The sequence below is a fragment of the Salminus brasiliensis genome, chromosome 20, assembly GCF_030463535.1.
Source record: "Salminus brasiliensis chromosome 20, fSalBra1.hap2, whole genome shotgun sequence".
Classification (NCBI taxonomy): Eukaryota; Metazoa; Chordata; class Actinopteri; order Characiformes; family Bryconidae; genus Salminus; species Salminus brasiliensis.
Window position 1 is genome coordinate 20699786 of NC_132897.1, and position 576716 is coordinate 21276501.

General features: G+C 39.8%; 2 protein-coding genes across 7 annotated transcripts; one reads left to right on the forward strand and one right to left on the reverse strand.

Annotated features, from left to right (window-relative positions):
• Window positions 1-86525: 86525 nt before the first annotated feature.
• On the reverse strand, window positions 86526-329964 carry edil3a (EGF-like repeats and discoidin I-like domains 3a). 6 transcript variants are annotated; one of them, XM_072664771.1, is made up of 12 exons: window positions 329514-329964; window positions 294548-294676; window positions 264771-264794; window positions 237368-237496; window positions 188911-189024; window positions 170049-170230; window positions 153828-153983; window positions 152156-152300; window positions 150437-150621; window positions 114152-114307; window positions 89689-89834; window positions 86526-89495 (listed from the first exon to the last, which is right to left on the reverse strand). In XM_072664771.1, exons 1-12 carry the CDS (start codon window positions 329590-329592, stop codon window positions 89474-89476), a joined length of 1467 nt encoding a protein of 488 aa, XP_072520872.1. In that variant the 5' UTR covers window positions 329593-329964; the 3' UTR covers window positions 86526-89473. The 6 variants fall into 6 exon arrangements, with proteins under 6 accessions (XP_072520872.1, XP_072520870.1, XP_072520871.1 ...); XM_072664769.1 differs by having other exon boundaries at window positions 264756-264794; XM_072664770.1 differs by having other exon boundaries at window positions 264771-264797.
• Window positions 329965-554654: 224690 nt separating this feature from the next.
• Window positions 554655-556914, forward strand: cox7c (cytochrome c oxidase subunit 7C). Its single transcript, XM_072664854.1, has 3 exons — window positions 554655-554805; window positions 556231-556368; window positions 556825-556914. The coding sequence occupies exons 1-2, from the start codon at window positions 554731-554733 to the stop codon at window positions 556345-556347; spliced, it is 192 nt and encodes a 63-aa protein (XP_072520955.1). The 5' UTR covers window positions 554655-554730; the 3' UTR covers window positions 556348-556368; window positions 556825-556914.
• Window positions 556915-576716: the final 19802 nt, after the last annotated feature.

Genomic DNA, 576716 nt, shown 5'->3' on the forward strand with positions numbered 1-576716 from the left:
TTCACAAGCCTGGTCATGCGGATTTGCCTGTTATGTTAGCATCAAGATAACGGTGGAGATGTCTGTGATATCTGGCTGGCAGTTCTGACAGTTAAAGTGTTTGGGTTTGGGTTAAAGAGTTTGCAGGTATGTTTGAGGGTGGGGGATCTCACATTTCCCCATTCTTCAGGTGGTAGAGACTGGCACTGGCCCAAAAAAAGTGCAGGTTTTGTTTGCCTGGGCTCCTTTACAGGGTTACAGAAGCATCTAGAATTCCAGTGTCACTTTCATTTTGCTCTACACTTGGAAAGTAGACAACCAGATGTCCAATACACTATTTTGTCTCTTTATTATCACTGTGGGACTAGTGTGGGTTTTAATATCTGTCAAACATTAACTGCACAGCACTTCAAATCTACAAGGTCAGTAAATTAACAGTTTTTTTTATGTAGCCCATTTTGAGCTATTTAAAGTTTCAGGTTAATTTTATTATATTATAAATTAAACAATGCTTGACAAAATAGAATATTATAATATTATATAATAAAAATGCTTGATCCTGTTCATTTGTTCAGCCTTAATCAGCTTTAAGCAACACTGTAAACTGTTCAAAGAAGAAGATAGCTTTGACAAATGCCCTCATTTGATTCACAGCATTATATAACTCCACAACCACAGAAAGATGTATTGTTTAACGTCTTGGAGCTGGAGTCTATTGTAATCAGTTTCCAGTAACTATCCCCGACCACAGAACACACAGATTAAGAATAGATTCGATTATAAGAAAAGATTACGAACATCACCAGAGCGTAAAAAGCATAATGTCTACAGCCAAGCACAGAATGGCTGAGTGACTGCATCCACATTGTGGAAGCTTCCTGCTCTGGACATCTTAGACCCATTATTCAACTACATGACCAACTGTTTTGGGGGGAGGCTTGCTAAAACAGTGCTTCATTGTTGCTCTGGGAAACATTTGGTATCATTTAACTCTGAGAGGCTGTGTTTTAAGCCTATCTGCATATGCAACAAAAAGAAATCAAATTTTAGGAGATTTAGGACAAAACAATCATCAAAGAACAATTTTAAGCCATTTAGTGGTATAGTACCATAGTAAGACTATGGACACCAATGAAGTTTGTTCTAGAAAACATCCACCCAAACATCCATAAGCCTTCTCTTACGTTTTTTGTATACACCAGAACATCCTAACCCGCTGAGTGCTTGTGAGGCTCTTGGGTTAGCTCTTAGGCTAACACCTTAACTCACACCAGAGAACTGAGTTTCCTCTCTTGGTTTGAGACACTGAAGTGGACGTTTGGGTTTTGAGTTTGAAATTTAGCACCCTAAACCATAGACGTAGGTTCTCTTCTTCTTTGTCAATTATAGCATACCCCTGCTTTCCATTGAAAAACAACTATCTCCACTTTTGTCAGTTTTAAGTTTTCTCCATGGTTTGAACCCTGTAGCTGCTCTGTTCACTGTGTAAATAATTCTGGATGAATAGACCAATAGAAATGCTTTAATATAATGCTTTATATATATATATATATATATATATATATATATATATATATATATATATAATCTATCATCATATACACACACACATAGATTGGCTATGAAATAAATATATTACCAATATTAGAAAATGGCCCATTTAAAATAAGTTGGATTATATGTCACATAAATTTTAATATGTGAAAAAGGGAATTACATTCTCAGATTTCAGTTTAGGCGATGATACGGCAATTTCTTGACCAGAAAACACAACTTACTGCAGTACCATGTCTTTGTGAATATAAATTAGCCAGTACCAGCACAGGAGGTTGTATCAGAATAAGAGTAGTGGGACAAAAAACACCTTTTCTGTTCCAGCTGAGCTGTTTATATACTGAGAGGAATGTGGAGTTGAACTGGGCTTGAGGACATAGTAAATGCCCAATCTAAATCTCCAGCGCGCTCCAGACTTGTAGACACGTGGACTTGACAGGAACATTACCTAGAACACCCACAGGGCCGTAATTCTGCCATCCGTCTATGCTGAAAGAGGGATAATGCAGACATTCTGCAGACTTCCAGAGAGTCTACTTGGGATGCAGACTTCAGCAGCATTTGCTTATGGAAGTGCTTATTTATTTCTTTATTTTTACATAAAACAAAACACAGCAAAATCTGTTCATTTGCTAAACTGATTAAAACCCCTGTAACTGTATGTTGGTGGAGCAGCAGGAGCACCAACCTTCAAGTAAGCCAGGCCTGGATTTGCAGGGATACCGAAGTATTCAATAGTGCAGGTTAATATTATGTGCATTTTTCGATTTCTTATTATATAAACATAACTTTAGTTTCTCACTGTTGGCTGTCTCTGTTTTCTCGTTTTCTCTCATGTCTTGTTTATCAGATGTAACAGATGTGTTATCCTACCTCCTTAGAACCATTCTGCTTGCTTTTATACAGTACATTTTACATGTAAGCGCTGGCCCTCCCATGAGTTGTGTACAATTTCTATCCTCAGATATACCACAGTTATCCATGGTCATCAGTCTTAGAGAGATTAGCCTCTCCCAGTCACTCTCTGGGTGGGCAGGATGGCCCCTCCTCTTCCCCATTACTTGATGATGTGTGGTTAGCTTGGCCGCCTGTTAGCTGGTGTAACAGTACTGGTTCCTATTCCTACAGATTCCTATTCAGATTCATATGGAGGAGGGGAGTCCTAGCTAGTGGGTGTACACAAGTAAAAAAAACAGACCTATCATATTCTTTGCATCTCACTTTGTTCTTTAAATCGTCAGTGATTTTGTTCTGGACCCTTTTGCAAGCTCAGGTAGTCCTCAAGCTCTAGACCTAAGCTCAAGTAGTCCTGGTCTGTTTTGTCAGCTAAAGTGTTGTGGATTAATTAAATGAAACAATAGGCTCTTTCTGTCGATGGGAATGGCCCCCATGTCGACAGTATGTGTGGGAAAATTGACACTATTTAATTAGTTACAGTAAATTTGAACACAGTAGCATCACTTACGCCAACTGCAGTTCGTTAGCGTGCACTGGTATTTATCCTTTGACGTCATCATGTTAACTAATGTTCAGGCGCTTGGATTCCCCCCCCCTTTCCCATTTCACCTCTTTATAGAGTGATGAAAAGCCTGTCAAAAAACAAGCAGAGGTGGGTGTTGCAGCCTAAAAGCATGCTCAAGAAAAAGCATTGCTCTTCCTTTCTTGTTTGTGCTAATGTGTGCAACTCTATCAATTTCCAGTGCAACCTCAGTAATCTTGTTCTGGACCTCTTATCTCTGTTCTGGACCTCTCAACCTCATCATGAGTTCTGGAGATTTTGGACATATCCAGGAAGTGCACTAACATCACGAGAGCATCTGCAACTGTCAAATACAACGCATATCCACACACTGGAGGTTTTAAAGAGCACTTATGTACTTTTGTTGATGTCAGAAATGCATCATGTCAGTGTACAATTAAGCAAATTCACAAATAGCAATTGTGGACTTTGGGACAGGCACATGAGCATTTCAGCATTTCACAAAGACAGAAAGCAGTTTGCAGTGCCAGCATTGTGATACTGCTGTGAAATATAAATAGGGTTGGGTGCTGACTTTTTAGATTAATGGACTTACAGTGTGGTGAGACCATTATATAAGTCCCACTGCATCCAATCTGGTGGAATCATTATTAGCTGTATGTAAAGCAAAGATCCCTTCAGTCACTTTTGTAGCTCTCAGAATCAACTGCTGTACTGCATTGGCCCGGTAAGATACGTTGCATTTACATGCCAGTACACAGAAACTGGCATAAGGAACAATAAATCCTGCTCAAGTAAAGCAGGCAAGGTAGATACACAGCTGGAGTAATGATACAATTGACAAAATTGGCCTTTTATACACAAGCTCTGTTGTAGATCTTTAGCATTTTCACTTAATCGACAGCTGTTTGTTAATGTTAGCCATACTGTAATCTAGCACATTTCTTAAATATTGAAGCCGTTAAATAGACATTACATTTGTTAGGCCATATTCTTCATTCAAACCAACAAAGGAATTGGGAAATTAGGACAAAAATAAAACAATAAATACAGACTCACAAATGTATTTTCATTAAGTTGTAATTTTAAAGAAAAAAGTATAAAACTTTAACTGTAAAAATGTCAACTTGTGTTTTTTTAGTTCACTTAGTTTAGTCAAAATTATTTCCTAACTCACACAAGGACTATCTTATCTTATCTTAAATTGATTAAATATAGACATCACATTCCTGCTGGAACACGCCCCTTTTAGTCAGACTGAGTGGCACAGCATTCTGCAACATACAAACAAACCATGAACGAAACAAAACCCTATCTGCTCAAGTTAAAGGCAGTTGGACACGACGTGATCTGTCCAAATTACTAATGCTCCATAGACATTGATGTGTAGCCAGGAATGTCCAGCTAACCAAAGCTCAAATCACGCACATTCAGAAGATTAAACCTCAGATCTGAGAGCACAGAGTTGAGTGAATGGTCTTAGGCATGTTTTCCACTCTTTTCAGGCACATTTAGTACTTCATCCAGGTTTTACTTGCTTCTCCTTCCAACCAAACTTAGCATGCCGCTAAATTCACAACTACAGTGGGCTTGGTTTTTGTCCACCTGTTTGCAGAGTGTGACCACTCAAGACAAGACCATATTCACCATTAGAGTTGGACACAAATGGATTTTGACCTTCGTCCTTGTGACTGTGAGCACACATGCCCGGAGCGGTGGGCAGCCATTGATGCGGCGCCCGGGGAGCAAAGAGGGTGAAGGGCCTTGTTCAAGATCCCAACAGTGGCAGGTCAGTGAGTTCCTATACATTTCAATGCCTGGATTCCAGTCCAACAGTCTGTAAAAGGATAGCTCTGAAGTCCTGTGGAATCTTTTTTACAGTCAATCGCACAACAGCTCTTTCTTGTTTTTGTGTTTTAGCGGCACTCACACCGAACGGTGCCACTCATTCTGGCTTTTTGCCACTCATTTGGCATCTCCACAGTGCCTCGCACCACCTGTAACATCCTAGCATATCTTCTACTCTTCTATTTAGTATGATTTTTAGTCTGTCTCCACCCCTCAATATGTTCCAGTCTGTCAGTAAGAATTTCCCCTATCACATGACGGCCAGGACTAAAATTAAGCGCATTATCTTTCCAACAGCCAAATAATATTCACAACTGTATAGAACAGCTCTTCATATGACGCATCATAGCAATCCAATAGCGAAACATTACCGACAAATAAAAGCTATTTCAGGCATTCTATCAAACTTCCAGAGAGCCAAGCTCTCTTTCCTAGTGACTCCATCGGCCTGGAGCCATTCTGAGCCATTATGGGACCCCAAGAGGCAAAGCACATGTGTGTTTAAGCAGTCATCCCAATAAGAGAAACAGAACTTAAACAGAAATATTATAGAGTTTAACATTTCAGTATGGGGTTTGTCCGAACATCTGCAGCTGGTTTCCACCAACACCACTAAGTGGATTATAAAAAGCCATGTTAAAGAGAGGTCCTGGAGATGCTCACATGCAATAAAATAAAAAGTACCCCTTGGCAAGTATTCCCATTTTTTTTGAGGCCTTCCCATTACTATAAGGTCTGGCCTCCTTGGATTTACTGAACCTCAGTGGGCCCTCCAGACTACTGCAGTACAGTCATGTGTCACAATGAGGTATGAACGTCCATTACTTGTTGGCTGCACTGCAGGAAGCAAACTTCGGTCAAGCATGTCATGACTGATCAATCTAAGGTCTTTTGATGATCCACCCTTCAATATATGGATCATTAAATAAATAAATAAATAAATAAATAAATAAATAAATAAATAATACAGTGGAACAGCTGGATATTGCATTCGTTTTATCCACCAGGAAGTGTTGCTGGTGCACTGTTCTACTGTGCAGCGACACCTGCACAAATATGACCATTGTTGAAATTAGACGACTGATGGGTTTTGGAAACAGGTCCTGTAGACACAGTGATACAGTGACTAAAATACTGATAAAGCTGATGCCCTGATACCATTGACTGTAGATTAACATTTGACCTCTGCTGACAAAGAGAAGCAGACAGGCATGTCTGATTATCTGTTGCAGTGCGACCGAGGATGTCGATGACTTGAAAGAAAAAAAATGATTTATGGTAGTTTATAGTACGTTTTTTGGATGACGCACAGATCTTACAGGACTGGGAACAATACTGGCAACACGTGCTGAACATCAGCCAAATGAAATAGTGCTTATAAATGTTTCTGTGCAGGAGAAATCATCATCATTATTTTACCAATACGCATGATTAGATTTCCATGTAACTTGTGTGAGGCCTGCATCTGCCTGAACTAAGGATGTCTGTTGGTGATCCAGATCATTATCATTTATTACCACAGAGAACCCACATCCCACATAATATGGGCGAAATCGAATCTTGCATCAGAAGCTACAGTTTTCCCAGCAAGAGTGTAATGAAAAGGAGTAACCAGTTGTGTGATTGCAGTGGATAAAGTGCTTGAGCAGGTTATGATGTGATTTTAATGTGGGGTTTGTGCTTGTCCATATATTGCATTTGTGAAGCCATCCAAACCCCAAATTTGTGATAAATTCTTTAATTTGCTGAAACGATGGGCATGTTCCTATTTATTGTACCGGAGTTTAATTATGTTATTGAGTCTGCGTTCATTTGTTTTGATATCTTTTTAAATTAGTTATAGTTTTAGCCGTTTACTGTTTTCAGTCTCAGTATATTGATTCATTTCAGTCTGTTTTCCGTGTATTATATTAGAATGTAACTAGATAGCTCAGTAAGTAGCTAGTTAACATTTACACTAAGGCAGTGTTTTCATTAACCCCTTAAACAGCATATGGACCGCCGTCAGGCTGAAAGTGTTATTACAAACATCTGTTAACAAAGAACAGCCCCTGTAAAAGTAAAGTAGAAAAAAAGTCCCTGTAGTTACTGCAGAATACACCTTAGTGTGTAATAAGCGTTTCTGTGAAGGGTTAAAGCTACTTTGGATGGAAAAAGTTAATGTAAAAACTGGAACCCTAAAAGTAAGGAATGTTACTTGGACTTGACATATGATACCACTAGCTTGAATACAATATGAAATGATCATTTTTGACACCAGGACTAATTAATTGTGTGCAATTATATTGTTCAAATACTAGAAATAAAAGAATAGTAATAATGTAATAATAAATAATTTTATGGAAAAAGATTTTTGTTAAAAACAATAGTCATCTGTCTTTATAATTGTAATTTATTTAATTGATGAGATCAAAACTGTACACGTCCTCTTAAGAGTCCCAGGCTGCTGCATGGAGAGGAAAGTGTTACCTACTGTGTAATATATCAATCAAAAAAATAGATGCTCCAATTAAAGCAATATGAATAAACAAGGACAGCAGGTATTGTTTTGAGTACTTTCACTTAATTTAAATATGGTAGTTGTTTTCTTTTACCTTGCACCAACATTTCATAGTGATTGGACCAATACTGCTCCAAAATAAAAATATTTTTATATTGACTTCCATTAAAAACGTTTTTTCTCCTGAAACGTTGCCATTTTAAAGATGTAGATTTTGTAAACAATTATTATATTTAGCCTATTTTGGTGGCAGTGAAAGACTATGCCAAACAGAAAATGATGAAGTGTGTCATGGCTTGCTAGGCCAGACACAGAGGGATGAACACTCGCAGAGATGGAATCAAAGCAAGCAGATTTATTAACGTAAGGGGATAAACAAAAGGGGGCAAGTGAGGCCAAAAAAGCAACAAACCATGAACAACAGTGATAAACAAAAACATGAACGTGACAACTGGGGGTTGAGCTGGGGGACCAGCTACTGAGCAGGAATGGCTAGGCCGACCAAACCTGGAACCGCAGCGTGCTGCCGTGAATGTGAGTCGCCTAGCTGAGACGTGGGTTCCAAGTAACTCCTGGCCGTGAGCGAGCGAGCCTCTCTGGTGACCTGCTCCTGAACGTGAACACTGAGCAGAAGCTGGCCTCAACACGCTTCTACAGTACAACCGACAGAGGGGAACCTCTCATGAAACTTTGAGGTCCCAAAAGATACAATTCACGGCACCGAATGGCACCGAAATACCTCCCCAATCCCAGGTCAAACACGTGAACCAAATGAACATGAATCATGAACCAATACCAAATGCATGAACGTAAACAAGGCGGAAGTCCTTATTTGGGCTTGTGGGCGGTGGCTCAGATTCATCCTGGGGTAGGGCACGATACCGCGGGGATGACAAAGTGTCTGAAAGTGTCTAGTATTTTTTTTTTTTAAGATTTTACAGTGTTTGAAGAGGGTTGAACGGGCCTAAGATTTATTTATTAAGAATGGGATGACCTTTAGCTTCTACAGCTTAACCAGTGCATTTTGTTTCCTCCCAGGGGTTACTTTTACTTTCATCTGGACATATATTCCTGATCCTGCTCCAGTCATGTAGGCTGCAATAGTGTAAGTTAAAATCAGGCAGTGCATCGCCACTAATATTCCATTGGCTCATTAATGTGGATAAACAGACAGGAAGAAATAGGCAAAACATGGGTAACAAGATCTACAGTGTCCGAGAAAAACACAAAGGGTTTTGTGGAGAGAATGCACATCGTCTTGTATTCCTCATGTGATATTTTGAATCATTGGGGCCATCAGCTGACTAACATTAATATTACAGTCTGTTGTCAAAGCATGGTTGCCTGGAAGGGAAAGAGTGCTTAATAAGAAGTGTTTATTAAGGACAGTTGCAATATAATTGTTTATTATTTTTTTTTATATGTATAAAAAAGTTCAGTATTTGCATTTGCATTTGCATGTCCCAGACTGTGCCTGTTCCTTGAGTTTTTAAGGTAGCATAAAGATTTCATCGGTTTAGAAATTCAGTAATTTAAGGTCCAGCCATTACTGTGGTGCCAGACAACAGTGGTCCTCCAGAACCATTGTGACACCATTGCTTTTTATGTTGTTATGTCACTGGTCTTTGAAACATAAAGACCCTGCAGCGTCACCCCATCCCCACCCCCCAGCACCTTCACCAGTGACTGATCACTTCTAATCAGCTTAGTAAAAACATGGAAGTTCCCACGTGTTACAACTCACCTTACAACCCCTGGGTCAACTATTTGAAGTGGATAGTCCACTTTCCTTGCCTGGGAGTGAGAAAAGAATGGGAGAGGAGTGAAGTGACAGCACTTATTAGTGTACAACTTGCACTGTTCTCCAGTTCTATCAGTCATTAGTGTCTTTCCTAAAGTGTTACGTGCACAGTGACATAGTCAAGTTAATTATAATTTTTTATTTTACAATTTTTAGTTCTTTATTATTTAACAGAGTTATAATAGAATCATGAATAAAATCTGCATAGAATTATGCGTCTATTTAGATGCTCATTTTCATCCCCAATTTCAGAAGCCAATTACCCAACCCACTCGTTAGTTCTCTCCCCCTAACACATGTAACGCTCCTGACACTGCCATGTAATGTGCCTCCGCCACTGATGCAACCTCACCAGGCAACCAATGCACTCATAGGAAAGCGCTGGGTATCCAGCTCTGATACATTGACCAACATTAGATGTGGGGAGAATCTACCTACCCAGAGAGAGCAAGGCCACTTATGCTCTCAGCATGACCTGGGAGCCAGCGCTCCTTGGTCCTAGTCCTAGTTCGCTGGACCACTCTGAGCCCCTAAAGTGTCAGATTAACTAAATCAATGTATTTATATTGTGCTTTTCACAAAGAAGCTTTACAGAGATCCGGGTCCGGGCCTCTTTTGAGCAAGCTAGTGGCAACAGTGGCAAGGAAAAACTCCCTCGGGTCGAGAAACCTTGAGAGAAACCTAAGGGAAGCCCATTCTCCTCTGGTTGACACCGGATAATTACAATAATAAGCAAACAGGAATAAAAACAGCAAATGAGCCGTTACGCCTTCAACTGTCCAACTACCAATAGAGAAAGCAATAAATATCGATGTACAGTGAGAAATATAAATCTAGGCTTTCTGGAAGGCCAAAATTCTAGTCCCAGGTATACCATTAGCTGTGAAAATGAGTGGTAGTCTAATGAGGTTTTGAATCAGCAGGGCTTTTTCCTGAGATACTGTGAAACTGCAGCATACAAGGTGGCACAATAATGTCTGATAGAAGCTTCACATAAAATGTTACAAGCTTCAAAAGTCTGTGCTTAATCTATAACAGCCAAAAATGTAAATGTACATTACATTTATTACCCAAAGTCTAGCTAGCTCTAATATTCATGGTATCGCCACTGATGGGGAACAGTGCTTTATCCTTGAACAGGAAGTTGCAGGAACGTGGACTGTTGCCACAAGGCAGGTTGTGTCCATGGACTTGTCCATGATGCTGTTGCCACCAAATACTCACTCAATCACCTGTGTGCCTCAGCAGAAATCAAGATCAGACCAGGCTACATTTAATCAGTCTTTAACTGTCCAGGGTTGGTGTGCCAGTATCTACTGCAGCCTCAGCTTTCTTTTCTTAGCTGACAGGTTCTTTACTGTTGTAGCCCTTCTGTCTCAGCGTTTGACATGCATTCTGAAATGCTATTCTGCTCACCACAATTGTACAGAATGGTTATTTGGAGTTACTTTAGCCTTTCTGTCAACTCACAATGCCACATTCTCCACTGACATCTCTCATCAACCAGGCCCGAAAATCCCAGGTCATCAGCAATTCTAGAAATACTTAAACCAGCCTTCTGACACCAACAATCACACCATGCTAAAATCACTGAGATCCCTCCATTCTGATGGTTGATTTGAACATTACCTAAAGCTGCTGGCCCATATCTACAGGATTTTATACTTTACATGGCTGCACCACAATTGGCTGATTAGGTAATCACATAATTATGTAGGTGTACAGGTCCTAATAAATAAATTCCTAATAAATTGCTCAGTGAGTCTAAATGTACTACTTAGGGATCCTGAAGAATGGAATGCAGCTCATGTCACCACACAATCCATTCCTATAATGTTGAACATAAAGGTTCCTAATTGGTTCCTGGCTTGGATATACAGTTCTAGGAAAAGTGTGAAATTGGTAAACTACTGAACCTTATTTAAAAGATTCTTTAGAAGAAACTTTAGAAGCATTCTTAACACTCTTATTTACAAAATTCAGTTGAAAGGCTGGTTCAGCAGTGGCTCTTCTATGGCAGACATATGTTCCCAGTCCTTCATTTACTCAATATTCACTGTACCATTACTCTAATAACAGATAAGCATTAGCAAAATACCTCCAGTCACACAGTTTAAAATGTGCCCATCTTTCCTTTTGCTCTGGCAAGAGTACATACACAACTGTCTGCAATGTGACTAATGTATAGGATTATGCAACTGTGAGAATATTTCCAGAGGAATCTCAAAACCACAGGGTTAGCATCCCAAGAGGCTCCAGCTGTTATGTTCTTAAAACCGAACACACCAGCTGTTTAAATAGGCAAGGTGCACTGTACATTTGAAGTAAGTCAGTGGGTTTGAATAAAATGCTTTTTTAAGCAACTAAGCAATGAGCATCAAGGCTAGAATGTAGTTTTTCACTGCAGACAAATATATCAGAAAACAGTCTGTATGTGATGGATATTACAATCATGCTCTGATGTCATGTCATGCAATCCCAGACAACATTTAAGCATGATATACAGGCATCTTATTCTGTCTTCCAAGCTGTATTCGGAAGTTCCAATCAAATGAAATAGTGAAATAGAGCACATTACAGCTCGGCAGACTCATCTGGAACATAGACAGTGTTTGCTGCCTGTAGCAGAGATAAACGTTTCCAGTAGTTTTAAATGCTCCCTTCTGTATTTTCTGTAATGCAGATTAAATGAAATATAACTGCTGGTCATAAAAGGATTTGACAGTGATACAGTGCTGCTAATAAAAAGCAGATATATCATAATTAACGTCTGACTTTTTGTTTTCCATTCAACGTGCATGCTTGTCATTCTGATTCAGTGGCAGTCTTCCCCATTAGTCAAGCTAATGAAAAAAACATTGAGGATATGACAACATATTTGCAGCTATTTATCACAACTAGCTTTTTCAATGTGGCAATTAATACACTACCAGTTACAGTGTGCTGAGCAATCACGGCCATTTCTTGATTTAGGCAGTATAAGCAGTTGCTTCAGGTTAGTTTAGGTTTGCTTATTTTTGTCATTCATGATATTGACTGAAAAGATACCAGAGATGATTTAAGAGACAAAAATAAAAAAGGAGAAGAGCAGAATACATATGAAGCTACACACTGTAAAGTATTTTATTTTCATTTTTAAGGCAATTTATTGAAGTACTAACCCTTTTCCATTCTTGCATACATAATAATATGACTGGGCTCGGCGAAGGCCCACCCAAGTTGGATGCTTTTATGCCCTGTGTATAATGCAACCACTGTTTACATAAAACAAAACTAAGGAGGTGTTCCTTTATATAACATGAATAAAAAACATACATAAATATAGATAACGGCTCCATTCTATCAGTTTTATTGTGGCCTTCCAGAGAAGAGTAATGATCAAATCATACATAAACCTCGAGTGCTGATGAAGCCAGCCTCTGTATAATTTCTGTCGTCATTTGGAACTCCCATGAGAGCACGTAGGACAGCTGGAATGTGAACCTGAAGACCCACCTCTGCACCAGAAGCAATGCATTAAATGAACAAGCCACAGTGGGGTCATTACCAGACAATTAATGCCTATTCATGAGTCATATAAGCATCAAGAGGATCTACAGCCTTTGGTGTTCTTCAGTTAACAAAGGTGACCAGAGTTTAACGTCAGTATTTGACTTCTGCCTTTCTTTTTCTAGTGGAACCAACATCCAAACATCCTTCAAACCTTTTTCAATTCTTACAGCAGCTAAAGTCACTAGCTGAGCTAAAAATGTTTGCTAACAAACAGAATAGAGGCTGAATTACAGAATTAAAACAGGAGTACAATCCTAAAAATCACGTTCTACAAAGCTTAGAATCACTGTTTAAAAGTTTGTGACCATTTTTCATCAGTTAAAACAAATTTGACTGCAGATAAATGTATACAGTTATTCTAATCATTACTTTTTCAAATAATTAATGCTCTAGGAAGCTGCATAGGAAAGTTAGGGAATGTTAAATATGTTATAATTAACTATGACTATAAAAATTAGATTTTTTAAATGGTTACATACAAAAAAGAAGGACAATAAAATACAGAAAGGGAACAACCAGAAGACAAGGTAAAAAAGAAGGGACAAAGGGGTACAAGGAGAAAAATGGATCTTGTGGGGGTCAAGTTTAGGGGTAGGGGATTAGGTGGAAATGGCATTTACACGCATAACCAATGTAGGATAGCTGGGATTTCAGAGTTAGCTAGCTGACTTTGGTTCAAACTTGGACTTTTCCCCACTACAAGGATGGTTCTCTTTTTAGTTGGGCATATAACCATTTGTTTGCTACTTGGGAACTTTCTCTGCATGACTAATCTGCTTTGTGGCTGTAGCCTTAACAGTTCAGAGGCATCAGGGAATAGAGTGTTTAATGAGGGCTTAAATCACAGCTTGCTTTACTTTACAAACTATACTAATGAATGAACGTCTAACTGGGATGTACTAGTTAGTATGGTAGTAGACGGTCAGGATACGGCCTCTGTTCTATTTCTCCATCACCCATTGAACCCTTTAGAAGCTCTGATAGGATGTCATGCCAAACATGGTTCTGCTATGTCATTCGAAATATCTGTCTGCATGATTAACTTATAATGGATAATTTTAGGTACTTTTAATTTTACTTTTACTACTATTACTATATTATATAATATAATACAGAGTGGTCTGGCCTAGAAGAGGCAGTTTCTTACTTACTGACTGGCTGAATGAGTGACTGTCTCAAGAACCGTCTCACTATCCTAGAAAAGACATTTTTTCGTACTGATGGCCTAAGGACCACATTTTGTCACAAAGCTCAAAGTATATGTGCTGCCAGAAGGAGATATAATCTTAGGTAAGCTGAAGTCATGTCTCCTTGCATGAAATATTACTGCAAAATGGTGCAAAGACCTACTGTGGCACTAATATGTGTGTGTGTGTGTGTGTGTGTCTCAAAGTCTCCGGCCTCCGACCGGGCCCAGCAATGCTACCACAGGAGTTAGTCACAAGCCATGTTGATAATGTCCTGGGTCCTTCACATCTAAAAACTGGTAAATATGTGGTCTACATCTTAATGTTCTAAAAGCAAGTCCTTTACCAGGCAAGGTTACATGAAACCTTTTTCACATAAAAAAAAGTGAAATGTTGAAATGCCATTGACAGTTCTATGCAGCCAATGGAGGGCCGGCAAAACCATGTCTTACAAGGCCCTTTAGTAAATGAGACCCTGGCAACATTAATCTTCCCTTCATGTAAATAAATAAACAAATGAAAGACTTTCTTCTCCTAAAAAGATTCTGTTTGAGAGATCTACTGAATACCACTTCAAAAGAATTTCTGCAACTACAGCTGCATGACTGCAACAGCTAAACAAAGACTTCCCATCCCATGCCTTTAAGCTGTTAAAATGACCAACACTAAAGGTCCCCAGTTAGCACATTAGGTGTTACTCTGTGTCTGACCTCTCTGGCACAGTGCTGGATGAGGGGGAGGTCTGATCTACTTGCTAACAGCACACACAGATGGCTGGGGTCAGAGCTAGCAGGGTCCCAGTAAAATAAACACAGGAAGGCCCTGTGTCTAATCACCCACCCCACACCACCCCCCCAGCCTTACCTGAACGTCTTCACGTTCTGCACGTCACACGTCAACACAGGGCTTCCACTGGAATCCCCCAAGCCATAACTCTCCAAGTAGAAACACTTGGAGAGGCCTGGACTGGACGTTTATATAGCTGCTGAGCAGAAGCTAAGGCACTTAAATCATTTTTTGGACCTTTTTCTCACCCCCAAAAGCACACTTTTTCAAATTAGCACCTTTGTCTTGACACACATTAATCACAAGAACCAGATTTTTAAAAAGAAACTGAGAGCAAGCATGCATAAGAAATGCTGGGAAAAAAATGGGCTCAGTTGTAGGAAGCTAATTTCATTTTTTTTAACATAGTACTGACTTTTAAATGACAGGCAAAAGAGCATGCATATAAACAGATGGGCCTACACATGCTTCTATGAGCTTCAGGCTAGTAGTTTAGGTTAACTCTCGCTATACAAATGCAAAGGTAGATGAAAGAGTGTCACAGACAGGGAGGTACACAAGTTGGAAAAGCTTGAGAAGCCTTCAATTACAGGAAAACCTTGTTTTTTTTCTTCCTTTCCGCTCTTAAAGCAAGTTACTGGTCAGCTTTGTCGCATAATTTAGCTTGAGAAAAGGAGCAGGAGACTAAAGAGCAGGGCATGAATGGAGCCTCTTGTTCATGCTCAGGCAGGTCAGTCTAACACTAGGCTTTTGAAGTAGACTGTAAAATGCAGAGATGAGGACTCAAGACGCATGTTGATCAATTTGTTACTCGACTTGAACTCGTCTGGAACGGATTTGTGACTACATTACACTCCAAGGCCTAATGTCCTGTAACCACAGTAACTAAAAGTAACAAGCCTTTTGTCATTGACAAACCTCCACTCTGAGGGATATAAAGTGCTACCAGCAGTAAATGTAGCTGGTAAGGCTGGTTGACCAGCTTAGCTCTTGACCAGCACAGGGTATGTTTTGGTTTAAGTTTGATGGTTTAGCTGGTCTACAAGTATGAGCAGCCTGTCCAAGCTATGCAGCCAGTGTGACCAAGCTTGTCAAGCAGCATGACCAAGCTGGTTGACCACCATGTCCAGCAAAACTGACCAAGCTGGTTGATCAGCATGACCAAACCAAATGCAACATACACTATGCTGGTCAACACTATGCTACTTTTTAACCAATTTGTCCAGCAAAGACCAGCCTAAACTGTTCAGTTTTTCAGTAGCTAATTATCATTTTCAATTAATCAAGCTAATGTTCTATTTGTTATAGAACATTAGTTATAGATTTTTATTCCTATAGAAATATATGGACTATAATTTCAGATAAGCTGCAATGCTGGCCAGCTAGCTAGACTACTAATAGTGTACACAGGACTGCCAGCTCTCATGCATTGGCTCACGCAGTTGCTTTTACCCCAATGCCACACGTGGGCTAGAGGAGTATGAAGCCCCCTAGCATTGAGCTGTGGAGCAGTAGAACTGTATTCTCTGGAATGATGGTGCTTTATGCAATACATTTGGGATGAGTTAAGAAGTTGGGGATAAGTTGGATGATCACAACCCCAACATCCTGACCTCACTAACTCTTTTCTCCTGTCGTTGAATGCAATCAAATCCTCACAGCAATGTTAGAAAGTCTAGTCAAAAACCTCCCTTGGACAGTAGAGACAGTTACTCCACCAAAAACAGGATACTATTTTTTTTTTTATAACCATGATTTCAGAAGAAGCAATGAGTGAGCAGGTGTCCCAATACTTTTGTCCATGACACAAAATAAGGCAAGTGTAGTAAATCATTGGAAAAAATCCCCTGATTTTAGGGTTCATAAAGGGTGAGAATATGCATTAATATGTATCTATGGATGCCAAAAACAGATTTTTGACAAAGGCTAACTCCATAAGGACATTCAGACAACTGACCGTCATTTTTGACCGTCACGTACAAAATGCTGGCCATCTGCAGAAGCTTCCCAGTGCACACTGATGAGGTCAGAGGTCATATACACACACAGCATTCTTCAACTACAGTCAATATTGGCACTGCATTGAGCTCCTGCATTCTTGCCGGAAAGAAGTGTGATTTCTTGTCTGCCTCTTTGGAGGCAAGAAGGGGGAAAAAAATTAGAAGAGATGCTCTTAGAGGATTTCCCCATAGGAACGAAAGAGGGATTAAAAAGGAAAGGTTTATATCCTAGGGAACGTAAATAGAGCTCTGCCTTTGAGTTACACCAGAGTAAATAAACTTCTAAATCCAGCTGAGCAAACTTTTGCTGGAAAAGAAGACGCTGTGATGTCAAGGATGAGCTGGTAGACATTTATAGGAGACGAGAGCAGTGTGAAAGAGTGTATACATAGTAGAAAGCAGTGTGAATTGTGTGAAGCGCTAGCTGTAAGCCCTGCCTGGTCCAACACAGCCTGAGGCGGCAGCAAGAACGGGCAGAATATCAAAATGGTAACAGGAGGCTACGTCTGAACATGAATGCCAGGCCAGTGTCACAATAACATGTTTATCCAGTTTATTTTCATATGACTGATGGTGATGGTGATGTTCTGGCAAACAGGAAGCTGTACAAGCACTGCCAAGAGACACTCAAATCCATTCAATTCATTTAGTTAAAGCTGTTTTTATATGATAAAAAAAATCAGCATCATGTTAAACCCTCTTTTTTATTTTTAATAAAATTGGAAGATTTTTGCCTTTTTCTACCTATTTGGTACTGACCTATATGCTGTCAGTTTCCTTTAGCTTGTCAACAAATGCCTGTGTACAGCTGTCCATGAGTTGGAGCTCATTTACTACATTTTTAACACTTTAGACTCGATATTTATAATTGAGCTAATAATCTTAATGCAGAAATCATTTATTTGAGTCCCACAGGGTTCTGTTGTAGGGTTTATGAAACTGTTGCTACTTGTAGCATTAATATACTGCAGTTATGAGAGTGACAAACCAGAGTATGCCCCCCCCCCCCCCCACACACACACACACACACACACACACACACACACACACAGGTTTTAAGGGGTTGAATTAGCATGCTACATAAACTGGCATGAACTTTGCTGCTGATGGTAACATGAAATTCTCATGATAATGCATGACAGCAAATGACATCTGCCATGGCCTAATTATGTCGCTGCTAATTAGCAGAGTTCATTAGAAGTGTTGAATAATCTACACATTATAATGGGGTTATTAAAATAAGACCATGCCTGAAGTTTGTTCTCCTTCCAGTCCAACATTCTACACATCTCCATGTCTACCTTTTGAATTCTCCAGTTCCTCAGGCCTTTCTCTCAGTCCTACTCAGTCTGGCCTTCTAGCTCTTCATCAGAAGCGGCCCAAAACTCCAGCCCAGTTTCTCAGAGTTCTCACCCCTCCAAATGTCATATAGTCTCTTCTCATCCCACTACCACACTTTGAAGGCATGACTTGAACTTGCAAAATGTCTGTACTACAATATCCTAATGAGAAATACTAAATATATTATATTCACTGAGTATAAGATGTTTTTTGCAGTGTACCATACTTCGTAATACATAACATTTTCCCAAGCTTTCATTTAAATCCAATAGTAAATCATCCGATTTGCCCATCACTCATGTTTACTAGAGGTATTATTGAGCTATTATTGGCTCCGGCAAGCCCAGCCAGTCATTCATCACCACTGTTTCCACATATCCTTTGAGATGTTACAGGAGTGAGAAATACCCTTACCTGAACATCATACATCAGACGACTAGGATCACTACGGCAAGCGCAGAGATAAGATAGCTGATGGCTGATGTGGTCTGTAAGATTGATTAGAGTGGAACCATCATGCTCCGTTGAAGAAGAAGCGGCATATGTACACATGTAAGTCTGACTGAGGATTGCCATGTTCAGCCCCATTTCCTCCCCCCAAGCCAAACAGATGGAGTCCCCGCTCATCCATCTTCAAGTTTTCTTGGAACAATGCTATAATGGACGCTCCTACAGTGTGCATCATTTGTCTCGCCTTGTTCTTGCTGCTCGCTACAAGCGAGGTTGCTTTGGCTTTGGTTCTCTTACATTCTTGAAAAACAAACAGGATTGGAATCAAATTCTCATTTTTGGTTCCCTGAAGAACCTTTCAGTAGACATACTGGAAGAGTTGATTGGTTTATGGACTGCATGGTCCACCAGATCAGGTAAAATACAGGAAAGATTGTTTCCGTTAAGTATGTGGACGCAGCTGTTTGCTCTAGGAGCCTGTTCTAAGGACTAAGCTCCTAAAAGAAAATTATATTTCTACAGCAACTCACCTGAATTTAAAAATATGAATTCACACAAATGGTTTATTTTTTCAGTTATATTTCAGTTCAGTATTCTGGGTTACTCTACATGATTTTTACCCCTGATTTGAGCCCCACTTGCCAGTCTGGCTGAGTCTGTGAGGGTTTGCCCCTGTCTGCAGAATGTTATGTCCTTCGGAGTCGACCGTTGAAGAGTGAATCGAGTAGTGTGTGAAGGGGCGCAGACGCCGATTCTTGGCCCTTTTAAATGCGTTTTAGACCAGTTGGAGCTTATCCAGCTTTTTTCAACCCGACTGAGCGTTGTCTAGAAGTACTTACATAATGTGAATGTCAACAGTCAATGGAAAGTGCAGTTTTCAGGCTGTTATTAGGCAGTTCCATCTTAAATGATGCAGGATCTACGTTCTGGCACTAGTAAATGTCTGATCCTGCAGCACCATTGAAGGGGGCTTCTTATCAGAAACCAACTCAACTGCTTTATTCGCTGGGTAGCCTCCAGTAAGTGCTGTGGTACTCACCACAAACTCCCTCTGCAGTCTGTACAGACATTGCTGACTCTGTCTTCCCCCTCACATCCTCACCTGAAGGCGTTTTTTGAATGTTTGAATGCAAATGGTGGCATGAATCAGCATCTTCTAGGTTATGCGAGGTACGTATGTTTTGGGGAGTCGGTAAAAGCTAATGGGGAAGCGTGAGATTCCCCGTCGTTGTATAATCTGCTACGATTTACCCAAGGCTTAAAGAATCAGGAAACACTAAACATGAACCACTAAGCAACCTTCATTTTTAAGAGTGTACTGCAAAGGCAGGCCTCTTGCACCTCTTGCTGCTAGTTCAGTGTGTCAGCCAGAGGGAACCGCCTTGCCTCTTCTCCCACGCTTGCAGTGGTAGAATTAATCCGCAGGGAACCGCTGTGTTCTTGATGTAATCGTGTGTTATCTCTCTCCTTGTTTTTACACTCCAGGTGAACACGTGTGACTCGGCACTCCATCTTACTGGCACCTACTTCCTCCTCCTCCCACTGTTCTCAGTTCCTGCAGTTCCTAGATTATCCCTTGGGGAGTCTTTTATTGCTCTTCTTCCATGCAAATGTGCCACTGATCTGCATCCATGGGGAATGTTACCTTTTCCCCCCTCACTTCTCCAATTATGCCATATTTGTTAGAAGAAGGTGAAGGAGACTGCGCCTCAACAAAGAGATGTTTCATCGTGGTTTTATCTACTGTGTTGACGTAGGAAGGCCAGCAGGAGGAGCTCCATCCACAGACCTCAGACCAACATTGAAGTGCACCAATGTGCTCCCACCATCAGATATCCTTGGTTAAAAAAAAAATATATGAGGCAGGGCTGATACACGGTCATTTGCTAAGGCCAGATAGCCTGGGGAGTCCTTTGTCCTTGGACTTGCTATCTCTTTAACCTCAGACTCCTGTACCATATACCTAATCACACCTCCGATATCAAGTGCTTAGTCTCTGCTGCTTTGTAGCAGGAGCCTAGTAAGCCCAACTCTGCCCGGCACTGCAGAGACAACAAAGTCATTAGGGCGGGCTGATCCAAGAGAGGAGGATGGCGCTTGACTTCTTTGCTCTTTCAAAGGTTCCACAGGCAAGACCTTCTGCTTCATGCACTTGACTACCAATCAGCGTTCCATGACTCAGCGTGGATCTCCAAGGAGCTGCTGGATCAAAAGGAGAGGGTTGAGGAGAATCTTTAAAAAGCATGATGGTATTTTAAGTCCAAGCTTGTGGTTTCCAGATTGGTACGAGGTTTGTACTGTAGCTGTAACCTTTTCATTCATACTTAGCCTTTTATTATCATTAGCACTCAAACTAGGGGATGGTATAATCCCTATAAGGACAGAATGAGAGGCACACCTATCTATTTCTAGTTGTTTTGTTGCATTTTCAATAGCCTTCTGAGGTCATAGCTTAACTTAAATGTCACACCTAGCACCCCATCCTCAAGTGGACACTTTCCCCACAGGCTAATCTCAGTGTCGAACAGCAGAGGGTGCTACATACCTCAATTGCAAGCTTGAATCTCCAAGGAGAAGGAAGCACTGCAGCTTGCAAAGATTTGATATGTGTCTTCAGCACTTTGTGCTCAGAGTCTCAAATGCTTCTCCAGCTTAGTGGAGCAGCATGTCACTGGCGAGTGAACTGTACAGCATGCTGTACAACTTCTCAGCACATTCCTCCCCTGCTATTTATTGTACCAGCAGATCCAGAACAGAAACATCTGACTTTACTGGAAATGAAGCAGCATTTTTAAAAGCCTAAAATAAGCATCATGCAAATTTCTGTTGGTCTAGGATGTATTGTGAATTTAATGATGGTCAGAATTACGAGTTGTCAGGGCATCCTAAAAACACTGTAGTATGTGGTGTCCTTTTATCATACACACATACTATATAGGTGCACCTTCCATGTATACGTTGCAATCCTGGCAAGCAATACAAACATAGGGTCAGTTCTGTGACTGCGTAGGACAAACTGTACAGAAAAGAGGAAAACAGGTGTGAATTTTGCACTTTAAATAGGCAGCCATTGCCGGTCCAGAGTCAGTGTAACCAATGGAATCTGGAAGCATTCTCAGTAGTGAAATTTATAGAGAGACTGATTTGAGGGGAACAATGGGTCATTAAAGGTGCATGAGAAATGGGAATTGTGTTGTGAGAGTATCAGAGTGGAGCTGGTGTGTGAGAGGTGGCAGCCCCGTAACAAGGTTTATCTACATGGTACATGATATAAAGACCATGAGTGTAGGTCTAAGGTCGGTAAAATACTCAGACTAAAGCCCATATCACACCAGTGCTTGAGCATTATCACACTGGACACGTTCTGGGCCTAATTTTGACGTGTGCCTCTTGCGGCATTCTCGTTGTTTCTATGCAGAAACAGCACAAAGTGCAGTATTTTCAGGCTTCTATGGGCAGTATTTTTACTAAATATGCAATGTAGACCAATAAACAGCTCAACCAACAGCTACTTTAGAGCCAAAGCTATTTATTCATATTCCACAACAGTAAGCAGTTTATCAACTGATATTTGATATAACAAAAATAAACCCATGTAAGCAATAAAAAATGCGCCATGTCTGGTCTGAAATGTGCTTATTACCTTGAAAATGTATCATTGCACAGCCTTGCAGTCTCTGAACTCTTTGCCAAATAACAAGGGTCAGTCCAGGTGTCAAACAGTAAGAGCAGAAGCAAGTAGGCACAGTCAGTTTCCAGTTTCCAGTTCACCTTGAGCCTCTGTCACCAGGACGGAGTCACCGCAAGGTCTTCACGTCAAACATTCATCACATTGTCACCACAGCCTCTCCATACAATGGCCCTCCCTCCATTGTTACATTGAGGAACTTTGCTGACTACCAATTTCTCAGCATTAGCGGAATGTCTGTTTTGAAAAGTCAGCGTTTTCTCTGTTAAAGGCAGTGAGGCACATTGTAATTAGTCAGCTGTAATTAGGCCAAGCTGACCTCCTGCCACAATGTTCGACTGTTTGCATCCGGATGTGGAAGGAGTACGGTCAGTTCCTTGTGCTAGCACTTCTCAGTATGTCCAAAGGCTTGTAGGCACCTGCTCATCCAGCGTTTCTTCTGAAATCAAGGGTGGCAATAGTGAGTCTGTCCCACGTCTGGCCTTCTGGGAAGGTTTTACAATAGATGCTGGAACAGCATCAGTGAATCGGGTACTGAGGCTAGGCGACAAGTTCTGGGTCACAAATGCAACTCCAACTCATCCCAAAAGCCCTTACTATCACATGGTGGTATGTCACTGAACGGCGCAGGCTTCTTATGGCACGGGTTTAGAGTGCTTAACACAGTCCACTGAAGCAGCTTTAGGGTTCTTTGTGCTTGCACAGCTTATTATGGCTGCTTTGCAAATTACATGTAGCCAACCACAGGTACACTGGTCGTTTGAGGGCACCAAGCTTTGCAATGGCTTAACATAACAGAATCACCATGGTTGATTTTTTTTTTTGCATGATATGACATATCGGTGACAGTAATAAATACCATACTTTAATAAGCATTATGCGGAATACCGCAAAACTATATACAGTATTACTAAACATCTGGTTTATGTCAAAGCAGTCTTTATATGTGTTCACATTTCAAATGCGACCCACAGCGCACCGTATTTGCAGACCGTTGTTATTTGTAGCGCTAAAGAACTTCTAAGGAGTTTGTGGGCTATCCCCTAAGGCCATCTTAACTCTGTGCCATGTTCTGCACCATACTCTGATCTTATTGCCGTGGGCTAGGATCTTATAGCACCACAATCAACCACTTAAGCGTGTTCTGTTATTCTGTTAAAAATTAGCTTGAACAGAATCATAAAGCAGGATCTCATGACAAAAAAAAAAAAAAAAGAATTGTGACAGAGGGTGAACTGGCTGGACAAGCTGGCCAATGACTGGTCTGGAAGGATTCACAATCATGATCTGCTATTTATGTATTTATTTCTCAACTGTAAAGGATGCTCATACAACTGCAATATCCACCAATACCCAACAACAATTATAGAAGCAATACACACATTTCTCTATGTATAAATCGCACTATACCCTAGTGAAAAAAGTGTGCTTATATTTAAAACTTATTAGTATTTGTCTAAGTATGTTTTAAATATAAGCAAATATTTTACGTACTGCAAACTTAAAGTGAATGTATAAAAAAAAACACTGAGGGTATAAGAAATATTAAAGTACTAAAGTATACATTAAACATGTTTTCATTTAGACAATCAATCCATATCATGTACATCTGCAATATCCACCAATAACCAACAACAATCATAGAAGCAATACACACTTTTTTAATATTTATAAATAGCACTAGACCCTAGTGAAAAAAGTGCACTTCTATTTAAAACATAGTATTTGTCTAATTATGTTGTAAATATACTAGCATATTATTTACTCGTTTAAAGTAGGTTAATATTATATACATTAATAGAAATGTTTTTCAAATACTGATTACACTTTTAGAAAATAATTTACTATGCAGTAAACTTTTAGATCAAAATCGGTTCAAAATCTGCTTCTTAAATACTTGTTTTCAAATAGACTTTTGTACATTTTTTATAATGTTTAATAAAAAGACACATGAAAGGTCACGTAAGGATGCTGTAATTCCAAAACTAATTTCTACACAAATACATAAAGTCCGTTGTACATAAAACTGGATATTTTCCATGTATTATTTTACTGTTTTGAGTTAACATTTGTGATCTTTCAACATTCAACAGCTGATTGAGTTTATTTGGTTGGATTGGTAAATAGACAGTAATTGGCCCATACAAGCTTAAAAACAGCAACTGGATTGAGTTTCTTAATGAAAACATGTTTAATGTATACTTTAGTACTTTAGTATTTCTTATACCCTTAGTGTAGAATGCATATTACATTTATTTTACATTCACTTTGAGTTTGCAGTATGTAAAATATTTGCTTGAAAATGCTTGAAAATATTTGCAATGAAAAACATGTATGTATGCATGTATACATTTTTGTCCGTTTGTAGTTTTTCACCTGCTTTTGAACCCTGTTGCTGCTGTACCCTGTGTAAATAATTCTGGATGAATGAACCAATAGAAATTCTCCAAATTGAGTTGGAATACAATCTTTGGACATTGACTTCCACTGAAAGTTAAGATTTAGAGTTTTTTTTTTTCTCATCCTGTAAAGCTGCCGTTTTGGACATACATGTTTTTCTTTGGACAGCAAAGATATGCAATGGTATATGTAAAGCCTATTTATGTATACCTAAAATAGCTCTAAAGTTATGCTTTTGTTCTATTTCTATAGAATATTTCTATTATAATAAGTACAAAAATAGTTGTTCCATTTCAGTACTCTTTAAGTGCACTGATCATTAATGTGGTAACAAGTACACTTTAGTGCACAGTGGCATAATTTAGATTAGCATACTTGAGTTTACTATTTTTTCAATAGAGTATGTCCACAAATGTCCAGGCATCTTTTTAAATGAGTGAATTCAGCTGCTTTACGGTGTACCCATGGCTGATGTGGGCATTATTGTACAACATCTCCATAGAAATGCATTGATAATGCATGCTCCATTACTATGAGGAAGACAGTTCTGCTGCTTCTCAGTTATACCACCCTGTATTACTGGCTTGGTGAGTTTGGGCTCATATGTGACTCCTTCGGGATGTTCCATTCTATTGGTAATGCTTTTCTATGGATATTATACAGTACGAGCTGTGTCACTAATTAGAGAAGGATATTTTTGACATCCAGTGCAGTTTACCAAAAGACAAGTTGCTTCCAGGGTTGTTATTGGGGTATTACGGTATATTGCAGTGATATGTACATCATTTCGAGTGGAGAAATGCATGAATAAGTAACACATAATGTTTGCAATGCTTCTAAGCTCATTTGTAGGCCAGGTCATCCAGTCGACTCACATTTTGCCTCATTATTTTTCATGAGATATTTTGTGAATATAATGGTATTTAATTGTATTTATTGTGGTCCTATAAAGGCCATAGCCCGCAGTAATAAGATCAGAGCACAGTATGGTGCAGTACAGACACACTGAACATGGCACAAAGTTAAGGCCTTCAGGGGATGGCCCACAACCCCCCTCCCCCCTGCACTCCCTTAGAAGTACTCCAGGACTCCACATACAGTATAACAAGCGTGCAGGCTGAACATACTGCAATTTCAACTTTCTGCTTGCTACTTTTTAATTGAAAATGACTGCAAATGCAGTGTCGACATCAGCCAGCTATTTACTAATACATTCAATATGCTACCACTTATGAGACTAGCCTTATAAAGAGCTTATAAATTTTCCAAATGTGTTTATTATGGTTATATTGGTAATAAAACACCATAACAGACCCCAGAAAGCAGATATAACACAAATAAAAATTATAGTGAACCCATATTCATCTTTACACCTTAGTGTAAAAATAAATTATTAAAAAAGGCTAATTTAATAAACATTACAACTGCAAAAACATGCATTAAATAGGTTTTCATTAAAGACAGTCAATCCCACTTCCAGTCCTGGATTTAGTTTTAACTGCAAGTTAAGAAAACCACTTATTGTTATTCCGCCAGCTTGAAGCCACACTCAGCAGCAGAGAAAGTGGAAATCTGCTCTCACAACCAGGCAACTACAACATTACATAGAAAGCAAGTGAAGACATAAGGGAAGGCAGCCTGGGGGGAATTCTGCACACTGATGGTGGGTAAAAGGAAGACAGGCCCAGTATGCAAATAGGTGGTGCCAGAAGCCAATGGGAAAGTTGTAAGTTGAACTTAGATTAACATAGATTGAATTCCACACACAAAACGTATGTATTCAGTTTAGGTATGGAGATATCCTTGCCAATACACAGCCCTACACAGCCCATGCTTCTGTATTTTAACATTGCTGGCCTTTTAATCAACAAGGGCTACGATACCGCTCAGTTTAGCTCAGTATCAACAACTCTCTCCATCCTTTTCTGTGAGGGAGGGGTGGGGGTCTTCTTTGTGCTCACCTAGCAGTGCTGCTCTCTGGCCTTGAAATATTGAGGAGAGAGAGAGAAAGAGAGAGCGAGACGCACACTAAAGGCTAAGTAGGCTAGCGCTGAACTTCCACATGTAAGGTTAACGCAGAACACATCGGCTCATTACAGCCAGGGATGGCTATAGAGTGCATATGAGGCGGGTAGAGGCTGGGGTGATCCTTCTGTATTCTTGTACGGCTACAAAAGTGGGCTAATGGACAGGGAGGCCGCTTCCTTTGTTCCTCAGCTTGATGACAAAATGTAAGATGGACACATCAAAGGAAAACCAACTTACTCTAGCTAACATGTCTATTCAGTGAAGTGCACTGACTAATAGAGGCCAAGGAACCCTATATATTTCTTTTAGAAGTAGCTTCAGAGCTGGATAAAGCCTTTCTTCAACATGTGGAGTTGGCCATGACATGAAGGACAAAGTCTGTTTGATGCGTCATCTAATGGTACAGTTTCATCTTGCCTTTTTTTTTTTTTTTTTAGTCTTAGGTGGCCCGAAGTGCTTGGGTCACCTCAGTCACGCTTGCAGCACAATGACCTAGCTCTTAGTGCACAATGATGTTTCTTAGTGGTCAACCACGCACGTACTGAGATGTATCCAGCCTTCCAGTACAGTAGAATGGTTAATTGGATTCCAGTGTAATGATTTAATGGGCTAAATGTTCATTTTGCAGACTGTCAAGTCTATTGTGGGAATAAAGCTAAATAGCAAAAAAACAGACCAACTAGCACAGTGGTCTTCATACAAGAAAGCAGGTCAGCAGGTCACAAAGACACACAGGGCTCAAGAACAATAGTCTGTGTATCAGGGGGTAAACAGACAGGGTAGAACGTAGATGATTGTCAAATTTGAAAATAGTTATTTTCAATTGTAGCTCAAGCACTTGAAATCGTTTGTATGGCTGGTTTACGTGTGTGTGTGTGTTTAGCTTTTCTGTGCAGACCAGAAGTCTTCAAAAAGATCAACTGGACCCCCCACCAAGTCCACTATTAAAAATAAAGAGTTCTTTAGAGCAATAAAGTACATCACTCGTGTGGTTCTTTTAAAAACTCACTCAAATGAAGGGTCCTTTAAGGTAACAGAAGTGGTTCTGCTATAGTTGGACCCCAGGGCTGTCTCTGTATTCAGTCCACATTTTTATATATTTTTAGATTATTTATTTTGAGCACTAACTGCCTGGGAAGAATCCTCCAGATTGGCCACTCACCAGTCAAGGTTAGCGAGGTCCAAGTAAGGGCCAAGTAAAATTCAGAAGCAAAAGAAGGATTTGATCAGGCACATGCTAAGAAAACCAGAGTCCAGTAGCACCAGGCCTTTGCGTAGAACCACCCTCAAGGAAAGAGAAAAGAGCTTGTCCAAGAAACACCTGGAAACAAGATTCCCAGGCATCCATGAAGATGGACCTTACCTAGAGCCAGCTAAAAGCAAGGTCACAGGATAAAGGTGTTCTGGGATTGGGGGAGGGGGGTGGTTGGATCTAGGAGCAGAGCTCTTGGTTTATTTATTTATTTATTTTAAACAGAAGATAAATAAACAGAGGAATTAGGAAAGTAAACAGGGGACAAGATAGATTTGGTGTGTTTTGCTTAATGTGCTGGAAGACAGGTTTGAACTGGCAACCCACTGAAGTGGCAGTGTGTTAGCAGTGTGTTAGCACAGCACTTCTAGGGAGGTGTGAAAAGAAGTGGAAAGACCACTCCAAGAAGTGGTGAAAAAAAAAGGTGGGAATGCCAAACAAAGGGAGACCAGTTCCAGACCAGACCAGAGTTCAACACAAAACCACCCTCAGTCTTGGGGCTTGTTTATAGAAATAAATAAACTTGAAGGCAGGGAGACGAGCCCCTGGTTCAGCTCACACTTAAAACCTTACTTTTTTTCTTTTCCCTAGTTTTCATTCTTTCTTTTCTCTTATTCTAGTTTTCTCTTTACCAGCATACCATCTGCCCCTCTACAAAGGTGCAGTACTGAGCCACTGTTTGAGAGAGCTTTTATGCAGAGCCCAGCAGGTGTGTCTGATCAGCGGTAATTAGCACTATGGCTTCTGGGAAATGGAGTTTTCAGAGATGTTCCCAGCTGCATTCTTACTACACTGCCCTGTCCCCCTGCTGGTGACCGGCGGTGTGGACTGAACCCTTACTGAAGATCCCTTGTTGTTGGCCTTAAGAGAGGGGATGAGACTTTAAGTCAAAGGCAGCATTTAAAATTCGTAAGAATTCTAAAGAGGAGAACTTGCCTCCTGCAACACCACACCCCTGCATTGCCCTGCATTGCTAGATGCAAATAAAAACAAAAAGACAGAGCTTAGTTAAGTAAAGCTTTGGGTGAACCTCCTTTAGAGAAATATATGTAAGAGTGGCAAGCTGCAGCTAATGATGTTAACAAGCTAACACAGGTAGTGACTAATAAACTCATGGGAGCTCATTACAAAGAACTACCAGACAGGGAATATACTTGACTATTCTTACAGCAGCTAATCGCTTTGGACCGAATTCTAAGTGTTTACAAATGTATAATTTCACTCTCAAGAAGTCATAGTGAGCAGCACAGCATTTAAATCAAGGTGAAAAGCTAAGACCATCACGCCTCCTCAGAAATGGAAGGTCAATGCTCGCTCTCCCTAAACACCACAGCTATATCCAGAAGAATCTGTACTGATATGGGGAGCATGATTAGACTTCAGGCCTCTCCAAAAAAGAGATTTTCGAGGTAGCTTACCATGACAATATCTCCACAAGTAGGCTCTCCACAAGGTAGAAGGCAGCCAGAAAGAGGCTGACATTTGCTGATCAGCATCTAAGATCCACCCAGTCCCCACAGTGTCCTTGAAACTCAGTCAGAGTAACAAGGCAAGTCTGCCACTCAAAGTATCACTTTACACTTATTTCCTTCCTCGCTTACAGCTGTTTAATGAATCTGTTGAAGACTCTTCTTTTTTACAGTTTAGCTTATGTTTGTGACTGTGCTTTTCTGACGAAAGCTGTAAGTTAGATTGGAGACAGTAGCCCTTTTCATCTCTCTGAGGTATAAACACCAACTGAAGACCAGTCGCGAAGGCTGAGAAGGCTGAGCTGAGGGGAACCCTCAGTGCCCAACAAGATCTCATTATAGTCGTACATATACCACTAGAGTGCAACCCCAAGAAATTTGTAGCATCTGCAGAAACATATTTGTACATATTTTGTGATTTACAAGGAGCTCCTGACCACTGGTGGCACAGTTTCGCCAAATACACACAACCCAGCCTGTGATGTACTGGAAAAAGATACGAGAAAACAGCAGCGCCACAGCATTCTGCTTTCCTCCGGCATGGGGCTTCTTAGAAAAGAAATTTATGGACGGAAACTCCTGCAGAAAATGTTTCGAACATTATACTATTGTAAGGTTTGTACGTTGAGTTAGGGTTAGATGTAATAGGTTAAGTTGTAGGTTCGGGTAATAAGTCAGAGTTGTTATAAGTATCAGGACTGGTCAGTTTCTGGTTTTGTGTTGTTAGTGTGATGTATTATTACAATATATCTGCTCATGATAGACATCATTCAGCATTCATATGGACTCTTATTCATCTGTCTGTGCTGGTAAATAGGGGTTGATGCTCTGTTTTTTGCTTGTAGTGCCGCAGAAATTCCCAGGCACCTTCAGCTGGAATGGCAATAAAAAGGAACTGTGTTTGTGTGGGTACTTGTATTTGAGTGGCAGCCTCCCACTCATATACAAGTGAACATGCGCACACACACACATACAGCCTCTAGCTTCTTATCCTTGTCTGGTGTGCACCCACAAAATCTAAATTCTGTATTTGTGCCTGCTTTAAAAACTTGATAGGGCTTTTTCTATCAGCACACATGGACTCCCTCATTAACACGTAGTTAAACGGCAGTTCTTTTATTGGCTTCAGCAATAAAATACATGTCTCAATCAACACACTCTTCAGTGTCTTCTGGTAAAAATATACAAAGGATATGAAGTTTTGTAGCCTTAGTAAAAACAAGCTGCATCCGCATCAAATGTTTGGACATGCCACTTTACAGAATGGCCCGACGTTTATTGTTTATCAGTTGTTTGTCATTAGAATCAGATTTATTGGCCCAGTATGTTGACACACACAAGGAATTTGGGTTCGGCTGTTGGCGTCTGTCTAGTAGTACTTGTACAATGCTCAGAGAATGCAGATACCATTAACAGACAATACACTGTATACAAGCATACACAGACTATACTATACTGCCAGTTCTCAGTTCTGCCGGAATTAAAGTAAACCTGCTGGCAATTATGGAGACCACACACACAAACAAGGGTGTAAAACACTCTATGGTCACACTACACTGATCAAAATTGATTTCTGAGGTAAAACTGCACTTAAACACACTTAACTATAAATAAATAACAGATTCTTGAAATTTTTAATAATATTTTTGTATTAATACAGAGAGAGTCCCAAGAAACTGTTATATTTTATACATTGTGCAAACAATCACGAAGGTCATTAAGGGGGAATTTCAATGTTTTTTTTTTATTTCAAAGAGTTACTGACTCTTTACCATATTGGTGATAGGAACCTCTATTTGAGAAAAAAAAAATTACAAAATACTTACAAGACCTTGCTTTAACTTTTCTGTCATTAATAATTTGCAAATAAGACATTACAGCTTAAAACCTTTTCAAAACCTTCAGAAAACAGTTATTTCAGATGGCAAAGAATGAATTTAAAACCCTTTAAAAGCTCCATAAAGAAAGTTATTAAATCAGAGACATTATACTCTTGGAACATCTGGGTCATATCACCAGTGCTGTACACTGTACTTTACATTTTTCACATTTGCTGACTTGGTAGGTTTCTCTAGAATGGAACAATTCACATAAAACCATAATAAAATCATAGTGGTATAAAATTTCATGCAGACGTTTGGATGTCCTTGGTTGAATGCATATGAAATAAGGTTAAAATAAACTTTTAATGTGCCATTGCATTGTACATGTGTGCCTAGAGCCTATTCTTAGGTGAGGAGCGGAGCCCAGCCCTTGTGTATGGGCTCCCCACTGAGGCCAGCAGCAGGAGACATGACCGGAATGGGTTAATTGCCGTACCAAACTAGGAGAGAAATGCATAAATTTACCAATTGTAGAACTGATTTACAATTAGAAAATCAAAAGCAATTTGACCAGGGGTGCCCAAACGTTTGCATAAGACTGTATGTACGTGATATGCAGAAATCTAAAACAAACAAACACTTTATGTTTAACAATTTATTTAATTGAAAAGAGTTTTTACATACGAAGTGGAAGTAGTGTGACAAAAAAAATAATGTAGTATCATCAGACTAGAAGAATTTGGAAGGAGGAACATGCCTGAACCCCCTAATCTAATATTCTATTAATACCATCTCTACCTTGTTCACATGTCTACAACAAAGTTTTCACAACCCTGCACCATCCCATCACCCCCCTTTTTAACTCTAATTCCTTATCAGAGAGGGGATTGGCTTCCTACCCCAAGCAATAGCTGCCTGACTGCCACCCCAAAGTTCTCAGAGTTCTCCCCCCTCTCTTCTGTCTCTTCCCAAATCATCATATACTGAGGGCATGGCCCAAACTAGCAACTGTATTATCGTTATTCACATAGCATTCCTCTATTCATCTATGCTTATTTCTGCTTAGTTGTGTCGTTATAGACTATCCATTTATAGATCCATTTGTGTGTGTGAAATACGTGAAGATCTGGATGTGTTTTAGTGGCCTGAGAGATGTTTTTGGGCATGTATGTACAGAAATAAGAAGGTGATGCAAACACCCTGCCAGGATTACTGTAAGTGATGATAACTAAGTGTGAAAAATGTAGTTCAAATCATGTTTGGACCTACACATGTGTGTTAGTGGAAGATTCTCTATAAAAGCATTCTTGTAACGTGTGAGAGCAAAGCACCCTATTCCATTTTCTTCCCTTTTTCATCAAACGATTTTGCCTAGAACCACAGAACCACAGAGCCTGCTGAAGTGCTTGCTAAAATGTACTGTTTAGGCTGGAATAAGGAAAACGGTGATAGCAGTGGTGGCTCAGCAGTTAGAGCACCGGGCTTGTGGGTTAGATACCTGGGCTCGACAAGCTGCCACTGTTGGGCCCTTGAGCAAGGCCCTTAACCGTCTCTGCAGAAATGGCTGCCCACCACTCTGGTCATGTGTGCTCAGGTTCACTGTGTGTGTTTGCTTACTAGTGTGTGTATATCACTGCTGTCCAATGAAAACTACGTATCTCCATGCCCCCTATTTCTGAGCTGTTCTATAGAGCATGCGCATTGGCCTTGCTTGAAGGGCCTTGCTCAAGGGCCCAACAGTGGCAGTTTGACTGCTGAGCCACCACTGCCATCACTTTCCTGACACTTTGAGACAATATTACACACAGGAAAAAGGAGAAGAAAGACCAGTTCAAAAGACCAGCTATATTGTTGAAAGTTAAGTCTCACAAATACTTGACACTGAAGTTCCTTGTGTGCCTTATGTGCTTTGGGTTATGTTGTTATGTCCGAACTTGAGCATATTTAATGTTTTTATAGAGCCTCCTTGAACTAAAATGTCCCTTTATATAGTCATTTATACCTGATACTCCGTGATTTCCTTCCTATTAGCCACCCACAACTATTCACACACACATATAAAAGATCACATCATTTCTGTGAATAAATATATGATTTTATCTTCAACCCTGTACTCCCTGGTCTGTTGCATCTTTCTCCAAGCTCTCCTTAGCGTACCTAGCGAGATATCGACACTGGTCCAAACCCCAGAAGAATCCCAAAAGACCTATCCCTCAATAGCAATAATGCTAATTTATTTTTGTCAGTTTTTAGTTGTTAGCATCGAAAACTGTAGCTGTGAATAATTCAAATGCTTCAAAATGACTTGGATTAAAATATGTATACATTGGTATATATTGAAAGTTAAGACTGTTTTTTTCTCCTCCTGTAAAGTTACAAGAGATGCATGTTTTTTCATTGGACAGCAACCATATATGTGTTCTCTGCACAGATGGGTCAAAGGTGGAGGCCACATTCCATCTGTGTCCAACACAAATGGTGAATATGGGTGTCTCTGTCTCACTGTTTGTGTTAGATAAATATGTCTTTAAGATTATGAAAAACACACATTCGGTCTGATGTGTCCAAACGTCCAGACTGTTCAGATCAATCATATTCTGGATGATGGAATGCCAGTGCAAATTCCTGACAGTAAATTGTGTGGACAAATACAGTGCTGCAGTTGTTTAAATAGAATATGTTATTAGCATGGCCAAATCAAAACCACTTATTATATTTCTCCCTTGTTTTTGTTTGTTTTTCCTTCTTAAAACCTTGCACTTATTTAGCACTTATTATATCAGGGTATCTATTTAAAGTTAGCATTCAGAGCACATCTTTCCTATTAGTGTTAGATATGGTTTACATATGGCCAGAGAAATGCGTTGGCCTCATTCAGCCTAATGCAATCCACCCACTCAGCTTTCACATATGGTGTCTCAGCATAAATGAGCAGTATTTGTTTTTTCGAGGCTCAGAGAAGTTTGCTTTGAATTAATGAGGCGCAAATTAACATGAATGTCATTTATTTCATTTTCCAGGGCTTAGCGTCTACAGCAGATATCTAGTGTATTCGTCAGCGGACCACCTGAAGACAGCCCGCTCAACGGGGCCTAGTAAAGCACCATATCCACATTGTGCTGGACGTGGCAGACTATAATGGGCAAAGCCTGTTATATGACCAGTAAATAAAGGCATAACATGAGATCCTGTAAGAACATTAGCTGGGGTCAGGGCATGGTCTGGCATGCACAAAAAAGCAGCACACTGTAAATCCAGTTCTTTATATTTTAACACGCTTTTCTAACACATTTTACACAGATTCTCTCTTGTTATGAACAAACTGCGCTGTCCAAAAAAAAACATTGTGGCGTCCACCACTTCAGTGAAGGGTCCCGGGGACGAAATTATGCAGATCATGGTTGCAGCTAAACAGGGTTTATTGGCTGTTTTGTGTGTTGTGCCCTCACTGTGAGTTTCTTAGTGTGTAAATGGGTTTGTCATGTCCTTAGTTAGCAAGTTACCAATTTTGTCAGATCTGGTGTTGTGTGTTATGAGCTCAGTGTGAATTTTCTTCTGCTTGTCCACTGTTCTAATGAACTAGCTATAAAGAACATCGGTAGATATGATGTTTCCATGAGTCTTCTTCCTTGCCAATGCTACACTGGTGTCAAGAGTGGGATGCGGCTGCTAAGATTTTGAGTGAAACTGAGTGCCACATCAACAAACTCAGCAGTGATCAATGAAGAAGATGGAGCCTGGAGGTAGGCTCAAATTATTGGAGTACAGTTCTAATCCTTTAAAACTGGATTGTTTAGTTGACATTCTGACCAATTATTTTAAAAAAAAAACAACAAAACCAAGACAAATCAACGAATATCTTTACATATATGACTTATTTAAACAGTCTTTCAGTCCCTGTGAGTCTTGGTTCCTCCCAAGGGTTCTTCCTCCAGCTCTGACGGGGGTTAGTTAGGATGTTGTGGCTAGGGGCGTTCAAGTTGGCCTGAGTTGTACATTGATTTTATAAGGCTATTAAGGCTGTTTATTGGTTTTATTTTAAATGAGTAAATGTTCATGTATTAATGTACGTTACCATACTGTAGTTGCATGGTTTGAGAGGTATTTGCACCTTCACACAAAACAAATTTCCATGGTCCTACAACTTAAGCCTATTTACAACTCCCCAGCCATGACATCCTAACTACAATGCATACCTGCATACCTCACAGTGTCCTTATTCCCTCAATATTTATGGGGTTATATATCAAGAACCCAGAGTACTTTTTCCTTACGTTCCAATGATTATCTGCTTAATATTCCCAAAGTTTGCATTGAATTCGGTAGAGCATGCTGAATCTTTTGGAACATTCAGAAATCTTGTAAGGAACCTGGAATCGGTCTCTTATCATTCCTGCTTTTGCTTTGTGTGAAAGTTTTGTTATTCAACCCCACTGATCCAGTTAGATTGTATTTTGTATATTTTACTGTTTGATTAGTGTTATGGTGTAAACGTGAATCGTCTGTTTAAATGTTGAAACTGATGTTTAAGGCTGCTGTCTTGGCCAGGCTTCCCTTAAAGAAGAGATCCTTGTGTCTCAACGGGACCGACCTGGTTAAATAAAGGGTAAATAAAAGAAAAATAATTTTTTTGAAAACAAAATTATGGTCACTCTAGCATTTGGATATCCCCTCTAGCAAGTAAGTCCAAACTTTTGCCTGGTACTGTATGTCATTTTTTTTGGTTTTTATCTTATTCTATATTATTGTTATTATTTACATGTTTTTCAATACATTTCAGACAATTCATTATTTAATTATCACACTGAGTCTCAAAACCTCAAATATGTATTAAATATCTCTCTCTCTCTCTCTCTCTCTCTCTCTCTCTATATATATATATATATATATATATATATATTATTCTTATCTTTCATATTATAAATATTTCATATTCATATTCTTTATCTATCATTAGTTAATGATAAATTCAGACATTGCTTAAGCATTTAGTAAAAGCTTTTATTAATGTACCTACTGTGTTAATGAAAGGGTTATCTATAAATTTCTTCAATTATACTCCTCTCTTCCCTACCAGCTCTTATACAGTGTATTAGGTCTGATTTATAGCTGGGTGATAGACTGAACTTCACACAGGCTTTAAAAATATAAACACTGGAAAGACAATATGAAGGGCCAAGGCAAATATAGCTAGATGCTACTTAAGAGTATTCACACTAGTATTTATAATTAAATTTGAGACCTGGCGAGCCTGGAAATTGAACAGGACATTATTGCAGTAGGAAAAATGAAAATCACTTGACTACAAACCTCTGGAGTTCTTGCAGTGATCAAGAAGATATATTGATTCAAATGTTAAGAGCTCCCATATTGAGGACAGATGTTGACATTCAACAGATTTATTCAGGGAGTCAGGGAATCAGCCTCCCAAACTTTCATCTGTCTCGTAGTTGCCAATAACAAATGAGCCTCGCATGCTTATATTTGGGTCGGGCTGAAAGAATAAACTTTTTTTTTTTTTTATTTGCTTTTTTGATTTAGGAGTTTTCTATCATATCAATAAAGCAGCAGGCTGTTCAACAGATGCATTGTGTGAAAAAACCCATAACACCCAAAAATACATGGCTAATTTCTAGAAGGTTGTTTGTACATTCCCAGAAGTTACTGCACTTACTCACATGTACTCACATGCACATGTAAGTTTAATGTTTATTAGTTACAGTGCCTTATCTGCACATTTATATGTTTATGTTTTAATAATATAATTATGTTTTATTCAGTTGTCTTCTCTTTTTAATTAAATGCTACAGTATACTCTTTTTAAAATGTTCAACCATGACAGCTCCATATATCTAATGGTTACTTGCCTGGTTAAGGATTCTTCCCTATGATGGAAAACATGTTGAATATATATATATATATATATATATATATATATATATATATATATATATATATATATATATATATATATATATATATTTAAAGAAACATATTTAAATATGGTTTTATATAACACCAAAAAGGGTTTATTTTCGGTGCAATGCATTCGCTCCAGTTCTGGAGTGCTTTAAAGTTACCATTTCCATTTTTAATTATAATGATAAAAAAGGCAAATTTGGCTCCTATGCTGATAGGTCTTTAGGAAGGTTTGTTATTTTTTAATTAATACAAGATTTAATTACATTAAATGAATGAATTAAATATATATTTTTTTCTCAGCAAAAATGGTTCATATTATTGTAAAAAGGTTATCAACCTCATAACAAGATCCTAACATAACAAGCATAACAAGCAGATCCTTTTTTGGAAAAGAATATTGCTGCTGCCCAACAGACAACGTATCTCATATCATCTCAACGTATATCATTTTTGTCCGTTTTTAGTTTTGTACATTGTTTGAAGGCTGTAGCTACTCTAATCACTGCTCTGTAAATAAATCTGGGGACTATCCTATAAAACTCCTTCTTAGTAGCTTATTGATCACACAAATTGAACAGTCAAATTAAACATCCTTCAAATTGCTCTGAACGTAGGCTGCATTTCGGAGCTGTATGTGATGGATCTTTCACTTTTTAACAAATTTGAATGACTTGTATGAAGTTTCGGCAGAGAATTGCAGCCTACCTTTGGCTTTGTCTATTAAAATAAGCTTACACACGAGGAGAAAGTAGGAACTGCGAGGCAAATCAACATTTCACACAACAGTGCCCCCATGTCTGCTTTTAATCGTGAAGAAAGGTGTGGTACCAGCATTTGGCAGTAGCAGAATAAGCAAGAGGGTCGTTTAGAGAGAATTTCATTTCTACGACTAGTGACTGGGTATGAAACATGCATGTCAAATTTTTTGATTTTTCATTTTGATTGAGCTCTGGCATGATTGTTTTTTTTTTTTTTTTTTTTTTTTTTTTTAATAATAAAGCAACTTGTCGGCAAGTCAGCCTACATGCTTTGTGTTCCAGCTAAAAAGTAGGACATGCGAGAGTATCAGAATACTGTGAATATCTAATATCTGAGGCAGTGCAGCCCACTGATGGATAAAATGTTGCAAAATGGCTGCAAAATTGCAGAATTCACAAAACAAAAAGTACAACCATGCCATTAACTGTAGATTCAGAGAAGTGAAAGGCTTCAGTGTGTAGTTCCTCTTGCTTATTATTGTGTGTTGTATTCGAGAATTAATTGGTCTTCCCTGGGTCCATGTGGTCTCAGTCACGAAAATTCTTGATAAACTTTACTCTTTAAAAAAGGTGAAGCATGGAAATCAGAGTCTTATAAGTGTTCTGCACCTGTTGCCTGGAATAACCTGTAAAATCTACTTAAGATTGAAGTATAGTACCGTTTACCAGCTTTAAGACTAAGGTGAAGTGGATTGAGTCCAGGTTGTCTTTGTGTAGATGTTTGTATGTAATTGTTTTAATATGATTCTGTGTAAATCATTTCTTGTAGTTACTATGTTGCTGACATTTTTGTCCAGGTCACCCTTTTAAAAGAAATTGGTGATCTTAATGGGATTAACCTGATGAAAACACTGCAAGGCTTTTTACACACTAAGGTGTGTTATTCAGTAACTACAGGGACGTGTGTACAAACTAGTGGGGCTATTCGCTGGTAATGTACGTTTAGGCTGTTTAAGAGGCTTCATTAAAATAAAAATAAAAAAGTAGGACAGTACTGAGTGGCAGCGTTTTTATTTGTTAATAGTTAAAGTCTAGACAAATAATATTGTCTTCATGAATATGCTGTCACTTCTTTTGGAACCTGTGCACACTATACAGGGGCTTAGATTTGGGTCCCACAATAAGACCCTTAGTACTGTCCATACCGCCCCCCCCATAACAGTTTATTCTTAAGAATACAGAATAAAAGTGGTTCTTTATTTGAATGTAAAGTCCTAGGAAAGAATATGACCAACATTTTTACATAGTGTGGAGGTTCTTTAAACTTGTGCATCTCATTTGCAATAAAGTTTCTTTTCAGGACCAGCTGTTCTATGGCATTGCTCTAAATGATGCGATTTTATCACCTGTGTTTTTATTATTTTAAGTGGGTCTTCTTATGGTCGTCATTCTGTATTTGGTGCCATGCGGTTAAGCCTATATTTGAAGCTCTGTCTCTAAAAGGACCTTCGGAATGGGGAAAATAGAATGAGGTTTTGGAAAATCCTATGGTAATAAAAAAATTCTCTGCTGATACACTTTGTCCTATGGACATTTCTATGTCGAATATCACTGGATCCTCTGAATTATGAGGTTGTTAAAAAGATAAAATATGGATGTTGCTATATGTAAGCTAACACTACTTTGCACTGAATTGATGTAATTAGACTGAAGCTAGTATAGTTGAGTGGTATATGCAAGTTCAGACTGATCAACCATCTTGGTCAAGTTGGACATGCTGATGGACCAGTTAAACTTGAATGAAAACCTATGGTCACAATGCAGTGACCAACCCTTCTTAGCTTACTTTGATAAGCTCTACAGGCCCTAAAGATTTTATTCCAAGTCATTTTGAGGCGTTTCTATTGGTCAGTTCATCATGAATTTTTGATACAATGTAAATCAAGTTCTGTCAAAAAGTGAAAACAGCAAAAATGGAAATCCAATGATTTGGCATGACAGCCACACTATTTACATAAAATATGTCTGTTTAGCTCAGCCCCACCCACTCATACTGAAGCAATAAGAAGTGTGCATTGCATTTTAAATGAAGCACACAACCGAGCAGCCAGTCACAACAGAGATCATTTACATATGAGCCTCAGAGACACTTTAATAAACAGCTTGTTTAATTTAAAGCTGTCGAGAGAGGTTGAGAAATCATGTGACTGTGAACTGTGGTAAAAATAGAGTTTTTGTGTGACGGCGACAATATGTGTGTGTACTGTTTTATTATAATAATAATTAGTAGTAGTATTTTTATTATTGTTCTATGTGAATTAGGATTGTTGATGTTAAATATGGACACTATATTTATTATATAATGTACATTTATATTTTACTTTATTAATTTCTTCTGAATTTGTCTTTGTAAATAAAACATTTCTAGTGGTTTTGAGAAAAAGAGCAATGAAACTAGACAAAGAAAAGTTTCATGCCTCCTTTTTTTTCCCTGAGCTGACTTTGGGAATTTCCCAGTCAGAACTATGAGTTCAGCATTGTTTTTAAATTCAGTCCACAGCTGGAAATGAGAGGTTTTTTATTGAATACCAGTGTTTTTTCCACAAGCACTAACTTGAAAACTGAAATAAAAAGGCTGAATTAGTGCGTAAGTGAAAGGTCACATGTGCTTATTATTAGCATCATCATTGTTATTGTTATTATTATTATTTGTTCTGAATATAAATGAACACAACATAATGAAATAAGGCCCTGCCAGGTTCTTTCCCGGATCGTCTCTCAGGAAAGCAACTCACACTTAATTCCCAGAGAAAAGCAGTGGATGTTTAATGAAACCTTATGAACAATGCAAATACATAAATATTATGTTTTATTTAAGTGAAGATGTGGCTATCAAGTAGATACTGCCCTGGTGTTGAATTTTAGATGTTACTGGAGGTAGACCGATTTTTCTGGCTTGACTATAAACACAGTTTCTGGCAAGGGAAAATGATTGGTTAGTTAAGCTCTTGAAGACCACAGTTGGAGCCTGTCGGAATGAGTAAGCATTCAGCTGATGCTAATGGCCTCATGCCAGATACCCCACTGTCCGTAATAATCAATAATCAAATTACAGCCTGATCAACAAACACTGACACACAAGTTCTGACTGCCCTCTAATTCTCTGCTCATGCCCAGCAATTCCCTGTCACCTATTAATCAATATTGGTGGCTTCTTTGCTATAATTAATGCCACAGTATTGCACACATTGTCTTGTTTAGTGATGTGCTTCTGCCAATAGTCAGGAAGCAAGTGTTTTGCTCAGTTTGCTCACTTTTCCTTGAGTTTCTTTTGGGTTTTGGCGATACTCCTGAAAAGCCTAATTTTTTTTTATTGCACTCTTACAGTAGGTGCCAAATGGAACCGAAAAGACATCTTTGGAGCGACACCTTAGAGGAGCTGCTTTTAGTTTCCTGTAGAGCTTTTCAATTGGGTATGTGTGGGACCTTTTTAAACACTGAAGAACCTACACGTTATACAGTGATTTCGTCAATCAGTGAAATGTTTCACACTCAAACAGAGACTCATTTAGGAATCCTTCTTTTCAAAAGTGTAAATGTAAACAGGAAATTGGATTTTTGGCACCTCAATACATTGGTACTGTACATAGGTGTGGGAAGGCTCACAGTGGTTCACAAAGGCCAATGCAATGTACATATAGACTGACCATTTGCTTTATCCGTTAGTTAAATCAGTAAACATTAGCCCTTATTCATGAAAAACATGAGCAAACTGCGAGTAAGTTCCAGGAAACGTCCCACCAGATTTACAAACACTGGTTAAACACCTTGTTTAGCAGTAAAATGTGTGTGTTATTGAATCCCAGTGATTCATAATTTAGGAGCGCGTAGCTGTTTTGTGGTTGGTGTGGCGCAACAGATAACACCACTACCTGTCAGTGAGCTACTACACCATGTGGGAGACTGGGGTTCGATTCCCAGTCTGGGTGACTGTGCTGCACTACACCAATAAGAGTCCTTGGGCAAGACTCCTAACACTACATTGGCCCACCTCTGTAATACGTGTGACCTAGTAAATCACTCTGGATAAGAGCATCAGCTAAATACCTAAATGTTAATGTAATGGTCTTTGCAATTATCATGCCATTACAATAATTCACAGCCATGAATTACAAATGAGCACCATATAAGGAAGCCCTTGGATGGAGGAATCGCAGCAAAATGCATGACCCTGCAGAGGGCATGTAAATCTGCGTAAATTCTAGATTTTTATATTTGGCGCAACCTCCTTCCGTGAGTTTTGAGCCATTTGACTATCTCTGGTTTCTCTCATAGAGGGGTCATACAAATGCCCGTAGAGTTGTACCTGCTCTGTGAGACGCACCACCAAGGGTGACAGGGCAACTCACTGGGCCAACAGCATTTTTGGCGTGCGCACCCTGGCACAATGCGAGGCGTAAAGTACAAACCTTAGTACAAACTGTAAAACTTGTAAGATGATGCTGGGATGGTTAACTGAGAACTGAGACGTTCCTGATCTGGGATCTCTTGGACTTCCTTCTCAAAGCTGTAGTCTGCTAGCCAGCAAGTCATCGCTGTCAGCTAACAAATCTGTACAAACTATGAAGACGCTTAAGTTCTCTCTCTCTGTTATTTATTTATTTATTTATTTATGGTTAATACTGTAGTTAATTCATTTTAATTGACGTGCAGTCATGTCAATTGACACCTTTGGTGTCTTTTGGACGGTACACACACCATACACATGGTCAGGGGCAAGAGTCAATTTTATTTACAACATTTTTAATTACGTTTTACACGCAAATTTGTTCTGCATGCCTTCCATGAATGAGGCCCATTGAATTAATTTTGTTTTAAATAATCATTTAACTGCAATGGACTGCTGTCCTGTCCAGGGGGGATTCCTGCCTTGTTCCAGGTAGGCATCGGATCAGCATCGGATCTGACCAGAAAAAAGCTGGTATAAAGATGGATGGATAATGATTTTTTTAATGGATAGATAATCACTCAGTAAAGCACTCAGTAAAATGAAAAACCTCAGTGTTTCAAGTAGGTTTTACTTCTTACTTTCTAATCTTGACAGTTAAAAAAAAAAGCAGTTTAGATGGTCTGGCCAAATGTCTATTTACTGCTATTGTCCTCCTCCAGAGGCTCCAGCAGTTATTTTGTGGTTGGAACACATTTCATTTCTTCCCAGTAGAGAAACCAATATTCAAACTTTTGGGGTCTTTCTTTCCCCACACTGGATATTTGGATGGCATTCATTATACCAGTGTGTATTATAGATTTGATTTGTTACCTCATGCTAAAATGGTCTAACACGAAATGTCCAAATGTTTGTGGACACCACTTCTAATGAATGCAGTTTGCTCACACAGATGTGCAAATCTACACACACAGCTTGCCTAGTCCCTGTAAAGAAGTACTACCAATAGAATAGGACTCTCTAGAGCAGATAAATGATCCTATAGGCACCATGTCTAATGCCAGGTGTGGGCTAGAGGGGTATAAAGCCCCCCAGCATTGAGCTGTGGAGCAGTGGAACTGTGTTCTCTGGAATGATGGATGGTGCTCCATCCAGTACTTTGGAATGAGTTGGGGATGATAAGGTTAGTAATCATCCAACATCATCAGTAATCATCATCAAATGCTTTCAAATCTAGAAGAAAGCCATCCCTGGATAGTAGAAACAGCTACTCTTACAAAATTGATTTCATAAGAAACATTGAATGAGCAGGTGTCCCAATACTTTCATCCATATAGTGTATGTAAAAGGAGGTACAGGGTTTGTTTTGATGGTTACATTTTTTTTTAAATATATTCATTTGTTGAAGGACTCAGCAGAGATCTGCTGCCCTGTGCTCAGTGTGCGGCTTGTGTAGGGTTATGTGCAGCATCTGCTCTGCTGAAAAGAGACAGGAAGGCATTTTTAAAAAGTAAATGTTAAACTGAAATTGTATTTCACTCAGTAAATATGTGAAAATATGTGAGCATATTTTGTGTCTTGAGGCCAGTGTGGGTATAAATATGGTTTTGTTTTTGAGCTCAGTATGACAATGTTTAGGTCAAGTTGCTGGAGCAAACTGCTGATGGCCAGAGCTGCGTTCCATGTGCATCCATAAGCCTAGTGTAAATTGACTGAGGCATTGGCATACAGCATGGAAAAGCAGGACTCCAGTGAAATATTGCTGTGTCCCACTATAATCACAGAAAAAAAGTCAACACTTAGGCTATAAAGCAGGGCTGTCAAACATATGGCTTGTGGGCCAGAACCAGCCTGATAAAGGTTCTAATCCAGCCTAGCAAATGAATGCAGAGAATCCATATTCTCAACAGAAATGCCCTGCCACTCTTTGATTGAATTTCAGGCAGCTTATGAAAAACAGTCGAACTCAGTGAGGAGATAGATTCAATCAGAATCTCAATTTCAGCTGGGGGCGGGAAAACTGACAGTCAAACCTGGTGGCAGAACCAATCAAAATCTTCATTTAAGCTGGTGGCAGGAGAAGAGACGATCAAGCTCAGTAGCAGAACCAATCAAAATGTCCATTTCAGCTCAGGGGATGAGGCATTTGTCAAACCAGTGAAATTTGTGCTAGCAGGAGAGGGGGGCATTGTTCCAAGTTTAGCAGTGTGCTAAAAGGGACAGCAGGCAAACCTGGATGGACCAGTCAGGACAGTAGAAAACACTGCTAAGACCATTGACTTGCCTTTCTGCTGTCAGGTATGAGGCTTTATCCTCTGAACATGTGATTTGAACCATAGCTAAACATTGTTGTCAGACTGTTTAACGTTTATTGAATGTTTGATTAAAATTGTGCCCAGTGTTCACTTTCTTCATTTTTATTAATTAAAAAAAAAAATAGATTTTAAAGTAGGCAGGATGAGTCTGTACGGAAGCCAAGTGAACATATAATCATCTGCACTACCTTTACCCCCACAACAATACCATATATCGTGGTAATATGTTAGGACAAAAAAGGCAGTAGTTTGCCCAAACTTGCCCTCAGGAAACCCCATACAGTCTTAATTGTTTTCTACCACCCAGCACGGTTACATATGCCCATTTGAGAACCACAGCTTTAGGAACCTAATGTGTTTCTTCTATTGCATCCCACAAAAGAACTGAGATTGAACATGGAGGTCTGGGATAAACACAAAAGCTCCTTTAGCTGTTGTACTGTACAGTATCCATGAATCCAGAGACCTTTGGCTTCCCTCTGCATCTGGCCTCAAAGATCTGTGGAGCAGCAGGTTCCTCCTTTTTAATCCATGCAAGATCCATGCAAAATTCCATATGTTTCACATTAATTTCAGATGATGATTGGGATCCTTGGTCGGCTAATAAGGTGTGTAAAGTCTGTGCAAAGCTTTTTGTCCGACAGCAGGTTATCAGGAAATGTTCCAGTTTGGGGTTTTCTTTCAGATGTGTTTTCCCGGGCTACAGATAACTGAATTGCTCACTGAAACAGGATTGCAGATGAAGGGTACAAGGAAAATACACATCAAAAGGCTTCTGATGCGTATTAGCACCATTCGATTTATAAATTAATCACCTCCTTACAGATTGGGATTTCAAAGCATGAACATTCATCATGAATCAAAGGTTCGTCATAAGGCATTGGAACTGGAAAATCACCGTTTTTCACTGTTTCTGCTCCACCGCAGAATCCCCTAGGCATTAGTGACCAACATGAGCTGGGTCGTGCTCTGGAATTAGGGACAGAGGCCTTAATGGAGATTTGGTGAAAAGAGAGCTTAATAAATAAGAAAGAACACCTCCAAAAAAAAGAAAAGATAATAATGATAAAAAAAGAAATTCCAAAAGTCAGCAAGAGAGCAAGTGACAGGAAAGTAAGGGTGGAAAAAAGCTAAACAATGAGAAGACAATAATGGGACAAAGGCGACAGAAGATGAAAGCGCTTTCCCTGCTTATCTGGGCAGGGTTTTATCCTTGTTCTTTTTTTCAATTAAAGATACGGAATTCGCCTCATCTCTCGAGAATGACACTTCAGCCTCATGCTTCTCCATCTGATTGCAATTTCAGTAATGTCATTTTCATGCAAATGTCCCCCCCCCCCCCTTTTTTTTTTTCCTCTAAACCAAGCCTGAAAGTCTCCAGCGGGTTTCTTCCCTTCGGTTTCACGCTGAGAATCACCTGATACAGCTCAGCTATGTAGGACAGCTTGTCTCTCTCTCTCTCTCTCTCTCTCTCTCTCTGTCTCTCTCTCTCTCATTCTCTCTGCCTAAAAGTGGAGCGGATGAGTTCCGCGCCTTGAAAAGCCTGAGCGTTTTCCGATAAGGATGGAAATGTGAGGGCCGCTTGTTTCGCCTGCTTATCAGGCCGGGAGATGTAAACAAGTCGGCATGGCAGTAATGGAAAAAAGGTCCCCGCAAGAACAGACTATGAAATGTTGTAAAGCGCTTGTTTTCAGCCAGGTTTTGGTGTCGGCTGTGATGCCGGCGCTCCAGGCCAAGGAGAATGAATTATGCAGCCGTGCGATTCGCGACAATTTGGGGAATTTTTATGGCCTGTAAAGCGCCATATCCACATTCTAACACATCAATCAGCATTGGCAATTGATTTCGATCAATAAAAAAAGCAGCCAAGCTGGCTCACTCTGCGCACCAAATGGAAGGCAGAAATACAGTGCAATTGTCGAGAGAAAACAAAAGCGGTGACAGCTAGAAGGCCACAGACATGAGAATTCGCCATTAGACCAAGGTCATTTCAGCTCGGAGTTGAAATCTAGTTGACAGTGACATGTTCAGAATCTAGTTCACCAACTTGCCTTTGTGAAATACTGTATCCTTCCTCCCCGAGTTGTGTCCTTCGAAGGCCCACACTTTTAATTCGAGACTCACGCCATGAATACCGAAACCCCTTTTCGTTAAATGCTTCCCAAAGAACGTTCATAACCTATAAGCGAAAGACCGCCACGTTTCACTGTGACATGCCAATTAAGCAGTTCTGTAATTACAGTACTATTAGGCGGGAGGATGTTATTACAGCTAGCAGACAGGTGTGAATGCGACCAGTGTGTTTAAGCCTGTCGTTCGTCTGCTCCCATTGCAGTCAATATGTCACAGTAATATATGCATGCCGCTACCATCAGCGCCCTGGCAATTATATGCTTACGACTTCTCTTTATTGGCCTCTCGCTTGTAGAAATTGCAGTTTTTTCACAGATACCTTGTTAAAAAAACACAATTACATTTTATGATCGCAGATTTGAGATCATCAGTTAAGCATTTTGTGTATAAAACTGGTCAAAAAAAGGAAAAAAAGAATATATAGTTTTGTGCAATTTCCACTGTCTGAAATGCCATTATCCCTTTGTGCTCTGTGACTTTTATTACACCCTAAGCAGTACTAATCAGTAATTGCATGGGAAGCAATGCAAACCTTTGTTGTTCCTAAGTTCTACCAGTGGGGAAAAAAGCAAGGAACCACCGGTGGATATAAGCATCTATTATGGGGAAACTATATGGCAGCAAAAGAAGATGCTGCTGACACAAGTTGTAATGCGCCATTCTATTGTGCAGCGTTGCTTGCAGAACATGTATATGTCAAAAAAAAGGGAAAAAAAACGCCAACATGTTTTCACAAAAGTCAGTGTCTGAAGTATGTAAGGCAGCATCTAGAAAAACCAGAGGCGGTTTGGAAACAAATACAGCAGGCTGATGAAGTTACAATTGGACTGCCAATCGCTAAAAGCCTTTAATAAAAAGCACTCTTTGCTGACTGACGCATAGTGGTGGATACATTATCTTCTGGAGTTGTGTGGCAGTTAGTGGGACAGGAAACATTGCCCGGGAAGATCGCAGAATGGATTCCAGTAAATATCAGAACATTCTGGAAGCAGTTGTAACACAGTCAGTCAAGAGGCTGGCTTTTATAACAGGACAATGATCCAAAACACACAGCACTTTAAAATCCACCGTCAACTACTTCAAGTAACACAAGCTGAAGATTTTGGAATGGTCCCTCTCAGTCCCCTCACTTGAAGACTGTTGAAAATCTGTGAATGTTAAACATGCTGAGCACGCCAGATGGCCCAAGAATATCGGCAAAGGAAGAGTGGGTGAAAATTCCTAAAACAAGAATAGAAAGAGTCCTAGCTGACTACAAAAATATATAATTTGGCCAGGGATGCTCACACTTTTGTATAAAACCCGAGAAACCTCTATTATGATTATAAAATATTGACCAGACACATTAGGCTGGCAGAATAGGATGTAAAAATCTGCTCAAAATCTGGTGTGAGACCTATTTACCCGTAGGCCTATATATGTACAAACACTGCTCAAATATAGTCATCTAAAAAAAATTGGACATAGCATGATAAGCTTTGTTTTTTTTTTTGTTTTTTTTTTTACATATTTGAACATATAGACATTTGATATATGGAGGTAATATAACTAAACAAATAGAACTGAAGAATAATTAGTAAATGCAATTATTAAAAATGCAGTTTTCTCATGACTAAAAAGTAAAACACCCCCACATTTATTCTTAGTAAAAATATCTAAAGCTATGGTTATGCTGTTCTACTCCGTTAAGGAGGTTAAGTTTATTTTAAGTTAAGGTAGTGTGGCACATCCCTCAGGGAAGGGGCTTGGCCAACATGACTCAGTAAGCTACTAAGCACAGAGACAACACATATGCAGGGTTCCAGTGACCTAAAACTTTATGCATACCAATCCTCTACCCCCCCAACACCCAAAGAACAGAAAGGAACATAATAAAGGCCCAAGTGGGGCTCCACCCTTGTGTAAGGGTTAGGGCGGCCTATTTGTGCGTGGCATCATGGCGGTTTGTGTTAAACCATGAGGGCTGGCCCATGCTACTCACTTCCTATTGCCAACAGTAGGTTAAGTTTAGGTTTAGGGAAAGGTAAAGTTTAGGTCAGGTTCATTTAGGTTCTTTAAGGGTTTAAATTAAGGTGTAGGGTCAGGTCGCTTACATTTTACATTTACGGCATTTAGCTGACGCTCTTATCCAGAGTGACGTACAGATCACTCTTATTACAGAGGCGGGCCAACGTAATGTTAGAAGTCTTGCCCAAGGACTCTTATTGGTGTAGCGCAGTCTCCCACATGATGTGGTAGCCCATTGGCAGGTAGTGGTGTTATCCTTAAAGGTCTTTTAGTCGCATATGTACAAATTCCTTTTGAGACCAGGCTGGCGTAAAGACGTCTTCCATTGGCCATGTTGGTAGCTCATGAAGATCCATATTTTTCAGTGTGTTAGAAAGACTTGCCATGCCCTAATATTTCACATAACTACTACTTCACATGTTGTGCATATGCTAGATCAGAGGCAGCTCTATCACTCACTGAGAGGGTTAAAACTGAACTCTGATTCCAGACCATAAAACTCAATATGCACAGCGGAGAGCACAATTAATAACACAGCAGTAGATTACCGTTCAACTGCCTCTTCACAGCTGTCATAAAGGGACCTGCCAACATGTTCTACCACCAAGACGTGTGCGTAAGCATGTATTTTTGCACATTTTACTAGTTTGAGATTTATTACATCCATCAACGCAGCCCTGAGAAATGAAAAAGGAGAGGAATTGGTTTCGGTAACAGGGTTTGGTGTTGGAATGAACCGGCGAATAGAGCGAGGTGAAGGATGGCTGTTAAACAGGGAAGATCAAACGGCTATGGAGCAGTAGAGTGAGGCGGCCAAGATCGTTTCTTTTTGCCAGAGGTAGCTGAGAGAAGACCCCAGATCGCGCGGACGGAGGATGCAGGCCAGGTGAATAGGAAGGTGGGTTTGCGTGGTGGGAGTTCACCCCCACAGATGAACACAGATTAGGACAGCTGCTGGGCGCAGATGCCACTTTTGGCATTTGGATGATGCTGTAAATGGGCCAGAGAAAAGGGGAGGTCTGCTTTACCATGTGGACTGTGAAAGATGATATGTGCCTCTAAATATTTCCAGACCACCAGTTTGCTCCAGTGGTCCACGCAGTGCACTATACAATGTGCACCTTCAAGCTCTTTTTGCCTCAGTTGTTTTTGTCTTTAATAGCCAATAAATATTTTTATTTTATCACATTCCAAAAGTTAGTAGTGGTGTGCTAAAAGTCATTTCCAGACATTGTTAAGCATGACCGTCGAACATTGTTTTTTTATTAACCTATTTTGTTCAGATTTACTTTGTTTGAAAAAAACAACAACAACAATAAAACATTACAGTGCAAAATAAAATGGTACCATTGTGACTGGCCAATTTTTCACATATTGCTTTTACTTGCACTCACACACACACACACAATTGTTTTACACCAGTGAGGGATAATTCAAATAACTTTAATTCCTAAACAGTTGCATTACAGTTAACCCTTTGAATTAAAGCAGCATTATGTAGCATTTTTCCATAAAGTAACAGCTTCAAAATCATGTTGATGCTGCACTGACTTTAATAGGGAGACACTGTGCTATGCACTATGGAACTTTGGTAAAGCGGGCAGGAAAAGACTTGTTTACCACCATATTTGTCATATTCATGCCATATTAGTCATATTCATCATATTCAAGTCATATTCATGTAAAATCCTGTAACATTACTGTACCGTCAGTCCACATGCTTCTTTCACTTTCAGTGACATTTCTGTCATCTCCCAGCTTGTAAAATGCCTGGGCACAGCATGTCCTTTAGGGTTGGCTCAAAGCATGTATGACACTCCCCAACTGTAGGAGCAAGTAATGCCAATTCTCGCATAATGCTGCTTTAAAACATTTCAATTATATTTTGATTGCTTCATTCATTCAAATATTATGAGGCATTGCACACAAGCAAAATGACAAAAATTGTGTCCCTGTCCAAATAATTATGGACTTGTCTGTTTATCACTACCAACTTCTGGTAAACATAGGGGAGCGTGTTGACTTGTCCGGCAAATTGTCTGATGTGTGTCTGTGTGCACGTATTTGACGTCTGATTTATTCAAATGTAGTTACCAGACAGCCTGTTGATCGTTTCAGTTTAGATTACAGCAGTGTTTGAGGTAGTGAGCGAGGTTTCCCTCACAGCCAGCCTCCTTTTGTCTTTCTTTCTCTCTCTCTCTCTCTATTCACACCCACACAGATGTGAGAATCTCCATGCACAGCACACAAGGACACCGTGTACAGCAGCTACTCCTGGACCTGTCTGGCTTCTTTACGACTTGAGGAGAGAGAGGTCAGCCTTAATGATGTTCCCTCCACACGCTGCAACTTTGTTGACAAATGAATAAATAATGCTCGACTTGTCTCGTCCCATTAATATGCGCCGTTGCGGGGAGCCGGCGGTGATGAATAATTCCGAGTGTTAGGGTTGATGGTATGAGTAAAAAAATGTGGGCTGTAGTATAAACAGACTTGGGCTGTCAAGGACTTTTCAGTGTGTTGCTGTGGCTCAAAGTCAACAGCAAACACTAACAAAACAGTGCTTGACTCCTGAGGAAATGGAAAGTTCTTTGTCCACAGGCCAAGAATCGTACTGTAAACTTAATAAGACAATATTTTGTTCTATTCCTTATCAGATATAATTGCACACTTAAGCGTTTTAAGCAGCAAATGTTAAGGTTTCAAGTCATCTGAAGAATGAAATAAGTGAATGTCACGCTCAGGGCAATCAAACCCCAGAGTACAATATTAAAGCTCTGATTAGTTTTCTAAATAATGTCTTATTCTGCTGTTGAAGAAAAACAGGAAAAAGAAAATATCCTTTCACTTATAAGTCCATGCTGTACGTTATAGCTTATACTGCAAATACCCACCCTTTTACAAGTATGTGGCTGGTAGTGGCTGGTCTCCGGATAGTTTGGTGCCACCACTGGGATTCAAATGTTTACCATAGAATGTCCAGCTTTGTACCTGATGCAACAATCAGCTTTAATTCTACTGGTTCGTCAAAGCTGTCTGCTCATTAGTCCTCCCACAACATACAGTGCATCCCCAAAACACATTGACAACAGCAGTCTGTGTTAATTGGCGTAAATTAGCCATGCAGCTTCCCTCCTTGTGTTTTAAATGAACTGCCTTCAAAATATAGTCCTATAATTTTGTTCCCTTGTTATACTTTCTTGCTATAAATTACCCTTAAATGTTGCGCTTTGCCAGCGGTGTCTCTGCATAATCGCAGTCCGACATTTTTTACATATTTCTGACACAAACATGACTGAATCCACAAGACTGAATTAGATTTTTAAGGCTTTTTAGCTGACATACTTTCAGCCATGAAAGTGTATGTGCATTCCAGTACTGCAGAAGGCGCTATGACCTTTTGTAGGCATTTCCAAGTAAATGTAGCACAAAAAGTCATCTTGACAGTTAATCTTATATAGTCAGAAAGCTGTTAATTTCCTTCCCCACATATGTGGGATGAGCAGCAGAGCTGAGTATATGGGTTGCGCCCATGAAAAATGAGCCAAATCCTCTCTGCCAGTGCCAAAAAGTGCCTCTGCCATTGACTCGTTTGGTGTTTGGTGAACTGGATGATTGAAGTTTGAAGAAACGAGACATATTGACAATTTATTAATTTCACACACTGCTGAAGGATGGCATCCCATTCTTCAACCAGCATTTTAGTCAGGTTGTGTTGGTCACTCTGGCACGAACAGCACGCCCAAGCTGATCCCACAAGTAATGGGGTTGAGGTCAGGACTGCTGGCAGGCCATTCCATCCTCTCCACTCCCAAATTCTGGAGGTGGTCTCTGATAAACCCCTGTGGAGGTATGGGATTGCCACCGGTTGCAGAATTTCATCTCAATATCTTTCTGCATTGAGATTAAGCCTCCAATGATGACAAGCTTTGTTTTTCCAATAAAGGAGATGCCGCCCAACACCGTCACACTGCCTCCACCAAAAGACGTTACTCTATCAGTGCAGCAACCAGCAGCATTGTGTTCTCTACGTCTTCTCCACACTTTGACCCTACGGCCCATCTGGACTCATCCTGCAGTTTGCCTACCAAGAGAAAGTTGGTGGATGCTATGCTGTACTTTCTCTATCGAACTCACTCTCCTCTGTGAGAGTAAAGGGTTGCAGCACTGTGAGAGTCATGTTCCTTGATTTTGCAAGCGCCTTTAACACCATTCAGCTCCTCCAGCTGAAGGACAAGCTGGCAAGGATGCAAGTGGATCTGCATCTGGTCGCCTGGATAACTGACTACCTCACTGGCAGACCTCAGTATGTCAGGCTGAAGGACTGTGCATCAGAGGCTGTAGTCAGCAGCACAGGAGCACCACAGGGGACTGTTCCTTTTGTGGTGGTGGTGGACTTTTGCAGGACTAGGCCACTCACACAGCCTGTCTCTATTGAGGGGGTTGATGTGGAGATGGTTAAGATCTACAGGTATCTCTGACTGCACCTGGATGAAAGGTTGGACTGGTCATCCAACACCGACATCCTTTACAGAAAGGGCCAGAGCCGGCTCTACTTTCTGAGGAGGCTGGGGTCCTTCAACATTTGTAAGAAGCTCCTGCAGATGTTCTACTAGACAGCGGTGTACAGGGGACGAAAAGGAGGGTGATGCGACTCGACAGGCTGGTGTAGAACTGTGGTTAAGGTGGCAGAGAGATGGACACTGCACAAACTGCTCTTCATCATGGACGGTGATGGTCACTCACTACACACCACCATTATGGACCAAAGGAGCACGTTCAGTGGCAGGTTGCTGTCACAGAGCTGCTCTACAGACCTTTGTTCCGAGAGCCATCAGGCTCTTCAACTCTTCCCAGTGGGGCCGGAAGAGGGAGGAGGACGGATCTCTTATTTTAATCATAGGTTTAATCTGCACTATTAACACTTTACTGTACATTCTGTACATTTGCACTCCTGTACACTATTTGATACTTTACTTAAATACCAATATATGCACATATTTGTGACATATCTGACATATCTGTCTGTTGATACCCCCCCCCCCTCCTGCACAGTATTCTTTCCTCATTCTTTATAACTGCACTGCCTTTCATCTCTGGTTGGTTTTACATTATATTCTATTTATTGTTATTATTGTAAATATTGAATCATATTACTGTGCTGTATTGTGCAATTGCTACTGGCTGCTAAATTTCCTTTGGATCAATAAAGTATCTGTCTATCTAACCAGCTATCTATCTATCAGGTTCCAGTGTACGTGTTCCCAAACAGGCCTGATGGTGCCGGAGATTGGCTGCATGCAGTCTCTTCCAGGCTGTCTGGGCAAAATCTATGAAAGACAGCATACGATACCTAAGGCAGACACCTACTGACCACTGTAGCAGGGCTCATGCTCACAGGCACCTGATTGGCAGCACTTGGAGGTAACAGAAGCTCAAAACAAGTGTCAATAGCAACAGCAAAATAAGCTGTTTGGCATTGGCAGAGAAGATTTGGCAAATTTTCCATGGGCGCAACCCACATACTCAGCTACTGCTCATCCCACAAATGCTTGTTCCTTATAAAGTTGGCTCCATTTAAAAGGGGAATTAACAAGCTTTCCAACAGTATAAGATTAATTGCCAAGAAGGATTGTTACAACAAAGAAATAATCTACCTAACACAAATTTCCTTACTTCTTGTGCTAAGTTAATATGAACCTTTTTGTAAGTTAGTTCCGGCTGTCTATGAGGAGTCTGCTCACAGTGAGTTCTCTGTATGTCAAGAGTTGTACGTCATCTGAAGAGCGACGTGGGGAATCAACAGGCAGGAACTTACCAGATCATGAATACTGAGGCACGTTTTTTAAATTATTATTTTATTATATTGTCCATATTTATGAAGTAGTAACAATTCAATTCAGTTTAATTCAATTCAACTTTTGTGTCATTATACTAATACAGGGTTGTACAGTACAACAAAATACTGTTAGCATACATGCACACGGGTGCATAGACATAAAGTACAAATACATTAAAATATGCACATTTTTCATGTTTGTGGACATGTGCAAATGTGTGCATGAGGCCGGGTGATTAAGGTCCAAACTAAGTTACTACGCTAACAGTACAAGGGAATAAATATGTAGAGCAGCGATGTGCAGTGCATGTAAATGAAGAGTAAAACAGGGAGTGCAGGAGTGTACGCGGAGGTAGACCAGTCTGATGTTGTAAACAACATCAAGTATGTAAACAAGTGTACAGTACAGAAATAAGTATTGCAGCTAGTGTTCCTGTAGAGAGAACAGTACACATGCTTATGTACAGAGAAGAGGTAGCCAGCTGCTGCCGTCGCCAGGCACTGCCAGAAGTTCAACTACTGTGTTTACTAGATCTGACTGATATATAAAATGTTTGAAATCATTATTTTAAACATATAAACAATGCAAAGCCGTGCCGTGTTTAGCTTATTTTGCAACATGACGCTAATATTCCAGCTCAAAACAGTGCCAGTTTTCTGTGGTAACACTTTCAGGCCTGCTGGCGGGACATTGGCTTCTTTAAGGGGTTAAATCGATCAAATCGATCAAATGTGATCAGTATGACTGGTAAACATATGGTGGATATGGTGTTGCTGTGTTCCGGCAGTGTTGTGCTGACCTGCTGTGTGCTAGCGGAAGCAGGTTAGATGAACTAGTGGAACTAACCCTGATTCCAATCCCAACGGTAGGACCTGCCAACCAGGGCCGGCCATGAAAAATCCCACTGGTGGGACCCACCAACCTGGACCGGTCATGGCAAATCCCACTTGTGGGACCCACCAACCTGGACCAGTCATGGCAAATCCCACTGGTGGGACTGTATTTGCTAAAAGGTTAAAGTACTGACTGTTTAGCAACAACCAATCAAATGTTTGCTGTATTCTTATGCAGACTTCCCTTAGCAGCTATGAGGACAACACAGCAAATTAAGCCTCCACGTTTTCTCCGCAATGTCATGGCTTTGTTTGCCAGAGCCAGGTAAACATTGTCTCTGCATGGATCATACTGAAGGCTTTACTCACCAGTTTCTTCTTGTTTTTTTCAGGTGCCACTTTAAATGGTGCTGAAGATATCATACACTGTATGGCATACAGCCTGCTGTACATTTACAGCAGACGTCGTGCAGTGATCCGCTGTACAGAATGTGGCATTCTGGGAGAGATACAGGTCAGGCAAGTCAAAATGTCAATAATTATCTGTTATTTGCAGAGCAGAGTGGGAACGTCAGCAGGATTTATGGGGTCTTGAGCAGCCTGTCTCAGAAAATTAGACGTGCCTCAAAGCTCAGAAGGGAAGCTGAAAAGCCTAAGTTTCTCTGTTGTTATTTCTAGTTTTGTAGGACCCTTCAAATATGGGCGAGAAATTCAGCCTTCATTTTTGAGAGACATCGAAAGACTTTTTACAGTAATTTATGTCTGTATGTAAAGTTATAGTAATGTTTTAGTTCTTCTTTAGCTTTCCTGTTGTCCTCAAATGTTTCCATGGTTTTGCTGCATGTCAAATCTTACAGGATGGAATGAATCACTTTCATAATTCCTGAGTCACTGCGTCTGTTTCAAAAGACGTCCGGGGGGCTGTGAATGTTTGACATTAAACTTTGATGTCTGAGATTTGAGGCAGGCAGTAGGAGGTGGAGTGAATGCTCTCTGATGTAAGAAGCAGCTTTCGATTACTGCCTCAGTATAACTTTGTTGTCATCTTTGTCAAATAAAATGTCAGTTAGAGATCATCCTAGGAGACCAGGGTAACATTTTAGAGCAGTTTAAGGCATATATATACATATATACAATTTATCTTTTTTTATCTCCTTCACCACATCAAATACAAGCTGCTTTTATACAGTCAAAAATATGAAAGATGGTCTTCAACTTTCTCTGGATTTTACTATACAGACTGTTCAACCACACACAGTTTTATTTTAGACTTGGACCTGAGGGAATTGCATCTAGGAAGGACAATGAATGTGTGACTCCAGCTAGCTTCATCTACACTCCTAAAAATAAATGTTTCTTGAAGGTTCTTGGCTTGACGTCTCATTTACAAAAGTGATTTACAAGTTGGGCCACACTGTTGAATGTATGCTTGAAGTATGAGAAGAGACTAGGAAAAGAACTCGGCTGGAGTCTCAGGCAGCTTCTACTTTCCCCCAAACCTCCCTTGATAAACAGACATTGACATGATGACCATGGTGGTGTGCCGCTACTGCAGCTGGCCATGGTCAAATATTCCTTGACAGTTCTAAAATATGGAATATTCTTTGGCCATCTACCGTGGTGATATAACGATGCATGAGAATAAAAACAAGCTGTTTTTGTTACTGTGCTGTTATATGTAAATGAGGTCTGTCCTGATTGGATGCTCTGTATCATGCCTGGTTTAAAAAGCAGTCTAGGCTGAACCAGTAACTGCTGTAGAGTGGTGTAGGTGGATATGTGTAAAGGCATATGTCTTCATGAAATCACAAAAAAAAAAAAAAACTTATAATTGAAAACAGGCTGTTTTCAGGTCAGTGTTTGTGTGTGTGTGTGTTTATAACTGCAGTTCAGTTCCCTTGGTCTGAACCAACGCAGAAAATGATAGATTTCACACTGACATATTTGACACTGAACCAAAATTATAGGGCCGAAATTTTATGATGCATATTTGCCAATGTGAAAATGCCCTAAATAAAATGTAATGAGCTTCACAATAAGTCCAAATATCCAAACGTTCCTTCTAATAAATGCATCCAGCTACTTTAAGTTGCACCTATTGCTGACATAGGTGCAACTATGTATGTCAATCACAGCTCATCTAGTTGGCAAATATGCATAATAAAACAGTGACCATATAATTTTTGTACACAGTTTTTGGTTCATTGTCAAATATGTCAGTGTGAATGCTAAGCGCCACATTTCAAATACAGTCTATCATTTTCTGCCTTGGTTCGACCAAGGGAGCAGATGTAAACACACACACGCACACACACACACACACTGACCTGAAAACAGTTAGTTTTCATTTATTGTTTTTTTGTGATGTCATGAAGACCCAGGCATTTACACATATCTCCCTACACCACTCCACAGCAGTTACTGGTTCAGCCTAGACTGCTTTTTAAACAAGGCATGATACAGAGCATCCAATCAGGAGAGACCTAATTTACATATAACAGCACAGTAACAAAAACAGCCTGTTTTTCTTCTCATGCATCATTATATCATGATGGTGGACGGAAAGAGAATATTTCATATTTTAGAACTGTCAAGGAAAATTTGACCATGGCCAGCTCCAGTAGCGGCACACCACCATGGTCATCATGTCAATGTCTGTTTATCAAGGGAGGTTTGGGGGAAGTTCTTCTACCTGAACGTACAACAGTGTGGCCCAACTTGTAAATCACTTTTGGAAGTTCTAAAGTGGCCATCAATAAGTCAATGAGCCAGATCTGAATCTTGTAGAACCCCTGTGGAGAGATCTCGAAAAAGGCTGTTGGGAGAAGACACCCGTCAAATCTGAGTGGGCTGGAGCAGTTGGTGGTCTAAACATTTACATTACATTTACAGCATTTAGCAGACGCTCTTATCCAGAGTGACTTACAAAAGTGCTTCGCTATTTACTCAAGAATAACCTCAGCTAGTTTGAATAGACTAAAAATAGGATGAAGGATACCTCTAAGCTTAGACTCTACTAAACACAAGTCAATATGGAGACCATAGTACTCTGCTATTCACCTAAGTACTTTCGGAAGAGGTGGGTCTTTAGTCAGTCTGCGTTTAAAGACAGCAAGCAGTAGAGAGGTGTAAGAGACTGATTCTTGTTTACAGGATTGATTTGATTGATTGCAGTTATTGATTTCAAAGCTTGTGCTACCAAATATTAAGCTGAGGGTGACAATCATTTTGCCCAACCTATTTCTGGAGCATTGTGTCAGGAGCAATGTTAGGGGAAGAAAGAAGAAAGAAGTGCAAGGGTGCTAATATTTTGGTTCAGTTTTAACTTCTTTTATATGCATTTTTTATTACATATGTTGAGTATAAATAAGCTGCTTCATGTATGGGGCCACCAAAGGTCTGCCATGTATTATCCACTTTTCCAGGTGGTCTCAGTCTGCTTTTATGCACCAGGGTTCAGATGTTCTCAGCTTGTTCTAACAAGCCGCACAAACACAGGAATCACACCAGGGTTCCTTTTAATCGAACCAAACCTGCCAAGTCCGAACACACCCTAAGAGTGCACTATGGGTCATGCTGCTGAGTTTCATTCTGACTCAAAAATTTAAAAAAATAAAAACCACAACAGCTCAGCTCCTTCACTGCGTGCAACCTCAAGCCTTAAGTAATTACCATCATGCCTCGCTGCTTTCAGCTCCCATTAAATCAACTTTTTTATACAGAAATGAATGAAATGCAAGCCATTACAGAGTATTTGCTCCACGTATTTGAAATAAGAGCTTCATTCATCCACTCTTCCAGCAGGACCTCTGCCATAAGAGTGGAGCTTTCAGGAGTGAATCTTGGCCATAAGCGGCTCTCTGGGCACTTTGAGAAGGCTCTCCTCTCCAGCGTCTCATGGCCATGGCTGCCGGCGGAGGAGAAAATAAGCTGGAGTCTTCAGCAGGGGAAATTAGCAATAAAGCCTTTTAATTACATCTGTTCAGAAGCGATTTAGAGTGGAGAATTCCCCTCGCATGTAGAAGCGAATGGGCAATAAGCAGGGTTGGCAGGTTTGCTGGAGATGTTGATGGAGTGGGTATACAAAGCAGGAGTGCAGAGTGAATCCAGTGCTGTTTAGCTGTTTTATTCATGCTACATTAAGGTCAGGGTCTAACAGATGGACTGGTGGCAGTTTAGCAGGTTGATCAACATGGACTACATTCACATTACCAGGTTGAGATTTAATTTTTTTTTTTTTTTTTTGCTGGATTGGATATTTTGAGCTCTGTGGAACAAATCTGATTATCAAACATGCTCAATTATTAGGATTAAGTGTTAAAGAGGCAGTAGCCACTAAAATAAAGTTAACCTATATAATATATGTTTTTGAAACCCACTCCATGTGTGAAAAAGGACTGATTTTGAGCTCACTGTAAACTCTCCTTGCTTATGTGAACTAGGGCATCCATATTTTGGTTTGCAGTCACTTGACCCTGCCCATTCAGTCTGCGATATGGAAGCAAAATGGAGGAGAACTCTTACATAACAGCTTATATAATTGTTCAGTAATCATAAACAAGGTAAAACGTTCAGTCAGTTGCGATATTGATTTGAGGTTATATCGCCCAGCACTATGCTCAAGTACTTAAAAGTCAGGAAGGAGGCATCATGGCATCAAGTACTGAAATAGACCTTGAGCAAAGCCACTGAAACACCAAGCAGATCAGAGGCCATCAGGCTGTTGGTGGCTAACATATAGTCTGTGTCACAAACTGTTGGCCCTAGTTGATCCTAGTCAGCACGGTTTTCACTGATAGATCAGTAGTTGTCAGTGGTCGGTTGCAAATCGACAGTAGTGTAGAGTACCAAAATTTTAGCAATACCTGTGAACATTTTGCTTTTGCTACTCAAATGTATTTTAAGTAGTTTTTTTAAAAGGCAGTGAGTATGTCGGTTGAGCCTTTGATTTTGCCACATAATGAAACATGCTGATTTGTCCCATGAAAAAAAGACTTTTATTTTAGCCTTTATTAGCTGATCTACAGCACCAACAGCTCAAAGAACAGCCCTGTAAAATTCCCTTGTATTACCAGATAGTGGTGCTGTCCTCTCATTGTGTCCTCTCAGTGCAATATGCTGTTAGCAAGCTGAAGAGATTGCAGCCAGCTAGCTTGTAGTCTTGCCCCCTCTCGCTTCCCCAGGTTTGGCCTTCTTGAGTCTCACTGGTCAAAACAAAATGATCAGGTTTTTATTCTGATGTGTGTTAGGGACCCATATTTCCATAACTAGCACAGTCTGAAAGGTGAAGTGCTGCTTTTTAGAGTCAACACCACCATATTCTCCTGAAGTCGCCATTGTGTTTTACCGCTTCACTAGGGCTTTCTCTAGTGGGCTGAGTTTATGTATGACACTGTGTTAGTTACCAAAATCTCATTAATCAACCATGCCACAGAAAATATAGTTTTACATTCTGTGGCACGTCTAAAGAAGCATGATGCGAGAATTTACATTACTTGCTCCTGGGCTCCCCCTGGCCTCAGAAAATGTAACTTGCATTTTGAACCACCGTAACTTGCACGCTTTTCACATGCATTTTACAAGCTGAGAGATACAGAAACGCCATCTGCAGTGAAATAAGCATGCGTACTGAGGTGGTACAGTAAAATTACCTGATTGTACACAAATATGACTAGTTTATGCAGCATTATGCAGTTCTCCCTAGCATTATCCTGCACGCATCCCCAACGTTATATAGTGCAGTTAGCAGTGTGCCAAGCCCCAAGTAGCAACGATAGAGATGCTACTCTCTTCATTACGAGTCAGTGGAGCATCAAAATGATTTTGAATGATTTAAAAATGCTAAATAATGCTAATTATGCTCGTTTAAAACAGAAGCATTAGTAGTGCTACTCTAAATGTAATTTCTTCACTTTGTATACTGTAGTCTGCAGGTGTGTTGGAGTGCAGGTTTTCAGAGTTGGCGAGTTGGCAGAAGACGGTCATCAGTTGGGCTGTAGTTCATTCTCGTCAGCTTGGTACATCTGGGCCCTAAAGGCTTCTGCTCCAGACGCAACGACACCTGCATTTGAATAGTGCATCTGCTTTAGTATGCTGTAAGCTGCCTACTGTACACTCTAATTCTGGAAAAGTGCCTCTTGTGCTATGACGGTCTCCGTAATAGTTTGTGATTGGGACACTGGTGTGCTTCATAAGTTGTTTACATTTGACTTGGGATAAATGCATTATGCAAATTGTGGCATAAATTGCTGGTTTCAGCCTATCTGTGATGCCGTTTTTCATATTTTGTTTGCAATTGTACATCAGTATTCATGGCGGTGCGCCGAGAAATATTAATTCAGCTGTTATCTTTTTGCCACAAACACTGTGAGCTACTTTTTTTTTTTAATTTCTCATATTTCTTCATGGAAGCCATCTACTATTATTCATTATGGCTGCATAATGCACAGACAATTAGCATAGCTAACTGATGGTTGCTAAAAACACGGTGATGATCTGAAAATTGGACGCATATCGTAGCATAGTTGCTTGGAAAAAAAGCAACTGAACGAAAACAATTATAGCGCTGACCCTTATAGCTTTAAAGTCCTCATCTGTAAGTCAAATATCCATTGAAACATCCTGGGGGAGTACGACGAGGTGATACGCGGCCCTTTCATTATGGAGCGATCAAAACAGCCATGTAAATACTGCATCTCGTCGTTCGTGCTGCATTGCGGGGCAGCCCTCGGATGCCACCTTCAGGGTCTTTTGTTTTTATTATGTGATTTTAATTGGGTCCAGAGAGGGAGCTGAACAGCATGCGAATCAGTGACAGAGGCAGAGGGAGAGTGATAGAGAGAGCGAGCCGGGCATACGGGTCATTTAAATGTATTGACAGTGGTTTATTTGCCTACAGCAAAAAGGGGGGGGGGGGGGGATAAAAAGCCTTCATAACCTATTTAAATCTGAAAATCATTAGATGACAAAGTGTTGGATCAATGGCAGTGACCTTAGAAGCACACTCTCGTTCTGTCTTTGTTTCCAGACCATCATCTATCTGAATGGAAGCAATGTGGACTGTGCAAGCAGTGCTTCATAATCTTCTGAGAGAATCTTCAGAACAACTGTGTCCACAGTCTCTGAAATCTGACGCCATGTGCAGAAAATACTGGCGTAAACATCTACACTGGAACCTGAAAGTGTCTAAATCTTACATTTTGGCGTCTTCAGGCAACACATAAGTTTGCTGATCCCTCCCTGTGGAACATGGCCACTAACCTGTCCAGGAATAATCAGAGCAAGTCCCTGCATATTCATGACCTTCTGAAGCAATGCTACTAATAACCAATGACCAGTAACGATGCCCATGTACTTCTGGTCCCCTGGAGGAATTAACACGCTTCTGGCATAAGAATTTCTTATTAGCTTATGCCAAATGAATATGGGTGTGAATGGTAACAATTAGAGCAGTGCTTTCTAACTGTGATGCAGGAGTACCACTGCTCTGCAGCTTCCAAGAGCTCTATAAGAGTGGTTCCCTAAACTGAGGAATGGGCGTTTTATTGCATGGGCTTACTGGAGTTATGAAATAATTGCATTTTTGAGAGGAGAAACATGCCTGAAGCCACTCCTTCCTAATCTAACATCCTAGAAACTCCAGCTAAACTTTGCCCTTGTGTCTATGACAGGTCTGCGCAACCCCTTAACCATCCCGTCACCTGCCCTTTTACCCTGTCATGGGGTACATGGCTTCCTACCACAGAGTAAAAGCCCCACACTTTCTCACAGTCTTCTCCCAAATCATCATAAGCTGAAGGCATGATCTGTTCTAGCAAACCTGGTCTTAAGCCTAGGAGCCCTCAGTACTTTGATGCCTGTGATTGATGCCTTTTAAAAGATTTATTTATTTGCTCTGCACCCACTCACACATATACACTGTGACTGTGGGTTGGTCAGATTTATTAACCCTTTGAAGCAAGTGCAATGAAAACCCATGCCTTACATATTACATAATAAATGTAGAACCGTTTGGTGTAGGGACTTGTTGTTGTTAACTGCATTTGGCTGTAAAGATCCAATGATCTTCCGAAAATGTCCAAAAATTCCAGATGTTGTTGAAGCTGTTTCGTTTTCTTAAACAAACAAACAAAGAAAAACAGTTGGTGACATAGTTGGTTAATGATAGCCATGGAACAGCCACATGTTTTGCAAAATACATGCAAAAAGCAGTTGCTCGGTCATGCTTTAGAGTAATTTTTATTTGATATCCCACTGACCTGTAAAAGGCAAATTATGAGGTTTGTCCTATGAGGGACAAACCTCATAATTGTCCCAAGTGGGACGCCAATCTGCTGCCAGTTAATGCTGATGCCTTGTGTTTGTAAGCTGTATGTCTACAATTGGCTAATTTCTTACCAAAGTAATAGGAGAGAAGCTCTTTAGGCCTTTAGGCCTTTGGGGTAGCAGCACAGCTCAGATGGACCTTGTAGGAGTTTTCCTCGAGGGTGAGTCTGATTTAACTTGCTTGGTTAACTGGATTACATGGTGATGTTGGCGTTGTGTCTCTTGTGTCTCTGCTTGGTTCATTTGAGATAGACTGGTAGACAGTTTCATAATTCAGTGTTTGGCATCATGTGCAAAGGGTTCAGAGTTTCAACCATGATGTTTAGTCACTAGCTTCCCTTGACTGGATATTTGATATCTTGGTAGGTTTGTGAGCAGTGGTGGGATGGATTTTATTATTATCCCGTGTTTTGTGCTTGAATAGCACGTGCAGACTTTGATTTGAACTTGACATACTGTGATTGGATTAGCTTCCTGTGTTTGGCTCACACATTTGGCAGTAGTTGCACTCTAAAGCTGAGTTACACACTGGCCTGGATCTTGGGCAGTGTTTAGCTCCTTGTAAACTAAGTAAATTGTGGGTTGAAGGGGTTGGAGTAAATCTTAGACCTACTTTGTGACCTACGCTGGCTTTATGTGGTCTGGTTCTGAGTTTGATGTAATAGAGATAATGAGTGGTGCAGAGTGGAGGTCTGAAAGACTGTGTTTGATTAGAGCCTGATAGATGCATTCTGCAAAACCCACTGAAATCTTCACAAATATTACCTGTTACTTTACCTAGGCTGAGAATAGCATAGCATACATAGGACAAACCTCATAATTTGCCTTTTACAGGTCAGTGGGATATCAAATAAAAATTACTGTAAAGCTTTTTATAAACTAGATATAAAATAAACTGTTCCAAAAACTGTTTACTTCACCTGAAGGGCTTTGTGAAGTGAAATCAGGATGGGGATGAGAGATTGGGCTTCATACCTAAAATTAAAACCATCCCAAATGAATCAAAATGACTTTACAAAATGTATATTTCAGTAATGGACAAATTAAAAGGTCAAGATTCTGTTTAGCCCCAAGGCACACAAGCAGGTTAAAGCACCTTAATGTGATATTTGTGATAAATCGGAAAAGTTAAATACACGCCTCTTTCTGCAGGCCTGTAGTGGCCATTCTGCTAGCACAATAGAAATGGGCTAGTTGAATGCATCTTTTTTTTTTGCAGTAGGAAATCTGCACCTGGGTATGTTCACGCTGCACACAGTTAAATAGATCAGTGTATATATATATATATATATATATATATATATATATATATATATATATATATATATATATATATATTTTTTTTTTTTTTTTTTTTTTTTTTTTTTTTTTTTTTTCTATTATAATTGCTCTATAAAAGATGTTAACACTTTTTAAAGTAACCGTTAAAGCAGCATTCTGTAGCTTTTTGACATTTGGCATGCTGCTAACTGCACGGTACAATGGGCAGGAAAACAATTTGTGAAGTGTGTAATGCTGCGTAACCCAAGTCATTCATGTAAAATCCTGTAATATGACTCAGTCTATGTGATATTTTATATATTTATTTATTTATTTATTTATTCCCCCCTCCCCCTCTTTCATCCAGTGCTGGTTCTGTACCTTGGCTTAAGGCTTTCTGTCTGTAGGAGGAGCCTAGGAGCGAGAAATACCAATTCTTGCACAATGCTGCTTTAAACGCAGGTGAAATGTATCATATTCCTGTTCACATGATTTCTAGTTTAAGAGTAGAGTTTCTGATGGTAAAAAAATAAATATATTAATTTATTTTTATAGAAATAAGTAGATTAAATGGCAACCACTCAAGATACACTCAAAGCATGGTCAACCTTCAGTTAATATTGTTTATTGACAGTAGAGTCCAGAGTTTATTCATTAGTTTGTCATCTAAAGTTATGGGCATAAAAAGCCAAATCAAGAGGCTTTTACTAACTGGTGGAAGGCCATTGTTTGCTATATGCAAATATGTTTGGATGCTTTTGTTAAAATGTTTTGTTGCTTTTGTTGAAGTGAAAAAGATCCCCTCTATAGGAGCTTAACCAAGCTTAAATAGGGCATTTTTATGCCATATATGCTGTTTTTATGTCTTATGTTAAATGCAGTAAATAAACAGTGTAGTATTTGCAGGCGTGTTTGTTGTTAAGGATTTGTACTTAAATATAAGTTAACAACATAACATGCCATTTTTCATATGACTATATGATCTACATTAGATGTGGCCTTAGGGTTGTTAAGTATTCAGCAGCAGTGATGTTGGATATCTGTGGCACATGTTCGTAAGCAGTTATTTTTTATTCACAGGTTATTTTGCAGCTCTCTTACTGTATTTGTGCGCTCATATTGACTCCCTCACTGGCTAGACTGAGCTGCGTTTCTGATGACGAGGTTCATCCCTCTGCCTCTCTGTGTCATGACCACCACTCCACTCCAAAAGTGTAACTTCCTTGATGAGGGCTTATGCAACAAAGCTGTGTGTTTAGCTGTTCTCTTGAATACAATTTGACACATTATTTGCTGTTGCCATTCAGCAATTAACTGCACTAATTGAAACAAAAAGTAAAAATAACACCTTCCAGAGTTTTTGCTTTTTGCTTTTGCTATGGAAATAACCACTAATTTGCTACTTTTCGAATAACTAGTCGACTGGTGAAAATGACGTCGTGCAGCAATATAGCTTTTATACGCTACCATTGTCAGTCAGTGGAAATAACAGGGGGGCAATCACATCCATTCAGATAGCAATCTACTTAAAACACTGATTTAAAACATCCCCTCTCTAGACCTTTTTTATGTCAAGGTATTGAGTTCTGAGACACCTCCAGGACCTGGGGGTTCAGTGCCATTTGCATAAGAGCCTCTGCTACACTTCCATTGTCAATCAACTGGTAGTTATAGGAGCCTTCACATTCAGCCTGCTAGTCTACTTAATTCCACTGTTAAGATTCCCGGTCACTTGATGCCTTTGCAAAACCACTGCAGGTCTAGGAGCCGTTGCACTAGAGCCCTTGGTACCCTCCATCTCGACTATCTGTGCTGCTACTAGCACAGAAGGGGCCGGAGCCCTCAGTCCCTCACTGCTCATGTGTTATGAACCTGACAGTTCTTTTTGTATTAGAAGCCCTGGGCTGTCCAGTTGGAGTCAGTCCTGAACATTTCCATCTCGACATAAGAGAGAGTCACAGAGGTACAGACTCATGCCCAGCCTCATGCATCTTTAATAGGCTTCCGCTGCCTTTTCTCCCACAATGCTTGTCCAGTCGGAGACTTCTACAGAGCAAGGGCGATAGACATTGCCTCTCCCCTCTCTTCATCTCGCCTCACTCCTCGCTGCTTTCCTCCCTAATCCCGCTCCTCTGAAGCTGTTCAATATCCACCTAATCTCCGAGCCATGAAATGTGGGGATGCCAACTGGCAGAGGAAATTGGGTGGCGGGCATGTAGATTTAACTTAATTTGTCCTTTTGTGCGTTTGACTCCAGCGTGACCAATCGGTTAAGTGTAATCGCCTTCGCTCGATCGCTTGCTCATGCTCACTTTTTTCCACCCGGCAGGTATTTGGTTACTGTTAAAAATAATCAAAAGTAAAATAATAAAGTTATATTTTGTTAAATGATAAAGTTATCTTGACCAGTCATTGCCTTGTTCTTGGCTTACTCTTACAACTAAAGGTACCTCAAATGGTTGTTTGAGTAATGCTGTAGAAGATCCACTTTTGGCTTCAGAACATGTTTGGATTAGAGATGTAATGGGAGTGAGAAGACTTTTTAAATAGGTAAAGAACCTTTACATCAAGATTACAAACATTGTTCTTTCTAAAACCAAAAGTGGTTCTTCTATGGCATCACTTGATCATTTGAAGCAGCTTTTATTTTTAAGAGTGTACTCTGTCTAAAGTCCCAGCTAACATTTTATTTGGTCAGTAGTATGTTTTTTTTTTCTTCTTAATGCTGGGGCTTCTTGTTCTTAGAATGTTCAATCAGTGTTCCTTTTTGCTTCTTCTGGTAAAGGTGCACATATTTGTCACTGTACAGCGAAATGTGTCCTCCGCATTTAACCCATCTGTGGTAGTGAACACACACGCACACAAGTAAACTAGGGGCAGTGAGTACACACACACCCAGAGCGGTGGGCAGCCAACCCCAGCGCCCGGGGAGCAGACAGAGGGTAAAGGGCCTTGCTCAAGGGCCCAACAGTGGCAGCTTGCCGAGCCCAGGAATCGAACCCACAACCTTGTCAATAGCCCGGCTCTCTAACCGCTGAGCCACCACTGGTAACATTTTATTATTTACGCTCACAACAAAATGTTTTTCACATTTGCTAAGCATGTTTCTAATGTAATGGAAGTAATGGAAGTTAATAATGTTAATAACAGTGTATATTCAGAAAATATTCTGTTCTGTCCAATTATGTTTATAGAATATGATGCGTTAATTAAATATTTAGGTATTTTTTAGTTCAAATATGCAATCAGTGATTCACAACAATTTAGCCTTTCCTCAGAGATAGTAAGACCTGCAAGTTGCTGCAGCTTTGGGGGAGTTCACAGGACCCTGCAGTTCTTCATTTGACTGCTAGGGGACTACAGAATTCTCTTACTGCCACAGAACCCTTATTAAATTGAATGTTGAAATCCTGGTTTTCATCAAATCTGCACTCAAACTTGCATACTAACGTGCCTCACAGGATAAGCAGAGTAATAAGTTACTACTTTGATACCCCTTTTGAGAGTACATCACTCAGTCCAGTACAAATAAGCATCAAGCTGCCTTCCATTTTAGTTCTGTAAATTGCATCTACAACTCCCCCACAAGTTAGGTTTCCTTCTTGGGACGCTTAGAAAGCTTCTTCAACCCAGAGTTCAAAATCCTGTACAGGATGGCTGCACTGTACAGCAACAGTAGAAAAAGCAGTACCGTCCAGCATCTATGTATGGCTGTGTTTCCATGGTGTTTGGATGTGCAAAATACTGAATAATGTGTTAGCAACTAGTATCGCTAACGGTGCTAACCTGGGGCGTAGAAAGTTGATTTGCTGTAAAACACCAGTAATATATTGTCAATCCAGCTTATCTTGTCCTGAAATGACTTTTGGATATGATTTTCTGGGGCAGCTTTTTGGATATGTTTTGAAATTATGTACAATTATCAGAATATTTAACTGGAATGCAATCAAGATGTTGGGTGTGGCGCCTGGGCTCCCACAGCGAGTCCTCGGATTTTAACAGCAGTATTATATGTGGCTGATTCCAATAGCTAATTGCACGGTGATATGTTACCAACTTGAACCTTTTTAAAAGAACTGTTGCTGTTCTTTGTTAGCTGGCTGATTTGAATCCTCCAGCATGTTCACATCATCTGCATACCAGGATGCAATTAGTGGAACAGGAGCCCCAGGCATAGAGCGCCGCTCTGCCGGGATAAAATCAGCCCGCGCTACCTGGAGAGGGCCCAAAGCTAAGTGAGGAAGTTGAAATGTAGGTAATGCTCTCTTGCTGCTGCTGCTGCCACCGCCGTCGTCTTCTCTGACAGACGACAAGGTGTCAGTGCAGCAGTACTGTTTGGTAAAGCAAGCTCCGCTTGTCCTGAAATGACTTTCTCGAAATGACAGTCTCTCAACTTGAGGCGAGTTGGTCTTCGAGAAGAGTTCGAGGTAGAGTGGTAGCCATAATGTGGCACCCTGGGCTCGGCCTGACTAACTTTGAAAGGGATCTCATACAGGTCAGTGCTCTCTGATGAAGCATGCATGCTGAAGAATGCTTTATGGCACGCACGCGCCCTTATATTCTTAGACACTGTTAAAAATGCATGAGAAGAAACCTCTGCTTAAGAATGCTTTGTTTTAAGAATTTATTGTGTGCCTCGGAACAGTGAGTCTGAGCACCAATCATAGCATTACGCTAAGAGTGCTTTGTCAACAACATGACAGCACCCACCATTTCTGTTGTTCGCACTTGGTTTCTCTTTTCAGCAGTTTTTTTTTTTTGCTGTGAAAACTGAATCACCAAGAACATCAGTACCAAAATCTTATGGACAAAAGTTCTGGGGAAACCTGCTCAGTTTAAACCCCTCTATCCAATGCTTGTCATTAGGTATGGCGCCAACAGGTTCATGTTTATCTGCTCCACAGAGTCCTATTCTATTGGCAATACTTCTCTTCAGGGAGCTGTGTGTATGCTTTTGGGTCAGCAGTGGGTGCATCCCAAGCCCCAAGGGATTAGTTTTACTTGGGGAGGTGGAGTAGCCTACTGTAAGATTCTGTAAATCTATGAATATCTATTTACCTATCAGGAAATCTTGATGGCAGATGTTGGTCATCAATAATGGTCATAGTTGTAATTAATTTTTTTTTTGAGAAATTAGAAAATTAGCAGCTGCATGTTCATAACACATGTAGGCTATGCTACGCAATGACATGCCTAAAGCTTCCAGTAGCAACGTCCCTCTGATTAGTCCTTTGGCTCATCTTCTGGATTTGACTGAGGTTTGGCAAAGACCTAAGCGACCCAATGTATTCGTGCCATGCACAGTTAAATCCTTTTTAAGACTCGTTTTACAGAAGGAAAAAGGTGCTGAATCTTTATTTACATGGGAGCGTTCTCCTTAAAAATAAAAAATGAAAAAAGCTGTTATCAAACAACTTGTAATATTCCACATGTACAGCATTCAGCAATAACGTTATACTAACTTCTTAATATAGTGTTGCACAGTTGTCCCTTTTCAGTGCTGTCTTCTACATTTTTATACGATGCACATTATCTGCAATTGGTTCAAGTAGGTGGCATATATACTGGATCCTTTCCAGTATTAATGGCTTTCAGTACCAGTTCTGTATCTCTCAACGCCTCATACATTAATGAATGTTCTATATCAAATAACCTGTAGTTTTTTTTAGAGTGGGTCTGGTGTAAAAATGCACATGTTGAATTTGTGGGACTGTCCTGTCCTGTGCCCATATTCACATATTGCACAGTTAACTAAGAAAACGAAGGGCTATTTTAGGCCGTCAATGATTTATTTACATGTAAAGGAAATGGTGAGTGAATTATTCACTACAGCACAGTGCTATCAATAAATCACCTTCAGCTCCCTTTCAGGTCTGCCTAGAGATATGAGATTGGATATGAGTGATGTATTGCTTCAGCAGCAGATGTGGTGATCTTCACTGTTGTATCTAAACACCAAATATCACTGGAAGTCATAAGAGGGTTCTTGACTTGAGATCTTGCGTTTATGGTAATGAGTGTTAGGCTCTACTTTCTTCAGAGGAAGCTGTATTACATGGTAGCCTGTCCTGTTTCAAGCATTTTATTGAAAGTAAGTGGCCTCCTAAAGAATGTTTTAGGTTCTTAAGGTGTGAAGAACTTTTTATTTATTTTCAATAGTTTTTGTTGACTTTTATTATTTTTTTTATTATCTTCTCCCATTTTGGTACTGCTAGTTAGCTTCCCCTAGAGCTAGCAATCCTCGCATCATTGGGAGGGTAAGTATCTACTCTGATACAGGCAAAGCCAGTCGCCCCCTCTTGCGGCATCACAGAAAGCACTGGCTCCCCAGCTTTACTGCATCAGCTAACAGATGCCAGTGACAGCCAAGATTACATTGTGATTAGGAGAGACAGCGCTGTCTGCCCGCCTAGAAAGAGCACGGGTAATTGTGCTCGCTCAGACTCTGGCCACTGATGACAAAGTGGGAAGTTCCACATAATGTAGTTGTTCTATATCAGTGGAACAGTGGAATGCGGTGACATTCCCATAATGGTTTTATCAGAAAATGTGTAGAGCTATTTATCCACAAGGGAAAGCACTCTGTACGACAGCTGTCTTGCCTATATTTACATATTTGAATATGTTTGATTCCTGGTTTAAATAAAGAAATCCCAAACTTATAGCCCATGTTTTTGCATTCAAGACAAAGACCTTTATAGGAACTTTTTGTAAGAGCCTGTTTAGGGTTATTTTAGAGGTCTATACCAGGAGATTTCGGTCTCTGATATTAAATCAAACACTGGTGCTAATGAATTGTGTGAAGGAAAGTGAAATGTACATTGCTTAACTGGTCTCCTTGCCTGTTGACATTGCTGCTTTAGATACTGAGATGGATCAGTTGTGATATTGCCACCATTTGATTCTTATGGGTTCTGCTCCCAGCTGCAATCTTTCCTGACATCACCAGCCACTGAAACATCTCATCAGCCCAGCCCACTCATTTGTATCATTCAGCAGTTCATGGAAGTGTGAAAATGATATTGAGCACATTCGTCTTGCACGGGCGATAAACGTATGCTTATTTATGAACAGTCATGGGACGTGTCAACGAGGACATCAGTGTGACCTTTCCCCTGATTGGTTTGCATAGCAGTTCCTTTTCACGGGAAGGTCACACCAAGATAAAGCAGGATGTTATCCTTCAGCAGAGGGACACCTATAACCCAAGATGGTACTGTAGATAACCTTGTATATCCAACCTTGAGGACCTGTGGCCCCCAGCACAACCAATAATGAGCTTCCATCTCATAAGTAAGGCACATCTAGATGGCTACAGCTTGTTTATTTTTAGACCCAATTCAAGTGAAAGACAAGGGTAAATTCCCCCGTCTCCCTATTTTATGCTTGACCCATTTAAGCGCTTTACAGGTAACTCCATCCGAAATAACATTACATGGTAAACAGTGTTATTAAGGGATTTTGTCACACCGCTGGCCTGATTCTGTCAGCGCCTCCCAATAGACCAGACAAGACGAGCTAATGAGACTCGCATGTGGTTTCCATACCTTCTCATCAGTGAGCGTAAATGGGTGAATCAGACTTCAGTCCTCAAGCACAAGTACTCATGCCTTTGTGTTGAAATGAAGCCGTTAACGGTCTTCGACTCAAATCGTTCTCAGTATAGCTACTGCTGAATGATAAACCCCTAGAAAGTGGACCAGTGTGAAGGTTAAGGGGCTAAGATGTAAATGTAGAAGTAGTGTGTTGAGGTTGTTACAGTTCATTTATCTGTGTTGTGTTTTTGGGTTTGAGTTGCATTGTGTAATCCTTCTGTTATATGACCCATGAACCTGGAAAGAGACATGTTCAGACCAACCCGGCACTCCACACTTCAGCTCTGCTAGCTTGCTAGCTTTGTTATACTTTACTAATCTACTTTACTGAAAAATGTTTATTAAATTAGAAAGAATTACAAATTCGAAACATTTTTACCTGTGTTTTCAGACTCCACAGCTCTACGAAGGTTTTAACTGATTAATGATTACATTGTGTGGAACCTTTTTTCAAGCCATCCCAAGCCATCAGCAGCCGCAGTCAGATAGAGCACAAAGTGAAGCTGGGGACCCAGCACTCTACTCTACATCCAACAGTGCCGGCTGCTGGCTGCGCCACAAACTGTGGAGTTAATGGGCAGTACAAAGCAAAACTTTACAGAGATTACTTGTCTAAATACATGATCCTACATGATACTTTTTTTTTTGCCAATTTAGTAAATTGTTTATTTGTGTAGGTGAATTTGCTTGAATTTTAGGTAATGAGTTTATTCAGTGATGTTAATTTCTTCTGGTTATGTTTGAACAAATGCATAAATATTTCTTAATCTGTATAATGGCTTTTTCTGATATTAGACTGTACTACAGACTGTGGTATACTACGAGGGGAGGTGGGGGGGGGGGGGGGGTATAGAGAGACCGAAATGAGAGCTTTTTCCCTTGAAAGCTAAGCGTAAATGTCAGCATGTTGGTAAATGTCTTTTCCCCTGCATGGGACATGTGGGTGAACTGCTACATTTGCTCCATTAATAATAACTAGAATTCCTGAAAGAACCCTGTCTTCTACCTAGTCCCTAGATCTCCTGGCATATTGTGTAGTTATTAATGTTGAATCACATTAGTCTGCATAGAATATAAGTCTATATTCTTATGATGGGTGTTTTTTATATTACATAATAACTCAAGGTAGCTACCTAATTAATTTCATAGCACATTACATTATGTACATTTACAGTGGCAATGCAAAAGCTTCAGAATTTGTTACTGTGCATAGTTAAATGAGTTGAAGATGAACTGATCTCAGAAAGGCATACAGTTTAAGATGAAGCTTGCTTTTTAAAATTATATGGAGTATTGCTGTGGGGTTTTTTGGATAACTTTAACCAAAGGATCTGATCTTAATTGGTTTCTTAAGTCATTTTTTGCAAAAGGCCAGGTGAGTCCAATTAATCGGCAGGAATATGCTCCTCTATGCAGCTGCCTAGCACATCAGAATCAAAGTAATTGATTACAACAAAGCAGGAGAAGGCTAGATAAACCTTGCAAAGTGTTTTCAGCTAGCTTAGTTTGTGACGTAATTAAGAAATGGCAGTTTAAAGAAAATAAGTCTGCAAAAGATCTTCAGAAAGATACAGCACACTCTAGAGTAGTGGTGTGCTGTTCTACTGTGCAGCAACATCCTCCTCAAGAGGTGCAAGCTACTGGTTTTCCCATGGCCATCACAGTCCCCAAATCTATCAGCCACTGAACATCTGTAGGTACGCCTCAAAGGAGCAGTCCAGCAAGACGGCCCAAGAATCTCACCGTACTAGAATCGTTTTACAAGGAAGAATGGGCAGAAATGCCTTAAATAATAATTTAAACACTTTTTGGCTACAAAGTGTTTAGAGACTGTAAAAAGCAAATACATTAGCCTTGATTAAAATATTTTTTAAATGTCATATTTAGCTTTTTGCCTTTTAGAGATCAGTTCACCTTCTCAAGGGCATAGGTTTGATTTTGACATTGGTGGGGACATAAAAGCGGACCACAGAGGGAAGCTGGAAGCTGAGGCTTTTCTTGCTCATGATTATCTTCTAACCACAATTTCACATTATCCTGAGGCTTTATTTACAGATATGGCAGCCAACACACTCATGAAGTCAGTTGTGATTATGTTAACCAGCAGCAGCAGCAGCAGCAGAGTAAGCTTTCTGTACTTTCTTGATGTACTTCATCTAAACAAGCAAACAATTATAATCATAGTCAGCTGAGAAAATAACATGAAAAGTTATATGGCTTATATGGCTTTTTTTTATATATAAGGCGGGACTTGTAGTAGAGAATGAGGTCTGTTAACCGTTTGCGTACCAAATACATTGACCAGACACTGTATTCCTCTGCATTCAAATTTTTGATCAGAATTATTGCAAGGGACCGTTCCATTAGTTGCTGGATATTGGTAGGGACATATCCTTGTATGTCATCCCTACCCAATTCTACGCCCTTGCATCTTCTACTATTTACCTATTCACAGTACCGTAAATGTTGACCATGGGTGCCCAAACGTTTTCCATTTTGAATTAAATGTGATTGTGAACCAAAAAGGTTGAAATATGCACTTCTGACAAATTGTTTTGATGGTAAAAAGACTAAAACGACCAACAACCATTTTTCTTTCTTTCTTTCTTTCTGCAAAACAAGACTGCATGCATAGTGCAACATCAGATTCAAAACCCTGACCTTGACCTACAAAGCCAAGCATGGACCAGTACTTTATGGCATTGGTCAAAAGCTGATCAATACCAAGAGTACTTTGAGCTTTGAGTATGGCTCGGCCTTGACCCTGGGCGTCTGGACGTCGACTGAAGACCCATCTCTTCCAGGAGCACTTGGGGAAAGTGTAGTGTTGAGCGTTCTGGTCTCCATACTGACTTTTGTAGTTGTGTCTAAGTTTAGAGTTATCTTTTGCATCCTAACAGATACAAAAGTGCTTCACTGCTTACCCTAGGAAGTTTGTAAGTTGCTCTGGACAAGAGCGTCTGCTAAATGCCTTAAATGTAAATGCAACAATCTCCTTTTATAACCACAAATGTAGAATCAATTATTTCAATTCATAGTAGACCTTTCTTATGCATAGAGATTCCTGCAACTCCTAAGGGTTAAAGAACTAACCAGGCTATAGAATGTTATTGTTCTCCATGTTTATACGTTCAACCCCGGCTCTGCTTTCATGTTTTGGCCTTTTGTCCAGTCCATGAGTCTCCCTGCAGTTAGCCATGCTGACCCGGACGCACGGGAACAGCAGGAGTGATTTAACCATTGTGCAGTTTCTGTTATCATAATAAACTGTCTCGCAGCGGACACAGTGGGTCTTCTATGCCAAAGGGGGAAAAGACTGTAATTTTCATACTGTATGTTTGTGACAATGGGATGGTTATGCAGAATTAAATTTCACTCTGGCCAGTACATTCTGATCCCTCAACCTTCCAGTGTGCGCTTGGCCTTTTAAAAATAGCAGGTGTTTCATACTGTCCACTTCCTGACGCTTGTGTAGCGAGTGACTGTGTTCTGGTACAACAGGACTATTCAAGTTAAAGGGAATGACGGATATACTGCTTACTGTTCACCTTTCACTAGGATGTTAGCATTGGGTTGGTCTTGATTTACTCATGAGAACTAATGCGCCAAAAAAATACACACATGCGCCAAAAATAAATATATAATAAATAAAAATAACCAGTCTAAAGTGCTACCACTATGGCCTTAAGTGGAAATCCTGAGCTGTCCACTTTGTCGTTAGCAGCTGGAGTCCAAGAGAGCTCAATAGGTTGTGCTCTCTCTGGGTGGGTAGATGGTGCTGGGGACACCCGATGCTTTTCTCCACACCCTCTTAGTGTCGGAAGAATTGCAAGTGCTAGAGGAGAGCTATGAAAGGATATTAATTGGCAGAGTTAAGTGCTTTCTCACTTCGACTTCTACATACTAATAGTTGAAAAACTGTTATTCCTCAAAAAAGCTTCCTAATAACTTTTATTTTCTTAACTTTTATTTTATGAAAATTCTAAGAACAGTTCATATTCTCACTTTTCTTAACCTTAATGATAGTCTCACACTGTAAGGCACACTGTCTAAAATCGTGTTGCTGTTTCCTTCATTATTTCACTAGGTTCTTCTTTGCAGAAATTTCTGAAAGCTTAGTTTGATTTTGTTTTTCCTCTGCTTTGCTCTGCTGCATAGATTTAACACAATGAAAAATTAGATCTCTCATTTAATATTAAATGCAAATTATAAAATGCTATATTACAATTGGCTACCCAAAAAAACAATAAAGAATGCTTTAGGACAATCATAAGAATCTTGGGGGAATATTTGAAGGCCTTTTAGTGTTTCCTTTTAGATCATTTTTCATTATTATTTATTTATTTTTCTTTCTTAGGAAAGTAAATTTTGTGAGTTTGGCCCCAGAATTTGGCAAAATGAGGTCACATCAACACCATTTTTGTTTTAAAATGTAACATTTAACTAAATGACCATTAAATGGTCAATTAATTGTCTTCAGTGTTTGTGTTCCCCTCAGTACATTTTTAGTTAAATAGTTAAGTGAAAACAAATCACTTACCCTAGATGCAATCAGTCATTAATGCATTGCATTATTGTTTTTGTAGTGAATTCATTGTATTTTATTGGCAGCCATAATCACTGCCACAATTTAGAATGGCTGTTTGGCAAAACTTCTTGTTTTGGTCTGCAGGACAATTCAAATGTAAATGTGATCCATGTACTAAAACTCACCAAAGTTTTAGTAAATTAGAGAACACATGCCTTTTAAAAGGCAGTTACACTAATCTAGGTAGCATACTTGTATATTAAATGTTTTGTTCCATAAAGGATCATGTTAGAGATGTGAGTGTAACGATGTAAAGGTTTTTTTTTTTTTTTTTTTGGGGGGGGGGTTAATCAAAGTAAAGATAAATGGTTTTGCTCAAAGACCCATTTGAAGCACTATTATTTTATCAGTGTATTTATTTTGTCTTTCTTTTAAGCATCACATTTACTGCATGTAGCAATGCCTGCAGCTAGTAATAAGAATAAACAGCCTCTACTAAAAACTCAAGACACTACATGAACTGACGTCTAATAGTCTTTGCCTACAACAGCTTCAACAGTCCTTGAGCTAAACATAAACGTAATTGTTCACAAACAAGATCAATTAGTTACCTTCTGGAAAAAGGAGGAGGAGAGGGAACATCTGAGCTTCTCAGTGATCGATTATCAAAGGTAATCAAAGGTAAAATTCTCCAAAAATCCTATTGTTTTTCTTTTGTCCGTATTTAATTAACTTAAGAGAATAGAGATTATGATGAACCATATTGGTCAAATAGAAAAGAAAGCTCTTTTAAAGAATTTAATTAGTACCTGGGCTGTTCCCCAGAAAAATGTGCCTGCTGATGCCAAAGCAGAATGAGGACATATTCCCTAGTGCTCTGCCAGTGGAATAATAGAACACCTTTCACAGTGGCTGATGCAGTTTGCCTGTTGGTTGCTTGCAGTAAACCTGCCATTAACGTTTAGTGAGAAGTGTTTCCTTTGTGGTGCAGTGGGGGGAACAGATGGCATTGTAATCAACAGGAGGGGATAGGAGCGAATAGACTCATTGGAACAGTACGTTTGTTGGGTTACTGTATTTCTACCTCCTTCCAGGGGTTTCAGGGGTCTGCAGAACTGCTGGTTCTTAACAGTATAGGCTTTTTATATGGTAAGACTTTTATGTACAGTTTAATTTGAAAAGCTCAACTGTTGATTTTGTTCAGCACTGTGATTAATAAACTTTTATGTACCAGTAACACATCAACATATCAGTGAAGCATCCGGGTACACTGAGGTAAATATCCTAAAGATCTGATTTATTACTAACTGTTGATATGGTGCATTAAGTTGACTTAATATTATTAAGCAAAAGATAACCCAGCTTCACCCCAAACCTTAACCCAGGTTCTGATTATAACCCCAACCATTACACTGGCCCTAATCCCAACCTTAACCTCAAACCTAATAGTGGCCCTCATCCTGGCTCTGGCCCTAATCCCAACCTTCACCCACTCAAACAGTCCTCCTGGCCCTTAATCCTAACTCTAACCACCTCACCATAGTCCTCATATGGCCTCAACCCAAAACTTAATCAGAGCCCTTATCCTAACCATCATCCTGGCTCTAATCCTAACCTTAACCTCAACCCAAAACCTAATCTTGGCCCTAACCTCAACCCAAAATCTAATCCTAGCCATAATCCTAACCCTAACCTCAACCCAAAACCTCATCCTAACCCTCACCCGGACCCCTTAACCTCATCCTTGTCCACTTAACATCCAGTTCTAGACTGTGTCAGCAGCAGGTCTATAGCAGCCTAGACCTGTTGGGCGGTCTGTGGTTTCTTAGGTGAACTTCTACAGATCTGAACTTAGACTCTCCAAATAAAGTAGACTTCAGTAGATTTCTTCAATAAGTCGCTTAAACATCTGCTGAATGTTCAGATGCTGCTCCATCACTGAGATGTAATTGATATGTTACTGAAAGTCTGAGTGTTTATTTTGTCTGAAAAAGGACCACTCCAAATAAAATGTTGTGGTAAAAAAGCTGTACGTGAGGCCAGTTGCTCAAGTGTGTCAAATTAAAACGAGGTGCATAGAAACCAGATTATATTTCCAATGAAATTTGATCTTAGCTTCGTTGACTCCACCCAGTATTCAGTTTTTTTTTCCCCACATGAACTTGCCGAAGTAGTCATGCATTTTTAATAGAAGCTTGCAAAACTGTTTGTTTTACAATCAGAGGTGGCTTGTTGCCAAGACTACTCAGCACAGCAGCAAGCAAACACTGGCGCTGTATGCATTCCAAACAGAAATGGAATATTTATATACAGTAGTGTAGGGGAAAAAACACTGTCTCCCACAGGTGAGACAGTGAACACAAGAGAAGCAGAACAATAACTTGGTTACTTCCTTGCAAGAGATATGCAAATAATATCCTGTCAACAAGTGAACTTCTACAGTGGAGAAACAAGCCTTCTAGCCCCTCTCAAATACTACATTAGATGTACACTCAGACATTTTCTTTGAAACACTAACTTGTTGATCAGTAATTGAAATCTCATGGAAAGGTCTGAAGAAGAACCCATACATTGCAATAATGTACATGTGGGAAGGTTCTTCTGTTAAAAAAAAATATATATATATAATAATAAATAAATAAAATAAAAATGATCACCCATACTATTAGTAACACTAGCAGGTGAAATGACCAGATTGTGATGGCTAGACAGCTGGGGAAGAGGTCTTGTGGGGTTTTTCTGGTGTGAAGTGGTTAGTACCTACCAAAGGTGGTCCAAAAAAGGCCAACAAATGAGGTTGAGGGTGGCTGGTGGGGGAAAATCTGTAATTGTACAATTACTGTAAATACTCTGAGGCAGTTGTGCCTCATACAGTTGCCAGAGTTAAAGTACGAGGTGGGAGACTTGACACATTGATAAAGTCTAAGGCTTCAGTCACATTACCAGACTGTAGAGGTGAATCATGGAGATATTGTATGGGGTTTTCTGGTGTGCAGTGGCCAGTACTTACCAAAAAATGTGGTCCAAGAAAGGGCAAACGGTGAACCAACAGCAAGTTCATGGTCAGCTAGGGCTCATTGATGTGATCCATGGAGGGTCCACTTTACAACTTATAGGAATCTGCAGAGGTTCTTGGCCTTCAGAGGTCTTGTAGTGTCCATGCTTTGAATGCTCATATCTGTTGTGGTGGTCTACTTAATGTTGGGCGGGTGGTGCTAATAGGTTGTTATGGCTGGTGGAGCTTTTCAGGTTCCGGTTTGTGTTTATTTTTGGTGAAATGGCACCAGAAAGGATTCCAGCCCATGTTTGTTGAAAAGGGCTAATGGAGATTTCCTCAACGGTGGTTCATCAGGTGACCAAACATGGCTCTCCTATGGAAAAGGCATTTTTATAGGGTGCAGAGTCATGATCAGTACCATGTCCGTCTTACTGCTGAACTCCTGAAACCAGGGGCATTCTAATGGCGGCTCTGTGGTCATACAATAACCAGTGAGGCTCAGGGTGGCTGATGAATGGTGGGGTAAAATCTGTAATTGTCCATTTTGAACCTCTGAGGCAGTTGGACCTTATATAGTGACCAGAGAGGTATGGTACAAGGTGGGTGGCTTGTGTGCATTTTTCTAATACAATACACAAAGTACAAATTGATCAAAGACATTACCAGACTAAAGTGAATTTGCCTTAGTGTGACACAGATCTGCTATGTGGACAAATCACATTAAAGTCACTTTCATAATGTGGTCCTAGATCGGTACGATCTGTCCGATTTGTGGGCATGCGACATGAATGTGAACCGTCCGATCGGATTTCATGCGTCCATGCGTGCCGTTTCAGGGACAGATTCCGCCAACATAGCCGAATCCGTTGTGACCAAAAATCGGAATTGATTAATGAGGCTTGTGATGTGAACGTAGCCCAAGGCATTTCAACAAATCCAATTATAAGTGAGGTGACGAAAGGTTAACATTAGAACTTAGGCTAGCTTTAGCTGTTGTAGCTACGTCCATGCTCATCACCATCAGGTTGTTTAGCACTTGTTTTAATTTCAGCATGTTCTGAGGGTGTCTGCTCTGTCGGAACACGTTACTGTTTGAACGGTGTTTGAGAAGGTGACGCAGAGATTTAGAGAACTGCCACAAAGCCCATGGGGTCAATTCTCCTGCTGTCACTTTTCAGACTGAGTAAAAAGCCAGTAAGTGCAGATTTTTGAACCTTGTTCTCACATTAAGGTTATTTACACTGAGTGGCACATTTGATAAGCACGCACAGCAGGGCTCATTTCTACACTCTGTCTGGTACATGTTGAGCGATTATGCACTTGACAAGACTTGGTTTGCACCCTGGAATTTCTCCATTTTGCTTTCAGATTTGGTGTGGTCGTGGGTGATGCCTGCGCTGTGTCAGGTATTGATACAATTGGAAAATAGATTGCTCAGATGACGGGTAGGAGTTACTGCTGCTGCAGTCTAGTATTTCTGAACGCCACAACCTTTACAACTGTACTTATGAAGGTTTTTCCTCTATTTACAGTGCTGTTCAGAGATCAGGCATGCACAGCAGGCTGGTGTTTCTTTACAGTCTTTTATACTAAGAGCTCCAATGGGTTATGGGTTTCCTCTTTGTACTCTTTACCTTTTGCTGCAGTAACAGCCTCTGCTCTTGTGGGAGGAGCTTGCATCACATTCTAAGCTAAAACGCTTCCATATAGTCCTGGTTTTATATGGACGATCCCAACCCTGGAAGACCCCCTGACCTACACACTAACCTACGTTCAGATCTATTTCGAGGAAGCAACAGATGTATCCTTTCCCACAGTTCTCTGCTTGAAACTGGTGGCAATACAAGTCTTGTGCCGCAAGTGCAAGAAGCGGGACCTTTCTGGTGTCGTTGCCATGCCTCGTTAGCCTGTTCCACTTAGTAGTTTGCTACTAGGAAATCTTCACAGGACAGTCCTGTTGATGACCTGCCCTACCTTGGCTGCAGCCTAGGCTTTTGAATGTTGCTACTTGCCTTCAACTCAGGAAGTGCTTGTTAATTAGGTGACTAGCTGGATCAGGTGTGTTTTGGAAGGGGGCACATCAGCATGTGCAGAGCAGGGGTTCTCTGGCACCAGAGGTGGGAACCGCTACTGTAATGAACTATTTTTGAAGAACCATTAAAACGGTTCTTCACAGTTCTTCAAGAAACATTGCTTTGCCTTTCGAAAAAATTTGTTGTAGTACTTTGGGTATCACTTTACTTGGATGGTCCATTATAAAGTCCTTGTAGGCACTCACCTGACTTTCAACCAACATTCATCTGAATGTATTCAGTATTTAGTGCAACTAAACTAAATGAAGGTTGAATGTAAATTACTACTGTGTATTGAATGTGACTCCACACCCAACCTTAACCCTAACCATTCCCTTACCCTTAACCTAAACCTTAAATCTAACCCTAAACCAAACCTTAAAAGGGTAAGGTTAGGGTTAGGTGTATGGTTGTTTGGTGTATTGCATTTAAGAGATGTTCAGTTGACTGTTAGATGAATGTCAGGTAAGCATTTGCGAGGCATCTACTTTGGATCCTCCAAGTAAAGTGATACTGAACCTTTAAGGGTTGTTGATCTTCCTTATTCATGCTGCTGTAAATGCCTCAAGTGACTGGTTATCCTCGCATGCATGTTATGCAACAGATGGTTATCCCACGCGTTAATGTGGTCACCACCTGGCATTGAGCATGGTGACCTTGGACTTTTATGCAGTAGCAATATAGACACTGGGTGTACGAAAAGACTTCTGGTGTCCTTTCTGGATGTCTGTCTGTGTGTCAGTGTGTATACACACATACTTTGATCAGTGCAGTCCTATGAATATGATCCTCTCAAAGCTACTGCAGATAAGACTCTGTATAGTTGTATATAGAAGTATAAGTTGTGTTCTAGTGAATTATTTGAACTTTGAATCATTTGTCTTCCATTTTCTGATTATTGCTCCCACAGTAGATTTCTTCACACCAAGCTGCTTGCCTATTGCAGATTCAGTCTTCCCAGCCTGGTGCAGGTCTATAATTTTGTTTCTGGTGTCCTTCGACAGCTCTTTGGCCTTCACCATAGTGGAGTTTGGTGTGTGACTGTTTGAGGTTGTGGGCAGGTGTTTTTTATACTGTTAACGAGTTCAAACAGGTGCCATTAATACAGGTAATGAGTGGAGGACAGAGAAGCCTCCTAAAGAAGAAGTTACAGGTCTGTGACAGCCAGAAATCTTGCTTGTTTGTAGGTGACCAAATACTTATTTTCCACCATTATTTGCAAATAAATTCTTTAAAAATCAGACAATGTGATTTTCTGATTTTTTTCCCCCTCTTTTCTCATTTTGTCTCTCATAGTTGAGGTCTACCTATGATGTCAATTACAGGCCTCTCTCATCTTTTTAAGTGGGAGAACTTGCACAATTGGTGACTGACTAAATACTTTTTTTTCCCCACTGTAATACAGGCCTCCTGAAAAGAAGACTGACAGACTCGTAATTTCATTTTATACTAATTCAATAAAATGGGTCCTAATCTACATAGTAAATTAGTCAGAGCTAACATATTGCCTCCATCTCCTCCTCCTTCTCTTTGAGACTTTTGACTCCTATGTAACAAGGAAACCACCCTTGTAGCAACTGTGCCAAGTGTCCTACTACTTGAAAAACTAATGATTTTAAAGACAAACCCAGAACTGCAATGAGGTTTTTAGTTCTTGCATGTTTCACACCAAAAATGTTGTGCATTTGCTGAAATGTCCATGTGATTAATACAATGTAGGTAAAACTACTCGTCCCCTTTAGCAAAGAATTAGTGAGCATAATTGAAATGACCAGGATAAATCGTAGCTTTGTGTCTAATAATGCCTTTATCACTGCTCTTGACGACCAGTGCATAGAGCAGAATATTGTCCACTGAAGGGTGATATTGACGGAAGGTTATGCCAGACAACGTTTTTGGATTCATATTTTGGATAAACTAATGAGTGTATAGATTAGATTATTGGGGCAGTAGTGGCTCCTGGTCTTGGCAAGCTGCCACTGTTGGGCCCTTGAGCAAGGCCCTGGAGTTGGCCGCTCCGGATGTGTGCTCACTGTCCCTAGTTCGTGTGTGTTCACAATCACGGATGGGTCAAATGCAGAGGACACATTTCGCTGTACATAGTACAATGACACATCACACACCATTTATTTATTTTATTTTTATTTATGTATTTATTTCCTTCCTTATGCTTTATGATGGCTGATGCCTGATCTCTACTGTTGCGTATCCTTTTTGGAGTACTTAATGGAAGTACTTATTGTCTGTTAGATGACTCTGTGGACACATGTATTGCAGTAGATCAAGGACTACAGTTCCCATGATGCTAAAAATTCAGCTGACTGATGTATACGTCATGTCTTAAGCATGAACAGTTTTATTCAAACATTACTTATCTATGCCTTGAAAAAGCTCCCTGACCGAAAACTTATATAAAAATAATAAACTTAGATAAAATTTTTTTCATTTTTATATGGGAATTTGAGTGTGAGGATGCTTTCTCACATTTTACCATTCTATTTGCATTAACATCAATCATAAAATGTAAAAACCTAATTTCTTCTATAGTTTTACCCTAGCTGATCAAAAACAGCAATGTTATGTAGGAGTTTTACCTCAAGGAAATGATTTGCAGTTTACTAGATTTATACACAGCTATTCCCTTAAACACAGTTCCAGGATACAGCGACTACCCCACAAGTTCCACATCATCTCGAAGCTAGAGGAGGAGATGCTTATCGGTCATGTACACTGGCAGTGTCGCATCAAAATTGATGGAGGCTAAAGGCCTCATGCTAGTATATCTTATTACAGCATCTAAATTAGGCTTCAACAGCACGTGGTGATTTTGGATTACATGCTTAAATGCATTCAGCGATATCGCTGCGCTGAGATGGAGGTGGCATTTGGGCGAAACCTACATCAAGCAGCTGGGACCGCTGACAGACAGTAATTTTACCCCTATGCGAGCACTACGCCTGCTTGCTTTGCCAGCGAATGACTCCATGACCTCGGAGCTTCTTTTGAATTTCACATTCATATTTGAGCTGAAACCGGGAGAGCTCCAAAAGCTCATAATCGATTTGACAAACTTCAGGTGCCTGCAAGCTGAGAGCACCCGCCGAGGTAATTATAACCTGCAGTTACTTTAGTACTATGTAATTGCGCAGCTCGCTGTGAATTATGTGGGACGTGTGGGAACGTATTTGTGCAAGCTCTGCTCTTTTTCAGTCGCAGTCCTACACGCGCACGCACACCCCCTATCGCTTCATCTCCGGTTCAAATGCCACCGGAAGCGTTTGACTCCATCCTTAAATAGAGCTGCTTGAAGGGGGGGGGGGGGGGGGGGGTTTTGATGTGACTCCTTGTATTTTGCTGATCAGCCGTTGAGTGATGGGACAGGCCAGGCAAACAGATTGTTTTCTAATGAGCTTTAATTGCTGCCTCTCTGCACACTTGAATTATGAAGTAATTACCCTCCCTTCTTGACTCCTTAGTAATTGACTCATTACTGGACATCACACTGGTAAATACAAAAGCGCTTAATTTGAAATGTACTTGAAATTAAAACTTAGTTCATTTCTGTTCAAATGATGTGCAACATCTACAATGTTAGACATTAGTAAAATATATTTATTTAGTTAGTTAGTTAGTTTTTTGTCCCCCCCCCCCATCAGAGGTGCAATAAAAGACACATTTGCCCAAAAAGTAGAGTTGTTCAAGTTGTTCCAAAAAAACATATATCCAAACCAAGAACTAGTGAGGAACCTTGAATTTCTAAGCATAAAGAGTCTTTTGAATGATTTGTTGGAGAACCAGAGTTTTTTTTTTGTCCCCTTTCCTACAGCAGCACTCCATTATTGTCACTTTCAGGTTCAGTTGACTTTCGGGGTTTTTCAGGGTTGACTTTCATTGGGCAGCAAGTGAACAGTACGTTCTTGAAGGTGATTAGTTGAAGCATTCGTTTGAGAATCACTGGTCTAAAGAACCAACTACTGAGTTTTTTATGGTATTACACCTTTTGGCATTTAAGTTCTAAGACTGGAAAGGTATAAAAGTCTTCTAATACCTTTTTCATACATTTGTAGAACGTTTTTACATGTAGGTTCACTCTGATGATTAGCTAGTTGGTAGCCGGCAAGCTTTGTTTGCTCAACCATTTACTAGTGGCTGAAGAAAACACGTCTTGAAGGCATCTAGAACATTCTGGCTGAGATTACAGTAAATGTTTTTTTGAGGTGGGTATCCACATTTGCTTTTTATTGTGCTATCCGGTGTCAACCAGAGGAGAATGGGTTCTCCTTTTGAGTCTTGATTCCTCTCAAGGTTTCTTTGCCGCTGTTGTGACTGGCTTGCTCAAAAGAGGCTCGGATCTCTGTAAAGCAGCTAGTGCAAAAAAAAAACAAAACAAAAAACAAAAACAAACACCAACCCATTGTATTTCACAGACTTCATTTTATTCGTCAAACCAAAGAGCGGTCAACTGGTGGTGATGGCTTTTCTTTCTGTACACTCTTCAGGCTTTGACTAATTGGCAATATAAATGGTACATTTCGCCAGATAGCACTTGCTTGAGATTGTATGGGAATTATGAGGGATGACTAATTTTGGAAAAGCTGTCTTTAAAAAAAACGAACAAAAAAAAAGCAAAGAAAACAAAACAAACAAAAAAGAAAACCAAATTTTGTGTGCCCCAAAGGGTTCCCCTGATTTTTAGCTCTACATATGTTTTTCCAAAAGTCACTATTCACTGCACATAAAATGGAAATACTGGACTCACCAATATATATATTATTTTTAAAAAATGTGCCTGTGGACGTTTTTAGGGAGTGTTTTTTTTTTCTTCTTTTTAATCTTCTTTCATTGTTATCCCCAAAAAAGTCTGTACAAAACTGTTACAATGTGCACACTAAAGTCATTTTGAACAGTTAGAAGAGAACCTTACAGACATAGGGAAACGTCAGACAAGGAATACCATTATCACCTCCATATATATGTTAATAACTCCAAACCAAAATACAGAAACCAAATACAAACATATGATGCCTTGCAACATTTATCTGTTAGAAAATCGATGTTAACTGTACATGATGGTTACGATCCATGTCACCACACTGTGGATAAACATTAATGCTTATGTTGATGTGTGTGGGGTTTTTTTTTGTGTTTTTTATTTACTTTATTTTTATTAGTACACGTCACATTTCAACAGTTGAACAGATGATAAATCCCCAGGATGTCATTACAATACGAATCTCAATGGCCTTTCGTTATGGTTTCTGACAAAGGGATACCCAGTCCTCTTCGGTGTATGTGAAAATGAATGGGTGACTTTAGGGACTGTCAGTGGTTTAACCCTTTTATATTTAACTATTATATTAAAAACTTCAATCGATTTCATGAGAGAAACACAAAAAGCAATGTAAATTCCCAGTGACTTAACAATCCGAATGGTTTTCACTGTACATTTCAAAGAATAGGTAAGAGTACAAATAGCTGTTCGTAATCCTTTTGTTTGTACATTGGATTGATGGTTGGAATTTGTATGGATAAAAAAGCTTTTGTGATAAGATGTTTTAAGTGTTTGCGCAAAGCAAAAAAAGCCATTTCACTTGTGTAGTCTATAAAAGGTATTTTGGATGCTATTACCCCACCTTTCTTATCTTATAAGCACCTGCAAATACATTTATTATGTGTGTAATGACTTTAATTTTAGTGGATGAATTGCTTGCTTAAAAAAAAACACATACTAAAGATCATTAGCAATACAAAAGAGGGTTACTTGTGACTTCTAACCTGAGGTTTTTTACATTTATGGAAAACAAACAAACCAGAAATAAAATACAGTAGTTTAGCTGAGCAATGTAGCAATAAGCAAACAGTCAACAAAAACATAAGAAAATGCTAAGACAAAATGACATTCAATTAGAAGTCTATAGCGAACAAACTCCCACAATAACAGCAATAACTTAAAGAAATAACAGAGATAAATGTTAGCCCTGGATTCTACATGTGTAATTCCCATGGACATTATTTCTCAGATTAAAACATTCGATAGCCTTTTACGTACGGTTCTAGATTGCACGACAAATCTACAGGTGTAGCTTTGTCTTTTGAAGAGCACTTTGCTATTGAAACATCCAATCGGACTGTACACTCTTAATAAGGGTGCTACAAAGGGTGATTCCATAAGATACATTTTTGCTTCCATGAATAACTGTAAAGATGTAAAGATGATTTTGTTAATTAAGCTTAAACAAAAATTGTGTAAAATATAGATTTTAGGTTCAGTTAACTCAGAATCTGAATGCAACAAGTTAACAATGTTTTCTTATGTTAAAGCCTCTATTTTTGTAGAATTTAGAAAGTTGCTTAACTTTTTAAGCTTTTAGAGCATCACTGAACCACAGCACGAGTCATTATCTACAAACTGTGGGGTGGATTATAATTTTTTTTTTCTAGACCAGAATTTTCCTATTTTTTTCTATTTTTTAAGTAATTATGTAAGCTTTACTATTCACTATCTTTCTTTAAACCTTTTAAAATGTCTTCACCTTTTTGTATTTATAAAATTGTTTTTCAGGAAGCAAAACTGTTTCTTTTATGGTATCCCTTAAGGAACCCTTTGTAGCACCTTTTATATTTAAGAGTATACCTGCGAGAATTTGGCAAGAGCTGAGTTAGATGCACTCCTTATGCCACACGTTCAATTTGCATTTATCTCAATTTTTCATTCTAGAAAGTCGCTTGTCTATGCGATACTTGTGTACACTGGATTTTTTTTATATATATTTTTTTTTAGATTTTTCTTGGAAAGGAACTTAAAAATAGATTCAAAATGATCAATTCATGTGATAAATGCTTAATTAGGAGCAAAAATACAATGTTTAGGGAATTAACTGTCTTACACATCTAATATAATTTATGCGCCATGCAGTAATTTTAGTGTTTTACATATAGTACAAGAGCATCATATTTTCCTCTACACAACACATCAGTGTCATATGATCTTACTCTTAATAAAGTGTTAAAAAAACAAAAGGAGGAACATAACTTTACACTGTATTATTAGTAGTGCTTTAAAAGTGTTAACTTTTTGATTCGGTTATGAGCTACAGTTGTTTGGATTATGGTCCATGAAGCATAGCATTTTATCATTGTCTTGGTTTAAAAGTGACACCGTTACAGTGGACATCCCACTGCTTAAACACAGTGAAATAACCCCCAAACCCCTGTCCCATAAGCCCGCCGAAACCAAGTAACAATTATCCACTCTAAACATGGGGCAAAACATTTCAACTTAAACTAAAATTACACAGAATTAAGGACATAGATGATGTGTGTGTGTGTGTGTGTGTGTGTGTGTGTATATGGGAATTTACCCTACAAAGCATCAAACTCCAACCTGAAAAACAAAGAAAAAAGAAAAGAAATAAAATTCAAATACTGAAAATCCCATTTTTTTGAAAAATTCCATTGGAAACTGATTCTTTATACAGATTATGCAAAGTTTATATTGAATCTGGATTTGGTACTGAGGTGTACCGATATAAATAAGGTATGTGTGTATGTGAAGGGGGATGGAGGGGGATATTTACTCTTCCTCCGTGCATCCAAGTAATTCCGCACGCAAAGTGATCCTTCCATACCACGACCACGGGAGGATCCGGATGAAGCGAGCGTAGATGGGAGGATCTATCACATTTTTCCTGTGTGTGTCGTTATCAAAGTTTCCTTGAAAGACCTGCAAAAACAGAAAATGCAGAATAGACAAAAGAATAAAACTCGAACTGTTTTATAACTTTTTTTATGAGTAAGAGTTTTATAGACAACTCTGTTTCAATAGCAAACAGATGCCTATACTGGCACAGACTGCAACAACGCTCACTGGGAACATTTTGAAGACATTCAAGCCTTTAAGTCTCTGTTATCGTGAGATAAATGAAACCTCAACATCACCCAACTTCCACACACTTTCAACACAAGGCCAGCAAATTCTTTGTATCTAGACTGCCATCGGGTATGTTCCATGAGGGCAAATTATGGGGACGTCAATTATGACTTACAAAATCTAATGGATGCTTGCAGATAAGTGAAATTCTAATCCAACATGACTCTATTGTTTCTAGTTAGGCAGTCCTGGCTGAAATCTACAAAAGCATATTAACTTAACTGAATGCCTGCCACTATTGTATGACTTCATGGGCTGAATGGGCAGTTCTGCACCCTTCCTGAACTTCTCTAATATTGCATATTTGTTAAGCTGAAGGCTTTTAGATAGTAAAACAAAATTGAATATTAAAGACTTATTTATTAGTCATTATACATTTTTGAAATTGCTATTTTATTTATTTAAGCAACCAACTTATCCAGCATGCAAGTCACCTTGGGAGTTACTAACGTTTAGCCTGACCTTTGGCAGCAGTAACTGCAACCAACATTTTCTGTAATTTGATGTCAGCCTTTCACGTTGCGGCGTAATTTCAACCCATTCTCCTTAGCAGAGCTGGCTAAATTCAGGCATATTGGCAAGTTGCCAAGCATTTCATGCTCATTTGAAGTCTTACCACAGCATCTCTATTGAGTTTAAGCTGGGGCCCTAATTTAAGCCACTACAAAATCTTTTGGTTTTGGGTAGACGGGTAGACAGATGAACAGTCTGCTTAAGAATTCGCTTATTGAGAACACTACTCCTGGTTCTTTTAATAACATTTTTAATAAGTTTTCCAGGTTCTGTGGTGGCAAATTATTCCCACATTATTCCACTACCACCACCATTTCTTAAGGTTAGTTATGAGCCACAGTTGTTTGAGTAAAGCTGATGTACGTTGGTATCCTTGGTTTGTTTTGAAAGCACTGTTACAATGGACATCCCACTGCTTAAACACTGATAGATGGATAACTTGTTTGGATGTTGGTTTTGTGTAATCTCTATTTATCCCCATCCATCTTTCTCTCTATCCATCTCTCTCCATCCATCCATCGCTCTGTCTGTACATTTATCCATCATTCTCTATCATTATATCCATCCACCACTCTCTCCACCTATTTATCCGTCCATCCATAGCTCTATACATACGTCCATCTGTCCATCCGTCCATCCATTGCTCTCTATGTCCACCTGTCCATCCGTCCATCCATAGTTCTCCATCTATCCATCCGTCCATCTATCCATCCGTCCATCTATCCATCCGTCCATCCATAGCTCTCTATGTCCACCTATTCATCCGTCCATCCATAGCTCTCTGTCCATCCGTCAATCTATCCATCCCTCCATCCACCACTCTCTCTGTCCACCTATCTATCCATCCATCCATAGCTTTCTGTCCATCCGTCCATCCATAGCTCTGTCCACCTATCTATCCATCCATCCATAGCTCTATGTCCACCTATCCATCCGTCCATCCATAGCTCTCTGTCCATCCGTCCATCCATCCACCTATCCATCCGTCCATCCATAGCTCTCTGTCCATCCGTCAATCTATCCATCCCTCCATCCACCACTCTCTCTGTCCACCTATCTATCCGTCCATCCATAGCTCTCTGTCCATCTGTCCATCCATAGCTCTGTCCATCTATCCATCCGTCCATCCATAGCTCTATGTCCACCTATCCATCCGTCCATCCATAGCTCTATCCATCCATCCGTCCATAGCTCTGTCTATCCGTCCATCCATAGCTCTGTCCATCTATCTATCCGTCCATCCACCAATCTCTTTGTCCACCTATCTATCCATCCATCCATAGCTCTATGTCCACCTATCCATCCGTCCATCCATAGCTCTCTGTCCATCCGTCCATCCATCCACCTATTCATCCGTCCATCCATAGCTCTTTCCATCTGTCCATCCATCCAACCATGCATCAACTAAATTAACATTTTATTTCAGGGAGCTTTTTTTTAAATTTAATTAATTTAAATAGATTTTTCTTCTGGGCTTTCCTTTGAAAATGGCTTATTGGGATTTTAAAAGCTTTGTGGCAAAGGAGTTCTTCTATAATCTATGACCAAACAACCCGTTCTAACACTCCTTTATTTGTAAGAGTTCGCGAACAGAAACAGTTTGGACACACTATTTTAACAAAGGCTGCGAATCTGCCTGCCGAATCCTGCTTCCCAAAAATCTTTTCTTCACTGGTCAAAATACGCCATCTTCAGTTGACCCCATCATTATCAAAACTAGCACAAGCACAGAACAGTAGGTGAAAATGATCTTTAAATATTTGTGAAAGTTTGCAGCTCTGGAGAACAGTAAACAGTTTCCAACACTTTGTGAGTAACCTTCCTTGCGCTCAGCGGGTTTGAAGCAAGGGGAAACGGAGCTAGGGTAAAAGTTCAGAGTGGGAAAACAAGCAGAAAAGTAAAGAAAACAACAAATGCACACAAGCTTGCGGAGAACAAAGTTCTCCAGTGAGCTTCAAAGACAGTCGTTTTCCTTGTGCAGCACACGGACAGCCTGATGTATGTCAACAGAGAAAGAACAAAAGACGAGCGTGCTGAGTCCTCGCTGAGTCAGGCTCAGCCGTCTCCCTCCTTAAGACCCTGCGTCACACACATGAAATGCAAAACTCGCTCGTCCTTTTCTCTTTCTCTCTTTCCCACCCAGATGGTTCTTTACCACCATAAGCAGGAATCTCATGTCTGTGGCCCTGATGGTTGGAAACCGAACTGGGGGGAAGGTTAGTTTGGGAGAAAGGATGTCATGAAAAATTGATTAGTGGAGAAGGTATGTGCTGGACTTTCTGGAGGCCTCTAGTCTCGAAAGCCAGACACATGGTGTTTTTAAACAGTGCAACATTAATACACATTTATTTTATACCTTCTAAGCTCATCAGTTCTCCACATTGCCTAAATATTGTTCAGCCCAGAGTGGTCCAGTGGACGAAGGCACGGTCACTATGATCAGAAGATTCATGCTGGTTCAGAGTATGTACGGGTTGAGTAATTGGTCCAAATTGGGAAGAAAATGGGTGAGAAATCAGATACAATTTTTAAAAAAAGTAAATGTTATTAACAAAAATCAACCAAAATCAACAATTTGGAACATCACCTTGTCAACCATGGTTTCTTTGACTTATTTACTGACACAACTCTGGTCTCCAAACAAAAAAAAACAAAAACAACCTACATCGTCCAGTAAGCTGAATGCCTTGTTGTTGAAAAAGGTCAGTGGAGAATGGCCAGACTGGTTAGAGCTGACACAGACCACAGTAACTCAGATAACCACTCTGTACACTTGCGGTGAGCAGAAAAGCATCTCAGAATGCGTAGTTGTTGAACTTTGAGGTGGATAAGCTGCAACAGTGGAAGACCATGACAGTTGAAGACTGGAAAAATGTGGCCTGGTTTGATGATTCTCAATTTCTGCACAAATGGTAGGGTCAGAATTTGTGATTTGTCTATCAGGGACCAGAAGAATGAATCCATGAACCCAACCTTCCTTGGTTTAACAGTCCAGGATGATGCGGGTGGTCCAACGTTATGGGGAATGTTTTCTTGATTGATTGGTCTTAAGAAACCATCATTGAATGTCCAACACTATTGGAGTATTGGTGCTGACCATGTGCATCCCTTCATGGCCTCAACTGACCTATCTTCCACTGGCTACCTCCAGCATGATAATGGACCATGTTACAAATCAAATGCTGTCTCTGGTTTCATGAACATGACTGTGAGTTCAGTGTTCATGTTTGGGATAGAGCAGGGGTCTTGCAGCATGAGAGTGCTCCTGAAAAATCAGGAATTACTTCGATGCAATCACAGATTATTAATGGAGTGTTTCCAACAGTTTGTGGAATCCATCTCACAAAGAACAGGAGTAACTGTTCTTTTACTCCTGAAGAACCTTTTTAAAAGTGTAGAAAGCTTATGAGCATGAACATAGCTGTATTAAGGTATTCTAGGGCTTTGTGCAAAGCCTCTTTGAGCTACCTACCACCATATTTGTTTAGCCCAGCCTTACAACAGTGGTGCACAGTTTTCTGTGCTCTAACACTTCATTATCTTAATAGTTGAAGGATGTGAGTTGAACCAGGTAGCCTTGAGAATCTGGGATTTGGTATGTGCTTTATCTCTAAACCTGTGTTGTCTGGACAGGCCAGTCTGGTTGTAGTGGAGTGCTTATGCTCAAGAAGCTTTACTGTCATTTCAACCGAATACAAGAGCACAGTGAAGTAAAAATAACACACCTCCAGGACTGCGGTGTAGAACATAACACAACAGACTGTTACAGAAAGTGCAGATGTGCAAATACAGAGCATAAAAGTACAATAATTATCATAATTACAGAAGAGTATATCTCCAAATATTGCTTAAGATATTCCACAGTCAACTTATGGCATAAATAAATACAGCAGTTACACTCTTAAAAAATAAATGTGCTAGGGGTTCTTTAAGTGACTCCATTTAAGAACTATAATATAAACTTTTAAATGTTTAACCTTTTGAAGAAATAAAAGAAACTGAAAAAGAAATGAATTATTTGGAAAAAGTTTTGCATATTTTATCCCACAGGGTTCTGTTTTAGGGTCCATTAAACTAATCAATTCTAATCAGAGTAATGTCATTATTGGGGTGAATAACTCCTAAACCCCTATACATACAAAATGTGAAGTTGTCTATATATGGGTTGTTTACCAATGTAAAGGTTCCTTACACTCTCAGCTAATTTACAAAAATGGTTCTTGTATGGCTTTGTTTAAAGAACTCTCTGTAGCACCTTTATTTTGAAAGTGTACTGCAGTAGAAACATACAGTAGAGTGGGGGGAGTCAGTTGAGGTATGTGTAAATGTGTGGAAGGTTCGGTTCAGTCTATGAATTTTGAGGCGTCTCACGGCCTAAGGGAGCAGAAGTTGTTGCAGAGGTGGCAGAGGGAATTAACCTCTTCTAATATAGGCATGATGGAAGGAAATCCTCTGCCCTAATTTCAAAACTGACCTGTCCTCAAAGTCCAACCTGCCTGACAAAATAACAAGATGTCCAGTGTCCCCTTGTATCGAAACCTCTTGACATTTCCTCTCAGACGGGGCCTAAATGTCACCGCTAGATTGTCTCTCAGCATCAGAAATCATACCCGAGTACATAAATAAATGAGACAAGATTCTAGCGTGATGAAGAAAAGAGAAAAATCAGTATTGCACCTAATGTTTTATGGTTAATTAAACAACGTGTATTTAATTGAGTGCGCAATTGACCAGAATAAAGAAAACCTCATTTGAGGAGTAGCATCAAATGAGGTCTACGGTTATTTTAATTAAACCACTCAGATTATGAGAGTTTAAACAGGAGGTAATGGAATCCCCCATCTGAAAGTTGGAAATCACTGGAGCAGGCCTGGAGTGTTACTTAGCATAGCAACGTTGGCGAAAGCAGATAATGACAGAATATGACCTCTAAAAGCCTCGTCGTCTTCCACAGCAATAATTTATTGCGCATTTCTCCTCAACCGTACCTATCCGACACATGCAATGCTGAACACTGATAAAATTCCACCGAACGCTGAAGTACTGGAGCATATGTGATTGCGGCAGGAAGAGCTGCCACACTCGGGCAAGACCTTCTGATTATACCAAGTCACTTTCATTTACACTTGATTATGCAAAAAGGCAGGTACAGGCAAAGCGTATCATTTATAGGCGGGAGGTTTGGCTTCGGCAACACCCTGTACTGCATCCCCTACTGGCCAGGGGTAAAAAAAAAGATTATAAAATTGGAAATGAAGAATATTTATATATTTATAAATAACTGTGTGATTTTTGATTTTCTAAACCTCGCTTGCTTAGCTTGTTTTACTGCAGTAGTAGAAAATATGACTTAAGTGGAAGTAATTTTTGTTGCATGATCAGTAGTAGTTTAAACATAAAAAAAGCAATATGGCATGCCATGAGATACCAATGCAAATCTAATACCATCTTTTTCCCGGTCTTAACTCTTAGATTTCTATGCCAACTTTGCATAATTTTGTAATTTTTTTTGGTAACATTATTCACCAAAATATGCATTCCAAAGTATTTAAGTATTTAAGAGACCATCATACATACTAAATGTTATTTTTCTGGAGAACCTAGGTAACTCTGTTCTAATTTGAGTAAATATTAACCGCTGCTTTTATTATTTTATTTATTAACTCTCTTATTACGCCTTCTGAAGTGGTGTTTCTTATAAACTATTTGGACAAAAGTATTGGGTCATCTCATCTCTGCCACAGGGGTATAAAATCGAACATCTAGCCATGCAGTCTGCCTTCACTAACATTTTGTGAAAGAACGAGTCATTCTGAAGAGCCCCCCCCCCCCCCCCCTCAACTGTAAGCAGCATTATTGAAAAGTGAAAGCATTAGGAACCTCAGCAACTCACCCCTGAAGTGGCAGACTGGGTAAAGTTACAGAGTGGGGGTCACAAAATGCTGAGGAGGATAGTGCAAAAAAGTCTAAAGCTCAATAACTGTAGAGCTCCATACTTGCGGTTAGATCTGCAAAGGATGTAGTATGTGAGCTGATTTGCATATTACGTGACATATAGCGGTTATATTATAATTGATGTTTATTGTAATGACTTGAAGGCACCAGACCTCATTTACAAAAATGCTACTTCACAAAACCAACTACTGAAAGGTTCTTCAATATAACCGCTTTAGCACCTTCAATTTTGAGCTTTACTTGTCCCTTAAAAGATGTTCAGATAAGAGGCTTGAGAAGATGCATGGCTTTCTTGCAATAGCGAGGATGTCTGAGGCTATGCAGTGCAGGAGTGATGCAGATCCGAGAGGCAACGGTACGCAGCAGAAGCAGGGAGATATCCACTGCTAGATCGGCGCTCTTGCTTTGTGGACTTAGTTCCAGCTCTCTGAGATATCAAGTAAATGTTTGTGTAAGTCTGCAGCGCTCAATGAGATGCTTATGATTACGGAGCGGCTGGGTGCTGTGAGAGAGAGGAGATTACCTTAAGTGAGCTGAGGCGGTGTGTAGAAACATGTGGAAGATTAGAGACAAAAAGGCATGAGAGGTAGTTACATATTTTTATTTATTTCCCTCCCTCCTTATTCAAGGGCGAGGCCTTGTTATGGAAACAACATCGCATGAGAGGCTCTAAGTACGTATCACTTCATAGCCTCTTCAGGGCATAAAGACCCGTGCGATTCACGAACACAGCCTTTGAAGTAGGCCCAGCATATGGAGCTAATTCAGACGGCAAATCCCCAGAGCCATGAGCAGGAACAAGGAGGATCTGGGCAGGTCCCTTCGGAGGACTGCGAGGAGCTCTCCTAATCTGCTCCAACAACAAGCCTGGCTTTGAAAAGGCCATCGAAAAAGAAAAAAGATTTAATGAGAGAGTGACATTTGTTATCTGCGAAAGCTAAATAACATTGCGGTGTCTTTGAAGGCTATGACGTGCCATGGTTCAATGATTTACGAGTCATGAATCACGAGTCATGATGCAGTAATATACATTTGTAAATCTTAGGATCAAAGTGAAAATCATTACTCTATATGACAGACTACCGTTTGCAGCTAGACGAACATCAAGAGGATCATCCTCATCTGTCACTGCGTCCCATCCTCTATTTGCATCGCCTATTTAGTTCATGCAGATCTTTCAGATTTAGATAAGGGAAGGGGTAGAAGAGAAAGATACACCCATCAGCCTTAACGTTACCTAAACCTGCCTCAGATTTTCTATATCTTTTATATATAGCTCTAAACCATTGAGGCATGGACTCCGGAAGACCTCTGAAGGTGTCCTGTGGTATCCGGCACCATGGCATTAGCAGCAGATTCTCGGTCTCGTAAGCGGTGAGGTTGGGCCTCAACAGTGAGCCTTGGGTGCCCATTATCATGTGCTGGTCCCCCAGTTGTCCTTCTTTGGAGAACTGATTACCTCAAACCAGGATCACTCCACAAGACCTGCCTGATGTTTTGGAGATGCTCTGACCTAGTCGTCTGGCCTCCACAATCTGGCTCAGATCCTCATAGTTGCCCATTTTTCCTGCTTCCAACTCCTCATCTTCAAGAACTGACTGTTCACTTGCTGCCTAATATGTATATCCCACTTATTGCCACTGTTACAAGATGATTAATATAATTCATTTCACTTGGCACCTGGTTTTAATTTAATGGCTGAAGGGTTTTTTTTTATGTTTTTTGGGGGGGGATTTTTGGTAGATACAGAATGGATTATTCAGAATCTACCGTAGCTTACCATCCAGTATAAATTGATCACTACTGTCTAGTCTTAGTTATTCAGTTTAACCAGCGTTCAGTATGGATTTTCCATTTATATTCTATAAATGTTTGAGTAACAATTAACTTATTAATTGTTACTCAAACTAATTAACACAATTAATTATTCAATACCTACCATACTTTTGTCAGTAGGTCACTATACATTTGTTAGTATCCACAATATATTATTCACCATTACCTAGTCTTGGTTTCAGTTTTGACATTTGTCAGCACCCAGTATGGATTATCTAGTGTATTCTATAGATTTAGTATCCACAATTAATTACTTAGTAGCTACTAAGAATCATTTAATATCCGGTGTGAATTATTCAATACCTACTATACATTTGTCATTTTCCTGTATCTTCCATGCATTATTTACTATTTATAAGTCACCTGTAACCCAATCCAAAGTTTAAAAATGTCTATAGTGCTTTAAGGTTTAAAAGTGGATGTAAAAGATCTTTACCAATGCAAAGGTTCTACACACTGACAATTAAATCTTACTGGAACCAAACTGGTTATACTATGGTATTAATTAACCCTTTGTAGCACCTTCATCTTTAAGAATGTGATGGTCAATGACCGGGTTGTTGGTTTAATACCTGCCTCTAAGCTACCCACCGCTCCGGGCATGTGGTTTCACTGTCCACTGTATGCATGTATGTTCACTACTTGAACAGGTTAAAGGAAGAAGTCAAATTCCATCTGTGTCTAACACTAAATGGTGATGGTGGTTGTCTGTCTGTCAAGACAGGCTCAATATACACTGCAACATCCTTATGAGTACTGTGCAAACATCTTAGGCCATCTGTCAAAATGCTCTACAAAGCTCCATTTAGCTTTCTGGGCAGCAAGTCCTTTTGTTAAACACTACAGTAAATGTGAATATAGAAGTAAACAGTATGCGAGTTACCTTAAATCAGAACCCAGAGGAGCTTCACACATCGCAAATGACTTCTATCATGAAGTCAAAGCTTTAACAAAATGCTCTCATAACTGTCTGTCCATGACAGTTAGCACATATTAATTTGGAAATTCCTGCTTGTTTTGTCTCGGTCTTCCAGCTGGAAGTTGTGTGCATGCTTGCACTTCTGATGAGACCACCCCAGACGGCATAGATTTATGATGGTGTGCTGTAAGTGGGAGGTATCTGCAACCCCTGCTTGACCTAAAAGTTTAGAGTGTGGTGTTGACATAATAGGAGCTACAGTACCAAGAGCTCGCTTTTCTTAATGTCTGACTGTGAATCATGACATGATATTGTCAGTAATGGCTAGGTTTTGAAGAGAGCCTTGAAAGACAGTGTACAACTGTGTCCTACATAAAAGAGCCTTTGTGTACAAGCCATTTAATTCAGAGGAAAATCCCGTTATTCTGACTTAAAGCAATTAAACGACGCTTAGCTGCGGGCCACGGCGTCTTTTTTTAATTGGACTGCATAAAAATGTAACAGTGGCTTTATTCTTTGTGTACAAACACTAGAGAGAACCGGCGAGAGCTGGAACGTAGTCCAAGTGAAACCTTTATCTTGCACCAGGACATCTGGAAAGATCTAATGGTGCTGGAAATGCATGATGAAAAGCTAAAGAGTTAGTGTTAAAGGCGAAATATCACTTTAGCTTTCAAGTAGAGCATAACCAAAAAGGCTTTAGTTCTCTCCTTAGACGAATAATACGCCCACGTTATGCTCTGAGCTTGTGTTATCATCTACTCTGGAATTAACCGTGTTAAATGCCTGCTATTAAAAATGTCAGGACCTTTTTAAAAATGACTCCAGAAATAAGAACCACTGCTGCATTTTAATAACCCGAGCCTCCTATATTTAGGTAAGAAAGCTCAAAACCGTGCAATGCTCGGCTAAACACAAATTCACGCTCTGCTGTGGAGAAGGCGATAATTCCGCCGCGTCCCTTTGTTCAGCTGCTGAGATGATAACCAATCAACAACGGCTAATCTGCTCTGATCTTTGTGTAATAAGCGATTATCCATGTGCACCATGTTTGTGATGTTCTATTGAAGTGGATTCAGAATGGAATACCGTGGACAACTTCCATTTTATGCTATGCAGATTTTTTTTTTTTTTTTTTTTTTTTTCATTGTTCAGACATGAGCAAGCCTCAGCGGACCTGTGTGCGCTTTTCCATGCCATCATGTTATATCTGCTCCTCATGTTCAGAGTGAATTCCCAGTGCTGAACAAACTCTTGGAATGAGAGGCAATGTGAAGCAATACTTGGACTGTGTTTGAGTGTTGGGTGGATTGTTTGATGGTTTTGCTGGTCTACAAGCATGAGCAACTTGACCAAACTAGACAGCTGTTCGGTCAGCAAGACCAAGCTTAAAATGAGATTCACTAGTGAAACTACATCTTAACTAACTATGCTCTCTGCACAGCGGGGAATGCTAACATCTGGAAAGACAGACAACTGTTACAAAACAGTTTTGGGGTTTTGGATTTAGCCTAGTTGATCAGCTCTGTTTTTGGTTATGCCAGATTTTTTTTGGTGAAGGAGGAGGCAATTGAAGGTGTTTGAAGCTCATGGTATGTCTAAACTCTCATTATTCAACTCTGCCAAGGAAAATACAGCACCTTTAAATAGGATAGCAAGAGCAACAACAATAACTAATTAATACATTATTTTATGGGGTAAGAATAGAGGAAAAATATGAAATGCAAAGAAAAAAAAAAAACAATATTCACCAGAGGAACAATAACAACAACAAAAAAAATATCTGGCAGGTGTTTTGGTGCTAGTTGGAATCTCTAGACTAATTTACCATCAGTGAAACATAATGTTAATTAGGACAGACAACCGCTACTCTTGAGGACTGAAATAATCTTTTATAGAAGTATAAGATACATTTTTCTTCCTGCCAGCTGGCATGGCTTGCTTTTCCCACCTTCTTGGCCCAATCCATATGCTCTGCTGTTTAAAGGTTGAATCTGAATGTAGCAATGTGCTCATTCTTGCATTAATAGCTAATGATGGAGGGACGGCATGTACCGTTGCCCCCCACCTGACATTGTATGGACTTTCGACAACTTCTAGACTGCAGAGCATAAATTATCCTGGGGCGCAGCATTCTGTAGTTGATCTATAGAGCGAGAAAAAAGGAACAAAATGAGGATACAATCGCTGCTAATTCTCTACTCTTTCAGTATCTGCCCTCTGAACGATCCTCTTGTTCTTTCACATCTACTGAACACTCTAATTTTAGGCTTTAGATGCTGTGCCAAGATATTCTTTTCCCCTGGAGCAGGATTTGAGTGACTTCACAGCTTTAACATAAGCATACCTTTGGAACACGTTCTTTTGAGTAGACATTATTGGATTTTTAGATCTTCTGATCAGCAAGAAGCTATGCCTACATCTCTGTATGTGTGATAGGTTTAAGTGTACTGCTCCTAGCTGTTATGTGCTTGTGTACACTCGCTGTAGTAAAATGCTGTGCTATTGTGTTTGTTTATTTACTGTGTGCTATTTTATTTATTTATTATTATTATTATTTTTTTTTTATTGCTTTAGGACAAGCAGGGACCATGGCTATGCTACAGTCACCATGGCTCATTTGAAAAATCCTGTGGACCTAACTGTATATTTAGGTCTGTATATTTTATATTATGCATGTTCATACTGTATGTCTGGTCGGGCTAACTAAGCTGATGCCTTTGCTTCAGTGGTCCACTATGTACAGTGGGGAGAACAAGTATTTGATACACTGCTGATTTTTCAAGTTTTCCCACTTGCAAAGCATGTAGAAGACTGTAATTTTTATCATAGGTACTCTTCAACTGTGAGTGATGGAATCTAAAACAAAAATCCAGAAAAATACATTGTATGATTTTTAAATAATTAATTTCCATTTTATTGTGGGAAATAAGTATTTGATACACCAGAAAAAGAAACTTCATATTTGGTACAGAAACCTTTGTTTGCAATTACAGAGATGAGACGTTTCCTGTAGTTCTTGACAAGGTTTGCACACACTGCAGCAGGGATTTTGGCCCACTCCTCCATACAGATCTCCTCCAGAGCCTTCAGGTTTCGTGGCTGTCGCTGGGCCACACGGACTTTAAGCTCCCTCCAAAGATTTTCTATTGGATTCAGGTCTGGAGACTGGCTAGGCCACTCCAGGACCTTAAGATGTTTCCTACGGAGCCACTCTTTAGTTGCCCTGGCTGTGTGTTTTGGGTCGTTATCATGCTGGAAGACCCAGCCACGACCCATCTTCAGTGCTCTTACTGAGGGAAGGAGGTTGTTGGCCAAAATCTCACGATACATGGCCCCATCCATCCTTCCCACAATACGGTGCAGTCGTCCTGTCCCCTTTGCAGAAAAGCATCCCCAAAGAATGATGTTTCCACCGCCATGCTTCACGGTTGGGATGGTGTTCTTGGGGTTGTACTCATCATTCTTCTTCCTCCAAACATGACGAGTGGAGTTTAAACCAAAAAGTTCTATTTTTGTCTCATCAGACCACATGACCTTCTCCCATTCCTCCTCTGGATCATTTAGATGGTCATTTGCAAACTTCAGACGGGCTTTGACATGCGTTGGCTTGAGGAAGGGCACCTTGCGTGCACTGCAGGATTTTAATCCTTGACGGCGTAGAGTGTTACTGATTGTTTTCTTTGAGACTGTGGTCCCAGCTCTATTCAGGTCATTGACCAGGTCCTGCCGTGTAATTCTGGGCTCATTCCTCACCTTCCTCAAGGTCATTGATGCTCCACGAGGTGAGATCTTGCATGGCGCCCCAGACCGAGGGAGATTATCCGTTATTTTGCATTTCTTCCATTTTCTAATAATTGCACCAACAGTTGTTGCATTCTCACCAAGCTGCTTGCCTATTGTCCTGTAGCCCATCCCAGCCTTGTGCAGGTCTACAATTTTATCCCTGATGTCCTTACAAAGCTCTCTGGTCTTGGGCATTGTGGAGATGCTGGAGTCTGACTGATTGAGTGTGTGGACAGGTGTCTTTTATACAGGTAACGAGTTCAAACAGGTGCAGTTAATACAGGTAATGAGTGGAGAACAGGAGGGCTTCTTAAAGAAGAAGTAACATGTCTGTGAGAGCCAAAATTCTTACTGGTTGATAGATGATCAAATACTTATTTCCCACAATAAAATGGAAATTAATTATTTAAAAATCATACAATGTATTTTTCTGGATTTTTGTTTTAGATTCCATCACTCACAGTTGAAGAGTACCTATGACAAAAATTACAGTCTTCTACATGCTTTGCAAGTGGGAAAACCTGAAAAATCAGCAGTGTATCAAATACTTGTTCTCCCCACTGTATGTATGTTTCTTTATGTTCATATGTGAGGCTATAACCAAAACATTATGGGAAACGTAGTGCCTGTAATGAATTTGCATGGCGTGTTCTGTAATTTTGCTCAACGATTCAGGATAATCTTGACTTTTAGCGCTGTGATGGTGGTGGTGCACAGCAACATTTCACTGGGCCTTGTGCCCCAGTAAATTGGGTGTAATGACGCCCCTGATCAGATTTCTTTCTAAATACGTGATCCACACCTCTCTTGCTGCTTAGCAACTCACTAATCTGTCTTGAATTGGTTTGCCTTTAGCATAGGGTCCTCTTCAGTATTTATTAGGAGGTTTATGTGGCTCTTAATTGTACATAATGTGATGTGGTGTTCCCGCATTAGTAACACCGTTTTGCAGGCAACTGTGCTCTATCTGGTTCTGTTGTGGAAGAAATCAGGTTGTGGGTAGAATGTCTTCATTATTGAGGATAAATGCTGGTTGGATTTCTTCAAATCCAATATTCCGGTCTACAAAGCTGGAGAATGCTGTTAAAGGCTGCTTCGATTAAAAGACATAAACATGCACAATATGGGCAAAAGTATTCGGACACCTGCTAATTCATTGTATCTTACTAAATCAAAGTTATTTAAAAAAAGTGTGTATGCTGTATATAGACTTTCTACTAGATATTGAAGCTCTGCTATGAGGATTTGATTGCATTTAGCTTCAAAAGCTTTATAGAGGTCAGGATATTGGCCACTGCACCTGATCCCCAACTCCTCCCAAAAGTACTAGATGAAGCACCAACCATTATTCCAGAGAACACAGTTCCACTGCTCTACAGCTCAAAGTTGGGGGGGCTTGATACCCCTCTAGCCCATGCCAGACATTAGGCATGGTGCCAATAGGTTCATGTTTATCTGCTTTATCAGTATTAGAATGCTGCACCCACACACACACACGGAAATTGATGGAGAGAATAAAATGAAGCAGACAGTTTATTCCAGTCTGGTCCAGGTCTAGTAAAAGCTGATAACGACGAGTATAATGCACTGCACTTTAGCAGGTCACTGTCAGGCCCCTGACCTTAACTGGCCACAGCCAAATAAACACAGCTCACAGCCTGTCAACAAAACAACTCCAACTTCTACAAGTAGAACATTTTCTGAAGTGCAGCAGTATCTAATGGTGTCTCTTAAAAATCATATTGGCTTCAGTTCTTTCTGTTGAATAACGCAGGGTAGAGGAGAATGAAAAAGCTTTCAATTCCCATGAGGTTCAAACACCAGAATGAAAGAGGCAACAAGACTGAAATGGCTGTTGGAAAAGTTGACTAAAACATGACTAAAAAATAAATAAAAAATCTCCGCTGCAGTGCCACGAGAACCTCAGGAGTGTCACCTCGATCTTCCCATGATAAACAGACTGTGTGGAAAGGGAACAATATGGGTCAGGAAGATTGCTTTACACCCGTTTACCTTGTTTCACAACTGACATGCTCTGGGGTAACCGCGAGATGGGCTGCTGGAATGTGTTCAGCTTTTATGAGAGCGTTTCAAGAGCAGTGTCTCCAAAGCACAGTTGCCTGAAGAGGAAGAAACCTTACTAAGTGGGCGCAAAGACAAAGATCAGGTCAAGACCACATGGTAGAACTGGTTAAAGTGATAGTTTGGCTGAAAGGTTCCTGCATATGCCAAATGTAGTTGATCTTGACGTGTTTAGTATTTATTTATTTATTTATTTATTATTATTTTTTTTTCCTCAGCTGGCTTCAGTTCTTCATGGAAATATGGAAATATTCCTTTGAGATTCTGATCCAGGTTGATATGACTGAGACATGTAATTACTGCAGATTTTTCAGGTGTACTTTCATTCTGGGAATCTCCTTGTCTACCACATCCCAAAGATGTTCTATTGTTGTGTTTTTATTTGATTTTTTTTGTTTGTTTGTTTTTTTTATAGATCTGGTGACTAGGAAGGCCATTGAAGAACCCAGAGAAGTGAGCAGGTAGCTGTACTAGGCTAAAAGCTAAAGCTAGCTCACTTGCTAACCGCACAACTCACAGAGAGGACACAAGATCACAGCAACACTACCAGGTAGTATTCAGGGTAAGACCAAGACAAATAAGGTAATGTTCTTGCTGCGCTGCTAAATTTGTAGCTATGCTGTGTAATACTATGCTACGTGCCTTCTGTGACCCATCACAATGATGGAAACCAGCCAGTGTAACATCAGTGTGCTTCACTGTGAGGTGCAATAACAGGGTTGTATAGAAGCTTGAGCATTTTCCACCCCAACAAAAGAAACGTACTTCCATATTTACACTTCACAGAACCATAAAACAGAAATTTCTCATTAAATACTCAAGACATGTATTCTACGGCAACTTTAATATGAAGTGGGGCCAAATATTCTATTTTCACTGTAAAAAAAAAAGGGTCAGGTGTTATATATATATATATATATATATATATATATATATATATATATATATATATATATAATAGTGGGGGAAATATTATATATATATATATATATTTATATATATATAGTGGGGGAAAAAAGTATTTAGTCAGTCACAATTGTGCAAGTTCTCCCACTTAAAAAGATGAGAGAGGCCTGTAATTGACATCATAGGTAGACCTCTATGAACTATGAGAGAGAAAATAATAAGAAAAAATTTATTTGCAAATAATGGTGGAAAATAAGTATTTGGTCAATAACAAAAGTTCATCTCAGTACTTTGTTATATATCCTTTGTTGGCAATGACAGAGGTCAAACGTTTTCTGTAAGTCTTCACAAGGTTGGCACACACCGTTGCTGGTATGTTGGCTCTTTCCTCCATGTAGATCTCCTCTAGAGCAGTGATGTTTTGGGGCTGTCGGCAGGCAACACAGACTTTCAACTCCCTCCAAAGGTTTTCTATAGGGTTGAGATCTGGAGACTGGCTAGGCCACTCCTGGACCTTGAAATGCTTCTTACGAAGCCACTCCTTTGTTGCCCTAGCAGTGTGCTTGGGATCATTGTCTTGCTGAAAGACCCAGCCACATTTCATCTTCAATGCCCTTGCTGATGGAAGGAGGTTTGCACTCAAAATCTCACAATACATGGCCCCATTCATTCTTTCATGTACACGTCCTAGTCCCTTTGCAGAGAAACAGCCCCAAAGCATGATGTTGCCACCCCCATGCTTCACAGTTGGTATGGTGTTCTTTGGATGCAACACAGCATTCACTCTCCTCCGAGTTGTGTTTGTACCAAACAGTTCTACTTTGGTGTTATCTGACCATAAGACATTCTCCCAATACTCTTCCGGAACATCCAAATGCTCTCTAGCAAACTTCAGACACGCCCGGATATGTACTGGCTTAAGCAGGGGAACACGTCTGGCACTGCAAGAACTGGGTCCCTGGCGGCGTACTGTGTTACTGACTGTAGCCTTTGTAACATTGGTCCCAGCTTTCTGCAGGTCATTCACTAGGTCCCCCCGTGTGGTTCTGGGATTTTTGCTCAGCGTTCTTGTGATCATTTTGACCCCACGGGCTGAGATCCTGCATGGAGCCCCTGATCGAGGGAGATTAGCAGTGGTCTTGTAGGTCTTCCATTTTCTGATTATTGCTCCCACATTAGATTTCTTCACTCCAAGCTGCTTGCCTATTGCAGATTCAGTCTTCCCAGCCTGGTGCAGGTCTATAATTTTGTTTCTGGTGTCCTTCGACAGCCATTTGGTCTTCACCATAGTGGAGTTTGGAGTGTGACTGTTTGAGGTTGTGGGCAGGTGTCTTTTATACTGTTAACGAGTTCAAACAGGTGCCATTAATACAGGTAATGAGTGGAGGACAGAGAAGCCTCTTAAAGAAGAAGTTACAGGTCTGTGACAGCCCAAAATCTTGCTTGTTTGTAGGTGACCAAATACTTATTTTCCACCATTATTTGCAAATAAATTCTTTAAAAATAAGACAATGTGATTTTCTGAATTTTTTTTTCTCATTTTGTCTCTCATAGTTGCCTCTTATCTTTTTAAGTGGGAGAACTTGCACAATTGGTGACTGACTAAATACTTTTTTTTCCCCCACTGTGTGTGTTATATATATATATATATATAGCTTAATTCCATCACAATTTAGACTAATTCATATTTTATTCATCTTAGGTTATTAATCTTAAATTAATTAATTTTCAGTTTTCTCCTCCCCATTCAGATTAATCGTGATTTAACTCCTAAAACAGCCTATGGCCTGCAAGTGGGCTGACGGTCTTACTATACACTTCTATGACCCAAAGAATAGCTCCACCAGTTTGTACAGACGTCCCTGTAGTTACTGAATAATACTGAATAATACACCTTGCTGTGTAATAAGCCTTTCTGCATTAAGCGGTTCACAGCACCAAGAGAATCTTTTCACAGCCCTAAATTTGATATTAATTATTCAGCCCTTGTGAAATGAGTGGATCAATTTTGCTGAAAGTGCAGAATCTAAATGTCCACATTTCGGTTTGCAAGTCAAGAGAAGTTAAATCAAATGTATGTATATGTGAATATGGACATAATTATTACGAATGCAATGAAATATTTTATGACCCTAATAACTCTATGTTGTCGACCCCCTGCACTGGAAGTAATTATCAACCCCATCAAAGCTAATCTTGACCACATGAGCTTCATACCTCCCATAAGTGGTCTCAGAAGGAGGGCCTGATGCCCCCTCGGCCACAGAGGGTCGATTCATTGATGGCTAATCTCGGGATGCCGTCTTGTTTACTGCCTTCCGAACATACCGCTGACCTCTCTCATCATGTGGGAATACGTCTTTATGGAGGCTAATTAACTTTTTGTCACTGACCTCCCCGAGCTTTAAACACCAATCAATTATAGCTGCGCATGACTGCACCCGTTATTGTGCACAATCTCAGATAGAAACTCCCAGAGCATGGGAAAGCAGCCATGAGGGAATTCCAAGAGAGGCCTTCATTTCATTTGTCAGCTCTGGGGCTTCATGGATGTACTGTTAAGGACGCAACAGTTGAGTTGACTCTGAGCCAAAGGCAAAAATGAGATTTCTTTCTACCCCCTCTTGGCCTCTCCAGCTTGATAAGGAAAAGCTGTAGAAAAGTGATCTCTTACTCAACTCCACCAGATCCAGACTCTGTTGTGCAAGTAAGTGGAAAAATTCTGATTGTTATTTATAATTATTTTCCAATTTACATTTTTTACAGTCCCAGTCAATGTCATGATCTAAATAAATATGCTCAATATACTGGCTACAGAGAAAGCTGGAGAGATAAGGGAGAGGTAAGCGAAGTTATGAGATTAAATCTATATTTCAGCATGGATAATAGTGTAATCTAATCTCTGAGCTCAACAGTAGCGACGCTGTGTTCACATCCCTGAATAAAACTGCTAATAGGTCACTGGCCTCTGTAAAGAGAGTGACCTACGGGAGGAATTTAGGGCCCAACTGCATAAGATTGATTTGCATTAAAAAAAAAAGGTTAACGAGTTAAAGTCTGCAGATTAATCGTGTGCCTTAATGAGTTATCGTTGACTGCACTAATTTATATTAGTTAAACCTGTTAAACTGTCTGAGGTGTGAAGGCCTTCATACACCAAGCACAATCTATTCAGATGGCATAACATGCATAAAATCAATAAATCTGTATGCTGCACAGCAAGTTTGATGGACGGCCAAAATGCTAAATTAATTTTTGCCAGCTTTGACCGGTAACCTGACTCAATCAACCACACATCACAGTTGTATCTGGCATTGACCTGGCAACAACCTAGGTGATGAATCAGCTCTGTCCCAGAAACAACAGCATTTAACACATGGAGCTCCAAAAGAAGCTCAGAAGTATCCCAGACCAAGACGTTGGTCAGTCAAGCTTTGTTCAATAGTGTTAAACCTAGATAAAGAAGCTAAACATTCTGAATGAGGTGGATGAAAATGGAAAAAAAAGTCCCTCATGGCATCAAACTATTTACATAAAACCTCATATTCTGCTTGCCCCCCATTGCTTTTATCTAATATACATGCCTTGACCTCACTAAATACTGGCAGAGCTGACTAGCATGTGGATCCACATGGTTACCAAATCGGATAAAATCTGGGTTTGGGATGGTCTCCTCCTTTCATCTTCTCTAAAATGGAAAGTAGCCTACCTGATTTGACTGTTGCCTGTATTGTGAGAAGCCAAAAAACTCTATCTGCGAGCATTTTGTTTATCTGTTTGTGTGTTTGTTTTCACAGACAGCTCACTGAAATGTCCTCACTTTGGATAGACGGAGCTAAACTGCTGAACAGCTCTCCAAGACGGTATGAGGATTTTTGAGAAGTCACAAAAATGCGTTAATTTTATTTTTTATTTTTTATCCCCCTCTCTTTCAGCTTACTTTCTTGATGACCTGCATGTTCAGTCTAGGGACTGATTAGTTTCTTCTGAAACTTGAAACTTAACCCCTTGAAACATCCTATGGACTGCCAGCGGGCCAAAAGTGGAATATAAACTATTACCAAAGAACAGCCTCATTAGTTTCTTCAGAAGTCTCTGTAGTTACTGAGTAATACACCTTAGTGTGTAATAAGCCTTTCTGTGTTAAGGGGTTAATGTTTTTATATTTAATTAATTAAAAAGGACAGGACAAAACAGCTCCTGCATCCATACATGCTTACACCTGTTAGGTCAACTGTGTCTTACAGGGCTGAGATGTTACAGGCCGTGAAAACTGCTTTGTTTGTTTTTCTAAAAAAAAAAAAAAGCTGAACTGCAAAGCAAACTGAACCGTTCCACCTCCGCTTCTTTCACATGGTCTTGCACTGACTCACCAGCTAGCCAAAGAGGTACCTTTATGCTTTACGAATTATTCATGTCTTCCTGGTAAATCAAACGACCATCGCAGAAAACAGCTCAGAATAGAGTTGACGGACAATTTCGATTTGACCCCTGCAGTGTGCAGTTTTGCTGCTATTACTGCTGAATGGCTAGAGTTTTTGTTTATTTATTTATTTATTTATTTATTTTTGTGCGCAAAAAAAGGGCCGTAAACCAGACGAGACCAGAACATTAATGCGCATTTCTGAAATCCTCTTCCTGCTGTTTGAAAAGGCTCTCTCTTTGACATTTCATATTTCTCCTCTAAAGATTTGCACTGTGCTGGGCTTGCCAAGACCCTGGCCCGGCTCCAATCATCCAGAACCATCAATACCCTTCATTTCCCTCCACACACTCGCTAGGCTGAGGCCCAAATCCAAAAGATCATCTTTTAAGGCAAAATGAACTTCTACGGCAAAGACAGCAGCCCATCTGACAAATGGCTCTCCAAATAAGCCATTTATTAGAAGTGTCGAATTGGTGACTATCCAGTACAGAGGGCTATGTTTCACAAATGTCTACCATCATACATTATTTCTGTCTTTCAGGGCCAGGATTTCCCGTGGATTCCTAAAGAATAAGCAGCCTTAATCTTAACGTGATCCATGCTGGTCGCTCACCAGCGTCTTCCCACTGCTCGTGAAAAGTTTGTAGACCCCTAGCTTTTTCGGATGTTCTTATTACCAGTGATCATGTTTCCTCTCGTAGTTTGCCAGAGCTAAAGATATTAAAGGCTAACCAGATCAATTTGGAAGAATTGACACCTCTTGATATTTGTGCCAGTGTAATATTCTCTGACAGTACTAGCTTCGGGAATAATGCCAAAGCCCACGCTTGTTGTGATGTTAACACTTCTCAGCACTCAAACACCTTTTTACTAATAACAAAATGAGCTTATGGTCATTTTTTCTTACTTAAATAAAAAAGTAAGAAAATTTTAATCCAAAAGAATGTCCAAACATGCTTGACAGGACTTGTGTGTGAGCTGGAGTCACACTTGTCCTGCATGCTTCCCTCTCAAATTCTGAAAACTTCACCACAGGCTTTGGTCTTGGATTTGAAGGAAACAGTCACTAGCACTCCCTGCAGAACTGGCCACATTGGTGGCCTGCTCCCGCCTACCACTATTTTGGGCACTCTTATCGCAGAGGAGAAGGGAAGGCGTCGCTTGCAGGTTCAAAGACAATAGTGCTGGGGGGGACTGGTGGGAGGTTTTGTTCTGGCCTCTGACGGTTGGCAAACGCCACTGGAATGGAAGCGAAATCGTTCGCTGGAGAGTCATAAACTCTCCGGCAACTTTTCCAGCACGCTGTTGGTCTGAAAAAAGTCTGACTGGGCTCTTATCTGAATACAAGTCAGAGCGCGAGAGTGTGGAAGAATTCCACAAGGCCTGTCCAGGTGCACTGAGGCTTGAGATAAGAGAAGCTGGCATTAGGGGGCAGGAGAGTGGGAACTCTGCAGCCTTTTAGGTAAATAGTATTTGGCAAGGAAGGCTAGTCATTCAGTTCAGGCTTCTTGCTCGACTGTAGATGCCAAACTTAGTTAAGCGTTTCTCAAATGTTTTTCTGAAGAGGGAAAAACTTTTAGCTTTGAAAGCCTAGAGAACGGCCTTTGATTCAAAGACTTGAAGGCAGGTGGCTCTCAAGGAGGAACCTTGGCGTGAAGGTTCAGTCTATGGTCACGTGGTAGCTGCTTTACCAAAGAATGCTGAAGCTCATTCAGTACAATTGGACTCTGGAGCTCTTTAATCCTCTCCATGGCCATTCTGCTTTCTCTAGGGTTTTTTTTTAGGTTAGGTAATTAGTAAATTAACAGCTTTAACTGGGCAGAAATGGTTAATTCTGTATTTTCATTCACTGGTCTTAAATACTGCAAATATACATGTTAATTAAATGTAAATGCAAATGTGTAGATCTGTCATAACGATCATTCTGGGGAGGTAAATAGGAATATACAGTAGATTAAATGGTGCATAAGAAGACATTTCAGACTTCAGTCACCTTTTACTATTAAGACCCAGTCACACTTTGTGACGCAGTGGAATTTGCTGCGCTAAGCCATTTCATGCTGTCTTCCAGAGTGAATAAATTTAGCATACAAAACTTTTCTGAACTTTCACATGCAAATGTTTTGTCCTTGACTAATTGCACTACTGCTGTGGCTGCAGTGATCTGAGTTGGCTGTGAACTCGAACTGGATAGACTTACTTTACAATAGTTAATTTGCTAAAATATCAGTGTAAAACTATTGTTTGACATTACTGCACAACTGTCACAACTGTTGTACTGGATTCCTACAGAACATATATTTAAAAAGTCCATCTTGCATGATGTCATTAAAGCTAATGTCTAACTAAGCCTGGGAAGGCTGAATTGTATACTTGTGTTTATTTGATTTTTAGATTACTTTTTTACTGCAGCAAACGAGAGACGAGAAAACGAGAGCTACCACAACAAACATGACGACCTAGCAGTAGCAGGATTTTGGTTTCTACAACCTATTCTAATGGCACTGGACATTTTTACATTTACTGGCATCTTAGAAATGGTGACTTTACAGGCAAAAATGAATGAATGGAAGTCAATGTTAAATAAGAGTTTATTCTGAGATATTTCTATTGGGCCATTCATCTCCTATTTGCTCAGAGCAGCTGGGGGTTCAAACATGAAGACTGAAAATGGACAAAGTTGTTTTTCATTGGACAGCAGAAATATAGTCATTCCAAGCTCTACCAGGTAAGCATCACCTTTCATCTGGATTTCAATGATTATTACCTAATGCTTGTAAGAAGCTTGTAAAAATACTAGAGCTTGTGATGTAATGATCAGAGTAAGAGGATTTCACTCGGTACCATATAGAGGCCAAGGTGTCTTAACGGTCAATGATACAAAAGGGTAGCCCTTCATATTTAAGCACTGAAGATTCAGTTTACTAACTGCTAAGTAAGCTTTTCAGCAGACATGACAGGTCTGTGGAGTCATTTTCTTTGTACGACTCAAGGTAAAATAGTAAAAATAATACCAGTACTAATACTAGTAGACTTAGTACTGTATTTATGTTCACTTTGTTTTAATTTGTTTTAATGTTGTGGTTGGTGTGGCAGATAAAACCACTAGCTGCCAGTGAGCTATTACACCATGTGTGAGACCAGGGTTCGATTCGTTATTGTCCCAGACTCACATTCTTAAGGTTTAAAATTTACATTAGATAATCTGAAAATTGTCATTTAAACAATATAAACTGAAAGTATTTGGTCTTTTAAAGCAGTGTGATGAAATAAATCAGGCAAAAAGTGTTGACGGGGTCTTTTTCAAAGAGTTTGCTCCATGCATTGTCTGGCTGTAAACTTGGCTTACACTTGGCATATACTCCAGCCCTGAGGAGGTCTGCTAAGTCTGAACTGAACTGGTCGACAGGGGGACACTACAACACTCCACCATATGCTAGATATCCCTGATCAGAATATATCTTACACTTTTTTGATGTATAGCAATTTTTTTTCCCCCTGCTTCTACAGAACAATGAAGGGAATGCTTTCTCATATCGTCAGGGGACCTGACATACTTGCTTCGTCCATGATTCAAAAACAACTTGCAAAGACTGCCCTTACACTGCCCACTTGATCTTTTTGTGTCCACCAAAGTCAGGCCTTCTTGCAAAATGGGGCTTCTGTGCTTTTTCTTTGTTATCTTACCTTGTCTTTCTTTTGTTTTTCATCTTGATATATGTGCCATCTTTCTCCATCGTTGCTGAAAGCGACCTTGTACGAGCCCACAAACTGCACGTGGCCGAAATCCTTCGCCCCCTGGGTAATGACGCCTGTGATTTTGGTCGGCATGAGCATGTCCACCTGAGAAAACGAGAGCGAGAACAACAGAGAGAAAGGATAGAGATGATCATGCTGACAGTTAGAAGTGGGAGTGATTGCTTCATTCTCCTAACCCAGTCAGCACACTTGGCTCTAATTCTCCATCAAGCCTTGTAAAAACACTGTAAATTCATTTACTGGGTGGTTGAGGGTGGAGGGTGCACCCTGCTTCAATTATTCACAGCATATTGAACAACAGGGCTTAGGCGCTTTTTGGGCTCAGCAGAAATGAAACAGCTAGCCACAGCAGCCTCTCAGGCGGAGGCCTAGCGTTTTGGTTAATTTTTAATACACTTTCATTTGCTCTGAATGCTTTATTAGCATGTCGCGGGGTTGTTAACAGGGCATGTTTGAGTGTATTTGGGAACTGCACGTCTGTTCGCAAGGACTGTGGGTGTTATGTAAGTACGGCTTCATGTGGTTTGAAATGTAAGATCCTGGAAGTGGAGATGTGATTTGACAGCAAACTTAAAGCCTCAACCCCTACGTAACATTCTAAAACCAGTTAAAATACATTAAAAAATAAACCTCTTTATTAAAAATAAATTAAGTACATTTACATGTGTTCTATGTAGCAACAAAAAGAAGTTGCATGACTTGTAAAAAAAACTTCTTTTTTTTGTAAACTATAGAACCATTTTAATGATATAAAATTACCATTGGTACAAAACTCTTGTAGAACCATGTGTAATAATTAAATGGTAGGTTAGGAGAGCCATTAAGCCAGTGTTCAAATTACACTTGTAAGGAGGTCTCAACACTTACCCAAATGTGGTCTGTTTTAATGTACACACAGAGTCCATAACACCGTGTTTTAGGTTGTAAAGCTTATTTGAAGTGTAACACAGTTTGCAGAGGGGACGGTCTCAACTTTAGCACTGTGAAGTTTGATTTCTGCAAAACACCCTGAGCTTGTCTAATGGATACATACATTAATACCTATAGATATGCGGCTTCCTTTCGCTATCAGTAAAAAAAAAAAAACCCTGTAAACTCACCCTGGCTCTCCTGTAATCTGAACGCTGGATTACACCCTGCAAGACACGTATAAAGACTATGGAAGCTACTCCAGAATATTTAACACATACCTTAACATAAACTTTTAAATTTTAAATGTTCGTTATGAAAAACTAAAAGCTCAATTTACCCTGATGAACTCAAAAATTCTAGGTTTGACCGTGGGCAACAAGGCTAAGACACTACCCTTTCAGAAAGAATTGGATTTTTGGAGCAATGATCTAAAAGAACCACTTGTGTTTCTCTAAAGCCAGGCGTACACTGCCATTTTAGCCTAAATAGGTCATAGATGACTTGATTTCAGGATCGGCCCAAATTTTCAATTGATTGGCTGTCATTTGACCTGCAGTGTGAGGGGTAAGCTAGTAAGCGTTCAGAGGCCTGGATGGATTTCTGACATTAAAATGTTTGAGCAGTCTCGCGAGGCGATTTCTCGGTCACAACCTTTTTTTCCCAAAGTTGCACATTGTACATTGCGTTGGTATGAAGAAATGCCATTTTTCCATCTTTCCCATTCTCCATTCAGGTCAAGAATCAAACTACAGGCCTAGTTATATACTCCACTGGAAATTTCACTTGCCAGCTGCCAAAATCACAGAGTCACAGAATACCCAGAGCAAGGTGAGCAACGTTTTGGACAACGATACAAGTTGTAGCTTCTTCCCAGCCACCTGCAGGTCCAGGTACGTCTCGTCTGTCTTTTTTTTTTTTTTTTTTTTTACGAAATTTCAGCACACAGCAAGGCACAAGTTATCAAAGCCATGGGCTTCCTCAACATTTTGAGTTGAGCTGAGCGAATGAAGTATGCAACATTCCTTCCCGTTCCTCAAACTAACCCTGTAGCAAACTCCTCTGATTGCTGATGTGGCTTATTTATACATACTCGTACAAATCCTGCCAGATTCGGAACATAAACCTGAGACGCCATGCGGGGAACTCAGAAGAACGTAGGTTTTCCTGGTGACAATAAAGAGCAGACCTAGTTCAAGCGGAATAGCCGAATTAAAGCACGCACAGAATCCCATTCATCCCTTAGAGTCGGGCTCGCAACAGCACAGCTTTCAGTCATGCCGCCGCGGCGAGTGAAAAGGCCATGCGAGCCAAAGAAGACTTTGCGAATATTTACAAAGAAATCAACACAAAGCGCCGTAACCTGTCATGCAGGAAATGTTGAGATTGCGGCGTAGTTTACAGCGCTCGGCGTATATCTTCACACAGATGGAAAAGTAAAGGTCATGCAGCTCATTTGCATGCATGAGGCCTAGGGGCTGAAATGATGAACCTAAACCTTGACTGCGTGAGGTGGAGTTAATCCACTGAAAATAAGATGTGTGGCTCTGAAACAGCAGAACGTAAAGATGAAATGGTCGGTGGAGTGGATTTGTTTTGTTCTACCAATCTATTGGAGACACTCGATCACAGAACCAGAAAAAGGAAAATCTGCCATTTTTACCGTTTCTGCTTTTCTTAGAATAGGAAAAGACAATGCATTTGTACTGAAAAGGGACATATTCTACATGTTTATCATTTTCCCTCTTTTTATACACTTAATTTCACCATGTGTGGGTTGATTTACCAAATATATCATTTAGAGATTCTCCATAATGCAGCACTGCACCTTTTAAGACTGTCCTGTTTAAGCTAAAGTGTTGAACAAATTAAGTTAGGATGGAAATCCTGATGTAACGGGTGTCTCCATCTTGCCCTTGTGGGTTTCCCTTTCTGGTCTCTGTCTTCGTTCTGCCCTGCCATGTGCCCTGTATTTTGTCCTTGCCTCCTCCCTAGTCTCTAGTCTTTGTCCCGCCTTGTCATTCGTCTCCCAGGTGTTCTCTGTTGTAGCCCTGCCCCTTTGTTAAATCCTCTCAGGTGTTCCTCATTTGGTTCAGTGACTGCGTGAGTGTCTCTTTTGAGTTCTTGTTAGGCTGTTTTTATTAAAAAGCATTCCCCCCGCGCCTATGTCCTCCTCATCCCTGCCTGCCTCCCAAACGTGACACCTGAGATGTTTCCAAAAATAGACCTACCTTACTTCTTACTACTTCTTCTTTTGGATATCTGGCAAAACAGCTGTATGTTAAGTGGGTGGTCATGGGTTGTAGCTCCCTGTATCGACCGTGTGGCTTTGGGAGTGAATAGCATTTTTGATAGTTTTGACAGTAACCTTAACAGTATTAGTATTTACATAGGATATAAAACTCTTATTTAAAAAAAGGCTGGGGATGTTTTTCTGTGATATGATCTCTAAAGATCAGCAACCAAAAGCACCACAAGCTGTTCTGAGTTTACTTGCAGATGTCCAAGTCTTTCTCTTTTTCCTGCCCCTATGCTGAATAAGAAACACGTATATAAAACTCCTAGAAAAACATACTAGGCCTCCTCACTTTTTTACCCTTGCCCGTGGCGGGCCAGCTGAAACTGTTCCTAACTGGAGCATTAAACCTATAAAACCTTTCTGACAAGTCAGTGCTTACACTGCAGAGGAAAATGGTCTTCTGTGTTCAGTTTTTAGGGGGGTTATATATTTATTTCACAGACCCAGCCAAACAAAAATAAGAAAAAAACTCAAATGTACTGTGGATTGGAACACTGGCTTACCTCAGTAAACTTTAATAGCATACATGATGAAGCATCAGTCACACTAAAGGGCCATGTCTGGCTTTGATTCATGTGATGCCCTCATATATGCTGATAACCAGTAGCATAAGAAAGGAAAGAAATATAAGAAGGCGGAGGAGAACATGGGGGAAGAAAAAGTGAAAGAAGGAGAATAATAAGAACATGAAGGAGGAGGAGCAGAGGGAGCATATGAAGGAGAACAAGAAGAGGGTGGAGTAGGAGAATGAGATAAAGGGGAAGATGAGGGAGAAGGAGGTGAATAGGGAGGGATATAAAGGAGGAGGAGAGGGATATAAAGGAGAACAAAAGGGAGGAGTAGGGCAATGAAGATGATTAGGAGGTGAGGAAGGTGAAAGAGGAGGAAAGGGATATGAAGGAGAACACGAAGAGGGAGGAGTAGGGCAATGAGAAATGAAAAGAAGGGGAGGCGGGGGGGAGAAGGAGGAGCAGATGAAGGAGAAGGAGAACAAGACTGAGAGGAGTAGGACAATGAGAAGGTAGAAGATGAGGGAGAATGAGAAAAAACAGGAGATGAGAGATACAAAAGGAGGAGGTGCATGACCAGATGGAGAAGATGAGGAAAAAGGGGGGGGGGGCAGGATGAGAAGGAGGAGAGGGATGAGGAGCAGATGGAGCAGATGGAGAAGAAGGAGAACAAGAGGGAGAGGAGTAGGACAATGAGAAAGTAGAAGATGGAGAGAAGGAGAAATAGGAAAAGGACAAGGAGGTGAAAAAGGAGATGGACAAGGAAGGCGATGGGCAAGAAGATAAGGGAGAAAGGAAAAAAAAAACAGAAGAAGGTGAAGGAGGAGAAAAGAGAAGGAAGTGAATGACCAGATGGAGAAGATAAGAAGTAGAAATAGGAGGAGGACAAGATTGTGAAGGAGAAGATAAGCGAGAATGAGAGAAAGGAGGAGGACAAGGAGGTGAGCGACTAGGAAAAAGGAGGAGGAGAAGGAGGTGAAGAAGACTAGGAAGAGGGGGGAAAAGAGAATGAGAAGGTGGACTAGAAGGTGAAGAAGGAGGAAGACAACAAGATGAGTGAGGGAAAAAAAAAACAGGACAAGGAGTTGAAGAAGAAAGAGGAGGAGGACAAAAATAAGAATAATAAGAGACTGCAGTCCAGGTCTACACTATTCCAACAGCTTTGCAAGTAGCGGAGTACTATCATAACCACCTGAACGAATGCTAAAATGCTGCTGTGCTCCAGTTCCACTCAGATGAAGTCCAGCAGAAACACTGGAGACTCTCTGAATGGCCCAGCTCACACTACTGGCTGCTCAGGCTCCGCGGCTACAGTGAAGAAACTGCTCCTTGACCATAGATCAATGTCTCTGCTAAAACGAAACAAAGCGGCGCGAATTCCACACCGGCTCCAGAAATCTGTCAATAGGGATTAGGCGTTACAACACGGCCCCGCTGGACCTTCGGCGCGTGCTGCCCCTGCACACGGCCGTCTGTGACACTTCCAAACTAATTGCGCTAGTTGTGGCAGTAAACAAAGCGGGCTGCTAGTGAATGGGCATGCCAGAGCGGGCCTGCGAACGCTTGATTACACACACAAAGCTAATCTCACTCTGACCAATGAGTTACGGCGGCGGCCAAAAACAACGGCCGGGCCTTGAAGCTGGCCCCGCAATTGCTGTCACAGGTAGCTGTCAAAAAAACAAAACAAAAAAAAAACCTCATGCACCCCACGCTTTAATGGCTGCAACAGATTTAAGGTGAAAATAAGCTTGTTAGTTTGTGAGGTGCCTTCTGAGCCTGAAACTCCATCCTTCTGGGTTTAACCCTGCCCCGTACACACATGCTTTGAGTCTGGGAAGGCTCAGCTTGGGATGCTTGTGGCAGGTCTATATAGATATATTAAATAAAAAGAGCCATAGTAATTAATGAGAAAAAATAAATACATGTAAAAAATGCCTCCTCATGGCCCGGCCAGCTTTGTCCTTTTGTCATTTCTTGATCCATTTCCCTTGTGGGGGCTGGGTATGCCTGGATGAGGGTACCTGGACAGAGTCCTAGTGGCCAAATGGTATAAACCCTGCCAGGTGCTAAAAGCACATTCCTCCACTTTCAAAAATGGTTTAATTTTATGATTTGTTGTTACGCTGGTTCTGTCTGGTGAGTGTTCTCATGGAAGAATTAAAAAGCTTTTGTTAGTTTTTAATCAGGCAGGTGTAGCGATTTTCAGTGATTTATGTGCATTAAGAGCAGGTTTTCCTGGTGTCTAAGGATCATTTTCTTGGCTATGGCAAGGGCAATGAGTATGGGGTGGATGTGGGGGTTCTTAACCCTGGTGTGGTCTCCCAGCAAACAAAGCAAAGGGGATAGTGGAATGCTGTAGCCCAAAGTGAGGGAGTCCCAAAATGATAGTATGGGTGTCTGGACTGTCTGAGTCTGTGTCCATAATCCCCTGGTGTATGCACTTAATGCTGTGTGATATCTGATCTGAGAATGACTTCATATTCCTATTACTATTAGCTGTCTTTGTGAAAGTGGGTTTACAGGGAAGACTTTTAAACACGGTCTCATGCATAAGCACTAGGGATGTAATGCAGTGTTTAGTGCTCCAGGTCAGCCAGTTTAAACCGGAAGTGGGCTTCAGGAGGAGTGGGAGGACAAGGGAGGATTTTCTGATTCCTACATTGCCGAGGCAACTGAGGGATGTGTCCACATTTTAGAAAGTCACTGGCCACCGTTACGTCACAGCGGGGAAAATCCTCTATCCTCTTTATTTCATCATCTATTCAGGGCCGGTTGAGGTTACAGATACAGCAGAACATTCTTAGTTCTCGGCTGTAATAAGGGCAGTTTATTAGCATAAAGTTCATGTTCAACAAAGATAGTGGTGCAAGGAACATGTGTGTGTGAAAATATTTGTAGATAAAATATTATTTTAAAATTATTACAAAATAAAATGAGATTAAAATGTATAATTTGTGTTTACTTGCACTTGAATGGGTCTTTATAGTGAGAAAAGAAAACCATACAATGAATGTTAGTTATTTACACCATATGAACAAAAGTATAAGGACAACTGCTCATTCACTGCTGCTTCCGAAGTTTTTTAATCAAGAGTATTAAAAAAACAAAAAAAGTCTATCCTGCTTGTTTTCGAGTAACTGTCGACTGTCCAGGAAAGACTTTCCACTAGATTTTGAAGCATTCTTGTGAGGATTTGATTTCATTCAGTGATGAGGGCATTAGTGAAGTCAGGATGTTGCATGGTCACCACCCCAATCTCATCCCCAAGGTTATTGGATGCTGCACCATCATTCCAGAGAACACAGTACCACTGCTCCACAGCTCAATGCTGGGGAGTTGTATACCCCTCTGGCTCACACCTGGCATTAGACATGGTGCCAATGCTATCTGCTCCAGAGTGTCCTATTCTGTTGACCGTACTTCTCTACAGGAACTAGAGAAGTTGTGTGTGTCAGCATGGGTGCAACTAAGAGTAGCAAAATGCGTTCATTAGAAGGGGTGTTCACAAACATTTGGGTAGTGTATATTCCTGTGAATTTGCTGGTTGGCTCCACTAGTATATTTTAAGAGGATATTGGCTACAGATTAGGTACAGTAAGGGAAACGGACCAACAAGAAGGTTTCAGTAAACTATTTGTATTTGGATGTAAAGGTCTGGGAGCTTCTGTAAGGAGCATTTCAGTTCACTTGACCAATCAGCAACTTTTACAGCCTGTTGGTTTGCATGGGGACACATGGTGTTAAGTAGACAGTAAGTAAGGGTATGCCAATGAAGCAAAGGTCAAATGAGGTTCTATCTCATGCTACATGTTCCTATTCGTTTTTTGCCTTATGGAAATTCATCAACAATTCATTAACAAGCTTTCCTCAGCCTTTACCTTCAGGGAAGCCAGCAGAAGCTTTGAGAACCTGCATGAGCCTTGTGTGAGGCCTCAGTCTTTGTTTGAATAAGTGGAAAAGAAAAGGCTGCATCTTCTCATTGACATGAGCGCCAATGCACAGCAGCAGCGTGAGAGCTTAAAGCAATACTTAAGAAAGGAACAGAAGGAGCACTTAGCAGACTGGTTTGAAAGGAATCAAATTAAATAGTCTCCATACAGCCGCAGTGCCGGCCAGAGGGGCGGTGGGTGTTCCTGAAGCTAGCACATTTTCATTGGGCACACTGATGGTTCATTTAATTCGAAGCGCCTGCTGTTCTGACCCACTTTCTTGTCTGCAGGTGAACAGGGGCTCGAGGTCCGCATGTGGGTAATGATATGTGCACCTCATATGAATGAATGAGAAGGAATCATCCCAGCCAAACTTGGAACTACAGCAAAAAACAAGCTAAGTGTTTCCTTGCATCTTCTCATCCAGCAGAAGAAAGCCCATATGCTTCAGGAATCCCAGTGGGGCTAGAAAGGCTGGGTTGAGTAATTCTATAACTGCCGATTTCCTGGAATTTATGAGCATACCATTCTATAAAGTTTACTAAGAATGGGGAGGGGGGGGGGGCATCCAGTAGAAGTCAGTTTTGCAGACCAACAGTTCCTCCGCAATTTTAAATGGAAGAACCACAAAGGTCCTCAAAGATCTTATACTTTTAATAGTGTCTATCTCAACTTCTGCTGAGGCACACAGGAGGTAGGGTTAAAACCTACATGAATCCATTGACCCAACCGGTTTTGCTGTAGAACTGGGCAATGACTACTTTTTTTTCGTATTGTGATCAATTTTATCGTGAGGACAATATGCTTTTCTAAGCATATGAAGGATGCCGTTAGTGCCTAATAAACACTGATCAGCTGCAGGTTTCATTAATAACAGTGTAATTACTCCGGGTTAAATAAATGATGGGCAGCAGATGTTGAATAAAAATCACACTATTCAGTACGGGAGAGGATCTGAATAGTAGTTTATGAGAATGTGATGCTACTGGTGTTTGTCTGTGATGGTGACCTATATTGTGATAAATATAGTAAAAAAGGCTTTAAATATTGTGTTTATAGTATTTGCTCTGCTCTATTTGCGAGTCAATGTAATGGTCCATGTTTGAGAGCAAAAGGAGGCCCTGCCCAGTGCAAACCAAGTTCTGAAAGTTAAGGAGTTGTAGTTCCTTGCCTTTTAGCTGGAAATTGAAGCTTTTTGTCTTGCATAGCACTAAAGCAGAACACTGGTCGGATTCACCCCATGAGATGCAAACAGTTTCTGGGTCTTTTTCAGGCAGCCATTTTGAGTGGAGGCAGTAGTACGTCAGCAGGGATTAGGTCTGGGAATATGACCGACTGGACATGTCTGCTGCCCTAAGGCTTGGCTAAGGGCACACTTGCTGTCATAAAGAGAAAGCTTTGTAGAGCACCAGTTTAGAAGACCCAGAGCCCTGTTCTCTGGACACGGAGCTGGATGCTGGCAATGGGAAAGACATGAGCAGAAACTGCACCAGTTAACACACAGAATATGGTAAAATGCCACATTTAATTTTTTTTTTAAGATTTACCATGTTTTGGACTTCAAATGTGGATGTCATTAACTAGAACATCTACAGTGATGGATTGTGCTATGTTTTTTAACCCAACCCTTACAATTTGCAAGCCATTACTTTTGTTTTGCTGTTCTCCTGGACAGTGCACATGACAATAGCGTTATCAAATTCAGTATGATAATATAGTACAGATGTGGGAGCACTTGGTTTAGGTTGGGTTCTGCACTTCTGACAGACTTCCTTTGCTTATTTTTAATCCGCTACAAATAAGATAATTCATATAAAATTACAGCGTTTCCGTTCAGTCAATAACCAGCACTTCTAAAGGTTAAAGAGGAAGAAGAGAAAATGAGGGAACAGATCATCACTGCTGAGAATGGCTGAGGGAATATTTGTCATTAACAAGCAGGCGAGTGAGAATCCCCACCTCCCCTCAAACACACACTTCCAACCATGTTAATCCCTTGTGGTGTGATATTTGCATCCACTGCGCAGCCCCTTCCAGGCAAGACCTGTCTTCATCTGCGTGGATTCACACTTAACATTTCTCTTCATCCCTCTCAGATCAATTAGTTCCACTGTTTAACAAACTGCATACAAAACGAGAGAGAGCGAGAGAGAGAGACAGAGGGAGAAATGGCGAGAAATAAGAGTGAGAAATAGCTGGGAGGAGGTATAGAAAGCAAGATATGGAAAGAGAGAGGTGGATGGATAAAGGGAGGTATAGTAAGAGATTGAGGTAACGAGGGGCATAGTGAGGGGGGAGAAGAGGTAGAGGGGTATAGTAAGAGATGAAGGTAGGAAGGGGCATAGTGAGGGGTTTAAGGGGTATAGTAAGGTTGGAAAGAGGTAGCGAGGGGTATAGTGGGGGGAGAGGTAGCGAGGGGTGTAGTAAGGGGGGATGAAAAGGGGTATAGTGAGGGTGGAAAGAGGTAGCGAGGGGTATAGTGGGGGTGAAAAGGGGTATAGTGAGGGTGGAAAGAGGTAGTGAGGGGTATAATGGGGGGAGGTAGCGAGGGGTGTAGTGTGGGGGGTAGCAAGGAGTCGAGTGAAGGGGAAATAGATTGAGGAATAGAGAAGGGGTCACAGAGAGAGCTGTGGAGGGACAGAAAAGGAGATGGAGAAAGAAAGCTTAAGAGAAATCCCCCCCCCCCCCCCCCCCATACAAAATGAGAGAGAGAGACAGAGGGAGAAATAAGCATGAGCGAGAGCTGGGGGGAGGTATAGAAAGCAAGATATGGAAAGAGAGGTGGAAGGATAAAGGGAGGTATATAAGAGATTGAGGGGTAGAGGTAGAGAGAGATAGAGGGGTATAGTGGGGGGTAAAGGGGCATAGTAAGGTTGGAAAGAGGTAGCGAGGGGTATAGTGGGGAGTAAAGGGGTATAGTGAGGGGGAAAAAAGGTAGCAAGGGGTATAATGGGGGGAGGTAGCGAGGGGTGTAGTGTTGGGGGGAGGTAGCGAGGGGTCGAGTGAAGGGGAGAGCACAGAGAGAGCTGTGGGGGGACAGAAAAGGAGACAGACAAAAAAAGCTTAAGACCCCTTGTTCATAGAGGTAATTTGTGCTGGTTTGATAAGGATTTGGCAACATGCAAATATACCAATAAAGCTGTAGGTGTTTTATAACACACAAAGGGAGAGAGAGAGCGAGATTTGTGTGTGCAAAAGAATTCTCTGGTTTAGAGTCAGCAGCTGAAGTCAAACGAAGTGGACAGCTCCTCAGTGAGATGCGGCTTCTCTCTTCATGTATTATTTACAGGGGTGAGGCCTCGGCTCCGCGCGCTGCAGAAGACTCGAAGCATAAAACGCACCTTTGTGAAAGGATACGTGACGAGCGTGGACATGTTCAATTAACAGCGAGGCTTAAATCAAAGAATCGGTTTTAGTTTAACGTCAGTAAGATACAGCTGCTGCCCATCGACTCGAGCGGACTCGCCCGAGTTATTGCTGCAGCTTAAGATCTTTGGATGGATGTTAGAGAACTTTTCCACTGTAAAATCACTTCTGCCTGTTTTACTGCAATGAATCACTCAGACCCACTGGTCCCAAGAGGAGCTCAATTGCTTCAGCCAACCATGCTTCATATCCATTTACGGGCTGACAGTGGTCCTAATGTGGCGAGTCAGTGAACATGCTAAGGAAATTACTCTCCTTGGGGACCAGATCTGATCTCAGAAGGGTGAGGGAATTGAATAGCTGTGGATTTTTTGGTTTATGGACCTATGAGCTTGGTATAAACAGAGACAAACTGGACACAGATGAGACGTTGCCTCAAGCCTGAAGCGACCAATTGACCACAACATTGTTAATATTGTAATATAAATGTTGAAGCCAGTAGTTATTACATCCATCTGCCCATAATGCTAAACTGCATATGGAATTATATAGTTAACTAGATGAACTTGGTGCATTTTCTAAAGCAATTACAGAATGGTTGCACAGATTAGGTGGTCCCCACTTCCAGGCAGTTGCCAGGCTGTTGCTGTGTGGTTGCCATGGACTTTCTGGTGGTTGCTATGGCATTGCGAGGTAGTTAGTTAGTGGTCACTATGGTGTTGATGGGTGGTTGCTATCCCATATGGTTATGATGAGGTTGCTACAGTGTGGCTAGGTGATTGCTATGGTAACCTGTGGTACAACCACTTAGCACCATCTGGGATGTTTCTATGGTGGTGGTCTCGATGGGGTTTCTATACTGTTGCTAGGTGATTGCTATGGTATCTTAGGTGGCTGTTATGGGTTTGTTAATTGGTTGCTATGGTACCACAAGTGGTCACCATGGTGCTGCTAGGTAGTTGCTAAGTGGTCACTATAGTGTTACTAGGTGGTTGCTGTGGTATCCCATGTGGTTGGTAAGTGGTTTCTTAAATGAGGCTGAATGAGTGTTGCAAGGTGATATTATGTGATGTTATTTTAGGGGACTCTTATGATGTTACTTAGTGGTTGCTAGGGCATTGCTGTTATCTCAGATGGTTGCTATGGTGTCTCGGGTGTTGCCAAGTACTTAATTAACATTTTAGGTATTTTCCAAAAAAGATCAGTCCTATTGCAAAGCTGCCACCATTTCACATTTTTCTGAAAATGGATATTGCATTTAAACCTCAGACTTCAGTGTCCCAGCGTTCCAGTATTTGAATATTCAGGGTGTAAACACTGACCTTGCGAAATGCTTTATTAAAAAGATAAACAAACAGTACAGAAAACAAACATGCTAATTCAGATGCATGTGAAGACGAACCTAACGGGGCAATCCCATGGGGATTTGGCGGTGTCCCCGGCTCGGGTTAATTCCTCTTAAGCTCCTATAGTGAGGATACCTTATTACCTTACTTTAATACCTCGGCTTAGCTGTTCCTGAACTTCCGAGTCAGGAAGCATACATGGTGAAAATATCCATGTACAAACAAAAGAGTGGATCTCGTTGACTTGCATGTTGACATTCACAGAAACCGACTCCATCAAACGACGAGTGCTAGAACAGGTACGAGTGTGTACACAGTGATAAGACTTTCCCCACTATAATGGAAGGAACCAGAGTTCAGAGCCAGAAGGTAATCCTTTTAGAGCCGCCCGTCTTAGGAACGGAAGCCGGTTCACGAGTGCGATTTTGAATAGACACACGCATCTCCGCTCTCCCTGTGGTAAAGTCATTTAGCGGCTAATCAAATTAGTGCTCTTGCTGAGGGAAACCAAACAAAACTGGGTGAAGCAAAAGCATTGTCAAATGAGGAAATGGAAGATTCTGTATTTTATTTATTTATTTATTTAATTAATAATTTTTCCATAAATCCCACCCACTAATTAGAGACGGAGAAGGTGATGCAAAATTTAGGCTTTACATCAGCTGCTACTATTGGTTTTAGGAGAAATGTGCAGTATTAGTATTGGGACACCTGCTCATTCATTGTTTCTTCTGAAATCAAGGGTACTTGCATTTGTTGGCATCTCTACTGTCAAGGGAAAGCTTTCTACTTGATTTTGGAGCATTACTGTGAAGAATTGATTGTATTCAGCAACATGATTGTTAGTGAGGTCAAGATCTTGGATGACTTGGATACCCCTCTAGCCCACATCTGGCATTATTAAGCATAATACCACTAGGCTCATGTTTATCTACTCCTATAGTCCTATATTTATGGCAATATTTGTCTACAGGGACTAGACAAGATAAGTGCGTGCATTTGCACAGCTGTGTAAGCAATAGGTGCAACTTAGCAAGCTTGAATGCAACTCAACAATAGCTGAATGATGGGGCTCCCCCTTTCACATTCGGGCAACCTAGAGCTGTGAGAGTGAAGGCTAGCCTCCTCTGAATCCCATGACACATCTTCGGCTGTCGCCAAGGCCTAAGTCACTGCACAGCTCGATGCGCTTGCAGGAGATCATTAACTGCCAATTTTGTTACATCAGTCGTTGGCTAGCATCATATAGAGTGATGGAAGGCCTATATCATGGATCTTTGTGGTCAGAGCGTAGGAACACCCCCTTTGGCAATTCTTCCTCTAGCAGCTTTACAATTCTTTCAGTTCCTGTTTGGGAGATTTGTGCTCATTCTTTCTTATAAAAGGCTTCTATTTATGTGGGTTGTCTTGGGCTATCTTGCATGCACTGCTCTTTCTGAGATCCATCCGCAGATATCCAACGCTACTTAGGCCTTGTACATATTACTGCTGCTGCTGCTCTAGAATTTAACGAAACATCATGATTACAATTTTGGCAATTACAAAATGACCAATTCAGGAAGTGAAATAAAGACCGGGAAAGGAGAGGAGAGAGGAAGGTGGAGTAAACTAGCTAATGCTAAGTTTGAGAGGTTTTACAGTTAAGAAGAACATTCATGCTGTAGTGTAAAGGCAGTCACACTTCAGATGTGCCACGCTCACCGGTACCGGCACTGCATGTTGCCACACTTTTCAATTCCTTAGCATGCAACAACGCGACACCCAGCAAAACCATATCAAGGCCACAGAAAGCCACAGTGGATCACGTGACTTGGAATTTACACAGAGAAAGGCAGCCAGTCTTGGTAAATAAACGAGTATTAAGGCCAGGTCACCTCAGCTAACCTTACTATCCTAGCCCTGTACAGCTCGTGTCTTTTAGCTTTACAGTGGGTAAAAGATGTAGTATGAATAAATGGATCCAAATAAATACTTATTCATACAACATTTGTTTTGCAGTCCAGTTTCATTGTATTCCATTTATTTATTTATAATATTTTCTCAATTTGGGGGAGGAGGGCTGCCGCCACTGCTGGAAAAAAAAAATCAAGAGGAAACACTGATGTTACAAAAAATGGCCTGCAGCTGGTAGGGGATCCTCAAAAATGGCCCGTACTTGATCAGAGGATGGTGAGTGTAGGTTTAAGGTTGAAGCATGTCCAAGTTTGGAAGCAAAAAAAAACAAAAAACAATGGAGACCAATAGATGTCTCTGGCATTTCATGGATGCTACCTGCCAAGTTTCACCCATAAACAGTCATAACACTGGGGACAGCGTATTAAAACAGCATATTGAAAGTGAATGCCTAGCACCCAGTTGAGAATGAACAGATCCCCAGACCCCAAAACATAAAGACAAATGGCCCTTTATCCGAAGCACAATGGGATAAATGGCTCGGAACATTTGTTAGAACCCTTCCATTTGCCATGGATCTGAGGCGCCAGGATAATTGTATTGGAAAACTGGAGACTGCTTCGCGTGCTGCCTTGCAATTAGTTTAGCAAGACAACATGGCCGCAGGTTATGTTCATATCGATTCCTGTGTGCAGCAGGGTAATAAGACAAATAATGATAAAAAAGCTGTTGCGCCCGGTGGTGAAGGTCGCATCTGAACCCACTTTAATGTGGAATGCTTGTGGATTTCGGCAGCTTTAGGGGGTAAAACTGACAATGAACATCTTTTGACCTAGTGGGCAGAATGACAACAAAAAAAAGCTGCCTTGGGACATGCAACTGTGGATATTAGCAGATCCTTTCACAGGTGCATATAAATGTGACTGCAGCACAGTGCACGTTCAAGCCTGCATGCTAGCTGAGTTTACATACTCTATATGGACAAAAGTATTGGGACATCAGCTTATTCATGGTTTCTTCTGAAATCAAGAGTATTAAAGAGTCTCCACTGTCTGAGGAAGGCTTTTTACTAGATTCTAGAGCTATTGCTGTGAGGATTTGACTGTGTGTTTATTCAGTGACCGGATCATTAGTCAGAGGCCAGGATCCCCAACTCATCCAAAAGTACTGGATGGAGCACTGTCGCTTCAGACCCCACAGTTCTCACGCTCTGCATTAGGCATGGTGCCGAATGGTTCATGTTTATCTGCTCCAGAGAGTTGTATGGTATCTGCGATACGTCTCTACATCTGTGTCTGCGATAGCTGGATGCATTCGTTAGAAAGGGTATCCACAAACATTTGGACATGTAGTGTAATTTGTCTAATGGGCCATGCCAACTGAATTCGCAATTTACAGTGAAATACACTTGACATTTTACAGCAATCATGTGAATACTTGAGCCGAAGTACACACCTAAAAGGTTTCTTTACTGCATGCCTCCCCTGCCTCAGGTCACTACACTTCGCCTGTGAAAGCAAGAATCTGACTCAATGCTCTGGTTCATTAATTACAAGCTTCGATGGACTCTGCTCCTCTCTACCTCTGACCCAGGTCTTGGTTGTTGACTTCTTGGCTTTGGACACGTCCGTCCTTAACATCTAAGCATGCCCATAAGGCTAAGTCAGGGTTGCCCATCAACTCTGCACCATGCAGTTCACTCAGCTCCTTCCGGTGTGGTGTGAAGACTCCGCTTCAGGCGATACCTAGGTTAACACCTTTTTTGCACTTCATTACAATTCCCTTAGAACACCTCTACGTTTTATATTGGCTGTTTCCAGAGCTCAAGGAGCTAAAGGTGCTAGAACCCAAACAGGGGGGGCAGATGGATGTTCTTAAAAAGGTTCCGCGCAAAATCTGCTTCGATTCCACAACAGTAAGCTCGCCTGAGGTTAAACATTCAGCTTATTAAGGCCGTAGTTAATCACCAACACTGCACATAGAGCCTGGATTTCAGCCCTGGAGAACCCACATTATGTATTTTGTGTGATTTGTGTCATTCTCAGGCCTAAGTTTGGAAACCACTGACCATTTTAATTGATTGAAGTGAAGTGTGCTTTACATTAGTAGATGATTAAGATTAAGAGCCCCTATAGGGTTCCACTATTTCAACCTTTAGGGCCAGATGCCTTACCGAAAAAAACAAGTACTAGTTCCCTATATGGTTCATAAGGGAAGCAGAATTCTTCTGTCTATACCTTCGCTCCAAAGGCACCTTCATTGTTAAGAGTGTATAGGTTTTTGTAAAATCCTCAACAGCAAGAACCGCTCTCCTTAAGCTTTAAGAGTGATGTGTTGCGCTTCATTTTTCATGTGTGACATTTAATCAAAAGCTGCTCCTACCTTTTATTTAGCCAGGCATAATCACTGCTTCCAGACACTATTAAAACTCCCCTCGAATACCCTGTTTGAGTCGGCCTACTCAAGCAGCAGCGTCGACACGGAGCACGTAGCGTTAACTTTGAGTCATATGTATATTGCAGAACGGGTGAAGGCCGTGGCGGAAGCGCCCGGCAGGTTACACAGTGAACCGGCTCCTAAACCCGAAGCAATTACAGGAAGCTCTCTGATTAACACAAACACATGTTTCTGTTAGCGCAGTTGCCGGTGTTAATCAAGGCCGTGCAATCTAACAGGAATCAATCTTGCAGGAATCAATCTAATTAATGGCTCAGTCCCGCACTTCTACACTTGGGTAAAGACACAGAGCAATTTGTAAGAGCGCCGACACCTCCTGGGTTTCTGCAGGATAGTTTTGGTCGCGTGCCACACTGACGCACCTGGCTTTTTATGTGTATTAGCAAGGGCAAGCTTATATTATAGGAGGGACTATTGGAATGGTGTAGTCTGCAAACGTAAGGGGACTTCTGGGAAGAAAAGCAGATCTGGATGTGGAGATGCTCAGGTTAACAGCTGAGGCTAATAGAGGAGCTGAAAACTGCACCAGATGTTTGCTACATCAATGCTGAAATGCAAAAGAAGGTGTGATATAGAAAGGTTTGTGAGCAATATGAATAAAATCTATCTGCATTTGTTTTTATACGTTTTGGCATTGATTTTAAGCTCAAGCCAATATTTGTGTCAAACAACAACACTAGAGCTTACAGAACAGGAGTGACTATTGGCACTGTGAAGTCTGTAAACAGAAGGGAGACACGCAAACAAACAAAAACAAACAAACTTTTTTTTTTTTTTTGCCAATTTTATGTGGGTTAATAGAGGAGCTAAAAAATGCATTACCTGAAGTAAATGCTGAATGGTTGTGCAGCTTAAGCGGTTCCCACTTCCAGGAAGTTGCTAGGTTGTAGCTATGCAGTTGCTATGGTATTCCTGGTGGTTGCTAAGGTGTTCCTCTGTGGTTTTTATGGCCATAGTTGCCATAGAAGTATTTCAGGTGGTCGCAATGGTGCTGCTTAGTGGGTGAATATAGAAAAAAACTTTTGCTTTCAAATAAACATTCTTAAAAATGGAAACTTTACCAAAAAAGCTTCTTAACTTTTAATGGAGGTCAATGTAAAAATTTTTATTCCTAGTCCTTTGGGAATGTTTCTACTGGTCCATTCGCCATGAAATCTGGACAAACTCTAAGTAAAAAAAACAAACAAAAATGACAACAAATGAAGATATCCTGAACAGAACCAAAACAAAACACTACATGCAGTGATATGAACCACCTGCATCCATGGTTAGATATGAGTTGAAGTAGCATAGAAAGGCTCTGTTTCAATTGAAAGTGCAGTGTTTACCCATCTTAAACAAGCAACTAATGGGGCACTGTTTTTAACCACTGTCTGCAAGAAGAAACACACCATCAGCAACAACAGAGTAATGAGTAGGAGTTAAAATGTATAGCTATAAAGTTGTATAGTTAAAATATACATCCATTACCACTGGTAAACAAGCTGAGTGGATAAGTGTGAGTGTAAACATACACAATGGTTTGCTTCTCTTGGCTATGGATTATTTCTCACCTTCCCAGGTAGTGCCGTTCGCAAAATGCAGACAAATGGAGGCCTCAAGTGCCAGAGCCGTAGCGTTCAATCAACCGTGCTGCTATATTAACGACAACTGTATAAGTTACGGCAATGAGCGCAATACATCAGAGAGACGGTGCAGTGGTTTGTGACTACAGCTTTGCTGCTTTGCACCATGGGCAGCGTTAACGAGGGCCAATTACGAAAGGCGGCATCTTCAGAAAAGCCATAATACAGTAGGCTGGCCACATCAGAGATGTGTTTGAGGCAGACCTAATTACGGCTTCGGCTACAGACAAGCCGGCACACATATTTATCAGTGTACAGGAGATAATTAGTTGAGAAAACACGGAGCAATCAGATGACAAATGAGCAATGAAAGTGGAAACTCGCAAATAGCTTGTTTATGACCTTTCTCAGTTGCGGAGATGAAAGGGGGGCTGAGAGAAGAGAGGTGAAAAGGCGTGGCCTTGCAATTTGAGCACAAGTGGCTTAACTTGTTTGTGCTTTGTTCAGAGTTATGACATATGAGTGATGTCAACAGTAATGTAAACAGTAGTATGATTCATCATTATCAGAAAAATATTTTATAAACAAAATGTGACTCGGAATACTTGTATGTCCACTTATTATTGACACACATACCTTCTGGTGTCCAAATGGCGATGGGGCCTATCTGTTGATGCACAGTTTGTTTTAGACATGCTTACCTTTTTAGTGCACTTTGCAGGTGTATCTTTGGAGCCTGTAGCTTATTGTTGCATTAGCCATTATCTAGTATTTCACAACTGACCAATTTCTGTCCATAGAGCACTCTTGGTTGGGTATTTTGGGGCTAGCAGAATTTCTTCATGTGAGATTGAGATCAATGTCATGTGATTTTCTTTTTGCCCAGGTGTTCCCTGCTAGATTTTGGTTATGAACTATTTCTAATCACAGAGCACTCTTGGCTGGGTATATTTGGGCTAGCAGAGCTTGGGTTTAAGAAATATACGCTTTTATTTCCTGTTTCTTCAAGATCTGTTAAACGCATATGAACAAGATACAAATCCGATCACTCAAACCACTTTAGGAAGTGAACTGAGACAAATTTGAGCCACTTGTTATAGCCGTGTAAACACATTGGCCTCTGAGACTCATTCAACTACCAAAACCCCTTCCAGTACAACTGAAATACCAGTAATAATTGTTGTATATTCTGTCCCACACAGCAACCGTGTGGGATCCCTTAAATCCCCCAAATCTTATAGGGATATAGTCCAGATGCTAGTTCCATTAAGTGACCAGGTGTAAACAGGGTATTGGCCTGAAAGTCTTGAAAAATGTGCACTAAATTTAAAATAGATTTTTTTTCAGGTGATTCCTGTTGTTCAGGTATGCCCTGCTAGATTTGTAGTCTTGTCTTGAGATTTGGGTTTCACCAGTAAAGACTGCAGTTGTTAAAATAGTATAAACCAACATTAAGACAGATAATTGTATATGGGAGAAAAGCAAGTCTTTTTCCAGCTGAGAAAAGAGGAATTGTGTATGCATTGGGCAGCACCAATATTACAATATAAAATGCCCAGAAATGGAAAGAAACCTCTAGTGGACTCTCAACCAGACATGAGACAGGTTGGCTAAGGAAAGCAACTGTAGCTGATGACAGAAATATCGTTATATCGTAATATGAGCTTTAACAACAACCTCCAGTCCTGAGTGGTCCAGCAGAATAAGACACTGTCACTGACCAGGGGGTCGCTAGTTCCAACCACTGCAATGCTGGCTGCCCCTGGCGTCTGCTGGCCGATGCATCAGCGCTAGGTACGCATGCTTTCCTCCGAGCGCATTGGTTGCCAGATGACGTTGCGTTGGCAGTGGTTTGGATAAGGAGGTGGTGGCTTGCTGAGCAAATGTCCGAGGAGGCTCGTGTTGCTCTTTACCCTCCCAGTGTTGGGTGGTTTGGGTAATTGTCAATTAAACATTGTTGGAGGGATGAAGGTATGACAATCCATCATTCCAGGAAGTCTTTGAAAGCAGAAATATGAAGAATAGCAAACCACTCTTTGGCAAAAAGAATTGAAAGGCCAGACTGAAATTTGATGAAAATTAATTGAGAATTATAAACTAGAAAGGTTCTGCAATTTTCAAAAGGTCCCTTGTTCTGAGTTGCTCTAAATGTGTGATCTAACGTCTAACTTTCAAACTTATGATCTTGAGTGTATAGCAAAAGCAAAACATATGGCCTTGCCATTCCAATGCTTTTAGAGGGGACTGTACCAAAATTGGTGTGCCTGACACCTGCACTCATATCAAATACCAGGCCATTGCCACGTCACTTTGACTGATGGCTTCAGAATGGTTCACTAGCTGCCTGGTCAACAGTAGCCACAGGGTCAGAAACTGGCAATAAGGATTGCTAGTGATAAAGTACTGTTTGTAATTATTCTACAAATCATTTAATATATATGTAAACACGTGTATCTCTAAACAAGGTCTGTTTGTACAAGTACAGAAATAAGTACTGAAAACATTACAAGGGAGTTCAACCTTTTGGCAAATCAGTTGTCATGGTTCACTTGTTTGATTCGCGCCTGTGTAGCAAAACCCAGCAGAACGACATTTCTTCCAAGCCATTTAGAATGGCAGTCTCAGGATGAGAACAGTGCTTAGGAAGTAAATGGTGTTAAAAAGATGATAAATCTGTCTTGATGGAACGATGACACTGTGACTATGCAGCTGGCTGTACTTTAACAGTGTTCCTCTAATTTAAATGCACTTTACCTGCATCATATTTTGCAATGTTTTTTTTTTATGCTCAGGGTTGGTTCAGACTTGGCAGCACCCAGCGCTATTAAAATATACTGGATAGATACACCTAATGGCTGCATACATCAGTTATATTCTACATCAGTTATATTCTACAAGTAGTAGCCCACTCAGAGTCAAAAACTTGGCATCGTGGGAATGCCCCCCCAACAGTATGACTGTTCTTTTGGTTTGTCACATATGTCAATGTAAATGGACACATGAACTTGAACACAAAGTGCAACAATGTATTTTATGCGTTGTTTCTTGGGGGGGGGGGGGCACATTTATTACAGCCCAAAATGTCTAATGCAGATGTGTAGAACCTGGTTCGAGAGGATTTTGAAGGAGGCTGTGTTATTTAAACCTCAGACATTTCGTTTGGTTTGCACTTGATTGTTGAAGTGTGAAAAGTGTGACGAGGCACCATGACTACTGTTGTGGATGCTTACGAGTCTAAAAGGGGATTTAAAAAGAGCTCAAAACAATTAGAAATCCTGGTTTAATGCACTACCACTGTGGCCAGGGGGTCTCGAGTTCAAAACCCGAGCCATACCACATTTGGCATAGCTCTCTCCGGGTGTGTAGATGGCGTTCTCTCTCCCCTCATCACTCATAAGCGATGTTGGCTGGCAGAGGTGTTGGTTAGCTCGGACTGGGGACCTGCTGTTTGCCTCTGAGCGTGTCAGTGCCCACCAATGCCACATCGGTGGCAGTTGGAAAAAGAGGTGGTGGCTGGCTTTGTATGTATCAGAGGAGACACATGTTGGGTCCTTACCCTCCTAGTGGTGGGTTAATTGGTAGTACTAAATTGGGGGGAAAAAATAGGAATAATTGGACAACTAGAAATCAGCCATTCTACCAACTGCCAGCATGGCCAGGTCTGGTCATTCTAGCAAGTTCAGCCCAAAGGAAAACCTCAAGATCCTAAATTACCATCACAGGATCTATAGTTTGCTACACTTGATGTCAAAGTACAGCATCTACCATCAGAAAGAGAAAGTTTAATGGCAGGTGTGCAAGGAGGAAACCATCATAAAGCTGGGAATCGTTTGGCTCAAGGCAGGAATACCCCCCGGGTAGGGTTCCAGGCCATTGCAGGGTACCACACACAGTCAATCCCACTCCCATGTGTTGTGTGTTTTTTTTTGGAAGGAGGTGGGAGGAAACCGCCGTACCCAGAGGAAAACCATTTGACATAAGGAGAACACTTCTCACAGACAGTAACCGGAGTAACCATCAAACCCACAATCCCAGACCCCTGGGGCTGAGTGGCAAATACACCACGTACTGTGCCGTGTGCCTCACACCATCATGTGATTTTATGTAATTTATCTTCACCCACAGCCGCCAGAACATGGCCAGCTGATGGGATTTGCCCCATGTAAGTGTCGAAATGGCCCCACCTTCATCCCAACCATGAAACTTAACCAAGACTTCAGCATTTCAACATTACTACATAATGTCTTTTTAATAGATACGTTTTGCAGCACTTTTACAGTAATGTAAATAAACATCATCATTATGCTCCTAATCTTAGTCTTGGGAAATGAGGCATGGAGAAGCCTTCTGCTCAGGACATTACTAAGAATGATGGCTTGAATCAGTGAAACAAGTGGAAGGGTGCCTACTCTACCGTATACTAGACAAAATACTGATCATATATTAAAGTGCCATGGATATACATTCTTACTCATTTGTCATCTGGTCAGGGAACAGATAGATCATTACTGTGTTTTTTATGTACCTCAGAGTCACTAATGGCTTGAAAATAGTCCACCTGTGGTCAAAAACTGACCACTGAAGAAGGACTAGACGATGGCTAATGATATGCCATCAGTATTGCCCAAAAAAAAGGCAGGTATGGTTAATAAGTGGAGGGCCAGAGACTGTTCATTTATTTTATTTCTAGTCAGAACAATCTAGGGATGTCCCGATGCAATACAATGACTCTGGATCGGGGGCCAATCAAGGGATTTTTAATAGATCAGATATCTGCTATTCCAATCCTAAGGTTTGATGTAGCAGAGCACCATGTTGCGTCCTCTAGGCACCATTAAAAGACTTGGTCCTTAATTGCGCCTCAATTGAACCTCTAATTTTTTGGAAAAAAATATTTGTGACATTATTTCGGTGAGCAAAACAAAACAGAGCTTTATTTGAACCTAAAAAGTGTGTAAATGTTACCAGCTAGCAGCCAAAACAACCTTAAATAGCCTTTCCACCTTAAATAGTGCAGCAATTACATAGAATACTAGTCAGCAGCAGAACGAAACTGCTGTATTATTTAAGGTGGAATGAAAAGTTCGGGGAAGGGGAAAACATTAGCTGAGAGAGAACTTGGAGCCTTGCTGTAAATATTACTCAACAGCAAACAGCTCATAGAGCAGCATACAAAGACTTTTAGTTAATCTGTCAGAAGAGGAGGATTTAAACGCCTCACTCTTCCATAAAATGTTTTTCTATTTTTTGCCATTTTTGTCTGCGCTGCTAAAACCACCCAGGTTGGTTGTGGTTGTGCAACATAAGATATTTTATTGCATTATATCCATTTTGGAAGATCTAGCGTTACTTCTATCATGTCTTTACTTTTGAATTCCACCTGGTTAGAATCCAAATTAATGTAGAAATGCTCTGTTCTACCTGCAAGAGAACCATTCTCCATTCAGAACCGAGGAGGAGGATAACGCACAAACTAAGTGATAAGATTGAGGATTTGTAAAGAAACTGGGAGCTGAATCTGTCAGGTAGGTCAGTCAGATTGGACTGCAAGATATTAAAAATCATAGAGTTTAAACCAGTCATTTAAAAAAAGTTAGAATTGAGTCTGATTATAGAAACTGTTACTTAAAATAGCGATTTTACTGCTGTTTGCTCTTGTGTATTAGCACATCTTACCTAAATTGTGAGGCTGTATCACTTCTAGGAACACAAAGATCGGACCGGATAAGGCAAGGCAAGAGTAGAAAATCCACTCTCATAAAGAAAAGGAAAAGTCCCAGGAACAACAGGAGTTTCCAAAACTGGAGTTTTGAAAATTAAAAAAATTAAAAAAAAAACGAGAAAATTACGCACTTAACGGCGCTGCCAGACCTGGTAGAGCAACAAACTGACCCTAGCAGATAAACAGCGCTTAAATCTTTGACCTTAAAGAGTGAGATCTCATGCTTCAGATCTGAAAATAAATAAATAAAATGCACAACTGTTTCTGTTCAACTTTCCACTCTGAGAAGCAGACTCCACACAGTAGGTCTAAAAGCAGGTGGAGCTAAGCCACATCCACGTTAATGTGTATTTGTGCTGTCTCACTGTTTTGACATTGTCAGTTGCCTTTTTACATTGTCAAATTTGTTGTGATGAATGGACCAGTAGAAATGCTCCAAAATGAATTAAAATATATATATTATATGATTATATATTATTATAAATATATATATATATATATATATATATATATATATATATATATATATATATATATATATATATATTTATTTATTTTTTTTTTTTTTTACATTGTGTTTTTCCTTTTCCTGTAAAGCTGCCTTTTTGTAAATACTAGTCATAACTTTCAATGGAAGTCAAAGTTTTTACGTTGCAGCCATGAGATGTTTTTGCATTTTCCCGAAAAACTAATAACTTATAATTATCCTTTTTGGCTGGAAATGCCTGTGCAGATCGAAATCTAATTATTCAGTTATTTAGCTGATTTTCTTTCTATTGCTAATGATCCAGAATGCACAGTGCATTTTACATCAAAAACCATGACTTCACCCCCTATTTACTTTGTATAAACAAAATTAGAGCAACTATCTAGGCTGTTATAAGTACTAATTGGACTGAATGTGTATACAATCAGTTAAATGCATCCTAAAGAAGTCTTCCAGTATCTACAAGAATGAAATCCTTATTTGCAAACGAAAGCCCAACTTCTACATTTTTTCAAGCAGTGCTCCAGGTAACTTTCAGCCCATATGCTGCACTAATGTTCCAGCAAGATTAGCCAAGAAGTGCCTCTGCCCATGCTAAGGAAAACCCCGCTAACTCGGTGACAGGAGAGTTGTAAAAATGGAAAGAAAGCCAGATCCAGTCTTTGGCAGGAACCTTACTCTGTGTGGTTTTCGTGTTAATGTCCATAATTGACTAATTGGCCTCAGCCAGCTGGAAGTGCAGGCCATTCGGCTTAGGCTTCTAAGCGCTACGTCATCTCCTTTAGAAGCTTCTCGCCGAGAAGGCCTTGTCTCATAATCTCATGGCTAGTTCCAAACAGGCTTTGGAACCAAATCAAAGGGACTCAAACTGTGTCTGTTCACATTCAGAAGCTCGTGGTAATGCGCTGTTAATGAAAATACGGCTATAAATCACCAGACTACTTTGCCTGGCAGGCAAGAGCTTGTTTATGCCACACAAGTAGAGGAACACGGGAGTCAAAGAAGAGTAAAAGTTATCAGAACAGAAGCAGCAGTACCTTGTTTCAGTTTTCATAGCTTAAGGACTGGAGTCTGTGAACTTCCAGCGCATTATGAAAAGTAAAGGCGGTATACTGCTCGGAGTCATGAAGAAAGCACCAAGCTATTTCCATATTTTCTACTGTTGTGTAGAAAAGTGTGGGAGAAACCAGTGTTCTCCCCCCCTCCCCCCTCCTTTCACAACTGTGGGTGTTAAAGTTAACACTAAAGTTACCAAGGCTACTCAACACTACGAATTCCATGTCTGCAGCCAATGCCAAACAATGGCCTACAGCGGCGACGGTAAGTCGGCTGTCAACCTTCCAGAGCAAAAGCTTAGAGCTGACAGCAACATGTAGTCCTTACAGGGGCCATATCCTACATTTCATTATTTCTTCCTGAGCTACAATCATGACACATTTGTGTCGGTTTACATACACTATATGTCCAAATGTTTGTGGACACCCCTTCTAACGAATGCAGCCAGCTACACATCGGACACAGATATGCAAATGCACACACGCAGCTTGTCTAGCCCCCCTATAGGGACGTACTGCCAAGAGAACAGGACTCTCTAGGGCAGAAAAACATCAACCTATTGACACCATGCCTAATGCCAGGTGTAGGCTTGAGGGGTTTAATAAAGCCCTCCAGCATTGAGCTGTGGAGCAGTAGAACTTTGGAATGATGGTTGGTGCTCCATCCAATACTTTTGGGAGGAGTTTGGGATGAGGTGGGGTGGTGATCATCCAACATCACTAATGCTCTCGTCTCTTCATGCAATCAAAGCTCCACAGCTAACTCCAAAACCAGTAGAACGCCTTCCCTCGGCAGTAGAGACTGTGTCCAAATACTTTTGTCTGTATAGTGTTAACTATATATAAGGTGTTAATGCTGGTGATGGTGATGTAATGTACTACAAGTAGTACTACGGGACATCTACGAGAAGAACTCCCAGAACACAGTGAGGTAAGACCATTACTTTTTGCATCAATGTTATTAGTATTTATTTTATTCTATTGGTGTTTTAGTTCCACACTATCCAACAAAACAATATGTGGCCTATAGCAGTGGAACTGTATGCATCCACCCCTGTGCAACTTATTTGGACTGGATTAGACTTTATCTACAATATAATATATATAAATAAAAGATTCTGTAGGTACAATAATAGTTATATGGATGTGGTTTGTTCTAAACTTTAGCAGTGTTTACATTGTTACAGCACTTTCCATGGTCAGTAAAAGCTTCAGAGAAAAAAGGCCAGCAGAACTGAGGCTTATCAACACCAGAAGCTCGTCCTTAACTGCAGCCACTAAACTATAGAAATGTGTTCATTTACTACGCTCTGAGAAGATTGTCTGAATGACCATGGGACTGTTTAGACCGCTCCTGAGTGGCTCTTTAACCAAGATAATAGAGGTCTGGAGCAAGTTCAGGTCAGTGCAGGAGGTGTTTAAAGTTCACAGAAAGCCTGAGGGATGACTCAGACTCTGAATTTGATGATGCCGTAAGATGAGATTCTAAACCTGGCAAGAATGAATGAGCAGGTTTTGGCATTTAAATAGGACTTAGTAAACCACAGAATGCAGCCTGTAATTTGTGCCAACACAGCGCTTTAGGGGTACAATATAATCCCATAACTACTGCTCTATTTGTGATTTGGGAGTCGTTTCATGGAACAGTCAACCTCCCTGAGATTTAAAAGCCAGAATAATTAGACTAACTCTGATATATCTCTGTCACAAATCCTAGGTCCTGCAGACAATATAAAAGACAACACTGACTCATGTCAAATGTGACCCCTGGCTAAATGTGCTGAAACGCTGAGCGCTCTGAAGCTGCTGCCTAAATGGACCACTTTAAAAGACATCTGCTCAGACATTCAGGCAAAGCGGCTTTCCCCTTCTGACAGGAGTCATTTATAAGACCGATTTCTGCAACTCAGTTTCTTTTCATGGACACTTTTGTTTGTTTTTGGGTGGCATGGTGTTGCTAGTAACAAAAACAACTGATACCAAAGCAAAAAAAAGTAAAAGGATCATTTTTAGAACATTTTTAGCAGAATGTGATTAGTGGCAAAAATGCTTATTACACACCACTGTGTGTTATTCAGTAACTACAGGGACTTCTGTACAAACTAGTGGGGCTGTTCTTTGGTAATAGAAGTTTGAATGAATACTTTGGGCCCGCCAGCAGTCTATAGGCTGTTTAAGGGGTTATGGTTCCTTCACAATTACCATCAGTAGAACCTCTGACAAGGTGGAACATAAGTAGATGATACTTACACAAATGATCCTTTATCTCCTATTTAGTGAAATGGCCAAACCTGATTTTAATAACTGAAATATTCCAATGCATACTGTTTTTTGCAGTGTACAAAACAATGAAAAAGCAGAGCCAGAAACCGAGCAGTGTATTTTGTAGATGCTCCACAGTCCACAGAAATCTCCAATCCTTATGAGGCAAAATTCATGCAAATCTAAGTGGTAGCTGATTTTGGTGAAGAAAAGAATCTTCTCTGAATACGTCTGGAAATGGGACCAGCTTTACCATGCTCGAGCTGCTGCTGTGGAGACTTTCAGATCATCCTCATCCAGATAAGCGACATGACTCACGTAAGAGGCATATTTATCATTTTAAACAACAAGGTTTGGAAGAGTTTGCATGTATGCAATTTTACTGGGAGAACATGGCAACATAGTAAAAGCATATCCACCACATGGGACAGAACAGCAACCACACATGAACCACCTGGGATACCACAGCAACTACTTGAGATACTGTAAACAAGCTCTAGTTTGGATTGATCTGTCCACAGAACATTTTTCCAATAGGCTTCTGTCTTATCCGCCTTGAGCTAATGCCAGATGCACAGGTTCTTCCTTGCTATCCTGCCACACTTTTTTTGTTCCCCTTTAAAATGTTTCATATTCTTGCATAATTTTGACCTGAAATTAGATCTTAATTTTATAGCTAAAACTACATAAGAGAAAACATACATACATTGTTTGAAAAATACTGCAAAAACATTATATATGTAACATTCATTCATCGAGGATAATTATCCAATATTAAAAAATATCGATGGTGGAAATATGAAGTATGTTCTAGAGTTTGAGTTCATTTAATGGGGTAATTGAGATCAAGTGATTAAGTCAAGAACATGAGCCTCTCATGTTTTAAGAACTAAACTTGTCAATCTAGTATAGAACATTTCTATTCTTGAAAGATTCTTGAAATATTTCTATATAGGGATTCTTATAAAAAAAAGCATCAGACAATCACACCCAGCTATATCTCACACTCCAGGTTTTGAGATCAGTTCTTCGAGCCTGGTTTGTGGTAGAGGCAGAGGAACCCACTAAACAAAACTATTGTATCCGAAGGAGCAAGATGAAGTGGAAAGGACTGAAAAGGCCATTTTTCAAACTTTAAGAGGATGCCTACTTTAAAAGACTGAGACGAACCCATGCAAGCGAGATAAACTCACAAGCAGCAAAGCGCTTTGTAGTCTGAAGTCACTGCCTTAGTCTCTCCAAGCTTGACTCAGCAAGTTCAGAGGTGGACGCTGAAATGTCCAGAGACTCTCTGAACCCCCAGTGAGTAATTAGACTATGCCTACTGCAGCCATAGTTGTTGGTGGGATTATTAACATTTAAATATGCGAGGTATGATAAATTGAAAAAAATGACTGAAGCCGACTTGTGCAATGTGCATGTTTTCTATAAGTGAACATGGGACCTTTCCAGGGAACCTATAATTACCTACTATATATCTACTGCTAGCTGAGCAGCTGAAATCAACTAGAAATTTCATGGCAGGTTAGGAGAACCTGTATTATGATCTTATGGTGGACCATTTCTATTGGTTAGCTCTCAAGGTAGCCATTTTCAGCTGATTTTACCCATTTTCTCCCAAATTTGGAATGCCAATTACTCATCCCATTCATAGTCTCCCCCAATCACACACTGTGCTCCATGCAGAGCAAAGGCCCCGCCTCTTTTTTTCTGAACTGCTGCAGATACAGTGTCACCAGGCAACCAGTGCGCTCTGAGGAAAGCAGACTATGATGCATTGGCAGGCATTGTACTGGAGGGATGTAGGGATAAAGTGCCACCTACCTACCCTGCAGAGAGCAAGACCAATTGCGCTCTCTCAGGACCCCGTCCGCTGATTGATTTTTTTTTTTTTTTTTATAATAAACCATTTAATGATTTTGATTCACTGTGCATAGCTTTGGAACATTTAAGCAGAGTTAAATAATAAACTAATATAAATAACTAAATATAAATTAATATTAAAAATACAACAAAATGTTAATGATGTGGGCATGTGCATTAACTGTTGGGCCTAGTCCACACGTACAGATATTGAAACACTTGCATGAGAATGCGTGAACAGCAGGGGACGCTTACAACTACAAAGATTGTCTTAGTGTTCAAACAGCAGGTCTCAATAACTCCATCTCACAGATTAAAAACCTGATCTGTACCAGAAAAACAAAGCTTAGCACATTCAAGAACAGAGGGGAAAAAATACAGCGCATCCAACCATAAAAGAAACATGGTGCAACGGTTATACAGTGATTGAAAATACAGCAGTACACAAAGCTCTGACTAAACACTGATTTCAAAACTGAGGTCAGCAACACATTTGTTTTACTAGAGGGTTAAACTAAACTAGACATGGACTAAAGTGCAGTGTCAATGGTATTTCCTTATTATATTGGCATTAGTGAAGTATGTAAGTATGTATGGACTATTTAACGGTTTTAATGTCTACTATTATTATAAGGTAAAGGTGAACGTATTTGTCACTGTACAGTGTGCACTGTACAGTGAAATGTGTCCTCCGCATTTAACCCATCTGGTAGTGAACACACACTCACACACACACACACACCCAGAGCGGTGGGCAGCCAACTCCAGCGCCCGGGGAGCAGAGAGGGTAAAGGGCCTTGCCCAAGGACCCAACAGCAGCAGCTTGCCGAGCCCGGGAATCGAACCCACAACCCTGTTATCGATATCCCGGCGCTCTAACCGCTGAGCCACCACTGCAAATAAATTTTACAAATGTTTAATAGAGTAGGTATGTTGAAAGTATACACTACATCAGTCATTTCTGAAATCCAGCAATCAAGGATATATATATATATATATATATATATATATATATCCTGCAAACACCTACCATTTCCATCTGCATTTGGACCATTTTCTAAGCTCTTGCTTAACTGACAAGCCACTAATAGCCTGTTTGCGCCCTGTTTTTTAATTTAATTCATTTATTTATTTATTTATTTTTATTTTTATTTTATTGTATTTTTTTTTTGACCACCTGTTGTCTTTTTGAAGTGTGCATGTTTGGCCTGGCATTAAAACCTGCCCCTGTTGTGCTCAAGTATCCCGCTTCTGTGAGGGATTCATTACAACATGACCTAACTGGAGGTGAGCTCCAAGAATCCAAGAATCTCCTCACCCTCTTTAAATCAGTGCATCTGACCCAAATCAGAATAATGCCAAAAAGACACACATGGTGTGTGACCCACAGTGCTTCCATCTACTGCTTGGCCAACGAAAAAAAAGCAGTGTTCTGCTTGACTGAGCTTTTCCTGAGAAGCTTGCAGTCTTCTGGGAAGTTTTTTTTTTTTTTTTTTTTCCCCTTCAGCTTCAGCAGCACTGCAGTCGTCTTGATTAATTGAAATACTTAATTTGTCATTAAGCTTGATTAATTCCATTAATCTATCAAGTCTGCAGTCATTCTGTAATGTCACTGATAATCGATTACTCACCATGGCAACTGGTGTAGAAGAGGCGTTTTGAAGATCTAGGTCTGTTCCTCGAACTCTTTCATACACTTATGTGCGGCTGCGAGAGAATTTCCATTTCCACAAACTCTGAATATTAAATATTTCGCCGCATACTTCCAGTAATAGTGATTTGAAATATGCTCTTCCTGTTGGACTGTCCGCAGAAACTACTGAGCGAATCCATTTCCCTTCCAAAACCATGAGTCAGCTCTGAAAGTTGTTTCGGACTAATCGTTAAGTCTCAGCCCGGCCAAATATCGCCCTCGGTTTAGCATAGCGGCAAAAAACAGTTCGATAGCGTTCTCTGCAACACAAATAACACAGTAGTAAGCAACTGTATAAATGCCATGTCAAATTAAGTGTGGATAGAGCAGTCAAATGCAAACTAACACCAATTAGCAGACTTACAGCAAAGAAGAAACGCTCTTCGCTCCAAGCAGTGCCACCATTTGCTAATGCGTGCCTTGATAGGAAGCCATTGATTTTTTATCTCGCCCACAGCCTTACTCTTATCTCAGCACGCTCTTCCCCACACCCTCCCTAAATATGTAATCGATGATCAATTTCACCAGGATTTTGCAGCCTTGGCAGCAGGGAGCCAAGCAAAATGCCCCGTAGCCTGTTGTTCTGTTTAGAGCCTTTTTGTTAGGGGAGAATAAACAAGAGTAAATCCACTTTCAGCCCTGGATGCGGAGGCCACATTTTGATGAGTTGAGGACTGCACTAGCCTTAGCGAAGCTTCCGAGGCGATGTGTGGAGGCAGAGAGAGGTCACACAAAAGGGCTAACAGTGCCCATTCTACTCTAACTAACTACTCAGCTAACTGCTCTGAAGGGGAAAAAAAATCCCAGCTCTTTTCACAGCAGGCCATTCTAGTTGTGGCATTTTCACAAAAGTGTAGCATATGGCAGAATATCGTCACATATAGCACATAGCTTATTTGTAGCTTTGCAAATATCACTGGTTCATGTTAGCAATATAAACTGGCTGTCAGATAAGACCTAGGGCCTAGCAGTGTTCAATAGACTTTCCTCACTTTTTTTGTCAATGCTAACACATGCTTATAGAAAAGTTACAGCAAATAAAGTTAGCAGTGGTTGTCACTTTCTTAGCTTTACCTTATTTGTATTTTTTTTTTAATGGTACAAGATCATTGGTTAACAATATAAAATGGCGGGCAGGTAACCAAATTGACACCGAAGACCTAGCAGTGTTCAACACCTTTACAAGACATTAGGCCCTATTTTAGCAATCTTTTGGCGAGCCGTGCAGCTTGATTAACAATTGGAAAAGTACGCCTTGCACGGCTTAAAACGTCTTTTCATTAATAATGGGTGTGTGCAATAAACCAATCGGCGTGTCACTTGCTGCTACCTTTAAGAGTTGGGCACGCTCCTCTGTTGACAATTCACTGCCAAGATAGCGTTGATGTCTGCCTAAGTTGTTTTCAGTCAGTGGCACTCTTGTGTTCTCCATTGCTAAGATAGCAATACGCCAGAAATTTACCTGAACACACCATTTCGAGACCATCACACCCATCTGCCTAGACCAAAAGATAGCAATGAGCATTGCACAGGGTGCTTACATGTAGCACATAAATTTGCTTTGTGCTAGCATATCACTGGTTAATGTTACAAATATAGACTGGCTGTCAGACACACCAACTGACATAGAAGTCTGAGCAGTGATGGATGACATTTCAGCATCATTCTCCTTTTTCCACGGGTATTTTCTTGTACGTTAGTTCAGTAAAAGTCCAGTTTTTCACTTTTTCTTTGGAAAACTGTCAACAGATGACTTCCTTCCTTTTGTAAACCTACAAAATACACCAACTGCATATGTTCAGGGTTCTTGATTAAAATAGCCAATGCCGGTTTCACGAGGTGTTTCTCATATTTTCTTTCCTGACAATATGTTCCCATTAGTTCCAAAGCACGCCTATGTCCAAGTGTGATTTGAGCACGGGGAAGCTAACTGTACATTCTACAGGCCACCCCGCTCATGTTTGTGCCTATACCTCTTCCATTTGCAAATGCATAATTTCTGTCTAAAAAAAAAAATTAAACACTGCATGATTGCACAAGGGGGGGGGGGTATAAAAAGCATGGCTAGTTAGCACATAATGCATTATGTTTACAATGCGTTAAATGTTCCCCCTTTGCTTTCGTTCACTGCTGGCCGCATTAGCTGGTGGGTTAGGTATTTCTCTAAGAGGCTCGAGGACAATGAACCAAAATATGCTTTATTTTGCGAAGGTTTTGAATGTAAAACCGACAGGGACATTGTTTTCTTATGCACTTTGTGGGAAACATCTGGCCATAATGGGATGACTCCAAACATCTGTGCAGTCAGTTCTAGTTTATTTTATATTTATTTATGTATTTATTTTTTAACAGCACACCAAGCATCAGAGCAACTAGTAGCTGCTTGTAGTCTGTGAGAGATGACACTTGCCTCAGGGCTGCTTGAGAGTTATCAGTTACCTTAATGAACAGTGAGTGAGGAGCCTGACAATGGCACTCAGGCGGTAGGAGACAAGAAAGGGTTTGTCAGGGCTCTGCGGTAAAGAAGTAAACAGCAAAAAAAAAAAAAAAAAAAACCCTTAGTCATGCTTTCCAGACGTGGAACTCTCCTTGTATATCTACTTTAGCACACTCTTATGCCCAGTGTGATCCCTCTTCAGATGTCTGACCAAAAGCACAGCGAAAGTCATAAGGATGCCCGAGGACTGTACTCTGTGCCGCCTTGTTAAGGTTTAAAATCTTGCTGCTGCTGTTCATTCAACTTCAGTTTAAATTGATCCTTGATTGTTTACTCACCATGTTGTTTTTTGTTTTGTTTTGTTTTTTTGCTCACAATCATTCTAGCCTGAATAGCACTTCTCACAATTTCACCACCAGACTGTCCTTATAGTGGTCCTTGTGGCTATTTAGACATGTATTTATATATCAGCATGTATATAAATGTATATAATTGTAATGGTAGTGTATGGTGGCCCTGTCAGGTCTCCAAAAGAAATCTAAAGAGATCTGACCTTATGTCAGCTTTTGGATTAAGTAAGATTATCGAAACTACTAGTTCAGACCATGCCTTCAGCTCATTATGATTTGGGAGAAGACTGTAAGAGATGGGGGGTGAACTCTGAGGCATTTGGGCTGGAGTTCAAGTGGCTTCTGCACAGTAGCTTCTGTCACTTGAAGCCAGCCCACAACCCCCCATCCCTCCCCCCCCCCTTCTGACAAGTGGAGCTAGAAATGAGAGATGACAGGGTTAAAATGGAGAAGATGGGGTGGTGGAAGGTTGCGAAGACTTGGTTGTAGATACGTGAACAATGCAGATATGGAATTTATAGGACATTAGATTGAGAGGAAAGGCTTCAGGCATGTTCCTCCTGCCAAAGGTTAGCTTTATTGAAACAACTGTCTCTAGTGTCCAGGAAAGGCTTCCTACCAGATGTTGAAGCATGGCTGTTGGATTTTTGCATTCCATGACAAGCACATAAGTGAGATCAGGATGTTGGATGATGCCCACCCCACCTCATCCCCAACTCCCTAGCTCATCCCCAACTCCTTGGCTCGTCCCAAAAGTATTGGTTGGAGCATCAACCATAATCCTAGAGAACATGGTTCCACTGCTAGACAAGCTGTGTGAGTGCATTTGCACATCTGTGTCAGCAATGGATGCCTAAATACTACCTCAGTAGGTAGATAGACATATCTGTCTGTAGGTGCAGTATGATGGTATCTAGAAAAATAGGGCGAGGACCCCCCCCACCCCCCCACCCCACTTGGACCCAAGCCACATGTTAAATGTCTTGCATTAAACTTGAGTCTAAAAAAAAAAAGTCTAAGAAAACAAAAAACATTGCTGTGGTCATGTGCAATGCTGGTGAAATATAGAGTAAAGGTTTTGTAGGCATTGCATTGTCAGAAGTAGACTTACTGTGAAGTCCATGGCAACTGCCACAATGTTGTTGTTGTTGTTGGCCCACTTAACTAATGCCAAGTACTTGACCAATATGCCAGTGCACCGATCCCTTGGAAAAGATAAAGTGCCAAAAACATTAGGCTATTACCCCAGAGTAACAGAAAAGTTAAACTCCCTCCAGCCCTGCAGCTAGTTAATAGAAGAGCTCTCCAGAGTCGTCCTAACCACAGTCTGGGGGTGGAAATCAGGAAAAGTAGCACAGCAGTCAGCACTGTAATGTCATTTTCCTGCAGCTTGTAGTGGTTTTCCTATAGAATTGTCTGTCAGAGCATAGCACTACACATAAGCTATGGTGTGCCGTGGTTTTGGTAAGTTACAGATCACATTTATTTAAAACGTACCAAAGCTTCAAATGGACTAACTGCCTATGGAAACTGCAGATTAACAAGGTATGCTAGAGCTAGCCTTATAGTTAATCCAGTGAGTAAGACTTGCACTGAAGAGACTCAAGACTTGATGTGGACTCCCAGAGACTCAACTCACTTGCATGAAGGGACCAGTGAACATTTCAAGACTATATCAAGACAGCACTACATGGTAGGTAACAGACCAATAAGGTGAACTGATTTTAATGGAGATGCCTTCATCATGAGATATTGACAGTCAAAGAATGTCTCTTGGCCATCCTATATTGTGGTAGGAACTGTACTATAACTGTCTATAACTGCAACTTCTAATGGCTAATCCAACCTAAAGGGTAGAGGAAGTCAAACAGGTGTGGAAAAACTGGCTCCTGGTGTGTTCTGTCTTCTTACTCGCAAACCATCCAATGCTACTTGCTGCCCTTCTTCCCTCGAGAGAACTTGCTGACCCACCAAGCACTGTAGTCATACGGTGCATCCAAGGGTACTAATGGGCTGCCAGTCATACAGAGCTGAAGGAATGATGCGTAATAGGAAGCGGTGACGATACCTGTAGCCACTGGGACTGATCACTGTGTCCAGCTGTCCAGGCGTTGACCTTGCCCTGCTTGTCCAGTCGAGCTTTGCCAGGCTCCCAGGTGAACATGTCCATGTTGAGTGTTCGGAAAATGCTGGATGCTGTGATCTGGTAGTCCTGAATGTGGCCGGATTTCATCCCCAGTGGTTCGGAGCATCCTGCAGAGTTAAACAGCTTATAATTAGCTTAGGGTCTCAACTGTATTGTGAGAAGCTGAATGTCAAGCACAGAAATGGACTCACACTTCAGGAGGTGTTGCAGTCATTTTACTACATTCTAAAGGGTAATCATGTGGCTCTGTGCAAGAAGCAAACGGTCACTCTTGGGGTCAAGTGCATGCAGCTTGGTTAATTGGGCATTCAGGTCTAAAACATTTTGCGTTATTAGCCAAGTGATCTAATTCTGCTCTCAAGAATATTACATCCCTCAGCCTCAACCATCAGCTTGGAAAGGTTGTATGATTTTCTACAGTTTGTCTACTTTGTATGTAGCTGTTTGCACTAAACCAGTCAAACAAACTGCCACTTTTAAGGATGACTGTAGTCTTAGAATGATTCAACCTTTCAAACAGAACCCCTCATAAAAAGACACATTTGCAAAGCAAGTGGCAAACTAAGGGCTTGATTAGTTGCGTCAGGTGTGCTTGAGATTGAAACACATCAAATACCTGGACAGGCTAGGGGTTTGTTGATGGTGACACTTGACTGCATGTTCGAAAGAGTTCTCTTAAACCTTTGAGAACTTTACCAGCCTGAAGGTTTGAACATTTTTCTAATAAACCTAATTACCATTGGATATTGTCATTTTTGTCATTTTTGCAGCTGAACGATTCTGGTTCTGGAGGGCTGGACTCCTGCACGGCTTTGTGCTTTTTCTGCTCAAGCCCACCTGATTCAACTCCCCTGTTAATTGCCAGGTTTATTAGGTCTGTTACAGCAGGAGAATCAGCAACCCCATGCTCTAGAGATTGTGTGTAATAGTTTCTAATACTTTTAATCGTTGCTGTATGTAACAAAAGAATAGACCTCTAGTTAGCAGTGTGTGCAGGATAGAGTGGGCTTGGAAAACAGCCCAGACAATATATCATTTCAATAATTTAGCTGGAATTAAACATCCACAGATGTATCATTATGAGCAAAAATACCTCAAATAAAGCCCTGGTATTCAGAAGAGGCATGATTTACCCTCAAATGAAACATTGCTGTAATCTGAATGATTTGATGCAATGTTTAATGATTGACCAGTTGCTTAGGCTGATTGTATAGTAGTAATATAGGCTGAAGTGCTATAGTTAAGGTTAAAGATCATGGTTAAATGGTGAATTATGGTCAAAATAGTAAAAACATTCATGTTTAGCAGGAACTTAACATGGCAAAAATTAATAATACACATTAAAGCTCTGTTTATGTTTATTTGGGTATATTATTGCTGTTACACAAACCATGTAACTCTTTTTGCCATTTTTCACTATATATACATCTGGCAGTTGCCTTTTACATTGTGTCAAAACTTCACAATGAGTGGACCAATAGAAATGACTTGGAATAAAATCTTTGTACACAGACATCCACAGTGTTTTCCTTATTCTGAAAGTTTTCATTTTCGAGGTATGAGGCCCGGGCCAGGCTGGGTCGGGCCATGGAGTAATTTCTGCAGAAACAAGCCGCCGAAAAAATATAAATGCAGCCTAACCTGAGAGTTCACAGCCCAGCAGCTCCATGCGCAGGGTGCAGTGTCTCCGGCAGACCTGTGGGTAGATCCTCACATACTGGGCCTCAATGGGCGGCGTGAATGAGTTGGCCGAGGGAGTGTTGTTATCGACATTTCCCCGGAAGATCTGCATGTGGTCAGCCAGAGAGAGAAAGAGATTTCAATGTTCATTATAAAGATGCCACAATTATTACTGTGGTCACAGATCTAAGGACTGTGCTACAGCGAAAAACAATTTGCCAGTGCAATAAGAACCATCCTGATGGCACCTTTTTAAAAACACCAGGCATCGACACTGTAGATATTGTTGGTTCCTTTGCAGCTCTAACAGCATGTTTGGAGCTCTGCAGTTATTAAGGACTTTTCCACACTATGCTTCTTAGCACTTGGTGACCCCACTCTGAGCTGCTGTGGTTCCTAAACATTTCCACGTTTCAATAATGGCACTCACAGTTGATCATGAAATATCAAGGAATAGAGGTTTTTGGGGCCAATACTGATTGCTGAGTGTCTGCCAGTACAATCGACTGATTGATCTCAGGATGAAATGCACTTTACTACTTGGAATTAACAGCATTTAAAGTGTTCCACAGAACACAGAATTGCACTGTGCAGAATTGCACTGTGGAGCTCAGGGCTGCTAAAAACTCCATCACTTTGGACGAGATTCCTTTAGCTTTCTGACTGTTGCTGCGGTACTTCATCATCATTACACATTCTGGCAATAAGTGAATTTGAGTCACATGTGGTCAAAAAAAACAACAAAAAAAAAACAACAGACTGGCACATGGACTGGAGTACAACATTGGTTTTAATAGGGTTCTGCAGCCGTGCACAAGCTCAGTAGGTCCATCTAGCCTCACGCAGAGCTGCTGTAATTCTTAACTTAACAACAACTTAACTTAACTCCCAGGATCAGCGAAGAAATTTCACAAGCTGACTTGTAGCAGCGCTGGCAACCAATTACAGAATTACATCTCTTTAGAACCACCCATTCTTTCACTAACATCTGTAAAGGCAGACTGCATGGCTTGGTGCTTCACTTAATACACCTGTGGCAATAAAACACCTGAATTTAATGATTAAGAGAGGTGTCCCAATACTTTTTTACTCCCAATACCTTCCACATTTGTTCTGATGTCTTCATTGTTGATATTAACTTTAATATGGAAATTGTTATGCGACAGGAAGGTGTGACCTCATATACTCCCAGTACATATATTTCCCAATACTTTGCTGTCATAGAGAAGAACAACTTCATCCAAGTTCACCCAGTGCCCAGCACACAACGATCGAACAAATAAAACTGACACAGGACAAGAAAAAGGACATCCTAGACAAAAGCAGACAATGATGCAGCAGAGAGTAGCCATCTCCACCCAAAGTCATTAGAGGAGATCATAAAAAAAATAACAACAAAAAAAGCTACGAGTGGGAATTGAGTGCGGGTAATCGAAAACGAAGGGAGGGGTTCTGTCAAAAATGATGGAGCATTGCATGTCCTCAGCGGCCCCCGTGGCTCTCCTTCATCCCCAAACAGTATAAAAAATCCAATCTGAAGAGCTATTAAAACAAGGGTTGGGGGGGGGGGGGGTGGAAGGGTCTGAAGTGGAGTTGGGGACTAGCAGGGACGCTAATTAAAAAGGCATCTCACCATATCCTCGTCCGTGCCCTTGACTTTGTACGTCCTCCAGGTCTTTCCGTCGTCGCTGGAGGCCACTTTGTAGGACTTGACGTACTCTGGGCTGCCGATGCGCTTGGCCCCCTGGGTTATCAGCCCTGTGACCCGCATCCTTCTCTGCAGGTTAATCTGGGCACAGAAAGAGAAAGGGGAGAGAAAGAGAGAGAGAGAGAGAGAGAGAGAGAGAGAGAGAGAGAGAGAGAGGTAATCAGTGGTGACCTTCTCACGTAGGCTCACCAAAGGGCAGAAAAGAAATAGAGAGAGAGACAGCGATTAGTGCAACGAGGTAAATGTGGCCTTAAGTCCCGTACCTGTATATTTGCTGCCTGTCTACAGACTTTTTTTACCTGAAAAATGCTGACTGTTTACTAATAATTTATACAGATTTTAGACATGGTGGCACAACCACAAAACACTAAGCCTTTTACATTATTATTATCTATCCTCAACAAAGTGTTCATTAAAGATAAGGCTACTTTTCATAGAGTTGTGCTCAGTTACTTATACATTAACTAACACCACAATGAGAGTTCAGTACTTGAAACCCTCAAACACTGTTCTGTCCTCCTTCAAATGAAAATTCAAATTTCAAAACCCTGAGTGGGATAAAAGCTAATGCTAGCTAAAGCTAGCTGTCACCATCTCTTCTCTCTATCATCTGCAAACTGGATTACCTCAGCTGAACCAAACTGGAGCAAAATACTTCAGAAAGGAAAACCATCGCCATTTATTTATTTATTTATGCGTGTACTGTAAAAAAAAAAAAAAAAATTTACAGTGGAAAAACGGTCAAACCATGACCGTAAACTTGGGTTCTATAACAGTGAAATACCATAAATACATATATCAGCCAAAATACTCTGACTATTCTGTATATTCTGTATGTTTATAGAACAGCTAATTTTCTTAATCATTTCTTAGTCAGCTGTTCTGATTTCATAATATCCAGTATGTTTTAAATATGCAAAAGTAAAGCTCCTTTCCCATTAACTCCTGACACCGTCTGTTTGATATTGGGCATGTCCCCACCCCCTTCACTAACAATTAGTGTGTAGTCATCCCTCACAGGCTACTTTCTCTTGGGTGTACAATTATACTGAAGGCTATAAGAGCAAATGACTATTTTTCAATCCTGCTTGTCATTACTACATGCTTGCTGGGTATTGCAGTGGCCATTCTTGCATTTTAAATAAATGCATTCTCTGGCACCTTTAATCATTTGCTTGATTTAATAAACGTGTTGTATTTAAGTGCAAGTGATATGATGGTCGTGTATCCGTAGATTAGGAGGTTTAAACTGTCGCGACTGAATCATGATTGACATGAGTAGAAAAAAGGTTTATGCGTCAGAAAATGCAGTTAAATTAGAACCTTCTCGAAAAACTAGCCATTCCCCTGGCTTTTGTTGGGCAGTACATAGTATGTATATGTATATGTATGTGTTGACTTGCTTGAGCACAGAGCTTTGCACATCCTGCTGTATAGCGTGGTCTCAGTCCATCTCATTTCAAACAGAGTCAACACATACATAGTCATCCTCAAGCACACAGCAGAAGCGTAAGTAATGGGGCTTTGATAACAACTCCCATGCCATGTAAACGCCACATCTCGTCCATCTCACTTATGGAAAACGCTTGGAGACCCTGGGACGCTATTGAGGCATTTAGTCTACCTTCAAAGAGTAAGTGAGAGCAGTCAGTCAAAGCTAGCAGGGACACGCCTAGGGTAAAGCTCTCTCTCAGAGCCACCTGCGATTCCGGGGGTGATGGGTTATTTAAGTGGCAGAAAAAGTAATGGAGGGAGAAGTAGAACTAGACGACAATGACAGTGTCTAGCTAGCGGTTTTGATAGAATTAAATGTCTTGATGTTTTTCACCAATTAAAGTATCATAGAATCAGATGAGTTAAGTTTATACTAATGCAACATTAACCAGTACACACTTCCTTTCATATTAGTACTGTACACTAACGCTGTCTAACAGATTTTACTACACCATATAGAACATCATATAGGCTGGTTTCTGATTGTTCTGAGATCTTGTTAAATACTTTCCCAGCATCTACAGCCTTCTTTCTGAAGGCCACAGAGAGCTTTTTGCTTCTTGCCATGATGACACCACTCACTTTAACAGTCGAGCAAACCAAACTAAAGCTACGTTCACACTGCAGGTAAAAGTTGCCCAAATCAGTGTGACCTTATTACGTCTCAGAATTTAGTATCTTCTTACCATTTTTTTTTGCTACTAAGGAACTTATTTAGAAGAAATTAACAAGCTGTTGTTAAAATAAAGGTGCTTTGAATGGTTCTTATAGGTTACGTTTACACAGCAGGTAAAAGTGAGCCAAATTATTGAAATATTGAAATTAGATAGCTATCCAATATGCAGCAATGCGTCTTAGTCTGAACAACTGAACGAATTAATTGATATAACTTTTACGGCAATCCGACTCGACATTTTTCATAAACAGGTTTTCAGTGGTGGGATAGCGAGGTAACAGACCTCATAAATATTTGGGCTGATGTCTTTGTTCAAACTAAATTTGAAGACATATTAAACAACATCCGCTTCATGTTGGACGTGGCACAGGAGGGCGCTGCTTCAGCGTTAAAGGAAACTAAAAGTTGCAGACCGCATCAGTGGTTGTGACTGAATAACTTAAAGCAAGACTATATGGCCAAAAGTATTGGGACACCTGCTCATTTATTGCTTCTTCTGAAATCGGAGAGTTTATCCTTGAGTTTATTCAGCTTTTGTTGGAGTTACTGTCTTTTCTGCCCATGAATGGCGTTCTGCTACATTTTGGAGCATTGCTGTGGCTATTTGAGTGCATTCAGCGAAAAGGGGAGGTTGCAGAGGTCAGGATATTGGATGATCGCCACCCCACCTTATCCCAAAAGTGCAGATGGAGAGCCATCCATCACTCCAGAGAACACTGTTCCACTGCTCCACAGCTTAATGCTGGGAGCTGGGAATTAATTCTGGAAAACTAAGAACCAAGAATTCTAGAGAGAACTGCTTACAGGATTGCTAGAAAAGGCAAATCAGGAAAATTAGTTTGACTGCAAATGACTTTTTGGAGGTTTTATTTTTTTTATATTTAAGATGTATTGAGAGCCTTATATCCCTTATAAATATGTGGTAAGTGGATGTATAATACACACATATATTAACTTGTTGAATGTCATTTGAAATCAACACTGTTACAACAGGTATATTCGCTGCTCATGTCGGCACTGGTAAAAGCTCTGTGTAGTGCTTTTAAACAGACAGCCATGAAACAAGGGCAAAGTAATAGTTATGATCCAGGGTGAAAAGAGATTTGTTACCACTGAGGGGAAAAATACGAGTGTGGCTGTGTGAGAGGAGCAAGTGCAAGTGTGTGTGTGAGTGTGTGTGTGTGTGTGTGTGTGTGAGCTCCACAGTCAGCTGCACTTGATGACAGCTAATTCACAATCTTACGGGGTGTGAGCAATGGCTCTGGGGCTTTGCGCGGCCTGCACAAATCACCGGCTAGGTGTTTCTCTTCAATCCGAGCAATCTCGTCAGAGATGAATCAAAGGCCCGTGACCACACGGCAAACAGATGCTAAACATGCGGGCCTGAGACAAATACGTATCATTACGTCTCCAAACACATTTCCATCTGCTGTGGCAGGGATTATTTAGTCGTTCCGTGGGCCTCCTGGGCCTTCTAAAAATCCAATTAAAGCTTTGGTGTGCAGGCTTGACATGTCTGCTAGTATGTCACATGCTACGAGATCACTGTTAGTCACACTGCCAGTTACATGAACTGCCATGGAATAGAAAAATGTTTAGAGCTAGCAGCAGTGCAAGGACTGATTTTAGACACCTTTACTTCTCAATGCCGCACATCTACTGCAGTGAATGGACATTCATTTCAGGGGAAGTGGTGCTCTTTTGCACTTGTGCGTCAGTTCAGGAGTGTTGGGCCAATTCACCTGCTGTGTGAACGTAGCTTAAGTGATGCAATAGATGAAACCCCTTTTGGTCCATGAAGAAGGAAGCGTTAAATTTGATAAATAACCCTTACATCAAAACGCTTTTTCACACTCCCACCTCTGGATTACAACCATGGTTCTTTATGGAAGCAAAAATGGTTCTTCTCTGCTCAAAGAACCATCTAAATCACCTTAATTGTTTTTTTAATAACAAAAAGTCCTTTTTAGGCTTGTTTTTCCCCCCCTGAAGGCAAAAAGGGTAAGAAGTCTTCCACATACAATAATTTGAGATGATCCAAAAACACTATCCTCCTCAGGAGGATAATAAGCCATTGTGTTTTTCTAATAGTTGTTGATTATGAACCTCATGCAGTAGGTTGTTATTGTACCAGTATGACAGAGATATAATCTGCATTACCGCAATCACAGTTGACACAGTTTGTCCACAGTGTCTGTTGCCAGTGTCTACTTTGCCAAGCTTGCTTCAGCTGCTCACGCAAAAAATAAAAGCCCCCTCGTTTTTACCTCCTGTATGCTTATTAATCTAAATGTCCTTTGGCACTGCCTCCCTAAATCCAAAACAACGGCAGGCCAATTAGATGGGCGTGACTAAAAGGCCATAGCAATGGTAATTGGAGTGATGCATCAAGGCCATAATGGCCACAGATGTTGGAGTCAGTTCACCTAATAGTGATGCATCCACACTTGCAGAAGGCGAGCGATGGGAACATCTGCCGCCACGACATTCGTCAGTTTTGTGGAAATTGTTTGGGCCGCAGATGACTGACACAAAACGGCTGCGGCTCCCAGAAGCCGTCCATCAGCCTGACATGCAGTCACGCGAGAGTCGTTTAGCAATCATCATCTCAATTCTCCAGCCACTGAGGGAGATGGGGAAGAGGCGGCAGAGTGGGCGTGGTGCTGGCAAGGAGGAAAAGTAAGGAACTCTATAAACACACACTCACGCACACACAAACACATATATACAGAGGTGGGCGGAGTGGTCTAAACCACTCTATAGTGGTACTCAATAGTGTCATTTTTCTTGGGTGTTCTACGCAGCGCCCTCTCAGTTTGTTCATGGACAATTCCCACCCATAGATTAGACCTGTCCTCTATCACATGATACTTCCAGACATGGGGAGGGTGCTTCCTTCTATCTTGAATCTGGAGTGCTGTGGTGGTACCAAGACTGAAACGTATGATCTCCCGATGGCTGGGCTACGCTAAAGCTGTGATGTCAAGTATATTTTTGTGTGAAAGAATAATCGAAAGGCTAAATGAGCTTGCGGCAGTGTGTTTACTCTTGGGCTCCCCCTAGAGCTGGGCAGTTTAATTCCCTTTAAATCTACTGCAGTAAATACAGCTCTACCTCATGGACAGCTTTACACATGCATTTCTGGACAAGCTGTGAGATACAGAAATGTCACTCAAAGTGAAAGGAGTATGTGGACTAATGCAGTACAGTAACATTACAGGATATGACTCTGGTTATGCAGCGTTGCATAATTTCACAAGCGGTCCTATGTAGCTCCACCAAGTTACATTCAGTGGAGATGCTATTTTAACATAAAAATGCTACATAATGTTGCTTAGAATAATTGTCTAGAGCAGAGTATATATAGCAATTTTATGTAATAGAGTTTTACAGCTTGTAAGTGGCACAACTGTCTAACTGCTTGATTATAAAGAGACGTGAGGTCAAATTTTTCAATCCTAGTAACACTACAGTGCTCCATGGTCTAGCAACATTATATAATAGTATATAATATTGCAGTGTTTTGGTTAACATTGCTTTGATGATTTGAATGCACTCAGCCACAGGAGAATTTGTAAGGTTGACGCTTGGCAATGGGAATGGTGACCTTAGGCTCACGTGGGTTAAACATCAAGTCCATAATGTGACAAAAGACCAGTGAGTTTTCAACTCTCTGTGTATACCCACGTTTGTCAGTGTGGTACAGAAGCGGTTTAGATGGCATGCTAGCCTACACTGCTGTTCAGAGGGAAATGTGCCCCCCTGGGAGGGTTTCTGGTGCCTCTCCAAAGGTCTGGTTGCTGCTGGTGTCTTTCAGGATCATTTTCAGTCGAGCACGCTGCATAGAACTGCGAGCTGGCAGCCATGAAAGCATACAGTACACGCCTACACAGCACATTAGCATTGGCCTTCTCGCTGGTTAGCATGTGTATGAGTGGGGTTGTGTGTATTTAGCCAGTGGTGGGAACCAAATACCCCAGGATGAGGAACACCTTCAGCTTGTTTGACACTGTGGGGACATTTGGCTGGTCCACATTAGTTTGTGGACTAAGGTTAGCATTGGGTTAGGTGTAGATATAGCATTGTTGGTTGCAGTAATACAGGTTTGAAGTCAATGGAGATGCCCCACAAATGATGTCAATACAAGTGCGTGTGTGTATGTATCCAGGGAGAGGCAGAGCGAGAGATGTGTCATGGAGTGTAAACAAAAAAGCAAGTTTCTATATTTAATGGATGTTTTGTTTTCAGCCATCTGTTCTGATAATGAATTACTGCAAGTTTGTGTATAAAGGAAAATGGCATACATTACATGGATGGTGTGGCATTTTTGCTGATTCTTTCAGTTAGGCTTTATTTAGATGAACCTCTGTAGCTTATTTACACATACTCAAAACTGAAAGTTACCTAAAGGCTGTTGGGTATGGAATTGTGTATGATTATAACTTGGGGGGTTATAGCTGCCCGTCCCCACTCATTGCTCCCTAGCAGCTCAACATGCACTATACATCCAAATGTTTGTCGACACCTCCTCTAGTGAATGCATTCAGCTACTTTAAGTGGCACCCATTGCTGATACAGCTATGCAAATACACACATGTATACAGCTTGTCTAGTCCCTGTAGAGACATATTACAAAAAGAATATGACTCTCTGGAGCATGAACCCATTGGCACCATCTGTAATGCCAGGCGTGGGCTAGAGAGGTACAAAGCCCCCCAGCATTGAGCTGTGTAGCAGTGGAACTGTGTTCACTAGAATTTTGTTTGGTACTTCTTTTAATACTTTTAGGATAAGCTGGGGATGAGGTGGGGTGATGATCATCCAACATCCTGATCTTCCTAACGACCTTGTCACTAATTTGCAACCAAATCCTAACAGCAATTCTCCAAAATCTAAGAAAGCCTTCCTGGGACAGTAGAGACAGTTACTTCATACTACAAAAGCAGGATTAACAACAGTTTTAATACTGATACTTTAATACTAATATTGATTTTGGAAGAAACAATGAAATGAGCAGGTGTCCCAATACTTTTGTCTATATATTTTGTGTAGTTTCAACATGCCCATGTTAATCTGATAACAGTGGGGGAAAATGGCTTGTGGGGGCAAATGGCTCGGCGGGCCCTAAAATACTGCTTAAATTGGTTATCACTAGAACCAGCCCTGATAAAAATCCTGATAAGTAATGAGCTTTTCAGAGCAAGATATGTAAGTGGAGTTTCCCCACACATATGAAAACAGTGCTGTGACTGGACGTTTTGTCTGTCACTCAAAGTGCCCCTTCCTGTTAAAGTGGGAGGTTCTAATATTTTCAAGCAATGAAAAACACCAGACATTTTGAAGATGGCTTGTGAGACTAGGGTTAAAAAGAGAGCCTTAAGTCTGTTCAAAACAAGGTACGTGTCTATACAACATCTGTTAATACACAATCAAAATAAAGCGTTAATTTATTGTAATTGTGTTGAATCATGTTCACATCATACTGTAGCATCAGCTCCGGCCTTCTGTAGTCCTGAGCTACGTGTGGCATTCAGTTCAAATCTCTCTTCAGAACAGCAGCTTGTGTTTATAACAGGTGAGTGTTTCAGTCAACGGAGTCGATCCGTCTCGGGCCTGTGAGGCATGAACTCCCTTCACTTACTATCTTTTGCCTTTAGTCTCCAGTGTCATTTGAAAAAGCCTGCATTACACCGGTCGCCTGAAGCACTACGCATTTCAATCCTGGCTGTGAGGCCCTGCTGGCAGAGCGCGGATGTTTTTGTAGCTCGAAAGTCAGAAAGGTGGAGAAACGGCGAATGCCAGGATGATTTCTGACGTTCTGCCCCAGCTGAGATGAGTGTGAGAACTTTGTTCCAGAGAATCCAATACAAGTGTACCAGCTAACGGTGATGCCAGTTTAGAAAGACTTCTAGTGTCCATATAAATGCTAAAAATGCAGAGCATGCTACTATCATATTCCACTGAACAATGCAAACATGACTAGCAGTAAGAGAAATGTTGGCTCAACACCAGTATTCCTAATTCCAAAATTATAAACTCTAGGTGTACTTCTTTTACCTTATTTAAGTTTCTTATGTATATAAATCACAGTACAACCGCCATGTAACCCATTTTAGGCTACCATACTGACAAAGTAGGACAAGGTATTTACTGGTAAACTGGGGCAGCTACTCAAGCCGTTTTAAGGAGGCTTATGAGTTGTTTTCATTATTTATTTGTCAGATTTATTTGTATTGCGCTTTTTACAACTGTTGTTGTCACAAAGCAGCTTTTTACAATCAGTAATTAGTAAAAGACAAGAAAAAAAAAACAAACATAAAAAGACATGAAAAATACCCCCAGTGAGCAAGCCAACGGCGACAGTGGCAAGGAGCTGGAGGAAGAAACATTTTTTCTGAAATAAATAACTTGCCTGGCTTCTTCAAATCCACAAACGCAGGATCAAATTCGTATTCAAATACATATGATTCCATTCAGTAGTTCATTGCAAGGTTTTGTAGAAGTATTTTTGAGCAACACCAGAACTGGTAGTTGGATTCAGATGGTCTAAGCTGGTTCTTGATGTTCAAGGTGGTTGAAAAGCTGGTCACCAAGGTAAAGATATACCTTATGCTGGTAGGCAAGCTGGTTGGGCTAACTGACCAGTGTAGCACATGTGTTTTCATTTGAGTTCTATCAGCATGACCAGCATGATCTGCTTAACCAAGCTGATTGACCAGTTTGGTCAAGCTGGTCATACTGATGAACTAGTCAGGCTGCTCAACCAGCTTGGCCATGCTGGTCGACAAGCTTGGTTATGCTGGTCAAGAAGCTTGGTCATGCTTCCCAGCCAGCTTAGTCATGCTGGTCGACAAGCTTGGACACGCTGATCATGTTGGCCAGCAAACTTATACTTACCACCTAATACTTTTACATTTACATTTATGGCATTTAGCAGATGCTCTTATCCAGAGTGACTTACAAAGTGCTTTGCTATTTACCCATTTACTTTTAATGATTACCCAGTTACCAGATGTCCTTTACCAGTTTAATTCCCTTCTCCATTACAAACACGGTTCTATAAATAATTAAAAGTGGTTCTTCTATGGCATCGCTAAGAGAACCATTTGAAGCATCTTTATTTTTAAGAAGTGTTCCTGACTAGCCTCAGTCTATAAATGCCTTGTTAAATGCCAGAGTGAGCTTATCCTGCTTGGCAAATCTTTGCACAGTGACGTCAGGGCAAAATTCATTTCATTAATATCAGGAATAGCTGCTGCGAGATTCATGATTTGGTTCAATAATGCCTATATTACTAACCTGACCCACATTTGGCAAATTGGGTTGGAATTAATGGGCCCACGCATACACACCACGGATTACAACCGGCATCAGCAAGAAAGGAAGAAATCAGATTTATGCGTCGCAATCAATTATGTCAACCAAAACATAACTCAGTATATTATATCAAACAACACAGCGATTCATTGGACAGTACAATAAAGACATTAAATAAATGACTCCGAATGTCTTGTATCTATTAAGGGCCTAATTGTTGCTGCTTGAGTACTATAATGTAATTATCATGCTTAATTACTTTACCTTACGCATCTCCTGTCTCTTGGCATGACTGGAGGAACTGAGCAATGTGTCAGAACTCCAGTCTTCTGCATGTATAGCAGTTATGCTGTATAAAATGCTATGAAAAGCTTTTGCCCTAAGCATTTAATCTCTTCAGTTTTTGTTTGTCACATTTAAATAAATTAAATGATCCTTTATTGAAGATACAGATTTATTCAAAACCAAAATCACAATGTAAAAAGGTCTGAAAACTGTCTAATAACTAATAACTAGTTGTGCCACCTTTGGGTGTGCTATTCTCTTATTTGTAAAATTGAATTCAGCTACGTTTGAGGGGTTTGGATCATGGACGGCCCGTTTAAGGTCTTGCCACAGCATCTCAATGTTACTGATGTCAGGACTTTGACATGGCCACTCCCAAACCTTAATTTTTGTTCCTTTTAAACCACTTAAAGGTGAATCCACTTGTGTGCTTTGGATCATTGTCCTGCTGCATAACCCAATTGCACTTGAGCTTTAGGTCACAAACTAAAGGGTGGATATTCTCAGTCAAGATTTTCTGCTAGAGAGCAGGATTCATGGTTCCATCAATTATGATAAGTCGTAATTTCACAGCCCTAGACCATCACACTACCAGCTCCAGCTTTGGTGGTAAAATTTGGAGTTACCTTTAAAAAGTTCCACCTTTGACTCATTAGTAAGAATATTTTCCCAACCTTTAATAATCTAGATGTTTTTTGGCAAATGTGAGTCTGCTATAATCTGCACCTTGCAACTCTACCACAGATGTTGTTTTTGCCAAGTGTCTTTCTTATTGTTGAATCATGTACATTGACTTTAACTTGTGTAAGTAAGGCCTGTAGTTCTTTAGATGTTTATCTGCCTTCTTTTCTGACCTCCTGAATGGGTCTTTGATACGCTCTTGGTAGGTTTGTGGTCGCCTGGCTACTCCTGAGAAGGTTCACCCTTATTTTTTTTTTCTCCATTTGTGCATAATAGCTCCTACCGCGGTTCACAGAAGTCTTAGAACATTAGCAATGGCAGAAAAGCTGCATGGTGTGTTGTCTTTATGCAATATTAAAATGAATTGGACTCTCTGACACATTTAAATATGACATAAACAATGAGAGAAGGGGGCAGATCTTTTTTTTTCCAGCACTGTATCCAGGGGTGTTTGTGTGTGTGTGTGTGTGTGTGTGTATGTGTGACTGAACCATCTAGACACCAGCGAGCATCGCTATTTCAGTCATAAATTGTCTCATGTTCTGAAGTATAATCTGGAAATTGTCCACTCCAAGGCACAAGAAATTTCCCTTGAGTGTCACGAAGCAAGCGCATGTGAAGATGAAGACAGTGCACACAAATATCCCGCTCACCAACGCATGCACACACATGCACACACACACACAGAAATAATGATAAACACAATTTCTGTGATCAATTATTAACAGCTGTAGGTGTTGGGGTGATTTATTTGCTACTTAGTATTACACCGCCCAAAGCAGGGCTGAGCGAGAGAGATTAGCAGACAGAAGAAAGAGAAAGAGAGAAACAGCAGCCAAAGAAATACAGACAAAAAGGCAACACAAGCACTTTTTCTGATTTAACCCGCAGTGCCCCGGCTTTTCCTGTTCCTGTGGTTGAAGATCAGGTCATGTGGCAATTACCAGAGCGTATTGCAGTAAGCCCCCTCCCAATTCCCCTGCAGCCCCCCCCCAAGTGCACTGTTCCAAAGCACTGAGAACCCGCTCCCACATGACATCATTAAAGTCAGACAAACACCCTAAAAACACCACTTCATGTTCCTCTCGCTCTCACTCCTTTCCCCAGCTTCTCCTTCTGCCCCCTCTCTTTCTGCCCAAGTCTGACGCTGTCGCCGCGAGCAACAGCTACACTGTGTTCGCAGTCGATACCCTCCGTCTTTATATAATAAATAAATATAAAAAGAAAAGAAAACTCTCATTGAGACTGTGTGGTCCTGCCACTTTTAAAGGGCCATACCCTACTATTTAAAACAAACAGGCACCGTTAACCTGCCACCAAGACTTAATAGATGTATGCAAATATGAGCTCTGTTCTGATGGGATGCCCTGTGTGTGATACCTCACGTAAAACGCAATTCAAGCTGAAACACTATTTCATATGAATGGGTGGGGCTAAACTGCTGTAGACTGTCTAGATGGATATAAAGTAAATAAATGCATTGCTTTCTGTGACAGTAAATTCTAATTGGCCAATTTTTATATGGATGGAGGAGTAAGTGGTATGGTTTGCAGAGGTAGTCAGAGACTTTGTGTTTGTGTTCAAAGGTTTAGGTCCTTTAAAACACAAAAAGCTGTTTAGGAGTTTAATAATTAACCCTTTAAAGTCAAGAGTTTATATATTATATATTATATTTTTTTACCTCTTCATCATGGGCTCATCATTTATTCATTAAAAAATGTTTTAATAATGATCTAAAATAGTTTTAAAAGTAATATCTAAATCATAACAATAATATATAATAATTAAATTAATCAATCAAATGAATTACATAGATAACCCTTAAAAACAAAAATGTTTTGTGGATCACCTGTGGATCACCTGTGCACTGCATGTACCAGAAAAATACATACAGATTTCTAAGGTTATAAAATGTTAATTAAATTTTAAAGGCAAGTTTAAGAAGTCAAACAGTTTTGTGTGCTATATCATTTAGTTTGTTAAAAAAAAACTGCTGTGTGCCATAAATTCCTGATGTATTAAATACACCTATTATTATTTTTCATTTTTATAATTGGTCAGAAGGCCAACCCCCCCCCCTTTTTTTTCCCCCTACCCAATTAGATTCTGCCAGCTCCCCCTAACACTAGCAATGCTCCTGACACTAGGAGGGTAAGGACTTACCACATGTCTCCTCCAATACATGTGAAGCAAGCCACCATCTTGCTATCTAACAGACGGCATCTGCCCAGCCGATAGTGCTCTCTCGGACTCTGGCCACTTGTGGCAAATCGGCATTGGCTTTCAAAAATGAAGGTGCTACAGAAGGTTCTTTTAAGTGATGCCATATAAGAACTTTGTCTTTTAAAGACAGAAGCGCCAAGCACTAAACAGGCAGCATCATGCTGTGCATCAGCAAAGTGTCTTATTGAATAATACTTACATTTCATACCTTAAATTTGTTTTTGTTATTTTTTGGACACATCTAAAACTCATCATTGTTATAAGCAGCATGGGTCAGTGTACAAGCAGACAGCGCTAACAAAGGCATAGCCCTGCTCGTTATCCAAAAGCTGACAATAGACATAGAAAACATCAAGGATGTCTATGAAATACAAGAATAGCAAACATATGAGGAACTGGAAAAGATGCACAATGAACAGCTCAGGAATGTGGGAGATAAATGGATGACTTCGCAAAGAGTGCAGTCATTTGCGTTTGTGTGTATGTATGTATGTATGTGTGTATGTATATATTTGGGTGTGTGGGTATGAATGTATGTATGTATGTGTGTGTGTGTGTATGTGTGTGTGTGTGTGTGTGTTAACAATTACACAAATGAGAAACAGGTGTGTATGTGATAATTAGTAGGATGCGCCGGCATAGATCTGATGCAGGAAATGGCCAATCAGGACCAGTGTATCAGTGTATGCATAATTCAACACATTAAAAATGTTTAGCACTTATAATGAATCCATATAAAAATGCATCCAAAATGAATTAATCACAAGTGCACTTAAAAATAAAGGTGCTTAAAATCTTTTTTGGTTTTATAAAGAACTGTATTTGTAAAGGAATTGTGTCACAAACCTTTAAAAGGTTTTGCAGAGGTAGATGTAAAGGTTGTTTACCAATTTAAATGCTTTGTATCATCAAATCTCTTGAACACAAATCTTTCTTTATACGTAGAACCAATAGATAGATCTTAAAAAAAAAAACCTTTGTAGCACCTTTATTTTTAAGAGGATAAAGGGCATTGTAGGGAGTCCTTTACTCAAGTCTAGCTTCAATATGTGTTTAAAGGAGCATTAATCGACATCCTGGGCCGGCTCTTTGTCTGTGTTTACACTGATTAGTATTATTCCACTTCAATGTCCTCTATCCCCATAACTTCTCCCCATCTCCTCAACACCCCGTTACTCCATCACACCAAACCCCAATTTCACCACCCACATTTTAGTCTGTAAAGCATTACTGTGGCCAAAAATATACATGACACAAAAACGTGCTAAACAAGAGTCAACATTGGAAGTGCTTTTCTAAAATGGAGATACTTGTTACATGTGAAGGGGATGAAGTTGGGCACAGAGTTGGTGATGCTACAGGTATATAACCGCTGTCTTAGTGACTTAACCTAGTGAGTGAAGTAGATAAATCTGCTGGATCACTTAGAAAGTTTTGGGTGAACCTCCTTCTTTAGAGAAATGTATGTAATACTGGTCAGCTGCAGCCCATGCTAACTAGCTAACACAGGTAGTGAATGACAATCTTATGGGAGCTCATTACAAAGAACTATCAGACAGGGAATATACTTGACAATTCTCACAGCAGCTAATCATTACTAACCATCACACCTCTCTGATATGAGAACTTGATGCCCATTCTGGCCAAACACCACCGCTACACCATGAAGAATATGTGGAGAACTTGGGTAGTATGATTAGATTTCAGATTTTAGAGCTGTGCTCTGTGATGATGGACAGGAATCTTGACCAATGCTCTATTAACCCGTTTTGCTAGGGCTTTTGTTTCACTTTTATTTCCCAGCCAAAGAGCATATAAAATGCCTGACCCATTCACACCACAAAAAGACTCTCTGATAGGCCGCAGTGTAACATGCTGGAGCCAAAATGCTCAGAAATGTATCTAAATCAACGAGCTGCCTTTTCCTAGGATTTTCATCAACTGGGATTTTCTCAGTTGAACAGTTTGAGAGAAGACTGTGGTGATGTGACAACTGTACTTCACTGCCCAATTCCCTCCAAAGTTAAGCATATCACAAAGGTGAGTGTGTCTTCTGCAGCCCTGTTGAGACAAATGAGTATACTGAGAATGCTCATTAAATGACGGATGCTGAGCTGCTCTGCCTTTACAAAGATATGTTTAAAGAATGAATAGGAGTTTGACAGGGGCCACTCGTCGGTGAAAGTGAAAGTAAATGGAGTGAGACTTCCCTCCACAGTGATTGTCTGGGATATCAATCAAATGTACTTGGCTGCAGATAGTTTCAAAGCATACTAAAGTATATAGAAAAAATCTCATGGCAAAGCATTGATATGCTGCTGTGTCAGTTCCACAACATCACCATCAATCAGCCCTGTATAAAGATGTACAATGCATCAGCAACTTTAAACCAGTTTCTACAGACCCAGTCTGAATTCTAAATAGCGTATCTATTGTGTCCTAGGTCCACTGTTTGCGCTAGCTTTTGAGCTCTCAGGAAGCGATTGAAAGAATGCACCACTTGCCGGTTGAGGATGTCGAAATCAGGCGTTCTTCATGTACAATAAGTACTACCATAGGTTTATTAGATCATTCTCACTTAAAACCTACACTCAGTGGCCATTTTTCTACCAAATCTGTGCTGTTTGATGTACAGTGCAGACTGTAGCCCATCTGTTGCTACACAATTTCTCAGCCAACCTCCATCAGTATAAAGAGATCACCACAGGGCCACTGCTGACCAGCTATTCGTTGGCTGGTGGACCATTCTGGTTGGTTGTGGGTACAAGTGTCTAAGGCAGAGTAGCATCGCCAAAAGGTTGAGAATAGTCCACCATCTGCATATATCCAGCCAACAGCGGTGCTGTGGTCAGAAAGTGCCCGTTGATAAAGGGCTAGAGGACATTATGCATGGAAAAAACACACTGTACATGGAAAAAAGTGTACCAATAAAATGCCTAATATTGTGCAAATCTATTGAGGCATGGACTGCAAAGACCTCCAAAGGCATCTTCTGGTATCTGGCACCAAGACATCCATCCAGAAAGGCTTACCTTTGCTCCACAGCACATCAATGATTATTGGGTCACTGGTTCACTGGTTGTTCCTCCCTGGACTACTTGTGTTACAACTAAGCACAGTTGTAACACAAGACCTACAGTTTTGGAGATGCTCATCCTCAGTTGTCCAGCCATCACTATTTAGCCCTTGTCAAAGTGGCTCAGATCCTTAGGCTTGACCATTTTTCCTACTTTCAACACATCACCTTCAAAAAGCAACTAATATGCAGTTCCCACCCGCTAATAGGTGCCGTTGTAACCAGATAATCAGTTTTAGACCATCAATCCATTTTCATGTGCATCTCGTGCAACAAAGCCAAACTAACCTGTTTGCTTCCATTATTAAGATGCAAGGGTTCAAGCTATCTACACATTCATTCAGAGTCGGTGGACTTTTTGTCCAGGCCCAGTCTCCCCAGGTGCATCTGTTACCTGAATCCAGGGCCATCTGTCGTTCTCGGCAGCCGTCCAGGCGTTCACCAGACCCTTCTTGTTGAGACGGGCAAAGTAGGGGTACCACTTCTGCAGGCCGAAGAGAGCACGGTGGGTGGAGGAGGCAGTGATTTGCTGGTTGGAGATGATGCCGCCTTCCATGCCAAGAGGACCGGAACATTCTGGTAAAGAGACAGAGACAAGCACATTTGAAGACATTCTGTGAGGTCAGTTCAAGGTTAACCCTCCTGCTGTCTCCATTTCATGTTAAGCAAAATGACTGGCCCATTATAAGTCCATAATAATACATAAATATCACCTGATGCTGTGATGGATCTTTTCATCATGTTTAAACGATAGTTTTTGCGTTTTGGGGATTTCAAAATTAGCAGTGCCGTGACTGCTCTGGTACCCATCAAGTGGTACTGGATCCTCTATTAGAGGCTGTACTTTTGGCATAAGTACTTAAAGCCTGACATGGCCAGGAAATCCTATCAGACCAATCTGTTTTTAGAATGAATATTCAATGTTCAATTCACCCCATTCATTTCTATGGGAATTCATTCCGCAATAGTCCTGAATCTCATAATTGGACCGAACAATCTGAAGTTCAGTACTGTATCAAGATCTCAAACTGCAGGACGAGGTATTCCTCTAAGAACAGTCTCCTCTTGAACTTATCCTGCCTCCAGCCTGAATCCACCTCCATCCACACCACAAACTCGTTGTACAGGCATGTTACGCATGCATATGAGGGTGTGGGAGAGGCAACCGTGTCCATCTGATGAACAGGCATGCACCTGAACCCAGTTTTATACCCTTACAGTAGTCTCACCTATTCATTTCTAATGGTCGATCATTTTTGACCAGGAACACCAAGGGAGTACAAATGTTAAACAAAACACCCAACATTTAATGAAAATGAGCTAACTTGTTAAAATGTTTTGTGTTCTGATGCCCTGTGTGGGTGGAGTCATTAGAGCTAATGATGATAATCAGACTTAACAAACTACATGTTTTGAAGAGGAAACTTGTAAATCAGGCCAACTGAACCAGAACAGAATAGAGGGGTTAAAGTCAATCTAGAGAACATACTGTGTTTTACTATTTAAACGCAATCATCCACTGATATGTAGTGAATGTCTGTGTATTTAAATGTGGTATTGATCAGACATTTGTCAGAACTGCTTGCTTCAGTGAGCTAAGAGTGAGAACAAATTAATATAATGATACCACACTTGCAGATAACTGATTCACAGAAACATATCATGAATGCAGTTTATTTAGTACACTGAGAAGAACGGTTTATGATAAATGTCAAGTGGTGGCACATTAATAAGATCTGTGCCATAAACACACAATTGCTGTCTTTTGTTTGTTTGTTTGGACAAGAACTGTCTTGATGTAACACCTTGCATTCATTTTGCAACCACCTTACACATCTGAATCATCATGTTCATCAAATTCAAAGCTCCTTCATTTTCAGTGTGGCATGCCTGTTCGGATGTGTTTGTAAGTGCCTTCAAGATTGGTGATTGGTGGTGGTGTATTCAGGTTAAGCAGTGCTAAGTACCAAAGGTGCTTCCTCCCAGTCACAACTGCTTCCCCACTTAGCCCGACTGTCCTCTTGCTTTCATCTTCTGAAATTCTGTATTTTCACCTCCACAGAGATTCCACCACATTGTTGAGGACAAGGATGTTCTTTCGTTGTGTAAATCCAATGCAGTGGTGGTGGGGGGGAAATCTGATTCGCAGATGCATCTCGACGTGGACAATTCTGAATCCATTATAAATATTAATTGATAACATAATGTTAATGGAATGGAAAAGTGCAGAAGTTCAGCACCTAGACTGTTTGTGGGGTGTACCAGTGTTGATTTTCTAAAGCTTCAACAAGGTTGTTGCTGCTGATGTGGGTAAATTGATATGTCCACACGCTAAACCTTGCCTCTACTTGGCCAGATACTACTTGGCCTTCCACAGATATTTCACTACGTTGTTGAGGGCAAGTATGTTCTTTCCATTGTTTACATTCAATGCAGTAGTGATGGTTGGAAAATCTGATTCTTAGATACATCTCGATGTGGACGTGGACGATTTTGACAATTCTGAATCCACTCAAAGGTTAACTGATAACGTAATGTGCTGAAGTTTAGTGCCCGGACTGTTGATTTTGTTAAGATCCAACATGTTTTTGTTAAGCTCCACAAAGCTAAACCGGGCAAACAGCTATGTCCACATGCTAAACCTTGTCTTTAAGCGATCACTCAAGTTTCCCACTGTATCTAGGCTACTAGGAAGTTTCAAACACATTTCCATGTTTTTCCAAAATCTTCCGTGTGGCTTGGCACAGTGCTTCCTTTTTTTTTATTAATGAGACATATAGAAAATAAATGGATTACTTATGTTACTTATACTTTGCTTTAAAAGTACCAAGTAGGTTCACAGAGTGAGAAAAAAGAAGCCCTGTATAGAAAAATAAAAATGCATCAAGATGCATTAATAATCGCCTTATCGTCGTATCCCAGCCCTTTTGAATTATAATCAAATCAAATCGTGCAATGACTGCTTTACTGTTCTCAATCTTTCACAAACCAGGAATATCAGATGATAACCCTCAATAAATATACAGCATATAGGGTGTGTTATACTTTATAGCTTTGGTTTGATTAAAATGAACCCTGGTGCGGTTGCTCGGTTAGTGCGGTTCATCAGAATAAGTGTGAACACTGCCTTTCGCACTCTGGTGCGCACCAAACAAGCGGGACGAGACCTGCCTGCCATACGCAGACCTCTATTTGAAGGCTTCCGTCATACTTCCGTCATAAGCCACCTTTTTCCCTTTTGGTTCGAACTGTAAAGCGAACCAGGGCTAAAATCAATGATCCACAACAGTTTAAGCAAAGTTGCTCTACGTCGTAGCTAGGATGGTTTTTTTAGGCTTGCCAGTAATGTGACTTAACGGCTACGTTCACATAGCAGGTACAGTGTTTTTTTACCAAATTAGAATTATTTTTTTGTCTGTTCACACAGTCTACATTATATCCAATTTCTTCAAACACGGCGTGGTTGTGATATGTGCCTTCTAATAAAGTTGGAACTGAGACATCACCCCAAATTATATTATATTATATTATAGGTCTGTTATTGGAAATCCTGCCACCAAAAACCTTCTTCACTGCTGTTGTCCCTTTTTCCTTCTCCTTAGCATGTATTTATGAGGAATTTCAAGATGAAATTTCCAATATGAAAGTGGCCCAAAGTGGCTCATATTTTGTACACTGCCAAACAGATAACACGTTTGTGTCACATATGGCGTTAAAGATTGAATTTGGGGCATTTTTACCTGCTGTGTGCCGTTGCCTGTGTTGCAGCTTGGATGCTTTCCTAGACCCGCTGTAGAAGTGACTCTGCACAACAGTTTAGATGTTCTCCATGGCTGCTGCCCAAGAGAATCCTCTTTCCCAGACCTGCCACCGAAGTGACTCTACATTGCGGCTCGGACGTTTTTCAAAGGTCTGCCACCACAGCTACTGTATGGCTGGGATGTTTCCTGAACTGGTGATGTTGACATTGTTGTTCTTTGTGGCTTTGAGACTTCCCAGGCTGTACAGGACTTTTTTCCCCCCTGCTCAACAGAATATATAGTATATGGGCTAGCTGAGTGACTTTATGCTTTAAGCTGGGGGTGGGGGACGTGTGTGTTGTGGCTGTTTTTGTTTTGTGGTGTTTGTGTTTATGTTGCTAATGAAAGGCCAAAAACTTCATGATATTTAATACTGTAAATGAGTGCATGTATCATCTTGGACAAGCAGCCTAACATGGTACATGCACTGTACTGTATGTCCAGACCAAGAACCCTTTAGGAGCTTTTAAGTGCCTTGAGGAAGCCAGATGGTGCTCTCAACACTGTCGTTAAAACAAAGACTCTGGAACTGCATTGGGATTAAAATAGCCAATACCAGATCCATTAGAATATGCATGGATTGACTCACTGCATCAGATCTGCATATCCCTAGTAATTATGCAATTACATTATGTCAAGATTTCTAAGGGTTAGCAACAAAACATATATAGGTTGTGAATCAGCAGACAAGATGAACTGCTTGATGAAACCTCGGCCTTCAGATCTGTTTTTTTTCCTCCTCATGTCCCAAGACGATTTAGACAGTTTAACTTCTCTTGTAAGCATTTACGCAAGTTCTTTCAATTAGCTTACAACCATCAGAATCAATACCACAAGGATTAACCTTCTATCCTTAGCCTGAATGTCCTTAGAAGAAGAGGATGCTTTCGGGTTCGGTTACGTGGCAGCCGTATCTGATATGGCATTCCGAACCGACCCTTGCTCTTTTGTCTGAAAAAGAAAAGGTTGGAGCTCTCAGGAAACCCTTCTTTGCGACCTTCGGCGTCCCCATAGAGGAACTATTTAAAGCTTAATTCAGTTAGGAGTGTTTTTGCTCAGCGGAGCGGTAATGGCGCCGCTGATACTTCCTCACAATATGTCTTTCAGAGGCTGTGTCAACAATGTCCTTGAGCGGCCGGGGTTTGTGGCGGCACGGGCCTGGTAAATGTTTGTAAAGTGGGAGTAGAAAGAGCAAGGATGTGTGCTCGATCATTGAGACAGAGGCAGTGACAGGCCTGGAGGGGTGAGCTGTCTGTATGGAGGGGTGTGGACTTGTTCTGTCTCTTTCGAGTACTCAGCAAATTTCCCAAAGTATCTCTTGTACAATTACAGCTTGGAACTAATGGCAAATTTACTGGTTAAAGATCATCTGATGAAGCTTTTGATACCACCAATCATAGACCATTGAGCCATTTGCTGGAACTTTGGAAATGAGCATCTAAAAAAGACTGAACAGTTATATTTGATATTTTTAATATACAAAGTAATAGAAAGTATAGCTTTCATCTAATATAAGGGGACACACTAAACACAGGAAAGCAGGAACCTGTAATCCAAAGTGGCATCTGACAATGATGGGGTTTTGTGTGCAGCTGTGGCCTGAAAGTTGGAAAAATGGGCTTGAGACCAGAAGGTTATTGGTTTGATCCCCTGTACAGAAGGAACAGCACTTTCTCCTCCCTCAACATTTACAGATGAGGTGCCCTTGAGCATCTGGCTGCTGAGGTGACTACTCACCACTTTGGTGGTGTGTGATCAATACTAGTAGTGTGTGTGTATGTTCACTGCCATGAATGGAGGTTAAATTCCATTGCACCTGCAATAAATACTATTGTGCCCTGCAATAGCCATGAAGTCAGTTATCAGATGGCTAGACTGGCTACTGACATCATGCTGACATAAGAGGGAGCAAGGTTAATTATGCTCTTTGGGACTATTGACCACAGATGGATGTGGCTTCACCAGGGATTAAATTGGCAATCTCCTGTAGATAGAGCCAGTGCTCACTCACTCACTCACTCACTCACTCACATACATCCCACAGTCTGAAGATTCTCCACAAGAGGACGCTTTAACTACTTAGAACAGTATTTGGTGTTTCACACCAGTGACACTGCATGAATTGGTCAAAAATGATCATAAAAATAGAATTATGATATGAAGGTTTTCTGCTGTTCAACACATATGTAGCTGTATGCAAAGGTTTGGATACCCCTATACAGATTAGATTATAAAATAAAAAAAATTAACATTTGCATCCTCTGCAGTAAATAAACGTAAAAATGCATTTTTCAAGCACATTTTAGAGTGTAGTTCCTGTTTTTCACTGAATTTGACATAACGAATACAAATAGTCCATGAATTTTATCCATGTCATAAAATGTATCCAAGCCAAATTACAAGTTATTTCCATTATATTAAATGAATGGAAATTTCTAAACTTAAATGTGATGAGTTTTTATGCCAAGTTTAAGTATAAATGAAGCCATTTGTCATAAAATGTTCACATAGTGCAAACAGCAGCTGATAGATAAACCGTGACACTAAACATCTGCACTAAAATAAAAATATATGCACAAAAGTATTGGGACACCAAATAAAAAAAAAGAGGTTATGCTGCTTTTGTTGGAGTAGTTGTCTATGCTGTCCTGGGGAGGCTTTCTACTAGATTTTGGAGTATTGCTGGGAAGGTTTGATTGCATTCAATGGCAAGAGCTAGTGAGCTAGTTAGTGACCTCATTTCGAACTCCCTAACCAATCCCAAAACTATTGGACGAAGCGCCATCATTCCAGAGAACACTGAGTTCCACTGCTCCACAGCCCAATGCTGGGGGGCTTTATACCCCTGGCATTAAGCATGGTGTCATGTTTATTTACTCCAGTAATTCATTCATTCATTAGAACGGGTGTCCACAAACATTTGGATAGATAGTGTATATGTATAATACCACAAGATTACTTAACATTTACTTAACATTTTAGCATGTTTTTGGCAGGATGGCCAATTGGAAGTCCATTGATTCACCCGTTTCACTACAGTTCTACAATACTTTCAATTGTATTGATCTGCTGATTTCACAGATTTCTGCTGCCCATCAGGATAAATATTTCATTCAGACTTAACTAATGAAACTGAACATGTGTCAGATAAGTTGCTGACTGTATGCAAAAAATGTTAATAAGCTTGTTTTATGCATGCACAGACCAGCAAAGGGTTTTTGGGCTCAAGCTTTTGTTAAATCATGATCAGGCCACAGAAACGGACTGTAATAATGGGCAAAGATCTAGTCTGCCCTAATGCCCTGCAGGTCATTGCCGTAATACAATTCTAACAAAGTCACAGAGATCAAGGCATGGAAAAATAACAAGGACCTGGGGAGACTGGCGACTAATGAACATGTGTTTTGACGCAGCACCAAGGAAACAGCAATGATGAGAAACCTGGGGAAGAGAGAGAAATAGCATGAAGTTGAAAGGTTTGACAGATGGCATTTAGGAGCATTGCCTGCTGCTACTACATGTGAATCATAGAGCCGGACAGAGATGTACAGCCAGTAGAAATTCATTTAGCAGAATACAGTTTTACGAGTGTACGTTTGATGATGACCATATCCATGTTGTTGCTTAATCTACAAATGAGACTACAGCTGAGAGGCGGGAGGAGTGTGGTTCATCTCATGATCGTACTGGAGTTGATTGTTAATTGGTGCACAGTGTTCTGATCTGATCAAATCACAGTTCTTAGTTAGAGAAGATCGTATCGGCATGTTCACACAAACACAAAAGAGGCTTCAAAAGATTGAGCAATACCATAGAAGAACTTAGAAGAACACTTTTGATTCCATAAAGAACCATGTTTGTAATAGAGATGTGTGAGTGTGAGGATCCGTTCTTCACCAATTTAAAGGCACTTCACACTCGCACTCATCTGTATTACAAAAATGGTTCTTTTTGGAACCAAAAGTGGTTCATCTGTGGCATTTCAAAGCTCAAAGAACCTTTTGAAGCACCATTATTTCTCTCAAACTAGGTTACCTTCTGGACTTGAATTAGTCGCCTCGAGGAATATGTAATCAACCACACGTCCAATATCTCCACTCAGATATGTATGACGGATGCATTTTGGTGGGGTATAAACTGCTCCATTAGTCCTGTACACAAGAAGGATCCGTCATATTTGCACCCCTAAACTGCAGCAAAAGCTTTAGTACACCTGGCCCTGAATGTTTACTGGGTGTTGAGAGGGAGATGAGATCTGACCAGATCTCAGGGAGGCTTAACATTCCATTAGAAAAGGTAAAACCAACATGACAGGTGGGGGACTTATCTCAGTAGGGTTCAGGTGGCCATTAATCTCAGAATCTTCCATCCATTGCCCATTACCAGTGGGGAGAAAAGTCATCATACTGCATCCTGCTACCTCTAATTCGAAGGGGAATCGGAAATGCTCTTGGGGGTTATGACACTGAGCATCTACATCCATTAGTATTTTTAGCATCTCCGATCTCGGCAACATGGGGAAAATCCTTTTGCCTCCGATCGTTTGGGGCAGCACGTAAGGCATTTGGTTGATATACATCTTCTATTCAATTTCTGGCCTGACATTTTCCCTGCTTTCCCCACACACGGCTGGAGCTGAATGCTAATATTTACCGAGGCGAGGCGTTCGAGTAGCTCACCGCAGATTCATCTCAATCGCTTGGCACTACTAGCAGGTTTCAGGCGTGTTTCTGTTTTGGCTCATCCCTTTTTATCCTTCAATCAAAAGTTGGATTTGTGAGGAATCAAAGCAAAGTAATGTCACGGGATAAACTTATGACACCTATATTCACGACGCACTCTCTGCAAGCTTTGTCTTTACAACGAATCCGTGGCTCCAGAGTTCAGCGATGTCAAAACAATATCCAAGATTGTTTTTTTTTTTTCTTTTTTCTTTTCAGTTCTCTAATCCCTCCACCACTCGCCCCCCTCCCCCTTCCCTCTGTACTGAATGTTAAATCTGAACATCAAAGAGATTAGTTTCCGAAGCGCCATGGAATCATTTTATGCCTGCATGCTTGTCTTTAAATACGCTCTATTAAGTTGAGTTTCTAAGTATAGTCCAGTGCGGAGACAGAGGCTAACATTATACACTTCAATGCTAACTCTAGTGGTTCCTCCGTGGCTAATCCAACACCACTTCTGCTGCCCTAAATACCTGCACTAGTGCAATTCTAGAGAGCTCATATTATGGATAACCAATTTTGTCGAGATGCAGAGATGTTCCGGATGTTGAATACTGTGACAGATATGGACATCATTAGATATATGAGGAAATAAAAAAAATCTGAGTGTTACTACATGGAAGAACTGGCAATTTAAAGGATAGAAAAGTATGGGGGGTATAGCATTAATAACGTATACCGCAATATTTCAAAAACAATGACGGAAACTCCAAATGAGGTCGGTATGCAAAATTATGACATGTCTGATGTGTCAGATTTGTGGTCTGTGTATCTAATACATGGCCAAATAAGTTAATTCCCCCTTTGCATTTAATCGGGCCATAGGGTGGGGGTGCAGTGGAAGCTCACTGATTGCTAAAGGCCCGCTTGCTAATTTCCCCAGTGGGAAAATCGCTGTAGCTGCAAGTTTAGCGAAATATTGGAGCCATTTTAAAAAAAAAGAGAGAGCAAGCAAACCTAGATGAACCAGTCTTTGACCAGATTTGAAGCTTAGTTAGCTGGAACATGGTACTGTGGTGTAAAGCCTGCTAACTGCTGACTTCTCTAAGCTTATCAGCCTAGCTATATGGCTTGACCAGTCGCTTGACTTCACTATCTCAGAGTACTAAAGTTTTTAGTAGTCAGAATTGCAGCTATACTGTGCTGTGTGCTACTCATCAGCTCTGTGGCCATGTTGGCTAAACTAACTTTAGCGCAGTGAGTGGAATATGCACTATATACACCAACCACAATGTATGTGTGTGTGGGGGGTCACTTGGTCAGAGTACTATTTTCTAAACGTTTCTAAGTGAGATTTTGGTCATCAAGACTTGAACATATTCTGTGTGGGCAGGATGTTCTCATGCTACCTAAGATAATGGCAACCAGTCTCTCTGTCGTGATTTACAGCAGTTTAACATTTGCAGTTGTAGTCAGACTGACGATATCGATTTTATTAATTGATCATGGCATGATTTGGAACTTTTTTCACTGAATTGGAGATACTATAAGCAAACGGAACTTTTCATTGACCCCTTAACACAGAAAGGCTTTTATCACACAATACAGCATGTTATTCCGTAACTACCGGCACTTCTGTACAAACTGGGGGGGCTATTCTTTGTTAATAGAAGTTGTAAGTGTAATAACCCTTTCGGCCCACTGGCGAGCCATTGGCTGTTTAAGACGTTAAACTGGAAATCTATATATGGATAAACGTATAGTCAGGCAATGCTGCCATACATGTAAATATGGACATAAAAGGTCTAAAAAATTGGCATGGTTGTTTTTTAAGCAGCCCATATACGGACACCAAGCTGGCAAAAACAGCTTGTTTTGAGAGAATTGTTTTTGTGATGTCATTAAAACCAACACAAAGATCCACCTTTTCAGCCTACACAACAATCTCGCTCTGATCATTCATGTTACAGTCAGAAGTGTGAATGAGGGACAATACGGGGCAATCAGAACTGAGATCAGGCTGTTATACAAACAGCCTGTTTAAATGGCCATGTAGAAATGAATGATGGATGCTTCATAAACCCACACAAACATACAAAAACAAAATAGAAATAATAAAATACCACACAAATGTGGGATATGGGCCTTTTAACAGTGGAGTGAAATTACTTAACATGGTCATGCTGTGGTTCTGAAATATTTTAAGCCCAAATAAAGCTCATAAATGGGCCTTTTGAACACCACTGTGATCGCAATCTCAAATAAGATTAGCGAGCCATGAGACTCAAGTCTTTTAGACAGGATTTATCCCAGTCAAAGCAAGGAGGCACTTAAGAGCCATGAGTGGACTTTGCTCTCTAAATCTGATTTATGTTCTCACTGGCGAGAGCTGAGACTCCCTCGGTGACTCTTCTCTCCACCTGTGACGATCTGGTGTTTTTTAGGTAGCCGCCTGCTAGCCACCCATCAAAGCGGCTGTGTGTGGTGATCTCAAGCTGACATTGACGCATACGTCGGCGGTCCAGACAGTGGCCATTCCTTAAGATAGAATTGCTACAGTTAAATCCATCTCCCAGCAGGTCTACAGGCTCGGTGATTTAGCATCGTCATCCAGCGCTGTGCCAGCCGGAATAGAGAGCTAAGGAGGAAGATCTTTACAGAAGGAAAAGGTGTGTAGGAACGAGCTATCACACTACCACAGTAGGTTTACAGCAAAGGGAAATCTGTCATTTCTTAAATTGAGAAGCAGTAAACAGTCTCTGTTGCTAATCAAACAATATTTACAGCAAATCCTAACTAGACCTATCCTAAGGTCTTTCACAAAAAAAATCACCAATGTGGCCTGTGCCTGTACTTTTTTCACAAGGTCTCAGAACTCCATTAGTAAATCAGACCGGAGGCATGTCATTAGCTGTAATTAGGAACTGTCAGCTAAATCATATTTCTAAGCTTTTATAAATTATTTGATTATTCAAACTTTGTACCAACACTGGGATCTGACAATGAAGGTAATCTGTGTCTGCAAAATGGGGTGGGCTATAAAAAGACAAGTATTTTCATCTTGAAATGTCTACAGCATGTTATTTAAAAATGGCTGTTCAGGGAAACTGTGGAGCTCAGGATGAGATCTGGACCCCCAGATGACTGCAAAGAACCTGGAAGTAAAATCCTAACCTTATCATTGAATCAACCCTAAATCCTAATCCTAATCCTAACCTTAAATCAACCCTTAATCCTAATCCTAACCTTGAATCAGTTATACTGACATTTGCCTTTTATCAGATCTTTTAATGAAGTGCAGCAGAATAATTTTCAAAGTAAAGACGAAGTATTAATATTATTTGTGCTCATTGTTAATATATTTTTTTTTGTAAAATCCAAAGCCTAATAAAGGGTTAAAATATTAACAGTACATTCTAAAACACTTATATTACAATGTTGGCAAGATTTGACAGGGGGTTCTTACCCCACACAGAAGGGCTCTTTTTTTGCCATACTAAATATCTTCTATTCAACCCTAACTATGTGCAGGGATATGTATCATCATCATCAGCATCATCATCATCAACATCAACCTTGAATCAAACCTAAATCATAATCATTACCCCTAATCTTAAATTAATCCTAAATCAATATCCTAACCTTAAATTAACCCTAAATCATAATCCTGACTTTTAATGAACCCTAAATCCTAATCCTAACCTTGAATGAACCCTAAATAATAATACTAACCTTAACCTTGAATCAACCCTAAATCATAATCCTAACATTGAATTAACCCTAAATCTTGACCCTAACCCTAACCTTAACATTGATTCAACCCAAAATCCCAACCTTAACCTTTACATTGAATAAACTCTAATTCTTAACCCTAACCTTAACCCTAAGCTAACCATATATTTAAATCAACCCTAAATCCTGACCCTAAAAGTGTAAGATTAAGGTTAGGGTTACATTCAATAGATAATCTTTTGCATTCAACTTGAGACTTGGAGTTCAGCTGCATTTAAGAGACATTCAGTTGAATGTTAGTTGAATGTAAGATGAAAATCTACAGTACTTACAAGTACTTACAATGGAGCAATCAGTACCAATTATTATGATGAACTCTTAGTGAAAAGCACAATACATTCAGGAAATACAATTTTAACAGCATTCATGGGTGAGTATGGGGGGAAATCAAGTCAAGCAGTCAAGACATAAGCAAGCTAGAAACATATCTAAAGAAAGTGTGTTTAATGGGAAAGAGTGATAATGTGAATAAGGTGATAAGTTGGAGAATTGCTGATGCGAATGTGGCAAAGAGGAACACCTAATGGGGGTTTTCACAAGAACATCTCAATTCAATTCACAGGAACATCAGTTTTTTTCTTCCCTCACAGGTACTCTCTCTCTCCCTCCCTCTCTCTCTCTTACACACACACACATCTCAACCTGAGCCAAATAGAGCTTTCTTCAAAGACTCCCAGGTGTGTTCTACCTCACCCAGAATACTCTCTTGACAATGTGCTCATGCAGACAGGTATTAGGGCAGGCAGGCAGCCTTAGCTGGTTTAAGCTACTGCACTGCACATTCATATATTCCTGTGTGCTACTGTGTGTATACTCTTAATATTACTGCACCTAAGGAAGAGAGTAAAGGTTACATGGCCCAACTATGTGCCAGCTAGTTTTGCAAGACATCTGATGTGTCCCATTTGTGTTTCCAGCACTAACTCTTGCAGTAGTGTTCACAATTGGGCTACTTCAGCATAATGCTGGTGGACACTATTATCCTACACACGCAGTAAAACAGATTCTTCTAGACAGTACAGAATAAAGTTCTTTCGGACTCAATAGAACAATAGCATAATCACTTTGGAGTTACACAGAACCATTTTGAAGGAACCATAAACAAGAGGTTTAATTCCAAATTGGTTTGGCTTTAAAAATAATTCTGAGATTACATGGATTGCAGAATTCAGAACTTCTTCCATTCATTCTCAAGGAAACTGTTTTGTGGCCAGATGAAGAATTTCTAACTAAAATAATTCAATTTATTGTTTTGTTTGTTTGGTTTTTTTTTTTAAAGAAAATACATGTACACCATGTCCAAATATTTGTGGACACCCCTTCTAATGAATGCATTCAGCTACTTTAAGCTGCAGCCATTGCTGACATAAATGTCTAGTCCCTGTAGAGAAGTAGTGCCGAATAGAATAGGACTCTCTGGAGCAGATAAACATAAACCTATTGGCATCGTGCTTTATGACAGACATGGGCGGCAGGGGTATAAAGCCCCCTAGCATTGAGCTTTGGAGCAGTGAAACTGTGTTCTCTGGTAATAATGGTGCTCCATCCAAATCTTTTTGGGAGGAGTTGGGGATGAGGTGGGATGGTGATCATCCAAAATCCAGACCTCACTAACACTCTTCTTGCTGAATGCAATCAAATCCTCACAGCAATGCCTTTCCAAAACCTAGTTGAAAGCCTTCTTGCCTGGATAGTAGAGACAGTTACTCCAACAGAAGCATGATAAATAACCTTGCTTTCAGAATACTTCATGAATAAATGAGCACGTGTCCCAATACTTTTCTCTATATAGTGTATATGCTATATGAGATTCATATTGCCTCGTATCGCCCCAAACATACTTTAGTTATGATATTTTGTCATAGACATAGGACATATGTTGTTTTCTGTAATTCCTTTGCGTAGCAAGGCTATGAATACTTATTCATATATCAATGGAAATTTAATATAATCACATAACGAATTATTCAACAGACAAAACTGGCATTTCAAGTGTCTGTTATACTGACATTTGCCTTTTATCTGAGCTTTTATTGAAGTGCAGCAGAATCATTTTCAAAGTACAGACCTCAGTTTCACTTTGAAGTATTAATATTATTTGTGCTCATTGTTATTAATATTTTTTTGTAAAATGCAAAACCTAATAAAGGGTTGAAATATTAACAGTACATTCTAAAACACTTATATTACAATGTTGGCAAGATTTGACAGGGGGTTCTTACCCCACATAGAGGGGCTCTTTTTTTGCTATACTAAATATCTGCTATTCAACCCTAACTGTGTGCAGGTATATGTATCATCATCATAATCATCAGTATCATCATTCTAATCTTGTACATGCAAAATTCCTTCCTATTCGTGCAGATGGTTACTGGGTTTTGGGTTTTGGGAGGTGAGTTTTCCCTGTAACATATGCTCTCTCTCTCTCTCTCTCTCTCTCTCTATATATATATATATATATATATATATATATATATATATATATATATATATACACATTTTGGATTTGGATGCAACAGTAGATTACGGATGGCTATGTGGATTGTTTAAAAATGTACACGTACATGATACTCCACATGTGACCTCACATGCGCACACAGCCTTTTTTACTGAAAGTAGGGTGAGACGTAACCGCAGTAAGAAAGACTAAGATGAAGATAAATGAGCTGTCACAAGCTGATGGCAGAACGCTGGAGTGCTGCATCTACATTTTACGTCAAAAGGCGAAGCTGATGGGCTTATCCGACATTAAAGATTGATTTTCGGTGGTAGTACATCCTTCTGTCTTATGTTTGTTTTTGATAATTAGTCGTAAAAACATGTACATACATGCTGTGTATCTTCATACGAAATCAGTCATGCAGCGAAATGGCAAGTGAATATGAATTCACAGCACTGGAGGGAAAACATATAGACCATTCGATTCCAAACACTGTTACTGAGGTGCAATCACAAATATGCAAACAGTCTGACAGTATGTTCACATCAGCCGCACCGTGCTGTGCAACAGTTAATGTCAAAGAAAATTGTTGTGACATTTCCTCTGGAGAAAAGGTTGCTATCTGCAGGCTTCTCTTAATTTACCACAGCCCTGCAACAGTGACACCTGTCTAGAAGAACCCAGCGGTGTGATGAATTTAGAGTGGAGAGTCACAGAGTTGAAATATGGCCTTAAGTTGCATCTGGTCTTGATATGACAAATGTAAAAGGGTTAAACAGCAAGTAATATTTATGCATGAGTGCAATTCCCATGGTGATGCCACAGCCATCCATAGAGGCAGGTTCTCAACCCTGGTCCCGGAGACACCCTTCCCTGCACATTTAGTCAACTAATCAGCTCATTAACTCATTAAATCCTTAGGAAACACTGCAATAGATGATCTCTGGCGTCCTTTTCAGTGTCTCTGGATAGTTAGGATGACCCTCCCTCTTCCCTCCATCACTCAGTGTCATTCAGCTGATCTAACAGAACTTGCTCTTAGCATCCAAATGCATTTGGGCTGTCAAAGGACATTGCATTAATAGTAAATATGCTAATAAGGCTTACTAATAATACTGTGCTTTGAGGGGCATTTAGGAGAATATGGTGGTGTTGATACTGGAGAGCAGCATATTACTACCAGACTCTGCTAGTTATTGGAATCCAGGTTGCTGCAGGAATCAGGCCTCATGACTGCATCTTTTTTTCCTGTGCTGCAGAAGGGGAGCTCAAACTAAAAAAAAGTGAAAGCCATTAGGGCAAATGGGGACTTGCTAACATTCCCATTTGCCCATTAGGCTAACAACTAATGCTAACCTTTACCTTCTGACCATTTCTTCTCTCTGATGTCTGCTCACTCAAAAATAACCCACCACAGATGCCATGATAGCCCACAGCTGGCGGTCCGCTGGCATTTTGCTCATCCAGTGGTTAAGCAGTGTATTAAACAAAATGACCCTTTTCATTCGTCCACAGTCTACTTTACTTATTTTTCCCCTCATTTCTTACTTTAGGTATCCTTTATGAATTAGCTTAGTAAATCATTTAAAATGTTCAGCTACAACATTTTTAACTAAACCGTTTTAAATCAGACCCAGCCTTTAATATTTTGTTGTTTCTTATTTTCTAAAATAAAAGTCTGTCCATTTAAAATCTGTTTAAAAAATTAAAAATTCTTTCTTGTACGAATGTCTGCTATCTGGGTGGATTTAAGGATGGACCAGCAGTGGCAAACAGTCAATCAAGCTATCAAGCCAGCAGACCGATATACGCCTGCTATCTGGGTGACTGCCAAACACCTATATTAGAAGAAATTTTTTTTTTTTTTACCAGTAAGCCTTATTAGAGCCAAACCTGGTGAAGTGAGTGGGAGCAAGGCTTAAAGGCCAAAAGCTAACCAGATCTACAGTCTCTCAAATCACACAGAGAGGACACAACGAGAGGACAGCAACACATTCCGGTAAGACTCTGGAATAATTACAGTGTTTTTGAGTGCTATAATATGTGGCTTCTGTGAGCCATCTGTGCCGTAAACCAGCCAATGTTTGTTTCATTCTGTTTGATTCTGTGGAAACAAAACAGGGTGGTAAATATGCTTGTTTGAGTCAGGTGCACAACAAGTTAAATACTCAATAAATGCATGCAAAGGAATTTTCCAAGGCAAGTGATTCTGTATTTTCAGTGGCCAGAATGTAAAATGCTGTGGTACTGGGCAATATACAGAAATGTCTACCCTGCCTGTGGCCGACCAAATCAAACCTTTACAATGCAATGAAGTGAATTAATGATAAAACGCTGCTCAGATTAGGACGAGGCTGAGGTTGTGGATAAAACGTTGACCTTATGTGTCCAGCCTTTCACTCCAGGGTGCAGTTTGAAGAAAAGTGAATATCGTATGGAGCGCTGCATTGTCGATTCATTTATTCAAGCTCGGTCTGTTTGTGAGTCGGACTGTTTTGAACGGATCCAAGCCGGTTGAGCATAAGCTATAGTGAGACTCCCTGGGTACTGCCTCGAAATACCACATAGGCATGGCGGTATTCTTTCTCAGAATTTGCATATTTCATTCTCAAGAGGAAGACGCGTCACCCTCGCTCTCGAACAAAGAAGCGAGGGATTTAGAATTGCACCATGCAAATGATTCAGAGCGCCAGGCAGCTATCGAGAGTGGAGCAGGTGGCAGAGATTCCGCATGACAAAAGAGGTGAAACCGGGGGAGAGAAAGTGCCTGTCAAATTGGCTGCTGGAATTTAGCCGCGATCGATTTTAGAAGTGCGAAGAGTGTAGCTCCCTGACAGGGCTTAGGTCAAACCCATTCTGAGCAGGTACGGCCTCTCCTCAAGAGTTCCCAACGCAAGCTGTTAAATCACGCCATGAATATGCATGCGCGATCCCAAAGTGATAATGCCGTGGTAACAGTCGGTAGGAGCTCGAATGTGTTTATTGAATGGGGGTGATGAACTGTGTACCATCGGCTGCTGTTTTGAAAGCAGAAATTAAATTGTTCTCGATCTGTATAGCAATAATGGCAAATCTTGACGGCAGAAGCAAAGGCCTCGTCTCTTATTTAATAAATGCTCGGTGCTATCTCAAACAAGTCCGAGAAAACTAATATCCTCTGTGATTCGGGCCGATAAGACATTTCTTCTAGGGGACAGGACGTTTATCTCTCTCTCTTTCGCTTATTTCTCTCCTTCCTCTTTCCCTTTTGTTCCTCTTTCCCCATCTCTCTAAAAATAGCAAACAGTACAATGAATATGCATAAAACAGCTCAGATGTGGGAAGTAAAAAGCAAAGGCTTGTCATTAATGGCTTTGAACGCGTTGAAACCTTGATCAAGATCAGATTTTATCATCATTATTATATTGTATACTGAATTTCATTTGGATTAGACCAAAATAGTATCACTTCATCTAGCCGTCAAGTAAGCTTGCCTTGATATGACCATCAACAAAAGTGGCAGCACAGGGATAAATGACACATGATAGCGGTTTGTTCAATGTGCACTGACAGCTTCCCTGGAATATGTTAGAAATGCTGTGTGCATTAAAACTGCGGCCTTGTTTCAACACTCACTGTCCATTATGTCAGCTCCACTGACCATATAGAAGCACTGTAGTTTTATAATTAAAGATTGTAGCTCTGCATACTTTGTTAGCCTCCTTTCACCCTGGTCTTCACTCAGGACTGCAGTGACGCTGACATGGTGATGGTGTGTCAATAGTGTGTGTTGTGCTGGTACGAGTGGATCAGATACAGCAGTGCTGCTGGAGTTTTTAAACACCTCAGCATCACTGCTGGACTGAGAACAGTCCACCAAAAAGAAATAGGTGGCTGTGGGCAGCAGCGTCCTGTGATCACTGATGATAAACTAAAGGATGACCAACACAAACTGTGCAGCAACATATGAGCTTCTGTCTCTACATCTACAGGGTGGACCAGCTGTTGGGGTGTCTAGTAGAGTGGACAATGAATGGACACAGTGTTTAAAAACTCCACTATATCAGTGTCACTGCAGTGCTCAGAATGACCCACCACCCAAATAATGCCTACTCTGTGGTGGTCAGTCCTGTGGGGTCCTGACCATTGAAGAACAGGGTGAAAGGAGGCTAGCAAAATATGCAAAGAAAGAGATGGGCTACAGTCTGTAATTATATATTGCTGACTTCAATGTGCTCCTATATGGTCAGTGGAGCTGATTACTTCAGGCTACGGACTGCTAAGTGTTAGGTAAACTGCTCTACTAACTGTGTACACCCACTCCCTGTGTTTTTATGTGCTAGCTAGGCTAGCTTTTCTAACCATTGATCATGGCAGTTAGTTAATGTAAACCCATTACTTTAGACTATGTTACATTTCTAGTTAAGCTTGTCTTGTTAACCATGATCAGGTCATCAAGTCTGAGCATCATATACCTGGTATCTCAGTCCAGACTGACTTACATCACTGACACAGTGCCAACAAACACATGAACAAACTGAAGTGAAGTAAATATGCGAGAAAGCACACTTTCATACTTACTGTACTGGCAGTTCCTTCCCATGTACTCCCCAGGGCATTCGCAGGAGTAGTTAGCCACCATATCGGTACATATCCCTCCATTTTTACACGGATCCCTTTCGCATTCGTTAACATCTGCAAAACACACACATCCACACAAAGCTTGATTATTGCTTTGAATCGGCCATGGAGGCAATTAGCAGGCCCATCTCTCTCATTTAAATGCATCGGTGGGGAGCTGTTATTGAGCTTGGCCTGTTTGTTATTTGATATTTACATCTCCCCAGATGGAAGAGGTAAACTACTTAATCAAATTTAATTAAGACAATAGACCAACAAAAGTTTGTGGGTATTGACGAGGAGAACGATATCATGGCCTTACTGAAAAATCATTAATGAATGAGCAATGCGAGAAAGATGCCAGAGTGGGATCAGTTCTTGGATACAAAAAAGGGGAAAGAAAAGGGAAATGCGGCTGAATTTAAAGGGATAGTTCGGTGAAAAATGAAATTTACTAAAGTTATTGTTTACCTGAAATGTAATCCATTAGCTAAGGCATAATTCATTTTACATCTGAAAAATGTGATCATGTAAAAAACGTGAAGCATAAAACACATGACTATGGGTAGCAATGAAGTTGCTAAGACGTAATGATGGTTTACACTGTGACTAATTAACATTGTATTAACTGCATGCCCATCACACATGTGCCTCAAACCACACTGAGCTGTTAAGAAATCTCAAATAGACTTGCTTAATGAGTTTCTGGCACCCTGTTATCTATGAGAATGGACAATACTCTATGCATTAAGAATGTGTAAATATAAAAGAAGCAGCAAAATATTTGGCTTCTGGTTTCTGTGCAGTGTAGAAATATGTGTGTAGACACTTCAATGAAAATACTGCCATTTTTCTCTCCACAAATTTTTACATCATTGTAACAAAATCAAAGAACTGTTAATAATAACAGGGTGGTAAGCTGTAAAATCTCATGCATATCAGGGGCACACAGATGCTGTAGTAACGTGGAGGTCAAGCAGAAAGTAGACAAGGAGGACAAAGCACAACATATCACACCTGGTAAAGGCCACAGGGTCAGAAAGGTGGACAGGGGTCAATATAAAAAGATTTTATGGCATATAAAGCAGCGTTTTGAGCTATTTCCGATTCTGCAGGTGTTAAGCGGCAGACTCTCTGAAATTACACTAATGTACCAAGATAAAGCCAACTCTCTGTGATTTAATCTATTACTAAACATACACCACCTGTCAAACGTTTTGGGACATGCAGCTTTTCAGAGCTGGTTCAAAAATGAGCAAGCTTTCCTTGTCTGTTTACTGAAGTTTACCCTTTTGATTAGAAAGGTGTTCAAATCTTGCAATAACTGCAACTCTGACTATATTTCTACTTTCAGAATTGCAATTCAGAATTTTACCACCCTTTGGGCCAAAAGATGTTCAGACTTCTGCTTTTAGCAGTAGTGCATGTATATGCATACTCAAAAATAAATAATAATAAATAAATAACAATAAAACCAATCACCTCTGTTTCCACAAAGAACGTCTTAATGAATAGTTTTTTTAGAAAAGTGGTTCTCATGGACACCTGACTGATCCAGACTTTTGCTTCATCCCAGTGATGCGAGCTGGTTTGGAGCAAAAATGTGGACCATCTGAATGGCCGCCAGAACCATTTTGAGAACCAAATAAGGCAGCTCTGAAAGTGTCCTTAAAGTTCTCAAACTTCAATGGTTTTACCCCATTTTCCTTCCCAATTACTCAACTCACTCATTAGTACTCTCTCTTCACATCACATGTAATGCTACAGACACTGGGAGGATTAGGACTGACGCTACGACCTCTTTTTAAGTGGTTGCCAATGCAACGTCATTGAGCAACCAACCAACGCGCTCTGAGGAAAGCACCAGGTACCAGCTCTGATGCATCGGCTAGCAGACGCCGGTCTCATGTGGCAAGAGAGAGACATCCACCCACCCAGTAAGTGTGGCCAAAGGAACGCCAATTGTGCTCTGTCAGGCTTCAGCTGCTGATGGCAGGCAGCATGACCTGGGATTCAAACAGGGTCATAGTGGCAGTGCCTTAGTCTGCTGGACCACTCCCAGCCCAGATTTCAAAAGTGTTGGTCCATATGTCATGAATTACAAGTTTTCTGTGTTAAACTAAACCATCACTGTTTTTTATATTTCATATTTACTCAGAAAGGCAGTGTATCCTAAAACCTGAGACTACACCTGCCATCCTTTCAGTAGGAACTGGAGTAGGAGCTGGGAATCTGTCATTCCGTCAGTACATGGGTGCTGTGGCACATGTCATAAACTCCCAAATTTTCGAGATTGAAAATAATCAGAAATCATCCCGAGCACCTTGTGTTCAGCATGTGTTAGATAAGAAACGGGCCTCCGGTGGCAATTCTCTCACTTTTTCGCTTCATCATCGCTGAGCTGAGCTGGGCGAGACACAGAGAATGAAGAGCAACCCACTTCAGGCAAGAGTGAGCTCATAAAAGAGAGAGAGAGAGAAAGAGAGAGAGAGCTTAAAAAGAAGTAGTATCAGAGTGACAGTCAGATGGAACAACACGTGGTCTCCAATAAAGCGATCAAGGGGAAAAGGATATGGGAGTAAATGGAATGAATGAGAGGAAAAGAGCAGCCAGACTGGCGCTGCCGTGGCCCTTTATCTAAGGCGGGATCCGCACAGATGCCCCTATTGGTATTCCAGCCCACGCTAGGCCACCATGGCGCTTTGCTAATCTCCGGCACAAATTAGCCCGATCAAAAAGCACACCTCTGGCTTTATTCCCCTTTGATTAGGCTGAAAGGAGACGGACGGCTGCTTTCAGAGGAAGAAACAATCACAACCCGTCTGATGGAGCCGCCCGCGGACATGCTGAGCCGCAATGAAGAAGTGTTTATTGCCTGGGGATTTTGCATAAGGCATGCAGTGTTGGGTGTTGGGATAATGATGCAGCATCTTCATCACACGTGTGGATAGGTTAAAGGGCGCATTTGGAAATGCCACTATTAAGAAACACCATGAACTCTTCCATTTATTTATATCATTTTTGTTGTTTTGAGTTCAGTGAGTCAGTGTTTTTTGTGATGTCACAAAGACCAACATGTTAACATGCAAGAAACATCAGCCTGTTCAGCAGTTCAGTTTACGTTATAAGGAGTGTTTTGGCCTGGATTGGATTTTGATTTTGATTATAATAACGAGCAGCTGATCAGAACAAATGTCAATCTTAAAGGTACAGTAAGATAACAGTAAGAAAGACAGCCTGTTTTAAACCTAAGGGACAAAATACAAACATTTTGAATATGGGTCCTTTATATAACGCAAAAATATATTTTTTTTTCGACTGGATCGTACTGGCTGTCCTACGTGACACTGTGTTAAATGCATGCATGTAATGAAAGGTTATGTAAACGTAAGGTAAGATTGCGTTCACAAGCAACATTAAATCTATTCACAGAAAATGACTAGCAACTAGAGCAGATGAACAGCTATGTGGGAATTGTAGTCTTCGGAGGTGTCACCTATAATGCAGTTTCTGAATGAGAACAGCATTACCAAAGCTCGCTCTGTTGGTAGTCCTTTCATGTTCACAGGCTCATTGTTGTTTGAAAGAATAATGTCTGTCAATCAGCGTTCCTCATAAAGCTTAGCGCAGGTGCTGCTGGGGTGTGTTTTTGCAAGCATTGACTGCAGCTTTGAGAATTCTCTGTGTGGTTCAAATCCAGTTTAAAATCGTAAGAGGAGCAGTCAGAGCTTAGCAATGCCGTCATATCTATATGTTAATATGATTCATATTGATGCTGTCATGCAAACCATTAAAAATCCATCTAGAAAATGGTGACTTTACAGAAGGAGGAAAAAACCTTAGCTTTCAAAGGAAATCAATGTAAAGACAAAAGTAAGTTCAATTGGTTCATTCATCATGAATTTTTCATCAAATGTAAAGAACAACTGCCAGATTCTCATTATGTCAAAAAGTGAAAAATGACAAAAATGGAGCTACAAGGTTTTTGCATAAAAAGCAAAAATTAAATTGAATTACACTGAATAACATTTCCAGGCCCACTATGCAGTGCATTGGCTGATTAAGGTGTTAAACCTACAAAGTTTAGTTTGGGCTTTAGCTTGTCCTACTACAGAACATGTAAGGTTCAGACTATGATAATGCATTACTGCCCCCCCCCCCCTCCAAACAAAGCTTATTTGTACATGGATATAGCTATAATAAAATGTACTGCCTTTTAATTGGAATAATATGAGCAACACAAAACAGTGTGATTAATGATGTTTAAATCTTTTCATAAAATATTTTAATATTTTAATTCTCAGTAATTAGGTATTGTAAAGTCATTTAATTACTTCATCATCAATCATTTTATTACTCAAAATTCAGAATAGAAAAAAAAAATAAATTAATTTGTATTTAATTACATGTGTACCAATCTTCTGACTGGTCACAGAACATGTTAGAATACTCATGACACAAAAGACGCACAGAGAAAAAGACACATTAGTTACAAGAGCGTGTTTCTATAACAACTGAATTACTAAAAAATCTGATTTATAATTCCTAAGAACAAAATTCTGGTCCCCTTTTCATTTTTCTACTTTTGCTCTAAGTTCATGGCCAGCTGTCAGCGCCCTCTCTCCAGTTTTGAATGGCCGTACTGCACTGTTTTGGTCCTAAAACAAGAAGCTTACTTTTGGCCATGCTGCCTTTTCCCACACCGGGATCCAATCATCAGCTTCTCCATATTTCTTTTTTCATTAAGTGTTATTATTGAACTCTGCTGGCTGCTTTCAATAGCAGTACAATGCATAACGCAGAACAGTGCAGTCAGTCAAAGCCCTCACAGATTCATTAGTTTAAGCTGCATTTGGACTGCACAGTAGGCTGCAGATGAATGTACAGCAGTGCCTTGCTAATGTTCAACTTTTGAACTCTAAGAGCCAAAGTTCTGATTATATGTGATAAATGGCGCTTGCATCATTATTTCCTTCTGACCTCCCTTACAGCTAAATTTTGAATTAACTAATCTGAACTAACAGTGTTCATTTGGGCCCATCTGGACTTGTGTGAGTGAATGTAGTAATGTTAAACACTGGTCAAATTTTATTTATTTATCTGTCTTCATTCAACACATTTTTTTTCTGCATGCTATGGCAAATCTTTGAGAAATAACTGATTGTGATTCAAGGGCAAAACTTGTTAGAGAATCTATCTGTATGACCTGTTTAAGTATTCTCTTCATGTATCCATGCATGGTCAGATAACTTTATGGATAAGTAATTTAATGGTTTGATAATTTGATCATTTAATGGTTGAGGGCTCCTGAGCTCTGCAGCTGTCTAAGAAGTAGCCCTATCATTGGAAGACATTGCAGGTTCGATCCCCAGTGATGCAACAGTCACCTAGAGTCCAGGAAAGCACAATTGGCTTAGCTGTCTCTGGATGGGTTGGGTGGCCCTCTCTCTTTCTCATTACTTAGTGTTAAGCTAGCCAGCGCACGCGTCTCCTAGAATTGGCAGTTAGCGCGCTTAGCTGTACTGTGAGGCATCACATTATTAACAGAGGCGTAGATTAAGGGACAGAAATGGTGGCCACTTGTGGCAACAAGATCTTATAAAATTAGTACATATTTGATTTACAAGGAGCTCCCAGCTGCTGTTTTGTCAAATAGACACAACCCAGCCTGCCATATACTCGAAGAAGAATTGAGAAACAGGACAGTATTCTGCCTTTCTCCATTAGGTAGTTTATAAAAAGGGGATTAATTCTACTATGGTTAGGTTTAGGGTAATATTATGTTTAGGTTATGATAAAGGTTAGATTTGAGGTTAGGGTTAGGGTGAGGGTAAGATTAAGGGCTTGGTTAGATTTAGGTTATGGTTGAAGTATGAATTTGGTTAAGTTTATGTTATGGTTAGGGTTAGAGTAAGGGTTTTGTTAAGTCTAGGTTATGGTTAGGATTAGGGTTAGAGTTTGGTTCAGCTTAGGTTGGGGTTAGGTTAAGGGTTCAGTTAAGTTTAGATTTAGGTTATGGTAAAGGTTAGGTTAAATTTAGGTTATTGTTAGGGTTAGATTTAGGTTAGGGAAAGGGTTCAGTTAAGTTTCTGTTAATATTAGGTTTAGGTTTAGGTTAGGGTTGGGGAAAGGGTTCGGTTAGGTTTAGATTATGATTAGGGTTAGGGTTAAGGTAAAGGTTCAGTTTAAGGTTATGATTACGGTTAGGTTTAGGTTAGGTTTGGGGAAATGGTTCAGTTAAGTTTATGATTATGGTTAGGTTAAGAGTTTGGTTAAATTTAGGTTATGGTTAGGGTATGGATTTGATTAGGTTAGGGTTAGAGTAAGGATTTGGTTAAGTTTAGATTATGTTTAGAGTACGGATTCGGTTAAGTTTAGGTTAAGGTTAGGGTTTAAAGTAAGGGTTCGGTTAAGTTTAGGTTAGGGTTAGGGTAAGGTTACATTAGGGTTAGGGTAAGGGTTTGGTTAAGTTTAGGTTCTGGTAAGGGTTAAGTTAGGGTAAGGGTAAGGGTTAAGTCAGGGTTAGGGTAAGGGTTGGGTTAAGGTTAGGTTAGGGTTGGAATAAGGGTTCGGTTAAGTTTAGGTTAGGGTAAGGGTTAAGTTAGGGTTAGGGTAAGAGTTCAGTTAAGTTTAGGTTAGGGTAAGGGTTCAGTCAAGTTTAAGTTAGGGTAAGGGTTAAGTTAGGGTTATGGTAGGAGTTTGGTTAAGTTTAGGTTAGGGTTAGGGTGAGGGTTAAGTTAGGGTTAGGGTAAGGGTTCGGTTAAGTTTAGGTTAGGGTGAGGGTTAAGTTAGGGTTAGGGTAAGGGTTCGGTTAAGTTTAGGTTAGGGTAAGGGTTAAGTTAGGGTTAGGGTAGGAGTTTCGTTAAGTTTAGGTTAGGGTAAGGGTTAAGTTAGGGTTAGGGTAAGAGTTCGGTTAAGTGTAGGTTAGGGTAAGGGTTAAGTAAGGGTTAGGGTAAGGGTTCAGTTAAGTTTAGGTTAGGGTTAGGGTAAGAATTCGGTTAAGTTTAGGTTAAGGTAAGGGTTAAGTTAGGGTTAGGGTAAGGGTTCGGTTAAGTTTAGGTTAGGGTAAGGGTTAAGTTAGGGTTAGGGTAAGAGTTCAGTTAAGTTTAGGTTAGGGTAAGGGTTCAGTCAAGTTTAGGTTAGGGTAAGGGTTAAGTTAGGGTTAGGGTTCAGGTAATAAAATTCACTTATTGCTTTGTAACACTGCTCAAATCAGTTGATTTCTGCTTGGCTGGGTTGTGTATAGGATTGAGGGTCAACCTTTCTTCAGTACACATTGTATGAATGCTGAAATGGCCTTTTAGTCACATCTTTATAAATTCCTATTGAGACCAGGCTTCTTGTGGGCCTGAGGAATAAAATGAACCTGAAATGAACCTGAAATATTATTTTGGAAAATTTCACAAATACATATATAATGTTACATATCTTCCATTCAATTTGGTAGACCCAAACTTTCTTGTGGGCTACCATAGCAGCATGTTCAGAGTTTGCCTTCTTTGTTGTCAATTCTAGTATTAAGCACATTCCATCATATAGTATTATTCATCCATCAACACATAATGGCTTTCACATGCCTCTGAAATGTCTTTTGATAGTTGTAGGTCACCAGGCACCAGCCAGAGGGAAAGGGTTGGGGGTATTAGCTAGTTAAATACCCTCCCTAACACTGTGCTTCACACAGTGTAACACTTTCCAAAACACTTTCACTTGAACACACATAATTGAGGTCTTGAAGACCACCTGAACATTAGAGCATAGTGTATTAGAGCGGCCCCCAACCCTCCAGGAGGGTTCAAGAACACTCAGCGGGTTCCATCTAGCAAATTGCCTTTTTTTTTAAGTACCGTTCTTCAAACCATAATTATGCTGTGTATTTGACTGGACCCATTACCGTGAAAAAAATGCCATGAATATTGTTCTCTCCAATCAACAAACATGCTATTTAGTTTCGGAAATGGACAAACAAGCACTTGTCAGAAAGACGCATTCTTGATGGCAGGAGATTGTCACAATCAAAAGGATTATGTTTTAATTAATTCCAGCGAGAGAGTCCTACTGCTCTCATTAGCGATCATTAACCTGACAAACGAAGACTCAAGAGCGCATTACCGACTCCAGCAAGAGCAAATCATCATTAAGCCATTAGCCTCTTGAAAATTCCACATGAGCATTAATGTTTGTCATTATCCGCCATGAATTTGCTGCTTGTCTGAGGAGCAGACAATCAAACTGTATTGACAGCATGGATGTCGTAGACCTAACCAAGCACTATGCAAAATGAATTACAGGAAGTGCTGGTTGCCGCCAAAGCTCTCCAGAGGTTCTTCCATGAAAAACAGCAGTGTCATTCTCCCAGTCATTGCAGGGAGTCAGAGAGTCAAAGAGTAAATGATTGCAATATCACCAATAACGAAGAATTACCCATGAACATGGTATAAGCATCTGACTGCACTCTGCCTTGAATGAGATGCTTAGAAATGAAATATCACACTGCGGTGTCGACATACTGCGACAGAACAGCAGCTCAGGCCTGATTTCCTCTTGATTCAAAGCGGCGGTAATTATTTCCTGTTCTGTAGGCCTCTGTTTTTCTTTGTATTTTAGGCTGCAATTTCCATCCATTCACCCAAACTATATCTCGCCAACAAGTTCACATGATTGCAATGTGAATTAACACAAACCATTTCATATAAAAACAGTGCAAAGTTAGACTTTAAAAAGTTGATTCTTTGCCCTTAAACACCTGTGCCTCATAGGAGTTATGTACAAACCAGTGAATTCAGTGTCAGTACCAGATAAAATGACAAGCCACAAAAACAATAAGGAGAGAAACAGAAATAGAAAATGTTGATGTGTGTATGACCATGTTTTTGGAAAGGTGTTATGCTTATACATGGTCCTTGGCCTGGATGTTACTTTCTACAAAAAGCCTTTCATTTGTAAAGAACCATACGAATTGTACATACCATGGAGGTTCATTAAACTTAAATATGACTTGGCTTGGATGTCAACTGTAGTTGTTATAGAACCTTTAGCTTGTGTGGAGGATCTGTATACAGTAAAAGGACCCTCACACAACTCATTTACAAGAACTGTCCTTCAAAGAACCACCCACTGAAAGGTCCTTAGAGGACCAAGAGTGTGGGATAAGGGATTAGATATTTTCTGGGATTGATTCTACAACATATTTATAATGTATTTGGGGTGGACATTCTTTTAGGTGAGAAACTGGGTGACATCTCATTTGATGGTTAGAATATCAGTGATACTCTACTCTCTATACTCACAATTACTCACACTATATTTCTGGCAGCAAGTAAAAAAAGGCTGTCATGAGGAAGTGGCTAAAGTCAGAGCCACGTCCACCACTGATGAATGGATAGAAATGTGAACATATGAAATGCATGTAATGGAAAGGTTGTCATAGTCCCTTAAAGTCAGAAAAGGACATTTCTTTCGGAAAGCCTATAAGGTCAGACTTTAACTGACAATGTTACTGACAATGACACATCCGGGGTTACCTCTTGGCTCTGTAGACTCTCTGGACTACACTACTCATGATTCCCCCCAGACTCCCCCCAAAATGTCACCTGCATTCCACCAGCCAATTATGAAGGGTTCCTATGTTCATCAGCATCTAATTGCCTTCACCTGTGTATGCCTTATTGTTTGTTTATTTAAACTCTTCTGTGGTATCTTTGCGAAGTATTGCCAGGTGACTTTTAGTAAGTATACCGAGTGTCCTCTCCTGTTTGTCTTCATCATGTTTTTAACCTGTTTTACGTCTTCCTGATCTTGTATGCCATTGGTTTTGACCAGATTTTTGACTAGAATTTTGCCCAGCCCATGTATCTGCTTTCTCTATTATTGGTTTTAATCGTATTTTTTCAAAGTAAAAAATAAAACGTCACGTTATTGTAAAGAAAGGACTCTACAGAAAACTACGACATTGGAACATCCCTGGCCAGCACAGAAATGCCTATACCAGTCCTTGAAGGTCTGACATTGCAAGTCTTCTGAGTGGAGAAGATTGTTGTGCCAAGAAGCTGTTTAAGAAACTGTTCACTCAAGTTGAACACTTAATGGTCAAATGGTCATTCATAGTTAAAAGCAGAAAAGCTCACATGTATGGAGGTCAATCACCAATCCAGTCATTCATGTACAAAACAAACAAGAAAGGTGACGGACAGTCTTGCCGAGCTCCCATATTTATGGTCGTGGCCAAGTTTAAGGATCTAAACAATCAAAGGCACTTTAACACACATAGTTTTGATGCTTTTACTGTAAATGTACACATCCATGCCTTACATAATGTACGTTAGTCTTATCCTAACAAAATATAGTCTGTGTTCACTCTTGCAACAAAAGATTATATTTTACCATTACCATTTATATCTTATAATTGGTAAATAAAATATTATGCTTCTGATTGTGCAAGGCTAATCTCTCATAGCCTCGTCCATAACTCGTCCAGACGTTTTTAGTTATTATATAATTTTCAACACTTCACTGACTCTGAACAATAGTGGAACCCTTTGGTGCTTCAGCAGTGGATCTTCCCCAGACATTTACCATTCTTGCTCCAACCCATAAACACATAGAGCTACTAAAAGTTTTCATTCATAAGGGAACATTATAAGGGAGTTACTGTGGATCTATAAGCCCTGAATCACCTGTTTAACGAGCAAGCTACTTACATGTAAAGGCATAATTAGAATTACATGCTCAATTGCAAAGTAGCTTACCTAGTAAATTACACATGATAGCTGGAAACCATTCCCATTCATAAAAACATGCATAATGTTTAATGTTTGGCCCTTCCAGAAAGTGCACAGACAGCAGTACCTTAAGTCGCTTTCTCATGGAAAGATGTCCTTTCATGTCCTCTGAACCACTTTATGCTGAACAACAACTCACTTAGGTGCCACAAGGCAGGCCTGGTTTACATAGGGACAAATCCTGCCAGGCAGGATAGCAGGCTTTTTTGTGAAAGGCCAGGGGATCGTGGCGGTTTGAGGTGTGAGACTTCAGAGCAATCAGGTATGTATGTGTGTGTGAGAGAGAGCGAGCGCGAGAGATAGAGACAGAGAAACTGAGAGAGACTGAGAGAGACAGGCAGACAGACAGAGGTGGGGGATCGAGAGAGAGAGAGAGAGAGAGAGAGAGAGAGAGAGAGAGAGAGAGAGGATTACCTCGGGGAAGAGAGTAGCTAATCCACACAGTCGGAGCATCACACACACACTCAGAGGCTCAAGGTCAGGTAAACAAAACTCTGCCATCCCTGTCACCAAGGCCCATCCACCAGGAGCCATCACAACAAATTACAGCCCAGCTCCCTGACCACACGCACTCGTGTGTACACCACCACTGTCATGATGATTCAGAGACTGCTGCTACCGTAAAGGCAAGAGAGAGATTGAGGATACATACTTCAGAAGCGTGAGTGTCATAAATGCATTAATGACTCTAGAAACTCTGATGATTTGATTTAAAAAACTAATTTACACAATTTCCCCCTCATTCTTAATATTGTCGATAAGCTGAGGCATTGACCTGAAGCTATAAAAGCTCATAGACACCAATTGATATGGTGCAAACTACATGTCTGCCTCATCAACATTTAGACCACCTCAAGTCATATCAACTTAAGTATGTTGTTAAGTGAAAGGGACGTGCTTGGCTTCCGCATGGCTTCTGGCAATGAATCAAAAATAACATGTAGCGGAGCTAACCCTGGATTTTGTGTATGCTTTTTATCAGTGTGTAATCAGCTGATGTATAAACCACATGTATTTGACTGTGAAGAAAACACTAATAGGAATTATTAAAAATGAGTTGACATGAAAATGCTGCTCAATAAGAATTTAGGCATGATTGGTGTGGAATAGTAATGAGGATTTGATAATGAAACATATGGAATGGTAATGAGGATTTGGTAGTTAATCATATGGAATGGTTATGAGGATTTGATAATGAATGGTAATGAGGATTTGGTAATTTACATTTACATTTGCATTTACATTTATGGCATTTAGCAGACGCTCTTATCCAGAGCGACTTACAAAGTGCTTTGCTATTTACCCAAGAAAACCTTAGCTAGTTAGAATAGACTAATAGTTCAAAGATAGATAGATGGTAATGAATGGTAATGAGGATTTGGTAGAGAATGGTAATGAGGATTTGGTAATGAATCATATGGAATGGTAATGGGGATTTGGTAATGAATCATATAGAATGGTAATGAGGATTGGTAATGAATGGTAATAATGATTTGGTAAAGAATGGTAATGAGGATTGGTAATGAATGCTAATGATGATTTGGTAAAGAATGGTAATGAGGATTTGGTAATTAATCATATGGAATGGTAATGAGGATTTAGTATAGAATGCTAATGAGGAGTGGTAATGAATGCTAATGATGATTTGGTAAAGAATGGTAATGAGGATTTGGTAATGAATGATATGGAATGGTAATGAGGATTCAGTATAGAATGCTAATGAGGATTGGTAATGAATGCTAATGATGATTTGGTAAAGAATGGTAATGAGGATTTGGTAAAGAATGGTAATGAGGATTTGGTAATTAATTGTAGAGAATAGTAATTAGGATTTAGTGAAGTTTATCTGCTCGGATGATCTTACCCAAGTGGATAGACAGCAGAGCCTGCCCTGTCCTGCACTGGGCCATTGTCCACTTTCTGACTGATGAAGTGCTGGGCAGGCTGCATAACAGCAGAGGCTTAACCTGGTTTCAGCTTCTGAAGACATGCATCCATTTCCAAAGAGCAAGGGGCAAGAGATGGTTTATATCGGTGTTAGTGTGTGTGTATGTGTGTGTGTGAAAGTGACAGGGGAATGGGAAGCGATAATGAAAGGGAGACAAAGGGAGATAGCTCAAGGAAGAGAGAGAGAGAGTAAAAGGTAAAGAGAATGAGACAGTGTGAGAAGGAAAAGGGAGAGATTGACAAAAAGTGAGACAGAAAGAATTTATGGAGAGCGAGAGGGAAAGAAGAAAAAAAAGAGAATGAGAGAATGAGAGAGAAAAGACCATGAGAGAAAGAAGAACAAAGGGAACATGAGGAGAAAAAAGAGAGAAGGAACGGTAGCGATAGAAAGATGAAACAGATGAAAGTAAAGGAAAGAGAAAAATGTTAAAGTGAAAGAAAAATATGGAAGTAAAAGAAAGAAGGAAAGAAAAGGAAGGAAGGAATAAAGTATATAAATGAAAGTGTGTGAATAAGATGCAGAGACAGACAGACAGACAGACGGAGGCACTGGTACCATGTTTATGCACAAAAGCACCCGTGTGTGGAGCATGTGTGCGTATGTATGTGTGTGTGTGTGTGTGTTAGTGAGGGGGGTTGGGGTGCTTCAGTGCGAGTGGGTTTTTCTGCATGGACCTGCAGCTCCTTTCCAATCAGCATTCACCCACATGCTAACACTAAAAATAACCTCAGAAATACACTCCCCTACTCCTGTGGCAACGGTTTAGAAAACCCAGCAGATCTCATCCCCGGCCTTAACTGCCTTCTATGGCGGCGTTCCCTCGATGTTCCTTGCGTGTGAAAGAAATGGATACGCATGGATACGCGTTTCTGCTTTGTTGTTGTGGGAGTGTTTGTGTGAGGACATTCACGCAAGCAGGAAAACCCATTCCAACGGGACACTTATGAGCAAAAACTGCAAGCGGCTGCTGATCTGTTCATCGACGGCAGCAAAAAAGACCGGTCACTGTTCTGCCATGCCTTCTAGCTGGATTGTGCAGCTCTGGATGTGAGCTGAAAGCAGCTCTCTGCAACTGACTGGTATGTTGGACCAGCGCTGGGTCAACTCTGGTGAACTCTGGTCGTTTTGTGGCACTGCCATGCACTGGTTTAGGCTTGTGTGCTTTGTACTCACTGAAATCAGCAACAAGCCTTATCCTCACTCAGGCTTTAACAACACCCCACTCAACCACTAGTTAGAGCTCCCTCTGATTGGCCACAGCGCTCTCTTTTCTTCTCTTTCCCTCCCTCCCTCTCTTAGCTACAAGCTTCCTACAAAGCAGCTCTCAGTTGGGATATAATGAGAGCGATGAATAGCGCGGTATGGTGGTTGGGCAGGGGCGTAGAGAGCTAAATTGGTAGCGCCAATGTCCAGGGGAGAGAACAGAGGGAAGGGGAAATGGCTGATGCAGTGGGCAGCAGTGACCCCTGCTGAGTGGACACCTGCTCCAGGCCTGCTCCAAGCCTGAGAGACTCACCATCACTGCACAGAGAAACATGCAAGGGCAGAGGTGAAAGTGTGGAAGACACCGAGGAGCATTGGTAGAGATAATGGTTAGGACAAATGTTTGTGGACACCTCCAAATACATGCATTCAGCTACTTTAAGGTGCACCCATTGCTGACACAGATGTGCAAATGTACACACACAGCTTGTCTAGTCATTGTAGGCAAGTACTGGCAATGGAATAGGACTCTCTGGAGAAGATAAATGTAAACCTACTGGCACCATGGCTAAATGCCAGGTGTGGGCTATGGGCGTATAAAGACCCTAGCCTTTATACAGTGGAACTATGTTCTCTGGAATGATGCTGATGCTCCATCCAGTACTTTTGGGGTGAGTAAGGGAGTTGTGAATGAGGTGGAGTAAGTAGTCTAGTAGAAAGCCTTCCCTGGACAGTAGAGACAGTTACTCCAACAAAGCAGGATACACTCATTTTAATACCCTTATTTTTTTTTTTTAGAGGAAACAATGAATAAGCAGGTGTCCAAATACTTTTGCTAAAAATGTACCCAAAGTGTGAGTGCAGTCCACGGTTCAGCATGAGCTGGCACAAATCACAAATCACTGATATTCTCAGAGACGCAGCACAAGAAGAGACCCAAACGCTACCCTCTTTTAGAGAGAGCAAAGCCAATTATGCTATCTTGCACTCAGCCATGGATGGCTGTGTCATCATCTGAGATTGAACTTGTAATCTCCTGATGATAAGGTCAACGCCTCGACAGTTGTCCCGCTCTGGGAAAAGTTACAAAAACAATATTAGGCCTCTTTGGGTAGCGTACACTACACATGCACTTTTCCTCTCTCCAAGGCGCCCAACAGCAGACATATATACAGTACTAGAGACCCAGGCTGAGTAAAAGTACAAGTGCTCTATCAACAAAGTGACTTGAGTAGAAGTAGAAGTGTTCTTTAAGCTCCATATTTAAGTGGAAGTACTATAGTATTTAAAATGTACTTAAGTATTGCAAGTAGTGTATTCTAAAATGTACTACTTAAGTACCAAAAGTACAAGTATTGTGTTGTGTAGTCATGAACTGTGGCTGGCTACTTAGTTAGCTTAGCTAGTTAGTGATTACTGATAGCTCAAACTGATGTACCTTGATATGTTTCTTCAGATTCAACAGTGAATTTTTTGAAGGCCATTATTTTTTTTACAATCTTTTAGAAGGCAGAGTCGGCACTCCGGCGATAATAATGCGGGTTTGAAATGATTTGTACCATTTTTATAATTGTAACGAGTAGCGATGCAGCACATAAAACATGTAACGGAGTAAAAATATTAAACTCATCCAAAATATGTAGTGAAGTAAAAGTGGAAGTGGGAGAAAAAAATAAAACTCCAGTAGAGAACAGATACAGCGTCTTAGTACTTAAGTACAGTAGTGAAGTAGTTCTACTTCCTTACTGTACATCTGCCCAACACTCAGTTGGTAAGGGAGGTGTTTCAGCTAGTTGTAAAAGCTTCACACTAGGGCAGTGTATTGGCAAGAACCTGGTGATACAGTACAAGGGTTACAGTGCAACATACTGCGATACCGATGATACATTGCGAGACAATATATAGAATTTTTTTTAAATCACATTTTTAGGAAAACTGTCATATTCCAAAAAAAAAGACCCCATCATATGCAAGAAATCTGAGTATATAGAGTTTACTTTTTATGCAGTCAGAAAAGTGACTCTTTCAACACTGCTATCCAACATTCAGGGCTTAAACACAGCACAGCATTAACCACTGACTGACACCAATTACACGTAAATAATGAATTCAAATAGAGACTGTGTTTTTGAGAATCGATACAGTATTGAAAAACATAATATTGCGATACTTTGACAAATCAATATTTAATAGCTCTATTTAAACCATCAAAAAAGTATAAATCAGATTTGGGGCTACATTATTCATTTAAATCAAATCAAATCAAATTTGTATTATTAATCTTATTATTTTTTTATTATTAAACTATTACTGTGGGGTACTTGTGCTTATTTTTTTTCTATTTTATTTTACTTTTGACAGTACATGGGTGGGGGTGGGGGTGGGGGGTATAGGAATGTTGTGGGGGAATGGATATGTACGAATACATCCAATGTTGTAGAAAATTGTGATGTAAAGGGATGAAAAACAAATAAACATATTGATAAAAGGTCACTGTAGCATCAAGACTGTGGTTCTGCTCAGATGTGCAAAATAATCATAGTATCATAATATAGTATAACTAATAAAACCATAGTAGTGATGGTAAGTAATGAGAGCAATAATGGTTGAAGCTGCTGTCTGGTCATTTCCATGCTTCTCTTCCAACTAGTCTCTGTAGCTGTGGTGATGAATTTACTCTGAACTGGCAGAGGAAGTAAATGATGTCTGTGGAGAGATTTTTTTCCCCATAGTTTTTCTCTGTTGGATTTAGGTTGGATGGCACCTACCTCGATTCCACTAGATAATTCCCCAAGTTCATCTAACCTGCTTTCCCCAGCACTCAGCATGTCCCCAAAACACAGTTCCGCCTGTGTTAATCAGCGCAAGTCTGCCTGTCACTCGCTTGCTCGTTTAAGCTCTGTGTGAAACTGTGTGCTGTGATATCTGTCCCTCATGGATGGATATCAATGTGTGGCAATGTGCGGTTTTGTCAGCCATGATTCTTGAAATCTTGTCACGTGACCTCCACACAACTTTTGTGTCTTTCAATTCAGTTAAATGGTCATTGCAGTGCTGTTTTAAGGTGGAATTTCAGCTTCATGCTGCGAGATAAGGGCACTGCAAACTCATGTAATTATCTTATATTAACATATTTTTGTAACTTTTTTGTCTTTTACAATATCAGCACTGCTACTGAACAGGCAGGGGGGCTTGATGAGGGTGGATGGGGGATGGGCTGCCGATCATTCTGCGATTCGCTGCAGGTGGTCATTTTAGAGCATTTAACTTGGTACATTGGTAAATGCTTATTCTGTGGCATATTGCTTTGTATTACCATGAACTATCACATATTTGAAACCAGTAGCCAGAGGTTTTAAACACAGATTAAACAATGTAAAGAGATGAACAGGACGTGCCCACCTAAAACACTCGGCAGCCAATTAACCCCGCCGAATACGGTGCTGCGACATTAGCCATCAACTCGTTTGTAGTGACTAAGTGGTGAAATCTAATTACTCCACTGTTTACATTTTCCTTTCAAAAAACTAGACAGAGATTGCAAAAAAAAAAAAAGGAAAAGAACATGGCGTGTTTATGCATATTCAACAGCCTGCCGGTGTGACTGCTTTTAAGGAGCACATAAGAATGACCCTCATTAGAATAAGTCGGCGCTAATAGCTCGTAGCGCTGTCACATTTGTTAATGCCCAAATCTTAATTAACAGAATGAAAGGTAATCTCCCTTCACTGCCGTCACCGCACCGCAGCGGATAGCTGGAAAGCTCCCCTGCCTTGTTTTCAAGAGGATCTTGAGCATTATGGGACTCGTTTCCAGAGCTGCTGCTGTAATTGCTGCATGGTGTAATGTATGTATACAGGCTGAGGCACTATATGACTTGCTATGCTTAAGACTGCCACAAATCAGAGCCCTACACTCACTGTCCACTTTATCAGAAACATTTGCCTTTGTATAGGTTCATTCAGGTGGTGTACATAGACTAAAGGCTTTTGTGCATTTCTATTCTAAAAACATAAACTATATTAATGGTAATGTTTCTATATAGAACTACGACAACCCATTGAACCATTTGGTTCCTTAAATAAACGGTTCTCCACCTGCATACAGGGTTCTTTACATTGGAGGAAAGCCTTTTGAATAGGATTGTATAGAATCTCTCTTAAATGGTCTAAGGTTCTTTAAAATGGTTCTATATAGCATCAAAGGTGTTTCTAATAAAGTGGCCAGTGATTGGAAGTATACAACAAGTGACCAGTGATTGGAAGTATACGACAGGTGTTTCTAATAAAGTGGCCAGTGAGTGGAAGTACAAGATAGGGAGTTCCAATAAAGTGGCCAGTGAGTGGAAGTACAAGATAGGGAGTTCCAATAAAGTGACCAGTGAGTGGAAGTATACTACAGGTGTTTCCAATAAAGTGACCAGTGAGTGAAAGTATATGATAGGTGTTTCTAATAAAGAGGTCAGTGATTGGAAGTGCAAAGTTTGGCCAGTGACTGGAAGCACAAAGTAGGTGTTTCTAATTAAGTGGTCAGGGAGTGGAACTAAAAAGTAGGTGTTTCAAATAAAATGGCCATTGCTGTGTCGAGGCAAAATTGTGCTGTGCTCTTTCTGAGCCCCTTTAAAAGTGAAAAAGAAAAAAGAAAGAAAAGGATAGAGTAACTCAGGGTGGATTTCATTTCCTTTTGCTATAAACTTCGACCCAGGCGCTGATTCTTCACACTGGACTCACAGTGGGAGTGCAGTATTGGTTTTATCAGCTTGTGCTGTCCACAGTTCAGCGTGAGCTGGCACCCATCACTGATATTCTGAGAAAACAACTAAAGACTAGATCACTGAATAGCTGGCTGAAACACAGAAAAGGTGCAAGCTTGCCAAACACTCTGTGAACTGCAGAATTCAAAAAGCAGTGCTTTCTCAATGACACCGCCAGGCTCTCTCTTCCAGTCTAAAATCGGTTCATCTTTTTCAATTTCTAATCATTTCCATCTACCGGTCACCTGTACTTTTGTCTGCCCTCTTTCTTTGTTGATTCCTGCCATGTGCTCTCTCTCCCTCATACTTCTCTGTTTTTGTTTACCGTGCATCTTCACCCTGGCCCCGCCTGCTTCTTATTGTCTCCATGTGGTTCTTATTGCCAACCCTGCCTCTCTGTAATCCCTCTCAGGTGTCCCGTGCCACGTGTCTGGATTAATGCGTTGCTACATGTCTGTTGAAGGCTGTTTTTTTCTTTTATTTTATTACATGGTAAGACATGCACGGCCATGTGTAAGCATGCAACTACAATATGTGCTCAAAATACGCCTGGAATTAATGTCTTCCTTAAACTCACATAGAAAGTAAAATTTCACGTTTTGTTCATTTACTGTAAGTAATGTACAGCCTTCTGCAACTTACTTAAAATGCATCCCTAATAGTTAGCACATTCTTCCACCTTGTGAAACAGCCAATCACAACACTGATAAACCTTTATGTAGGTCAACTATTGGAATCATATGGTGTAAACATCTAAAACCAGTGTAATAAAAGTTGTCAAAACTTTGCCGTGTTGATATTTCAGTGGTCGTGTTTTGCTTGAACAATTGGCTACACTGCCCCAACGATTTCCAGTGGTACTGCTCCATTCCGCCCATATCTGTAAGCTTTCAGAGAACTTGTCGTAACAAATAGGACCAAAGGATTCGTATTAAAAGCCCAGCATAAATGTGCCTTATGTGTTGAATAGTGGTGCTTTAGGACCAGTTTCGCTTAAACTATTGGCTCCACTGCCCCCAGCCTTTCCAGTGGTGTTGCTCTGTTCCATCTCTATTCGTAAGCTTTCAGGGAAAGCAAATATGGATGAAATGAATGCAGAATATGGATAGAAGGCTCTGTCCATATCCGTATTTAATGCTTAACTTGAATGAGCCTTAAAATGTGCTGAGTAGTGGTACTTCAGGACCAGTTTCGCTTGAACTGTTGGCTACACTGCCCCCTACCATTTCCAGCAGTACTGCTCAGCACTGTTCCATCCGTACCCATAAGATTCCAGAGAACTTGCACAAATACGGATGAAATGAACGCAGAGTACAGAACAGTACGGACTGAAGGCCCCATCCCTATTTAATGCTGAGCAGTGGTGCTTCAGGTCCAGTTTGGAGAACCCATGCCACATAACCACTTCTGGTTCCCTAAAACAACTTTTCAGCAGATGGTTCAAGAATCATTTGTAAATGTGTGGGCATGAAGTACCTTCCTAGTTTCACAAACCCCCTCATAACGCACAGGTTCTACAGCAGTATAAGTGTTTTTCCCAGAACCGTACATCAATGCCAAGAGGAGCCTTTCTTTTTAGGAGCGCACGGTGATGGAAACAGTATGAAGAAGCGACTTTATGAGCGCATCCACGCAACCGAAAGCGCTGTGGAGATCAACATTTCCTTTACCGTTTCCTCTTTAAAGCTTTCAGCAGGTCATTCCAGGAGACATCCCCAGAGGAGTAAAAAGCCGGAAGAGAGGAAAAGACCACAAGGCCGGCGCTGAAGATTTAGCAGCTTCTAGAGGGTCCTTGAAAGCCCGCCTCAGTTGCGCTCAAAAGAGCGCTCGGAGTGTCATCTTCCCCCTGGGGGTGAAAAACATGGCAGGGTGCGTGAGGCACATACAGATCGGCCACTGAGAAGCTGCGATCCATGCACAGCGTGCACTTCAGCAGTGATAGAAGCCTGCAGAAAACACCTGCAAGATGAGAAGGAACCTGCGAGATGAGGGGCTGACCGGCACGCTGTCCAGGTTTGGATTTATCATAGGGTGTTAGGATGCGCTTGTTTTTTTTTTTTTTTTTTTTTTTTTCATCCCTTTGGTTTCCACTGAGGGTGTTTATATGTGTTTCGATTTAGCTCGACACCACAAGCTGTGATGTTCGGCTTTGATGCGACGCCAGGAAGCATTTTCTGAAGCTTAGCTTAGCTCTTTCGTTTGGGGTTTTGGTTGCCTAGGAGCGGGAGATATTTGATGTTATTAGTGGATCTCAGACTGTTGTGTCTTCTATACCACATCAAAAACACATTGGTTTAAAGATGCGTTTCCTGTTGTCATTCTTCTCATTCCTAAGACTGAATCCTACAACTGTTGGCGCTATTAAAAGGCAACAGTGTGTAGAGCGGCAGGCTGTAGCTTATATTAATTACACAAACCAGAGAGAGACAAATAAACAAATAAAATAAAAATGGATGTTCTCCAAAATAGCGATTCTTAGGGTGGAGTACTAAGTGTTACCATGCTACAGTAAGATAGTCTAGGATTAGTGTATAAAGCTTGATAATGATGATGATGATAAAAATAATGATGATAATAGTATTAGTAGTAGGACGCAGAAAAGCTAGTACACGCTTTTATTACCTCAAGGCTAGATTACTGAATTACCTTAGTTTACCTTACTAAAACTAGAAAATTTGACCATATCAGTCCAGTTTTATTAGCACTTCATTGGCTCCCAGTTAAATCCCGTATTGACTACAAAATTCTTCTATTAACATATAAAGCCCTACATGGCCTCGCTCCTGAGTACCTGCGGGATCTTATTACCTATTACGAACCATCAAGACTACTTAGATCTCAGGGTGCTGGACTCTTACTCGTGCCCAAAATTCTGAAAACCTCAGCAGGGGGAAGAGCCTTTTCTCATAAAATCCTGGAATAACCTTCAGACACAGTCTCAATCTTTAGCTTTAGCTTTTGGTAATTAATGTTTCTTAGATAAAGGTTGCAGGTCCAGGGGCTGCGGACCCAGGAAATTGTAGTACACTGAGATGCTAGAGCTGTTGTCTCGCTGCTGACACGCAATCACTCAGGTTTGTTGATGGTGGAGCAGATAGATGCAGGTGTTTTCAGGGTGCTCCCGTGTCTGTGTTACCTTCTGGTTCTCTACCTTTTAATTAGGCTATTATAGTCAGACCTGCTGGAGTCATCAGACTGATACTGATACTGCCCAACATTCTATGCTCTCCATAAAATTCCTCTCAGAACTAACCCTCTCTTTTTACCTTCTCAGAGTAAATGGCCACCCGACCCGACCTGCTGGAAGATTGTTCGCTGAGGTCCCCTCTACCTTCATCAAACCAGCTGCCACCTACCGGTCCAACCAGCAGGCCCCCCACCCACCACCACCCATAGCAGACCAGCGGCTCACCCACCTACCACTGCTACCTGTTTAGTGACCATGTTAAAACCATTATTAACTTTCTGTTATACATGGTTTGGTCATTTTTATCATTAAGGTTTAAATAGTTCTGACCAGAGGAGGATGGGTCCCCCTTGTGAGTCTTGGTTCCTCCCAAGGGTTTCTTCCTCCAGCTCTGAGGGAGATTGCAGCAGCAGCTGTATTAATAGTGGTGGCAGTAGTAGAAGTAGCTGCTACAATAGTAGTGGTAGTAGCAGTAGTAGCTGCATTAGTATTAGTGGTAGTGGTAAGTAGTAGTTGAAGTAGTTGTAGCAGCCACAACAGTGGTAGAAGTACCAGCAGTAGTTGTTATTGTTATATATATATATATATTATAATATATATTAGCAGTTTATATTAATATAATATTAATCTATAATATATATGAATAACAAGTCTTAAGATTAATAATTGAATAAACCATAGTGTACATGTTTAAGCAGTGACAAAAATACATATAATGCATTTACATCAAAAAGCTATTTAATAATTTATTAATTTGGTTTATTATATATATATATATATATATATATATATATATATATATATATATATATATATATATATATATATATATAAAGCCTGGTCCTCTAAGACTCCCCTGTACAGTCTCTTACTTCAGCTGCATCTGAGATGAAAGCCATAGGTATGCAGAGGTTTGGTATTTGATCTCTGTAGAAGATTTATTTTAGACTTTTATTGCGTTACTTGAAAGCCGGCTGTTAGCCTGGTGTAGGAGGGGGAGGTGGAATCCACTGCAGGTGCTCCAGCCTGGGACGGAGCGCAGGGCAATAGAAACCCAACACACCGACTTAATCACTTCAAAGACTTCAGACAGAGCTTTCTCACTCTCTTGTTGTTGAAAGATGACTCTCTACTGCAGCTCCCCAGCTTGCGGAGCGGAATCCTTCTCGCCACAAAAAAGACAGCGCTACACGCTTATTACAGGTTTGTCTACCGATATTGAACACATCGATCTTTAGCTTGTCGTTGCTGCTGGTGAGACACCATCTGCTTGGTTACAGGGAGCAGTAGCACCACAATGAAGGGACTGTTGGAACGATTGATGCTAGAAATGTAATAATACCCAGCATGATCGCCTCGTTTAAAAAACAATAAAACGCTGCTAAGGGAAAATAGGACCAGGATGGGTTTTGGTAAACAACAGAACCAGTCGTGAACCACTTAAACTGCTGGAACCTCTTAATTCTTCTAGCCACAGAACGTAAAAGTCATTCCTGTCATAATATCAGGGGAAAAAACTGTTCTTAACTTTATCATAGATTAGTTAGACTGCTATTGTAAGTGCTACTCAACCCTCACCAAGCACGTCTGAACTGGCAGGTGCTACTTTTGCTCTCCAAAACAGCCTTATTTCCATAAGATGTTGGAAAGATTTCTTTCTCATGTTGGCATGATTCCATCACACAATTCCCGCAGTGGTCACTGATTGGTGTTAGCAGACCCAGGAGTGTGCCAGGAGGACATTCCCCAAAGCATTACACCACCACCACTTACAATTTACATAGGTGTTGCTAATGAAGTGCTCACTGAGTGTATTCATGGAGAGATATTGTTAATAGACTAGGACTCTCTGTAGCAGATAAACGTGAAAGATAAAAGAGAGACATTTTAATGCCCTTGATTTCTGAAGGAATAGTAAATAAGCAGGTGTCCCAAAACTTCTGTCCATATAGTGCATCATATAATTTGATAAACCTAGGAGCACTCTCTTAAAAATAGAGGTGTTTCAAATGTTGCTTTGAGCAATACCATAGAAGAACCACTTTTGGTTCCATAAAGAACCCATGTTTGTAATGGAGAGTGTGAAGAACCTTTTAAAGGTCTGAAGAACTTTCCCTTGATGTCTTTACCTATTTAAAGGTTCTTTAGACTCTATGGAACCAAAAATGGTTCTTCTATGGTTCTATACTGGATGGGGCACCATCATTCCAGAGAACACAGTTCCACTGCTACTTTAAGTAGCTGAATTCATTCATTAGAAAGGGTGTCCACAAACATTTGGACCTGTAGTATATAATACCTGCTGCTCAGCATTGTAATACCTGCAGTCCAAAGGGTTGATCTTCTATATAATAATCAAGGAGGTAGGAGGGTAGATGAGGGCCGGTTGGTTGGGATTTGACAGTGAGGATTATGGCTGTGGTGTGAATTGTGGGAAGGTTTTTGCTGCTAACAGGCTTTGGCAGGCTGCCAGGGCTGCTCTAGAGGCGGAGTGGAAGGTACCGGGGCCGGTGACAAGAGAGAGCAGTTACACATTTACTCATGGCTGAGGAGAGGTGGAGGAGAGAGAGAGGGGGGGGGGGGGGCAAGAGCTGAGGGAGAGAAAGGAGACTAAATAGGGGAGTAGGGAGAGGGAGAGAGGTTGAAGAGGAAGAGAGAGAGAAAGGGGAGGTTGGGAATGCAGAGAGAGAGAGAGAGAGAGAGAGAGAGAGAGAGAGAGAGAACGAGATGAAAAGAGCAGAGAGAAATGCAGTGAAACAGTTAGGGGAGGGCGTACCAGCAGGTTGAATGTAGAGCTCTCCCAGGACAGAAAAAGAACAATGCAACCGCGCTACAAGATTTCCATTCCCACTTGCTTCTCTGTGGGCCATTGTAGTTTGCCTTTGTCTCTCAGAAACACACTGTATCCACTGATGATATTTTATTGATTTATTTATTTACTTACTTCCATCCAGCTTTACTGCAGAGCGTGAAAATGTGATACCCTTCAAATCTGGGTTGTTGACTTAGCTGGCAGGAATTCCCGGAAGGATCACCATACATTTCCTATATCTAAGACACGTGCTGAAAAATGAGCATGGAAGAGACGAGGGAAGCGTGAAGATGCTAAAAGCATTAGGTTAGTGGTCCCAGTCCTGGGGCTGCAGTACCTCTTCCCTGGATTGCTTTCCCTGCCCTCAACTAGAGGTCTATATGGACATGAACTTTCAGCCCGAAACAGCGCACCCCGGTCCCACAATCCTTCAAACAAACAAGTCTAAAAATTCACCAAACACAAGTAGGTCCTCCCTGTGTGGGCCTTACTTCCACAAGATGTGGGAAACATTCCTTTAAGATTCTGGTCCATGTTGACATGAATTCCTACAGAATTTTTAGGTTAAAAGTCTGTGTTGTGAATCTCTTATTCTCGTTCACTTCCTATTAAGGTCTGGTGACTGGGAAGCCCTCTGAACTGAACTGACTGGTACCAACAGGCCATCGTTGCATCACCATTTAAATTAGGGGTTGTACAGATGTTCCTTATGTTTCTAAAAGACACTCAGCTCAATGCAGTTCATTAGATGATTCGTTGAATGGGGTTTGATTGACTGAAATGAGCAAGGCAGGGCTACTCCAGCGGGTGAATTCCTGATTTTGCAGGATAATCAGATAACACAAGCCAAAGGTTAGAGCTCATGCATGCATGCATCATGTGATTCCTTGGTTATGCATCTCCATGCCTTAATAACATCATCAATCCTGTCAGATAATGAGATGTCAGCTTTAGTCCGCTCTTACACTAGCGTTGTGCTTCATGTCCAAGCAGAACACAACACTCCACCATTGCAGGACAACAACTGGATGGTGTTCAGCTGCCAATCTGTCGGTAACTGGGACACTTTGACCTACCAGCAAAATCAGTCGACCTCAACCCAAGTTCTCGAACTGGAACAACAGCTGAACACACAAACTCCTGGCTGAAATGTGCAGCCTGTTAGTGGAAGAGTGGACTAAAATGGACGGTATGGATAGTAGGATCCTCACCTGACTCAATGTGGTCCCCAACTCTGGCCCTAGAGTACCCCTGCCCTGCACCCTTTTTTTTATTTTTCCTTACTCACTCACATCCACCCAGGAAGGAAGGGTTTTCTAGCTGATTAGCTGGAGAGAAAAAATAAAAGCCAAACTAGGCACAGCAGTTCTACTCCAGAAGAAGGATTGGGCAGCACTGCATTAAGATACTCTACATGCAAACAACACTCTGCCACATGCGGTATCTCAAATCCCCGAATAAACATCCTAGAACAATCTGCTCAGACACCATGACAGTGACACATCGGCCTCCTCTCCCCCACTGTTTCCTCCTCTCTCACCTCCTGGCGCACTTCATGCCTTATTGCTCCAAGCTAGCAGACATGCCTGGCTGATTGACAGGTGGAGTGGAGCATGGCTTGAGTGATGTTCTGGAGCGCTGTCCGACCGAGCCAAACAGCCTCCCGTGAAATGGAAAGGTCACCGCTGATCCTCACGACAGACGTTCTAGGGTGCAGCACCGAACAAGACGTCCAGGGAAAAGCTGGATGTAGGAGCTGCGAGGGTTCGCGACCCCTTCCCAGCTCTCTGATGCAGGTTCTTCTCTTGACCTAGCTTGTTATTCCTCCAGGCTTGTTATCCACAATGCCTCCAGACAGCACAGAGATAAGATTGGCCTCGTTTGGCCAGGAGAAGGCAAAATATGGTGCACTTATTTTGGCTTGCTTACAGTTTGCAGCCGTAAACCTGATAAATTACAGGTACGTTTGACTTTATTTTTCAGTCTGTGCAAGCACTCAGTGGCAAAATCCATTAACATCATCAAAATTTCACCTTTTATTGACTTACACTATTCTACTGGATTCCTAATAGAAAATATAATAATAAATGTTGCTTCCAGGCGTACATACATACAGTATACATACTTATGTTCTACCCTCAGGGATAAATAATGGTAATACCACCCGTCTACTATTGCGTAGATCCAAAACAGCTCTGACCCGTTATTGCATCAACTCCTTCAGTATCTGGAACCAAGATGTTGGCAGTGGATCCTTCAAGTCCTGTAAAAGGTGGAGACTCCATGGGTCGCACAAGTGAGCTTTGGGTGCCCATGACCCAGTTGACGATTCACTGGAAGTCCTTTCTTGATTTTTTTTCCACAGTAGTCCTACTATCTTGATTTTTTGTGACTCATTCATCCATCAGCCATAACAACATAAACACCAGCTTAATATTATGTAGGACTCTGCCTTTGAGGTTGTCCTGTGGTGTCTGGATATCTGGAACCAAGATGTTAGCAGCAGTACTGTAAGTTGTAAGAGTGGGGCCACCATGGATCGCACCAGTAAGCTTTGGGTGTCTATGACCCGGCCAACGGTTCACTAGCTGTCCCACTTTGGACAACTTTTTGTGTTGGAGGTTTTAGATATTCTGAGTTATATATATATATAAATATATAACTCAGAATATATGGGATATATATATATATATCCCTGTGATTTTTTTTTCTGGAACAATACAAACATACACTAAAATACTTTTAAACTACAGTATTAATTAATAATTTTTTCTTAAACGATCTTAAACCTCTCTAGAGGATGGAAACGTTTTTGCTTAGATAATTTTTTTTGTCTCAGTGAACAGGCTTCCTGCACACATGCTTACATGAGCACACACACATAGACGCCCACACTGTGTGAAGAGTAAACAGGCAGCTACCATGCTTCGTGCACACACAACCAACCCAGTCATGAAATAAAAGACTTAAAAAAACACACCAGCTACGTACAGTCCGTTCAGGCAATTAAATGATAAGTGAGTAGCGCGTATAGGCCTATTTCACACCTCTCATTTGACAATAGGAAATGTCAACAAAACGCCTAAAGAACAGAAAACCTTTTTGCAGCTATTCTCTTTCTTCTTGTATTGCCATTTAGTTTTGCTGCAGGTATTGGTAAATAATTCATCGACAGAGCTGGAAGGGTGCACTATAGACAGCTGCACAGCACTCTCTGCAAACCCTATTACGCATTAGCTCCCAGCCACGTTCCCTCCAATCAAAAGCGCCTTCATTAGTAAGCTTCTCATTATCTCGCTGCAAAAATACAGCGCCGAAAACTGCACCCACGTATGGGGCCGAGGAAATAATGAAAAGAACCTGTGTGAAGCACATTTGGTCTTTCTTCTCCTCGAAACACGGGATCGAAGGCAGACTCGTAAGGAGAAATGAGGCAGTTTCTAATTAGACTTCTCCAAGGTCTTCATGAATGACAAGGAATTCTTTGAGAGGCGAATGTGTTTCTGATATCTGTAAATGTGTAGTAGTAGTACTGCGACTGTGAGGCACATTATAATCAGCAATGCTCTGCAATTGAGTGGGAGGGTGAAGAACCTTCACTTGCTTTTGAAGCTTGAGGAAGATTAAGACTCAGACAATATCTTATTATGTCGTGCTGCTGTTCTGTTGTTTTCAACAATAGGAATGGTCAGAGTGCTCGTGTGGTGACGGGGCTTCAGGACCTTCTAGACCTTCAGAGGCCTAATGATATCTTGGACTTGTGCCTTGTATTCGAGTAATACTCTAATTCAAAGGTTGGAAGAAAGGGTTAAGATCTTGAAAGTTTCTCTGTAGTATTTACGTGGACACAGCCAAGTGAACAGCACTATTGGTTAGGCCCCAATTTCCTGCTATCATGATTATGGATTGACAAGAGAATCGTCCCGTTACATTTTGATTTCCAGTGAGTTGGACCAAATTTCAAAAAGAACCATATCAGTTTTCTGGAAGTTCTCCATACATCACTGATTGTGATTATGGACTGAAATCTGGATTCAGGCCTTAGTCAGTTGTTAGAAATGGAAAACAGTGGTAGCAGCTCTGAGCCAGGGTTGTTTAAATGCAAGACACAATATGATAATGTGTTGCAGGCTTCAAATAAAAACACAGGGAATGTAGAAACATATGGGATGTCTATTATTTCAAATGTCTCTATTTCAGACGTCCCACAGAAAAGCCATTTATGGCTCGTTTGATATGTTGGCCTAGCTGTAATAGTCAAACTTCACCACCTTCTGTATGCAATGCATGTGTAAAGAAGACATGTGCATGTCTATGTATGTGCTTTTTTTCCCCCATTGGATCATCTCTTGAGGCTTCGTTACTATTATACGTCTTCGATAGACATCCATTGTGTGCGCGGCTTTGGAAGCAGTTAGAACTGGGTTTAGAACAGTTTTATGGGCCTGTGTGGCAGTGTGCGGTGAGACACTGCAACTGTCCAAATTTCCGAATGGACTTGGTCTTCCGCAAAACGTCAGATCAGCGGAAATGACTGAAGAAACAGGCCACCCAGATTATGAGGTTTGTTTTTTGTAAGGGTTCAGTCCACACCGCCAGTTACCAGCAGGGAGCCAAGGCAGTGTAGTAAGAAAGCAGCTGGGAGCAGCTCTGAAAACTCCATTTCCCAGAAGCCCCAGCGCTGATTACTGCTGATCACTGCTGATCACTGCTGATCAGACACACCTGCGGGGCAGAAAGAAAAGAAAAGAAAAGAAAAGAAAAGAAAAAAAGAAAAAAAAAGAAAAAAAGAAAAAAAAAGAGAAAATTAAAAGAAAAGAAAAGAGAAAATTTAAAGGAAAGAAAATTAAGAAGAGAAAAGAAAAGGAAAAAGATGTAGAACAAAAGAAAAAAGTCAACTGAGCTCTTAATTTAGGAGGAGAGCTCTAGGTTTAAAGTGTGAGCTGAACCAAGGGCTCGTCTCACTGTGTTAAAGTTTATTAATTTCTATAAACAAGCGCTTTAGTTGCAGCCTTATTCTCAGCCCCAAGACTGAGGGGTGGTTTTGTGTTGAACTACATTTGTTGTTTTGTTTGAATACGCCATTTTGTCACTCCTTTGTTTCTTGTTCCCGCCTTTTTTCCCCCCACAGTGCTGTTGGCAAAAACGTATATTTAAAAAAAAGAGCCAACTCCTTGTCGTATTCCTAAAACTGTTACTGCAGCGCTCCAACGCTACTTCTTCTGTTTGAGTGTGTTGAGTTCAATATCTACGAATAAAGTGGTGCGCATTAAAAAGCCTGTGCTGGGCACCGTCTCAGCCACTGACCTGCAGTGTTTCAAACGCACCTCAAATTGGACCTGCTTCTCCGACATTATCTCTACCTAATTATACCATTAGTGCACTTTAGCAAAACACTTCACAGCTTACGTTTGAAGATCTAAACCTTTCTGCGGTGTGGCCGCGGCATTGCGTTATTTATTTTTTTTATTAGGCCTGGCATCATAAAAGACGAAGCAAATAGTTTCTTAGCTGTTAAAAAATAACTGCTAATTATTGCCCGGAGCAATAAAAGACACAGTTTGCTTTTGGTTTCAAAGCACTGATGTAGTTTTATGTACCCCCTGCATATAGTCTTATAGTCTTATCTAAAAAAAAAAAATAACGATAACGAGTGTTAAAGAAACATCAGACCCAGCACTATTGGAACACCTACAGACCTTAGACTTAATGACTAGCACCGCTGTCTTGTTTTTATTAGGAATCAATCCTCCATGCCTGCTCTTTTATCCTCTTAATGTTGGTTGCACATTGCAAAACAATGATAAGACACAGCTTTGCACCACTAATGCACCCACTTGGAACTACCTTAGCAACTGCCCTAGCATCCACTCGATATACTACAAAAAAACACCTAGGAACACCAACAACACCATAGCACCCACTTGGCAACACCTTCGCAATCACCTGAAATGCCACAGCAACTGCATAACACTTTAGCAAGTACTAGGGATAGCATGCCTATACTGCTGTAGCAACCAACAGGAGCAGCTTAACAACACCTGAAATACCAGATCATCTGCAGAGCAACGCTCACAACCATCAGCAACTGCATAGCAATATTGTAGCAAGCATCTAGTAATCCTATAGCAATCACCTAGCAACACCTTGGCAAGCACCTGAAATACCATAGCAACCACCAGGAACACTGCTCCAGCAAACATCAGAAATACCATGACATCTGCATAGAAACACCCCCACAACCATCGGGAATACCTCAGCAACTGCATAGCAATGACCTAGCGAGCATCTAGCGCACTATACAAACCAACTAAGACCCCTTAGCAAATGGCAACCACCTAGTAACATCTTGGCAACACCTTAGCAAGCACCTGAAATACAATGGCAACTGCACAGCGACTCCCTAGTCACCACCTGAAATGCCACTGCAACTGCCATAGCGACTAAATTATATACCTTAGCAACCACCTAGCAACATCATAGCATTCTCTATAACCAGCCATTGCTTGTGTTAACGTTGGATCCACAGGAAAATGAAAGCACATGAAAATAGAGCTTGGGGAAGCTTAGAATTGCATCATTGCGAGCTCCGCTACAGGCTAAAAACCGAGATAGACCACTGTCAACACAGTGAGTTGAATTGTTTGGTCTACTAGCCAGTTTCTGGCTAACTGGAGAATAAATCGGATGGAAAAAAAAAAACAAAAAACAAAACATTGACTACTTTTCTTTAGAGGTCAAGATTGTTTGTGTGAATAATTATAGCCTGCATAGGCTAAGTGCTGGTTTATACTGCTGCCGACTGCTTAAAAAAAATGTACATCGCATGGCCCAGCAGGGCAATCGAACTGAGCAATTTTATCGCCAACGCAGTGCACTGAAGGTGAGCATAAGCAAAATTATCTGTTAGAAATATACTTGCAGGCTGTACTTTGTGCAGGACCAAAATATGAGCCATTTGTTACATCTAAACTGGTTCATGTTGTTATCCTTCCAGACACCATAAATCCACTGAATATTCATGTTACAGTAGAGTTTTCCCTAATTTGTTCACAAACAAGAGAACAGCTCAACTAAACACTCTGACACACTTCCAGAGTTTCAGAGTTACTAAAAAGTTTGAGTGTGTAGCATAGGTACAATTTATACATACAAAGTACTGTCTAATGAAAAAACATGTATGTCTAAGACTTTACAGGACAAGGTTAAGATGATCCTGACTCTGAATGGACATTAATGTAAAATAAAAGTCTATTCAAAAGTAATTAGAGCATTTTTATTGGTCTATTCATCCAGAATTGTTTACATGGTGTACAGAGCAGCTACAGGGTTCAAACCTGGAGAAAACTTAAAACCTGACAAAAATGGAGATACTTGGTTTTCATTGGACAGCAGTGATATGTAGTTGATTTGTGTGTCATCGCCTCTTAGCTGAGGAGCTAGCTTGGCAATTAGCATGCTGGAAAACTCCCCTTTTGACTAGGTCATGCTGTTCAACCAGTGTGGTCATGCTTGATCATAGAGGTTGTCTAGCTTGGTTAGGTCTCTCATGCTTGATCATGCCTGTAGACCAGCTACAGCATCATACTCCAAACAAAATCATAATTTTTTTTTTTGCTTATATTTCTATATTTTCATATTTTTATATTTTATTCTTTAACTTAAATGTAACTTATTCTATTTATATTTTCTTCATTTTTATTTTATTTTTCTTTTGCACTTTTGCACTTTACTTCATTAAGTTTAAGGTTTAGTTAAGTTTAAATGTAGATTTTTATTGTATAGCTTGATGTGGGCAGACTGTCAAAAAAGCATTTCACTGCAAGTTATACTGTGTATGACTATGTATGTGACAAATAAAATTTGATTTGATTTGATTTGATTTGATTTGATTTGATTTGACCCTATGCTGCTCAAGAGCTAGGCTGACCAACCAGCTTGACCATCTTGAGCAGGCCAGGCTTGTGTCTCTGTATCTTTTTTAGTTTATTTAGAGCCAGTTGGGAAGAAACGGTCATGCTTGGTTAGCATTTCCTCCTTTTTGGGTCTGGTTGTGGAATTTTGGACCTGAAAGTCAAACTTGGGAAATAAATGTGCTCTGGAGGGCACCAACAAAATCGCAGCGAATCCCATTAAAACAAGTGTAATTTCACTCATTCATTGACTGAAGCTGTGACTGTAGCTTAATCCCTTAAACGCCCGAAAGCGTTTTTACAAACTTCTTCTGTTACCAGAGACATTCCTGTGGTTACTGTATAATTTACCTTGTGTTTAGAAGTGGTCAAGACTAGCTTTTGCTGGTAGCTAGTCATAAAGCTGGGAATTGGGGCGAAAACCCTACTCTATGCTGGTAAACCAGCATGACCAACTTGGCCAAACCTGATCCTCTAATTGGTCATACTTGTCAACCAGGGTGATCAAGCTAATCAAATTTTGGTGTAGCTCGTCATTCTGATAAACCAGCTTTGGTCAAGAGCTAAGCTGACAAACCAGCTTAACCAGCACAAACTTATCAGGTCTTTTTATTATTATTATTATTATTTATTTAATGAATTAAATATTTATTAAATAATATGAAAAGCAAAAAGCAAATGAAACGAAAGTAGTCCCTGAGATTTCTCTTACTCTAAACCCATCAGCATGGCAGCGAGTGGACCATGAGATAGCTGACGAAACTCTCCAGCAAAATGAACAATGTGGTCTGAAAACTCACTGCCTCACTTCCTCCCACTGTGCTGTCATCTGTACTGTCTCTCACTCTTTCCTTTTCTCTCCTTTTCTCCCACTCTGTCTGTCTTTTCACCCAGACTGACACCTGTGGCCATTATTACATCTCTCCTCCGAGCGGCGAGTGCGGTTAGAGGCTGGATCCGCTGAGACGGGGAGTTACAGTCACGCTAAGGGTCGCCGCACTGAGTGAAGGACGTGTCCGACCTCAACTTGCCCTCTGTTAACAGGCCGACAGTCATCACTCTTCTGCCTAAGCGGCAGTTAGAGGTTCAGGGTTGAGATTATGGAGAGCGAGCATTTTCCTCACCGCCACAGCGGGCTAGAGACTCGGTAGAGGTCGGTGGCGAACGCGCGTTGCATCACGCTTTGAGGAGCGGACCTTTGCACGAGTGAACTGAGATTTAATAATAGTCAAAACGGCATTTAATCACAAACACAAATTAAAATAAAAAAGAATGCTAAGGTGTAAAGAACACCATCACATACAGTGATACAGAAATGCCCACCCCTTCGTAGCTCCCCTTAGCACTAGCAATACTCCCAACACTCCCAATACTCTCAAAGCTCTTTTCAAACAGCCATCGTTGCGGCATTGCCAGGCAGTCGACGCGCTTGGAGGAAAGCATAGGGTCCCTTTCTTCACCACGCCAGATAATAGACGGCTCTGGGCCAAGTAGTCACATTTGAATGTGAATCTCAGTAACTTCAACAATTCTTCTTATGTGGAGCCATATTCCCGTTATTAATATGCAACATAATCAAAGTTCAATTGAATTTTTCCTATCAAGCAAACCCAAAGAGGACCCCTGGTTTGGGAACCTGTGGATTTTGTCCTGCAAGCTACCTGGGGAGTTTGCAGTGAAATGTTTTAAAATACTGGACATAACCAAGCAGGTAGGAAGTGATGGCTCGGTGGTTCTGGAACTGGGCTATGGATGACAGGGTTGTGAGTTCGATGTCAATCTATGAAAAGTTTAATTGCATTACTCACAACAATATGCTATGATTTTATCATAGATTTGTTGTTGTTGTTTGTTGTTGTTGTAGTATTTATTTTGAAGGATATCTCTGTGTAGTTTCGAGAACTTTAGCCTCGAACACGACGAAGCTTGGACACAGAAGCTTTAATAAAGATGCTCTTATAATAGCATTTGATGGAAGTATAAATAAAGTGTAATTTAATAAATAAATAATAAAATAAAATAAAATAAAATATATATAATTATATAATTATATATAATTAAATATAATATTTGTAAAAAGAGTGACTTATGGGAGGAAGCAAGGGCCAAATTTGGTAAGATTAATTTTTGATAAAGGTTTGCAGACTAATCGTGTAAGTTAACACTGACCGCACAACTTTTATGAGCTAGCCATTTTATGAGCATGTCATTGTAAGAAATAAGAAATTGAGTTCTGTTGTCCTGGTAATGATTTTCCCCCAAAAAAATATATAGCGTTCATGAGAAGTGAAATTGTGACCATTTTCATGAGTTTTTCTTTAAGAGCTAAAATGTTTTGTCCCTTTTTTATTAATTTTAAACAATTTTTTCCATTTTTCATTCACACATTTTCTAGTTTTAATTCAATTCAAATTCAATTCAAATTTGTTTTGTATAGCGCTCGTCACGGCAGTTGTCACAAAGCAGCTTTCCTGCAAACCGGGTCGAATCCTCTTTTGAGCAAGTCATCGACAACAGGGGTAAGACAGAAAAAAAAAGCTCCCTCGGAGAAAGAGGAAGAAACCTTGAGGGGAGCCAAGTTGCAAAAAGGGGAACCAGTCCTCTTCTGGACGACACCAGATGGCACAACAAGGAATGCAAGAAAGCAAGTCTAGGTACATGATAGAAATTGAGAAAAGAGTAGAATTATGGTGTGTAGTGGAATGTGTGTAGAACACATAATCTGTATTATTGTAGGTTTATTCCACCCAGTAGCTAGAACTCCCCCTGAGGCTACAGACATGATGCTACCAGTGCTAGGGTGGTAAAGGCTAGCAGGTACTTCCTCAGTCACATGACGTCCCACAGCCTCTTTTCGAACTTCTGTTAATGCAGTGTCATTGGACAGCTGAACACGCTTGCAGTGGTGTGGGGAGAGAGGGGGGGCATGCTACCCACTTTCAGAAGTAGGGTAAAGCCAGTTGTACTCTCAGAGGCTCTCAGAGACTATGGATGAAACATCACTATGGCTCAAGCCAGCAATCTTCTAATGTCAGGGCCAACATTTAGACAGGTGTGCCACTCCAAATTTCTTAATCTTAATAGCGTTTCTGTGAAAGACGCTTACTTCTGAGTGACACTGGGGAATGCAACACTAATTGTCTGCCTAAGCTAAGTCACTCTAGCACCTGTTGATCCTAATCAGATATAGATCAGGGTTCAGGTGGAAACACTGCCAAACCTCAAATCCCACAACCACTAGTATACTTCAGAACAGACCAAAAATTGCTTATTGATCAAAGTGGAAATTAAAACCTCCAAAAGGCTCCTGGCCATATATTAAAGCTCAGGCATCCTTTGAATCGGAGTCGAAGCATAACCCAGCCCACTTAAGACACCCTCATTTGAAAGGTGGCGTTTAACCTTGTTTTTCTCAATCCTTTTGCTGTCTTTATTGGGTGTCTGAAGCAGCTGATGTACAATTTTGCAAAGCACTGTTTTCAAGAATAATCAAACAGTAATCCAAGTCAGAAAAGTGGCCTACAACATGCATACTATAGAGACAAAAGTATTGGGACATCTGCTCATTCACTTTTTTCTTCATCGAAGATTTTAAAAGTTTTATCCTGCTTTTGCTGGAGTAACTGTTTCTACTGTCCAGGGCAGGCTTTCTACTATACTTGGAGCATTGCTTTGCGGATTTCATTGCATTCAGTGACGAGGCGCATTAGTGAGGTCAGGATGTTGGATGATCAACACCCCACCTCATCCCCAGCTTTTCCTAGAATTATTGGATTATTGGAGCACCATCATTCCAGAGAATACAGCTCAACTGAATTCAGTCATTGAAATCATGTCCAAGTTCAACAGAACTTAATCAAGTAATTTTGTACTTAAAATATGTTTTGAAATCTAAGTTCAGAGGAGTTAACTTTACTTCAAAGCTTGAATTTCAGCTTGAATGTATGTAAGGTACTAAGCATGGTTTAAGACAACTGTCCAAAAAGGTTAGCTGAATGTTTTGAGTTAACTCAAATATAACTACGCTAGTAAAATCCTGTATTGGGCCAAGTGCAAATACTACAGCACACCAAAAATGGCAACTTGCTCATGCAAACTACAACCCTATAGCCAGGCAGACAGCCATTGTAGAAATTGCACACTTGTACCTAAGTGAAGGCAGCCGGGAAAGAACAACGACACGCTGACGGAGAATGTCAGGGTCACTGGAGAACATGCCCAGTATGCAAACAGATGGTGCTAGGAGCCAATAGGAAAAGACTTGCATGGGCCAATCACTATCCGGTTACCAAAAATGCTAAACTCAATTATTATCCAGTTTGAATGTATAAATAGATCACAAATGCTTACCTAAAATAGTTATATGTGGACAGTTTTAGATACAAATGAAGTCTTATGGCCAAACCTCAAGCCTTAAATTGGGGTGACTACGTATAGAAAATGCTGTAAACTGAAATACTGAAAACTACCCTTCACTAAAATCTGCTGCATGTAACTGCTTGGCGTGCAACTGCAACATACAAAAGCAAATATTGCATACAAACACTAGCCCTACAAGTAGGATGTGTAGGGTCTATGAGTAAAACTTGGGTTTTTAATTGGCATACACACAAAAAAAGGTGCGTCGCTCCCTGTAAGCATACAAGCTTGTACTCTGGACCTGAGTCATGATGGAAAGTGGTAATGACCATGTTAAAGGTCTTGCTGTGTCCTTGGTTATGGAGAAGGCCTATGGATACCCAGGGAGCCTTGGTGCCCTTTGAATCATTTCCTCCTTAACACACGCTACCCGCACCCTCCCTCACCTCTTGATCGCTCGTCGTGACACTTTATTAAAATAATTGGCCATTTTCAGTACTCGCCCAACCTGCCAATCTGCGTGCCGCCACAGCGGGAACATGGCAGCCCATCATTGCGGTAATGACAACACAGCTTGGGTCTTCACACCAAAAGACAACATGTAATAACAACGCTAGCTCAAACAGAGCCAACCGACATCCGGCTTCTTCAAATCCAGGGAGGTCAAAAACTGAGCCACTTTTTTGTGCTGCTTTATGATGAAAAATATCTTGTGAACTTTAGCTCTTTAAGCCAAAACAAGGGCAAGTATACAGGTTGCGCGCCTTAAATAAAGATCCCTGAGAGATTTCATAACATACCGTTTCCCGCAGATGGTCTCCTGCTGTGTAACAGGATAAACCTTAATGCAACAAACTGACGCAGAGACATAAATCTTTATCATGTAGTCTAGCAACAAAAACCTACAGTTGCAGTGCATTTCTCACTCCACAGACCCACCTGCTATATGGCATATATGCTCAAACGGGCCTAAATATAACCACAATTGTGTACAAATGATCAGCGTTTTAGTCAGATATGCAGACTTTAGCAGAAAACAATTTATTTTGCTTAGTTATTGGTTCATAGACAATGTATATAGCTGTATTTTAAAATTTAATTATTAAAAATAAATATTTTATTTATTATTTTTTTTTAACTACAGATGTTGTATACTTAGCCAATGGCACACCTGCCTAACCCTAAAAATGTGTTTGCATATCTGTTTACATATCTACACTGTAAAAAAATAACTTTATAAAAAAATATTTTCTTAAACCCACCACATTTACGCTTATAATGCAATGTAATGCTTTAGCACTATAGTATTTCTTCACTCACAGATGGTGAGGGGGGGGATGTGGGCGCACTGGAATAATAATCTTCTAAACAGAAGCTCTTTAAGTCAAGTAAAGAACTGAAGAAGTCACTCTGTGGTCAGTGTCTACAGATATGAAAAAGTGCAGCACACATTATAGCAACTTATTATAATACATATATTATTATAATTATAATAAATTGCACAATTCTTAAATTGCAAATGTATGTACAATAATAACTGTAACTGCCCTGCCACCACCTCCTGCACACAGCAGGCCTGTGCTTAAGATAATGCACACAGGTGTATAATTGGATTTCAGGTTGGCGGTTGGGGAAACAAGCTTGTAAAATGCATGAGCATTTTAGCTTAGCTTTGGCATTAGATTTAGGCCATGTACACCTGGGCTGTGAAGGAGCAGAGAAAAACATGATCATATTTAAACAGCTTAAGCAGAAAGCAGACAGATGGGAATATCCGTAACACAAAGAGGGTGGATAATGGAAAAGGAGGCCGAATGTCTGCAGAAGCCAAAAAAGGGTTGGTTTAAATAACCGTGCAGAGGTTGGGTCACTGGCATCTGAGTTATGAAATGCTAAGTTTTATCATGGCCTAGTAAAAGAAACTTGAGAAACTATTAAGGGTAAGGCATCATTAAGTAAAGCGCCACACAAATTCTCACATGTACTTAATTAACCTCCAGCATGAAAACAAAGGTTACCGCGTTTGCTGGCTCAACCTACAGTGTTGCCAAGTTTGTGGACTAATAAAAAAAAAGAAAAAAGAAAAGCAAATTACCTTCAGATACTACTTAAGATCACGTGCCCCATTTAAAATAAAACAATCTCCATTTTTTTATAGCAAATTTGGATGTAACGTGATTAGCCTACACCCTTCAAAATAAAGGTGGAGTATCCCCTTTTTGCTTTCCCAAACACAATGTTTTCTAAAGGAACCAAGAGTGGTTCTGAAGAACCCTTTTTGACAGCATTATATTTAATGCCTTGTTCACGCCTCGTTTGTTTGGAGTGGACAAATCGAATCGATTGTTCTTATTTCAGTCTGTTTTGCTGAACAGCTGAACTGTGGCCCACCAAATATCATGGGTCTCGGTTCACTTGCAAGTAAACCTTGATTTAGTTCACTGCTGGTGGGAACGCATCTTTATGATGGTCTGCACCCAGTGAGGGAATTCAATATCAGAGCATGCCTTTTGCTTCTCTTCTAGCAGCAGGGCAGCACCGTACTTTCTGCTTTTTTATTTTTTAATATCGTTCCTCCAGCAAGGCTACCACTAACAACAGAAGAGGGATAAGATCACAATAAAGCAGTGTGTCAATTTAGCTTATTTTGGTTGCCTAAGGCAAAGTTACATTCATGAAGTGGTTATATATTTATATGTGTGTGTGTGTATATATAATGAGAGATAGATATATATGAGAGATAGATATATCGCTGATTTGCGAGTAAGAGTAAGTTAAATATACTAAATAAAAAATATAGAGAAAAAATATAGAGAACACATAGTTTAAGTGAATTTAAACTAATGGCCATGCCATTTGTGAGGTATGTTTGAATTAGATTTATGGTCTTGTGTGTGTTTTTTTTTTTTTTTTTTTTTTTTTTTATATAAATAAGTTCAAATTCAAATAAATTTCAAATGGATGAATTCCAAAAAAAATATCACTGTTTGAGAAAGCTAATATATAGGTATAACAAGTAGTCACATGTCTCTCCTTTCCTCCCTGTAGAATTTTTCTGTCAGGCTTGAAGTTCACAGACAGAATTTTTTTTATTTCCCAACCAAAACACTCACAGAATGAAGGCCAGGCTCCTCCTCCTCTTAGAGTAGCAGTAGATAGTAGATCTTCTCTCAAAGGAATGCAGCTTCTTACTTGAAGATATTAAAAATGATATTTATTGTGGATGTTCCTTAGTTTTTTAAATGTCATAAGTTTCTCTTCCTTTATAAAGGTCAGACACTTCGCATATACCTTGCCTAGACCACCAGTCAGATTTCCCTGGATAAAACGTATCGATGCAATAAACTGAGCTGAAACGGGAGAAATGTGAGGCTTGACCAAGGTGAGGGAGATTGTTTTCATACCAAATAGATATCTTGTTTGTTTTAAACACCTGGTACTTTCAGATCAGAAAGTATACTATCATAACAGGAGACTTTTTTTATGCCATGTGATTCAGTTAATGTCCAAGCTGGTGGAGAGTCTGGCAGGAAATAAAATGCTGCTGCATGCAATTGTGTTGCCCAGTAATACCACTTAAAATTAGGTAACTGCAGGCTCTGTCATATGGTTGGTAAACTAGGGAGAGTATAAACCTAGGACTTTTATTCTTCCATATGAAGAGCGAGGTTTTTAATTTGTTTATTTAGAATATGTATATAGAGGGGTACTGGCTAAACAAAATATATATATAAAAATGTAGGTAAAACAGACAGATTTTTCCAATCATTTATATGGGCAGCTTGCTCCATGAATCCACAACTGGATGATAGTTTGTTGTGCTGGTTTTATTCACATCAGGGGTTATTTTGATTCCACGAAAGGTGAATCCCTCTTCAGTCGACATCAAGGGCGTTTGAAGAGGTGGCTTAAGTCTATCCCTTTCTTGGAGATGCTGTACATCATAACGGATTCGCTGTTATTTGTCTTGAACCCAGAGATAACACCGAAGGAGCTAATCTGATAAAGAAGTGTGGGCACTGACTGTTTCAAGCTGGAAAGAATTGCTCTATACAATGCTCTGACTCCCCAGCAGTTCTACCTGTAGTACCTGTATTTGTTTAAATGGCCATGGCTACCAGCCATACAGAGCGGCCTAGAGCCAACAATAAAGGCAATAAAGGTGACGAGCAGCAACCTTGCCATGTACCCAAATGTAGCATAAATGAAGAGGATATTGAGCCATAAATGAAAAAAAATGGCTGATGGATTTGTGTATTGTATACAAATGTCTATATCTAGTCTGTAGAGTGTCAAACATATGGCTGTTGAATTCTGTCGGAGGCCTCTTCAGCGTACTGACAGTATAGCTCTGGCAGCAGCTCCACTACTTACAAAATACCAAGAAAAGCTTGCCCCCCTTAGCAAAATCATCTTGATCTTTATGTATCAGTTTTAGTAAGAAAAGCCTCCAATCGTCTTGCTGATATTTTGCACATGATGTTTGTGTCATCATTGAGAAGCGATATTGGCCTGTTGGAGTTTTCCCAGGTGTTACCAGTGGTATAATTAGTGCCCAGTTTAAAGATGGTGGTAAACTGTTAGATTTGTATGACTCCCGGTACATGTCCATGGAATTAAATTACTATTAAAATTCCTTGTATTTCCAGCGGTATACTATCAGGGCCTGGTGCTTTCCCGCAATGATGCCAATTGCTTCTGAAAGCTCTTCAGCTCCCAATTCACTCCCTTAAGTAGCAGCATAGTCTTTTTCTAAAGGGGCAAACTGCAAAGACTTAAGCTCTGTTTTTGTTGTGAGACAAGTGTATACTCTGAGCTATATAAAGCCTGTTCTAAATGATTTGGGTCAACAATTCTATGAAGATCCTTACCCTCAATTATTTTTTTAATGGCTCTCTGACTGCGTTTAATAGGCTGAGCCACTTTTAGCTTGAGTCTAGTAAATGTCTGTGTATAACCTATAATCTGACCCCTTAAAAAAGCCTTAAAGGATTTCCATCTCACACAGGCTAAAAAGGTTAAAAGGTTAAAAAAATAAAGACAGTATAGCAAGAGTGTGTTAGGTGGGTGCTAGGCTAAAAGCTAACCCAGCCAAATAGCTACTATCTCTTCAGTTAGCTGACAGCAACACTATCCAATAAGACAAAATGATTCACAAAAAAAACAGTTACAGTGCTAAGCTAGGCTATGCTACATGGCTCATGTGATCAGTTGCAGTGACCTAAACCAGCCAATAAATGCAGAGCTTCTCATTTTTTTCCATAACCCATAGTGTCTCTCACTTTGGTTGGTGTGGCGTAACAGATAACACCACTACCTGCCAGTGAGCTACCACACTAGGGTTCGATTCCTAGTCTGGGTGACTATGCTGCGCTACACCAATAAGACTCCTAACACTACATTGGCCCACCTCTGTAATACGAGTAACCTTGTAAGTCGCTCTGGATAAGAGCATCTGCTAAATACCATAAATGTAAATGTGTCAGCAACTCTATCTAAACATTTGAGAATTTCCATGGTGGCCTACTTTCAGGTGGCATGTAATCAGCTGTTAGCTAGTAGGTCAAATAAAATAAGCCTACTTATGAACCATTTTAAGCTCTTTTACCATCTCTTTATGCCATATTGAAGATTGGGAATGCTAAGAGATTTCAGTTCCTTTTATTACACCCACACCCAAAGAAAATGGCCCCCTTGTCTCTTGCTGCTCTCATAGCACTGACTTTATGACTGTACTTCAGGAATTTCATGACCATCACTCTTGGGGGTGCTCGCATCTGGTGTGATTCCGTCTAGTCTCTGTGCAGCCTCTCAATTGTCAAGACCTTACTGCCCAAGATTTCAGGCATATATTTCTTCAGGAAAGCCGTCCTTGGAGTTCTACTAGAGGCAAATTTGATCTGTGACTTGTGATTGTGTAAGTTGTCAACCTTTTGAGTGAGTGTCCTAATACTACCATTCATTTATCTGCCTGACTTTCCAGAGATTCAATGTTGTCCTCATTGGTACTTACACAGCTCTTTACCTCTGTTTTTTTTTTTTAAAGATGGAAGAGCCAGTAATTCCCTATAAATGCTTTGGATGATGTTAAATAGCTTGTCAAATATCTTTCGCTGGTTAGATGAATTGTAGAACTTTTCTCAATGCTAGCTGATCCCGTTTAGCCCTGGCATTGCTAGCTGAAGCCAGAGTTGTGGACTGGGACTCCACTGGAGTCTTTATTTACTGTAGCTTATGTACTGTTTTTTGCCTGTAAGGTATACTGATGCAAGACTTCTGCAGACTTCAGCAATTAATATGTATATATATATATATATATATATATATATATATATATATATATATATATATATATGTAATATATAATATAAATTATATGATGTATAACTTGTTAGTGAAAGGCAAACAAAATATAATTTTATAAAATATAATTTAAAAGTAAAAGTTGAGCATATTTATCCAACAAAAGTTCATAAATATTCATACACATACTACTAAAGTGCTCGCCAAAAATTTTTGAACATGTGCACGAACATATTTGTACATATTTTACAATCCACAAGGAGCTGCCATCCACTGGTGGTGCGGTTTTGCCAGATACATACAGCCCAGCCTTCTGCTTTCCTCCATTATGGAGCTTATGCAAAATGGATGAATGGACAGAAACACCCACATTCTACTATGGCTAAGATTTAGGAGTAGGTTGACTTTTTTACTGGTTGTTTTATACCATTCTCTGCTCTAATCGTCTGGGTTGTGTCAGTAATTTGTGCATATGCACAACGGTCAAACTATATTTAGTACACGCTGTACGAATCCGGATCCAGTACAAATTCCTCTTGAGACCAGGCTGTTTTTATCCGCCGTCTAATCCCTCGTCAATCAACAAGCAACCACATGCACAATTTGGTGCGGTTTAGTCACAGCAGTGTGAACTCAAATTCTAGTGCAGGCTCAAATTCTAGATTCTAAAAAGCGCATCTCAAGTGTGTACACCTAGAGATCAAGGCCATCCACTTGTTCTTCAGCTCTCTGCAGCAGCTCCTTTCCCTTAATTTTTCACACTTCCCTGCCGGCTTTTCCGGTCTTCTCTTTCCAGAGCCATTTTCATTCGTGACAAAGCAGCCCACACTGAGCACCGGGATTGTTCCCTGATAAAATCCTCCACTAACTCAATTTTATCTTTCCCCATTAAGCTCGTCGGCAATTAAAAAGCCGGCGCACGGCCCACAACAAAGCCCGCTAAGCTGTCATTCTTAGAGAACAATTATCACATTTCTTTTATCATTTAATTGCAGAAATTACCCAGACGCGAGATTTTGTTATTTAGTGACTTTAAGATATTTAGTCACGTCTTCCTTTTTTTTTTTTACTTTTTTTTTTTTTTTGCTGCTGCCCCAATCTGACTGTAATGAGCGAAAAGCCAAATTGGCAGTCGTTCCACCAAGCGTTCACGCTGCGTTAAATCAGTCATTCACCCCAACAAATGGCTGTAGCTTAATAGGAACTAATAGCCAGTTTTCGGCTTCAGTTTCCAAAAAAAAAAAATAAAAAATAAAAGCTGCTTGTTCCGATGTTGACCTGAGGGTGCGGAAAATGAAAGGCTCATGTTGGGGGATTTGACAGGAGTTTGTCAGAACAGTGAGTTCACGTTTTCTCAAGAAACAGTCTGTTCTCGAGGAAAACGGGGGGGAAAACAGTCTGTCTTTTTTGATGCGCTCTGATGAGTTGCGTAAGATTTAGTTTTTTAGTTTTTCCCCCAAAACATGGTTTTTTTTTGTTTTTCAAAATCTGCTCATGTAAAGGCCAGAAATGCAGCAATGTGTCGCTCGGAGGTAAACAAACAGAATCAATATCCCCAGTCCCAAAAAAATGATTCCTAAAAATAAATAAGACCCAGGCAAGGATTAAATCCAACCAAATCCATCACACAGAACTAAAACATCAAAAGAGACGGGCATGTTTTCCCAAGCAGATCATCTAGCACTTTAATGGATGGAGTAGACAGCGAGAGGAGGCCATAAAAGCTGATGTCACGAGTAGTTCCCGGTCCTTGCTGTGTACATCTCTCTCGTTTTTTAGGAGATCGTGTTCCATTCCTTTCAATGGCCTCTGTCTGGAAACCGCGTCTGCACTTGATCTCGTGATTTCCAGCCTGCAAACGCCTGCCTATCTCACGTCCTTGCTTTTTTTTTTTTTTTGGTTGAAGCACATGTGCGAAAACTACACACGTGAGAACCCGGTTTGGCTCGGACGAAGCCCCAAACATCTTGCAAAACACAAAAGAAATGCAACCCGGGCCTCACACGGCATGCACCACAGCCAAGTTCCGTAGACAAGTAAGAAAAAGGAGTAATCCGAGTGTCACTCGCAGCAGCTTGCCTTTAATAAACCACTTCAAGGGAGAGAAGGACCAGCCACACTGAACGGTTATTACTTCCCTGCACTTTTCCTTGGCTTTTTTTCCCCTACTTATTTATTTTTTAGTAGTGTGAACATGAACTTGATTCACCTCGCTTAATATGTTGTTTAAACAGGCCCATGTAAGTCGACATTTTATCAATAAAGGGTAATAACACCGAGCTGCAGCAGTATGAGGTCTGTAATCTTGTTTATTAGCCGCAATAAAATGGCAATACAAGCTACACGCTGAACAAATACTAACTGTATGTGGAAATTAGCTGTAGGAGCCGAGCAATTTAGCAAAGGGCTACTGTAGTCTTTCTTCGGGAAGACAGAATCTGTAATTACACAGTTCACACACACAATGTTAAAAAATAAAAACTCTTCTGTCCAAATCACATCACATTTCAGACATCCTGGTATAGCACAGCAAGGGTTTCCTCCTTGCACACCTCCCATGAAAATCAGATCTTTCAGATAGTAGTTGCTGTACTTTGACGGACTGTGGTAAGAGTCACCTGCTACCGTGATGCCGTGACGTTTTAGGATTGTTGGAGAGTTCTTCAAACATTCTGTGGTCTGCTGCTGGGCTGAATTAGCTAGAACCAACTGACCTGGCCATGTTGACAGTGGTTTCACTTGGAAAGTGTTTAACAGACAGTAAAACGGCTGATTTCTAATTGTTCTAAGATCTTTTTAAACCCCATTCCCTTTTCTTTCTGAAGGCCTTGGGGTGCTCTTTGGATCTGGTCATGGTGATCTTCACCACTCACTTCAGCCCCCATTCATTTTCTCAGCAAACCGAGCTAAATATCTGAGGATGATGATGATGATAATAATATTAATAATAATAATTCCTCTCTAACCATGTTCTAATCATCTGCAGCTAATGTGCTGCACCTGATTCTAATTGTAGACATTTAAAGTAGTAATAAATGTGTGTTGGGGGAGGGCTTTTCCTAACAAGAGAACTGCATTTCTGGTAATTACATTTTACTAATGATTTGAGACATTTCTTCAGTTTGACTTGTTACATGTAGTATATGTGTAGCAGTAATCTTAAATTGTAGATTTAGATTACTGTGATTGTGTTCCAGCACTGTGCGATAGAAACAGAATTGTTTACATTTTATTTAATTAACCATTACTTGCTCGAATTTTATCGGTTCAATAATTAACTTTTTTTTTTTTTAACTATTTTAATACGTATCTGTTTAAACCATGTCTTCCTCCAAGACAATAGCTGTATCTCAATATTAATGTTAGTTAATTATCACATTGACAAAGATTTTGATGCACTGCAGAATTATTTCAGGTATCAACAGACTGGATATTGACTGTATCCGACCTGTGTTTTTGTGGTAGTGCTGAAAGTGCATACCAGCATCAGGGAGTACATAGACTACGTTACAGAGGTAAATGTGTAAAAAGAACAAAGTTTGTAATATTTTATGGAAGTTTATACAATTGATGGTTTGCCTAATTAAACATGCATCTAGCTCTGTAAACAAGCCGCCCAAGCATTCATCGTAAATTTCACTTTCCCCCCCAGACTGCTGTGTGACTCACAGATGAGGCCTGCAGCCAGACCCTTCTCCTTATTCCTAGCAAAGCGCTAAATACATGGGTACACACGCATCAACGGTCATACACATGAACGTACTTTAACTCCATGATGGCACTAAGTCATGCGCAGCATCTGCACAAAGTGCTTGACTCGCATCTTTTAAAGTGTGCACTTCACAAAAGGGAGCGATTTCAGCACATTGACTAATTCCTACCTGACAAACACTGCGGCGATACCATTCCACCTGCTGACAAAAGCATCCTTTACAGGGGCGCCGGACCGAGAGGAACTTTCAAAGAGGACAAACTACTCGGTTCGATGTCATGATTGAATGTCAAGCTGGTGGTAAAACCTCTAGAATGGAGCTGGAAGACACCATTACAGAAAAGACAGAGGACTCTAATCCCCTCTCTCTGAAGCTGCGCTATTCCCAAACGTTCCAGAGAACAGACCTATTGAGAAGTTAAAGCCAGTCTTTCATCAAAGCATAACATACACGAATATGTTCGCCAAGCACTGTGGCATCCCAATGTGCTCCAGACCCAATGGTTTCCATGCAGCATGGTGGTCACCAGACCGCATCAATTACATTCCGCATTTGCTCGGAGAAAAAAAAAAGGCCCGGAGCTTTAGCTTTGTAATTCAGACCTAGGCGGCCAACAGGGTTTATGGCAAGAAATCACTTTTGAAAACAACAACAAAGAACGAAGCAGCGAGAGGTTGTAATGAAATCAACAGGGTGCTCGGACCCCTTATTACGCACAAGTATACTTCAGCTTTAATTATAAACTATTAAAAGGAATTTGATTTTCTCAGTTAGAAAGGATATGCATGCTCAACCGCTGATTCAAATATCAAGCACCTGCTTAATCCTTAAAAGGCCTAAGCCTAGAAGGTGCTTGATATTTGAATCCGTGGATTATCTTTATAATATGTGCATACATGCAAAATAAACATTATTTTAAGTCAGGGATAGACGTCGATAAGCCATCACCTTAGCAAGATTCCGCCCCCCGCCTTTAAGTCCGGATGTTGCAAGACCTGGGCTGATGAGGAGGCCTTTGCCAAAGCCTTCATCGATCAACGATTTTAACTAGCTAACATGGTTCCCTATCTCATGAATTAATGCATGCTTCATTGTAATACACTTTAGTCTTCTGCTAGAACTGTGGTTTTAAATGAGATGTATAAATGAGAAGTGTAAAGAACCTAAAAAGTGTAAAGAACCACACATCCCATTTTAAGAGCAAAAGTTCCTTCCAGTAAAAGCAAAAGTTTGGAGTTTTTGGACAAGGTGAGTTGCAACATATGTGTGATGGAAGGCCAGGAAAAATTGCATTCAGTCAAGTTGAAGCATCTGTATTTGTGCACGTGTCAAGCATTAAAGTGGAGGAAAGTTGGGTCTTATTGTTGGTGTTACAATTTCATAGTTTTGGCCGGAACTAAACAGCCATCCTGGATTATAGGCAGTAAAAAAAGTCATGGCTCTTACTGTGCTGGCAGTGAAGGCCGTTGAAGCCTGGTGCACACTTGCAAACGTAGCCGATGAAAGTGTCGCCCCTGTAGGTCTCACTGATTTCACACATTCCTCCATTGTGGCATGGGTTCGGGTGACAAGGTCCTGAAAGGAATATAGAAAACACTTAATGAATAGGTAAGCAAACCAGACAGTGTTTCCTGTTTAGACAGATGTGACATACTACTTATTGTGAAAAAGCATAGAGCTGAAGCAGATGGTTTATGGAAATGAATTAGATTCAAGATGTTTTAGCTCATAAATGTCCTGATATGTGATGCCACAGCCATCCATGGCCAGGAGTTCAAGAGAGCCTAACTAGCTCTCTATGGGAGTATTGAATGGCCCTCCATCTACCCCAACCTCTCAGAAACTTGCTATCCAGTGCAGGTTAGTGTTAGCTGACACAATAGAATTGGCAGTCAGTGCTCTTCTCCAAGCATTCAGAGCAAAATGGCTTCATGTATGTGGACATCCCTTTTTGTCACTTTTACATCCATGTGATCTAGTGTGATCATGTCTTGGGGTTTGACATTCACCATTCTGTCACACATAAGAACTGCGCTCTGAATGAGCTCACACATTTGCTTGGAGAATAAAAAAAATGGCCTCACTTCACCTAATGATAAAAAAGGCCTAATGCTTGGATCATAAAACATTGTAGCTCACATAAACTCCTGAGGGGACATTTAAACAAGTTAAAGGAGATGAAGCTAAAGTCTTAGAATGGTGGGAACTTCAGTTTTATAGGGTTCATATACATTTTCTTAGCCTATTATGTGTGTATGCTGTTTGTGTAAAGACAAAGCCTAATAAATAATAAATAGCCCTTTTAACATGAACATCTATAATACATCTATAATACGCTATATGGACACACATATTGGGGCACCTGCTCGTTCATTGCTTCTTGTGAAATCAAGGGTATTATTAGTTTATCCTGCTTTTGACGGAGTAACAACCTCTACTGTCCAGGAAAGGTCCCAGGGTCAGGATTTCCAAGGTTGAATGATCACCCAACCACATCCACCACTCCCTATCTCATTCTTAAATAACTGGATGGAGCACAGTTATTCCACAGTTCTCCACTGCTCCACATTAGGCATCGTGCCAATAGGTTCCTGTTTATTTGCTCCAGAGAGTCTTATTCTATTGACAATATTTCTGTACAAGTACTAGACAAGCCGTGTGTTTTTGTGTGCATTTGCACTTCTGTGTCGGCATCGGGTGCAACCTAAAGTAGCTGAATGCAATGTTTGTGTCCACAAACGTATCTACACACAGTGCATGTAGGTGTCTGTGACCTTTAAACAACAATGGTTCATAACTGCTGCGGGTAAACCTTGACATGGGGTTACTGATTAACTAACTAGTGTTAACTAGTGTACCATTTATGATTTTATATTAATATAATTATTTATGTAGTTCAATTTAAATGTTATATAAGCAATTAGACAGTGCATTTTAAATTGACAGGAGTCTGACTTTTTCTATTTGTTTTAATGTCAATTACTGGCAAACATGCAAAGAAATGATTTTTCTGCAAAACAAGGCAAACAATATTAATGCAAATGAAATGCAAACTATACAAAAACTCCTTATCTGCTTAACTGTCAGCAATTCCTCTGCTTGTTTCAAAGATAAATGAATCAATGTAAAAATAAATCAATGCTATCGTTGCAACAATATGTTGGGTGAACATCATATTGACTGCAGTCTGGTAAACATCATATTGACAGAAGATGCTCATTACACAGTTAGATTGAAGTGGCCCGCTGCAATGAAGGAGAAAGGAGAGCCGAAGAGTGTGAAAAGACAGAAGTAAAGGACCGCGTAGAGATGGCCGTTAGTCGTATAGGTCACCAGGGGGCTGCCTGGGGCATGAGGCTGATCATGAGCCCATTGTGTTTATTCCCTCTGGCAGCGACTGAGCTACAACCAGAGCAGCGTGGGCATCCTGCTGAAATGCTGCAATACTGTCCAAGTCGGGGCATTTGCTGACCCAACACAAGCAGAGAGTGAGGATTAACATGAAAGGGGTAAAAGGTCAAAGGCACCCCTGCCTTCCTGTATTAGTCCAACTCTCTCTTACACACACACACACACACACACACACACACACACACACACACATACAAAACTGTGTATCCATATATTGGTTAAACGTAAGTGCCAGTAGTTCCAGACATACATTCTTCACTCCCATAGCTTTAACTGTCATCCCACTGCTTGTATGTGATCACTCAGGTTTGTTAACAGTGAAGCAGATGGATGCCAATGTTGTTGTAGGGTGCCATCATGTCTGTGTTACCTCCTGGCTCTCTCCATTTTGTTAGGCTGTTATAGACCGATCTGCTAGAGTCTGCTGATGGAAGATCGTCAGGTGTCCCTGCCACCCTACCCCAGACCAGTAACCTACTCTACATTTCCAGCATCTGCTACACTTTACACCTTGAAACTACACCCAAGTCATCTTGATGTACCAGGACTTGTGTATATGATGGGACTGATTCAGGACTGCTATTACTATGTGCTTACTATTACTGCTATTACTACTGCTTAGCACAAAAATGATATCAGTGCACCTGTGAATAGTAATGGACTTGTGTGATGTTGTGTGTGGATTTCATGCCGTTTATTAGTGATCTATAAGTGGTATAAGCCCCCTCTTGTGTGGCTTTTGGCTTGATAACATATTCTATTATATTTCTTTTGGTTTTGTCCTATTTCTTGATTTCTATAAAGCTTCTCTGTGACAACTTTAAATTATGAAAAGCGCTATACAAAAAAAAACAGTAGATAACATTACATCACTACATCTCTAAATTTTATGGTTTAAAAAGTCAATGTAAGTCAATTATAAATATTTTTATTTTATTTTGTCATTTGGAGCATTTCTATTGATTCAAATTAATCATGAAGTTGTGACAATGTAACAAACCACTGTCACATATGTTAAAAAAAGAAGTGAGCGGCAGAACAAAGACGATATGCTTGCTTCTGACCATTTCTTACACTGACCCAAAGGATTGCTACTATTACAGTAGTACACCTGTACTTCCCACATCAGCCAGTTCTCCTTCACAAATGACACAATGTTCAGATCAACATGGAATAACTACGAGCTTACAACATAAAGTCTGAAATGTTCTGCTACAGTAGTTGCTCATTCTTCACTGTCACCAACGTACCTGCATTGCAGGTCAGTGTAAATCATAAGGACCTCCCGAGACACATAACTCACAGCCTATCAATACAAGCCTGATGTTTTAAACATTAGGAGGGCCGCACTGGGTTGCATGCTGTCAAAACCTGCTAGATGAAATTGCTGGGCACAGTAGCTGGATTAATCTTTCACTATAGTTCTACCAAGATCTGCTGGTGGCTATGGGCTGGGTCAGGGTGGGGGTGAAATAGACGTGTGGCGGTTGTATAATTGACGGGCTTGGGAATGAAAAGATCTACAAAACAAAATGCATACTATTATTTTGGGCTGGGTGAGAATGTGCAATAATTGGTTATCACTGATGACGGACAAGTGATAATCAGATATTTTGAGAAAGAGAACTGAGTTAAACAGCTTGCTAAAACATTAAAAAGGTCCTTATAAAGACAATTTCTAATTGTTCTGGACTGTGAAATACTGCCTGAGGGATATTCTAAGAATGTTGTATGGAGTTTAAGCAGTGGATTTTGAACATTTTGACTAGGACTGTAAGTCTCTGGTTCATGGTTCTAGAGAATTTATGAGAATTGATCATAATTATGGGAAAAAATGAAAAGAAAATGAATGATGCAAGAAATATTTCAGCGCACTGTCGCCATAACGACAGCCTGTGCTGGCATTTTTTTTTTTTTGATTAATCAAGAGGTTATTCACGACAATACACTTTCTTAAGTAGAAAAATAAAAGGTTTCCCCCCAGTAATCTAATATTTTCTTTACCTATCATGTTTCTACAGATTACATGTTCATACTATGGGCTCACGCTTCCTCAGAAGCTAAAGGTAATGCTTTAAAGAGGAGCATTGTGCAGTATTGCTTGCACTCCATGAAATGGGGGTGAATAAAAAAAAAGAAAAGAAATAAAAATTTAATGAAATTGGACTTTCTCATGCTACAATCACATGTTCAAGGTGTGGTCCACTTTCCTAAAACCAAAAATAGTCTTTAAAAGCTTGTCATATTGAGACCTTACAGGAAAAGGGACAGGCTCACTCCTGATATTCTTATATTTTCCCTACTTCTCATGCTCTTTTGATTAGATTGTCACATAAAGAGACCACTTTCCCTCAGAAGCTAAAAAGTGAGGTTTCATCAAGGAGTGTTGTGCGGTAATTGCTTGTACTCTTCGGAATGGAGCGAGATAAAAGAAAGGAAAATGTAATGAAATGGGAGTTTTGAAAATATGTAATCTGCCCTTTTGACTGCCAGGTTCAGCATCCTCACATTTTGGTATTGCCTTCACAGTAGGCAGGGCGCATGGGAACATACAGTGGTGACCGTGCCCACCTACTTCAATATCATTTCATTACTGGTGAGCAGACTGACCTTTCCGCCCAGTGCAAATAATGGAGCCCATCTCTGCTCTTACGGCGTATCACTCAGACACTGATTGCTGTCTGCATTGTGGTGGAACTGCGATGGAGCACTCTCCGAGCAATTTCCAGTCAGTTATCTTTAATCTCTTCAAGTCTGTCTTCCACAACAGTGGACCGCCATACAATACAGTCGACATCCGCTGTAAATAAATGGTGCTCCATGGCAGGGCTCATTCATTTTATCTGTATAAGAGGGGCGTGCCTTTGGAAACAGTCGACCAACTATGTGTGGAAAAATGCATTACCGCAGTGTAGCAGATTTGTGATGGTAATGCAGAGCGCTGTGCAAACCGCTGGTCCTAAGGTGTTTAACTGGGATGAGATTTGGTAACTGTGAAGGTTATGGCATGAGATTTATATCGATTGTCCACAGTGTTTAGTGACCCTTCTGGCCTTTCATCCTGGAAGAGATCACTCCTATTGGGATAGAATGGGATTTCATCATTGGATAAAGGTGATCAATCACTTTTGGGGTCAAACACTCATCAGTTGTCTGACCAGTGGGGGCAGCCATGGCCTAAAGGTTAGGGAAGTGGGCTTTTCGACCAGAAGGTCACAGCTGTAGGGGTGGTAGGAGTAAAGAACAGTGCTTTCTCCTCCCCCAACATTCATGGCTGAGGAATCCTTGAGCAAGGCACCAAACTCCTAATTGCTCCCTGGGTGCTGAGGTGGCTACCCATCACTTTGGGTGTGTGTTCTTACTTTGCTATTCGGTGGTGTGAGAGTGTCTTCACTGCCATGGATGGGTTACATGCAGAGGTTGAATACCACTGTAGTGCTGTGCAATGGCAATGATATGTGCTTTCCTTTCCATTCTTGTGGTGTTCACCACAGGGCCACTTGCTCAAGGACAAGTCACCTAAGCTACGCTTTGGTCCACGTCTGTAGAACAGTACTTGTACTCAACTCTAAATATGCATTTAACATTACAGTACAATAATACGTTCATGCATGGTGGCTCTACTTATCATATGCTTTTAGTATGCATGAGCATATGCATGTAGTTTGAAAAAACTGCCACCTGAGAAATATCTGTTCTTCTGCTTCTCCTATACTTTTGCAATGTATAAGACATTAAATTGTTTCATTTTTGGCAACCTGTAAATAAAACGTATGTTCTTCCTGATCCACTGCATCTATTTATTTTATATTATTTTATATTATTTTTTTATTCCGCTGTTCCTTAACTGACAAATATAAATTGTCTGCTACAAAATTGGCAGTATAATCCTGTTAACACAAGTGTAACCACTGTAGCACACTGCCAGCATATAGTTATACTCAGCAGTTGCCAGAAAATGGTAACTTGCTCTTACAGCTGTCACAGTACAGTTACAGCCACAGTAATTCTATAAAATAAAAAACCCATATACCTAAGAGACAATAGTCTGAGGGGAACGACTGTACATGGAGGGTGAATAAAGGGAGCTGTGAAACACGCAACATACAAACAAATTATGCCAGGAGCCAATGGGAAAAGAGTTGTACTTAAAAAAATGTTGCATACTCAAATCCACTGTGCTATTTGAATAATATTTTGATGTTGAAAATCAAAATGAGATATTTATTATACAATTAAAATGCTTTTTAAGTGTAATATAATTTCCATCACAAATAAATGCAATATTAGTGTTGGCTGTTTTATATAAAATATTACTGAATATTTAAATGTTTATATATAAATATGGTGCCAGGGTATTTAACATTGCATAATTATTTTCAGAAAAGACATGTAAAAATTATTTTTCTTTTGACTGAAAAATATTTGCAGTGATTTACAGAAATTGTATTCAACCATATTAGAGTTTACAGTCTTCTACAGTCATGGTTTTATAGTTTTCCACTATAAAATTAACATTTTTTACAGTGTATGTTACTTTAATCATTGTTCCTGTTGAAACACTGGTAATTGAGCTGTCTTCATAACTGGCCTGCTCAGTATCTACAGTAACTGGACCTGTACGCATTATGTTTCTCCTCTCCTTTCAGATTTGCCCTTTGTCAGCCTTCTAGTTGCATCAGTAGCAACGCTAGAATAGGAAACTGGTGACACTCACACCAGTATTGTACTGAATGCATAATTGCAGCCACCTGATTCTATCTAAGAATTGTACTTCCTAATGAATCTTAATGAATTTGGTTGGAGCCCCTACTAGCTATCATCACAAGTGGCAGGTCAATTTATGCACAACAGAGATCAATATTACGAATGTGGGTTGCTGCTCCAATGAGGATTTGAGGGGGGGGGGGGTCTTAGCTCTTATAATGTGAGGCAAAAAACGTCCCCTTGGGATCATGAGAAAATGAGGTGGGTAAATGGTCACCCACCCCCTGTGAGTGTCAGCGAGCTTGGACGCTGCGTTCTATCAGCTGTAACGAGGTTTGAGGCTAATTAGAAGGACAGAACATGTATAATGGCTTTGGCAGCACTCCATTACTAAGCCCATGCACCCTGGAGGAGATGGTGACAGCACTTCCTTGCATTCTGACATGACGATCTATAACTTCACAAAGGCCCTCTGACAGGCTCCCTAATGAAGAATGCATGCCTCCGCTATTCCGAGCCGAGAGAAACAGAAGCTGAGAGCGACAGAAGGGTGAATAGAGCGAGGGAGCGAGAGAGAGAGCGCGCGAGAGCAAAGGAAGTAACAGTACATATTTGCATGGCGGCCCTGCGAGACGTCGCTGTCTATTGCTGCTAAAGAAACCGGAGCTTTGTCCTCATGTCTCGTGACGCCAGTGTCAGCCATTGTTGGTCGGCCTTGTGTTCCTTGCCAGAATTTGACTGATGTCGGCCGGCGGCGGCATTGCCATTTCCTCAGCGAGACGCAAGAAAAAGAGTACAATCAATCAGCCACAGCCACTAATACAACATGGCAAAACCTGAGCAGTGGTTAAACACGGCAGAGCGTCCTCCGTTTTCCCTAATGATCAATCATCGCGTGGCGGCCCTTCTACACAATGGCTCCCTTCCATTCATCTAGGCCTATTCTGCATTTTCTTGTGTTTAATTTCCCTAAAGTCCACTTATAACATTTGTGAAATTATTCACCAAAATTTACCATTTTGAAAATTATTCAACAGGATATTTAGCGTTCGAACCCTGGTGATGCCACAGCCATCCATGACTGAGCATCCAGGAAAGCATAATTGGCCTCATGCTCTGTGGTTAGGAAGGACTGCCCTTTCTTGCTCTTATCACTCAGCGAGATGCAAACCAACACATGGCATAGGCAGTTAGCATTTTCCTCCAACAGTGTGTTTAGCTGTTGAATGTTGCATTAGCATTAGTTCAAAAAGATGCATTGTTTTGCACATCACGCATCTCAAAGGAGGCAAATGCTGGTCCTGATCTTTTCATTGTTCATAGCTTTGTGTGACAAGGGGAGTGAGTGGTGCTGTATATTAATACTGTATTGTCTGAGGCATCAGAGGAAAATGTGTGCAGTTAGGGTTAAACAGGTACACACTTTAATGCAATTTTATTCATGCAGTTTTAAGTAATCAATCACTACTTCGATAAATGAAATATCTTATCCTTTTTAATCAATTCTTTACCGAATGAACCCAAGTGTGCTGCTGGCAGAATTGAACAAATGCACATTTTAAAGTGCATTAGAGTTTAAAGCAGTTCATAAATTATTCACCAAATGAAACCAAGTGTGCTCCTATCTAATCAATCGTTCAAGTGTGCTGCTGGTATCAATTTTCAGTCAATCAATCAATTAATCCTTTACCAAGTGAAACTCCTATTTAATCATTCACCAATTTAAAAACCCAATGTGCAGCTGGTAGGCTTGAACAAATGTATACCTTGGAAATAACTGTACTCAATTTAAAGCAGTCAATCAAATCTTCACCAAATAAAACCTAGTGTGCTCCTATTTAATCAAGCCTCCACCAAACTGAAACCATGTGCTGCTGGTTGGATTGAACAAAGGCATACTTTAAGTAACTAATCAATTTCAAGAATTCAATCCTTCACCAAATTAAACCTGGTGTGCTCATATTTAAACATATCATTCATTAAATGAAACTGAGTGTGCTGCTGGTAGGTTTGAACAAATGTATAGTATCCAATCAGTCTTAAGCAATCAATCCTTCACCAAAGCCAAATGTGCACCCATTTAATCAATCATTCACCAATTTAAAAACCCATCCATGCTGCTGGTGTGTAAATTACTGTATGTAATGAAAAATACTGTATGTAAATTATCCTTTTTAGTCTGATCTGTATTGTATCTAATGCTAAAGCACCCCATCTTAAATTTGCAGACCTAAATCCTAAGGTCTAATCAATCATTTCAGATGCCTACAATGACTACAATGACACATTTGTTTCCCAAAAGCCAGAAACAAAATGTTTGAATTATTTTTCAATAACTCAATCTTTCAGCATTAGCACTCCTTATCACCTTCACATATATAAATGGGCTAAACTGCTGTAGGCTAAATGAGCAGTCATATGGTCTGCATAGTTAGTGGAATATGTTGAAACTTTTTACAGTGTTTATTTAATGTTTTTCAAAAGAGCATGGGGGGGAAAAAGTCATTTTTCCATTGGATGGCCTCTTTAAAATCCCTAGGGGATTCATTTCACTGCTAATGGGCTTGCTTACATGAATCAGTCAAATGTCATTAGGAGGAGATTAGTTTCACTATCACGAGCCTTGAAAAGTATGGCAGCTGCCGATAACAAGGTCAGGCAGGAAAAGCAGGGCTTCCGAGCAGGAATATTCAGGTCTCCAGAAGATTATTCCCACCAATCATGGACTATGGTTTTGCCTTTTTTCCCAAACTGCTTCGCAGCACAACAATCATCATTATATGGGAGAGTGAGTACCATTTTCAGGGTTCGTTATGCTGCAGTGCTGCTGGGAAATTGAGCACAAATCAGCATGTTTACACCGAAGAAATCGTAGCAGCTCCCTTAGCCGAAAGGGGGGGATATTCAGGAGGGCTCTCATGAGAGATCGAAGGCTTCTTGTTTCATAGATGAGGGTGGGTCAGATACATAAACATGCTGCATGCCACAATTTGTATATTTATTCAGATTCAGCATAATTAAAATGCGGACAGAGATAATTAATTGCCTGGATTGCAATAATTATAGTTCAGCGGTTGAACTGCATACTTTCACAGTGGCTGGATTGTGCACCCAAATGACTCCAGCATGCACACCATGTAAACATATAGCTGCAGAATCTAAGCAAACCCTATTGAGGCGGCGGTAATTGCACACCTCGCCTTCTCTGTGGAATGAAGAAGAAAACAAATAACCTACAAGAATGGCTGTGGCTGAGGAAAAAGGCCCGGTCGTAATTAGAGTAACCTTGAGCGACCTCCAAAAAAAGTGAGGGTCAGCGCTAAAGCATGCTCAGCCAGGCTGTACACAGTTCAGTGAGCAGCAGACTAACAGACAGGGCTAGGAGAGAGAGATAGATATATAGATAGATAGATAGAGAGAGGTTGGCTCAAACCTGAATCAAACTGAATGGAGCTTAGATTGCTGTAATTACAGCTGAGAGTGAATGGCAAGGTCATGTCCACATCTAAGAACATATCTCTACATGCTATGCTTTATGAAATATATCTACCATGTTTCTCCTTTCACTGGTAACTTCAGCAGGTCCGCCTAACTTACAGGTTCGATAGATAAGAATATGACCTGTTGTGCAACCTGTTGTCATGCACAGTTAAAGCAACATTATGCAGTATTTCCACCTTAAAGTAGCAGTTCCAAGATCCTTATAATGCTCCACTGACTTGTAAAGGGGAGAATGGCATCTCTGTCCTCTCCACATTGGGCTCAGCACTCTGCTAACTACACTTTGTAACTTTGGTGAAGATTTTCCTGTAAAATTCCTGTAAAATATTTCACTACTTGGTCCTCATGCTCCTTCCACGTTCAGTGATTATGTGTCTCTCAGCTTGTCCAGAAATGCATGCGTAAAGTGCCAATTCTGACCAGATAATTATGTAAGTGCAAGACCGTTTGCAACATAGCAGTGACCTTGGTAGTGCGTGTGGAGCTGGAATAGGTTGAGAGCAGTCGGTCACCCAAATAATATCCGGTCAACAGAATCCTGCAGTCTTAAACACCATCCGATGATGAACAGCAGGCCTGGCGAGATGGGCAGTAGAATATTTGTCAAGGGTAGTTCTGATGTTAGAAGCGGTCCACTGGTGAAGGGTTATAAAATTGCTAACTAGAAATACAGGGTTTTTTTTGTCCCTTAATGTACCATAATGCTGGGCATAAGTAAACATCATCTGATTTGTGATATTTTGTTGGCCTGTACTTTTAATAAAAGACCGTCTTTAGTGTGCTTGACATTTAATAATCCAATTAGAATCCTCTCAGATTGATTGGGCTACTGGTTACTCTCAAATGCAGCGGTAAAATCATATTTTTTAGCTTACTATTTTACAGTAATGTCAATCTAATGTACGTGCAGTAACCCTTTCCTTTCTCTCAGTTTTCAAAGCTGGTTTAATACCAGAAAAGACACTTGGTATCACCACCAGTAGTGCTGTGTAGTTGTACCAGCTGTGATTTGATGGTGAAAAGCATTGTGGTACCATAGTTCCCCACATGGTTCAACAGAACATGGTACAGCTGTATTTCCTAAATAAAGAAACTGAGGATGTACCTTTAAAAAGACAAGCATGTACCAGCCCTGTGACCCTTTGCCATCTTTGGAGGGTTTGTTTGTAAATATTTTGGGATGGGGTGCCTGGTGGTGGACCCAAGAGCAGAGCTCCTGGTTTATTTATTTATTTATTTTAAACAGGGAGAAAAATAAAAAAAACTCAGAAATTAGAAAGGTTCACAAGAATGATTTGGTGTGGCTGTGGCTAAGGTCTGTTTATGGAGCCTCTAAGATTGTGGCATAAACAGAGCACAAGGTGGGTTGGGCTTAAAACAGCTGATACCCAACCCTTTAAAATGTGCCTGGACAGGATGGTATGGTGGCACCACAGATAGGGGCCTTGGGTTGTGGGTTAGATCCTTGCTCCGGTTGCTGTTTGTGAGAAGTTTGGTGTGTTTTCCCAATTTTCTCCAACCACCCAAAAACACATGGTACCCTGCGATGGACTGGCCATTACCTTGACCAGGAAGAAGTGGACGGATAGATTGATGTATTGGAACATTCATATTGCCAAAACAGATGGGTTGTAGATTCACGGTGCGCCAGCAAGGTGGATCTATAAGGTGATGGTTTTGACTTTGAAAGTGGCCAGAATACATACATGAGCATTCACATTTGGGATTGGTGAAGAGCATGCACTGCAGAAATTAGTCCATAGCCTTACATAGCATTTTCTACTCTTCATTGGAGACTGCGTTCATTCTTTCTAGATATCGCTCTATCAGTGTTCCGTTATCCTGACCTTCATCTGAAGTCTTTTTAATGCATCAGCTGAATTTAGAATGAAGTCATTCAGGGCGCTTTGCACATTATAGCAGTACCGGCTCCTGCACTTTCATTGAGGTTCTGCAGGTACATTAGCAGGGAATTGAGTTCAACTGGCCGTGTGCGCCGGGTAACATGTCTGATTAGGTCTCCGTCTTTTTACAGAGGACTGCTTTATCAGCCTCTTTAGATGGAGTCACCGGCAGTTCACTGGTTTCCACCCACAAAACCCCATCTCGGCCAGATCAATTCGAAACTGACTTGGTGGCTTAAAACCCTTTAAGTCCCCGGTGCTGGGCGCCTCTGTTTGTTTTTGTTTTTTTTAGCATTCCGTCTCCCGGCTCTACTCGTCCATGACCAAGCGGATAAGATGCGCTGACATTTGCAGGAGCCACCCGTGACTTAAACGGCATAAATCCTGTCAAAAAAACGTACAACACTAGTGATCCATGCATGAGGTGTGGCAGATCATACTGTATCTCTTAAGGGAGTGGAGGAAAGTTCAAGGTCTACTAGAATAGTCTTTCGGTTATGGGACTTGGGGGTGAATAAAGTAAAGCTGGGACATGCCTCTTAAATGTCACCATGGCGTCAGAAAAGACGGCAGACCATTGCCAAGCATTTGTCTGTGGTTTTGGCCCCTGTTTGGCCAAGAATGTAGAACAGATAAGAACACAGCCAATCAAATGAAGATTCCAGCCATGTCTTGGCTCCGAAGCTAAAAGGTTGCAGAAAGGTCTCTGTCTAGACCTTGAGGAATGAAAGGACAAAGGGTTCCCTGGCCTGCTGTCCTATCTGTGGTTTCTATCTTGACTTGTGATGGTCTGTTTTAGAACAGTTGAGTCAAGCACTGGCTTAACTCAAGAAAGAACAAGAAAAGGCCAGGATTTGAACTTTTCAAATTTGCCTATTTTTAAACCCGCATGACTTTATAAACATTTCTGGCCTCAAAATTTCCTCCCCAGAAAACACACAAGCAAACATTAAGCAACATAATAGCAACCACTGAACAACACTGAAGCACCCATGTCAACCCCTTAGCAACACCATAATAACCATCTACCAACACCTCAACAACCACCTATGATACTAAAGCAACCACCTAGCAACTATCCTGCAACCTCAACAATAACCTGGAATACAAGAGAAACATGCAAGCAACCATTAGGCAACTTCAGAGCAACCATCGAGCAACACTATGGTACTCATGTAGCAACTACTGAGAAACACCCATAGCAAAAACCTATGATACCAAAGCAACCATCTAGCAACATCATATCAACTTCCTAGGAACACCTTAACAACCACCTATAATACCAAAGTAACCATCTAGCAACTATCTTGCAACCGCAACAATTACCTGGGATACAATAGGAACTGCCTAGCAACCACCTAGAAACTTGCAAGCAATCACTATGCAACTTTATAGCACCCATGTAGCAACCATTTAGCAACACCCATAGCAAACACCTGGGATACCATAGCTACCATGTAGTAACATCATATCAACCACCTAGCAACACCACAGCAACCACACCTTAACAACCACCTATGATACCTAAGCAACCACCTAGCAACTATCCTGCAACCTCAAAAATCACCTGGGATACAATAGGAACTGCCTAGCAAACACCTAGAAACACCCAAGCAACCACTATGCAACTTCATAGCAACTTTCTAGAAACACGAAAGCACTCAAGCACCACAGCAAACACCTGGGATACAATCGGTACCCTCTAGCAACACCGTAGCAACCACCTAGCAAAAATCATTTCACCGTGGTGACCACATAGGATCAGCATAGCAAGTGCTTTGATGTAGGAACCACTTAAGCTGTGCAATGATTCAAGGATTCACTTTTCCAGTTACTTTTAAACTCATGTATTACTGATTATTTATTAACCATATTTGTAAAATCTGCAGTGCTAATTATCCACTTTGCCATAAAATGAAACAAAATAAAAAACACTATTAAAAAATGCGAGGATCACAACTACATTTCAAGGACAGTGCCTGACAAACTACTGTACCATTCCTAGACTACAAATACTCAGTGGCAGAAGATGTGACGGTCCTGAAATAGATCAAACATGCAGCGGCTGGAGTTCCAAGGACAGTTATAAGAACTACTGCTTTAAAGGAACACATACATTATTAAGGCATGTTATAAATATGGCATGTGCTTGAAAAAAAAAAGATGATCACATGTTCTAGACAAGCTGTAGCACATCACAGGAAGAGAACATTGATCACAGCTTTGCCTTCGACTAGCACACAGCTCATATAGCAGAGGCATGATAAGGAACATTGCTGAATCTGTCCAATCTTTTAAATGCTAAATACATCTGCAGCATATTGTGTATTAAAGAGTTGTCTCTCATGTTCGCATATGTTTCCATTTCCCTACCAGGCGTACGCTAAAGGACTACAGAATCCTAAGAGATTGCAAAAAAAGCATTTGTCATACCAGGCATCCATCCTTTGCAGATTTGCTAGTGTGTCAGATAGGTATTCACTTAATGGGTTTTAGCTATGAAAAAGCACTCAAACTCCCAAATCCTGCTGTTAGCATGTGATACAAATGAAAATGGACTAGACTTGTTTGGGCTTTCATGCACGCATAAGAACCACAGTACAGGAGCAATGCAAAATGCAACAAGCATTTTACAGCCAAATAGCAAGCTGGGGGTGAACTAGTAAAGTGCTTTGGAGTGCTCTGTCTTCTGTGAGATAATAAGTTGTAGAAGCACTTTTTTTCTGTCCATTTCAAAGTATTGAATTTGACTCCTCCATTGTCCCTTCTTACTGGCTATTGCCTGCATAACTCGTACATTGCTGACCGTCGTTGAGTCTTATTGAAGCCAAAATGGAAATATTGTGTCTTATGCCGGATTAGCTACTGAGGCTGTGTTTATTACTCTCACAATTTGGCCAATTGTGAAAATTTGTAAGATGCTTCGGTTAAAATCTAGGAAAACTAGTGCAGTGCTAACTGCTGTCCAACAGAAGAAGCAGTGACTGCTTACAACAGCAATAATTAATATAGCTGTTAGTAAATATAGTGCTACATAGTACCCTAATTAACTAATCAGGAATTTATCTATTATTTGGAGTTATTATTTAGAGCTTGGCAACAACCTAGAAACCATCTAAGACAGCACAGACCCACTAAACCACCTAGCAACACCCTAACAACCACCTACGATACCAAAGCAACCATCTAGCAACTATCCTGCAACCTAAACAATCAACTGGTATATAACAGGAATTGCCTAACAACCACCTAGTAACACGTGAACAACCACATTATAGCATCCATGTTTTAATTTTTAGGAAAATTTGTCTTAAATAAAATTTTGTACCCAATTTTCCTTCCTAATTTTAGACAGCCAATTACTCAACCGAATCGTTAGTGGTAGCAATGCTTCCGACACTGGGAGGGTGAGGCCTGACACATCCGCAACCAGCGTCACGGGGCAACAAAATGCATCCAGGTAGCCAACTCTGAGGCACTGGCTAGCACATGCCCGGGAAAGAGAGAGAGCTGTCTACCCAATCCGAGAGAGCCAGGCCAGTTGTGCTCTCTCAGGCTCCGGCTACTGAGGGCAGGCGGAATGACCTGGGATTTTAAGAGAAATCTTAACCATCTACTAACCGTGTGGCACAAAGCTAACGTTCCTCCTAAAATCAGTGTTACATTCTGTAACCTCTGCATTGTGTAAGGTGGAACGGATCATTTGATTAATACAGACTGCAAATGTTTCTGTGTTTTGGCAGCATTACGGTGATGCGTTGTATGTTGTGGGGGGACTAATCTGATAATGGTCTGCTTGTAACATCACAATCTAAATTTGTCGAAATAAATAAACAAATAAAACTTTTTGTATTTCACGCAGAAGTATCAAAAACATCATCATCCCTGGTTTACATTCAGCCTTAAATATTTCCAGACAAACCACTGAACTACATTGTACAATAATGGCAGTTGCTATGATCTCCAGAGTACATTTTAATTAGTGCACCTTTAACCAGTAAAAATGTCAAACGGTAAACACCGTTTACATAAAAACATCAGAACTGCCTCAAGCACAAAGCTGGTGATTAACTGCAGCCGAGACGCTTCCGCCATAAGGGCAGCACCTGTTCCTCTCCCATGCTGCGGTTACAGTCAAAAGCACACCTGGAGCACACTGCTAAGTAGAAGCCACAAAATTATGCATGGCTAAGTGCAAAAAATGCTAGCGCAGGGCATAAAAGTGGTGCTTTTAGTGAGGCACCATCCAAGAGGGAGGTCCTTCTATCGGGCTATGAACTCGGGCCTGAGTGCAGTTAGTTAATGGCATACTAATGGATCAGAATGTCTTGATCGGATCCCGGCATATTTCTTAGTGGATCAGGTATCAGCAATTTTAAGCCCTTCAAACAGAGTGCCCTCTGGTGTCCTCTGGGCAGCATTAACATTTGTAATTATTTCCACCTCACAGCAGTGAGGAGCCTTCTCAGAAGGTAACAAAACATAAGTTTAGATGGAACTCTCTTACAGGTGAACATGAAAACAGAACATGCAATAAGCTTTAATTGTGTCTGAGACACTTTTCCTCCAAGAGCTTTGTCTGTTTTCTCCTATTTTTGCACCGAGTGGGGAAATATACCCCCACCATGTCACCATGTCACTCTTGAACTATGCCATTAATACAGTAATGCACAGTACTGCAATCATTTCAGTGGTTTTAAACCAGCACTGAACAACACATTCAGAACCGGCTAATGCACCCACATCATAGCACACCAAATTCAGCACAGCACATTCACTGCATTCTAAACTAGTTAAAGCAACATTATGTAGAATATGTGCGACCACTGACTTATAGAGCTAATAGGAAGCATGGTGTCTCCCATTCAGGGATCAGCATGGAGCTAACTGCACTATGTAACTTTGGAGAAGTGGGCAGGAAAACACTTGGGAGAGCTGTGTAACACTGCATATCCTGTAATATCAGTCCACCTGCTTCTTTCCCTTCTATCTTTCTGTATTGAAAATCCAGAAAAGCATGGAAGCATGTGCATGACCTTATTGAGCAGTGGCTCAAAGCATGGATTCTATTTCTCGGCTGTAGGGGTGGCAGAGAGAGCAAGAAATGCCAGTTCTCCATAAAAGTTCGACAAAATTCTAAGATATTAAACACACTGTAAAAAGGTCATATAAAACAGAAAACCGCTACCAAACAAAATACATCAGTTCGGAATGTCTCCAAATTCTCCATATTTACCAAAAACCTCAGCATTAATTATCAGCACATCTTACCTAAATTGAGTGGCTGTACTATTTATAGAAACACAAAGATCTGATCAGACCATTGTTGGGGAAAAAAAAAAGAAGTCCATTCCATTTGCCTGGTCCTTTAAGCCCCATAGGGGATAAGGAGAAGTGTATTATTAATGCATTCCAGCCCTCTACTGCAACTAATAAGGGCCCAGTATGCTAAAATGAAGGCTCTCCAAAGGCTTATTATATGTACATCTCAAATCCATTATTAAACAAAGCACGGCAAAGAGGAAAAAGGGCAGTGCAGTAATTAAAAGGGAAAACTCTTCTTTCGGATCTGATGAGGCAAAAGCAACATGAGTTACATACTGGAAACGAATGCGAGTTTTAGCATCTGATGCTGCCGAAGCATGTCAGCTTTCATTTCGCTAATGAAGTGTCCAGAGGGCGCCAGAAGGTGAAAGTTCAGCAAATTACAGCAGATTTAAAAGCTAGAGATTGCCAATCTGTTGCTTTAAGATGCACTTAGATGCTAATATTGAAATCTGGGCTGAAGATAGGATGAATTGTAAACAAATGTGTTAAATCACGTTTGCACAAAAGCATGGGAATTACTTACACGTTCTTCAGGAACAACGTGCTCCAGTAAGGAAGCTGTAGATGTAGCATCCTTTTTTCTTTACCTTACTTAGATAGAACCTGACATAGCTAAATATCTTCACCCTGTCACAACTTGCATCATTTACAGAGTGAAACAGTGAGTCACATTATGTGCAGTAGCCTTTAGCCTACATCCTCTCACAGCTTTAGTGGCAGAGCAGCACATGCAACCACGGATAAGCTGCAGGAGGAGCTCTCCCTCAGGTCTTAGCATTCTACCATAACTGTGTGTGTTGTGAATTTGGGGATGGAAAGGCTTGGTTGGAAATTCCCAACCCCCTTAAAACTGGCCTGAGTGGTCCTGTGCAGCCACCAATGGATCTGTGATGAGTTTGTGCATCATTTTGTAGTCAGCGACATGTCCAAAGAAGGACCGCAGATGAGATGTTTGTCCATTTAATGGTGTAAACTGGTGTTTTTTGTTCCAAAGGGAAATGAATGCTGTTTCCCGAAAATCACCCCTTATTGCTCTCTGCGTTAGAGAAAAGTGTTCCGAAGTCATTATGCGTTGACCTTTTTCCAGAGAATGTCACTTGTCCTTCTGAATGATGAGGTTATTAAAGGTTAGACGCAATGCTAAATGCTATGATTGCTCCATAAATGTTGTAAGCAGGTTAATGCACCTTCGCATTTGGCTAACGTTACATGACAGTAAGTCTGAAACACTGCGGTATGACACCATTATAAAACCACTCCAGCTACTGACACTGCCCTCTACTACTGCCAATGTCACTTAACTACCATACTGGACAAAGCTTGTTGGTTTGCATGGAGTATTTTTTCAAATAAGGTTGCCAGACTAAATAAGCAAGATTGTGGAATAACCATGACGGTGATATTTAGGAAATACTTTACATACAAAAGGTAACAAAATTACCATTGTATTTTGTAATATACAATGGTAATAAGTAATAAGAAGCACTTCTTCTTATTTCTCTTTTGTCCATTCTTTGGTGAACCGTGGTCCATTCTCCATGGCTTGGGTGAAAGTCCAGTTGTGGACCACTCGAGATAGGGAGTACTGCTGGGACAAAGGTTCTGGAGTAACTACCACCAGCATCTACCTCCAGATGGGGGGGTGTCACTCTCAGATTTTTACAAAGACTTTTACAAAGTGGGCATTCCATTAAGGCTCCTTTCATTTTAACATTGAATGGCAGAAATAAAATAATTAGATATGATACAAGTCCCATCAAGCCCAAAGCACTCAAACATGCGTGCACACACTGGCACAGTCAGTCAATGAAGAGGCCCAGATTTTAGCATTCTAACATTCAGACATACATTTTCTCTTTCTCTCTTATTCAGTGGAGTTTATTTAGTAACTCAAAGGACAACCTAGTTTACTACTAATGTTCACTAAACATGACCAGACAACACTTACAGTAGTTTTGTTGTTCCATCGTCCAGAATAGCGCCCTATGTGTGTTTTCCTCAGGAACATCGCGCTACTGCCTCCTTTTTGCTTCGTTATAATACCAAGCACACTCCCACACATTTGGCGCCTTGGGTCTTTGGAAACTTTAAGAAACCTCTTTCATAACCGAGTCAACCGACTCCACTGCACACTCAAAAAACAGTTTGGAGGGGGGCTGTTGGTTTTACATGACGAAAATAAGCTGGTGGACACATCAATTATGTTTTGCATCTATACATGAATAATGCATATTCTTTTTTTAAGCTAAATAAATGAGCTGTTATGGATGCATCAATACTTCTTTTAGACACAGTGTAACTCATTTGCGTTCAAACTTCCAAACACAAGATATGTTTTGGCATAGCCAAAATGATGGTCATGCCCGCAACTTCATTGGCCACTGGTGGTTTGGGGCTAAGTGCCTTATGTCTGGGCAGTGCAACCTTGATTAGTCAAACACACACCTTTCCCACTGGTTTCTGGAACCATCTATTTGTATACTAGGAGTATCTTTCTCCCCCCCTACCTCAGTATAAGTGTGTAGTCATTCCGCCCAGGCAACACACCCTTAGGTATGCACAAATATTTCATAAAATGCTTGGCCTTAGTGTTAAAAGCTGTACCACTTTCTCTGCTGCTAAGTGTGGCTTTATGCTGGCTAAATGCATAAGTACCCACTCATGCCATCAGAATTTTGGATTTAGTATTTTTATTAACTGGACACGTTTATGTATGTTTTGTTGGATAAACACCAGGAGATGTAATTCAGCAAGGTCTATATAAAAAAAATATCTGTAATATATGTTTAAAAAAGTTATTATTTTAGGTGCAGCCACCATTATTTTTTTTTAACCGGTAGCTTTGACCATCAGATGACCATGACATAAGCCAAAAAAGACCGAAATCATACATACAATTACGTAGTAAAAAAACCTTTTCATTTGAATTGAAGCATTTAAAAAAAAAATTAGCAGAAAAGCTAAATTTATTAAAAATATAATGCTAATGATAATAAAACAATGCATAGCTTCGAAATATTGATGTCGATGCATTTTCAGTGACTTATCATGGTAGCCTTAATACATTTACTTAATACATAAACCACATTTTTAAAAGATTACTTGTGGAAAAAAAAAAAAACAGTTTCATGAAATAAAAAGTCCACAACAAATCATGGGCCAAATCGTTTTCCAGAAATCGAGCAAGGAAATAAACGACAACTGAGACAACACCATATTCTACTTGAAAAGCCATGTACAGTACGCTATGATAGCTAGCACATAATCAAAACGAAGCATGCGTAGGACGGAAGCTCCTTAAACATCAGACTGGGGTTGGTTATGAAAATAGCATGCCTAATAAAATGAGCTCCTAATAAAAAAGCTCCCTTTTAGGACTAATCTTGGCAAAGCACAACAACTTGCAGAGGGAGAGCTGCCCTGACATTCAGTTTGATGTTTTTTTTTTTTTTCTCAGCGTTCTCAGCTCACACGCCAGTGATTTTTTTTTCCTCCAACACTTTGATTGCCTAATTTAGAATTCAAAACAGGTCATATTGATTGAGTTGTTTATTTCATACTAAACTTTTGACTTACTCTTTGGCACGAAACCACACTAAATAGCATACGATTCTAACAGCTCTGAGACGTAGCACTGAATAAAAAAAGCATGCAAGCTCAGATTAAAAATATTATTCTTTTCTTATTATTTTGAAATCTCTGGTCCCAGGTCTTGGATTTAGCTTATACTAGTGGATTTATAGTGGATTTAGTGCTGGAACCAATCAGAAATATACCGTACTGCATTTCTAAGGTTATGCCGTATATGGTCAGTCACAGTACACTTGTAGTTCATGGTTAAATAGGTACACAAACCGTGTCAGGCACCGCATGCTCAACATGACCATCCCCATTAAAGACTATTTTAAAGCTTATTAGTAAGCGCTTAGACTTAAAAAAAACAATTAGTCATGTTAGATGTGACATTTCAAACAGGCACATGATTAGAAAATGTCACTTTGTACCTTTATTTCCACTTTGTATTAAAGCCCATTTGTTTTCATGTACAATTTGTGTGCCATTCTCTATCTCTACCCAAGGGACTACTGGTCACCTTTTGACCGCTGTTGGACTAGATACAAGCCTGTTAATTATACTGCATTGTTGCAGTAGTTTTTACACATCAACATCACTGCTGGGTTAAAAGCTATTCAAGATTATAAAATGTTGTTAACCTCAACATGTTACAACTAGTTCTTAGTCTGTTACAAATAGCCCTCAGCCTGTTACAACTTGTCCTCAGTCTGTTACAAATAGCCATCAGTCTGGTACAAATACCTATTAGCCTGTAACAAATAGCCCTCAGCATGTTACAACTAGTTCTTAGTCTGTTACAAAAAACCCTTTAGCCTGTTACAACTAGCCCTTAGTCTGTTACAAATATCCCTCATCCTGTTACAAGTGAACCTTCCTATCTACTGTATCAGGCAAAAACAAAGTTAAAGCTCATACTAAATGTCAATTAAAAATATGTGGCATGCTATATAGCCACTTTATTAGAAACCATTTCTTTCATGTTTTCATGTCCACTTTTGTGTCACATTCAATTTATTTATGCGTACAATTTCTGTGCCATCCTACATCTCCACCCCATTTACGACTAGTCACTTTTTGAAAACTGTTGATTGAGGTATGAAGGTATTAAGTACATATATAACATATAAAACATATAAAGGCCCCACCATTTTAAAATGCCTTCCGTCTATTACAACTAGTCCTAAATCTTTTACAAGTAGACCTCAGTCTGTTACATCTAATCTTCAGCTTGTTACATTTAGCCCTGAGTATGGTACAAGTAGACCTTAGCCTGTTATATCTAGTCCTCAGCCTGTTACAAGTACAATCAGACAGTTCCAACCAGTCATTGACCTGTTACATTTAGCCCAGAGTGTGTTACAAATCGACCTCAGCCTGTTGTAACTAGTAGTCAGCCTGCTACAAGTACTTCTCAGCCTATTATAACTAAGTCTGTTACAGGTAGACCTACTATATACTATATCAGACACCAGAAATTCCGCGAGCCCATTCTCATCAAAGACTATTTTAAAGCTTATTAGTAAGTGCTCAGACTAAATACCAATTAGTCAAGTTAAATGTGACATTTTAAACAGCCACTTTATTAAAAAGCGCCACTTTGTACTTTCACATCCTCTTTGTTTCAAAGCCCGTTTTTTGTGTACAATTTCTGAGCCATTCTCCATCTCTACCCCACTGTTCACGCTCTGACCGCTGTTGACTAGGTTCTAGTGCATGAAGCAAAGCAATGCTGCTGTGGATTTTACATGTCAGCTTCACTTCTGGTTTGTGGGTGATCCAATATTTAATCCAATATTCTAACTGTAAAATGAAACAGCTTTTAGCTAAAGTTGAGCTAGAACACATCCTTGGTCATGTTCTCCTTCTATAATAAGCAACGATACCTGCATATTTTTATACCTATCATATTTTATGATTAGCTCAGAAAACTGTTTGTCTATGTAAGTAAAAAAATACAACTACAATTTTCTTCTTATTTACTGGACTCTTTTAAAGTTTGTGTTTTTCACCCTTACAAGCAAAACACAAATACGAGGACATATGGCAGCACACAAGAGAGAAAAGAAGAAAAAGGGTAAGGGTAGGGTCATACAAGGACATCAGTTTTGAAAGCAAGAAATTCTTTCAACCCTGTGCCCGTGATTCCATTATTCACAGGCACTTATTCTGTCATTGTTTAATCTAGCAAGTTTCTTATAGAAATGCAATGCTTCTTTTCCGCAAAGTAATAATTCAAAGTAATAATTACAAATAAATTACCATGCATACATACAGATATACAGATTTGCCTGTAACAGTTAGCCTCTCAGCCATCGGCAACCAATTCCCAACCTGTTACAACTACATTTACATTTACGGCATTTAGCAGACGCTCTTATCCAAAGCGACTTACAAAGTGTAAGCTAGTTAGAATAGACCAATAATTCAAAGGATACCTCTAAGCTTTAGACATTGCTAAACACAAGACAATAAGGAGACCATAGTACTCTAATTGTCCAAGTATTCTCGGAAGAGGTGGGTCTTCAGTCTGCGTTTGAAGACAGCGAGCGACTCTGCTGTTCGGACACCCAGGGGAAGCTCGTTCCACCACTTTGGTGCCAGGACAGAAAAAAGCCTGGATGCTTGTCTTCCGCGGATTTTGAGGGATGGCGGGTCGAGCCGAGCCGTACTTGAAGCTCGAAGGGCTCTAGGTGCTTTTGACCAACTAAACCTCAGACTGTTACAACCAGTCTTCAGCCTGTTACAACTAACCCTCAGACTGTTTCAACCAGTCTTCAGCCTGTTGCAACTAGCCCTCGGACTGTTTCAACCAGTCTTCAGCCTGTTACATTCAGTCTTAAGCCTGTTACAACTAGTTCTCTGCCTGTTGTAACCAGTCCTTAGCCTGTTCTAACCAGTCTTTCTGCTTGTTACAACTAGTCCTCCACCTGTTACAACTAGTCCTTAGCCTGTTACAACCAATCATCAGCCTGTTACAACCAGTTATCAGACTGTTACAACCAGTCCTCAGACCATTACAAATAGTCCACAATCTGTTACAATTAGTCCTCAGCCTGTTACAACCAGTCCTTAGCCTGTTGTAACCAGTCTTTCTGCTTAGTACAACTAGTCCTCCACCTGTTACAACTACTCCCTAGCCTGTTACAATCAATCATCAGCCTGTTGTAACCAGTCTTCCGGTTGTTATAAACAGTCCTCAGACTTTCATTACCAGTTCTCAGACTGTTATAAATAGTCCTTAGGCTGTTACAACCAGTCCTCAGCCTGTTGTAATCAATCCTCAGCCTGTTACAACCACTCCTCAGCCTGTTACAACCAGTAGTCAACCTGTTACAACCAGTCCTCAGCCTGTTACAACCAGTAGTCAACCTGTTACAACCAGTCCTCAGCCTGTTACAACCAGAAGTCAACCTGTTAACCAATTCTCTCAGCAAATCTCCTTTAGATTACTTTATACTATAGTGTCTTATATATGCTTTACACTAAGTGTCTTCTCCTAAACCTTTGTGCATTGTATGAAATTACACTTGACGGGCCCTGGAAATCAGAAATAATATAAAAACCATAAAAACTGGAGAACTGAAAAAAAAAAAAAAAAAAACTTGCGAGTCTATTAATGTCCATTTAATCTGCATTTACAAAGAACACTACAGTATATTAGACTTACTACAAAATCAAAGGAATCCACTTATCTGACTGTGGAGAACACTTTTCTGAAAAGACTCTTCTCTTTAACCCAATAACACACACAGAATAGGCCACACATTTCTGAATCATAAATTCATAATACCTCATTCAGAGTCATTATAAAGTCCATTCATGCAAGTCTGTGAACACATTTACCATTACTCTGGTGCATATAGAGAAAAATGCAGCAGGTTAGCTTTTAGCATTGGCTGGTAGCTGGCTGTAGCATTAGAGAGCTTTTATGCTAATCCGCCATGATGATCTTTCCCGCTGCGCTCTGTATGCTAATGCTAAGTGCATCAAGCCTCATCATCTGCTCCTTTGGGAGGCCGCGAAGAGATTGTGCTTGGAGCTGAATGGAACCAAATGGAGACGTACTGTAGGACACTCAATCAGTCATAGAGCAGCGCAAGGAGTGTTAGCAAAGATTACGTGAAAAGTACAGCATTGAAAAAGTAATTGGAAAGCCCATTTTGCTGATTGCTTATGGTGGTAACAACAGGTTTTAGCTTCAGATATTATTGATGGTATTGACAAGATGTGCATTTGACAGCTTGATTTCATGGAAATTATGACGAATGTGTTTAGCTTTTCCTCTGAGTGCAATGCGGCATGGCCTCAGTTTCACTTCTAGTGGCAATGACTAGGGGGGCATATGCTCAAAGCGGTACAAGATATTTGACTCTTTAAAGAAATGCCAGTGATGGAAAAAAAAAACCCTTCAGATTGTAGTCTGTAAGTCCTCATGACCAAGTCAGCTCTATAACCCAGTGACGAGAGGCTGGAGGGGTCGGGGACAGAGAAAGAAGGAGAAAGAAAGGGGGAAAAGGGGAAGCATGCTATGCTTTACTGAAAGCCTGGAAGACGATAAAACACTGGAGCATGATGGGAAGAGAAGAGGAGTGTGAGTAATCTTCAAAGCTGCTGCACTTTGAGAGATCAGTGGTGCTGACCAGGCACAATGAGCAGATCAATGAGGGAGCAGCTCAGGAGCCAGAGGGGAGGAGAGGAGGAGGAGACACACTTGCAAACCCCTCATTTTAGAGAGTCCAGAATGTGTGTGTGTGTGTGTGTGTGTGTGTGTGTGTGTGGAAGCAGTTCAGGCACTCAATCTGTCTTCAGTCTGTAAATATGACAATAGCTTGACACCTTTTCACGGAAAGAGAAATAGAAATGATACCCAGTACTGGATATGACTTCAAAAATCTTTTGTTATCAAAAAAAAACAATTCAGAGTGTAATATGTAATTTGTTAGCTCAGAGGTCCAACAGCTGTCCCCAATATAGAGCACTTCCGGACATTGCGCATTTCCGCTCTCTGTCTTCGCCAATGTAAATCTTCGCCATAAAATTCTAGTAATCACCCACCTTAGAGAGGTCTCTACATTTTATTCTTGCAGAAAATCACACCTGAAAACAATATTTAAACATAGCGAACATCCTAATTTTGTGCATCTAGAGAGAAAATGCCCAATAAGCTGAAGTGGTCGATGTTGGGGACAGCCGTTGTAAGAGAACTAACTGCTCACACTTACACAGAGTGTGTTTGCCCTCTCTGTATTTGATTTAATTTGAGTTAGTGTTAAAAGTGTTGTGGGACTGTTCAATGTATTGTATTCAACTGAGAAGTTCATACTGAACAATGCAGTAAAACAGTACCGTTACACACCTACTTGTTTGGATTCTAAAATCCAACAAATAATGATAGCTAACAGCCAGTAATTAGCATTGTGCAAACTCCCTCTAAATCATCACACAATTTCATCAACACTATGTAGCTGCTTTTTGTTTTTTACCTTCAACACTGCGCAGCTGTAAATGGGAGAATAGCGTCTCTATCACTGCTCTTTGAGCTAACTGCACTACGTAACTCTGGTGAAGCAGGCAGCACACCGCTGGTGAGAACTGCCCAACGGGTCATATTTGTGCACAATCCTGTAACATTACTCTACGGCCGCGGTCCACATGCTTCTTTCACTTTTAGTGATAACTCGGTGTCTCTCAGCCTGTCAAAACAAATGCTGTGTAGGGCATATTCTTTAGAGGTGGCTCAAAGTGCAATTACACTCCCCGACTGTAAAAGGGGCGCCCAAGAAGCAAGAAATACCAACTCACACATAATAATAATGCCACTTAAAGTCATCTCAAATGCTTATATGGTTTCATACAAGGTATAAGACACTGTTAATATGAAAAAAGAAATATGTTGTAGGGCTAAAACAGTAGCAGAAAGTCTGTACCAAAAAATGTTAGTCAAATTTCACACATCAAGCTGGCCAAATTGTTTGAGGATTCAGAAATTGCTGTTTGCACCATGCTCACTGGTGGCCATAGTCACATTAGCCTTGTAGCTCCATTTCTAAACCAAATAATCTAATTTCAGACACTTAGTAATTCTTGTATTGCGTAAATATGGGCGAATTGCGTAAATATGATTTCTGACAAAAGAAAAATCCCATGAAATGAAACCCATGCAAAACAGGTGTAGACTCAAATAAAGTGAACTTCAGATTGAATTCCAGTTCAGAGCAAAGTGAGGCTGTGAAGTGCACAGTGAAGATATTTGTTTACGCCAAAAAAAGAAAAGGAAGCAGAAAGGTCGGGAAATTGGGAAGAACAACACACAGGAAGGGCACATTTGACAGTAACAGATGACACGAAGAAAACAAAAAAAGCAACAAGATATGTGCCAAATGAAGATAACTGAATAGGATGCAGACCTAGAAATGTCCCACCTGAAGCGGAGTCTTCGCCATCTGCTGCTGTGAGAAGAGAAAGAGGAAGAGAGGTGAAGAAGGACAGTTAGATGCCATCGCTTTCAAAGACATTTGACAAAAAACATACATTCAAGTTTGTTCAGTTATCAACTCATTCTAATCGTGCTCACTGGTTTATCAAACTAATATCCAAAAATGATTCCTTCATTTCCCATCAGAAAACACAATTACCCACGATAATCCCAGAATGGGAAAAACAAACCACACGCACAGACAATTAAAAGTTACGGTGCATTCATCCCCACACTGTAAGTCATCATAAAAGGTTGCGCTCCTTTGAATCCCCAGCATTTCCCTTGTCAGAAGCTAATGCCGTGCCTGAACACCGCAGATCTGCCCATGTCCACCCTACTTTCAACCTGCGCTTGGACTGTATTTATCATTCCCGTGCTCAGGCGGCCCGTCTGAGCGTGCATGAGCTTAATTGTTAATCACAGCAGCAACCACAAGAAAGGCAAGAATGAACCCCGGAGCAACCTGCGCCATTACCGGCACCTTCTATCAAACCAATCACATGCTACAGCAGAGAGGCTCCTCTGCTGCTTCCTCATTCGTCTTTGTGTTTGTGTTTTTGCTCACCATTAAAGGGAGCAAAAAGTCTGATGGGGTCAGGCTGGATGTTGAGATAATGGCTGTGTGGCGCTTTTGTTGGGGCCTGGCGAAGGATGCCTCTGATCTACGAGTCTAAAGGGTGAAAGGATTAGCAATGAGGGATGATTAAGCTATTAACCTCAGAGAGAATCGGAGCGAAAGCAATGTATGATGTAAAGTTCCCCATCTAGAAAACACCACAGGAGCAATTGTATGCGCAAGCTTATGTACAATGCACTTGATGCTGTTGCCAGTTTATTAGGCCCAGTGCACACCTGGCATTAACCTGGCATTAACACGCGCCCTGGGTGATCTGATCATAAGTGGCCAGCACAAGGTACAGGCATGAACAGGCACTGTAATCAGATCACTCAAACCACATTCGGAGGTGGTCAGGTTACACCAAAACAGCTCGATAGTGCTTTTGCTTTGATGGCAAAGCACTGCATCAACCTCATCACCCCAGCCGGAAAATATGCAATAACTGTGAGACCACGCCTACAATAACAAACCAACTAATGGATAATAGCGATACTCGTGGCTGGTGCACAAGCAAAACTAACTTCCAATTCCTACAAACTTCTATTCCCAGAGAATAGCCCTACCAGTTTGTACAGAAGTCCCTCTAGTTAATGAATAAAGCCTTGCTACATAAAGGGGTTAATGTGCGCCATGCCCCTCCTCCAGCAGAAATAATGTGAGAAGTCTGATCACAAGCTCTTAGTAGACAATGGCTATAGTTTTGCACAGCATTTGTGATCGGATCACCCAAGATGTAAACAGGGCCTTAGAGACACCTTCCTTGTGCCTACAATCAATCATCAATCAGTCACTTTGATGCATCGAATGCATCTACCATAAAGGTACACATTGTAGGTACACACCTACATTGTAGGTTAACCCCCTTTGCGGCAGGGGTCACCAACCCTCCTCTTGGAGATCTACCTTCCTGCAGGTTACACCTCCAACCCGAACCCAAAGACACCATCATTCAGGTGGTCAATCAAGGATTTCTAAAGGTAATGATTTGATGGAGTAGACTGGGTTGATTAGGGTTGGAGCTAAAGTCTGCAGGAAAGTAGGCCTCTAAGAGCAGGATTGGTGAGCGCCATGATAAAGTATTGCCCTGCACATCTGTTGACAGTGGCCTCCTCCATAGAACCAGTGCTGACCAGATATTATTGAAGCGGTGGACCATTCATGGTGGTTCTCTGGTCAATGATGACTAACAACAGCTGTTCATGGCAAAACACCAACTAATAAGTAACTGTATGTTAAGAAAATATACTAAGAGAGTGTGTTTAACTAAGTGGCCAGTAAGTTACGGGTTTATGAAACCAAGCAATGCTGGATTGTTTATATACTCACACTAGTGTTACTGTGACATACTATGTTGGTGTCACTGGTTGGTAGAATGGTCTATTATTTAAATAACATCTGGTCAGCATTGAACAAAAAAATTCAGCAGGATGCTACCAGCAAACAACTGGACCGGTGCTACCTGGACTGGACTGATGGACTGACTTATAGGGGCAAGGGTAAGAAGGCAAAGGTTGGGTATGGAGTGCTATACTTCTGTATAGGTAGGTATATCATCATATAGACCTATTTAGACCGCTAATTTGTTTATTTCACCCAAAGTATGAGCTTGTTATCATATAATTATATTCTTTTTTTCAGTGGAAAGTAAAGAAGAGTTATCAGCACTAACCTGATCTCACATAGATCCAGAAGGGTGAAAACAAGCATTTTCACAAATCAGTGACTTATCTTTTTGTTGAGGGAGGGATGGCACCCATAGATCTGTCACATAATCGCAATAAACAATATGATTGTCTTTCTAAAACCACAATAATGCAATTACACATGTTTAAAAAGCAATAAACTTTAAATTATTAAGGAGCTTCAGACACTGAAACTGAAAAAAAAAGTTAAATAAATAAATATAATATAAGCATAAAATAAATCAAACAAAACCACACCATTAAACTGACTCTTCAAGGATGTACTGCTAGGTCAGCAAAAATGATCAGTCATATCGATTTATTGTACAATAAGTTAATATAATGTAATTATCGTGTCAGGCCTAGGCCCCCTTGCACTACCATCTCGCACCCCCCACCCCTCCAAATCAAGCCCTGGGAAGACGCACCTGACAAAATGACTGATGCATGTAGATACGGAGGTAGAGAAAGTGTTTAATAATTCCCCGTCATGATGAACTGTCGCTATGACACAGTACACTGGCAGAGGCAACATCATTGAAAACAGCTTCAAATGCTGAGAGAAAAAAATCCACAAATTAGTGAAGTAAACCGAGGGAGATTGAGCGCAAAAGCGGCGAGTGGCTGAGAGGCCTCCAGTGGTCGCTGGGCTAACGGAGCAGCCAAATCCCTCTGTAATCACTAGACAGATGCAAAGGATGCATGCCAATGTCTACTGCCACACAACATCTGCAGGGCGCTCTTGCTTCAGCCAGGGAACATGAGCGCACGCACACAATCAGGTCACTGTCACACTGGCTTGTTGTATTTGCTAGGATAAAATTGGTTTAGACGTTTTACATGGGATACCGGGTATGGATGCATTTGGAAGCACACAAGCAGTGAAGTAATATATGAGCTGCGAAAAGCAGCACCATGTTCTTTCCAGAACTCTAGGCTGCGCACATTACAAAACCTTTGCTTGCTTTGTCTGTGTCGTTCACTGCTCTTCTTTCCTTTATTGCTTTTTTCCCCTGTTGCGTCCCATCACTCCCCCCAGACCAATGGCACGACACACAAACACACAAAAAGACTGGTCTCCATGCTTGAGGCCAACTCTGTCTGGCTCTGCTCTCTGTTGGAGCTGGTTACCAGAAGCTTCCCTAAGGCTTGCATTATCAGCAGTCTGAGATTTCCACTGCTTAACACCAGGGACCTGGGCCAGGGAAGTGAAACGTGGAAAAGAAGGTTAGTGGCTGGTGCAGAAACGGCCCAGATTTTGAGACTTTTCTCTGTGTGTGTTGTGCTGTGGTGGGGATTGCTAAGCTTCATTTGATTTTTAAAGCGGTCATAACTACTTGATTAAAAATTATTATAAATATACAAATAAGCAAATAATACTTTTTCCTGCTGGATTGGTCTAGTGATTAGTTCATAATTTAAATAATGTGGTGTGTTGTGTGCTTATCTAGCCAGGGTTCACTTCCCTGGCTAGATAAGCACACAACACACCACATTATAGCTAGATAAGATAAAATTTTCTGAGTGATTATACATTTGTTTGTAGTTACAAATTGTGTAAAAGTAAAATAGTTTGTTTTACTAGGTCTACGCTGACCAGCTCAGCAGTCATCTAACAAGCTAACAAGCTATTGTCAGGTTGCATATATATATTAAATATATTCTATAAATAGAAGCATTATGCAAAAACCTGTCATTTATTTACGGGGCTCCCCCTACAGGTGTGAAGTGTAATCTACTCTGCACCGCCATTCAGAAACGATTATTAATTACAATACAGAAATGACAGCTGACGTGAACACGTCACTTCGCTGACGTGAAGTCTGTGGATTAATGCAATACAGTAATATTACATTTTTTGCACAAATTTGACTTAGCATTATGCAGTTCTAGCAATATCTTTCACGCTACACCAAAGTTACATATTTTAGCAGTAATCTGTCCCGGAGTGGCAATGACCGAGAGAGCATTTTCCCTTGTACAGTCAGTAGAGCATCAAAATTAATCTGAAACAATTATTTTAAGGTAAAATTGCCATGTAGCTTTGCTTGAATGAAATAGCTTAAAACAGTAAATAAAGATTTTTGCAAATGTCCCAAATGGTAACATTACAACTTTTTAAATAGATTTTATAATCCCTGGCCAGCAGGCACCAGGCATCAATCTGACATTACAAAGAAGTTGGACTCTAACACTGGACAGACACTGAATTTTAGCTGAAAATGAAAAACCTCAAAAACCACCGTTGTACAGATGCTGAATTCTAGTTGGAAATCAAAGTCACATATCTATCCAGAACCAACAATGGGTTGACGTCAAGCTCCAGTGTTAACATTATGGAGTTTAGCAGATGTTGGTCGCCATACCTCATAACTAAATGTTTCAATGTCAAAATGAAGTTTGCATGAGATGTTTAGAAGACATTAGGTTTTGGTCACTTAACATCACAACTTACAACCAACATAATATCAATGTCAGCTCTCCCACTAATTTACATCAAGTTGACGTTGGCATTAGGCGCAGCCCTAGCACTGAATTGTAGTCAACTGACCAATACCAAACCTACATTTAACAGATAGCAATATCTATTGATGTAGGTGACAAGATGGGTGGTGGACACACGCCTCTGTGCACAGTTGGCAGTTTTTTCCTTTGAAATCTTTGAAAGCAGTAAAGAGTAAACATCTGTCAGATATTCTCTATGGACTGGCCTGTGCACATGTACTGTGTGTGTATATGATAAATGGGGTGCTGGTTTTCTAATGCACTTCATGTGTTATTTGTGAAATAGCTTTGTTAACTCACTGGTTCCCTGAGGTTACAAGTGCATTCTTGCATCTCACACAGGTCCTTATTAGAAAACACACAGTAAATAAGCCATTCAGTTCTCTTAATGCAAAATCAGTGTGTTTGTCTCCAGTGTATCAAAGCTACTGTATATCACTGCAAGTTTTATTTATTTCTTTAAGGAATGTGGACAGCGGCCTAGTAATCCTCTCACCAAAAATGAAAATGAAATAAAAGATGCTGTAGTCATACAATGGGTTGGAATGTCTCTAAGGTGTTGCAAGGCCAATCCCAAAGCTGTGCCAACGCTATGCTAACACTGTGCCACTGTCAGCATGGTGCTACAGAGCACTTTGGCTAAGCAGATGTTGGATGCTCTCCTGCATCTGGGTGCAGGATTAGCACAGTCTTTTTCTCAAGCAGCTTACACACTAGCTGAAGCAGTTCATGACACAATGAGGTCTATAACACATGCTCACTAAACTGATTATGGAATGCATGGGCCCTGCCTTGAATATAGCAGAAAAAATCAACTGCCGATGCAACCGAATGACTATCAGTCAGGGTCATCTGGCATGAGTATTTGAATGCTGGTTATTAATGCTGTTAATTCTATGTTAGTGTACTGAGACTCAGACAGTCAGGCATGGATTTTACAGCTGCAGCCAAGCAGACAAATCCAGCAGAACAACTTGTAGTGTACTGTTCATTTGCTAGGAGATGCCAGGGTATTAGACATGCATCCAAAAACGTCATCAATATATATCATACTTTCTCTAAGAAGGACGTGTCCTACCACATGGGCTACATGGCACCCAGCAATGTCTGGAGCCCAAGAGTGCCCAGAAAGTGCATGTGCTATCTTTAAGTAGGAAGCTTTTTGAGAGGACACATATTTTTGATCGCTTTGGACATGCATCAGCACCAGTTGTTCTTTTTCCTTTTGAGAATTTTGGTATTTTGAACTCCTTGTTTACAAAGACGTCATAGAAAAGCCTAAGGTCACCAAGCCTAGTGGGAAGCACCATCTAGCAATGAGCTATAGAGCAGTGAAATGGTGCTTTCCTGAATGATGGCGCACCCTCAGACATCTTTGGAATAAGTGGCAGTGGCATTTGTGATCCAGAACTACTTATCCAACATTAGTACCTGACCTCGCAAATACTCATGTGGCAGAATGCAATCAAATCCTCCCAGCAACATTTCAACATCTAGTGTTCAGCCTTCTCAAATAAGTAGAGGCTGCTACAGCAGAAATAGTGGGACAAACGCCTCTTTATTCCCTTGATTTCAAAAGTGAGATGAGCAGAGGTTTACAAACCTAAGGGCGTATGGTGTATGTGATAAACAGATTTGTGCGGTAATTAGCTAGTGCATGTTCTTTGGACCCTATTGAAATAGATCAGGACATAGCCGGAATGACCTGTACAGTGGTGAGCATGCTCTCACTGATCTGTACAAACTGGAGCTAAAGGGCTGGTCTTGAATTGCCAAATATTAAAAGAATGTTGTTCTAACAAGTTTTCCATGTCACATAGAGGGTGGTTTGGGATAAAGCATGAATATTAAATTAAAAGTCTCTGTTTGTAAGTGGATGCCTCCAAGCTATCACTTTTTAAAACTTTAAACACTCACAGATGACACAGAAGGCAAATGTTGCATCAGGATATTAAGCTAACATACATTTTAAAATGTGCAGAAGCAAAATCCTATTTGTGTGTGTAGACGTTTGTATTGTAACATGGTGCTAAAGATGCGTTAAAGTCCTTGAGTTTGCATCTGGGTCTTCGCAATTAGTAAACAGGAAGACCGCAGGCTCTAATTTCCCAATCAGGAGCCACTTCAACTGGTGAAACCAAAGTCTATTTGGGAACACCAATAACTTCTTACTTAAGAACAGCAGTTTTGTTAACTGTGAATCCCAAAAAGTGTTGATTCCCCTGCTAACAAAAATAGCTTGGCAAGCTCAAGCTGGCTAAGCTGGTTGACTACCTTAGCTCTTGACCAGCAAAAGGGTATAATTTCATTTAAGCTTGATGGTTTAGTTGGTCTACGAGCATGATCAACCTGACCAAGCTACCACCAGTATGACCAAGCTTGACCATGCTGATTGAACAGCACAACCAAGCTGGTAGACCAGCATGATCAGCATCAACAAGCTGGTTGACCAGCATGACTAAACCAGTTGACTAACAAGCTGGTTCAAGACCATAATGATCAGCGCCACTAAGCTGGTTGACCAGCAAGAGCCTTTTGGATGACCAGAATGTCCAAGCTTGACCAAAATTAAATACTCTAGTCAAGATCTGGTTAACCAGCGTAGGGTATGTTTCCTTCCAGATGACCAGCTTTTCAACCATCAAAGACCCGCATAGAGCTACCAGCAGAAGCTGGTCTTGCGCTGGATTTTTCGACAGGGTTCCCAATTGCAGGAGAATGGAGACATAAGACCGACTTGGACTTGATTCCACTCAGTAACGTTCAAGTTTGCCTGCACCCACGCCCACCAAGAGTGAGAAATATCCTGCTGCCACTGTCTAGGCAACATGTCTAAATAATGCATCCTTTCAGGACACATAGCTCTGTATTATATTTTGGACATTTACAGCAATGTAAATGTAGCATATGCAGCAAGAAATGGCTCACAACATATATGCTTATATTTATATATGGGATATATGGATTTTGCCATACTAGAATCATTTACAAAATAGTCAAGATTTGATATATTCCTTTCTCAGATAACTTGAACATTCAAGTGTAAAGACAAAATTGTTGTCGAAATACCCAACTTTACTGACTGTAATTAAGAAAATGTGTAAAAGTGACTCATGTCCTAACTTTTGGAATCAACTCTCGCCATCACTTAGGTTTGGAATTAGAGCTGAGACTACATTGCTTGGAACTGTACAACCCTATTGTTACCCATGTTCTTGGCTGATGAATTCTGAACTAGTCTCCTGGCAGCTGTGTTGCCCTTTCCATAATAAAAAAGGGCTAAAAGTAGCAATGACTTTATTAGCATATATAGCATATCATTATTGTGATAAAAAAGCACACATGCTTTTCGGAGGATATTGTGGAGATCATCAGTGCGTCTACAACACAACAAAAAGATTGTACTTATCACTGTGTAACTGGACTACATGCATTATAAGCAACACTGCATCAAAATCACTGTATTCAGTAACTACCGATGCCTTTTCAAAAATGGAATATCATGTAATGCATATTGTGTAGGGTGTAGACACTGTCCTGAAGATCCTTATGCCTTATTGCCCACCCCTAGCTCTGCTGTTGCAGGGCTTTGGACTCTGCAGTCCAAAGCCCCCCCCCCCCCCCCCCCAAAAAAAAAAGTAATAATTACATTTATCCCAGATCAGCCATGGAACTACTGTACGTAAGTGTGTCACAATTTCGACAAAGGACTGTCTGTTTTCAAGCTTTGTTGTTTTTTTGCCTTGGCTCCAAAGTGCTGCCACCTTGTGTAAAGTAATTAACGTAACACACAGTGAACGCTAATTGAAGCAGAAATCTCACATTAAAGCAAGGAGCTTAAAAACGCAGCCGGATCTTCCCTCTCTTTTCAGTGAACAGCAAAACAGTCCTCCACATTCTGAAATATTTGTGCCATTGAGGGGATAAACCAATTTTATGGCTGTACGCATTCCAAGCACTCGGAATAATAATTCTCTTCTAAACAGAACTTTCTTTGTTTCATCCAAGTAATGGACAAATTCTGTGGAAGTCACACGCATACATAGAGATTCATTCCATACAAAACGAAACAATTGAGGCAGGCCCGCACTCAATATACTGTAAGCCCTCCCCACCCTACCCTCCCACCCAGTCAGAAATGCAAATTCTCTCAGTGGGATAAAGCTTTCTGTCTGAATATGTAGTGATGCTTTTATGATCTGTTTATTCTTCTCCTCAGCCGTCCACACACTGGTTCCTTCCCCTTCGGCACATATTCCTGCTGTGGCCAGTCTCCACAGACCTTTTGACCTTTCACATAAAGCCCTGGACACCTCCTCAGCAGCACCGCTTGTAAACCAAGGCGTTTCCGAGTTCAACCAAAAGCCAAAAGTGTATTCCTTTTCTTAGGCCTTTAAAAGACAGTGTGAAGTGAAGTGTGTGTTTTTAAAATAGCCAATATATATATATATATATATATATATATATATATTCATTCTGAGGATATATTCACAATATATAATGCACTATATGCCCCAAAACATCCAGATCCACTATGTGGACATAAGTATTAGGACAGTTACCCACAGGAGCTTTTATCACATCCCTTTCTAAATCCATAGGCATTAATATGGAGTTGGTCCCCCCTTTGAAGCTCTAACAGCAGGTTTGGAAATCTGCAGTTATTCATTCAGCAGCTTATTGGTGATTCTTATGCCCTAGGTGTCTCAGCACTCAGCGACCCCATCCGGTAACTTTACACGGTCTGCTGCTTCGTGGCTGAGTTGCTGTGCTTACTAAACACTTCCTCTTTTCAATAATACCACTCACAGTTGATCGTGAAATTTAGGAGGGATGAAATGTCACCAACTGACCATGCTGGAATTCGGTATGCTCTCTTTCACTAATGTGTGTAAAGGCACACTGCATGGCAGTGGTTGTACCTGTGGCAATGGGACTGAATGAAATAGAAAAATCTGAATTCATTGATTAAGAGGTGTTCCAATACTTATGTCCATACAGTGCACCTTTTCTGATCTTGGCTTTGCATTTCTATCAAACCTGTATAATTGCTATAAAAAAAAGCATAGCCAAAACATTTGGTCCGGGGCAGCCACACAAAGCCTATGGTCACTACGTCCAATGCCGGGTTTTAGTTAGAGGCCTATTCTCTATCAAGGCCTTTGTTTTTTGGAGTGCTGAAAATCTGGAATCTGGAGCTGGAGTGATGTTTGTGATCCAGAACTAATCACCCAACATCTCACCCGTGCTCTTGTGGCCAAATACAGTAAAATCCTCACAGCAATGCTCCAACAACTAGTGCAGGGGAGCTCAATCCTAGCCTTTCACTGTTAAAATAGAGGTTATTTGAGCAATGCCATAGAAAAACCACTTTTGGCTCCATAAATAACCATTCTCATTCACCAGTCAAGAAAAATGTCTTCCTCAAGTCCACTTACCAAGGTACTACAGCGATCCTGACGTTCAGCAGTGTTTTCTTATTTGGGATTAGTTCCATATACAAGGACATTAGGATCCATCATTACAAGAGTCGAGCTGTGAACAATTCTCCTCTTTAAAAACATATCATGAATCTGACGTACACTTTTTGGTTAGGACTTTTCTCCAGAACAGCTTGTAGAAAATGACTGGGTAGATATTTTTGAATGAGGTCCCATGTGTGTAATACAGAAGTGCGAGTGTGGAGAACCTTTACATCACGTGAAGGTTCTTTAGACCTTTTAAATAGGTCTTAACACCATCCTTGATCACATCTCTATTACAAATGTGGTTCTTATTTAGGACCTAATGTTCTATGGCTTCACTAAAACAACTATTTGAAGCACTGTGTTTTTTTTTTTTATAGTGCTCCTGCTAAACTGCTAATACGTTTGGTTTGGATGCCCCTGAAAACCTCCATTACTTAGACTGGGCGGTTGTTGTTTATACTGTAGGTTCTCTGTGGGTAATAATCACTCTTGCAATACAGGCGTGATGCAGTTGTTCAGGGTTCTAGAAAAATCAGTGGATGCCCATTATGTTTATTGAAAAATTTTAACACCATGGTGCAATTCATCACAATAACAATAACATGTCATCCTATTGACCATCTTTATTTAAAACTGCCCCCATCACAACCACTTTCTTTCATTTCTCAAGTTCCTAAGTATGTTTTTTGGTTGAAAGTGGGCAAATCTGACTTTCCTGATTTTCTTCTCAGCCTTTTCCTCCAGCCAGTGCTCATACTCCTAAATAAATGCCCATCTCTGGCTGAACAATGGAGAATTACATGGAGGCACATGTTCTACGCAGAACTCATGACTTCTCTAATAAAAAAGGCTGCAAAGTAATAACTGAGAACTGAGCGGTAAATTACAGCAGGCAGGCTCATGACAGGTGCCACTGAGAAAGGGGACTGAAAGTATTGCCGTTTCACCTGCTTAGAGCACCTTCAGCACCACTCGACTAAAGCTGTTTACGCCATGTGTTTCTCTGTTCTGCGGTTTGTGGGAGTGTCCGTGGCTGTTAGATTTATGGCATGGAAAAAGGCCCATCAGATTAGTTCAGATTCTTTCATCTCGCTGCTATAATCCGTTTCTCTCCCATGCCAACTTTTCATTTTAGAGGCAAATGAATCAAAAAAAAATTTTCCAAGCACATGTGAGATGTTCAACAAATGTTCTGTGCCGAGGTCCAACCACAACATGCGTTATCGGCGCACAGCTCTATTCACTCTGTGGGCTTCATTCCAAAATAATAAGACTGGTTGACAAATAAATAATTGCAGCATTAAAAAAACACACGTTAAAAAAGGTTAGGAGTGGGCTAATCAGTTACCATCATCTGACGAGGGATACAAACACATTGCTGTGGCTGTTTGGTTGAACAAAAGATGCTGATATGATCCAAGAAATGCAATTTGTTTAAACCTAAACATTTTTTTTTATATAAGCTAATAAACTAAAATGAATCTAGCAAATTCTTATATTTTAAATGGACCTAATTGTTCTCTAAAACCTGATTAAATGATGTATAAATCCATTATGTTAAATTCCTAATATACTGTACATAGATAGGACCGCACACTTGTATTAAATTCTGGGTAAAACAAATGAATAAGGTTTGTTAAAGGCTTGTTCATTGCTTTATAAAGCCTGAATTATACATTTCAGAAGGATTTACTCACTACTCATTAAGATGTATTAATTATGATCCTAATTAGAACTTAATTAGAGTTCTGTTATGTGAACATAACTAATAATTTCATTATTAGTTGAAAAAAGGGAGAAATAATCACATTGTTAGCACCCTGATATGTTAATTATAGAGCCTGAATTATTACCTGAACTTTATTAGTCTATATAAATGTGAGTTCTAGGTAGTGCCAGGTGTACTGCTCTGTGGGTGTATGGAGTTGTTGAGTTTAAAGGAGCTTATTGAGCTTAGTAAGTCACTAATATATAAATCAAGCAAGGTACTACTACCCAATAATTTGAGATTAAAAAGCACTAAATAAGTAAGTAATGAGTGAGTTTGCATCACAAATCTATTTATCTACTCATCTGTCTGTCTATTCATGGTGCATTGGTTGCAAAAACAGGGCTTCTATTATATCAGTGTAAGTTCCATAAAACAGTTCAGTTTATTAGAGTTTTGGTTGTTAAAAAGGGTTGAAAAACTAACATCTGCCTAGCTTGCATGTAGTGTAATGCAGGTGCTACAGGTTAAAAGCATCACGAATAAGAGACCTGACTGTACTGAATAATTTGCAAAACAGGGTGGTAACAATCTGTTTATTGTGCATTATTATAACTAGTGCAGTGATTATTAGCGATTCTCACATAACAGACCTCCAGTTATGTACTTCTAAATGTTGTAATCAATAAAATGTAAAGGATAGTGTATAAATCATTTAGAAATGTATATTTCAGGCTTTCTTAATTAAAGGATGAGACCTTAATAAAGCCCTGATGTGTGTTCCCTAAAGTAAAATGTTAACGAATTCCATATTAATGTGCAAATTTAACAACAACAACAAAAAATAAATAAATAAAATGCTGGCGACCACAATCTGTTGTGAGTGACATTGCTTGGCGGAATGTTACGGTAATTATTATTATGAATAATAACTATTTAATGTCTTTTAACAATTGTAAAATCACAGTAAAACAGTTTAGTTACAGCATACACACATACACACAAACCAAATAAACAACAGAAAAAACAAGTTCCACCTTATCGGTTTACTCATCCATACAGTGTGTGCAGAATTATTAGGCAAGTTGTATTTGAGAGGATTCTTTTTATTATTGAACAACAACTATGTTTTCAATCAACCCAAAAGATATCAAAGCTTAATATTTTTGGAAGTTGGAGTGTTTCTTAGGAGGATATCTGTTTGTGCAGGTAACTATTACTGTGCAGAATTATTAGGCAACTTAATAAAAAACAAATATATACCCATCTCACTTGTTTATTTTCACCAGCTAAACCAATATAACACAAAATTTAGAAATAAACATTTCTGCCATTCAAAAACAAAACCAAAAACAAATCAGTGACCAATATAGCCACCTTTCTTTACGATGACCCTCAAAAGCCTTCCGTTCATAGATTCTGTCAGTTGCTTGATCTGTTTACGATCAACATTGCGTGCAGCAGACACCACAGCCTCCCAGACACTGTTCAAAGAGGTGTACTGTTTTCCCTCCCTGTAGATCTTACATTTCATGAGGGACCACAGGTTCTCTATGGGGTTCAGATCAGGTAAACAAGGGGGCCCTTACTGGCCAGCCACGCTGTGGAGTATTTGGATGTATGTGATGGAGCATTGTCCTGGATGAAAATCATGTTTTTCTTGAACGATACCGACTGTACCACTGCTTGAAGAAGGTGTCTTCCAGAAACTGGCAGTAGGTCTGGGAGTTTCACTCCATCCTCAACCCGAAAAGGTCCCACAAGTTCATCTTTGATGATACCAGCCCATACCAGTACCCCACCTCCACCTTGCTGGCGTCTGAGTCGGAGTGGAGCTCTCTGCCCTTTACTGATCCAGCCTCGGGCCCATCCATCTGGTCCATCAAGAATCACTCGCATTTCATCAGTCCATAAAACCTTATAATAATCAGTCTTAAGATATTTCTTGGCCCAGTCTTCACTTCTTATGTTTCTTGTTCAAAGGTGGTTGTTTTTCAGCCTTCCTTACCTTGGCCATGTCCCTGAGTATTGCACACCTTGTGCTTTTTGATACTCCAGTAATGTTGCAGCTCTGAAATATGGCAAAACTGGTGGCAAATGGCATCTTGGCAGCTTCACGCTTGATTTTCCTCAATTCATGGGTAGTTATTTTGCGCCTTTTTTTTTAACACGTTTCTTGCGACCCTGTTGGCTATTTGCCATGAAACGCTTGATTGTTCAGTGATCACGCTTCAAAAGTTTGGCAATTTCAAGACTGCTGCATCCCTCTGCAAGACATCTCACAATTTTTGACTTTTCCGAGTCCGTCAAATCTCTCTTCTGACCCATTTTGCCAAAGGAAAGGAAGTTGCCTAATAATTAAGCACACCTTATATAGGGTGTTGATGTCATTAGACCACCACCCATTCTCATTACAGAGATGCACATCACCTGATTTACTTAATTAGTAGTTGGCTTTTAAGCCTATAGAGCTTGGAGTAGGAGAACATGTATAAAAAGGATAATGTGATCAAAATACTCATTTGCCTAATAATTCTGCACACAGTGTACTTTGTCCTGATTTACTGGCTATGCCACCTTGACAGTGAGGTTGTTTTTCTTCAAAGCCTCATGTGGGGGGACATCTACATGGGGCCCGCTTGGAAAACGGAGGAGCAACGATGACTTATTACTATCGAGCAGCCCCTCTCACATTGATAATGCCAGCCGCGGGGTAATAAGGCTAAGCCTCGGGACAGATTGGCTTAATCTGAGTGACAACCTGCAGGAAGTATTATCCAAATATAATGTAAGGAGTGCGGCAGGCAGGGGGGCTGATACCTCTCCCCAGGTGTGTGGACGAGATAGGGCCATGACACACGGCGAGAAGCTGCAAAGAGTGAATCATCAAAGCCGCTGTGGGGCCGGCGGTGTGACCATGTGCGGCGGATGATGCACGGTGCCGCGGACTCACCGTGTCAACAAACGGGCCATGAAGTGTTGAAGAAATTTGACTGTGATTCAATGGATTATTCGATGGCACAAAGAATTAAGGGAGCCATACAATGAGAGCGTGGCTTCTTCTTCTGAACTAACACCCAAAGGGTCCAAAAGACGTTTTTGAATGATGGAATATTGGATTTACATGTATTTATCTGATTCTTTTAGGCTGTCCTAAAAGTTTATATGATAAAAACCATCATAGCCTGCATACTCCACACATGTTCGACCCAAAGTTAAGCCCTTGCATACCATGTGTTTCCACGTGAGACACAGTATGAGGGACTGTATATAGATTTAAGCTTTATTAAGGGTGGGTATGGTGGGAGGGTGAGGTGAAACATGATATTAATAGTTAATAATATTCTTCTTCTGGTCTCTTGGCTGATGCATGCTTTTTAAAAAAGGCAATTTCAATGGATTCTTAAATTAGGTCTTTAGAAAAGCCCTAAAAAAAGTCTGGGTTATTCAGAAATTTGTTAAAGAGCAGAATCGTTCACAGTATATAATGATGGGTCTTCATAAACTGAACAAATCACAAATATGAAAACACTGTAATGTGATTATAAGAATCTGAAAAGTATATGGTACAGATAGTGTAAAAGGCCCAATGATTCTACTATACTAACACTCTGTAAGTCCTCCCTTTGTCCTCAAAACAGCCTTACTTCTACAAGGTGTTGGATACATTCCTTTAAGATCCTGGTCCATGATTTTCCAGGAGCACTCTAATGAATTTTCCATTCTACAACATCCCAAAGGTGTCTGGTGATGGGGAAGGCCTCTGAAGAACACTGAACTCACTGTGTTCAGCCAGTTGGAGATGACCTTTGCTTTGTGATGGTGGGCTCTATTTTACACCCTGCGCAAGGGTGTCATTTAATAACGACAGTGCTTATAAATATATCTACGCCGATGACCGTGGTGGGCTTGAAATGAGGTGTGTTCAGGTCACTTCAACACGTGCAGGTTGCTGCGCCATTGAAATAGCAATCCACCAAAGTCAGACCGCACCTGGCTCTTGAAGGGAACGGCAAGTGACACGCTGATTGGTTTATTGCATGTTACGCCCAAAATGCACATTTGTCTTATAAGCCAGGCAAAGCGTACTTTTCCTGTCATTACGATAGCAAAGACACACTGGCACGCCCTAAATCAAGCGCAGTTGACGGTTTGTCTAAAAATACTGCTAAAATAGGGCCATTGGTGAATCATCATGCTGGAAGTAGCCGTTAGAACACATGCAAATTGTGGCCATGAAGAGATGCAGATCAGCAACAATACTGAAATAGGCTGTGGCATTTAGTAGATGATTGATTGGTGTTAATAATCTCAAAGTAAATAAGGAGGTGTACCAGTGTTCCAATTAAAGTACTCAGTTACTGTAAACAGAGCCATGACAACTCAGTGAACCGGCGGATATTCATTTATAGTCCATGAAGAGGTTCTGTAGATGATTTCTTAAAGAACCTTAGTTCTATATAGTTAGGCTTAGCCTGAAGGCCATGACTTTTACAGGGTTGACTTTCACTAGCAGAGTAAACTGGACAATGGTCAAAATGCCTAAGGGTTCGTTTCCCAGACAGGACTTGAGCCTCTTCCTGGAACATTCTCCTTGAAGGTTAGATCTCTTGTTCAGAATGCTGCTGTGTAGTCCAGGACTAGATCTAGGAATAGGCCCTGTCTGGAACACCGACCTTAAAATCAGAAACAAAACATTTATCTAAGCTGGGCGCCGTTACAAAAGTTGACTTTCAGATCATTCCCTGGCTCACAGAACTGAAAAATTTTTTTTTTTAGAATGAAAAAAAAATATTTGCTGGTTATGTAAGGAACAGATGATATCTTCAGTAACATAAGCACCTGCTAAAAATAGAAGCCCTGGGGCTAGGTCCAGGTCAGCACCAGTGGACTTCCTAACACTCACAGTAAGCTAATTAAAGAAGGACAGCCAGGGCATTGCCACTGGACAACAGACTTACATCTTAACTCCCCACTCAGCTCAGGGAATGCATCCGACTTCACGTATTACTCATAATAAAGATTTACAAGTTGCCTCCCATAACTCTGTCTGACTCCAGGGTTTTGATTATGGAAGATTATGAACAAATAAAAACATGGCCAATAGGACCATGCTGTACATTTGAGGGTAAATCAACATTGTTTTTACAAGTGGGGAACAAAATGTACCCCAATTACCCCAAAACACGCTCACATTTTTAAATATTCTACACACACACACACACACCGGCTAATTCATACTTTACAACGTTTTAATTAGAGAATAATGCTGCTTCTAATTGAAACATGGTAAATGATGCGGTAAGTCATGTGAAGTCAGTGTCTGTTGTGAACCTGATCTATGAGGACAGTCCCAGCAAAGACAGTACCAAAGCTTCTATAACAGACCAAGACAAGGTCAGAAGCAATCTGGGTAATGGATCTAATCTCCATTTAGCACAGTGGCAGACAGACTGCCAGGCTTGTCACGTCCCACACAACCAGCCTCAGGCAGTGACAAGTCTACTTTCAGTTTGTCTATTGTTCTGGCATAGTGTTAAAGCACAAGATAACATATAGAGGCAGGATTTTTCTATTTAGTGAGGTGCAAGTTCCTTTTTTTAGGATATCTCCTATTCTTATTTTGTTTTGAGAAAGCACTCTGCCATTTTTGCCATCAGATCTATGCATATGAATAGCTAATATAATATTACATTTGCATTTTAAAGCTTTCAGATTTGTTGGCACTAGCATAAATTATATATATATATATATATATATATATATATATATATATATATATATATATATATATATATATAATACTATACTATTATACTATAATTTTATAGTTGAAACCATACAATCTATAAAATGTGGATAACAAATTGATCTCTGTTCATTCTATCCAGTTGGGTGAGTTGGGGACATCATGTCCCCACTAACTCTCTTGTCACTAAATGCAATCAAATCCTCACAGCAATGCCATGAAAATTGCTCCAACAAAAGCAGGATAAACTCTTTTTAATACCCTTGATTTTGGAAGAAACCATTTTTGAGCAGATGTCCCAATACTTTTGTCCATTTAGTGTATAAGTGCTATGAGTTTATTTCCCATAATTGTGTATTGGTTTGTGCACCATCATCCCAGACATGCTAAGCTAATGCTCAGATATTCTATAGTTTTTCAGTAAATGGACGCTATGGGCCCTAACTTACACCCTGCGTAAAGAGCGCCGCGATGCTCATTGCTATCTCACACCTCGCCAACAGTCTATTTTTACGCCTTCCACCTGCGCCGTTTATATGGCAACAGTGCTTGCAAAAATATCTACACTGATGGGCGTGGTGGTCTCGGAATGGGGTGCGTTCAGGCTAAAGTTAAAGTTTTGGTGTATTGCTATCTTGGCAACGGAAAACAGGTGCGCCACTGAAACTGAAAACAACCTAGGCAGACGGCAATGGTCAGACGTTTGTTGCTATCTTGGCAGTAAATAATCAACACAGGTACGTGCTCAACATGTGTACACCCCCGCTTTGCATCACTGAAATAGCAATCCGCCAAAGTCAGACTGCACCTTGCTCTTAAAGAAAATGCCAAGCAACACACTGATTGGTTTACTGCATGTTATGCCCAAAAACACCCAGGATTAAGAGACTTAGTATTTAGTAATTAAGAGTGAGTTTAGAGCCACGCAAGGCATACTTTTCCTGTTGTTAGAAGAGCAAAGACACACCGAAAAGCCCTAAATCAATCTGCATGGTGCATGGTTGACGGCTCACCAAAAGAATGCTATAATAGGGTCCTATAAAAAGGTAAAAAAAAGGTAAAGGTGCACGTATTTGTCACTGTACTATGTATAGCGAAATGTGTCCTCCGCATTTAACCCATCTGTGGTAGTGAACACACACTAGTGAACTAGGGGCAGTGAGCACACACACACCCAGAGCGGTGGGCAGCCAACTCCAGCACCCGGGGAGCAGAGAGGGTGAAGGGCCTTGCTAACGGGCCTAACAGTGGCAGCTTGCCGAGCTAAGTGAGGGTGGTGGGGCAATTTCCCCCTGCCATGCTTATTGAAAGTAAGCATTTCTGTATGTTTATGTTTTAAGCATTTTAGGGTGGGTAGCATGTTTTGTTTTCACCTTCAATGGCTTCACTTGGCTTGATTACAACCACTGACTACAACTAAATTATGGGTTACAATAGCCTGTCCACATGAAGGACACTAGATGAATTATTACGCTACTTAGAAAGACAATAGAGCATTCTCTGAATGGCATAAAGCTCAAAGTGATCATCCAAGAGAAAAGTCACGATAGGATCTCTGAATGCTAAAACAGTGGCCTCATTTCCATTGAAACCAGCCATGAAATGACAATCTGAAAAACATAAATGTTGGTTTATTACTGTACGGAACGGAGAAATGCTGCATCCAATTAAACCGCTTTGAATTTTGCCAGAAACTACAACCTATACCTTTGAGAAATCACTCGGCTGCTAGGGAAGGCTTCTGGGACAGAATAGAAAACAGCCTCCCCATCCCCAGTTTCTCACACAGGCCGGTCAACATACATTAGGAACACCATCATTTCTCTACTGTTCAAATCCACTTGTGGGAATTTAGAGTGATGAGCTGCATGCATGCGACTACAGAAAGGTGAAGGCCAGTTTACAGCTGGAATTCATGTGTTGTGACCATCACTGAATCTACCATTACAACACTGTCAAGACGGTTTTCTCTCTCATTCCTGCTGACCATCAGACCATCTTGCAAAACGAATGGATATCCTTGCGTGACTTGTGTGGCTACATGACGCCGACCCATACACAAGCGCATGAGTAAATACTGCGCCTCTGGCAGTCATCTGGTACTCATAGAGGCCTGGTTGCATCTATAGCTAGCATTTTTATACAGTGTATGATGTTAACTATGATGAAACTGTGAAGCTGAAGCTAAAGACTTTTACAGTCAGTAGTTTGCAGGACTTGCCCCAATGTTGGAGAACAAAATGCTGATTGCAGCTCAGAATATTGGAAAACACCTAAATACTGCAGTAGTTTAGATCTGTTCTCTGCTAGCCACCCTGAATTCCACCCAGTGTTTCATTTTTGTGCCTCTGTGGAAGCATGGTTGAGTTGCTGATGCTTGAAAGAAGAAACCAACAGAAGAACGCAAAACAGCGGTTGTGACTCCTAAGATTTCCACTGATGATGCCATATTATTGGTAACATCATAACCGTGACTAAATGTAGGGATGAATACTGCTTGCTTTAAAGGCCTCTCTTAATGGAGATGTTCTTCTCCCAAGAGCATCAAAAGCCTGATTTATAGACCTACTCCACTGAACTGGGGATCATATTATTGGCATATTATTGGTTACATCATAACCATGACTAAATGAAGGGATGGATGCTATTTGCTTTGAAGGCCTTTTTTTTAAATAAAAATGCTCTTCAAAAGCCTGATTTTTCATGTCATATTAGCATTGGCATATTATGGTTACATCTTAATAATATAAAATCTATAAAATACCATAACACTGCTAAATATTCATTTGCTTTGAAGACCTTCCTTAATGGAGATGTTCTTCTCCAAAGAGCATCCAAAGCCTTATTTTTTACCATCTTACTCAATTGAGCTAGGGTTAAGTTTTTCATACCATCATACAGTCTCAACTAGGGGTGGGTGATGCACAATCTCATCCTGTGTTATCTTAAAAATGATCAAATCGGTAAAATGAGAGGTTCTGCTGAGGATTTGCTGTGTTTGGACTCATAGTTGACTGCTTTATGTTGGTTCATCCAGGTTTGCTTGCTTTTCCTTTCATTCGAACCTGGCATTGCTAAACGCCCACCTGTCACCTTTCAGAGTTTGGCATTACCAACCAGGGAGCTCCCACAGAGTCCCCATCCTCTTAAATGCACATGAATAAATGAGCTGGATAGATCGACCAGCAAAAATAATAACAACCCTTGTGGCTCATACAGGATTTGCCAAAAATATATATTTAAAATATATTTTTTTATCCTTTCATCTGACAGATACCGCTGCTATCCCATCTATCAGCAACATTAGGATGTGTCTCACTTAGGGCTGGGCAATATGACAATTTTTTATCGCATCATAATAAATTCTGTTACTGTGATACATGATATGCTTATATCGTGGATATTGCCAAGACTTACTAAACACTGATCAACTGCTTGTTAAAAAGGTTAAAAACGAGTGGAATTAGTCCAGTTAAACTGGATGAAGTGCAGCTAAATTTCAATAAAAACACTCTGCTCAGTACAAGAGAATATTTGAATAGTAGTTTTTAAGAATCTGTGGCTACTGAAGGCATTTTCTCAGCCCTCACATGCAATAGTTATCGTGTATCATAAAAATGTCTTTAAATATTAGGATCTAATATTTTTACCATATCACCCACCCCTAATCTCAGTCAATCAAGGACATATCGGACACTATTTATATTCTGCACCAAAGACTAAGCCTAACAGTGTTTGGTTGTTGAATTGAATTGAATATTTTTATGAAAATAAGATTGAATTGAATAAAGGTGAAGCTGGACACAAGTGCACAGACTGACTAGATATAAAATAAAATAAAAAAACTGAATAGACACCCTCCCTTCCTTCATACATTGGAGACTGCGGATTCCACAAGACACATAAAATCTTATGACATTCATTGTTCTATGATTTGCTTAACCTCTTAAACGCTAATGGTTGCAGACTTCCTTACTCCTATAGCTTAAGAGTAACTCAGCTAGTCTGCATTGCTTTTCATGGAAGATCTGGAGCTTAAATAAGCAAAATAATGCAACAGGAGAGGGAGTTTACTCTGTGATCATGATTAATTATATCTACTGCGGATTCCAACTGTGATGGTATTCACGCTAGCAAATGGCCTAGAGTATTCTACTGCTTTCATACAGCAGTTGTACAAACCAAAGAATAAAGCAGTGCAACATTATTCTGCATTTACACTCTAAAAAAGTAAGGCGCTACAAATGGTACTTTGACCGATGCCATAGGAGAACCACTTTTGGTTCTATAACAAACCTTTTTTTTATTAGAGATGTAACCTTTAAATTGATAAAGAACCTTTACATTGAGAGCGAAGAGAGAAGGTTTTTTATTTGTTTGTTATAACAAACATGGTTCTTTCTGGAAGTGGTTCTTCTATGGCATGTTCACTTTCTTCAGTTTTCCGAATGTGCCATATCTCCATGTACTTCCAAATTGTCTCCAGGAAAAGCCCTTGAGATCTGTGAACTGATTACTTCATCCCTATAGGGCACCCCACTGTCGAAATGGCCAATTAGCAGAATTAGCAGGTGGGATACCTGACACTTCCCATTCATTAACATTTGATCTTCGAATGGGTCTCGATTGTCTCACTGGTAAAACTCTTAGAAGTGTTTTCAGGATGGCAAAGGCACCTGGAGATACGTCATCCTTATTAATGGTTTGTGGAGAAATCTGAATGTCTTTACAAGAGCCCTAATTTATTAGCGAAACCATAATTTTTAGAGTGAATCTTTGGAGTTTAGCGTCTGGACCTCTTTTTTTTTCTGAGTCAGTGTCGGTTAACCTCTACTATTTTAAGATATGGACACAATTCAAAAAGTCTAGACTTTCCATGCTATCACCACTGTAAATAAGTACACACTGAGTCACTGAGACCTTCTGACTTAACTAATGCCCCAGTCTGGCTTCTCAGTCACTGACCTCAGGTCAACCACAAACATCTTGGCTATAGAACTTCTCTGCCCAACTTCTCCAAAGTTAGCATTTTCCAAATGTTCAGTGATGCCTTCTAACTAACTAAGTTTTTATCTCAGAGTATTTGGTCAGGTAGTACCATTATGGCCTTCTCTCTCTCTCTCTCTCTCTCTCTCTTTGTTTTTATTATTATCATCACAACTATATCTTTATTCAATTTATATTCTTCTTCTTCTTCTTCTTCTTCTTCTTCTTCTATTTTATTCGTGTTTTGTCAAACTTGTCAAATGGCTCAAGATGTCATCACAGTTCCAGATTGTTTGGTCTGTATATTAGACTGCAGCAACATATATCAAAGAACTTTTCCCCCACAGGAAAAAATGGGGTGCAAAAGTTTGTGCACCCTTCTTATGTGCTGATGATATACTAGCAGCACCCAGCCAACAACAACAAGGGGTACCACAGCAACCACTTGGCAACATGCTAGCAACCACCTGAGACACCACAGCCACCTTTTGGGATACCAAAGCAAAACCCTATCAGCCACTAAGAAACTCCATTGCAACTACCTAGAAACGCCATAGCAACTTCCTGGGGCACCCACATAAACAAAAAAAAACAACTTCAAAGATTAGCACAGAACGAATTTCATTGTACAGCGTAACCACCCGTTTTTACTTTTTACAACTGCTTGGAAATGGAAACCACTTAAACAAGACAATCATTTTGTGATTCATTAAGGAAATGCAGATTTCATATTTAATGCATAATATGTTGTTGTTGTTGTCTCACAAAGAATAGCTGACAAACAAAGAAATCACTTAGTTTAGGTATTCAGTAATTCACTAATGTCACACACACACACAACAGCAAATTATCATTAACAGATTAAACATAAACCGATTTTATAAACGCAGTATATAAAATCAGATTACACATAAACCGGTGTTTGGGGCTTCATGCATCTACCTAGAAGCAGCTCTAAACTCCAGCCAAGTCCTCTGAGTTTGCACCCCCCCCCCATCATAGTGTTCAAGGCTACAGGACATACTAGCAAGTTGTTTCTAAACAGGCATGTAGTGTAAATTTGAGCTGAAACACAGTATACAGAGTTCATGAAATAACAGTACAGTAATGAATTACAGTGGAGAATGCAGTGGCCTATTTAGTTACTTCAAACGAGAACTTTGAGGCCTCATAGGCCTCGACTGTCTATCTAGCAGAGAACACGGCGCATGTAGAACAAGCTCTTGCATGATGTTATAGTGAATCTCAGCAGAATATCCAGGGATCAGAAGAAAGTATGCTCCCTCTCTCTCTCCCTCTCTCTCTCTTTGTATGTGTGTGTGTGAAACTATGAGAAACTTAGAAACTGCAACTTAGATTTTTTTTTTTTTTTAAATCCTTTGTAAAACCAGATCACTAAACCAAAGCACGTAGTTACGCAGTCTCGGAAAGGCCTCATAACCAGAGAAAATTGTTTCAAATTTTTAATAAGACCATTAAATCCTTAGTCATCAGTGATGGAGCTGTTTCCTGCATGCATTACTGATGGCTCACATTCTCTCCCCAATAAAAGCTCACTCAAACCTGAAGGTGTTGAACACTGAAAAAACAAACCAGACACATTAAAGACATTAAGAAGGAGCCCATTCTTAAATCTCTCTGTTTCTTTTAGAACACTTTTCAGAGTTTGAGCTTCTGTCTCCTTTTTCCAGACTGGTCAGCATAGCCTGGGTGCCTGGTGAATCCATCGTTCAAAACCACAGGCTGCTCTGTTGACATGTGGGTTTCTAGGGGTTCTCTCACTTACAAAAGCATGCTTTGAGCCTTTACATCCCTCATCTGGATCATATTAGTGCACTTAAAAGATACATTACATGTCTTCACATGTTGCTTGCTACCAAATATCACTTTGTTCCTCAGGAAGAACATTAAAATTCCTTCTTTCTCAAAAAAGAATATTCTCAGACATGCGTAATGTGAGTAGACCTGAGGTGGTCTACTGGACTGTAAAGCAATGAATCCCACATTAAGAAAGACATGGCGCTGACATAAATAAAAAGTTACTGCGTTTTTGTTTTTGTTTGCTCGTTCTCTCGATGCCCAAGCCAGGCTTTAGACACATAACTTGACGGATGCATGGCTATCGGCATCTTTTGTTCCCAATCAATATGTTTTCTACATCTGCTTCTAAGTGCCCTGCCAAAACCCTATTGAGTGACAGCAGGAAGGTGCTCAATAGCACAGTTCGTCAGAGCGCAATCACTTGCAGACGCAAACAACACCATCTTAGCAGGCTGAAAGCTATCGGTTGGAGAGCCGAGAACTTAAAACAGCATGGTTTTGTCTTGTTTACCTTTGTTTAGCCAAGTGAGGTGTGGTGTGAGTGTGGTTTGGTAAATATGTGACTTAGCCAGTGCTTGTAGGTACTGCATATGTGTATAGGCCCTCCAAATACAAGCTGGACATAAGTCCTAGAAAAGATATCAATTAAGACTAATGATTTGGCTCACATTAATCAGCTGTCTTGTACGGGCTGATCTAGGAACGGTTCCTTTATCAATTTGACTCATTTATACAAAAAGGAATACCAGTAGTCTTTTTGTTTTATTGACTTAAGGTCAATTCCAGTGTGAATTAATGACAAGATGCTTGTTAAATTTACTGCAGATGTATGATGATGATATCAGTGTCCAAAGTAATACAGTAGGGAATAATATTATAGTAAGGATTTGGGTATGGGAAACATGGGCAGCCAGCCAGGGGGGCATCTGACATGCCAAAAAAAAAAAAAAAAGAGGAAAAACACTGTTATCTTTGCACACTTTACAGCGCCAACCAGCAAGGTCTTCTTTCTTTCTCTAGCGAACCTCCTCTGCCCCACTGCAGGTTGTTTCTGTAACCAGTGGTAGATATAGGCTACATAATGCCTAGGTTGGGGAACAAAGGTGGGTCCTCACATGACCAGACCACCAGGTAAATTCCAAACAAACAAATGTTTTGACAGCTGAATAATCTGTTTCTTATTAAAACGAATAATCGTTTATTCGGATTATGAATCGCTCCATTACCAAATAACTCGTATGTAGCTATCAGCTTCTACATTTAGCTCAGCTTTGCTTACTAACAGTGAAGACAATACATATGAAAACTGTTTTAATGAACTTCCATGCTAATATGAAAGATGATTAGAACTGGGCAGAGCAAACAATATCACTGACCTTCCTCCGCTTCTAACCAGCAAAGGGTGAGATTTTATCTTTAAATAGACGCCATGTTGAGCGTAAGGAGAACTCCAATTCATATTGCAAGCAGTGGCTGGGCTCCTCATTTATAACGTCTCTGGGTCGACTTACTTAAAGATTTCCCTTTTTTTATACTCAGCCCATGTGAGCAGGCAGCATGTACCGCCAGCCGCCAGCAGGTGGCCCAGCCAGCAAAGTAGGAAAGCTGGTGGGGTTGGAGCAAAGAAGTCCAAGCCCCAGAATTCCCAGCGATAATCAACGCTGACCAGATCCACCTGTGTGGCACAGTATAAATACACCTAGCCAAACACACTTCCCTGTTGCACCTTTGTAGAGGGGCGAACGGTAACAGTGGGTTTATGTTGTGAAGAGAAAAGTGAAAAGTGAAGTTTAAGCTGTGAACAGAAAAGAAAAGAGAAAAGCATTTGAGTTGTCTTTAGTTTGAGTTAACATCACTCCTGGTTTTCCTTTGTTTGTTTTCCCGCCTTTTTGTGTTGCTTAAGATCAGTGCTTATACTGCCACCCCTCACTGCCGTGGTGGCACAGTGGAAATACTCTGGGATATATATATTTCTTTCTGCTGTCACACTGTGAATTTCCCCACTGCGGGACTAATAAAGGACTATCTTATCTTATCTCTTATCTTATACGTTGGGAGTTCAAGCACACACCACAAAAGGAGTTGTCTCATTTGATCATAATAAAACAAACTTTAACTGCACTTGAGTCCAAACCCCACACCACACCGTAACAGCCCATGGCCCATGAGACTCCCATGCTAATAGAACTCTCCTCTCCACTCACACACCAGAGTGATGCCACCACAGATGTGGCCCTGTCGCAGGATGATAGATTTGATGACTTTGCATCAAAGAAGGCAAGAAAATGAATAGTGTCATCATTTGTTTTTATTTTTATTTGTATTTATTTACTGGAATTTATTTAATATACGCTAGAAAGATAAGCTAGAACCGCCACCGACAAAACTAAAACCACTTTAGCGTTAGGGTCACTATGCAATTGTTAATGTTAGCATCTAGCTAGCCATCACATTACCACACTGGGTTTAGTACTACTTAAGACTTAAATGTGATCCATTCAATAACTTGCAGGCTGAAATGAATCAGTTGGAGATTAGGGAAGTTAAGCATGGTTTTGTCTTGTCTTGCGTGGTTTGGTAATTCTATGGCTTGGTCAGTGCTTGCTGATACTAAATACATAAATAAGCCTTTCAAGTACAAGGAATAGCTCCTCGATCAGTTTGACTCAATTTGTATGAATACTTAAGGCTGGGTTTAGTGCTGCTCAAATTTTACTTCTCTTAGACGTTCAATAAATAAAACCTTCTGAATTTGAAAAAAAAAATGCCCCAGCTAGTCCTCCAAAATCAAATCAAAGTAATGATAAACCCTCATCATATCATCACATGTGTATGAAATCTACATAATCTCCTTAGCGAAGGAAATTCACCCAGATTCCTCTAGTTCCAATTACTGCAAGCTGTGACATTTAGCAGCCTCCCAAAACCCAATATGTTGATGTTCCATGGCCAGTCTCATTACTGGAGAAGGATCAACCTGCTGCTTTGATTAATTAATGCTTTCCAGCCGAGTCCAGGACAGTGGATGTGCGCTACAGATGTCCATGAGTGAAGTCTTTAGAGGAGCAAAAGCCCTATTAATGAGGATGAGGGGCTCAAATGCATGTGCTGAGAGTGGCTTTATTAAGAGCGAAGCGAAAGGCTGAGTCAAATCAGGTGATGCTTAATTTGGCCTGTAGACTACATACTTTGGACTGTGGCTTACGGCATTAAGACAGCATATTCGATTTACAGTGGGTATGAGCGCTAATAGAGACTTACTAATGGGCAGCAGCATTAAAAAATACTGTATGTGCCGAAACCCCAGACACAAGGAAGCATTTAGAACATTTAAAAAAACAACAAAATTGTTTAAAACAACTCTATTAACCCTGGTTCACAAATACCTGAAATAATCCCTGTAGGCCGCTCTAAAGGTTTAAGTATGTTAGCAATGAGGAGTACAGCTGTAGAAACCAGCTCATCTTCTTTGGCTTAACTAAGTTTAAAAAGACAGCAGGATGTGCTGCAATCCATTACGTAGAAACCACAGGCGAGAAAGAAAGGGCTAATAAAAAGGTATGCGGCTTTTGTTTGATCCCCATGTGTAAGATGTGAAGAATGATGTTCTTACTTCACTATACTTCACTCAAGTATAGCTACTTTCTGCATTGAGATTCTAGTCTTGAGGAAGGCAGCTGGCAAGCATGGATGTGAGTGAATGATTTTAAAGGTTTCAGAGTGGACAGAACACACAAGGGCAGTACAGGATGAGTCAAAAGAGGTGCCAAAGGCAAGGTTCCACAGGCAAGAGCATATATGGCATATTTAAGACCTTGTATTTCCAAACTGGGGATTACTTAATGTATATAAATATAATAAATATAATATATAAAATATATATATAAATACATATATATATTACTGAAGACAGCCGAATCATTCAGAATATTAAAAACTGATTTTCCCTTAAAGACCAATTAATCTATCTTTTTAAAGGATGAAAGGATGATCTAATTTCAGGTTGACTTTGGACCCACGACCTACATTTTTTATTGTATTTTATTTTATTTCCCTTGATGCCCTTATGATATGTGGGTATATCTATTTTAGAACCCTGCTTCTTTTATTTTGGCAGGCTGTTTTTGTTACTCTATTCAAATCCAAATGCTTAATAAGTGCTGCAACATTAAAACCACAGTTTATGGCCCTATTTCTAAGTCTATATGTGTGGGGGCCTGCACGACAGGCACAGAGGAAGGGAATGCCACACTCTGTGTTCCATTAAAAGCGGAAAAAGTACGAAAATGCAGCGCTAACATGTAAATTCCATTCAGCGGCTCATGCTGTTCACTGGATTGGAGAATCACAGTAGCGACATGCTGCGAACATGTGGTCTGGATGAGAGAGCAACCTCGCGTGTTTTACTTTTTCTTGCCTTTCAAGCTGTGTGTGAATGTCAATAAAACATTCCCCAAGAACATGGAAGGAGAGCATCCTGAGTTGGGTGGAGAAGGCAAATAGGTGGAGGTGAGAGAATGAAGGAATAAGAGAAAAGGAAGGGAACAATGGGGAACAGCACATGGGGAACAGAATTTGGAGCACCAAATAATGCAAAGAGGGAGTGCTGTGTAAGGCTTCAGTTGAGAAGAATAAGCAGATATGTGGAGTAAGACAGAAGCTATGGGGTTTAATACCAATAGGATACAGAATGGGAATTTAGCTAATAGTCTAAGAGCAATGCAAAGTGCTGATGGTTGACCTATAGAAGAGAGCCTGAAATTATTATTAGTGGATATTTAGCCTGTGAATTAACTGTTCGGTAATGACCAGTGACCACCCCTACCCCCTGATGTTTTGTCATGTCACTCTTTGACTATATTATTAATTGAAAAAATACATTTCCGAGGGGTATAAATGTAATGCTATGTACAAGTGGCTTAAGCCCTTATGCCCTGTACATGGGCCAACACTTCAGGTCTTCAGACACTCTCATGACTAACTTACTGCTACAATTAGCCAAAATAGACCCCTCTGGGACTCCAAAAAATGATAGATATCTTGCAATTACTTTAATCAATCCTCAAAACTTCGAGAAGGCCACATCACAGCCTCAATAAAACAGATGTTTAGGTTTGCAGGCCAACACCGTTGCAGATCAACAGCAGCAATTACAATCAATAGCAATGGTTTAGGTCACTTACCAACCTCCATATTACTAGCACAGTTTGGCCCTGTAAAGCCTGGACGACACTCACACGTGTAGGCCTCATTACTCAGAGCCGAGAGGCATGCACCTCCATTCTCGCATGGGTTTGGCTCGCATCTTTCCCCTTCAAACAAAAGCAGAGAAAAGAGATGTTAAAGGGCTGAAGCCTGAAAGGAATTCTCTACCTCTTAAAAGCTATGGAGGAGCATCTGGTTCGGGTTGTTCACACTTCATAACCTGTGGGTGTATTTATGTCAGTGCAGATCGCTTAAAACTATCCTTCACACCTCTCGTCATCTGTGCTCCACAAAAACCACATTCGATTTTTAAATGAACAGCACAATACAGTGGCTCAGCAATTTAGACATTGCTGAACGTTGCTATCCACATCCAGTAGCCAGTAGTTCGCAAGTGGCCTGGAACTCACTCAACTAAACCAGGGAACGCCTCACTATTTACATCTGACCTGGAGGGTCTCTTCAGATCCCCCTACAGCCATGACACTAATATTCACACCACATAAAACATGAAGTGCTAAAGTAGTACCATGTGAGTCTGCTGCTGTATTCACTGCGGGAGCCGTTTATCAAGGATACCCTTACCGTATAACCCGAATGCTACAGGCCAAACCTGCTGACATGTACGAGTTTGCACAATAAAAGCAGTAGAAATATGGGGAAAAAATGGAGAGAAAGGAGTAAATGTGGTTCAAACAGTATAAAACTCTGGATTAAAGATGAGGGGGATGCTTCGGAAGCAGTGGGCAGTTCAAAAAAGCCTGGTTCTACAATGCCTGCAGGTCTTCCTTATATACATGTCCCATTTCTCACTGGCAGATTTGCAGAGTCAGGCATATACCGTACATTAAAATGTGGCCTAAAGGAATTTTCTGAAGCTCTGAAGTTTTTATAGAAATTTCATCTTATGCCAAACAGATACACAAAGATAATAACGTACAAACTGCTATGACACTGGTGAGTCTATTAGTTCTCATCAAAGGCATATGGAGGAAAACGGGAAAAACCTTCCACCACATAACACCGACGTGATGGAGGAGGGTAAGTGGAGGAGGAAAGGCAGCATCTTGCTAATTGGATACAGTGGCTGGAGGGAATTTGCATCTGGTGGCCAGGGGGGAAATAAAACGAGCAGAGAGACGTTTGTGCTGGAGGCAAACATAGAAAGGCAGTCACTACAGTCTTAACATGGCAACAGAGACATGAAAGGAGTCTAAAAAAGGAGAAAAGAGGACAGGAGAATGGGATGGAAGGATGGTAACTGGCTAAATTAAAAACACAGCAGGAAAAGAAAGAAAAGAGGTACGGCTGCTGTGTGGTAAGCATATCCTGTTCAAGGGAGCTTATGAACCTGCAGAGGCTGTGGAGTCTTGTGTAACTAAAGCTTTTGGAGTGTCCTGAGGGCCTGTCCTTTGGAGTTGGTTTCACATCTGTGGATTCCCTTGCTCTGACAGGAACACCAAAGGACAAGGAGTGAGGCAAGATGGTGACATTTGGGATGCAGTGTACAAGAGCAAATAAAGCTGGAAAGGCAGGACATGTGGCAAAATATGAGTATTCACAAGTATTTGGACAGTGACACAATCTTTGTCATTTTGCTTCTTTATACCACCCTAATGGATCTGAACTTAAGCAATAAAGATGTAATTAATGTGTGAACTTTCAGCTTGAATTCCAGGAGTTTAACCAAAATGTTGCATTAACTGTTTAGTCAGAAATCCCTAAAAGCTGGGTTTCCTCTTTTTGAGATGTTTTGCCAGGCCTTCAGTTGCTGCTTGTTTGTGGGTCTTTGTGCCGTCAGTGCCGTCTTCAGTAAAGTAAAAAAACTTGCTCAATTGGGTTAAACGACCATTTAAGAACATTCTGTTGACCTATATCCATGACCCAGTTCCACTGGCAGCCACACATGCCCATGTCATAACAGTGCCTCCACCATGTTTGACAGATGATGGGAAATAATTCTTTCTTTCCTACTCCATACCTTATTTAATCTGCCCAAGGAATCTTGTTCCAGGACTGGACAGACTGGCCTTTTCAGATGTTTTCTGTTGGTTTGATTGGACCTTTTTGTTACCAGTAGTTTCATAGACCAGTAGTCCTACAGTAGAATCAGAATCTCTTTATTTCACCAAGTATGTTACACATACAAGGAATTTGTCTTGGTGAGAGCAACACGTATGACAAGTAACAAAAAACACAGAACACAGTCTTAAACTAAAGGAAAAATGACACTAAACAATAAATAGGGTAAGGGATAAATTAAAAAAATAAAAAGTACTAAAGGTAATAAAGAGCTGATATTTACAGAAAGTAAAGAGCTGATATTTACAGAAAAGAACATCTGTACAGTGTGCAAATAGACATAGTGCAAATAGGCAGAGTGCAAAATAGCTGTTCAGTCTGGTTTGGTACAGTTCAGTTGTATGTTTTGAGGTTTACAGTGGGAGGTGTCCACTGTGGTTAAGGAGCGCTACAGCTCTGGGGAAGAAGCTGTTAGCATGACGTGTTTTGATAGACCGCAGTCTTCTACCAGAGGGGAGTGTCTGGAAGAGGAGGTGTCCAGGATGTGAGGGGTCAGATGTAATCTTGCCAGCCCGCTTCCTCATCCTGCTGGTGTAGATCTGCTGAAGTGATGGCAGGTTACATCCAATGATCCTCTCTGCTGTCCTGATGATGCGCTGGAGTTTGGCTCTTTCTTGTGAGGTGGAGGAACCAAACCAGATAGTTATGGAGGCTGTGAGAATGGACTCGATGATCGCTGTGTAGAACTGGATCATCAGGGTCTGTGGCAGGTTGAATTTCTTGAGCGGTCTCAAGAAGAACATTCGTAACCCCTCTGTATAAAAACAATTATTAGTTAATTATCCAATTACTTTTGTGCCTATGAAAATGGATTGACTATGCAAAAAAAATGTCTAACTCCTAAATTGTTAATGCAGTATTTTTATTAAGCCCAGAAATCTTACACTTTAACCACATCCTGATTACTTTTTTTTTTTTTTTTCAAAATCCACTGAGGTGGTGTACGGAGGCAAAATGGCAAAAATCATCAATCCTTCAAGGAAACTCTCATCAAAAGGGTTCTTTCAAACCCTAGATTACTTTCTTCCCTTTGATATATATACGTCATCACATGAGACTTTCAACTTGGTTAAACCAACCCAAGCCACAGAAGACTTGGTGGTTGATGGTTTGACAGGATCCCAACCCCATAATAACAGTGGTGCGGACAGACCTCGGTCAGTGTGAGGTAGGTGGCTTCACCCTGCACTGGTCTTGCCTTGAGTTCAAGCATAAACACTGAGCAGACTCCAGAGATTTCAGTCCAAAGGAGCAATTTGGAAAGTCTCATTCAGCAGTTCCTCGAGGGGATATGAGGTTTTCTGTCTCTCTCTCTCTCTCTCTCTCTCTCTCTCTCTCTCTCTTTTCCTTTTCCCAGAGACCCCTTGTCTGAGTAAGCCCGCTCACCATCCCATTCCGTTCTGATAAGTGCTTCCATCCAGACTGAAGAGACTTCTAAGCAAGGGACAATTTTGAGCACTGAGGCAGAATGAGGAGAGCAAACTACAGTAATTGTTCACTGCGGGATGGAGACAAGGATGTTTTTCTCAGTGGAGGCATCCACAATTTAACAGGAGATTTATGTCATACAACTGTTAGAAGCTTGATGGGAAGTAGAGGAGGAGCTTTTCCTGTAATCTGCTAACTAAATAACTTTTATGGTTCACAGTTTATTTGACAGAATCTGAATGGACTGTCATTTCCAGATGTATAAAAGTAACAGTACGTATTGTAGATTTGCCAAGGAAAATTCCAGATGGAGATGGAGAAGGGACCGCCATTGTGTGAGAGAGAAGGCAAGCAAACATCATTAGCACTTTATCTTGAGTTGTTTTCCAATTCAGAGTTACGCAATTTGGAAGAAAACCCTAGACTAACAAGATTAAGGGCGTTTTCACACTAGAGCTTTTTTCCAGACCCAGCTTTGCTTGCTTCGCGGGTTAGGTACGTTTGGTCAAGTGTGAAAGCTGTTTTCCTGAGCACCGATCTCTGGTTCTACTAAAATCAATGGTCTGGGGGTTCAGTTAGTAGTCCAGGTGTGGACGCTATCTGCTTCTAACGAGCCCAGAATCGGTCCTGGGTGTGGACTTATGTGTAAAAATGTCCTAAGAAATTTTCAGTTAGTATTATACAACATCTACGTTACAGTCAGTCATCCCTCACAGACTATTCACTCAGATCTTGAGGTAAAATAAGAACAGTGGTTCTCAAATGGAGTCAAATGGACAGTAGTTCCGTAAAAATTCTCCACAACTGTCAAAAGAAGATCATGTCAATCCTGGTCTTTCTCCAGAGACACCAGCTGACCTGAGGTGCATTTCAGTTCTTCAGATGGTGACAGAATGTCAACGCCATTGTCAGTGCCATTGTCGCCACCATGACTCATTAGAAACACTATTAGAATCACTCCCCAATCATAGCTGTTTGCTTTATGCAAGAACATCCTGCCGAGTTTTTACCCTGGTGCCCCACTTAATCTGATCCATAAAACATGAACGAAACATCTGCTTTGAATACACGTGTTCTGGCTTTGAGTTGGCGTGTAAGAAAGGGGCAGGGAGTCTCTTTTATCCAAGCTATACTTCAGAGATCTGAAACTTTAATGAGGAACGAGTTGAAACATGGAGGCATTAGAGAAACATGGCTCATTAATGGCTGACTCGTTACACTAGCTTGTTCTCCCTGACTGTGTTTACATGTCACTGGTGAATGAGGGATGGCGCTTAATTCTGAACGGAAGGCTGGGTCCTGGTGATTTACATGTGTCTATCCCCAAAATCAATGTTTTCAATTAAGAACAGACAAAAGGGAACCAGGACACAAACAGACGAGTCATGAGAGTTGCTTTCGTCAAGTTTACCTGCAGGACAGGTGAAGCCTGGTGGGGTTTAGAGGAAAAAAAACTGGGTCAAAAGACAAGTACTGTAAAGTTAAAGAAGTATGAGGGGCCTGATAAAAGAGGTAAATTATTCATAGGCCCTGTCAAGCCACACAACTTATACATTCAGCAAGCAGCATTCTTGCCCAGGTTGCACATTACTACTTTCGCAATCTTGTAAGATGCAACTAGGACTACTCAACTAGGCCAACTGTCCATCACGGCCCCTTCTTACTTCCCCCTTTGGAGCTGGCGGAGGACTCTGCCTGTCACAGACGCAGCATTTGATGATGGCTGGTCCTTCCTCGCTCCGGACGGAGTGCCAGCCCGATCGATGTCGCAGATGCTGGGGAGTCACTTGCCAGCTCCATCTCCCTCCCCCTCTCTGTCTCTCTCAATCCACCACGTCAACCAGCTCTATATCAGCAAACATGTGATACTGTGAAGACGTGCAGGGCAGCTGAGGCATCTAACATTTTAATGTTTGCAGAAATGAAAGGTGTGAGATGGCACAGTCCAAACAAGCGATTTGCGACAGTTGTCGAGTACTGAGGTTTGTTGTGTTAACAGACACCACTTCCAAAACCATGGACAGATGGAAGAAGTGGGTGAAAATGATAAGCTGCCATCAGCAAGACTCACACATGGACCCAACCTCTGACGCCTACAGCCACATGAGGCCGGTCTTGGCTGGACCCTACGGCATACGGTCACTATAAACTGGAATTCTGAGGCTGTTTGCAACTGAACATTCTGATGATCATGCAACAAAAATCATGGACCATTTTTTTTGTTTGTTTGTTTATGCAAATTTACTGCAGAAGTGGCATAAACCCCAAACTTCCAAAGACTCTTTAGAGCAAAGCCAGTAATTTCACATACTTCAAAGACAAAGCTTGGCAAACCACCTGAGTGCATATGCTCTACTGACTCATTGCATACATCGTCAGCTGGCTCGCCCATTAAACACATCAGGGATTAGCAGCATTCTCACAAAAGAATTATGGATATGACTGAGCAGATGGGAAGCTGCATTGGACCAATTTATGCGGTATGTGTTCAGTCCAAGCAAGACGCACTACTTATATTAATGATTTTGCATTCCTTTCGTTTTACTATACGATTCTGTAAAGCACTAATGCATTTATTTGTTTGCTAAGATTAATATTTCTACAGTCCAGTGTTCTCATACCAGAAAATACAAGTTAATGGTGCATAATCAGAGGCTAGAATATTCCAATGAATTCCTAAAAGGCCCCCAGGAGCTGCAGGGACTACCGGTAACATCCAGAACGCATGTGTCAGTTAAAAGAACCAAATGGACATGAACACAAGTAGATGCATGCACTCTCAGAGCCTCTGCAGATTCTACTACCTACTGAGGACAGCAGAGGAATACATTAGAAGGTGATAGGATATAATTAGAACTGTATCCATGGGCATGTGATCAGGCAGGTGTGGGAATACACGAGAGCACCCTTGACAGCTGGGCCAGAACACTGAACTCCTGATCAGGATTCTGAATTATTTACTACCTGCAAACAGTGGGAGAGCAGTGCAGCGGTTAGGATCTGCAAGTGCCTGACTCGCTTGCTGATTTATCCTAATGGCTCACACAAAAAAGAAATGAACTGCGGGATTGGATTATCATTACCAAGCTTGGGCAGTTGGTCTTGATCAAATGTGTCAGCCACCAATGTAAAATTTACAAGAGAAGATCGGGCTGAGAAAAAGTCAAAGCAGCACTTAAGAGGTACTTAACAGTGGAACCAACATCATTATCCTTTAGAACCCCTTAGACCATGTAGCCAAGTCTTGCTTACTTTTACAACTAAATTGCTGTTATAATTAACATCAGTTTCATAGGCCCTAAAATAGAACCCAGTGGGACTCCACAAGATACTGTATGTTAAATCCATCTCTTTATATTTAAGACCTTCTGCAGGGTTTCGGTTTCGGAGTGTAAAGACTTCTTCAAACCTTAAATGTTTCTTTAAATGTTCTTCACGCATCCCTTTTTCCAAAAATAGTTCTAGTTAGTAGCACCTTTATTTTTAAGAGTGTAGGGAGCTTAATGCTCAAAAAAGCAATTCTGATAACAAGCAAATTCTCTCACTTGGTCTGACTCTCTGAAAGGTTCTCTATCCCGTGAATGCAATACAGCAAATTAACGTTATAGAGCTACGAATTCGACAAGCAGTCGCTAATTGACATATTTACACCTCACCTTCTGCACAGGAATCTTCCATTGATTCCATCTGCTTTTTCTCCACCCTCCTCTAAAACAAGGTTATTCATCTTGAAAGGATTGGGGCCTTGTTCATGTATGAATTATGTTCATCTGTGGAGGATCAATTCTTGCTCAGCAAAATGTCAAAGGCTGTCAAGGGCATGACAAGATGGGAAATATGAGATGAAATGTAAATACGGACTAGCCACTAGCTTGTATCTTATTACCTCATATCACATGTTGATAGCCATGAGATCATCTTCAAAATATGCAAATCCCCAAAGATGCAAGGCCAAAGGCAAAAGATTATGGTGAATTATTCAAGACTATTTACAATCGGACAGTTTCCCCATCATACAGTAAATCAAAACACAGTCCTGATGAGACTGCACCCTACAAAACATAGCTATCAATCAGATATTAATAGATACAAACATACATACACACTTTCCATTAATGCTACTGTGTGTTAGATTTTCCCTTCTCTGTCCATGAATGAAATCTAAGTACAATAAGTAAATGTGTGTGTTAAGCAGAGATTATCCTGTGTTTGTATTGTTACAGTTTAAAGTATAACTTTTGTTTTACACCTATACATGGTGCAAGTTTTATTATTATTATTATTATTATTATTATTATTATCAGAAAACAACACAGGGACAAAAATATACATACACACGCTTCGATTATTAGTTTACTGGAGCTAAATGCTCCAAAATGTAGTTTAACTTCTTGTATGTGATCTTGATTGACTACAGCTGGTAGCTTCTCAGTGCTCACATAAAAAGAATGTGTTTGACAGCACTCATTGGACTGACCATCATACAGAACAATGGGAAAGTCCAAGAAATCCCAAGGTGCATGTCAGGAATGTCTTTGAGCCATTTCTAAACAACTGCAGATTCCTCGATCATCAGTGCAAACAGCTATAAGTACGTGTTACAGGTTATTGGGAGATGTAGCTACAAAAACTTTAAACCCAAGCCCATAGATTAAGAGGCTGCTGTTCAAGAAAGACTGGAAAATCAACACCCTCAAGCTCAACTAAAGTTTGCAGCTGGCCACATGGACAAAGTAAAAGCCTTCTAGAAGAAGTTTTAATAGTCAGTAGAGACAAAGATGTTAGGAGGAGTGAAGATGACCCCCTGAAGATGACCAATTGTTAAGCATAGTGGTAGTAACATGCTATGAGGCTGTATTGGAACCGGTATATGGCACAAAGTGAATGGAACAATGACTTGCCTAAGAGTTCTTCAGCATAACCTCAAACCATTAGATAGGTGGTTGAAATTAAGACAAGGTTGGATTTTGCAACATGACAATGACCCTAAACACACTTAAAATATGGTTGTGGAATGGAGGAAGCAGGCTAACATTTAAGCTTTTGGAATGTTTTTCGATCCTTAAACCTAATCAAAAGTATGTGGACTGTGCTTAAGAGTCGGGTCAGTACCAAGAAACCAACAAATACTGAACTCTACTGAACCAATTCTTCCAAAAGCTTGTTGATGGCTTCCAAAACTGCCTGGTCAGGATGGTACTTGCTGAGGGACATTAACCAATAATGAAGGCATGCAGTATGTCTATTTCTGACTCTGTTTTGATTTCTGAAAAACCTCAAAAGGAAATCACTGAAAGCCCAATATTCCAAAATGTCCAAAATTTAACGAATACATTTTACATAGCCTCTTTTTTAATTTCCATGAGCAACATATTTGCAGTACTGGTGCTCTTCTATACAGTATCATAATTACTATGCAAGTGTACACAATCCATACTTGTGTATGGATGTGATCCTGCTTTCAAAAATACCCTGGAGGAAAAGCTATTCAACTCACACATGTGCACTCACCCACTAACCCACACGCTCACTCCCACATACACATACACGCACACACACACACTCATATCTAAGGAATGTCTGGTGTGGTTGATGATCATTTCATTTCTGGACGTTCATGTTTTGATAACATCCTCCTCTGCACTCAGCATTATAATAAGTTGTTTTTAAATATCTATTGCTATAATTGTTCAGAATGACCCCATAGCCACTAAAACCAAAATAGCATATTCTGTTTATCAAAAGGCTGCAAGACCTTGAGAGACCTTCCTTGAAAGAAAAGAGCTCAATCTTTCATGCCATATGCTATTCACTAGCATTGACATATGCTGTTTACTAGCATTAGAGAACAGAAAGCTGCACGAACCCGGTCCCTCAAAGAAAAGGCATCAAGGGGTTGTACTTCATTCTGCTGCTGTTAGAGAAAATGTAATAAACATGACTGCTTCAGTAAATACCGGGACTAACAGTGGACTGTATCCAACACACAGCAATGAGCTGCAGTCTAATTAGCATATAAACTATAGGAGGAAACAGATACACAATCAGATAAACAAAACAGACACTATTTAGAGAAGCTAAAGAGGGCTATTCACAACAATGAGTCAATGAATAAAAATGGAAAGAGTCTGCAGTGCTGCAAAAAGGAGACAATAGGGGGAAATTATATTTGTTTTCATTAAATTATGTCAGTACTGAATGGCAAAATCAATATTTGACACATTGACGTGAAAAAGAATAACTTCTGATCAAACTTCAAACGCTCAAATCATATCACTCAAATGACCATTTAAAAAGAAAGTTTAAAATCATATCAATCATATAAAATCATTAATATTAAACTTTGAATGTGAAACAATGTAAAGCTCTTGTTGTTCATAAAATACTTGAGATATTTAAAGAATGGAAATCTTGGCATAGCTTGGAATAGCTGACTATCACAAAATTTAAAGACTTTTTTTTTTTACAAAACACTATTTATCACAATACATGTAATCACAAAATAATTAAAACACTATTCAATGTCTGCTGCACTTCATCTAATTAAACCTGTCAAATTACACTGTTTGTAACGAAACCTGCAGCTGATCAGTGTTTATGAAGCACTAACAGTATCCTTGATATGCTTAGAAAAGAATATTGTCTAATGCGATAACGATCTAATGTCCTAGCCGAAATCATTAAGTTTCAAATCAATATTTAAATCAATTTTACAGTTATAGCCTAGATCACAGTATCTGTTGCATTTTTTTATTTTATAGATTTTTCTACTGGCATAAAAAAGAAAAATTGTTTATTTTTTTGGGTTTTTTTTTTTTTACTTTTTTCTTAGTTTTACTTAAAATGCAAATTGAAATGAAAGAAGACTAATCATACACACTGCCATGGTTTATAACTTGGGCCTACTTGAAGCCCCTCCGCCACAACATGGCAGACAGCCATGTCTCCCCATTGTCCTCTTTTTTGGAAATTGAAATACAGTCACCCTAAAAGAAGGACATTACCTCACACTGTCAGAACATTGCCTAACATTTGCAATGCCCAGTGAGTGCGATGCTCCTTCTGCAAATTATTGTGGTCTACAGAACAGATTCACCCCAATTCTGGCCATAAATCACTTTCCAACATGACCAGCTGCCTCCATAGTGCGGTTTGTTTAACTAATTAAGCAGGAAAAGGTGGGAGGTTAAGGAAATGCAATGGAGGTGAAATCATCTCCTCTGGTCTAAGGCCACGCATCAGCAAAATCATAGCGGTGAGTGCGCTCCATGGAGTATGCTCTTTTTATTTCCCACGCAAAAACTCCTGTCCTGAAGACAATCTGTCTCGTATGAGAGTGTCTGGAGGTGTACGTCCAGAAAAAGTGGGAGCGTGTGAGCTCAAGCCAAAAAAAATGTTTGTCTGAAGGATAAACGAGTGCAAATATGAGCTGAAAACCATGACGCCTCTGATAGTTTACAAAGGACTCCATAATCAACAGGGAGTGTCCGAAGGAATCTGCTGTGCTCATTAGAACTCACACGGGTCCCACTTTTTATTTGTACAGTTTCCAGTAAATGTTCAAATTAGACTTTTAAAAATACATATCCCTGATTCTTGGTTTGACAGGAACCTTCACATTTCTTCTTCTTAATGGTTCTTTACACTAGTTTCTTTTATGAAAATGCCTTTTTAAACCTTTTTAGACTCTGTATGCAAGCCCACAATTCCGTTCTTCACTTTCGTGACTACAATGCATTTGTATTTAACATCATTTTCATAGGCCCTAAAATAGAACCTTGTGGTACTCCAAAAGATATGCTAAACCAAATGCATATCTAATAGTTAGGATTAAACAACATCCATTGAAAGCACATTTACTGAGTTTGCCAAGTTGTTCTTCTAGTGGTTCTCATATTTGATAGTTTTCCCTCCTTCCAACACACCAGTCTAATCAGCTAATTAAAAGCCCTTCCTGAGGTGAACAGAATAAATGAGCAGAATAAACACTTCAACATGCAGGGCAGTGGCACTCCAGGACAGTGAATGGGGAACACTGTTTTATGGCAGTGGTCCAAAGTGCCCTTCTTGATACCTTTATTTGCCGGGGTATGTTAGCAAAAGTACTGAGAGAAATCCATTCGCAACAGTGTTGAGATTAAGGTTGGGATCAGAACCTAGAGTTTGGTTCAAGGTTATAAGTGAATCTCACATTTAGGGATACAGAAAAAAGACAAGTTAAACTGAACTGATGTTTATTTCAATGTAAGCTAAAGGCAAGGTGAATAATCCACACTGCTCCATCCATTTGTCTCCTCCTTAACGTACATCAGTACACAATATTTCATTCTTAATCGTTCTATTAAAAAAAAAAGAGCACATGCTGTTAGAACAAGCAGTGGAAGACATAAGTGTTATGATCTCTAGATCACAGTTTTGGCACCAACTTTTCTCTGCTGTGCCATAAAATGTCGTAGGCATTTGGAAATAGCCTTGAAGAGCTTTTGTAATGTACAGCCTGCTGGCAGAATATGAAGAATTGGTGGATAAGAACTCTGTGCTTGTCTAATCTAGCCAAACGTCTAGACAAGGGTCACTTTGCAGAAACGGCCTGCATCAGAACCAGTCTGTAGCCACTGCGACTGAGTGTGGAGTCATGTGTTTATCCTTAGACAGAGAGAAGAGGACATCATTTTGGCATGTTTCTCTTGGAGACGGCTGCGGAGTCGAGACCACTGGCCTGTCTGCGTGTCATGCATGCATTCTGCTGATGTTTGTGAGAACGTTTATACTAGTCCCAAGACTAATTTCAAGAACAAAAGCATTTGAGGCGCAGATGTTTGTAAAAATAACTAAGACAGGTTTTACAGTATGCTTTATGGACAACAGAACTGCATCTAAAATTATTTATGGAAAACATTACCCAGACAGTTTAAATGGCTTTCAAACAAAGACAGCTCTGAAGTGTATGCAAACCCAATTGACTTTTTAATTGCTTTAACATAATTTAATTTAATGATGTTTGTTTAACTGTACTACTGTAGGGACTGAAAGTTTTTTGTTTTTTTTCTCAAATCACTCAAGTAAATACATTACCTCAGATGAAAATAAAGTAAACAAATGCATTCATTGATCATTTATTTAAGTACAAATTTGACTGGGTTAGAATATTTGCATGAGGCAGTACATCTTTAGATACTGTAGCAGATAAAAATAAACCTATTGGCTAATGTCAGGCGTGGGCTAGAGGGGTATAAAGCCCCCCAGTATTAAGCTGTGGAGCAGCGGAACTGTGTTCCATTGCTCCATCCAATACTTTTGTGATGAATTGGGAAGTTGGGGATGGTGGTAAATATTTAATATTCAGGACTCATGGACGTTCTTGTCGCTAAATGCTCAATCAAAAAAAGAAGCACGAAAGCCTTCATTTACTGTAATATTGTAAAGATTACCAAAATGCTGTCAGTAATGTCATAAAGTTAAGTCACAGAGATCGAAAGATATCTGATAATACATGTACATGTATTAATTCAGTAGGATGCGAAGGTGTGATGAAAAACCATTAGACCTTCACACAAGGATGATTAATAACACCAGTATCCCCTGCAGTTCTTCTCAATACCCAACATTCCCTTAATGGTCATGCAATGCTGCAAGAGGTTGTAACCGCCTTGCTTTTGAGTCCTGCACAAATCACCAGGGCTCAGAAGACAAAAGACTTCTAACTGCTTCCTTGCTTAACTCAGATCCTAATGCCACTTTCCTTTGGAGCTGAATTTTCTCCTTGAACATGCTCTGCTGTAATGCTTAACATCTGGACGTCTCGTTACAAATTGCAATGCGAGTCTCCGGAGGCTGGACTCGACACAGTCTCACGGCCTACCCGACTTGACCTGTTTTCAGGACACTTGTTCTGGGTAAGTTTAAGTGTGATAATGATGTGCAGTTTTAAAAAATAATATATATTCACTATTCAAAATAAAAACAAAATAATAATAATAAAATACATATATATGATGTACTCCTAAATTAAAAAAACATATAAGCTTAAAAATTAAACATTTACATGCTTAAAAAACAGAGGCGGATAAGAGTTCTTTGAAGTGATGCCATAGAAAAATGTAGGTTTCCATAACTGTAATTATGACATAATTCAATTTGCCCGAACCCCTTCTCTTCAGCCCTATATATACCCTCCACTGTCACTTCACCTTTGTGATGAACAACTTCGCACCCATCTCTTCCTTTCTTTTCCAATTCCCAGCAACGAAATCCTGAAGCCCTCTGCTTTCACTTTCATGTTCCCTGTATTTATGTTCAACTAGCAATAAGTATATGAGTATAATACAAAGTACAAAATTATGAATTGGATATTAACATGTATGGCATTTGGCTGACCCTCTTAACCAGAGTGAATTTGAATTGTGCTTTACAGTGAATGGACCTGTATTTAGAAGTCTTATCTAAGGCCTCTTAAATGCTAGCTTGGCCAGGGAATCAAACCCTGGTCAGCCATGTGAGGGAGAACCATGCATAGAACCCTTAGGTTAGAGTGTAGTCAGGCATGTTTCAGGACCCTTTATTTTTGAGCTGAGAAATTCTCATAGAAAAAAAAAAAAAAACACGAAGTACCACTGATTGAAGCCAAGAAATTCTTGACCATGTCCTGATCATGTGAGATGATTAGAAGTTGTTGCTTACATTATTGATGAAAAAGCTCATACTTTCTGCTGATTTCTCAGCTCAGCTCTGGTCATCCAAGATATGCAGTGCTGGGCTAAAGCCAACATGCTAAATTCAGAGTGAACAGTGGAAGTGCTATAACTCTTTCCCATCCCATGTGTTTATATAGTTATATATGTGATTATATAGTGCAATCTGTAAGTAAGTAAACAGTGCTACAGTTTTTGCTGTTTTGACTTTGTACACAAGAACATTTAAATTAAAATAAGAAAAATAAGAATATTACTTTTTACAATCAGTATCCTTATTACAAAAGATGTTATCTATCTATCTATCTATCTATCTATCAAATTTCATGTCGAAGAAGATGCCTGGTTATGCCTTAACCTTTGGGTTTGGGTTACCTAAATCACATGGCCCTAAGATAAAACCCAGTCGCACTCGACGAGCTAGGCTACATTTAAATAGCTGCCAAATAATTTATATTAGTTTCTGTATTAGGATCAATAACTACATAATTAACCTTTATCCTTAATGACTTAAATAAGCATCCATCGAAAGGTTCTTTGAGGAATCCAACGTGGTTCTTCCACAGCATTGCCCAAATAACCCTATGTGGGAACTTCGGCCTGTGGGCTTTGATTCTTAAGGGCTGTCTAACGTAAGTATTCTCATATTAAGGCTGCCATTCTGTACTTAAACCACATTGAAGTACTGCTTCATGTCCAATCCAAAGTGTTGGAGTGCAAAGCCACAATAACAGAAATGGCCACTGTCACTAACGACTGGATTATTTTTGAGGGATTGCAGAGTATTAGGTGTTCGAACACATTTTATCAGCTGACACACATGCAGCAGCAAGCTATATGGCCAAGAAACGTCCAGTTATTTCCTGAAAAGCATGCGCTAAAATAATGCTTAACAAAATCCACAAATAAGCACATCAGAGATTTTCATAATGGGTCTGCCAATCTTGGGGTCCTTTGAAGTCTGTAAGGGTGTCTGAAAAAAAAAAAAAATGTGTGCCAAAAACTGAAGCTTAGTGGCCTAGATTCAAGGGATGTTACTCTGGTGATAAGGCATTATTACAATTGCTATTTAAAACTCTGATGATGGTATTGTGCTGGACATTGCACCATAACAGAACAGTGACTAAATCCACGTTCTCTGAATTTTGAATGTAGACCTTTCTTCAAAAAAAGCCGAAAATCTGGCCTGTTCTGGAGATCTGGCCTGCAGCAACTGCGACAGCTGATTGTGCAAACTGTGCACCACAAGTCAGGATCAGCTCACTGAGCTATGTGCAGTCCTTCATGATTCCATCACCCTTAATAAGTTGGGTGTTAAATTTATAAATATAGGCCCTAGGAAAATATCTGAAAGTAAATTGGGGTTTGTGTGGGCAAAATCTATCAAGGTGGAATGGAACTGAGATGCTGTTTATTGCCATCAGCTTTTGTTTTGCAACTGTCAAAAGTATGATGCTTAGTGTCAGTCAGACAAGCAGAATATATTGAATAATCATCCTGGCTAAGCTTTAAAAACATTGAATGAATAACCCTGAAAGGCATTTTCTGAGGGAATAATAAGGGCTTGAGTGCAGTGATTCTTCAGTGTTTGCAACAGGTAGAAAACAGGTTGGTTTACTGAAGGACTGGTAAAAATAAATGAATAAAAAAAATACAAATAAAATAAAGACATTTCCAGACAGAGCCTTGACTGAAGTGACTGGGGCTTGGGTAAGTGTAGATCAAATAAATAACTCAATATGGCAAAAGAGCAAAGAGCAAGTGAGGCCACAAAACATTACGACAATTGAATCAGGAATTTCGTCATTACTGCCTAAGCCATTCGAGAAAGAAGAGGAAAACGGGTGGAAAATCAAACTACTGGCAAAAATAACTGAATTATACAGGATGATCAGTCATAAGTCATAATCGACTTCATGTTGTAGTGGATAAGAGAGCCAATCAACTATTACTATGCGAGTCATCCTACAAAACGGGTGTTATTTGCATTAAGCACAAAACTGTGGCAAAATCTGTTTCCAAAGCTTAAAGCTATTTATTCAAATGTTCTTGTCAACATCATATAAGAGAAAAATACAGTTAAAGAGATTTTTATCATTTTATCGTGTTCCTCTTTACATACAATATATTTATTCGAAATAAAAAAACTTTCTTTTTATAAAAGAAATATGATTTGTGTATGTCTCTTGGTTTACCACCTAGTCACAGTAACTTGTTTTGTACTCTTGCTTTAAAAAGCCATAATAAAGAGGAGTCTTTGAAACTGCTAGGAACAAGAAGGCGGGTTCTAATGTTCTTTTACATTGTTTAGATGTCGATTACGCTTGTTAGATGTGGTCGGTCTCGCTCAACCAACCCGCCATTGACTGACATGTGTGCTAGATTAGGAAGCAGACCACATGAAGAACTGCAGCCATTTCAGGATGAAATCAACCACCCTGTCATGTTTTATGGTAAATTTGACCAAAATGTCTTAATGCAAATGGCATATATTAATGATGATTTTATACCTTAGGTGGGAAGAAGTGAAATACATGCATCTCCAAAATGCTGACTTTACAGGAGCAGGCAAAAATGCTCTGAGCTTTAAATGGACGTCAATATAAAAAGATTTATTCCAAGTAATTTAAAGCATTGGTCTGTTCATCCAGAATACTGTACACAGTGTACAGAGCAGTGTGTTTAAGTGATTGTTCTTGATGAAAATGTTGAAATATGTGGAATATGATTGATTTTTTTTTTTTTTTTTTTTTTTAATTACAATGCAATAGTCAGTAGGGTAAACATGAATCTTTGCCGGTGTCTATGTTTGAAATACAGTATTGACCTGTAGCCATTTTGGTGTTACCCCAATCACTGACCAACCAATGGCCGATAGATATAGTCTAGGTCTGCCCGATCTGTACACGTTATTAATATTAAAATTGTGGAGGGGCATTTCTCACCACCGCTGAGCGGCAGTGATGTCACTGGAGGCTCGGTAGAGCTCCAATCAGACTTGAAGCTGTCAGTAAACAGGCTTGCCCATAGGTAGGAGCGTGTGGGTGGGTGGAGAATGTCACTGAGGCTCTGGAGGCTGCACTCAAAGTTTCACACACACACATGCGCGCGCACGCACACACACAGAACTCTTCTAGCTCGTGAAGAAACTCCTTATTCATCTGATGACATTTCTAGGTTAGCTCTCAAAGCTTTTTGAGTTTGGCACACACAGCGGCCCGTAATGAGCACACCCACACCCAGCTCACCTATCATGCAGAGCAACAAACTAACGCACTCACACGCAGCAAAACACACACACACACACACACACACACACACACTGCAATTTGTATCTTTTTGGGTCATTTCAATGCACTTTCTAATGCTAATAATGCAGCACTGTACCTAATTATCACTAAGCAACCAAAAAAGAACTGGCCTATCCATAATTCAAACTAAAAGACGATCTTTCATAGCAACTGTTGCCAGGTTGAAAAAGCTAAAAAAAAAAACACAAATGAGAAATTATGCTGTAATAACCCAATTTGGTCATTTCCAATTCCTACCCTCTGAAAAGGACTCCCTCGTCACATGATGCTCCTTCTGAAGGCCAGCATGATTGAAGCACCACTACATTTCTTTGAGGAGGACACTAATTGACAATTCTGTCAAACGTAATGAGGACGGAAAGGAAGGCCATCCTTCCCACCCAGACAGAGCGAGGCAAGTTATGCACTCTGGGACTCCCAGCCACGAATGGCTGTGGCAACACAGAGGATCGAACCATTAATAGAACCAACACTAGGCTTGCTTTGCCACTCAGGAACCCCAATTGCATCCCCGCCCTCCCGCAGGATAATGTAAGTATGCACGCAAATTCACCATTGTCTTCATTCTAAGCTTCCTCAAGGCTGTTACTACTCGATGTTGCATAGTTAGGTTGTTAAATATACAATGCTACAGTTTCTCTTAGCTCACTTTATTTAAGGCAACATTTGAATGCAGAAAAATGAGGGCTGTATTCAGTTACTGGATAATCTACTAATAAGACTAGAGCCGCTAGGTGAGTAGACTGTGGTGCAAGGCATGACTGACATGACCATGCTGGAGTGGGGTGTTGATTGGTGCTGGTTTGTCTGGCGTTCATTAGATTTCATACATAATTCAATATCCATTCTCCATCATACATCATATAAGGATACTGTCAAGTGTAGCACTGAGATGCCACACTGAGATCTATTGTTACACCCCCAGTTTCTCATTAAGTTGAATGTCTGTAACGGTCCTTCCGCCCAGAGTGAGTCCTTTGAGCCTGTGTGTAGCTGTTCTGGAATTTCAGACTGTCAGACAATATCAGGTCTTTGTTCTTGTGGTAACGTTTTAATAAAGTGGTGACACTTTGTGTTGACTTTACTAACACTGGCTGATGTAAAGTGTTTCGATTATTTTAAAGATGTATATGGAAAAATTCTGTAACCTCTGCACTGGAATAAACTGGCAAATAAGAAGCTGACTTCAGCCCTGAGGATGCAGTATTGGATGGCATAAATGTTGTACTGGGATTATGCACTGAGAGGGTTAAATTACCAGAAGCATGGCTGGTAAAGCGTGACATTTATGATAGGGGTGGGCAACGGGGGCCGGAGTCCAGCACAGGTGATTCCCTGCTGTACCTACTAAACCTGGCAATTAACAGGTAAGTAGAATCAGGTGTGCTTAAGCGGGAGAAAAAACTGCACAGGCCCTCCTTGACCGGAATTGACCACTCCTGATTTATGTAAATTCTTTCAAACACAGAACTCAAATTAGCACCCTGATGGTTTGAGAGGCTACTTTTCGTTGTTTGCAGGTGACGTTACATTTCGTTACATTTTAGGGACGCGCTGTATGTTGTGGTGAGATTAAACGGGGGCTGAATTTAATAAACCAGTAGAATTGCAGCTGATTGCTGCGTCACAATCAAAGCTGAATGTCCTAGGCCAAACATTCGAATTCCACAGGTGGGACCATAATAACCAAACTCCATAAATTAAAATAAAATAAACCAAACATAAAACCGTAAATTCTAACAATGGGACGTAACTTGCAAAATGGTCCAACCTTATCCAACCTGGTTACTACAATAGAATCATAGACACGTCAAACAATTAATTATTACAGACATATTTTTCTTATTAGAAAGTCCCCACAATGTATCACATTGGCATGTTTCTGGGTACTGTACATGGGCACCTACATTCATGCCCACACACAGAAAAGCATATTACATATATATGGAATATTACACTGTATGCAAACTCAGAATACAGTATGTCACTTTATTCATACAAAAACATACATCATTCATGTTTACAAAGCCTGTTTAACTGTCTAAGTTCAGTATACAAACAGTACACATACACACATGCTCAGGCTTATTCACATACACACACCTCAGAGTAAGGTGGGTACTGCAAGGCAGGCACTAGCTGATGATCCTGAGAAGGGGATGAGGCAGGGGGAGTTAAATGCTGGGATATCGTCTGTGCCTAATGCACTTAACACGCCTAACAACATCCTGCTGGGCGCACCGGCCGATGGGAAACCGAGAGGCAGCGGCTGCACAAATTCACACAACACTGAGCCAAAAGTCAGACACACACACACACTCAGCAGAGCACATTTGTTTTTATACATCGTAGGAATTTAATATGTGCCATACTTACTTTCTCCAATATGAAATTGCTTTATTATACTTTTTATATCAATATGTGCATCATTTTTATAGTAACTGTCTCCTGAAAATGGCAACTTTAAAGAAGGGAAAAAAAACGTAACTTTTAGTGGACGTTGGAAAATATAATTAACTTATAATATAATTATTAACAGATTCAGATTACATCAAAAAGTCAAAAATGCAGATGTTATATAATATAAACATATGTCAAGCATTTATTTTATGTTTTTGTAAACTGTAAAATGAATAAATCTTGAAAATCACACACATGTTTAATGATGTTAATCACAACAATATTCTGTGATTTAATTATGATCAATCACAAGTTAAAATGCTTGCTAGCAGGTCCTTGTTTTTTCTGGGCGTGAGATCAAGTAAACCTAATAAACTGGCTAGAGGACTTTTTTCTCACAATATTTCAGTGTAGTTTTGGGAACTTTAGCCTTGAACATGATGAAGCTCGGACACAAAAGCTTTACTAGAGAAAATGCTTCAACTACTTTTTAAGAGCTAAATGGATGATCAGTCATTGGTCTGGATTAAACCAAGAGAGGAGCAGCTGTGTCTGTGTGCGAGAGAGAGAGAAGAGTTATAAGTTATAAGATTTAATCCATATATCAGCATAAATAAAGTGTAATCTACCCTCGGAGCTCAACAGTAGAAACGATGTATTTACATCCCTAAATAAAAGCCCTAATACGTCACTAGGCTCTGTAAAGAGTGTGACCTATGGGAGGAAGCTAGGGCCAAACTTGGAAAGATGATTGATTTGTGTTAAATCAAAGGTTAATGTGTTAAAGTGTGCAGATTGTGTGTGTATGTATACACATACAGTGCTGGTACTAGGGAGAGTAAATAGAAAGAGCTCTTCTGAAACTTTTGTGATCATTTTAAATCATCTGTTTTTAAGTAAGAAAAGAGAAAGAAAGGCGAAGGATACTGACTGCAGAAGAGTCAAGGGTTATGCTCGCACTGTCTATTCAGTGGTGTGGCGCATTGCATATCCAAAAGCACCTGAGGGCTGCTGGAGCGCGCGCTCGGCCACAAATACCAATAAATTCAAGTCAAGTCCTGCCCGAGAGAGCAGCCAAACTCCTCAGGAGCCCTCCAGCACTGCTCCAGCAGCACCAAATAAACAGAAATCTCCTGAATTCTAATCTGCACCAGCATCCTCATGGGCCTGAGGAAGTCCGAGACCTTCCATTTTGCTCCTTTTATCTGTGAGCAAAGTGCTGAAAAGGAGAAAGCAAAATAGCCAAAATCTTTAAACATCTGTGAATTCCACTGTTAAGCTGAACAATGCAGACAAATTTCCATTGTACAATGTTATTGATACATATGTGATGTCATTATTGGTAGACCTGTAGTTGACCCATAGATCCTATCCTTATGACCGTAAGTCATAAACTAAACTGAATTAATGGACACTGAAAGAGAGGGCTTGGCCGTAAATCCCAGCCACAGAGAAATCTGATTTAGCTCAAAGAGACACCAGTCAGGATGCTGTCGGTCACTCGTTCACTTCACGCTTCTTGACCTTGAATATAATTTGCTACCAATATGCGGGAGACTCCTGCAACTTCCGGGAGAGGTGGGATGTCTCCATATAGTCACACATTCACTGACTGAAATAGGACTTTTAATTTTTGCTTTGTAAAATGTCCCAGCAGAGCTGCTGCACTACATAGCCCACAAAAACATGTTAAGCACAGGGCAACATATCTCTGCTCATATCTCGATCATAAAAGAAATAAATAAACAAATGAACACTTATAGGACCCGTTAAATATAAACTCCAGGTTTAGGCCAGACCCCCTTCCAGTTAAAAGCCAAATCCAGATGCAGTTGTTTGTGTCATTAATAGGATAGGTAGGTAAGTAGATGGATAGATGGATAGATAGATTGATAGATAGATGGATGGAGCAGCCAGATAGTAGCCAGTAGCAATTGCACAAACACAAACAGCACAGTAATACAAGACAATAATTACAAAAATAATAAATGGAATAAATGTAAGACATATGCATTTGAAATAAAAGAAATGTAGACCTGTTAAAGAGCTTGCAAACCACAACAAAAACAATCACATTGAGTTGATTGGATGTGAGCCCACTGTTTTTTCTGCCCTTTCTGAAATAGTCTGTTTTAGAAAATGAAATAAAAACTGTACTTTGTGTTTATGTTGCATAGCCTTTTAAAAAAATGAGACCTTATCGTTTTGCTGATGTATTTTGTTTGTTCCCACTCCATTTCAAAATGTGCACAGTCTGCACAACAAATTCTAATACAGCGTCCTGCACATGGCATATTAGTCTCTAATTACAAAACCATACTAAAGAAAAAGTACTGAAGGGAACAGAAAGAGACGGGTGGGGAGCAGACTCTAGCCACACTTCAAAAAATAAAGCTTTGAAAAGGTTTCTTTGGAGCAGTGCCACAAAAGAACCACATTTGGTTCCTTATTGAACCGTCAGTTTGAGTTAGTTTCAACTGAGCTATTAAAGAACCACTGAATTGAAAGACCAATTAAGAAACTAAAAGTGGCTCTTAAAGAACCCTTTATTTGTACACAACGGTGTACTGTAATGGATCTCAGATCTTGTCAGAATTCACTTTCTAGTTATCAGGTTATCAAGTCTTAGATTTCTGGGCCCACTGACTTCTTAAAGGATGCGGCATCACTGCCCATTGATGACGTTAGGATGACCTTTGCTGTATGACCTTTGTGCTGTTATCCTTTTGGGAATCCGGAAACCATATGCTCTCAGACTGTCTTACACAACAAGAGAATAACTTGCGAATGCCTAACAATGACTGGAACATCTGCACTTAATCACAGAATAAAGACAACTTACAGCAGAAGCTATTAGTAGATAGTGACCGCTGGCCCACTGGACTCAATAATGGGTTCTGACCTCAAACGGCATTTGATGTGGACTTTTTGTGGAGCCATAAATCAAGTCCAGCTTTGGCATGACAATATTCTCTGCTCATGTCATCCCTCGAGACTGCAAATCTCCTCACAAAGCCCGTATTACTTTAATTCCACAAAGACGCTTAAAATCAATGTCTTTCACAATAAAGACCTCCAGTTCTACTGGGACTGTGGAGGAATTTTTGGATTTGCTTCTTTGCCAGCTGTAGCATATCTTACATTAAACATACGTTTACCAACACGTCACTTAAATCGTCCTATTTAGACCAGTTACCCTCTCTACAACTTTCAGGACACAAACTAACAAGAGGTCAACTGTAACAGAAAAGTTATACAGTTAAACAGATTCAAGCTGAGCAAGCTTTTGGCTGATCTTCATGTTTTCCCATGGCATCTGCCTTAGCGAATTTTGACAGTAATTGGACAGATATATACAAAGAAAATCTTGTTCGATTACTGAGGTAAGAGTTACACTAATGCTAGCTTCTGTTTAATAGCCTAAAGCTCAGTGTCCAGCCTAGCAGTCAGGATCTGTTAAGCACTGCAAGGATTCTCAGTGGTTGTATGAGATATATGCAGTGGGGAACCCTCTGGGCCTTCAGGACCTAATGATTTCTGGCAATTGCATTTCTAGCCTATATTTTAAGCCCATTTTAGGCCATGCTGGGTTTTTCAAATCTCTTAAATTCCTCGAAACTTGGATCCTGTTTTTTCCCCACTGTTTTAACTTAGGAACAACTTTTGCATGTGCATGTAATTACCGATTAACAATCCTTCGGGTGTAATAAATGTCAAGGAGCATAAGGGGTTAACCCCTTATTAGTGAATGGCCTGCCATCAGGCCAAAAGTGTTATTACAAACTTGTATTACCAAAGAATAGCCCTACCAGTTTGCACAGAAGCACTGAATAATACGCCTTAGTGTGTAATAAGCCTTGGAGTGTTAAGGGGTTAAGTCCTGCAATGGACTGGCGCCATGTCTATGGGGTATTCCTGCCAATGGATATTACAGTACTTGTCTTTTGGTGGAAACACTTGACAGAAAATTGTCCAATCAGGATTTTTTGTGGGATTTAGTTAGACACTGCAAACAAGGCTCTCCCATTGGTTTTGACCTCACAAGTAGAGACCAAGCCCTAACGCATCATATAAATACCACCACCAACATCATTAAGAACTGACAGAGGAATCAACCAATCATGTTCTGATTTGCAGTGAAGAGGTCCAAAAAACATCATTAGAGCCTCTCTGAAAGTCCTGCATACGTCACTAAATGTAAATATGCATAGTGTGAGCAGGTTCAAGTCAGTTCACCAGTTTAGTCTAGACAAGGTAAAATAGGCTTCATGATAATGCTACAGATTGCTCTGAAAGTTTGTGGTTAATCTAGAACAGATACCACCGGACTCTCATAGTAGGGCTAGCAAGTGTTGACATTTGTGGCCTGAACTGAAAGCCTTGGTCTAATAGCCATATTTGCATAAAGTATGCTGGGTATTGTAGTGAGAAAACATTGATGTGAACATTGCTATGAAAACATCAAGGCATACAAGGCTGTGCCACAGATTACCACACAACAAAAACCAGTGCTACTTTCTGGTCGCAATGCCCTTTTAATGACACCTCCATTTAAATGTACAGCTACCCTTGGTATTCTAAACCTTCAGTTGTTCATTATTTTACATCAACAGCCAGTACTCATAGAAAAAAAAACAATCTCACATAATAGGCCTTTGCCTTAAAACCTGTAGCCTTCCTTACTTCGGAATGCTCTGCAATGCTGTGCTTTGCATCACCAGCTGGAACATGGCCTCCAGCACAAATTGTTAATTTTTCTAAATCTGAGAAAAATGAGTAAGGCTTATTGTAAAACCCTTTCAATCATTCCAAAGAGTTAGCTGACTGACTACAGTAATAGATGCAGAGAGACTCACTTGGCTGAGGCGCATGAAAGACATGAAGAGTGTAGCAGAATAAGCCAGGAGACTACAATGCAGCGCATGCACAAAGGAGTGACAGGAGAATGGATATGGAAAGCACAGATGTCATCACTTTAAACAGATATTGTTCAAATTGGCCTAGTACAGTGTAACAAGCTGCAGTTTATATATAAGATAAAATTGGGATAGAAATTGTACTGCTACAACTAAAGCAAAAAAGGTAGCTTAATAGGAGAAGCCAAAAAGCTCTATAACTGTAATATGATGCAAAATCTAAGCTGAAAAAACAATTAATTTTTACAAAAACCTGCCAAAAGGTAGTCTGAAACTTAAGAATCCACACTTATGAAAGTACGCATTGGCTTTTGTCAATGGGCTATGAGTAAGACATATTTTATATGAAATTATACCATGCTTTTGTCATTGCCAACAATAACAACAACTTCTTAGGGCTTATTTAATGCAAACGTGGACCATGTGGACTATTGGTCCATTTGTCCTTTAATATTCGCAAAGTGTAAAGGTCAGATGGGATTTTCAGATGCCATGAAAAAGAAAAAAATGCTTTACAGGGTATTTATATTATGTCATACTTGGAGTTTACTTTCAATAGATGTCTAATATGGCAGAACTCCGATTCAGCTTCAAAGAGGAAAAAGCAGATAGTGACTCAATACGGCCAAGACTCAGTGTTTACCTAAAACCCTCTGTGGAGGAAGACACATAGAGATATGGTATCGTGTGTGTGTGTGTGTGTGTGTGTGTGTATATATATATATATATATATATATATATATATATATATATATATATATGTATGTATATATGTATATGTGTATGTGTATATGTATATGTGTATATGTGTGTGTATGTATGTATGTATATAAATATATATATATATATATATATATATATATATATATATATACACACACACATACATATATATATAGGTTTATAAACAGACAAAATGCACCAGTAAAACAGCAGTACCACATTTAAGCCCTACACTCTAAAGACTGTTCAAATAGTACCAAAAAGGTTCTGTCACTTGTAACCATATTGAACCCTAAATTAATCTTTAGAAAGCCTTATTAAACAGTTTTGTCTATTTAGGAGAAGAACCATATAACTAGAACATATACTATAGTTTGAGCTGCCACAGTTTTAAAAACTTCCTTTTGCAAGGGGTATAAGTATACTGTAAGCATAAAATGGTTGAACTGTAAAAGGATTATTAGACCAGTAACAGTAGTGGAACCCTTTCTGATGTTACATGGATCCATTTTTTTTTTAATTAGTCTTTATAGAACCATCTACATAAGGTTTTCCTTATATAAATTATATAATTATATAAATATGCAAACAGACATTTCTGTTCAAATGTTTTTTTTGAGTTGTCATGGTTCTGTATAGAACTCCTCTTTTAAGGATGTATGAGGACTAAAGAAACTTATGGGCAAAAAAAAGGAGGAAAAAAAACAAATACCAGTAAAAAGACAAAGGTTATAATGTTATAATGGGCTGATATCTAATCAGCTATTTGTTACTGTGCACAGCTTGTTGTTGTTGTTATTGTTTACAGGCTCTCTGTAATTGGACATCTTCATGCAGTTGTTTAACATCCTCCAACTCCAGCTGTTTAATGTTGTAGAAGTGCTGAGAGCACCCAACAGATACACAGAAAAGCGTTTTGTAATTATACACAATTGCAATAACTTACCCTCGTATCGCCCACCCACTAGCATCAGCTGTCCTGCAAATCCAGCTCATGCAATTCAGACAATATTCAATTCAAAGGCTGACTATGGCAACACAGTTGAGGATACTATAGGCAATCAAACATGGCCTGCTTAAACATTTGAAAAATGAGCCCTTTTCTCAACGTTAATACAGTTAAACAAGCCAGATGGCCCAGACAGCGAATCCCACCACAACTGCACCCTAGGACAAAACGAGAACAATGAGTGTGAGCCAATGACACTCAATCACAGAAGGTCATTATGAAATATTAATCCTCACTACATGTTTGTGCTCCGGCTTCGTCAGGCACTCGGCCAATGAGAGCGTGCCGTTTCGCGGGCTCCTCTCAGAGCCGGCGATCGGGCAGAGAATGACCTCTGTCCGTTCATTAAGCAGGAGGCCATTAACAGTGAGAGTGAAGAGCAGAGAGATGGAACGGCATAATTACTGACCTCTTCCAGTGACCTGCCTGTGACTTTCACTGCCTTTTACACGACCAAGTCAAACAGCGTGGAGCCACTTGAATGCAGCTCAAACTGGACAGTTAATGTAGTTCTTGTTTCTATAAGATAAAGGGTTAGGAGTGGTGCACTGATGTTTAACTTCCAACTAGTTTTTAGGTAAGTGGTAAATACACTGTTAACTGTTTTGGGAGGAATTGATTAAAAGAATAGCTTTACATTTGCATAATTGATTAAATATTAATTAAATATGGTTTCCCTTACTGTGATTTTCTTGTGAAATATGCTGTTGGGAGTGCGCTGTAAACACTCCAGAAATTTCAGTGCTAAGCACAGATTAATTTGCCATTATCTGTCATTATTAGAGGAAGAAAAATGTGTTGTGTTAAATTAGTTTTTATTATAATTTATATTTATTACCATAATACGTTTTAGAATGACACTCTTCAGTTCCTCCCTTACCCCAAATGTATTAATTATGTGGTATTAAATTGTGCTATCTATTAAAAATGCACAAAATGCCAGAAGGCCAAGAGAGTGGTAGGCTGGATTTGCGTTACTACATTCAAGCACACACTAGCCTTCAACCTTCTTGTGCTGGTGGCGTTGTATGTTAGGGGGTGATTTGGGAGAAATGACTACATTGAGGAGAACATTGAGGGGGAAATGCACAGACTAAAAGTACACACCAAATTCAAGCTCTGCTGAAGATGTTAGCTACTACTAATTGTAGTTAGAAAACACATTTTTGTCTATCTATCATATGTTTGTGATACAGTGTCAGAAACCACAAATGCAAATCTATTTCAGATTAAGTAGACATGGCCCGAGGCGAGCGTCTGATTTGAGCATTCAGTTTCATTCATGCTAATTAGCAGCATGGTTGTACCTACCTTTGAGGAGTTATATGAGTAGATAAGTCAAATAACTCCAGTCATTAGATTCAATTTGGAAATGGTGACACCCTGATAATGTGGAAGCCTACTCTGCAGAATGGTCTACATCCCAAAGCTGCTCAATCAGCAGTGACACGACTGGTTTTCAAGTGACCTCAGAACAGCTGTAGTTGGCCTATAGACTTGACTAGAACTGCCCACTGTGTTTAGCTTTGCAGAGGATGACATGCTAGCCAGAGAGATCGCAAATATTTAAGTTGTACATTTATGCAAACATTATCATTTTTATTTAGATGACTCATAATGGTAATTATTGATACAAAAAATAATTAATGCTAATTCAAGTTTACTATGTTGCATTGCTTTGCCTAACCAGAGTGTACTATAATGACCATGAGGAAGATTAAGGTAAAGTAACATGTTGTCACTGTCATTCCAAAAGACTATATTTTTGCCATTTTTTAAACTTTTTTTTACATAGTTGGAAAATTATAATTGTACTTTGCATTGTGTCAAAATTCCATAATAATAATAATATAAAAAAATTTACATTGACTTAAAAGTTAAGAACGGCTTACTTATTTAATAATGTTTTCTGCATCTTATACAAGGAAATACAAGTTTTTGCAGAACAGTGACATCATAGATGGTAATATAATGTAATTCTGAAATTAACAAGTAGATCTGATGTTATAATGTCTTTGAAAGAAGATTTACAAGCACCCTCAATTAGCCTTACTGTTAGATGGGGTTTGGCAACGGCTAAACGGATATTTTCAATCTGCGCTTCTTCAGAAATTAGGCCAAGAAGCAAGAGAGAGAGAAAGCTATACAGAATACACATCATATTCATATATAACTGGTTAGGTTTATACGCGTCAACTAGAAAGAAACTCCAAAAAAAAAAAATGAATAAATAAATAAAATCAAATAAAATCAGAAATTCATGGCAAAATTCAGACATTCTGGGAAATTTAACACAGTACATAAACATGATAGATGGGTAAAACAGGGAGCAGTGACTAACAGAAAGGAGATTAGAAACTGCCGACTGATGTTCTACACATACAGTATATTTGTTTGTTGGTTTATTTGCTTTGTGAAATAGGTCACAATTCTGTAAAAGTGACTTCACTAAAAATTCTGATTGGCCACATCCATTAATTGTTGGCTACATTGTAGCTTTGATGTGGGACATTAGACATCAAACACGTCTTCTGCCTTCTGGGGTAAACTGAAAATTGTGTACGTGTGAATGGTTGCTAACCTATTCCTTTAAGACCATGGTTTACAAAGTGAGCAGGGATCCATGATGTATAGCCAGGCAATTTTAACAACGTTTTACATGAGCCAAAAGAAACATGGCATTGTTCCAAGTGGTTACATATAGTATCCCAGGTTGCTGCTATGGAATTTCAGGTGGTTGCTAGCGATTTCTTGCTCAAAAACTGCAGAACAAAACAGAACAAAATTCGTTGAGAAAAAAAAACTGGAGGACAGTATCTAATAATAAATATAATAATTATAGTGATAATATAAAATTGCAATAATAGAATAATAATAGAGAACCCCTGCTACTCAAAGATATCCATTACATTAATGGCCACAACCATTCAAGAACAGGACTATCCAGTGGCTTTATCTAAAATGACACAATGCCTCTACAACTATCGAACTAAATATTCTCATTGTTTTAAGCAAACGTGGAATACCCCTTTAAGTCGAAGCCATTTTCCCACACTATTGAACATCACAGAGGGTTTGAGATGTGCGTTTATGTTCGGCTTCAAGGCCCCTTGGAATCAAAGCCCTACGCACATTAACATTTCAAAACTGGATTCGATTGTGCTGCGCATTTGCGAAAAATATAGGCTAATGAGGCATGCTCAGGGTATTAACAATGTACACTCAATTCCCACCCTGTAGTGAGCTTAACATTTCCTGCTCTCACAGAAACTACTTGCAGCACCATTCCCGCAATTAAAGTGTAAATGTCACACCACAGACCTGGAAGGACATGAGAGGAACCCTTCTGTCTAATGAAGTGGGCATATGACGCTGACAGTGAGGTTAAGGCATGGTAGGATTAAGACCTCTGGTATAAGAGCTTAAGGAGCCAAGGATCATCCAACCAGCACAAATTGGTCTCGCGCTCTCAGCACAGGTCCATTACTGGGGGAACTGTCTTTGCTCTCAGTAGGAAATGCGGCGATGTAAGTGCTTTTAAGTGGCAAACACATACCAAAGAGGTTACACGGTGTCATAAAATCAAGAAGTTAATTATGCTAAACACCGTATCTAACCTGCAAACAATTCTGGAGGGTTCGTACAGGGTTTTTTCTTTTGCATTTCTATTAAGTGGTAATTACACAAATGGTAATTACATTGTAATTATAATTACATTAGATTTATTTGGAATATTGGTAGATTTGAGTCTGCACTGCTGACCTTTTTCAGTTTGCTTCAGTATCAGCCAATAGGAAAAAAGCATAGCAAAAATGTCAAGGATGTATGACGTCCTTGGAAAAACAAGACTGCAGCAAAAACTTTCCATCCAATTCAATCCAAAGTAAAACACCTCTTCTACATTTTACTGCAAAAGTCTGAGACCAATCTGCAGTTATTTATTACTAGCCACTAAAAAACAGCCATAAACATTAATAATATGAATTAATTAATTTCTGAGATAGAATATGAAATAATCAAAGGAGAAAGCCAAAAATCTTCCTAATATTGGAGTTCAAAAACACCGAGAACATGGGACCCATAACAACCACGCAACCCCTGGTAGACCACCAACTTTGAGAGAGGGAAGAAAATCAAGCACACAGTTGTTTGTGTGCATCCTTCCACTGTGAGAAGACCACTCAACACGGTGGGTATGAAAAGATGTGGAGCAAATCAAGGAGCTCTTACTGAGAAAAGCAAACAGACATACAGACAGCCGCTGCTCCAACCTCTAAGACTGAACTAGGAGGTCTAGAAAAATCTCCTCGGAAGTGAGTCTCCTAAAGAGACGCTAAACACTGAAACGTCTGGTATTAGGTTTAGCTGCAGAGATGTCCATTTTTGTTAAATATATGTGTGTATGTATTTTTCCTGATGCTGGTGCTTATACTGGAAAAGGGAAGGGTGGTCTCTGGCTTTTGCATATTACTGCATCAGTATATGTATTAGTACTAATGTGGTCTTAACTGAAAGTCTCGAATTGCATCACTTGCAAGAGCTTCAGTAGGGTTCAAAAGTCTGAGACTACCGGTGAAAATGCATCTATTTTGAAAGCTCTTCTAATATAGTATTACAAGTACAGAATTATGATTATTCTTCATTTTACTCATAAAAATGTTTTTTGGTTAACTTGGATTTTCTCATTAGTGTCGGACTTTTTAAGGAAGAAATGCACAGTGCTTTTATTAGCATTGGGAAACCTATGTGATAATTACTAGTGCAAATTTAAAGGTTAAACCTCCAATGACCTTTATGCAAATGTGTAGAGAATAATTCATTTTCACTGCCGTGCAAAAACCTTGTATCTCCATTTTTAAAATGATTTAATTTCTAATTTCATTATTCTACTTTGGATAGTTTGGATAACCAATTACCCAGTTTCCATATATGTGCACTTCCCCTATCCCTAGCAATGTCCCCAACACTAGAAGGGTGAACACCAGCGCATGTCTCCTTCCACACATTTACATTTATGGTATTTCACTGACGCTCTTATCCAGAGCGATTTACAAGATTACTCTTATTACAGAGGTGGGCCAATGTCATGGAGTCAAAGTCTTGACCAAGGACTTGCCTTATTGGTGTAGTGCAGCATAGTCACTCAGACCAGGAATCGAACCACATGGTGTGGTAGCTCCCTGGCTGGTAGTGGTATTATCATAGTGCCACACCCCACCACATGACCTATGAAGCCAGCCACTGCCTCAAATGCTGCATTGCTAGGTAGGCAGCATGATTGGAGGATAGCGTGGCTCCCCAGCCCCGATACAACAGCTAACAGATGCCGGTGCAGTGCTGACCAACAACACACTAGGAGTCAAGTGGGGAGGAGAGGGCAAGGAGTCACAAGAATTGTGCTCTCTCTGACTCCGGCTGCCGATGGCAAGCAGTATGACCCAGGATTTGAAGCCGCAATCCTCGGATGACAGTGGCAGCAACTTAGTCCACTTCAGCAAAGAAATATTACATGCTGCATGGGTTCACACGTTAGAATGTAGAGTGGATTGAATGTATTGATGACTGGAAGAAATGATTAGGGTGAGTGCTGAAAGGTCCACTTCTGACCTTATTGACCCAATAGCCGAAAACCTAGATTACAGATATAACCTACACTGAAGCACTGAGGAACTTTAGGCAGGTTAGATCTAGCATTCTTCACCACTGATTCTATCTATGAGGCCTGTACTGAGAAGGATACCGCAAGCCTTAACCTCAAACAGGCCCCATTACCACCCACAAATAGATTCCTCTGAACAAAGCTTCTCTTGTCATCATGTAGGGTTATTTCACGGTCTGTCTAAAGCATCTGGCGAGCAAAACACAATGCCATTGAATTGGGCACACAGACGCCAAACTGAGCCGTTGATATATTGCATAATGGCACGGAACAATGCAGCGAGCTCTACCTGCAGGCGAATGTTTATGGGGGATCTATTTGTTCGTGCCAGAAGCATGTGACGCTCCGAATGGGTTATTTGTCAGGAACCGCCTACGACAATAGATGCTATGTTGTGAGCATCAATATGAGCACTAGAGGCATTGGCCCTTGTCATGCTGAGGGCAAAAGGGGGAACAGTTTGGACTTCAGCAGCTTCATTGCTCATATTCAGCACAGGCTAGCTGAAACATCACCCCAGGGTCAACCCAGTATATTGAACCTGAGAACACTGTGTTATTCTTACGTTCTGACTGGAATAATGGAAGCAAAATAGATTCTTTGGAGCAATGCCATAAAGATTTCTCATAGAAGCGTTCAGCGGGTGGTACTTTGTTCTTGACATGTGCAAGTGTGAAGAAAGTGTCAAGGGTTTTCTAAGAAATGCACCTCCAAGTCAAGAACCAGAGAACTTCACCCGAATGGCAGAGAAGTAATAGGCAGCTGGGGTTTATTCTGTAGCCCTGCTCCGAATGCATGTGGCAGTTCCACAGGACCCACGCGGGATAACAAGGGGAGGTCGTTTCCGTCAGCACTTCAGCACAGTAAATAAATAAATAAAATAAATAAAATCTTGGTATAAAAATTGGTAAGGCTTTGCCACCTTGAAGTGTGTCAAATCGCCTGACTTCTGAACGTACTGTGATTAATTGAAGAACTCTCCCCGATTCTTCAGCGCCCAGGAAACAAGTGCACCCCAAGCTGTCATAAGTGGGGAATCCATTATGTTAAGAGGAAGGATAGCAGAGACGCAAGGGAGCTTGAGGGGCTAAGCACTGTCAGGCTAAGGAAAGTGGGCACTTTTTAAATGTAGGTATTTATTTATTTATTTATTTATTTATTTATTTATTATCCAAACCAGGAGACACGTCAGCCTCACAAGGCTGGTGAAACTACAAATGGGGAAACAAATGCTGCCTCCTACATCTCATCTCTGGAGCATTCTTGTCACTTGGAGAAAAAAAAAATCCAGGATGAGAAGCACAGAAGCATTACATCTGCAAATTTCTATTATCGTGTGTGTGTGTGTGTGTGTGTGTGTGTGTGTGTGTAAGGGGGGTGGGGGTGGGGTGGCTATTGAAAAGAAACTGTGAGCTATAGCAGCTTGTCGGGGGTGCACCAGTCACAGAAACCGGGCAACGACAGTGTTGCTCACGTCCCAATCACACCACAGCCTGTGCTCTCCCACAAGGTGCCATCAGAAGAAAAGTACAGCGAATAGCATCTAAAGGACTCTCGTGGGCTCAGGGTATGTGCAGTGTGACGTGATTTGGAGGAAGAATTACAGAAGGATGCTTTTGCTGTCCTATCAGCACATTTCCTGTGAGGTACAAGGGACGTTCAGCTGGTCTACACAGACATGTACGAGATCGGCATGCCTGAGATAAAAGACCTGGTTTCAGATTCTGGGATCTCGAACAACACAGTGCCTGGTCATCTAACAGCTCCGATGGAAGCGAGTAATGGGTGATAATACGGTTCAGGAGGTCTTCTTGAATACATAAACAAGAATGAAATTAAATGAGTAAACAAATGATGCGATAAAAAAACAATAAGGAAATCATTAAATACATGAATAAATAAATAGAAAAAAAACAAATTTATAAAAGTAAAGTGTGAGTACATATGTAATTAATTAATGACAAATTACTCTATACACTCCCCTAGGTCATTTATATAATTGGCCTATATTATATATATATATATATATATATATATATATATATATATATATATATATATATATTATTTATTGTATTACATAAACAGCAGGTCCTCACTCCCTTAAGTCATGCTGTTGCTGAAAGTATGTCCAAACCCAGCTAAATCTGCTGAATGCCCAGTACACATGCATGCACGCGCACGCACGCAAACACACGCAGATGACCTGGTCGTGTCCACTTTCTGCACTGGGATCGCCTTCCCTCAAACCATCCCTGCGTCCCAAACACCACCGACCACCTCCACCAAATTCCCAGAGGTCCTGGACGTGAGGTCCAGCTAAGGTCCCCCTCCCCCCGCCCCCTTCTCCCCTCCATCGGCAACACTGCTTCTGCTGTCACTGATAAGCCGCGCGCGCGAGCAGCGTCCGGTCCAAAACGTAACCAGGCTACAAGCCTTCACGCTCGCGCTCAACGCTGCCCTATAGGCTGCCACCAGCGCCCGAGGCAGCAGGTCTACAGCTGAGCAGCAGCTCGGAGCTCTCTCTCTCTCTCTCTCTCGCGCGCGTCCATAGATTTGTGTTCGGTCTGACTGGCTGAACTTTGAAGGGTTTTCTCTACCGCGTGCATTCCTTCTACGTGCACACAGTGTGTGCATGCGTGTGCTCGCGCATGTGTGTGTGTGTGTGTTATGTCAAAAAAAAAAAAAGAGCGCGAGCCCGGCTCGGGGAGGACGCGCGCCTCACCTTTGGCGAGATGCGGGACGGCCGCGCTCACGCAGAGGACGATGGAGACGAGGAGGGGTCCCATCCTGAGCACAGACATGGTGGCGAGCCGGGGGGTTGGGGGGGGTGGGGGAAGGGGGGCAACTTCAGTCCTCCGTGGAGTTCCCGCACGTTCGAGTAGCTCCTCGCGCGCAGGTGCTGCGTCCGATTAGAAGAAGAAGAAGAAGAAAATAATAAAATAAATGAATAAACGAGGAGGTTGGAGGATGAAGAAAAGCAATCCCAGGCGCGTCACGCGCTTCTTTCTCCGCTGAAACCGATACCGCAGTGGCGCGCGAAGCCAGTATTCCGCGCGGGACCCAGAGGCAAGGACGGCTCTGAGCGTGCACTAGCGAGAGAGCGGAGTGGGAGACTGGAGCGGCGCGCGCTGCCACGACAGTCGCTACACGGGCGCTCGAGCAGCGGCGCTGTGCTCCTGATTAAAAAAAACAGCAAAGCGCCGCGCGCGCACCTCGCCTCGCTCCTCCCCGCCCCGCGCGCTCCGGTAGGGCAGAGAGAGAGAGAGGGGGGGGGGGGGGGGGGATGGGGGGGCGAGAGAGAGAGAGAATACGATTATCAGTAGACGCCGATTACGTACTCAGTATGAATAGAAATGTATTCAGCATATTCTGCATGTATTTGTTATGAATATATATATATATATATATATATATATATATATATATATATATATATACAAGGGTTTTCACTATGTATTCTGCATAAATAGAAATTAATTCACTATGTATTCATTATGAATAGAAATACAATTAGTATGAACAGAAATGTACCCAGTATGAATATAAATAAATTCAGTATCAATAGAAATAAATTCAGTGTCAATAGAAATGTATCCAGTATAAATAGAAATGTACCCAGTATGAATAGAAATAAATTCAGTGTCAATAGAAATAAATTCAGTGTCAATAGAAATAAATTCAGTGTCAATAGAAATGTATCCAGTATAAATAGAAATGTACCCAGTATGAATAGAAATAAATTCAGTGTCAATAGAAATGTATCCAGTATAAATAGAAATAAATTCAGTGTCAATAGAAATGTATCCAGTATAAATAGAAATAAATTCAGTGTCAATAGAAATGTACCCAGTATGAATAGAAATAAATTCAGTGTCAATAGAAATAAATTCAGTGTCAATATAAATGTATCCAGTATAAATAGAAATAAATTCAGTGTCAATAGAAATGTACCCAGTATGAATAGAAATAAATTCAGTGTCAATAGAAATAAATTCAGTGTCAATAGAAATGTATCCAGTATAAATAGAAATAAATTCAGTGTCAATAGAAATGTACCCAGTATGAATAGAAATAAATTCAGTGTCAATAGAAATAAATTCAGTGTCAATAGAAATGTATCCAGTGTCAATAGAAATGTATCCAGTATAAATAGAAATAAATTCAGTATCAATAGAAATGTATCCAGTGTCAATAGAAATGTATCCAGTATAAATAGAAATAAATTCAGTATCAATAGAAATGTACACTATACATTCTCAAAAATAATGGTGCTTCTTTGAGGTGATGTATTACAAAAACCACTTTTGGTACCATAAGGAACCATTACATTTAATACTTAAACTTGACCTTTAGAACATCTCTGTTACAAACATGGTTCTTTATGTGCTCAAAGAACCATTTCAAGCACCTGTATCTGTAGAAGTGTCTGTCTAAAACTATCCAGCCACCCTTTCTAATTAATGTGTGATGATGAGTGATGTTACTTTAAGGTGCACAGTTTGTATAATCTCCATAGAAGAGCTTCGTCAGAACAATGGTATGTTCTGGAGCAGCTGAGCATGGGCCTATGTATACAGCTGGAGGGGCACAAAGCCCCCCCCCCAGCACTGGGGCCTTGGGAGCAGCAATCAGATCCTCACTGCAGTGTTCCAACACTGAATGGAAAGCCTTCCTACAATAATAGAGACTGTTACTGCAGCAAAGAAGACAGCACTCCTATTTATATTCTCGATTTTAGAAGGACTATTGCATGAGTGGCTGGCCACTTTATTAGAAACACCCTGAAGGGCGGTACTGTGAAAAAAATCCACTGTGTCTGATATACTCATATCAGCACGACCAGACTAGACTAGACTAGACTAGATGAGACACTATGACTCAATGCTGTATTGAGAATGGTTCACCCCATACAATACTAGTGATGGCACAGATGAGCAATACAGTCTCAAATGTTTTTTAATTTATTTATTTAAACTTTTGGACTCTTGGGTTCGAGGCAGAAGTTTTCAAACACTTTGAGCTGCACATTCTTTACAGCCTCATGTAATGAATTCAGCTCACTCAGAGTCCGAGAGTCAGAATTACCTGCACCCTCACTGCCTCTGCATACAATAGAGCTGATTACTTCTGTCCTGTTCTTGTGTTTAAACCCACAAAGCACTGAAATGAACAGCTAGTTAATTTCAGTCTTAAAACTAAAAAGTCTTTTTATTTATTTATTTTTTTTGGCATTCTGTCCATAACATTTTTGGCCCTCAACTCTACTGAAGTTTCAGCTTTTAAGACCAGTTCCTAACAACAGCTGAATGACCTGAATAAACAGGCTATGCTTAAAGCTACACCATGTAGCAATTTGACCTTAAAATTGTAATTGACTGTAATATGGAGAATGCCCTCTCTCCATATCACGCCTGAATGCTACTGCTACTGCGGCTGCAATGCACTCTTAAAAACAAAGGTGCTACAAAGGGTTCTTTGAGTGATTTCCATTTTTGAATAACCATTTTTGGTTCCATAAAGAACCTTGTTCGGAACAGAGCTGTGAGGGTAAAGAACCTCTAACAAAAATGGCTTTTTATGGAACCAAAAATGGTTCCACTAAGGCACCCTCATTGTTTAGAATTTAACTTCAGCGGAACTGCAGAACATTTACATTAAAGGCATTTAGCAGACGCTCTTATCCAGAGTGGCCTACAGAAGTGCTTGACTCAGGAACTTCCAGGAGAAGTTCATTCCACCTCTTCGGTGTGGGACAGAAAAAAGCCTGGCCGCTTGTCTTCCGTGGATCTTAAAGGATGGCGAGTCAAGCCGAGCCATACTGGAAGCTCAAAGGCCTCTTGGTGCAGATCATCTTATGTCATATTCGTGTAGGAGCCTATATACTGTACTGCATCAGTCCACATACTTCCGTCACTCTAGATGATAATTTTGTATCTCTTAGCTTGTCAACAGTGGATACAGCTGTCCATGAGGGGGCACTCAAAGCGTGATTTGTGTTGACGTAAGTGGTGTAAAAGCGATTAACACTCCCCAACAGTAGGGGGAGCCCATGAGCAAAACATATTTGCCATAGTGCTGCCCATACATACTCTTTGTAGCATTTGGGTAAAACAAGTGATTTGTCGGAGCTGTTTCAAACCTGGCTACTGCGCCCTCAAGTGGTAGGAAATTCACTTCTGCTGTGCTTGAAACTGTGCCTTAACTGATGATGAAATAGGGAGGATGTTTTCCTCTATTCCGTAGCGGTTGACTGGCCCCAGCTTCACTACAAAAAACAGAGCATGTGACCTCAGAAAATTGACCAACCATAAATGTGTTAGGGTTTAGCCTGTTTCCTGAAAGCCTCCTTGAAGGTAATCTACTTCTTTAAGTACTTATGGTGTCACATTTTTTTTTGACTCATTAGATGTTTCTTATTCTATTAAGTAAAGCATATAGTCACATAAGCTGCAAATTGTCCACGCGTTCTTCATCGTGGGGCAGGCCGGCTCATAGGTTGCCAGAGCTTGATCAGAATAATTACTCAGTATGCTACAGTGGAACCCACGGGGATCCACTGACTGTTAAATATAGGCTTTAATTAATGTCAAACAAATGACTGATCTCTGAATGCTGACGTATACTCTTAGACAGATAGACATCATCAAAAAGCTGGCTGTCAAAACCTACTGAAAATGAGCACAGCCTTCTGGGAACTAGGGTTCTCTCTCTCTCTCTCTTTTCATGGGTAGACATGAGTTCACCAAGTGAATGAAAATACAGCAGGTCAGTTCTAATTATGAAAAGGTTGAGGTATGAGGTTAAGGAAGATGGTAAGTTGCTCCCCCTGCCATAACTCTCTATTCTCTGATAGATGTGGAAAGTTTTCTTACCTTTAGAGGATCTAGTTTAACCCCTGTAATGCAGAAAGACATTATTACACTAGGCGTTTACTAGGCATTAGTAACTACAGGGGCTTCTGTACAAACTGGCGGGGCTATTCTTTGATAATCGAAGTTTGTAAGAACACTTTCAGCCCAACAACGGTCCATAGACTGTATAAGGGGTTAAGCTTGAAGTGCATTAGTATTACTGCCATATTCTGTTAACCTAAAAAGGTTTAGGGACATTTTTTATAATTTTTTTAGACTGGCCCCGTCTCTGCATGCTCATTATCGACACACTAAGGCTAAATTTGTTCATGCTAACACTGTTAGACGTTGATATGTTGTTGGTTGGTTGGTTATTGGTGTTAAGAAATCAAAATTCAACATCTGTCAAAGGTTGGAGCTCGATGTCAGCCCAGTGATGGTTTTTGAAGGATACGTCACTTTGACTTTTAAGCAAAATTCAACATCTGAACAACGTCGGGTTTCGACGTGAATTTTCATTTTCAACTCAAACTCAATGTCTGTCCAACATTAGAGTCCAACGTCTTCCTGACAGAAAATTGACGTCCAGTGTCTGCTGGGTATGGGTATTCTTGCTCTATGCTGAATACAATCTCATATCTTTCAAACAGTGTTTCATGCTGATGCTCTCAGGGTAGATCAATATTTGTCTTTTACATCTGAATGAACACATTAGTTTTGACAAGTGGAATGTTACTCAGCACCAGGGTTCTTGCTAAGGCCATCTTTTTTGGCTGCATACACTCATGCACGCATTACGAAGGTTCTTGGCTTGGACGAACTGTTCCAAGACAAGCCTGCGATTGGTATTAACATCACACAGAAAGTTTCCCGAAACTCTCAGTCACGTCTAAAAAAAGATTTTTCAAAGAACTACACTGAAAGATTTTTGAGGGAATCAGTTGCGGTTCTACAATAAAAAAAAATATATATAAAAAAACTCATTCATCACCTTTATAACTTCATTTTAGAATTTGTTTTAGAGGGTTTTTTACACTGAATGCAATGGTTCTATATAGAAGATATATAGTCCTCCTTCTCCCAATCTAATATCCTGTTAATGCCCATTTCTACCTTCCATGTCCATAACAAAGACTCCTCTCTTCAACTCTGTCGTATCTCTCAGTCCGAGTTTCACTTATTATGGTCTGACCATCTCTCAAAGCAGAAGCTGCCTGATCTCCAGCCCAAGTTCTCAAAGTCTCCTGCCACATTATCAATGCTTATGGTATGGTCCTAATTAGCAGAAGAGGCCTTTGGTTGGTTGTAGGGTTCTCAGCACTGGAGGAAAAACATTGTTGATGGATCTATATAAAACTTCTCCAGAAATCGTTCTGCTGTCATTACAAGTCAAAGAACCAATGTTTTGCAATCCTACATACACTATACTGACAAAAGTATTGGGACACTTGCTCATTCACGTTTTCTTCCTAACATCAAGGATATAAAAATATAGTTTTTTCCTGCTTCTGTTGAAGTCACTGTCTCCACTGTCCAGGAAAGTCGTTCTACTAGATTTAGGAACATTGCTGTGAGGATCTGATTGCATTATTCAACAGGAAAGGTCAGGCTGTTGGATAATCGCCACCCCACCTCATCCTCAACTCCCCAACTCAACCTAAAAGTATAGGATGGAGCACCAACCATAATTCCAGTGAACACAGTTTCACTGCTCCACAACTCAATGCTGGAGGGTTTTATACCCCTCTAGTCCACACCTGGCATTAGGCACAGTGGCAATAGGTTCATGTTTATCTGCTCCACAGAGTCCTTTTCTATTGGTAGTACCTCAGAGTCTACAGAGACTAGACAAGCTGTGTGTGTGTGTGCATTTACACATCTGTGTCAGCAATGGGTGCAACTTAAAGTAGCTGAACATATTAATTAGAAGGGGTGTCCACAAAAATTTGAACAAATAGTGTAGAACCTTTTTTTAGAGTGCAGAAGGTCTTTTTGAGTAGAGTAGACAGCAAACAATGTTATTGGCTCTCAAATATGTGCAATCACTGAAGCCTTTGGCCACTGCTGGGGTCAGCTTTCAATTTGCATCAAATTGTCATATCACTGACCTCTCCATTAGCCCTTGTTTGCATCCAGGCTATAGACAGATGAACTGGCTAGCAAAATGCCTGCCCTTCTCTAGGAGCCATTCAGCTTTGACTTTTATTTATGTTTGAGAGAATTGTGATCTCCTGCTGTTTAGGCAAAGCGGAAACTCGGAACCCAGCATCTCTTGCATACTGATGTAAACAAGCCGAAACACACTGCTGAGCTTCTGCCCTCAACACCGTGGTTAGTCAAAAGCCTCCATGCTATTTTTGAGCTTCAGGGAAAGGAACCCTCCTGTTTCTGTTTTTGCATGGGTGAAATCCTGCATTTGTTGTACAGTCTTGAGACTGGCACTAGGCAAAGAGCATACTGTGCTGTCCAAAGGTTCACCTCCACACTTTAAGAAAGTGGCAAAAAAGAATTCCTGTAGCAATGGCATAGAGAAACCATAGAGATTTGCGAGTGTGGAGGACCCTAGGACCATGTTTAATGTTGAAGGAACCCTTCACAACTGTTCCATACCTTAACTTTGTAATTTTTGTAGGGTCTTTAGGCCTTGAAAAGATAGCTCACACATGCACATCCTATTTACCGAATGGTTCTTCAAAGAACAATCCATTGAAGGGTTCTTCCAAGGCACATCTCCTTTTGGCGCCTTTATTTTTCAGGAATGTACTAGAAATAAGGCTAATATTATTAGCTCTCGTGCTGGCCTAGTCACCCAAAAGAGAATCGATCATGCAGTGTGAGATCGCATTTTAGTCTTTGAGGAAAGGGCAAATCACATTAAAGGGTCATCAAATGAATTGCAAGTGTAGCGAGGCACACCTGCTGTGTGATTTCTCATCCAAGCACAGTTAAAATCATCTCCTGGGAGAACACAAGCCACATTTTTACTCCCATAGCTCTTTCAGTGTCATGGGCCACGTGCTACCCATTAAGCAGGAATGTCAGTGGATATCTGGGAGAAAGTTAGCATGCTGGTTTTTCACACTTTTGCCATTCAAGTGTTAAGTGGAATTACGGCTTTGTTATTTGTAAGACAGTATCTCTTGCATCCCTCCCTGCAAGTCATCTCCTCTTATCTCATCTTTCTTTCTGCCTCTTTCTGTCTGTCTGCCTTCCTTTTTCCCTTTCTCCCCTTCATTTGCCTGTTTTTTTTTAAATCCTGGTAGAGGCAGCCCTCAGCCATGTTCATTATGAGAGTCTGTCTAACAGAGCCCAAGGCAGAGAAAAAGGGCCAGGCAAGACTAAATTAGAGACAGTGCATTAATTCACCAGAGAATATTATTATATTTTTTTCTTCCCCTTCCCCGATAGCACTGGGACTCATCCTCTCCGCTCCTCAACGATCCCTAAGCCCCTCTTTCAAAGCCTGCCCTCCAAGCGCCACTGCGTTTTCATCTGCTTTTATTGCCGCTTTTTACGCTAACTCCCTGTAAAATTGCGACACCACAGTGTACGTTTGCGTCACTGTTTTGCACAGGCTCTCAGGCCTGGGACTCTTCGGCATGTCTGCAATGCTCGAGACTGTGACTTTAAGGACATTTTTTCCATAGCGTCGCAACCGTAGAGACTCTGCTATGCCGCTACGCTGCACTTTCCATCTGTTCCTCTGACACATCGAGCCAGAGGAACTCGCTGGCGGTCTCGAGAGATGCTGGGCCCTGTATTGCACCCTTTCTGAAACCTGCATTTTCAATTTAGAATGTGGTTGGAAAGAGCATCCGACTGATTCCGCTGGCCACTTTCCGGAGATGGATCCAGCTTGGTTAGCTGCTGTCATGCTGCAAATCCAATTTGTCAGTGCATGTCATAGTATAACTAAGGTTAATTTAAGCGGACAAGGACAAGAAAGGGTTGGTTATTTGCTTGACGGAAGGTATGCAGACCTTGTGTTGGCGGCTTGTCACTTAAACGGTCTTCAGAAAACACTTGGTAGGCATGTGTGCTTTGAAACAGCTCTTGCTAGCTCTTGTAATGCTGAGAATACTTGCTCGAACATCAGTTTAAACTCTTCTCAGTCACGTACACTCTGATCTCATGACAAATGTATAATTGGTATAGAACTATGAAACCTTTAAAAGGGTTCTTCAAGATTTCTCATTAAAACTTGTATTTTTTTAAGGTTCTTTAAGTATGTAGGTCCACATATGGGTTCTTCACTCTAATAACATAATATATAACATAACATAAGTTGCATAAGCCCTAAAATAGGACCCTGTGGGACTTCACAAGATATATATTCAAACAAACCAAATATTTACCAAATCAAATAAAAAGCTGTCAAATATTTCACAGCAGTTTCTGCATTGGGATTAACAATTAACAATTAAATAATACAACTAGAGTTCAGTGGTTTAAGAACAAAAACTTGTCCTTTTAAGGTGCTGTTTTTTTTTTAACCTTGGTCTTGGATTATAGCTGCCCTGAACATTTTCAAGTCCTCCCAACACACCTGATGCAAGCCCTTCTAACATGGATGTTGGAGCAAGAAAAACACCAGTGCAGAGCAACGGTACACCAGGACCAGGATTGAGAAACTCTGTTCTAAGGATTACCCCCCAAAAAAGTCTGTCTGGTATGCTTAAGTGTGCACAAGTGGATGGTAAATGCGGTTACTAGTCTGTGGTTGTATAAAACAGATTAAAAGGATCATGGCCGCTTGCTGTGCTCCACCATTCCAAAGACATGGTCATGACACATGTGTCTCTACTAAATTAGATATCCAATTAGGCTAATTGCACATGTATTATACTATTACATATGATGTGTTTGTTAGTTAGCTCATTCAGTGAAGCATATAATCACTGTCCTTGATTACACCTTTCAGAAAGGCCACTACTGTGTTTATATCATTAATAGTTCTGAGGCACATATCCATCCATGTCTGTGCGTTGGTTAGACAGGGAAGATAGAGAACGACCGCAATGATATCGGACCCACGTCCCCGAGATAAGGAAACGTTGGCTTGTATGTGAAGTCTTTGTAATCTTCCTCTCTGCAAAAAAGAGACGACAGAGCTGCCAGTCTGGGTGTTGCTTTATTGGACCTACTGGATTCGGCCGCCCACGCACCTCTGCCTCCAGTCTCCCCAATCGACTTTGTTTACTTTGCGTTAAAGCAACAAAGCACTTTCCCCCATCACTGCTCTCTTCTATTTCTTCTTGGCCTAGTTTCCCCAGCAGCCTATTTTTTGGAAGATTTTGATGGGGACAGGTGCTTCAGAGTTGTCAAGTCTGAATTCTGTTATCACATATAATTTTCTCTTGTTTCTTTTGTTTATTTATTTGTTTGCCTTTGGCTCCTTCCTTTAAGTAGTTTTTCAGTCTTTCCATCTTTTACACTTACTGCTGCCTCTTTCCAATCTAATCTTAATGCTCCTATTTTGAGATTCTGTGAATATTAGAGATGTAAATCATTAGGAATTATTTGCAATTAACAGGTAATTTCCAGTTAACGCAGTGAGAATAACCACCTTTGGCTTGGATGACATTACTGAGACATTGTGGCATGGACTGTATTAATGATATTGTTCATTATGGGGGTTAACTGATCCACAGTGGTGCATTGATTGCTCTGTACCACTTGCTGTAGTCTTTGTTCCCCTCTGGCACCAGTGGCCTGTGGGGCATCATTGTTATACCGTTGGGAGGTACTTAGTATGTGAGCGGTCAATTCTTGGTACGCTTTCCCTAAAACGGATCTAGAACATCCTATAAGGTTTGCAGTTCCTGAGATGCATTTGATGCACCACAGAGGACCAGTTAACCTATATAACGAACACCTTCCACCACCTAAAACAGTCCATGCCACAATGTCTCACTAGTGTCACCCGAGCCAAGAAGAGTGGTTATTCCCACTAGGTAGGTGGTCATAATTGGACTAATGTCTGTCTGTCTAATGTCTGTCCTGTCTGCTTTCCTTGATTTTACCTGATCTGTAGCTCATGGCCTCAGTTAATGTACTGGAAGCACTGACTAGTCCATGAATCCATATCAGAAAAAATCTGGTATGCAGTCAACTGTCATAACTTTTATGTTACAGGATACCTTCAGAGGTCTTGTGAAGTCCATGCCTCAGAGGTCTGGTAGTATCAACATAAATAAAGCACATTTTATTCATAGGCAGGTGGTTTCAATGCAGTGGCTTTTAGTGTGTAAACAGGTTTGTTCTTGCTGTAAAATAACAGTGTAGACACAACTATACTTTACATCCTGAGTCTTATTATTTGGTAGTTACACAAAGAATGCTGTGCCAGCTGCGGAATGGAAGTCTTGAGCATTTAAGAGGTTTAGGCATACATAACTTTATACCACTGCAGTGACTGTAAACGTATAAGACAATAACGTATAACAATTTCCAATCTAATAATCAGCAATTTCTTAAAATATAGACAGAACCTTTATGTTCCTACCTATCCTCAAGTCTGCTTACACTTTATAACATGCATTTAGCACCTTAGTGCACCTGCTCCCAGAAGAACAACAAGTGTCCCTTTCTCCAACCTCTTCAGGTCTCCTGTGCTTTTCCTCCCTTTACTTCTGACACTACTAAGGCTCATTTACAACGTTGCATGGCCATATATCAGCTGAGGTGAAACGAGATAAGCCATGCACCCACATCAAGTCAGCGAGATTTACCTCACGATGGCGTGAGTTATGAACACATCATCCAGCTCCTCCTTGCGCCTTCCATCTCCCACCCTGAGGAGTGTATATGGCAGGTGAGAACTAGACAGCTGCACTCTTCTCATGGTCACTGGTGTGCTGGATTTATTTATGAGAAACAAAAATGCAGTTGTGTTGGGGGAAATGTGTGATATTGCCATGCAGTATATTGTCTCTAGGACAGCCTCTTTTGAACAAGACTACAAATGTGCACCAAGACAAAGCTGCCAGAGAAGGTTCACTGGAGCCAATGTCATGGAAGAACCACATAGGAATGTCAAGAGTCCTTTGAAGAGTCATTTTTGTAAATGAGACGTGAGGGTGAGGAAGCTTCTCATAATTTAAAGCCTCAAACTTTTGACTGCAACCATATGTTTTGGACCTGGAACCATTTTGGAACTCCACTTTTAGGAGTGTTGAGTATGTCAGGTTTCATAGGCATTCAAACCATCAGTGAAATGGTTGATTTTCCTGATTTGAGACACATTTCAACACAGATGGAGCCATTTTAGCGGATGAAAAAAGGCTGTCCGAACCTGGCGAAGAAGAAAAGCCAGTGTGATCAGAGCATTGCACTTTGCTGAGGAAATTGAGTATAAAAGTTATTCTTGGATATAAATGTGCTTGTATAATTATTTACAGGCATGTAAAAGTGCTTTGCTCCTCAAACCGATTTCAGAACACATCCAGTGTTGTCCATTTGAAGACTGAAGCTGAGTAGCGTGGATTATAATTGTAGCTTCTCAATGCTACTGAACAAATCTGTGCAACAATTTATGATCAATATGAATTGCTAAAGTAAGACTGCATCCTTAGCTTTTCACCACTTCTTCTCGTTTCCACCCTCTTCAAGTCATTTTCTTGTGATTAAAAGAGCCCTAAAAGACAACAATGACTGTTGATACTCATGGAGACAGATGAAATAAAGGGTGTGCACGCAAGCAGGCCATGAGAAACAGAAACTCTATCAAAGAAAAAAGGGCCAAGGAACGTCTAGACGTTGCTGCTACAAATTGTGCCGTGGGTCATTTTTAGAAATAGGCTTGACAAACTGATTCTGTGAGTTGAATTGGTAATTTGTGATTCCAGAGGGTGGTAGTAATAGCCAAAGCTGGAGGAGCTGCTTGAGTCATAGCGTCTGATGTGGAAAGCAGGGGCTAGCCAGGAGTGTGCCAAGCTAAGCCAAGGGAAATGCCACATGTTGAGCATACTTGCAAAGCAGTGGAAAGGTCTGAGTCTGCTTGCCTCAGTGTCTCAGCATATAAACAATCGTAATATGATTTCTATTCAGCAGCAGAACGGCACACTGTTATAGAATTAGAATGCAGATGTTGTTATTGGACTACATTAGCCTGTAGAAGACCCCCATTAATGCCAGTCATAACAAAAGCATGTGGTAGATACTAATTATTTCTCATGCAAAGAATGATTTTATTGGACTTTATTGTCCATAGTAACAAGAGAGGCCACTATGGTCAATTAGCTAATGTTGCACCTTGTCCAGACATTAATTTTAATCAGTAAATTCAGATACTTTAAGGTGAAACAGCAGATCATTTAAGTCATTTGTGAGGTCAGGCTTCCATAAATTGAATCAGTGAGCCTTAAAGACTTGCCTTGTCTATGCATGGTTCCTTCAAGAACTGACAGTTCACTTGCTGCCTAATATACCCCATCCCTTGACAGTGGGGAGCTACTGTAGGTTAAGATAATGATTTTCAATTCATCTGTCAGTGGTGTTAATCTTATGGCTGATCGGTGTGTAATCTCCATGGATTAAGCACTGCAAGTAGATAGACATGAACCGTAGATCAAATTTCCAGTGAAGAGCAATGTCTAGAAAGACACTGTTATCTGCAACATCAAGTACCTGTGAGATGAGCTAAATAATTAATCATGTAACCCTATCTTGTGTAAGAGCTGTTCTAGAAGAGAAAAAAACGATCAATACTGTGTTTGTCTTCAAAGAAGTTATTATTATTAAGTTTTTTATATTATATATTTTTTTTTATTTGATATTTTTTAATTATGATTTAAAAAGTTTACAGCATTCACATGTGTCATTTACAGAGGCTCTGAAGGGACATTGTGTCATTTATTTTTTTAGGAAAATTTAATAGGCATTTAATAGTATCTAGGGTTTACTTAATAGTATCTGGTGCTCACCTAAAAGTGCCTGGTAATCATTAGATTTGTAATAAACAACATCTCTCCCTATCTGGTGCTTACTTATTACTATTTGGTGCTCACCAGATATTTGCCTCCCCCAAAAAATAACACAATGTTTTTTTCAGAGTGTTCATAGACATTGCATTGATACTGCAACAAATAGAAAACAATCCAAATGTGCAGACCTAAAGCTGCCTATACAGAATCTTACTTAAGAGTAAACGTAGTTCATTTGTTGGCCCCTTTCTTAATTACATGTATTTAAAAAATACACCTGAAAACCCAGTAACACAGTAATAACTATATTTCTATAGTTCAAATTTCCCCCCAACAAGCATTTCAGGTTTCTCCTTGTACATCTTGTTGACTTACCAAAGTGAGTCTGCTTACAGAACTTTGGAAGTAAGCCCAACCGTACAAGGTCAACATGTCCCTCTATTAGCCTGGATTGGATGTGGCAGCAGGGATTTCTTCCCTTGCATCAGTCAAAATCATCCCTCTTGGCCAGATAAACAGAAGTGCTGCCCTCTGTGCTCCAGACATGGTATTGGTATTGGCACCAGCATAACGCATTTGTCATTATTAGTTTGGTGCCGTGCACTCCACGCCAAATCCTTTGCAGATGTTCTTCAGCCAGGCCTTACTTAAAGGCACATGCTGAGGCCATCTCTTAGCATTGACATTGACTCACTCATCAAGAACCCAATTGGTAATCAACAGCAAAAAAAAAAAAAAAAAGAATCGCAGCTGACATGACAATTCTCACAGACTTTGCGAAAGATCCATATATATTGATATGATGCATATCGATATGACTGTAGTTAGGTCTTCTTGGCTGCCTTCCATCATCCTCTGAAAGCATGCATGCATTCAGGCTGATTTTTCTTGCTAACTAGGCCATACAAAATCTGCCCATGTTCATGCTACCACGTTACATATTAACTACTTTAACCATCAAGCTAAAAAGCTGCATAGGGTGTGGGTGTCTCTGGCAATAACAAACTCAGTCTTCTAGACAATAGGGAGGGGATTTTCAATTTCCTCGTTCTTCTCGCAAACCTGCACACTTGACATTTTTCCATTTCAATCCCTGCGATGTCTTTGAAGAGGCGTAAAGCCGCCCAAAGTCTGTTTCTTTTTCTCCCTCATTGATTTGGAAAACAGGCGATGGCAGAGGCAGGATAATTAACACATTTGCTAAGAGAATTACAAAGCAGCTCAACAAACTGAAATCCACTGGTGTATTTTCAATAAGTAGATTGCAACATCTGCAGGAGCTTTCCAAAAATGCCACATTGTGCTCCAGCTTTCAGCTACACCACTTTCTGATGAAGTTTTCTGCTGCACAGCTTTCTATTAAAAGATTGAAGAAAATGAAGCAGCATGACATAGTATGAAGACAAATGAGGCCTAAGCAGCATAGACATCTGAAATACATGAACGGAATTAAATCACACTTTTCTCAAATCTATGTGCCGCATGACGCATTCCTCAAATAAGCTTCATTTGTTCTAATCTTAATTCGTATCAAAGGAAGACAAATATCTTTGAAATTATGATGCAATTTGTGTCTAAAAGTCCACATTAGGGCAATTACATTGATATATATTTCTTTTAGACCAACATGAGAAGTTTTCATGTCTCTCTGGTACCTGTAATCCACTGAAACCCCTGTTTTTGTTCTTCTTACCAAACAAAAATGTTACCTTACAGCATTTCTCATATTCTACTGAAACCTTTTTTTAAAAGCCCTACATTTTCATTATGGCATATGACTCTGCCTCTACAACCAACCAACCAAGCATTTTAGTCAGATGATGGCCAAACCAAACATTCTTGCTTAGCTAATTCACATTACTTATGCTTGCTTAGCATGTACATGTTTGATTTCCTAGGAAAACAAAGGTTGCATGTAGGTTAAATCTGTATGGAAGCTTTTACACAGACTGTATCTGGACCACTGTTGAATAATGTCACGGGACAAGCGCTCGTAGGACTAGCCTAGGGCTAATCATGTATTTTAAATGCAACCATCCTGGACTTAAAACTCTGGACTTTATATTGGGCCTGCGGTTGGACCAAAGCAGCAGGAGCTGGAATTTGAGATTTTTAAGACGAAAGAAAACTCGGAGACCCGAGAGGAGCTTCCTCCTTTTAGATCCCATAATTGCCTGTAAATGCACTCAGTCAAAACAAGTCTGTGTTCTCCTTTAAGAGCTGCAACCTGAACAGGTGAAAGCTCTCCCTCTCCTCCTCTGCTCTTTTTCATCACCTACCTACAGCTGTATCCATAGAAACCAGGAACCCTCTGGGGCATAAATACAACAAACGGAAAACAAGTTCAGATGGAGAGATTTGTTCTGCGTGCTTACCACATTTAATTGCACAAGCATGCAGTAATTCCCCCATATGTTTCCTATTCATAGGGCAAACAGCATTAAAGTATTCACAGTGTGCTAGGTGTCTGCATTTGATAGATACAAGTAAAATATACAGCATGCAAACCCTACAATCCTTCCAATACACAGACACAGTATTTGGACTCTGTACATCAGCATGGATAGGCCGTTGTGGAGCACACTGAAGCTGGCTAGGATTAGTCTTGTGTAGTTTGTAAGAATGAATCTGTTTAAACTCTCGGAAAAGAAAAAACCCCAAAAAGTTCTGTACAGGTGCATGTTTTTGTTCACCAAGGTACAAATGTAAATGTAAAAAATGTAAATATACCCTCAAAGGTAAAACACAATCCCTAAGGTCCAGTAGTCTACCTTAAAGGTTACTACCTTCACTTTTCCAGGAGAAAGACCTTTATATTTACCATTATATAACATGATGCTAAGATCGTGAAAAAGAAAAATACATAATTAAATCCTGGGGTAAAGACAGGGTGTATATGGGCAATGCAAATTCTAAAAAAAGAAAAACACAGCAATATAATATAGTGCAGTTACATTCCCTAAATAAAGAGAATTTAAAGTGAGCTAGTGATTTTATGTATGATACATAAGCCACAACACAAAAACACACAGGTACCCAGGAGGCAGGGGGTGAAACTTCCCAGACTATTAAGTGTAGTATTAGTGTTATAAGGTGATAACTGTGCACATTCCTTTTTGTTATATGCAGGCCACATTAAAAACCATGAATACGGACAAATATGAAGTGAGTAATATGGCCACAGATGGCATAGAGACTAAAATGAGACCACAATGATTAATTTCTCTTTGATTAATGATGACATCTCCTCCAGTCCTCCTCCTCCTCCAGTCCTCCCTGGTTGTACTGTTTGGAGAACAGAGGAGTGAGAGCTGTCATGTCTACTGCTTGTATGAATGTGTGCCTGTTTTAATTTGAGATCAAATGTATCGTCAGTTATACCGTCCATTCAGAGACATAACAGAACTCATGTTATTGATTGAAAAGGATTTTTTTATTATACTAAAATGCAGATCCCTTACATCTAGGATTTTCCATGAGTTCTAGGAGTTCTAGGATTTCCCTAGAACTGTGCATCCAATCAAAGAAGCTTTTATTTTTAGTTGTAGTTGCTAATCCTCTTGATCTGTACCCTCCTCTGTGCACTTCTGGGCATAGCCAGCCTAGTTGACTAAGCTTAGAGAAAAAAAATCATACCATTGCCAGACATTTACAACCTTGAAAAGGAGCACAGTGTCAATGAGTGACATCATATATTTTACACGGAACATTAAGGCTAAATCTGTGGACCAGTTTGTCTCCCAGCATGTTATTTTGGGTAACGCATGGTGGCACTTTGTGACATTGATGCTAGTCTCCCACCACTTATTATCAGCAACCTTGAAGAAGAACAAGGAAGGTACCGAGACCAGATCAATCAATCTACAGGTGTTTTGATAAATGCCACCGTAGATCGCAGTGACAGAAATCAGACAGCTTATCAGACAGAAATAAAACGAATTTGACAAATGACGAGAACACAGCTGGTAGCCTCGTCTGTTATTTCTCAACTCATGATGAGGTTTCATGGCTGTGAACTATCCAAATTGTGGTGGAAAAAACAACCTTCAGTGGTCTCCATTTCATGAGCCTGAGAGAAATGAATAATGTAAGAAGCCAAAAAAAGGAACTGATGTTGGAGAGCACTTCTTTTTCTCTATTTCCATTCACCAAGAGGGCTGCTGTTGTTCAGTGTTTGGAACTCTTTAAAAAATTCCCTCTCAATGTTCACAAAGGCTCATAAAACTCAGGGCACTGGGGACATTCTGGAATAAAGGTAAAGATTGATCAGCACAAATCTCCTGCCACAGGACCGAGGATTTCCAACCCATCAATTGATATTCTGTGCTGAGTTCCCAATATACTTTTGGAAGGACATGAGCATTTTCATCTACAGCATTTAGAAGACAATCTTCTCCAGACACCAATGATTGAGTGATGATTTGTCATTTGCAAATTAGTTTTGTTAGCAAACTGTAACCAATCAAACAAGACTAGTGTTTCTCTTTTTTTTTTTTTAATCCAGCACAAAATGTCACTTATAATGACGACTGCAGTCTCAGAATTATTCAACCCCTTCATGACAAGTGTCTTTAGTACTTAGTAGCACTCCCTTTTCCTGTGTTGACCTGCTGCCAACCTTGATGCATAGCAACCTTGATGCACACCAGCGTTCCTGAGGAACCTTAGCCCATTCCTTAATGGACAGGGGCTTCCAGTTCACTAATGTTAATGGATTTGTGTGCTGCAACCATCTTTTTCAAATCCCATCAAAGATTTAAAAGGTGAAAGGTGGACAGCATAGCATTTGTTTTTAGCTTTGCAACATCGGGCCCTATTTAAACCCTATGCAAGGCATGTTGCAATGCTCATTGCTGTCTTACGCTCTACCATCAGTCTATTTGCATTTGTTCAAATAAAAATGGTTCTTGCAAATATATCTGTGCAGATGGGTGTGGTGGTCTTGAAATGAGGTGTGTTCAGGTAAATTTCTGGCGTATTGCTCTCATGGCAACAGAAAACACAGGTGCGCCACTGACTGAAACCTGAAACTGACAACCTAGGCAGACGTCGACAGTCAAGCCTTCATTGCTATCTTGGCAGTGCATTGTCAACATAGGCACATGCCCAACGCTCGTACACCCCAGCTTTGTGCAATTGAAATAGCAATCCGCCAAAGTCAGACCGCACCTGGCTCTTAAAGTTAGTAGCAAGTGACACGCTGATTGGTTTATTGCACGTTATGCCCAAAACACACCCATGAAGAGACTTACTACATGTTTTTAGGCCACGCAAGGCATACTTTTTCTGTAGCTACGATAGCAAAGACACACTGACGGCCTAAATGAAGCTGCACGGTGCTCAGTTGATGGCTTGCCAAAAGATCATTAAAATAGAGCCCATTGTCTTAGTGACTAGGTCACGCTTAGTGTCCTCTCAGAAGAGTGTGCAGTTAGCTAACTGAAGCGATTATAGCCAGTTGGCTAGCATTAGCTTCTAGCCTAGCATCCTTAGATGGTGCCCCTTAGGGCACCTAGAAAAGAATGACACATTCAGAATGTAGGTACCTTTGACAAAACCTGTGTGATGCTTTACAGCAGCAGTTTTTTTTTAAATCCAGTCTCTGAGATCCACTGCCCTGTACAGCTTCAAGTATTCTCTGCTCCAAACATACCTGATTCACCTCCTTGACTAATGGCTTGAAATTATGTAAAACTGATAAATAGAGAATACAGTCGTGGGCAGAGCATAGACAGGTCAATAGCTCCGCAGACCTCCACCACATTCATCTTTGGTAAGAAACCAGCACAGGACCACTGCTGACCACATGTTATGTGGGTAGTAAACCTTTCTTAGCCTAGAAAGCATACTTGTATACTAGCCCTTCATCAGTGGTAAGGTTCTAACCATGAAAACACTGGCCACTTGATATTTTTGACTCTTCTCAACCCAGCAATGACACTAATCTGTGTTAACTAATACACTGATAGCAAAATCACGGTGGTACTGGATATGGTCTACCAAACACTCAAACAGTCTGAGATCGGTAGTGGTGCTATGATCGGTCTGTTTCTATTGATAATGAGGTGGAATATGGCCAATGAGTGTAGGTACAAGGTAGGTTCAGTCCAACCCCCTGGTTTTATAGGTAATGAGACAGACTCACCAGATTTTACTACTATGATCAGTGAAATTATCCAGTCAACGTACCAGTAAGCGATTCATTTTTCATATGCTGGCTCATTATGCGTTGTGCAGCATCCCAAGCTAGACAAGTTGATTTCATCGATCTAACCATGCTAATAGAGTCACTGAACCCACATGAAATATAATGTGGGAGTCCTACTGGTGCTCATGTGTAGGATGTGGCTAGGTATGTGCATAATAATCCATAATGATAAACGGCTCTGTCAGAGAGACTATCGGTTTGCAATGAGCTTCACAGCAATTCCTCCAGGAGGGCATTAAGCATGATTGACTGTACTAATCATACTTATTATGTACACTTTTGAACAAGACTTACCAACAATGACTTAAAATAAGATATACGCTCCAGAAATCTCAAATCTTTTGCCTGAGATCAAAGAGATCAAAATGATCTTCAAGCAAATTAATCTTATTTTGAATCCCACAGATAAGATTGTGAATATGCTAAGATGCATAATATGGGCCAGACTAGCCCCAAGAGATTCTAATGCTGCATGTAAGCTACTTTTTCTGTAGTTACTGGAAAAAAACGTCCAGATCTTATGAGCCTCAGTGAAAAGAAATACATAAACAACCTTAAATGAATAAGGAAGCAACAATATAAACGGTTTGATTTATTGCTATTGCTATATCATGATGAGGTTGACGTTTTACCACAGAATAGTGGCTGACCCTCATCATGCTCTTTATTAGGGACACTATACTAATACTGGGTAGGGTCTCCTTTTGCTCTCAATACAATCTCAATTCTTAGTGGCATGGATTCAACAAGATTAAAATTCTGGTCCATGTTGATATGATTGTGGAGCACTTTCATGCAGTGAATCTCCTGTTCTACCACATCTCAAAGGTGTTCGATTGAATTTAGAATTGGTGAGTAGGAAGGTCCCTGAAAAACACTGAACTCAATGTGCTGTTCATGAAACCAGTTTGAGATGGTTTTTGCTTTGTGATGTGATGCATTACAACAAGATCTCATAAAATTCATACACAAACAAATAAAGGTGTACCCAAATATATATGTAACATTTGCATGAAGATATTTTGTACATGTTTTAGGACTCACTCTACAGCTCCTGTCCACTGTTTTGCCAAAACACACACAACCCACCTGCCATGTTATCTAAGAAGAATTAAAAAAACAGTGTTGCTACAGTTACATCCATGATACTTTTCTTTGTTACAAAGCTTCTAAAAAGGAATTCATGGATGGAAACGTCTGCAGAAACTGTAAGAATTTCATATTCTACTATGGTTAAATTTAGGTTTAGGGTTAAGGCATAGGTACCGGTATCTTATAGAATTACATGAGTTAGTGTAAGTGTTTGGTTAAATTTAGGTTAGGAAAGGTTTAAGTTTAGAGCTAGTAGGTTAAGTTCAGGTGTAGGTTCAGGTAATTAAATATCACTGGCTGCTTTGCAACATTCTCGGTTCAAATCGTTGGGTTTCTGCATATCTTGCAAGACTTATCAAACCAGGCTACTTATAGCCCTCCAGATGTGGTGAGTCTGCGTACACTGCAAGCCTGAGCATTATGTTCTTGACTGATCCAATACAGTATTTTACTGCTGTAGCTTATCCTGAAGGTTCTAGTAGTAGAAGTGCATTCAGAGATGCTTTTCTGCTGACCACAATTGTACAGTGGCTTTCTGGGTTACTGTAGCCTTTGTCAGCTTGAACCAGTCTGTTGACCTTTCTCATTACCAATTACTTTCTCATTACTTTATTCAACTATTCTGAATGAACTCTGTTGTGCTGAAAATCCCAGGAGATCAGCAGTTGTAGAAATACTCAAACCAGCTCACCTGGCACCAACAATCATGCTACGCTCCAAGTCCCTAAGATCACATTTTCCCCCATTCTTATGGCGGGTGTGAACACTGTGTGAAGCTGCTGAACTGAATCTGCATGATTTTATGCACTGTACTCCTGCTACACAGTGGTTAACTAGATAATGGATGAGTAGAGGTACAGGTCTTGCTAATAAAGTGTTCAGTGAGAGTAAGTTATCATAGCTTCTCAGAATGTCACATTATAATGTACTGTATCATTTATACATTAAATAGGCTAATCAAATTCAGCGCAAATCAAGTTGCTTGCGCTAGTGCATATAGGCCTTAGATCACAATAAGCATGTTGAAATTTACTGCATCAGTTGACATTTAGGAAGATGGTTTGGAATGTTAGCTCTACAAGATAGCTTATAGCTCGCGTCTTGAAAGGATGTTGGCAAAACTGAAATGAAATTTCTTGCTTTTTATTTCTTTTTTATTTCTCACCACACCACATTTGATTTAGGTTGATTTCATTTCAATTTATAATGTTTAATATACATTTATAATAACTGTCACAATAAAATTACCTAAAATATTACCTCTAAGAGACTGTGTTTTTAGGATTTTTACAGGAATCACAGGAAATGCTAATCTCCACAAGGCTGTAGCCCAGAAGGGAGCCAGCTTGACATGCCTGACATAAGGGGTCCAATGGACTCCCCTGCCCTTTGGCAATAAGTACAATTTCCACGCTTGCACTGCTGGTAGTTCTGCCACTGCAGTCATATTTTCTAGCCGCTAGTATGCTTTGTGTGCGCTTTAAGACCACCAGTAACTTGGCTTTACCGTTCACCCCCGCCCATTTCGAGAAACATATGTACCTACAAGTAATATAGCTTTAATATCTTTTTAGACACACTTCTCATATTTATTTAGACGGATTCTCATATGAAAAGACTTTTCATCCAGTCGAGAGCACAGAAAAAAATATATATATCCCCCAAAACTGCTGATTGTGTGAATCCTACCTTTGACTGTGAGGTTGCTTTTGCTTACTTGCACAGTTTATTTATTTGCATGTGATATTTATGCAAAGAAACGGGGGGGAAAAGCAGGAGAAGTCAACTTGGATCAAAAACTTGACCATGTTTACATATTTCTGATTCCTTCTTTTTTCATTTTTAATTTGCGCTTGATTAATATTACTGAGTGAAAGAAAAACTCATCCATAAAGTTGTCCAACATGATAAATGGGGGAGCGCTTACATGAGATACGGGATATGCAAATGATTGATCTAGTTGGTGCATGGGTTGGGGAGGTGGGGAGAGGGGTGTACTTGCATGTGTGCAGTGAATATCCATATCTTTAGAAGACAGAAAATTCAGATCCCTTGGCAAGTGTGTGCCCATGCAAGCGTGCTGCAGCGGGGAATTAGATCTCAAAGTAGAACTGCAGTAACACCGTCGAGACAAACATCATGATTTTTTTTCTCCATGATGTGCACAGCCCACAAAGGAGACATGGAGATAGCAACGAGCAGGGCTCGACTCAAACCCGATTTGCATTCACCGAGGGGGAAAAAACGGGGAAATCCAGGCCAAATTAAATGAGCAATTCTCCGTAAACAGTTTAATTTGGTATTCTGTCTTTCAGCCTGTTTTGCTGAAAACTCCTTTTGACAGTAAATCCTTGTATTCCATTCGAAGCGTTTATTTAGCGCTGTGCAAGGGATGATGCTGTTGCTACTCATCGTAATTTCTACAAGAGCACCCCTGCGAAAATGTAATTTCCTATGATAGTTCAGCCATGACATTATGCGGATCATACCACTCCTGCAAGGCTGTTTTTTGGTTCCTTGTGCTAAAACAGACACTGTTTTTACTCTATGGTCTATGAAAAGGTATTGCAACACCATATTACGTTTATAGGCCAGTGTTTGTGCTTCAGCTCATTTTGCTAAACCACTATGACATCTGTGTTTTGTTACAGGAGCAGTAGTTTCTTTATCTTGAAGTAACACATACAAAGACCCAGTAAAGCGAAATAGTAATTTTTTAATGGGTGCCTGTCTTGGCAATACCAAAAAAAAACCCAAAAAACATGGCTAAAGACAGTATATCTGTTTGCTACCATGAAATAATTGACATGGGGCCAGATTTATCATTCTAAGCATTAACAGTGCTGCACTATTCAACTGTGCAGCATCTCTGCTTACTACGGTGGTCATTTGTGTCCCCAGTACAACCCAATTAACATTGACGTGCTAATGAGATAATATTCAGCCCCTGTTTGGGTTCTGACAATACTAGATTAAAGAAATCTAAAAGGACACCACAAATCAGAGGGACAAGGTCTAATAAAATAAGCAGAAGTGCTGTTTAATAAACAATATGCTAAAATATACATTGACAAAAACAAACAAACAAAAAAAAACTATAGATTCTGTTTACAGTCAGAAATGATGGCAAGAAAAAAGTGAAAGAAAAAGCATCCAGATATCCAGAGAGTTCTAGGACTTGATGTATGGAAGCATAAGGAAATCACCTGTTATTCTGTCTCTGTATTTTGTTTTGTATCTGATTGTGAGACATTCAAAGCTGTTTGTTGTAATTAGCCCTGTCTTGCCCTTGTCTGTCCTGTCTTCTGTTTATGTCTCATCCATGTCTTAATATGTTTACCTGGCCTTGTGCTTGTCTTTGTGTTCCACTTCTCCACCCTACCTTAGTATATCCAGCTGTTCATTGTTCATAGCCCTGCTCATTTTGTTACTTTTGTCAGGTGTTTACTGTTTAGTGTAGTATTAGTATGGTAGTTTAAGCCTCTGGGGTCTATGAACGCGCCAGCATTCTCTTTGTCTTTCCAATAATACAGTGCAGAAATACGGTTTAAACGTTTCCTGAATCTGAAGAGTCTAGCCTTTTCATTGCCAGATCGTACTTGATGCACATCTGCATTTTTTCTTTTGTCGTGTCTAAATGTAACTGGTGGATTAGTGTCAGTCTATGGTTTTGTGTGAAACTGACCAATGGGCACTATATTATATACTACTTTATTAATACATTCCACTGCTTTTGTGAAGCTGAGATTCTGATAAACACATTTCAAGCACCAAGCCAATTTGTCCACATTAATGAAGTGGTGTATTCGCAAGAAATATGAATTTCTAAAATCTTATTTTTTTTAGGTTTAGGGTCATCACTTACATCGCACATTAGGTAGGTCAGTAGGTCAGATGGGTTTCATTATAGAGAGAGCTGAAATTGTTTTGAACGTTTTATGTTATATTCAAGTGCCTTTAAAGGCAAATTTAAGCAGATATGCAAAATCTGATATGAGAAAACGCTCTTAAACTCCAGAGGGTTAATTGTTGATTAAGTGTAATACTTGGCCCTCTGAGTCTATAAGAACAACTTGCAGCTTTGGATCATCTAAAAACTTCAGAATAGCTTATGAGCTCAGGCCAGAGACATCATTAGAGCTTTATGGATAGAGGAGCTCACCTTTACTGGGGGGATCTGGAAAAAATGGCTCTAAAATCTTTAAAGAAGCAAATGATGAAAATTTTAATACATAGTTGTTTTAGGCACAGATCTAATATTACTTTACAACAGGCACAGGAACTGCAGTGAAGCATTGCTGTCTCCTCTCTCATACCTCATAGATGAGACCACATCCCATGTTATTCTTATTAACGAGAGATCAATCCGTTTGTTTGAACTGGCAAAATCATCTCACCTGACTGGCCTTCAGCAGAGCTGCTGCCAATCTCTGAGAGAAATTGCACACACCAGTCTACAGGTTGAAGAATTGATGGTTATAAAATTGTTATGATCAATATTATGTGACCTTTTTGTGACACTAACTTATCGTAATGACTACTGCTGATGTGACTGTGTTGAAAAATGGATAAGATACATGAAAGCAAAGAATATAAAGAGCTGACAAGAAATGTTATTTCTCATTATTCTGCTTTTTTGAACATCTGTGGAGTTTCCAGGCCTTACTGCAGCTGTCTTTAGTTGCTGCTTATTTGTGGATCTTTCTGTATGCTAAATTGAGTTTAAGTCAGATGACTGAATCAGCCATTTAAGAACCTTCCATTTATTTGCCATAAAAAAGCCCTTGGGTTGCTTCTGCAGTATGCTTTTAGTTCATTATCCAACTTCTCTGTGAAACATTAACCTGTCACTTTTGCGACATTTTTGCAACTGAATCTGAGCAGAAAGTATAGATCTATACACATCATCAGTCATCCTGCTACTTCTATTAACAGTCATATCATCTATAAACACCATTGGCCCTGTTCCACTGGAAGCCACATGTCTATGCAACAAGAGTGCCTCCACCATGTCTGACAGACATGGTATGCTTTGGATCATGAATCCTTTCTTCCAAACTTAAGGTAATCTTGATTTCATCTGTTCATAGAATCCTGTTCTATGGAAAAGTGGGAAGAACTTTTTGGAAAGTTTGCTAACCGAAAAAAAACTTGGCCCTTTCGTATTCTTAAGTGTTGCAGTGATTTTATCTTGAAGAAAACCCTCTGAATCTGCAGGTATGAAGGAATCTCTTTTCAATCTTCATCTCTTAAATCTATATTTAAGATTTTGACAGTGATATGCCTGCCTCCACGAGCATATTGTTGACCTGACTATATGTTGTAAAGAGGTTTTTCTTCACTAAAGAAATAATTGTTTGCTTTACATGTCTTACATGGTCTTCCAGGACATGTATTGTTGCTGACCTCGTCAGTGCATTTCTTGTTTTTAAGGATGCACGGGTGTAACTTTTGCTCTGGCAGATTTGTTTTGTTTTTTTAGTCTAATGATGGCCTACCTCACTTGCATCAGCACCTCTTTGCATATTAAGTTCCCAAAAACAACGTGGTGATGCAAATTTATTAACTCCAGATCTTTTATTGTCTTAATTTGTCATAGAATAATGAGTGAACAGGCCACATCTTGTCATTAAACTGCTCATCTGTCAATTACGTTTGAACCTGTGAGAAGACTGAAAAATGTAAAATTGGCTATCATTTATGAACAGTGCAATTCAATATTTTGTTAAACCTTGAAATAAACCCACAAGTCACATTTTGATTGCTGAATTTCCTGCAAATCCATGTTGTAGGGTATACTTAATTTCTCCTCTTGTTTCAAAGGAATATTAGTAAAACACCATGTTTTTGATAACAGTAATAACCATGATTATTGAAGAATAAAGTAAGCTTGAGGAACAAAGAGGGTGAAGGGCTTGCTCAGGGGCCTAACAGTGGCAGCTTGCCACAACCCTGTCATCAATAGCCCAGAGCTCTAACCGCTGAGCCACAACTGCCCCATAAACTTTATACATAAACTTGTCCTAAACTTTATAGACATACAAATAATGCAAAGCACTGCTATATCTCCAAATGATTTCAGGAGCTTAGTAAAGACCAAGTGGCATTCTGTAGGACTGATGAAGCCCAGACATTTTTTTTCTTTTTCTCCCATAGCGCTATATTGTGATGGTTCATGAAATGAAGGCTGCAACAAATCACCTGCATAATAATGAAGGAGAAGACTAGCGCTGTTGGAATCAATAGACAGATTTATGTGGTAGTGTTTGGTGGCATGCATCACCTGTGCTTTGCAGCTAGTTTTCGGACAGGTGCAGTATGACTCATTAGTTGAAAGGATGCGCGCACACACACACACAAACACACACACACACACATGCAATTATGCTATATGCTGTATCACTAGTGACAAATATATTTTACTGTGGTTGCATTAAATCGGCTGTGTTTTTGGAGACATGGAAATCAACATCAATTAGAGACGACACAAAAATACAGCGGGCAATAGTTTGTTTGTCATGAGCAATACTGTGCTTCTGTGTTTTAACCAGTTCAGTATTTAGCTGCAGTGGAATTACTATATGACATACAGTAAAAATGTGTTGAAAATAATGTACAGTTATAGGGCTTCGAGAGCAGCTTGTTGATAGAGTTGTTCCTTTCCTGCCTTTCTCTCTATATATTGACAACATCTGCAGGTAAATAAATTATGCTCTAACATAAGTTCTAAGATTGGTCTATCTTTACCAACAAATGCTAACATTTTTTGCTTTTACAGCAACCTAGCCACAGTTCTACACTTTAGCCAATGATAATGGTGTTTGTATGATTGGCTTGGGCCAATCATACAAACACCATTATCATTGGCTACATTCCTACTTGCTTTGGAAACCAACGTTTACTATGTCAGTTAACACATTTACCCCTTTTACCACATCCCATTTCTTTCTCTGTCACCATCAACCCTTGGAACTCGACTACCCAGAATCCTACAAACACCCACATGACTACCACATCTTCACTGAAAGCCAGCAGCAAACTGTTCCCACGTTCTACAACACCAGAGTATTAATCCAGTTATCCTGTGCATACATTGTAACCTATATGTTTCTTTCCATGCATGCATTGCCATGATCTTGTCCACTGGCTATGTCGTATGATCTTGTATGATCCATTTTGTTGTATCTCTCTCCTTGTCTTTGAGTTGCCTCATTTTGCTTTGTTTGTCAGTTTCTTATTGCTCTATAGTTTTGACCCTCACTTGTTTTGACTTTCCCATTTGGACTAGTCCAATGGATTGGTGGTTGTTATCGATGATTTTGACCTGGCCTGGCTCATGTACTTCTCTCTTGGAGTCTTCCTGTATCATTAAAACAGTTTAGGCCTTTTTCTTGTGTTGCATTCCCTACTGGACATAATTTGACTACTGTATTTCGATATGCCACACAGTTCTAAACAAAGTCTAAAAGTTAACTTTTTTCTATATCCTGTGGAGCTCTCCACTGATGTATTATGGCCCTTTTAACAGTTGAAAAGATACTGATGGTGAAACCTGAACCATCACAATCAATTTTGCTAGTATAACCAAAAACTAGTATAAGCTGCACTTCTAAACATATAAAAAATGTGAACAGTTCATTTTCCAATTACTCCAATTATTCCAATTTCCAATGAATGCATTCCGCTATTTGAGGTTGCTCCCACTATGGACATAGATGTGCAAATATACACACAGCTTGTCTAGTCCAAGAGAATTCAATTAAATTTAAATGTATTTATATTGCGCTTTTTACAATGAATGTTGTCACAAAGCAGCTATACAGAGACCCAGGTCCAAGCCTCTTTTGAGTAAGCTAGTGGCAACAGTGGCAAGGGAAAACCCCCTCGGGTCAAGAGGAGGAAATCTTGAGAGAAATCGAGACTCAAAACGGGAACCCATCCTTTTCTGGTCGACACCGAATACTAACACTAATAAGCAAATCAGGAATAAAAACAAAACAACAAAACAAGTACTTAATTAAGTAGTATTGTCAATAGAATAGGACTCTGAAGCAGATTTACATGGACCAACTCTGCCTAATTCCAGGTGTGGGCTAGAGGGGTATAAAGCCCTCCAGCATGTGGAGTTGTGGAGTACTGGAACTGAGTTCTCTGGAATGATGGTTGGTGCTCCATCCAGTACTTTTGGGATGAGTTGAGGATTTGGAGATGAGGTAGCGTGGCAATTATCCAACATCCTGACCTCACTAACACTCATGTCGATGGAGTAGAGATTTACTGTTAGAGATAGGTAACAAAATACTTTTTAAATACCCTTAATTTCAGAAGAAATAGTGAACAAGCAGATGTCCCAATACTTCTGTCCATGTAATGTGTGTGTATGTATATAAATAAATAATGGTATACTGGTATAATGGTACTGGTATTATGGTATACTGCTCCTATGGGGTTGTTTGCTACTGTGGCTACACCAACCAGTCTGGAGTCTGAAACACTAACATAGTCCTGCTGAGGCAAAGCATTTGAGTTTTTCTAGTTTTCACTTTTCTTTAGGATTTTTTTTTCATCAAAACCAACTTTTTACGATTAATGATGGTCAAGTCACAACTCTTTAACATCATTCTGATGGATTTCATATTTTGCTTTTTTTAATAAAAATGAGGAGTGTCAAATTCAGAGGAGATGACTGTAATAATTAGACATCTCCATGGTTGGGAGCATCATATAATCAAACCTGATTTTACTGAACACAGAGAAACATCTCGATTATCAACCATTTCGGATACATCAGTGCTGAAGTATGCTCAAACAGAGCAACCCAGCAGTGACCATGCCGGCAGTCTGATGAAGACGGCATTCTCTCCTTTCAGGACTTGAAAGAGACATTCTGTCTTGCTGGTAATCCCTATTTCATGCACCTTAGAATTCGCTCTGCCCTATGGGCTCATGGATTTGCTTGGGATAGACGAGCCATCCTCTAGCTGAACTCTTCACTCTGGGGAGCTCAACCTGGGTTCTCGTGTGTGTTATTGCTTTAGTTTGCTTTAGTAATAGATGTACATGTGTTAAGGACATTAGGTCTTCTGGGCATCACCACCTGTTGGGAGGTAGAGCTTTCTCAGTAGGATATGATTTGGGACACTGTTTGTGAATCATATATTTATGCCCTTGAAAACATTGAAGTTAATCAGTTGATTAATTGCCATATTACCTGGAAACATTGATCACCATATACACTATATTGACAAAAGTATTGGGACACCTACTCATCCGTTTATTTCTTCCGAAATCAAGGGTATTAAAAAAAAGAGTTAATCCTGCTTTTGTTGGAGTAACGTCGTTCAAGGAAGGCTTTGGACTGGATTCTGGAGCATTGCTATGAGGATTTGATTGTATTCAGTGACAGGAGGGTTAGTGAGGTCAGGTTGTTGGATGATAACCACCCAACTTATCCCTACTTCCCAAAAGGATTAGATGGAGCACCAACCATCATTCCAGTGAACACAGTTCCACTGCTCCACAGCTCAATGCTGGTGGAGGTTTTTTTTTTACCCCTGTAGCCCACGCTTGACGATAGGAATGGTGACAACAGATACATGTTTATATGCTCCAGAGACTACTATTCTATTCTATTTACAAAGCGTCTGTACAGAGACTAGACATGCTGTGTGTATATGTGCATTTGCACATCTGTGTCAGCAATGGGTGCAACTTCAAGTAGCTGAAAACATTCATTAGTGTATCCATTACTTCAGATATATGGTTACCAATGTTTCCAGCAGAGATGTGTAATGCAACTCCAACTGTTCTTATAAGGAATAAAGGGGTGTAAACATTACATGTTTAGTAATACGTGAGATATATACAGTTTTCTGATCAGAGTTACTTTGGGTTTAAACAAAATGTGGGATTACAGTGCATGGCATCTCACTGAAGATGAGAGCATGGCACTTTAATTGCACTTAGTTGGCTGTGTCGTTGGCGGTATGGCTATCAACATCAATTACTTAAGACTGAAAATGTTCCCCGAAGGTACGTGAAGCAGCGTGTTCCTGAATGACTGATTTTACAAGCCGTGCGATGGCGAACGACACGGGAGGAGAATCAAAGCTTTGCCTGAGAGGTCCCTAATGTTTTATACACTCTCTCCATCTTTTTGAAAGAAGCAGCTTGAAAAGCGGCAGTAAACCGCCAGGCCTGGAGAGGAAACGAGGGAGGGAAGCGCCAATGAATACGAAATCAAACCTGTCTGAACTCCTCCGGCAGCCTGGAGATGGCGGAACCTGCCAGAAAGCTCTGAGGCGAAGGGAAAAAGGCCGGACGTTTTTGTGACCTCAGCTTTAAAAGTGCCATGTTGGATTCTGACCCCATCTTTCACTCCCCGCACCCCTCAGTCGTCCCCTTGCCCACTCTGGGTGGGTGACAAAGGTGTGTGGTGGTGCATGCTGAGAGAGTTTCCTTGCAGGTCATACTTAACCCAATTTTACACACTTTCTGCTGGGCCTGTGATAGATGCTTCGATTTCCAGCCAGGGCCTCCTCCACCTTCTTCGTCTTCTTCGTCTTCTTCTTCTTCTCTGTTTTATTTTTATTTTTTTCATCAAAAATCTCCAGGGGAGAGAATTCAATATCCATTTCAGAATCCATTCCAGGACGTCCCGCAATAAAGGAGTGGAGAGAGAGTGTAATCTAATGACTGGAGGGGGTGGCTGTACATGTGAGTCATTTAGCAGGATTGTTTCTCAGGCTTTATAACAGAGAAGGCGAAAGGTAATGATGTTCAATCCAGCTCCTGTGGAGGAGGTGACGGAGAGAGAGCAAACGGGGGAGACATTTATGAAGGGAGATGGCATGTTGCGAATGTTCATTTTCACATGCACACACACTCGCATTCTTATATATAGACACAGGCAAGCTTAGGAATAGGGTGTTATTAGACTGAAGTGCCCAAGTGCTAATGTACACAGTATGTGGAGAAAATAATATGTGTGACTTCTCATGCTGACTAATTCAAGGTGAGATAGCATTGATGGGAAAAGCTATCAACCACTTACAGCATGTTTATCCACTTGCTGCTTTTTTTAACAGTGCTGACACATTTCTACCACTTACAATTCTATTAGTCGCTAAGCATTACGGTCTATTTATAGGTCTAGACATCCCATTAAATTACAAAACACCACTCTTTAAGACACCAGAGCCTGAAGAAGCATCTCATACACTGTTGTCTGTATTAACTTCAGATATGACCTTGATTTAAAGCTTCAGAGCATGGCTCTATTTCTACCAGATGCCACATCTATTTTACTGGAGTCTACTCTTTTGCATTGGTTCCCATCTGTAAATAATACAGAGAGATATCCACGATGCCTCCCGGTTACCTTTGTTCATTTCTCATGACTATTATCTGGATTGTATCATGATAAATTTATAGCAACATTCATTTACACTTGGTAGTCGCTGAATCATCAGCCTGAAACCTGATTATTATATGGCAATTAATATGCAAAGCAGCTCATAGCATGACAACCAATTACCTGTGTTTTCTGTTTTTCCTCTTCTTTTCAAAGGAGTGTTTCCACCCCTAAACAAATGGGATTTTTCCTAGTGTTCTCTCTCATTTCAGTTCCCCAACACACACACACATATTAAGCCACCAAAATTAGGAGGGTAAGGTCTGGCATTTGCTTCCTCCAAGTCACGTGAAGTGCCACCATTTCTTTTCAAATTGCTGCTAATGCAACAGCATGATGGCTGATTGCGTTTGGACAAACAGATGTCCGTGTTGGCTAGCAGGAGCCTCGCTTAGTGATGCAAGAAAAAAAGGGCCTTCCTACCCAGCTGAAAGAGTGAGACCCCTTATAGAATCCCAGTGATGATGCCCAAATATCAGCCTGAACTTTAGGAGCTACTCAAAACTGGGTGCCAGACAACTGCAACTTGATGATTAGTCATGAGTCCTATGATCGGCCCCCTGTATTAGTCATTAAGGTCATGGACAGTGCATTACGTGTACACTATATTGTGTATAACTCACTTTGTCCATGATGTATTAGGAGAGGATTTAGGTGTATGCGCACTGGTCATTTCACTTGTATATGGACTGAAATCTGAGAGAGTTTGACCACATCCCTGTACTTCTACACAAATGTGTACCTTCACTGTTCAGAACTGTTATTGTTTTATGGTCTAATGGATTCTAGGTGGTCCTTTAGGCTGCAATGTAAACAACAGAGATGATCATACAGTGGTATTCATCGTTTAACCTATTTGGTCCCTCATAGTATGCACACCCTGGTTCTTTTAGGGTTCCTTAATTCCATTGGAAAACATCTGGACTGTTAAAAGATACAATTGTACTGTTTGCCAAGATAAATAGTTCTTAAAATAGAATGAAAGTCAGTGGTACATGGTTCTATATGGAGCTTTTTAGAAATTCTATATAGCAAAATTGGTTTCACTATTTTTTAAGGAATTCTTAAGAATCCTTTTAAGTACTATATTTTACGTCTTTGAGTGTACAAAAGATTTGCCTGTTCAGAGAAGAACAGATTAGCACTTACAACCAGAGGTTTCTGCATGCTACCATGTGTTATATAACTATTAATAAAGCGCAATGCTGCCTTTGTTGTTGGATGCACTATGATTTTTTTTATTTTCACCCCAAGTGCATGAACCTATTCAGAGTGCAGTTTGGATTAGTAAGCACTCACTGTTGATTTGTTTAATAATAATTGCAATAAAATGTAACTGAAGTGTGATGCACACATGACATATGCAAAATATCAGTTATGTTATCATATTTCAAGTAAACATAATCGAGACGAGTGAGATTTTTTTGTCTTTGAGTATACATGGAACTTATGGCCACAGTAAACTATGTGTCTCTGGTTAGCCAGACTGAAATCTGATTGCAATGTGATGGGTAACATGCAAATCAGCTCATGACACAACAGCCAATTTACCATGCTGTTCTTTGTTTTTCTCATTCAATTCCAGTCATGGGTGTCGCCTTGAAAATCACAGTTTCTGAAACCAGCAATTTATGTTTACAAGAAGACTCTGTTTAGAATATGGAGCATCCTGTAATAGTCATTGTGGAAAATGTAATGCAACTCATCAGTAATTAGACTGGAAGAGGTTAGGTGTGAACTACCAATAAGAAGTAGATTTGGCAATAATTTGCCAAATAGACCTAGTAATTATTTTTTTATGTAGTTAACATCTGATACTCAACATGCATGAAACAACCAGGTGTAAACAGGGGTCAACAAGATGCATCTTGAAAGGATTCATATCTGCATTTTGTGGGAAATTCCTAACTGAATATAGTCCTAATACAGGAAGATGCCTGTTCAGAATATCAGGTCTTCTAATTATAAATAAAAGCCTCTTTATGTATATTTTTGTTTACCATTATGTACAACATAAATGTGTATTGCTATTTCTTTAACCATGTAATAACTCTAAGAACTCTTTTTAAAGAGTATAAAGAGTTATTTACTAAATGCAAGGGTTCTTTATAGATCTATGACAACTCCAAGAACAATGTACACTAGTACAAAAAGGAGCAGTGCCATTGGAGAACCATTTATTGTTCCATGAAGAGCATTTTTTGTAAAAGCAATATATGTGCCTTTACATTTTGTTTTAAAGAATCCAGTGTAAAGGTTTTTTTTTTAACCAATTTAGAGCTTCAAAGATGGTCACAATTTGTGTTGAACAGGGATGGAATTTGGTCTCCCCTTTTACCCCATCTGTGCAGCAGCAGCTTTGCAAGCCCAGCATCAAACCCAGAACCCTGTCATCAATAACTCAGTGCTCTAACCACTGAGCCGCCATCACCCCTTCATCACACTCACAGCTTCTTTACTTTATGGAATCAAAAGTGGTTCTTCTATGGCATCACTCAAAGAACTCTAAGTAGAACCTTTATTGTATTGAAGAGCTTAAATCATTATCTACCTGGTTAACATGTTCTTCGACATGGCGGAAAACAATTTGTAGATGGTTCTGTACCTTACAGAACCTTTTCAAAGGGTTGCACATTGCACCAAAAATGGTTCAGCAATTGTTAAGAGTCACAGGAACAGTTTGCAGTACTCCTACAACCTCTTTGATTAGAGTGTACTACTTGCTACAATTCAACAAGCCTTGACAGAAATAATGAGGTTTTGCAATAACACAGGTCGGAACGCCAGTGAAACAGCCCATTAATATTTTAGATATTGTATTTTATCTATTTGAATAGATGTTTACATGCCTTCTTGGAAAAACTTTCTTACTGAGAATTTATTGTTTAGTTTTGTTTTGTTTTTTTGCTGAGTTGATCAACTTCGGCTTCATTATATTCTCAGCAGCAAGTACATACATACTTTCACAATGTGCTTCTGTTGCTTTCTTTAGTATAAAATCACTCAGAGAAAAGCACAGGGTGCAATAGACTAAATGGGCGCTCTTGATAGATGAACTCATTTTATAAACAGCAGGTGATGGTCAGCAAATCCGCTCATTTCAGTGAGTCAACCATCACGTCCATCCAAGCTCCTTGGGTCCCTCCAGATGCCCAGCGTGTTCTCATAAAGATATTGCAAGAAAGCTACATAAAAAAAGACCAGTCAGTCAACGTTCAGTCCTGACTTTAACCATTGAGAACTTTTCCCATGATCATTGTCTGATTACATTTCACCAAACATGGCTGTCTGATGGATTCTGGGTGCTTCTTTTGACTGCAGTGTAAATGACAAAGGCCTCTTTGGTTCCCCATTAGTATCTAAACCCCTAAAAAGGGTGTTCTTCCATGGTTCTTTAGTAAAGGCAATGATTCTATACACTAATCAGCCATAAAATTAGTACAGATAAAAAAAAAATGATTATCCTTATCTACAGTTGCACCTGTCAAGGGATGGGATGTATAAGGCAGCAAATGAACAGTCAGTTCTTGAAGGAGACAAAACAGGCAAGCATAAGAATCTGAGACACTTTGACAGTAGACAAATTGTGATGGATATATGATTGGGTTTTGTCAGGCAGGTCTTGTGGGTTTGTTTCTGGTCAGTACCTACCAAATGTGGACCAAGGACAACTGGTGAACCGGCTACAGGGTCATAGGTACCTAAGGTTTACCTAACCATTGATGCGATCCAGGCCAAACTTCACAGCCTATAGGATCGAATGCCAGAGGTTTTGTACAGTACCAATGTTATGACTGATCGGTGTATAGTACCATGACAAATCAAAGAACCATCTGACTGTTAAAATGGTTCTTTGCCTGGATTGGTGTTTTTTTTTTTTTTAAAAAAACACTGAATGCCTGTTGAAGATGGTTCCTAATTGACCCTTTTAGAAATTCTATATAGCACCAAAAGATTTTCTGAATTTTTATGATTCAAAAAAGGGAAAAACAGATTAGCACTTGGGATCTAAGCTGTCTGTTTGCTACCATGTTCTATATTTAGGAAGTACAATGCTGCCTATTTTGTTGGATGCACTATGATTCTTCTGATTTTTTTTTCATAACCAGTGCATGAACCCATTCAGAACGCATTGATTTGTTTAATAATAAGAACAATAAAACATAAGTGTGATGCGTATATATGACGTAAACTAAATATTGGATATGTTAGATCAATTTTCTTCACATTTTAAATAACACATTTAATGTGATATTTTTTGTGTTAACCAAAAAGGATTGCATATTTTTCACATGCCACAGCATTAGAACAAGCATACACTGAAAAGATAACAATAAAAAACATGCTAACCTCAACTCCTTTGGCTACTGCAGCTGTGCCTGGCAAGCTTTCGAGCTCAGCATGTCGTCAATGACTAGACAATCAGCATACATCAGTTCCACACAACAGAATAATGTTACGTCAACACAAATTAAATCAGTAAATTAAGAACTTACATGCAGTAATTATGTTGATGTAACATGGTATTGACATGCTACCAAAATCCCCCCCCCCCACTCAGATATTTATTCATCTGTCATTAAAAACCTGATTGGAGTGGTGTTGTATGTCATGCAGCCTTTAAATGATGTCCAAAACTGAGGGGACCTTGTTGAGTGGGTGATACCTTCTGTAACTGTCTCTCTCTCTCTCTCTCTCTCTCTCTCTCTCTCTCTCTCATCTGTAGAGGCAACCTCCACTTGCTAAGATTCCTAAGCCTTCTTTTTTTTCCCTTTTTTGTTACAGATAAGTGGTTCCCATGCACGTCTAAATTAGCATGTTTATTGCTTATTGTTGCCTCGTTTCTCTCATTTCCATATCAAGCTGCTAGGCCTCAGGCTTTCTGACCCAGTCTTAAGTTTAGGAAATGGGCTGTTTATTATTAATAAGAACCTCCCTCTCCCTCTCTCTGTGGAAATTATACACTGAGCCATGATCCCCCCATATCGTGCTTCAGTAGTCTTTACACACACTCAGCAATGCTTGGCTGGCCTAATGGTGGTCCTTAGTACCCACCAGAGCCATATTCTTTTAGTTAAAGATGTGCTTGTCTCCACGATGTACCCTAAACCATGCTATCTGCAGAAGCTTCTGTGTTGTGTAAAAAAACAAAAACAAAAAAATCTGAAATGATAGTTTCTGCATGTGCTCATTTGTGAAAGGTCATTCTTTTAAAATGACAGTTTAAAAGATTCAGAAATATTTACTCTGCTTGAGGCAAAATGAATATGTGGGAGAGGAAAGTCACTGGGAGCCCATGACAATTGTTTTTAAAAAATGAGACGGCTGGAATTCTTTCTTATTGCATACTGTAAGAATCTGTCTGCCTAAGGTTCTGGGTATTGGCAAAAGATAATCTATTGTAGTAAACGGAAGGGAAATGACTTATCAATATTATTGAATTGTTTCTGCATAATTTAATGGTTAATATGTCATCAAAGTCGTTCCAAACTGTTTGGTGTGAAATTCTTTGTTCTAGAGAAGCTTGCCGAACAGTAGTGGGGATAGGAACAAAGTGTCTAAAGCTACATCACCGCACGTGAAGCTACCTCAAAGACCATTACTGCATGTAATGGCTATGAATATGCTGTGTATGTGTATATACACAATCCACCAGGGAGAACAAAACATGCATCATATCTTTTTTCCTTATTTATGTAAGGTAAGGTTATTTATTTAATGAATAATATTATATATTGTTTAGCTAATTATTGTTTTTAGATAATGAATTATCATATTATCACGCTGATGTTGAAGATGTTGAAATATAACACTTCACCGTTTAATGAAATGTTAGTATTAAAAATAAACTAATATATTAATGTGAATATGTATAGTCCTAAAAAGGCATTAAAAACAGTACTTCCTGGACTAAACTGAAAATAAAACAGTCCAACAATGTTTCTCTAGAGTGATTTCACAATTTTTAAACATTCAATTTTATGCACATCTACGCAAAATTAGAAAATATAAGTGCTGTTTGCATAGCTAATGTATTTAGGAAGATCTTAAAAACAAACAAACAAAAACGGTAAGAAAAAAAAACATGTTAAAAGTCATCAGTAATGAACTGGTAAAGTCAGCTGCTGTGATCCAGTGATGCATCATTGATCTGTGGAGCAGTGAAACTGTGTTCTCTGGAGTGATGGAGCTCCATCCGGTGTCTTTGAGAGGAGCCAGAGTGATGTTTGCCATCCACATATAAATCATCCAACATCTCCACGTGATCTCATTAATGCTCTAGTTGCTGATCAGACTCATTTACACAACAATGTTCTCATAGCTAGTGTAAAACCTTTACAGAATAAATACCTGTTACCTGCAGCAAGAGGAGGATAAACTCTCTAGTAATACCCTTGATTTCAGAAGAAATATTGATGAGCAGATGGCTAAATCATTTTGGGCTGGTTTTCTCATCATTACAGAGATTAAGCCTAGTCCTGGACAACCAACATTCTAAATTGTGGAAAATGCAGCTATTCCCTCATGTATATTCATTTTTTTTTGTCTGGGAAAACAGCCCGTTATGTGTGCTGTACACTGTGTGTAAGGCTTAGTACTCTTAGATGAGTGTGACCCTAGCATAAGATCATCTGAATTATGTAGAGAGGTCTAAAGGAACTCTAAAGGACTGATGAGGTTTCTCTGCGCTGTTTTGACTGTGATACTTCTTAATTAGGGTGGAATTGACATTTTCCCATGTAATGACTTAAAGTATTGCAAGGAAAGCGCCTCGTTAATCTTGATCACCATTATATTAATAAAGGTTAAAAGGTAGAACTTGGAAACGCGCGAGGAACTAAAACATTTGATATATGAGTTCAGCCTTCATTTGTCTCTTTGCTGACTGAATGAGCCATAGAGCCAAAATGATGGAGACTCAATGACACTACAGAGGATTCACAACACGGGCATAACAGAAAAACAACAGCAAATGATGCATTTTTATTTCAAAAACAATAAAGCACCAGACCTCTATTTATTTGTTTTTTTCTTTGTTTTTCAAAGTAAGATCATTTTTATTCTCTCCTTCATACATTAATTCAACAAATATGATTTTATAGATGACTGAGCTGGATCTGTTCCTAGATCAACACTCTTTCCCTGAGATAAATTGAAAATTAAGTCTCCTGGGAACAAAAAGCTCTGTATTTTATTCTGTATTGACTGCTTTAGTAGACTGGTAGACTTTTCAATGTGTTCTCTGAGCCTTAAAAAGTAAAATGTTTGAACACACTTACTCATGAAGATTTGTACACTATAAAATAAAAGTGCTTCAAATGGTTCTTTGAGCGATGCCATAGATGAACCATTTTTGGTTCATGATGTTACAAACCATGCTGGTAACAGAGATGGGTCAGTATGAGGAAGCTTTAAATTGGAGAACCTTTATATCAGGGGAAGGTTCAGGTGAAGGTTCTTTAAGCCAATCTGTACCAAGAGCCTTTCAAGCTTTAAGTATGGCTAGGTTTGACCCGCCATCCTTCAAGATCCACGGAAGACAAGCGCCCAGGCTTTTTTTCCTGTCCTGGCACCCGTCAAGGGGTGGAACGAACTTCCCCTGGATGTCTAAACGGCTGTCTTTAAACGCAGACTAAAGACCCACCTCTTCCAAGAGTACTTAAGCAGAGTATAGTGTATGCTAAGTATTGTGGTCTCCATATTGACTTTTGTATTTAGTAGTATCTAAGCTAAGCTAATGCAAAGAGTACAATGTATAGTACTGAAAAAATGGATTCCTTGGCCCCTTAAAGACCATTTTAAATGGGCTCAATTTGTGAGTATTCAGTTAAACATCAAGCGAATCACCTATCCCAGATGCATTTAATAAGCCAAGACATGTTTTCATATGTTACATAAGCCTCTTTAATTTGCTAATAAAAACAAAAAAGGGGGTTCAGTGGATTACAACTACCAGAGAGACGCTAACACTTCTCATGCTGGTGCAAATGAAATTTATACTAATTTAATTGGCCTAATGTGGACTTTAAGACACAAATTGGATCATAATTTCAAAACAATAAGACATTTTCTTCATTTGGTATGAATTTCCTAAGACCTGGACATTAGATTACATGTTTGACATGTTACATAAACCTCTATGGTTTTAAATGGGAGATATTAGACTAATGTTGCTAACAAACATCTCATCTTTGTAAATACAGGCCCAAAAACATCTATCAACCCATTCAAAACAAATCCAGATCTGTGTCATGCAGACAAGTGTTTTAGAGCAGGGTATGATTTACATTAACATACAATTTTTGAAGATTATTCCTAATTACAGTATATAGTGTTGTTTTGTCCATTGCAGCCCAGTTTAAAAGTGGGATAGTAGTACAAAGTGGAATCTTTTTACCCAAATTGGTCACGGTCTTCATTAGCAACATTAGCCTCGCATCCCGGAGGTCGCAAGATCAAATCTCATGCCATAACGCTTTGCCATCAACATTCAGAGTCTGGGAGAGCACAATTGGCTGTGCTCTCTCCGCGTTGGGCCGTGCTCACTCTTAAATGACGTTGACAGGCATAGGCGTCTGTTAGCTGGTGCAGTAGAGCTGGGGCCCGCACTTTCCTCAGAGTGTGTAATCACCCTGTATATGCTGCGTAGGAAAAAGGTAATGGCTGTCTTAAGTACTTAACATTTTAGTATCTGGAGCATTGCTAGTGGTAGGGGGAGTTATAAATGGGTAGCTTACCTGGCAGTACCAAATTGTGAGAAATTTTGATTTTCATGAACTATTCATTTAAGAATTAAATGGATCTAAAATTATACACATCATCCCTAAGTGCTACAAATTGCATTTGTTTATAGCACAGTACATAAAGTAAAGCTTCACCAGAGGAATCACTGAAAGTACAGTCACTGCTGTACGTTAGTCCTTGTAGGTACGATGCACTTTTATAATATGTCACATTAGCATTATTCATAGCACTTCAGAGGCTTCTGCTGAGCGAACAAGAAGAATTAAAAGCAGATCACTTTGAATCGAAACCCACAAGCCACCTGGTCTGTGCTCCTCTAGTGGCTGTGCAAATATATGTGCAGCAAATGAAATGACGCTCCCTACTTGTGGGAAGATGAAAATCACTTGTGATGGATTCCGTCGTTTACCACAGCAAGCAAATATATTAGAAAGTGGGGAAAAAAAGCCTCAGGCCTCACATATTTGTATACATTTGTAGAATTGTGAGCATAAAAAAGAATAGTGAATGCATCTCTGCTTCCCACAGCATCGTTCCAAACACTTTTCGAATAATATATGAGGAACAGGGCCATGCTTACAATCAGGATCTTAGGCTTAAGGCTTAAAGAGCACCTATCATGGAAAATATATTTTTCGTGCATCTCCTGAATAAAAGATGTTGATGTAGTATGTAAACAGATAAAGCCAAGAGTCTGGAATGCCAGAGCTAATGATCTTTACAAGAGACAGGTGAGCCTCTTAAGTAATTTCAGATGAGAGGCAGAGCTTGGAAGGGCTTGGCAGCACCTCCACGTGTTTACTAAGTAAACACAGAAGCTTGTGGTCTAGCCATGTGCAATGGTATACTTAGCCAGGAACGGGATTTCATGACAGACCCTGTGTGCTTTGGCCTGAGACTGGCTGTGCTGATCACACCTCAGAGACTGAAAGCATGCAGACAGTTTGTCTGACCAGGGTCCACAAATCAGCCTTTTTTTTTTTTTTTATACTCCGCCACCAAGCCCCACGTTACTGCCTCAGACACTAGCATCCATCCGGGACACAAGGGTGGGATATTAGTATGTGCGATAGGCCTAGGAGTTACAGATTACAGCCAGACAGCAGTAAATCAATGACGCACTGGGAGGAATGAATATAACAGCATGGAGTGCAGATAAAAAGGACAGTAAGTGCTGTACTTTATAATGGCTTTAAAAGCTGCATGGCCCTCAAATATGTTTGCTCTTTTGCACATTAGCTTCCAGAGGTGAATAGTAACTGCATGTGCTCAGTTACGGGTCCAGAATCTAGATGGATTTGTATAGATGGGTATTATCATGCTTGACAACAAGACAGATCATAAAATCAATTGTCTGTTTAGGTTTTAAGCCATTAATGGAAGAAGGATGTACCATATGTTACTGCAATGCTGTCCAGTGGCATCAGGTTTGATACAGCTTCAAATAAAGAGTCATTTTTTATAGAAATGCATTTAACCTAATTGACAGAACATAGCACTACAGGCAGTATATCCAATCTAAAAAAAGGCTAAGAGGCTAAAACAACCTGGAACAGCTGTAATTGTGATAGCAAGTATGTTAGTTAGCGCAGTAGGTAATTTAGCTGAAGTTGCCTGCTAATCTAACTACTGTTCTAACTGTTTCAAATCACATTCAGATCACATTTTTCTAAAACTCTGGATTAGCTATTGCACAGATTAGCACACTTGCTACACAAACCATGGACGAGATAAAGCTGGACTGTTTAAGGTCTTTTGCATCTTTAACTCAAACCTTCTATTTAGTGCCTTCGGTTCTGTCCTTCAGACAGAACAAGTTTCTACAATGAAAGCCATACTATATTAAAGCTGGGTTTAATTGTTTTAATAGGCGTATATCATACAATTGCCTATAAGCGGCAACCACTGTGAGACATCCGTGGACATAAATTTCTGAGGCCAGCCTAGCCTAATTTAAATTGGTCCCTGAAAAGACATTATGCTATTCAAGCTTTTGACCAAAATATGGATGCCATACAAATCATGCTTTGATCATGCTCCCCCTAATGAATAGCTATAAAAATGCATTCGTTGACAACTGGAAATAAAAGAATCACGTGGACCAGACACTGTAGTGTAATATTACATATATTATAGGTTTTTACATGAATATGAATCGGGTTTTGCAGTGTTATGCAGTTCTCGTAAGAGGTCTGGTGCAGGTCTGCCAAAGTTTCAAAGTGCAGTAGCAGCATTCTGGACCAGAGTGACGATGCTTGGACTTGGATGGTCCATTATAGATTGTATCGCTGAATGTCAGCTGAATGATTGTCTATTGAATGTAACCCTAACCCTACCCGTAACCTAAACCTTAAACCTAACCCTAAGGTTAGGTTAGTCAATCAACTACATTCATAGTGTTTAGTTGCAATTAATTGTTATTCCACCCCACCTCACTCTAAAAGATTTGGATGGAGCATCATCATTCCCCAGAACACAGTTCCACTGCTCCACAGCTCAATGCTGGGGGGCTTTCTACCCCTCTAGCCCAGGCCTAGCATTTGGCACAGTGCCAATGGGTTAATGTAGCTGCTCCAGAGAGTCCAATTCTGTTGCCAGTACTTTCGTGTTTATGCTACTCTGCACACTTCTGTCCACTTCTGTTAGGTCCCAGTGGTTTTCTAATGATGAAGTTGTGTGACTTTCTGCAAATGGTTTGTTCAGTTTGCCGTGTCAGAGTATTGCTGCTCATAAACCTCAGGCTGTAAACAAAGCATGTTTAAAAATCTTTTTTTTTTTTTTTTTTTTTTTGCCTCAGAAGTGCACATAACTATTGAAATATTTATACAGAAATGTGGCAATAACCTTTGGCAAATGCAGATCAAGGTCTGTAAGAATACTCAATCATCACACTGTGCTCCTTTGCCCAACAGAGGTGTTGCCTCATCATCACTGAATGAACACTTATGGTGTTATAAAAAAAAAAGAGAGAAAAATTATTCACAAATACTACATAATACATTTTCCTAATCTCAGGCCTTCATGTCCGTATTTGCGCATTCATTTATGGGTCACTCATGAACTGAACTGATTAGTAAGGTGACGGTGCTCGAAAAAATCTAAGTATGCATTCAAACTCAAGCCCTTGTTCTTGACGTCTACTCCAACCAGACTGTCAACCGGTCTAGAAAAGACTACAGATTTTCTCTTTTGTGTCCCCAAATTCCTGGCATTGAAACATTTGAGGGCCGAGTGCTTAAAGAGCAGAGCTGGAATTAGATTTCAATGCACAGTTATGGAGTCAGGCTGGCGAAACTGCATCAGCATAACGCTGAGTGGGCGAAAAAGAATACCATCAACAATGAAGCTCTCTGGAGTGCCTTACTTTCTCTGAACACACGCATTTGCTCACACACACAGACAGAGTGAGAGAAAGCGAGAGAGATTAGCATGAATATATACAGCACAATGTGAATAAATAAATATAAATAAACACAGTGTGACAGCCTAATCAAATTTTATTGCTATCTGTTTAAAGTTATGAAGTTCTAGTCATGTGAAAGGAAGGAAATTCCGCAGTTAGTCCCAGAGCTCAAATTAACTTACAAGGACGAACTTAAGGATAAAAGATAAGCAGTGGCTACTTTAACCCATAGAATTCGCCAGCAATAACAAAAGCATGGCCTGATTTGACGCTGCCAATCCCATTCCATATCTGACATTTTTCAGTCATATGTTCTCAGAGCTTTTCATTGGTGAAACTCAAATTTGGCCCCTTTCTGGTACTAGCACCAGCACAGGGACTTAACAAATGTCTCCTCAGATACATGCAAAACCAGCCACCACGTCTTTCTGAACTGCTGCCAGTGCAGCATCGGCAGGCAGCTGACACCCTCAGAGAAAAGCGCTGGTCAACGTTGCTTTAGGAGTGATGAGGGAAGAGAGCACCATCAACCCACCTGAATAGAGCACGGCCAATTGTGCTCTCTTGGATTCCAGCTGCTGATGGCAAAGCGGAATGACTCTTCCAACTTGCGACACCCAAGGCCATAGTGGTGGCCTGTTCGTTTGGTCACACCAACCAATGCAAAAGTCCATCATCCATCCATCTTCTCATCTGCTTCTTCATGGTGACAGTCACAGTGGGTCTGGAGCCTCCCCAGAAGGCAGAATAACCCCTGGACAGGTAGCAAGTCCATCACATGGCACCACACATATCACCATACCACCATTCACATCTGTGTGAGAGGTCGAAAAAGGGAAACACAAACAGTCACTGTAGACCCGTAAAGCATCATATATTACATAATATAATAATAATATAATATTATATAATACATATTTTATCCTGTAAATCAGAATACAGTCATTTTGAGCAGGATTTGTTTTTTTTTTGTGTGTGTAGTTTAAACAATAATCCATCTTTAGTAATGCTGGCTACATTTTTCCATTATTTCCAACTCAGATGCTAGTTTTTATTGTCACACAGACAGAAGGATGTCTTTATAAACAAAAAGCTACAGTAAGTTAGCTAGATAACATGTAGCTGAAATGCAATATAGTGAAAGGCACCCAGTCTTTCAGATAAACAGACATATGCTAGCGGTCTGTTAGCTAGCTAACATTACTAGCCGAGCCTTTCATTAGCCGTATCTGTCAGCTGGGAAACAGTCAGCAACCATAAAATCACACCTGAAAACTGGTGTTGAAAGCTTTATTTCCTTCCTTTTACACAAGTATAGAGTAATAAGGAACTTGAGGAACTTTCTCTGTCACCATGTTATGGAACTGCTTGCTACACTGAGAGAGAAATGCTCCTTCCTTAGCTAGTCCACCAGTGTGCAAAGCATTACCAAAATGAATCATTTGCACATGATTTTTTTTCTTTATAGATTTTGTTATTTGGCAACATGTAATTGATAACATCATCAGTTTGGTGTATGAGTAACATTACTGAATAAGCTGTTTGTGTGCTTGACCATGTGTAGAGTAAGCTAGCCATGCATGTTGGTGCATTTGCTAGCTAGCATTAGCTAGTTGGTCACTTTATTTTTCTTATTTAATACAAAAAAGGGTTAAACAGTTTTCATTTTACATAAAATAATTATTTTACTGTTCCGTAGTAATGTCTTTATAGTACATAAAAATGTGATAGCAATTACAGTGCTGTATTAAAAATGTCAGTATTTTAAAAGGTACTCTATTATAAATGTACAGTATGCATACTGTGAACTGTACTACACCAACTTACTAGCAAATTCCTGCGTACAGCGTATTTACTACAGTGCACACTACCTACTGCGCCGCTGTGCCACCCAAATAATTGGATTCTGAATAGAAATAGCTTTAAATTGCATTTAATCAAGACAACTAAATTCAGCTGGACCCTGTAAAATGACACACACCCAGCCCACTAGCTGGCAAGAGGCTAAACACAATGGCAACGTTGTGAAAATTTGCAAGCGAGGCTAGAATTGCAAAAGGCCAACATTAGCAGACCGGATGAGACATGGCTTTGAGGCGTGCCGCTTATCACAGAGAAGCCAACGAAGCTAAGTGCTCACTAGGCCCGGCCAGGGAGGGCAAGCTGGCCAGAAGCGGGCCTTACATTGCTGACCAGCCAAATCGAGTGAGGGACAGCCCAAGTTAGCTTGTTGTGGCCAGAGATCACTAGAGATCACCAGAGAGGACAGCAACACTGTTCAGATTTGGGGAAAAATGACAGAAAATGTACGTTTTTATTTGTTCTTGTTGCAGGACTAAGCTGGGTTAAGCTAAGCTAAGTCAAAAGTAAGGAATTTAACCAGCCAATACTGTACTGAATGCAAATCCAATGTAATTCTATATGGATGTGCATGGATTGTGAGCTAGATTTCTTTCAACTGTCTCAGTCTGTCCACAATGTTCTGTCATTTTACAACCCTGCACAGTTGAAGCTGTCCTAAGAGACCCTTCCTTCTGCCCGGAAACCGCATCCTCTTCTTCTTCAGCGCACGACTAAGTGGTCACTGTATTTAAGGTCACCACAAACCTCCTGTAATTGAAGCCGGAGGCCGAGATCTACCAGTTTGTCCCACTTCTTGATACTGAAGTTGCTGTTCAAAGCAGCTTATGCGCATTTAAAGGGAGCAAAACCTCCAGATAATAAAAGCGTGCCTGCAGAACGTAGTGAGGAAAGGATTAGAATGAGCATCTCCAAAGCACCTCTGAGCGCAGAGCTGTGCAGCCCCCCCCCTCCTCCCATTATGATCAGTTGGCACAGTGCCAGGGAAAAATTAATCCTTTATTCCGGCCTACGAAGCATACATAGACTTCAGCTGAACCAGGTGCTGTGCTGCACTTCTGTTTCGAAACAGAGCACCAAGCTCATAGGTTGTCTGATTTGAAGGTTTGTATCAGAATGAGCTAAACAGCCGGCATAGACTTGCAATCTCTTGATCTCACCTTTCAGAAATCGGCAGTGCAGGTGTCCCTGCGTACTTTCTTATAAACAAAGGCGCCAATGGTTTTTGGAGTAGAAGAACCACTAATGCTTCCCAACAAGCTTTCAGTAGTTCCTTGTGTACTCTTTTACTCTTAGGGAAAGTTTTTTCATTACATTTTGGACCACGGTTGTGAGGATTTGATTGCATTGAGTGACAAGAGCACTAGGGATGTTAGTTTTGGGTCCCAAGCACCTATCCAGATCATTCCATAGGAATTGGATAATGCTGCTCCATAGCCCAATCTTGGAGGCTTGGCAGCGGCCGTGGTGAATTTAGGCTCGTGTGCAGTTCCATTTTATTGGCAATGCTTATCTTTAGAGACTGTGGACAGACTGTTTACCAGTGTATACACACTCCTACTACTGGAACAAAAATTAGTCCAGGCTAAAGCATCCCTATAACTTCAATAGAAATTGGTGGGGATAGGCCTATAAATAGGATATATGGAAGCATAGTGATTTTTGTGAATTTAAAACAATAATTCAAAACAAGTCTCAGCACAATGACTTGCATGCAGGGAAGAGAATGGTGTGTTTTTGGAACCTAAATAATACACCACTCATCAAGCATTGGAGTGAGCTGGTTAGGAACATATGGGAAGCAATTAGTACTACTAATGTGAGGTGTGAGTTATCAAGGGGTTTAATTTTTATATATATATATTACAAAATTCAGGAATAATATGACTAGGTTGAAAAAGGGGTGACGGGGTGGTGGAAGGTTGTGCAGACCCATTGCAGACACATCACCAAGGAAAAGATGGTATTCATTGAACCCTAGATTAGAGAGGAGGAGCTTCAGGCATGTTCCTCCTCCCCCCTACTCTCAGGTCCAATGAATACCATTCCCATCTCCCTCTCCCTTGGTGATGTGTCTACGACGAGTCTGCACAACCCCCCACCACCCGGTCACACCCCTTTTAACCTAGTCCTCTATCATTCCTGGCTCCACATATTAGATGGGGGACTGGCCACCCGAACTCCAGCTCAGAACTCTTGGTTTTTGTCTTTGCCCCACCCCTACCCTGTGCCTCCCCTGTAGCCTCGCCCTCGTTTTACCCTCACCCAGGTGTTTCAGGTTGTCATTTGAGTGCTTATTCACCTCACTTTGACAAACCAGTTTGTTTGTTGCTTCTGTTAGACTTTTTGTATCTTGTGCTATCGTCCAAGTGAATGCAGTCTGAAGCAGGCCATTGCTGTAGGCGCTGGTCATGAAGGCTGTTTAACACTATCTGGAGCAGAGCTAACTAGCTTTCAAACCCAACACGAAAAGACCGGAGTTCTGTGCTACAATATGCTCAGCTTACCATTAAGGTACTTGGACTGGGGGGGGCATGTTTTGGTACTAAGAACCATTATTTTACATAAGCTTTTTTTATGTACAGATATTCACATGTAAATTAGTGGTGTCAGTCTATTCAAACATGTATTTGCGTTAATCACCACAAAAGTCTGACATAATCTCAAGTTAAACTGCTAGCTAGCCTGTCCTTAATGTGTGCCAAATAAACTGGCTAAAGAATATATCAGTGTAGTTTAGAGAGCTTCTGTGTCTGAGCACAGAATAAAGTGAAATCAAATCAAATAAAGTGTAATCTACCCTCTGAGCTCAACAGTAGAAATTGTGTTTACATCCCTAAATAAAAGCGCCAATACGTCACTAGGCTGTAAAGAGCCTAGTGACATATTAGAGGAAGTTAGGGCTATATATATATATATATATATATATATATATATATATATATATATATACAGTTGATAGATAGATAGATATTACTCACAGTGAGTGCAAGACTGAAGTAACTATTATCCACTGCCACAGTCCCTGAAATATTCCTTACTGACTAAAATATCCTACTATTGTAAATGACCACTCTGAGCACTCTATGATTATACAGTGTGCACATTTTTTATAGATGTAATTTAAGAGGTAATGTGATCATCAACAAGGGAAAAAAAACATTCAAACGAGTATGAAGTGGTCCTGCTGAGGATAAATAAACATGGAGGGGCTGTTCTCAAATTCAGGACGTATGAACACTTCAGTTGATGAACATTTCATCAGTCTTGGGGACTCCAAACAACAAGTGGAGGGATTACATTCAGACAATCTGCACACAGCTGTTGATTCTCTCAGTTTTGGCAGATGGCAAATGGCTCTATTGAAATATTAGCTCAAACCAACACCAATAAGCTTGATGCATGGACAGTATTTTACCACCTTGTCACAACAATGAAAAACGACACGCAAAGTTTGGGCCAACTGAGAAAGCCAGGAGGAAAATAAAAATGAAGAAAGGAAAGGGGGGGAAAAAAACCTATGCGTGAATAAATCAGTACAGATACATCTGCAAGTGTTTTGTGATCTAAGGATTTGTACCTTCCTCTGGGGTTCGACGAGTAATGTGATGTATCAGAACTGATGCTCCCTGGGGGTCTGTTATACTCTTAATAAATCACCTTTGCTTGCAGGAGATGGACTGGCTATGCTGCCCATGCTGTTTTATGGCAGTGTTTTGGGAGTTGTTTAAACTGGAAAATGTGTGATTTCATCCAGAATGTATTAAAGAGCTGCAATTGAAGGTTCTTTTGAAAATTTTCCGGTAAGGCTGTCGGGGAGTTCATAAGTGACACGGTTAGGAACATGTGCTGAATTATTTATATTGGTTCAAAGGGCCCATATTATTATAATAGTTTCAAATAGTATATCAACATTCACTATATGGACAAAAGTATTAGGACATCTACATATTACACCTAGAAAAGTTTTTAGGCTTAATATAGAGATGCCACCCCCCACCTACCATTTGCAGCTCTATCGGCAGGTTTGGAACTGTTGGAGCAGTTAAGTCAGCAGAGCGTTGGAGGTTTATGCCTCATCACTCTGTGACCCCACCCTGTAACTTTACGTGGTCTGACACTTTGTGGCTGAGTTGCTGTGGTTCAAAAACACTTCTCAATATTATCACTCACAGTTGATGGTGGAAGATCTTGAAGGGAAGCAATTTTATGAACTGACTCTTTTTTACAACCGTGGTGTCCTATTATGGTACCATGCTGGAATTCAGTGAGCTCTTTAGAACCACACATCCTGTATGGCAGACTGTATGGCTAGGTGTTTGATTTTATCAGTGGCAATGGGACTGGATGAAACACCTGAACTCAATGTGTCCCAATACTTTTGTCCATATAGTGTACTACATAACATTAAAGCAAAATAAAAACAACACAAAAAAAAATGCTGCTTGGTGTCTGGTATAAAATAAGCCTATATCATATGATGTTATATGATACAATCATTTGCTTCAAAACCACAAGCTAAGAAAAAGTATTCATTAATTAATTAATTAGTTTTTTTTGTAAATCTAGCTTATATAATGTATGTAAAATGAACTACAAACAGAGGTATTTCTTCCTTCTTATTCTGGCCTTGGTTCTGACTCCGGCTCTCTTGCTCCTGGTCTAGATCTTGACTTGAACGCAATGTGTCTGGGTCCTAATCTTGTTTCTTGTTGCTATGTCATGTAAACAGACAACAAAAGAAAAATAGGTGTTATTTGGGCAGTGGGGGGCAATGTCATTTCTCTATATTAATATGGGCTTTCATGAGGAAAAGGTTTTGAACCTGCTGAGCTACCCATGATTTTTTTTCCTGCAGAGATATTTACAACATCACATTAATATTCCTTTTGATTAGGAATGAAGAGCAAAAAAGAAAGCAATAGAACATGATAATGATACAAAGGCTAATAGACAAATTCATCAAGCCGAAAATGAAAAAATCCTGGTACACTCAAAATCACCTGAATTTAATTATCCGCAAGTATCCGGATGTTTTCTTTATTATATACAATGATTTGAGATTTTTTTTTTTTAACAAGTACAGGTAGCATGTGATATTCTAGTAATACCAGTGTTCTACATTTTTTCCTATATTTCTTTATTTTTCCTCAGATGTTTTATGTTTGTGTTGGTCCAAAACATCTTTCGCATGCAGTCCCATGCCAAATTAGACACATTCTGACGCCAACCACCCAAGCGGCACACGCTCATCCTTCAGCAACAGTTGAGGTAAGGTGACAGATGTTTTGAATTCACTGTTTGTGTGATGCCAAGGGAAGCCAATCAGAATAAAGCTCATTTAAAAGCAGAGTAACAAGAACAGGCTGTGTAATTCTGTGAGATAACGAGAAGTTAGATAATGGACAAATGAAAGTACAAATGACTCTGACTGCTTTTGGAATTTAAACCCACACTTAAGAAACAAACAAATAACTAGAAAATAGCACAGCACCTGGGCAACTGGCCCTCACTGGCCTGCACTAGTATGGATTGTTTGAACTGATTAATGTTAAATATACAGTATATCTGAGCAAGAACCATTCATCTCCTTTTTTCCATTCTTTCTGGTCAGGGTTGCCATGGGTCCAGAGCCTGCGCAGAATCGTTGGGTGCAAGACAGAAATACCCCCAGGGCGCCAGTCCATCAACACGGTACCACACATACACCCACTCGCTCACACCTAGGGGCAATTAAGAAGGGACAATTTACCTACCATGAGCATTTTTGGGAGGCGGATGGAAAACAGAGTATCTCTCACAGGAACAGGAGCAAGGATCCCAGGTCCCTAGAGCTGTGTGACACATGCACTACCTGTGGCGCCACCCTGGCCCCTGGGCAAGAAGCGAAAATGAAATACTGTATGTTTATACATTTTAGACCCCATTTACGCCAAAGGTATGTCCCTGATTTCCAGAAGAAGTTGTGAATGAGATGTGTATATTGTTTACAGTGACCTTTGTGCATGCTAGCTCAAAGTGACCATTGGCTTATAATACAATGTTTTATATATAGGACTGATAAAACAGTAGCTCCTAGCATAAATCTGCCATAAGAGTCCCTTTATGGGCCCTATCTTACACCCTGCACAAGGCTTATTGCTTATCTGAACCCCCTAACACTTTTTTTTTTTTTTTCACACCTTCTGCGTCTTACAAATAGCAATATTGCTTGTGAATATATCTAGGCCGATGGGTGTGGTGGTCTTGAAATGAGGTGTGTTCACGTCAGTCTTGGCAACGGAAAACACAAGGTGCACCACTGACCGAAAACAACCTAGGCAGACGCCAACAGACATTCATTGCTATCTTGGCAGTGAATTGTCAACACAGGCACGTGCCCAGCGCGCGTACACCCCCACTTTGCGCCACTGAAATAGCAATCTGCCAAAGTCAGACCGCACCTGGCCAATTTGTTTATTGCACGTTACACCCAAAACACACCTATGATTAATTAAGGTATTAGTACATGCCTTTTTGAGAGCAAGGTGTACTTTTTCCATCATTACGATAGCAATGATGTGCTGTGCGTGGTTGGCTGCTCGCCAAAAGATCGCTAAAATAGGGCCCAATATGTTAGACAGCAGAATTGAACTCTCCATTGGCTTGTTTAGAGTGGTGGCCAACTAAAATATTTGTCCCTCCCAGGTGTAAATTAAAGCCGCAGATGACCAAAGAATTCTCACTGGATTTCAAAATAAGAACATTTTAGATGCCAGAAGTTAACACAGATGGTGTAATGGCTAGAGCTAAATCTCTCTCTCTCTTTCTCTTTCTCTCTCCACGGGTAGACATGAGTTCACCGAGTGGATGAAAATGCAGTAAAACAGTTCCCAAAAAAATCAATTAATATAACATTATGTAAAGGCAGGGGTCAAGGAAGATGGTAAATTGCTCACCCCGCACTTTTTACCCCTCATGTCCTCCAGTGTCAGCCGAACCAGACACGAATGCAAACTCAGTGTAGTTTCTGAGGAATGTGTTGAAGGAGGCTGTAAGTGTCTTGTGTGTTATATTACTTCCTACAGTTTTGGAATGAAAATACCAAGAACCTAGAATCTTCCTGCATTGAGAGCAATTTGTAACTCAAAAAATGCAAAGTTTGTGACTGAATGATCAAGTTGGTGTTTTCTCATATAATGCATGAAGAACTCTATCTAATGTAATAAGAAATGGTCTTTTTATCTGAAGTATCTTAATGACCTATAAAATTAAACCAGACTAATTCTGTCTCATCCTAAGCAGCTCCCATTATTCCTCCTCCTTTTCAACATGGCAGCATGGGGAATGGTCATCTATTTAAAACATGGTCATTTGCATGACTGATGCCCAGCTTGAACGGTCATATCTATTTTAGTGTCCCTTCATTTATAACAGGGTGTATGGTGTAATTTTGAGTCGAGTATCATTTCTGAGTATATCCTGTAAATATTTACAATTTTACAACAGAATAGAACAAACAAGGTTTCTATTTGAGGAATATTACATTTAAAACACCATAAAATTGAGCTATAGAGATTGAATTTATGAATAAAGTATAAACAGTAAAAACAGTGTCTACCAATAGTGCAACAGTTTAGCCATGCAAATAGATAAGTATTGTATTTGCAAATGCTTCCCATACTTATAAAATCTGATTAAAAATGTTATTGTACCAAACTGAAAAAGTCCAGTTTATAATTTAAACAAAAATGGCCCCTAAATTTGGTGGCAAAGTAACTTGTCCTTTTACTTATGAGCTAAATGTTTAGCATAACTAGAGACATTCATATAATTAGCCCAGTTAGTTATAGAGTCTAGTAGATGAAATAAAATAAAAGAAAGCAGTTCCTTAATTAATTCAATTGATTATTAAATTGATTACATTGAAGTTTCAATGTCATAAATATCATAAAAGTGGCTAAAAGTGCCAAAGAATTTATTTATTGGGTAGTTCTTTGATGTATAAATAGTTGGTATGTGATGAAAATGTCTATTTACAAGCCTATTATTTTAAGGACTGCACTTCTGCGAACACTACCACAAGAAAAGTCACAGTGGCACATAACTAGCGAGCTCTCCAGTATCAACAACACCATATACAGTATGTCTCAAAGTCACTGTTGCATTTTACAGTTTGCCAGCTTTGACTAGCTTTGAGTTTTCGCCAGTAGGCTGGATGCATTACAATTTTAGAGTGTAAATATAAGAAGTCAAGACTGTTCCGTAACTATTTTGGAATTTTGGAATGTCTAGCCGTTTTCCAGCCCTGGAAATGCTGGTTATGCTGTATTTTCTTTTGAAGAAGGCCATGGTTGTGGTGGTTCATTATTTAACTATGCCAAAGAAAATGCAGTTGGACGTTCAAGGGCCTCCTTTAAAGATAAAGACTTGTAAACATTAGCTATGTAACTTCATGTTCATCAGCTTTTGAGAATGTACATCTGCCAAATAGTCACAGCAGACAGCAGCAATCATTGAAGATACACTAAATAATGAGGTATTTCATGGAGTATTTATTATGTAAGCCGTACCTCATTAGAAGGCAACAGTGAGTGCCCTTTTACTGGTCACATAATTGTAGGAATGACAAAGGAAACAAAGTGTCCGATGAAGCAAAGGCATGAGATTTAGCGCTTAGCTTAACAGGCAGACGACCAGCCTTACCTTCATTACCTTTTACCTGTGCCTACATTATGTAATTGTTGTCTGTCTGTGCTGAAAGGATTTCACATTCACTGCATAGCCTCTCAGAAGATCTGCTCTCACTCTTTTCCAGAGCAGATTTTTCAGCTTCAGCTTCTTTATGTTAGCAAGTATTTCTGCCATCAGTTATTTGTTTGATATCACTTCATCCAGAATAACTGAGCTGCTAAAGAGCTGTCACATATTTGCAGCTACTCCCATACATTTTAAACTTCTAATTAAAACTAAAACAGATTGCTGTTTAAGTTCATTTATAGTCAGCAGTGACAAAAAACGTGCCTCGCTTGTGTTACAAATGGAATCGTTTTCATCTATTTGTTGGTAGTCATTTGCTGATTTATGTGCAACAGTTATCAGTCCTTATTTTATTTGTATGCTGTAGTTTAATCAGCAGCTGCTGCTTAACAGGGACAGGCAATGAAAGTCTAAACAAAACGCATAGAAACGCTTCAGAAAATACATTTGTGCAAATGGCATGTTCTGCATTAATATCAGTGAGGCTTATGTTGAAATATGCTATGTAAAATGTGTCTTGCTCAGCATAATATACATACAGGGCTCACCTGTAGACCTGTCTCCATCGCTCATAGCCTCCTCATACAACACAAAAAAACTGTGCTTTATTTGTATTCCAGGTTGTTTGTGTTTTTTAAAGCAAAACTATATAGCATTTTTACCTTAAAATAACTCTAATATCTAAATCATTGGGATTCTCTGTTGACCTGTGATAGGGAGAGTAACAGCTCTGTCATTGCTACTCTGGGCTCAGCACACTAGGCAGGACAACATTTACTGCATTTAGCAGACACCCTTATCCAGAACGACGTACAAGGTTACTCGTATTACGGATGTGGGCCAGTGTAGTGTTAAGAGTCTTGCCCAAGTCTTACCCAGACTGGGAATCGAACCCTCAATCTCCCACATGGTGTAATAGCTCACTGGCAGATAGTGCTGTTATCTGTTGCGCCACACCAACCACTTGTAGGAATGACACAAGGCCACAGTGTAACCCGAGTCATATTCATATGTATTGCTACTCTAGTCCTGTAATTCTTCCCCACCGCTACAGTCCACATGCTTCTTTAACTTTCAGTGACAGTCCTGTAACTCGTAGCTTGTCCATAATTGTGTGCACTTTAGGAGTCTCCTAAAAGAGCTATTTACATTTCCCAACTGCGGGTTCTCACGTGATGCAGCTTTAAATGTTTATACTGTAATCAGAAATTTATACTGTAATTATACTGTAAGAGAAACTTAGTCATCATTATTGTTTTTCTTGTTTAAGTAGTAGTTGTTAATTTTACAGAATTAGCAGGTGTTACTAGTTTCAAACATCATTGTGAAATGAAAAGCACTAAAAGCAACAATGGTTGTTTTTTTTTGTTTGTTTGTTTTTTTCCCAGCGATTTGTAGATTTTTTTTTTTTCCTCCCAATTTGGTACTCCCAATTAACCCACCTGTTTGTAGCTCCCCTTAGCACTAGCAACGCTCGTGACACTAGGAGGGTGAGGACTTAACACATTTCTTCCACTACCTCTTCTCACCTCTTCTGCTGCCAATAGGGCATTACTGGGCAGCTAACACGTCCGCCATTGCACCAATTTACAGACGCTTGTGCCAGTCAACATCACTTTAGGTGTTATGAGGGGAGAGAGCACCATCCAGAGAGAGCACAGCCAATTGTGTGTCCGAAGACTGCAAAGTGGCATGACTCAGGATTCAACCTTGCGACCCCCAGGCCAAAGTGGCAGTGCGTTAGACTGCTGAGCCACTCAGAGCCACGTTGTGGAACTGTCTAAATAGCATTTCTAAATAGAATTAGTGGCAAATTCAGTTTTTAAAATCTAGCATCTAGCATAGAAACTTCTGTATTTGTCCTTATGAAATGGGGGAAAGGCCTGAGATAAGGAACCATCAGTGGCTTTCATTTTTCACAACTTTCTGGCTCATTAGCTGCATATTCTCTTTAATAGCCAAAGAGATTAAAATTGCCGAAGCAGCTTCCCATGTAGGTAGGCATTACCACTGCACTAACATAACCTACACTGATGAAGTTCAAAGGCAACATAATCCTACTTGTATGCACATTTATACGGATAAGTCAAAGCAGGTCTGAAAGAGTTTCGTGTAGAGTAATCTTTAACATAAGCCTTATTTGTTACCTGCCTCATGATTTGGTCGATAATTAATAATGTCCTCCACCATAGCAAGTCCTTTGGGAAGCCAGAAGAAATAAAATTCTCAGAGTGGTACACACTGCTCTCAGTCATTGGTCTGAAATCAATATTTAATTAATAGACTTTTTTTGACTGCAGACACGATGTGATTTATTTGACAAAGAAATTCTAATTTTCCATTACACATTCATATTCAAAAACCTGGGTTAGCATGACAATTTATTTTCCCAATAAAGCGAGAGCTGGGGCAAAGCGGTGAAGAGGTTTTTATATATATATATATATATATTATTTAATTGGATATTTGATTAGAAGCAGGCAGTTCATAAGTTAAAGTGACGAATAAATAAAGTGTTATTGCTAAGCTAAGCTGCATGTAACTTTAAAACAGTCAGAGAGACCAAATGAAGGTTTTCTTGTGAAGAATGGTTTTGCTCTCCCTCATCGACATTTTGTATTTGGAGGCATTCAGGCTTAGCAGAGTGGGAAATTCACAATGAGGAAAAAAAGTCTTTAGAATGAGCATTAAAATGAATGGCAGATGCAAGAGCCTGATGCTGTGGGAAGTAGTGCATGTGGTCTTCTGCATGATAACATGGTCATGTTAGATTAATCCCATCCATAGCTGTCTCTGTTCTTAAAAAATACTGTTTTTGCCACCCAACACACACACTCTTCTGAAATCCACTTGCACTATGCACCAAAAGCAGGTTTTGTTTAGTTTGTTTCACGTGACTTTTTTAAAACTCATTTTATTCCTTAGAATAAAAACTTCTATTACTGTGCCCTTAAGACTGATATATGTAAATGGAATCTGCTCTGATTGGCTGCCATGTGTTGTGCTTTATTCAGAAAGCAATCCTTCTTTTATGGCAAAATAGAAGTAGCCTGTATACACGTATCAGCCATAACCTCAACACCGCCTGCCTAATATTGAGCCCCCTTGAGCCACCACAACAGATCTGGCCATTCAAGGTATAGACTGCACAAGACCTCTAAAGGTGTCTTGTGATATTTGGCAGAGATGTTAGCAGCAGAAGTCTTGTGAGTTGTGAGGTGAGGCCTTCATGAGCATCAGTGAGCCTTAAGGAGTCCATGACACTCTTGCCGTTCACACACACAGATGTGCTGACCCAGTTGTGTAGTCATCACAGTTTGGCTCTTGTCAGCTTGCCATTGCTTTTAACACCATCACCTTTAAGAACTGACTGTTTACTTGCTGCCTAATAAATCCACCCCTTGACTGATGCCACTGTAGATGAAGTAAATCAGTGTTTTTCACTTCACCTGTCAGTGATGCTAATGTTAGACTGTGTATAGTGTCTGTAAATGTGGTGTTTGTGACATCAGAAAAACAGTTACATTCATTTTCACCGTTTTCAAATATGGAGTATTTTGAAACTTTGTAAATTGACACATTACTTGACACATTTGACACACAGTTTCTTTACATGGTGTCTGAAACCAGGCTTGTGTTCCCTCAACATCGATAAAGCTGTATTTTAAAACGATTTGACCTATTACATGACCAGTCAAGGCAAAACATTAATTCAAGTTCCATTGGATTAAAAATGGGCAGGGAGTAAAACCGCAAGCGACCTTTCTGTGACCTCGGCTAGACGAATTCTCAACAGGAGTCTGAGTGCGGAAACCCAAACAACGCCACCGCCCCGGAGAACAGGATATGATTTAATTACGATGCATAATTAAATAGTGCTAATGAAGCCCTTTTCAAACTAATGGATTGGGATGAGAGGGGAAGGGAAGGGAGAAGAGATGGCGATGAATGAGACCCTTGGTTATTACCGCTTTTCACAGGCGGGCTTTCCCAGGGCCCCTTAAAGGATTATTAGGCTGATTACATGAGGATCCTGATTATGTTCTTTTATACTTGACGAAGAGGCTGCCAAATATGGCAGGTGACACAGATTGCAATCATCTGGCAGCATATGATGCTGTTTCTCAGCTTCCTCCCTTAACTCTAAAAGTAGGTGTTTGGTTGTAGATAAAATCTTGATAATTGAGAGAATTTATATTATATGGTGGTTTCTTAATGTAAAAATAGAAGGGTTCTACATAGTTACACATCTCACTAACAAACATGTAAAGAACCCACAGAACCCACAGAAAGAGCTTTATTTATTTGATTTTCCCTTGATGCAAATGTATACAGTAGTATCAATGCAAATAAACTAAAAATAAATAAATAAATACTTAATTAAGCAACAGATGCAACATTTAGGTTGCTAGATAATTGATAATCATCTATTTGCAGGGAAGGGGTAAAGACTACACTCAAAAAAGGGACATTGGTCTAAATTGACCCCTTAAAAAGTGTGCCGGAAGTGTTATTGCACATTTCTATTACCAGAGAATAAGCCTTGGAGTGTTAAGGGGTTAACATGGGTTTGTATGCTTAATTTTAGGTAATAGTACTGGTGTACCTACAGGTATACCTACTGGTGTAGGACAGAAATAGGGAAATTGACAGGTTTTCGAGTCAAATTAATAACTGAGACTTCCTCTGAAGAGGAGCTAATGAGATAACAATGCTAACCAGTGGAGCACTGACCGAGCTAATGGATGATGATGATCTAGCTTACATCAACAAGAGTAGTTAAAAACTAGCCAACATCAGCTACAGTAGCTATCCCATAGCTAACATTTAACTAGAGCAGTTCACATCAGCTAGACTAGTTGGTGTTAAGGTAGACTATAGGCTACAAGTTCAAATGTACACTTGTGGCTCTAATTGAATCCCTTACTGAAACCGTATTACATTAGTTCATTACCTTTCTACTCTCTCTACAGCTATTCTAGTTCATGTTAATTGTTCGCGCTAACCGAGTACTAGAAACTACCTATTACCGCCTCCCACAAAATACATGTCTGTATTTGCAATTGTGTTTTTTACTCTTTCCATGTGAAATAAGTATATATATATATATATATATATATATATATATATATATATATATATATATATATATATATATATATATAATATATATATTTTTTTGTTTTTTTTTGTTTTTTTTTGTATGGGATCATATTAAAGGCACTACTGTATATTTCAGCCAGAGTTAACGGATCTAGGTTCACATTATCAATAAGAAACAAGTCACGCTGAGTGAGTATTTAAAATGTACCCTGCCAGATGAGACAGGACTATCCTAGCTATGGAATCAAAACACAGCAGATAAACAGCAGATTTGGCCCAAGGGGCTGTAATTCACGGCAGACAGACAAAAGACAATGCTCATTTAGGACAAACAGATTACAAGGATTACGGTAATCTAGTCATAATGCATTTTATTCCTTCTTTCTTTCTCCTGTAATCCCCAGAATCCCATTTAAATTCAGTGGCTCACAGATAATCCAGCATTTACTGTATTAATTGTCTCAATAAAACACACAGATTACTTTGCCTTTAACCAAAAAAAAAGTGTTCATTAGGAGCCCAGTGCTTGTTCCTGTTAGCCTTGTGCTTCACGTGACTGGATTAAGCAAAGAAAGCATAACACAGTGCTAAAGTAGTAAAAAATGACATTTCGTTGAACAAACATTTAAAGTTCAAACAGAGCTCCACCAAGAGACTCTACTGCAGGGTAGCAGCTTTTATAAAAGTATGGTGGATTTGTGGTCATCAGGTATGGTAACAGCAGATTCCAGCAGTGATAATTTACCACTTGATTGAAACCTTTCTTTCCTTTAATTGTCATAAATTTGTTCCAGAATAAAGCGAGATAATTGCTCGTACAGCCTCCTGCAGTTTTTTTTTCCCAGCATAATCCATATTTCCATAAACACCCCGATTAAAAAAATAAAAAGCTACTCCATTCGACCCTGTTTCTTCAAGAATCCAATGGCCGATTAACGGACAGCCGAGGTGCGACAAAATTGGCCATTCATCAAGTCCGAATCACGGCTGACAATTAAGCAGGAAAGAACAGGTAATGATGCGCACGTTGTTCCTGACCTTATTTTGTGTCTGTTTAAACCCGCCGCCATTCATCAAACGCTGAATTATGCCATTACCACTAAAACAGCATCCCAGAAATGTCAGCGGCGCATCCGCTCATTTCTCAGGTGGGGAGTGATTCATATTCCATTAAGCATATACATAAAAGAGTGTCTACCTTGCCAGAAATAAATGTTCCTGACCTTCATAAAAATGAGATTTTAAATGCAAATCAGCCGACTGAAGGTGGGCAGCAAGAGCTCATCAATAGTTTTGGCATGAATACCAATGATAAGTGGGTCTGCCTCGCAATCAATAGGTCCCCACTGACATGGCATCCAAATTAATATAGTAAATACACACATAAATCATAGCGAGACATTACCCTGTTAGTGGGATGACAATTAGACACTCAGGTACTTTCGAGTTACTTTGGCCAATGCTAACAGCGCCTTGCTAATATTGCCCTTCCGAATGTTCGGCCCATCATAACTAGCCTGGCTGTGCAGTTGTAAAACTTCCTCTGACATGAGAGATGCCACACAACCAGTAATCTCTTTGGACCTCCCTCAGTTTAGGCCAGCACCATCTGTCTGTGACATGGCTTATCGCTGTTCATGCACATGGCTGCTGTCTGCAGATTTCATCCTCTGCTGGCCCCTAAGCGACGGCGCCAGAAGCTCCTGGGGCTTCCAGGATCCATCAGTGGCCCAAAGCATCATCTTCTCGGCGCTTCATGACGCCCGCAGAAACAGCACCTTATCTTCCACGCACGGATAACTGAAGGGGGTTTGATGGCTTAGTCTATCATTAGGAGCTGCCGGGAACTGTCTCAGGCAAGTGCACAGCCCGTACTGCCGTAGGGTCAAATCCCCAAGCACCTGTCTGTCTTCAAAAGTGCCCAAGCGGGCTGTGCTAGAGGCTCCGCTTGTTTGGCTTGCTTTCACCAAAGTGCCTGCCTCTGCATGGCTTCTGACATTTGTTACCCATGCACAAAGACTGGGTATCATAGCACATTGTCCATCCACCTCTTCTTGTACATTAGCTATTAGGATTTCTTCCCCCTACACGAATAGTTGTAGACAGGGGCATCAGGGTCTGAATCCGTGTTCTGAATCCACGCTTTGAAACAAACGCTGTTAATTAAATTAGGTCTAGATTGATACAATTATGACACATCCATAGTTAGTTCATGATTTTTTTTATTTATTTATTCAGTGCAGAATTATTTATATAGCACTTTTCACAATGAAAGTGGTCTCAGAGCAGCTTCACGGAGATCCGGGTCAGAGTCAAGAGTCAAGCAAGCCAGAAGCAACAGTGGCAAGAAACCTTAAGAGGAATCAGGACTCAAAAGGGGATCCCATCCTCCCCGGATATTTAAAAAGAATTAGCTTGACAAGTTCAGGATGCCAAGACAATAATAAATGCAGTCACATCAGAATATTATGGCCTTGGAAAAAGCACTTTTGGTTCCCTAGCTAATCTTCCTCTCAAAAGAATCTGTGGGGTGTCATTCCAAAGAAGCTTTTTTGGCACCTTTATTATTAGGAGAACATCTTGACTGCTGTTTAACCCAACAGCAGAACTGCACTTCACACAGTCAAATATGATCTTGTATCTTTTTTGTTTCTGCTTAGCGAGGCTATTCCACTGTACGTCACCTGAGTGCGTGAGCAGAGAAGTGACATTGTGGAGACAGTGTTTCTGATGAAGTTTAAAACATTTTGACTGGCTCCCCTTGCCGAGGGATCGCTCCTTCGGCCGATAAGACGCTGTCAGAGCAGTCGGTGTGAAGGGCTATTATTTACTCCCTAGTGTCTTTGACAAATAAATTACACACCGGTCAAAGAAAGCTTCATTCGCTTGCTGTGCTAGAAGCATTCTCTGCAATTTATTTCCACTGGGTGTATTAAAATAGTGGAGCAAAGAACTTATTTAAAGCTTGAATCTGATCAAATTAGCAATAGGAGTGTTGTGTTAAAGAGCATAAAATCATAGAGTAAATGTCACACATGCTTAACTAATTACAGAATCAAGTTAAACAAAAGGGGTAAATTTACTGTGTAAAGAGATAATCCTAGTGTTCTATGATTACTAATTAAATAATACCTACCTACTTCCACTATCTGGCCACTTATGGTCTAGTCTATATGTGTGCAATTACAGACCTTCCAATCTTTTTCAGACACTCTTAACCCTATTTATTACTGGTCAGTTGACCATAGGACCGCTGTTGACCAGATGTTACTAGAGGCCAGCAGGGAAACTGACATGGTAGTGGTATGGGCCAATGCCTCTGCTGAGTTGAGAGTGGTCCAACGCCCAAAAATATCCAAGTCCTGTGGTCAGCTGGACTTGACTGTTGATGAAAGGCTTGATCATGGGTGTCCAGTCCTGGTCCTGAAGATCTACCACCTTGGAGAGTTCAGATCCAACATCTACACACTTAACCCCTCAAACAGCCTAGGGCCTGCTGGCGAAAGTGTTATTACAAACTTACCGAGGATGGCCCCACTAGTTTGTGTAGAAGTCCCTGTAGTTACTAAGTAATATGATTTAGTGTGTAATAGGCTTTAATAGACATTAATGTGTTAAAATGAAAAGGTTCTTTAAGGGTTCTTTATTAAAAAGTTTTTTTTTGTATGGATAAATGATGTTTCTCTATGATGGAAAACCTATATATGGTTCTTTGAAAATAAACAGTTCTGTATAGCACTAAAAAAGTATTCCACCATTGTTCAATGGCTCCTTTTCAGTAGTATAAATAAGCATTTTTGCTTAGAGTGCAATATTCAGATGCATCTAAAGGTCTTCATTACCCGGAGCTAAACTCTGCAGGGTGGTAGATCACGCGGAGCAGAAAGGGGCACCTCTGAGCCAGAAGATGGCTAACACGGATTGTGCTCGACAAACAGATTAACTACAGACTACAGTTAAGTGATAGACTACAAGCTAAGTGTTTCTAATAGTGGCCTCTAAGTGTAAATTACATCCCGCAACCATCTCACCCATAATTTAATGACTGCAGTACTGAGAAAGTCACTGAATGCCTGTTTGAACACCAAGTAAATCCAAAGTGGATTCGAAATGATCACTACAAGGAAATCAGTGACATTGGCAAGATTTATAAAGACTGAACAGAGGCATCAGAATCAAATGAAGAAGCAGATTGAAAAGCCACATTAACACACTACAAATCTCTGCAGCTTCCTGACTTTCCTTCCGATAATTTCAAATTAGCTTTGGTTGAGCTATTGTGTAAAGAGTAGCCGGATATTAATAAGTGATTATTGTCAAGCATCAAATTACATCCCTACTGCTTCTTAACTCCATTTAACCAACAACCACTTCTTTACAGGAGAGCAGAAATACACAGTTGGGAGGAAAATGGCTTATCATCTGGAGGGAATAAATGATGCAATAAAAGCGACACACTGTTTGAACGTAATGAAAAAGGCTGCGGTGGGAGCTCGGCTCGAGGTTTTTCCGCAATATCTATTATCGGCAAAGACATCTAATAAAGCAGCTGAAAGAGAAAAGTAATAATGATCTTCCCTCATTTGCATAGAGAATCTACATATTATGTCTGCTTCTTTCCGTGGCACTTTTTCAGGCTAGTTTCCGTCTCCTGAGCAAATTACGACACCGAAGCGAGATGATTAAATGATCGCAAACGCGATAAGAAAGTTTTCGAGCCGTCTGGGAATGAATGGCAGCATCTGCGTGATAGCAGTCAATGCTATCTTTCATTTGCATGCTCCATTGATCTTTAGACTCGCACTTGCACTTCATTGACACCAGCTGTCAAAGGCAATATAAAGGGCAACATCTGTAGCAGGCTTTTTATACGTAGCCCAAGCAAACCTCCCTTAGATTAAAAATAAAAAACAAAGCCTTCACGATATATTTTGCCTGAGCTGAAGAAATACGTTTCATCTGATTACTAATTCACAGCTCATTGTGCCTCACGCTCCTGCCTACTTTGAATGTGCCACAGTGACAACTTTTCCAAAAGTTATATGAAATAACTGCTAAAGCCTCTTTTTTTTTCCCTCACAAAAACAGATGTGATGTGATTGGATCTGACAATTCCATTACAGTGCTAGCAAATGTATAGAGTTGAGAATGAATTTCAGTCTACCATCTGAAGACAATAAAAGCTTGAAAAAGGAACAGATCATTCTTTCATTTTTATCAAGGTCAGAAAAGGTGACCACAAATGTGTGAACAATTAATGAACATTTTATATAGCCTACCCTGGCTAGTTCACTAATAGGATGTCATGGAGCCACTGCTATCAGGAACTTGATTAGTACCTACTTCACTAGCAGCATTTCCTTTACTAAATGAGTACATCAGTCATTTCTGGGCTAATCTTTCAGCATAGAACATCTATAGAATCCAAAAACACTTACCAAAGAAGCTATTCTGTTGTGTGATTCCAATTAATTCTTTCACTTTAATCTCATTTGAGTAGCGTGACCTGGTTTACCCAGGACAGTCCAAGTTTCATGAGCCGTGTCCTGAGCATTCTCAACAAGGTCTAAATTTATGTCAGGTTTGACCATTTGCTCGTATTATTCGACTGACCTCATGGCGTGGATAATTAAATGTGTAAATAAACATATCCCACATATTTGTTTTGTATATTGGCAAAAGCTTTCTAAATGTAAAACTAAAATAATGACTTGTCACATTGATGTATAAGGCAAATTATAACTTAGTAGAGTTACTTTCTATATCTAATATTTTTCCACTAAATCTGTTTCACATCTCTCAGCTTCTTCAGCTCTTTATTACCTTTAGTACTTTTTACTTTTTTAATTTGTCCCCTATCCTATTTATTGTTTAGTGTAATGTTCCTTTAGTTTAATACTGTAAATAATCTGTGTTCTGTGTTTTTGTTACTTGTCATACGTGTTGCTCTCACCAAGACAAATTTCCTTGTATGTGTAACATACTTGGTGAAATAAAGAGATTCTGATTCAGTAAACCCTGATGAAGTAGATTGAAGTAAACACAAATCTGTGCAGTATTCCTTTAATGGTGAATTGGCGATTGTAATCCAAGTACCAGTAATCTTTTGGACCTCCCTTGATTTAGATCAGTACCATCTGTCAGTGACAGCCACCTAAGGATGGGCTTGCAGCCTTAGCTTAGGCTACAAAGCTATCCGTTGTGATCACACAGTGCAGTTGTAAACCTGCTGTGTTCTTTTTGGCCTTAAATTATGCAGGTATATGCTAATATCTTAATAGTAATGAGAAATTGTCTACTGCCATTATAAGAGTTTTCTTTCTGCAACACTCCTTATGATCCAGGGAGAAACACATATCACTAACATAAACCTTTAGAAAAAAGGGGGTTTAATCTCTGTTCTCCTGCCGGCACGCAATCAACAGTCCCCCATCAGGAAGCTGTCACTGAATCGCTGCAGGTAAAACTGCAGTGCCGGCTTACCACTGAGGATAAGCCACTACTCAACAACTAAACAGTGGGCACACCGCCGTGGTGTACCAGTTTAAGTACCACTGGTAGTGAGATGTTTGCTTACCTCCTGAGGTAAAGTACATCTGTAGCCTGGTAAACCACCAGGATGTTGACTGTAAGAGAAGCAAAATCCCTGCAATTGCTTAAATATTAATTAGTGGATTTATGGACTGCACTCTACACCGAGAGAACACCACATAAGATATTAATCATACCTCAGCAACCAGTTTCATAACACAGGCTACAGCACTGTGACCTGCATCAAACAAGTTCTTGCTTGTATTCTGAATGCTGAAAATATGTGGAGCAGCTTCAATAACAAGCCTTTCACTTTAATCTCATTTGAGTAGCGTGACCTGGTTTACCCAGGACAGTCCAAGTTTCATGAGGCATGTCCTGAGCATTCTCAACAAGGTCTAAATTTATGTCAGGTTTGACCATTTGCTCGTATTATTCGACTGACCTCATGGCGTGGATAATTAAATGTGTGTGTATATATATATATATATATATATATATATATAGCCAGTATTTACTCTCCCATCCTTGAATCAAATCATTGAATTCAGGTGTTCCAATCAATTTCATGGCCACGGGTGTATAAAACTAACCACCTAGGCATACAGACTGCTTCTACATGAAAAATAACATTTTTGGCATCAAATTCATATCCATGATGAGTATCTGTAAACTTGTAAATATACTAGGTTAGCCTACAGTACTTTTCCTCATTATTCACACTTAATTTATAAAGAGCCTCTCAGCCAGAAAGGCCTTTAAATGAGGTGCAATATCAAGCAGCCAATTGGAAAAGTTACACGTTTCATTCTAAAGTAAAGGAAGAGGACAATGATTATGAATTGAGTAAAACTATGAATAATGAGTGTTTGGAACATCAGTCCACATAAATATTTTTTTTTGGGGGGGGGGTTGTCTCAAGGGGGAAAAAAACGTGAGAAAAAAAAAAGATGTGAGATATGGGGCCTTCAGCGCTGCATCAATAATTTTTTTAAATCCCATAACAATCCATAAAGTAGAGTTCTTGAGGTGTAGGAACTGCTCCAGAGAGTCTGGAGTACCGTATCAACCTTTTACTGGTTGCCAGGTTAAGAAATCACATCATTGATTCATGACCAGATCGTAACTTGACCATAGAAGATTCCAAAAAGGAAAAAATAACCTTGTCAAAATGCTTATAATGTTTTATTTCTTCATCCCAAACTGAAAACAGTGCTTGTGATGTTTGTCCTACATAGGCAAATGTGAATGCGCATGTGTTTAGTGAACTGGTGTTGTTACACACAGCGACTCTAGACGAAGTACCTACACTTTCTTGTTCATTAGGTTCTGAAAACATTGGAGCAGTTACTACAGTTTTCTGTACTGTTGCCACCATCTATGGTGCTTGTGAGGTCATTTACATACAGAGCCCATAAGATCCTGAGCCAGTGTTCAGCTTCAACCCCTTTGAAAAGTCTGAGTGTAGATGAGACCTGCAGAAAGCAAGTGAGATGTTTACTTGCATAAGTTAAGCTCAGTGAGGAGCTGAGTGCGTCTTAAGTGCTTTGCTGTTCAGGCTGGAATTTTTTCCTCCACCCCACTCCTCTGGATTCTCCCCAACCAATTAAACCAGTCACTCGGCTGAACAAGGCTTTACGTTGACAACCTGTAATTATTTGCAGAATGCGTTCTTCGAACAGAACCGTTGATTCACCATCGACTTCCTGTTTGGGCGCTGTAGATGGGTCCGCGCTTTGATTAATAGCCAGAGAACAAAGATCACGAGCAGAGCGCTCGTCCAGGCCAGCCGGCTCTTTGGAGGAGCAAATTCCTTTATCATCTCCCTCATCATGGCTGAAAAGCTCCCCCCTTTCCACTTCTCCTCGCTCTTCTTGTCTAACGGCCCGTCTCCAGCTCTGGCTGACCGGTTATTAACTCTGTCGTAATGATTTGAATGTGTGAATGACCGGCCCTGAAGGCTTCAGAGGTTTTACTGAGTGAGTGGAGAAAGCAGATTGACTGTGGATGTCTTACACAGCACAGGCAATGTTCCCAAATAAATCAGTCCAACTTCTGAAAGACACACACACCCAAATGATGATATTGCTAATAATGATGGTGATGATGATAAGGAGCCGAAAGTATGTATATTATATCTCTTTAACTAATAATAGTGATGATAATGATTATGGTTTATTAGCTTTTTGTCCACCTCTATCTTTCCACAAACTAATGGCCACTAGTGGTGGTGGTGGCGGTGGTGATGATGATAACCATGGTTACAAGGAACATCAAGTTTAATCAGCTCTAAGCATATTCATATATAGCTGTCACACAAAAACCTTGTATCTTCAAAATGGCAACATTACAAGGGAGGAAATGTTACTTATTATACTTACAGTAAATATCAGTGTAACAAGATTTTTTTCTGGAGCATTTCTATTATTCCATTCATCATGAAGAACAACGGCCATTTTTTAATTATGCCAAGACTTGAAAAATGCCTAAATTTGGGGATATAATGTGTTTTCTTGCTTTGACTTTGACCAACCTTGACTCTGCCTTTAAAGTGCTCAGCCTACTATGTGTCTATGTGAGTGAATGGTCAATAATACATGTCGAATTTGGAAGAGGGGAGGGGGGAGGAGGGGGGGTGCCCTCTCATGCCGTAACCTGAATCTGCCCTGAGGCAAGATAATGGGTCAAGCAGAGGCACTGAACTCGCACAGAATGCTGTATAGTCAGAGATGAAGAGGTCAGAGACCTACATGCACTTCATCCATGCTCGCTAGCCTGGAATGCTCTGTGTACACACATACATGCACACACTTACACACACGCACACTGACTCCATGGTTGCAGATCGGGGCAAAAAATCAGTAGATGGTAGTTAATAATTCATCTGTCTTCGTGGGCCTGAACTTGAGGTCCTTGAAATATAGACTATTGGGAGATCTATCTGATATAGATTTGTTTATTTACTGAATTGTACATGATAGGAGTGTGAAAGCTGAGCAAAGTCAGATGTAAAAGTCACCTAAAGTAATCACAGCACATTCCCACTGTTCGTGTCAACTTACATTATCAGTCGCCCCATTCAGATTTTTCTGCTCGCCCCTGGCGGCCACGTCTGTGAAGTTTCTGTTCTGGAGAAGGAAGGAAGCACATTGATACGTGTCCAGGGAAGTAAACAATGGATGCTCTTGTTTTATTTAAAGAGGATGTATCATGGAAAACTGAAAGTTGCAGTATGTGGTAAAAAGTGTGTTTCAAATCAGTTTCAAACCACCACACACACACAGACACACACATTCAGCCTGCATACTATTATCCCACTCTTTCATGAGCATGTTATTAAGAAGTATTTTAGCCTAGATTGCTTTTTGAATGAGGCACAACCTGGATCAGCCAGTCAAAACAGTGGTAATTTGCATCAACCCTAAAGGCTCAGCAATTCAAAGTGGGATGAAGGGAGATTAGAAATGGTTATGTAGAAACGAGTGAATGAGAACAAAGCATGATGGCTATTTTGATAGCTATTTTAGCTGCATCAATATTTACAATAAGAATAACTTTTCATAGTATGATGCATCTTAGAATATTATATGGGGCATCAATTGTCCACAGTTTACTAGCTAACATGTTAGTGTGCTCAGTGTGTGCCCAATCTGTGCTCAATCTGTGCCCTAATCACTAGCCCCTACAAGTAAAAAGCTATGCTAGCTCACTCAGTCTCGCTAGTAAAGTTAGTTTTAGCAAGTAACCATGAGCTTCACATGACGACAAAGACCAACTTGCAATACACAGCTGAACAGCTTGAGGCAGATTTTTGCCGCACCACAATCGATATATGGCACACATGACCGGCAGAGCTCCTCAGTGAAATATGAAGGATGAGGTGGGACAAACCTGCAAATATACATGTACTGAGAGCAGTACTTACTGGACTTTTTCATTTGGAAAGAGGCCAGCTCCACATCGCAGTGCACAGATAAGTTAGAACCTCTGCGGCTAACTCGGCCAGACAGGAAATCATTGATGTGCTCTCTCAGGCTAATTCAGCTTCAGCTGGACTCGACTGGCTGCAGTGGCTTTGTGAATATTTCATTTCCTGTATTATTATTTTTAAAATACTCTTTGCCTTCACCTTCAATTATGCTTTGGTGTTAATTATTCATCAACAGTGCATAATTCATCGCCTGATTGTGTATGCAAGATCTACAGCCAGAAGGTTTTATTTTGTTTTGTTTTGCTTTGTTTAGACCGTGTTTATAGTGAATTTATTTATTTATTTGTTTATTCAACTTCCATAGTTTTGCTGATGGCACACACAAAAACTTTGCAGTGCCAGATGGCAATGCTGCTCTTAAATCTAGCCATAAAATGTCTATCCAGCATTGCAAATTGAACGGATAGAAGTGCCTTAAAATCAAATAAAGAAAAACAGAATGTCATAGCAAGCCCAACTCTTCGTATTAAGCCTGGATTCAGGAAACTAGTTTTTGTTATTGCTTTAAACTCATAAATTTGCTTTTGTAAGACCATGACTCCACAGAAGCCACAGAAAGACACTGTGTCCAGGCCCATTACAAATGTTACAAATGAACAACACAGGGATACTCTAAGTTTGGAGTTTTATTTGTGCTTTATGTAATGGCAATCTTAAAAAAAGGTACTTGAAAGGGTTCACTGGAGTTACTACATAGAAGAACCTTTAATTCATTAAGAACCTTGCATTCTGGCATTTTTTTAAACAGTGGTCGATGAGCAATATTGTCAGGATTCTTGTAGTTAATTTGGGGTCTAAAAAGTTAAAAGGTGTAACTTAAGGGTTCCATTCCCATGAACAGTTCCTTTAGAGTCCTACAGTCTTAAAAATAATGGTGCTACAAAGGTTTATTCAATAATGCCTTAGAAGAACCAATTTTGGTTCCATAAAGGATCGTTTTTTTTTTTATAGTGTTAAGGACTTTTTCGGGATATACAGGTTCTTTATCAATTGAAAGGTTTATTACATTCACACATTCACTGTGTCAAACATGGTTGTTTTTGGAACCAAAAGTGGTTTGTCTATGGCATTTCTCAAAGAACCCTTTGTAGCACCTTTAGAGGAGTGTACATCTAATGTTAGCACTTATGAATGTAGTGGTATAAGTTGTAATGAGACACATTCACTGGATGCTCTATTAAACCTCTTCATTAAACCATTTTCTTGATTTGCTTGATTTTGAAAGCAAAGACTTGACGTTCACATTTTTATAGCTGTGTCCAAATAACTATTTGAATGAAACCTTTCTAACCTGATTTCCTTGATTTTCCTCATCTAGTTGCCTCGAGGATCCACATGCTAGTCAACCCCGCCATGAGGACATGATCTACAGATCAGGCAGAACCAAGAAAAGTAGACAGGAAAGGAAGATTCATGTAAGTATTTGGAGAAATATGATACTCTGCTTTCATGTCCTTGCTGTTGTTCTGGTAAATGAAATGCTGGTTATATAAGGCTAGCTGAAAACTAGATATAGCAGTAGAGTATGAAAAAAAAAGGTTCTCACCCCTTCCATTTCAACCCTCATTGCTCGCTAGCAAATCAACACAGAGTCACAATATTTCACACACAGAGCGAACAGTGGCATCATTCATCTGATCCAACAGAGTTGGATTTTTTTTTTTTTCATTTTATGAATTAAAATGATTGGTGCTGATTTTATATTCTGCTGGGTGAATGGCCACTATGGGCCTATAAAGGTAAGCTACTTTGAATTTTTAGCTTTGACACTTGATGTTTTTCATATATATTGTTATTTAAGTATATTATATTAAATACTCACTAACCTGACACCACTCCACCACTGCAAGAGTAATTTGGGAAAACACTATGGAAAAAAGGACATTTCTCCAATTAAAAGGTTTCTGATTACATCACTCAGTGAATAAAACACTTTGTAGAAATCTGTTCTCACATTTGTTTTGATATTCCTTCTATATATAGATATTTACTGTGCTTCACTGTTTACTCAGAAAATACCGTTAGCTAGTTTATATTGGCTAGGATCCAAAAGATACCTCTAAGCTCAGTATGGACACCACAATCTTCAACATGCACTACACTTTGCACAAGTACTCCTGAAAGAGGTGGGTCTTTAGTCTGTGTTTAAAGACAGTGAGCAACTCTACCGTTTAAGGTACTAAAGTTCATTCATAACAGCGCTTCTTTAATTTAGATATATTGTATTGGGAGGTTTTATTGATCATTTACTGCTTATTTGAGGCCCTGCCACATAATCATTTGATTTTGTTCCTAAGTCTAAAAAGCCCTTCTTGTTGGAAGGCCATAGTATTTCTGACTGGAGAGATAACACACAAACTACATCATAGCTTTGAAATCTATATTAGAATTCTTAATTGGCCTCAGTGTGTTAACTAAAGCCATTACCCTATTCAGAACTGCTAATACCAGTTATGACTTGCCTCTATGTTTCTATCTATTAAATCAACAACAAACATGCATGAATAAAAGAAACTGTACAAGCACTGTAATGTGAGTCTAATTCCTCATGCACAAAGGAACAGTGGGAATTCATGCGCCATCTAAGCAGACACTTCTGAAGATGAAGTCAGCAACCTTGTCCAAGTGGTGTCCCTTTATTGGATTTACAACAAAACACACCTCTGTGCATTAGCAAAACCTTTTAATTATTCAGTGGCATCCCCTCAGGCAGTGTTAAGCACTGAATAAACATTTTAATGTGTCTTTTATGTGCCTGTGTGCTTCATAATTGTGACCTATCTTTAAATGAGGAGGTAATACATTATTAACCAGAATAGGGGTTTTGCAGGGAGCACGATCCACGCACATGCAAGTATTGGACAAAGGTTCCTTGGTGGTCAATAGCATATTGATTGTGGGACATAAACTGGCACTCTGATTAGAATCTTGTTTGCTTGCCTTGTTATGCACACGTAGTCCATTTAGTCTCTCGAGCCCCTCAGTGACAGCCTATTTTGGAACAATTCCCCAAGAGGAAGTGAAGGAATAGATCTGATGAGTAGTGAACATAAGAGAGGACTTGACTCATGACAGTGAAGCTTTGGCTTTCTTTGGTTTAGTGGCGTGTCATTTCTGTCTGTTTTGTGGCCTTCAGAATGGGCCTAGTCCTGTACTGAGGGCCTATACACTATTACATGTGTGTATAGTGTGACATTAGTCAATCTAAACACATGTTCTCACGTCCTGAGGAATGCCCCATATGAAGATTTGTTCAGTTGTTTCATTAATAAGAATTGGGGAAGCTGATCATAGCCATCATGGTGGTCTCGGAGTTAAGTGTAGTATATAGAATCTTTGTACACTCACATTGCGATATGAAATGAGGATTTTATAATGATAATGGCAATGACCTTTTAGCCCTGTGTGTCCCATTTTGAACTCTCTAGCTATTGGCTAACTGTTACAGATAAATGCATTGATGGTGAGGTACATGTAGAACAGGAGTGGGAAGGTCCAGTCCTGAAAGGCTGGATTCCTGCACAGTTGACAGGTTTAGTACGTGTGTTGGAGCAGGCAAAACCCCAAACTCTGCTGGACTCCGGTCTTCAGTTCCCAGCCTCTGATGTAGAACATGCTCTTTACAGGTCCCTCGTGATCTGAAGTACTTCCAAAGTGAGTTGTTTATTTCTGCTTTTCTGGTACAAAGATTTTTTGAAACTTATTTTATTAACAGATTTTGCATATTACAAACATGGCACATAAGAAAAATATAGAAACCTTCGACAGGCACCCATCCCCAACCTTACTGCCTTGAGAATAGTCAATTCTCTGGCTGGCCAGCAGCTATAAAGGTTATTGTTTATTATTGATTACCTCCTCACAATATGTCTGTTCCTCACAGGCTTCACACACTTTTAGACATCATCTATTTGGAACTGTCTTCTGCAAGCTTTACCCAGGATAACCCTAGAACTCTTCATATATGGAATAATGCAATATTAAAAGTAAAGGTTTTGTCTCATAACATTTGAATTATTATACTGCCTATGTAGGCTTTGTGCTTTTATGTAGGTGTATATTTGATGAAAAGTTATTATTGTGCATGCAGTTTGGTTTTAAATAGAATAAGGATTGTTTGCAATGCTGCCACATTTGTGCAATTTATAGAAATCATCATCAAAAAGTCTGAAATACTTACTTCAACATTTCCCATATGAATTGTTTACATAGTTAATGCATGCATAAATGTGTGTATACAATTATCTACTTAATTACATAGTAATTTGCTCACATTTAATCACTTTATACTGAATATGTATTTATATACTTCTGTTTAAATAGTATGGCAAAACAAAAGCGATAACGTTTAAATTCTAAGAGCTGATCTTAAAATGAAAAAGTGCTATAAAGGGTTCTTTGAGCGATGCCATAAAATAACCACTGTTGGTTACCTTAATACCTTCAGGTAACAGGTAACAGATGTGAGAGGTGTGAGTGTCAAGCACATTTTAAAGGTCTTAAGGACCTTTACTTCATGATACTCTTGAACTTCATGAATCTCTATTACAAATATGGTTAAATAGCCAGAAATCTGTAAATCTCATCCTGAGCTGCCGGAAATGCTTTTCTGAGTTAAATCATTTCCTAAAGACAGTTTCTCCCACCTAGTTTGGCCATTACTAAGTGCACTAGACACATTTGTTTGCAGACACATGGACGTTTATCCTTCAAAATCTGACTGTCTAGAGCTGCATCAATCTGTTACTGTCCCAACTGTCCCTGCTTGCTTTCTACTTTGAGTAGCACCACCTGATCTGCATCAATTGTCTACATTTCTGTCTTTATCTCTGTTTGTCTGTGCTATGTGGTCGTAAGTAAGTACCCACATGCGGTATATAGATTAAATAAACCAGACAGTGTGCCTCTGCTCAGTAGATTTTGCCTTGTACCCAGCTGAGCAATATTGACATCCTGAGTCAGAGGAAACCAAACAGGTCAATCTTTTCAACATAAATTTGAACAGGGCTTAGCTTCTGGTTTCCTTGCATTTTACTTGCTTTGTTCAGATGAAAGCACTATAGTTTTAACAATAAAAAGGTCAAAAAGGTATCTTTGCAGTGATGCCATACAAGAACTACATTTGGTTCCCTAAAATATCTTCAAAACATGGTGTCTGGAGTGCAGTTAATAAGTTCAGTCAGAGGAAAACTAATTCTATGCTAGTTAATGGTGTTTTCTAAAGCCATGCATATATGGATCCAAGGATTATACAGGAACCTTACATGTAAGGAGTGTACATTCCCTACATTTTCATTCCAAGCCAGTATAGCTGACAGAACCAATAGCTTTTCAATCTCCCCTGACTTTTTAATTTCCTAAAGTTTTTATCCACTTTTTTCAAGCATGAGTGGAGGCGATTAGTTTTGTAGGTATTCATGTGTAAAAAGAGAGCCACCATCAATTGCATGGTTGAATTCTATATTATCAGACCAATCAGCCACTGGCCAGAGCCAGCTAACTTCCAGGCATATATTGTACACTAATCTTCAAATGGTTCAACTTAATTGGTAGAAAAACCTTTTAACTGCATCCATTAGAAGCCCTTTTCAATAGCCTGACATCTTTTTTTGTACAGGATGGTACAGCTAACGCAAGTACAAAATCAAGAGCTTTAGAACTGTATTCATTCTCCTGGAATGGCCATTAAAGGTGTTTCCAGCCTAGAACTTTTTACTTTGCCTCTACTGAGGTCTCTTCTTAGTCTGTATCTACTGTATGTGTACCATCAACTTGGTCTTGAGGCACAAAACACATACTCCCTGTAATAAAGATATGGTACACGAAAAAGTAATGACATGAACTTGCTTAAAAGTTAAAAGCTTAAATTAAAAACTAAAGGAATAGTTCTGCAAAAAAAATCTAATTAACAAGATTTATCACGTACCCCAGATACAGTCAGCCAGCCAGGATATGTTTGGTATCTAAAGTTTGCTTTTTTTTTTAGTTTAGGATGGGAGATGCTAGGCATAAGATTGCTAACAAACACTGGACTTAGACTGTCCCCAATCTTATCTCTATAATTACATGCACAAATCTCACTTTTCACAATTTCATACAGACAAGTCAGTGTGGTTTAGAATACAGTATGACTCACTTTAGTCTACACAAAACCTTCTCTACATAACTGAATTGTGGACCATTTTGAGAAGCAGTTCCAATTTTAGCTTACATGTTTAAATGAGGTCTATCCATATCATTTTGCTCCATTCTTTTTTCCATAAAGTTGTTTACATTGGTTTTCTAGATGTTTAAGCATTTAAATTAATTTTTGGGTATGTTTTTACCGAGAAGACATTGGTGAGAGTCCAGTGTTTCTTAGCAATCTCCCATTCTAAACTAAAGATGCACATGTCAGTTATCAAAAAAAAAATATTGGTTGGCTTGACTGCATCTGTCATAGGGCAGTGGTGGCTCAGCGGTTAGAGCGCCGGGATATCGATAACAGGGTTGTGGGTTCGATTCCCGGGCTCGGCAAGCTGCCACTGTTGGGCCCTTGAGCAAGGCCCTTTACCCTCTCTGCTCCCCGGGCGCTGGAGTTGGCTGCCCACCGCTCTGGGTGTGTGTGTGTACTCACTGCCCCTAACACGTGTGTGTGTGTGTGAGTGTGTATTCACTACCAGATGGGTTAAATGCGGAGGACACATTTCGCTGTACAGTCCACACTGTACAGTGACGAATACGTGCACCTTTATCCTTTATCCTTTATAAATATTTTCAATTAATTTTCCTTAAAGCTTCAAAATAATTATTTGGAGCAATGCCATAGAAGCACCACTTTTTGTTTTCCCAAGAACCTTCTAATGTTTGGTTCAATTTAAAAGAAGATGATGAGTGCAAATAATCTTTGTCATTGACTTACCCATTTTTCTAACAGGAATACATGCAAACTAATACCTATTCAGGATCCTTTATTTGGTGCTACATCGCTACTGTGTCAGTCTTAGTTCAGTGCAAGTGTACAGTTTTCTTGCCTTGCAAAGCTGCTCAAGCCATAGTCTAGTATTGTCACAGTTCACAGAGGCTGCTTTCTGTATCCTTGGACAAGAATACAGATGAAAGGCAAGTCAAGCACAGCTGCTCTGCTCTGTGTAGTTAAAATGTAGCACATACTCAACTTTTGCCATAATGCATTTTTTTCTCTTTTTTTCCTCTGATTCAAGGTTGCTTCACCAGAAAGTATGTAATATTTTGAAGACTACAATGCAATTCACATACACAAAGTAACTATGAAGTCTAAAGTACCAGACAACATGATATATGCACATTAGTTAAAATATACATTATAAATTTAGTTGTAAAAAATGAGAGGCTTTTGCAATCACAGAGATGTTGAAAACAAAAAAATAAGGCTTTGGAGGACTCGGAAAGAGCTCTGAACACATTAGCAGCTATTCATTTAATGGGTTTGGCTCAGTGGTGCATACACACCCAGAGGTTCAGGTCTTTGCTTAATTTGAACTTTCGTCTAACACAGGATGATGGCACCCTCGTCAATCAGTGGTCATGACCACAGCCAAACAAACACACTGGTCTGCACTTTGGTAGAAGCAATGATGGAAAAGGCAAGAAAAGAGAAAACACAAAGAGCTTTTTTGATTCTTTAAATGCCTCCAAAAGTAAACACACTGACTGGAGCATCATTTCAAAAAGAAATCCAAATATATCCAAATCCAATGTCATTTTGAATGGCAGTTTTTGGAGAAACTTGGTATCAGCACCACAAAGGATTTATACAGCTTGGCTACTAGAGCTAGTCACGTGCACTCGGCCAGCTGAACCTGTTTCATCAGCCTAGATTAATTGAACTGAATGAACAATCTAATCATAAGACCACTGATCAGGAATCAGTCCTCCATCCAGATACAGTCATATTTATTAAGATATGATATGAATCCACTGGCCTAAATCAGCGCCTTTTATTCTGAGTCACTTCTTAGATATGGATCCTGCTCCTTTTCCCCACAAACGTCAAACATCCATTCATCTCTGAACCTATAGATTATCCATTTGCCACCTCTGTGTACCCCCAGCGAGTGGCAAGTTTGAGAAGGGAACAGGGGATGGAGTATCAGACAAGAGGAAGATAAAATTGCACAGAAAAAGAGCTTTGGGGGCGCAATTCATCACCAGTGCTGTGAACATTGAAGAAGTATCCATCGCACATCACCCACGTTTGTAAAAGTGGCACGCTTGCTTTGCAGCATTAGAGTCCATCGATCTCAGGGAGGCCAGCTTTAGCACTGCACTGTGGAGAGGCATCATTTGTCACAGCTCAAACCACACAAGGGGTCCTGATCCTGGGGGGGCAGGAGTTGCCCTCTGTCCTCCTGCTGCAGGCTTGCTCTTCTTTTGAAACATTGAGCAAAGCTAGGGAAGAAAATGTTTGGAGTCAATAACTCACCAAAGCACAACCCATATGTAATAAAGGTTAAGATAAATTGTGGATGCTTCCAGAGTGGGGCATCAGTTCAAAGACAGCACTGGAATAGTTTAGCTAGCAATGCTAATGTGTCTAACAGTAAATAAAGCTGGTCAAACTAGTTAGCATGGTCGTAGTTAATAAATGCTCTGTGGAGACACAGATTAGTAGGCTCATTTAATGTCAATAACTCAACAAGATCTAATTCTACAGTGTCTCACAGATGCTGGTCAGACTTACTAAGTTCTACACTGTAGAATAGCGCTTTAGAGGCGTGATACTTGACACTTTTGGACATAGTGGCCTTGTCCTATTACTCAAACTTGCCTCCTCTAGGTGGGCGAGGCTGTAGCGTGTCCTATTTATTTAAATTTCCCCAACAAGGGTGCTCACGAGCAACCCTTATAAGCACTTGACCCCTTTCACATCACACTTTCGTGAAGCCAATTACCCATGTTCCACTGCAATCCAGTGGCGTACATTAACCAATCTTAAAATGGAGAAAGAAGCTCTAAGTGTAAGTAAAATTAATCAGCTGTGTCGTATACAGGTGAAGTGTCAGGAAAAGTGGGTCCCAATTCTGCTCTAAACTCTCAGACGCATTGAACGCTCATCAGGAAATATTAGATTAACTAATAGAATCATAGTATGTTTTAGCTCCCCCTCTGACCATCCTCAGCTGACATCAGGTGACAACAGTAGTCATCAGTTCCACTCTCAACTGCATGTACTGGCTTCAGTAAATATGACCAAATACCTGATACAAAGATTTCACACTGTCCTCAAATGTCCACAAACTCTTATGATATATTTCCAGAGACAATATTTTGGTAACATGTCATGCATTTAGAATAGAAAGACATTTAAAACTCAGTTATAATAGACATCAATGGGAAGACTAATGTCTTAGTCAATGGGTTTTCTGTTCTTTTCTGAGTACAATGAAAAGAGCTGATGTGACTGTCTATGGTAATCGATTGTACGTTAGAGATTCAGATGAGAGACTGAAAATTCCTCTACGGCATGTAAGAACCACTAAAAAGTTCATTAGGGAACCAAAAGCAGTTAGTCAATGGCATCAGTCTAGAGAGCTCTTTTGTCATCTTTATTCTGTATTCCCACAAGTTGTTTTTGCCCAAATAAATGATCTGTTGTAGGTAAGGCTGGAAATGTTCCTCATATTCCTTAACTATGTTGAGTTAGGTGAATATTTATGATCATTTTCTAGATCTTTGAGTTGAATCAACTTACAATAGTTGAGTTTATTAAGATGCCATTGGCAATTGGACAGTGACTGGCCCATGCAAGTTCAAAAAGGCACACTTTTCAAAATAACAAACTGCACTGATATTGGCTTTAATCATTTCTCTTATATTGATGTTTCTCAACAAGTCCAGTAACTGAGTGGCGGTTCAATAATATACATATACACATAAAAGCTGAGTAAAGCTTACACCTTTCCAATTGACTTCTAGTACCCTATGTAGTTTGCATACTGAGTGTGTCTTTCCCCTCTCACTCATGGTCAGTATATAGTAGTTTCCCCCAGGCCACCTTCTATCAGACAGATGTTGTTGTTTTTTTTACATTTAACATTCATCTGAATGCCTATTAAATGCAATTGAACTCTAAGTTGAATGAATGATTGTCTATTGAATGCCATCCTACACCTAACCCTAATCCTAACCATATCATTTTAGGGTTAGGTTTAGGGTTAGATTTAAGGTTTAGGTTATGGTTAGAGTTACAGTTAGGTTATAGGTGTCATAGCTGGTTAGGGATGAACATACAGAGATGGATCCAATGTAAGTACTTTTAATAATAAAAGGGGTACAATACAAAGAGTAAACGAAAGCAAGTAATGCAGCAACTAAAGGGCTTAAACAGGAAAGCAATGTAAACTTGACAACCAAACTGACGAACATAAAAGCACACCTGAGACCGGGGGAGGAGGCTCTGGGAGCTAAGCTGGGTGAGCAGGATAGGGAAAATGGGGAAAATACAAAACAACCTTCCAGGTAGTGCTTGGGGAGACTAAGGGGAAAACTGAGGAGACATGTGAACCATGCAGAGACTACTCAGAACCAGGGGGAGAGAGCTGGGGAACCAGCCGCTAAACCATAAACGGCTAGGCCGACCAAACCTAATGACACATAGTCACGTAGTAGAAGAGGGTCACCTAGCTGGAGCGTGAGTCGCGGATATATCCAGGGAGCGAGCGGAAGCGCCTCGCAAAACCCGAAGATTGAAGCAAGGTCCGCTAGAGGACCTGAACTCTGAACCAAACTGGCCTAAACACACCGTGATCCGTGCTCTGAACTGCAACAAGCTCTGTAGCCAAGCTTCCTAAGTACCCCCAGCCTCAGGTGAAGCACATTAAGCAAACAAGACCTGGCATAATTAACAAAACTAGAAGTAAGTGAGACAACAAACAAACTGAACCAAACACATGAGTCTGAAACAAAACACTGAACCGACACAGGGAATCAAACTTTAACTGAAACACAACAAAAGTCCGGGGGCGGGCGTGATGACGCGGACCTGACAATAGGGTTAATTCAAGGGTAAGGTCATGGTTAGGGTCAGGGTTAGTCATAGTGTTACATTCAATAGGCAGTCATTTATATTCAACATAATTCATTTGCATTAAATACATATTCAGTTTACTGTTGAAGTTGAATGTCAGGTGAGTGTCTATGAGGCATCTGTATTTCCAAGTAAAGAGTCTATGGGTTATTCTAATCTAATTTATCTATATTTGTTAGATTGAGTTATTCCAACATATAATGGTTGGTTTCGTAGATACAGTCAACGTAGGTCATTTTGTTAAACAAAGCTTACCTTAAAAAACACTGAGGGAACTCATAGCCTTAAATGAGCTCTAAACCACCCAGAAAATGTTCCTCCCCAGACCAAAACATCTGACTTGAATGCAATAACCCACAATTTCAATAATAGCTTAGGATAATTACACACAAGTAAATGGAATTAAAGCATCTTATTGTTATAACCCACAGTATTAACAACAGTGCTAATGGCTTTAAATAGGACACACACTTAAAGTTGGGTCGTTTTGCTGCAGAGATATGGGCTTAGATAATGTGTTCTTTCTTGCGGTGAGACAAATCCTCTGTTGTGGTGGCTGTAGAGCTATTTTAAACCTGTGAGTGCCTGCAAGTGTTTTAGCCTGACAGACAGAGCATTCCCTACCAGCCTCATTAAAATTCTGCACCTCCAGGTGTCTTAATCTACTGATAAGGCAAAGCTCCTAATCCATCAAAAGAGATTGCAGCACTAACGGTTCCGTTTACCGTTGAGGAATCATCTTTTTCCTCCCCACACCCCCCTCAAACTTTCACTTTACAAACTTTCCTTCATAAATGCAGAGAGCTTAGGATTAAAGGGAGATGATCTGACAAGGAAATATTTTGTTATCTCTCTAGCGAGTATCAATTTTTATAGGAAGGCTTTTCCATGTGTGAAACTTCAAACCTGTTACTGCAGCAAGAATTAAGTGACAATGTCCAATGTAAGAGATACCCATGTGGAGGAGTTTGATGGACAGAGGAGGTAGCATGTGCTGGGAATATTTAAATGGTGCTGAAAATGTTTGCGTTTATTCTTCAACATATCTTTCATTATGTAATATTTAATACAATTGTTGGGAATTGTATTAAATATTGTTATAGTCTGTGGTTGGTGTGGTGCAACAGATAATACCACTCCCTGCTAGTGAGCTACCTGCTAGTGAGCTAGTGAGATTCCCAGTCTGGGTGACTATGCTGCGCTACACCAATAAGAGTCCTTGGGCAAGACTCCTAACACTACATTGGCCCACCTCTGTAATACGAGTAACCTTGTAAGTCGCTCTGGATAAGAGCGTCAGCCAAATGCCATAAATGTAAATGTAAATGTAGTCAATCCCAGGGTATCACACACACACACACTATTTGGGGGCTATTTGGCATAATCAGTTCACCTACCATGTGTGTTTGTACGGAAATAGGAGGTGGGAGGAAACTCATGCAGACACAGGAAGAACGCACCAAACTCTCACCAACAGCGACTTACAAAAGTGCTTTGCTATTTACTCAAGAATAACCTCAGCTAGTTTGAATAGACTAATAGTTCAAAGATACCTCTAAGTTTAGACACTACTACTACTCTGTTATTCGCCCAAGTATTCTCTGAAGAGGGGGGTCTTCAGTCTGCGTTTGAAGACAGCGAGCCAATCTGCCGTTCGGACATCCAGGGGAAGTTCGTTCCACCACTTCGGTGCCAGGACAGAAAAAAACCTGGATGCTTGTCTTCTGTGGATTTTGAGGGATGGCGGGTCGAGCCGAGCCGTACTTGAAGCTCAAAGGGCTCTTGGTGCTGATCGGCTTTTGACCATTGCCATCAAGTACGGAGGGGCTGGTTCGTTCTTGGCTTTGTAGGCCAGCGTCAGGGTTTTGAATCTGATGCAGGCAGCAGCTACAGGAAGCCAGTGAACACAGCAGTGGAGTGACATGGCTGAATTTAGGGACATTGAAGACGACCCGTGCCGCTGCATTCTGGATGAGTTGCAGGGGCCTGATGGTGCGCAGAGGAAGACCAGCCAGAAAAGAGTTGCAGTAGTCAAGTCTTGAAGTGACGAGAGACTGAACGAGCACCTGGGTGGCCTCTCTAGAGAGGAAGGGCCGTATTCTTCAAATCTGAATCACCCAAACCAAACAAGTAAAAGCAGATGCTAGAGCCACACCACCAACCATCACCATATAACTCGAGCAAGTTAAAATAGACTCACCCTTGAGATAAGAAATGTATCTGAGCTTGACTACGGTTGATATATAAACAGATCAGCCATAACATTAGTACTACCTGCCAAATATTGAATGGGTCCCCGTTGTGCCACCGTGAGAGATCTGACCATTTGAGGCGTAAACTCCACAAGACCCTCTGAAGGTGTCCTTTGTTATCTGGCACCTAGACCAAACATTAGCAGCAGGTCCTTAAAGTCCTGTAAGTTGTGAGGTGCGGCCTCCATGGCAATAAGCTTTAGGCACCCTGCCGCTGATTGTGTGCTGTTTTGAAGATGTTCTGACCCTGTGGTCTAGCCATCACAATTTGTCCCTTGTCCAAATGGCTGCTTTTAACACCGCCTTCAAGAACCGACTGTTTACTTGCTGTCTGATTTATCCCACCCCTTGACAGATGTCACTGTAGATAATCAATGTTTTTCACGTCTTCTCTTACTACTAATGTTATGGCTGATTGGTGTATAGTCTATAAACACCAGGTATCAATGAACTGGCTAAGAACTAACTTGGTGCCCCTAGTGGTTTGGCACTTCAATTGCTCAGTCATACATGTGTTTGCATAAAACAATGGTTGTTTACACACCACTGTTTACACATGGTTGTAGAGACGTTTTCAAGGCATAGTGAATTCCGTCATGGCTGGCTTGGTCTTATGACTTGCATGAGACCCACCACCTTAACTGCTTGGGCTGACCTTGCAGCTTTGTTCCATTAACCATTTCTCTTTAAATATATATATATATATATATATATATATATATATACATCCATGCTTTTATAATTGCTTTATTAATATTAGTGTTTTACCGATACTGTATTGGTATCGACAATAGAGAGCACCGATACCATAAAGCTTATTGACAGTGGCTCTAAAACCAAACGTTGAGTTTAAGGAGCTTGTTTTAAGGCCACATGCTGAAGTTTAGTATCTTTTTACATAGAGACGTTTTCTTGTAGTAAAATTTTAAACACCAAATAAAAACCTGTTTGATCCAGCTACATTGGCTATTTTCCTTGTTTCATAGCTTTGAAACTTTTCAAATGTGCAATTACTCAACCAGTACATGCTTTTCTTTTTAAGGAGTATCAGGATTTATAGCCGCCCATCGAGTATTTAAGTCAGAGTTGGTAAATTGTACTACATTCTACTTTAAAAAGTATGATTACAGGAAACAGGATTCCTTTAAAGTGTAGCTCATTAGATACCACCTCTGCTGCCCAGTCCATACAGTCTGTATATGGAAATTAGGGTTCTGCATGGTCATGGAAGTGAATCCCCAACCCATTTTTAATATTTTGGATTGGACAGCAGAGCTCTAATGGAAATACAGCTCATTGTTTCCAATGCATTTACATATATGTTCCTCATATATAGCCTACTCAGATTGTCATATATATCCTACAAGATAAACAGAGATGAAATACTGGAAATGTGTATCTCCAGTATGACCAGTATAATCAGAATTGTTGACTGAACACACGGCTATCAGAAGGCTTGTTGCACTGAGCTAGGCTAACCTCAGAGTTATGTTATATTACAGTGGCCCCTCTCTCTTGGGCAGGTGAGCTATGAGATGTTTTGACAGGTGTCTGAGCCCTCACCTCTACGCATCGCCAGTAGAGCGTAGGGTTAAATTTACCATGCAATTTATCAGGCCCACTAGCAAGTGGCCTGAATGTAAAAACGATTCAGTGTCTATCTAGGACCAAGCCGGCCAGCGGTTAGGAGCACCACAATATATGAGCCCCCCTGGATAATGCTTCTCCACTACAGTAAATCGTAGCTTGTGTAGACTGCAATTCAAAATGGAACATAAATGTCGAAAATGGTCAGAAAAACCGTAATATTTCAATGCAAACAAATCACACTGATAAAATAAGTGTAACTATTTCCAATGCTGTCCTTAAGGCTGCCCAGTATTAGTAATTAATAATTGGTGTCCAATAACTTTGGCTAATCAATCCTTAATCAAGTATGTGCTGTGTGTATAATATGTGCTGGTAAAGGAATTTATTAAATCTATGAGATGGCTGGTGGTAATTATGCTACCCTTTACAACTGCACAGCTTGTATAATCTCCATAGCATTTTAATAATAGAATGGAGATTATCAATAGAATGGATTGTGCTTCAGGTAGTGAACCATCAACTAGAGGATTTTGGAAATTGGATGCTCCATCTAATACCTTTGGGATGAGTTGATGTGGTGTTTGTAATTCGGAACTAAATACCCATCATAAGTACTTGACCTCACAAGGACTCTTGTATCTAAATGCAATCAAATCCTCACAGCATTGTTCCAACATCTCCACAGACACACAGTGTGGTTTTAGCTTTTTTTTCCTTTAATTATCATAGTCATGTAGGACATTAAGACAAGCTGAACATGTGCTTTGGGGAGTGTTTGGGAACCGTGTTCTTGGCCTGTCAAGAAAACAGGAGCGCAGGCGAGGATGAAATTTCTCACTTTGCTGAAACTTTGCAGTTTTGATCAGCTTGTCCTTGTTCTGCTCTGCCGAGATTTAAAGCCGTATTGAAAGTGCTTTATGTGTTATCGTGAATCTGAGAGAACGAAGGCCTATTAAAAAGTGACAGGCGCCCACACATTAAACCAACTCAAAGGCCCGCCACCTCTCAGCTCGGCCCCCGACATAAGGCATTTGAAAAAACTCAAGTATACCATATATCCACAGAGCACTCACGAATTACTTTAGACCTCTAAAATTATGGTCCTTGGCTTTGATGTATGGCCTTGGGAAAAACCTTTAATTAGTGTTCATGACCTATGAAGAATAAAAGGTTCTTCACAGACACACATCTCATTTACAGAAAGAAAAAATCTTCATAGAAACATCCAATGAGATGGTTCAGGGTTCTTGTTTGGCTCCAAAGAACACTTCTTTCATATTTATTTTTAAAAGAAGTGCTGCAATCAAGTATTGTATCTTGCAAAATATGTTGATTGAGAAATGTAGGATTGGTTTCCCTAACGATAAATATGCCTACATTTCACTTTTAATAGAGAATCTATCTTTATATTTTAATGTAGTTCAAGACTAGCCTTAATCTGTGTCTGGAAAACCTGACAAAAGTATTTTGCATCATTCAGGCCATATAGAGTCACTATATATATTACAGAAGCTAAAATAATGAATCAAATATAAAATAAAACTCACTGAATTAACAAAATGTTATATAATGTTTGTGCCAAATATGGTGATGTATTTCATAATTAAGTGGAAGTGATCTGAATTTGTGATTAATGTAGGTTAAACTTGACACAAAAACATTATTCAATTGTGAAAGTAGAAATTGCTAAATCTGCCTGCCTACTTTTTGATCAACTAGCAAAATTAGCTTTGTTAATTTCATCATATGAGTTGCAACTCTTTACAACTGTAATAGGTTATTTTAGGATAATAGCCATGCAACCCATGGGTATTGCAAATATTTTTACAAAACAGCGAGCTAGATGACCTGTAATTTCCTAGGAATATGTGTGTTAGGAATATGTTCTGCAAAGGATGGCAAATAAAATAATTTTCTCCTCTTGTCATTTGGTTAAACATTTGATATCTTACTGTTTTCATTTAAAATTCTTAGATATCTGACAAGGCTTTAGGAGTTTGCACAATTTGAGTGTATTCAACTAATACAGCTTGTTGGTAAAGTTGGCTTAATTTTTGCAGTATCTCTAATATAAGGTCAGATTTATTAGACTGAACTACAGATACTGACATTGACAGTTGCTTGTAGAGGCTTTTATTAGATAGGTCAATTTTACAGTATTATTTACAGCATAGCTTGTTTACTAAAGTAAGATCAAGTCACTATCAGAATGTATCAGTAAAAAGTAGAGCGCATTAAAAAGCGCTGGATCTATGTTTGTCCTATGTCCACAGTGCAGTGTGTCTCACTTGTGGTCAAGGCTGTAATATTTACTGGAAGGAGATCCAGTTCTTTGTGGGTTACGTTTCATCTCACAGTCATTTGTTTATAATTCAGCAAATTTGCAGTTACCACCAACACAGAGTAGTTTCCTTTGAAAACTCCTTAACAAGCTGGTTAATTATCTTACTTATTGGAAATGTTGGTTATGGTGCAATTGTAATAAGGTTTCTCCTCTGACCACATTCTCACATCTCGGAGCTTATTGCCCTGAGTTAATGACATTACACGAGGCTCTAATGTCTAATTTCACTACATCTTGCAAGCAAGATTTAAAAGAGAATAAGATCTCAAGTTAGGCAACAATAACAACAAAAAAAAGATCTCAGTAAAAAAGAAGCTAAGTATAGATGTCTGGAAGTCTAATTTGCCATTACTGTAGCCACATTTAAAAGAATAAACAAGCAGAAAGACGTCTCTCTCGCTGTACAGCATTGTCAGGCTTCACTTTATGAAATAAAACCAATTACTTTCTGACTGAAGCTTTTCTTTTATTGTTAGTTGGCGATGCCATCAGTCCCTCACCCTCTCTTTCATTCTCTTCATCTCTACCCTCAACAGTCAGCACAGACAAAAGGGTGACAGTGAGGGAAACCTTTTAAGAGGCGATTAATCCCAGATAAGATCTTAATTAAATCAGGCGACAATAAACCATGAGACTCAAACCAGAGTTCCCCTAAGCCCCGAGGCACACAATCAGCAATCATCCCATTAATGGTCTATGTACAGAGCTAATGTGTAACTATTTGACTGTGTTCTCCTAGCAAATTTAGAAAATAATGTCCTTTTTGGATGCTTTAGATCACTAAAGGGAATGGGTCTGTTAGCAAACAGGGCATCATGCCATTCTTGGTTTAGTAAAACTCAAAGCAAGTCAAGATTCTGTTAGATATTAGTACCAGACGTGATGTACACCTGTCTGTAAGACACCTTTAAAGGTTTTCTATGGGGTTGAGATCTGAAGACTGGCTAGGCCACTCCAGGACCTTGAAATGCTTCTTACGAAGCCACTCCTTTGTTGTCCTGGCAGTGTGCTTGGGATCATTGTCATGCTGAAAGACCCAGCCATGTTTCATCTTCAATGCCCTTGCTGATAGAAGGAGGTTTGCACTCAAAATCTCACAATACATGGCCCCATTCATTCTTTCATGTACACGGACCAGTCGTCCTAGTCCCTTTGCAGAGAAACAGCCCCGAAGCATGATGTTGCCACCCCCATGCTTCACAGTTGGTATGGTGTTCTTTGGATGCAACTCAGCATTCACTCTCCTCCAAACACAACGGGTTGTGTTTGTACCAAACAGTTCTACTTTGGTTTCATCTGACCATAAGACATTCTCCCAATACTCTTCCTGAACATCCAAATGCTCTCTAGCAAACTTCAGACGTGCCCAGATATGTACTGGCTTAAGCAGGGGAACGTCTGGCACTGCAAGATCCTGGCGGCGTAGTGGGTTACTGACGGTAGCCTTTGTAACGTTGGTCCCAGCTTTCTGCAGGTCATTCACTAGATCCCCCCCGTGTGATTTTCAGAACTGTTTTTACCATTTTGTCTCTCATAGTTGAGGTCTACCTATGATGTCAATTACAGGCCTCTCTCATTTTTTTAAGTGGGAGAACTTGCACAATTGGTGACTGACTAAATCCTTTTCCCCCCACTGTGTGTATATATATATATATATATATATATATATAGGCCTAAACAAGACACTAGGTTTGCTAAAACTTGGCTTTCTGCTCGAATCCTCTGTTTCTCGCCAGTATAACAGCTATACCTTGGTGTTAAATATTCCTTAATTTGACCCTGAAAACAGAACACTATGCAAATGATCCCAAAATCCTGAAGCTTGCAAACAGTTGCAGCTTATTTTATAAGGGGTTGAGAAAGAAACATATTTTAGATTCACAGCAGCTGCAAGCAGCAAGAGGTGATTGACAAAACATGCAAATTTGCTGTGCTTGCACTATGGCTCAAAGACAGAACATCTGCCACCGGTTTCCCTAAAGGACTTTCCTTTTAAGATTGTCAACTGTCAAAAAAGAGATCTTACAAAAGCCTATATGAACCTAGTCCCTGTTTTGTTTTCGGAGGAATGATGTTTCAATGCCAATCAGCGGTGTGGAATTGCAAAGTCATGTACTCACTCGCACACTCTGTGGTTTCCATGCTAATATCAGTGGTGTTTCTTATTCAGCGAGTCAGTAAGTAGTAAGTCTCATTAAGATTCCTTTTTATCTGCAGCTACAGTTATCTTACAATGCCCTACTGCGTCTTCTCTTTACACCCTAAAAATCTGTTTGTTTCTGTGCTTTCTCAAATGATAAATTAGCCAAACAATACCACTGCTTAACCAGTGCAGGCTTGGCTATCTTATCTTCATAAGGGCTATTTGATATTTGCGCTCTTCTTATGCACTGAAATAAATCACTTTCTTATCGGTGCTCATAAAACAAAGTGTCCTTAGCGTGAGTTCAGAGGCAGCAAAGTGTGGCGTGGTAAATAGCTGAGGTTGGGAGCATCTTTTAGCCACAGGTTGAGCGAATGTGTGGAAGACTTTGTAGCACTGCTTATATATTTGTAAATTTTTATACTTAAAGAAATTGTAATATGTTTGGATTTGTAATGAAACACTTCAGAAGCATAAAGTTTCATGCATAAGGTAATATGCTAAGTATTATAATGTAATTTTATTCAATTATAAATGATATAATACAATAAGTTCATTGGGTGTTGTCCTGTTTGTGTCTCCAAAGTTTCACAGTGGAGTAGCAATAATAGAGATGCTATTCTTAATATTACCTTTCTTTTACTGTTAGCATCATTATATTATATATTTTCTGACTGAAGCTCTTCTGTGCTCCCAGATCCTGTGTTAAACAGTTAAATTAATAAGTCTCATCAACCTCTATGTGTATGTAGATATTTTCATTGCCTTTTACACCACAAGAGTCACTGTGCTAAAATTGTGGCCACAATTAACTAGTTTTGTCCAAATAACATGATAGCATTTCTTCCAGTGTTCTTTTAAACCAGGCTGTGTTCAGACTCTGCATGGATGCAAGGGTTCCAAGATAGGCTAAGAAATACAAAGAAAAGAAAGAGTTCTTAATAGTAAAATGTGCTACAAGCTTCACTGACTTTTTTCCATTACCTTCATGAACACACGAGTAGCTGAGCAAGCATATGCTTACATAACTAACAATGCTTGAAATGTGTTTTTACCAATTAGCATGACTTCATTTCATGCTAAACTTTTATCCCCTGCTAGCGATTCACTTTCATTCACTGTTAGCACCATTAGCATTTCTGTATTTTGCTTAGCTCATGCACTTTTAGTGTGTGCATAATTTTATTCTTAAAAAATATAGCCCACAGTTTGATTTTCCTTCAAGAAGACAGAGTTACAAACCATCAAATTTACCAAAAGCCCCATTGACCTGCTATGTGTATTTACACATTTTCATTAGGTTTATGTTAGCGTCTCTCATGGTGGGCTGCACTTGAGCTACAGCGCATATCCATCATCCGGGCACAGCTTCCCCACACAGGCAGCTCTCTCCCTTTCTCTGTCCTCTCTGGACACTCTTTGCTCTGACCTTTTTTTCCAGCCTCCATGGCTGAGCTCTGCTAGAGCTCAAATTGAGCTCATCCTCAGCGATGTGGACCAGTTGTCCCCACGGCAGTCTCTGTTTGATACGCAATTAATCGCCTTCAAGATCCAGCTCCAGGCCCTGAGCAACTCTCAAAAGTATCAGCTTCGTCTACAAGACATTAACCCCTTTAATGCAGCAAGGCTTATTACACACTAAGGAGTATTATCCAGTAACTACAGGGACGTCTGCACAAACCGGTGGGGCTATTCTTTGGTAATAGAAGTTTGTAATTACACTTTCGGCCCACTGGCGGTCCATAGGCTTTTTAGGAGGTTGCGCACACTGGCACAGAGGAAGCGGGTGTTCTTTATCCCCAATATAAGAGATGTTTGGTTATTCTATATTTTAGACAAGGCAATCTGGGTTGGATCAGGTCAAAAAGGACAAAACCTTTAAAGACGATGTTCGATGTCCAATATCTAGATGCTGACAGCATGACAAGACACACCACTACATTTCTAAGACAAGTTAATGCCATATCCCAATAGGCAGCATCCCAGATCACAATCAAGGGTGCTTCTGTCAGTGGTTGATTTATGACCGCATTAGTGGAGACAAATGGGAAAGGATTTAAATCCTAATGTCTGGTTGATGCTTCCTAGATTGATGTGACCAACAAAAGACTGCTAGCTGTGGCTAAAATAGAAGACCACAAAATACAACCTCTTTACTGTTAATACCGTGTAATTGAGCTAACCATGTACTACCCACAGATGCTTTTGAGTGTGCCACCTAATGAGAAACTCTGACTAAATGTTCCACACGTTACAAAAATGACTAATGTATTGTACCATTTATCATTAATAATGAATTACTCATCAGGTTGAATCAGTGTCTTTTTCAAATTTCATCATCAATGATGACAGTAACAAAAAATCCACTTTTTTATTTCTACAGTTTGCCGTCTAAGCTAATCTGAGACATTCATAGTATCTGAAATAGTACCTATCATCAGACGCAGGGCTTTTGGAAGTGTTAAAGGGTGCTGAAACACCTACTGCAAATCATCCAGCACCCCCAGTAGCACTCCCTCAAAAATGTTCATTGGCCTATTTATATTTCATTTCACAGCTGTCACCCTAAAACACTGATCTTGTCAGTAAAACATATATTCACCGTGCTTTCGCAATAATGTCTCAGTGGATTTCCTCAACCATTTAAACACGGACCATGCTATTTCTTCCACAATAGGAAAAAAAATAACTAAGTACCAAAGTAAAGAGAGTGATACCAACTGCTGATGCTTTTGGTCAGTTGTCAGTTTCTCCACCAGTTAGATAGATATACCACCAGATAGATATAGATATATACGCACATATATTTGCAACATCGCCGGGTATCATGTCAAGCCCACTCTTGGGCACATTGCTGTAATTTGTGTTTTGGAAACAACGATTAACTAGGATTAACAAGGTTTGCCATTACAATCATATATAATCATACATACTTGTATTTAGCTAACTCCAGCCTGTCTCCAGAGCCAAAGAACTGGTGGCTGAGAGCACAGTGACGTGTGAATTAACCCTATGCTTTCATGGCAAATTGCTCTCCTAATAAAAGGGTGGTCACTCTGGAGAGGTGTCAGTAAAATGCTGACACACCATATCAGGAGGGCTGATCTAGAATCATACATTTGATATTAAATATCCTCAGCAATTATTTGATTGACCATGGGCTTGACAACTTGACCAAGTAGTTTATTCACTTGCTCCAAAGACATGTACTTCAATAAAAGCAAATTCTGAATGTTGGGTAACAGGTTCCAGTTTAGGTTCTAGGTCCTTTTTTCATTCCCAGAACCACTTTTTTTAATGAAGCTAATCTCCATTATAAACTATCACATTCTTTCTTAGAGTTTTACTGTGCTTTCATTGGTTGGTTTTTACAGTTTTTTTTAAAGCCCTATTGAAAAAAAAAATACCTTTCCCTGATCACTTACAAACATACTGAGAAAATATTGCTTTTGCTTTCATCCTTGGACTGAGAGTACCCATAAAGAAAGTGCCATTGTGCTCGGCTGAAGCTAGCGTGAGGCAGGCTCTTGTGCTTAGGTGCGACTGAATTGTTAACTATTCAGATCTAGAGTAAATTCAGTGTTTGTGCCTGTGGGCTTCAAGAACCTCAAATGAAATGTTCACAATGAGTGCAATTTCACACAATTTCAGTTTAGCGATTTCCCATTACTATCCACATGCACAAGTTCTGTGAGCCAAGAATGAAAGGGAGATTGTCTCTTGTTCCCATATCCTTGGTCCACATACTGAAATAGGACTCCATACATTGGTTTAATATACAATAAATGTTCTGAAGCCTGATAGCAGAATATCTCACCTTTGCTTTATGATCTCTCCCAACACAGTGTAGATTGAGTAGTTTAAGGTTATTTTAAGCTGTATGAGCTTAACAGCAGCACTGCGTAGCATTTTAGCTTAAAATCATTTACCCACACTGAATTTTGCTGAACATTTACTTTAGTATACTCTCAAAAATTCTAGTGCCAAAAGGGTTCTTTGTTGCAAAAATAATTTCTGATTCCAGATGGCTTAAAGTCAACGTTAACCAGAATTCAGAAGGTATTTTTCACCCTTAATGTGATGCTCTCCCAAGTAAAATTTGTCACTTTAATTTTAGTAAATTAAATAATACACAATAAGTCTCATTAAAGCCTTTGTATTACATTGTCTACTGTGGAGATTTGCACTTATTTGCTTGGCACTAGAAGGTTGCTGGTTCAATCCCCTAGACCAACAGAAACTGAGGTGGTGGGGATAATGAGAAAGAGTGCTGTCTTCTCCCATACCCGTGGGTGCTCCAGCTCTTGTGCCTGGGAAGTGTATTTAACAGCTTCTAGGCCATGTTAGTTAACAAAGTGGCAAAAAGGTATGTAAACCCCCTGTATAATTGTATACTTTTCTGCATTAATTTGTCATATAATGCGATCTGATCCAAGTCAAGCGTATTGACAAATATAATGTGCCTACAATAATAATAACAAATAATCATTCATGATCATTAATGTCTTCATTAAGAACAACCATCAGAAAACTCATAGAGCTAATGGGTAGAGTATGTGAACCCTTGAGTTAATGACCTCAAAAAAGCTAATTGTAGTGAGGTGTTAGCATACCTGGAGTCTGGGAGGTGTGCACTAGTGCTTAATGTGAGCCATTCCTTACCAAAAAAGAACTTGCAGAGGATCGACGATCAAAAATTATTGATTAACATAAAGCTGGAAACGAATTACAAAGTGATGTTTATGACTTTAGAAATTCACCAGTTTACAGTGAGGCAAACGATCTACAAATGGAGACAATTTGGGACTGTGGCTATTCTGCCAAGAACTGGGCGCCCAGTCAAAATGACCCTAAGAGTACAATAGAGGGGTAAAGAAACAACCCTGAGTGACGGGCAAAGATTTAAAGGCGTCATTGGTATAGGCTAATGTCTGTGTTCTTGAGTCTACCTTGAATAAGCAGGGTGTCTATGATAGGACAGGGGTGTGTAGGTCAGCCTCCCCTGTGCAGGTCTGATCCACAGCTACAGAAAGCGCCTGGTTGAAGTTATTGCCACTTTGAATGTTGAATGAGTGTGCTCAATAATTACCAGCAAGATCATTTTTTTGTGTGTGTGTGATTATTTTTAGGCACATTATGTCAATACGATTGACTTGGAGGAGGATCAGATCACATTTTATGACAAATGAATGCAAAAAAACATCAAATTCCAAAGGGTTCCCATACTTTTTCTTGCCACTGTATAGGCAAGTAAGGCAAACTGGTATTTACAGAGGTGCATTCATAGTGCTGTTAATGTGGGATGTTGTCACTTCAGAATGTGATTGTTAGGAATTAACAATCTGAACTAACTATGGTATGATATAAGTTAATGTGATGAGATTTTGGACCATTTCTGTTGTAAAGAGCAGCCGATGTACATAGTTTTGGCAAGATGGTCACAGTGTACCGTATGTATATAGAAAGCTGAATGTGGACAAAGTTTTTCTTGTTTTGAATAGTGGAAGCCTTTCATTTAAAAAAAGAAAACCTGGCTTCTGTAATCTTCCTCTTTCCTATTCTCCAGAGTGCTGACATTAGAGAGAAGAATTAGACCACTGATTAGTTGTGTTTCTAATTATCCAAAGGCCGATTCCAAATTCACAAGTGAGCGCTGTAGAAAAGCGCACCCCCCTTGGCTGTTTGCATAATGCTTTGATATTTTCAAATTTTGTTCGGCAATTACAAAAAAACTATTCTGGCTTTCCTGGAGTATTCCTTTTTGTTAGCTAATTGAAAGCATGTCTGGGAACATTCTGACAATAACATAAAAGGAGAAGGAAGCAAGGAATTTCTCTACAGGAGACCCCAACAACCCCCCCCCCCCCCCCCCCACACACACACACACACACACCCACCCCCGACCACCACCACCACCACCTTTATTTCAGCTTGGTTGGCTAATTATTTGGGTAGCGTGCTGCAATCAAGGTCAACCACAGTGAAAATAATGAGAGACAGATTCTGATTGATTTTGACACCATGTATTAATTGCAATAGTTTGTTTTGCATGTTGATGCATTGCAATGGTTTCTGCATGCATAGGTTTGTGTTGTTGATGTTCACGGGGTTTCCCTGAGACGGTTCAGTGAAGCTAGAGATTTTTGAATACACATATACTGTGCAAATTCAAAGCCTATCCATTATTCAGTCAAAACCAGTCATTAAGTACAGCTTATTCATTTTTCTGCATCAGAAGCAAAGCAGGAAACATGTATTTAACCAATGTTTGTGGACACCCCTTCTAATGAATGCAGTCATCCACTTTGAGTTGCACCCATTACTGAACACAAACACAAAGCTTGCCTAGTCCCTGTAGAGAAGTACTGCCAATAGAATAGGACTCTCTGGAGCAGATAAACATCAACCTATTGACACCATGCCTAATGCCAGGCATGGACTAGAGGAGGCATTGAGCTGTGGAGCAGTGGAACTGTGTTCTCTGGAATGATGGTCCTTCATCCAATACTTTTGGGATGAGTTGGGGAGTTGGGGATAAGGTGGGGTGGTGATCATGCAACGTCTTGGCCTACTAACACTCTTGTTGCTGAAAGCCTTCCTTGGACAGTAGAGACAATTGGGATAAGAAATATACCAAGATAATACCAAAGATGTCTACAGCCTGCCTAATATTTACATATTGTTATATTTTAGCTAGGCAGTGAGGTTCCCTTTTTAAATTGTTTTACTTTCACTGTAATCACAATGCATTAAGAAGCCTGCATTTTCTATTTTGTTCATAAGCTGGAAGTATTTCTTATAGATTTGGGATAAACTATTTACATATATATTTTATTCAGATCTAAAGCAACAGTGGAGCTTGATTTTCTCCTCTCTCTCAAGGATGAAAAATAAAGTGCTGTTTTAATGGTGCTGGAGTTCACTGGTCTGCCAGGTCTTGAACAATTGTTAGGGCTGCCATTTTCTCTGTATTGTTAAATCATTTTTTGAACCTCAATTTTTGGAAGCTTCCTGTGATCTCCTCAGAAAGCTCTCCAGAAGAACTAGTACCTCCAAATTGAAGTATTCTTTCCACCAGAACATGGATCTACATAATCACCCTATACTACATACCTTTTTGTACATAGAAGAAGATGATGGCGAAGAAGAGATGTTCTAGCAGGCCTCCGTATGTCCTAACAATCTCATATGTGTGTGTGCTGTGCATGAAACCCAGCACAAAAAAGGCCTGATGTGGCCTTGATTAATAGTCTGCGGCCAGAATGCCTTGTAAACCAAACGAGACAGAACTTCTAATGGATTCCCTGCAAAAAGACAAACAACTGGAATTGTTCTCATCCCGGTTATTGAATGGGTTTCTGGATCAGAGGCAGTCACCGGGTCAGCTGTCAAGCTTTAACAGGCTCGATTGTTTACAGCATTCACTTTATTTCCTTCTTCCCTCCCTAATAAAACCTGATGTCAGTACACTCTGGGAGCCAACGTCACTGAGCTTTTTGTCTGGCCTAATCTGTTGGTGCAGTGAAAGATAGAACTGTGTGGTTTCACGCCAATGAAAGGAGGAGGAGGTGGAGGATCAATAAATCTACTTTTAACAGGGAGGACAGTATGTGTAAAATGAAAACATTCTGTTTTGATGGTTCTCATTTTTTTACTTTCATATTTATCTGATCGATGGTTGCATCTGTGCTACCTTTTTGCCAGGGATTTCATCAGCAAGATAAAAAGAACTTTTGACAACTTTGTTTATCAGTGTTGACTGAGTTGCTAATGGTTACTTAGGGCCTTATGCTTATTATATTGTGAACTTTGCGGAATGCACGCATATTATCTTCAGATATAATATCCAACAAAACTCCGCTGTCAACCTAGAAGCCCTCCTCATTATATTTCAGTATTTAGTTGCACCTTTTGATCCGTGTGCTCAGACTGTGATCTCCTGAAGCGATGAACGCGCTGACAGATGTCTCGCCGTTCTGCTGGATTTGTTTTCTTCTTCTGCTTCTCTCTCTAATGTTCCTGCTGAACATGGAAACACACAGAAGATAAACAGACCTGATATTTGTGACTCAGACCTGTCCAAAATGTTACCAATCTGGGGGGCTGACGAACTGTGTGAGGTGATTGGAAGGCTGATGGGCCTCAAACTATTGTCCCAGACGACGTTTGAGAAGATTGCACTGGCAGGAGACTTCCTGCATCCTAAAAATGTCTCTGAGCGTTTTCCTGACAGTGTTCATCTGTAACTGGGTGTGTATCGTGTTATCAGCTTTGAAATGCTCCTGTTATGGAAGAGAAACTTTTCCTTACTTTTTTGAAATAGATGTAGTGTGAAAACATAGTGAAAACGGATCATTTGAAATGAAATGTTTTCACAGTGTAAAGGGCAGCTGGTATTTGAAAAAGCCCAGAAGATTAAAAAAACAACAACAAACAAATTAACCATGAGGCCTCACATTTATGGGCCAGTCTCTTAAAACTTCCCAGTAACAGCAATATGCAACAGAAAATGTGCAGTGCAGTATTTGAGTCCTATATATCCTCTCATATGTCAAATATTTTTTTCACCTTTTGAGATACTGTTCTTTACATTGGGTTAACATATCATGATGGCTGGACCAATAGAACTGCTTCCAAATCACTTGGGATAAAATCTTTTTAAATAGACTTCCATTGAAGGTGAAATTGCCGCCTTTTTCCTCTGTAAAGGTTTTTGCATGACAGTGACAATATGTAAATCCCTATTCCACAATGGGTGGAATTGTTACACAAGGCCTCAGTAATATTCAATCAAAATCAACATGTTAATTAGTCACAATTACCAGTGCTTAGCAATTGTTGGATTGCCAAAACAGACCAAAAATCTAAACTGTGGATTCTAATAAAAAACAGAAATATTGTTTAACTAACAGCAACAAATAAATAAAAGAAAAAAAAGTAAATATATATTATCACCATAAACAAGAATAACAGTAAAGATATACAGGGCTTGATCTGGCTTTTTTTTTTTCTTTTAATAAAGTTAATCTTGTATAATTCCATATCTGTTTATATTTTAAATGGCTGAACCACATTTGAACCTGCAATAAAAAAAAATAGATTCTGATATCTAAATGAATTCACTTCTTCTTCACAAGTCCAGTTCATTTTAACTGCAGTTGAAATCAATCTATACAGAACAATCCATAAGACCTGCCTATGTGGCCAAACATATCTGATAATAGAAAATCAATCAATAAATCAAAAACCTGTTTGCCTCTTGGCAAGAAATTTACAATTTTGAGAACATTGGGGGTATTGGAAAGGTGTTCAGTTTTAAATCTTTAACCATCCATGCAAATGAGGGAAAAGTGCAAACAGTAAAATGTGCTGATAATCCTGGTTTATGAATGAGCAAACATGTTACTACTTACAGTAACTAAAGGTGGTCGTGCATTTTCTCAGTTATAATAAATAATTCTGGCTTTTATTATAATTTTTGTATATGTTTTGGTTTAGTTTCTTATGGTTTGTGGGTGCATGATTTTAGTCTCTGATTTCCTCTTTAATTGTTTTTTAGGTTCTTTAGGTTTTACTTTTTATTACTGTGATAATCTGAAAAAGCTGTAAAGAAGATATATATACATAAACATTGTATCATTTATAGTTATTAAAACTAACTTAAACAAGTCTTTGCTATGTTAATAAGATGTATTTCTCCTAAACACATCTCCTAAACACTTTATACAGTGACAAGAATGTACATCATCAAAAATACTCAGTTGCAGTATTGTTAAAATCCTTGTCCTAATTGATTATGGCTGTGATGTTCAGGTACTGCTATTTACACACCACTCACAATGTCATTGACAGCTCACTGACAGATGTGTTTATGCCATGCAGATTAGCATCATTACCTTTTAGCATTAGCCTACTTTAAGCACGGCTCCCTTCTTTCATACTATTATTGGAACCGATTAACCTTCTTTATACCAATCTGGATTGTAGTTACATTCAGATCAGGCTTAAATTAGCGTTGCAGAAGGCTAATAGGCTTATATGCCTTTAGACTATCCTTCATGCACTTATAATATGTACTTGATTTATTTAGAATTTTGAATAAGAAATTATAGTTAAGTAACACATTGTTTTCCCTGCTAGGTTAGTAATAGTTCCTGTTATAATGCATACTATGTAGATCGAGGGTCACAACTCCAGTCACAGGGACCCCACTATGGGCATTTTGATTTAACTCGTGAACTAATTTCATTCATATAAGTGTAAATCTCAAAACAGCCCATTTTGGCTTTGTTGCTTTTTTTAGTGAGGTCACAAAAATCCATAAAAATACATTTACAAATATCCACTTAATATTAACTTTAGTCCCACACAGGTTTAGTCCCACTTATTAACATTGAAATCATAAGTGTGAGTGTTTTAGTTCAGACTTCTACTTAAATGAGGCACAAATCGGCAAATTGAAAGAGAGATAATATACATATCAGTTCTAATGGCTTGGTAACCAAACAAACAAAAAAAAACCTGCTTAATTCCATGGGATGAGAACAGGTTGGACAATTGTACATTTTAAAATTATCATTAGTTATATTTTGATTGGACCTTAGGAGAAAAATCTATATGAAAAAAAAATCAAAACTTAAGAAAAAATGCAGGAAATAGGCTTCTTAATGCATTGTGAGTATGGTGAAACTAAAGCAATTTGAAAGGGAACCTCACTGCGTAGCTAAAATCCACACATAATTGTGGACAATATGAAATAGTAGGCACGCTGTAGACATCTTTGGCATTATCTCGGCGTGCTGTGCTTGGCTCGGGGAGCAAAGCCTTTTAAGAAATGCTCCTGTGGATTTTCCAAAGTCGAAGGGAAGTGAATCATTCCTCTTGGGTAGAGGAGCTGGCTTGTCACAGTAGACGCCGTCTGGTGCCTCCTCAGCAAGAAAAGCACGTAAAGCCAAGGATATATTCTGAAATCCCTGGCCTACTGTGCCCCTTCCTCATGGGTCATTGATTCTAGTACCATAATAACCCACTACGCATGCCTCTCTTTCACAGCTCAGCTCTGTGTGGGCACCATATAGCCTGCCTGGCCAACGGGCGAGCAGCATTTTACGATTTTTCATCAAAAATGTCCCACTGAACCCTGCGGGATATAGAATAGATCATTACTGCGTGCATGAATAGCGGCTGGACCAGGGGCTGCCCAATGCAAACGGACAGTATCCTTAAGATCATCATGGGTGCCATCGTGAAAGTTTAGAACAAGACTCGATCTACCGTTTTATGTGATCTTTGCGCTTCGGTGGGCTTTGGAAAAGCCTTTAAATTTCCCATAACACACTTCATTTGTTTGATATCAGCTTGGTCTCTTTAACCTAGCTCATGCTGCCAACAGGTCCTCCACCTTGCCCCATCAGTAAGCCACGTGTGATTCAAGCCACATGGAATTTGTCATAAAGCCGTATATTCTGTGTAATGTGCAGCGACATAATAAAGGGTCCCTGGACAAGCTTATCCAGACACCTGCTGTTTGTTCTCACTGCCATCTGTGGTCAAGAGTCCACAAGAGGACAGTTGGCCTTGCACTGTTGAGGCCAAGCTTTTATACAAAGACAATGACTGTCTCTTTAATATATTAGCCTTGTAGAATGGGTATAATACAAGAGTTTATAAAATGTTCTCCTTACAGGAGATAGCAAATACATTGGTACCTTAACTCAGTTTATGCTGATAAGTCATCTGTTCTTCGGCAAATTTATTTTACATTGACTTTTATTAAAGGCTAAGAAGGTGTTTGCCTTCCCCTGAAAAGCTTTCATCAATCTTAAAGTGAAAGTTATTTTGTTATTTTGAGGGACAAAGTGAGGTTGGAGGGCGATTGTCATATAAAGTGAAACAAGAAAAGAAAGAAATGAAAACAAGAAAAGAAAATGCAGACATTGGATGCATTGTGGGTAAAAAAAAGGTGCTGTGGTATGAAAACTCTGCCTCTTTTTGCAATTTTTTGGTTTTCACTTTGGGACTACCGGTAGTCACGTAAGGGCTGATTTTTAAACCTTAATACTAATAAGATGGTGATTGGTTTTAAACTAAAAGCCTACAAAAGTGCTTTAAGAACCTAACAGATTCTTATTTCTGTAATTGATGACATTTATAAAATTAATTTATTCATTTATATAATACATAAGAATTTATGGGTATTTAAAGTATATGATTTTGTTTAACAATACTTTAAGAAGTTTTACTAGCCAGAAAACATTTACTCAGCAGTTTGGTATCTGTCATAAAAAATAACATTTTAATAGTATTGTTAACACCAGTGCTATTTTTTTCTGGCTAACATAGATCTCCAGTGCCATGATGGAGTACATGATGGAATTTTCATGTTGAAGCATATTTACAGTGGACATAAATGTAAGGATTTCATGTCAGCTGATTTTTGAAATATGTAAAACCACATGTGTAAAACATTTAGAGAGAGAATTTAAAAGAATGTCAGCAAGTTACAGTGGTTTTATATGACAGCAACAATATATATCGTAGTTATAAGAGAGAAAAAGTAAATTGTGGGCTGCCCATACTGACAATAGAGTTTAAGGGGTAATTTGGCTATTATGAGAAAAAGCCTTTATTACAATATTTTAGGTCCTTTCTTTGTTTAAGTTTCATTATTAATATCTAGTTCTTAGTTGATTTTTGTCACCATATCATTAATATTATTATACACAGACACAAACACATAGACATTTCATTTACAATTTGCATTGTTACAGTGATTTAAAAAAACTCACGATAGTAAAAACCTTTACATATCTATGTTGTTATATATCATTTTATAACCTTATGATCTAAATTAGATAAATAAATAGGAATGTGTAGACTGATCTCATTAGACACCTGCAGAATGTGGGTATGGAGTACATGACTGGTATGACGACTCCTCCTGCACTGAGCTGAAGTAGATGTCATGGACCAGAAGGAAGATGCTGATGCTTGTGACTGTCCTGTGAACAGCAGGCTATGTTTAAGGAGCCACAGGCTGAATGCAATCATGTGCAATTAACACTGCAGGTGGCTGTGCTATAGAATCGGCTTACAGCTAGAAAGGTAAGACAAAACTGGATTAGGATGTAAAATGTACAGCTACACTCAAAATGAGTCAAACCCCCATCACAAATCGGGTTTATTAGCAAAATTGACAAACGTTCAGCGGTTTGCAATAAATCAATTCAACAAGACCAATTTACATATCTCAACTCAAGAATTATTCAACCTCTTCATGATAAGAGTCTTTAGTCCTTAGTAGAGCTACCTTTTGCCATGATGAACTGCTGCAAATGTGATGCATAGCCAGACACCAGCTTCTGACATTGTCCCTGAGGAATCCAAGCCCATTCCTCGTGAAGATGCTCTGGGTTGCTCTAGGGTTGCTTTGCATCCTCTTTCGCTGAAAACCTATAGCGTGTGCTGGGCAAGATGGATTTAATCATCACAAAATCCTAAAAGAAAACATCATGCCTTTAATGAAGATGCTTAAGTTTGGGCATCATTGGTCCTTTTAACAGAACAATGATCTCAAGCATGCCTCAAAGTGGCATTTTGTGTTGAATGTGGAAAAAGCACTTGTTCAAGTAGTTGTGCTGGGCTGTTTAACCCCTTCTTACACATGTGTGTGTTACTGGTGTAAGGTGTATTACTCACTAACTACAGGGGCTGTTCTTTGGTAGTTTGTAATAAGATGTTAAATTGCTCTTGTTTGATTGGTTTATTGCAATCAGCCAAAAGTGCAAACTTCTCCATGTATAAAACATTGTGTTCTGAAATACTGAAGTTGCTTTACGTTCTTGAAAAATACTATATTTCAATGTTTGTGTGGGCTTTTATGTGTCTCTGGTATCAGTAGATCAGGAGATGTGGAGCACTGAGTCATACAATGGTTTGAGTGAACCAGGGAATTCTGCCTGCTGTTTGCAGTATAAAGTTAGCTGCTGAACTGATGAATGTTCAGCCGAAACACAAACGCTGTAACGAGGTACGACTTACTGTCTAATTACTGTTACTGCAATGACCTTTCATCGGCTAGGGCACCGTTGTTCTGAGACATTTTAATGTAACCATTTAATTCAAAGACAAATCTTCCAGTTTGTTTAGGCATGGAATGCAGTCATGAATGCTATAAGGTTGCGTTATGTATGACCTGTCTTACACACACAGCATTTTGTACAAGCATTTAATTGATGGTGTCCTTTTTGTCAAGTTTAAAGAAATGTAGAAGCCATAACCAGATGCACAATCTGTTACATTATTATTATCATCACAATGTCCACGCATACATGCCCAAGCGTATTCAGATCTCCCCTTCTAATGAGTATATTGAACTATGTTAATGTGCATAGCTTGCATAATTTCCATTGAAAAGCCCTACCAACAGAAGGGAGAGCTGCATATGAACCCACCCAGTACCTTAGAAGTAGAAGTTGTAGGTTTGTTATCCAGAACAAACTGTCCAAGATCTGTACCTGACCACAGTATTGCTTCTGTGACCGAATACAACCAGATTTCACAGCAATACTTCCATACAAACCTTCTCCAAAGAGCTCCAGAAAAGATTTTGGACGAACAGGTGTCTACAAAACATACAGTGTACCATTTCCACAGCTTTATTTAAGGCCTCTGTAAAGACTTGGTAAGTGGTACGTTATGAGTCATTTAAGCTCCACAATCCATAAATCATTCACAGCAGATTTAAAGTAAGTTTTTGGGTGAACGATTTAAATAAGACCTCTTACTGTCTAGCAGCTGCAATTATGTTCATCCCTAGTGACAGGCGATTTCATGGAGCAACAGTTAATCTTGTTTGTTGTGGGAAGCAATTGAAAAAGGCAGAGTAAATCCCTTAATTAGCTCTGTTTGCTAGCATGCTTCGTACCGGGCAACGGGCCAGTGCTTTCACTTGGTCCAGAAGCTCACCTCCGTAGGAGAGGTGTAAAAAGTCGTTTTAGGCCCTAGCACATACTCTATAGGAACTAGCAACTAAGCTGTAAAGCAAATAATAAGCTGTATGCTGAATGCTTATGAGCTATGAATGTTTATTACGCATGCTTTTTGCAGAGACAGATCTCTGGATTGTGGATGAAAATTGGGATGGCAATAGAAGTGGTTCAAAATGCATATTTTTCAGTGTGGCCTCCTTTGTTCCCTGAAATTTCAATTTGTCGTTCTTAGCGAAGTGTCTGCATTCCAGTGGGCCCTACATTCTGACTTCAGTTGTTTGAATGGGGGGAAGCATTTGCATGCACATTTGTGCTGGCAGGTCTCCAACACGAGGCCTAAGTTCATTAATGTTGTCCTTGGAATGCAAATCAGCAGCCTCCTGATTGCCAGTCTGGAGTCCTTGATCACTCCACTAGTATCAACTCAGCTGAGCTACAGTTCAGAAATGCAGAAGAACAAAAGGTTGGTGATTATAATACATAATGAACCTTACAAAACTGAGGTGAACTGGTATGATGGCTAAACCTATTTGATTACAGTAAAGAAAGCGTGGTCTGAACTTATACAGTTGTTGCAGGTTAACTATGTGTGGAAAATGCTGAAATAGAAGCAAAGTAGTAGATGGAATCTTAGGTTACATTGCATAACAACAGTATCACAACTACACCAGGGTATTATCGCATCAATCCTTAGAGTTGGACAGGTAGTTGGGATGCAGTTTTCCAGGCTGTTCTTTTACCAAGGGGCAAAAGCTGCTAGGACTTGTTAATGTTAATTCGGGGTTGCAATGCTCACCAAAAGAGAACACTTTTTTTTTTTTTTTTTCAGTAGAATTTACGTGCACAAATATGAATCTGTAAATATATTCTGCTCCAGGCTAATTGTAGGGGCTGTTGAGAGCAAATTGAGCAAATTAAAATAAGCTAAATGTAGAATTTCCAAGGTGCTCATTTGCCAAAATTTTAATAGGAAAACAAAAAGGAGTAAATAAACATCCAGGTTGTTACTATGCTACCATTCATGTGCTATTTGGAAAACCATCCAAATCCTGTTTCCCAATCATCTTATGATATGGATTGTATTGAACACAGGTGTTCATGTTAAGTTAGTTTAGTTAAGCCCTTAAACGTCACAGTTATTGCCAGTGATAATATAAGCAGGGTGTATGTAATTTTGTATATGAATTATTGAATCATTGAAGCCAGCAGAGGTACTCTAATGACTAAATAATTTTTTTCATAAACAATTTCATAGTAACTATTGTGAGGTTGGTGCTTTACATAATGCAGGTAAAAACCCCATTCAACCTCAACATTTGGTTAAATTACAGATATTTAAAGAGCATTAATCAATTCAGTTGATATTCATTTTAGGGATGTAGCACAATAACATGATCCATGTGTGTTTCTACATCTGCTTGCTGCCCCATATATCTGTATTTGGGTTTAAAAACAAAGTTGTGGGGCCCAGATTGGTCCAGCACAACAAGGTGTCTGTCACCATGGCCAGAGGATCGCTAGTTTGAATTCGATCATCTCTTGGGATGTTGGCTTTGCTCTCTCCAGGGTGGGTAGATGGCACTATCTCCCCACGTCACTCCAGTGCAATGCTGGCCAGAACTGGCTTCTGCCGTTCAATTCATCAGAGCTGGGTACTCGGCGGCGTTGGTTGGCCGGTGGCGTTGCATCGTCAGCAGTTTGGAAAAAGAGGACGGAGAAAACTAAAAACGAACAAAAATGAAGATGCATTTTATTTTCATTGGACAGCAGCGATATGCAACATTCTAATATAAATCTTGAAATGTTTTTTTAGTCACAAATGTATGAATTCCTGAGGCCAGGCTGAAAGGAAATAAAAACTTAAAAACTTGACATGGCAAAAATGGATGCCCCAACCATGGGGTGAAATTTTACCCAATTGAACCATTGTAGCTCAGATCAGGTAAAAAATAAAAATATAAAAATTATTATAATATAATATATTATTTTATATAATATCATAAAATTAAATGTTGAGTGATTGCAAATGAATGCTGTGCATTTGCTTGACTTGGAACACCTTACCTTTTATCTTCTTAAAGAACAACTGGACATTGACATCTGGCTTGACACCTTCAGTAATCAACCGTTACTAATTACCCTGTTAGCTTGTGGTCACTTGGTGATTGGAAACACATTCACATTAAAACCCAGAGCAGATTACTCTTCACAAATAAGCTGCAGGGTAAACGTCAGCCATAGGTGGGCGATAACAGAGATTGATATCCGGTTTACCGCCGCAGGTCCGAAGCTCCTGATCTACGACACGGGGGCCCGTGGGATGAAGACACAGCACTGGGGGCGCAGGCAGGCGGGCAAGGCTGCGGTAATTGAGAGGAGATGTATTTATAAAGTGGCCTGCTCAGCAGCCAGCAGTGCCAGTAAATCTGCAGGGAGCTGAAAGGGAAAAAATGTCACGACCCAAAGACAGGGCTCTGCAGAGGTGTGTCCTGAGCGGAGGCAGCAAGTAATAGGAGTGTCACTTCCCTTCCACCTGAGTTCTGCTGCAAACAAAACCTCTGCCTGCAGTTGTGAACCTGAGAGAGGCTGTTAGATCAGGAACAATTTTTAAAGGACATTGTCTTCCTGGTCATGGTGAATAGATCTACACTCACTGGTCACTTTATTGGAAACACCTACCTTGTACTGTCATTCACTGACCACTTTATAAGCACCACACACTATATCATAGGTGTTTAGTGACACACTGTAGCAGATCTGTTGTCAACAATTTACGAAACTCACTACCAGGAGTTGGTTGTTTCTTTTGAGACTCAATCAACTCAAGCCTGAATTGTTTAATTGGTGGAATTTCTCTTTAAATAAAGCTATAATGTCATCGAACACTATATTTTTTTACAAGAAGAGGTAACGTTACGTAGCTAGAAGCTCATGTTTAAGGGCTAGAAGCTCATGTTTTAGATACCATGTTTAGAACCATATTTAGCTCCAGAAACATTATTTTTATCAAGATGTGAGGTGGAGAACCTTTAAATTGTTAAAGAACCTTTACATCCACTTTTTTTAACCGTTAAAAGGTCCTTCACACATACATCTATTTTATATCAACGGTGCTTCATGGAACCAAACATTAAATTTTCTATGGTCTTTGTAGCACTTATTTTTAAGAGTGTTTTGGCATGTTTTCTGGCAGCTACTGATCAAGTTTTCACATTTTCTAACACTCTCAAGACACAAAAAATTAATTGCCAAACATATCCATGGGTTTTCTGTGTTGTGCTTTAGTAAATATCTAGGGACTCATATATATATATATATATATATATATATATATATATATATATATATATATATATATATATATATATATATATATATATGCAAATTGCAGTGCATCCCAATAATCAAAATGACAGACTATTATAGTCCAAGTACAACAGTATTGTATAATGTTGCCTTAGAATTCACTGTTAAAACATTCGCATTGCCTTCCTTCAGCGCTGAGCAACAAATCATCGCAGGTATTGACTGAAGCTTCTGATTAAATTGATATGAAATGCTGGAAGGGAAGATTATGAGCAAAGGGAAGAAAGGATTAACCTGGTGAGGCTGGGAAAAGCAAAAGTAAATAAATGTTTGACTATACCTGTGTATGCATGTAAGGGTCTTGCTACTAATAATAAGAGAGAGGGAGGGGGGATTTTATTGCACGCTGTAATTATATATTCCTGCAAACAGTAAGTACTTATTATTCAGTACTGAAATGTGAAACAATGTTTGAGGGTGGAGAGTTAATGTACAGGCCCACATACAGGCCTATAGGGTTTATTAGAGAAATGTGTCATGCTATGTGTCATGTTATACATAGTAAATAGCTTTTCTTTAAATTCAAGTCTAAAGTAAAATATACTGTATCTCCAAATATTAGTGGACACCCCTTCTAATGAGTGCATTCAGCTACTTTAAGTTGCACACATTGCTGACACAGATGCAAAGAGGGTACAACATAAGATACACTATATTGACAAAAGTATTGGGACACATGCTCATTTTTTGTTTCATTAGCGATTAAGGCTATTTCAAAAAGAGTTTATCCTGCTTTTTTTTGGAGTAGCGGTCTCTACTGTCCAGGGAAGACTTTAAATTGCACCCACTGCTGACACAGATGTGCAAATGCACACACACAGCTTGTCAACTGCCTGTAGATGGTTTTGCCAATAGAATAGGACTCGCTGGAGCAGAAACACATCCAATACTTTTGGAAGGACTTGAGGAGTTAGGGATGAGGTGGGCAGGTGAGTAGAGATGTAGAGGTGGTTACTCCAACAAAGCAGAATAAACTTTTTTTTTTATACCCTTGCTTTCTAATGAAACGAAAAATTAAATGATCAGGTGTCCCAATACTTTTGTCAATATAGTGTATCTCATGTTCTTTAATGTGCTAGCAAATAAAGATGTATAATCTACACTTGTTTTGTTCGAACATAATGTTAGGTCTTTCAGGATGTGCTGAATAAGCCTTGGAGGATCTAGGTGCTGCATGGGCTTGTAGATAGTTCTTTTAGCCACAAGGTTCAATGAGGACTTCCATAAAGAACCATTCAAACAAATAATTTGTAACAGGAACGTGAAGGCACATTAACTGTACTATGTGGCACTGTACTATTCGCTTTGTTAAATTATTCTAGTATATCTGACATAATAACCACTGAATACTGCAAAGCTTTGGCAGAACTTTAGGGGATTCAAACTGACATTTATTCCTTTCTGGTTCCATTAAGATCCAAGTATTACAGCTCTGGAAAAAATGAAAAGACCACCCTACATGATCAGTTTCTCTGGTTTTACTATTTAAAGGCAATGTGTTTCGGAAAATTAACACTTGCATTGTATTTCATAACCCATTTCCCTCCAATTCTAAATAACAATATTGCAGAAATGACAACTGCTCAAAACAACTCAAAAACAACAAATCAAACAATGCAAAGAAATGATTATAATAATGATAATGCAAAGTAGTTAATTATACAAATGTAAACCACACATTACTAATATTTGAACTTTGGGAGCCTTTAAACATCACTATTGGGAAATAACCTTGACTGCCAATCACAGCCTTCATGTCTTGGCAGGCTCTCCACTAGTCTTTCACATTACTGTTGGGTGACTTTCTGCTATTCATAGTCTGCAAATGTCAGGAATACAATGGCTGCCATACACGTAGAGATGCAAATGTACAAAAAACATTTGTAGCACCTCTATTTTTTAAAGGGTATGGTAACCTAGAGTCAACAACCTTTATGTAAATTATAGATTAAGACCCAAAAAAACAAGCAGAAAGGAGTATTCCTTTTCACGTCTATAAAAAGAAACAGAACAGTGTTTTTTATTATTATTGATTACACCAGAACAAGCTGTCCATGTTATTCTAAAGGCTCCAAGCACTGTAAATCCCAACAGCCTCTAATGCATTTCTTTGAAGGTTGACTTCAACTGAAAGTGAAGTTGTCCACGCCTCTGAAGCTCGCTCACCTCTTTTTACCCTGCCTGCTGTGCTAACAAAAGTTTCCTGCAGGGTTTAATTTGTTCATTTAGCCTTGACTAAGCAGCCAGTTTTATTTTCGGCTTACATATGATTAATTAGCAGAGCGCATTTACTTGGGCTGTGTGGGGCGGATCAGGGAAAAAGATACTCAAGACTTCTTTTGTTTACAATTCAAAAGCTTTTGCGTCATTCATTACAGAGAAATAAGCACCGAGGCTTTGCTGGTCCTGAGTAGTGAAGGTTGGATGGCTTTGTTTGTTGCTGCCCGTTGGGAAACGGCTAAGTGTTTTGTTACGATAGTCATGACAGAAAGAGTAATGATCCTGTGTGGTTTACAAAGGTGCTGCAAATAAGTCTTGCATCCTGTGATCTGTTTGACATGTTCGTAGAAAGGCTCTGAATTATTGGCGCCTTCTGTGATCAATTAGCAGTTCTTATTTCTTAGGACTATCAATAGGTACATAATGTGCCATTAGGCATCTTTAGTAACTGATCAGTGGCTTGCTTTTTATGTTTTCCTCTTGCCACAGAAGACATTTGAATAAGACAGTAGGTATAAGACAGTTTTATTGCATCTCAGTTTGGTCAACAGAAGATCCTCTTAGAGCCTCATAAACATTAGTAAATGAGCAGCAGCTGAAATTGCTTGCATATTGTGTAGAAGTTTAGATGTTTAGTTCGTTCCCTTCAGTTTATTTACTGGTTATTCCCATCTGCAGCCAAGAACTTCCCGTACCTAATGACCTACCAAATTGGGAGATGTATCTCCAAGATTGTGGGGTAAAAGCTTGATTTCTGTAATGGAAGGACCAACATTTATGTAATTTGGTCTCATTGGTGACATGACCTAATGTCTTAGCGCCCTACTTCCCAAAAAATAATCCCTATATGGTTCTTGGTTTTGATGCATGGTTCTCAAAAAATTGTAGTACAAATTGTAGATTTCTAAAACTTCAAGGTTCATTACACTGAAATTGTTTATAGGCCACTCGGCAAATATACCAAAATGGCTAAGTTATTTATGACATGACTTCATGGACATTGCTCTTGGTTGGTGCTAAAACAAGCTTTTCCCCAGGACAGAGTTTTTTTTTTTTTTTTTTTTTTTTTTACACACATGACTCAAATGAAGTCTCCAAAAGATCTAATTATGGAATGAAACGTCTAAGAGCACTGTGCCTGATGTGTCTGTCAGCCTACATTTAGACTGTTAATCAAACACTTTCGCATTTTCCATCCTGTTACACCCAGAACAATCCAGACTTCTCTACACCACAGCAATAGGAAGCTATCTTTGGTCCACCTGAGTTCACTGCAGCTTCCATAATACCAATGTGGCGTAATGTTCTTTGGCCAGCTGCCATGATCATTTGTAAGCAAACCCTATCACGGCGACCTGGGCCAGTGCCATGCTCAGTGGAGAATGGGACCCAGGAGGGTGCCACTGTTAGTCTGCCTGAAACATCAGATGCCAGCAAATGGGAAAAAAAATTTAGTTAAACCCAACATGGGGAAACAAGAAGACTGAAAAAATGGCAAGTGGTTGCATATGAACATATTTGCTTGATTTTAGTTTACTAGTGTTGATGTAGCACATTTAACTCATTCACAACCACATTCCACATTTTAAATGAGTAAACACAGTGTTATTTTTGTAAATACAGTTTAGAACTTTAAAATATCGTTTAGATGAAAGATGAACCAAGTAATCAAAGTCACAGTTTACATGTTTGACTGTCCTACAAGCACAATTAATTGCTACATTGTTAAAAAAAGAGTATATTTCTTGAAGCGTACTTCTCAACCATTAAAGTTATATAATTTCCTATTTGATGTCGAATTTAACTGACTCTAATATTCTATCCTTCCTCAAGCCCTAAACAAGACTTAACCCACCCCACCCCTTCATCGCCTGAACCATAAATCTCCATACTATAGTAACATTAGCCCTTCTCACATACACCCTTCAGATGATCCTGTTATAGTTATCTGCTGTTAACTGTGTTAAGCCAGTAATTCTTCTGGTTTTGTTGCAAGCAAGTGATTATATATTACGCAACCCAAACAAAATCTTTTAGTGACCACAGGTGCAGGAAATTTTCTCTGTGTAAAGCTTTAGTGTTTGAAGTAGGATACAGAGGCAGGTAGGGGGTTACTTGACACTGATCCGCTTGATTTATGAGGTTAACATCTAAGGCTATCTTTCCCACAACAGAACAGGGCCAAAATGGGAACACACACACATACACATTGAGCAGAAAGACATGATTTTGCTCTCAGCAGCAGAATTGCCCTAAATAGCTAAAATTGACAAATGGGTTGATATTGAGGACCTTTCCTTTGTTCCCTCTGCAGTTCGTTCAGAACATCAGGTCCGCCCTTCCATCTGTCACTGAGGTTGTGCTAATTCTGTTACACAGATAAACACCAACAGTATCCAAGTACAGTACACTTTAACTACATGGTATTGTTGCTGAAATGCAGTACCTACTGCTACAAACCCTAGAAATGTGTCAGCTGCTGTCCAGGGTGCTGAAAGCACAACAGAGCAGAGCTGGTTCCTAGTGTGGAGAACTATGTGTACCACCTCACAAGAGTGAAATACTTCAAACAGGAGAAGCAATACAAAGACAAGGTTTTCAAACTCATACTCTGAAACACGGCATGCTTAAAGTGGAACTGTTCCATTATACTAAAATGTGCTTACACGGTCGACAATGTATAGATGACGGAAACACAAGCTGATCTACATCTAGGCTGAATGTAGAGGTATACTTGACCCATGGGTTAAGTTTACTGATGTTGGTTCTCCTTGACTTGTATGTCTCTCAGTTTACCAATGTCATTTGGGCATTAGGGGTAAAATCTGTGCCAGTCTGGCTCTATAGTGAATACTGGATTCTTGCATTATTGGAACACCTGCTCATTCATTGTTTCTTTGCTGATTAAATGTAGTAAATCTGTTGTGATATTAACAGAACCTTGTGAAGGTCTTGAGATTTGTCCTCACACTTTCACATCTCTAGTAAAACCATGGTTCTTTGTGGAACCAAAAGTGGTTCTTCCATGGCATCACCCAAAGAACCATTCACCATCATTTTTATAAGATTGCTCCAGATTTATATGACACATTAGTTGCAGTTGATGTTCATTATTATTGTGTACATGGCTGGTGTGGGAGACTCAAGTAGGAATATAGGGTTAGAAGGGTCTTAGAGAAGGGGCATGTAGGGGGTCTTAATCTGACTTTGACCACAGTTCAACTTCAGCCGAACTGACTATTGAGACATTTTGAAAGTGCGTGCAGATCAGAATAAGCATCAGAAGTCAACAGAATTCCAGGGACAAGTAATATGTATATGCATTATTGGATATGCATTATTAGACATGTATATGCTGCATAATCTTGTCTTTTCTGTGCCCAACGCTTGGCATGCAATTTTAGAGAAATTAATGGGACTACTGTTTTGCTGCATATTGTGAATTTATGATAGTGACCTTCTATGAACAATCACAAACAATCTGCAGAAATGCTTGGGACTAGGATACTTATGACTACAATGTGCATGCAGAGTGGCGTCACTACCAAGTATATAGGCAAAACAATACAAATACAGGGGACTGGGAGTGGAGGATGACTATAGATGAGCTGTTGTGAGATTTATCAAACAGAGCACATATGCATGCATCTCTTCCCCCTCTTTCCTTCCTTCTTTCCTTCGTTCCTCCTCCTTAAGGTATGTGTGGCAGAGACAGATGCATGAACAGGATCTGTGCTTTGGGCCTGCAGGTGCTGAAGTGAGGTATTAGTTTCTTAACCAGGTCTGAGCTGCCGGCAAATGCTCTAAATCCTCCTAATGTCTCTCAGCCCTCTTTATTTCTGCAGCCTTACCCACGCAGGACTGAATGTGCTGTACTGCCTTTCTGAAGCCCCTCTGTCTTTTTCTCCCTTCCACTATGTGACAAGGTGCATGTCTCTGTGTGTGTACACTTGAATTTACTAGAGTCTGGTATCGGGACCTTGAATGAATGGCCTTGCACTTGTCTTTGTCTCTATATTATCTTTTCTCGTAAATTGTACTCAAGGCTTGTGAACTGCTTAACTCGTTTAATGCACCTTTCCATCAGTACAGGGTTCTTACCTTTTTCCCCCAACATAATGTTACACCAGTTAGAACAGAATTAATTATTGTTACTATCATTTATACTACTACTACTACTACTACTACTACTAATAATAATAATAATAATAATAATAATAATAATAATAATAAATATACTGGGGGACAGAGGCATTGATGACCACTGCAGGCTTTGCCAACAGCCCAGAGAGTCAATTCAGCACATCCTACGAGGATGTCCAGCACTGGCACAGACAGAACACCTAGCAAGATACAATGAAGTTGCCAAAGTGGTACATCAGGTACTTGCCAGAAGAACAAACCTTGTGGAGAAGAAGGAACCATACTACACGTGCTGACCTGTGTCGGTACTTGAAAGTCAAGATGCTAAGCTACTTTCAGACATGGCACTGTTGAGGCCAACCGTCCAGACATCTAGGAAAGGATGCTTGTAAGGCAGTTATTGCTGATGTTGCCATTCCTCTGGACCGCAACATCAACTCAATGACAGAGAAGAGGTGCAAGTACCAAGGGTTGGCTATGGGGCTGCGGATTGAAGTGAGTCGAGTAGTAATCTCCACAAGCGGACAAATCTCTATTGAGCTGACTATGGCTACAGAGAAGCTTGAACAAACAACACATTGGGACAATGCAGAAGGAGGTGCTTCTGGGCACTGTGAACATAGTGTGAAAATTCCTCAGCATGTGAGATCACAATGCACAGCTGTCATCATGCCGTATCCAGCACGGTAAGACACAGACAACCTTGTTAAGTGTAAACCTATGGCTGATGTTATAGCACCCAGAGAAAGCAGAATAAAAAAAAAACATAATAATAATAATAATAATAATAATAATAAATTAATTAAACTGCTGTCACCAGCATTTCAACAAACTTAGATTTAGCCATTGATTCTGCATGAACACAACTGCTTTATTTAATTTCACCAATTTTGCCAAGAATAGTTTTTTTAAGAGTGTATATCATTTCCTGGTTTTACATATAGGTGCACATACACAGTACACAGATCTATAAGTATTTGGACAGTGACACTATGTTTGTATTTTGTCTTTGTAAATTACCAAAGGGGATCTGATATGAAACGATCCAAATGTGATTGATTTATAGATTTTAATTCAAAGGGGACAAACATCCAAACATCTACAAAGTCATAGTATAAAAATATAAATGGTGTTTATAATATTGCCCGTGGTGTAACAGTGCCTCCACCATGTTTGACAGTTTCATATCATAAACCCTTTTCTTTCCTTCTCCATATTCATGGTAATATTGCTTTCATCTGTCCAAATAATCTTTTTTTTTTTTTCCAGAACTGTTCATGTAAACCCTCTGTTTTTAAATTCATGAAGGCATCTTTGACAATGATATGCCTACATCTCAAGTTTTTTTTTTTTTTTTTTTTTTTTTGTGTTTCTTCTGCCTCCACATCCATCATCACCTCTTTGGACTGCATATTGAGAATTTCCACGAAGGGAGAGCAAATGCAAATTTAGCACTTGAAATCAACCTCAGACCTTTTATGTCCTTAATCTGTCATGGAATATTGAGGCAAAAGGCCACCGCTGGCCATGAAACTGCCTATCAGCCAATTGTTTAATTACTCCTGAGCCTGTAAAAAGAGAAGGGACTGTGAAAATGCCTGTGTGGCAAATGTAAAGTGAAACGTCTGCATTTCAGTTACATTTTGATTAAAATCCAAATGATATAATGAAAAAAAATATCCAAAGGTGTCCAAATACTTATGGAATCCACTGTATAGCACTTCTGGACTTTTCACAGAAGCAAAGTGTGTGTGTGTGTGTGTGTGCCACCTTCACCTTCAGCCTGTACAATACTCTCTCAAAACCTGCCATGTGTCTGCTGGTTTCTTGAGAGGGTATGAGACACTCCATCTCTTCTGCTAGTGTACACGTCTCTCTCTCTGCTTAACTCCCTCTCTGACACATGATGCATTCACTACAGCTCTCCCTCACTCTGTATTCCACACAACATACAACAGTATGTTCCTGAAACCATAGTGTTATCTAATGTGAAATCAATAAGGATGAAACAAATATCACATTTACAACATTTTACAAGCTAAACTTCCCAAAACTTTCCAAAGGATGCTATCGACATTCCAAAATGCTGAATCCAACTCTCATCTGAAAAAGGACACACTGACTACCTAGTGCATTTGCACTCCCAGATGTGTGGTTGACGTTGTCAGGCTGGCACAGAGATTGCAGCCCTCATTAGGTGGGCCCTGCTCACCCACGCTGCCACTAAACTGCAAACACAGCCATAAAAAGATTGCAAATAACTGTGAAGATTATTCTGCTAAAAGCAAAGACAGAGTTAAATCTCAGTGGACTAAGGCGCTGTCACCATGACCTGAAGATCGCTGGTCATGCTGCCTAGTTGCTTGGTCATGTTGCAGTTGTGGCATTTCAAAAATAGTGGCTAGTTGCACATGTGCCAGAGGCGAAATGTGCCAGTCCTCACCCTCTCAGTGTCGGGAGCATTGCATGGGAAGGGGGAAGAGTAGGTTTGGTACCTGGCTATCTAAAAAAAAAAGCCATAGCCAGCGCACTTAATAGCACCCTAAAACGTAAGTATGGATTCATTTTGGTCATTTTTTCATTTTAGACCAGGGCCTGGAAAAGTTACAACTGTGATTTCTGAATCACCATAGTTCACTATAGTTATACATGTGTTTTACAAAGTAATGCTAATTTGTTAATTAATGATGGATGACTAAATACTTAATTAGTTCATTACTATTCACTGATAAGCTAACAGCTTATAGATGTCTTATAAACTTTTATTAATCACTATTATTATTATTAATCAAAGTCATACCCTTTTTCTAGCATCTACACCACCAAAGGGTGTTCGTGTTATGTCGATGTAAGCAAAAGCACTGACATGACGTGACATGTTTTATAGCTTGGCCAATTTACTTTACTTATTGTTGTTTTCAACCAATTAGATTCAGTCGTATTATCTGCTGTCTTGTCATTGTCATATTCATTGTTAATGCGATGCCTATTGTCAAATTAATGGTAGATGTGTCTGAACATGAACAATATGGACAGGCTGTGAAATAATTGGCTTAAAATTATTTGCACTGTCTTTTTTTTCCAAAAGGCTCCCTCACTTGCCCTTTTTATTTATTAATTTTTGGCCTTCGCTTTGACATTAAAGCTCGTCGTTCTGCAGGCTTCCCTCGGCGAGCAATTTGAGCTTAAATAATGCTGACAAGCAATGGTAAATGGTTTCATTTCGTCGCAGCCTTCATAAATATGAAAGGCTCAACTTTGTCTACAACTTCAGAAATCCCCACCATTTTCTTGCTTGAAGGCAGTGTGTCTTGTTAGATTCCTCCTTTTCAGTGCACGAGAGGCAATATTTCTAGGGTCGGTTCTCATTTCTATTTTGCCTATAGACTTTCCAATCAATCACAGCGAGCCCTTTTCCCCTGCTAAAGTGCTCAATAATTCATCCAAATTCTGGCTTCAGGCCACAACTGATGTCAGGAGAAGAAATGCTGTGGAAAGAAGGAGAGTTGGAAGTGAACAGGATTTACATATGGACATTTTACAAGCCATATGCAATTAACAGGATCCCCAGAGACTCAACTTTTCACCTGGTTAAAAGATTATTTCCCTCTGTCCACATCTACTCTCTGTGAGGCCACATGAAGGGTGGTCTAATTTCATACCATGTTTTCCCCATGGCAGCTACAACTAAAGGAACCTCTTCCACAAATAAGAACATTGTGGATAAAAGGCCATGAGCCATCACACACTCTTAAAAACAGGGTTCTTTGGGGTGAAGGCATGGATTGTTCATCTTGGAAATAGGTTTAGTGGCTCCTCAATGGCAGTGGTCTCAAATTATCCTCATTGAGAGCTACCTTTCTGAAGGTTTCAACTCCAACCAAAATCTATTACAAATCCCTTCAACCAATCAAGGATGTTTGATCAGGTTTGGTGGATTAGGATTGAATGTAAAGTCTGTGAGAAAGTAGCTCTCCAAGAGCAAGGTCCCCTACTGAAAATGTCCACATTGGTCATTTGTTATTGCCTTGTAAAACGTTGTATTGCTACATTCAGAGGAAACACAACCTCTAGCGGTGAAGAAAATATTACAACTGACTCCTCTTAGAGACTGAGAGTCGACTCATCAAACGTAACAAAATGTTCCATGTTATTTGATTACCTTAATCTACTAACTAAATCTAATCTTAACATACACCTTAATCTAACACCTTACCCTCAACCTATACCTAAAACTAACCTTAACCTAACTTTAATCTACACTTTAGCATACACCTTAATCTACAGGTAAACCTAACCTTGACTGTAATCTACACCTAAACCAAATCTCAACCTAGTCTTAATATGAACCTTAATCTACACCTAAACCTAACCATAACCCAATTCTATCCTACACCTTAATCTACACTTAAACCTAACCTTAACCTAATCACAACCTACACCTAAACCTAGGTTCTGTACCTTAATCTACACCAATTTTAACGTAATCTTAATCCACACCTTGCTGTACACCAAAACGTAATATTAACATAACTGTAACCTAACCTTAACCTACACCTTCATGTACAACTAAACCTAATCTTAACCTAACCTTAACCTACAACTTCATGTACAACTAAACCTAATCTTAACCTAACCTTAACCTACACCTTCACCTACACTTAAACCTTACCTTAATCTGCACCTTTAATCTACACCTAAATCTAATCTTAACTCTTATTCTAAACCTGACCTAACCATTTTTTAGACCCTCATAGAAGGCTGTTCTATGTAAGTGTTCTTCGTGTACAGCATCCTTCGTATACAGCCCAGAAATGCAAGGGGAAAAAAAAACAGCACAACAAAAAAACAAAACCTCCAGAACTGGAAAAAAAACAAAAAAACAATATGTACTCAACTGAACACCTGTGCCATTAAAATGTGCACATTAAATTAACAGAATTTACTAATGATAAGGAGTGATTGGCTGTAAAAAGATTACACCCATACAGTAATGATTATATAGAATATACTGGACATGAGTTTATGCCTATTGGGCAAAATACAAATAGACATCAATTGACCATCGAGTCAAATGTCACATTGTACAGCCACTGCAACAGAACTCAACTGATTATGTTAGGTGTTGAAACAGATGGCATTATTTAGCCTAAGCCAATGCTAAGAATATGTATTTGTGCTATATTAATGATACAAGCATGCACATGGGGAGGAAACGCGACAGGCCCAGATGCTGGTTAAGCATTTTCATCCAGACTTGAGGCGACATTTGGGGCAAAGCTTACTTATGATAGTCTTCCATGACTAATTAAGAGGGCCCAAACAACAAAAAGATTCAGCATGGCAGTCTGCCTGCCTGAGTAAATGAAGATCGTTTTCAGGATGGCGACAGATCTGCTGGGGGTGAAACATTATTTAAAATACAGCAGGGTAAAGATAGAAGAGCCTCACATGACCACACCAGTTATTAAATTGGCATAGCTGCACAGTTGACCTTTTAGGTTCTATGTATTGCATGGTAAGGTTGCTAATTTAGTGCACCCTGACAAGCTGAATTATTGTTAACCTCTTAACGCAGAAAGTCTTTGTTACGGTGTGGTGTGGGGTTTGGATTCAAGTGCAGTCAGAATTCGTTTTATTATGATGAAATGATAATCTTATGGTGTGTGCTTAATGACTGTTGGGCTTGAACTACCAACCCTGGTAATGGGAGCCCAGTGTATTTTCTCTGTGCCACCACAGCTGTGAGAGGTGACAGTATAAACACTGATCATAAGCAACACAAAAAGGCGGGAAAACAAACAAAGGAAAACCAGGAGAGACGTTAACTCAAACGCTTTTCTCTTTTCTTTTCTGTTCACAACTTGAACTTCTCTTTTCACTTTTCTCTTTTCTGTTCACAGCTGTCTACTTTTCTCTTTTCTGTTCACAGCTTAAACATCTCTTTTCACTTTTCATTTTTCTTTTTTACTTTTCTCTTTTCTTTTCACTTTTCTCTTTTTTCACTTTTCTCTCTTTTCTCTTCACAACATAAACCCACTGTTACCGTTCGCCCCTCTACAAAGGTGCGACGGGGAAGTGTGTTTGGCTGGGTGTATTTATACCATGCCACACAGGCTAGCCTGGTCAGCGTTGATTACCGCTGGGAATTCTGGGGCTTGGAGTTTTTTGCTCCAACCCCCCCCAGCTTTCCTACTTTGCTGGCCGGGCCCCCTGCTGGTGGCTGGCGGTACATGCTGCCTGCTCACAGTCTTATTACACGCTAAGGTGTATTATTTAGGAACTACAGGGACTTCTGGACAAACTGATGGGGCTATTCTTTGGTCATAGAAGTTTGTAACACTTTTAGTATGATGGGTCATACGCTTTCTAAGGGGTTAAGGGTGGTTTGCAACTTTACTATATAAGGAAGACTTTAATTAGCATTTTGTGGCCTAGCAGCTTAATCTGTATATAAGGACATTTCAACCTAAAATCCAGCCAAGTGTGCTGCACACAATGGCACAAAACTGACAATCCAATATAATATAGTTGAATTGTTATAGTTGTTCATTTTTAGTAATTAGTTTAATATGTCACTCATTTTTGGTAATTAGTTTAATATGTTTAAGACTACTGAAGCAAACGACTGGCACCCAACTGCTTTCTTAGAATCTGCTGGAAATTGTTGCCATATGCCTCTATAAGCTAGTCAGCCAGCCCTAAGCTACAGATCAGGCAGAATCAAGGAAAGCAGACAGGAAAAGTAGCAGAAAGGACGCAACCAGAGATGGCTCCCAAGGTAGATCCCTAGCTTTGACTCTATCTCAGCGCATCCAACTACAAAGGCAGCATTGTGCTTTTATACATAGATACAGTGATGCTCCACTGAGTTGTAATAGGGGCAATAGCATCTCTATTGTTGATGCTCTGGACTCAGAATGCTAGCAACTGCACTATGTAACCTTGGTGAAGCAGGCTGCAAAACGCTCTCAACAACTGCGTAACCCAAGTCATATTCACGTTAAGTCCTGTAATATTACTGTTTACCATGTGAGTCCACATGTTTCTTCCACATTTAATGCCAGTGTTGAATCTCTCAGCTTGTCCAGAAATGCATTTGTCTTTTAGGGATGGCCCCTCAAAGCATACTTATCAACTGTAAGGGGAGGCCAGGAGTAGGAAATGCGGCTTCAAAGGGGACAAAGACAAATACTCTGAATGTAAAGGCAGTAAGCCAGTAAGTTTCATTCTTACAGCAAAAATATCTAGATCTTCAAAGCACAGAGTAAATCTTACTTTACCATTTTGAAGTTACCTTAAATAAACTGAGGATAGTCTTAATAACTGTGCCAAAAACTGTTGCTCTATGTTTCACATTCTTTATGGCCTTAGGCCACTGCCTGTTACTACTGGTTTTTGTGTTGAGGCAAACGCAGAGGATCCAGTGAGCTTTGAGAGAATGTCAAGAGGTATGACTCAGGATATGGCAGGTGTAAGCTCCACATCAAGGTGGTCCATAGAGATTTCTACACCAGTTTTAGAAAGCTAGAAGACACATGGTCCCACATACAGTGCATACTCTCTTATAAACGAAGATTCAGAAAGGACTTGTGCAACAACATAAAAAACACTGTCTAAGGAAGAACCCTTAAATTAGAGAACAGATTTTGACATTATCATTACACTGATCTTTACACTTTACACTATACAAATGTATAGTTTGATGTAGAGTTCTACCAGAAGACTCTGTAGACATGAGGGCAGTGAATCGTAAATTGTATCTGTACAAATGAATGAGATGGGATCAGAGTTAAAACTGTTGATATTGTTGTTGACACAACAAAAGTGTGTAATTAGAGGTATTTTAACACAGATGGAGGCTGGTGATTGGCTTAGGAAAGATGATACTGCATTAGAGTCTCCTAGTAGAACTTTTACTACTTTACTTACTTTTACTAGTGCTTTTATTTCTTTATTTAACACTAACATCAGAGTAGTGTTCTTTTAGTTTCTTATACCAGGCTAATTCCAAGTTATTTAGTTGTTCTAAAGTCACCACTGCTGACCAAAAGCTTCATAAGGGGCTTTTCTTCAGAGTCTGACCAAACCAGCTGTAGGTCAACTGAAGTTCTGAAGGTATTCTGTTTGTTAAGGGGTCTTCTTGATTTATAGCCAGTGAGATGTTTGAGTTAGTAGGAGAAGAAACTGTGTAAATGTGTTTGCTTCAGCATAAAGCCAAGCCATTGCTTAGCAACAGCATTCAGTGGAGGGAGACAGTTGATACAGACAAAAAATGTTTTCACTAATATCAGCACACACTGTGAGAAGAGGACTGGCAAGGGGCTCAGAGTGGTCCAGTGAACCAAGGCACTGCCACTATGATCCAAGGATCACTGGTTCATGCTGCTTGCCATCAGCAGCCAAAGTCAGAGAGAGCACAATAGGCCTTGGTCTCTCAGGAATGGATTGGTGGCACGTCCTCCACTCCTAGTGTGATGTTAGTCAGCACAGGCTTCTGTTAGCTTTGTATTGGACCTAAGGAGATGTGCTTTCCTCCGACCGCACTGGCTGCCTGGCTATTAGCGGCATGGGCTGGTGTTCACCCTCCTAGTTTTAGGGGCATTGTTAGTGAAAGGGGGGTATTAATGGGGATTGGGTAACTGGCCTTCCAAATTGGGTATAAATATCATATAGTAGCTGGGGTAATTAAATTTAGCTTTTCTTTTTTTACAGAACTTCATTCATTGTACCACAGTTAGTACCAATCTTGGAGTTTGACCTGGCTGAGAGGCATTATATGAGTTCCAATCTCTGCCATTAACAGCACTCCGAATTCATTTCCGTATTTATCAGTCCACCTTACATGCTTGTTCCTTACATACAACCAGAAGTCATAACAGGCTTTTTTTTTTTTTTAATTAGCCTGTCAAAATGAGTTAATACAATTCATGACGGACAACACTGTGTCCTACCAGAAAGAAACGTAAGCACTGTCCAACAACAAAACCAAAACCCTCCATTTTAGACAATGAAGGTCTTGGGGTATGGGCCTTTAAATGAATCACAATTTCAAGCTATTTAATTCCAAATCTCCAGCTTCTTTCAGCACTAACTCTATAGCACGGATATAATTCAGCAAGTGCCAGTGCTCAAAACACCAGCATGGCACGGAAACAAGTAGCAGCGCACTTTTATAAACATACCCTTCACTCCATCCGAACCATTTTTAAAATTCATCCCTCTCAGTGTGGGGCACTCCTCCGTGTCCATTTCCATAATCTGTCTACAGCAGCAGACTCGCAACACAGAGTCTTGACTGAAATTAGGTGAGTTCATGAATTGTTTAGACAACCCATGGATCCCAGGAGGATAATCAGTTTAATACACCTGCTGAACTGATTATGCGCAGAACCTCAGCAGCACTGACCTTGGGCTCTCCTTCTGGCCTGATGAACTAAAAAAAGTGAAGAAAGAGAAAAGACAGAGAGGAGAATCCAGGAGAACTGACATGTTTCTCTAATATTATAACCATACTTGGCTGCAGCTGGTATAACAATATCACATAGAACAAGGAATTTATATTGAATTATGTTTGCATACATAATTAATGAGCAGTAGTTGGCCTGCTTAATTTAATTTTCTGCCAACAGCATTTTCATGCAGTGCAGGCATACCAATATTCTGCTATGAAAATCTTTAGTTTCATATTAATACTGAATCAGTATATCAATCATTTATTCTGTATATTCTTTTGATTTATGACAAAACTTAGCAAAATCGTTTATTTTGTATATGGGTACTCTGTTAGGACAGATATGATTTATTTCTGACCCTTAAGTAAAGTACGTATTATATATTTCGGCAAATAAGCAATTTTTATGATTCCCCTTTGCAATACGATGATCCTGTGAAGACGGATTTGCTGATATTTTCTTATGTAAAAGGAGTATAAAAGTTACACTTAGGACTTCTATAAATCCCAAATGACAATGCTAGGACACTGTAATGTCAAAGGAGGTATGTACTGTATATATTTTGTGGCTTTAAGTAAAGTAAGTATTTACTTTAATAAGATTCTTCAGACTTTGGAAATGACACAACACTAATATTATTCTATTTTATATTTAGTCCTAATGGAAGCCTGTTCCCAACACTTTTTTTTTATTGTGGCGAGAATGGGCTTCCATGAATGTCAGTGAATGTTTTAGCGGATGTTCTGGTACTGGAAAGGTTTGCTTCCTGGAGCTGTTGATAACACTTCAGGATTGACTTGTAGCGACTTGATTCACCCAATAGTGTCCTCACTGCAAGACATCAAATACCCATGTACTATTTAGTCATACTTCTCATCTGCTTCTTTCTGGTCAAGGTCACAAGATCAGGGCATATATAAGGGTTGAGCTATATCTAGTACACATTGTACGAATTCTGAAATAGTCTTTTATTTGCATATTTACCCGACTAGTTATTGTCTCTGTCAGCTTTGTGAGATGTGTGTCAAAAGCATGTCCTTTTGAGCTGCCTAAAAGCGTTTATTCCTTTTCCTGAACATGGAGCATTATTGCATAATGCTGCTTTAATTGCATGCATAAGAGTTTTTTATTGTTGCTTTTATTGTGGCACAAAACCTTACTTACCATTATTTTATTTTATTTTAGTACAGTTGCGACAGCTAGTCCACAAAAATATTGTAATCTGTATGACTCATATGAGCTTGTGTTATGTCATGCTATGTCCATTTACCCCAGAAAGTGTTATCACAACACCTAATACCAACACAAATCTGTGTCAGCTTGATAAAAATGGGCAGTGGTGGTTCAGTGGTTACAGCACTGGGTTACTAATCACAGGGTGGTGGGTTTGGTTCACTAAGCTGCCACTGTTGGGCTCTTGAGCAAGGCCGTCTCTGCTTCATGGGTGCTGAACATAACTTTCTAAGCTGGGATATGTGAAGAGCAGAAGTATATGATAAAGTAAAATTATGATAAAATACACATTGGAAGCTTTATGGAAAATATCTTCATAAAGGTTTATGTAGGTTTGTTCTAGTTGTAGTAATGAAATGCTCATGCAGGTTGACATGTAGCCTTATGAATACTGCATTGCAGCAAAGTGAAATCACATTGAAAAGGTACAAAAAAACATTTGTTAAACACAATGGGTCAGATTCTTAAACTCAGCTGTAACAGTGCTTCCCCAAGCAAAACATTGCCCTCTTACTGCTGTGGAACTGTGTGTCCTTGGTACAGGCCAATGAAAATCCACATCTTAATGAGCTAATGCATATTGATGCATGTTATGCTCAGCATCTGTTTGGGTCCCAGAACGCTATGTTAAAAAAAAACACAAATCAGAGAAATATAGCTACGGATTGTCATAAAAGATGCAGAAGTACTCTTTTGTAAAACACAGCTGCAAATAAACAGCAGAAAAATGTTAGTAATCTTAAGAAGTGCCTGTAAAGAGAGATATATTATTGCTGTCACACAAAAAGCTCATATATGTTTTTTTTGTTGTTGTTTTTTGTCATAATTTGAATTTGGAAACCTGTTGTTCTTTACATTTTGTCAAGTTTTCATGATGAAAGGACCAATAGGAATACTCAACCGACTTGGAATAAAACTCCTTCCATTGAAAGTTCCATTGGATGGATTTTTCCTTCTCTTGTTATGCTGCCATTTTGGAGATACAATGTCTGCACAAATTCTGACAATTACGATTTACACTATAAAAAGCTGAATCAAGGAGGAGAAGAATATTTCAATGTCTGCCATCAGCAGAAACAAAGAGTCATTATCAACTCAAGTTCCCGATTATTTTAATTGAGGAAATATGTAAGCTTTTTTTTAGTTAGAAAAAGGGGGGAGGTAGATCTAGGTCTTTAGCAACAGAGGACAGAATCAAGGTGGATTTCTTCAAAATGCAGTAAAAGCAGCAATTGTTTTCAGCAGGAATAATACCAAAGCACAAACGTGTATTTATCAAGTGTGCAACTGGAGTACAGATGGCATGTACAGACCTGGAGAATGGTAGTGGAGGCAGGGTCTACCTGACAATATGAAGAGCTAGACTTTGTAATGAGATCTGAGACAAAATTGGGATCTATGCTGGAGAAACTATTAACCTTATGAGGAATTGCAAGAGAAGCGTCTAGAGTGAGGGATGGAAATGGGGGATGGAGAGTGAGCAGATGGAAATGTTGAGGGATAGTTCTGACTTTATCACTAAATAAGTTTAAAAAGATTGCATGGCAGGAACTAGGGATGCTTAATTGAGGGGGTGTTAATAGTTCTGATGATCCTAGAAGTTATGTGGTCTTTAATGAGGGCTACCGCTGAACACACTACAGGTTCTTATGTGGTACTTTAGGTACAAGAAGCTTTCCTTCAAAGCATTTGTTGATAATAATGCATGCAAGCTAGTATGGGCCAGATAACATTATACCCTGCCAAAGGCGTCATTCGAGTGTCTCTTTGTTGTGGCATGAAATTAAAAAAAAACCTCAACCTTCTTTGTCATTTCCTTAATCCTTCAAACCCCTCCCCCCAAGGGAATCGTTTACAAATTACATTAGGCCTCTCAAACAATTCTTAGCCATTAATCCAGATTTAATAAGAGCCGTCCCCTTGCATTTCAACATTTGTTTTTCATAGCGCAGGTTCAGATGATTGATTGTTTTTCAAAGCAATAATAGAGGCCTGCTGGACAGCTTAGGCAGCAACTCAGCATGGTGTTCAAATAGATAGCACCTGTAATTGAATGATACCATAGCAAAGGGAAGAAGTGATGGCAGAAATTAAAAGCAAGCTGACGCTCGTTAATTACAGCTCCCTTCAAAGGCTTTGGCTTGATCATTCAGGTGGGAAGGCTATTTATGCCTGCGGGAAAATGCAAGCGGATGGACTTTGCTTTGAGTTTCAGAAGGAAACTTGTTGAAATTAGCTGACTGGGAAAACACATCTGGCTGCTTTGGCTAACACTTCTGTTCATATAAAATGCAAATTTGCCACCATGTACCCTGATTCTGCTTTCTGTCTCCTCACATCTGGGACATTTCTCAAAATAAACTTTCAAGTCTGAAGGATTTCCGAGAATCCTCAAGGGCTCATACATCTGCTGCTGTTTGCTGGTCTCTTTATCACCTAACCAACCAGACCATCTTCATTTAAAACTGAAGGGAGCAGACTGGTCTGGGGGAGCCACATTCAGCCAGAAAACAAAGCTTAGCTCTAACAAACTCTAAACACTACTAAGACAAAAGTATTGGGACACCAATACCATTCAGTGTTTCTTTCACAATTAAGGGCATTAAAATAGAGCTAGTCCTGCTTTTGTTTGAGTAGCTGTCTGTACTTTCCAGGGAAGGCCTTCTAATAACATTTGATTGCATTCAGCAACAAGATCACCACCTCACCTCATCCCCAACTCCCTAACTCATCCTTGAAGTATTGGATGGAGTGCCATCCATCATTCCAGAGAACACAGTTCCACTGCTCCACAGCTCAATGCTGGGGGGCTTTATACCTTTCTATCCCACACCTGGCATTAGGCATGGTTATCTGCTCCAGAGAGTCCTATTCTATTGACAATACTTCAATATAGGGATGAGACTGCATTCATTAGAAGGGGTGTCCACAAATGTACGTGTATGTTTAACTGTTTTTCTGGATTTTATAAGGACAACTCAAGGTGTTTATTGCTGGATGGTTGATCGCTAGTGTGCTATGGCTTTTTTTTGTTGGTTTAGAAAAATAACTGGTATGAAAACTTCATATTAAGAGAGGTTTATTAACATGTAAAAAGGTTCTTTACCATCACATGTTATTTTCAAAAAACAGTTCTTCCTCCACTGAATCGTTCATTTTTTAGAGTGCAAGTGTGATCCCCCATCCCCATCTCATCAGCTCTTTCTGTCAGACCAGCAGTGAGTTCATAGTGGCTGTCTGAATACGTGTCCCAGCAAGTCCCAGTGATTGAGGTTACAGGTTCATGGCCTGCAGAGCCCTTCTCAAAACCCAACCTTCTGCTGACTCATGTGGTGCAAATGGTCAATAAAATGTTTTAATTTGCTTCCTGCAAGATATGAATTCAAGGTAGAGTAACTCGCAGTGTTTTAATGCCCCTCTGCAGCAAGGTCAAAGCAGACATGAAAGGGTAATTAAGATAAAGTTAATAGAATGAAGCTATGGCCCCATTTATTATCCCTTTAATTGAAATAGCATATACAGAGTTTGCTGTCCAGCACAAAAGAACTATAAAAAAGTCTGTAACTTAAAACCAATATGTAAATACTTTTAAAGCATACCTTTCACTCCCCAGTCCCAGATGATTTCAAATTCAGTCATTTTTGTTTAGAAAAAATGTATGGTGAGGACACAGGAGAGGTTTAATCCTGATGTCTGTTCCATTCATATTCATAAATTCATATTTGTGCATGTCTTGGTGTACAGTAGATCAGTTCCTGAAGGCATTTTTGTTTTAGTTCTCTCAACTTAATTGAACTGCTGTTTCTTATTTACAGTATAAACTGAGGAAACAACTACCCGACAACAGTATCTTACCATCTATTTATCATCTTCTCAAATTAGGCATCAATTATTTGAATTTTCAGAGTGCTAGGCAGCAGTTATTTTGCTGCTGATCGTTGAGACGTTTTAAGGTGTATTTATAATGCTTTAAAAATTAAACAGACATCAACAAGTTGCAGGTATAAGTGACTTGTTTAGTCTATGTAGCACTGTTGGCTAGCATCTTATAAGCATGCTGAGGCCGCTTTGCCATCAACGACTGGAGTCCAAGAGAGCACGCTGGCCGTGCTTTCTCGGGGTGGGTGGAGATCAGTCCTAGGCAATGTTGATGGCACAGGCATCTGTTAACTGGTGCAGCGGAGCTGGGGACCCAGCACTTTCCTTCAAGCGCGTCGGCTGCCTGGCAGTGCTGTGCAGAGCCAGTTCAAAAAGAGGTGTTGGCTGACTTTGCATGTATCGGAGGAGGCATTTGCTAGTGCTTGGGGAGCTATGAATGGGTGGACCAATCATCAGCCAAAATTGGGGATAAAAAGGAAAACATTGACTATAATAAGTAATAAAAATAATTTTTCTTTTACATTCGTTTCTTACAGATTCAACATGTGAAAATGTGTGTTTAGAAGGGCAGCCTGTTTGTTTTCTTTTTGGTTATTTAAAAAGCTTTGAAATTTGCATCACGTGGAAAACAGTGGTTGTGAACAAGCCATTGCCCCAACAAGCTAATTAATGTCTGAAATCTAGGTAAAAGGTATCAGAGAGTTCAAAACTCTTGTGTGTCCAAACTTTTGCATGTTGCAAGAATGTTTCATCTATAACTTTTTTGCCTTTTGGAGATTGGTTGGTAGATCTTCTACTCACTGAACTATTCACAGAAACAGAAATTGAAAGTGACCAGGGGTGCCTCTGAATATCTGCCCATTTCAGTCTAATGCAGTTTAGCCTGTCTACTCTCGTTGACTATATAAGTGTTTCAGCCTGGACTGCTTTTTTAAAGAGGCACAAAACAGGGTATAAATTCTATATATATATATATATATTTATATATATATATATATATATATATATATATATATATATATATATATATATATATATATATATATAAATTGTTTTACTTTAAAGAATAAAGAGAGATTGGAAAACCATCATAAATAAATAATAAACCCACACACATCACAAATTGAATGAATTTGTGGAAGTAGAATATAGGCCTCTTTCAGAGCATGTACATTGTACATTCATTTAAATCAGCATGTCCATGCTGTACAGACAAGAGGACCAGAATAGTCACTTTTAGGAACACACGGGTTGCTTATTTGGTTGTTTATCTATTTGTTACTCAATTTTATTTCCATTTCATCCTATTAGCCGTCCTGTGCATTTGTTTACACATCGGTGGTTCTGTTGACTGCAGAGCAGCAGCTTTTAATGTTCCACATTTTAGGAAAAAAAAAAAAAAAAAAAAAAAAAAAAACATAGCAGCTTTCAATGAGAAATAGGCATGGATGGAAGAGAATACCCAGAAGGCAACGCTGTGACAGAGACAGTTACTGAGGTCTGAAACAGCACTGTTTTGTTGAAACGATCTGTCTCTATAAAATATCAGCTCCTTTTGACCTTGGAATAGATACACATATAAGTCCAGAGGGGGAAAAAAAAGCGTCAAAGCAGTCTGTGAAAATATACAACCATGCTGTTGCTCTCCGTGGCCATAAATTTATCACAATGAGTGCAGAGGGGCATCAATTATTTACCCAGTTAGACAAGGCCATACTGAGTAAAGAGAGAGGGGGAAGGAATATATAGGCAGGGAAGATGAATTTAGATATAGCGTTAAATTTAACTTGAAGCCAGAACGGCACTAAGATGCGGTGCTAAAAGAAAACATTACATCACAAAGAAATTATATTTTCAGATAGGAAGTTATCCCATTGGTTTCAAAGCCAATACACCAGTGAGCCAACGCACCAGTGGGATTCAAACATACAGCAGCAAAAGGAAGGAAAAATAAAGACTACTTATAACAGTTCTCATTTGAACCAATTTTCTAATTAATTAAAAAGGGGCTTCTATATGTTCAAATTATTTAATGGGCCAAGGACAACCATATTTACCATTTGTGTTGGACACAGATGTAATTTGGAATTTGAACACACACATTCAGATTAGTGAGCAAACACATACAGTGAACAGCGAGCACATGTGCCTGATGTGGTAAGCAGCCATTACTGCAGCACCTGGAGATCAGATAGGGTTATCTAGGCCTTGCTACACATGAAGAAAGAGAGGTGCAAAAAGCCAAGGAAAGGCACAACACCATCTGAAATCTATCAGTAATTACAAAGCAGTCCTGCCACTTAGTGCCAATTAGTATCAGCTGCTTCAACTGATATCCTATAAAAAGGTGTATCCGTACCAAGGTGCCACACAAGAAACATGTCATGATGGGTGAAACCAGTGAGCTCCCTCAAGACCTTTTTATGACCTTATTGTTGCAAAACATACTGATGGCATTGGTTACAGAAAAAATTCTAAACTGCTGACAGTTCCAGGGAGTGCTGTTGGGGCCATAATCAAAATTGACTTGGAATAAAATCCTTTTACATCGACTTTCATTGTTAAGAAGGTAAAGTTCCTGTTTTGGAGATACATGTTTTCCTTTGGACAGTATATATATATATATATATATATATATATATATATATATATATATATATATATATATATATACACGCTGTTTCCTTGCTATGGGTCGACTGAAAAGCAGCTCATATATGATGACCTAATAATATAATATAAGATGAATATAAGATGACCTAGGGGAATATAAAACATCCATAAAAATTAACATCACGTCAGGATGTATGATCTAATAACTGAGATATTAGCTGTGTGCCTAACTCAAAAAGGGTCCCAAAACAAACTGGTGCTGTGGCTTAACTTATCCAATGTTTTGGGTAAGTTGATCCAGCTAGCAGAATACATTGAGCCATTTGAGCTATACATTAACCATTTAAAAGTATATTTCTAAATAGATTTAAAATTCTAAATACAACTATTACAAATGACCCCCCCCCTCCCAATTTGCAACTAATGCAACTTATTAACCTACAGTTTTAAACCCCTGAGTTCAAACCTGAAAAGAATAGTTTTGTAACTAAATCCTACAGAACAAATAAGTATAGAAATGGATTACAGCACTACTAAATGATACGAGGGCTGCAAGCATCAAAGAGGCAAAGAGATGTGTTAAGTTTCTGCTGGAAAGTACAAGAGGTTTAACAGTACAAAAGCGTGCTGGAAAATCAGTGCACCAACGAGGAGCCAAAATCAAAGGAAGGCAAACCAAGGACACCCTCATGGGCAGAAGCCCCATGGAGTAACCTTGTAGGCACTTTTGTACACTGTGCTGACCACTTCAGTGGCCTCTGTTCTTTTAGTGTAGCCATGGTTATACTTTATTTTTTATAAATTATTTAATATTTCAACTTATTAATAGTTATTTATAGGCTACACGATATGGACGAATTTTTTGAGATTGTAGATGTACCTCGATGTTGTGTTTGTGATATACCCTACAGATGGATGCATTGTCATGCTAAAGTAGCCTTTAGAAAATGGGTAAATTGTGACCATGAAGGGATGCATACCATTACACCAACCTGAACCAACCTACCATCTGTGTGCCTCAGCAAACACTAAGGTACATCAGACCAAGGGTACATTTTGCCAGTTTTCTACTGTCCGGTTTGGATGCCCCAGTGCTGCAGCCTCAGCTTTCTGTTCTTGGCTGAAAGAATTTTAACCAGTCATGGTTTTCAATGTGTGACATGTTGTACATTCTGAGATGCTCTTTTGCTCACTACAACTGTACAAAGTGGTTATCTGAGGTATCGTAGTCTTTCTGTACAGTAGAACTACACCCACAATGCAGCCTTGACACTTGAGAGTGTCTTGCTATCCCTTTCTGCTGTGACACTGAGAATTTCCCCACTGCGGGACTAATAAAGGACTATCTTATCTTATCTTATCTTATCTTATCTTATCTTTAATGTTTTTGGCCTCATTGTTGCCTGATTTGATCAACGGATTGAATCTTCCACTACTGTAAGTAATTCACACTACCAAAAAGTGCTCATTCTGCTAACTAATGTCAGATAAGGAGGTTCCAGTGCGGACGGTGTTCTTCGCCAAGCTTTTGATGAAGGTCTCGAGGTTAGCAAAATGTCATCTCTACCCCACAAGGTGGCACAGAGGGAAGCATGGAGACCATTAATTCTGCTTGTGTGTATGACAGTGACAAAATACCTGCTGCTCCAGCTAATAACTCCATCCCCATTTGGAATGGAAATAAGCTCCCTCCTCAGAGTCTACAAGAAAAATGTCTCACATGTTCTTCTCGCATGGTCTCGTTCTTTTTTTTTTTTTGTCCCCCACATGTGACTTGAATTCATTGGGAAAACGGCTTATGTAATGAAATGTTGAGCTCTTTATTGGAAGTAGTATCTTAGTAGCATCCTAGTTTCTGCACCCACTATCCATTTTATCAGCTCCACTTGCCATATAGGAGCACTGTGTAGTTCTATAATTCCAGACTGTAGTCTGTTCTTCTGCATACAGTTTTAAACCCCTTTCACTACAGAGCAGGTAGTATTTGGTGGTGGACTGCACTGCAGTGACACTGACATGATGGTGGTGTGTTAGTATGTTTTGCATTGGCACAAGTTGATTAAACAGCAGTGCTGCAAATAAAATGCTAAAATGGACAATGAATGTAGAACAAGGTAACGGTCCCACAGCCTCTTGTGAGGTCTTTTCACAGGCTTTTGATGATTTTCAGGTCAGCGGACTGCGAGGCCATGGCAAAACCTTCAGCTTGCACCAGAAACCATCTCCTTTTCATGTTCAACTTTCTTACAGATGGTACGATGTTCATTTCTAGACTTTGCTGCCATTTGATTTAATCCATTCTTCCCTCTACCAGTGAAATGTTCTCTGTGCCACTGGCTGTAACACAAGCCCAAAGCATGATCAATCTATTCCAGTGCCTAACAGTTTACCTTTATTTAAACTCTGAATACAATAAATACATCAACAGTACAAAAGCGTGCTGGAAGATCAGGGCACCAACGAGGAGCCAAACTCAAAGGAAGGCAAACCAAGGACACCCTCATTTACAATGTAGTCAAGGGGATACATACATAAAATATAGATTGACAATGAAAAACACAAACGTTGTATAGTACAACACATAAAACAAGATCAGTTATATTAGTTAAATATAAGAGTAGAATTCTAATTTAAGCAAACCATCAAAAAGTACATTATGTAAATTATGTGTCATGATGTGTCAAAAAGCAAAAACATAGGTTATACATAAATAAATACAAATGAAAAAATTAATCTGAAAACGTGTAACTATTGGCATAGATATATGCACAAGCACTGTTGCTATTTAAGCGATGCAGGTGGAAGGCGCAAAAATACTGTTGACGGGGTGTAAGATAGCAATGAACATGGCAATGCGCCTTGCGCAAGGTGTAAGATAGAGCCCTAAGAGTTTAAAATGATGTTTTTTTGTGATTTCTGGAGTATTTATAAAGCTTTGAAATATGCACCACTTGGAATTTTCTGTCGTTGATTCTGAGGACCAATAAGAAGAGTACAGGTTTGGTGGCTGACTTCTCTGTGAACTCCAGCCACTGGAAGGGGGTTTAGAAAAAGTTGAGCAGTGTTACTACTTTAGTTTTACCTCACAATTTCTCTTTAGTTCTGCATGTTTTCTTCTCCGTTTACTTAAAGCTACAGTCCCAAAAAGTGCTCTTCTGATAAACTCATTCAATAGTAGACTAGGGGGATTTTTGGAGGTGCAAAGCAAATTTTGCACATGTCAGATAAATCAGCTTAGTGACAAAAACAAAACACATTTCAGTATTCAGCCAACACTGTGTAATTGACTGCCGCATTCGAAATCCATCTGTATCAAAAGATAGGTGGCACACTAGCCGTCACAGCCGATCAGTTTCCTTCCATCAGGAAATGTCAAAATGAATGCGAACTGAATTGAAAATGGGCGCGGGGCAAAATCTTACACTCGTCTTCCAGCGCTTATGCAAAGCCTTCAGCAAAATCCCAGAGAAGAGAATAGCAGGCTGGGGAAATCAGCTTTAAAGCTGATCATGTCTGCCAAGGACTTTCAGGAATATGTACGGCATCTGGTTCTGTTACATTACACAAAATATATAAAGTAGGCTTTAGCTGGTTTGAGCGTACAGCGCTACTCCAGTCGTTCGCTACCTGCCAAAATTAAGAACCGTGCCATTAACCTAACTGTCGCAATTAATGTTCCTTCGATAATATTTTTAGCCAACAGAACCGGCACTCACATTTTTTTTATTTTGCCTTCACAGCCATAATCAGGGTAATAACCACCCAGTTGTATATTATTTCCCACTAATATGCATTTGTCTGCGGAGTTCCAGTCCAGGATCATAATTGAAATTCGTCAAGGGGAAATGATTTCACAGCGGTAGGCCAGAAGACATACTTAAGATTCCATAAATTCAGATCCCAGTGATCACTTAATTTGATTATCCAACATATAAATTGAGTTTGGTGTGTTACATAGACTTTCGATTCGCTACTTATTATTTGTCCTATAAAAGATAACATACAGCAACATGGATTAACCCCTTAACGCCGCAAGGCTTATTGCACACTAGGGTGTATTATTCAGTGACTACAGGGGCTTCTGTACAAACTGGTGGGGCTATTCTTTGGTAATAGAAGATTGTAATAACACTCGTGGCCCGACAGCGGTCCTTTAAGGGACAGTTAGGGGTTATGAACGGAGCTATGTGGATTCATATCATGACAATCCGTATCCAACAGTTATCTCATTATAGCTAAAAATGATAATTGTCTCTCGTCCAGTTCCAATTACAGTTTTCTAGAACTGCACTTTCCACCTCTTTGAGGGAAGCATGTAATTTCTCTGATTTCCTGCTTGGGACGCATTTTTAATCATGCAGCGTGTGACATCCCTGCATAGTTAATTAAGCCAATTACAGTTCACAAAACACAGATGTGTGGCCACGTTCTTTTCCAAGTTCAGCATGAACAACCAGCATAATTATATGTTTTGACGATTACACTGTCCTGCTGTTCGCTTGTGCATGTGAAAGACACAAAGACAGTCCCAGTTTCCCGGTAGGCTCAGTCAGGTCTGCTCATGTTCTTTTTGTTCTCCAGCCCTTGAAGATTTTTGCTTATTCTATTATTCTCTCTCTTTCTCTCTTTTTCTCTATCTCTCTTTATCTGTCTTCCCATCACTCTGTTATCCTCAGCGCCCTTTATTCACGCTTTCCTCAGGAGGCAGCGTTAACAGATTGCCAATAAGCTGGGTGTCAGGCTACTGCGACACATGTCCCCAAGCCAGAGTAATGGCCACCCTCTAGAGAGCAGGACAGTTCATTACGTGCACAGCCAAGATGGGAAGTCAGGGGTTAAACGGCAGCCTGTCTTGGGGACCAGAGCCCCTTAACAGTGTAGACTGGATTGTCACTGATGAGCCAATCATCGGCCAACTAGTGTGCAGTAAAAAAACAACTAGCTACCCACATTGGAGGGCTGGAGAGTTGGATGGGTCCTCAGACCAACCTTTATATTTAAAAAGGGCATTAGTCGATTTCCTCTTCTGTCTCTTATTCATTTATTTTAAATAATAATAAAATAATTCTAATAAATTTTTTAAAAATGTTAAATCATTTTTATCAATGATATCAAAACACCACCTTAGGCCAGCTTCTTCACTGTGTTTACACTGATCTCTTATCAGAATTTAATAGACACCCCATCTGCTTAATGCCCCATTTTCACCCCATCTCCATCTGTTTGGCTAAACAACATGGCCAAAGCTAGTAATAGAGAAACAATATCACAACAAGAAACCTGCTAAATTGGAGTAAACATTTATTCAAACAAGTGATTTCTTAAGATGAAGATTATTATTAAACTGCTAGGAGTTAAAGCTGAACACAAAAATAGCTAAATGACCTGTGTAACAAAACCAGAGATTTATCAACTCCATTGTGAGTGGAGTAGATAAATCTTATGAGTTTGACAGCTGAGTAAAGATCTGAAGGTGAACATCCCTCAGAGAAATATTTGTAATGCAGGTCAACTGCAATTAATAAAGCTAGCTAGCTAACACAAGTAGTGACTGATGAACTCATGGGAGCTCATTGCAATGAACCATTGAGCAGTAAATATATCCTACTATATTTACAGTAGCTAATCATTATGAGATGAATTAAGTGTTCATGCGTTTTGAGCATTTTGACCTGTTTTGCATAACAGGTCAAAATGCTAACACCATCATGCCCTTCTGACATGGATGTTTATCAAGAAAAATGTGTAGAGTATTTGGGTAGCATGATTTTAAGATGGAGCTTTCTCAAAAAAAAGAGATCTCTGAGACATCTAAAGGGAAAAAAATGGTTTCATCCATCTTAACCACTAGAGATTGAGTTTCTTAAATCTTGACTGATGCTACTTTAACATCATATTTGCTACATTTATGTCCCTATACAAATCATAACTATGCATTTGTAGAGGGAACATAGAGGCATAGAGGCAGAACGTACTACTAAAGCAGCCACTCGAGTTTTCTCCATAAATGTATGCTGAAGTGTTTTATACCCCTCTTGCATTGCCATCTGCTCTCAGTGATCCTAAGCTCATGTGCAATCGCTCCATTCTATTGACAAAGCTTTTTATAGAGATCACTCAAGCTTTATGTGTGCAGAATGGGATGTCTGGATACTTCTGGTCGTATAATGTTTGTGATGCAATCTGATCCGAATTAGTCCCAAAGCCAAGACAAGGTAACATAGCAGCAATGGTTGTTACATACTATGGGGTTCCAGTAATTTTAGTGGAGTTTCTCACTCACGCCTTGGTCGATGGGTTTACCTTGAGCCATAAGTGACAGCTTAATGTTTATGATTACCTCTTTTGCCAAAGCATTGCCTCATGCTACTACTACTCCTGCCATCATGTAACTTCATCCTGAGGAGGCCATCTAAGCTTGTCTTCACCATTGTGCGGAGAGAAATCGATTTCCTCCCTGACAAACTCATAAAACTCAACTTGATCTGACGCAAGGATTTTTAAGAGGTGTAGTCTCTCCACAGTCCTGAGGCTAGTGGGTCAGTGAAATGAAAAGTGCTCCTTTTCTTGTCTTCTTTTTTTTTTACAGGCAAAAGAAAAAGGAGAACAATAATTGTTAATATAGATACTGAAAGAAATTACATTTATTTCTCAATGGACTGAATTAGGAACCTTGCGCAGTTACCATATATCCAGAATGAAATAAAACACGGTTTCACTCTATTGCATCAATGTTTCCACTTCCACACTATGTCTGACATTGTTGGACCAATGAAATGATGACTATAAACCACATCTGGGTCTATTTAAGCATGCTAAAACTGATTCATTCACATCTGAAATAAGAGTAAAAATTGAAAGTTAATGTTGGACAGCCTGTAAAAACAATATATGACCTTTTTTTAAGTGGAGAATATTGGAAAGAGGGAGGCATTCTGCCTGATCAATATGATGTGGACTTTTTTTTTATGCCCTCTACCTGTCCTGGGCTCTCCCTGTGTAATTAAGTTCAAGTAAAGCTGAGCTTGCTGTTTTTGGAGGTGGTGCTTGGCCCCCTAGGCTGTGCCAGAACTCTCTGCACAGAGGAATCATTACAGAATGCTCTAGGGGAGCAACAAGTACATTGTCACTTTTTGGAAATCCATTCTGTATTCAACACTCTGTACTATGTCTTGAGTAAACTGTGAGCGTGTCTCTTTGTGGTTCTTGGTGGGCCTAGAACCTGTGTAGAGTGCAGAGCCCCCACTTAGCATATTAATTTCCATTTAACAGGCTCATGTCTCTGAAACAGTAACTTCATAGGAGAAGAAACAAACATATTTAACACATGTCCGTGTCCAAAATAACACTTGAATGATATGATTTTAGAAACATATTAGGGCCCCAAGTAGTCCAGCAGAATAAGGCGCTGTCAATATGACCAGAGGAATGCTGGTTCGAATCCTGATCATGCTGCTAGCCATCAGCAGCCAGGGCCCAGAGAGAGCATGATGCTCAATGCCCAATGAAGCACCGTGCTCTCTCCAGGGTGGGTAGATTGTGCTTTCTCCACACATCACTCCAGTGCAGTTCTGCACATGGGTAATACACATGGTGGTTCAATAAAAGCAGTCTCAATTGTCTTTCATCACTCCCTCCTTCTAAAATGCTGTTAACATTGGCCTCAAACCCAGCCGAGGGTTGTAACATTTACATTTAAATATAAATTTATGGCAAAAAAAAAAAAAATATAGATAGGCACATCTCGTCCTCTACGAATAAGTAAGACCCCTCTTCTTTTGGTGCCACAAAGCAGTCTTTAAACTTTTTTACTACAGCAAGTGCTCCAAAAAAGTTGCATAATAGACCACGATAATCAAACCACACTGTTTACGTAATCATGGTTCAGACTAGCAGTCTCAGAGCAATATCTAGCATTTTCAAACTTATATATGTATATAAGCAATGACTGGACACTGTCCAGCAGCTAAAAGGCACTTTTAAATAGCTGAAGAGCTAGAGTGCACTGTTGTGACACTTTGCCTTCCAACACAACCACAGAGAGGCTGCAGGTCTTTCTGGGCCGTAAGCAATTAGCATAGGTCACCATTGTTTGCCACACAACATATTCAGCTTGTTACAGGTCAGTGCCTTTGGCGTAGGCCGCGTGAAGGGGTTACGACACATTTTGTTTAGAGGTTTGTGGCCAGTCTGCCTGAATGACACAATCTGCAAAATTTGCACAGCACAGGAATTCCTCGTTTGATTGCTGGGCAAGCCCCCAGGTCCAAACTTAGTTACACATTCGCTTTGGCAGCACTTTTTTGCGTGTGTGAAAAATCCCTCTGCTTGCGGGGACGGGTCATCTGAAGGTGAGGCTGCCGGTGACAGGGAGGAGGGGGGAGATCCGGGGCTTTTCAAGTGTTTCCCAAAGCCCCAGCCTGGGACACACAGTGCAGGATCAGCCACGCTCCGGACCCCTCGCCTGCACATTAGCATCGGCTTTATTCATGGTTTACAGAGGACCAGAGCTGCAAGAGTGCTCCCGCCTCAGGCTAATGCTTTGATAATAATGGCTGAGGTGGCCGCCACTGTAGCCACTGTGAGGTAATACCTTCAAACGAAATAGCCTGGAAAATGGGACTCGGGGTTGTAATGACTGCTGTTTTCTTGATACATATTGCTCGGATTGTGGGTTCATGTTTCAGTCATTTTAAAGCAGGAAAACTGAGTGGACTTGGTATAGACATGGCTTTCTTCCTGCACTCATGTAACAACGTCTATGTCTCCAAACTCCAAACTTTTAAAAAGGATTTCTTTTTTCCAGAGACATTTTTCCAGGACATTTCTATTCATTGATTCATGGTAGAAAATGGTACCTGATTTTAAGCTTTGTCAAAAAGTGTGACCAAATGTTTGTGGACACCCCTTATAATGAATGTTTTCAGCTACTTGAAGCTATACCAATTGCTGACACATATGTGCACAGCTTGCCTAATCCATGTAGAAAGTACTGCCAATAGAATAGGACTCTTTTGAGCAGATCATGAACCTATAGACACCATGCTAATGCCAGACGTGGGTTAGAGGGGTATAAAGCCCCCCAGCATTAAGCTGTGGAGCGGTGGAACTGTGTTTTAATTGAAAAATAGTGCTCTATCCAGCACTTTTGGGATCCTGACCTTAGAGCACTGCTCCAAAATCTAGTAGAAAGCCTTCCCTTCCAACAAAAGCAGGAGACAACCTTTTTAAAACCTGTAGTTTAAAAAGAAACGAATGAGCAGACATCCCAATATTTTTGTCCATGTAACGTATTTCACTGTTTAAGCTCTGACGTCCAGCATGCTGTATAATAGACATTTTAATTGGAAGATATTTATGTATATGGGTGAGCTGAGCCAAGGGGAAATGTTTTAAACATGAACAGAGTCTAACAGCAATGTCTTACAGGTCACCAAAAACAATACATAAAGCTCACAGAACTAAACACAGCCTCAATCATACAGGTTTACAGTTCCCAGCTGTATTTCACATCATCACCTCCTAAATAAATCTGACAATTGTTGCTTAAAAGATGTTGATAAATAAAGAATAGGTCACAGTTAAACCTAGTCTTTATCGGTCCCCTCAACCCTATTTAGCATTCCAGCATATAATAAAACAGACCTGTTAACACACTGTGCAACTGTGTACACTGGGGAGTGACTTTTCTTTCCACGGGTAAACAAAAACACAATTTATAAGAGAATTATCAATAGCTCTTGTTAAGAGTTCTTGTTAAATTGGTAATGTGTTTCTGATTCAAACTTTTATAATGACAAGTGATCCAGTTCAACGGCTGCTGTGCATGACCACGTCACCACAGAAGGACTGATATGCTTTAGATTATGGGAAGTTTGTTTTTACCAGACTTTCCTCCGTCCACCAGTCTGGTCTGAATTAACCTTCATGTCATGTTTCCATTACAACTGTTGTTCTGGAACTCCAACTTTTAAAGCAAAGTGTAACCTGGCCTTTCTGTTCTTAAGACGTCTTAGGCCACTGTTTTGCATGTTGTGTGAAAGGTTCTGAGGTTATAACAGGTGTAACAGGTGTCTGCCCTTGTGCCCTGTGTCTCTGTTTTGCCCTGCCATGTCCACATCAGCACTTGGCTCTGTGTATGTTTGGTTCTTGTCTCTGCTCTGGCCCTGCCTTGTCATTAGTGTTCCCACCTGTGCCTCCTTTGTGGCCCCACACTCTTGTTAGTCTCAGGTGTTGCTTGTTGGTCTTGTGTTTGGTGGTCTGCTCTTGTCTCATGGCAGTTCATGGTATGTTTGCTTGGTCTGTTTGTTCTTTTTGTTTGGTTCTCAACGTTTTGGTTCCAGTTTTTTGGTTCCTGTTTTGCTTTGTTTGGTTTTGTGCTTATTAAACTACCTGCGTTTACGTCCGCCTCCACCTTCAAGTTCCATACTGTGACAAAAGGCCAGACCCCAAGAGATGGTAGCAGGTAATCCTTGGACCTTGTGTGCAATAAGACAGACTCTCCTACCTGGCCTGCCTGTCAGGAATGTGTGGGAGGCAAAGGAGACATGTACATGTACAATACCAGACAACCAAACACTAGAACAAAAGGAATACTTCTACAAAGACCAACAGGTAGGAGCACTAATCTCTATCCATAACAATGTACCAAACAATTGAACTTTGCTCTTGCTGTGGTGTTTCTTAAGGTTCTTTTTGGTTCTGTTCTGCTTTGTCAGTCTCAGCCTATTTTATTGCCATTGGCAACTTTTTCATTCGTAATATTGAGTCTGAATTGAGAGTTCTCTTACCGCCATTTCTTTTTTCCATTTGGAACAAAAATAATTGAAGTTAATTGTTAAGTTTTGTTAGGCCAGATGTTTGATAACTGATTTGATATGAATAACTTTGTGTTTCCACCTACGCAGAGAACATTTCTGCTTTTCAAATGTGCTATTAAACTGGTTTATTTACATATGAGCCTATAAACCATAGGCCAAAGTAATTGTACCATGTATTATCTTACATTTCAAGCAATTTATTTTGGCAAAAGGTTTGATTATGCTTGCAAATGCATTTGAACACGACCTGACCTGGTGGTCCTTAAGGTTCTTTTTGGTTCTATTCTGATTTGTCAGTCTCAGTCTGTGTTACTGCCATTGGCAGCTTTTTGGTCAACAGCAACAGACAAATGATGGAATGGCAACCAGTTGGCAACAAAGCAACTAAACAGCAATAATTTGTCTACGGATCATCTAATGTGCTGAAGATAAGTCCATACTCAAGCTGACATTCTTTACTTGAACCTTGACCCATTTCAATTCTATTGTGAAAAGATTTTAAAAGACCAGTGCATAGCTTCTGTTTGGTAAATACACCTTTACAACGCTAGAGATAGAGCTTAACAGTACTCGGATCTACACACAACACGTGTCCGTCTCCCTGACCATGCAGATAAATCTTTCTGCAAACTTCTGACCTAGCCAACCTTGTTTCCACTTGGAAAAAAAAATACAGTAGCTGTACAAACTAGCAGAGCCCTAAATACTTATAGAGGTAATCTCCTGACTGATGAAACTTTGACATTCCCTGAACTTGAAAGAAGTGATAGCAGTATCTACAGAGACAGCAGTGAAAATTGCTTTTGCGGTTATTTTACTGTTATTTCAGAGATATGAAGTGGAGGGAAGGGAGGGGGAGTATTTTAAATTCACATCACTTGAGACCTGACAGATCCACTGGCCACTTTAAAAAGCTGCATAGCAATTACCAGGCCATAAGCTTCTAGTGGTGGTTGAGGCTTAAATTCACATTAGTGGCTGTATCATCCATCTACATAGAGAACATTTGTGCTTTTCTTTTTTTTTAATGAGCTATTTTACTGGATCACTTCTGTGCTACATTAGTCTGTGTTACATAAGTGCATTACATTATGTTACATAAGTAACTTTTAGCAGTTTTGAGGCCTATTCATGCAGATCAATATGATGTGTGCTTGTGTTTTTTTTCCCCCTCATTCAAAATTGACAACCTTCCGGCCTAGCAATCTGTTTTCTTTATCTCTCCATGACCAGTCTTGTTCTACTGCATTGCAGTCATTGAAGCTCAGATACAAACCAACTACCAACATAAGAGAGTCTAAATACTAAGTTGCAAAGATACACAATACAAGTAAGACAATAAGACAAGCATTTCCCTTTCATGAGCGCACTCACAAGCCTATTAATCCGGGCAAGATTAGCATTCAATTAAGGACTCTTGAAAGAGATGGGCCATTGCTCGGCGGGGGAAAACAGTGAGGGAAAGTTTGTTGCACTACCTCAGGGCAAGGGCAGAGTTTAGCCTCTTACACTCCTCAGAACCATGTTTTTTTTCCCCCCAACTGTTATAACTTAGGAACAACTCAGCCAGTTTCCATTGCTTTGCATGCAATTGCTGATTAGTAATCCTACCATATACATTGTCTACTATTCAAAATTCAATACCGTATTCATTACCAGATTGTAATATTATAAAGTAGACAGAAGATTTTTTTTTTTTTTTGGGGGGGGGGGCATAAAGTAAATGAAAAAGTTAATTGTGAATTGTGCAAGAGTTTGTCAGACCAGAGTTTGGTTGTTGACTTGATATGAATAACTTTGTGTTTCCACCTACACAGAGAACATTTCTGCTTTTCAAACATGCTATTGAACTTCTTTGTTTACATAAAAGCCTACATACCATAAGCCAAAGTAATTATACCGTATATTATGTTACATACAGTACTGTGCAAAAACACTTAATCTATTTAATCACTTAAGCTATTTATCCTGGCAATACGTTTGATTATGCTTGTAAAATATGCTTACTGTAAAATTTGTGTCGTACACAAACACGAATGCAATTAAAACCACCCAAAGCAGCTCATCTGATTTGACTTTCTAAAGAAGAGGTTTGGAAATAGTTAAGCACACTGGCACACATAAAACAATCACTTATTGCCAGGTGTAAACACTCCCGTAACGCATTGTGGTTAGATTATGATCAGATCACTCAAACCCCATTCGAAGATGGTCAGAAATGCATCTTGTGTAAGTGTAAAAGGAAATTAGTGTTCTGTGATCGGACAAGTGGAAATATATCTGACAAAAAACTGTAAGACGCATAGTCAGACGCATTTCTTGCTAAAATGCAATAACCATCTTTTGTTCCACCATGTTGTAGAACCGACATAGTTACTCCAAACTTTTTACAGTCTCCAGAACAGGGGAATTGTTATCAGAAGCTGTTCTTTACAGGAAATTTAATGGAACATATTAAAATTAGATTATCTGGTCAGGCTAGGGACGCATTGTAATAGCAAGTGTAAACAGAATCCTGTCCAAATAGATTCAGATACTGTCCAGATACAAAGTGCATGTTAATACAAGATGTAAACAGGTCCTTTGAACTGTTATCTGTATAGCTGTTTTCTACTCCTTACGATTCCTCTCCGATTTTCCTTTTGCCATGTATTGGAGGTTGTCATTTCTGTAGCTGTTTAGTATCTTCTTGACCTCTACTCCTGCTCTACTGTGTTTGACAGCAGGTGTGAGACAGAAGGGGGAAACATGTAGCTGCTGGTTCAAGCCAGCGCATATCAAATCCGTCACACTGTCATGGTTCCAAGGATGGCCCCCTGAATCAAAGTTCAGTGCCATAATAATGCTGAATTTCCAATGTGCTTCAAGCAATCCGCACCTGTGTTGTTAGAGCACATCTAAATGCTAATACTTTGCAGATATAATCCCAGGAGTGCAGTATATCTAGAGTGCTTACACCAGAGCAAATACTCTGTGTTGGATTACAAAGTACATTTTTGAAGAGAGGTGTATGATAACAGTTGATGCTTTCATGGCTAATACATTGCCTAATACATAATATATAGTCAGTGATCAAAACCTTGCTATGCCTTAGACCACATGAAAAAAGCCACCACCTGTATTTTAGTCCAATAGAAATGTGTAATATGAACCAACATTAAAATTCCCTTCCTTGGAAAGTTACCATTTATAAGTGTTTTATCAAACAGATTAATTTATCTTGTTTTTCAGAAAGCAATCATTTCAGTATGGTTCTTTTCATCATTTCAATCATAACATTTGGATAAAAATATATCATAATTTTATCTATATGTCTGTCCATACATATTTGGTCACCACATGTCAAATGAGACAAATTTGTTGTTAATGTTAGCCTTAATTTTATACAAATGTAGCTTTCACTTGATTTTAAAAAGGTAAATCTAAATAATTTATCACATTTTTGAAAAAATAAATTGTTATTAACTGTCTATATGACATCTGTTAATTCTAACTAGTGGTTAGGATTTAGACCAGGCCTTGACTCAGGACCTGCTAGGTTTATTGGGTTGAGCTTAACAGATTGTTGTAATAGGTTGTATTAGATATTTAGTTGAAAGTAAGTAGGTAAGACATCTATCCAAGTAATCATACAGAGAGATGGATAGATCCTTTATTGATCCCAAAGGAAATTTAGCAGCCAGCAGCAATTACACAATACAGCACAGTAATACAACACAATAATAACAATAAATAGAATAAAGATGTAAAACATATGTATGTGAACTTAACCAGATACGGGAAGCAGTGCAGTTATAAAGAATGAGGAAAGAATACTGTGCAGGGGGGGGGGTATCAGCAGACAGATATGTCAGATATGTCACAAATATGTGCATATATTGGTATTTAAGTAAAGTGTCATAGTATCCAGGAGTGCAGATGTACAGAATGTACAGTAAAGTGTTAATGGTGCAAATTAAACCTATAATTAAAATAAGAGACATAAGAGACTCGCTCCTCATCCGTCCTCCTCCCTCTTCCGGCCCCACTGGGAAGAGTTGAAGAGCCTGATGGCTCTCGGAACAAAGGATCTCCTGAGTCTGTCTGTAGAGCAGCTCTGTGACAGCAACCTGCCACTGAACGTGCTCCTTTGGTCCATAATGGTGGTGTGTAGTGGGTGACCATTAATCGTCCATGATGGAGAGCAGTTTGTGCAGTGTCCATCTCTCTGCCACCTTAACCACAGAGTCCAGCTCAACACCAACCTCTGACCAGCATATCAAGTGGCTGCAACTGCCTTTTCTAAAACTGTGACGACCACTCCAGAATCTTCCAGGACTTCTTCTGAAACCAAGTGTGTTCTTCGCATGCTTTATCACTGACCCATAAGCCCAGAAATGTCCAGTGTTTTATCTCTCCTTTATCTATCAGTAGAGGTGTATGATCATGGAGTCTTTTAGCGTTAAGTATTTGCCTTACTGTGCAAACTGAAACCTCAGTTTTTGCTGCCACCAAATCTTCCTGCTGGTCTTTTGCAGTCACTCAAAGGTTTTTGACCACCTGCCTCCCCAGGAATCGGGTGGCATTCAGTGATGGCTTCCACTATCTGCCACATCTAGAACTTGCAAACTATGCTTCCAGCTGTACTTCCAGACCCATTCAGTGTTTTCGTTTTGAAACCTTTTCTCTGTTTGTGAAGGTAATCATATCTTCTCTGAACCTTTTGGACAACTCTCTTGCCATATTTCTAATCAATGCAATCAAACATCCGTCATCAAAAACTCTTAGCCAGTACAAGTATATGATGTGCTTTTGAGCACACCTAATGCAACGACTGAAGCCCTTAATTTGCCACCTGATTTGCAAATGTGTGATCTTTAGATGGATTTTGTTCAAGGGTTTAAGTAATTCTGAGAAAGCAGTTTTCATTAAAGGCATTTTGTGTTGAATGTAAAGAAGCCACTTGTTGAGCCACTTAAATTGTTTGATTGGTTTATTGCTAACAGCTGGAAGTTTGTACTTGCAAGATGAAGGTTGAATAATTATTTTTTTATTTATTTTTTGGAACTGCACGTATATAATTTACATCATCTCACAACTTACAGATCCGGTAATTTTACAGATAAAATGATATCCGAATCATTAAGAACCATTTTCCAGGTTTAAAAATGGGTCCTTGCTATGAGGATGTTACAGATTTTTCCACTGACCTCTCTGCTAACACCCAGCTTGTTGTTGTGGTGTATGCCCTGCTGCACTGTGCATAAACACCCAATCGACTATTGCTTAATGATTACAAATTATCCCACAGGAGGCAATTACGCTGCAAGGAATAAAAATGTGGCCGCTCTCAAAGAAAAAGAGTGCCTATAATTATTGTGCTTAATGTTTTCAACAATATCAGATGGAACACTTGAGTCTGGTGCTGGTGTTGTTGGTAATAAAGCTATTATATTAGGGGCATTTACAATATGCTGAACCTTCACTTTGCAGTCAGACTAGAAGGGGGTTATTGACCATTTATGCTGTAATAGGAAATTTGTTTCTTTATAACTACAAAACAGTTAATGGATGGGCCAGAGTGAAAATGAAAGGAGCATATTTGGTGGGAAATCATAGGTAAAAAAAATATTGATTTAACAAAGGCAAATGTGAGCTTGACTATGTGTGGGTACTCCACACAGAGAGAAATAATGCTGCACCAGAGAGTTGCTTTTATAATATGTAGTGAAAATGACCTTAAATTAATGAAAGACAAAGAAAAGTGGTGCAAAGCAGGTATACGAGTGTTGGGCACGCGCCTGTGTTGACAATTTACTGCCAAGATAGTGTTGAATGTCTGACTGACTGTTGCCGTCTGCCTAGGTTGTTTTCAGTCAGTAGCGCGCCTGTGTTTTCCGTTGCCAAGATAGCAGTATGCCAGAATTTGACCTGAACACACTTCATTTGAAGACCACCATGCCCATCGGCATAGATATGTTCGCAAGCACCGCTGCTAAAGGCAGAATGCGTGAAAATAGACTGTTAGCGGGGTGTAAGATGGCAATGGGCGTTACGACGCTCCTTGCACAGGATGTAAGATAGGGCCCATATTCTTGAAGGGTTGGTTCTTGGTGTTAATGTTTCAAAGAACCATTTGAAAATGGAAATGTTTCGATCTTCTTAAAGCATTCATCTTCTGCTTGGTGGAAAACCATTGCAGCTGTTATGACTTAATGAACTGAAGAACATTGAATTCATTGTCATTCATGAAACCAGTTCCATGCGATTTTTGCTTTGTGACATGGTGCATTATCATGCTGGAAGTAGCCGTTACACCACCAGCCTGTACTGTTGACACAAGGCAATTTGAGTCCATGCATTTATGCTTTTGGCTACAAATTCTAACCCTACCATTTATGTGCCTCAGTAGAAATTGAGCTCCATCAGACCAGACTACATTTTTCCAGTCCTCAGCTGTACAGTTTTGATGAGCTTGTGCCAACTGCAGCCTCAGCTTTCTGTTTTTGGCTGACATAAGTGGAACCCAACATAGTGCTGCTGTTGCTGTTGTAGTCAGTTCGCCTCAAGGTTCAGCATGATGCTTTTTGCTCTCCAAACTGGTACAGAGTGATTTTCTATCTTTGTAAACTACTAAATTTAAACTAAAATGTACGTTAATGTCTTTTGTAATCTTACAATCATTTAATTAATATTTAAATCATGTTTTTAAATGTGTGTTTAATCTAGAATGGCCAAACATTCACGTTCATTTGCACCAGCATTAGTGTTAGTATTAGCATTTATATAAGCATGATTTCTGACTGAGTTTTGACACTCTTCCCACAGAAAGGGGAGGTTAACTTAGGATGAGTTAAAAAAAAAAGGGGGTTGAATGAATGCCATGAATTCCCAATTGAGCAAGCTTTCAAGTCCTGAAAATGGACTCCCTCAAAGTTGCGCTCATGCTGATGAGACCTGACAAGATCACGTCAAGATGAAGAAGGTCAGGGATAATGGATTCCACTTTGACAAACACATTCGACAGCATGTCAGATATGCCTATGCCATGATTTACCTTTTCATTTCCCAGCACAATGTGATTTGACAAACTGAAGAGATGTTCTGAAAGGGGGTGCACCGCAATGAGCAGGAGTGCACCACCACATCAGAGCCAAAGTCCTGATATGCCAGAGTATGTTTTTAGTGCCTGTATAAAATTGCCCATAGATAAGAATAAATGAAATGGCTGTGGATGTTATAAAAAGTCATCAATTGTAGAACTCTTGAACTGAAAATAGGACCAAGCACACATGACCCTTTGCTATGACACGTTTGTATTTTTACACTACATATTTTTTTCTTGATCATCTTTGAGATGTCAACTAGTGGTCTATATAAGGTCTCATAGCTGACAATGCATAGCATTTGACAGAGCAAAAACCAAGCCATGAGGAGGAAAGAACTGTCTTAAGAGCTGAGACAAAATAGTATGAAGACAGATCTGGAAAAGGCTTCAAAATAAATATTCTACACATTGGCCTCCATATTTTTTATTAATAGAAGACCTTTGAAATGAACAGGATTCTTCTTAGAGTCCTGGTAGGAGAGGTGACCAAGAACCCAAAGGTCAATCTGTCTGAGCTCCAAAGAGCCTTTGTGCAGATAGGAAAAACTTCCAGAAGTCAACCATCACTGCAGCTCTCCGCCAATCTAGGCTTTATGGCAGAGTGGCCAGACAGAAGCCTCACCTCATTAATAGGCACCTTCAAGCTTCAGAAAAAAAAAAAACCTAAAGGAATCTCAGACTGTGAAGCGTGGTGGTGGCAGCATCATGCTTTGGGGATGTTTCAGCAGATGGTACAGAGGGACTGGTCAAGTTTGAGTGAAAGAAGAATGAAGCAAAGTACAAAGATATTCTTAAGGAAATCCTGGTCCAGAGCACTTGGGACCTCAAGACTGGGCTGAAGGTTTACCTTCAAACAAGACAATGACTCTAAGCACACAGCCAAGACAACACCGGAGTGGCTTAGGGATAACTCTGTGAATGTCCCTGACTCTCTGGATCTCTGAATCTCTGGAGAGACCTGAAAATGGCAGTCCACCGATAGTCCCCGTCCAACCTGACAGGCATTATGAAAATCTAATGAGAAGAATGGCAGAAAATTCCTAAATTCAGGTGGGCAAATCTTGTCATTATACCCAAGAAGACTGGAGACAAAAGCTGCTTCAACTACAAACTGTTTGCTATAATAGCTTAATCTGTGTTATTTCAAAAAAGTACAGGCCGCTAGAAGGTGGAAATATTATGCCCTCATATGAAGACTCTCACAAGCTTTTTTTAAAGAATCACTTTAGTAAATGAGATGAAGATTGTTTACCAATAAAGGGTGTGCCACAACTATTCAATAACTTATTTTTAAGGGAATACTATGATTTTTCTTTTAACACGACCATAACCTTAGACATCAGTGTTTTTTTTTTTTTCTGTTAAAGTGACTCAAACTGCTTCCATGTCAATTCTAAGGGTTAACATGTGGCCTCTTAATGGTGTTAACAGCATCTTGAAAAACTCCCCATGTTCTCAAGCCCAGCGTGAAACCTGACAGCTCCATTAAGGGGTGTGTGTTTTGCAGGCTTTGTTAAGAGCTCTCCAGCATGCCAACCTGCCAGTGAAACCACAGCTCGCCATTAGCCCTGACCTTTAACTTTGGAGATGCAACTAATACAGCCTCCCGTGAAGACACAGTGGACAATGTACTGCCAACAACCAATCAAACTTTCAGTTCCACTCAGGCTGCCAACAAGATCATTAGTTAATTTTTCATAATTTTCAGACTAGAGCAGCATGATCATTGCGCAAACTAGCATGCTAGCATGGTCACATATAGGAACATACAGAAAATCATAGTGTGCCAAAAAGTCAATTTAACAGCATATATATTACATTTTTCTTATGTTTCTCCCCCGAGGTCTATCTATGGTGTTTTTATGGGTTTATGCGCAAAATAGAGTGCATTTGTACATGACCTTTTGCTCCGATTGACCGGAAATGGGTTAATCTAAACTGTGGTAGCATGAATAGACATCCCAAAAATGACAAATTCAGGACAGGCATTTTTGGAAGATTTCTTTCCACCTCTGTGATCTGAGGAATAATAGCAGGTTTTTAAAAATTGCTTACCTTTAACTTAAACTGTTTTATTTAAATAATAAAATAATTTTAAAAAATCAAATGATTTAGTTTTTTTTTAAAGAAATAAAAGGTATTAATGAGATTTCTATGAACAAAGAAGTGATATTGTGACTTGTGACTGCTCCCTTGACTCCTCTCTTTCTAGTTCTCACTTCATTTACAGTAACCCTGAATATTTCACCCAGGCAGATGTGGTGTGACAGTTTCTTTGTGAAACAGGTGTAACCATCATGAAAGTTGTTTTCACTGAACAGCTTCCAGCAAATTATTATTCGAAGCCAAGCTGTTCCAGAAACACACATCTTGCACAATGTGATTAGATTACTCTGTAAAGTTTATGAACATGCACTTTGTCAGCAAATTGTATAAAGTGAACTGTAACTGTAAAATAGACAAAATCTCTCTGGTAGTAGATAACCAATTTCGTTTCAAGCATCCAATGATTGTGCTCTCTCTTGTCTAATAACTCACAGTGACCTAAATATCTAATATCTCTTAGCCTGTCCATCTACCAGGTGGTGTGTTGACTTAATAAAATTACTGAGCTGTCTTTTTTTAATGCATTAACAGGATGTAAGATTCTTGTTTTGTACTTGCTGTAATAATTAAGCAAACATTTTTAGAGAATTGCACTGATTTTACACACCATATTAATAATTCAATGTTCAAGATTGTTTGGTGCGAAATGACTCTTCAGAATTGTTTACCGTGGTGGTGAAAGGAACCTGCCAAGAAAAAGCTGCCAAATGCCTGAGACCATTGGGTTACAATAGTGCAAATTGAAATAAATTTCATCCAAAGCAAAAGGATTTGTCATGAAGTGATTAATACAGGGCGTTGTCAAGTAAAATAATATCCAGGGGAAACTGATATTAGATTAAAGATCTTAGACACCCCACTTTTTTATCATTATCAACATTGCATGTAAAATTCAGAAAACATTTGTGGGTAAACTGGTGATTTTGGATGGTAAATATAATGCTTAATTTGTGTTGTGGACTCCTGTTCCCATCACCATCACTCCAAAGAAATTTGACTTCTCAACACAATTTACATCAAATTGTTTTCATCTCAACAAGTTACATCAACAAATCCTTGTTACAGTATAAGCCGTATGACATTATAGAGTAACACTGGCCTGTTAACCTGTTATTGGAGAGATTTTTGTCTGTTCGTTAGCATTGTAGTACTCGAGTCTCTGCCTAATCTTGGTCTTGACCTCATTTGAACTCCTTTGGGTTTTGAGGTGGGCTTGAAAATTGTTGTTAAGACCTGCCAATGTCCATTGCGTATATCTGAGGTTACCTTAATTAAAAACTGATTGAAAAACTTCTGTGATTGAATGTGATAATCATGCCTAAATAAAATCAAACAGGGAAAAACAAGGTACTGCTCTTCTCGTTCAGCATCCAACCAATGATCACGTTTTATTTTTAATAATCTGACGTTAAGACTGTGAATGTCCATTTCTTTGCCTGCTTGCTTTACTTTACCATGTCCACAAAATCTGGAATATACAATTCCGTTATGTGAAGGGCTTTTCACTACACAGCTCAGAAGTTTGTTTACCACTGGTCAAGGATCTAATTGTTCCTTTCCATTACAAATCAATAGTTTTCGTTTGAGGGCAGATTGAAATGTTATGTTTTCACATTTAATAATAAAAATGGATAGAATGAATGTAGTTGGTTTGTATTCAGTTGACTTTAGGAGGAGACTTTTGATTAAGTTTTAGAGGAGAAGGGACACAGAATCATCACCATCATTTGCTTCCAAAAGGTACATTTGCCTAAATTTAACTTAGTTTAAATATATAATAATAATTAGTAAAAATCATTTTAGGTTATATATTTTATTTCATATTATATTTGACCAAATATGTGATGAAGCATGTTCATTATCATTTATTACACATCATGTATACTAATAACATATTTTATAAGCATTATAAGCACTATAGCATATTTTATAAGATTGGGTGTGTACACCATTCTAAGACATGCAAATCTTAACAGTTAGGGTGTCCTGGTGCTAATAGAAGCTCACACAAGTGAACAGAGGTCCAATGCATGAGACCCAAAGCGCGGTGGAGTTGGGTTTAACTTTTAAATGATTCATGTTTGTTCAAAATCATTTAGTAGGATAGAACTCCTGTGATTTTTTTTTTCCCCATCCAGATTGACTGTGTTTGTGTTTTTCTCGCCCTAGTAAACACTCAACAACCAGAAAAGATGCTTTAGGACCCAGCAGAGCAATTACCAACCCAGCTTGGTAAAATTGTAGCATTCCAAGCCATTCCATGTTTGGTCTGCTTCTTCATCTGGAAGGTCATCATCCAGTACACCCTATTAGTTAAGGATTACTGAAGGCTTCTTGAAGTGTACGGACCTCAGATGATCTGGGAATTTCCCCACTGCGGGACTAAAAAAGGACTATCTTATCTACAATGTGTTATTTTTCTCCCAGCGTCTGTTTTAGGTTTGACAGAGGTCTGAGCAAGTTGTAGAAAACAAGAGTAAAGCAGAGAAACCAAGCACTTAGTCCTGCATGCATGGATAATCAAAGACTACAATATTCAGAGAGCTCTTGCTGTACTCTGTGTGGTCAATTCATGAGCTCCATTTTCTCATAACATGTTATCGGTTGATGCTTGATTTTGCCCAATCAAGCTTCCTTAATCATCAAGGAACTGAGCGACAGTATCTTGGGTGTACAATTGCATCTAATTGGAGAAAAAGGAGAGGTGAGTCTTGATTATGAAGACAAAGAGGTCATGCATTTCTCCAGCTGAGCTGGGCTGATTATGGTTAGGAATATAGGTGTTTTGATTGTGAGAGAAAATGGCTGGCCAGCTGTCTGGCCAACGCCGGCAGTTTGCCTCTTCCCAGATGTTTTATCCAAAGTTCTGAGCCAACATTAAACTTCTAGAGAAAACAAAAGGACTCAGTGACTGTTTCTGCCCATTTTATGTGAATTTACTTTTATAGTATAGAATCGGTCAAAAGGAAAAATCCTGAGAACCTTCTCTTTGCGCTAATATTGATGAACAGTTTGGCATATTTTATCCTGGGGGTCTTGAATGATTAGCTGAGAGCAGTTGTAGACATTTTATATACATAAACCCCATCAGGAAAACGTCCCACAGCACTTTAAATCCTTCAGAAAGAGTAAGAGGAAAACTGTGCTTTCAAAAAGCACACAATTTAGCCTAAACTTCTGCTAAGTTTTCTTTTTTCATCAATAATGAGTTATGAATTTTGTTTTAGGCATAAAACTTACTCTGGATGTCGTAAGCCTGTGGTTTTTGCTGAGACTAACTAAAGCCCTTATGAGCGATAAACAATAACTTCAGTTGCCACATTAGCAAGTGATGAACAATGTCAGTGTTGATTTCTTTCCAGTGCATGTGCCCAGGACTTAAATGTGAAAGTGTGTGCATGTCATAACACGAGGTGACTCAGCATGGTACTTTTTTTGTTTACTTTCCCATATTCCAGACAGAGTTGTCCGTAACACGATTTTTCTTATTATATCTCAGAAATGTCACATGAGTGTATCCTATATGTGAGCAAGGTGTCATATCCCCCGAAATAGGAATCCAGAGTAATCTCAGAGGTGCCAGATCTGGATAGTTCTGGCACAAATTAAGCCCTGCTTTACATTATATGGTGTTCCTGTAAAGCAGCATTATGCATGAAGTGGCATTTTGTGCTTATGAAATTCATCGAACCTTTTTTAACACATTTACACATATATATTTTTCCATTGAATGCATTAATTCAGCATTTTATTGTTATTTTATGTATAAATACATCACAGTGATGGATTGGATGTATAAATGCATCACATGTATAGATGTCTGCTTGGGGTGCAAAACACTAAGATGTGGGTTTACAAGGCCGTTTATAACCCTGTTATTTTGCCTTAGAATGAAAAGCTATTTTTCCTTCTATGGAGGGCTTGTGGAAAAATAATTTTAAGCTCTGAGATCTTTCTTTGGCTGGTTTACATCATGGCAATGGATCAGAGTGGATGGATCTAGCGTAGCATAGCTTAGCACTGAAAGAAGAACCAATTACTTTCTGTAATTATTCTCAAGTCTTACTGTGTAGTGTTGCTGTTGTCTTGGTGTTTTCATGGAGTCCTCTTTTGGCTTCCCCCCCTCTCAAATACCAGCAACAGGGCTTTCTCCAGTTGCCCCTTCTCACATTCTTAAGTCTGTCTACTGTTCTCTTTTAGCCTCACTTCTCTTTTTCACTTTTAGGGCAGTAAATATGAATGTCTTGAAGGTGTTGTATAACAGTTGACTGGGTTTATTATTTTGGATCTGCAGATTTTTCTTTTTGATGTATTTGAAGTTCCATTGTCTTTTTTCGCTTTCATATATCCAACTTTTATTATTGAGATATAATCAAGGAAGATACTGTTTTAATACCTTTTAAAGTAGGCAGAGGAACTCCGCATTGCAGAGCCTTTTTGACATCAGATCACTCCGGTTGAATTCATTTCCACAGCTGGATATTCATGTTATATGAATATTCATACCATATAGATGCACATTAACTGTTCTCAGCCACGGTGTTGAATTGTTTTTTTGTTTTTTTTGTTTTTTTTAATTTCATATACGAATATAGATATAGATATCTTCGGTAGACATTAAGAGAATTCTGGCACTGATAGTGAGGTAGAATGTTTAAACATCTGCAATGGATTTTTTTTTAAGAACATGCTTAGTGTGGTTCAGGCTTGGTGATTGACAGTCCATGTTTTTGACCCTTTAGAAGCATATTCATGGTCATTGCACAAACACCCACTGAACAAAGCGCAACCCACTGAGTTTTGAGGTAGTCTGTTGAATCCGAGCCATTCTCAACACTTCAGAATTCATCTTGCTGCTGCAGTTGGATGTCACATCATCAATAAAGAAAAGTGATACAGTTCCACTGGCTGCTGCCCTGTGCCCATGCAACATGTTTTACAGATGAGGTTCGATCAGTCTGATCCAGGTTGAGCTTTGTCTCATCTGTCCATCAAGCTTCGTCCAGAATTCAATATGCTTTTCTACTTCTACAACATCGGTTCATGAGCCTAGTGGTTTCTGTCTTCTAAAAAAGCCTCCGATATCATCCTTCCTTTGTCTGTTCAATTGAAACGGATCAAGAATACGAATGAGAATCTACATGTTCGAAATAGATTTTTCACTCATCTATTATTGATGTGTGTTTACCAGGTTGTTTTTTCTGTTGCCGATCCTTTGCTATTGCTCATCCGCGCATTCGTAATTCTCTACAATGTACCAAACCAAACTTTACTCTGACACTCCCAGTGTTTTTCTTCTGTCTCTAAGTGCTCTATCCAAATGTTTCAGCCTTATGCTTCCTGCTTTACTGGTAGTTGTAGAAGTGATAGTTAGTTGGTTCTCAACAGAAACAAACAATATCCAAGAGCCTCATCTAGACCTTCCAGACTCCAGAGCATCTGCCAGCTTTATTGATCTAATGATGCAATGAAATCTAGCTGACCAAGAAACAGAGCAGCTATGCTGAATTTTAATGTTAACAACAGAGCAACTATAATTTCATGAATAATTTCAAACCCATTGTGATGGAGTTCAGAACCAGAAGGACCATTAGCATGTCACCATCTAATTAATTACAAGTTGTACTGAATCAGGGAGTACATTATTTTTGGTTTCCATGGTGGACTACTAGACTTAAGCCCTCAGTTCAGGCCACCTCAACGATAATGCTAATGCGTGCTAACCTTCCTCTGGGATTCTAGTAGTATTTTTATGCCAAATTAACAGCAATGCAGTTATGCATATGTTTTGGCAACTCTAGAAGCTTGTAAAAAGACCTTCTGTGTTTAATTTTCCCTAACAGAAAATAATATACACTATACGTCCAAATATTTGTGGACAGCCTTTCTAATGAATGCATTCAGCTACTTTAAGCTGCACCTTTTGCAGATACATATGTGCTAATGAGCACGCATACATACACACAGCTTGTCTAGTCCTTGTAGAGAAATATTGCCAATAGAATAGGACTGTCTGGTGCAGATTAACAAGAACATATTGGCACCATGCCTAATGCCAGGCATGGGCTTGAGGGGTATGAAACCCCCAGCATTGAGTTGTGGGGCAGAGGAACTATTGTCAAATCAAATTCTCACAGCAAATTCGGAAAAAAAATCCAAAGAAACATTATGAATAAGCATGTGTCCCAATACTTTTGTCTATATAATGTATAATAACATATATTTACTTTTTTTGTATTTTCCAGTGTAACAGAGGTGCGACGCAGATCTGCCAACAACTGACTGAAACCTGGTAAGGCCTTGGCTTGTGTGCAGGTTCAGTGATGTATCTAGAACTTCCAGAAGATCTAGAGGGATGTTTTTGCATATGAAATCAGTCCCACCCAATTGATTGGTTAATTCCTTGTTCAGTTCCTAATCGTGTTGGCAGTTGATCTACCACTTAAGGCTATGAGTTCTAGGCCCCGAGGGTTCCCCACTAGTCAATTACATGTAAAGCCTATAGGATTTAAACCTGTTTATGTTCACAGCACATCTCCACTGATGGCTCACCAATAATCTGAGCTTTGTCCTAAATGATCTTGCATAACAACGAAAGCAACAACTAATAGAAAACATGTTAGCGCGCATAAAACTCCAATTTCACATGCTGATGTATTTACTAAGCCCATTGTAGACATGCACATGATAAACTTCTCTGGGTGCAGATTTTAATGAGCTAAAGTTGACAGAGTTGAAAATTGAATGTATCATTAGCCAGACTTTAGGTTTGAGAGGATTAGCTATATTTTTGATGTGGAACTTTTGCTGTGGAAAGTGTTTACTGTGGAAAAAGGCAAACGTTCCATTCAATCTAGATCCAAAACCACTTTATGAATAAAAATCGCTTCTTGTGGAGCAAAAAGAAAATGAGTCACCCAACTGATGAAGTGTTAAGAGCAAATCATTAAAGACTTGATCTTAATTATCTGGGCAAAACAAACTTTCCTTAAATTACTGTTGAATGTGAAATACTTTCAATTCGTGGCTAGGTTGGATGAGCTGCTTAAAGTTTCTTTGTTTCCACAGAGAAATGAAGGGGGGCCATTAAAATGCTAATGTGGGTCGCTTTTCCTAATTAAACCAAGCTAATGAAAGTACACTTTAATTGTTAAAGGCAAAATGTAGTTCATCCTGGAATGGAACGTGTTCGGTGAATGTCATGTCTTGTTGAAAGCATCCAAGTCTTTGCCAAAAGCACATCTTCAATTCCAGTCAGGAAAGCACACAGGAAAGTTTTCACTGTCAGCTAATGTGAAAGTAGGCAGGAAAAGTTAGGCTGATGAATGGACCAAGAATCTGTCATCTTCATGATTTGTTACTTTTGAATTTGTGCTTTTGTTTGTTTTAATCTTTCATTTTTACACTATTTCCAGCTTCCAGTAAAAAGAAAAAAAGAAAAAAAAAAAAAAAAAGAAAAAAAAAAAAAATATATATATATATATGTGTGTGTGTGTGTGTAGAGAATGCTAAGTGGTTTTAAGGGAATGGCCATGTGTGGAAAGACTTTAGTGGTTTTAAATATTAGTCCAGAAAGTTCTAATAAGGTTCTCTATTAAAAATGCATGAATCAATAGTAAACAAGCAATATCCTAGCAACAATGTGGAATAGCATGACAACCACATAGCAGCAATATATGCAGCAAATTTTACCAGTGTTTACCAGTGCATTTATTGCATAGCAACCACCTGGGATACCATAATAACTGTTAAGCAACACCATCGCAACCATTTGGAAGAGCATTGCAACCATCTAGCAAAGCAGATTCACAGCAGAGTTGCTAGTGTTAAATAAACATTTACATTTGTCTAAGAATGGGTCATTCTGAAGATCTCACTGAATTCTAGCGTGCACGTGTCTTCGACTTGTTGATAATGTCACATTACATTCGCAGCTTTCACATGTGAGAAGTGAACACTCACACTCACAGACAGCAGCCTTGCGGGTTGCCGGTGTTGAGTCATCAGCTCACACTTCCCTTTCTCCTGTATCTTGTCATATCGATCAGCGTATGTCTTTACACTAAAGACAAACCGCGTTACGGTAAAACGAAACTAGCTCCAGTGGCGAAAGACAGATGATCCAATATTATCGTGCTTCAGACGGAAACAGATTGCAGCTCAGGTCCGCAGGCATGGTTTACGTACCATAGAACAAGCATTCCTACTGCGTCTCAGTGGGACTTGCGTATGTCTCAAGTAGAACACCGGAATTATTTATTTTCAATCCATCCACCTTCCTCTGGTTAAAAATCAATGTGAAGATCGATAATCCCTCAGCCTGCTGCAAGCGGACCTTGTGGTTTCCCGACTTCTTCTAATCTAGCCGACTAGCAACAAGCTGTGCAGTTGTGTGTGTTTAACAGAGACAAATGACTTTCCAGCTGAAGAATTGTCCTTATCCAATAGAGAGCCTATAGTACATGTTAAACCTTAGGGTAGGAAAAATCATGTGAGTTGTAAAGGTATGCCTACACCTAACAACACCCTTGCAACCGCAACAAAGCAAACAGCTAGCAGCATCTTAGCAATTGTCTGTGAAACCATAGCAACCACCGAGCATCCATCCTGAAAAGAACAGCAACAACCTAGAAATCATCTGTGAAACCATTGCAACCAGAGCATCCGCCCTGAAAAGAACAGCAACAACCTACCAACCATCTATGAAACCATAGCAACCACCCTGAACAGAATAGCAACTGTGTAGTAAGAACCTACCAACTTATAGCCATCTATTAACATTCTAGCAACTACCTAAGGCGCCATAAAAACTATATACCAACCACTTAGCATTCACCTTGAATAGAACAGCAACCACATAGCATAGCAACAACCTGGCAACCACCTGTGACAACCACAGAGCATCCATCCAGAATAGAACAGCAACTACCTAGCAACAATCTTACAACCGCCTAGCAACATCATAGCAACTTTCTTTTACACTAAAGCAACCGCATAGCAACAGCCTTGCAACCATCTTACAACTACGCAGCAACATCCTAGCAATCACCTGTGAAACCTTAGCAACCACAGAACATCCATACTGAAAAGCATAGCCACCACAAACCAAAAACCTTAGTCTTGCCAACTAACAAAATCCTAGAACCTAGGTGACACCATACCAACCACAGAGCATCCCATCTAAATAGCATAGCAACCACCTAGCAACTGCAATTTAATCTGAATTATTTTTCACTCATAGCTCATTAACACACATTTAAGTTTGAAAGCAGAGGAAGAGAACAACAGGCTAACAGTCAAATAAAAGGCTAACCCAAATGTGTTGATACAGAATGGAAACTGCATGTAAAACTGTAATTCACTGTACAAATAACTGCAGAATGAATTATTTAGGTTCATAGGCTTTTTAAAGGGTTAAACAAATGTTTCACAAGAAAAGGGGGCCTTTTTTCGCAAGCTAGGGTGAAAAGTTATTATATTGACTTTTTGAATAATTAAATTATAGACAGATTGTCCAATGTCCAGCATGTCAGGTTAAAGTTTTGTAGATTTAATAAGAGTATTATAATTTAGTGTTCAGTGAATTTAACAGCAAGTTAAATGTTACTGTATGTAATTTGTGTGATAAGAAAATTGTAAAAGTAGTGGCAGGTGGTGGATCATAATTTTTCTACTTTTGATTAAAAATGTAATAAGCGTCAGCGGTAGACTGATTTGATAATTAAATAACACCCTCTTCGCAGAGCGCACACTATGAGCCCTGGGACTGGGCGAATTTGCTGACAGCAGCATTTTCATAAGCAGCCCTTATTATGCATCAAAAAGTCACAGTGGGATTCACTCAGCTTAAATTCGGAGCAGGTGCAGTGAATATATATGGCCTTCGTTCTACATTCACTGTCTCTTCTTGCTTAACCCTTCAAACCCTAAAGCCTTATAAATCATAATGGACATTGAGTAGTTCATAGTGGAGACGAAATAGTTCTTGATAGATACTGAATTCATATTGGATTCTAAGTCATTCAGTGTAGATACTGAGTCATTCATGTTGAACACTGAGTAATTCATAGTGAATACTGAGTAATTCATATTGAATACTGAGTAATTCATAGTGAATACTGAGTAATTCATAGTGAATACTGAGTAATTCATAGTGAATACTGAGTAATTCATAGTGAATACTGAGTAATTCAGTGTAGATACTGAGTAATTCAGTGTAGATACTGAGTAATTCATAGTGAATACTGAGTAATTCAGTGTAGATACTGAGTAATTCATAGTGAATACTGAGTAATTCATAGTGAATACTGAGTAATTCAGTGTATATACTGAGTAATTCAGTGTAGATACTGAGTAATTCATAGTAGATACTGAGTAATTCATAGTGAATACTGAGTAGTTCAGTGTAGATACTGAGTAATTCATAGTGAATACTGAGTAATTCATAGTGAATACTGAGTAATTTATAGTGAATACTGAGTAATTCAGTGTAGCTACTGAGTAATTCAGTGTAGCTACTGAGTAATTCATAGTGAATACTGAGTAATTCAGTGTAGATACTGAGTAATTCATAGTGGATACTGAGTAATTCATATTGAATACTGAGTCATTCATCGAGAAACATGCTCAGTGTGATTTTCATACACTGAATTGTACAGAAAATAAACACTTGCACCATATTATTGGTGGACCACTGTGTGCTACCTTTTCCCCTCGATTTCAAAAGTGGTCTGGCCATGAACACAAAAGATACATTATGATGATGTGGCCTAGGAATGCTCCCATGATGCGTTGGGGGTGCCAAAGGTGGTAGATGGACACGCCACTTCTCCATTAGTTTTCACTGTGCACTCCACCTACCATTGGCTGCTCCTGTCTACAGCCATTGGTTAATATATCGCTTTACTGGTAATAATCATGAATTAAACGGTAAAATAACTGTCACCAGTTAATGAATGATATTATGTCTCATTGATAGCTTTGGCTAGCCAACTTAATGTGCATATTGCATTGCAGGTGATATATTGCACAAAAAAACATATTGCTAGATGCATATTGCTCTTGTGCTTAAAATTGCAGCTGTTACTGACAGACGTGTTTTTCCGATGTCACAAGAATGCATTTTATTGGCACCTGCCGCTTGGTTGGCAAGTTCTAAGAATCTAAGTTCCAATCACTGGCTGATTGGCATCTGATTGTAACCTACAAGGCAAGTGGCAACTTCCATTCGGTTAGTGCTCGCTGCCATTCGGTTAGTGACAGGTGCTAGCGGCAGCTGCCAGTCAGCAAGTGGCAGCTGTTAGTGGCAGCAAATCAACATGGCAGGCTTGATTGAAGTTATTAGTAATGTAAAGTAATAGGTTGCTACAAAGTGTCTCATACAGACTGACAAGAGGTAAACCCTGACAAGGTCTATGCCAGAAAAAATGAACTCAGTACACAGATTGCTTTACTCACAGAAATATTGGCACATCAAGTAAAATTATTAATTATTAATATTTAAAAAACAATCAGCAATTTTATTAAGGAGACGTAACTGAGTAAAATGAGAGGGTTGGGTGATTACAGCGACTGTGGTGCTTGGTGGACAGCTAGTTAGTAGCCAGCACCAGACCCTTATCTAGCCCACAGGTTCAACAAAATAGAAGCAAGTTTATTAAAGGAATGGAATATGATATGAATCATATATCAACTGTTTTATCTGCTTCATCAGTTTCAAGTTTTGCTTTGGGCTCCAGGAACCCCATATGGGATTTGCAATGTTGTGCTAGCACAGTGTATATTCACATCTTATGTGAATTTATATTTAACTTCACACTTTCGCAAGTACAGTCCCACCGAAGGGACATGCCGTGGCTGATCCCCATATAGTACATTCCAACAGTCGAGATTCAAACATTTGGCATGGAACGTGACACAGCAATTCAGCTGCTGCTAAAATACAGCCAAAACATGGTAAAATGTGCAGTCTACTAACCAATCAAAGACTGCTTCTTCTACCGGCTGTGAATGTTCTGTGTTATGCCAGTGAATCTCCCATTACTCCCTAAAAAAAAAAATAGTGTGGAAATGTTCTGCTTTGCTGGTGTGTCTTCTGGCAACCATATTGTCCCATATTCTTAGTATTATATTCCATCTATATCCAGAATGCAGTGATTTATGGATGTTATACAAACCCAGCTGTGCCCGTAAAGTTCAAATTGGCCTCTTATTTGCTAGCCTTTTCTTTTTCCTCTCTTCAGAATTTGGCTAACACATGGTGAACTTTGTGCTATTCATATGTTTACAAAATGTTGTTTATATTAGTTCCAGTGAATACAAGAATTAAATGAAATGTCATCACTTTATTAAAGTATGAGCCAAACTTCCATGATTTGATCTTGTTTGCCTGCTGACTTCCCACACTGTTCTTCAGAGAACGTAGCGCAGCCAAACGTAGACAGCCAAAACTCTCCTGTGAAAGTGCTAAACACAGATTTTGGCATTCAGGTTGTGTACTTTAGCATATATAGCTCCTTCATTTATTGCTTGAGTGACTAAATACGGTAGGGAGGACCTTGCCTAAGGGCTCAACAAGCCTAAGGCCAGCCCTGGTGGTGACAAATGTTTATGCACCTGGATTAAAGCCATCAGCTTCTGAGGCATGCCTTACCTTCGTCTATTTTTGACTATGAATAGACAGTCAGTTCATATTATGGACATATTGCTACTGATTTCTATGTTTCTGACACATCTTATAAACCTGTAGAATCTTGAGAGCCTCAATGGAGTCAACAAATTCTACACTAAGCATTCTGCATGAGGAAAGTGCTTCCACTTCTTGATGGATGAAATACAGGACAGTTCTATTACTCTTAGTGCATTTCTAACCAAGGACAAAGAAGCATCAAATGACCAACAGATGATTTTGTTATATTTTAAATTTAAATGTAAACAATGACACTTAATAAAAGGTTTCTTTGCTAGTGATAATCAAGCAAGATGACCGTTTCTGAAAAAAGTGACAAAGCGTTATAAACTATCAAGCGTTATTATTTATTATATTAATTATAAATGTTATCATGGACCTCCTGTAAAGCTACATGTGATATTGTGTACCATTACTTATTGTCATTGCTGGTGATAACTGGAGAACTGGAGAATTGATGTAGAAGTGCACGACAGACATTTTAAAGACAGATATCTATAAAGTATATCACAATGGCATTCCTCCTCAGAGTCCAGAGCTCAACATGTTTTACAAAGGCAGTCTGGATTTTTTCTCCAATATTTACTGAGGTAGATAAATTAGCCATCACATTAGTTGAATGGCCATGAACAGCATCAGAAGGCAGCAAACCAGATTAGAGCTTTTGTTTAAACGCCATCTGTTCTGTTCTCCTTTGTAGCTCATAGTATGTTTAGCAGATAATGAAAAACTCTATTGGCACAATATTTATATATTCATGTATTAGTCTGATAAAAATGTTGAAAACAACAAACATGTCCTGAAATAAACTAGTCACCATATTTTAAGCGACACCGGCAGTAGCAGCACCTTGGGGTTATGCAGTACTGTTAAAGTAGTGTATAATTAGCAGTAGTGTAAGTATAAGTAGTATAAATAGTTACTACTAGTAGCAGTAAGCTTACTTTTGCACAACATGGATACACAGGAACATGACCTGCCTCATACCAGGTGTGCAGTCATGTGTATATTGTCGCTACTTAATGACCTTGTGATTCAGAAGTTCAAGTAATATTTGGTACAAAAGACAAGCTGTTGCAGTCTTGGAACATTTATCACAGGATGAGAAAGGGGTGAGTTTTGTAACTGCCATTTATTTCCCATGAAGAAAAATGGCTAAAACTTGAAGTTGCTTATTTGGGCATGACAGTGACTACAGAAAATATGCACTCACCCTATTATGCAGCACTGGTGTCACTTTTGGAATCATAGGCTGAACAGCACAGTAGGTAGGTTCAGAACTAGGAGGAAATGTTAGATGGCTTTTAGAAACTGAGCTTTGTCCAATCACATGTGACAAGATGTAGTTCCCTTGGAGCTAAGAAAAAACTCATTTTGGGAGAAGGAACATGCCTGAAGCCCCTCCTCCCAAACAAATGTCCACACCCCACCACCACCCTGTCTCCTTCCTCTAATTCAGTCACATCTCCTAGTCGCACTCCATAGAAAGGGGTCTTCAAAGCAAATGACACTTGAACTCCAGCTCAGAGTTCCCTTAGAAGTAGTCTCCCATATTTTCAGATGCTGATGGCATGGGCCGAATTTGTCTAGGTTAAAACATCATTTTAGAACCTTTGCATTGTGTGAAGGTTCTTTAAACTTTAAGAAGTATCCTCACACACACACAAACACACACACACACATCTAAAAGAGGCCTTTTTGGCACTTTAAACATTGCACATTTAAAGTTCCACTGATAGCGGGTACCAAGTTTCTCCGCAAGCGCCATACTGTCGGGATCATTCTGAGAGAGTGTGGACAGTAATAGAAGTGAATATTATCTTCCAGCAATCTTTTGCACCACAATGCATTTGGGAATACACAGCCAGATGATCTTATCAAGACACTGCTTGCAGTGTTAAGATTGGCTCCTTGGCAGAAAAGAATAGATACGATAAGAAATGAACACTAAGTGCTTCTATAAGGTAATCTTAGGATAATGAGAGTGGTAAATCAGTCTGGTAAATCAGCCAGTGGTTTGAGTCATTCGCCGCAGCTGTCAGTGCATTGATTTGGCTCGGCCTAATGATTCTCTTCCATACAGCTTGTTGTCAGTTGTCATCTGAATCACTCTTTGGCATGAATGTTGACTCGCTCAACACTCTGTGAGTCATTTTCTCACAGTTCCTCAGGGATGAAGACTGCATTGTGCTGGTATTCCCATTTTTCAATTTTCACTTTTCTCTTAATAGATTGTTTACATTGTTGTGTTTTGGGAAAACCTTCAATTTGGAACTGAAATCTAAAAGTCTTAGATCAGAAAACTTCTATTACTGTCTTCTGTTTCTCACACACATTTCTTTCCATGCAACAGTTGTGTGTTATTTTGGGGGTATGACCGCAGCAGTGCCAGAATTGTTTGATAGGGTGCTATAAGGACATTTGGAGGTGGTTTTATAATTGTATCTCCACAAGGCAACCACCAGTAATGGCTACATATAAACCATTGTGGACACTTTATCTTAAAGTGTATTAACCCATTATACTTAAACAGCCTATGGCCTATGTAAGGTGTTATTAGAAGTGTGCTTTTATCAAAGAATAGCCCCAGTAGTTTGTACAGAAGTCTCTATTTACCTTAGTGTGTAAGGGGTTACATGCATGATTTTACATTACAAGTATTCATGTAATTGACAGTAGACTCATATACTCTAAGATTATTTGACTTGTAATGGCAGCTGAACCCTTTTTGGCACTATATTCTGCTATATATACTATCATTCTAGATCTATGTAGAACCCTCTACAAAATGCCTAGTTTGCCTAGTTAAAAGGCTCCTCAGATTAGGGCAAAGAACCACTTAAGCATCCAAGTGGTTATTTAAGATCATGCAGCAGATTTTATATAGCATCATTGCCTGAAGAATCCTTGAAGAACCATTTCCAAGACTGAGGTGTCACTTTGCCTATACATTTGCTGATTAGTTTCAGTCCTTTTCATTTCCTTTTGGAAGGAATGTACAAGCAGGGCATGTTGAAATCATGGATGTAGACTATCTGTCCCGATGTGTGTAGCTACCAGCTCTTCCAGTAACCCCTTTTGTTTTAGTAACAGCCTCTGCTCCTCGAGGAAAACTTTAGAAATATCCCTTTAGTCGACATATGGCTTTAAACTCTAATTAGAAGGGATGTATGGATACATTTGGACATATCCATGTCCTAGAATATGTGTGTGTGTGCTGTGAGCTTCTTCATACAGTATGTCCATTTACACACATACACACACACACACACACACACACCAAAAGAGAGCACATACTGTCTCAGCAGCAGTCTAATCCCCTGAGATAGACCATAACACCTGTGTGGATGAAGAGTGTGTGTGTGTCACATGCTTGCCAGGATCAGATGAGTCCACTAATAGGCTCCCTGGAACAGGACCACCTCTGAGACAGCTCCAGAAAGCTGCAGGGTTGAATAGAATCTGTCCACAGAAATGAGCTTCACAATTTTCATCCATTAACTAACCCTTCCTCTCGGCTTAGCTCTACTTTAAGTGGCCCTGAAAAGTAGAATTATGGTCTTTTTGAAAGGCTTCAGCAAACCGATAGCTTAAAAGGCTAGTCAGGCAGGCAAGGATTGAACATCAAGTGAAGGATTTCAAAGGTTGAAAAAAGGTTTTATATGGTATTATGTGTAGATTTTTTTTTTTTTAGTCTCCGAAAGTTTGTCAGGATTTACTTAGCCCATTAAAGCACATCTTCGTCTAGGTCCTCCAGGTGAGAGCAAAAACCTAACCACTGGTTCAAGATGACATACATGTTTGCGGCTGTTTATATACTACTACTATTAGGGTGTCATGTCATTACTGACGTCATGAGAATCTTAAGAAACTTAATACCACCATAAGTATCTAGAGGAACCTTCTGCCTTTGTTGAGTTTCTTGACAAACCTGCTGCTAAGGTTCTTACTATCATTATAATAATCTAGAGATTCTTACCACTCTCATTAAAACCTTGAGGGACTTTATATCATACTTAGAAATCTGAGGAACATACTACCATCATTGGAAACCTGAGATTCTTATTACCAATATACGATTCTAGAGATCCGTACAACTGTAGTATATTCATTAGCTATGCGGTTGTTCAACCTGAAGGAATGGTATGGAGTTGAGGAATAACATGGTGAGGTCCCATGGGCTAGACTTGGGGAAAGAAAAGCGAGATCCATTCCCAGGCCACCTCACTACCATCAGAGGTTCTTATTACACTGTAAAAAGAACACTGTGAAATGCACAGTAAAAATATTTAGGAATGTACTACAATCCGCCAATCTTGCTCTTCCTACCATCATAAGAATCTTAAGGAATGAACCGCCAGCAATGTTGAGTATTAATCATTATTCAAAAAGACCTTAAATCTATTAAGGTAGATTGGTACTCCACTGGTACTCCACCTCCTCTAGGTGATTTTGACTTTATTGATTAGCATAAATGTCATAACCCTATTTATCCCGGGAGGTACTAACACATTTTTAATCCAGTATAAATCAACAACATCTGTGGCCTTGACAATAATACATCCAGAATGACACATATTTTGTATACAGAAAGATGCCACTTAAAATGTTCATGGTTATGATAGTGATAAATAAAATGCTACATCAACACAAATTTTGACAAAAATTGAACTTTGCTAGGGAATGGTGTTGGTACACTTGTGTAATGGTAATTGTGTTGTTGTTGTTCATGTAAATTCAAAGCAACACCTTTTCAGTTTCTTCTGCATAACCTAGAGCTTCCTCAGTAATAGTATTCCTGTTCAAATCCACCTGGAATTGATTGCAAAAGCTGCTAATAGACATGCAAAGCAGGTGCGAGCAGGAAAATGCAAGTTAGTCTCAAATGCTTAATGGTTATGTCTCTTTGTAAACTCTTGTTGTTGATTACAGTGGCATTCTCTTGCTGACTATGCCACACACTTTTTCATTCCTCCTACATCACAAACGTTCCATACATAATCTGTAAAAGTGCAGTAAAAGTCAGAATTACTTTGAAATGAGTCAGGCCATAGATAAATAAATAAATAAATAAACTACTGGGATAAATGCAATCTTCTGGCAGAAATGAGTTTGGGAAATGTCATCCATTAACTCTGTAACTCTTCCCTCAGACTGTATTTTAGGCGGCCTTCAAGTGCAAAATTATGGTCCTTTGAAAGGCAAAAAACGAGTCAAGTAAACACATCTTTCCTGTTTATATATTAAGACTTTTCCAGCAGTATGTTTTGTGGTATCGTGAATGTGCGTTGAAAGCTTGGATACTACTCACCTAACTTAAAAAAAAAAATATGATGCAGCATGTGACCTCACATAAATGAAGTTAAATTTACAGATACTAAGATGCTACACATTCCATGTTCAAACAACTCGAATACACTAGGTTAGACAACGAGTCTTAATATTGTACCTAAAATATCAAATGAAAGTATATAACCTTGCATTTCAAGTCTTTCGCTCCTTATTTAGCTATTATTAGCCTAAAAACACTGACTATATGAGCTTGTGGTAATGCAAGCGTGAACACTGCAGTACTCAACCAGCATGTAATTAGATTTAGCAGTACATGACAACTTGCTCTTATAACACCCAAGAGACATTATCCTGGAGAAAATGACTACACACTGATGGTGAGAGGAGGGAACGACATGACCAGTCTGCATAGCTCAAAGGGTCTGCATTCATGTCCTTGCTTGAAGTAGATGTTGAACCTTAAGATACACATCTTTCATTGAAACAATTCTGTTTACTCAGTCAGTTACAAAAGTTATTAAAAATTAAACATTGTAAACATAAACATTATATATATATATACACACACACACACACAAAGAGACAGAGAAATTAGTAACTAGCTCTTCCCAACATTGACATTTAAAGATAAGCAGCTAGCCAGCACACGAAACAAAACTGCGTGGGAATGTGGCATGAAGGGAATTCATGCACACTGAAGGTTCATGAAGACATTTTAAAACATAAGGCACAATAATTCATTATCAAGCTCCAGACCATCAGTGGCCAATTAATTTATCCCGGACGTGGCGATGCCATAACATACATTACATAATAACTTGGGCCCTTGAGCAAGGCCCTTTACCCTCTCTGCTCCCCGGGCGCTGGAGTTGGCTGCCCACCGCTCTGGGTGTGTGTGTGTACTCACTGCCCCTAACACATGTGTGTGTGTGAGTGTGTGTTCACTACCAGATGGGTTAAATGCGGAGGACACATTTCGCTGTACAGTCCACACTGTACAGTGACAAATACGTGCACCTTTATCCTTTATCCATTATCCTTTATACCTTGTGCGCAGAAATTTTAATGAAAATAATGCTAATTGATTCTACAAGAAAGTGAAGTATTACGAACAGTTCACTTACTAAGTTACAAAAAAACACTTTATGTTCAGAAGGTACAGCTTTTGTTCTTCTGCACCCACCTTTGCAGCTAGACCCAAATTTTTAAATATGCCTTAGAATCTTCAAACTCTGCAACACAGAAAATTTAAAAAAACTGCTCTTATAACCTACAACACCCACAGCAGTGATTTAACCATAGCTTGAACCACAAAAAGTATACAGAAGTCAGAAGTCAGCCTGGGGAGAATGCCTATACACTAATGGTGAGTGAGAGGACAAAAACAAGTCCAGTATGCAAATAGATGATGCCAGGAGCCAATTAATCAAGGTTGCACCGCCTAAATGTAAGGCATGTAAATTCATTACCAAGCCTGGAAATGCACTCTCAAGCCTCAAACTGTCAGTGGTCAATGAGTTCATGCCAGCCCTTAACTGTGCTAAAATAGAACCAAGTACACTTAAGTACACTTATTTTTCACATACCGTGAACTTAAAGTGAAGTTAAAACATTTCATAATCATTACAACTGCAGTACTAGTGGACAGCGTGTATTAAAAATGTACTAAAATAAACATTAAATATAAATTTGTTGAGACTCTAATCCCAGCTTTGGATTGTATTCTCACTTGAATTGACTAGGCATTAACCACTGCCAGCTTCACAAATGCTGACACTGTAAAAGGATCACAAACATTCACCCAACTCAAAACAGTAAAATAACATGTGGGATATATTCAGTTTTAGGTATGACAGACTTCACTACATTGAAAAGACATTTGGACTTACAGTATCCTTACATCATTTTATATGACGTTTTGAGTGCGCTTTAAGTGAATTTCTGTAGTAGCTATTTAAATTATATCTAAATGTTTAACTAAACGTATACTTCATAGTAAACTATTTAAAAATATAATATAGTATACATCTTACATAATATAGTATACCATATTACAAGTTTCTAGTAATTGTTATATTTTGCAATGACCAATGTCTGATGACAAAGAAGAGGTATGCCTGAATCAGTATAACTAACCCTTGTAATACTCTGTTAACATCCTTTAAATGGGTTATTATTATAGTAAAGACTTGTTTCATCAGGTTACACTGGACTTTTATAAATGCACAGCTCTTGTCTCATGCCACCCACCTTTGGTGCGAGGACGAAGATCTATAAGATGCCTTAAAATTCTGTTTTTCAGAGGCATTTCTGGTTGTTGTTTTTTTTTATAATTACATTACAGCAGGAAACCCCATGAAGTGTGTCCAAGTGAATCCCCAGCAAATCCCCTGGTCTAAAAGAGTAGAGAGATCACTAAGCAATGTTATAAGAGACCATTAGCAGCCTAGACTATCAGGTCCATTTCACAGTCATGTATAATGGTTTGCTAGATCAACCTTTCAATGTGAAAAGAGCTGAGAAAGGACGTAGTGGGAGGCAAGGTTACATACAGAGTAACTGTGGGTTTATGTAAGAAGATAAATGAAATGTGACACAAGTGAAGACTCACCTACTACTGCAATCTCTACAATCAAAGTCTCTAAAGACATTGTTAGGTCAAGGTTAATACAAGTATGTTCATTTCAGACTGTAAAATGCCATTTTCAGATAAAGGTTTAATAGTAATCTAATGAGTTACCGTGTGACAAGCCTTTAATACTAAAGTCAAAAAGCATAGCATTACATAAAATCTAGTTATCTACCAAAGAGAAGATAGTCTAGAGGAATGACTACACACTGACAGTGAGTGAAGGGTGAAAGACACGGCCAGTATGCAGATGGTGCCAGCAACCAATGGGGAAGGTGCAAGTTTTGCTAATGAACATGACCCATGTCCATTCATCACCAAGTCCAGAAATGCAATTTCAAGCTCAGAACTGTCAGTAGCCAATGCAATTAGTTGTGGGCATGGCCATGCCACAATCCACACAAGTTTTCTTTTATATAAAACCAACACCCCCCCAAAGCCCTTATTTTAAAGTGTCAGTAGATACAGATAAACACATTTTATGGATAAACGTTTTGGGACACTTGCTCATGCGTTATTTCTTTCAAAATCAAGAGTATTAAAATGAGTTTATCCTGCTTTTGTTAGAGTAACTGCCTCTACTGTCCATAAAAAAAGCTTTTTACTCAATTTTGGAGCATTGCTTTGAGACAAGAACGTTAGTGAGGTCTGGATGTTGGATGATCACCACCCCACCTCATCTCTAACTCCCAAAGTCATCCAAAAAGTACTGGATGGAGCAACAACCATCATTCTATAGAACACAGTTCCACTTCTCCACAGCTCAATGCTGGGGCACGTTTTATCCCTCTAGCCCACGCCTGGCATTAGATATGGTGGCAATAGGTTCATGTTGATCTGCTTCAGAGTGTCCTATTCTTTTGGCAGTACTTCTCTACAGGGACTAGACAAGCTGTGTGTGTGCATTCATGTGCACATCTGTGTCAGCAGGTGATGCAACTTTAAGTAGCTAAATACATTCATTTGAAAGGATGTCCACAAACATTTGAACATAAGTAATAACATAAGTATAACATAGTGTAAATCCTGGACCCCTGGGCATGAAGCTCAGCAGGAATTTGCCATGGTTTCATGCTAACTAAGATGTGGGGGGTTGTTCCACATTTGCATATGTCCATGTTTCTTTTTCCAACCTGCCAGATGCATAGTGCAGAACTACATATACAGACCTACTTCCAGCCCACCAGCATCACCGCAACACAGTTATATTTGACAGCCCATGTGAAAAGAAAGTATACTTAAGATCATTAAAAGTACATTTGAAATAGATAGAGAATATTAAAATGCATTTTTTATTTATATACTTAATGAAAGTACACAAAATACACATGATCTATATTTCTATAACCTAAATCAGTTCTCTGACAGTTTTTCAAATAGCTTCGTACACCAAAACTTACTGAACAAGTTCAAACACATTCAAATTGTATCAGCACCACCTTACACCTAAAAGTCAGTCTACTCAATATGAGATCATTAAATTCAAAAGCAATCATTGTGAATAAAATTATAAGTGATCAGAAATTCAATGTTTTATGTCTCACTGAAACTTTATATATTAGACCTAATGAATATTAACACTAAATGAAGCCACCCCTGCAGGCTGTAATTACATATACAGCCCAAGACTATCAGGCAGAGGAGGTGGAGTATGTGTAATTTATCAAAATGCTTTAGATATTAATCAGAAACACAGTGACACCTTCACTTCTGTTGCGATTCTTTCAATTTACATATCCAATTCGGTCTCAGGATGCAACAAGGATGCATTTACATTAATTAATAGTTACAGGCCTCCAGGGCCCTACTCTGATTTTTTTTAATAATTGAGTGATTTTTCGGCAGACCTAGCAGTGTGCAGTGATAATGTAATAATTGTAGAAGATTTTAACATTCATTTTGAAAAGACAGACAGTCCATTAGCCCATTGTGTCGGCATTACCCAAAACGTAACTGGACCTACTCATTACTGTAACCATTCCCTGGATTTAGTTTTGACTTTGACTTTGTGTGTTAGCATCGATCACCTAAATATTCTTCCTCAAAGCTCTGTAGTCTCAGACCATAACCCAATTTCATGAGTTACATCTTAGCCAAAATGTACGTATGTCCCCCCACTATTATCTGAAGTGCTTAGTAACACTCTTGACAGCCTTACAATTTATTAAAAACCTCACAGACATATCTTCCTCAGTGTACTCTCCATCAGACCCAATGGAGCTTAATATATTAACTAATGGACTAGAAAATCCTTTTCGATCTACCTTAGACAATGTGGCACTGCTTAAATGTAAAAACATGAGGCAAGAAAACAGCTTGAACAATGAACAAACTCATACCTTAGAAATTAGAGCGGACATGGTGATTGACCAAGCTGGAGGTATTTCACTCTGCCCGGAAGGACAGTCCTATTGAGTATAAAAGGACACTCACTAAAGGTCTTTCAGCATATTTGGCAGAGAAAACAAAACTCATCCAGCCAGAATGAGAGAAAATGAGCTCTTCTATAAATTGTCCAACATGCATATTCGATGCAATTCCTTCAAAACTACTAAAATCATTACTCCCACTTATAAGCAGATCTCTTAACAATAGTAAACCTTAGTCTCTGCTTTTGAATGAGCAGTTATTAAACCTTTGATCAAGAAACCAAATCTATTTTAGGCCACATTTTTTTACATTATAAGCTTTAAATGTTATACAGATGATGCACAACTCTATATCTCAGCCACACCTGATGAAAGAAAATAGAGGACTGTGTAAAAGATGTGACATGCTGGATGTCCCATAACTTCCATCTTCTTAACATTGACAAAACCCTGGCTTGGGTCCAAAAGCCGTACGAAATAAACTGATCAGATCATTTAAAATTTCTCTGCTATTCCTCTGCTAAATCGATCATTTGACCAACATATACCTAATATTACTAGGCCAGCTTTTCTACATCTTCGGGAACATTGCCATGCTACGAAATGCCTTATCCCTGCTTGATGCAGAGAAATTAGTACATGCTTTTATTACCTTAAGGCTAGACTATTGCAACACACTATTGTCAAGATATTCCAGCAGGAACTTTAGTAAACTTCAGTTAGTTCAAAATGCTTCAGCCAGAAGAGAAAATGTGACCATCAGCCTAGTTCTGTCAGAACCTCATTGGCCTTCAGTTATTTTCCGTATCGATTATAAAATTCTACTATTGACATATGAAGCCCTATGCAGCCTCACTCCTAAGTACCTATTATGAACCCTCACGATTACTTAGATCACAGGATGCTGGCTTCTTACTACTTTCTGGAATTCAGAAGGCTTCAGCAGTGGAAAGAGCCTTTTATTATAAAGCCCCTCAATTAATGACCGTCCATTTGTCTGGCCTGATTGCTGGGCTCCCCTGAAACCCGTGTCAGACCAGCTGCTCACCTGATTGTCTGAGAGATAGTCACATACAAATTCCATATAAAATATTTAGGTTGTATATGCGTGAATGTGTGTATAGATGTTATACCTTTATAGTTATCAGACTTCGAATCTTCTCTAGGTTAAACAATTTTTTTTGCCAACAGTCTGAACAGATTGTTCAATAGTACAATTCTATCAAATTACACATTTTTGGCTGCAGCTTAAATAGATCAGTACATTACCCATTTAAAAATATAAAAATGCAAACGTTATTGGTGCATATTTTCAGGGCAGCAGCAAAAAAACACCTCCTCCTTCGAACATAACAGCTCTAACATTTTTTCCCCATTTCCCAAGCACAGAAATTGAGGTTAAGTCAACCTGTCTTGACGCGCTCTATGTTAGCTGACAGCAGAGACCCTTTTTCTGAAGTCAATAAAAGAGCAAATTGAAAATGAATGCAAATTTCACACCTGAGAGAGTTTACAATTGTATCTGGGATGTGGCAGATGTCTGTTTCTTCGGAAGAGAACACTAGCAGTTGGCGGAAATCACAATCCCAGCATGTGTCCCTTTAGCAGCTGTATACACATCAGTGGTTTTAAGTGAAAGCGTTTCGTTTCGAATAGGTTCTAACCTATGGAACTTAATATAGTGCTGCACAGGGCAGATTCTAAGAAAAAAAGCAACACACAACAACCCTTACATTCATCTCAACAAGCTGAAATTGGGTTTTTCAGCTCAGTTTGGGAAATGCTTTGCCGACTTGGCCAGTCGTTGAGTTCATGGCAGGCTGAAAAGTAGAAATAGGAGATTTTCTTTACCTGGCACGTTGTTCAGATTCTATGCGAGATTCAGATTATAGGACCATGGAGAGCACTGGTATTGCTGGAGTGTCAACTATCCATCCCACAGGTTCCAAGAGCTGATGGGTTCAAATGTAGGATGGTCTGTAGTGCTGTTTATGAAGGGTGAGGAATGGACAGCTCCACCATCATTCAAACTGACATATACTAGCTGCTCCAGAGCTTAATCATTTCAAGGTGTCATGAGTCATACAAGCCACACCAGAATGTCAATTGCAGAAGAGTAAAAACATTACATATTTACCTGTATTTGTGGCAAATTGGGTCAGCTTTCCCTCAAACCTGATTCTACCATAACAGAAATTTACCACAAATGTGCTTCTTCAGGTTCCACAAGAACACTTGCATTAATAAAGTTCAGCTACAGATTATGATGATAACAATACATCAAAGGAGAGGTGATATTTATGTAAGCAAGCCATATTTACTGTTTGATTCTTAAGATGGTAGAATATAAATTACCCACAATACTAAGCAAACTGCTGCAGAGTGTCAATTGAACAAAGGTGAGTTGTTTTTTGAATAGCCATTCTACAGTACACATGTGTATCATTTATACATTTCAGCAGATAAACCAAGATAAAGTTCAAGAAAAGAACAATTTTGAATGTGCTCTAATCTTAATGCCATCCATAAAGCTTTCACTCGCTGTTCCTTCAGAAGGCTGAAAAGATCCATGTTGACCTCACAGCCCAAATGATATACTGGCAAGTCTTGAATGTACGTAAGATATTCAATATATATCATTTTGAGATCATTCAGCCTACACATTTTAATATCCTTGTAAATAAAGGCAAAAAATAAAGAGTTTGGCAATACAATAATAATAGTAATATTATCCAGTTCACTGAGATCCTACATTTAAACTTATCAGCTCTTGGAACCTGTGGGATGGTAAGTTGACACTGTTCCTAGAATCTGATAAGGTCACTTGATAAGGTCGCGTTCTATAAGTAAGTCACTCAAGAAATGGTTTTAAAACATATGTAATATTCTTATGCCTAATAATGACCAAATATTAACCAAGATTAAGCCAAATCCCTCAATCTGACATTTGGAGGGATCTGGGCACAGTTCTCAGGTCGTGTGCAGCTGCTCCATAGTATCCCACTTCATTGGGATGGCTTTTGTAGGAAGATTATACAAGAGGTGTGCATGCCATTAAACGCCTGTATGAGCAACTGGGTGGGGAGGACTCCATTGGTTGCAGATTAGCGGTTATAAAATATGAATCTAATCTAACCAAATCCAAAGGATTACCATATTTGAGTAATGCAGTCTGTTACTTTTGGATTTTTTGTCTGTTTAAACAAAAAATATATTAAAACAGTGTAAGTGCAGAAGTCTTAGGCACCAGTACACATTATTTAAAGCCATTGCTCTAAGAGTGTGTTTGCTTGTTGTAAAAGATGCAAGTAAACATAAATACAGTAAAAAAGTAACAATACATTCTCATTCTGAAGGAAGTAGTGTAAGTTAGTTTAACGACCAATGCTTGGCTCCAGATTTCTCCAGGACTTCGCCGGCCAGCTTGTGTTCACTGTGTTCAGTTCCATCACCAGCTCCCCTGATTGATCATTAAGCACTGATTTACCAAACCAGGTTAGGGAGGATAACTACAAATAGTACTAGCTTCCCTTAATGGGGGTCTTGGAAATATGTTAATGAACACATTTCCATGACACACATAAATCCACTGCATGTTTAATTAATGTTGTTTGTATTTATTCTAATATTAGTATTTCACTGAGTAAATTCACATACTGCCCAGAAGAGCAGCTGTTTCAATTTTAACATTTACAGGTGCCTAAAATCTTACCATACACCATACAGTGTATATTGTCACAGAAATGTCATATCTTCACAATAGCATCTTTACAGGAGAAGTAAAAGACCTTCTCAACATTCAATGGAAGTCAATGTAAATGAAAAGACTGTCAAAGTAATTTTGGAGCATTTTTATTGGTCCATGCATCATGAAATTATGAGACAGTGCAAAGAACAACTGATTCACATTGTATGGAACAACATGGATTTGGGTGGCGCAGGTGAAGAAAAGTCCCTAAATGCCGTCTGGCTGCTTCCGAGGTTCCATCAAACAGCCGCGCCTCAAATGGTCTGCCTTGTATGGAGCTCATATTGACTTCCTTTCTCATTTATCGACTCTTCACAGCATAATGAATGCCCAAAGTACAGGGACCTGAGAAATTACCGTATGATGATGCCGCGCTCGTACTGCTCATCAGTCCATCTCTCCTCCAGAGAAAGTGAAGCTGATTAACAGGTGAGCGAGAAACCGGAGACAGATGAAGCCTTGATGATGAGCAGCACAAGCTCGGCTGTCGGAGGATGTTTTGAAAGTAATTTTCGATCTTGTTTACAATAATTGCGCAACTCTCAAAGGCATTCAGGAGTTGTCAAAAGTAAATGCACACGGCGCATTGTTTTCTACGTGACTGCCACTTCATATGACTCTGTATTGTTGTATTGTACTGCATACTGCATAGTAGTGTTTTACCATTAGAAATTGCTCCTACATTTGTAATCGGGCAGATCATTAAGTGCTAAAACCTGCATCCTCCAGACACCCCATCTAATTAGTGAATTTAGCTACTTTACGATGCAGCCACTGCTGACCCCAGCATGCAGTTGTGCACACAGAACTTGTACAATGTCCAAATAAAACCATCTGCAATAAAATGGGGGGTCCCAGAGCCTACATTCACCATCTCTATGGAACCAATAGTAGGGTCTTCTATGGCACCTTTATTTTTAAGTGTGTCTGTCTAAATATTCCTTACTTATCGTGCATTATTCCCCTAATTTACACTAGAAACTGAGGAGAAGGCTTATAACATTCTCTATTTGCTTTGTGGGCAATCTTAGAAAAGCCCATGGCTGCTAATTGTTAGGACAAGGGTTTAGGAGTCAGTGCATTCATAAAGCTTTGAAATATGCATCACCTGGCCTAACAATGATTATGAACAAGCTATAGCTCAAATAACATAATTATTGCAATTATGAAGAAATGCAATTATAGGCATACAAGCATATGCCCTTGATACCAATATCAATATTGAAGTCTTACTGATAATACTACTAAACATTTAGCAGTTTTAAACACATCACACAGTGTTAGTGTTTGATGTCTGGGCTAGATTTGCTACAAAATTCTTTTTCTCCTTGATAGTCACTCAAGCATTTTCTGCTTGATATTGGCCCGAAGAAGATACCTATCGATACTATTAGATATGACTATAGATATAACTTTAGATATGACTATATAAGCCACCCAGGCCAGTTAATTATGTAATTTAATACAGATGCCCCATAAAGATTCACTGACCATTTTTAATAGCCATACAACCAACAGAAACCAAACTGCAGTCTGTCAGCAATGCACTTTTTTTTGCAGCTTTTCCCATTTGTTTTTTATTCCGTTCTCATTAAGACAAATAGCATTTCGTATTTACTGTGAATGATCTGAGAGTCAAAGCAAACAAGTCAATAGAGAAAAATAGTGCCGATTTAATTATTTCAGTAAATGTAGACATTGCAGATTATTATTATCTGTAATTATAATTTTAAAAAGCAGACAACAGGGCAAAAAAAAAAACTTGACTGGAACAGCATAACAAGATTAAAAATAGTCATCATTTGCCTCAAGATCTGAGGGAAATTAATTAACATAAATTAAGTGAATTGCTTTGTTAGTCTTCCAGAACTCCTTTGTAAGAAGCAACCATGAGAAAATTAGGGAATGTAAATAAGATCAAACAACTGGATGATTAAAAGGGCTGTACCAACCATGATGGTGACAAGTTATGACATGTGAAGGTACAGTTAAGCAATATGGAGGTGTTTAGGATACTAACAATGCAGATAGACGGAAAAACAAAGAAATTGTGTTAATCAGGCTTTGAGAGGACTGGTTTGGGCAGGGCTTTTACATACTTTCATTCTCCTTATTCACATAATGGCCATTTTGTATATTGAGGCACCCACAGGGTGGAAATAGGCTGATTAGACAGCTATGGGGAAATAGAGCAAACATTTAATATATGTGTCCCATTTAAGTTTTCAAAGCATTACAAAAATGGGCAAATGGGTCTGTGAATATCCCTCAAAGGACATGAAGAAAAAGATGTATGCTCATAAAAATAAAGGTTTCTAATTGGTTCATGGCTAGACATACAGTTCTAGAAACTCTGGTAACCTTTTACCTGAACCCTGCTATATACCATTGGCACAACCATGGCCTAAACATGTTAGGCTGACAGTTGAATGATTTGTCACACTAGAAAACATCACACTGAAGGTTCTGATGCAAGTGTTGATGTCTTGGATTGGTCGGATCCTGGATCAAATCCAAAAGGCTTAGAACTTCAGACCAATCTCCAATTTGCTGCTCCAAGGCTGGCTCATTCTCACTCAAATTCATGCTGTTCCAAATTTGGAAGTGCTAGTTTTCCTGCCAGCTTTTACCCAGAAGCTGCTAATTAGTCTGTTGTCCAGAGGGAGCCAAGAAGTTCCCAATGATTTGCGGTAGGGAGCAATAGCTGTGAATGAACTCACACAGGTAAATTATAACACTGTAATCCTGTCAGAAAGACTTCTTAATACCAACAGAATAACAGTGGTGAAGAAAGTTGCTCTAACTCACAAAATTCAAATGATACATTACGGAGTGTATGCGACCTAACGTCAGGAGAGGCCATTGAATTATTACTGTTTTTGTCAGTATAAATCAGGTTTCACGCAACTGATATAGAATTATAGCCGTTAGCTTGTGCCAAATACATTAAGCGAGAACAAAAATAATGTTCTATTTTCTGTCCATCACAAGGAGAGCTAAGGCCATTTGCTTTGAACCTGGGGGAATATTTCTTTATTGTGAATTATTTTAGGCAATAATTCATCAAGCCACTGACATACTACTGTGATTTGATTTGGCCAGATGGATGGTCGAATCATGTTGTTTTTCTAATGGCACCTTTATTTTCCATTGCCAGGTACAGTTATCACTAAAATCAAAATAGTAAGCCAGTCCAACATTCTACTTAATAGCAGCAAGGGAAATTATTTAGAGCTGGATCAAACATTCGTGACCTTAATCAGTCATCGTTAGACAAGTGCATGTTCCATTCCCCAATGTATCTCAAGGGTCTGATTTTGTTCAAATTCAAAAAACGCTAAAAAGCAGTGAATACTCAGAAAGACTAAAGCTGCACTTTAAATAAAATGACCTGTGACATCGATGCACTGGTGCTTTTTTGACAGTTACTCATACATCCTCCACTTCAGCATGCTCTTGTTGACTTGCTCTCACCACAGCATCAAGATGCTGTCAGCAGAATTCCCGATTGAAGTGCAAGTTCAAATACCTCCCATCAGTAAAGAGAACCAATAATCATTGAGAATCTGGTGTGACAGCGACCTGGACACACTCAATATGCAATCCCTATTGGGAAAATCGCATGACCTGACAATTTCTCTTAGAGTTGCGACTTGGAGGTCTTTAGACCTCTGATCATCAACTTCAGAGTTACGTTTCCTCTGATCCCACTTTGATTTCAGTTAGACTCTCATCTTATCAGAAGATGAGACAATGCATGCAAACATCTAGATGAAAGTGTACTGGCCTCTATGTGATTCCTAGAGTGATCCACCCCCCCAACCCCCCGACCCCATCCTCAACTACTGATGTTATGGCGGAGCTTTGTCAACCCAAAGACCCAAGTATGACTGTAAATATTAAGATTTCTTCTGCTTTTCCTTTTCCAATGTGGCATTAAAATCCAAAGATACTGAATAGTGCAGTTTGTTGCAGAATATTGCCAATATCAGAATTATTGTTAAATATTGTTAAATACATATTAACATGATTTAGTTCTGCCATTGGATCACCTATAGGTTTGGTATCCCAAGATGAGCTCCCATGCACAAAAATGAAGGATAATGCTCCATAGTTCTAAACCTAAAGTTTGAGAAATACAAACCAAGTATTCAATATATAAATATTAAGTTGTGTATGTCTTAAAACTGTACAACTAGTTAATTAGCATATTGAGGCTAACCTGTGCATTCCTTCTGGAATATCCTGTAGCCACTTGTGTGTAATGCAGTTGTGTTAAAACATTGGAATAAAAAGGTGGGTAGGTAAAAATACGAGTTCTATTTTGACCAGGATTTATAGGTTGGCAGTGGGGTAAAATGTACACTCCAGTGGCAAATGCTTAAATCATATACATGGGAAAATGCTTATTCTTTCATTGCCTGATTAGCTGCTAGCATGCTGGACATTTTGACTTTGTATAATTGTGTACAATACATACATGATGTCAATTGTAGTGTAAACATGGCACAAGGAGTGTATAACAGGTATATAGGTAATATATTATTTATTCTGCATGCATTTTTACCATACATCATCCTGTGAAGGTCTGAATTTCACAAGTTTCTAAATAGGTTTCTGAATATTATTGAAGTAGACCCTTAGCTTAGCATTAGCAATATGCTGACCTCTGTGACCTGTACAGAATATGAAGTGTAAACAGCTAAAAGAAAGCCTGTTAACACCAATCAATAATATTTAACTGTCTGTTTTGAGTTTGGCTGCATTTTATAGACATGGTTCTCGGCAAAGAAACTGCACATGTAGAGAAATGCGGCTGTGCTAGAGAAATATTTTGGCAAGTGTCCATTAAACCTTCAATGGAACAAAAGGACACAGCATGCAGTGTGACATTAGCTCAAGGAAAACGCTTTACTTAAGGGGCAATCAAGTGTAGACATTGCAATTTACTAATAACTGCATTAATCTTGGTATTACATTTGTTTGTATTTTTGAAATCAGTATTCCATCTAACAAAATACCTAATAGATGAAGTTTGACAAATGGAATTCATCTTTAAACAAAAGACGTCTGGCCTTGTGCTAAGGAGATTTTCTGCCATCGAGGGTATGCATCACAGGGGCACAGCAGGTGGTCTTCTCTGAGCCTGACAGGGGGCATATGGAGGCAGCAAGCTGCCAGCCAGGTCTTCTGTTGGACTTTGTGGCTGACACTGAAAAGGTGTTGAAAATTGGCAACAATTAGAGACTGACTTATGTTTTTGTTTTTTTTTTACAGTCACCTTAAAACAGCTGGATCAGGTGATTTATAGCTGCTGCTGCTAAATCTTTGTAAATTTTTGGACATTTGATCAAATTGCATGTAATAAACCATAGCAATTCTAACACTAATTTTAATTATTGTGTGCCATCAACAGATGTTGGTGACATTGTTTCCTGCTGATTTGCATTTTACTTTGTCAAAAAACCCTTTAAGAACTTTTTGAGTAGGAAGAGACATGAATAGCTATATGCTTCACATATCTGTGACTTTTTATAGCTATTGTAATAAAAGCAATCAATACAAATATGAATAGTAAAATATGTGAAGGGGGTTGATTAGTAAAGACAATGGTTCTGTATAGACTCATAGAACCAGTTGTCTGTTTAAAAAGTTCTTTGCTTGGTTAAATGGTTGTGTTTGAAAATGGTTCCAGCACCAAACATGGATGGACGAATCAAAGAACTACTAATACACAACCATTTTCTGCTTAGAATGTAGATTACACTTGATGACACAAGATGAATCTTTTCATTATTTTATTTAGACAAATTAGTGAATTGAAGTTAATTAATTAGACTTTTTAAAAGTTCAAAGCTATCCACTAAGAAAGAAGAAATTTCAAGAAAGTTTTAACTTTGCTTATTTTATTAATTTAATTATGAAATCCCTTTCACAAAGTACATTTTTAAAAAATGTCTAAAGCTAACTTCAGATCTATCTGATTAGATTAGCTTTCCTTAGGTCTAGCCATAATTCCTCATTTGTTTATTTTAAGATTATAACTTTTCAAGCACATTTGTTCTATTGTCCATTTGTTTTTATTTTGCTTTGTTTTGACACTGTGGCCAGGGGCTATACTGAGTTAAAGAGAACAAAGCCTCTTGAAGCCTCTCAATGAATTGCTGCTGAGATATTAGGTTTGATGGGGTTAATGCAAGGCAAGTCATTATCAGCGCCTGCTGACTGATTTATCCATACACCCTTTAGACCTGATTTCTCTGCATGTCCAGCAACTACTCTCTCTGACCGGTCAGGAACTAAATGCATTGGCTTTAATCGGGCTGTAATTGGACCATAATTCAGGGCTGCACGATAACGCTAACAGGAGGCATTAAAATGCAGCACAGCTCACAAATAAGAAGGACGCTATGCTGGAAAAGTGTCATTATCCATCATCCGGATCATAGTGCTTAATGGTGTGTGTTTAATTCCACTTTTATTGTTTTACACACAACAGACGTTCATCAAAAAAAAGCCATTTTTGTGCAAATTATGATTTGATTCATTTCATCTAACATCATTTGGTTGTATGTCTCTTTTTTGAAAGCCTGCTCTGAAGCTGGTCGGGATTTAAGATGAGCACTGAATGAACGAAAAGCATTTCAAGACTTTTAATTGCTGTACTTGAATTGTATTTTTTTAGGATTTCTACTTTTTGAGTGTTTTTAAATGTCTGCATCTGTACTTATGAATACATTTCCAAGAAATGAACTCCAGGTAAATATCTGGATGGGGTAGAACAGGGCACAAAGTGAGGCTTTTTGTTTGCTTGTTCTTTCTCTAAATTATTTTTTGAATTTTTTTGAAAAGTTTTTGAGCAAGATGACTATTTTTATGTAGGGAACCTGAGCACATCATCTTTGTTTTCACATTCTTTCCACCAAGTTTTTTCAACAGTAAAGTAAGGAGTGTGCTAATGTTAAAACTGACCTTTTATGCTTTGTTATTGCAACAGATAGAAGGGCTCGTCAACTTCAGCAGTCTTTTCTTGTGATTGATAGTGGAACTTACATGAATGTGAAAAAATAAATGATGCATTTTCAAAAAGAAATGACAGAAAACAGATAAATATACTCTTTCAATGTATATAATACACAATTCATGTGTGAGAGGGTAGAACTGCAAACCACATTAGTGGTTTTTACATACTTCTGTGTCCGTATGGTTCTAGTATAACTAGTAAAAGGCGCCCATATTCAACATTTTTTGTCATTTTTCATTTGATATTTTATTTTTTTTCCAGGCCATTCTTGTTACTGTGACTAAAAGACAGGTCTATTATGATATATAGCTCATTTGAAAAGCAAGCCAAATGGAACCACTACACATAACTTCAGAGGGAATGGCTGGAGCTAAACAGCTGAAGGTCAAATTGGCAGATATGTATAAATGCATTAGTTATGTGACATCACTAAAACAGTGAATTTTAAATGGGTCGTTTTCAACATTGAGTTTCAGGAAATGGGCTGTATGGACTGAGAAGTGAACATGGCATTTTAACATCCCATGATTATATTGTCAAGTAAGGAGAATCTTTTAACATTACATTATGTTCTATTGTATTTCTCACAATACTTGCACTACAATTGGCTACTACACAGAAGAAGTACTCAACTGCCAGATCTTCAGTGTCTACACTCATACAAATAAAGGCCTCTTGCCAATGCTTGTTGGCTTGGACATACATTTATAGAAATTAGCATAGAGCTTTTCCATTATGTGGACGTTGTTAAAAAATCTAAAAATGGCTCTTTTGATAGCCTGACGTTTCATTTACAAAAGTGATTCTTTAAAGAAAGTCTTTCTCTGAAATCATTCCCTATAACCTTTTTTTGTTATTTTTCTTTTTTTGTGGGGGGGGTACCACACATTTCAAAATCCATAAAATTTCAAGGATATGACTGCTCAGATTTCTAGAGCACAGTAGTTAGCAATGGAATTTTTGAGGGAGGAAAAATGTGCCCAGACTGTCTGGTTTCACGCTGTGCCAGACTGAATAGAAATGAGCTAGGATCAATCATCAGCGATCAATCTTGATTTTTCAAGAGAATATTTCATAAAAGCCTATCCTTCATAAAATGCCTCTCCTTAATGTTGAATAAAACTATGGCTTGAGGCTCGCACCAGTTAAAGATAGCTAATAAAACAGCGTTCTTTCTGGACAAGCGGGTATTAATGACTGGGTCTGGTTGGAAAAGTAAGTCGCTATGAAGTTCAGGCTGTCTGTATGACAAATGAGTTGGATCAGAGTATTAACCTGCCACTGCATCTGAGATCCTATGGGCAATGTGAGTGCATGAGTGAATGCATGGGTATGTGTGTTTGTGTGTGTGTGTGTGTGCATCTGGCTGTTTTGTGTTTTGCACCAGACTTTGCACTAAATCCCCCTGAGATATCAACAGGAAATTGCTTTTCTGCTCTGAAGCCACTTAGCCGCATTAGAAGGCATAATGGACTTTGCCAAGGAGAAGGCGGCGGCGCCCTTATTGATTGTGCCTACTGGACACAGTTGAAACCGATTCACGTTCTGAATAATTCATGTCTCCATTAGAATCATTGTCCTAATTGTAAAAATGTTTTGACTGGAAATTGCTATGGAGTTGTGGAAAAACTTTTTTTCTTACCGCTCTCCATCATTAACGGAATGCTAATGCTGATAGGCCAAGCAACAGATGGCCGTGTGGGCCCGCGTTAAACTAACGAGGGGTCGTTGTGCCTATAGGCCAAGCCAAGTTCGTCTAATGATCTCCCCATTTGCGGCATAATTAAAAATCAGAAATGGCCTAATTGCACGGTTCTTCTGAGCCTGTCCGGAGCTCAGACTTCGTTGGCCTCTGTTCTTTTTTTCCTCATGGTTTCTTCAGCAGCCCAGAGATCAGCAGGCATGAAATAAGCAGTGGGACTGAGGCTCTTTCAAGTGAAGAAGAGATGATAAGAGCCTGCGGCAACATCTGGCCAGCATTTACTGTACTCTGTGACATAAGGCATTGACAAACCTGCACAACGTTTCTGTTTTCCTCATGCAACCGATGGCCAAACTCATTCAAAATGCATGGTGGGGCTAAAAATACTGGCCCATGGAATTGCAGGGATGCACCCACGTACCAAAACTTGTGCAATGTCTCATCAAGTCAATTCAAGGGTTCAGGGTTGTGACCAAGATCAAACGTTTGGAGAGGTTCTTGTTTTCCCACTCTGTTTAATGGCTGTTAAAATGCAAATGAATGCAATTACAGTCTTGGCTCTCTTTCTCCTCTAAGGAAACAGTTTAGCTTGGACTGAAAAAAAGAAGTCAAAGAAGCTTTTGGGAGAAGAGTTTTGAAGGTAGTACTTCTGCAAATCGATCTACTGAGGCTTAGCAAAGAAGCCTGCGGTGAGTAATAGCGCTTGTCTTTTCACCATACATATTGTGGAATTTCAAGGAGAAAGCAAAGCACTTCTGAGACTTTTTAATATGAGTTTGATTTGTGCACTGCTTGAAATCTATATTTGTGACATGGATGTCAATTAGGCTTTTAGAATAAAGGATTGTGTCAGACAGACACACTTGTTTCATGATACCACGGTCATATCTAAACACAAAACGGTCATATCCATACAAAAAACTGCAAAAAGTAATAAAGTATTCAAGTATCTTTTAAAATAAATTAAAATATTTGAATAATTACAATTAATTAATTACAGTTTTGCTTGCATAATGTTTTTATTATTTTAATAAATACATGTAAATTTAAATAAAATATATCTTTATAAATATTAATTAGTGGGAATAAATATATCAAGGATGTTACAAAACAGTTTTGGGGTTTGGGAATTGGCCCTGTTTTGGTAATGCCAGATTTTCTTTTGAAGGTAGAACAACAGTGTTCGAGGTGTTTAGATGTTATCAGGAAACTCTGAGAACCTCAGCTCTGATCTGTGAACAGTTTAATGTTAATAGTAAATTCAAATAATTTTTAGCAGCTTTTGGATGCCTCTTGTCATTGCATGCCTCTGGGCTGTCATCCATATGGGAGAACTCGCCATGATTCTATTTATATTCATTGGTGCACATGTGAGGGTCTACATCACTTAAACATGATTACATTATTGCCAAATAATGCGTTAATCCATTATACGTTATTGCCAAATGTAAGCATGTGGAAATGATGTATACATTTAAATAAAGCAAATTTAATGCAGCACTTGTTTTAGTGTAAAAAAAATGTGAACGAGCCACATATTCACAAACACTTACACACACAAACAACAACTTTTAATGACAACAAGAGCAGAAAGTCTTAATTAGCATATTTATGTGCTAATTTAGTTTTTGGATACAATTATCAGAAGTATCTCTTTTTTTTTTACATAGACAACTAGTCACAGTGTGTGTCCCAGTAAATCTGCAAAAAATTATACTGTGATACTTGATGATTTTGCCCCCAAAGCTGAACTGTAATAACAATTAGACTGCAAATCCACATATTCATTACTGGCACATTAGGAATAAACTAGGCAGGCAGGCTTTCTTTTCTTGTTGTTGTTTTTATGCAGAAATCTGAATTTTTTGTTCTACAAGCTGTAGTGGAGTCCTCGTTTAATTTGAAAAACCTTGCATTTGGAAAACATGGCATGTCAAATGGTCATACCATGCAATAATCAGGTGCACAGTCGACCCATTCACTGGCCTATTGAGTTTTGTTCTATTGTTGATTTCTGGGAGCAGCTAATGCACTTGTCAACAAATGCTGAACATGCAGAAGCATTGAGGTGTCTTAGAAAATCCAGGTGTGCAGAGAAAGCTTGAGGAAAACTTGGTGTCATTTGAAGTACATTATGGGCGCCCAAAGATAACCAGTAGCAAATAATTACTCTACATATGCCAATTCATTGTGTCCAGAGCCACTTAATCGAGAGGCAAGGCCAACTTTGGCATTGGGCACTACTTGTATTGCATGCATTTGTTAAGTTCAGTTGAATTCAACCGGCCCTTATTTGACCTTCCAACACCTATTCAATGAAATCCTGAGCCATTGAGAGCTGGATTATGGCTTGGATGGACAATTCTAGGGGAAAATGCAGATTTTAGAGAATCTTTACCTGACATGGATGTAAAGTATTAAACACTTGACATGTATTTTCTGACATTTAGGTATAATGTCAAATTTGTACTTAAATGTGGGAGTATGTGGCCAAAAAAGACTGACTAAAAGTAAACAACACTTTACATTTAAACATATTCATGTATATAAGTAGGATATATTAAGGACAAACATGCCAAAATAATAGGGCAGAGTAGAATTAACACTGCCATTATTGACTATAAGAAAAATAGCAACTTGCTCTTACAGCCTATAACATGGCCAGACAGTTATCAAAAACATTAGTGTACACCAAAGAGAAGGTAGCCTTGGGGAAACTCTGAACACACTGACGATAAACCAATGGGAATTATGAATGTTTTACTAAAATAGGTTCTATTGCACATACAAACCCTACTACAGGCACTGTATATTATTGAAACATCACACCTGTTAAAAGTAGAAGTTCTTGAGGAACATTTAGGGGTTCTTCCATTTAAAACCGTGGAGGAACCTCTTAAGGTGCTTTTACTTCTAAAAGCCTATTTTGAAGGTTCCTCAAAACATCCTAAGAGGTTCGTCCACAGTTTGAAATTGAAGAACCTCTAAAAGTTTCTCAAATATGCCAAAATAATAGGGTAGAGCAAGATACAAACCAAAGTGGGGTAAAATGCCACATGGACTTTTTATGCAGTTAAACAAGTGGAATGTGCTTTGGTGATCTCTTCATAAAGCTGTAGCAACATCATCTTCTACCCGTTGACCGTATTAGGACAGATTGAAGACTAAGTCATTTACATCATAAAATGCACACATCTGTTATTTTAATCTTTAATCTTGGTGCCTTAAACATTGTATCATTTTTGCATCATCACAGGGAGAGCTAGCCATGGTAAAGTACTGCCTCCACAACTAAACTAGCCTATGTCTCCCAGGGGAAACATTGAGAGGAGCGTTTTTCTGCACAGATTAATGAGGAGTGAAAAATACATTTCTTACAAACAAGGCCTCATATATAGTTTAACCCCTTAACACATCAAGGCTTATTACACAGACATATTACTCTGTGGGGCTATTCTCTGGTACTAGAAGCTTGTAATAACACTTCCAGCCCGCAGCTGGAAAATAGGCTGTTTAAAGGGGTTAATGCACTTTTTTTCTTTTTGTGTTTCGGCTGAAAATATCATCTGGTTCAAAAAACAGTGTGTATTTGATGTTATTGTGTTTTGCATTGATTTACCTGTGTCGATTTACCTGTGTTAGGTTGCGCCCTGCTCTCCCCTGTCTATCCACTGTAAATACAGTGACTCAAGTAGTTCCACTTTGTTTTGCCTGCAGCTAGTTTGATTCATTGGGAGCGATCTCAGCATTTCTACATGTGAAGTGTTCCTAGGCTTTTAGTTGTGGCACATTTGGAGAAGTGACTCAGTAGCAAATAAGCAAAAGACTCTGGCAAAAGACTTCACACATCAAAAAGTTGGAAGCAAGATGGAAGCATAAAAACCAATAATCACATCCATCTTTTTTCAATTTGGACTCATAGCCTCAAGGGATTGTTTGGCATGCAAAATGATGTATAGACAGTTAAAGAAGAAAATGTAAGTATAATAAAGAATAATGAAACAGCCTGGCTCATTGCCTTCAAGAGGCTGATTGTGCATTTTCAGATGTAGGTTGAGTGAGTAGCACTCTAAATTTATTTTTTTTATCATCTTACATTTAGATCAAACCATAAACATTTAAATATAGTTGATATAAATTATTGGGGTTATGTTTATAACTAGGTGAAAGTGTTGAAAGGACATTAACTTAGAATTTTACATTTGTAACCTGGTTTGCAGGTATGTGCAGAAATGAAAGTTTGAAATAACTGATTAAATTTACTTTAAATTCAATTAAATAATGAATTCCTTATAGTTTTATATTTCTGAGCAATATTTCATATGGAGAGAAATACATTTCGTTGGCCTCTACGCCTCCATTTATGCACCATTAGAGTGTATATCCTTATAGATTTAATATTCTCTACATGAAGCCAAAGAAGGCAGTTCTCCTTAGGAAATCAATTTCCCATCTCATCTATACTCTTCACTCACTGATTCATCTTTTTCTTTGCAAGTATGAACCACACTCACCCTTTTCAGTTTTCTTTTTTATTTACTTTTAATCCCTTTTTCCGTGTGTATGTTTTTTGTTAGCTCACATTTGACCGTGAAGGCTATTGGTGACCACATTCAGTTCCAGTCTGGTCAAAGATCATATTCATCACAAATCCTGTTCTATCTTCAGAGAGCGAGAAAAGGCCGTTTTGCAGCAGGGTTAGATGTATGCCTGCCAGCTCATGTGAAATGATATGATTTGGCTTATAATAGTCATGATAGTGTCTCTATCTGACGCTTCAGATACGAAATAAAATGATCCAAGACAGATAGACGAAATGGTATGTTAGTCAAATTACACTCCTATTGTTTTTTATCTTTTTCCACCAAAGTGATTCCTTCAGAGTGGCAAATCTAATGTCAACCTCCTACTAAGTGAACCAGCACGATGAAATGAAGTTGGCTAGTCAGCTTAGATGAATTTTGTTTTGTTTTGTTGATGTAGAAGGAAAGCTTTAGCGAGGACTAATCCACTTTTCACCTTTTTATTCTGCTGCTTGTTGCATGCTGCTTGTTACATGCTCTTATTGTTACACTCTGCTCATTACATGCTCTTATTGTGCCATGCTGCTTGTTACATGCTTTTTTGTGACATGCTACCATTGTAACATGCTGCTCGTTGCATGCTCTTATTGTTATTGTCATGATGTTTGTTACATGCTGCTGTTGTGACATTTACATTTATGGCATTTAGCTGATGCTCTTATCCAGAGCGACTTAGAGGGTTACTCATATTGCAGAGGTGGACCAATGTAGTGTTAGGAGTCTTGCCCAAGGACTCTTATTGGTGTAGCGGTGGTCCCAGACTGGGAATCGAACCCTGTTCTCCCACATGGTGTAATAGTGGAATAGCTCACTGGCAGCTAGTGGTTTTATCTGTTGCACCACACCAACCACATCCATGCTGCCATTGTTACACACTGCTCATTACATGCTGTTATTGTGGCATGCTCTTACACTGTGTGCAGAATTACTAGGCAAATGAGTATTTTGATCACATCATGTTGTCCTACTCCAAGCTCTATAGGCTTGAAAGCCAACTACCAATCAAGTAAATCAGGTGATGTGCATCTTTGTAATGAGAAAGGGTGTAGTCTAATGACATCAACACCCTATATAAGGTGTGCTTAATTATTAGGCAACTTCCTTTCCTTTGACAAAATGGGTCAGAAGAGAGATTTGACGGACTCTGAAAAGTCAAAAATTGTGAGATGTCTTGCAGAGGGATGCAGCAGTCTTGAAATTGCCAAACTTTTGAAGCGTGATCACCGAACAATCAAGCGTTTCATGGCAAATAGCCAACAGGGTCGCAAGAAACGTGTTGAAAAAAAGGCGCAAAATAACTGCCCATGAATTGAAATCAAGCGTGAAGCTGCCAAGATGCCATTTGCCACCAGTTTTGCCATATTTTAGAGCTGCAACGTTACTGGAGTATCAAAGCACAAGGTGTGCGATACTCAGGGACATGGACCTTTGAACAAGAAACATAAGATAAAATGTCAAGACTGGGCCAAGAAATATCTTAAGACTGATTTTTCTAAGGTTTTATGGACTGATGAAATGCGAGTGACTCTTGATGGGCCAGATGGATGGGCCCGAGGCTGGATCAGTAAAGGGCAGAGAGCTCCACTCCGACTCAGATACCAGCAAGGTGGAGGTGGGGTACTGGGATGGGCTGGTGTCATCAAAGATGAACTTGTGGGACCTTTTCGGGTTGAGGATGAAGTGAAGCTCAACTCCCAGACCTACTGCCAGTTTCTGGAAGGCACCTTCTTCAAGCAGTGGTACAGAAAGAAGTCGGTATCGTTCAAGAAAAACATGATTTTCATGCAGGACAATGCTCCATCACATGCATCCAAATACTCCACAGCATGGCTGGCCAGTAAGGGTCTAAAAGAAGAAAAAATTATGACATGGCCCCCTTGTTCACCTGATCTGAACCCTGATCTGTGGTCCCTCATATAATGTGAGATCTACAGGGAGGGAAAACAGTACACCTCTCTGAACAGTGTCTGGGAGGCTGTGGTGTCTGCTGCACGCAATGTTGATCGTAAACAGATCAAGCAACGGATGTAAGGCTTTTGAGTGTCATCGTAAAGAAAGGTGGCTATATTGGTCACTGATTTGTTTTTGGTTTTGTTTTTGAATGTCAGAAATGTTTATTTCTAAATTTTGTGTTGTTATATTGGTTTACCTGGTGAAAATAAAAACAAGTGAGATGGGTATATTTGTTTTTTATTAAGTTGCCTAATAATTCTGCACAGTAATAGTTACCTGCACAAACAGATATCCTCCTAAGATAGCCAAATCTAAAAAAAAAAACACTCCAACTTCCAAAAATATTAAGCTTTGATATTTAGTGTCTATTTAGAGTCTTTTGGGTTGATTAAGAACATAGTTGGTTTTCAATAATAAAAAGAATCCTCCCAAATACAACTTGCCTAATAATTCTGCACACACTGTATTGCCACATGCTGCTCGTTACATGCTCTTATTATTGCACGCTACTATTGTTGCATGCTGCTATTGTTACACGCTCTTATTGTTACATGCTGCTCGTTACACAATGCTGTTACATGATGCTTGTTACATGCTCTTTTTGTTACATGCCGTTATGACATGTTGCTCGTTACATGCTCTTATTGTGGCATGCTGATATTGTCACATGCTCTTATTGTGACATGCTGCTATTGTGACATGCTGATATTGCCACATGCTCGTTACATCCTCGTATTGTTACACACTACTATTGTTACATGCTCTTATTGTGACCTGCTGCTATTGTGACATGATCTTTTTGTGACATGCTGCTCATTACATGCTGCTATTGTGACATGTTGCTCAATACATGCTCTTTTTGTGACACGTTGCTATTGTGACACACTGCTATTGTTACACTTATGTTACATGCTGATATTGTCACAGGCTCTTATTGTGACATGCTGCTTGTCACATGCTCATATTGTGACATGTTGCTTGTTACATGCTTTTTTGTGACATGCTACCATTGTAACATGCTGCTCGTTGCATGCTCCTATTGTTATTGTGACATGATGCTCGTTACATGCTGCTGTTGTGACATGCTTCCATTGTTACACACTGACATTGTTAAACGCTGCTCTTATTGCCACATGCTGCTTGTTACATGCTCTTATTGTTGCATGCTACTATTGTTGCATGCTGCTACTGTTACACGCTTTTATTGTTGCATGCTGCTCTTTACACACTGCTATTGTTACATGCTGCTCGTAACATGCTCTTATTGTGACATGCTGTTATTGTGACGTGTTGATTTTGTCACATGCTGCTCGTTACATGCTCCTTTTGTTACATGCCGTTATCATGATTTGCTGCTCGTTACATGCTCTTATTGTGACCTGCTGCTCATTACATGCTGCTATTGTTGCATGCTGCTCATTACATATTCTTATTGTGGCATGCCGCTATTCTGACATGCTGCTTGTTATATGCTCTTGTTGTTACATACTGTTATTTTTATGTGCTGCTTGTTACATGCTCTTATTGTGACATGCTGCTATTGTGACATGCTGCTTGTTACATGCTCGTATTGTTACATGCCGCTATTGTGACATGCTGATACTGCCAAATGCTCGTTACATCCTCTTATTGTTACACGCTACTATTGATACATGTTCTTATTGTTACATGCTGCTATTGTGACATGCTCTTCTTGTAACATGCTGCTCATTACATGCTGCTATTGTGACACACTGTTATTGTTACATGATCTAATAGTCGCATGCTTGTTACATATTCTTATTGTTACATGCCGCTATTGTCACATGCTGCTCGTTACATGCTCTTATTGTATTTAAAGCTAATCACAAAAAAGTGGATGTTTTATTCAGTACCTATCTATCATCACCAACCGCTCATCTCACTTTCTTTATTTGAAGACTAGATTATGAAGACTTGATTATGTAAATTAGGTGCTGGACAGTAACTGTGAATACTGCACTTCCTTGAGAAAATGTTCACACACATTCCAAACTTTTGAATGGCAGTGCAGCTCTGCCTTAATTTGAATTCTAGCACAATTGGGGGGTATTTGACAAAGCAGGATAACTTAATAGCCAGGTAACCTGAGCTCAAAAGTGTGTCCAATAGGACGGTTCCTCAGCTCGTCTCCTACTAGACATACTTCACTACAGGCTTAAGTCATCTGTCTAAATTAAGAAATCCTGCTTCGTGAAATACATCCCTATTCCTCACACAGTCTATAAAAATAAACACCACATTATACACACCAGCCCTTGCAGCAACGTCTGCTATCACAACTCTGAGCAAGCATAGTTCTGCATGTGTCTCTCCAAGTTTCCTTAGACCTGTCGGCCTGTTTTCTTGGGCTGTGTTTCGGATTGCTCTCTACTGTCAGAGAGGCTTCATGAGCTTGCATCTGCAAACCGCCTCTGTGTCCTGAAAAGTTCCAACAGCTGTGGAGGAAAGTAGTTGATGGTGCACTCTCATTACTGAAGGAAAGAGGAAGGAGGAGAGGGAGAAGAGCGTCAAAAAAAACGTTCCACTTAGTTGTCCCATTTAGGTCGTCCTATTTCAAATGAGGGAAAACGTGGACAACAACGGGTGTTTAAAAAATCATGCCTGCAACCTGAATTTTCTCTCAAAGTGCACAAGTCGTGCAGGGAGGCGTTTTGGGCGGAAGCTTTGAATTGTCAGCGTCAGGATTAATAAAGAATGAAGTTCTTTAATGTTTTGCTTGAGTGATCTCATAAAAGCTGTCCTGTAGCAGAGTGAAAGACAGCATACAAATAAACTCCAGACTAATAAACGGTGCTGCTTTCTTTCTGTGGAAGGGAAGCATCTGGAACAGGAAGGTACAAGTTAGGACTGGTGGGGAAAGACAGAAATAACGCTGCAGATGCACTCCACCTTTCTAGTTTAGTTGTGGTGGCGAGGGTTTTGATTTTTCATCTACTGGTAAGAACTAAATTATTGTTGGGGTCCTGATATGCTCTTATTCTGTGATCATATTCTATTAGTGCTGGTTTTCCAGACACTGGATATGCATATTCCAGGACTAAATTGCAATGCTTTTAGAAATTTCTTAGGAGAAGCCTCTTTATGTATATACGACAGCAACAACAGATGCACTTCAAATGCCTAATGGTAAAACTAACATATAAACTCCATACAAATAATAACAGCGTCTTATTTATATGGCGCCTTTCATATTCCCAAGGTTGCTTTACAAGATTATGCTTTGCAGCAGAGGAATGACAAACGTGTTGTTTAAAGAGGAAGGTCTTTAAGTGCAATTTAAGGGATAAGGCAGTAGTACAGTCCTGAAGAAACTGAGGTAGGGAATTCCAAAGATTAAGAGCCACAGCACTAAAGGATCTGCCATCTATAGTGGAGTGTATAGAGTACGGGACAGTGAGTAAACTGCTGTCTGAGGACCTGAGGGTACAAGTGGCACAGTGAGGGTGGAAGAGCTCTCCAAGACCCCGTTTACACCTAGTTGCTTCATGCTTTTTGAGTATCAGATTATATCTGAACAAGGCCAAGCCACTGCAAGTGGTCAGAGTGATCGGATTTGTGTCTGGTTTAAATGTGTCTTGGTTACGTTACATTTACATTACATTTACATTTGCGGCATTTAGCAGACGCTTTAATCCAGAGTGACTTACAAAGTGTAAATGGGGTTCTTTATATGCATGGGCCAAACCATCTGAAATCCAATTTTGATGAAAAGAATCTTAACCTTAATGTGTTACTGGTAACCAGTGCATCTTTTTGAGAATGGGAGTGATGTGTGTCGCTTTTTTTATTGAAGCCAAGTTATTTTTTAGCAAGCTTTATGAAAAATACAACATGTTCAGGATGATTCTATGTTGTTCTATGCCTATCTATGTTGGCCTAAATGTTGTGTGTTACTCTGCGTTGTGGGCAAAAAATGAAAGTCCTTAAATGCACAAATATTGTTGGAAAATGAAGCCTGATTCTATATTTAATGGGAGTTATAAGGTAAATGCTGTTGTGGCTATTGGGTCTGTTCAGTTATGCACAGCTTGTATCTCCATAGAAAAGCATTGTCAATGCAGTGGGACACTCTGAATTGACTGCACATGAACCTAAGATCACAATGGCCAATGTCAAGTGCCAGCTAAATGAATTTAATTATTATACAATAATTGCTGTATTGAGGTAGTAGAGCAGTGGAACTGTGTTTTCTGTAGCTCCTCTCAATACCTTCAAGATGAGTTAAAGAGGTGTTTCTGATGTATAGCTAAGTACTTCACTCATGCTCTTGTGGCTGAATGCAATTGAATCCTCGCAGCGATAGTTACATTTATATGCAACCTAATCCTAAACTCAGATGCAATAGAATACACCCATGTATACACCTTGATCAGAATGTAGTCTGACTGAGGTTATACAATTGCTATCCGAATAAACAAGGTGGGTAATACTTTAAATAATTTGTTAAATATGAAATTTTAAGCTCTTTTGTGAGTCTAGCTTCTTCAAGGCAACAGTAACTATTATTTTTTTCTTTTGAGTAAAATGTTAGGACACCCTAAGCCCTAATAACAACAATACATAGTATTTTTCCTCTTGGCTGAAGTAACTTCAGTTAGACATTCCCTATAATCTACCAGTCTCTGACATCAACAGGGAGAAGGGTTTTCCCACTCCTCCATGCAGAAATCTTTCAGCTGTGTGATGTTTCAGATTTAGTTTTTAGACACGTGGTCTTGTATTTTCTTCAAGCGCCCTCTGAAACAATAAAGAAGAGATCTCCAGGCTCTACTGCAGAAAAGCAGCCCCAGACCATGGCATTTCCAGCACCATGCTTTACAGTTGACATGGGTTCTTGTGCTCAAATGCTGTCTGTCTGCTATCACGCCCTAGACCTGCAGATCCTCTGATGACATTTTAGGATTGTTGGAGACTTTTTGATGCATTTTGTGGTCTGCTGTTGAACGGAACTTGCTAGGATGGCCTGACCTGGCCATGTTGGCAGTTGTTGCACTGGTAAATTATTTAGCGGACAGTAAAAAAACTGATGTCTAAGTTAGATATTTTTTAATCCCTTTTCAGACTCATCTACATCTACAACCTTCTTTCTCAAGGCCTCAGAGGATCTCACCATGATAATAAAACTCACTTTACCAAATTAAGGGCAAAGTGTCTGATGTTTACATAAGACAGGATCCTCCAAATTCCCCTCTAATGATGTTCTAATCATGTGGCACTAATGTGGTGCACCTGATTTTAATTTAAGACATTTGAAGTATATATTTGGAGGTGTTCTAATGTTTTCCTCACAGTAAAATAGTATTTGTATTAATTGCACTTTACACATGATTTTTAATGACCGTACTTCTCTCAATGTTGTTCAAATGAAGATTAAATGTTCATATACTTAAATATGTTTAAAGACACATGGGGTGTCCCAACTTTTTCACATGACTGTATGCAAACAGAGATTTGAATTAAATTGTTGAATAGCGTGTACCTATAAGCACGTCAGTCTTGTTCTATAATCACAGAATTCAGTTGGATTACAGAAATTCCTTGCATGTACACATAGCTGATGTTCCAACATCAAGGGCAAATCATGCCTAGAAGAGTAGAGGCTGTTGTTGAAGCAACAGGAGACAAACTCCCTGTAAATACCCTTGATTTCAGAAGAAATGTCAGTTGAGCACCCTACAAATGTCTTGACTTGACGAAGACTAAGCCATTAGTCTTGTTCTTGAAGTTCAGCTTCAGTGACCAAACCAGACTTGACCTCCTTCCTCGTTCACAGTTTTCTTAGCGAATGCCACAGTTCATCTTCCCCTCGGATTGCTGAGCAAACAGAATTCATTTTAAGGGCAGCCATTATGGGTTCAAATTCATAAAGCTTCATTCGCCGGAAAATGAACAAATTCCTCACAGCAGCACTAGCCTACGTATGGACTGCAGGCGCCGCACCGGGAAGAACAGATCAAGGGCACTCGAGTCCCCTCTTTAATTCAAGGCACTTCATCATTCTCCAAGTGCAAGGAAATTTGCAAAAGGGCACCCTCAGCATGAGCAGGGTATGGAATTTGTACATATTCAACTTGTTCTGCAACTCCATGAGCAATACACAAGAAGGAACACAGCATCAGAACTGTTCCTCACATCTTATCTATAAACCTTTAGCAACAGAGATGCAGAATGGAGGGGCTTCAGTCCTCCTCAGGATTAAAAACAATGATCTGAGCATAGTAAAAATCTTGGTGTGCTTGGGTAAGGGTTTGTACACACCCATGTACAACCATATGATTTGACCTTAAAAGAACCAAACTGGGTTTTCTTTTTGGAATAATTTGATGAGCTCTGCTCTAATTGGCTGATTTATAGCAAGGCACCATAACGGCTGACATTGAATCAACATGCCTAGCCACAACATTAGCATAGTCATAACTTTGTGTTCAGCATTGCATAAAGAACGTTGCGCTGAGATCAGTGCGGCTAGCCTGGCTAGTTTAGTGGCATCATGCTGATAGGCTAGGGTTAGCTTTTAGCCTACCACAAATCTTGCTTGTTTCTAGCACTTTTGCTTCTTCACACATTGCTTTCGGTGGTATTATGCAAAACTGCAGTCACAAAGCCTGGTTTGTGTAGCAATCCGAGAATGTGTATTTTCCAATATCTACACTATATGGACAAAAAAAGTCTTGGGACATCTGCTCATTCACTGTTTCTTCCAAATTCTAGGGAATTAAAAAAAAGAGTTCATCCTGCTTTTGTTGGAGTAATTGTCTCTACTCTTTAGGTAAGACTTTTTGCTAGATTTTGGAGCATTGCTGTGAGGACTTGATTGAATTCAGTGACAAGAGTATTAGTGAGGCCAGGATGTTGGATGATCACCACCCCACCCCATCCCCAACTCCCCAAGTCATTCCAAAAGTATTGGATAGAGCACCATCATTCCAGAGAACACAATTCCACTGCTCCACAACTCAATGCTTTATACCCCTCTAGCCCACAGCTGGCATTAGGCATGGTCCCAATAGTTTATCGGTTTGTCTGCTCCATCTGAGACCTATTCTGTTGACTAGACAAGACTGTGTGTGCACATTTGCCCATATGTGTCAATAAAGTAGCCAAATTAATTCATTGAAAGGGGTGTCCACAAACATTTTGGGAAGTGCAATTGGCCTGTTTTACCACTGTTTTGTTAATGTGGCTATTTGCATATTTGAATGTAGAGAAAACTGTATTTGAGGTTTATGGTATGTCCCTTGTATGTACTGAAGTGTCCTTATTAAACTCTGCCGAGGCAAATACAGTTTTCCATTCTAGCACCCCTTTACGAGTTAAGAGATTGCACACAACTCTATGCTATTAAAAATGGTATCAATATTTAACACTTGCTCATAAAGGAACCGACATAACTTACTTCATGCCCAGAACTTTTATGCGACTCCAATTTGTGAGTGAGCGGTGGAGGTCTGGGGAAAGCGGACAGCATTTCCCCGCAAAACTCGCTGAAAGATGCTGACTTAGCATAGAGTCAACTTTGGCTCATTCTGTAATCTATCAGTCAGTCTTGTCCCTTTTTATCCTAGCCTCTCTCCCTCTGGGGCCGATCTTTTGCCCTTGCCTCTCTGGCTAATCCCTCCCTGCAGCTTAGTCAGAGCGAAAAAGAAATGACACCCCGTCCTCTTTGGTGGCCTAAGAGCGAAGCCAAGAGGCAACCCGAAGCCATTCGGTTTTATTTGGTAGACATGCTGCACACCACATCGTTAGAATTCCATTCATGCAGCCATGGATTTTCAGTGGCTCTAACTGCAGCCAAGTGACGGGTTGTAATTGTGCGGAAGATAAGATGACTTTTGAGCTAGTGGCTGGGGCCCATCCTATCCAAGGATTTCCCTCACATTTGCTTGTTTAATGGCACATGATTCCACAGAGGAAAGGAAGAGGTATGGGCGATTTAATGCAAGGGTAAACTGCTGGATGGGCTAGTTAAAGGGTCCATAGCACAGAAAACCATTCTGTGAATTTTGTGATGTCACAAAAGCAGCATATTTAACGTGATCAACCTGCTCAGCATTCAGCAGCATAGTATGCTTACTTACACTGAAGTTATAGTATTTCACCTGATAATCACCTTCAATACATGACCGCCAATCCCAAGAGAGGTCATTTACAGTCTGTCTTAAAGGCGCCATAATAAAAACAGCCTGTTACTGTTTTTATTGAATAATGAGAGTTTGGAGAGGTGAAAAAATGGTCATGAATAAATGAATAATGGCTGTTTTTGTTATATAAACCCACATAAATGTCATAAGTTGACCTCAAGGGAACTTTAAATCCAAAACAAATGGTGAAAATCGAGCCATTAAGCTACAGATGCTGACACGAAGAACATGAGAAAGGAATCACGCTTCACGCAGGGTCATGAACATTCTTGCCTGTCAGCCTGTGGTCAGCCCGCACATAGTTAATGGTCCTTCAAAGAGTGTAAACGGCCACAGATTTAGAAGCCCACCAGGGCTTTTGTAGACCCCCTGTCATTCACTTAACGCTTACTGTTTTTCAGACCTGTGTAAAGGTCACCGCTAATGTGTGTCATCAATATTGCATAAGGCAGTTTATCATGGGCTTCAGCTTGGAAGAGCTGTGAAAATCTATCTGAAACCAATTAGACTGTAATTGTAGCATTTATGGGAATCACGAAAGCTGCATGCTCAAGCTGTCATGTTCAGGGACGTATTGGATCTCTGAAATGTTACATTTAGTTAAAAAGATATTTTAAACATTAAACGTTAAACATTACACCAAGTATTTGCTGACAAGTTCTGTTTCTCTCCTGAAACATAACCTAAATTGAGGCAGGTACAGTACTATCTCTCAAGTGGTCTAAAAAGAAGGCGTTTATGATATTTTGCTGTAACAGTGATGATAGCTAAAGTAGCATTTATGGCCAAATGGGTTATTTTCTGAGCCAATAAAAACTTTGACATCAGCCAATAAAACCATGATATCAGATGACACAAGGTCACTGCACACATCAATCAGAGCAACTAAAATCAAATAAACTCCAATGACCAGGGCTGAGTATTAACGGAATACATGTAACAGCATTATGGAATCAGAATACAAATAAAACAGTCACTGTAATCCATCCAAGCAATTAGTTTAGTTACACTTTTCAAATGATGATTACAATAAGGATTACATTACAGCCTAAACAGGATCACTACTCTTACCATGTTTGTTTCAATTCAAGTGATTCAACATATTTGGCAGATACTGCTGTTGTTGATGACACAATGCATTTTTTTTTAAACACAGACCTAGTTCCACCAAACCCCCAGGGGGGATCTTGAGCTTGTCTTCCCCACATCGCTGGAAAATGCATTCACTAATTGAGATTATAATGAAGAAATTTAACTTAGCTAGTCATACAGTGCACAGGTGTGTTTCTGTGTAATATTGTAGTGCTAATAATATAAATTACTATAACCTGGCAGCTGAATCTTATATATCCTCGCTGACATGAAGAAGCATCCACAAATACTCAATTCTGACATTTTGTAGTTCCTTAAATAGTCCAAAAATGCAGCTGAATGGACCAATAGTCATCCAATATACTTAGAATAAAAGTTTTACTCTTACAATCTTTTTATATTAACTTATTAAAAAATATTCATTTTAAAGATGAAGTTTTGCTCCAGCAGAAATGGTGTTTATATCATAAAGGTTATAAATAATTATAAGATTGTTTGATGTGGACATGAGATGGTGTGGTATCTGGTGTAGACACACAGAATGCTTTCATATGAATTTATATCTAAGACTTTTTTCTATAGGTCTTATTTGAATATATGGCTCTAAAAACAAGTAATTGAAAAAAGTAACTAATAATTATTATAAAATAATTATGTTGCTTTATTTTAGTAATCCTTTAATACATTATTAACAGGTAGTCAGTAATCTGTAACTGAATACAAAGTAGCCCTGCCAACCCTGCCATTGACAAATGCATCAGGTGTAATTTGGGAACAGTGACATTAGACCAGAATGTCATCTGATTTAGGACTTCATTGCAAACAAGGTAATGAAGCTACATCCAGAGCCTGGACACTTTGTTTGTAGCTCAGCTAAGCTAAACAAAAGCTAGACTTTTTTACACACATGAGTGGGTCCCTGACTATATAAAGTTTGAGAACTTTTACTCTAGGTCATAATTTGTAAGCTACTGTATTATCTGTAAGCTACTGTACTAAGCTTCAGCACTAAATGAAAATTTCTCCTCATTTTTTGATATGATGTAAATCTGGCAGTTGTTTGTTACAGTATGTCAAGATTTCATGTAAAATGGACCAATGGAAATGGAAGTTTTTTCCTTTTCCTGTATTTGCCATTTTGGAATACCAAGTTTTTTAAACAGACTGAGAGAAAATTCATGGTTACATTTTCATTTAGCCTTTATATAGCCAAAAAAACATTTATTGGAATTTATTGGAATGTTTCTTTTGGTTACAGCATTCCTGGGATTCAGATTTGTGAGCTCCTTACCACGTAGGGAAATCTGTGACATTTGTGCCACAGGAGAACCCAGTAATATAGGCTGAACCAATTAATTTTATCCTACAGTGGTGAGGGAATACAATTATACATGTAATTTAATAGTGCCCACTGATAGTAAGTAATAGCCCTTAGCAGCTGAGGTCATTGATAAAAGTGCAGACAATGTAAAGGATTAAGGAATCTGTGCATATAAAGATAATTTAACTCCTTAAGCCCTGTACATTGGTTTAAGGGGCTCCTTTATTCACCCTTGTAACTACAGTACTTTCATAACTGACATTTGTTTCATACCCTAAAATTGAACCCTGTTGGATTCACAAAATATGCTAAACAAATCATTATTAGTAGTTTCTTCAGTATGTTTAATAACGCAATTATAAACCTGGGGTTTAAAAGGTTAATGTGACATCTCACACGAATTGCATTTAATATGTGCAATAGATAGAAGGTGAGGAACAGGGATGAGCTACTTGAGTTTCAATGTAACAGAAGCACATCAAGCCGATCTGTTCAGCAGTCTGACTGCCTAGGGAAAGAAACTGTTCATGGGTTTGGAGGACTTGGTCCAAATGCTGAAAAAAGCCTGAGCCCAGATGGAAAAGCTGTAAATAGTGCATGTGAAGAGTAAGGAAGATCTATCTAGATGCTGCAGGCTTTCCTTATACACCACTCAGTGTAGTTATCCTTGATGTCAGGAAAAACCTGACCCTGTGGTGGGCCGGGCAGTCTTCACCACCCACTGCAAAGCTTTCCTGCTTTCCTGTCTGAGACTGAGTAGCTTCCATACCAGACAGTCGAGGTCAGCATCTTTGCACAGGTTCAGCCTTGCAGGGTTCTCCTCATTTCAGCTGCATTCACAGACAGCACTTCTGCACCAGAAGGAGGTGTGATCAGTTGTTGAGGGCATCTGGGAGGTTGGTGTCGACACCGCAAGCGAGGTGTTTCCCCCTTTTTTTGTTAGTTGCAGTTTAAATACCCAGCCACATGCTTCATGGGTCTTCGGCTCTGAAATTGTCTCAGCATTTAGCCAGGTCTTCTGGTCTGGATGTGTAGTGACTGTTTAAGTGCACATCATCACAACATTGTCTGTTGCTTGACTATGAAGCCGATGTAGCCGATTAAACTTGCTCCAGTCAGTGGAACTGAAGCAGCCCTGCCTAGTTGAAATTTACAGCACTTTACAGCAGTGGCTTGTATGTGGGAATTAGCAGCACAGAGAAGTCAAATCAGGAAGTTCAAGGAGGGAGTGAGGGATGGTGTTCTCTTCTCTTATTGGAAGAAAGAGACATGTTGACCAAATTTAAGGATATGTTCCTCAGTTTTACATGATTCAAATCGTTCACAGCAATTAATGAAACTCTCAGGGTCCTGGTTCTGTACTGAACTGACTGCAATGTAGAGAGTCTAAAGCACATTCGTAGCAATGACACTACATGCTAATGTTGCCCTAAAAAACAGTGAGGCTTACAGATTTTCTGTTTCCGTACTGCCAATGGTGCCTTTTTCCCTGGGTGAGCTGTTTCTCCCAGCCTAATGTCTGGAGAAATCCAGTTACTAAAAAACACAGTATTCCACCCCAATTTCTTAAAAAACACACACACATGGCATTTGGTCAAGTCATAGACTCAGAAACATACAAGGTATGTTATATAGGTATATAAAAAATACCATCCTGGTATGGAATATGGCATTCATTGTTTTGTTTTTTTTCCTTCAATATTGTTAACGGAATGTATGTTGATAGAGAGACACTGTATGTCCAAATATTTGAAGGCATTTACCTACATTAGGTTGTACCTATTTCTGACCCATTTGTGCAATTGCACACACACAGATTCATTATTATTGCCAATAAAATAGGACTCTCTGGAGTAGATGCATGCAAACTTATTGCCACCATCTAGACATGGGCTAGAGCAGTATAACCCCCCCATGCATTGAATGTTATATAAATATATAAATATAAACTAATTTCCGAAATGATTAGCGGTTATCAAAACTGTTAGTCCAATTTTAGTGTCAGCACTGAAGGTTTTATGTCCTTCTACTGTGATGCATTACTATAAGTGTTGCATAAATACTTACATATGATTCAGTGGGTGCTTTTATGCATACCCTAGTAATATAATTACCCTCTGATACCCTATTATCAAAATTATTGAAATGGTTATGCATTGGTAAAGATGTTTTTGTATTAAGAAGAATGTAAGTTTATGGTTCACCATCATCAGATTGTTTAAGTACATGCAAACATGTTCTTTTAGTTAATTTTTTGCAATTATCAGATTATGGTGTATGCATACGTCCGCAGAAATATACTTAGCAGCATCCCAGTGTTAACGCCAGACTTTCTAACCCTTTCTATAACCCTCCAGTTCACCTTATCCGCAAGTAAACTTTGCTATATGTTATTGAGATTGACTTCTGGTCACAGTGCTGCATCATTGATGTGTCGCTACAGTGGGGCTCATGAAATATTCCTGCTGGCAACGGTTAGGTGCCGTTGCATTTTTGTGACAGCTGCAGACAGGTCTTGGAGCACAGCGCTTTATTCTTGCAGTCCCTTCCTGCCCTTACAGAGACAGAGGATGCTCAGAGGAAGTGACAGCACCGGCAAACGGACTGGAGGGACTCGTCCGAAGGTCATCCTTTAGCCCGGGCCTCTTTTCCATTGACCAAGCGAAGCCCCGTCATGCCGTGTACCCAGACGCTCAGAGCAGCTCAAAAGAGGAAGTGGTGTCAACAGCACGGTCTACTGGAATGAAGCTCTGTCGTCTCGATTGTGTATTCCCCTTGTGGGGAGGGTATTTTAGAAGGCTGTAGTTTTCCAAGGGTATCCAAGTTTTCTCTGGGAATTTCTCTCTTGGATCAAAGAGATGTATTAAACTTGCACTGAAAATTAGTCAAATGAGTCAAATTCCAGCCCAGATTCCCTCAAGTTCAGGCAATAAGCTAAGGTGTAACTACGCTTAAATACCTAAAATATAACTCCTAACATCCACAATACAGTAATCCACAATAAAATCATTATTACAGAAAACAAATCACTTTCATTTTTTAATTTTAAAATTAGTGTATTATGTATTAATGTTAAGGTAAAATGCATTAATGCATTCATACTTGACCATGTCTGAACAATAACCTTGCACAATGTAATTATTCAATATTTCCTTGGGTATCTTTTAAGAGAGAAAATGGTGCCAAACCACAGAAAACCCAGCAGAGCCGCAGGAGACCCCCTCCACATTTGTGCATCACAACCCGAGTCGCACCCATGCAAAATCCTGAAAAAGCACTATACCGCCTGACCCAAGGAAATCAAACCTGTAAATACAGAAGGTAAATGTAAGCATCCTCTCAAAGAAATGCATACTATATATAATATACCAGTTAGCATTAGTGCAAACTGCATGCCTAATGTCATAATTGACTGGCCTTAAACTACATGGAGTTGTCAACAGTAACCGTATTTACATACTTTCTAACAACGTATGACACTTTATTATTCATAAAAAATGGACAAATGTTCATCACATCACTTAAAAACAGTAGTAGTAGTAGTAGTAGTAGTGTCTGAATTTTGCCCATACTTGCCCATACGAAGGACAAACGTTCTGTTCACTTCCTTCAAATTTGCTTTCCACATTGCAGTGGCTCATAGCATGCATATGCCTCAACTCACCCTCTGTCATTAATTACAGAGATTGCTTTCGCTGTTTAGTGTAAGTTGCATATGGATATTTGGGCCCTGCCATATGTATCCGTGTGTGGAATTTTATTAACCTTGAGTTACCCTTGCTTGATGGCGTATGGGCCTGAGTTTGCTCTCCTGCATACGAATGGTGGATCAGCCTGCTTCAGTAAAGTACATCTTGTCTTCAATTTGTTTGGCCTGCACCCCAAACACTACTTAGACAAATGTATACAGTTGGAGCGTCTTTTGTTGCAGTGGCCATCCTCTACGTTCTGAGGGTTCTACTAGGTGCACTAAAGTTTTCCCCCAGCTAATAAAATCATCTGTCAGTCCACTAGCCACTTTCAGTACGAGTGTGTGTGTGTGTGTGTGTGACCCATTTTCTAATTCAGCACCAGTAAAAAAAAAAAAACAGTGAGTCTGCAGAACAGCACTGATCTAAGACCCTGAGCAAATTTAATCTAAACCCAGGTGGTCCACAAAGACAGACAGTAGACGGTCAATCCAGACTGTGTGACTCTTAGTCTGGAGACACAATGGCCAATAATAAAACACATAAGGGTGGGCAATACAGCAATACAGGATCATTATAGCAATACATTGAAGCAGTAGACCTCGAGAGGGAGTGTGTTCTACGGCAAGTGCTACAAATCATCACAGATGTGATGTTATTTGTGATGACCCACGACCTTAAGTGCTCTATTGCCTTCATGCAACAATTTGTACAAAATTGAGGAGCAAAATAAATAAAGACGTCCTGAAATTCGTACTAAATATGCTTTAATAATAACAACACTTCCTTCCCCTCAGAAGGGGAAGCTATTGCTATTTAACAGTAACAATTCCAAACCACCAGGAAGTTTAGATTTGTTAAAGTATCTGCTAAGCCCTGTACGCAGTCCAAGATAACTGCTGATACTATTAGGCTTACCTTTTGTGGTACTGATAGAACCATAGAATTGCCAAAATACCAAATTCAGCCAGAGACATTCTAAATGAGGAGACCGGCAATTGGTGGAGATATGAACGGGAATTTTTGTAACACCTAACATGGCATCTGTTTAATGATCAAGTCCTGCCTTTCAACAAAAAAGCCGATCAGCTTGCTGTTTACACCGCAAACATAGGAGGGTTGACGTGCTAATAGGGAAAGTCCCCCTCAATGTGGAGTTCTGAGCAAGCATAGTAGCCAAAACAAGCCCCCCCAAAAAAAGTACTCATAAGGTTGTTGTAAGTTTTTATCAGTGCTTTAAAAGACATTTTTGAAATGGCAATTTGACCTTAAGTTTCAAGTATTTTGGTATCTCTATTTTAGATGTTGGAGCCTGGTTTTGTGCGATTTGAAATTACTGCACGATGGCGGCACAGAGATGGAAAGTTGGTGGTGATGATGTGGGTGATGTTGGTACAAAAACACACATTGTAATGTTGTAAAAATGTATGACTTGGCCCTTTTTAACTTTCATTTTATCCATCTGTGCCTTTATTCACAATCTTTTCATCTTAAGATTCTCATTGATTCTCAATCCCCATCCATTGAAACCATGCACTGCCCATTTTTACATTTTCCCTCCAGCACACCTAATTCTGCTTCTGAAAGGTTTCATAATTACCTGCTGAGGGGAATTAGGTGTGCAGGGTGAGGTGCGTAAAAACTCAGAAAAGAGAGAAAAAAAATGTCCCCTGGCCTTTGTCTAATAAAAAAATGAACCATAGCTTTGTGCAGCTACATTACAAACCACATGTTCGCAGAGAAATTTTTATTCATTTTGTAAAAAAAACAACGTTTCTATATTTTCCAGTCAGCTGATGCCAAAAGATTGATATAATTTGCAGCAATAGTCTTACAAAATCCTCCAGTTGAATAGGCCTTAGCTCATCTCTACTGCATTGATTGCCTATTGTTCTTGAGTTGTAATTCTTTTTTTTCTTTTTTCTTTTTTTTTTCTCGCGTGGAGCATCTCCGTCATTTCTTAGTTCTGTTTTGGGATCCAGACCGCTTGCTGGGCCCTTTCTGAGGAGGAGGTTTGTATGGTACACTGTGCCATCGCTGCAGCAGTTACACTTTGTCAAATGTGTTCAGCATGTGGTGAAATTTGACTGGCTGTTACGGACAGAAAAGGCCAATGCAGATTTTTAATTAATTAAAAAAGTATTCAAATGAGTAACTGCTTAACCCATCAAACTGCACATGGGCCTAGATATCTAGATCTAGTATGTGAGTGATATCTAGTATGTGAGTTATGTAGCTGGTACTGTAGAGTGTAGGGATGTTATCCAACCATAATAAAGATAATAACAAGTTCTGGCCAATACTAAACCACTCCAATGGTTTTGTTTCCATAAATAATACAGCAACATAATATAGGTATATAAGATATGCTGCCAATTAATACTGAAGTAAAGTTTCTTTATAGTCAATTAGACAATTTATTTAAGTATTTATTGATTCTGAACTATATTTTAGTCTATTTTTAAAAAGACCATTTATAGTATGTTTAATATCTTATAATACAGTCCTGACCTCCATAATAATTTCGTTTTTAAAAAATCAGCTTTTTAAAATGCTGCAGTAAAATCACGTCCTGTTTGATGGGTCTATAGTGGTACACACTTCATTTTATAATGTTGTAAATTGACTGTGTGTACATTGTTCTGCACAATAGCTTGCTCCTTTTTGAGCACTCTGTTTAATGGCAGTTTAAACCTGGAACAGGTATTCGGTACTGCCACTGGTAAAGCCTAGTGGCTTACTTTGGAACCAGTCCTAATTTAAGTGTGAAATGTGTGGCAGTGTAGGGTATATCCCACATGGTTTTGGTGGCACCAACACAATTTCCCACCATATTCCATGATTTTTATGTCATACGAGGAGTGTCGCACATGCATATTGATGAACAATCAGTCTCCGTAAGTCTCCCACGAGAATTCAAGCTACAAGTGTCTTTTTGTTGTCTGTGTATTGCTACAAGGAACTTTACGCAGATAAAATTTGAGCGTAGCTTTTTAAATGAGCTGTTAACAGCAGCTAGCTGCCACATGATCAGGTGGGTTATTGTTGTGGAATTAAAAGAAATACATAATTTCAGCATAATTGGCTTTAGAATGGATCCAGTGGCACCCATTAAAAAAGGCTAAGCAAATTTGCCTCGGGCGCACATGGTACTTGTATAAAATGGGCTTAACGGATACAACAGTGTAGTGGTAAAAACATTTGATCGGTACTGGATTGGGCTTTAAAAAGCCCACAAGAATTCTAGCATAAACTGCTTTTTGGAATGAAGCACAAAAGAGGTCATTTACATGTCATTCTTAAAGGCACAGCAACAGTCATTCTTATGGATAAATGGAGGTTGGAACATGGTAATGTAAATATTACATATTAATTATGTTTGTAGATAGACCTAAACAAACATAAGTGGATCTTAAGGGATATACAAATAAATATAGACTCTGGAAGATTAATAAAAGACAAAGTTACTGGTTGGTCATTTCTATTATCTACTTTCCACCTATCGATAAAATGCAGAATTCCTTGCATTTGGTGGCTAGCGGTCATTATGCATTCACACTTGGGAGATTTCAATAAGAAAAGTCTTGTTTACATGTAAAAAGAACATGCTATGTCCCAAATGCAAATTTGCAACAAAAAAAAACAGCCACGTGTCTTGACTTCATTTACTTTCAGGCACTACATTAAAAAGACTATTTTATGCTCCATCACATACAGTCATCCCAGAATTTTCATCGTAAACAACATTATCATAGGCTCCGTGCATATGCTGAGATCAAGCGCAAGGTTGAGAGATCACATCAAATGCTTTCTGCCTCCACGAGATGAATACAGTCGGGCATATCAACCCTTTTTTTTCACATTAGGGTTGGTGTCTTTGAGTCATGTCAGGCCTTACAGAAATGACATATCAGCACACACCATCAAAGCAACCTTCCATTATTTATTCATTATCCTTTAAACACAGGCCTGTCTGCGCTGCATTTGCAATGTACTTTGGCACAGTTAGCGCTCCAATTAGACTGTTTAATAACGTCAAGCCTATATAATCTGATGGAACAGTTTGCGCATTCACCTGAAAGCGTAGCCGGCGAGAGAAGAATTCAAATATTCTGTCCTTTTCCGTGAAAGCCCATTGGCTGAAAAGATCAAGCATGCCACTCAAGGTGGTCTGAGAGACATTTCTTTCTCACATTTAATTACTGCCTGGTAGACCTTAACTCAGATGTCAGGCTTGACTCAACGCCTCATAAAGCGCTGAAGGGCAAACTGTCTCTCATCCACATCTAACGGACATTATCTCCCTCTAGCTTTCTGCCAACCCACCTTAAAACTTTTGCCCTCCCCCCCACCTCCTCTTTTTCCTTTTGTGAAGAATGGAAGAAACGGGTGGGTGCCGAAGGGAAAAGGAAGGAGATTGACAGTCATGAGGCGTCTGAGGGGGGGTGTGTTTGAAGGCGCTACACAGTGCGCCTGTCATGGTTGGTTATGCATTGTTGTTTCGGCACACTTGTCTGAAGGCATTGCGTGATTTCTGCGTTTAAGTGTCACGCCGCATCAGCCGGGGCGACTGAGCGGTGATGAGAGGAATGATTCCAGCCTGACTGGGCTGTGGGCTTTGCTGAAGAAGGATGTGTTGATCTGGACTTGGCTTTGCTTGTCAGCAAGCTTGACCAAGCTGCAACTGAGCAATGCTGCTCCCTACAGGACAGAAGGTCAAAAACAAGCAAGACCGTATAGGTCAGGCGGATTCAGACGCAGTCCTGGAGAGATGATGATGTTGCATCTTGAAAGAAATACTTTAGAACAATGGCTTTTGATTCCTTTTAGAACTTTTCAGTTGAAAGTTGCTTTAAATTTCTTTTTTGAGGCCTAATTTTGTGTCATTCAACAATCGTAATCCATTTCTAGTCTATTTTTTTATTCCTTAGAATTAAAAAGCTTTTAAGAATGATATATGTCAATGAGTTCTGTTCTGATTGGTTGCCATGTGTTGTGCATCAGTCAAAAAGCAGTCTGGGTCAAAATCTCTCTTTTTATTTTTTATTAACACTGGGATATATCCAGAGTAGCTAGATACATGTCAATTTAGTGAATAATTTTTTTAAAGAAATTGTGATATAACAATGAATCACAGAAACAATGAATTTAATGCAGGTTGTTGTGCAGCTTAGTTTCCATATACGGACTTCAAGGTAACAAAAAAAAGTTGAAATACTACAACTGTGTTAATTACTACATCAATACATTTCATTTAAGAACTGAGGGAATTATATGAGCCCTTTAAAAGTCATGCATCATACATTTTTCTAGTATTTCAGTATATCTAGTATTTCACCCAGTATCTTTTACCCTGTTGCCCAGCTATGATGGTTTCTGTGGTTACTATTTTCTATATGACCTTAGCCAACTTTTCTTAATGAATCTATTTTTGACATAAATGTGCAGTATGGAATCAGTTCAGAGTGCTCTGTAGTGCAAAACTAGACTAATCCCTGGTGAGGAAACTGGTCCTATATGTCTAAATGTTTGTCCCTCTGGACATCCAAAAGGTCAGCACTGTAAGTCTGCTGTAAACCTTAGCGCCATGCCTTATTGGGATTGGACCTGTTTTCCATTCACTCCTGCTGTAAGGGCTCTAATGCCAGTCAAGGGGGTGCTAGCTTTCTCTAAAGACCCGGGATGTGCACCTGCTAACTGGCCTGTCTTTTCCATCAAAGTGCTAAGTAGAGTGGCATCTAGCATGAACACAACCACTGTCATTATTACTTTCTGTGGAAAAGGGGTTGAAACTAAACCCTGAACAAGAAGCAGAAAATATGCTAAACTAGATAAATATGCTAAATGTGAACACTGGAAAGCAATGTAACCCTTCATCCTCTCTGCTCCCTGGGTGCCACAGCAATGGTTGCCTACTGTATTACTGCATGTGTTTGATCACTAGTTTGTATGTGTGTGTCCACTGCATGGATGGGTTAAAGGCCAAATTCCATCTATGTCCAACACAAATGGCGAATATGGTTGTCTTGTTAAACTGAATAGGTGGATAAATTACAAATAAACAAGTGTGTTCAGACTAGCTGTTTTTGGTGCCTAATTGTCCATATATGAACTGAAACCTCTTCTGAAACTATTTACATACAATATCAAACTATTTCATTTTCATAAATTGAGGGAAATTCATTTTCCATGATATGGACCTTTAACTTACCTACAAGAGGTGCCTCTATGGCATTGCTCCAAAGAACCTTTTTGGAAATCACTAAACTCTGCAGGGATCTGGCCCTACAGGACTAACATTGGACAAATCTGGTCAAATTAAAAGCATGTATTCTGTGAAGTCAAATCTCTGCTCCATATGGACTTGAATTTGCAAGACTGAGAAACAACTCATGAAATATGATTCATATTTCATTTTCCTTCAGTATCCAGATCCTCAATATTTGGTATCAACCAAAAGTAAAAAAAAAATCAATAAGCTTCCATGTTTCAACAAGTTAAAAACAAATGAACAATTAGCATGAGCATGCTAAAAGCGAAAATGATAGTGGACCATTTTCAAAGCAAAGCCTTTTCTGATTGTATCCATCTGCAGTGTTGGATTTGCCCAATAATGACCGCCAGATTTGGGCTGGTGTAGCATACCGCATCAGTTGGCACATTTAATTCCAATAATCAGGTGCCATTGTCAGAATCTTGTGCTGCCAATTACTGCTTAGCTGCATTCATTAGCACAGAAAACTCTCACCACTCGACATGCGACAGATGCTCTGATTGGTCAGACTAGGCTACGAATGTGCAGGCTGCTGTCATGTTGTTCTAGTGTTTGATGGAGATGAGAAGCAGACTAATGGGATGTCTTTTGCTGCTATTGTAACTTACCACCACGTTAGCACTTGGCGCAACCTAAGAACTTGTGTTTGCCTCGCCCCTCTATGTGTAGGTCTGCCACTGTCCTATCTTTATATGGGATATGTGGCCATAAAGCAATATACTATATGTACTGCCATTGAATAGGAGACTCTGGAGCAGAGGGGTATAAAGCATTGAGCTGTGGAGCAGTGGAACTGTGTTCTCTGGAATGATGGAGCTCCATCCAGTATTTTTGGGATGAGTTAGGGAGTTGGGGATGAGATGAGAGAACCATGGAATCCTCACAGCAGTGCTCCACCATCTAGTAGGTACCACACCTCCCAATAACTTGTACATAAGTAATGTAGCCACTTTGCCAGGGAAACAAGACCCAAACTGTCACCCTCAGCTGAGAGGACACTGATTTGTATGGTTACATCCAACCCAAGAACCTCCAGGCACAGGTCGGCCATGAACTGGAAGCCATGTGAATTTTACATTGCCATGAACTGACAGGCTACCATCCAAGAAAGAAGCCCCTGCTCCAAATTCGACACCTTCAAGGTTGCAGCTGAAAAGGCATTTTATGGAGAAAGATTTTGTTTGATTGGGTTGATAATGGAGCTGAGCACAATGACCAGTGATTGGAGGCGTAAAGTTTCTTCAGCATTGCCATAAACCATCAGTTAGATGGTAGAAACCTGAGCGAGGCCAGTTTTGCTCTTTTGGACACCCAGATGGTTGCAGCATCACCAGGGACCCAACTTGCAATCTCTCAACAGTAGGGCCAACAATGTCATTTTTAAGACTTCTTCAGTCTTTTATCTTTACTTTCTTTGGATGAGTTAAAGTCTTAATTAGGACAGTAAGTTAACTCCAAAACCACTGTTGTAAAAATGTAAGTATTATAAATTAACAAGCACTAAACATCACATGCCATTTGACCAATGCTGTATTTGTATTTGTCAAATATGTCCTTAAATAAGATGTTAGTCTGGTAATGTAAATACATTTGTATTATAATAAAAGTGTTAAGGAACACATATGAGTATGTTTAGGGGAGATGTTTCTCAGCTATATGTGGACTCATAACTCTGTAATCCCTGGCCTTGAGCTATAGAGCCCCTCCCGCTCCTGCTTCATCACTCTCCTCCTCCCTAACCTTGGGAGACAGCAGATAAAGCTGTCACTCTCGGCACAGGCCAAGGGGCGGGGCACCTGATGAAGCGCTCCAGAACACTGCCAGGAAAGAAACCCCAGAGACGATCATGTTAAGCTTATCTCAACACCACTGACTAATGTTTTGATCTTTTTCAGCCCTGGATCAACTTAGCCTTTAATAAAAAAAGAACACAAATGAGCAAATGATACATGCTCGGGTAGTCTATCCCAAAACACATTGTTTTCACATATGATTATTTAATAATTAGCCTTGGCTGATGCGGAACAGTGAGCTGTAGCATACCTTGGCAGGTGCTGAAGTGGCAGCTTACAGCTGTTAGAGCAAATAAAAAAAAAAGGAGGCAGGTTCAAAATGGAAGAGTGTTTAAAATGGAAGAGGGTTTTAAATGTCATTGTCGTGTGTTCATTCAAACAAAAAAAGTATGTTGTCATGAATGTGTGACAACTGGGAACTTGGGGAAACATGTTATAATGCCCAAACCCTTCATGCCTGGCAGTCCTACAGAGCATGATTTGCCTGTATGAGTGGATAGGGTGGCCCTCCCTCTGCTTCCATCAGCAAGTTGTTTTCTAGCTAGTGTTCTCCTCCAAATGCATAAAACTGTTCAATGACTATGTTAGATTCAGCTTGAAAAGATAGAACTGGCAGGCTTCACATGTCTCAGAGGAAGCATGCACCATCTCCCATTGTTGGTGGCATCCATGCTCTAGAGTCAAACCAGCTTAAGATGTTGGCAAAAATCCCATTCATTTTAATGCTAACCTACCAAGCTAGGCTATGTTGTTGCAACTGATCAAAAAAATGTTGGTTGGGAAGGACAATAACTTAATCACAAAAACAAAAAATCTTAATATATCCTAGCTGTGTACTCTTGCATAATTATCACTGTAACACATTGAGATAATCTTGATGACCATTCAAATAACCCATGAACCCCTAACTTTGACCCGTTTTTCCATTTTTTTTCCACTTTAAAGCTACATTTTTTTGATCTTTCCATCTATTTTTCTTGTTTATCCATTTATGCCTTCTTCATTGGGGAAGATAATAATAATAATAATGTAATGCAGTGCAACCTCACAAGTTTATAAATAATACAGTATAATACCTGTAAATAAATCAAATCAACTCAATAAATATTTACATTTGCTTAGATGTGTCCAGAAGACTAAACTGAGCTGTCTGTAATTTTAGTCATGTTTCTTTTCATATTTCTATTCATTTTATTCATATAAAAAATGTAAACAGAAAAGGTTTAGATGTGTGTTAATTACATCTCAGACAGAAAACTATGCAAACTGTTTGGCCTCCTCATGTGCTTACAAGCACATGGCTCTGTTTGTGTCTTGTCTTTCCTAGCCCCGCCTGTTTGTTAGAGGTCCCACCTGTGCCTCTGTCATAGCCACATCCCCTTGTTAGTTTCAGGTGTCCCGCAATGGTTTATCTGTATAAAGTATCCCTTTTGTTTCGTTGTGCTTTGTCTGGTCTTGTACGAGATCATGTGTATGAGTGGTCATGGCGGCTTGCGGTATGGTAGCATGGCCTGTTTGTTCGGTGTTTGTTTGTTTTGTTAGTTTCAGTACTTGGTTTGTTCCCCAGTTTTGTTTAATGTTTAATAAATTACTGCAAGTACATCCGCTTCCGCCTCTAAGCCATGCCGCCCGTGACAATAATAAATCTATAATTAAAGTATACACTTTCTGTTCATGTAAAATCTTCATGTTTCTTCCAAAACACCCAAACTACCTTTCCTGTTTAAGTCTGCATAATTAGTTAACCTAAATATTAATGAGTCATTCCAGCCAAAGCTAGTGTACATTTGACCACGTGGATGTATTCTGACGCCGCAGCTTTCAGGCCACTTTCCTTCCTCCTGAGTCTGAAGTGAAGAAAATGATGACAGAAAGCTGCTCTGCCAGTACTAGAACAATGTGTTGAGGTTTGCCAGAAAGTTTATCGGTGCAGGTTGACGGGTTATGGCAGTAGTGGAGGAAGCCGTGCCTGAGCCCTTCATTTCCCTAATCAGCCAAATGACAGCACAGGCAGGTGGCGGCTGCCCGGGTCATGACCCCCTGCGGTGATGGATGTGCCGTCAGTGAAGAGGGTAAGCAGCTACTACAGCTACCCGTCACACACACACACACATGCAGACAGTCACCTGCAGTGCATTGCCCTGCACTGAGCAATGGGCAGATGTTCATTTGTCCTTTTCAGAAGGATTTCATACATCTTCTGCTGAAAAAGAAAAGAGCAATGCAGTTTAACCCTTATTAAAGCCACAGTCCACCTAAAAAACGTCTAGTCCTAACCTCAAATATCATCAGCTGAGACATATTTGGTGTCTTAGGTTCTGTCTTAGGTTCTGTGATGGAGCTGCAAGGCTAGCTAATGAGCCATATAAGCCTTTATATAGCCATATATTCCTTTAAAGCCAATCATCCCTTAAGCTTTAAAGTGTATCATGTTTGATACATCTGCCTGAGACCTCTGTAACTTCACTGCAACATCAGTGTAATAATTAAATATTAATTGTCATATATTAAATAAGCAGGAACATAGGAACATATACTGTACACTGATCTGTTCTGCAGTGGATTTCTTCGCAAAAGCTGGCTATAAATGCCATTGATTTACATCAAGAGTCATATCTGTCCTTTTAAGGGGGGGTAATAGTATGATTAATATTTGCACTAGATGTATAAAAGTAAACTACACTACCCAACTGTAGGGGGAGCCTAGGAATGATACTTCTTCCTAATGCAAATTTCCAAAGTAGCCTATATAGCCTTATGCTATTAGAGTGAAAGTTATTTGATCTCTGCATCATTTATAGAGAACATAAGGATTTGCATAGTATTATTAAATATGTGACTTGTGATAAACATTTTTTTTTATTTGGGTGCGCCCCCAACTCAAATATCATGCTTTTAATTTTCAGAGATCACCTACAGCTAGGAAGCACTATAAAACTTATATGTGAGCTCTGCAAGTCCTGCGAGTGAGAAGGAATAGAATTTAAGAAACAACAGGTGACGTCTTAGTGAATTTATGCTGTATATTATAGTTACATCCATTCACCAGGTTCCAAGATTGGCAGCGAATGTAAAAAAAAACATTGCAATTTACCCTGGGAATGTGCTTTTATCGAGTTCCAAGGAACTTACGCTCACGCATAATCTTCTGCGTGGATCAGTCAACTGAACTCATATGCATCAAATCGAGTGGGGAAACACTTTTTCATCTGTGAAATCTGTGATAACTCTCCAATCTAATTGGAGGACTCGGAGAGCTGCTCTCCTTGACATAAAAGAAATGAAACACATCAATTTTTAATCCTCTTCTCCATCTTAGCGCGGGAGATATATTGAACAAGAGCTGGATATAGCTCTAAGTTCTCAATTCATTTCAGGGCCTGCTGTAATAAATTCTTCATATCTGCCCAAAATTACCCAAAAATAGAGCAATGGAGAAGGTCAATGTCTTATCATATGAACGGCATATTGTACCGCCACTTGTAGAAGGAACCTGGCCTGTAGTTTTTCTTTACATCATTTTAAAGGAAAAGTATATCCCCTTTTCTTGGCTTTGTAATGGTGATTCTGTCTGTGTAAATGTGATAAAGATGCCAAAAGGTTTTTTTTTCAGTTATGCTATTCATCTTATCTTCCTTAAAAAAAAAATGGGGAGACCATCTTTGTTGTGGGGCACCATATAACTAATATCCACCGCCTTCCAAAGAAGAGGACCTCCGTCTGTAGTTAAAGGAGCTACATTTAAAATGTCCAACCAAACGTCACCAGAACATCCTTACCCAGAGAAATGGCTCTGTTATAAAGCTCTCGTGATTTGGATGTGTTGAGGGTTTATGAGGTTCCTTGGTTAGCTCTTAGGCTTACCTTATGGTCATACCTGACTGCCAGACAAGCATCCGACGTGTCCGCTCCACCATAACTGTAGAACCGAGGTTCCCTTCCACAAGATGGTAAGAGCATATGTGTAAACCCCTGGGCAGATGTTTACAATTTAGCACCTTCAACCATAGACACACATCCTCTTTTTTGAAAATCGGTGGAAATAAGTTAAATGGCGCCCCATGGCACTCCAATCTTACATTAAACAGCCTGTTGGAATGTTGAGTCCTCAGCAGTAGCCAGCATTCAGACTGCATTTACTTTGAATACGATACGACAATGAAACCAGAAATTCCACAAAGGCAGAAAATACAATTCTTGACAGTGGGAGCAGTGAACCAATGTGAATAGAACTAATAGCACTGCTTTTCATTATTGAAAGTAGTGGTTCTTAAACTGGTTCTCGTGGACCGTAGCTGAATCACTATGTGCTGTGAGATGGGACAGAGCAATTCCTGGGGGTCCTGGAGGTCCCTTTGAGAAGCACAGACTGAAAGAACCTTTTAATACATGAGAGCTTAAAGAACATTTCTGAAGTTTACCAAACTTCCAAATAATGGTAAGATTCTATACCAATTAATGGTATTTTCCTACGCTGCAGAAGTTATATAATACATGTGGTAGTGAAAATAGTATGACAATTGTTTAACCCTTTTTGGTGATATAAATAACAATGTGTTCAAAGTGGTTCTCTATAGATCCATCTATGAAAGGTTTTCCACAATCTCCAACAATCAGACAAAGAACAGTTAAAGCATATACATGGTTTGTTTCGTTGTCATTGTTCTACGTAGCACTATTACCTTTACTAAAGAACCTTTGAAGAACATTTTTCTGAGAGCATAGAACTTAGATGGAGGTTCATACTTGCTTCTAATTTTGAATTTTGAATTTTTGCCATAGAAGACCAACATTTGGTTCCTTAAAGAACTGTTTGCTTGTTTTTCTTTAAAGGGATAATCCAGACAGACTAGGAAAACTCAGAGATACTGATCCTCATAATGCAGGTTTCCAATGTAGCCTATATAGCCTTATGCTATTAGTGAAAGTCATTTTATCTCTGCCTCATTTAGAGAGAATATAAAGATTTGCATAATATTATTAAATATGTGATTAAATTTTTTTTTTTAATTTGGGTGTGTCCCCAACTCACATATAATGCTATTAATTTTCAGAGATCAACTACAGCTAGGAAGCACTATAAAACATAAAACTTAAAAGTCCTGCAAGTGAGGAGTAATAGAATTTAAATAAAAAAAAAGTAAAAGAAACAACAGGTGACGTTTTAGTGAATTTATGCTGTATATTATAGATGATAATCTTCCGATGTATTTTGAAGGTGGGAGGAACTTTTGAAAAGGTGAAACTGCTTTGGGGGGAATGTGATTTACTAGAAAAGCCATCACAAAGCAGTTGCTTTTTTTCCAAAACTTTATTCCATCGTTCACAAAAATCATCTCACATCATCTAAAGAGGTGTTACCTAGTCGGACTAGGGTGTCCCTTTAACCCCTTAGACCCTGCATGCAAGACCACAAAGATTTTCACTAGCATAACTACATTACATAACTTCAGTTTCATAGGCCCTAAAACAGAACCCTGTGGGAGTCCACACAAGACATGATAAACCAAACTGTTGCCAAATAATTCACAATAGTTTCTGCATTAGGATTAATAGCTACATTATCATTCTAGATTTCTAGAGTTAATTCTAGGGAATTGAAGAACCACCTGCTGAAATGTTCTTCAGGGAACTAAAAGTGCTTTGTCTGTGGCACTGCCTCAAAAACCTCAATTTTGAAGAGTAAGCATGCATGGTTTGTAATAATATCTGAGTGAGTCAATATTTGTGAGCTTGAGTTGTTTGAGGGCATGGCATTTACTGAACTAATCTCATTTGCCTTGATTGTGAGTGAGCCAAAGATAAATTAAACATTGCCCAGCCCAAGTCTTTAGAGTGCTCCACTCCTCAATTATTTACCGTGCTGTAAATTTGACTCAGCAGACCATTTTCATGCCATGCAAATGAGTGCAGAGGGGGTCGAGTGCGGAAGCTGCTACAGTAAATATGCTTAACAATTTTAGCAAGGCTTCAATGTGACAAATGCTCATTTGGAAGTTTGCATGTATCTACGTGGAATATTAGAGGAACTACATTTTTTCAATAATACACATTTTACGCCTTTTTCGGTGGATTTCTTGCTAGTGAGGTTTGTTCGGCTACAGCATAGCCCAGTGGCTCAGGCGAAAATAGGGTCCTCCTCCCTCTCTTTTTTCGTAATGGGGATAAAAGCAAACTTCGCATAAAAACTCTCTCGCTTCTCTATTCTGCCCATTCATCAACACAGCACTCAAAGCTCTGCCAGACAGAGCCTGGCATTTTTACAACTGCGGAACTGCGCAGTGCTCTGGATTTAATTCCAAACCCATTGACCCGACACGTACGGGCCAGTGCACCTGAACTTGTGATTTTACCTGGAACCTGGAAGCTCTGTAAATGGCCAATTTTGCATCACTTTAGGTTGCCAGTGGATTGTAAATCAGGGCTTGATGGTGACGCTCTTGCAAGAAAACCTTTCTCTCTCGTTTTCTTTTTTGCGAGACTGAAGGCTGACTGTCCCCATTTGTATCCTCTTGGCATTTCAGAGCTCAAGAAGCCTACTAAAAATCAGAAAATTGGACCGAAAGAGTGGTTAGCGCAAACAGTGCAGCATCTACAGTTGAATTGGATACATGCCGAGGTGGTCGTGAAATGGAATCAAACAATGAAAAGACCTCACTCAGGACACCAAACACAAAGGAACCATCCGAGGAACATCAATGATGAAGTTTTGCCAGTAGAGTCAGCTTCAAGGGGAGCTATAGACATTTTGAGCTTGTTCAGATGTTACCTAGGTGCACACTGATGGTGCAATACAGCAAAACAAACAGAAAGATTAGAAGACATAATGGGAAGGAACTTTAGGAGTCAGTGTTGATGTTTCATCTTGTATCCACATCAACATCACTGGATAGATGGATGGCTGGGTTATGATGAATTCAAATTACAGGTAATGTTGCTTGCTGTTCTTGTTGCTGAAGTCTAGTATATGATTGCATTGGGCCTCATTCACTAATGTCATCCTGAGAATTTTCTTAAGGTTGATGAAAAAGTCAATGTTTGCAGTTCTGCTCTTCTAACGATGGACCCTTGACATTGTCCCCGTAAACAGAACAAATGCCAAGTACGAAAACACTGGTGAATATCAGAGCCTCCTGGAAATGTGTTATGTGTGGGTTTTAAGAAGAAATTTCTTTTTCAGAACAATTGGTGAATGAGATCCAAGGACTTCAAGACATATGTAGAAATAGATGAAATCGGAAAATCGGAAAAGGGACAACTTTTCCATAAATGGATGAATGAATGGATGGATGGATGAAGACAGACAGACAGAGGGAAATACAAAGAAAAGGACAAAAATACAGCACACATCAATAATACTTCTTCAGGAGTGCAAAATCACACAATCAGCAAAACCTCTAATATATACCTACCAATGCAAATCGGCTTGTTCACACTAAAGAACATTTACATTTAGCAAACTGCTAAAGAAGAGAGGTACCATCAGTGTTGTTTTCAACCCAGGTGTTACATCCATGAATCCTAATCAAGGTAAGACAATAAAAGCTTCTGGATTCCAAAGTGGTTACGTGGACACTTTAACTGCAGAGAATAATCAATAATAAAAAATCATTAAAAAAAAGACAACAATAACATTATTAAATAAAAAATATTTTAAAGTGTATTACAATTATTATTTTAATGCTACTATTACCTCCTCATGTTAGTGAGAACACCCCCCCCCTTCAATGTGGAGATCTGCACAAGTGCATCAACAGAACAAGCTGAAGTATTACATGTGCAATAATAAGCTAAACACTATCAACTAGTCATGCACTTTTGTCAGTTTTTATCAGCGCTAAAATTAACATTTTAAATATATATTTATTAAAAGGTCATGACCTTTAGTTTCCAGTATGTTGGTGTCACCTCAGTGAGCAGGGTTGCTGGTAGTACCCATGGACAAATAAACATTTTGCAAGAGGAATCTGCCATACATCTGAACATCTGCCATAGAAATGTATTCAGGATCAGCCTGATCAGTGTCGACCAGTGAACAGGGGTGAGCGAGTGGGTGACGTGGTTCGCTTAATTAAACGTTCGCTGCAGTTTGGCTCGCTGGCTAATGTCAGAACCCTTGACATGGACCTGTGGTTAACCTTGGTTGGGATTTACTGTGTACAGCGGACACTGCATTGGGGCTTGTGAGATGTGCCTCTGGCTCTGCCATCGCGACCCAACAGTGGTATTCTGACCCGTTAATAGGGAACAATGCCAGATTTTTGTGCAAAATAAATGTAAAACAAGGAAAAGCATTCCACAGATGTAAAGTTATTTAGCTACAGTAATTTAAATGTGATTTGAATAAAGTTGGTGATAAGTTAAGCGGAGTTAGCTGTGCTGAACATTTTCGCATTGTGTGAAATTAAAATGGCAGAAATGACAGCCCTGCTGGTACACTGTGTGTGTGTGTGTGTGTGTGTGTGTGTGTATTTCATTAGCTATATAGTGCTGTGTAATTAAAGGCAGAATTGTGAAGCCTACATTTTCAGAGGTCAGCTGTTCCTGGACATTAGGGCTAAGCCCTGGATGTTTAAAATGTCTGGCTCAACCCCTGTTTGAGTTTTTTTTACTTGATTGTGGATTTAGACATTGCACCGCCCCTAAAGTATCATGGTAGAACAATAATATTTGGAGCCTTAATCCAATACCTTGATTCAATAAAGAATTCCCGCAGTTTAACAAGCCATTCCCTTAGTTTAGAGGGGACACTTTCATTAAAATAAAATAATTATTTATGAATTGAGGGAACTATTTATTAAATTGAAGGAATGATTAAACCCAGGTAATGATTTCTTAAATCGAGGGAATGATTGGTTAATTTAGGAAAATAATTTATTAAATTGAGGGAACTATTTATAAAATGTAAGGAATTATTTATTAATCTACAACAATTCAGGAAATCGAGGGAGTGATTGATTTAAATTGAGGTAACTTGGTAACTTGGATTACTTGGTAAATCAAGTAAATGATTAAATTGAGAAAACTATTTATTAAATTGAGGAAATTATTTATTAAATCGAGAGAACTTTTTAAATTTTTTTTATTAAAGGAATTTATAAAAACCCGGGTAACAATTTCTTTAATCAAGGGAATTATTGGTAAACGAAGGGAATTATTTATTACATTTAGGGGGTAATTTATTAACCGAGATAACAGTTTAGTAAATTGAAGAAGTGATTGATTAAATTGAGGGAATAATTTAGAAAATGTAAATGATTACTTAACACCCGTAAAACCTACCTCTACAAATAACCTCTACACGCTGTCCTTCAGAGTACATGACTACAGAACGGAGATAAACGTGACACTGCCATAAAACTTCATTTCCCACAAGCACTTGCGGCGGTGTTTCCCATTAGTCTGTTCTCCATCCTCTCCAGTCCAACAAGGTCGCTCACTCACTGCCGTCAAGAGGCTCAGAGACTCAACCATGCTCGGACAGGCAGTTCGCCGCTTCACAACCTCTGCTGTGCGCTCCGGTCACTATGCTGAGGGACCCGGCAAGGTAATCCGCTAGCTGATGAACATTAAGGTGGTGTGGGGTTATCTAGTACCTGGTTGGTGGTGGGTTCTGTAGCGTTAGCTGGCTGGGCTAAGCTGTCAGGCCTCGCTGCGCGCTGAAGCCTGTTTGGAGGTCATACTGACTGGATTATCGACGTTACTGTTGCGGTTCTCCACTAAAACAGGGCGCAGAAGTTAGCTAGTTGCTAGTTGTCTTGCAGCTGAATCTGTAAGGTCGGAGCTGAGTGAAGGCCGGCCTGATGATGGGTGTTTTTTTGGGGGTGCAGGTTGTAAAGGAAACCGGTAGCTTGCTAGATAGAGATAGCTTAAATGCTAACTAACGAGCTAGCTAGCTAGCTAGCTACTGTAGTGCTAAAGCTTGCGGATACGACGCCTGCATAGACGTTGGGTTTCTCAGAGGTTTGTGTCCAAAAATGCTGTTATCTAGAACACGACACTGAATTTGGCACTTTGCTAGAAAACATGAACGAACCCGATGTCTTGATGAAGTGCCTTTGCTAGCTAGCACTACCTTGCAATGTTAGCTAACTAGCGAATTAGCTTGGGAGTGAGCTGCCAGCAGCTGAAATTAGGAAGTTAAAATGAACAACATTTAAACTGAAATAAATTGGGGGAAATCAATTGGAAGGGTTACACTGGATTAAACCTTAGAAAGGTTAGAAAGAGGGGTGTGAGCTGCTACCACAGAAGCGCTCAAGGTTATCAGAGAAACGTGAACTTGTCATTTAGCTGCAGTGGCAGTGAAAGTGGCCCTTTATTTTTATAGTGATTAAGCGTTATTATTTTTAACGGTCTGGCAAGTTTATGATAACCCTCCTGTTATGTTTAGTCCCTCAGTAAAATAATAATAAGAATTATTATTATTATTATATAATTATAGACATTTTTTCTTTTCTTCTAGATATAGTGTATAATATAGTTTAATGAACATGGTCATGGAAAATAATAATAATAATAATAATAAATGCATACTGGTATGTAAATAAATCACATAACAGTGTAAAATTTAAACAATATAAAATTTTGACCAAAACTGAGGGTGCTATTATTGTAAGTAAACCATGATCTATAATGATCTAATCAATGATTACATTGATTAAACATACAATATTGGTTTTCTAATGTTTTTTTGGCTAAAGATGCTCTTTTTATAACTAGTTTTGGATTGTTGAATATGGGTCAGTGTGACCAAGGAACATAATTGCTCTTCCTAAGAGTTGAGCATCACAGGAGGGTGAAGCCAGGAGTTCCCTAAATCAGTCGATAGCCCCCCATACTCTATGCTTTTTGCACTGTTTTTGTTTCCCCGTTTCCCCAGTAGAGGAATAACTTTGCAAACGTTTGGTCTCATTTTAGCTGTGGAGCAATGTTCGTCCAAAGTCACAGTTGTGATTGTTCTCTTTTGCAGAACCTGCCATTCTCAGTAGAGAACAAGTGGAGGCTGCTGGGCATGATGGTGGTGTTCTTCGGCAGTGGCTTTACCTTCCCTTTCATTGTTGTCAGGCACCAGATTCTGAAGAAGTGAAGAATATACCTCTCTTGCAAGGTCAGTTTATTGAGTTATGTTTTATAGGTACATTGTCTTATTAAAGCCTTGTTTTATTTCCATTCCCTCACAGTGCGTAGACAAGCAACTGGCCTTTGTTTTGAAGCAGTTGAAGATATTTAATTTTACATTTTTTTAGAATATGCAAGGCCGGATTTGATTTGTTAATGATTGATCTAGTGTTGTGAAAATGAGCACTGTGAGATTGTTAGTAGGGGTGACCATTGTTGGACTAGGCCTAGGTTAATTGGCGCACCTTATCATGGAGCACCTTATATTCAACACTCGTGTCTTGTTGTACTTTGTTTTTGTTCCAAGTTATGAAACGTTAATTAGAATCAGCATATCAAACATCCAAAACACAAATAATGTGTTGTCAACATTATATTAAGTTTAAGAATTGTATCTTATAACTATGCTGTTGTCTAACTTGTTTGTGTGTGATTTGTGTTGCAGGTCATTGTGAATCCTCGCCCAGAAAGGCTGTCATCGTTTCTTCAGATGTGGTTCCCCTAACGTTATTTGTAAATAAAATGACACAATACACATTGCGTGTTCTTGTTTTTTTCATCACAACCTTTTAGGTCAACCACAGTTTATTAAAGTGCTGGTGTAGAAAAGTTCATCACAGGTTCTGCAGTAATGGTGCAGTGGTTTTATATAAAATCATGACGACAAGGAAAACAAACTCTTGTATATTGTTCTTGAAACCTCATAAAAATGATTTGCAGTAGCACCAAATGTTATGTTTAAGCTTCTATGCCAGTAGGATCGGACCTGAATCTTGTGTATCTTGTGTGTAATAGTAATTAACCAAGATGTACCATAACAAAACACCATTACGACATAGAGTTGAAGTGGGCCTGTCAATTTGAATTCAGTGCCTGCATCAAGAGAAGTCCAGTTGTTGTGAGTCTGAAAGCCTTTCCGATGGGTATTATTTCCCCTCTGCACATGCTATAGCTCTGCTGTCGAATTTCAGTGAACAACCCATTTCAGTTCAATTAACCTTCCACTGCTAGAAGCTATAAATATCCACGAACCAAACAGAAGGGAGAGGGAGCCCATGAAAGTGGCAGAGTAATATTTACATGTTGAATATAGTCACCTGCTTGTGGTTAAGCTATCCATAAAAAAAAGGTAACAAGGTTTTCTGTTCTTGAAGTTAAAGAATAAGAGCGTCTCAACATAAGGAATGAGGAAAGGTGGCGAAATGATCCGCAGGCCATTGTTGGCTTGTAAAACAAGACTGGTCTCGTCTCTTTTGCACTTTCATTCCTAAACCCTCAGGCTGCTATAAATGGAAGGACATTGGGGTCACACAGGTGAATCACTGTATTTGCATTTGTCAATTGAGAGAAAGCAGCCATTGAGAAATTGTGTTGTCCCCATTCTAATGTAGCCTGAGGACCTTGTATTAAGTATGTAGACGGTGTCTGGAGAATGTGCCAGCCATGTAACTATGGGATAACGGCTCATAAAGGACACTCGGGGGCAGTGGCAGCTCCGGGCTATTGATGACAGGTTGTGGGTTAGATACCCGAGCTCAGCAAGCTGCCACTGTTGGGGCCCTTGAGCAAGGCCCTTCAGCCTCTCTACTCCCCGGTCGCTGAAGTTTGCTGCCCACCGCTCTGTGTGGGTGTGTTCAGTGCCACAGATGGGTAAAATTCAGAGGACACAATTTGCTGTACATAGTTCAGTGGCAAATATGTGCCCCTTTTCCTTAAAATCAACAGGGTATTCACTCCTAGTTCTGGAGAACTGCAGTCCAGAACAGTCTATGGGATGCATCGTCATGTCTGTTATAACTTAGGAATATTCAGATGTCATTTCTGGTTTAAAATGGGGTAAAAAATGAAGGGAAAGCCCCAAGTTTCAATGAAAGTCAATGTTGTAGCATTTAATAATATTAATTGATCATTCTTGGGAATAACTTATGTATAATTTAAGGAACCATCCTTTGAAATTTAATGTGCTACAGGAGATCACAAACCTGTGCCACATGCCTACCAGAAGACCCATGTTTTCCCTTCAAGAGCACCTCAAACCTGGTGGGCTCTGAGGACTGGTTACAGTCACTGTTTCAATACACCAGATTAAGTTTGGGAAGGCTTAATAATTACTGGATGGTCTGGATCAGTTTCGAGTATTTTGGTCTCGCCTGATTTGTATGACTGGAAATAACTGCCTGGTGGCGTTGAAAAGATGTCCGCCAAGTGAACAGCCTTGCCTAGACTTACTTAGACTTTGGCTTGTTTCATGAACTAATACTTAAAACAAAATGATCTGCCAGTAGAATATCATGATTTTACTGGGTTAGATCACTAGAACAAGAAATATGTCTAGGAATATTATAAAGTTTTTACAATGATCTGAAATGTTAGACACCTAATAGAACCCCTTTCTGGCACTTTGTATGAGTATATGGATCTCACAGTTTTGCATAAGGGAACGTGAGGCGAATATGTATGACATCCACAAAGAGTCATTGTCTGTATTCACTTCAGGGCATGAAGGCATGGGAGCTGGCTCACTGCTCAACTGACTGGCACGCCATTGTGAGCCATCACTTAATTGAAATGTCAGCGGGCCAAGTTGCTTTTGGCTTGCCAAGGTGCTGAGGATGGAATTTGTCAAATGGATGAAAGTTTGTCTTGAGGGGTGAGGTCAATACACTCTGACTCAGTCCTTCTGACCCAGTCGTCCGTTCAAAGTATGTGCTCTCCTTCTTTTGTTAAACTTCTCCTGGGTCTTTGATTGCAGTTCCCACACGGTTCTTTTTGACGACTGTTGCCTCTGATGAACTCATGCTAGGCTGGCGATTGTGCAATCGAAGCTCTTGCTCTCAATCAAGCATCAGTATAGCAGGGGGTATATCCGTAGTGGTGTGAGAGGTTACTCAGCAGGGCAAAGTCAGAGCAGCCCAGAGACGAGAGATGGGTAGTAAGTAAATGTACTGAGTGGTGCGGCCATCAGCGCATTGACCATCAGAGTCTGTTCTTAGCTGAAGGACCAGTAGGAGCAAGGACAGATTATCAATCGGGCCTACTGGCTACATGCCCTGGCCACTAGGGGGTGCTCAATCTGTATGTGTTTACAATTGGCTGGCCCATATAATGTTTTTTAAAGTCACAAATGTATTGTTTTCAAAAACGCATGCAACTATTCAACAACAGATAATTACATTGACAGGATTTTTAAGGACACCACTAGGCCTGGCCTCCAGGAATTACGACCAGTTGGCGAGGGGAGCGTTTGTAGTAATGAAAATGCAGCATCAGTTCTCACTTTCTACAGCTGTATTTTGCTTTCCACCCGTCGTCTGTGTCACACTTTTCTGGCTCATTTTCCTAGTGCCCAATCATGGACCTGTATCTACAGAAACAGACTAAACAGCACAACCAGGCCCACAAAAGCGACAGGTGTCATAGCCTCTGGCTGTTCAGTATTTACTAGTTCGCTAGTCATTCAAAAACTGGGATCACTGACTGGCTGTCATTACCACTGTAAAAAATACAACACTAGCTCTAGACGTCAGTAGAAGGTATGTAGTCCTGATAGAGCCTGCTAATATACTTATATTTTATATTTTGGCCACAACTCCAAATCCAAAGTAAGGCTGAGGTGGAAAACTAAAGGTCGCTACTATTTTTGAGCTGTTGGCCAATTTAGCAGTAAATGACCTAGAAAAATGAGTCTGCAAATACCAGGGTCAGTGTTGTTGTAAGGCTTCATAAACTAAATGGATGGCTGTGGTATATAGGGTTGGCAGAGAAGGTAACAAAACTCGCAATTATCAGTATCAGTAATGAAGATTTAGCAGTGCACTGAGGAATACGATGAAAAACCTGTGGTGTTATTTGAAAATAACCAGAGGAAATTGCTGGGTTTTCGTGTCTGAGTAAAGAAGGCAAGCTGGGCTGCCCGAGATCTAATAAGCTAAACTAGAGCTAAATGGGACAAAGTTGAATGCTGATGAGAACTCGTTGTCTTCAGGTCAACATGTCCACTTTAAGGCTCTCGCTTTTCATACTAGCAAAAATTATATCCATACTTATTCAGGCATGTGATTGAAATGTCCAGTCCCATTCTCTGTTCGCACAATTGGATTCCAAAAATTTTTCCACCATTTCCCATCGTATTTTGGATTTCGAGATGTCAGTCGAGCGAAATGAGCCTATAGAGGCTGGTGACAGATGCTGTGGTTTGATGTGGGAGATATGTGCTGCAGAGGAGTCTTTGAGTCAATTGGATTTACAAAAAAAAAATGTTCTAAATTGCTAATCTAGCGTTTAGCGGATGTACCGCTTGGGCGATTGACTTGGCAGTGAGCCAACACTGCGGCACAGAGGCCCCCAAAATGTCGCAGGGTATTTCATTACGCTGGTATCAAAGATCAACAATACCGCAAATGCACAATTTGACCAGGTCTGTCCAAGCATTTGCATGCGGCTGTAATCTCGAAGTACTCCGCCGTTGTTAGCTGGGGTACAGGATTGCCCATAGAGAAGCATAGTTGCCTCTCAAGAACTTCTCTTCCACCTGGATTACATTTGATTGAGTTGCTGTCTTCCATTAAGCCTGCCCGAATCTGCCTTTCATTACTGTAGCATGGGAAATTGGGCTCATATTTTCTGAAGAACATTTCATTTGGAAATAACATTATTCTCCTCTGTGCTCCAGGAGACCCATGCGGAGAAAATGACTGGAGCATAATTTCCTCCTCACAAGTCACGATCACACAAGTCACATCAAAGAATAGCTGTTGAAGAAGAGAATACCGAACCAGTTATGGAGACAAAATTGCTCCAATTACGCAGTCTCCATCCTGGACTTTTCCAAAGGGACGCAGACATCCCAGATTTCAGAGTTGTCTACCGGTACGTGAAGACCAATTAGGCGCGATGGCACACGTTTTTGGAAGGCGCCCAAGCTACAACAGAGCAGCGACAACTTATGAAAAGTACATGAGCCTCGCCTCATTTCAGGGGCTGTCTACTGAGCAAGCCTTTTGTATGGGTTAGGAAAACACATCATGTCATGAGTTATGGCTGACACGTTAGTCTTGTGGAGTCCTGGAAGGAGTCCTAGAAGGGCTATCTACTACAATTTTCCTTTTTGTAGGTTTATACACCAAAATAAGTTTTACTGTATGTAGTAATACAAATTACTGATTTCTTTATAAATGAATTGTGTTTTGACTGGCTGTCCTATATTGCACTTTGTTCGAAAAGCTACCCATGCTAATACACTCCTTATATAGTACGTGTCAATGTAAATGTCCTGTGTCTTCCAAAAGTGTTATCCAAACAGGCTGTGTTGAAGCTTATCTTCCATTTATGAGATGAGGAGTCAATGGTATGCATTAGAACTTTACATCTTCATAAAACACAATGTTATTTTAGGAAAGTGAGGGATGATTCATATTCTGTGATGATGTCAAGGTGCCAGACCACCAGTATAGTTACATGTACTTTACACCTGTAGTAATATGAGATGCATCTAGATTAGATTAAGCTAGTTTAAGAACACATATACATATAAGAAATTATTACTGTATTACTGTATTATTATTATTATTATTATTATTATTATTATTATTGTAAGCCTCAGGATGGTGTGTTCTAGGAAAGGGGAGGTATTAAGGAAGCAGTGCCTGTGAGAGGGGCGACAGCTTGGAGCAGATGCATCGTCTGCTAAGGGTGGCAGGGCCTAGCAGGCGGGCTCACAGACCAGTGGGGTAGTCTAGAGGCTGGGAGAAGCCCATTGACTGTTTTCATGCATTTCCCTCTTTTTCCTTTTTTGTGTAAATTTTAGGAAATTGACAAGAATAAATGGGTCCTCACCTTTGCACCCTCCCACACTTTTCATCTCACCTACCACATACGGTCACATTACCACAGGGGCCTTTTAAAAATTGCCCTGTGCTGCAAGAAGGTCAGAATGTCATCAACATTATTGGTTAAACTGGCAACTTTACAAGATGCTTGAGTATAAGTAATGAAATAATGTAAACAAATGCATCGTCTGAAGTAGCCACTTCACGCCCCTTATCATCAGTATGGTCATGGATGGTGGCCAGTGCATTAAGGTCACAAATGAGGCTCATTAGAACCAGTCACATTGCCCAAGTGCAAAGTCTGCCAATCTCCTCTGTAACCCCACTCGTGGATGTTGGCACTAGTTAAAAATAAAGCACAGCCATTAAAAATCGATATGATAATTACATACGAGCATTTAATGATTTTGAACTATGATGCAGCTCTATAAAGTTAATGTACCATTAAATTCCCCCCCAAGCAATAGAAGCGGAAGCAATAATAAACTGCTTTAGTCATTTGTTGTTTATACTCTCATTTTCAGACACTCACAGATCTGATGCTTTGACGAGGCCGTCCTTTAAAGTGCATAGAGAAACTAAATATATTAAATATAATTAAATTAATATAATTGAAAGAGTCATTTCAGAGCACATCATTCATCTGACTGAGGTGACAGTCCATATATAGAATATAATAAGAAAATATAATAAGTAAAAAACAGCACATGTAAGTATATCATCGCTGTCCAGGTGACGTTACAGGAGAATGCAAACCTTTCTTAACTTTAAATGAAAGTCGATGTAAAATAAGAGTTTATTTCCAATAATTTAGAACATTTCTATTGGTCTGTTCAGCCAGAATTATTTACACAGAGTCCAGAGCAGCTACAGGGTTCAAACGGAGAAAAAGTTAAAAAAAAAAATGCCAAAAATTTTAATACATGGTTTTCATTGGACGACAGCGATATCCTCCTACTTAGCCTACTGCATTGTCACACTGCCCATTCACAATGATGTGCTGGATTGCTTTTTTGATTGTGATAAAGAACAGCCAATCAGAACAGAGGTTGTTTACATATATCAGTCTTAAAAGCACAGTACAAAAAGAGCCAGTTTAATTAATCAATTAATTAGAAAAGTGTAAAGAGAGGTTGGAAAGTAGCCAAAAACAATGAACTAAACCCACACAAATATTATACATAAGCTCATATATGTAAAATATACAGGCCCTTAACTGAGTGTAATAAAAAGCTGTTGCTTTCACGTCTGTATGCAAATAAGTACTTGCTTAATCTCACTTCTTAAATGTGGCAGAGAGTTCAGGCTGACGTCTAGGAGCATGTCTGTCTAATGAGGAGAAACTTGGCTTGTCTCCATTTATTGTACTTATCTTGTCTTGCTCCTCTGGAGAGGTCACAGGTGGACACAACACAATTAGCCTGTTCAGTAAATGAGCCCAGACTAGTTTCCAGCAGTTCAAAGCTCAAAGTCAAAGGTTTTGTATCTCTCAGCTCGTCAACTACTATAGTGTAAAGCTGTCCATAAGGCGAAGCTCAGAGCGCGATTTGTATTTACGCCAGTGGTATAAAAGTGAATTACACTCCCCAACTGTAGTGGGAGCTTAGTAGCAACAATTAACAGCTTTATTTCATTTTGGACTTTTCATATTTGTCATGTCCTTATGAAATATTCACACAACATTAAGGACAACTTACATTTTTAAATGACATTAAAAAACAAGGTTTTTAGGTTTTACAGAAGTGCAACAACGTACTCTTACATATTAACATGAGAATCTACTGCTTGGAGAATGTCTTTCTCCGAATACAGGCGTGTTTCTTGTCCAACAGAGCTGCATACTGCAATACACTGGGGGGCTGCATTTCGGACGCTCCACCAGCTTTTAGTGTGAAAGCACCCTAATTAGTAAATACAACTATACCCACAACACCAAAACCAAAGGCATGGAGAGGTCCAGAGAAGACCTATTCTGCTTTTTGTTTGCTATATTTAAAAAAATCGTAGATCACATGCAAAGTATGTGAGACACAGGTCCTTTAACAAAGGTGTTATTTGATGCAATCAAGGTTTCCCCATTGCCCAGAATACATGAATCTGCACCCAGGATCCAGGGGTTCTTTACCACTGCCTTGACTTTCCATATGAACCGTAAATCGATTGCACAAGTTTGAACGTTACTTGATTTGTATTATTTCCCTTACACATGATGCAAACACTCACAATTCACCATGCCGGAACACCTGCAAACAAGGAGCCGTTCTCATAGAAAAATGTTGAAGCAATCACGTAAAAATTTTTTTTACAAAATATGCAACCCAACACACGGTGCCGGGGGCTGCAGCAGACCACACTACACTGTCAAAAGATCCTTAAGGAACTTTTGGAGGTTCTTTAATTTAAATGGTGGAGGAACATCTGAAGGTGCTTTGAGGAACCTTCAAGGGACTTTTTTCCTTTAAGAACCTTTTCTCGAGGATCTTATACGTATACTAGGCTCTGACCCAGTCGCCTGTCCGTCTCAATTTAGCCCATGTTAAAGTTATAAGTGTTCTGGAGGTTAGTACTCTGGACTACTCCCAGTCTTAAAAACAGCTTTCACACTTGTCCAAACGTACCAAACCTGAGTCGGGAAAACAGCTTTTACAGAATTGATATAGTTTGATGTATTAAAAATGTTAGAGAAAAGTATTTAGAAGCAAATTCTTTCTTACTCTGGGCTGAAATTTGACGTGAGCAGACTGAACTTTTTAACTGGAGCGTTATCTCATTCAAGGGTATCTGCAATGAGTCCAGATTCTCTCTCTCCCATAGTCATTCCTGCAATCTGTTTATGACACCAAACCTGGAAATATGCTGACTGGATAGAACGCATTGTCAGAGTCGAAGATGAAGTGTGAAAGCACCTCCCTCTTCACCAGCCTCTGACTCCAGCTTATCTCGCAGGTACTCAATTAGCATCGGGTCTCTGGGGAGCCACCCTTCAGAAGAGGTGAAAGGAGGATAGAGTGTGTGTATGTGTGTATAAACGAGAGAGAGAGAGTGTCAGTGCTTACATAAGATTGCTCGAGTGCCTAACTGTAACACCTTCCCCCATTCCCTCCATTTCATTTAGACGTTAATAACTGCCATAATGGAAACTCCAGCCAAAAATGAACTCATCGAACTTTAACTCGTGCATATCATTAGTCTTGACAAGCACCCAGCCTCGATTTAAGAACTGTTACAAGACAGCGTTTCAATAATGCAACACCTTCCTCTGCTGTGGATAATAGCTTAGTGGAAAAGCTTTGTAGAGGAAGTTCTTGTTGTAAAGAATCATGCCCATTTTGGTATTCCTGTGGAAGGAAAAAAAATACTGCATGCTTCGACCACTCTGGGGAACTGAATGTGACTTTCTTGTCCTCATGCAATATACATTTGGATTACAACAAGTTGCCATATTTCTCTTGAATGAAAGATCTGGATTCCTTTTTAGTGCAGAAGCAGCTCCTCACAAAGTAGAGCTGAGGTCTTTCAACTAGTATGACTAACTTAAAGGCACTGTATGCGATTCTGGAGAACAACTGTTGATATTTGAACTTGGTAGCAAAACAAACACACCCCTTGCTCCTTGAGAACCTTCTTCCTCAAGTTCATGAATGCGGGTTGCTGAATCTTTTTTTACATAAAACCCTTTGCAAATGTTGTACGATCAAATGCCATGAGATAATGCTAGAGAAAACAATGACATGGCATGTAATTAGCTTTAGCTAGGTTAGGGTTAGCAAACTGTTACTGCTACAACTGCTGCAGCTAAGCAAACCAGTTGTGATTATCTATCACAAACTTTCACAAACGGGACAAAACAATACTGACTTATTTCAGAAACAGCAAAATAAAGTCACTGTTACCCAGCTGTCCAGCAGGACGAGAGCACCATCCCCATGTCTTTTAACGTTCAGAGGTCTCTCCACCATTCAAATTCTCCACCAATGTTTACGCTTATCTTCACCCTCGCCGGATCTACGAACTTGATTCTGTTCAGATTTGGTTCCTTTTTGACTGTTTCTTTGGTATCTGGAACCGAGGCATTAGCTACAGCACTGTAGGTTGTGAGGTGAGGCCTCTGTGTATACGATACCATATTCTAATTTCAGCTCTGTATTCACTCCAAGTGAATGTCTGTGGACAAAAGGTTACCAACCACAAAAGACTTCTTAAAATCCGAAGCTGCTGAGTTTCCACCTGTTGGTTTCTACCTGTGGCGTTTCAAACGGTGACAAACATCTTACGTCTAGTGGGAAGAAAAAAGAAAAAAGACGCCCTCGCACAAAAAGTCGCCAGTGCTCAGACACAATTTGTGAGCCTGTGGAGAGACAGACAGACACTTGTCTTTATAATGATGCTATCCTCCGCGGAGAGATAGCTGAGGTGAAAGCGAGCTCTGGGGATGTGCAGGATTTATTGGCTAGTTCTGACCTTTTGGTGGAAACTCGGCTCAGTTTGCAACTGTTTGCCTGTTTCTTTATCTGGAAATTTCTTATGCTCTGAAAATGAGGAGTCTGAAAGCTTTGCATCTTGTCCAAACTATTATAGATGAGCATGAAATGTCCACCTACAGCCTGTTTTTTAAACTGGCAACATATCAGCGAGTTTGTTGTGTCCTGTAACATTTTAATGGATTGAAAGAATTTATGTCAAGGTTAACACTGAGAAGGTTTCAGCTTTACCAGGCAAGAACAACATTAATAGACAGTGAGGCTGTGTCCCAAACCACACAGTTTGGAACGTTACATATTACACTACTCAAAGCACTTCTAACGGTCGTCTACTGTTTTTTCTACACCGTATAGTGCGGCATTGTGCAGACTGAGACTAACATTTCAGAGTGCTTTCTGACAACTTGAGCACAGTCCACGTCAACAAAGCATTCATAGTCATTGCTATTTGTTGTGCTCTCGTTACTGACCTCAAGTTCGAAGCTGGTGAACTTTCACAAACGGGACAAAACAATACTGACCTATCCAGCAGGACGAGAGCACCATCCCCATGTCTTTTAACGTTCAGAGGTCTCTCCACCATCCAAACCCTCCACCAAAGTTTACGCTTATCTTCACCCTTGCCGGATCTACGAACTTGATTCTGTTCAGATTTGGTTCCTTTTTGACTGTTTCTTTGGTATCTGGAACCGAGGCATTAGCTACAGCACTGTAGGTTGTGAGGTGAGGCCTCTGTGAATCTCATTAATGAGCCTTGGCTAATCATGACTATGTTGCCAGTCCACTGGTTGTCCTTCTTTGGAGCACTTTCAGTAGGTACTAAGCACTGCATCAGGAATATCGCCTCACAAGACCTGCCCTGATGTTTAGAGTGCTTCAGATTCTTAAGCTTGACCATATTTCCGGCTTCCAACACATCACCTTTAAGAACTGACAGCCGAGGATGGCAGCCACGGTGACGAGCTCCTCCGTGTGGTGTTTGTTTTTGTTTGTTAATGTTGTCTATTGTACGTCTAACTCAGCTAGTTGGAGCAGGGAACAACTACTGAGCTTCAGGAACAACATTTCCCCTGAAAACATCCCGGAATTTGTACAAGAAACTTCAGTTTGTGCGGAGATCCTCACCACAGCCGCGCTGACCGCGCTCGGCCTCGCCAGGAGACTGTGGAGAAGCCGGCGCAGGGGCAGACGAGCCGGCGCGCTCGTGCGTCTGAGGCGGCGCGGGGCTCGCACACCTCTACCTTCATTATTCCTCTCCAACCTCCGATCTCTCAGCAACAAAACTGAGGAACTACTCCTGCTTAACCAAACTAACAAGGACTTCTCCACTGCTTCTGCGCTCTGCTTCACGGAGACCTGGCTGACCGAGCTGACCCCGGACAGCGCGCTGCACCTCCCGGGCTTCCAGCTGCACAGAGCGGACAGAGACGCGGAGCGCAGCGGCAAGAGCAGAGGAGGAGGAATCTGCTTCTACATCAACGAGCGCTGGTGTAGAGACACTACGGTACTGTTAAAATCCTGCTCCCCTCATCTGGAATCTCTGTTCATTACCTGTAGGCCGTTCTACTCTCCCAGAGAGTTCAGCTCGTTCATTCTAGCCGGCACCTACATTGCGCCGAGCGCGTGCACGAGCGACGCGCTGAAACAGCTGGCGGAACAGATCACGAAGGTGGAGCGGGAGTTCCCGGACTCACTCCTCATCATTCTGGGGGATTTTAACAGTGCGAACCTCACGAAGGAGATGCCCAAATACAGACAACACATCGCGTGTCCAACACGAGAAGGCAACACACTGGACAAGTGCTACACCTGTATCAAGAATGCCTATCGCGCGGTCACACGCGCAGCTGTCGGGCTCTCCGATCACAGCCTCGTTCACCTCATTCCAACCTACCGGCAGAAACTCAAAACCAACAAGCCGGTCATCACAACTGTGAAGAGGTGGACCAGTGGAGACATTGAGAAGCTGCAGGGCTGCTTCGAATCCACAGACTGGGCTGTGTTTGAGGAGGCGACAGACGGACTGGACGAATACACAGACACTGTGACGTCATACATCAGTTTCTGTGAAGACAGCTGTATCTCAACTAAATCACAGGTGAGATACAGTAACAACAAACCCTGGTTTACTGCTGAACTCAAACAGCTTCGGAGGGAAAAGGAGGAAGCATTCAGGAGTGGAGATAGAACTGTCTTTAAGGAGGCCAAATACAGACTGGAGAAAGGGATTAGAGCTGCGAAGAGCAAGTACTCAGAGCAGCTGAACAGACACATCACTGCTAACGACCCATCTTCAGCCTGGAAAGGCCTACAGCTTCTCACTGGTCACAAGGTGAGAAAGACCCCCCTCCTCCTGAACGACCGACACCTCACCAACGACCTGAATGAGTTCTACTGCAGATTTGAACTCACAAAAGACAATCGGACCGTCTACCACCCATCACCCCCCTCCACCTCCACCCCCACACTGGCCCTCTCACCTCTGCCTCCTGCTCATCTCTGCATCAACCGGCAGGATGTTCACAGGCTCTTCAGCAGACAGAAGGTGAGGAAAGCCCCCGGGCCCGACTCAGTCTCTCCATCCACCCTAAAACACTGCTGTGACCAACTAGCTCCAGTGTTTACAGACATTTTTAACAGATCACTGGAACTCTGCTCTGTTCCAGCCTGCTTCAAAACCTCCACCATCATTCCAGTTCCCAAGAAATCCACCATCACCGGACTGAATGATTACAGGCCTGTCGCCCTGACCTCTGTAGTCATGAAGGTCTTTGAACGCCTGATCCTAGCCCACCTGAAGTCCATCACAGATCCCCTGCTGGACCCCCTGCAGTTTGCGTACCGAGCAAACAGGTCTGTCGATGATGTGGTCAACCTGACCCTGCACTTTATCCTGCAACATCTCGACAGCCATGGAAACTATGCTAGGGTTTTGTTTGTGGACTTTAGCTCGGCCTTTAACACTGTTGTGCCGCAGCTTCTTCAGGCCAAGCTCTCCCAGCTGTCAGTGCCAGACTCCATGTGTCGGTGGATCGTGGATTTTCTGACAGACAGGAGACAGCAGGTGCGGCTGGGGAAGCACAATTCAGACCTCCGGACACTCAGTACTGGAGTCCCTCAGGGTTGTGTTCTTTCACCCCTTCTCTTCAGCCTCTACACTAATGATTGTGTCTCCAAAGATCCAGCTGTAAAGATCCTGAAATTTGCAGATGACTCCACTCTGGTGGGCCTCATAGCCAACGGTGATGAGTCTGCTTACAGAAAGGAAATTGAGCAGCTGGTGTCCTGGTGCAGCAACAACCACCTGCTGCTAAACACAGAAAAGACTGTAGAGATGGTGGTGGACTTCCGACGCAATCCACCCACCCTTCCCCCCCTCCACATCAACAACACTGCAGTATCAATGGTGGAGTCACTCAAGTTCCTGGGCACCACCATTTCCAGAGACTTGAAATGGGAGAAAAACACCATCTCCATCATCAAGAAAGCTCAACAAAGAATGTACTTCTTGAGACAGCTCAAGAAATTCAACCTGCCACAGACCCTGATGATCCAGTTCTACACAGCGATCATCGAGTCCATTATCACAGCCTCCATAACTATCTGGTTTGGTTCCTCCACCTCACAAGAAAGAACCAAACTCCAGCGCATCATCAGGACAGCAGAGAGGATCATAGGATGTAACCTGCCATCACTTCAGCAGATCTACTCCAGCAGGATGAGGAAGCGGGCTGGCAAGATTACATCTGACCCCTCACATCCTGGACACCTCCTCTTCCAGACACTCCCCTCGGGTAGAAGACTGCGGTCCATCAAAACCAGCACAACACGTCATGCTAACAGCTTCTTCCCCAGAGCTGTAGCGCTCCTCAATCACAGTGGTCACCTCCCACTGTAAACCTCTAAACTTACAACTGAACTGTACCAAACCGGACTGAACAGTTATTTGCACTCTGCCTATTTTGCACTATGACTATTTGCACACCTGTACAGATGTCCTTTTCTTTTCTGTAAATATATTTTTCAGCTCTTTATTACCTTTATTACCTTTAGTACTTTCTACTTTTTTTAATTTATCCCCTACCCTATTTATTGTTTAGTGTCATTTTCCTTTAGTTTAAGACTGTGTTCTGTGTTTCTTTGTTACTTGTCATGCGTGTTGCTCTCACCAAGACAAATTCCTTGTATGGGTAACATACTTGGTGAAATAAAGAGATTCTGATTCTGATTCTGATTCTGACTTACTGCCTAATATGTAGATCCCACCCCTTTGACAGGTACCATAGATATATAACCCATGGCATCTATCAATAAACATGATCATCAGTGTTATTCACTTCACCTATCAGTAGTTTTAATGTTATGGCTGATGGTGTATATGATACCATATTCTAGTTCGAAGCTGGTGAAAGCTAACTAGCTATCTAACTTCACTAACCAGACGTTCTGACGTGGTGAAAGTTGAGGCCATATATCACCATACTACTGTCACTGTCAAAAAAGTGTTGACTCAATTACAACTTTACAAGAGAAGGACAAAAACGTTTTTTTTTTGGCCATTAATCACAAAAACCTTGTACCTCCTTGTACCTGTTCTTTGTATTGTATCAAAATGATGAATGGGCCAATAGAATTGCTCCAAAATAACTTAAGTATAAAGTATTAAAATAAAATATTTTACGTTGACTTTAACTAAAGGTAAACACTGTGTAGCATTTTTACCTTAAAATAACAGCTTCCAAATCAATTCCATGCTCCACTGACTGTATTAAGGAGAATAGGGTCTCTGTAGTTGCAACTTAGAGCTCGGCATGCCGCTAACTGCACTATGCAACTTTGGTGTGGGGATGAAGACAGAGCTTGAGAAAGCTGCATAATAATGAGCAATTAGAGTCATACTTGGGTAAAATTCAGTAATAATAATGCTTAATAATGCTTCTTTCACTAAACAGTGATGGTTCCTGACTGTAGAGGGAACAAGGCTTCAGGAGCAAGAAATACTAATTCTTGCATACTGCTGCTTTAGGAAGGATTTTTCCTTTTCCTGTAAAGTTGCTATTTTGGACATAGGACAGTATTTTTTATTTTATCATTTTTTTGTCACAGCAACAATACATACAGTACGTGCATATTTCTGAACTGTATGTCCTTTGTGATTTCCATATAGGCCCAGATTTCAGTTTGGGCCATGGAGAACCAACCTTGGGAGTGTCCTCAAAACTTTTTAATGTGACCATCGGGGACCAATAACAGGACCACAGTCAGCTACAATATGAAAATGACATTTATCCCTCATCAAGAGCATTAAAAATACAATTTCTGTATGGACAGAAGACCAAAGCAAGGAAGAAACTTGCTTTCATTTTATTCCAAATGTGCCCATATTAGTTTGGACGAGGCTTTAGATTTATTTGAAAGAAGCTAAAAGGAGCATTTTTTGCGCCAAATTCTTAGAACTTGTTTCATCCGCCACATATGGAGATTCAATCATTACCACAACTACAAACTGCTTTCCTTTCAGATGATGGTTTGTTTTTGCTATTTTCTTTCTGACCAAATGAATAGTCTGCATAACCGAAAGCAGACCTAGCCTAAAACATTCACTGTCTGGCTGTTCTCCTGTTTGAGGGGAGCACATTATGGCTTTTATTTGTTTAATTATTTATTTAATTTCAGTCTGACAGTCGGCTTTGCAAGAGTGTTCAGCCACTAGGCATACAGCAGTAAAGTTGTCCTAACTTTCCTGAACAAATGACTCTCTAGTGAAGCCTAAAAACTGGAGCAGCTATTGTACTGGAAGATGAAAGGCCTTCCCTCACTTCAACTCCACTTCATCACCACTTATACGCAAGACTCTCATACTTCACCCCTTCCTTGTTTCCCTTCAAGCTGTTGTTTCATGCACAAGTGCGGTTCGCCAGCACACATGGTTTGGGTCTCCTTGACATTCTCTGTAATTGGAGAGGAATTGGTGAAAAGGTATGGAAAGGTTGTAACTGAAAAAGCTCCAGCCTAATCACTAATCACCCGCTTCCAGCTAGAGGGTACTTGAGAAACCTCATTGTGTGGGAAGGACATCGTTTCTCTTGCCTCGGTGTGTGAGAGCAACAGTGCTCATTTAAAGGAACACTGCATTTGTAGTATTTTTTTTTTTTTACCATAGACACCACTATACATGTCGTCGCTCTCACAGAAAAATATTGTATGGCAACTTTTACAGGAGAAGATAAAACTTTCAATGGAAACTTTTTTATTAACTTTCAATGGAAGTCAGTGTAAAAAATATTGTATTCATTTTGAGTCACTTTGGAGCATTTCTATTGGTCCACGCATTACGAAATTGTGATGCAATGTAAAGAACAGCTGCCAGATTCATATCATGTAAAAAAAAAATACAGGGAGATGCAAGGTTTTTCCAGGGCAGTGACAGTTTTTTTCCTGTACTTGAAAAAATGCACTTATAAACATATATTAGGATTATGGCTGCAATATCTGCTTGAGAACCAAGCCGCTAATCACATCGCTAATCAAAGAAAATGTGCTAATGTCCCATTAAAAGATGCAAGTGAAGCCAAAAGTCTGGCACAAACAGGAACATTACTTGCAAAAACACTCGAGGAAAGAGCCATGCTTCAGTAGACACCCAAATGTAGCTTCATAATCACTGCTTGCTGCTAACAGACTCTGTAACTGGTTTATAGATTCTCAATAACGAGATGTTGTTTGCCCTCAGTATGTAGCACATCTTAAAGTATCAGCAATTGCACATATCTTGTTTTTTAAACCAAGACCTGAAACATTTTAAAATGTAACTATATAAATGTATTCATTGGCCAGTTTCATATACGCAAAATATATGTTCGGAAAAATAAATATTTGGAATATATTTAACATACATTTTTGACCATTTTCAAAAATATATTTCTTGAACATATTTTGAACATTGGTTTTCATATGAGAAAACATTTTTGCACAACATTTGTACAACACTGAATTCTTCATTCGAAGATATTTTTAAACCTGTATGTCCTTGGTGTCTCCATTTTCCCCTTTTTGTAATAATTTATATCTGACTTTTATTCTTTACATTTTATGACGAACAACAAAAACAAATTTAAAAACAATAAATAAAGAAACAAATAAGCAAACCATGTTTTTATACAAATAAAAAATAAATACATATGTAAAACAACAAACTGGGACACTGGACACAGCACAGTTCTTATGGTGTGTCCGGCATGCTATGACTGTGGGTGGTTGAAATTTGATTATTGATTTAAATTTGTTTGAATAGTGTTTATGGATCTTTCACATTTAATCCACTTAGTTTCACCGAGACAACCACCGTTTTAATCTAGAGCTGATTTGTGTTTATTTATATTTGCAAATAGGCTGTGGTTAATCGGCTGTGGTGGGAAGCAGTTGGACCAGTGTTTAATGTAGATGTAGTTAAAGCTGAAAAAAAACCCTCACACAATATAGAAGCAATAATGGTATGTTCTTTTAGAGATGAAATTACTTTTCCCGTGAAAAGAACATGGCTATTATGTAACAGATGTAGAATTGTGTGTATGGATACCAGAATACCTTAAGGAAAGTGAAGTAGCCAGAATCTCTTTCTTACCTGTTGCTGCAGTGTTTGATAGTTGGATAAAAACTATTTTTAAAAAAATACGTTTTTTAAGAGCTTTTGGGCTAAAAGATTAGAAAAAAAAAAATAGTACGTTTTTCAATTTATCCTCATCCTTGCATCGTTAAAGTTTTATGGTTGTAGTTTTTTTTGTGGAACTCAGCAACTGCCCACTGGCTTCCTTTATCACTATAAGTGATTTTTGAGTCTGGGTTTGTCCTGTTCTTTTCTAAAGACTGGAGAAAGTGTACCAGTGATAGGCAGCTGCAGTGAAACAAGGGGAAACAAAAGGGGAATGAGAATCATGATGAAGGCTAAGGGAAGAGTGCAACCCCTGCTCATTCCGTTTTGTCTGGTGCGTGAGCGACTGGGAAATGGAGAACATTTACTGAATCGCTAATGGAGAAAACAGAGCTATGCTAAAGGCTCGTGCTGGCACTGCACACTCCGCAGAAACAGGAAATAATAGGAATGTGACAGTGGAGTAATACTGCATTAAATGTGAAAAACCCCACTGATCATTTATGAAGTGACAGACATAGATCGCTGCCAGAACGAAATGCAGGTGGGGGATTTTTACAGCACTGTGAAATGGTGGAAAAGACGCTGTAAATATGTGACAGATTTTGATACTTTTCTTTTTTGTCTTACAGTTTGGTAATAAATCAACTTCAGTCCCATGCTGTTGCAAAGCCAGCTAATCCTGTAAGCTGATTTAATCAAAATTACATGCACGTTAAAGCACTTGAAGTTGTTATTACAGTAATTAAAAGGAACAGTCTAGTGTCTTCTCTCAAATACTATATATTTTTGCAATCTTTAAAATAGGTTTTATTGCCTGCACCGGCAAGCATCCTTGTGTCCCACTAAATTAATTAGTGTCCAGATTAATTAAACTGGAAGTCACTCTGATAAAAAAAAGTACAAGTTTAAAGGTGCCGTTGTTCTATGGTGTAGAAATAGTGAGTATGTGACTTTGTTTGAGGTGAAAAATGCTCAGACGAGCCTATTTACCACCCTGTTATTTTGCCAGAATGACACGCACTGGTTTTCTCTTTACAGTAGGCTCATAATAAAAACGATAAGTTCTGCTTGTATTGGCTGGTTCATAGCACCGCAACAGCTCATGGAAGCTGTATATTAAAGCATAATTTTAGCATTGTAATTATTCCCTAATTATTCCCAGGTCTTGCCGGATAGTTGCTGTCCTCTCCTTGTGTCCTCTCAGCGCGACGTGCCCACACTCACGTCCCCATTTTTTGGTGTGTGATTAGCTCCGGTTTGTTTTCGAGAGAACGGACGTTTGTTAAGAGATGATAACAGCCACTCCCCTTCTGCACACACTGATGCGGGAAAAGCAGTGGTCAGGAGGCCTGGTTTGCGCCCAATTACGAACAGATACTAGTCGTGACGTGCTGTTGTTCAGTCCTACCATTATTTTGTAATACTATGTTTTTCTGAAGCGCCTGTAAATTTTACCACTTTGACAATTTTGACAAGGGCTAGCAGGGCCTTTGGAAGTGGGCTGGATGTAAATTCTGACTGCCGACTGCTATGTGCTGAGTTTTAGGGGTTTTTTTTTATTTTATATTTTACAGCTCTGTTTTGGACCACACCTTTTTTACGGGGGGGGGGGGGGGGGGTGAAAGGTTTGAGGAAACCCTTACTGTCAAAAACAAGCAAAAAATTTAAAATTTAAAAATCTGGCCAGATAATGCTTAGACAAAGACTAAACTATTTGATCAGAATATTGATATGTTCATATTTCTTAACAAAGAACTGCAATTTGATTTTTTTTTCTAATTTTATTAGTGTCTTATTTTCACTTTCGACTGCATTTTACCACCAAACAAAACAAACGTCTAATTCCATTCAAACTGAACGTCTAACTAAAGGAATATGGGGTTTTGTTTTTGCCCATATCCTATAAAGCCCTTTGGTGTGTTATCTTCTTTGATATTCCACTATATGAGCAGCTTTGTTTTGTAGTTAAATTGGCTTTGTGTTGTCACAGTGTCTGTTGTCTGTAAAGAAACAACCCAATCTGTTGCACAGCATGGCTCCTGCGTCTCGTAAAAAAAAGCAACATCGCTGGTAATGTCTGAAACCAGACTGGCTCTCTCTGTGCACAGACAGTGCTACAAAGACATTGCTCATTTGACTTTTTCTTTTCCAATTTCCCCCAACAAAGCGAACTGCACGGGATTGATAGATGTGACAGCAATAAAGCTCTGAAGATGCGGCGATATGGAACAGCCCCAGATACTGATATCAGACCACCGCAGCTCTGTGTGGGAACACACTCATAAAATGATATAGCCCACTCCAGGAAAATCCCTTTGCTGGCTTCAGCGTTTGTATCGAGGATCAGTGCTGCCATTTTCGCCACTTCCTGCAA

What these genes read in the sequence shown, in the direction of transcription:
- edil3a (XM_072664768.1), bottom strand. Translation starts at nt 329,592, where the DNA reads ATGTCTGTGCTCAGGATGGGACCCCTCCTCGTCTCCATCGTCCTCTGC. An exon ending in ACAGATGGCCCTGGATTCAG is followed by an intron (nt 153,984 to 170,048) that starts GTAACAGATGCA and finishes TTCTGTGCCCAG; the next exon opens with ATTAACCTGCAGAGAAGGAT. An exon ending in AAAAACAAAAGAAAGACAAG is followed by an intron (nt 89,835 to 114,151) that starts GTAAGATAACAA and finishes CTGTTTTTGCAG; the next exon opens with GTCTTTCAAGGAAACTTTGA.
- cox7c (XM_072664854.1), top strand. Translation starts at nt 554,731, where the DNA reads ATGCTCGGACAGGCAGTTCGCCGCTTCACAACCTCTGCTGTGCGCTCC. An exon ending in ATGCTGAGGGACCCGGCAAG is followed by an intron (nt 554,806 to 556,230) that starts GTAATCCGCTAG and finishes TCTCTTTTGCAG; the next exon opens with AACCTGCCATTCTCAGTAGA.